A 576716-nucleotide genomic window follows, 5' to 3' on the forward strand; every position below is an offset into this window, starting at 1 on the left:
AGAACACTAACGGTCCTAGCACATACAACGAAGTTGACTACCGAACTACTCATTCCGAGACTTGCAGGTAGACTGTGGCATTTTACCACGGAGGTCAACAACTGATAGAATTTTTAATCGTATTTCTTACGTGCCATCCGGTCCAAGTGAGCCACGCGCCATCTTTCGGGGGATAGTTAAGCAGGTAATTTTGTAATAAGCAGGTTCTTGTGATAGATATAAGACACACTGTAGTCCTTACACAGAATTTATTGCTTTACAACTTTACAGGGAACTTTCATTTTTCGATGAAGATATTAATTTGTTGAGACATCAATTACCCAAGTTCTGGAAGGTCTTTCTAGCTCATGAAAGAACTTAATATCTAGACACTGGAGTGATATTAGTTATGACAAACTAGAAAGACTCTCCGGAAGGAAGACTCTTCGATAAACCTGAAGAATCAATATTTTCATTATAGCATATTCTTGCAAGTGTTCACACTCCCGTGACATCTTGAATCCATTGTCGGTATCTATCGACAGGTGTGTACAAGGAAGTAATATATCCTGGGTATGGACAGGATATGGTGCGGCTATATATGCCAATGAGAACTCCGTCCAGTACAAAAGGACCTCCGACATCTCCCTGCAAATATAATTGACAATATAAATTTTGTTCATAAACGAAATAATATTTCATTTGGAGAGCTGAATAGGTTAATACAGACCCATATCATCGCCACTGCTTATGAAATGCCTTCAGAATTATTTTGGCTTGCACATCTTCATCTTGTTCGTTACTGAAGTAACGATACTCTTGAGGGAATTAAGTGTGACAATTAACGGATTACTAAAGCTATACTGACGTAGTCAAGGGCCAAATTGCTATGCACAACAGTTTCACTAATATTGTTTCTGTAAGGAACATTTTTGGGGCGATATGAAATATTTCTTCATTTACTACACTGGAATATTTACTACATTGTTAAGACTAAAAATATTTAAGTAAATTAGAAAATTAAACGTTTCCGTCATATTCAAGCCCCTGAGTTAGGATGGCACTAAAGTGGTATTTCTTCTCCAATGATTAGTAAGGAAGACTTTGCTGTGAAAAATATTCAAAATATGTTCACATTTCTGAAAATATAAATACTTAATGAAAGATAAACACAATGCTGACATTGAGAAACTAGTCCAGAAGGTAATGACTTTTTTCAAGTGGTGTTTAGTCACAGTGCATTTCGTGGTGCAGAATTTTGGAAACGCTGTTAAGCTTTAGAATCCTTCCGCTCTCTCGCATGTAAGGCTCTCTGGAGCGGAACTTTTCACCAAGCAAAGGTCTTAATCTTAACACAGAAATTATTACTAATTGAGGCGGTCCTAATTAAGAATTAGAACTAGGCACTCCTTGCGCTCTGACACTATGCAAGGGCTACAAAGGGAAAAAATGAGAATAACACACTAGACACACAACAACCTGGTTGCACGAACACCAACTATATACACTGCGTTACAAGAGGTTTGGCAATAACGGCTTTGTCATGGATATTATGTTTATGCAGTTCTCGGCGAACTGTTTTCGTTGACACTGCATTCATATATATGCACACACACAAACACACATAATTTTATAAAAATTTATACTTATGAAAAGTTGTACCTCCTCATACTACTACTATGTATCCACAGTCATGTCAACCTACGTCATCGCATAACTACTTACGAATCTGTTCAGCTTAACGCCCACTGAGACGCGGAGAATTGGGGCAACAGAACTTCTTTAGTCTGCTTCTATTGAAATCAAATGGTGTAACGTCCACCCACTACAGGGAAACGTGCAGAACCGAAGCACGGAATTTCCGGCTAGAAGTCTGTAGATTATCGTAAAGGTTATAGCCTATTGAGACGTCTTAAGCGAAACTGTTGCGTTCTTTTCTCCGCGTCTCAGTGGGCGTTAAGCTTTAACTTCCTGCGCTAATCACTGAAAGAAGCGCCCACTTAGGCATTTCCAGGTCTGAACAGCCCTAAATTTCCATGACTTCAAGTTAGGAAAAATCTTAGCTCGATTGTGAACAACATAGCCCACAAATTTTAAAGTTGACAGTTTATGGAAGACGATCTTTTTGCTTTGTTGATAAGGATAATGCTCGAAATGTGCCTGATTCTCAAATTAAAATGCCTATAGTTGGGCATCTCGTGATTAAGAATTACGGTTGCATAAGCCTGTGGTGACCATGTCTTGAACTTGGTTCAGAGTTGTTACTTGTTTGCCAAGTTGTCCTACTGCTTGGCGCACCTATCTATCTCCCTGTGGTGACTCCATACCCAATGAAGTGTTGAAACAACAGTGCTTAGATCAATGTAGACATGTTGGGACACCCAAGTTTCCTGGATTAAATAACAACCCACGCCAAATGGCTCTCTTTTAGATTTATCTAATCTCGTCTGTCCAGTCGAATGCAACCCATGGACTGACAAATGCAATCAATGGACTCCATTAATAGACATGTACACACAATACTCGCCAGTGACTACATTGGTTTGAACGGTCTCCTGATTTTCACCTGAATAATTTAGGGCTTCTTTACATCCTCTGTGGATTGTTAGTTACTTGACAGAGATAACTCCGATGTAAAGCCAAGTTTTCTATAATACAATCCATTGTAAGTACATGCAAGAAATGCACCATAGACGATTCACAATTGCCACTGAAGGGAATATGAGTTTACATGAGTGGAACGCAATATATGTAATTTCTTTGACGAATTGTAACAATTGTGTTACAGTAATAGGGATATGATAGACCTAAGAAGGCTTTTGCCCTAGTGTTTTGAGCAGTGTTTAATAGTAAAGATAACTGAACATTCTTACTATAAAGGGCTTTATTTAATAATGAAGGTCACTTTACACAATAGTAGAAATAACTAACATTTTCTAAAAATAAGAACCACGCTGACCTCCGTGGCAAAATAACACAGCACGCTATGATTCCAGGGATCCCGGTTTCGAATCCTGGCCTGGACATTGGTGTTCTTTATGAGTGTCCCTTTATCAATTTCAACATAACATAACTTATCCGTATAGTCGTGATTAACCAAAAGAGTGGAAGAAAAGCTAAGTTCAATAACAGAAATTTTAAAAATAAGAACCAACAAGTATATTATTTCTACAATATACACTGTTACTTGTCCTAAAAGGAAAAAAAAATATCTTTATCAAGGCAGTATGATGTAATACCAACAAATTTTAAGAATAGCGTTGAGAAATTTGGTCGAACATTTGTATAGTCAGGCTAACACTGTCATTTCATTAAGCTGTCTGTATGAATGTGTGTACATGGGCATGCTGGTGTGTGTAAGTTCAAAAATATGATTTTAATAAGTTTTTTTAACAAGTCTTGCATGACATATACTTACAAATGACGGACCTTTACTGAACGGAGAAGTTCCACACATGCCATAATTGCCAACATCTACTAAGGAAAGGCCAAGCTGAATAGCGCAATCGCGAAGTAAAATAACTTTCTGTTCTTCATACAGTAGTTCAAGTGAAAATCCATCCACTGTATTAAATAGAATAAAAAAACACACACACATCAGGTATACATACTTTGTATATTGGCGAAGATAGGAATTATAATTGCATACACGAGAAGGTAAGTACACATGGATATGTTCAGGCATGTACAATGTAAATGAGAAATTTTGAATATTTTTTGTAACACTAAATATGTTACAGCATATTGGCAATAATAAAAGCAGGAAATAAATAATATTTTTAAATTATAAGGACAGGGTCGAATAGTTGTGGCTGTGGGCCTGCTTCATATACCTCTTCTAAGTTGATAAATTCATGAAAAATATATATTCTCGAAGAAAATATACGTGTATGATCACATTAAAACATATCTCATGTGGATCTTATGCCATTTTAATTTGAATGCTGTCATTGATGGAAATTCATACTAATTTTAATTTCCAAAATTGTGTATTTACTTCGTGTCGTTTTTATTCACTGAGATAAGTTTAGATGATCATGGTCAACATTTTCGTGCGTGTCAGTTATCGATCATTTAGATAATTTCGCCTTACTAACAAACTTATGGATCATCTTTTGTTACGTATAGTTTCAGTAAATCATTAAGGCCTCCTCGATGGCGTAGTGGTTGGAGAAAAATATCTCCATCTCATCTTTCTAACTGCGTTCGATCTCTATGGTACTACTTGGCAGTACACAATACAAATGCGACCATTTCTAGAAAGTGGCGATACCAAATGATCGATAGTGTTCTGTATTCCAATTGTCATCAAGCCGATGACTCATTACCACATCGCCTAGTAATGTGCATCTACAAGGTAGATCAATGGTAGTATTTGTGTAAATGTCTTGGTACTATGTGCAGAACATCGACTGATACATTTACTGTAGACCATTTATTGTACCCAGATTTGGTATACTTCCCTCTTACTAAAGTATGGTCTGTGCAGTTTCTAGTAGCTTACTATATTTTAGGACATCATTCAGTGCCAATGCAAATTACGTTGCAATACTACTAGAGTGAGAATTATTACCAGATAGACCAAAGCTGACCGCAAAACACTCTATTCAAATTTCTTACAGGTCCCTTTCTAATTCTGTAATGTTCACTAAATTATGTAATTTCATCTGCTATATGTATTGTGTGATCATAGGATCATGTAAGTAAACACTAAAGCATAAAAAGAATAAGAAAAAGAAAGTGGTAGCGTCGTCGCCTTGTAATCAAGGGGTGCCTCGCAAGGGAAAGCCAGTGATTATTGGTAACTCTTATTTTTCAAATCTCGTAGCAAAGTTACTATCAGCTTTTGTGAAATAAACAACAATTTTCGACGTTCTATGTAGGCAGCTGTGCTTTGGACATGCAGGCAGTTGCTGGGGTAGAGCAAAGCACCTAAAACCTGTGGTCACATCCAAGTGAAATTTGCACAAGTATCCAAGTTAATAATGAAAATTGTTAAGATTAAGATTAAGAAAAATATATGCACTTACGTACTAAATAGTTGGTAGAAGTGTGGGTGGACAGAGATTAACAGCATATACATTATTTGTAGTAGTGGTAGAGGTATACGTCACCAGGGGTGCACACAAGTGGAATTGCGGACCCAGGTTGCGTCTGTGGTCCACCCAACTTTTGGAGGGGATTTTGTTCCTTTCTTTCTTTGTGATGGAAATTTGACTGACTAATCAACATAGCATTGGACAGAATTTCAACTTCGTTAACATTTAAAAATCACTTCGTATGCTGCTAATATACTCCTAGTGGACGGTTATTATTTAAGGTGGATATCCAGCTCTTACGTATTAAGTCTTAAATTGTCGGGTGAATTTTTGTGGGAAGATTCAGCATTAAAATTTGTGAATGGTTTACACTATAAAACTCTTCAATATCAATGTTATCTTAGATTATCACAGGAATTCTAATATGATGGTTTGGTTTGAGTTGGTGTTTTAAGTCCACTTTATGCACAGTAATTCTAATCGGGAATGGTTTAAAGTGGGATCCGAAATACTGTGCCATGTGGCTGCACCGGGTATCGAACCCGGGACCCCTTGATTACAAGGCGACGACGCTACCACTGCGCAATCGGGGAATCCTTCTATATTGGATTGAGCATTAAATTGGGGGAGGGGAAACTTGAGGGTGAATATCCAGATATTGGATATCATTGTTAAGCCTTTGGGTTATCACGGAAATTCTAGTAGGGGGGATTGAGCATAAAATTGGGAAGGGGGGGATCTTGAGGGGGAGTATCCAGACATTGGATATCAATGTTAAGTCTTAGATGGGCACAGAAAATTGAAGATTAAAATTGGTAAACGATGTAAGTGCCACAATAATTCAAACACCGTTTTCCACTTTAAATTGTGAAATGTGCCACGCTTCATAAAGTGGTAAACGTGAAAAGTGGCTGGTAGTTCAAATGGCGTGTTCGCTTTTTGCACTTACAACGTTTACCACTTTTAGTTCTTAATTTATTCCTCATCAACAAACACTGTTCATACATAATTTATTTTCTGACATTTCAAATTAAATATCTACCCAATCATCAATCAATGTGCTAACTTTGCGAGTGTCAAAATTTTAAAACAAAATACTTATTAACTGTCGACGAATTGACAGGCTATTGCATTCACATTCAAATCAGTTACAAAATATTTATGAAAATAATTTTGGGGGGATTATGATCAATGAATTTGCGGGGGGGTATTGCGTCCAGGGTCCCCAGATATGCTTATCGTCCTTCTAAAATGACACTTTGCCTGTTTGAATCTAAATCCCTCTGAAGGGGCCCTAGACCTTGCACGAAGCTAGTTTTGTCGATTTCGCAGCACTGCATTGTTCTTAGAACAAAACGTAACACAAGGCATACAAGTTTCGGCTATTGTTGTGTTCTTTTTCATTATTTGTGTTTATGAGTCTGTGATGCCATGTTATTTTTTTCGCACTGCAGAATGGAGAAGTAAGTTTTGTTATCTTTTATACATGTTTCAGTTACTTTATGTTACACGTTTGCTAGGTTCATATGTGTTTGCCTGAAACCAAATAATGTTCAAAATTTTAATACACAGAGATGCAAAAATTACGTAAATTAAGTGTCCTTTTAGAAGGACAGTAGGCACTTGAGGGTTCTTTGTTGGTGCTACTTGTAATGGATATATTCATTCATTTATATATTAATATATATTATATTAATTATTAATATATTATTATAATAATTATTATTTAATATATTAGTATATATATATATATAATATATAATAATATGTATATACATTTATATACATTGATTTATGTTACGTAAATTTTCTATTACAGAGGCCTTATTTTGTTGAGTGGATACAACAATGAAATGCTTTCCATCCTTGAGGAGGAAGATGATGATGATGATGGTGATAGTTTACAACATGAGTTGTAAATTGTAAGTGGACTAAAGGAAAACTTAAAGTGTCATTTAGTGACTGGCCAACAATTAAGGAAGTATTCAATGAAGAATAACCACTCGAAATGTTTTTGCATTTCTTTGACGATGCTATTGAATTCTTGGTAGAACAAACTAACAAATATACAGCGAGAAAGAACAAATCGTGAGATGTCAGTGGAGATGAAATGAAATTCTTTTTAGGAATTATTTTGTTGAGTGGATACAACCAGGTTCCTAGAAGACGTCTTTATTGGGAACAATGTAAAGATACAAGCAATGAGGCAGTTGTGAATGCTATGTCTATAGACAGATTCGAATTTATTATGTCAAATCAAATGCGATAATGAGCATTTGGACACAAGTGATCGTTTTGCAAAAGTGAGACCTCTTTTCAACGTACTGAATAACAAATATCGGGAAATGCACCACACTTCGAATATCACTGTGTTGATGAGGCAATAGTGCCATATTATGGTCGCCAGCAATATATTCGCGGCAAACCAATCAGGTACGGCTACAAGCTGTGGGTTGGTGCTACTTGTAATGGATATGTTGTTTGGATGGAGCCATATCAGGGTGCAAAAAAGAAACTACCTGATTAATACAAAGTACTTGGTCTTGGCCCGTCCGTGGTGCTCATGTACGCAGATGTTTTACTGTCTATTTGGTCTCACCCTTATCATATCTTCTTTGATAATCATTTTACCGCAATTCCTCTTCTTACTGAACTGAGTCTGCGTGCTGTTAGAGCTACTGGTACGATTAGAGAAAACAGACTGGCCAAATTTGTTTTCAAAATCAAAGAAAAAATGAAGAAAGAGAAAAGAGGATTTTTTTGAAACACTTGTGACAGATAAGAACGCTGTTGTTGTCACAAGATGGAATGATAACAACATTGTCAGCATAGAATCCAACGCAGCAGATAATGAACCATTACACAATGTTACTCGCTACTCTCGGGCAGAGAGGACAAAGATTTCAGTAACTCAGCTACATTTGATTGATCTCTACAATCAGGGAATGGGAGGCGTTGATCGTTGTGATCAGAACATTGGTTTGTACAAAATGCCTGGCAGCTCCAAAAATACAGAGGTGGAAAGTTAGATCATCTTACTTTTCGTCGACGTGCTGCTATGCCATTGATTGCGAGAAGTCAAAGACAAACATTCAGAAAAAAAGCAGACCATCAAGCCTGGAAAATAAAGATTTAAGACACGACGGAAAAGACCACGTCATTGTATCTCAAGGAAAGCAGACAAGATGCAGGATCTGCCATAAGAAGGTATCAACAAAATGTCAAGAATGTGATGCAGCATTACATGTAAATTGTTTTGTAAGCTACCACACAAACAATTAGAATATGTTCTTATGCATTTGTTTCATGCTAAATAACATTTCTTTTGCTGAAGATAATGTGCATTACTTCGTTACACTAACATAATGTACCCCTCAATGCCTACTGACCTTTTAAAAGGACACCCTCTAGAGCATTGTTGAAACTAGATATTTAAAAATATACACTATTTTTACTTTAATCTGATTTTTCTTAATGCATTAAATCCACAAAACAAGAAAAATTAAACAAAAAAATTTTCAGGCATATCTGGGTTAAGGGGGGATGGGCACCCCTGTACGCCACGGTGTAGATTTGAGTGTTTTATTGTAAAAGCAAACTTCCATGCAGCTGCCTATTTTCGTTGGCGGTTCATTGTTATTAACACTGACATCTGCAGCACATTCCATTGCCGCTATTATAGCAGCCTTTTCATTGTCCGCCATTTGTAAATATTAAAGAAAAAACAGTCGGTGTTGTTCCAAAAGTCTTAATGATAACTACTTTCACCAGATTTACGAGGCCCATTTACTTTCGTGTGTTTCATGCGTTCACTTTCGGAAAGAACCCACTATTTCCTCCGCTGTGCTCAATCAGAAGTTTTACCTCATGTCTAAAAGTTACCAGATTTAAACCATGGTTTTAGACATAGGGAGTGGAAGGGGCCCTTTTTGAGGGGAGGTGGGTAAATACACTCAGATTCAAAATGCGTGGATAAATTAAATATTTTGCACTACTCTTGAAAATTATCATTACGGCTACATTAGAATGAAATTAACTATTTTGTAAGCAAAATAAAGAAGTATAAAGTTTAAGTACTCACGGTAAGATTGAAAACCCCATCCACTAATGGTGGCATTTCCTAGGAAGTTGGTATCCCAATCAGCAAGCGTTAATGGAGAAACGTACCCTGAGAATACGTACAATGAATGGAATTTTTACTGTATATTTCTATCGACTTACCAAATATTGTTATGTGGTAATGTTCGTACGCTTACAAGCATATCATTATGCAGGGTAGAGATAAAGTCTGGAGCCAATGGCGGTTGTTCTCTGATTGCTGGTGATCGATCTATGACATTGACGGAACGACCTAGAGGAGGAAGTTCATTTTTGTGGGCGAGAGCGAGTGGTGGTACAAATATCCGAAGAGGTCAAGAAGTAATGGTGCAGTTGAAAAAATTCTTTTAAAATCCCAAAACTGAATCCGTTCACGATAAACAGAATTGTAGCATACCGCGGAAAGTAAAGACGCCAAACCTTCATTGCTTGGATCGTTCGGTGCCAGGTATACACAAAAGCATCGAAATCGGCCGTTCCCGGGACATCCAGCAATGGATTTTGAAATATGAAAAATTACATCTGTACTACAAGCGGCAGATTCTGTAACATCTAAAGGAAGGTTCAAATGTGCGAATGGTTACTGCGCAAAATTAAACAACTCCATATTTCCTGAAGGGAGTGATTTTATGCAACTCGTTAAGTTTCCTCACTGGCTAACGCTACAATAGTTGTTATGGAGTCTCAGATTTTGAACATAATTCACGGAGACATGTTCAAACGTTTGAGGAAGCTTATTGAATCTGACAGCAGACATGTTGCCTCGTTTGCCATTACAAAAATATTTTTGTTATCATATGTTCTATAATTGATTGCAGACTTTATGATCACCTTGCAGAAATTCAATTTGTCCTGTGGGAAAAAGAAATAACAAGAACAATATGGGTGAAAATGTTCTCTGAAAATTTTCATTGGAGTTCTTACTCAGGATTTCATCCTAGCACTCCTGTTCACATCTTGCTACATTCTACATCAACAGGTCAACTCTTTATTTTAAGATATTTTTGTTATTTCCTTTGAACTATAAAATGCATCCAATTCATTCTATAAACATACAGATGGTGTAAAACTTAAACTTTGCTAACCAATTCCGTTTTAAAGAATAAATGCCCAAACCTGTTGTCTAGGTTTGATAAATTCCTCGTACTAGTACTGGATATCAGTAGGAATATCGCGGTGGTGGACAAGAAATATGAACACCGGGATACAATACACAATATTTTTAGTGTGCAGGGCCTAAATTACAGCTCGTGTCTGACATGGGATGGGCTAATACACGCTATGCACACGGTTTAAGGGAATAAACATACATTCCTTCTGCAAAGTGATCTCTAGTGCATAAAGTGTGGTTGTAGGTGGACATCCAACGGGTAAGTAGGACTTCATAATACTCCACAAATGTTCAATTATCTTAAGACAAGGCGACTGAGGAGAACAGATGAGATGTTCCACTTCATCCTCGTGCTCATGGAACCATTGTTTGACGTACAGCAGTGTGAATAAGGCAATTATTGTATTGCAACACTAATTGTTCGCAAGGGATCACAATACGTATTATAAAATAGAGATGATCACCCAGATTGCTGCCATACGGAAAATGAAGTACACACTGCATAACCTTTAGTTCCAGAACCTAACTTGACTGAAGATAAAGATGCTATTAAAAGGTTAAATAATAACAAAGCGCCTGGCATTGATTTAATACCAACTGAGTTAAATAAATATGGTGAAAATTCGTTAATATATCAAATTCATAAATTAATTTGTTTAATATGAAATGAAGAAGAAATTCCTCAACATTGGAAAGAATCCATATTTGTTCCTGTGTTTAAAAAAAGGTGATAAAATGAACTGAAATCATTACCGTGGAACATCTATACTCTCAACAACATATAAAATATTATCTAAAATTATTTTATCAAGACTAACCCCATATGCTAATGAAATTATAGATGATTGATTATCAATGTGGATTAAAACGTAACAGATAAACTACAGAACAAATGTTTCACATTAGACAGATACTTGAGAAAAAGTGGGAATATAATCAAAATGTCCATGAGCTATTCATTGATTTCAAAAAGCATATGATTCAGTGAAAAGAGATAAATTATATAATATATTAGTCGACTTTGGAATGCCTAAGAAGCTTGTTAATATGATAAAAGTATGCATTAGTGAAACAGAAAGTAAAATTCGTGTGGGTATTAATGTGTCTGACAAAATTTACAATTCATGATGATTTAACTCAAGGAGATGCATTATCTCCATTGCTCTTTAATTTTGCCTTAGAAAATGCTGTTAGGAAGGTAAAATAAACTAACGAAGGACTAAAATTAAATGGTGTGACTCAGCTGTTAGCATATGCAGATGATGTAGACTTATTAGGGGATGATGTAGATACAATTAAGAATAATCCTAAAATAGTTTTCAAAGCAGCTAAAGAGATAGGTTTGGAAGTTACCAAACAGAAAACTAAATATACGCTTACAGGACGAAACCAACTGTTAGGTTATAATCGAAATCTAATTAATGATAACATCTCGTTTGAAGCAGTTTCCAAATTCAAGTACGTACTTAGGAGTAACTAACAAATGAAAATGATATTAAAGAGGAAATAAAAAGCAGGCTTAATTCAGGAAATGCATGTTACTTTTCTCTTCATAAACTTTTGTCTTCTCGTTTAATATTTAAGAAACTAAAAGTTAAAATATACAAAACAGTAATTTTGAATGTAGTATACTATTATATGGATGCGAGACTTTGTTTCTTACATTGAAAGAGGAACATAAATTGAGAGTTTTTGAAAATAAGATCATTTGGAAAATATTTGAATCTGAAAGGGGTCAGGAGACAGGTGAGTGGAGAAAGTTACATAATTTAGAACTACATAAATTTTATTTATGTCCAGATATTATTAGAATGAATAAATCAAGAAGACTTTGGTGGGCAGGCCATGTGGCACGAATGGGAGAGGAAAGAAGAGTTTATAGGATTCTTGTTGGGAAACCTGATGGTAAGAGACCTGTAGGAAGGCCAAGGTGAATATGTTGGGATAACGTTGAGATGGACTTCAAGGAAATCGGTAGGGATGGAAAAGAGTATATACTTGTATATCTTGCTCAGGATAGGGACAGATGGAAGGCCTGTGTTGCTGCAGCCATGAACCTTCGGGTTTAAGAAGGCTAGAGAGTTAGTTAGATTGCTGCCATATTCCTCTGCCGTGACTCTCCCATAGAGGACTACAAATGGTCCAGGTTCACGCCAAGATATGGAACACATATCAGGTAAATCGCACTTTTGAGCCATTGTACAGTAACGGACACTGCTGGGTTGTAACGACCTTATTGAAGAAGCATTGAAGCAAGCCATCCATGTCTGAACACCATGACAGAAATTCAATTGCAAGACAAGTTACCAAATTAGCAAATAGTTATCTTACATATTTGTGGTATGTGCTTGTCTGCCTTATACCGGATGATGAAGGAAGCAGATATAAAAGATAGAAAATTACTGCTCTTGGGTAGCTCGTCCTGCTTTTTTAAGAAAACCTGGTCAGCATACTGAAACAAGCATCACACGAGATACGACTTCAATAATATAATCCATTTCTGTTGTCAAATAACTCCAATAAAAGCAATAAAATTGTCAGGGTGAGGAGAAGGAGAAATAATTTCCTTTTATCTTATATTATACTCTCTCTGTATGCCTAGTGTGGTTTGTCTGTCCCAAATCTGAAGACAAACCTCTGTCTGTTGTAACGCTTGGCATGTTTTCTTCCAACTTACAAATCACGTAAAATACTTTCGTTCACTTCAGTGTGCTGGTTCTGCAGGGACAAGGTCATGTCGACTGATAACGAGATACCACGTGAGTCGGGGGCCAACTGTGAGCACCGCAGAGAAGCTTCAGTAACTTTTGATAGGTTCCTTCTAGTCCTTGACAGAGCACATGCTCCGTAATTATGTGCAGAAAACCCATGTTTTCTGTGTATAAAATTTACGTATGTTTGGATTGTGTGCAAAAATGTTGCACTAAACATAACTCCGTGACACACAACAACAATTACAAGCGCTTCAAAGATTAGAAACTTAGCAAGCGTCACTCACAAGACGATCATATTGTTCGAATGACAGAAGAACAGGTGGTGGGGTGGTAGCGTGTTAGTTTGACAAGCAGGAGATACTGGGTTCGATTGCCGTTTGATTGCCTCCAATTTTTTTCTTAACTCGAGAGACTATATATTTGAATTTATTTATTGCAAACGTTCTTATTTTATTTGCAGTGCGAATTGTTTAATTTTGAATTGAATTTTGTTTTCCAAACGATTGCGATAATTTCTTGTGAATAGTATATTTCTGGATCATTTTCTCGAAAGAAATGTATGCTTTTCGCCTGGCATATTGACATTTTATTGAGTATATTTGTAAAATGATGAGAAATGTGAAAAAACTATCGTAAAAAATAATTTTCACAAATAAAATTTAAAACGGTAAAGTAAAGATTTCCAACCAAAAATAAAGTAAGAATGTATTTAACTTTTACTCCAATAAATTATTAAATAAAATGCAATAATTAGTTGCTCGAGTTATTTTTTTAAAAAAATTGGGAAATAGAATGGGAATCGAACTCAAAGTCTTCTTTACGTGAAACCACAGGGCCACTTGAAAATCATATAATAGCTGATCAAGGCACTTGGAACTCATCGAAACCTCCAAGCTCTTTTCCTCGATTTTTTCTTCCTTTTAAGTCCACTTTATGCACAGTAAGAAAACTGGATCTATAGTTTAAAGTGGGATTTCAACCACTTGGGCCCAAACTGCATATCAAACTTTTGCTAGGTAATTGTTGGCTAGCTTGCGATATTACCAATACTCGGTTCGGGCATGGATGTGGGTGTTTGTCCCAATGAGAATACAGAGAATATAGAGGAAATTGACATGTGTGACAACTGAGAAAAAGGTAAAGACGGGGATACTATTAATTTTGTAAATACTCTTTCAGTTAGTGTAATGTGCCTGAAATTCAATGTCCTATTTTGGACCGTGAACGTGTTTTGTTTCTTCAAATAAAACTTTTAGATTTCAATTTAGTTCATCATACCAACCTGTGTCCTTCTCCCTTGTTTATTTATAGTTATAAATAAAATCCCATTGGAGCATGGAAAAACTTTTCACTGTTCATAAGTCAGTAATTGTTCTCTGCAGTTTTCAATGCAACATTCAGGCTCTCTGATCGTGCATCGTACGTTTCACATCAATTATCCACATAATTTAATATATTTATAAGTACGTAGCGGAAGTTGATGACCTAAAAAATATAGGCATATGACCTACAGAATATCCTAAAAAAATGGGGAAAAAATGACGTAAAAATGCAAAACATAACCATTAAATTTGTTAGTTTCAGGTTAAAAATTGAAATGAAAATGAAATTAAACAAAATGCAATCTTGCTTTAAAAAAAAGGGCACCAAATGATAGAATATGCACATTCAATTAAAATATGCAACAAGGATTTCCAATGGAAACAGGGTCTAGCTATGGTACTTCCAGCCTCTCCTTATTTGATCTTAAATCTGAGTTTGCCCCAGACGGGTACCTGGTGGTTTCCCCCGACACAACAAAGACTGTCACCAGTTCAGTTTTCTTTTGCTCGTAAATTGCAATCCTGCGAGATGTATATATATATAGGCATATATTCACCTTGGTGAAAAGATTAAAGAATATTACCAAAATTAAAGTAGTGACAAAATATGATGAAACAATATACCGAATATTGCGAAAAATGACGGGAAAATGCCGAAAATCAGGGGAAATTACCTAAAACCTGACAAATGGCAAGAACTGCAAAACAAATGCACTTTAACATTACCTCTTTGGGTTCTAGACCAAGTGTAATATTTTGTATATTTTGTGGGCATCGTGTCCGAGATGTCAGAAAAAAGATGACATTTCATCATCTTCCTCTCCCTATTTATAAGTTCTTATAAGCGAAATTCTCCATTTATATTCTTCCCATATATGATATCAATATCACATTGCAAACAGTTATAAATGGTTTCAATGTAATATGATGGGAAAAAAATCGTATTGCTTTAGATTCCACCATGCAAACGCAAGTATCAAAGTATTGCTTTAGACAGCACTCATGACTTTGAAACGTATAAAGGTAATCATTTTACGGGGAACGTGAAAGTTGGTGTGTGTTGACAGAATTTAGCTACTGCCATAATAGTACTGGCAACTGGGTCATTCCATGTCAAATCATCCAGAATTTTCTGAAAATCCCCGATTTTGATGAAATTTTGTATACTTTGCTACGTCCCGCGTAGCGGTGCACTTCACAAGTACACTTACCTTATAAGCTCAGCAGAGCATGCTGGATAATCCCAGGGTTCGGGCTAAGTTACTGCATTCCTTCCCCTTGGATCCACAGGTGAAGTCCAATGACAACCCACGAGGTTGTCCTCCTGATGCAGGTCTCCACAAGTACGAAATACACTTTCGAAATAAAGAAAAACCGGAATATATTCAACTTTACGTTTATTATAGACACGCACGTACGTATACCATGTAAGACTAAAATTACAATTGAAATAATTTCGAACGGTACAGCACGAAATGCGTAAGCTTATCTTTCCCGTAACGCGAAGCACCTCTTGCTACTTCAAATCTCTCCGCGCAACTACTAATCGTTTTTCTGGAAGGCGAAAACACTTCCTCAGTTACACAGTGTTACCAGACACAATAACCTTTTAATACTAGGAAGTTTGATAAAAGCCAACAGTAATATATTAGAAATGTACAGTAATCTGGCACAGTGAATTTAGGTATGTGATGGCAACAATGCAATGAAAAGCGCGTGATCTTCTCACACCACAAGAGTTTAAATAAATCAACAATGGCTTTCAAAATATAAGAGAAACGAACAGCGTTTGCCAGAAACATGAAACAACAAATAGATATAAGGAATTTAACTCAGAAATTATTAACTTAGGCTTCACTAACTTGATTAAAATGAAACTTACAACAATCTTTAGAATATTTAAAAGCAAATGAAACGATTAATGTTGAAACTATGTAAATTGCTTAAATTTGCCGCTATTCATACTTGTAGATATGTGTATAATTTTGATTATAAAGGCGGCCATATTAGAAAATTGGCTGAAGGCATTAATATATTTATGAATATATATATGAATTATTAACTGTATAATACCAACTATAATAAGCATGAAATAATAATATATATAATAATAATAATATAAAACCACGAAGAAAATGGCAAACTCCGGGTCATTACAATATCCCCCCTCTTTCAAATAAAAAAAAAATATTTACTGAGAAAAGCCAAGAAAAGTATTTTTTTTGTATATAAAACAAATATAAAACTTGTCTGTGCCAGAAAACATACTAACAACGAAGTATCTTAAACATTGATTACACAAATGTTTTGCAACGTATTCACAATAAACAGATTATGGAGTTAACAAACCAAAGTTAGTGTACTATTCCATTCTTGTACACAAAAAAAATCCATCTTTAAATATCTTGTTGTTTCACTCAAAGCATTGTTACAAAACAAGCTTCCAAAAGAATTTTCATGTGTGCACAGAGCTTAATCTTTAGCTTGCAATACGTAATTCGTGTTTTTCTTTGGCAGTCAAAATATTCTACCCTTTTAACTTACATTAGAAACATATACGATTCGTATATACAAGCTGATCAACAATCACAGAAAACAATTACAAAAGGAAAAGTTGTCGGCACTTTGACAACCATCGCCGAACCTGAGAAAAAGTTACCAATCTAAGCATTGTTACAGTCATGCTTCTCCACAAAAGAAAACATTCAAATATTTACAGGAAATTACAGTCGCAAGCTTCATTCATTGTTACAGGCTTTTATCGAAAAAGCGCGTTCTTGCTTTGAAGAGAAATAAACAGATATCTTTCTTATACTCTCAGTTCTTTTCTTTTTTCTTGCATTTCAACCTAAGATTTAACAGAACAATGGATTATTTTGTTTGAGAGTATTGAGTAATGAAAAGAACAAAACAACAATTTAATCTATAAGTTCATTTGCACTTGCGGGATTCCTTCCTTCAGTCAAAATGCATCCATTTGTACGTTGTCGGGCAAGGGTCGGATGACTTGTGGGATCGAATGTTTGGGAGCCAAAACAATATCAATGATGAAATTAGACCACAATCGGTGATTCGTGTCGACAATAAAGGCGCAATAAAACATTTCTTGAATAACTCTCCCATTCCTTCAACTGTTCTAATTCCTTGTTGAGTGCAGCACGTTTAGAGATGGGAATCGGATAAGGCTTCCGAAATATAGGAATTTGATCAATTAAATTTATTTCACATTCCAGTTCTTTTACCGTTCCTGGTCTGTCAGAAAACGTCGGTTGATATTTTAAAATTAAATCTAACAGTTCCTTTCGTTCTGAAAAACTCAAAGTAATACTTTCATCGACCTTGCACTTCAAATCCTCCTCACTAGCCATCCACTTGTCATACTGAACGTGGTGCACAGCCTTCGTTTGCTCATTTGCACCCGCGTTAAAAACTATATTCTCAGACAAGGATGATTCATCATCGAGGCGAAGTATCAGCTGATTGGTTTGAAAGTCCACATTAGCCTTGTAGTCACGCAGGAACGGAACTCCTAAAAACATATCTGCCGGAATGTTTTTAATCACAAAAATGTCCACTTGAACTTCCTGTCCATCAAATGATATTATAAGTTTTCGTTTTCCACACACACGTACGTGCTGTTTTCTTGTAAAGTCTGTCAGCCTAACTTGTGGTTCCTTTGTAAGTGTCATGCCACTGAATTTCTGTACTAAACGTTCCCAAATTTCATAATTCAACAATGATACCTCGCTTCCGGTGTCGATGACACAAGATACCGGAAGCCCAGCGATGTTACTATTCACGATCGGAGTGGTGCTATTTGAAGATAAATTTTGAATTTTAAATACGGCACCTCGGATCACAGCCTTTTCAGTTTCAGTTAAATCAATCGTCGTGGTCACTCCAAAAGATCTCGAATCACTAACGTAGGATAGCTCCTCAAGATGCCCTTGCCCAACACGGAGCTGAACAATTAAGTAATGTGAGAGTTTTCCGGAGAATTCCCATCTGTCTGATTCATGTTCCAGTAGTAGTTTCGAGTGTCATTTATGGCCTGTTGCTGTTCGTGACTTAACGGCGGTTCATCAGTGTTTGTTTCAGCGTTCACCATCGGGTTATGACGGGGAGAGTCCGATCTTGACCGTTGGTAACTCGGCCTGTGTATCTGTCGTCGACGAGCAGGTGGTGTCCATTGCCTCGTTCTTTCTGACCGCTCATCTGTTTGAGACGTCCGGTTCTGTTGATTCTGCCGTCGAGAAGTATTGTACGGATGAAATGAATTTTGGTTTTGATTGTTAGGACCGTTATTTTGTCTTACCATCCTTACTTGTGGAGCTCTGTTATTTTGTGTACGACGAAAGAGTCTTCCTGTCGTCGTACGCCAGCCGTGTTGTCATACGTTTGCCAACCCATCGGTTCTTCGCACACTCCGTAACTTTTAAGAAATGTTGTCAGGTCACGAATGTTCCTAGGATCGTTGTCAAGGCACAGATGTCGCACTCGAAAAGGGAGCTGTTCGATTATCAAAGTCACCACTTCATTTTCTCGTAAACTGTCAGACAAGTTCTTGAAAGCAGCGTAGGTACTCCAGGCGTAACTTTCCATCGACGAATTAGTTTGCCTAGGATGACGAAGCCGTCGCAAAGCAGCACGTTGTCGTTGTTTAGCTTCCGGGGAAGCAAACTGTGCCCGGAACTGTTCACAAAAGTCCTCATAGTTTCGGAACTGGTCACGGTTCGCGGAAAGCCAATGTTCAGCCGTTCCCACAAAGATTCGTGACAGCAAACCTACTCGACACTCATAAGGTACATGCATTAGGCGAAAGCTGAGGTTTAGGTCTGTCAGATTTTTTCCGCTGAGTACGCTTCAATGTTTCCGTCAAATTTTGGTAACTGGTTATTTTCTGTCATGCGTGGCAAACGAAGATTCCACTCTCTTAAAGGAGCACTATCCCAATCGGACACTTCATCACTTACTCGCCGTTCGTCAACGTAGTGCTGTCCAACACGAACTGTCTCTCGAGCAGGTACAACGGACTCGCGCAAAGAAGGTCGATGATCTCTCTCAATGTGCAAGGACTGCTGTTGTACGTACATTCCTGCAGTGTCACGGGGCGACGAGGTAATGTGGTGGCCCATGTTTTCGCCTACTGGAGAGGTAACAGTCTCCTCTCGAACATCTAAATTTGTCACACGCTGCCGAAGGTCTGCAATGTCGTTTTGTAGGTTCGTGTGGGTCTCCATTACAGTATCTTGTAGTAGTAGTTGTATTTACAATAGGATGAGCACAACTTATAAGTGTAGAAAAGAAGAGCTCAAATGATTGAACAGCCCGATTTGCCTACACTTAAAACAATGTCAAGAGGGGCTTATGCCCCAATTCTTCAAGTGTGATATGTTTTTAAATCCTATGAATTCTGAATTCTAGTGTAGAAAAGAAGAATTCTCAACAGACAGATTTGCCTACACTTAAAATAATGTCAAGAGGGGCTTATGCCCCAATTCTTCAAGTGTGATATGTTTTTAAATCCTATGAATTCTGAATTCTAGTGTAGAAAAAGAAGAAGCCTCAACAGACAGATTTGCCTACACTTAAAACTATGCCAAGTTCCTATATGATCTTATTGTTTACAGTGTGTTTTTCTGTCAAAATCCCAGGAGACCTAGTAGAGTGTGGTGCATAGCCCCATGGTTTTTATTGCCTTGTAATCAAGAGGCTTCTGGGTTTGAGTCCTGATAAAATATGAAGCCTCCCCTGATTGCAAAGTGTTAATATTGTTGCTTTGTAAACAAGAGGCTCGGGTTTGAGTCCTGATAAAATATGTAAGATTGAAATACATGTGTCAAAATAATATCTCCACACGTGAGATTTTGAGAATAATTACTGCTAGTTGATATACAACTGATAGCTCCCAGATCTGAAAACCTGGTAAAGTGTGTTGTACAACAGCATAATAGAGCAAAATTATTTTATATTGGGGATCACCAGAGCCTAGTTATTGCTGTTGTCTGGGTATAAAAGCACCAGCTCAGCCACTAACTGCTGTTATAATTGTTTTGGCTACACTTGAAATTAAGCAAAAAAATGCTTATATTTTTATGCAAGGAAAACTTCCCGATCAATACAATAGGACAGGGACATAATTAATTGCTTGCATGTTCTTTCTAATCTTTTGATCAGTCCCATGTCCAGGGGTAAGCAATTAATTATGCACGCCTGGGAAATTATATCTGCTGGCATGCAAGACATATAATCTACACTCTGCCCTTTCATCTTTCAGAGAAAATTACCATGCCATCCATCATGTCATTAGCTCAAAGAGAAATTCTTAGTAAAAATAACATTGGCCTCTTATATGCTGTCATGCAAGCCTGAGTACAATTCTGGTTTTGTCTTGTTGTGTTAATATATGCCTGAGCGGGACTTACACCATATTTATTCCACATTTCAAAGTCCAACTTTGAATTGTATTTAGCTGATATAGAGCTCCTAGCTCTGGGTTCTCAATAAAATGTGGACATAGTCCCATGGCTTATTGCCTTGTAAACAAGAGGCTCGGGTTTGAATCCTGATAAAATGTGATGCCTCCCCTGATGGCAAAGTGTTGGTATTATTGCCTTGTACTCAAGAGGCTTCTGTGTTTGAGTCGGCCCTCTAGAATTGCTCTGTGACTCTCTCATTTCTTACATCATAAACATATGATTTTTCACCTATGAGAATAACACTACATATGGTGTCATCGGGGAGTGTATCGTGGAATTCACAGATAATTTTAATGTTTGTCCTGTCATTAACCACAACTTGTTTTCTTTTTGAAGTGTTGATGACAAACATGGGTCTCTGTGCTTTGAATTCATCTGGTGTGTAATACATGTCAGTATTGCCAGTAGTGACCCTTTTGTATGCTGAAAATGCTTCATATAATTTGAGGAAATCATCCTTGGACATGTCTAAATTATAATTTTCTCTAGGAAATACCTCATTTCTGCCATTTTTAAGATATATGTTCTTGATGTTGCAGTTATCAAATTTACTTGATTTTTTTCCTGATTATTGTGTCTTCCAGTCTGAAACAGTACCACCACAAAATCTGGCATGTCATATTGTATACTGGAGAATGAATTTGTAGCATCAAACTCATAATAGGTACCAGATGCAGGCTTCTGTACACATTGATATGAATAAAATTGTAGAGGAATCTGTGGATTTTTTATTATATCAGCTTTGTATTTAAGAGCATAACTGGCTTCATACTCAACAACCGGGATTCTTAGCTCCATAGTCTGAATAATGCATTTGCCTTCATCAGGTAGGGTATTAGGCAGAGCTTCCCCTGTAGAGTTTAATGTACTGTACCTCATCAAAGCATTATTATCATTGGCAGCTCTTCTAAATGTAATTCTTAAACCACCCTTCCACATAATATCTTTGTAATCTGAGAAGAATCCTGGCAACAGGCGCATGGGGAACAGCACAGTGTGGTTCTTAGATAATATTTTATCACCAGCCTCAAATCCACCTATTTTGTAGTAAGAAGCCTCGGTTTTGGATAATTTTAATGTGGCCAAAGCTGTGGAGGTAATGCCGGGATAATCTATTCTGTTTATAACAACACCATGTTTTCTGATCTCAATTTCAGAGAACAGATGTGGCACAAAATTATCTACCAATCTTATATTTGAATTTGCCGGATAATCTGTACCACCGAGCTTTACAACATCAAATTTGATGTATAGATCTGCTCTGTGGGGGTGTATAAAGCCATCCCCTACATCAAGATCAACCTCAATCTCTGTGTTGGGTTGATTTAAATTTGCAAATGTCCTCCTGTTTGGAGGGAATGATTGTAGCTCATAACTCTCAATATTTTCCATTTTCTTCTTGTATGTATTTTTATTTAAATATTAATCTCTATGATAGCACTTGTTGTGGCTCCAGCAAAATCAACTAATTCTTCTTTTTCATTAGTGACCATCAACTCAATATTATCTATTCTATTATGACACACAGGAAAATATAATGTTGTGGATGGATTGTAGATAATGGGCTCCATAAATTCAGAATTAGGTTTGAATGTTGCAATGATGCCAGTTTGTTTGTGAGTGATTTGATTTGGTGATCATACCCTCGGCCATATTACAGTGAATATTTAGAGTTTCTATGGCCAAGAATTTAGGTATATTAATAGCAGTGTGTTTGATGGCCGGTTCAAGTTTTGTGTTGTTCTCAAAGCCTAACAGCTCTCCTATAGTACCCAGATCTACTGTTTCTGTAGCAGATACAATTTCTACTCTGTGAGTGACAGAATTTTGAGTTAAAACTATACCTCTGGGTAATTTAGCATTTAGAGTGGACAGATTATACTGCCCTGGAGTGATGACAATTTTTTGATCCCCTACTGCAATTGTGTTGTTGTGGTGTGTAATATTAGGAATCAAGTACATGCCATAAAATGCTCTGAGAGCTATTGTTTTGGGATACACTATATCATCATGTAATTTGAGTTTCAACATTGAATTTCGGCTGGTGAGATGGAATACCCCCATGATGTTTTAAATACCACAAGGCTTTTTGAAAATTTTCAATTGATGGTTTATTTATTTGAGACATATATCTAAGAACAGATAAACAAAAATGTCCACAATTAACATCTTTGAAGTTTTGAACACGGGCATTATTGTAATAAAGATTAGCTGATTATAGATATTTTACTAAATTTTCAGGTGGAACACCTCCAAATGAATCAAACACAAATGCCTCATCTTTTACATATTTAAGATAACAAATCCAGTGAGTGCCCTGATTTTTGTACTTATCCAAATTAACAATGCCACACTCTTTGTTGAGTGGTTGTTCTGGTAAAGAATCAGACATGTACACACCTCTAAAATGTTTGATGCCCAGTGGCTTGATTAAAGCTTCAATATCTTGGTTTGTAAGCAGTTCTTGTTTTTTTTAAACTTATTCATGGCTCTCTTAACACCTTTGCCTTGTTTCTCCATGGCCTGGTTATGGCGCTTCAATTCATCTAATTCTGCCCTATTCTTCTTGGCATCTATTACTGTTTTTGCTATGGCAGCTGATCCCCCAGCCAAGCTCCCAACAGCCCCGAGAGCAGCTAAGATGGCAGGGATAGTAAATATAAATCCCCCCACATGTGATTTTTTTCTTGATTGCTGTAATTTTTTTTAATTGGGGGGTGCTAAGCAACAATTTCATACCATGTCCCTTTGCAAGACAAGAATTTTTTTTCTTGCGCTGCTTTTTGGTTAAAAGGCTGTCAATAGTTTTAAGAGATTTAAGACCTGCATAAGGTATTTGATACATAACACCCTTGGCCTTCATTGTAGGTTTATTATATACATATTCACAGCCCCCACCCCAGTTTTTGTTTGGTATTCATAGCTATGGTGGTCCCCAATGCTGCTATTTTTTCACTCAATGAAGCATCTTTGCTTACAAATCTACCAAATGCAGCCTCTTCTAATTTCTTGTCTGCAACATGTCTCTTGTCAAGATCAGAATGTGTGTTGTATGCTATGCCATGGTCTCTACAAGCAGCATCTAGGGGATTAACACCAGGATCACCTCTGTTTAATCTATGATCTAGTTTTGTGCCTGGACCACAATACTGATAACCTGGAATATGTAATTCAAATGGCAGCTTGTTTATAATGTCACTAACAAGCCCCCAACCCTCAGAAATGTTCCAAATTTTAGGTGGTAGAGTATTAATAATTTTTATAAGATATCCAATCCCCTTAGTGTCATTCACTATAAAATTAGACAATTTTGTGCTTATCATGTCCATAATTCCAACCTTTTCATTGTAAAAATTGTGGTTGCCAGCATTTTCCTCCCCAGCTATCACCAATAACCTATCTACAAGTTTCCTGACATCATCAACTCACACAAATTCTTTGGGCAGGGTGTTGTATTGTTTGATTCCACTACCAGTCTTGATCTGTGACCATATGGGCTTGATTAAATTATTGTATTTTGCTCCACTGCTAGACTTGACTCTTTTTTGTGTGGGATCATTGTTCTGGTATAGAGCATCTGATTTTATTAATATTTCTTTGTAATGTTCATAATCTTGATCTGTATAGCTGCCAGGCCTCTTCCTAGTCATCAGTTCCCACAATCCAGGTGTTCCAGGGTACTTAACAAAAGCACCTCTCTCTCCAAGATGAGATTCTGAATATACAATCAGATCATCTCCCATAAATGTTACTCTGAAATTGCCAATTCTATGTATGATGATACCATCAAGCTCTGTGTCAGCATATAAGCCGAAGACCTCATCTTTGTTGTCTTTAGGTGTGGTTAAATATTTTTGAGCAAGAAGACCCAATTCAATAGGATCCTGAGTAGCTTCAATTCTTCTAGGAGCAATAGGACTAGGTGTATGAATACTAGAAAGTGGGGTGATTGGATAATCTAATATGTTCCTAGCAGCTACAGGTACAAGCTCTGTGATCAAATTTTGATTTTGCTCTGTAACAGTTTTGATATTTTTACCTAATTCACCAATAGCATCAATAATAGGCTGTTCTGTGCGCTTGTGTTGCTCATAAAAACCTCGGTTCTCTGATTTCCATCCCTTAAATCTTTTTACAAGATAATCTCTTAATTTAAGATCATCAATGATTGGCCTTTTCATGGTTATTTATTTATGTTTCAATGTCTAGAAAATTGTTGATTTTATTTCTATATTTGCCACTATTGGGTTTTCTTGTCATATCAATTGTGACAAACCCATAACTGTCCTGGTTCCAGCACCTGCTGCAAATCTTGGAAAAATCATTGTAGCTCAGGTCCCCACCTACATATTGATCATGTATGTGTTTGAGATTGGTATGGTCTTGATGAAACACACATATAAAATTGCTGTTGTCTCGGATCAGCTGCTTCGGTATTTTTGAAAAAGTCTGTGCCAGGTAGAAGCAATCAATGTTTTTGTGCCGGCCCTGTGTAAAGAAATTTCTAACCTTGTTTTGATTATCAAGTATAATGTCATCAAACACAACAACAGAATTATCGAGATTTTCATGGAGTGGCTTAACATCTGGTTCAAAAGTGGCAATATCCAATCCATCATATAGCTTCATCAGCTGCTGATATTTTAATTGTTCCAAGCTCTTAGAGAAGACATACAAGTGCCTGTTTTTCCAGTCTAACCAGTTGGGTGCCAATAAAAAATTATCAATCATTAGTGTAGTTTTACCACAAGCCGATGGCCCAACAATAAGACACTTAATATTATCAGGCAGCAACTTGCCATTACTCTTATTCTGCTGTACAGGTTCTGGCAGCCTTTTTATAACATCCCAGGTGCTCATATTATTATTTTGTTTGCATCGATCCAGCTGTGTTCTGGGAGTCCTAGCCATTTGACAAGTAACTTGTTGCCTTTTCTGCGGATGATTTTTTCTATGAGATATGTGTCAGGCTGTTTAGTTTTGCTGAGCTCTTCTTCATAGAACCTGCCTTTGAGAATTTCTCCTCGGTGGTCTTTTATTATATATGTGTTAAGGGTCCCAGGTTTAACTTGAACCACTGTAAATAATTCAGTGCTCCAGTTTCTTGTAAAGCCTCTTTTGAATAAGTGCTTATATTTACTGATTCTTACTTGATCACCCACCCTGTATTTGGCCTTTCTTGTTGTTGGCTGGTATCTAGGATAATAAACAGTGCTGATCAATTTTTGCTCATCAGATGAAGTTACTTCAGAGGGTTTCATATTGATTGTGGAATGGACAGAGTTGTTATATTTATGTAGAAGTTCTGGAAGAATATTAATCCATTTATAATTACCTTGAAGTGTAAATTGTTTATACATAAGATTTTTTACGGTTTTGTTAAATCTCTCTACAATTGAGGCCTTGAGATCACTGTAATTCGAGTAATGTTGTATTGACTGGCTTTTAATAAATTGTTGGAACACAGAATTATAAAATTCTTTGCCATTATCTGTTTGCAAATAGCGCGGTGATCTTCCACTCTGATTGATGATTGTCCTAAAAGCTTCTGTAACACATTTTCCAGTCTTGGATTTGAGTGGCACAGCCCAGGCAAATTTAGAAAATGTGTCTATTACAGTGAGTAGATACTTGTAGCTCTTGTTGATTTTGTCTAAGTTTTTCAGCTGTCCACTTGCCATCTCAATCAAGTCGCTCTGCCATAAATCATCTATGCCTTTTGTGACTACTGGCAGTCTCTTATAATTATGTCCGGCTTGTCTGTGTAATTCATCAACAATAATTTGTCTAGACATAATATGTAAACAAGAATATTGCAACTATAGGGTGTTCAGCAGCTGATACTACAGGATTTTCTAAATATAATTTGTCCCCTATTTGTATTTTAAATTCCAGAGAGCCATCATCTTCAACATAAGATGTTTCTAATGTATTGGGATCTGTAAAATCCTCTAATTCTACACGGGTGATTTTTACTTTGTTATCAGCTTTTGTTATTGATAAGGTAGGGTAGTGGTGTGCCTGTGGTTGAAGCCAATATTTGATTTTGATTGGTCTAAGTGTGCCCCCAACAAAAAACTGGTAATAAAATTGTGCAGGGGACAGCATATATATTTTGCCACCTGGTGTAAATGGTGAATCATATTCTTTGTTGGGGATGCTGTACAATTCAAGAATTACTGTATGTTTAGGATTTTCAATTATGCCTGTTATTTCTTTTTCTGCTGTAAGCAATCTACTTGTTACAGATTCAAGGTGCTCATTTATAATCCTAACAATCTCATCGTGCCCAGGCTTGATTCTTATGTCCACAGCAAGTTTCTTGTATTGTTGCACAACCTCTTGAAGTTGGGTGGCAAAAACAGACAAAGAATTTGCTTGATTGGATTCCATGGTCCCTAGCTGTTGCTTGATATTGGCTACAATTTGCTGTAAATTTTCAACAACTGCCAATTTTGAATTTTGAGCAGTAAGATCATGGACCTGTCTTCTGATATTCTCAAATATGGCATGCAGTTCATTAATATGTTGATTGGTTGGAAGAGTGGCCACTGTCTGAGTAAGTTGTTTGATCTCTGTTTGGATATTCTTGATATCTTCTGATTTCAATATGCGATTCACTGCCCTCTTTATATTTTTAAGTTCCTGTGATGTAGGCAGATTTGATACAGTATTTTGCAAAGATTCAAGTGCCAATTTCACATTGTTTAATTCAGAAGCATCAGCCACATTTTGCATAGCATTTTGGAGCAGGGCTATATCTGCCTGAGTGGGTGTTGATTGTTGTAAAATTTCAAGCTTTGTTTGGATATCATCAATCAAGTGATGAAAATGAGATAGCTCAGATTCAGTGTTGAGGTTTTCAAGCTTTGTGATTTGTTGCTGGACACTAACAAGGGTATCTACAATACCGGGCAGGCGGGATTCTAGAGTTTCTTGTACATTTGTCAAATCACTTTGCACTGCTGCAATGGTACCTTCAAGATGGGTTATGGTACTTTGAATTTTTCCAAAATCTTCATATGTTTCAAGTTGCAGCTTGATGTTGGCAACACTCCGAGTTATTGCACTCAAAGCATCAGAAGATGGCAAATTGTTCATAAAAATTTCAAGTGTCTCAATTTTTTCTTTAACCTCGGCTTTGGCATTGTTCAGAGGGTCCAGATTAGGTATCTGGAGTGACTGAATCTGTTCCTTTAGAGTGGAAATCACTAGATCAAAATCTTCTTGTGATTTTATGCTTTTGACAGTTGTTTGGAGCTGTGTCTGGACATTATTAATCTGTTCTTCCAATTGTTGTTTCAATTGCTCAGAGTTGGTGGCCTGGGTTTTAAATTTGGCTTGAAGAGCTGCTACAGCTTCTTCTAAACTTTGAAAATTATCCAATGTGGCCAAATCAGTATATTTCTGAAGCAGCAATTTGAGTTCAGAATCAATTTTAAGAAGAGGGTCCATGCATTGTGATTGTAAATTTGTAATTTCTAATTGAAGACTGGCATTGAGTGTTGTTTGTAAAGCTTGTAAATCACTTCTTAATTTCTTGACTCTGACATCAAGCATAAGAATCTCATCACTGTGATCTTCATGCCTTGTATGGCCAAATATATCATTAGGTATTTTTGTTTTAGTGGTTATTTATTATAGAGTATCTGATTCTTTATTCTATAAAAAAAGGTATAAGCTTATCATAGGATCCCGGGACTTCAATGTATAAGCAGTCAAGCAGAAACAGTATAAACAGTGCCAGAAATCATGTTTGAGTGCTTAATTCTGTAAATATTTCTCCCTACTGAAATTTTGACATCACCCTCAGGAGTTGTAATAAATTGTAATTGACCACCTACAGTTAATTGGTAATGATTAAATGATTGTTAAATATGTACAATGTTTTACCTGTTTCATCATCAACATCTGTAAGTATGCTGTTCAGATGAATAATTAACAAACCACTTAGTTTAGATATCATATCAGAAAAGGGTAATGGTGTTGGCAGCTCCATAATAGCCTGTTTTTTGAACCCAAATAAGTTCATAGGCATGTTTATTTATTTCAAATCATGCTCTGCGATTGGGCATTGATTGCCACTTCTCAAATCACAATGACCCCATGGTAGAGTATGTATGCCACATGATAAAATGCATCTCTTATCATCATGTGGGTCCAGAGCCACTTTTCTTACAATATTGCTAGTCAACAAGTGATCCTCACTCTGAATTCTGGATTCTGATGTTCTGATTATGCTACATGATTTGAGGCAATTTTCATAATCTTCAAATTCAAGCTCTTTGTCCACAGTTACTCTGCCAATGCCCTTGGCTTTTTTTGCAACAGCACCACTACATGTTTCAAAACTGTACATCTTGGCCCTTAACCCAGCAAATGCCACAATAACATCACCAAGTGTCTCATCTTTTAACTTGCCAGGCACCTTTTTGTTGTGGGGTTGAATCCTTGTATGTTCACTGCTATCAAATAATTCAAGCAATTCAGGCTGTGACATATCTTGATAAACATCTTCTGTCTGAATATCAAGAACAAAACTATCTGTATCCATGTACTTCAGTTTTACACGATCCTTATAAAAAGGTTTCAACATATTATAATACAATTTTAACATATGTAATTTGGCCAATTCCAATATCACAGCCCCTACATAAATAGGCTTATCAAACTTAATTTTTGTTTTTTTTATGTTGAAGAGTGCCATATTTTCATCATAAATTCTTCTATAATTGAAATTAGGCTTTGCAATCAATTTTTTGCTCAGGCTGGGGTCAGTAATTATTTTAACATCAGTATGTTTTCTGACATTTTCAATAGTTTTACCATATACAGAATTGACCATCAATTTAAACAAAGATTTGTCAAAATGGCTCATTGCAGATGTTCGAAGCTCTGTGTTTGTATCAATATATGGCTTCAACCATCTTGAGTGCCTGAACCTCAAAACTTTGCCAATTTTGGTCACTTGAACACCATGATTCATTAGGAACTGGAGGTTTTTGTAATATATGACATAACCCTGTTTTGGCTCCAGTGTCATCATCAATTTCTTCTGTTTAGAGCCAGGTGAGCACTGAACCTCAGGAATTGGGAGCAGATCAGAAAATGTGTTGTGTAAATTATCAGGAATTGTCAGATCAACCTCTAAGAACAGGCCATAGTTACTGTCATCAAAATCCTTAAGATCTTCAATATTGAAATCTTCAACCCACTCAAGCCCTGCATATGGCAGTTTATCCATCATAGCATAACCATACAGGCTGTTTGCATCCACATACAGTATATAATTTGATGGCAGTGCTGGATCATAATCAGGAATATATTTGTTATTTGCTCTGGCATATCTCTGAGAGCATTGCACCATGCCTCCTCTTATACATTGCTCCATAAACAGATACATGTCTTGATCCTGAATCAGATCCAATTGCATTTTAGTGTTTAAAAACATTGAAGACCTTGCTAGGCCTGGCGCACTGTAAACATAAATTGGATCTAGTTTATAATTTTGCATGGAAGATTTTATGAATGCCTGAAGTATATCAGCTAAGAGGGTCACATCAAGTTTTAAATATGCCTTGTGATAATCACCAAATGTCTGGCATTTTAAATTGTTCCACATCAACTGGGCATGGTGATAATCATCATCAGTGATTCCAGATGCTCTGATTTTGCTGTAAAACTCTTGTTGTGGTGGCAGAGAACACTCATCAAATTTAGAAAAATCTGTAACATAGTCATATGGATATACACCCTTCCGCCTAATTAATTTCAGGTCCTGATTTGGAAACATGGTACATGTGATTTTGAATTGATCATCAGATAATTGAGTGGCCAGTGTAGCCAGGCTAGCCGATAAAATTCTGTAGGAATCAAGATATCTTAAGTGAATAGGAACACCATTAACTTCAATTTTCTTGCTAATAGCTATATATTTCTCATCATTTTCAGCTAAAATATTTAAATTCTGCTTGTCAAACCCCTCGTACCTGATCAAATGATGGAAATCATAATTGGATGCACCATGGCAAAATATGGGGACAAATTTTGGTCTCTGGATCTTAATATTACAGCTATTACACAGGGCCATTAAGAATTTACCATCTGTATGAGAATGGTGTTTCACCTTGATATTTGTATCTGAAAATTCAGAATCACATACCGGGCATTTTTCTGCATTGTTGAAATCTTCAATCTGTTTTTCTGTTAAAGGCAGCATAGGTTTTGATTTTAATAAGATATTAGATGCTATGTCATGGCACTCATTTTCTATTCTATGTGCAAATTTTTTGATGGCATCTGGTCCCAAGTATAAGTGTGGTTCACTAGCTACACCATCCCGTATAACTATATAACAAAAACTGGAGGGTTCATGTAATTGATATGATGTAATTGAAGATTCCTCAGGATCTGGGCTACAGAATGCAAGAGGTTTGAGATTTGATTCAAAATCACACACTATATATGCTGGGTGTTCCAACAAGGCTTCAAACTTTTTGAATTTTGCATTTTCACGTGGCATTGGCATCACCATATGAACAGGTTTAAAGTTGCCACAGTATTTTAAATGTTCAATTAATTTGTTTTTAGCAATTTCTGTATTCACTTCCCGAACCCCATTTATTATTTTTTGACCATCAAATACAGTTAAACATCTTCTACACAACTTGAATATTGTATTGGATTTGTCTAGTTGTTTTCTGACTAAAGCTTCAAGACTGTGTATCAGAGTGTAATGATATGTGCCATCCCCTTCAATTAAGAGCAGATCAATCGGAACAGCAGAATCATCATCAAATGTACTGATTCTGAGAGGTGCTATCAAGCAATTGCCACGACCAGTGGAACAAATAAATACATTAATAGATAATTGTTTACCATTGATATCCCGGGCCTTTTTTTCAAATTTATCAATATTCTGAACAGACATTGGATATTCTAAACCCTCCATTGCATCATCAAAATTCTGTTCATATTGTTTATAATAAGTTATTCTCTGAGGATTCCTTGAAACTGGAAAGAAAGCAGCTAAAATACACCACAAAAAGCATTTCTCATCATTATTTTCAATATTGACCACGGCTTTTTTGTTTTTAATGTTGGCAGGTAATGGCAGATATGTAGATCCTTGTAATGGGCTGAATTCAGAAATATTAATATATAACTTGTCTGGAGAACTGCATAGGCTCCATCCAGACTCTTTTGCTGCAAATTCAGAGTGTTTAATATTCAATTGCTCTATCAAATTGCTGATTATTTTGTCTAAATTTGCATTTGAATATACCGGTACAGTTTCTGTTATGTGCGGCTGTGTAAATTTTGTGCCATTTGGTTTCTTATATTGTGTAAACAATTTGAGGGACAGCTTATAAGAGCCATTTTGTGTATTTAGAATTGCCTGCACATCAGGATTTACACTGTTCAAAAAATTCTTAATACCACATCTTGGCTCTGATACAAACCGGTAATCCCTTAATTGGCCATTAAAACTGCTATGGATAGGTGGATCATAGCGTGGCTGTTTTGCCGGTCTAGCATTAACAGGTACTTCATGCTTCCTTTTCAGACCAGATGTAGATGGTTGTGGGGGCAATGTTGATGACTGTACATAAGAATTACACTTATGCCATTTGTAATATGCCTTGCTTAATATTTTATGGAATCTTGGACACATTTTTGTGGCCTTTCTGCATTTCTTAGAGTCACAAATATGCCGGTGCCTAGACCAATTAGAACTAGATATATTTTTATTACACTGATTGCAATATTTTTGTTTTGGCATTTTTATTGTTTATTTATATAAAATTTCTTGATCCAAAAAAACAGAACTATGCCAAAACAATTATAACAGCAGTTAGTGGCTGAGCTGGTGCTTTTATACCCAGACAACAGCAATAACTAGGCTCTGGTGATCCCCAATATAAAATAATTTTGCTCTATTATGCTGTTGTACAACACACTTTACCAGGTTTTCAGATCTGGGAGCTATCAGTTGTATATCAACTAGCAGTAATTATTCTCAAAATCTCACGTGTGGAGATATTATTTTGACACATGTATTTCAATCTTACATATTTTATCAGGACTCAAACCCGAGCCTCTTGTTTACAAAGCAACAATATTAACACTTTGCAATCAGGGGAGGCTTCATATTTTATCAGGACTCAAACCCAGAAGCCTCTTGATTACAAGGCAATAAAAACCATGGGGCTATGCACCACACTCTACTAGGTCTCCTGGGATTTTGACAGAAAAACACACTGTAAACAATAAGATCATATAGGAACTTGGCATAGTTTTAAGTGTAGGCAAATCTGTCTGTTGAGGCTTCTTCTTTTTCTACACTAGAATTCAGAATTCATAGGATTTAAAAACATATCACACTTGAAGAATTGGGGCATAAGCCCCTCTTGACATTGTTTTAAGTGTAGGCAAATCTGTCTGTTGAGAATTCTTCTTTTCTACACTAGAATTCAGAATTCATAGGATTTAAAAACATATCACACTTGAAGAATTGGGGCATAAGCCCCTCTTGACATTGTTTTAAGTGTAGGCAAATCGGGCTGTTCAATAATTTGAGCTCTTCTTTTCTACACTTATAAGTTGTGCTCATCCTATTGTAAATACAACTACTTGTAGTTGGGTCCGCATACCAGAAATGTCCTGCGAAAGTTCGGTCACTTGATCCTTCAACACGCCTACATCGGACTCAAGGACAGTCTGCTTGGATACTAGACCCTGTTGTGCTTCTTGAACTTGGCCAATACGTTCAGATGTAAGCTGTATTTGAACAGGAAGAGCACTCAGTTGTTGCATAATGTCACCAAGCTTTCCCGCTATCTGTTTATTACTCTCCCTTTGTTTTTCCGATAATGCGGTGACGAACTGTTCTTGTCTTTGCCGGTCTCTCTCTTCCCGCTCACGTTCTTTTTGTTCCAAGACGATGACGAACTGTTCTTGTCGTTGCCGGTCTCTCTCTTCCCGCTCACGTTCCTGGGCTAACCTGGCCTCTTCCCTATCACGTTCCTGGGCTAACCTGGCCTCTTCCCGGTCACGTTCCTGAGCTAACCGCTCACGTTCCTTTTCAGCAATGGCAGCAATCATCTGATCCTGTCTCTCCATCACTGCCTTTATCCAATCCGGGATCACTAACACGGTGCCTAGCACAGGTTCCACCGGCCTCATCCTCTGTTGAAAGCACGTTTGACACAGCAACTCCTTGTCATTCTCGCCGACCACAGTCTCTGCTCGTGCCACACACACAGTGTGTAGTAACCTGTCACAATTTTGACATCGGTATCCAGATTCTTCTGTCCAGGTAATGCTGCAACACGCCGCTGTCGTCCCTTGACTCCTTAGGTTCTTCCTATCCATCTTCTGGGAAAGTAGTATAAATTTTGGGAGGACACAAAACACTCGGGACCACTGGAAAGCACTTCACAGAATGGGAGAAAGGACAATCTTCACTCTTCACGAGCCCCGTGATGTGGCGCCAAAAACTTGCTACGTCCCGCGTAGCGGTGCACTTCACAAGTACACGTACCTTATAAGCTCAGCAGAGCATGCTGGATAATCCCAGGGTTCGGGCTAAGTTACTGCATTCCTTCCCCTTGGATCCACAGGTGAAGTCCAATGACAACCCACGAGGTTGTCCTCCTGATGCAGGTCCCCACAAGTACGAAATACACTTTCGAAATAAAGAAAAACCGGAATATATTCAACTTTACGTTTATTATAGACACGCACGTACGTATACCATGTAAGACTAAAATTACAATTCAAATAATTTCGAACGGTACAGCACGAAATGCGTAAGCCTATCTTTCCCGTAACGCGAAGCACCTCTTGCTACTTCAAATCTCTCCGCGCAACTACTAACCGTTTTTCTGGAAGGCGAAAACACCTCCTCAGTTACACAGTGTTACCAGACACAATAACCTTTTAATACTAGGAAGTTTGATAAAAGCCAACAGTAATATATTAGAAATGTACAGTAATCTGGCACAGTGAATTTAGGTATGTGGTGGCAACAATGCAATGAAAAGCGCGTGATCTTCTCACACCACAAGAGTTTAAATAAATCAACAATGGCTTTCAAAATATAAGAGAAACGAACAGCGTTTGCCAGAAACATGAAACAACAAATAGATATAAGGAATTTAACTCAGAAATTATTAACTTAGGCTTCACTAACTTGATTAAAATGAAACTTACAACAATCTTTAGAATATTTAAAAGCAAATGAAACGATTAATGTTGAAACTATGTAAATTGCTTAAATTTGCCGCTATTCATACTTGTAGATATGTGTATAATTTTGATTATAAAGGCGGCCATATTAGAAAATTGGCTAAAGGCATTAATATATTTATAAATATATATATGAATTATTAACTGTATAATACCAACTATAATAAGCATGAAATAATAATATATATAATAATAATAATATAAAACCACGAAGAAAATGGCAAACTCGGGGTCATTACAACTTATAGAATTTTTAATGCTGATTACAAAAATGACAATATTTTTTAGATTGGTCAAGGGGTTCAGAAGTTACGCGCTTTTGAAAATCTCCATGTACGCCACTTGCATGTGCATGTGTGTGAGAAGAGTGGTGTGCACGTGTGTTCGATGCTTTTCTGGGTATGATTTTCGTTCAAAGCATTAATATAATTGTAAAATATGGAATTTACTGTAATGCAAGGAGTAAACCCAGTCGTCAGGTTCGTTCCCAAACAACATTAAATAATGGAACGTAACGTGGACCGAGTATTATTCCATGTTGGGAACACGAGACATTACGATCTTCATCTCGTATTTCTCTTTGGCATCACTACTCAATTGACAGAGATGTATACCCGTGCCTGGTATATAAGTCGCAGAATTGCAATGCTGATTGGGTTGTCTAGTCACAAGGCGCTTGGTGGTCAGACATGGATGGCTTGCTTCAATGCTTCTTCAATAAGGTCGTCACAACCCAGCAGTGTCCGTGACTGTACCACTTGCCCATGTTCATCAATGAACTGTTACACTGTCCTTGGACTGCTACTGCCATTCTCACAAGTGCGCACTTAAGTTGTCAATTCAGATATATCGGCATTAATGATGGGCAAATAGCCAATTGAATCCTGTAATGGTGTTAAATCCCATCAAACTTGTTAATTAAATTATTAAAATATCCACATATTTTAATTGGTGAAATTATCATAATCTTAATTATAATAATTATAATTATTAATTGAGATCAGAATTACTGTAATTGTAATTTCTAATAGTAAAAGTCAAAATATTAAAAAATATCAAAAATATCAAAACTTTCTATTTACATCAAGGTATCTGGAGAGTGGAGTGATAACACACAGAAGGCAAAGAGTTATGACATGCTATCACATATTTTCAATCTCAAGGCATCCTAGCCTTACCAAATAATCTATTAGAACCCATCCCCTCCCCCCCGAGTGGTAACGGCAAGATGCTTAGCTCAAGGCCTAACTCACATATAGGGTGGGCCATTTTTATGGGACACATTCTAAATGCATATGTAAAGCATGTAGGAAGCAATATTTATTACCAAATATATGGAAAACACTGTCAAAGGACAGGAGTTTCGCACTGTGTTCAGTGTTTGAAGATTACATCCCTGAGATGGACACCACCTTGACAAGAACATTCTTTGGCTCTTACATTCATGTTCAGCATAGTCTTGCACAGGGTTTCGGCTGGGATGGCCGCTATCTCCCTTCGGATGTTGTCCATCAGTTCATCGATGGTAGTGGGGCTTTTGGTGTACACCTTGTCCTTTGGGTAACCCCACAGGAAATAGTCCGGTGGAGTTAGATCCGGGAATCTGGATTGCCAATGGACATCACCGAAACTCGAGATGAGCCGTCCCGGGAAGTGTCGTCGAAGGTTGTCATTGACAATACTGCTGTATGACTAGTGGCACCATCCTGCTGCAGCCACATGTCTCTTAGGCCAAGCCGTCTCATTTCGGGTATGAAGAATGTTCGTAGCATCGTGTTGTACCGCTTAGCGGTGACTGTGACGGTGTCATTCTGTTCGTATTAACAAATGTTCTCGTCAAGGTGGTGTCCATCTCAGGGATGTAATCTTCAAACACTGAACACAGTGCAAAACTCCCGTCCTTTGGCAGTGTTTTCCATACATTTGGTAATAAATGTTGCTTCCTACAGGCTCCACATATGCATTTGAAATGTGCCCCATCAATATGGCCCACCCGTATAAGGGTAGTTCAATTGTAGTTTTAAAAACAGTACAAGTACAATCACTCAAATAATTGTGCGTTCACCTATGTCTTTCGTGAGAAAGTAAAAAAACGAAAGTGCTTTTAATGAAATACATTTATTCGAAACATAAGAAATTACTTTGTTTGGCTGCTCATGTGCAAAATATAAATTGCACTTGTTACTATTTCCAAATGTAACCTCAGCTATGATACAAAACAGAAAATAACCTCGTAATACTGCACCACAAAACTGAACGTAAATTCGTCATAATGGTATAACGACGGAGGTTTAACATTTAGTGTAAAGAAATTTGTTCACCTCAAATTCTATTACTTCACGTGGTACACATTCCACCAGTTTAGTTTCTGCCTTGTCTGTCTTAATAGCAATTTCACTTTTAGTTTCTCAAGTAATTTCTCCAGGAAATACATACTCTTAAACTGGTTGTATGTTATTTTGAGTAAATTTCACACGATACACAACAACCATAGACTTATTTAGTGTTGTCCTAATTATCACTGATTGACATGGTTCCGATGTTTTTGATCTGAGTGTGTTTTATTATAGTCGCTTGATAGCTGACCCCGGAACAGGTTTTAGTCTCTTTTCATCATCCTAATTCAGGTTTTCATTTTTCTAGCTTTTCAATTTACCCACTAAGTGGTAGCATACAACCTTTCGATTAATGTGTCTTTGTTGCCCAAGTCTCTATTCGTTTCTTTCGTTCTCGCAAGTGAAAGTGATCAGAATGTAAGGTCGGAAGGGTAAGTGAAATTTCCATCGTAGCAAAAAGCGACACGGGACAACTGTCACATGAGGTTTTCACCAATCGAAAGCAGATTGGTGCGGATTGTCATGCCGCTACTATATGAAACAATGCTGTTCATTGGCTCGTTCCCAAGCGACATACGTCCCGTGCTGCTTGTCGCTATGGTCCAAAATCTCCCTATGATTTTTTCAGCCTTAATTTGTTACATTTGTGGCGGATATTTGGTAAAGAAGCAAAGACAGGACATTACCAAATTTGTGATAGATGCGTACCGTGCGTATTTTGCTACAAATGGTGTCACATCAGAAGCGTTCACACAAAAGCACATTACCAAAAGAAAGTGCAGAAGTTCTATGTTCATAGCACAGTGCGGAAGAGCTGACATAACCTAATTAGAATTTTACATGGTACAGACGTACGGAAACGGAGTTGCAGATATTTTCACTGAAGATTAAAATTCTACGGGGTGAAGACAAACTTAAAACGTTCACTACAGGTTGTTTTACTTGCTCTCGGACCCTGATTTTCGCTAATAAGAATCACACTATTTGATATAATGTAATGAACTTTGCTAAGGACATACCTTGGTGTATCAGAATCATAGTGACATCATTGGAGATGGCGGCACAGTCCTGTAGTCCTTGCATGGACATACGCGTACGTTTGGGCGATTCTGCCATTAAATGGCAATTGTACGGACGTGTGCTTTCAGTCTGAGTTCTTGACCCTGCTGTTGTGACACATCCGCCTTTGGACTTCTGAGAATCCTTACACTGTGCACGAAACACTTCTTCACGATGAAAAAGTTGAGTGTGGTGCGCTTTATCAAGGAGCTGCATTATTGGCTCAATCTTTATCGACACAACAGTGGATACAGAAATGTTACTGGGAATCTTCCAAGAGTTTATAAATCAGTTGGGTGACGAGGAAATCCGTGATGGACATTTTCAGCTGTATGGCGCCACTTGCCATATTTCGAACGCCAGCATGCAAAATAATTATATCCTTCATGGAGAGGCGCGTACAGGCATGTATTGATGCTAATGACGACCACTTCCAACAGTCAATGTGACGTTACCATGCTTCTCATACACCAAGATATGTCCTTAGAAAATGTTATTACTTTTTGATTTTTAAACTATTTGATTTTTATAACCAAAATCATAGGCCGGGAGCGAGTTAAACACCCTGTACTGGATAATGTGTTCCCATCTGTGTCATAGCTTATTCAGTTTCGCTGAAGGAAATCCTACGAAAAAGTAAAGATGATGCTGAATAAAGTGAAATATGAACGATTTCAAGGTGATGAGTTTGCTGCTAAGGCTGCAAGCTGAAAACATCAAAATATCCATGTTTTCTTTGTGAATGGGACAGAGCCTAACAATGGGAAATTGAAACTTAGCCACATCCTAGATTGTATGCCATCAGGTGTGAAAGAAGTGCCACACACAATTGAAGTGTTAACGCATAACAAAATCTGCGCAGTCTGTGCGAGAGACAGTTGCGATGTAAAATTATGGGACGCCCTCTTTCTACATCATATTTCTTCAAATTAATTCACTCATGGAACTTGAGCTGAGTATTGTATTTTCAAATTCATAATTGTTAATATAACTTACTGTTTAGTTCTGCAGGCTGCTCCAGTTTAAGAAGAGCTACATCACCAAAAGTATAAACAGGTGTGAAGGAAGGATAAATAATTACTTCCTGAACAGAAATATCCTGTCGTGTGGGTTCATCAACGTCTGCCATAATTGAGTACATTGCTCCCAAAAACACAGTTACGTTAGTCGGCGACCTGTAAAAACATTGTGTTTACATTTAAAATCGTAAGCAAGACATAAACATGAGTATATAATAAAGTTGTACAATTCGACACAGAGGAAAGAAATGCTGTGGATTAAAATAATGTTAAGTAACAAGGTTAACTTTATGAAGGCCAGGTTTTTTTAAGCAGAGCCCCAAATTTGGTTAAACAGTTTCGACCGCTGGACTGTGCTCTAATCCCCGGTGCAACTGCCGAGTGTGTGTGTGTGTGTGGGGGGGGGGGGGGGGGTGACGCAGCAGTTTCCAAGTGGCAGCGGAAAAGTGAAGAGTCTGTGAGTGAAACGTGTCAAAGCGAGAGCATCGAGTTGATTGTTGTTAATATTTCATCGAGACAGTTGATCAAGATTGTGATGTGTTGCGACAAATTGTCACTGGTGATGATCGTTGGTGTTTCCAGTTCGATCCAGAGACAAAACGCCATAGCATAAAATGGTGTGGAACACAGAGAAGAAAGTCAGCTTGCAGAAACCAAGCATTAATACAATGGTGATTGATTTTCTAGATGCAGCTGTAGTGATCCACTGCGAATTTGTTCCTAAGGGCACCACAGTGAACGGATAATAATACTACCTAGGTATAATACAACATATTTTCGTCCGCATGGGACTTGTCAGGAAGGAACTATTCCAAAGGAACATCTGGCTTCTGTTCCTGTTCACTGTGCTCTGCCTGTGAAGCAGTTAGCATGAAAGTCAATCTGTGTGCTCCAACATCCAACAAATTCTCCACATTTGGCTCGTTCAGGCTTTTTCCTTTTCCCCGTGATAAAATGTGTCTTGAAAGGGGAATGTTTCAATGACATTGAGGATATTCAACGCGCTGTAACCCGTTGATTCAAAGAGATATCCGTTATGGACTTCCACCGTGCCTTTGAACACCTCTACGACAGATGTATAAGTTTAGTATTTATTATGTTATATATCGTCAGGATGTTTAAAGAAAGAACCAGAAACGAAATAGAAAATTAATTTTACAAGGTAAATTTTATATTTATTTCGACTACCATGTTTTCAGGTAGCTTTTTCGTAAGCCTAAAGCACAAATATGAGGGCTCACACAAATACCAGTTTGAGGTTTTCAACACTAATGACAGGAATATATTACAAATGTACCGACAAGAACAATATTTCTGTCCAAACATAAATATTAATGAAATAAATAGAACATTTAAATATTTATATAAGTATACGAGGGTCGTTCAATAAATAAGTTTCCCTGTGCCATAAAATGTGTTACAAAAATAATTGAGTAACACTATGAACATGGTTGACGAGCCTTATCTGTCGCCTCCAAGGAACGATAGGCATTTCTCCCGCAGACGTGAAGGCCCATGCAGAGAGTGTCAGAGGAAACAAATGATTTCACTCGGAAATAATTGCAACACAAATGTTTTTTTTGTGCCAGATTGTGCGTAATGGCATAGTGAATAATATACTACAAATCCAACGTCCAAATACTTACTTACTTACTCCTTGGCTGCTACAGGCCCAGAAGCGCCTTGGCCTCTCTCACAATGATAACCAATTATCTTCTATCTTCTGCTCTACTTCTCCACCGTCTTACTCCCATCCTCGTAATTTCCTCCTCAACATCCTCCAACCATCTATTCCTTGGCCTTCCTCTTAATCTTCTCCCTCCTGGTCTCCCTTTATAGACCTTCTTAACCGTTCTGTCCTTAGGCATTCTTTCCACATGTTCCAGCCACCTCAGTCTCACGTATATTATAGCTGTTTCTTTGTTGAGTGCCCTAATTTCATCATTCCTCCTTATTCGGTACTGTCCATTCTCATTTACTGCTCCGTATATTTTCCTTAGTATCCTTCTTTCCCATCGTAGCAAAAGTTCTTCATCTGCTTGTGACAAAGTCCATGTCTCTGCTTCATATGTTACCACTCGCTTTACCTCTACCTGATATACTTTGATTTTCAAATTTCTACTCAGGCTGCGAGATTTGAAAACTCTTAAAATTGAGATATAACTTCGATTACCAGCTGCAATTCTTGGTTTTATTTCCTCCTTAACATTTATTTATTTATTTACATAAACAGACTGATGCGCAGTTAGAGATTTCGTGTTACAGGTTATCATACATGCTTCAGTGAGCGTTATTAGAGAATGTTTGCATTACATTGTTTTTAAATTACATATATGGCATACAGAATAAATAATTTTTTTGTTACGCTCTTCTAAGGCATTGTAAAGGACACTCATTCTCCAGATAGCTGATCTTATGACAATGTTTCTTCGTGCCCCATTCACAAAAAATGTAGGATTTTGTTGTTAGGAACCCTTAATTTAAATTGTGAGATCCAAAGAGGACAGCGAAATTTCCCATTAAATATTTTCCAGAGCAGAAGTAGGTAGCGAACTGCCCTTCGATCATCAAGCCTGTGTATTTGGAGCTCGTCAATTAGATTGTTGCCCGAATCAAATCTGAAATACGTACTTTCAAGTTTGTACTTCATATAACGTCACATTTTCGATTGTACTCGCTCTATTTTTGTAGTCTGTACTGTACTGTCCATGTTCCATACAAAAGACCCGAATTCAAGTTTTGAGCATACTAAGGAGTAATGTACTTTAAGGGTTTGGATATCTCGAAAGCCCCTGGTCATTCTAATAATGAGCACGATAAGTTTGTAAGCGTCGCTTATTACTTTGTTAATATGGTGAGTGGAAGTTAGCTTAGAGTCAAAATAGATTCCTACGTCCTAAGACGTTTCCGATTTTTTTAAGATTGATATTATTAATTTTATATTCAAAATTTAAGAGAGTTCATTGTTTAGAATAAGTAACGGAATAGCATTTTCCTGCATTCAAAGAAAGACCGTTGCATAAGCAGCACGTACTCAATCTATTTATGTCTTGTTGTAAACAAACACAGTTTTCAATACTTTTTATTATTCGGAAGAATTTTAGGTTGTCTGCAAACAACAGTTTCTTAGAATTAATCAAGTGTTCTGCTAAGCTCTTAATTAATAGAATAAATAGAAGAGGTCCTATGTTGGATCCTTGAGGTACTCCGGAACGTACTAGAAATTCACTTGATGTGTGGCCTTTATAGGAAATATATTGTTTTCTGTTCATTAAATATGACGCCATAAGTTTCATGAGGGGAAGAGAAAAGTTAAAAGTGCCCAATTTACTTAATAGTACATCATGATCTACAGTGTCAAAGGTTTGGAAAAATCAGTATATATTACATCCACCCGCCTCCCATCATCTAGTACAGTGCTTAGGTAATGCAGTTTTTCACCAAGGTTTGTTTCTATTGAGCAGTTGGGCAGAAAGCCATGCTGGAATTCAGATAAAGTTTCCTTGACATGGTTATATATGTGGCAATATAAGATTGGCACAAATATTTTAGCAGGGACAGATAAAAGAGCTATCGGACGATGGTTTTGTATGTTTCTGTTCTCCGAGGATTTCGGTACTGGACATAGCAGTAACTTTCAACCGTTCGGGAAACTGCATAGAAAATAAAATCGCATTGCAGATAATAAAGAGGGGATTTTTAAAAATGTCAACACGTCCTTTGAAGATGTAGGGTAGGATTTTGTCTGGTCCCGTCGACTTTTTTGGCTTTAATTTTTTCACAGCAGCTTCAATTTCAGTCATACTGATCATCTGAATGTTGAGTGAATCTAACGTTTTGCACTCTGTGTGCCCCACCATGATTATGAGGTTGTACTTTGCCGTATTGTGTGCGTACACAGATTGAAAGTGTTTCGCAAATTCTTCAACGACGATATTCAGGTTCAGTATTGGTTCATTATTTGAAGAAACTGGAAACTGTTTATTTTGCATGTTGAGATTTATGTACGACCAGAAAACTGACGGGTCACTTTGAATATTGCTTTTGATGTCGGTCAAGTAACTGTTATGGGGGCTCATAATTCTTTTTTGGTTGCTTTTCTGAGTTCCTTAAATTTGTTGGCATGGTGAACTGAATTACCTACGTTTTGTTTTCATTTTTGGTGGTGGTGAGCCTTTGCTTTCATTTTTTTAATTATATTGGCAGTAAACCAGCATGGATATTTAGGAGGTGTTAGGCGTCTTAGCGGTATGCACGCGTCAAAAGCTTCGTATATTATATTGTAAAATATATCTGTCATTTCCTTTACGTTATCACAGAGTTTTAGTGTATTCCAGTTAACGACCGATAGTGTGTTGTATGGTTTGTTAAAGTAAGATTTTTTGAAATTGAAATTGTACGAGAGGTTGCTTGGTGTCCTTTTCGTGTGTTTAATTTCAATTACGAGACAAGCGTGGTGTTTATCCTCGGACACTAGTGGCTGAGGTTCTCGTGTCAGCTGAATGCCAAAAACGTTAGTTAACACAAGATCGAGAGTTTTACTATTTTGAATCTTATTTATGCTGTGTAACTGAAAAAAGTCCATATGATTGTGTAAATCGCGACATACGGAAGAACCGTTGACGAGGTTGTATTCGTTGCTTGTTATACAAAGAATATTGAAATCCCCTATGAGGAGAATGTCATGTGCGGGTCTACAATGCCTTTCAAGAAAAGTATAAAATAAGTGGTAAGACTCGTCATTACAGCTTGGAGTAAATTAAACAATACAGATATAAAAAGTTGGCAGTCTATGAATTAAAATTTTCACAAGCAATGAGTCAACGTTAGGGTCCTCATGTCTTATGAGCGTCGTTGCTTATTTGTTATGAATTATTATCCACGGTATCTAATCTTCCAAGGTATTTAAAACTTTTGAAGTTTTCATAAGTGCCTCCATTAAGTTGTATAAGTTCCCTGAATTCCTTATTTCGTGCTGAGAACATGCATTTAGTCTCGGTTTGATTTATTTGGAGTCCCATCTCACTAGCTGCATTCTCTAATCTTTCCAGTCCTTCCTTCAGTTCTTGCAATCTCTGTGTCATCATATCAATGTCATCAGCATATGCTAGACTTTGGCTCACTTTGTTCAAGAGAGTCCCTCCTGGGTTACTTCCTTGACCCACTCTTATGATATTTTCTAAATCTATATTGAACAATATCGTAGATAGCAGATCTCCTTGTATCAAACCTTGGTTCACTGCAAATTCCTTGCGAGCTGTTCCTCAATCCTCACCTTGCATTTAGTACCCCTTAGTGTCATTCTGCTTAGTCTTATTAGCTTTCTTGAGAAAACTAGCTCCTTCATTGCCTCATACAATTTCCCTCTCAAAATATTGTCTTATGCCTGCTTAAATTCTATAAATAACTGATGAATATTAATGTAATATTCGTAACATCTCTTTATTATCTGCCAAACCATGAAGATTTGATCCGTAGTGGATCGGTTTGGTCTAAAACCACACTGAATCCCCTAGTATTCCTTCATTGAGTGAACACATTCTTGCCACTAGGATCTTTGCTAGCACTTTGTATACAGAGCACTGTAAAGTCGGACTTTTGCCTAACCGCTGCTTCTTGTCCGGAGATAACAGGTTTACATGCTCCCCAGCTAACGACAATGAGTCTACCTGCGTATTTACCCAGATTCCCCATCTTGAAGGTGCTCTGCTTTTACATGGTAACTGGGCTTTCAACAAGACCGTAGCGCCCGCAAGACCTGCTGGATGGAAACAGCCCTCCGGCAGCGTGTTGCTCCAGGCGTTTCTTCACCACGTGGACAGCTGCAACCAGTGTTGCCTACTTACGTAGCTCCTAAATCCTACGAAGTCCTGGGAGGAGCTTTCTCCTCCATGCACAATTTATATACTTAGCTATTTCAGTGTAAGCAGGAAATGCACGCAATATTACAGCTTCATTTATTTAAATGAATGATCGGACAAACAAAAAATTCCAGATCTAAAATTAATTGTTTTTCATTGCATGGTGTCTTAACCAGGTAGGCAGTGGTGCAATCACAGGGGGCAGGGGACATTGCTCATTAACCCTGAACGGAAATTAAGTCAAACGGGGTGCAAAAGCAATGAAATTATGGAGGAACAAATTTGAAAGTACAAGAGAAACCAGGCTAGCAGAATTTAAGAGTAGCAGAGCTAAAGGCTACTCAAGATGGAATTAGTTTTCATATTTTTCTTGCATTTTCCTTCAAGACGGCCAAGGACAGCTAAAGAGTGGGAACAGAGGGGCAATAGCAACCCCTTGATTTCAAATTTTATGAAAGTAGAAATATACAGAGTGTCCGAAAAGTCACGCAACCCGGTGTTTACGACCGTATAACGGAATAGCGAAATGGAATGAGAAGAAACGCTGTCCGCCAAGAGAATGCCCTGTATATTGGAAAAATTTGGAGAGACAAACATATGTAAGAACATGCATGTTTTAATAACAAATAAGCAAAGTGTTGAAAAGGCGGAAAAAAAATATTTGCAAATCGTGTATATTGAAGCACAGAACTCACTGAGGTAAATTATTGCAACATTTCACAATACCAACGAACAATTTGGATGGCCATCTAATGAATTTGACAGAAAAAGAACTTTGACGAAGTTTCAAAAACATTGCAGAAGGGAATAAATGGGCTGTTCCAAAAATCTAAGTTTTCACAATATTACGAGGGATACTGGCAACACTGTTGGTGTCACGTGTCACTAACAGACGTGTTTCACCTCAGGCTATCACACTAAGGCACTTTTAACGACAAAGGAGAAAGTTGGTTATTCTCGAACATATGCAATAAATTACATACACCTTGCAACCCTGAAATGTGGCTATCCCTACAAATTAAAGCAAATGTTTGAAGTGTCCACCATTTTCTTGGATACATAAGTTGGTTCGCTTGATCATGTTCTCAGATACCTTCCTGAGGGTTGCAGCACCGATATTATTAATTTCCTGTGTAATGTTTCTTTTCAGCTCCTCCAATGTTCTGGGTCCCGTTTGGTATACTTTCCCCTTTAAGTAACCCCACAGAAAAAAATCTCCAGATGTTAAATCGGGCGAGCGACTGGGCCATAAATCCTTGGATATTAGACGATCACCAAAAAATTATCTCAGCATACGAAGAGATACATTAGATGTATGGCAAGTTGCTCCATCTTGTTGTAGCCAAACATCACGTTCGTCTTCTTCCAGGAGAGCAACGAATTGCATTATGAGATCCCCGTACACAGCAGTATCCACCGTTGTCTCAAAGAATAACGGTCCCACAATACGACGTCGCGATATTCCACACCATACACCGATTTTCGGAGAATGCAAGGGTAGTTCATGCAACTGATGTGGGTTTTCTGTCGACCAATGCCTGGAATTTTGGCTGTTGACATACCTATCCAATTGAAACCACATTTCAAGGTTGCAAGGTGTATGTAATTTATTGCATATATTCGAGAATAACCAACTTTCTCCTTTGTCGTTAAAAGTGCCTTAGTGTGATAGCCTGAGGTGAAACACGTCTGTTAGTGACACGTGACACCAACAGTGTTGCCAGTGTCCCTCGTAATATTGGAAAACATCGATTTTTGGAACAGCCCATTTATTCCCTTCTGCAATGTTTTTGAAACTTCGTCAAAGTTCTTTTTCTATCAAATTCATTAGATGGCCATCCAAATTGTTCGTTGGTATTGTGAAATGTTGCAATAATTTACCTCAGTGAGTTCTGTGCATTAATATACACGATTTGCAAATATTTTTTTTCCGCCTTTGGCAACACTTTGCTTATTTGTTATTAAAACATGCATGTTCTTACATATGTTTGTCTCTCTAAATTTTCCCAATACACAGGGCATTCTCTTGGCGGAAAGCGTTTCTTCTCATTCCGTTTCGCTATTCCGTTATACGGCCGTAAACACCGGGTTGCGTGACTTTTCGGACACTCTGTACTATAATATATTATACAGTCTCATCAAGTTCAGTGCCGTAGCTAGAGGGTAGCCGGAGTCGGCCCTGAGTGCCGAACGATCTAAATGAAAAAAAGTTTTAAACAGAGAATGCCATGGCGACACGTGATATTATTTACTGTCAATGTTAGATTGTTATGAGATTGATGAGTTGGTTTTGGAATACGTACACAATTTAGTGTTAACATTTTGCATATGTATTTTCTTATTTTACGTCGCTCCATGTTGCATAGATGAATATAATATATTGTACATAAAAATTTTACATGCCGTATGAATATTCGGAATGCATTTATCATGCACTTTCATTCTTTCAAAAATAGTTTGTGTGCTTGTTTTCCATTATTAGGTATGTGAAATTAATGTGTTTAAAAATATATTTCATATCCTTTGTTTCAAAACAAATGCGTGAGAACCGACTTCTACCCCCCCTGCATGATTTATGAGGATAATAATGCCTTTGATGCTACTTTATTACTATTATTGTTATTGTTGTTGGCACATTTATCCAGGTACTTACCCCCTAAAACGAAAATTCGTGGTTGCGCCTCTGCAGACCCGTAGCCATAATTGTTTGCTGGGGGGGGTTATCAGGGTTATCAGGGAGGGCTTCATGAACCAAGTCCATTTTCAAAATTTTAATAGTGTTATATGATATTACATTATATGTGTGTGTGTGTAATCATTAAGTTAATATAAGACACAGCAAATGTAGAAATATCGTTCAAATACTTGCAGTATATTTTTCAATGACTTTCCACTCATAGTTGAAGTCGAGAGAATATATTCTAATTACTTCCTGCTACTTTGACTTCGAACTCGTAAATTAGATGAAATAATTTTACGCCTAGCTGTTCTTTGTATTCTCTGAATTTAAGCTTTATCAAGTTTTGAGCAATATAATATATACAGTCTAAATTTTCACTCGTCACTGGAAACAAATTTTACAAAGTAGTTTATCAAAACTTCAGAAAGGAGGGGGGCGAGGTTAACGGCAATGCCCTTGATCCCTGCCTGGCTACAACCCTGGTGTTCGCAGTAGAACAGTCTACTCGCGACCTCAGTGTCGAACGTGGCCTGTTCCAGTCCTGCCTGGATTATTGGTTGTTTACGACATATTCTTATGTAGCCTATACCACGGAAAACCTATTTCAATGTGTGTGGTGGGTAAAGTAGGACCATTCTTAAATATTATTTCACTGACGATGTGCCTTACGAAGCTTTGAGTTCCCTTCATATCTAAGTAGTGGAAATCTATAGCAGTTGATAACATTGCAGACAGGTGTGCGACCGGTACAATTTCTACTCGAAGCAACTACGTCATGCAGAGGGAGGGGCGTGCACAGAGACCTGCACAAGACCCGGAAAAAACCCGTCTGCGAGGAAGCGCGCCTACAAGAATATGCAACACGCACGTCAAGCCCAGGTGTTCGACATCGCGAAAGCGAGCTTCACGTCACAGTTGTGCACAGGCATCGATGCCTGCCAGGCTTTTCTATTACCCGGGTCTTAAGAAGACCCGTGAGACTCGAGGTAGTTCTTGCAAGTAGAAGCGAGCACTCCTGTCAGTGTTGCAAACGGCCATTATATTTCACTACGCATGGAAATATTTGAATTTCTGTTAGGCGCAGCGCAGGTGCCTTGAGGTTGTATAACCATTGGCGTAGCAAGGGGTGGGTGAAGTGGGCGACCACCCTGGGCCTTGTGCATGTACGGGCCTCCCGTCCCATGAGGTTGATACGAAAAACGTAATAAATGGAAGCGAGAAAGATAGAAAAGGCTAATTTTTGTGGGCAATAAAATTAAGATATTTTTATCTGGCTTTATATTCTAGTTTAACGTTATAATTTGAATGAATACGTCAAATCAGAGGCGGGCGGGAGCTCTGAGCCTAAGGGGCCCCGAAAAAGTCAATATAATTATCATTTCTCATGTGAAACATCAACGCAAAAATTGCTTGGACATTTTTATCCATTTATTATTTTCTTGAATAAAAGCACTTTATATTGGCTTTTCTTCTGTCTCGTGAGTAGTGTAAGTTGATTGTTTCTAAGTAACACTTTGTAGGTATGCATTTGTAGCCTCTGTTTTTTACCAATCGAATATCAGTTTTTGACATATTTTGACAATTTTTTGTCGATGTTTTTGCGTTTAGCGATGTTTTAGTAAAATTTCCCTTCTTTCCCACTCACACCTAGTAGGTATGCATTTGTAGCCTCTTTTTTTTATCAACTGAATATCAGTTTTTGACATATTTTGACAATTTTTTGTCGATGTTTTAGCGTTTAGCGATGTTTTAGTAAAATTTCCCTTTTCTTCCCACTCACACTTGGTAGGTATATCACGATCTTACGTGATATAACTTAACCTATCTTTTTTTTTATTACGTGCTAAACTACACGAGAGCCTCTACATGCTTTGACCTACTTTAGAGTAGACCCAAATAGAGAGTTCTGAAACCGAATGTGGAGCTCGGAGTGGGGCTCGGTGGAACTCGACTTAATGGTTTGCTCTTGTAAGGCATAAGCTCCATTTTCTCGCAGTGTTGCCAACACCTCACTCGATCACGATCTTACGTGTTATAACTTAACCTATCTTACGATTTTTTTTACGATCTTCAGTGATATAACTTAACCTATCATTTTTTTTTATTTGCACACCGAACTGTAGTAGACCCAAATGGAGAGAGTTCACCAACCGAAAGTGGGGCTCGGTGGGGCTCGACTTAATGGTTTGCTCTTGTAAGACACAAACCTTATTTTCTCGCAGTGTTGCCAACATCTTACTCGATCACGATCTTACGTGATATAACTTAACCTATCTTACGATTTTTTTTACGATCTTCAGTGACCTATCATTTTTTTGTTTTTTATTTGCAGCATCGACATCGGACGACGATCTAAACCAGGCACGGCATTTTTTACACACTCTGTAGTTCGTGATGGGTTGCAACGAGGAAGGTTCGGTGCCTACGAGTATAACTTTCAAATCCGAAGAAATGAGCGTCGGGGTTGTATTGGTCAGCGTTTGCAGGAAACACATCGCGTGGCAAAATTCGCAGCACGAGTCCGGTACGTCGCAGCATGAGAATTCGATGCGAATGCCCGGGATGAAATGGAGCAAGCACGCTTCGTTCTCCTGCTGGTCGATCTGGTCGAGGATCAAGCTGAATCCCAATTTTGGAGAAACGACCGCTGTCACGGTGTTTGCATCGGTTCCAAATTGCCTGGTTCCGAAATTGCGATCTTTCATGTGAAAATAAGAAAAAAGCGTTTGCACGACGTCGACCCACGGCGAGGGGATCTTTACCCACTTTACGCGTTCGATGCGCTCCCGAACGAATGCAGAATACTTTTTGGGGAAATAGCGTTCTTTGCTTGCGTCCAAGTTGAGAGAATCGATGTACGTGGCCCAAGACCATACGTGGTGGTGGTGCTGCTGCTGCTCGCTACCTTCTACGATCTGGTGAAAACGAAAATTATCAGGCAGGATCGTCCGTTCGAAGGTTTTGTACTGGGTCGATATTCTCTTTTCCGTCCTCAGGAGACGCAGACATTGAGTTTTGAAGGCGTCAGTTCCGGTTACGTCCTGGTACAAATCTTTCAGGACGTTCAACTTGTTTTCCAGAACCGTATAATGCAACACCAAGTAATTGATGTTGCAGTGTATGATGAAGAACGTCGGGATGATGCAGCAGAATCGATAGATCAGACCCCAACCGAGAAAGTAATGCGTGTGGAAACGATGCTGGGTCGTCCACGTGAATTCGTTCAGAATGTGGCTGTCGCAGACGGTGTTCGGGAGAATCGTTCGCAAGTACATGGCCGGATCCTTTCTGAAAACCTTCTCGAAAACGTGACGCCAAGCCAGAGCGTTGATGCAGTCGCTCTTGAAGCTAGCCAGCGGGGCCGACAGATCGAGCTTCCTCCCCAAATCGAATTGAGTTGCGTGCCTTTCCACGAACTCCAAGTAAGCCTTCGCCGTGGGCCACACGATGCTCGTGACGATCTGTTCGACCGAATCCGTCGTGCGATATCCCGTGTCGAAGTATTCGCCCCATGCTTTCTTCAGGATCGTGATCAGAAAATATCTCTCTCGCACGTCTATGGCGGTCCTCAACCCTTTGAATTGCACCTCGTCGCTGTCGGCCAGCTGCACGACGTATTTTTTCTTGGTTAGCGCGAAAAAGTTTTTCAATATAAAATCGACCTTCACCCGCAGTTCGGGAACCAACCGCTCGTGCAGGTAATCGATCAAGCTAGCCTGATGGCGTTTATCCATGAGGATGAAAAGCGAATCCGTATCCATGTACATCATGCGCGGACGTGGGTTCGAGGGGAAATTTTCGACCACGTCGCGCGATTTCAGTAGGATGGTTCTCGCCAGAAAAGTAACGATGGGGACGCACAAGCGCGGTGTTCTTCGAAACGAACGAACCCCCAACGTTTTCCCGTACGGCCTTCGAACGTAAGGTTGGTTCACGTGAGCGCGAATTTCTTCGGGAATGTCTTTCAGCTCGTACATCTGACCGTACATGCTGTTCATCATCAATTTCGCCGTATTCTGTTTCGCGTTCATTTCGAAGCAATTTGCCCGGCGGCAAGGTCTTCTCGCAAATTCTTGGCTTCCTTGATTTTTTTTACGCAAGGTCATGATCTTACGGATGCACATGGCGTTGAGCGTGTCGGGCGAAAAATACACGTGGAGATCCGCTTCCGTGCAGCCGGTTGGGGACTCGTACTGCCGCGATAAACATCCACTTCCGTGCTTGCTGGTTCCGGTGTGGAATTCACGCCATTTCAACGTGAACTTGGAGTGGCAAGAGCCCCGCTGCGACCATGACGCTCGGGTAGAGGGACGTATGAACCACGAGAAAATTCTATATAAAATAACATACCTGAAAATTCTATTCACAGTATAGATTGAATTCTCGAGTTTTGTATTCACACCCAAGAAATTCTATATAAAATAACATACCTGAAAATTGTATCGCTATATATACTAGACTTTTTGATTTCTGTGATTTTGGAGAAAGCATAATGGCATCCACCACCAGTTTCAATCTTAAAAATGATAAAACTGAATGTGTTACTTGTGGGAAGCTAATCTCAAGGAACAATTTATCGGTACACAGGGCAAGATGTAACGAAACAGGTTCGAGAATTAATCGTTCGTTACCTTCTAAGCCTTGTGATCGATGCGGAAAAATGATCAGCATTGCACATTTAAGTAAACACCTGAAAATTTGCAAACCATCAACCGAACAAGGAACATTGAAAAGAGAGATCGATGATGCAGGAACCGAAGCTTCTACTTCCAAACAAGTTAAATTATCGGATGAACGCAAACCAATTAGATCTGCATTTAACCGTCATATTCAGGATTTCTCTTTTACTTCGGAACCAGGCTGCGACATTCTTAGTTTCTTGCGTGAAACAAAAACATCCGTGATAAATATTCTAAAAAATAAATTGGAAAATAATTCCATAAAAGTATACGTTGATCTATTTTCCGAATACGAAAAAGTCGATGGTACAACAAGAGTCTTTTATCATCGAACAAAAAAACAGGCTCTTCATTTGGCGGTCGTCGATAATTTGGACGAATTTTATTCCGATCTTTCAAATGAACTGGTTAAGAAACACGACGATTTCGAGGCTAAAGGGTCGGGATGGTCTCTGTGTGGAAGTCCTCACACGTTAACCGTTTACGTGAACCAATTCTCTCCTCTTCGCGCTTCCAGCTATGTTCCTCTTCCACCGAACATTCAACACAAGAGGGCTGTGTTAAATATACAGAACAGCGATAACAAGTGTTTTCTCTGGTGTGTGTTGGCGGAACTTCACCCGATTCATTGGTCAAATAATCCAGAACAGGTTTATCATTACAAACAATACGAGTCCGAGTTTGAAAGTGTAATGGCTGGCATCGAATACCCGATGACTATTTCTGATATATCAAAATTCGAAACACGAGCACGAGATGCAGAAGGAAAACGCTTAATCATCAACGTGTATTCCTATACGTTGGATAAACATGTCGTGCATCCCGTCAGGATAAGCGATGTCGACGATGATGATTCTCGTGTAATAAATCTTCTTCTGATTTCCAACGACAGTGTTCACCATTACTGTCTCATTCGTTCACTATCACGTTTGGTCAGAAGTCAAACTACCAAGTATGCAAACAACACCGAAGTTTGCCCAAGGTGTTTGACCACGTTCGACGATCGAAAACAAGTCGATTATCGAAAATACACCGGACGTCAGATTGCTATCGATAAACTTGCCGAACATAAAATATATTGCGGCAACAACAGACCGGTTCGAATGTTGATGCCCGAAAAGAACGAAGTGGAAGAATTCAGGATGCACAAGGCATTGTTGGAACATCCCGCCATTATCGTTGCTGATTTCGAGGCGTTCCTCAAACCACTCTCATACTGCGATCCGGATCCCGAAGTTTCTTCCACCACACCTTACCAGCTTCACGAACCAAACAGTTTCGGTTACGTTGTCGTGCGACAGGATAAAATAGATGAACCGTACGTATACCGAGGACCCGATGCAATCGAACGCTTCTTCGAAAAGTTGGTCGAGGAGGTTGGGAAAATTGGATGCATGCTGCGAACATCGAAACCGATGCTTCCGTTATCTGCTATCGACCTTCAAAATTACTATGACACTGTCAAGTGTCCTGTGTGCGATAACCACTTCACGGACGACAATCGTAAAGTGTTTCACCATTCGCATACGGACGGTCGCTTCATAAGCGGAATCTGTAATGCATGCAACCTCAAAATCCAAAAACCAAAATTCGTCCCCATATTCTTTCACAATGGTTCTAATTACGACTTTCTTCCCTTAATTAGGAAACTCGGATACGACACTCAAAAAGTAGATATTCTTGCTCAAAACGAAGAACGATACATCTCCATAAGTAAGAAAGTTATGATTCCTGAGACTAAAAATACCATCGAGATGAGGTTTCTGGATTCATACAGATTTCTCTCTGCCAGCCTGGACGCTCTTGCCGGCAAACTTTTAGACGAACAATTCAAAATTACAAAAGCTAGTTTTCCCAACGTAGACATAGAACTCGTTAGACGTAAAGGGATTTATCCTTACGAATACGTTAGTGATAATTCTAAATTTAACGACGACGCTCTCCCACTTCCAAGAGAATTTTACAGCAGACTCAGAGAGAAGGGAATCACGGACGAAGAATACCAACACGCGCAACTCATGTGGGAGAAATTAGGATGTAGGACACTCGGAGACTACCACGATGCCTACCTAAAATTAGACGTAACGATACTCGCGGTTGTTTTTCAAGCGTTCATAAAAACGGCAACGAATATTTATAAATTAGATCCAGCGTATTTCTACAGCCTACCGGGATTAGCGTGGTCGGCAATGTTATTCCAGACAAAGGTCAAGCTGGAACTGATATCGGACGTGGACATGTTACTTTTCATCGAGAGGGGGATTCGGGGCGGGATGGTACAATGCGTGCAGAGATATGCAAAAGCCAACAACGTGCACATGAAAGAAGATTATGATTCAAATCGAGCATCGAATTACATCTTCTACGCCGACGTTAATAATCTCTACGGACATGCCATGGTATAGAAACTTCCTTACGGGGGATTCGAATGGGCATCAATAGACATAGAAAATTTCGACGATAGTGAGTACGGCTTCTTCGCAGAGGTGGATATCGAATTCCCCGACCATTTACACGATCTGTTCAGCGATTTACCACCGGCATCCGAGTTCAAATCTTCGCCTCATTCTAATCAATGCAAGCTTTTATTGACTCTAGAGGGAAAAAAGAGATACGTTGTTCATTACTCGAATCTCCGATTCTTGATCGGGATGGGTGCTAAGGTAGCGAATATTAGAAGAGTCCTCAGGTTTAAACATTCCGAGTGGCTCAAACCGTACATTGAAACAAACACGCAACATAGGACGGTTGCCACTTCCGATTTAGACAAAGATTTTTTTTAAGTTGATGAATAACGCGGTGTATGGCAAGACGATGGAAAACGTGCGGAATCACGTAGACGTGAAATTGGTTTCGGATAAAAATAAATGCATGAAGTAGGTGGCCGATCCTCGATTCAAGTCGAGAAAAATTTACAACGAGAATTTGGCACTTTTCAATCTAGATATAAAATTGATGAAATTCAGAAAACCAATTTACGTTGGCGCAACGGTTCTCGACTTGTCGAAACTTTACATGTTCGAATTTCATTATGACGTGATGAAACCCTTCTTCAATGATAAGATATCACTTTTGTACACGGACACCGACAGCTTCATTTACAGCATAGAAACACCTAACCTCTATGAAGACATAAAAAATCCTTCCATGCTCGAGTATTTCGATACTTCTGCATATCCTCAACCCAACAGATTTGGGATTCCTTCCCTCAACAAAAAAGTCCTAGGTAAACTGAAAGATGAATGTAACGGTGATATTATTGTCGAGTTCGCGGGTTTGCGTTCGAAAATGTATGCCATGAGAACAGAAAGTAGCGTCACGAAGAAAGCAAAAGGTGTGTGCAAGAATACGGTGGAGAACAAACTCACCTTCCACGATTACATCGATTGCCTTTACTCACAATCGACGATACTAAGTATAGAACAAAGAATCCAAAGTGTAGACCACGTGATTACAACAAACAAAGTTAGGAAAGTAGCATTAGATCCGCATGACGATAAAGAAGTATTTTGTCTTGTGGAATCCATACGTTGCCTTGGGGACACTATCGTTTAGAAATTAGTAAAAATTGTAGGCAATGCAAATGAAAAAAAAATAAACTTAAACTGTCTCACATACACAATAAATAGCAAGGACAATGAATCTCTTTGGTTTCCGAAAGCAAACAATGGAGACTGTACACCGCACGACGACAGATGTACCTTCCGTGTTAACTAAACTCAACGGTCTACTGATTGTTCATCTCAACAGTATTTGGACAAAATTGGACGATGATGTGGGCAAGATTTTTTATGTCTTTAATAACAATTTACATTTTTATGAAATTCCGATCGACGGGAAACTTCGGATCATCGTGAATCCGGAGAACGCAGGCGAAATCAAAATTTCTAGCGGCAAGAACATTTTTCGAATGAAGCACGACAAGGTGCTTTCTAACATGGCGTACGATGTTTCAGCAGGAGATTGTCTTTATGTTCAACTCCTCGGAGATTACGACAAACTCGTTCCTCTCTTCGTAGAATTACGAATCGTCTATCCTATTATAAATAACCGTTAACAAAAATGCCTAACGACATTTTCGGCAACACCAAGCGTGTAGATCATGCAGAAGAGATTCTCATGTTGGATATTCGAGTCAAAAAGTTGAGGAGCGATTTGATCGCTTTGCAGGAGACCTTAAACAAAAGTTTAGAGTCGGAGATCGCTACGCTCCAAACGCAATGTCTCGACCCCATTCTGAAAATCGATTCCGAACTGAAAACGCTCATAAAAAATTACGTCGACGTACCTTCTTACGACAACGTTCAAAATATACAGTTGAGCGTGTATTCGCTTCAAAATGATTTGGCCAAATTACAGCAATTTCAATCGAAAAATGAAGATTTGGAAAAATTGAAACTCGAAATCGAAGAACGAACTTCCGCAATCGAAAAGAATTTCTCTGAACTTCAAACCGTAATGAACGATATCGATGTAGAAAGCACGTCGTCGTTTCCAAATTACAAGAAGAATTCACCAGCACGTTGGAAGAAATTAAATCCAAGTTACAGACTTTGGAAGATACCATGACGAACCTACCATCGTCAGACGAACTGCAGGTCATCGGTAAAAGCGTCGCGAACATAAAAATTCAATTGGAGGCTTATCAAGATTTCGAACACATTCAAACCACCATTGCTACTCTTCAGGCGTCTCTGGAGTTGATCAACGAAGAAATTAAAAATATTAGAGTTCAAGCGAGCGCGTTGACGAGCATTCAAGACACGTTAAGCACGGTTCGGCAGAAGATCGAATATTTAGAAAATTTGAACGTCGAATCCAACCTCGCTCATTTTCATCACGTACTCGACAACATACAGGGTGACTTGGAATCGTTACGGACGAGCGTACCTTCGAAGGAAGATTTGGAAAAATTGAAAACGGCGGTGACGGCACTATCCGATTCGAGCGACATCAAAAGTTCGTTGATCGATCTCGAGAGTAGGGTGGCCAATCTCCCCACCTCCAAAGAATTGCATGCTTTGAAAAGGAACATATCACGTATGCTGAAACGACTAGAAACGGAAACGGCAAACGTGGAACAGATTCGAGATGAAATCAGTTCGCTGGTGTCGACGCTGCCCACTTCGCAGAGCGTCGCGGATCTTCACACGCAGTTTACAGAGATGCGAAGCATCGTGAACGATCTTACCGAGAAAAGTTCGAAATTGAATCAAGTCGAGAACCTTCAGAACATTGTCGTCCACATCAGAGATCAAGTTGGAGTGCTGGAATCCACGCAGGAATCGACGCTGGCCTCTTTCGGTGCCAAGTTGTAAGAACTGAACGAAAACTACAAGCAGTTGAACGTGGAAGTGAAAATCAAACCGTCATTTTCTGCCGTAACGGATACCATAGTCGAGCATTTGTTGCCCATCGAAAATAAACTTGGACACGTTCACAGTAATCTGCTCGGCGTCGACACTAAATTCGCCAAATTGTTCACCTTGCAAGCCATCGAAATCAACAGCGTACCCAATCAACAGAGAATCTCCACGTTCGTCGAAGCTAACAAACTGTACATGTTGCATCCTTATCATCCGTACTACAAGTTTCTCCTCGATGGCACGATTCAGGTAAACGAATTTTCGTACTGGTCTCACGGCAGAAAAGCTAGCGTCCCCACCCTGACCTTGATATCGAATCGTGGTGTCCAGAAAGCAGGAAACATTCCTCTGGCACGTTGGAACGAAACGCGCAACATATGAAACATATGAAATACACGAAATACACGAAGACGAATATCTTACCGTTTTCGACGATAAGCTGATCATTCAAAACACGAGCGAGGTGCCACCTTCGTTGAATCCCATCACGCTGGTGCTTCTCTTCAAACGTAATCTCTAAAAAAAAAATGTCTAGGCAAGCCATCGTCGAAGAATTGCATAAACCTGCACGCCGCAACTACGAACGTTTGGCGGTGTTAACCAAGGGAATCAACGACCTCTGGGAAAGTGACCTCGTGGAGATGAGTAGCGGCAAGTTAAAAAATGTACATAAATTGAACAAGGGCAACAAGTACCTCCTCACCGTCATAGACACATTTTCGAAATTCGCATGGGCTCTACCTTTGAAAGCAAAAACGGGAACATGCGTCACGGAAGCATTCAAATTAATTTTTCGCGAAAGCGGCAGACGACCTCGGTTTCTGCACACGGACAAAGGGAAGGAATTTTACAATGCCGTATTCCAAAAGTTTATTCGGAAACATGACATTCGACATTATTCGACTTTCAGTCACATCAAAGCCAGCATCGTGGAAAGATTCAATCGCACTCTGAAATCGCGCATGTGGTCACGCTTCACACTTCAGGGAAGCTACAAGTGGGTCACCATTCTTCCGGAACTCGTTAACGACTATAATCACACGGTGCACAGAACGATAGGCATGAAGCCAGCTGACGTTACCAAGTCCGACGAGCAGCGATTAATTTCTAGCGTTTACTGTCCAAAGTACACGCCCACGACAAAAAGACCTAAATACAAAATTGGAGACCAGGTGAGGGTCAGTAAATTGAAGCGATCGTTCGACAGGGGTTTCACACGAAACTGGAGCACGAAACTTTTTACAGTGGTTCGAGTTTTACCCGGGAACCGTCACACGTATATAATAAAGGACAGTGGCGGTGAAATTATATTGGGGCGCTTCTACGAGGAGGAACTCTCTAAAACTAAATACCCCGACACGTACCTTATCGAAAAAGTTTTGCGTAAGACAGGCGACAAACTTTTGGTGAAATGGCTGGGACTTCCGGACACAAGTTGGATCGATTCGAACGAAGTGATTCTATGAGTGCGTGGAATGTTGTGAAGCGTCTACCTGATTCGGAAAATCGAACGAAGAAAAGGAACGGCGAATTGCTCCCCGACAGCATACGGTGTCTGATCGTAGGACCTTCAGGGTGCGGAAAGACGACACTACTCATTGATAATTTTATCCTCGCACCCAATTGGTTAGACTGGGAAAACAGACACCTCTACGTATTTTCGAAAAGTCTCGAACAAGCGAAATACCAGCAACTTATGAAACTGTACGAGGGACTGGGCATTGCAACTTTCGCATCTGAAATCATTCCACTGGACGATTGTCTCGAGAATTCCGTTGTGGTGTTCGACGACATGATCTTAGAAAATCAAAACGAGATTCGTAATTTTTTCACTCGAGGTCGTCACAAAGGAATGGATTGTTTCTACCTGGCACAAACTTTTTCCAAGGTTCCGAAACAACTGCTACGCGACAACGCTAATTTCATATGTTTGTTTCGACAAGACCACACCAATTTAAAACACGCACACGATGATTACGTGGGGGCCGACATGAATTACAATCTATTTTCTAAATTCTGCTCCCACTGTTGGAACAGTAACGATTTCGGATTCGTGACCATTGACATGACTCGAAAAGCAAACCATGGAAAATATAGGAATAAAATAAACGTTTATCTAGACGTCTCAAAGGCTAACAAGAGGACAATTTCAGATTTGCAACAAGAAGAAAAAAATCCAAAAAAAAAAAATCAAAAATCGAGAATCTAAAAAATAAAATTTGAAAAAACGTTCTTTTTTTCAAACGTCTGACAAGCATATATAACATAACCATTACAACAAAAAGTAAGTGTTAGAAAAAGTGGATAGTCTCAAGCGGGTGACGACAAGAAAACTACGAGAACCGAACGTATAGGCTGAGAATTCGACGTTTCAGAAACGTTTCAACGTATATAGAAAAATGTCAAAACGTGTATTTCAAGAAGACGAAAATCTCAAGTTGCGGGAATACCTCGTGAAACGCTTCAAAGGTTGGAAATCCGAGAATCGCGGATCCTACGAAGAGAAGAAACTTCAAGATCAACCTGTGATCGATGCCATCAGCGGTCTAGGTAAAGAAATTAAAAGTGTCACGGAACAAAATAAAAATTTGATCAACGAACTCGTACCACTCGCAGCTAAAAGTTACGCTGTACCCACGCCCATTTCGAGCATTCCTTCGACCCCGTTCGAACTGAAGGAAGTACCGGCACGACGTCGAGCCATAGGTAGCACGTCGTCGTCTTCGGATAAGATCGAGTTGGGACCTTTGGCACGAGACTACCTGAGCACGGGGAAGTTCGACAAGGATGAAGTGTTCGGATTGTATCCGAGCATGGAGAGCAACGAAGGCGGTGTGGTGTGGAAGACTGGAAAATCGAAAGTCACCTTCGAAGGCAACGACATTAAAGTTAATTTAGGCGAGAAGGATAGTTGGAACAGGTATCAGGGTACGGTGGGACTGTGGGAACTGGTTGCCAAAAAGCAGCCGAAAGATTACACGGACGAAGATTACCAAAGTTACAGGGAAATTTAGATCATGACGGATGCCATGTACCAGAACAACGATGCCTCGCAGAATAGGGTGAAATCGAGCAGCGGTGAGAAGTACAGGAATCTCATCAAACCGATTTGGAACGAGGTGAAGAGTGGATGCGGCGTCAAACGCTACAACACGTTACCCAAAGAATTCGTTTGGGTGGACGACGTGAGGAAGCTCGTGTACCGATTGTTGGTGATAGCCGGTGAAGAGAATGCAGGCAATCGTAATTTTTACAACGAGAAGGTTGGCATCGTGGACATGATCAGCACGAAACTTTCCAACTTCATCGTGAACGACGACAAGGGCATAGGTTACCTGATCAAAATCATCAACACGCTGCCTCCGAGATTCTGGAACGTGGCCCAAGGAAAGGGACTCGTGAACGACATCATCAACAAGTTACCTCTCGAGATTCATTTGCCTGGCTACTGCGGACCGGGTACCAAACTCGAGAAAAGATTGGAGAGAGGAGACAAGGGTGTGAATCCGTTGGACGCTGCATGCAAAGATCACGACATCGCTTACAACACCACTCGCACCGATCTGGATGCACGTCACGAAGCAGACAAGAAATTGGAGCACGCAGCTTTCGAAAGATTCGTCAGCAGAGACGCATCGCTGGGTGAGAGAGTTGCAGCACTGGACACCACCATCGCCATGAACACGAAACAAAAATTTGGGTGGGGTGTATAAATAAATAACATACAGTAAAAAAAACATGTCTTGTATAACCGATTTACCGCTCGAACTGCTATGTAAAATATTCAAACACGCAGTAAACGGAGATTGTGAGGATATAGGGAAACTTTTGATCATAGCAAAAACGACGCCGGAATTTCATATCCCTTGTGAAATGGCTGTCAAGGATAATCTTCGGGAGATCAGTGGCATGATGTGCGGTGATCTCGACACTCTTCTTTCGGCTGCACGGGAAAAATTAAACGAGAGAATGGACGAACTGCACGAGGCGAGGCAGGGGAGAAGACGATACACGGATGATTGGCGCAAGTCTAAACAGGAGACCGAAGAAATCATCACGCACATCATCGCGTTTTCCGAAGCACGAACTTTCTTCCTCTGTTAAAAAAAATAATAATATATATACGTCTCAAAACTTGGTATATATAAATAACACACATCGTGAAAAAAAAATAATCTTTGGTATATATAAATAACACACATTGTGAAAAAAAATTAAATTTCTCTAACACCCTGAAATTTCTCTTCGATATGAGTGAAAAAAAATGAGTGACCTCCAAGCATTAAAACAAATGCTAAATTTGTCAGTCCAGTATGTAAAAATTCAGGAATTGGAAGTCGGCAAACCTTACACGATAACTTCCGGTTCAATTGTTTCTACCCAGTACGGTCCCAAGGTGCGTCTGTTGCTCGACGGACAATACAGTCTATTTTTACCAGATCGATACGCTAACATGTTATCCGACGAGAAGCTATCTATTTTAATCTAGAACAAAACTCGAATCGTGTAAAAGGGGACAAAGGAACTTCTTGGTAAGAAAACAAAGCACGTAATAGAATTTGTGTAACGGGGCTGCGCATAGTATATAAAATAACATCCCTTGAAAAAAAATACACGAAACAAAAAAAAATCTCAGAACATTTATATATAAATAACATACCGTGAAAAAAAAATACGCGAGAGAGGGAAACAAAAAAAATCTCAGAACATTTACATATATAAATAACATACCGTGCAAAAAAAAAGGAAGCCCAAGGGTGTCGTGTACCAAATACCATACTCCAATCTTAAAAATCTAGGTGCCCTCGATGGCTTACTCACCAAGAAACAACGCGAGAAGAAACGTTCTTGCTTGACGAAAGGACACGGAATGAAATTACTTCTCAGCACTACACAATTGAGACGCTTGCAGCGTTCGCGGAAACAGCAAAAGATCGGAGGTTTCATATTCAGCATCCCGGCCATCCTGGCAGCATTGGGGGCCGTTGGAAGTTTGGCTGGGGGTAGCGCCGCCATCGCGAAAACCGTCATCGACTCGAAGAAGAACAAGGCGGAATTGGAAGAACAGAAACGTCACAACCTGGCCATGGAGAAGAAGGGGAAGGGGGTCATGAGGAAGTTTAAAAAAAAGAAACAGCCCTCACCAACCGAGACATTGAATCTCTGATCAAACCATTACGAATCAAACACTTCAGAGGAGTTTTCATGTCCGACTCGTTACCTTCAACCGTTAAAAGAAGAGAATGTGGAGTAGTCAACTTGGACAGTCAAGAAAATCCAGGCACGCATTGGATATGTTACCACAAAAATAACAATAAAGCATTCGTTTTCGATTCTTTCGGAGGTGTTCCACCTACAAATTTAGTTCGTTATCTGAAAACGAACAAAACCTATATATACTACAACGACGAACGCATTCAAAATTTCGGAGACGTGAACTGCGGTCATCTCTGCCTCTCCGTGCTCGCGTTTCTCTCTAAAATAAATAAGCCGCCGCAGGTGGAAGATTTCCAGAAAGCATTGTGGAACCTGAAACAGCATCACGATGGGCGTGTTCCATCTCACGAGCGAATCTTCGATCTTGAAACTCACGCTGCACGACGACATCGTCTATCCTAAATCCATAGCTCTGCGTGCATTCTACAGCATGTACCTCATACCTAACGTCACGCAGCACAACAACAAAATTAGCGTCGGAAGCGAACATATCGTCGTCACGCCAGGTCAATACAATCTTTCCACTTTGCAAGCTCAATTACCCAAAGGCACGTACCTTTCTCAAAATTCGGTCACGCACAGAGTCGAAATCGTATCGGCGACGGAGACCGTGGACCTGGGCATCATGGGAGAACTTTTAGGTTTCGAGAACAACACAAAACTCGAAGCTGGCATCTAACACGTAGCAGTCAATATTCCTAAATTCTTGGCCATCGAGACTCTGAACGTACACTGTAACGTGGCGGAAGGCATGATCACGAAATCCTCGGACGGGTTGCTGGGAAGTCACAAGCAGACGGGAATCATCGCCACTTTCAAACCCAGTTCCGAATTCATGGAACCGATCATCTACACACCCTCTTCGCCGATCTATTTTCCAGTATGTCGCAACCGCATAGACGACATAGAGTTGGTGGTGACGAACGAGAAAGGAGAGGTGGTGGATTTCGCAGGTGCCACTACGACGGCCATCGTGGAGATCAACGTATAATAAATAACACACATAGTGGGAAAAAAATGGAGCAAATCGAAAGTTACGAATTGCAATCTTTTCCTCCCAACCGTCGCACGTTCGCCAATCTCAACGAAGCGAACAGGGAGATCGAATACGACGTGGACGTAGGCGACGGGTTCGTTCATCCTCACAGAGCGGACCTTTACCTTCAATTCGACGTGGTGAAGAAGGAAAGCGGAGAAGCCTTTCCGCCCAATGCCAATTTGAAACTCGTGGACAACTTCGTGCCTCACCTGTTCTCGCAGGTGGAGGTGAGGAAACACAACACCGTCATCGACAGAATCGATCATCCAGGCATCACGTCGACGGAAGTGGGAACATTGAAATTATCCAAAACGGACGCAGCATACTTTCAAGCGGGAGGATTCGAAGCGGGGACGAAAATATCGACGAGAAGTCACACGGTGCTCTTTCCCATTCGTCTGCTTCCGGGATTCTTCTCCGACTACAAGGAGATCATGTGGAAGGGAGGACTGAGGATCACATTTCGAAGAGCGGACAACGACAAGGACGCACTGATGCGATACACCAACTTGAACGCCGACGGCATGCCGATAGCCAACACTTTACCCGAAGCAGCCAAGTGCGTCATCCGGAGCATGGAATTGAGAATGCCGATCGTGGAATACGAAGCGAACTACGCCCTCAAGTACAAAGCGGAGATCTTGAAAAGTCCGCAGGTGCCGATTCACTTTCACGGTTACCAGTGCGTGCAGAAGTTGGCGTCGGGAAGTCACATGGAATTCAACGTGACGACTCAGTTCAACAACATACAGTTCGACATGCCAGATTTCGTCGTAGTGCTCTTTCAGACCGGGCGCGACAAGAATCAGGAAAAAGATTCCAGCAAGTTCGACGACTGCAAGATCAAGAACGTTTATCTCAAGAATGGTAGGAACGAAGTCTTCCCGCCCGAAAATTACAACCTCGACATGACCAAAGACGATTACCTCAAACTTTACGAAGCTTACACCTCTTACAAACGCGTGACAGAGGGAAACGTCGACATGTACTACACGCCCAGCGAATTCAAAGCACAAAGGCCGATGTTGGTCATCAACACGACGAAGCGGAAGCAGGTGGTGATCAACGATCGAACCAACATCAAGATCGTTTGCGAGTTCCACGACGCGCTGCCTGCCGATACTCTATGCAGCGTCATCCTGGTCGCAGAGAAGTCCTTCATCCACGACGTGAAGAACGAGAGGGTCACGGAGCAGTTTAAAAAAAAAAAATCCTAAAAAAATTGCCACTTACTAAAAAAAATCAACAAGGTTATATAAAATATAATGTAAGTTAGTTCGGTGTGCAAATAAAAAAAATGATAGGTCACTGAAGATCGTAAAAAAAATCGTAAGATAGGTTAAGTTATATCACGTAAGATCGTGATCGAGTAAGATGTTGGCAACACTGCGAGAAAATAAGGTTTGTGTCTTACAAGAGCAAACCATTAAGTCCAGCCCCACCGAGCCCCACTTTCGGTTGGTGAACTCTCTCCATTTGGGTCTACTACAGTTCGGTGTGCAAATAAAAAAAATGATAGGTTAAGTTATATCACTGAAGATCGTAAAAAAATCGTAAGATAGGTTAAGTTATATCACGTAAGATCGTGATCGAGTGAGGTGTTGGCAACACTGCGAGAAAATGGAGCTTATGCCTTACAAGAGCAAACCATTAAGTCGAGCTCCACCGAGCCCCACTCCGAGCTCCACTTTCGGTTTCAGAACTCTCTATTTGGGTCTACTCTAAAGTAGGTCAAAGCATGTAGAGGCTCTCGTGTAGTTTAGCACGTAATAAAAAAAAAGGATAGGTTAAGTTATATCACGTAAGATCGTGATATACCTACCAAGTGTGAGTGGGAAAAAAAGGAAAATTTTACTAAAACATCGCTAAACGCTAAAACATCGACAAAAAATTGTCAAAATATGTCAAAAACTGATATTCAGTTGAAAAAAAAAAGAGGCTACAAATGTATACCTACTTAGTGTGAGTGGGAAAAAAGGGAAATTTTACTAAAACATCGCTAAACGCAAAAACATCGACAAAAAATTGTCAAAATATGTCAAAAACTGATATTCGATTGGTAAAAAACAGAGGCTACAAATGCATACCTACAAAGTGTTACTTAGATTTGATTTGATTTGATTTAGTTTATTTTACTTCGCGTTTTGTGCCTCTTGGCTAATTTGCGAAGATGGGGATGAGTGATGAAATGATGAAATTGATGAATGGACATTCACAAACAACCAAGCCCGACCGGGATTCGAACCCGGGACCCTTGGCTTCGCAGCGCGATGTGCTAACCACTCGGCCACAGGGTCGGGCAGTGTTACTTAGAAACAATCAACTTACACTACTCTCGTGACCTTGCATATCCTACCCGATTTTAATATGTTATAGATAAAACACCTCAAACTGGCATGGAGAAAAGTATGGGGCATTTAAATGCTTCCGGTGTTTTAAACTGAAGAAGGGTATGTATAATATTAGCAGTTCTTCCTTCGTTCCTACAACTTCAGATGCAGATATTGCCCTCTGTAACGGGCACGAAGATTATTTGTCTTCTGAATTTCCTGATCCAAGTTCTAAGTTTCAGGAATGTGCTTAAATCTGAAATCAAGTGCTTTGGGAATATTTCTTCTCCTTGATAACTCTACACTAGCTTCCAGTGTTCTCTGTATACTGTACCGCCTTCTGTTTGGGGGGAAGGGATAAGTAAGTATTTGTATTTTCTTCTTTTGAATACATAAATGTCAAAGTAAGATATGTTGTAATATGTGAAAATTCAGAGTTAGAGCATCGATTTGTATAGTTATTAATGTAAGTGTAGTCACAATCAGCCTTTCTAAGTAATTACATAAATTTCCTGGAAGAATATGACTGTACTTGAGGGACCCAAATTTATTTCTTGCGGACGAGTACTTTACGATTTTGTTACGCCACTGCATCAAATATTTAATATTACAAGAACATTAAAACCTAACAACAAAATGAGATTCATAATTATTATTATTATCATCTAAGTCCTAAAATTCACAGTTAAGTGGTACAATTAATGTGCAACAAAGTCAAAACTGCTAATTAAAGAAAGTCAAATTAGCTGTATCAATTGATTACACCAAAGATTTCACACTTATGGTGCAAATTACTATCGTCTTAAGATTTTTTGATGTTGAAACCGATTGTGTTGAAGAGCTTGTAGGTAGATACTTTGGGCCCCTAGACAGGATTTTGGTTTAGCGCACCCCTTTCCTCCCCGCTCTATCAAGCACCGACATTATATGTGCGTCCTTCGATATTTTTACTTAAGCCATGGTTTGTGACATTTACATTCTACAAACTTTGAAATGAGAAAACAAAGTAGGACTCATAAAGTATAATGTAGAACCACCACCAGTCACACATAGTTCCAAAATATTTACGATGTCACTTTTTGCGAGACTTGGTTCGTACTCCTTTACAGGTGACAGCAGTCGCAGCAATTTGGGGCGGGACCGAGAGAGTGCAGTTGCCCCACCCCCAACTTTTTGCCACTTTTGCACCACGCTAACCTCATGTACCAAGGGAAATTATACTGTCCTTGCCCCCCCTACTTTTGCACGTTGGCCCCTTAGTTTTGGAACCCAATCGCCACCACTGGGTGTGAGTGATACAAATATTTTCTAGCAAGGAATAAATGTCAAATTGATAAAGTGATGAACATTTTAAGAGCTCCTAGAACAGTTTAGAATCTAAAAGTTTGCAACGGTGACTGCGTGACTCACGTATCTGGAGACGGTCCAAAACCGGAATGAGCGTTCGCTGAAGATATGCGAGCTTCGTCTTGCAAGGCCTTCAAGTTACGCGTGGGCTTTCGATGCTTGACGGGTCAAAACCCAGGTATATAGTTTTACTCGCCCGCCTGACCAGCCAGGTCGGCCTAGTAAGCGATTCTGGTCGCTGTGCAGCTCTCTGGGCGTGCAGTTGATTGAAATAAAGCACTGAGACCTACTAGGTATCGTAGGACTGCGGGTACCCGTCGGGTGTACAATACCTGCCAGGAACGACCTGGGCATGTGGTCAGGCAAGGTGCTCAAGCGAGGGTGTTGCGCATGTTGTATAACATTCTAGGAGCGATGTCTCACGAACGGGTTTGCTCAAGGTCTTGCGCTGGCCTCTGTTTGTATATTACGCTCAGTAGGGCTATACCTTTATAGTTCTCACAGCAGGTTGTATCGTTCTTTTTATGTATAGGACAGATAATTGGCGTACTCCATTGATGGGACATCTGTTTCACCATCCAAATGTTTTGGGGAAAATCCGCCATCTTGGAAAAGGGCGGCAAAAATTAACCTTAAAATTATGTGTGTGTGTATATATATATACATATATATATATATATATATATATATATATATATATATATATATATATATATATATATATATATATATATATATATTAAAAACGGTGCATTATACACAAATGTGAAGAAAATTAAAATAAAAGAGCAGGAAATTTTCTAAATTATGGTTTTTGTTTGATATATCTACCGTATATCACAATTGAATTAGCACACAAACTATTTTTGAAAGAAAGAAAGTGTATGATAAATGCATTCCGAATGCATATACAGCATGCAAAATTTTCATGTACAATATATTCTTTTCACATATGCAACATGGAGCGACGTAAAATAAGAAAATACATATGCAACATGTTAACACTAAATTGTGTACGTATTCAAAGTTTCTTTAATACATATATAAATTAATTAAATACATTACGTAATCAAGTCACTAGAACTAATTTTAGATCACGATCTCCTCTAACGATTGGTGTTTTTCTCGTGTCTTTACATTCAGGGGTTGATGAGATATGTAGTCTAATGTAGAGTCATGTGTTTCCCTAAATATACGTGTTTCATTTCTTATGATATTGGTGAAAACGTAATATATTGTTTTCTACAGTGTTTCGTTCACTTATGTTTGTTACATGTTGTTTTGGTTGTTTAAAAATGTATGCACACATTACGGGAAATTAAGTGCTCTAACTGAGCGAGAAGGACAAAGACAGCTTACTTTTTACTTACTGCAATTAGAAAGAATCATTTTTAAAATGGAATTCAGACAGATGATTTTGGGTCAAATCGACTTGTAGACAAGGCTTAGCATTAACAGACCATAGTGCGGGAAAAAAGTGTGTATGGGAGGGGGATTTTTACCCCATGCCACGACCCCTAATCGCAGCCACTGTAAATAGATTGAATTAACATGATAGGTAAAATAATGTTCTAAACCGGTCATTTGCCTTACAGTCAGTCCATTGTAGAATTTTTTGTAGATACCTGGTGCTAACGTGTTAAATTTCATCATTTCCTGTACCTACAAATGTTTACTTGTAGCACAGGTGTTGTCCTTGATGCAGAAAAAGGAGAACATATACGTAACTGATTAACGATGTAAATTCCACTTCCCAATACACTCGCCTTTAAGAATATCTTGCATCGTAATGTATTGCAGCCACATTGCAGTAATATCCTTTTATCTTCCAGAGTTAAACCAAACGTAGATAATAATTTTTCAGCATCTCAGAGCTTGAACTTACATTAGCGTCTACTTCTGCATTATTTAACTTATCTCAGAAATATGTTCGTTTGTAATTAAATGCACTTTGCTTCTTCAAGTAGCGTGAAGAGTGCTGCAAAAACTATGAAATGATCCCTTGTGTCTCTGACTATGGATCTTCCGGATTGATTTCAATTGTTTTAGTTTATATTTCGCCGTTTTTCTGACACTTTTGGCTAATCGCAAAGATGAGGATGGATGATGATATGGTGAGATGGGTTAAGGGACAACGTGGATGATAACACGACTCCGATAGTGGATTGTATTTAGTGGGTGTCCAGACGGCACAGCCTCTCTAGTTTTCAAAATGCAGTCCAGGTGTAGTGCTTGGAAGTGAAGGGCTTTTCCGCTGATTATAGGTTATAATAGGTTTAACTGTATTAACTCTGTAAATGATCTCAATGATTTGTAGAAAACCTGGATCTTCCATTAGATAACCAACACATGTCAGGAATCTCAACTTGATATGAAGACCATAAAAATTAATATTGGCTACTTCACAGGGCTATCTAAGTTCTGATATATGTTTGTGATTGTCCATTCATCCATCCTTATCTTCGTGATGACCCCTTGAGCCTCTGACTATGGCTTTTTAGGGTTGATTTGATTTAATTTAGTTTCCATTACATCGTGTTTCTGCCACTTTGGCTAATCGCATGAGCCCTCCCCGATGGCGAAGTGGTAACGTCGTCGCCATGTAATTCAAGGGGTCCCGAGTTCGATACCCGATGGCGGCTTATAGTGGTTCGGAACCCACTTTAAACTGTAGGTCCAATCCCGTTTAGCCTTACGTTGCATAAAGTGGACTTAAAACACCAACTAAATCAATCAAACAATAAGAATGGATGAATCACAAACATATATGGATGACATAACACGAGTCGTCTATGACAGGTCCTGCGGCAAATAATCGGAAAAGGATATCATCCAGAGAAACCAGCGATTTCTCTACATCCGGATATGCATTCAATCCACATTGCACAATATTTGTGGGGAATCAAAGAGGTAAATCACACAAACATCATCACATTTGATCAACCAATATTTCTGAAAGCACACTGTATAGTAGCCAATAATGAGAACTCGGATACTTAAAGTCCGCTGAAGCAGCCCAAGTTAAGGCTGGGTGGTCTTCATATCAAGTTGAGCTTCCTGAGATGTGTTGGTTATCTAATGGAAGATTCAGGCCTTGAACAAATCCTTGAGATCATTTACGAAGGTAATACAGTTAAACCTATGATAACCTATGATCACCGCCGACCTCTGTGGCGGAGTGGTTAGCAGATCGCGCTACGACGCCAGGGGTACGGGGTTCGAATCACAGTATGGGCATGGATGTTTGTGAGTGTCGTCCATTCATCAATTTCATCATGTCATAACATCCCTGTCTTCGTAAATTAGTCAAATGTGGCACAACCAACGCAGTAAAATAAAGGAAATGAATCAATCAACCTATGATCACCGGAAATGTCCTTAACTTCCAAGAAGTACACCTTGGACTGCATTTTGAAGACTAGAGAGGCTGTGCCGTCTGGACACCCACTAAATACAATCCACTATCGGAGTCGTGTTATCATCCACGTTGTCCCTTAACCCATCTCACCATATCATCATCCATCCTCATCTTCGCGATTAGCCAAAAGTGTCAGAAAAACGGCGAAATATAAACTAAAACAATTGAAATCAATCCGGAAGATCCATAGTCAGAGACACAAGGGATCATTTCATAGTTTATGCAGCACTCTTCACGCTACTTGAAGAAGCAAAGTGCATTTAATTACAAACGAACATATTTCTGAGATAAGTTAAATAATGCAGAAGTAGACGCTAATGTAAGTTCAAGCTCTGAGATGCTGAAAAATCATTATCTACGTTTGGTTTAACTCTGGAAGATAAAAGAATATTACTGCTATGTGGCTGCAATACATTAGGATGCAAGATATTCTTCGGTATTTCATTCAAGCCGAGTGTATTGGGAAGTGAAGTTTACATCTTTAATCAGTTAATGGGCTGTAGCCTTGATTGTCTAATCCGTTACCTGGTAGAAGGAAAGACCTTCATCGTGTGAAGGTGATGAGAGCTTCGTTCATCACTTCACTCCCGAAATCAAGAGAATATCATTCGAGTGGAAGCATCCGTACGAAAGAAATTCAAGACGACTCCATTCGCAGGGACCGTCTTCTGAGATGCAAGGGGTACTCTGCTCATTGACTTTCTGGAACGAGGAGGCATGATTACTGCTGCCCGGTATTGTCAGACCTTGGAGCGGCTGAAATAGGCAATTCGACACAAGACCCCTGGCTTACTCTCAGCTGGTGTCATCCTGATCGACGACAATGCCCGCCCTCAGTCGGCCGCACAAACACAGGCCAAGATTGCGAAATTGGGGTGGGAAAGGCTACAGCATCCACTTTACATCCCTGATTTAGCACCTAACGATTTACATTTTTTCCCACACATGAAGAATTAGTTGCAAAGTCGGCGTTTTCAAACTGATGCGGAAGTCGAGACAGCAGTAAGACGAGTGTTGCAAGGCCTGAACTCTGACGCCTTTGCAGAGGGCTTGGATAAGCTGGTTCAGCGTTGGGACAATGCCTGAATGTGCAAGGCGATTATGTTGAAAAGTAGTACAGGTATGTTCTTATCTAGACATGTAGAGTTTGCAGGTATATATTACCAGATAAAATATCACAACATAGGGAAACGTATTTTTAGAACAACCTTCGTATTATTGAGACCAGCGTGGCTGCTTCTCAGGTGGCGGAGTTGCGGCAACCACCATATATTTTTGGTCTTACATAGTAATTATTACACTTATTTTGTAGAGAATAATAGTTTTATAATGTAATCGTAAGGAAAATTTCTTCCCTAGCATTTTCTGTTGTTGTTGTTTGCCTATGTATGCCATAGAAATTTTATTTATTTATTTATTGAGAAAATTCCAGATACAGCACAGGAGGCCATTTTACACTGAAAATGTCAACAATGAAAAAGCAAAATAATAATATTAATAATAATAACAATAATTAAAAGTAACAAAATAACACAAAAATGAATAGCAAATTAACAAAAAATATGTAAAAGATGGCACTACTTGATAATATTTACAAACGTGTCTTCTAATATGGCAAGCTCGGAGGAGAATATATCCACACTTTAGGAGAGATCATTCAATTGTGTGACAAGTCTGTAAGAGAGATCTCATTAGAATTTTGAATTTATAGTCTTGGTTTTTGTGTAAAATAAGCTTGTGTTGCGTGTTCTGGACGTGAGTACAAGTAGAAGGGCCTGCCGATACATGAATGACACAGAAGAATTTGACACGTCTGTTGTTAGTTTACATCCGGTGAAAGCCGTGTATGAGCGGATAGAACGCTGAGTCAGCAGGAAGTTGATGTGCCTGTTGACCTTGAAGACGTCCTGTAATTGACCCCTGACGTTGTTTCTTGATGTATGCTAACCTAACACGTGCTTAAACGTGTGTGTGTGGGTGGAGGAAATATGGACGCAACCATTGTGTAAGATGCAAAGACATGTAGGAACCTGATTTAAAGATGGCGCGAAGGTATAGTAACCCGAAAGCTTAGCGGCTAAGGTTATTGCTCTGTAAACAAGGGGCGTCGAGGGCTCGATTAATGGTAGAGTCAATATTGATTGATTGATTGATTGATTGAGTTAGTGTTCTAAGTCCACTTTATGCACAGCAAGGCTAATCGGGACTGGGCCTACAGTTTAAAGTGGGGATCCGAAACACTATGTGCCTCCACCTGGTATCGAACCTGGGACCCTTTTATTACAAGTTGGCGACGTCAAAATCGAAATGTCTCGATTAGCCTCTTCGTTCATAAACCCAACAAGATGGCGGTGTTCGAAAATCGAGTTGGGTTAGTGGATAACGTTGTCGCCTTGTAATGAAGAGGTCCCGGGTTTGATTCAGTACGTAGTCAAATGGAGTCGATTGTTCTTTTCCTTCATTATAAATCCCGATTAGCCCATCTGTACATAAATAGTATTTGAATAAAAACAATATGGCGGCCACGTTTTCGGTGCTGCGGCTGCACGGTTGAGGGCGGCGGCACGGTTAAATAAAAAATAAGTGTGTTATCAGCCCCTATTAGTATGATTAGTATTTATGCACGAACAGATATTCAAAAGTAAAGCAAGATGACCGACACTGTTGTCTTGTATTCAAGTTGTTTCGGGTTCGAGTCCCTATGCTGACAAATTGCAGAATGATATTGATTTGATTAAAAAGTGAGCGGTTGCGGCCGTCGCCGCGCGCAGTGCAGATATTTTTATTTTCCGCGGAATAAATATTTAATGTTTTAAAAATAAATTTGCCAAAGCTATACTTTTAATCACAAGAAGTTCTGGGCTCGATTTCCAATGTTGCAATTTAAATTTGAAACCGAACCAATGTGAAATTTTTCATCCACAAGAAATCGAACTTTGGGTCTGTTTATAACAAGATCACTGCATTAACCAATACGTTATCGAGAAGTCCCAAGTGCTATCTTAAAACCAGAACTAGCATTTTCACCATTACTATTTCAGTTAACATATTTCGATGCACATATCCTCTACATTTTCTGAGTATGCCACTGTATATGCTGGCCGCCATGTTGTGGTATTCAACTCTATTTTATGTTCAGATAAGCTAATCGGAGTTGGACCTATAGTTTAAATTGTGAAAGGAATCATTGTGCAATTTGCCACTCCTAAGTGAAAGTGATAAGATAAATAAGTTGCCAAAACCGAAATCGAACCTGTGATCTTTTAATTACGGAGCTAAAGATTAATTTGCATTAACAACCGGAATAGCAGATTCTTTTTATTTGCTGTGGACTTCAGCAATACGTATCCTCTCGATTCCCTTTTACGCCACTGCATATGCTGATCACTATACTGTATTGATTTTTTCAATTTTATTTTATTCTTATATTGAGAAATCATGACCAAAAGTACAGTTAAAATTGGGGGTCCAGTCTTCTCTGGAGTTTGCCTCCACCAGAAATCGAACACGGAATTTTTTTAATACAAGTCATTATTATTAAAAAATAGCTTTCTGTGAAACCAAAGTTTATTTTTCTGCGAGAAGTAGAATAGGAGTTATTTCTGTTAGTATTTTGTTTTAGTTTAGTAAATTAAGAACCCATTTACACAATTGTTTCCCCTCTGGGGTATGAAACTGGATATTCTGGCAACCATTTGGTTTGTTTCAATTCCATTTTATGTTCAGATAAAACAATTGGGACTAGATATGAAGTATGATTGCCATCGGAAGCATTGGGCAACTTGCCAAAAGTATGAATCGAACCCATGACCTCTAAATTATCAATCACCTATGTTAATCACTAAGCGAATTGGATCCACTTTTATTTTTATTTCCGATTTCAGATATTTCGAAACATATGTCCCCCGAACTTCTCTTCAGGGTAGGCCTATGAACATGCTGGTAGCTATCTTGATATCTTCAACTTTATTTTATGTTCATTTTGGTTTACTATATAAGCGCATTGCCTTTTTTGTCGTGCCTATAATATGTTCCTGAAATGTGAGCTTCTTGTCGAAAACAATGCCTAGTTCTTTGTGAGAAGATACTGCTTTGATCTTATTGCCAGAGATGGAGTAAGATGACTTTAACTGGTTCTTCTTGAGAGAGATAGTGAGAGTAATACACTTTTCAGGATGTGATGTAATTCCCCATGTCAGACACCAGGAAGTAAATGTTGTTATGTCATTCTGTAGTTAATGAGTATCGTCGTAAGTGCAGATTCCTCTGAAAATTTTACAGTCATCTGCGAAAAGAAGGTAATTACTAGTGGGAGCTGTGAGGTGGTCGGCAAGGTCGTCGACGAATAATATGAACAAGAGAGGTCCTAGAACACTACCCTGTGGAACTCCAGAGAGCACAGTAAGAAAGCTAGATGCAGTTTTTGGAAGAACGACACGTTGTTGGCGATCGCTAAGGTAATCTGTATGAAGTGTTAGAAATTTGACATGAATGTTGAATATATTGCATAATTTGTGAATCAGAAAACGATGACTAACAGTATCGAAGGCTTTGGCCAGATCAAAATATATTACATCTAATTTTCAATTATTTGAAATACATTTTATAGCACGTGAGAGAAAAACAGAAAGGTTTGTAAGACAGGAGCTATCAGGAAGAAAACCATGTTGGTTTGAGCTTAAGTAAGGAGAAACAAATTTATAGAGTTTCTCTTTGATTATTTTGTCACAAATAATGGACAGAGGAGAGAGTAAGGAGATTGGTCTGTAAGAAGAAACAAGATTTTTGTTACCACTTTTGTGAATCGGTGTGATGTTGGCTTCTTTCCAAGCGTGAAGAAAGACACCTTCCAAGAAACATCTGTTGAGGAGAATGCAGAGGGGATAGCACAGGGATTCTAATGTTTTCCTGAGGAACACGCTGTTCATATCGCCCGGTCCTAGAGCCCGGTGAGAAGAAAGAGATGACAGAAGATTTTTCACCTCGTGGGGGCTAGTGGCAAGCGTCGTTAGAGAGGAGAAACAGACTGGCCTTACGTTTGGCAACGCTGCAATGGAGGACGGTGGGCAGAACTTACCATGGAAACAAGCGTTGAAGACTTCTGCCCTTCGGTCAGCCATCGCACTTTCACTAGAATATGTAATTTCAGCTGGAATTCTACCGTTATTTTTTCTTGAGTTTATTAAATTAAAAACGTTTTTTGGACTTTCCGGGATTTTTGCAGTGATATTATGTATGTGTTCCTTGTATTTTTCCGAAGAAGATACTTGAGTGCCGTCGCAGAGCAGCAAAGGTATTGTGCATGTGTTCACTCGAGAAGTTCTTCCAAAGTTTCCAGGGTCGTGTCTTGTTGACCAGTACATCCCGCACTTCGGAGTCGAACCAACACGGAAATCTACGAGAAGATATTTTCCTGTAGGCACGTGGTCCGTCACTGCTGCTTGAATGACACCTGTAAATAGGTCAGCTGCCTCGTCGACGGTCCCATCTTCCAAAAGGCCCCAGAGAAAGGAGTCGAGGGAAAGTCTTATCTCCTCCCACTGCGCTCGGTTCTACAGGTAGCGTTTGTTCTGGATGGAGGAGCGATGACCTCTTCTAGTTGGTGAGGGGATGAGATTAGAAACATCCAAACTCTCGTGGTCGTAGGTCAGGAGCTTCTTACGTGGCGTGATACTAATAATGTTTAGGGTGGACAGAACATAGTCCAGGTTACTATTCTTCCTGGTGTTGAACAAATTATGTTGTTTCAAGTTTAAACCACAAATGAAAGTTTCAATAAACCATGCGTCATTCGTACACTTTGCTGTTCCATTCACTGGGTCTTGCCAGTCAATAGAGAAGTTGAAGTCGCCGAGAAGGGCAACGTGCCCTAGAGGAACTGCTGCAAGTAAAGAATCGCGGCATTCTACCATGATATACAAAGGACTGTTTCTATGCAGTCTGTAGAGAGAGAGCCAAGGAAAAGATTTTTGTCACCGGTCACTGAAACTTTAAATCAGCACCACTTCTACAATGCCGCCATCTTGGAATATGAATCTTTCGTCTTTCCGTGCGGTGATGTACCTCGTTACATACTTTACGTAAATTACGCGTAATTTACTAGTAATGTACGTCACATAGAAAACCAGTATTTTACGGAGATGTAAAAAACTAATTTTCTTTCTTAAATTAGTAATATGAAAACTACTTCATTTACGTTACATGTTAAACATTAATTTTCTTACATTTTTTTAGCACAAAATCATTGGGATATATTCTGAAGATTGTTTATACAGCCACTTCATGCCCTCACCTTCACTAACAGATTTTTAAAATAGAACTGTTCTATCACACATTTTTAAAAATTGAGAAACCTGTTGATATATACGTCTTGCACTAGCACATAACATAATGATTATCAACGATTTATGTGGATTGGTTTCAAAGTTTTAGTAAGTTCTTCAAAATCCATTTTCATACGTATTATAGACTTGCATAGGCTAATTAACTAGGTATGATGTTAATGCGAATATGGCAGTGTGTAAATTTCCATTATAAGAGCACATACAAATTCGGAAGAACATTTTTTTAAAGACTTTTCTTTTGATTTCTACCACTGCGAACTGCCAATAATAACCATCGCAAAAAATGCGTTTTCATTTAATTTATATATGTGATTCTAGTTTCTTACGTAGGTCTACATTACGTTTCAAACTTATGTTACGCGTTTGTTATGCGTAATTTACATGTCACGTAGAAAGTCTTTCTTTACGCGTAATTGCACAACCCTCCTCGCAACAACCTCCAGTATGTATTGCCGGCCTCGGAACAACAGCGCATTCTCAGAACTTCGTAACACACATGTCAAAGGAACCATACTCTTGTCTTCTACACAGTACATTTGCATTCAACGTTTTATACAACATGAGAGAGCTAACTGACAGCCCTTAATGTGGCCGGACAGCGTTAAATGCTACGATGCCTGAGCTCCAAATTTCGATCTGTGGTCAAGGTAGTGATATATCATTGAATTTGGTCGGGTCGTTCTTTTATCTATTCATCGTTATCGTCGCGATTAGACACGAGGTAGAAAATTAACGTAATAGAAACACAATAGAACTGGATGGTAGCAGCTAGATGAATAACAGGCTACCATTGATGTAAAAAAAAAAAATTGTGTAGAGTCAAAACTTTTGTGAAATCAACCAAGGAAGAAGCACTTTACAGACGCACATATTTTAATTTATTCGAAATTTGGAATACTGAAAGGTCTACCTGATGTAGAAAAAAATTGTATTTCCAATATTACAGTGTTGCAAAATATGCGTTTTTGATATTTTTTTTCCATCTTGTTAACTTTAAATTGCAATATTCTGGCAATCCGGCCACCTATAGAAGTGATTTGGATGACGTTGGAAAGGTCTTGAAGGGTCCTTCACACGAAATAATAGATGCCTATGTCAGGGTAAAAAAACAACTGAAGATGTGTAAATAAAATTTTTGGTAGAAATATTCTGAAGAACTGGTCTTTTCGTATATGTATAGGTAACACGCATGCACTATTACTCAACAAATGTACAAAATTTGATTGGATGCCAATGGGATTCGGAGTTATGTTAGAATATGGTAGGGTAAGTTAGGTAATGCGTGTTAACATATTTTGATAGACAAATTCCTGTAATTCAAAAGTAAAAGAAACAGAAATTAAATACTATATCAACAAAATTTTAAATTAAATTACATGAAGCTGATATTTACATTCCTAGTTATTAGAAATACTTCAAAAGTCCGATCCCACAGGCAACTCGGTTCTTAGTGCACTTAGAAAAATGAAAAGTTTTTGGAAGTTTCAATCTAAAGTGCTGGTATGAGCATCATTGGTAGCCGAAAATGACTTCATAATCATTGTGGTGTATCGAATACCACATTGCAAAGTGTAGATATTTTAAGCATGTACACTTACCAAACGACACATGACGCTGCCGTAATTACCCAATCTTTTGATATAAGAGCTCCTCCACATATGCTTAATTCGTTAAATATTTGCGCCTGGTAGGGAAATTGTCCGTGGTACGCAACATTACCGTTCATGATTCTTTCATTTCCAGAACCTACAAAGAAAATAAAATAGAGTTACTGAAATGTAAGTCGTATTTGTGTAGTTTTCTCTACGAACTGTTTACGAAAAACAGCATTTTAGGCAACACAAATGACATTGCGTTTGTGTGGTATGTGTAGATTTGGGCGTACTTTCAGGCTTACAAATTGCACAGTTGATCTGTGTGAAATACACTAGAACAACAGAAACCTACATTTTAAATATAGTTTCGTGTTATATCACAATTACATTTTTGTGACGAGTAACGGAGCGTAGTAGAATGACAGCATTATGTTCCTACGCGTCAGCAAAAATTTGATGCGGCTGGTGTTATGTTACATCCGGTGTAGCGGGGTACGAGCGATTTTATTGTTGAGTCAGCAGAACGTGTCTGATCACCTTGAAGACATCGGAAGCGGTGGGGGGAGGGGGGTCAATGGATTTGTCACGTTGTTTCTTGATGTATGCTAACCTAACACGTGCGTATGTTTGTGTGTGTGTGGAGGAAATGCGCGCGCAACCATTGCGTATGATTCAAAGACATGAAGAAATGATTTAAAGATGGCGCCGAAGGTGCTTTACCCCGAAAGTTTAGCGGCTAAGGTTATTGCTCTGTAAAACAAGAGGCGTCGAGGGTTCGATTCCTGGTAGAGTCAATATTGATTGATTGATAGATTGAGTTAGTTTTTTTAAGTCCACTTTATGCACGGCAAGACTAATCAGGAGTGGACCTACAGTTGAAAAGTGGTGATTCGGACCACTGTGTGCCTCCACCGAGTATCGAACCTGGGACCCTTTGATTACAAGGCGACGATGTCAATATTGAATGGTCTCGATTAGCCTGTGTGTAAATAAAGGCAACAAAATGGTTGAGTTCGAAAATCGAGTTGGGTTAGTGGTTAATGTTGTCACCTGGCAATGAAGAGGTCGCGGGTTCGATTCTCTAGGTAGTTAAATTAGGCCAATTGTTTAGTCCCGCCATTATAGGTCCTCGATTAGTCCATCTGTGCATAAGTAGTGTTTGAATAAAATCAAGATGGCGGCCTTGGGTTAGTGGTTAATGTTGTCGCCTGGTAATGAAGAGGTCGCGGGTTCGATTCTCCAGGTAGTTAAATGAGGCCAATTGTTTTGTCCCGCCATTATAGGTCCCGATTAGTCCATCTGTGCATAAATAGTATTTGAATAAAATCAAAATGGCGGCCGCGTTTTGTGTTTAGCGGCGGCGGCGGCGGCGACCGGGGGCGCGGCGCGGCGCGGGGCGGAGCGGAGCGGGGCGGCGCGGCGCGGGCGCGGGCGGGAGTTTTTTATTCCGCGAGATGTTTCAACCAAGTGGTTGAGGGTTCGATTCCCAATGTTGGTGAAAATTGGATATTCAATTGTATTTGTTTAAAAGTTCCGATTAGCTTTTTGTGCACAAAGAGAAAATGAACTAATTGGAAATAGTATGTTTATGCTGTAATGAAAGGCCCCCGGGTTCGATTCACAATGTCAAATAGGCTGATAATGATGTTGTTTTTAAAATAAAAAAAGAAGTGTGTTGAGTCCCCATTAGTATTTAGGCAGGAACAGATATTAAAAATCAAAACAAAATGCCTTTTGATTACAACGCAAAGACTTTACCGCTAATGTATAAAGATAAATTAGAATCTGTTGTTTTGCCGTGTGGGGCCCCAGTACCGATTAGCTTAAATGCATAAAGAGTAGGTAAAATAAGCAAGATGGCCGTCACTATTGTTTTGTGATCAAAGAGGAGTCACAGGTTTGTTTCAATCAAAGGAGGCAAGATTCTATGTTTCAATTCCATGTAAAAGTCTAAAGTTATGTTTCGATTAACCTCAATGCATAAAGAGGAATTAAACAAAAACAAGCAAAATGGCGACAGATGTGATAAAAGAAAAATTGAATTAGTTTTTTATAGTGACAAGAAAAAATAGCGAATCATTGTTAGAAATAGAATGAAAATAAAGATACTTGCCTTTGCGTGTCCAGCGCTGTGCAGAAAAGCTCTCATGCTTTATCTCCGACAAGTCCACAATACACATTTTTTTTATTGTATAGTTAATTATTAATGTTGTTATTAACACAGATTCTTACCAGTGTGAAGAAAAGCTCTCATGCTTTATCTCCGACAAATCCACAATACACACTTTTTCATTATATAGTTAATTATTAATGTTGTTATTAACCCGAGTTTTACCAGTGTGGAGAAAAGCTCTCATGCTTTATCTTCGACAAGTCCACAATACACACTTTTTCATTATATAGTTAATTATTAATGTTGTTATTAACGATTGTTACCAGTAAAAATATAAACCATGAGGATTTTTAAAGGGGTGATAAGTGAAAAAAAGCCAAGACATATATTTTATCCCTGTTTATTACCAATATTTACAAAATTCAAAAGAGCCGCACACACACACACACACACATACATATGTAAAATGTTTATATTGTGTCACCAGTTTATCAGCATGTTATTTAACAAGTTTTTATTCTTCAAGTTTGTTCACTCACCCACATAAGGAATTGTGTCACTATCATATCCATTTTCTGCTGCAACCACTGAATTAAAATGTTTCACTATTTTTTCCACAAGCATGTTCTCGCAAAAAACAAACACTTCTTTGGAAAGTCTTTTTCCGTCGATGTTTTGTATAGACAAAGGCTCAGGTTTTGTACATCCATGTAGATGGGAAAGCACAAACTTCTCCTTATTACATGCATGGACAGGGGAAATATCTGTGCAACCGAAACATTGTTCGCGAAGGTCGAGAATGCAAGATTCCACACAGTTTCCAAAATATGATTTCAGATACGGCGACACTGTTTCACACATAACTTTCGCATGCTCGATGCACACAAATATCTTCATAAAGTTCCGCCACGAACTTTCTGCGATGAACACTATCTCCAGGGAACCGTAAGCTGGTTTCTTCCTTATAATGATCTGACGGCGATTGTACAGTGTGGTTATCAGCAATTCATGTTGCTCACTTAGTGGGTAGGAAACACGAGGCTGCTCACCTGGAATAGCGATGTAATTGTCAATTACTGGAAACAATTCCTGAAGAGCGTGCCACTCCTGCAACTGTAGTTCAACACCGGCCGCCCCGCTTCTGTGTAGCCTGACCACAGGTTGGAAATCCAGATGAGAGGAAAGTCCGATTGAGATAACTTTTGTTTTCGAAGCATTCAAATAGTAGACGTGATCAAATAATATCGACTGGCGTATAAGACTAGTTACTTGTTTTTGTTCTTCAGGTAAATGCTGATCGCTCTCTTTCTGAAGAACCCCCTTGAAATTAGTGTACGGTTGAAATCTTTTTTTCAGCGGCATCGAAATAGAGGATTCCATGACTAAGAACTGCGAGATACTGCATGTCGCAGCGTGCAGGTATACATTTGAAGAAATGCGTGGGTGTGTTTTTGAGACGCATGCGCGCGTAGCAAACCAAGCATGTGCTGGACAAAAAAGGTGGAGGGGGCGGGGCATTACAAAGATCAATGGTGAGAGAAAAATCAGCAGAATATCATAAACGTCATATTGAGGAAATATTGGATAACAAATATTAATTAATTTAATTAAAGCATCAACAGCATTGTCGATCTGAAATTAGGTTTATAGACAGGGGGCAAAATGGAAAATATCGACGATGTTCTAGTGTTGGATTGTTTCTGTATTTCCATCGGTATAATCCTCCACCACATTTGAAGCATACTGTTTTATCCTCTTTTTGAATGTAAAATAATCCTGCTTCGGACAGAGCTTCTACAAACGGGAATTCTTTTGATTGCCAGTTTCTGAAAGAGGACAATCTAGCATTGAAAGATCCCATCTCTGGATATTGCGTCATTGTTCTGTAAAGACACAAAACAAGATAAATATTATAAGTAAGCTGTTGTAAACTGTAACGCTACAAAATTATTAATATACTATTAGGACTATATGTAACTTGTATAAAATTTCAAACAGTATTTACTGTCAATATTTTCTAGTATACGTACCGAGTATTATAAATTTAATTTACGAGTCAGCAAATAAGTTGTTATAATATTGTCGTTTTTTATCGGTACTGGGAATAAAATTTGAAATTTATGCATGGGTTTACCAGAGGCTCTATGGAATAAATACAGAAAACAGTAATGCCCACAGTACACAGACCCGTAACTTTGTATCTGATGAGTGTTGTACGTATAGAATTTAGAGTTATTTTCCAAAAATCGCAAATGGTTATGCACATGTGGAGGTTTTCCGTAACTATCAAAAAATTCCCCCCGGGAGTTACTGTCTATGTAAATTGCTACCCAGTGCTTCCCGGGGCTATCTTTGGGATCTGTATTTACAATCAACGCTGCTGGTAGTTCCACATGTACAGGTAATTCATTAGCTGCGAAAACCCCAACATGATGATTGTCAAAGGCTCTATTTGATATTAACCCGTGAAGCAAATTTAAAGTCGACAGCATTGCTGGACACTAAATAGTAATATTGTGCAACTCACCTTTTTATACTTCAAAGTAGACGGTACACGTCACAGTAGATTCCAGAACCAATTTGATCTGGGCCACCAAGCTGTTTATCGTTGTTGAAACAATGGAGAGCTATCTAACACAACGCTGATGCTCGGAATATGTAGGCGGGGTTTACAAACGCGCATGCGTACAATGCTATCAGGCATTTGTTGTGCTGTTGTAAAATGAATTTTGTACTATAACAAAATTGTCAGTATGTGTGTGTGTGTATATATATATATATATACAGACACACACGCATATTTATTTATTGATGAAGTGTGTATATATATATATATATATATATATATATATATAATACAATACAATATAATATATATATATATGTAATTTGAAGATACAACATATCAGTAAAATCTAACAACTAGAAAAATATTCATAACATTCGACTTTTATATTATATGTAATTTAAAACATTCTTCACAGTTTGAGAAATGGAGTGCTTGTGGAAACACCCGTTCTCTGCAATATTGGCTGGTCCATTAGGATGTGGAAAGACATATTTTGTGAAGCATTTTCTCCAGTGTTTACCCCAAATGGTAAATGTAAAATTCAACAATATTTTGGTGTGCTACGGGGAATGGCAATCTGCATACAATGATTTCCCTGGTTTTGTACAATTTCGGGAAGGAATGCCTAATATTGACCAATTTGTGCCAAATTCTGGACCTCATCTTATTATTATCGATGATCAGATGAGGGAATGCGATCAAAGAGTCACAGATTTATTTACAAAAGGGTGTCATCATCGTGATGTTAGTCTTTTCTTTATCACTCAAAATCTATTCCATCAGGGAAAAGGGAATAGGGATATATCTTTAAATAGTCATTATATTGTATGCTTCAAAAATCCAAGAGAGAGAGCCCAAATTAATTATTTATCTAGACAAGTATACCCGGAGAATCCAAATTTTATAAAAGACGCATATTACAATGCCACCGCTGAACCCCATGGATATTTGCTGTTTGATCTGAAGCAGAACACTCCGGAAGAAGTACGTTTTCGGTCGCGGATATTTCCCGACGATGATATCAATTATGTATATATTCCTACAAAAAAAGCAAGCATAATCACTAGTCGTTTATTCTGTCATCATGGCTCCAAGAGTGAAACACGCTAAAGTGCTCCAAGTTTTGTCGGATGCTAAACCAGCTCTTCGCACAGCGATATTACAAGCTGCTGATTCTTCCTTAGTTAATTCAATCTGTGAGTGTTGTTACAATATTCTAAAAGGGAATGTTCCTCTTTCAACACCTCAGAAAACAAGATTGAGCCGGTACAAGAAGGTGATACGTAATCTCTCTGCCAAAGGACACTCTACAAAGCAGAAGAAACAGATACTAGTGCAACACGGAGGATTTCTACCTGCGTTATTAGCCCCTTTAATAGGAGGTGTGTTATCAAGTTTATTTAAGTGAAAAAAATCTGAACATGGAGCATGCCAAAAAAATGGTTATAATACCTCAAGAATTTATGGATAACATGAGACATCCTGTTATGTCTGCACCGTCTACATCCTTATCGCAATTGGATCAGGATATGCAAGTAATTTTGAATCTCAAAGGTCTTTCGGATGATGAAAAATGGAATCGTTACAGTATTGTGCTCCAAAAATTTCTGTCTATTACTCGAAAACAAAGAGAACCTGTGTCGCTACCGATTACAGAATCTACTGAGAAGTTGACTGATATGAAAGAAGAAATTCTAGCTGCTACACCTAGCATGTATCGTAGAAAAGCCGAACTGTTGTATGAACGTCTTTTACATAATAGTAATATTGATTGGGATAAATATGGGGCAGTTTTTATTAACAATAATAAAATTGAAGGCTCAAATATTGTCGATCTAGTATCGGATATAATTCGACCACGAAAAACAAGCAATCCTGTTGGGTGGCAACTATTCAATAGAGCTCTGGCGTTATCTAATATTCCTCAAGAATATATTGGAAACCCCCGGAGACAGGAGTTTATTCAACAGATTGTTTTTGGCAACCCCGGACGCCATGTTCCGCTGTCCGGAGCTAACCAAGAAGAGGCACAAGAATTAACAGAAGCAGAAGAAGAAGAAGAAAAGGAACCAATTTCTTTTGTATCATCATTTCCAGGGCACAAACGTAAACGTACTGTTCCAGTTTGGTCAAGATACAAACCATGAGCGAAAAAATATTAGAGAATATCTGGTACAATCTATCTCATCCAGCATCCTATTCTACAGCTTAAACACTATGGAAAGCTGTAAAAAAATCCATACCATTGTCAACAATCAAACATTGGTTGACAAAGCAAACTGCATACACTTTGCATAGACCTGTAAAGCGTCGATTTCCGAGAAACTTTTATTTTGTGCATAATATCGATGACCAATGGCAGGCTGACTTGAATGACATGCAGAGTTTGCGGAATCACAACAAAGGGTACAGATATATACTCACAGTTATCGATATTTTTAGCAGGCATGCTTGGGCTGTCCCTGTAAAAAATAAAACTGGTGTATGTATAAAAAAGGCTTTCCAGCAAATTTTCAAACAAAGCAAAAGAAAACCTTTGAAATTACAAACTGACAAAGGCCGTGAGTTTACCAACAGTATTGTGCAGGAATATCTCAAGAAACAAAATGTCATTTATTTTACAACAAAGAATCCTGATATTAAAGCTAGTATTGTTGAAAGATTCAACAGAACTTTAAAGGAACGCATGTGGAAGTATTTTACTAAGCAAAGAACCAGCTGTTATGTTAATGTACTCCCAAAGCTTTTGAAAGCTTATAATCATAAAATTCACTCGAGTATTAAAATGGCACCAGCAGATGTTACTCCTGAGAAGGTTTTGAAAGTATGGCACAATATGTATGACAAAAAACTCAAATCTGATTCATCTCCACTATTGTCATTGAAGATGCCATTCAAAATAGGAGATACAGTGAGAATAACAAAAACCAAAAAACGCTTTGACAAAGGTTACATGGAAAATTGGACAAGAGAAATATTTGTGGTGGAACGTATTTTGAAAAGAAATCCTCAAGTGTATGAATTAAAAGATCTACAAGGACATAAAATCGACGGAACATTTTATACGGAAGAGTTGCAATTGGTCCGCTTACCGGATATGCATGAAATTGATAAAATCCTTGCGACCAAAGGTAAGGGAGCCAGTAAAAAGTTGTTAGTTCATTGGAAAGGTTACTCCAGATTATTTGACAGTTGGATTAGCGCATCGTTTTTGGAGTCAAAAAAAGAGAGAGAGAGGCATAAATTTTTGTAGGTATTCTCATCAGTGGTACAAATAACCTTCATAACACATCATGAGAAAAGCAAACGCTTTCTACCTTACTTTGCCTAGTAACAGTTCCATGAAATATTTCCCAAGTAATACTCTAACTAATTACACCACAAAGCTTCAGAATCGTGTGGAGTTGGACACCAACAAATGGGAGATGGCATTGGTAGAAGTGCATTATCCTTATTCAATACTAAACATTACAAGATTTAACAACTATATTCAATATAAATCTATGGATGATATCAAATGGAACGAACTTCGAATATCCGAAGGCTATTACGCATCTATAAACAGCATTGTTGCAGAAATCAATAAATATTCTGAAACATTAAATTTTAGTCTCCGAAATCATCCTGCGTACAAACATGTGACTGTTGATATATCTACCAAGCAGAGAAACATAAATGTACGATTGTCACCTCAACTGGCACGGATATTAGGTTTTAAACCGACCGATGATCTATCAGAAGTAAAAATTGGACGCTCGCCTCCAAATGTTGTGAGAGAAATTCCTTCCCAGATGTATATTTACACAGATATTGCGGAATCACATATGGTGGGAGATGCTGTCGCCCCTCTATTACGTATTATAAACATTAATCCTATGGAACATACTTTTGGAAGTGATGGTGTGCAAATTTTCGATTCACCACATTACATCCCAGTGCAGAAACATAATTTCGAACAAATAGAAATTGACTTAAGGGATAGCACTGGTGCACACATCCCATTCTCCTTCGGACTAGTGTGTTTGAAACTTCATTTTAGACGTTGTGGTGAAAAGCTCTGATTATGAATGACCCATATATTCAATACTACCATCAACAAGCTGGATCTGGTGTGGGTAACATATATTACGGTGGTGCCTATCAAAAAGGACATGGCATTGGAAGTTTTCTTGGAGGACTTTTTCGGTCAGCTTTGCCTCTTATCAAAAAAGGAGCGAAAGCTGTAGGGAAAGAAATGTTAAAAACAGGGGTAAATGTGTTAGGTGATGTTGTAGACAAAACACCCCTAAAACAGTCACTACAATCCAGAATTTCGGATGCCAGATCAAATCTTAAAAGAAAAGCTGAAACAAAGCTAAAGGAAATGATTGGTTCAGGTTATCAGGGGCATAAACATTTCAAAAGGAATCACTCTGCTTCGGGACAGCGAACTGGAAGGATCGCTCAGAGAAAGAAGAGATCCAGTGCCAATACAAACACCAAGAAAACAACCAAACGCAACCGTAAGAAAATTCAAATAACATCAGATATTTTTGATTAGATATGGCGCTAATTAGGGAGAAATCATGTGAGTGTTTTAAAAGTGAATTGGATATTTTCTCGGTAAAACCTACTCAGACAAGCATCTTAGAACACCACACCATCGGATACAAACCTGTTAGTTCTCTGGCAGATAATGCCCCCACCGAGTTTGTAATACCTGGACATGGTGATGATTATATGGATTTAGCACACACAATGTTGAATATAGATGCCAGAATTGTAAAAGCGAATGGTCAGTTATTGCTACCCACAGATAAAACAATTGGACCTGTCAATGATTTTCTCAATGCAATGTTCAGCGAAGTACAAATCTACTTAAATAACAAACTCATCTCGTTTCCATCTCACATGCACCCATACAGGTCTTATTTTGAAAAAGCACTGAACTATGACATATCTGCAAAATCATCTCATCTCCAAAGTGCATTGTGGTACAAAGATACAGCAGGCGCTTTTGATAACGTTTCGGAAGACAACAAAGGCTTTACAAAACGTAACCAACTAACAAAACAGAGTAAAACATTTGATATGTTTGGTTACTTGCATTCTGATATTTTCAATCAAGAGAAATTTTTGATCAATGGAGTGGAAATGCGAATAAAACTGATTCCTTCGAAAAACACTTTCTGCTTGATGGGATTAGATGACAGTGAAGGCAAAGTGGAAATTCTGGATGCTACACTATATGTGAGAAAAGTATCGGTCAGTTCATCCATCAAACTTAGTCACAATCGCATATTGCAAAAACATACAGCAAAATACCCTCTAACAAGAGTACAACTTAAAGCTGTAACTATTCCAAAAGATATTGTTTCAAAAACAATTGACAATGTGATACTTGGACGTCTTCCGAAACGATTAGTTGTGGGGTTTGTTACCAACGATGCATTCAACGGCACTCTGTCTACAAACCCATTCAATTTTCAACATTTCAATTACAACTTCTTTACTTTATATGTTGATGGAGTCCAAATTCCCGGCAAACCACTTCAACCAGACTTCGAAAACAACAAGTACATAACAGCATATCACACATTATTCTCTGGAACAGGGATACACTATATGGATGAAGGAAACAATATATCGCGTGAGGAATACCCCCAGGGATACGCATTACTTGTTTTCGATATAACACCAGACGCAGCTGCAAGTGCCATATCCCACTGCAGTCTTCAACGGCAAGGGGCTGTTAGCTTGGAAGTCCACTTCAAATCGGCTTTGGAATCTACTGTGACTTGTGTTATCTACTCTGAATTTGACGCTCTCATGGAAATTAATAATCAAAGAGATATTCATCTGGATTAATTGTATAACAAGGTGAGTTGCACAATATTACTATTTAGTGTCCAGCAATGCTGTCGACTTTAAATTTGCTTCACGGGTTAATATCAAATAGAGCCTTTGACAATCATCATGTTGGGGTTTTCGCAGCTAATGAATTACCTGTACATGTGGAACTACCAGCAGCGTTGATTGTAAATACAGATCCCAAAGATAGCCCCGGGAAGCACTGGGTAGCAATTTACATAGACAGTAACTCCCGGGGGGAATTTTTTGATAGTTACGGAAAACCTCCACATGTGCATAACCATTTGCGATTTTTGGAAAATAACTCTAAATTCTATACGTACAACACTCATCAGATACAAAGTTACGGGTCTGTGTACTGTGGGCATTACTGTTTTCTGTATTTATTCCATAGAGCCTCTGGTAAACCCATGCATAAATTTCAAATTTTATTCCCAGTACCGATAAAAAACGACAATATTATAACAACTTATTTGCTGACTCGTAAATTAAATTTATAATACTCGGTACGTATACTAGAAAATATTGACAGTAAATACTGTTTGAAATTTTATACAAGTTACATATAGTCCTAATAGTATATTAATAATTTTGTAGCGTTACAGTTTACAACAGCTTACTTATAATATTTATCTTGTTTTGTGTCTTTACAGAACAATGACGCAATATCCAGAGATGGGATCTTTCAATGCTAGATTGTCCTCTTTCAGAAACTGGCAATCAAAAGAATTCCCGTTTGTAGAAGCTCTGTCCGAAGCAGGATTATTTTACATTCAAAAAGAGGATAAAACAGTATGCTTCAAATGTGGTGGAGGATTATACCGATGGAAATACAGAAACAATCCAACACTAGAACATCGTCGATATTTTCCATTTTGCCCCCTGTCTATAAACCTAATTTCAGATCGACAATGCTGTTGATGCTTTAATTAAATTAATTAATATTTGTTATCCAATATTTCCTCAATATGACGTTTATGATATTCTGCTGATTTTTCTCTCACCATTGATCTTTGTAATGCCCCGCCCCCTCCACCTTTTTTGTCCAGCACATGCTTGGTTTGCTACGCGCGCATGCGTCTCAAAAACACACCCACGCATTTCTTCAAATGTATACCTGCACGCTGCGACATGCAGTATCTCGCAGTTCTTAGTCATGGAATCCTCTATTTCGATGCCGCTGAAAAAAAGATTTCAACCGTACACTAATTTCAAGGGGGTTCTTCAGAAAGAGAGCGATCAGCATTTACCTGAAGAACAAAAACAAGTAACTAGTCTTATACGCCAGTCGATATTATTTGATCACGTCTACTATTTGAATGCTTCGAAAACAAAAGTTATCTCAATCGGACTTTCCTCTCATCTGGATTTCCAACCTGTGGTCAGGCTACACAGAAGCGGGGCGGCCGGTGTTGAACTACAGTTGCAGGAGTGGCACGCTCTTCAGGAATTGTTTCCAGTAATCGACAATTACATCGCTATTCCAGGTGAGCAGCCTCGTGTTTCCTACCCACTAAGTGAGCAACATGAATTGCTGATAACCACACTGTACAATCGCCGTCAGATCATTATAAGGAAGAAACCAGCTTACGGTTCCCTGGAGATAGTGTTCATCGCAGAAAGTTCGTGGCGGAACTTTATGAAGATATTTGTGTGCATCGAGCATGCGAAAGTTATGTGTGAAACAGTGTCGCCGTATCTGAAATCATATTTTGGAAACTGTGTGGAATCTTGCATTCTCGACCTTCGCGAACAATGTTTCGGTTGCACAGATATTTCCCCTGTCCATGCATGTAATAAGGAGAAGTTTGTGCTTTCCCATCTACATGGATGTACAAAACCTGAGCCTTTGTCTATACAAAACATCGACGGAAAAAGACTTTCCAAAGAAGTGTTTGTTTTTTGCGAGAACATGCTTGTGGAAAAAATAGTGAAACATTTTAATTCAGTGGTTGCAGCAGAAAATGGATATGATAGTGACACAATTCCTTATGTGGGTGAGTGAACAAACTTGAAGAATAAAAACTTGTTAAATAACATGCTGATAAACTGGTGACACAATATAAACATTTTACATATGTATGTGTGTGTGTGTGTGTGTGCGGCTCTTTTGAATTTTGTAAATATTGGTAATAAACAGGGATAAAATATATGTCTTGGCTTTTTTTCACTTATCACCCCTTTAAAAATCCTCATGGTTTATATTTTTACTGGTAACAATCGTTAATAACAACATTAATAATTAACTATATAATGAAAAAGTGTGTATTGTGGACTTGTCGAAGATAAAGCATGAGAGCTTTTCTCCACACTGGTAAAACTCGGGTTAATAACAACATTAATAATTAACTATATAATGAAAAAGTGTGTATTGTGGATTTGTCGGAGATAAAGCATGAGAGCTTTTCTTCACACTGGTAAGAATCTGTGTTAATAACAACATTAATAATTAACTATACAATAAAAAAAATGTGTATTGTGGACTTGTCGGAGATAAAGCATGAGAGCTTTTCTGCACAGCGCTGGACACGCAAAGGCAAGTATCTTTATTTTCATTCTATTTCTAACAATGATTCGCTATTTTTTCTTGTCACTATAAAAAACTAATTCAATTTTTCTTTTATCACATCTGTCGCCATTTTGCTTGTTTTTGTTTAATTCCTCTTTATGCATTGAGGTTAATCGAAACATAACTTTAGACTTTTACATGGAATTGAAACATAGAATCTTGCCTCCTTTGATTGAAAAAACCTGTGACTCCTCTTTGATCACAAAACAATAGTGACGGCCATCTTGCTTATTTTACCTACTCTTTATGCATTTAAGCTAATCGGTACTGGGGCCCCACACGGCAAAACAACAGATTCTAATTTATCTTTATACATTAGCGGTAAAGTCTTTGCGTTGTAATCAAAAGGCATTTTGTTTTGATTTTTAATATCTGTTCCTGCCTAAATACTAATGGGGACTCAACACACTTCTTTTTTTATTTTAAAAACAACATCATTATCAGCCAATTTGACATTGTGAATCGAACCCGGGGACCTTTCATTACAGCATAAACATCCTATTTCCAATTAGTTCATTTTCTCTTTGTGCACAAAAAGCTAATCGGAACTTTTAAACAAATACAATTGAATATCCAATTTTCACCAACATTGGGAATCGAACCCTCAACCACTTGGTTGAAACATCTCGCGGAATAAAAAACTCCCGCCCGCGCCCGCGCCGCGCCGCCCCGCTCCGCCTCGCGCCGCGCCGCGCCCCCGGTCGCCGCCGCCACCGCCGCTAAACACAAAACGCGGCCGCCATTTTGATTTTATTCAAATACTATTTATGCACAGATGGACTAATCGGGACCTATAATGGCGGGACAAAACAATTGGCCTCATTTAACTACCTGGAGAATCGAACCCGCGACCTCTTCATTACCAGGCGACAACATTAACCACTAACCCAAGGCCGCCATCTTGATTTTATTCAAACACTACTTATGCACAGATGGACTAATCGAGGACCTATAATGGCGGGACTAAACAATTGGCCTAATTTAACTACCTAGAGAATCGAACCCGCGACCTCTTCATTGCCAGGTGACAACATTAACCACTAACCCAACTCGATTTTCGAACTCAACCATTTTGTTGCCTTTATTTACACACAGGCTAATCGAGACCATTCAATATTGACATCGTCGCCTTGTAATCAAAGGGTCCCAGGTTCGATACTCGGTGGAAGCACATAGTGGTCCGAATCACCACTTTTCAACTGTAGGTCCACTCCTGATTAGTCTTGCCGTGCATAAAGTGGACTTAAAAAAACTAACTCAATCTATCAATCAATCAATATTGACTCTACCAGGAATCGAACCCTCGACGCCTCTTGTTTTACAGAGCAATAACCTTAGCCGCTAAACTTTCGGGGTAAAGCACCTTCGGCGCCATCTTTAAATCATTTCTTCATGTCTTTGAATCATACGCAATGGTTGCGCGCGCATTTCCTCCACACACACACAAACATACGCACGTGTTAGGTTAGCATACATCAAGAAACAACGTGACAAATCCATTGACCCCCCTCCCCCCACCGCTTCCGATGTCTTCAAGGTGATCAGACACGTTCTGCTGACTCAACAATAAAATCGCTCGTACCCCGCTACACCGGATGTAACATAACACCAGCCGCATCAAATTTTTGCTGACGCGTAGGAACATAATGCTGTCATTCTACTAGCGTATATTCACAAATAATAATAACAATACTTTTATTTTTTTCCCATTTGTGATAAACATATAGTTCCTTCTTCTAGTTAGTTTATTTTGATTTCTCATTCACTCTGGTCGAAAACAGTATGAACAGAAAAGGAAGAAGAAAGAAAGAATAAAGAAAGGATCCAGCATTCTACAGCACGATTCGTGGAGAAATGTCATGTGAATCTGAAGTATCTTAATGCTGCGAGTAAACACTTCACGCCCGACCCTGTGGCCGAGTGGTTAGCACATCGCGCTGCGACGCCAAGGGTCCCGGGTTCGAATCCCGGTCGGGCTTGGTTGTTTGTGAATGTCCATTCATCAATTTCATCATTTCATCACTCATCCCCATCTTCGCAAATTAGCCAAGAGGCACAAAACGCGAAGTAAAATAAACTAAATCAATCAATCAATCAATCAATAAACACTTCACTTTCGTACTGTTATTCCCTCTTCAGTTTGGAAAGGGAGTGGGAGAGTTATATACTATTTCTTACGTGTTAAGTTATTTATTTTTACATACATACACATCTTAAGATTGGTCTTTGGTTCGTGTTTAAGATAGAGAGAGTGAATACGTGTGACAAACAGAAAGAAAGGGTGAATGCTATTGGGAGCGTTCCTCTAAGTTGCTGTAAATACCTTGTATAATTAGTTCAGCCGAGTAGTAATAATAAACAATCAAATCTATCTTATATTTCATATTTAATGCAGATTTTGACGCAACCGGCATAAAACCGCTTGTTTAAGTTCAGTGTAGGATAAAATGTTCCCTGTAAGATTTTCGATTTTATGTGCGTTTATACCACTGCGGAATGCCATGTTTATAATAAACTCATAATTTTTCTTTTAGTTGAACAAGATAGATATTATGTAACCAAGGGGTTCCGGGTTCGATTCCCGGTGGAGGCACATAGTAGTTCGGATCACACTTTAAACTGTAGGTTTAGTAGAAGTGGACTTACACATCAAATCAATGAATCAATCAAGATAGATTTTATTCTGTATCCTTCAGTCATTAATGAAAAAGATAAATACTTTTTCTCGCCATCAATGGTAAATGATTAAAGTCCATAAATATTTACACGAGAGGCATTTGAACCTACAACCATTTCAGTGTTAATCTACTACGCTAATCACTATCACACGCACTCAGTACTGATTTGGTTGTGCTATGAGGACAAGACGAAAAGTAATAATTTCAATTATAAAGATAATCTCCCTTCATTTGGTATTTTGTAAAGAGCACAAAATACTATTTTTTAGCAAATTATAAAAGCTGGTATGAATCGTTTCAAAACATGCATAGAAATGTATCCTATATTTAAGGAGAGGACGACTTGGAACACCAGTGTGTCCAAAGTGTGTCTGGTCAGAGAACCCATATCAGTTATTGTGGATATCTGGGGAAACGTTAAGCCATACGCCATTTAATTTACCTTGAACTGTCAAGATTCCAGACTATCAACAAGGATACCATTATTTAGAAGCATGTCGTCTAAAGCTTAAGCCATGAAAATAGTACAGTCAAGGTTACGCCGCCCACCTACAATGTTGCCAATTAGCAACAATTTCAACCGCATACGTAAAACGCGCGAGGTGTCGACTGGGCAACTTAAAAGAAGTGGCAACCTTGGAGTGCCAGGGATGTGGAGGAGGCAAGGAGATGCTCTGGTCTTGACTGGTCTATTTTCGTGGAGAGAGCAATAGTATATCGCATTGTTGATATTTATTTATTTATTTATCAGAGAATTCCAAATACAGCTTTGGCCATTTTACATTGGAATGCAATAACAATGGAAATAACAAAAAATAGCAATGGAGGTAAAAATAAAGAATAATAACATAAACTAAAATATATACATATGAGATAAAGTGGATTACATGTTGTTACACAGTAGCTTTTTAAAACGTGACTGGTTTTCAAAAATATCAACTTGGTTTTGTAGAGTGTTGTATTGGCCGGGAAGTCTGTGGAAAAGAGAACGCTGTATATTGCTTAATCTGGGTTCTTATATGTGAAAAGCTGAGTACTCCTTGTGGTGCGGAACGGTACTCGAAAGTGAATTTGTTGAAGAAGCCGATCACTTCTTATGTTTCCATTGGTTATTTTATGGAGGAAAATATGGTCTGCAAGTATGTGTCTATCATGAGTGGTATGGATATTAAGCATTTTCAGAAGGATGGACTTTTGTAAATGTTTTGTGGATGGAATTCGGTGGCGAACAATGGCCAGGAAGAAATTTAGAACATAATTTAGTCTATCTAAATTTGAGGGGCATGCCATAGACCAGATCGGAGAACAGTATTCAAGTTTTGGTGAAACGAAAGATTTGTAAAAAGTGCCGAGAGCAGACAGGTTGTTTATTTCAGTAAAACGATAGAGTAGACCCAGCATACGCATGGAACCCTTAGTGACTGCAGAGATGTGGTCAGAAAAGGAGAGTTTCTCATCAAGTATGACGCCTAGGTCCTTCTGTTGGGTTTTGGAAGAAGACATAAATAGAATGTAACATAAAATCATAATAGTTGGCTCCTTTGACTGTGAATAATTGATTATTTAATGTCGCTGTTCTGCTTCCTTAGGCGAATTGATGAAAATGACTGGTGGTTAAATGAACTAAAGGGGATAAAATAACAATGAAATGTCGAAGCGACATGGGACCCAGAATTTCTGGCAGCGAGACGTTTGAGTTGGTTAGCTTGTTGTAGTGTTTAGATTTGTATAGATGTTTTAATTGACAGTTCCACGTGAATTCTAACATTAACTAAATACAATCTGACAGTAAAATTTAATTTAATCTTGAACTCATGTACGGCGGACATTCGATTCAGTGTTATACATATACAGGGTGTATCAGAAGTGATGGCGCAACCAGAATGGTATAAAGTACAAGATAGTAGAAGCAAAAAGGTCTCAGTAAACATGGGTCACAAACGAACTGTTTAGGAGATCATTGCTAATGTGTGATTACGATCCGCCACTGACTTGATTGTTTGTACACATCGTATGCTCTTCACGTGTGACGTGAAATAGTCCATCTTAGTAACAAATAACAGAATTCAAAGGTTCACCTCGCTAGATATTACTGTGTTCGACATAAAATAAACGTTGAAGCTTTTGTTCATGTTCAGTTTTTTCCCCCGCTCTCACACACACACTCACTTCCCCGCACCTAGAAACATTAACTTATTCATAATTCAAAGTTTCTGATATACCTTTTTCTGATGCCCTCTTAAACCATGGATATTTTTTCAATTGGTCAAAATTTAATCGACTCTTCTTAGCATTCCCCTAGAAAAAAAGATAAATCTATAACACTGAGAAATATTAAGAGACTTAATTAAAATACATAAATATTAGATTAGGTTTCGTACGTAAATAATTGATAACATCTCTTTGATCATCAGGCTTAGTTATGAGCTGTTCAAACAAATTTTCAGTGTGAAACTTGGTTTTTCTAAACAAATGCACAGGATGTCATAATCTAAATTCAATTGCGTGTCTGTATATACATTTTCATTCCAGAAAGTGTATACTTAATCTAATCAAACCAAATAATAAAATACAGGACACGTAATTTAAATATTTCGAGTAAATATAATTTTATGAATGTACATTAATTTGGGTTCTTTACAAAGTTTCAAGAAACATAAATTAATTCATATTGGCTCATACTGCATTCATGCAAGAAATGTATTATTGAAGGTCATAAAACAAAATATAAAATATATATTTTATAATACATTATCAACTGATAAATCTAAGTCAGAAAAATCTTGTCTAAAGGTTCAGATACAAAATATTTCTTTAATGTAAACATTTAAATGTACAGACATTACGTTGCAGTCACCAATTGTCAATGGAAATATCGTGTCGTAGCCCTAGTGGCTTGGCACTCGCTCACACAGACCCCCCCCCCCCCCCCAAAGGACTGCGACTGAAGTACGAACCTGACCAGATCAAATTAACTAAGCAAAGTTTAATACGTAGTAGATAGGCCTAATATCATCGTGTTTGAAAATAGCAGCACAGCTTAAGACAGACGCGAAGATGAAACTTACTCTGTCCGTGCATGCAGAGCCTCGAACCTCTCTCTCTCTCTCTCTCCTCTTTCCACTTTATGATCACTGCCGTCTCTTTTTGTTCTGTCCGTATTCCTCAGTCCCAGCTTGCTCACCTCGGCAGTGACCGGATAATTACCTGTGCAATTTTCTTCTCATCACCTTTAAGTTGCGTCATACCTACACCGACAGACATTTCATGATCTCTAAAGTGAAGAATATACTGTAACACAACTGATGACTGCGTTAACAAAGCAACTCTAGCCAGCGCGCAAGATTGCAATATCAAAATAGAGTAAATAGCACAGAATGAAGTGTCAAATTATTTACAGACACTTTTGTTCATGCAAATATTAAGTAGTACATAATTCGATTTAATTTGGATTATTGGTTGAATTGGTGTTTTAAGTTCACTTTATACACAGTAATACTAATCGGAACTGGTCTACAGTTTAAAGTGGAATCCGAACCACTATGTGTCTCTAGCGGGTATCGAACCCATGACCCTTTGATTACAAGACGACGACGCAACCACTACGCCATCGGGGAGATTGGATATATTGATTTCCTAGCAGATGAATTTCATTTAAGAAGTAGGAGGGCCTCCCCGATGGCGTAGTGATTACGTCGTCGTCTTGTAATCAACGGGTCCTGGGTTCGATACCCGGTGGAGGCACATAGCATAGTGGTTCGGATCCCACTTTAAACTTTAGGTCCAGTCCCGATTAGCCTTTCTGTCCACAAGGTGGACATAAAACAACAAATCAAATCAAAAATTAAATCATTTAAGAAGTAAAATATACTAACTGATAATATCTTAGAGTGAGGTGTAACATATGAAACATGATACACAACTCAATGGATATGGATAGCAGTAACATATATAAAGGGCTCTGATGTAAAACACGGTAAGTGACATTTTGGTCATTTCTGAGTTTATTAAGAGAAAAGGTTATAGAAGCTATACTATAGATAAATTGTTTTCTTGTTGTGTTTACCATTTTCAAAGGCTTCACTGAGTCCAAAGCAAATTGTATAACATGGTAATCTCACTCGAGAATTAATTGATGGCGCATTTTATTTCGAAACTAAAAAAATACCAAAATGTCACCATGTTTTACACCCGTGCCCGTAATATGATACTTTCAACCTTATAATGAAAGGTGTAATACATTATTACTTTTTCGATAATATATGCCACATTAGCTCGCGAGTTTTGCTTTAATTCAACCACAAGATCAACATTATTAAAATATGCTTATTGCGATGCACAATTTCACTTTTCCCCAAACAGATAGTAATAATTTATGTATTCATCCTAACCATAAATATGTTAATCTAGGAAACTACGCAGTAAATTGATATACTGCTATTAAAGTATAATGAACAGCATACCCAAAGAAATTAATATTAAATAAAAATATTGTTGAGAAAATGTTTAACAACAACCTAATTTTGAAATGGTTACAGAAATTTCAGCAATGTAAATTTTGTTTGAATATGACAAATGTTCTATTATGCTGTTATGGTCTTGGCATAATTACACTCACAAACTCGCTAAATATATTTTCGTTATGTACGAATAGAATATCACTAGAAATATGTAGATTTCAGATTGACTCATTTACCTCCGCTATCAAAGCCAGCAACGCTATGAGAAGACAGGCCTTCATTCTGTTCATCACTGAAACCTCTATGTTCGTGTAAATGCTCGTCTTAGACCAAACTATGTTCGAGTACAGAAAGTGGGTTATTAATAGCAGATGTTGACGCAATCCACTTGTGATACACAATGATCAGATAAATCTATTGTAGAAAGAAGTTCAAAAGTTTGGCATTTATCTATTCAGGCGCACGATAATATATTTAAAAAAAAGCATTGTTCTCATTCAGTAATTCAAGTATTATCATTGATGGAATAAGGAGAGGTAACGGGAAGGGTGTTATCACTCCAACCTTGATTATTGAAAGTAAAAATAAATAAATCCTCCATTATCTTAAGAGTAAAAGATACGCGCAATTGTACCTTCTCGCAGACATGTAATCTAAGCTTAACAATAACAAAATTCGTAAAAATATAGAACAATACATCGTTTATTAAATATGATGAAAAAAATACATTCTTTCATTTTAGAGATAAGGGTTTTATAATAATATGCTACCCTTGCGTTTCACGTGTACTTTTTGTATGAAGCTCGTAATTTTAGAAATATTATCAAGCATGTTTACAAGATTGAAATTTTCAATTGAATTGTCATTGTCACAATTTTTTAATCTTCCTTTGTGTTTATTGGTTTTTCTGTTGAATACATCACTTTGTCTATTGATCAGCAAAACGACTTAGAATCTGTTTCTGAGCTCTGATGACGAGGTCGGGGTTTCGAGGGGGATTTATAACTTTTCGCTGAGATGCCCTAAAACACATAGTTTTAAACTCAACATGATTTGAAAGATATGATACACACAAATAAAAGGTGTCATATCTCACGTGATAAATACACATTGAATACGTTAAAGAAAATCCTGGGCATGGTAATGAATGTGTGGCTTCTGATGTCACATTCGGGTCATTCCACACAAAGTGTGCCTCACGCACGAAAAAGTAAAATCTCCAGAACGTAGAAGTCTTGGCGATGTTACAACAGATATGAAATTAGTTCATTCATTTTTGACGAATAATTACAGAAAAGTAAACAATGTTCCATTGATACACTTCACGACACATTCTTGGTTCCTGCATCAATCGTGAAAATTGCTATTAATGCAGATAACTTTGAGGATCGGTGTTTTGAAACTCGGTGAAAACGTAAGAGATGACTTGCATGTTGACTCCCAAATAACGGTAAAACAGATTCATTTGCAACTTGATAAATATTACGTGCTGAAATTTTGCATGATGTAAATTCTGAAAAAACAAATATATATATATATATATATATATATATATATATATATATATATATATATATATATATATATATATATATATATATATATATATATATACACATACATATATATATATATACATATACATATATAAAATCCACATTAGACACCTCACACAGCGCATATAGGCCTATAACAATAAATGAACACAATCACAAATGGGCATTTTGTGATGTAAACAACACGTGTTCTTCGCAATTAAGTGTCCTATCATGTCGACAATGAGTGCGACTTCTTTAGAGTTATTAATAATGTATATCATCCGGAAACAAATCGTGGCAGTCTTCCCGACTCAGCTTTTGGCTTGTAGGAGGTTTTTAAAGCAGCTCCTAAAATTCTCACAACAATCATACACGAAGGATAAAAATATTGATACCAACAAATTATAATTTATGAGGGAAGAAAATATATCAACAGGCCCCTCGAAATGTAAAGTTGCAACAAGTGGCCGGACGAAACATGCTATACAGTATGTAGCGAACCCAGAAGAGCTCGTCGAAAAGAGAGATAGAGAGAGAGTGTGTGTGTGTGTGTGTGTGAGAGAGAGAGAGAGAGAGAGAGAGAGAGAGCTAGAGAGCTAGAGTAGGGTATCCTCCCTATAAACTGAGTTTGGCATTTTGATCGGCTGCTCGAGCCTTCACTCAGCCAGTAATTTATTTTTAAGTTACTGTGGATGGCGCATTATTTATATTGTCATATTGCTTTCACTGTCGTTTCAAACTGTTTGAGAATAATTATAAGAAGCGCAACATTGGCTACAGTGTGCTGCAATATTTCTTATAAATTAGTGTTTGGTTTAATTAGAAACATTTCAAGAATGAAGAGCCTAGTATGAGAACGTTAATCAAAATATTACTTCTTCACTAAAAATATATGAACGTGTTTAATCTAGTAGTACACACATGTGATGACTAAAATACAAAATGCTCCATACATTCGCAGGATAATGATAAAGAAAATATTAATAATAACATGGAGGAAAGCGGTAAGGTTAGTAATTACACACACGTTTTTACTTTCGCTAGGTAGTTGTTGTTGAGTTATAGATTTATTCCTGAGCTTTTTGTTTAGGAGGATACGGCGAGAATATCACGTGGTTCGTTTGCAGCCTCAGGTGACCTTGAGTATTGCTGTAAAATGATTTCCTTCCCACAACTTCTTGCCATCATAATTGGAAGCATATCTTTCCGAAGACGAGAATTTCATCTGTATGGAAATGAGGACGTGCAGGAATTCACAAGAAAAATTGTTTCGTAGGAATTTTAATAAATAATAATATGATTGTAAACAAAATATTTACCTATCCTGTTTTAATAAACATTGCTATTTTAATTTGTGTTCAATGTCTTCCCTTGATGCTTAATTTGAATTTTTCGTACAAAATGTTTTCACACATATCCCATATTGGATGTAGAGTTTTTAATTCTTAATGCTGTAATTTATTCATGATAGTATTCTGTATTTCAAATTGCTTATCATCGAGGGTAGCCACAATTGACAGAGACGCTAGCCGCAAGTGACACAGACGCTAGCCGCAAGTGACAGAGACGCAACTCCTATAACAAGTTACAATTTTAAGAACGTTAATGTGGTTTTACACGATTTGATGGCTAATCTCGACGATAAACAATTTGTAATATTTTAAAAAAATATATTTATAATCCTTCGTGTATGATTGTTTTGGGAATATAAGCAGCTGCTTTAAAAAAAACTCATACAAGCCAAAAGCTGAGTCGGGAAGACTTCCAAGAATTTGTTTCGGGATGATAGATAGTGTTACAAACTGTAATGAAGTCGCTCTTCTTGCAGTTCACTGTCTGGCTATATATGCTCTGTGTGTGTAACGTGGAGTTTTTTTATTTTTTTATTATTTTTATTTTAAAGTTCAGAATTCATATCATTCAAAATTCAGCACGTAATATTTATCAAGTTGCAAATGAATGTATGTTACCGTTACTTGGGAGTCAACATACAAGTCATCTTTCACGTTTCCACCGAGTTTCAAAACACAGATCCTCAAAATTATCTGCAGTATTAGCAATTTTCACGATTGAATCAAGAACCAAGAATGTGTCGCGAAATGTATTAATAGAACGTTCTTTAATTATCTGTAATTATTCGTCAAAAATAAATAAATAAACCAATTTCGTACCTGTTATAACTAGACCTCGGACTTTATGTTTTTAACCTATTTTTTTTCCTTTGCAGATATATGAGAAATAACAAGTTATGTCAGGGTTTCGTTAAAAAAAGCAACAACTGATCAAGTTTTATATTGCTTAAAAAAAACTCTTTTGCTTGTTTTAGGTTTTTCTGCCTAAATCAAACCTTTTTTTAGGTTTTTATATTTTTTTAAGGTTTCACATTATTTTTACATCGCACAGAGGTATTTGTTCTGTTTCGTAATAAACAATTCAATGACCAACTTGTTTGAAACATGCTCTCTACCGATTTAGCTCTCTCTAAATCCATAATGTTTTTCGAAGCTCTAACAAAGCGAAATGTTTGGCACCACTTTTGCCTGCACAGTCCAAAATGCAAACTTCTGATCCGCTTACTTTTTGTGCTTTCTAGCATACAAATTTGTACCATTGACTAAGCATCTGTTTAAAGATCATTTTCAGCATTTAAGATGATCCTCACTGATAAAAGGCGGGGTTTTGTTTGAGGATAAAGTGAAAATATTGTTATGTATTGTGCAGGAAATTATACTCGTACATAATTCATTTATCATATCGATTAGTAACTTTTGCTAACACCTATTACAATAATTTGTGGATCATTTTGAAAATGATGCATAGAAATGAAAATTTGGTTAGAAAATTAATATTTTGATGGTTACATATAGGCTATATCTTAAAATTTTTCACGGTCCATCTAAAATTTTGTTTTTATCAATTAGTATTTTTCAGGATCTTTGAACCATTTCAAGTTTTTTGGAACCTACTTCAAAATTCTTAAAGGCTAATTTAATATTTGTAGAATCTATTTTAGGTTTTATAGAACCTATTTTAGAATTTTTAGAACCAATTTTAAGATTTTTGGGACCTATTTTATGATTTTTAGAGCCTATTTTAGAAACCTAAAAGTACATTTTTTAGAACCTAAAAATCCGAGGTCTAGTTACTATAACATCTCCAAGATTTCGACGTTCTGGCGATGTTACTTCTTCGTACGTAAGGTTTGTTATACTGCTCCACTTTGTTGTCACATCGTGCAGATTTTGAGTTTGAAATTTTCGAGGGTAGGCGGTTTTTTCGCTCAAGAGTGTCTATTGGAAGCCGTTCAAAAAATATGGATACAACTACATCAATTAATATTTTTCTGTATATTCATACATCAAAATACATTCGATTAGCCGCTGTTTCGAATAACTATGGTAAATAAAACTTCCAATTTTTTGCGTTATCAGGGAGGACATTAAGTTCACGCCCAATTTTGTGAGCGACTCTTTTATCAAAACGTTATTTCGTGAAATTTATGGAATTTTGTCATACTAGTGTCCATGGACCCGCTTTTATTTGACAATTTTAATGTTTTGAGGGAAAATCCAGGGGCATTTAACTCCCGCTCTCCCCCGCCACTGGACGGAACTATCTAACCGCCGGGTGTCCAATCCAGCAGCATATCAAATGCCCCTAGTAGCCGTGGCTTGGAGCGAATGCTGATAGATCCCTTCTCTCAGTGCTTGTCTGCTATTGCCTATAACTTTAAACACATGCCGCATTTCTGTTTCTATTCAAAAATAAATAAATGTAAAGTAAGTTACCGCAATAAGGCCCGGACCACAATAAAGCCCACTGACTGTTTCTCTGAAAATATGAGGAGCGACTGCCAGATGGCAACATTGTATGAGAGCTGAAAGTACTCAAGGAAGAACATTACCCGTAATTCACGCGTAGTATGAGTCGTTGTGGAACTGGAGCAGTCCGAAGTTCTTTTGCTGTTGCAAAAAAGTGAGATATAACTTTCAAACCATATATTTCGTCTTATATATGTTCATGTATTGTAGACAGTAGGATAATACTTGGTCTGCATGTAACATTAACCGTGTCCATTACAACAACAAAGTGTTTCCCGTTGTACTTTTATTGTACTGGGCTGTAATATTACGAAACGGCATGTCGTGCCATGTTACACAACAAGGCCCAAGAGCTTGTGTGGTATGCGGGACATGGTGTCATGAGGAGTGTGCTGGGATACTTCCTCAGGATGATGCCCTCGCTGCTAGATGGACTGAAACTGAATTTTAAGCTTAGATTTTTATTTCGTAAGTGGTTAATAATCTGATGAATCTGATCTTATTGCTTTTTTGTGCTTTGAAGCATAGTTTTGTAACAACTTACCATCGAACTTTGAATGTTACTACGCTGGCCTTATTGTGAAATAGGGTACAAAGTAAGGCCCATTGCAAACATTATTTCATCACATTTTATTTTCTATTTTGAGGAATTGTACGACTGCTGTATATTGACAGTCTGTAACCAACATAATGAAGTTTCATGTCCTGAAACAATAATTGTCGATTCTTCCAAATTGACAGTTTCAAAAGCAAAAAAAAATTAGTTGGGCCTTATTGCGGTAACTTACCTTAGTATCAGGTAGTTATAGTTCCATCAGCTTCAATATTTCGTATGTTAATAATATATTCGCCATTTTAGTCTTTGAATCGCCTTTCATATGGAGTGAAGTCTAGCTGACGCTTATTTCGAGGGTCAAAAATTCCCTAAAAGTATACAAAAATTATGTATATATAGCAGATGTAAAATGAATCCTCTCCGGTGTTGGTTAATACTATCGAAAGGAAAAAGCCTCAAGTTATTATTATATATTTGGTTTACATATATTTAAACTGAAAATCCTAACTACCTCGAGTCTTTATCAGTCTACCTCGTTACTATTTTGCAGTTATAAATTGACATGTTAAAATCACAACCATAGCCTCTGAGTGAAGTCACCTCAAACGCTGAGATAATTGAAAAATTCTCTACAATAAGGAACCTGATTAAAATATTGCCATTCAATATTGTCAGATTATACTAAAGGAAATACATTTCTTGAACATTTTCCTAGCCGAAAATGCATCATAACATACTGTTTTTAATTATTTTATCCAAAAACACTCAAATATAGTGTTAATGAAGCAGTTGTAGAGAAGGTTGTTAAATGTCCAGGAAGCCAAAAATTGTAATGTGTCCGTTACAGGACCGAAACCTTCTTCCTCGCACAATTTCAATTCGGTCCAAACTGCATATTGTTTCATTTCAATACAGAACTTGGACCCTATTTGAACTGAACCGCAACAAAAGGATCATCCACCGTATTTAAATATATGTGTATATATATATACAGTGCCTTTTTCGGTAGAGTCGTTAGCGGAACTGCGGTAGGCGCGGCGGGAAGTAAGATCGCGTCTGCCGGCAAACAGGATGCAATTTCCGCCTAATTGGAGCTAGCTATAATGAAATAGGCTCGTACAAGTACATTAACAGTCAAAATTGAAATGAGCAACGTACATTGTTACATGAGGTGTTGGAAATGATGTCGTCCTACATCCACACATTTAAGGCGTGTTTAAAGGAAATTTTCACTAACACGTATCAGTTCTTATTCCAAAATAGCTTCAATCTACCCCCTGATATTTTCTCTCAATTCTTGCAATGTATGGTTTCAAGTTTGAAAGCTTTGTAGCTTGCCACGCAGACGTCATGAAAATGTTTGTTTCTTGTACAAGCAAGGCATCGGAGGGATTTTCGATCTTACTTCAACGTTTCTTCTCATTAAGAACGTGTCGTTTTACCCTTCACTTCTTATCAAGAACAGACCTAAATTTGTTCACAAGTATCCGAACACTGTCTCTGTGTGAAACAGGAACATCTGGGAATTCTACTGCAAAACGAATTTAACTTCCCTACAAGAAGTCGTAATGACGCAAGAGTCGTACATCAAATTGTACGTATAGCGTGGCATTATTAGACTGCAAAAAGGTACCATTAATACGAAAACTAAAACAAAACAATCTAAAACACTTGTTAACACCTTAACACTTCACAAACACATGCAAACTGGACACAAGCTATTTGGATAATGAAGCACTGACGCGTCCAGTGGCTAGTCAACTTCCAGTTATGAGTCTAATTGCCGGCAGATCCGATCTTACTTTCCGTCGAGCTAGCCGCCTTTCCGCCGGCGACTCGACCGAAAAAGGCACTGTGTGTGTGTAATGTGTGTGTAGTGGCGTGTCCAAGGACGGGTTGATGGGTGTTATACCCCCCCCCCCCCGCTCCTTTAGCTCAGTATTCCTAAAAAATAGAACGTCAAATGTAGGAAAAGATGGCAAAATGAGGGATGACTGCCAAAAATAGTGTACGTAATCCCTCCCTTTCGAAAATCCTGCCACTGTGTGTGTGTGTGTGTGTGTGTGTGTGTGTTTTCCTGTTGGCGATCACTAGTTTATCCACAATCACAAACATATAAAATGACGTGAGATTGTCCGCATGCCTGCTTGCGTACAAATCTCACAGAGGTAATTTTTTGGTCACGGAATATTTTGCTAAGTTAACCTCACTCTAGATTTTGTGGTGTGTTAAGCAAACCTCATCCGGGTTTTGAACTGTCCTAACTTAACCTCAATCTGACGAGCAGGCTCGTGCGAGTTCACTTCATGTGGCCACTAACTGAATTAGCAAACATAGGGATATTAATGATTATATCGTAACATCACTGACAGTTGATAAAATACAGAATTTTAAAGTTATCAATTTTCAAATTGTATCCACTTATACTTCAGTGCTCCACTGTAACACATCGTCAAAGGAAATCTATTTCTACCTTACTCAATAAAAATAACTTTTCACAAATTACTATTTGTTGATATTAAACCACTATTATTATTACAACTTTCTATTTTGCACAGAGCTACTCCATTTCCTTTTGTTGTATTGTGCTTTTGATTACTACAGCAATCTTCTTGTTAAGTATAAATATAAATAAAGAAGTAAGCCAGGTGAATTGAATAATGTTGCATTAGCAATCGAGGTTGTGTTTGGGAGAGGGACAATTGCGGGTTGATTTGTGGAGGCGCTCTGTGCGATTCATAAAGTGAAAAACATTCTCTTTAGTACGTGATTACTGATATTATAGTCAGGTTCTTAGAGACGGATAGTCAAGTTGGTCCTGAAGCCAAAGGCACCATGCACACAGAGGGGCCCATTCAAAGTTTATTTTCTTTAAATGATAAGAGACGCAGAGTTTATTCTGGTAACACACTGCTGGAATCTGTTTCACAAAATAGTAGTAATAGCACGCTTTTGAAGAGGTTTTTCAGACACTTATAAGACAAAACTGAAAATCTCTCAATTTTTCTTAAATTTGTTTAAAAATCTGAAATGCCAACTATTAATCTTTAAACACAATCTGTATTTTTTGAATGGGTTTTTCTATCTTCCATAATTCCAAAATTTGTAGGATTTAAATATAATAAACCATAGCATAAGAAGAAAATCTCCAAGGACGCACATAAAATGCCGGTGCTTGATAGAGCAGGGGGCGGAAGAAGAGGACTCCAAACCACAATCCAGCCTACTGCGACAAAATACCTAGTTACACAGCTGATTATAGTAAAACAAGAAAGAGAGAGAGAGAGAAACAGAAGGAGAGAGAGAGAGAGAGATAGAGATAGAGAGAGAGAGAGAGGGAGAGAGAGAGAGAGAGAGAGAGAGAGAGAGAGAGAGCAGGGAATCTCAAGTGAAACTAAATTCCTTACTGTTTGTAACACGGATATTATTTTTACTATTTAAAAAGCTGTTTCTACATTTTAAAAATTGGGGGAGGGGTACGCCCATGATCGCACTCTAATGTACAGTATAATTGAATCAAGTGAGTAATGATTTTCTATAGACAGCAATATGCTGGCGCCGTCAACTTTAGTAAAAGAATAGTGTTTTCAGGTAGCCCCTTCTTTATTACAGGATTTACCACATAGGGGCTGTAAATTTGCTTTCAGCAGGGTGTGCAATGGCAAATTTAAGCATAAAATAGGCCATAGTTTGGGGTTCAGTGGAATTGTTTATAGGATGTTGTAAAAAATTCGGTGGCTTACGGATTGTTGAGTTGTGTAGATATGGCCCCGTAACGACGGATAGGCAAGGGGTGCTGAATCCTAGGCGCCATGTAAAGAGTGCGGCATTCTAATATTTTCTTAACAAAAAAAAAAATAGCACGAGTTAGAATATTCGGTGGAGAAATGTACACTTTGCAGAGGAGAAGGAAAACATAAGGTGTTACTTAACCCGAAGACACTTAGATGCTTGTTTTGGGTGTCGCCACTTGAATATAAAAGACAAAGGAAGAAGAACATATCTTGGAGAAAGTGAAGATTCAGTTTTAACACCGCAGTAGAAATTTGGTGTGCACTTTCGCAGTGTTGAATTTCATTGTCTCACGGACATTTGTGATTGCTTTTGATTTCTAACATCGCAACATCTTAATTGACCGCCCTGAAAAAATTCGAAGTCCTGAATTCGTAAATTTGGCAACATAGCGCTTCAGAGTTCACAAATAGTATGCTACTTAGCAACAATTTTTCTTTCTAAACGAAGACGCTCTTGTGAATTTCTTTCATTCTTTCACATTCCATGAAGTTATAAACCCTAAACCAGTAATACGTATGATACGTAATTACACAAAAATCGTAAATTGGAAATACGAATATTGATATATTTTTAAGAGCATTCCTTCTGAAATTGAAAATAGGGGTTTTTATGCGCAGTTGGAAACACTGATCTGGTTCTGCACCACCTGGAGAGAATTAACATCGCATTTCAATGCGATGAAGCCAATTTCACAAGATTTTAGGCAACATTACCGTAATGAAAATTGCACAATACCGGACGATTCTACAAAATGCGTCTTTTCCCTGATCTGTGGCGAAAAATGGTTCGGAACTCCGGGAAAATGTTCTTTCAACTGAGATCAACTTGTTTTACAGAGTTTCACGTTAGTAATATTTTGGAGCAGTTTGTTAGACGGTTGTCTTGTTATACTTTGTCGTCAAGAACGAAACATCGTAGGTTCAAATCTCACCCACTCCTGTGTGTTATTTACCGAGTACGAATTGTTGTAATAATGTAAAATAAGATTATATTAAATCACTGTAAATATTTATGAGATACATACCTCGGGAATGTTTCTACTCAATGTCTTGATTTTTCAGTGATTGGCAGTATTTTTGGCAAGACCTTTCTATTCATTCAGTTGCCAAAAGTTATGTTAACACACAATGTCATAAATATATGTTCTCAAACAGGATGTTGTAATCAATGTGTCCCGGGTTTTATATCAGGTGGAGGCTCTTTGCACAGTGGTTCGGATTTCTGTTTAAACTGTAGGCCCCGTCCCGATTAGCCTATCTGTGCATAAAGTAAACTTAAAAGAACAACAACAACAACACACACACACACCATCACACACATACCATCATACACAAATGCGATGTTCTTTGTTTGGGCTCTTCACTGCGGACCTAAAATTACGTCGGATTTTCAAATGATACAACCACAGATATTATGCTATATTCATAGTTTGAAACTACCCATCTCAAACTTTACATCGCATGTTTCTGCATCCAGAAATGGTGGACGTAAATCGCATACATATCAACGGAAATATCCAAGAAACGTAGATAGTCTACATTCTTGTCCAAAGCCGTTTACTTTCCGAAAAAGATTTTGTAAAGATGTAGGTGTGATCCTCCGACCTGCTATTCCACAAGCAAACCCGATCCTCCTACACCATACGGTTCACGTTATTCTATACACTCGGTTCGAGGTATGAAGACATACACATTTCTGTTGTCGTGTAGTGCAGTGTGAAGTGGAAAGGTTTAGGTGTGTGCTGGAGTCTTTAGGATAGCTGAGGAATGCTCGTAGGATTAAACATGATGACTAGGGCTCAGAAGTTGGTGACCTAAAAGAAATACAAAAGATTACCTATAAAATGACCTAAAAATGGTAAAAAAATATTATAAAATAATTTTCTCTGTAAGAATGAAAGCTTGATTTTTTCATAAATTACAAGAGAGTAAGTAGTGTAATAAGTCGATGAAGCCCGTTGTTTGGTGGTTGAAACCACTGAAGCAAAGGGGAAGAGAACAACTAAGTGATAATATAGTTTTCTTTGATTACTTCAAGGTTGTTTTTAAATCATTCATCTCCTTTCCGGTGGAGGCACATAGTGGTTCGGATCCTACTTTAAACTGTAGGTCCAGTCCCGATTAGCTTTACTGTGCATAAAGTGGACTTAAAACACCAAATCAACCAATTCATCTCCTTTCAGAGTTGGCCTTCTACGATATTGAAGTCGACCAGCATCCGAAAATTCAGTTCTGCTTCGCGTACACCAGAGTATAATTTAATTTAATATTGTGACAAATTTTACTTTAAAACCAGAGATTAAAAAAAAGTGTCCAGAAAAAGAACCTCAAAGTAGGCTTCACACAAAGAATTTTAATCCACTGTCAAACATTTCAGTTAAGAATAATATTATGCTTTCCCATTGACCGTATTTTCGATTCATGGTGAATTTGAACCATGTCAAGAAATTTAAATATGTAACTTTTACTAGTAAATGCATTTAAAATGCACGAAACAGGGGAGGAGAAAAATAAACCTCAAAAATAAGTAAAAATTCAACAAAAACTGTTCAAAATACTGACAAATAAACAAAAAGCCAAAAAGGCAGAAAAATGAAAAAAAAATGTAAAATAGAAAGTGTTTTCAGGCTCTAACTGAAGGGAAACTGACATGCTATCAGGTTTAGCATTGTTTTTAAGGGTCAGAAAAAAAGTTGATTTTTCATCAACTTCCGGACCCAAATTACTAATTACGACCATCGGAAAAGTTGGACGGAAGGATGCGGCTTTCTTAAATTTTTCTTGCTGAGGTATCGTATCGTCCAATTTCTCCACTTTATAATACAGAAAAAGAATCAGGTTCATATTTCAAAAATGGCTTGCAAATTTTCCACCACGAAAATATGTTTTTCATAGTTTGAAGTTCGTTCGGATGCACTCGCAAGGTATCCCATACTTTAGATTTCACACATATTTAATTTTTCATACTTTGAATATCCCTTTCCTCTCTCTTTTCCTACAGTCTATGGAAAAAAAATCTGAAGTTTCTGAAGGATCTCGTTCAAATTACTCCTTTTCGCTCTCCTGTTCCTACTTTAAACATACAACAAAAGACTTCGTAACTAAACTATTGCTTATTCAAAACACGGAATTTACACACAATTTACAAAATGTGACAAAACCCCAGTAGAAAAGTTCATCATTTTTCCCTTTCAGCGTTTCTCGATTTCCATGAGCAAATTATAGACATGACATTGTGTGTGAATTGGCTTCTTCAAACTGGTAGCAGTTTTTATCATGAGCTACCTGGAGAAGAGGTAACGTGCTTGTTTTTCACGAGCGATCTCGTTGGTTCGACTCTCCACCTAGCCAGTATCTTTTTTCAGGAGTATGTCGTTGGGTGTAAAGTTTATCCACCGTGCTAAGAAGTTAACATTGGTCTCTGTATTTCACGAGGTGGAAGGAAATAGAAGAATAAGTTATTTTGATGATAGGAGAAAGTCACATGCCACGTGAAATGCACAGAATCAGGTTACGTAGAGTTAAGTTTGGGATGGTATTGCGAATTGTATTCAGTGTTTCAAACCCCTCTAATGTCAAGTCGAGCAAGCAGAATCTTAAAAATTCCTCAAGGTTCCTTTTCCAATTTATTATTTCTATCTGATTGTGTATTATAATAGCGGTTTATAGTTTCTAAGTTCATGGAAAGTGCGAAATTGAAAAACCTCTCACCACAGCGTTTTTCGTCTAGTGGAAGGACCGACTCAAAGTTTGCTACTCTCACTTGGAGCCGAAGTGTGATGTTTCTAAGTTTACGAATTCGGGACTTAGAATTATTTCGCGACGGTCAAATAAGATATTGCTAAGGTACATCGTTACAATCTTTGAGTGTCGATGAACTTAAAAACAATGTAGAGACCTTAACAACTTAATACTTCAATACCTTGATCCCATTGAGATAGAGGGCAAAATAGCCAGTTTCAAGCAGATTCTTTGTTAAAAGAAGAGGGTCTGTCCTAAGCAACCTCTATTGATCTACTAAAACCTGGACATGGCTTTGAGACTATTTTTAACATTGTCTGACAATGTGTGAGAGGTTTCAGCATGTGAAAAATATTTTTAAACAGAACCTGAGATCGTCAATGGATCAATATTGAAAATTGAAAAAGAAATTGTACAAATAGTCAATTTTGATAAGAAAATTTACAATTTTGCTTAATTGAAAGCAATAAAAGTAAAATTATAATTATGTTGTTTCTGAGATATCAGTCGGCTGTTACAAATATTTTGCAAATTTTATTTAGAATTATGTGTTAGTAAATATAGATGTAATTTATTTTAAGCAGAGTTGAATAATTTTAAATTTTACAAAGTTTTCTACTGAGAACATCTTGCACACTGTATTATTTATTTTAGTTAATATTCTTACCTTCATTGCTTCTTCTTCCTTCTTTACTTGTACTGGGTGACACAATTAAAGTTCCCCTACTGAGAGCCCTCTGGAGCCCGTTCGAAGCATCAGATTGAGTTAAGACTCGTTATATAGTCTATGAACACCATTGGGAAGCGAATAATGGTAAAGAAAAGTTCAATTTCTCACCACCAGGTGTAAATGTGACGCTTAAAATTAAATTCCCTCTTCTCACAGCCCTCTGGAGTACTGTCGAAGAAACGGATTGCGCTAAAACTTGGTATGGATGCTATGGAGAGCATGGGGAAGTGACTGATGATGAAGAAATGTTACAATTTTCATCGGCAGGTTGAAATGTGGTTCTGAAATCTGGTACACAGTGAACAACATCCCGGGAAACTTTTCAACGCCCATTGATCACACCGTCTTATGCTTCCAAAGGATCGTTCGCGTTGACAGGGCACATATTGAACACTGCCGTACCAACATATACTCAAACCGCGCTTTCCAGATTTCACCGGTGGACGGGCTGGTGCACCGCTGATGCACGCTTCCGCTTTCCCACCGGGGCGCACCATAGCTTTCACCAGGTTAAACTATGACGTCATCATTTACACCAGCCTCAAGAGCTGGTGCGGCTGGTGAATCGAAATGGCGTCGTCTGCACTGAAGCTTCTTCCGCTTCGGGATATGCGTTCTGTAGGCAATTGTACGGAATGTCACGCCGATTTTGTTGCACGGAGGGCGAATAAAGTGGATGCAGGCATAAACAGTCGACATTTTAGATACTTCTACTCCTTCACTTGCACGGAAAGTGAAATAAAATATACCGATGCATGAAAACATGCGTTCATCTTCTGCTGCAACATGCAAGAAAGCATCCATTTGCAAAATTCGATATCATTACAAAAGAATACCACTCAAATTCGTACTGCATATGCAAATTCTGTAAGATGTCGTTAAGTGAAAATATATAATATGTAACGACCCTGCGTGGTCGTCATTCAATTATTATTAGACCCTGCGTGGTCGCTATATTCTTCTTAATATCGGATGAAAGAGTTAAGCGGAATGTCCCTGCGAGGCGTACGCTTTCTGTTCAAATGTATTCTGTAAACGTTAACGGATCAACCTCTAAGTTTATTAGCTCCACTTATTATTCGACCCTGCGTGGTCGCTGTATTCTGTAAAAGTTCTAATTATTGTCATTTAAACTGTTTAGTATTGCAGAGTCTTGCGTGACTCATTATTAATTGTATTGTCTGGATGCACACAGTTTTAGTTATGGTAGCATGTGCCTCTAGTGATTTTTCCACTAGTGTTTTCTCAATGTCAAATCACGAAATATCTCTGCGAAGAGAAATGCAAGATCAGACAGGAACATTTGTCCAGAGAGTAAGCGAACCTCAGGTTCAGTTCCAAAGATTGAATGTTCAGCCAGAACCCACTCCAGATGTTCATTCCAGCCCTTTTACTCCGGATAGACATCTGAATCCGGGTGCTACTCCTTATGAGCCGCCCAGGTTAGCTGAGAAACCTCTATTCGCTGCCAACAGAATTAAGGCTGACGGAAGAAAGAGGCCTCGATACGATGATACTTCAAATGGATCGCCACCTAGAAGAAGGCCAGATTTTAAGATGCCTAGAATGATGGATATCGCCCACATTCCTAAATTTAAAGGCGACATTGAGGCTCAGTCAGCTGAAAAATATCTTCGGGAGCTCAACGTCAGCTTTGAACTTATGCAAGTACCCGAACATTATAGGCTAGAGTTGCTTCCTAGAGTCTTCACTGATAAAGCTGAACACTGGCTTGCAGGAAATATTGATAGTTTCGTGGACGATGCTGACTTTTGCGCCAGGTTCAAAGAAGAATTCGCTTCTGAGAAGGCTAGAAAACGGCAGCTAACAGCTGTGAGAAACAGGAGATATTCCAGACAGACTTGTCCACGAAAGTATGGAGAGCTTTGCCTGGAGCGTTTATGCGGCTTAAGGAAACCTGAGTTATAACTTTAATGAGGGCGAAGTTCTTAATTTGATCATCGGACAACTTCCTTATAGAATGCGATACCTTTGTCTAGCACATGCGCCTAGAACGGTAGATGACCTAACTCATTTCTTAAAGGATTTTGAAATCTATGATGAGCCAGATGCATGGAGGATCAAAGATGAACCGAAGGGAAAAGAACAGAATCCCTCAAGTAACTATAAAGTCCGGAACATAGAAACGAGGTCAGATGGTAATTATCAACGCCCTCAACGTTTCACTAATGAAAGAGGAGGCAGGCGTGATTTTAGAAGAAACTCTTTCCGACCTTACCAAAACCAAAGACGTAGATCTCCTGACCCAAGAAGGATCTGTGAGGGTAGAAGTAGCCCTAGTTCTCCGAGACGACGATTTACAGGTGAGCAGAATGAGATTGGCGGACCTCCCTCTCCTAGACAAAACGTTACATCGGAGCAGGGGGAGGCCGTAGAAACAGCGCAGGAGTTTCATCAAAATCAAAGGTCCCAGTCTAGCTAGACAAACTAGGACCTTGTCTAAATGCTTCGTTCCTGTTCAGGCATGGGACTTCGATGGAGCGGCCCAAATTAATAGAAAAAGATGTCCAAGAGTTACTAGTAAATTTCCAGCAACCAGAAACTAAAGAGACCAATTTACAAAAGGAATTGAATTGAATCCAAAATTAGATATAGATCTCCAGTGGTGCAAGCTAAATTAATGGACTTTACAGTATCCTGTGTGATTGATAATGGAAGTGAATGCTCGATCCTTAATTATTCAATCTGGACTAAGTTAGTAGACAAGATACCTGACATAGAGATCCAGAAAGTTCCAGAGGTGCGATTGGTAGATTTTTCTGAAAGCCATAGAAAGCGTGTCATCGGAAGTAGACGTGTGGGACTGGAGATCGGAATTGTGAAATATATTGTTACAGATCTTATTTTAGTCATGAAATTCATCGAGCAGCACGATGTAGAGATGCGATTCAGAAGAAGCTCAGTCAAGTTATTTTTCGAGAGAACTCCTGACCATGAGGAAGGGAATCCTCTGAATGTTGAAGCAGTGCGGTACATCCGCATGGCCCAGGAAGAGGATGTTGAGATGTATAAATCCGCGGACCTACGACGGAAAGTAGAGTCAGTAGATATTTTCAATGGTTCCCAAACACAGGAGTCGAGAAGTGTGCTGGACTGTACTCTGAAACGAATCCTGAGAAGCTTGTGTCAGTGAAGGAAGATAAGTGTAAGATGTTGCAGTGTACCGGAACAGTTCTTTACCCGTCGTATTCTGTGCCACTTTTCCTGATGGAAGTTCTGGAGAATGAACTATATCTGTGGTAGACTTGGAACATCATCCGACCATCACGGTATCTATTTGTGAGTGTATTGGTTATCAGCTGGCTAGTCACTTTGTTCTACATTCTGTGTCAGATATTACAATGTATTATTCTTGGGTCATTAATCTGTGTATTCATGCCTAACGAGGTCCTTGATCATTTCAACTGGCCTATCAACGAAGCAGACCCGCAAATCTCCAACTGGAATCAAAAGTTGTTTCTAGCCAAGTTCAAAGAGCGCTCTAGAAATATAAAACGAAAATTTAAGACTAAAGGCCATGCGCTCGAACTGCACGAAGACGACTTGGTTCTTGCTCGAAATCATAAGCTTAGTTCGAGGAAGAATAAAACAATAGTTAAGCACTTCGAAGTGTATATTGTGCAACGTGCCACCACTCGTAACTGCAGGGTATGGAGATCCGAATTGGCAACACACCGCTCGTTGCTCCGGCTGGTCAATTTGGAGCACCAGTTCTCACCCAGGGATCGGGATTAAGACGATCCACCCTTCCTCCTGGAAGGAAACCACCGAATTGCGACACGTGACAGTAAATAAAATTCCAAATATTCATAATTAAAATGTCCAAAATCTTTAATCACGAATCGCGCGCGTACATACAGATACGTACAAGTTAAAAGTTATAATTTGTTGGTTCATGGACGCTCGCAGGCAGTGATAAGCAATTTATTTAACACGAGAGTCCGCGCACCGCCTTCACAGTTAATAGCAATACCTCAACTGCCTACCTCAAGCGCGAGGCGCAGCATAACAGATTGTTTTAACTTACCATACAAACTAATAACATAAAATAACACAAGAAAAACTGATAATTTATGTAACACATCAATGTTAATTAGCGATAGTAAGCTAAAGTTCAGGTTGGCAACAAATAAAAATGCCAAAGTGGAAGTTTTTACATCGCCAAGAACACGAAGCGTGGTTCCCCCACTCCCTAAAATAAACAGCCAATAGGAAAACGATATTTTATTTAAAACGAGGGAGAAATACTTTGCAATAATATTACAATATTAAACTGTATAGAAATAACTAAACTGATTTTATCAAATAAATCATATTTGCCCTTGCATATAAAAATGACTAAGTAAAGTTTTAGTTTATACCGAAGAAAATTACTTCAATCTTGTACATTGTTGAACAAAAATCGATATTAAGAAGAAATGTATTTAACTTGTGCTTGAAAAACAGTGAAAACGTTGCATATATTATTTGGGATAATCATTAGCCTATAAATTCTGAAGTAATGTTGGAAAAATACGCGAATAATATTATAACATAACATAAAACGTAAATATATACATGAATTATAAAAACAATTAAGTATAACTAACTAACTAACTAACTCCCAAGCCTTCTTAAACCCGAAGGTTCATGGCTGCAGCAACACAGGCCTTCCATCTGTCCCTATCTTGAGCAAGTTCTATATACTCTTTTCCATCCCTACCGATTTCCCTTAGGTCCATCTCAACGTTGTCCCTCCATCTTCGTCTTGGCCTTCCTACAGGTCTCTTACCATCAGGTTTCCCAACAACAATCCTGTAAACTCCTCTTTCCTCTCCCATTCGTGCCACATGGCCTGCCCATCTAAATCTTCTTGATTTCATTATTCTAATAATATCTGGACATGAATACAAATTATGTACTTCTAAATTATGGAACCTTCTCCACTCACCTGTCTCCTCATCCCTTTTAGGTCCAAAGATTTTCCTAAGGATATTATTTTCAAATACTCTCAATTTATGTTCCTCTTTCAAAGTAAGGGACCAAGTTTCACATGCATATAATACTACAGGCAAAATTACGGTTTTGTATATTTTAACTTTTAGTTTCTTAGATATTAAACGGGAAGACAAAAGTTTATGAAGAGAGAAGTAACATGCATTTCCTGAATTAAGCCTACTTTTTATTTCCTCTTTAATATCATTTTCATTTGTTAATATTACTCCTAAGTATTTGAATTTTGAAACTGGTTGAAACGAGTTATTATCAATAATTAGATTTTGATTATTACCTAACACTTGGTTTCGCCCTGTAAGCATATATTTAGTTTTCTCTTTGTTAACTTCCAAACCTATCTCTTTAGCAGTTTTGAAAAATATTTTAGCATTATTCTTAATTGTATTCACATCATCCCCCAGTAAGTCTACATCATCTGCATATGCTAACAACTGAGTCACACCATTTAATTTTAGTCCTTCTTTAGTTTCTTTTACCTTCCTAACAGCATATTCTAAGGCAAAATTAAAGAGCAATGGAGATAATGCATCTCCTTGTTTTAACTCATCATGAATTGTAAATTTGTCAGACATATTAATACCCACACGAATTTTACTTTCTGTTTCACTCGTGCATATTTTTATCATACTAACAAGATTCTTAGGTATTCCAAACTCTACTAATATATTATATAATTTATCTCTTTTGACCGAATCATATGCTTTTTTGAAATCAATGAATAGCTGATGGACATTTTGATTATATTCCCACTTTTTTTCAAGTGTCTGTCTGATGTGAAAAATTTTATCTGTAGTTGATCTATTACGTTTAAATCCACATTGATAATCCCCTATAATTTCATTAGCATATGGGGTTAGTCTTGTTAAAATAATGTTAGATAATTTTTTATATGTTGTTGAGAGTAGAGAAATTCCACGGTAATTATTGCAGTTCATTTTATCACCTTTTTTAAACACAGGAACAATTATGGATTCTTTCCACTGTTGAGGGATTTCTTCTTTATTCCATATTAAACAAATTAATTTATGCATTTGACATATTAATGAATTTCCACCATATTTAATTAACTCAGCTGGTATTAAATCAATGCCAGGTGCTTTGTTATTCTTTATCCTTTTAATAGCATCTTTAACTTCAGTCAAGTTAGGTTCTGGAACTAAAGGTTCTGTTCTGTGTACTTCATTTACTTCTGATTTATCTCCTACATGGACAATTAAAAGGTCATTAAAGTAGTTCTTCCATCTATTTAGAATATCGCTTGGGTCAGCTAGAAAATCACCGTCTTTATCTTTTATCAAGTTTACTTTAGGTTGCCACCCCTTTCTAAACTCATTTACACCTTTATATAAATCTCTGATATTTTTATTTTTGCTGTTTGTTTCAATTTCGTTAATTTTGCTTGTCAAGTAATCTCTTTGTTTTCCTTCTAAGTGTGCGGTTAACTTCTCGCTTTATTCTATTATAATTGTTTAGATTTGTATCATCAGAGTTATGTAACCACCTAAGTCAAGCCTGATTTCTTATTTCTATTAGATTATGACATTCATTATCAAATCATGGCTTACTTTTTCTCGGTTTATGGTATCCTATACTTTCTTTAGCTGCTGATTCTATTGCATTACGTATGTGCTCCCAATTCTTATTTACGTCTGTTTCATTTATATTTTCATCATCATTTAAATCCTGCAAAACATTAAATCTATTTGACAGTTTAATTTGGTAATCTTTCTTAATTCTTTCATCAGTAAACTTTCCTGTATCAAATTTTAGAACTTTTAGATTTTGTTGCTTATGATTTCTTCACTGAGAGTCTTTCTCTTAATTTAGCAATTACTAAATAATGGTCACTGGCACAGTCAGCACCTCTATGTGTACGAACGTAAATTATACTAGTATGCCTTCTCTTATCAATGAGAATATGATCTATCTGATTATAAGTTTTACCATCTGGAGAAGACCAGGTATATTTATGGATATCTTTATGTTTAAAAGTGGTACTTTTCACAATTAAATTCTTTGAGGTTGCAAAAGTAATCAATCTTATACCATTATCATTACTTAATTCATGAAGACTTTCTTTACCAATCGTGGGTTTAAATGTCTTTTCTTTGCCAATCTGTGCATTACAGTCACCTAACAGAATTTTCATATCATACTGAGAAAATTTATCCAAGACCTTCTAACTCTGTATAAAAATCATCTTAATATTATCATCTTTATCTTCCGTTGGTGCATGTATGTTTATTAAAATAATTTTACACCACCTACCCTGTAAAACTGCATATGATATCCTATCATTAACAAATTCTGCTGTTTTAAGAGCCGAGATAATTCTATTATTTATGAAAAGCCTGTTCCACAATTATGATTTTCAGTACCACCATAGAAAAAAGTATAATTTTTAGTTTTACAATTCCCTTCTCCTGGCCACCTAACTTCCTAGACAGCTACTACATCTAATTTATACTTAACTATCTCATTAACTGTACACTGAAATGCCCCAGGCCGGTAAAGGCTCAGAACATTCCAGGTGCCTAATTTAATATCCTTATTCCTAACGTAGATCTTATCTTTAGTCCAGGGACCTCCCAAAGTAGTCCTTACCCGGAGATCCGAACGGGCGACTATTTTACCTCCGGAATATTTTACCTTGGGAACATCCATGGCCTTATATTTCTGTTTCTTGACATATTTGTTTTTCAGTGCAGAGTTGTCAGCTCTACGCCTAACCCCCAATATGAATGGAGGAACTACTACACAAGACAAACACGAACATATTAGACAGCATAATTACTACACAAGACGAACACAAACACATTAGACAGCACAACTACTACACAAGACACACACAAACACATCACAACTATAACACAATATAAATACAAACACACCACAACTACTACACAATATAAACATAAACAAACTACACACCACAACTACTACACAAGACAAACACAAACAAATTAAACAGCACAACTACTACGCAAGACAAAACAAACATACTAGACAGCACAACTACAACACAAGACACATCACCGATACTACACAAGACAAACAGAAATTGAAAATTTTACAGAGCATTTTTTGTGGTTTAAATAAAAAACAATATTTTTTTGGATTATCATCCATATCTCTTTGTCTATTTCTAATAGAAACGAGATTCCCAGAAGAAATCGATATCTTATCTTGTTGTTTACTATTCAATTTGTTTAACGTATTGGATCTAGCTGCATGACTTTTAATTTGAGCCATAAGCAGTTTGTCATTCCATGACTAATGTGTACTAGTATCATATGTGACATCTCCTATTTGTAGATTAGTTTCTTTATTCAACCTTAATTCTACAGGAGCGAAACCAGTTTGTGAGGAGATTGTATTGTTTAACCAATGTAGAGCCATGGTTACTTGCTGGGGACATTTAGCATGGTTATCTATGCACAATACTCTCATTAAACGGTTAAGTTCCGAATGATATCGTTCAACCTTGGACGAAGGATGGTAAGGAGGAGTAAACCTAAGTTTGACACCATATTCTTTCATTTTGGTATTAAAAAGACATGAACGAAACTGCGGTCCATTATCCGAAATTATTTTTTCTGGAATAAAAAGATGTACAAAGTATACATGACACAATTTATTCAGTACCGTAACAGCATTGCTGTTTGTCACTGGATATGCCACCAAATACCTGGAAGCGTTTAGGACCCATGGTGAATGGATCTTGTAAATCAATGAACAATATTTTTCCAGGCTTGTCGGTAATGTGTACTTTGGCTATATGTTTAGACGGGTGCTTGTTCGGTTTAGTACGAATGCATAAATCACAGTCTGCTACATATTGTTGTACATCTTTCTTTATACCTTTCCATTGGAAGTATCTATATATTTGAGAAAGTGTACGACTAGCCCCAAAGTGTCCCGATAAGTCATGGAATTTATTCAAAATTGAACCTACTAATGTAATTGAAACACAAATTCTAATTTTTTGCACGTTATGAAAGTCTCTAACACACAAAATATTGTCCCTTAGAAGATAACGTTCATTCGAAGTCCTACTTCTTGGATTATCATTAAGAACAGAAGAGTGCAAAATACATTGCTTAATCTCTTTCAATTCTTCATCCTTTTCTTGGGCTATAATCAAATCATCTATATTAGTGAAAGGTTCTACTATTTCCTTAAACTGCAAAGAATTTACATGATATAACAGGTCTTCTTGCATCGGAAATGATCTACTTAGAACGTCAGCAATTGTATTTTCTGACCCTTTACAGTATTGAACTTGAAAGGAATACTATTGTAATTGCACAAACCAACGAGTTATTGTGCATTCTATGCCATAATTTAGTCCAAGTTCTTAACTTGAAAGTATACGAATAAGATAAATGCCAATATACAACTGAAATCTGCCTAACATGGCGGTCGTTACAATTGGACCTTATTTAGCCACGGATTTTCGGAACAACACAGCAATGTTAGTTCACCCCAGGACCAGGCAACTTGTCGACCCAGTCAACTTCGAAAACCTTCGCCTCTACAGGTGTTCATCGGAGCGAAGAAGAGAGGTGGTAGGGGAAGAAGATGACCTAGTAACTAAAGTGTAGAAGAAACAGAGTCTCTTATTACTGTCATATTTTCTATTGAATTTGAAATTAATGTTTCATGAATATTTTTCATAAATTGTAAGATTTAAAGTTCTTCAAAATTTTTGCCCGAGGAGGGGGCATATGTAACGACCCTGTGTGGTCGCCATTCAATTATTATTAGACCCTGCGTGGTGGCTATATATTTTTAAATATATTATGAAAAAGTTAAGCGGAATGTCCCTGCGAGGCGTACGCTTTCAGTTTAAATGTATTCTGTAAACGTTAACGGATCCACCTCTAAGTTTATTAGCTTAACTTATTATTCTACCCTGCTTGGTCGCTGTATTCTGTAAAAGTTATCAATTATTGTCATTTAAACTGTTTAGTATTGCAGAGTCCTGTGTGACTCATTATTAATTGTATTGTCTGGATGCACACAGTTTTAGTTATGTTAGCACGTGCCTCTAGTGATTTTTCCACTAGTGTTTTCTCAATGTCAAATCACGATAATTCTCAGTACGGAGTTTGCAATATGTAAAAAAATGAGTTGGCAACGCGTAACGCGTACTTGTAGTTAGAATTTTCACCGCCCATGCGCAACCGCGTATATAAAACCCAGCACAGCGAGACCGCAGCTCTGTTGCAAAGAGAATGGGATTACAAGAGAGATGAAAGTCCCGATACTCACAATGGAAACTATTCAGCAGCCGACGGCCAATCCGTAATGAGAATTTTAAATGAGATTGGCCAATCAGGAAGAAGTATAGAGTCTGTGCTGCCGCCACCGGCATCTCCCCCGAACTACTGCGGTTACCATAGCAACGCCTGAAGCAATGCGGCTTGCGTACAGGTAGAACCTATTCAACTTTTACGCTGCAACGCGCATTTCTATTCCGAAAAATTCGATGGCGATTTAGGCACTTTGAATTAAGCTGCGTGACTGCTAAACACAATTAGCGACGTAATAAGCTTTCGATGGAAAAAAATATGTATAATTTAAGCAAATGTACTTAGGAATTCAGGTTTCATTGTACAGGCTATTGTAATTTTAAAAGTGCAGAAATATACACGTAAATTAGAATTTATCTTGAAAAGTTCACGTAAAAAAAAAGGAAAACTTACTTATTTCGGTGTACAGCATTTACTGAAATGCGTTCGTCATTCACGAACGTTGAATGTGTATCTTGTGTTGAACGGGAGAAATATTGTACCAAAAACTCATACATGTCATGCAGGTGCGATGAAAGAAACACAAAAAACAACAAGAATAAAAACCCGACGTCATATCAGTGATAATACAGCCACAGCTTTAGCTTTATTTTTTTCCCCAGGAGGGAGCAAACAAACTATATCACCCTCACACAAACCAGTCCTTCAGTTTCAGTTATGTTCCTGCAATGCCCTTATCCTTATAATAATTAGGTCCTCCTCGATGGCGCAGTGGTTGCATAGTCGTCTTGTAATCAAGGGGTCCCAGGTTCAATACCCGGTGGAGGCACATAGTGGTTCGGATCCCACTTTAAACTGTAGGTGCAGTCCCGATTAGCCTTCTTGTGCATAAAGTGGACTTAAAACAACAAATCAATTAAACCTTATAAAAATTAACATAAAATACTGTTACTTAATGAAAATGTGCAAAATATATATATATATATATATTTTAGGTTGACATTCAATTTGTAGGGGGTGTCCCCCTTCCTGATGAGGGGGTGTCCTCCCCTTCCACATATTTAACTCCATGATGATTTGATCATTTCTAAAAACCTTGTGTACTTGTTTTGTTCAAATATGAGGGAAAGTTTTTGCCAAACAAAATATGAATGCATTAAAAACTACACATTAAGAAAATTCAAACCCTTACCTGACACATTACTTACTGGAAATGTGTAAATAGCTCAACCAATGAATAATTTCATATCTCCCAAATAAATTGTGCCATAATTACATTAAATAGGATAATCTGGGCTTCTCCAATGATGTAGTGGTAATACTGTCATGGGTGGAGGCTCAATGCAGTGGTTTAAACTTTAAACTCTAGGTTGTCAAAATTGGCCTCTTAAACCTAGAATTTTGACAAAAAATAATCCGGTCTTACTTAGGACCAGTGTTTCTTTCTGGGAAGAAAGGCTCCAGTACTCTCAAAGTAAATTTCTTATTGTGTTCATCATAAGAAATTTCGAGAATACAAAAAAATGTTATTAGTTTTAATTTTCACCTACATAAAGACAATGGTATGGCGTACCGTTACATACCACCAGAAAAAAAGCACTGCCTGGATTTAGCACACATAGCATGCAAATATTCCAATCTAACATGCTTTTTCCTGTGACATATAGCAGGATGCAAATCTAAACTAGTGGTGTATTCTGAAAATTTGACCTGGTTTACTGCAATAATTTTTACTTATTGTATACGTTTATTATTTAAATAGATATAATAGAAATAAAACATCAATGCAGGCATGCAAGTAAAACAAATATTGAATTACGACAATTTCCACATATGTGAAAAAAAGATGGATTAACAGCGTAAACCAGATAACAGGGATGAATGCACAACTGATGTAAACTTCTGCAGAATATACAACATCTAAGAAATAGCAGAAGACCCTTGACAGGCAAACTAACAATACTATTGCTTTTTCTTACAACCACTGAAAATGGAGAAATGCAGTAACAATAGGCAAGCAAAGGGATAATATAAACAAAGACGGATACTCAAAATTTCATTATTGTCTCTAATTCATCATAACAGTACAGAAATATGTAATAAAAATATATAAATTACATATGAGTAACTGTTTCTCTTTGTAAAGATAACAAAAGTGCCACAAACAAAACCTCACCAAATTTTGTAATTTGTGATCAAATGAAGATTGATATGACATTTTAACCTATAGCCTATGATTGTTATGATACGTATATGAACCTATACTTATACTGGATTGATAAACATTGTTCATTGCTTATTGCTATATCAGCTGAAACCAATAAACTATCAATAATCTGTCCCTTCTATTTTGGGCAACTTCTCTGACATGAATGGATGTGCAAGGAAACACCCATGCCCTGACCCAGACTTGAACCGGAACCTTTGGTTATGAGATCATTCCATGTGTTTGGACACAGAGATAGGACTAATAATATTCTAAAAAAAATGATTGTTCAGTGAAACCCTTACTAACATGTATCTACACTGTGTAGCAGCATTTTCTTTATTACGAGCCCAAATGCAAAAATTAATGGGTCTTGCACACAACAAATGTGCCACGGAAAACTGGAAATACTTTAATAATAACAATAATGTAATAGTTGACTTGCAGACTCATGCAGATCATTGTCACTTTATTTTTAATGCAAAAAAATAACACATGGGTTTATTTCACAATGTACGCTTCTAAAAAGACTGAATTGCAGTGAATATGTCTTGGTTATTAAATTAAAAAGAAGCAAGAATTCCCTGAAAACTTTTGGGACTAGACAACAGAGCAAACATTTCTATATTTGTCTTGCAACTTACCATCAGGTAGGGAATCTATACCCCAAACTCCATCAAAGCATGAGAACAGGTTGTCAAAACAAGAACTTAATTTTCATGAAATTTCCTTCATAACGCTGACACTATTCATTGTAGAGTACATATACCCTTGTTTTTCAAGTACCAATCTGAAATACTCTTCTTATCTCCCCTTATTCAATAAAGATGCATTAAATCTAATAAAGGAAAGGGTAAAAAGGCACCTGCAAAATATGCAATTCCTCACAGTATATCACTTTCTCGCATATATATATACACACACACAAATGAGCAAAAGACCACAACAAGAATTGAACTTTTGAAGAATCAAAGCACTCACCAATCACTTTTATCTTGACGTAAACTATATAACAAAAAATATTTCAAGATCAGAAGATTTTGGAGCATGGAAACACATATTTATGCGTTTATGGTTGAGCTATTAGAATATATTCCACAACAGGACATCTTTGCACAGTGGGGCAGTAAAACTAATATCTTATGAGTTTTTACTTCATTTCACACTTGTCACTTAATCTGAGCTGAAACCACTTTCACATTATGTATAGACACTGCACAGTATTTCTCCGCATTGCGCACTTCCAGGACTGGTCTTACAACAGCATCCAACCAATGGGAACATCTGTAAAAGAAAGAAGAAAAGTTAAGATTACTTTCACTCTTAATTGATAGTTGTACACACATGTAATGAAAATCACAAATGCACCCTAACTAGGTGATCTAAACACACGCACACACATGTGCATATGGAATTCAAGATCTGAAGAAATTGGAATTTGTAAAATTTAAAGTTTGTTCACATGATGCTTATTCTTTATGTTGGAGTACTAAATCAGAATTTTAAATTGTATTTGTTATGTACCCTATGAGTGTGTGCCTTGGCTGCCACTACTTTCATCAGGTGGTGAGAAGGTACTAATTTACTATAGTTCAAGTAGATTTCTTCATTTTTACACAAGAAACTACTTACCGTAATAAGTTCCTGTAGCATTGTCTAACATATGGAAGGTGTTTTCTGTCATGTCTGAATGTATCATAGTGGAAATTATTATTTTTAACTATGTTTGCCTAACCTAACTAAACCTAACCTTACATAATGTTTCTTGGGGATGGAACAAATTTTAACTATGTTTGCCTAACCTAACGTTACGTAATGTTTCTTGGTAATATTCATTCCATCCTCAAGAAACACTACGTAAGGTTAGGTTAGGTTTAGTTAGGCATAGTTAAACAAAAATAACAATTTCCGCTTTGGTACATTCACACATGACAGAAAACAACTTCCAGATGTTAGACAAAGCTACAGGAACTTCTTATGGTAAGTAAGTAGTTTCTTGTGTAAAAATGAATAAATCTGTTTGAACTACAGTAAATTAGTACCAAAAATGGTTGCTCGCACGAGAGAAAATGCATTCCGGTGTAATATTGATATGTGTCAACAACTAAAGAGTGTATGCATCAGTGTAACAGGCCACGTCGTAGATAATTTGCATGCACAGTTCAAAACCTGGTGAAAATAGCTCAAAAGCTAGCTTCATTTTGTGACATAGGTGTGTGTATACACACACTCTTTCTTTCAATGTGTTTTCTTCATTTCTTCATTGAGAAATTGCTTTTCAGTACTGCTTTACAAACATATTGTATTGTGGAAGCATTTACTTATGAAGCAGAAAAACCTATATTCGAGTTTTACAGACTGAGCTTCTAGAGTGTTGAACTCACAATTTTGCCTCCAAAGGTGGTTGGTATCTTAAAAGTACTCCTAAACGTCTCCTTAACATAAAAGAAAAAAAACCTAAATTGAACGGTGACTCCAAATCAAATCACCGGATATCCGTTCTTTTTGCCTACGTCGAGCTTCAGCCAAAACGTCTCGCAGGTCAAAAGTGTGAAATTAAGTGAAAATAGAGGGTGGACCAAAGTATCATGCATCCGAGTTATGAATGTCTACAATCATATACGCACACCCATACGTAATAATATATATTTATTTTTGGCAATCACACTATTAACAAACTAATAATTTTCTAAGTACATTTTCTTAATGTGAGTTAAAATTTATTGTACATACCTGTCTGGATTCTTCGGAATTCTGAGAAACGAAAGCTTCACATGGTGTTGATTTCTCCCGCAAATCAGACGAACTCGTAATTTGCTTGTATGAGGCACAGTGGGCTTTAAAATGCACTTCAACTGTTGCTAGTGGGCTAAAGAAAACAGCCAGAAAGCATCAAAACAACACGCCAAACACGGAACACGAACAAAAATCAGCGTCCGAACGACGCGAACGAACATAGACGGTTACCCATCAATTTCAAATTCAAACCTGAGCACAGCGCAACGCCACCTTCAGTTGTCAACAGTGGAGTGCTACGTTAGTGGGGGGAGATGAACGAGATGCCGCTAGTGTCGCTGAGATCCCCATTTCCCCTCACTTCCCCTCCTAGCAGACGACGTGCGATTTCCACATTTGGGCGGACTTTCCTCTCTCATATAATCCCATTCTCTTTGCTCTGTTGGCTCCCGGATGTCAACTGGAAAACATCCTGGGAGAAACCCGCCATCCCAGAAGAAAGGAAGGAAGGATGAAGATAAAGAACCTAGCAGCAAGCTAACTGCCAGGTCTAATCGCTTCGGCTGATAGGTGCCAGGTTCTACCTGCTCGGCTTGTCTGGGAGCACCGGGACCTCCTTCCTAACCTGCCGTCCTTGTACAGGAGATACCGGTCGGCTTGCCGATTCCTAGCTAGAGCCGGGGGTGTCGAGGCATCCTTTAATCCTTTACCCAGAGTCCGTTTGTCGGTGGTGCCGGCTGGCTATGGCCAGTTCCCAGCTGTGGTTGGTGGTACCACGCACATACTACTTTCTCTTACAAGGGAGCCCGTGACGTCGGCCGCAAACACCGCCCTAAATAAAATTAGGTCCCTATACTCCACCTGGCGCCTCACTGCGAGGAATAAATTGAATGGTCCCTGCACCCCTTTGAGTCCAGAAGTGGTGAATTCACGTGTAGGGTAAATGTAAATGCACGTAAGTGATAAAGGTTAAAGACTTTCTTATGATAAGTTTATAATAAACATATATATATATATATATATATATATATTGTGGAACGATTCAAGGGAGACTCTGTAAAAAAAGGTAAAATCTCTCGCCAGACATCAGTGCTCGGTCAAGCGACAATTTACAACACAACATAGCATTCCACAAATAGCGGAAACACATGACGTCAGGAGACACGGCATTCTTCGATACTACCGGGTTCAAGCCCGCCATCGGCTGGCAAATACGGAAGTGCTGTCGAAGCAGCTAGGAAGTATTTGCCAGCAGCTTAAAAGACCTAAGCACCAGAATTCGAGGCTCAGAAGGCTCAGAGGGCTCAGTCGCTCAGTGGGCTCAGTCGTCTCAGTCAAGTCTCAGAATTCAAGGACCTTCAGAAGAAACCCAGGCGAAGACCTCGACACCTGCCAGGTCTCAGCCCGGCTCGGGAAACCGAGACGAAGCTTTCGCCTAAGGCAACCGCAGTTGACTATCTTCGGCACCACGGCTTACAACTTGTAGCCGTCGGACAGACCACCGTCCCGGCGCCTTTTCTAGGGCCGATACTCCAAGACCAGCGTGTGCTTCGTCGCCAGCCACGGGCAAGAAGACCGTGGGCCGTCGAACTCAGGACTCCGTGCTCTGTCGCCTGACGTCCACACACAACCGCTTGGCCGAGAGGTAAGATGTACGTCGTCTACATCCCTTGACATCATTCCACTCCCTGCCAGAAGCCTGTCAGTGAGATTGTATGGGGACCATAAACGTAACCTAGCTCTACCATCTGACCCCTAAAGCGTTCACAGTAACGATCCCCGTAGTTTAAGTAATTGAAACCAGTGAACGCATCATGGTGGAGTTGCTTTGGGCTACCTTGTAATTTTGTACACTCCCGTACAAATTGCGCGTAACATTTTTACCCCCCCCCCCCAGTTTCGAATCATGGTAAAGTTGCAATAAGCGCAACAACAATTCTATTCGCTCCCATACAAATTGCTTTTAAATTCATGGCGAAAGTGCGAAACTTTAGCATAACTTTTGCATTCCACCGTACATGCCAATACAGCCCACATTAACTTCTTCATTCATATCAGTTATCAGCGGATGACAGAGATGCACTTATGCTGTAATTTCGGGTGCGAAAACGATATCATTAACGTCAAAAGTCTAAAATTTTGCTAAGAGCGTGTAAATCAATGATCCAACCAAAACAACCTAAACCTCATTCCTATTCAGTTATAAGTAACGAATGAACACATCACTACATGACGTATTAGATCAATCACTTGATGAAATTTTAAAACTAGCTTCAGAAATACGTAAACCCCCCACCCCGCCCCTAACTAGATCTAAGGCAACAGCTTCATACCCCCTGTTTCTAAGCGGTCTGGAAACTCCCAGACGGAAAAAGAAGATTCCTTTCACGAGTACCCCCGAGTTACCTAGATCACATACCGTAACCACTATGACTCTACACTTACCGACTAACCTCTACCCACCCTCTTTCTCCGGGCAAGATCCCTCACGAGTTGAGGAGTTTTTCTCAAAATTTGACAGCGTCGCCACTGCCCTCACGTGGACAAATAACCAGTGCAAAGAAATGCTACCCCTTTTTCTCTCAGATGTGGCCCTAATGTACTTTAACGATATCAAAACTCGGCCCACATTTGCCACATTAACTGTAAAGCAGATCAAAGATGAGATGATAACGTTATTTCGCGGCAGTTATTCTCCCGCCCAGCCGACCCAAATTCTTATGGAAACCAAACAGTCCCTGGGACAGTCAGTTTTTGACTACATTGTCAGAAAAAAAACATTAATTTTAAGATTTTTTCCCCACGCCACCAATGAACAAATAATGTCATTTCTCATCTCTGGTCTGCTCAGTAAGTACATTCAGGCGATTGGCCATCAACAATTTGAATCCACCTCCGAGCTTATAACATTTTTGCAAAATAGCGAGCGACAGGAATCACTTATTCAAGCTAGGAAAAATGATGAGCAAACTCAAGCATTAAATCTTGTAAACCAAGCTGCTGCGTTGCAGAATTTACATTACCAGGCTTCAATGCAATCGCATACGGCACCCGCGCCTGCAGCGAACATTGCTCCCAGTATATACGCAACACTCACGCCCCCTCCTTCCTTGCCCCCTCCACAACAATCCCATTACGCGGCATACGTCACACCACAAAGCATTTCCACAAACCACGCCCTCGGTTCTCAATACACGACAAACTTAGCTCCAACAGTTCAGAGCTCGGCTCTCGCTGCAAACACATCAAAGCCAATAGCATCTAGTTGTAACTGCACCCAGCAAGCGGCAGCATCGCCCAGCTGCATTCAGACCCACGACGATTGCATTTCACATCAGTTCGGGGCGATGCGTATCTCTAACCATTGCCGTATTGACTTACCCAGGCGTCTTAAATGTATAGATTGTAGAGGATCCCCTCCCCACCAAAACAATTTAGAGCAGGGGAACAATTCTTATCAGCCTCAAGCAAATGGTTATATTAGCGGAAATAGGTATTTTAGAGGAACGTCTAGGTCAACCCGTTCGAATTCAAGAGGACGCGGGGGTAACCGTAACGCTAATCCCCGTCCATTGTATCAAAACCCTTGTGAATACTGTGGATTAAGAAACCATGAATCAAATTCTTGTTTTTATAAACCAGAGGATTCTTTAAACTAAATAGGGGTACGAGTCAAGCGCCAACCCGATCTCGTACCGTTCAACATACAGAAACATTGGTAGAAAAAGACAGTTTACCTTATTTAAAGGCCACCCTTAACAATAAATCAATCGAGCTCATGATCGATACAGGTTCACAAATATCCATCTGTAGCAAGAGCATTGTACCGTCAGGTGCAAAAATAATTCAAGCAAAAACTACAATAAAAGGTGTAACTGGATATCAGGTGAATTTATCTGAAATAGCGGTTTTACAACTGAGAGTAGGTAAATTTAAATACTCTCACGCATTTAGAATAATTGAATCAAATAGCATGCCTTGCATTTTAGGAAATGATTTTTTAACAACTAAGAAATGCAAATATTTGTATAACGAGGTCCCCATCTTGGGCCACCTTGTCTCTCAAAAGGGCACCCGAATATCGGACCACATTATCAAGGCTATCACAGACTTCCCCCAGCCGAAGTCGAAGAAGAATCTAAAAAGTTTCCTCGGGCTTATTAACTTCATACGGAAGTTCTTATCCGGTTTCCATGTCCCCGCGGAATGTTTATTTCGCTTGCTGAAAAAGAATGTCAAGTTCCAATGGACCGAAACTCATCAAGAAGCTTTTAATAAGTTAAAAACCATGATAACAACTGCGCCCGTTCTTAAAAGCTACGACTCACGGAAGAAAACGCTCGTATTCGTGGATGCTTCATACGTGGGCATCGCTGGGGCCCTCCTCCAGGAAGAAAAAGACGGTACGCGTTCCGTAATAGCATACTGTAGTCGCTGTCTTACAGACACCGAGAAGAAATATGATGTTTTCACACTCGAGATCACAGCAGCGCAATATGTACTAAAGACTTTTAGATATTTTCTCATAAACTCTAAATTCACGGTTTTTACGGATAATCATGCGCTGTCTTATTTGAAAACAACCAAAGCTGAAAATTCGTTGCTAGCAAGGAAGGCCATTTTTTTTTCAAGAGTTCGACTTTGATATTCAGCACATTTCGTCGGCTAATAATGCACTGGCCGACTGCTTAAGTCGCCAACCTGTAAATACGGCTAATCGCGACGATGAAGTTGATTCCGATAGCGAAGACATGGCGCGCCAGGTATTTTCCATCCAAGCCCAGTCTTTTGACATGGCTACCGCACAAAGACAAGACCCCTACTTTGGCAACATAATTAAAATATTAGAAGACGACCCCTCAGCTAACCCTAAGTATGAAAAAACAGCGTATTCTTTCACTCTTGAGAACGGTCTGCTCCATAGGCTTACCAGATTCGCAAACGGTTACAAGAAACAGGTTTGCGTACCCAAAGCGAACCGCAAAGAAGTGTTCGAACTTGTGCACGCTAATCAGAACATGAACGCTCATCAGGGAGCAAATAAAACTTACAAGCACCTTGTATCTCGGTATTACATACCAGACATGAAACGCTTTGTGTATGACCAAGTGAGAAAGTGTGTGCCATGCCAAATAGCTAAGCGTCATCCTGGCGCTAGGCAACACACATTACAGCATTCCGAACCGGAAGAAGTTCCGTTCAAGAAGATTCATTTAGATGTTTGCGGCCCCCTTGCGTCAAATACTAAAGGTCACAAGTATTTTTTATCTGTAGTGGATAGTTGTACAAGGTACGTCGTTGCGACCACCATTCCGAATCACGATGCCAAATCAATTGCTGACGCACTTTTTCATTGTGTTTTCCTCAGGTTTGGTCTCCCAGCTACGATCGTTCTTGATAAATCGTCTTCAAATACCTCAAATCTAATGCATGAGCTAGCTCAGTTAACGGGCATACAGCTAAAATACGTAAATACTGCGGCTCATTACACAAACGGCTTAGTGGAAGCATCCTTCAATTACATTAAGAATATCATTAAGCCCTACGTTCTCACAACAAAAGGTAAATGGCAAGATTATTTGCAATCTGCCGTACAAGCTCACAACATAAGCTTCCACGACTCTGCCCGCCAAAGTGCATTTTATTTGTTACACGGGTTCGAACCACGTCTGCTGATAGACGCAGTCATCCCATCCCCCCCACAAGCAACGGCCCCTACAAATGAAAAACGGCTGGAACAGTTAAAAGACATTCGCAAGTTGGCTCACGACAATTTAAAGAAGCGCTTTCTACAGCAAAAGAAATATTCGGATAGTATTACTCAGCAAACCGAATATACGGTAGGACAAGATGTTTGGATCCTCGAAAATACACCTGCCCCAAACACCCCCCGCGCTTTTGCCATCTACTACAAGTTTAGAGGTAAAATAGTAGAGAAAATGGACGCGAATTCTTACAAGGTTTCATTCAAAGATGGTCGAAATAGAAAGAAAGTCGATACGTTCTCAATTGCTAGACTAAAGCCTCGCTTTGAGGGCGATCTCTCTGACACAGACGAACAGACAGATCCCTCTCACAGTGCTGCAGATTAAAAGAAAAGAAAAACTAGTTTTTGTTGTGTACTCACCAGGCACATGCTCCAATGTCGCCCCCCCCCCCCATGCTCCTTCAAAACTCACTAAACACCCAATCACTGCACTAATTCTCCTTTCTCTTATCCATGGCTCTCCCATACGTTAACCACTGCATTTATTTTAATGTAAACACATATTCGAATTAACACAACTCCAGTGTTGCCAGATTGATTTTTTTTTTCTCGCAAATCAGAATAACGAAACGGAAAGAAAAGAGAAACTTTTCCGAGCATAGCATGGCTACAAGAAACAGTAATTTTTACACGCGCACAAGACATAAAACCAACAACACAGAAAGCACGATGAATTGTTTCAAACTAGTGATTCACACGAATTAGTTGAAACAGCGTGCATCGCGTATATGCTTACTCCACAGAATTCGTGTGTCCTTGGGAACCACGTATGGAAAAGCATAGACTTAAGCAAACTCATCAATCCAATGAAAGTCAGCACTTCACTGTGTCAGTAGATTATGCTGACAGCCCAGAATTGCTGTGTGTATGACACAGTTTGGGCTGAAGAATATAACAAAGCTCACAAAGCATAAATAAAGAAGCGCATTCATGTTAGGAAGCTAGAATTGTTGGCTCAGGAATACTCGATTCTTCTCGTTTCAAACTATTCTTTATTAACAATAATAACAAATCAAAAGTGAGAAATAATAACATTAATATTAACAACACTAACATTATGGACAAATATCAATAATGCATAAACTTATGCTTTATTTTAATAAGTAAATCATTAATAAATAAATAAGAATGTAGCAGTGAACATTAATTATTCTGCAACGACACATCCCACATTGCTAAAACTAATATTTCGTTCAATTCCGTTACTTTTATCCCGAGAAAGCTAATGCTCTCTCACCCCACGTTCTCCTCCAATCCCCAAGTCATGTTGCGTCATATTTATCCATTGCCTTATTCGTTATTCTAACGCTCAGTATAATCCTCGTTTACTTGTATTACAAAATCAGAACTTGTAAAAAACCCATTCGAAAGGTTAACGACTACGAAATTCCAACTATAAGTGCACCTTTGCCGTCGTTATCTCGCCCATTAGTATGACCTCCCCCTCCGCCCCAAACAATCTCTATGGCAGTCCCCACACATCAAGCTCCCCCAATCCCATCAGCAGCTCCGCAAATTCAAACCCTCAAAGTGAAACGCAATCCTCCCTCACAGTCTATCTACTCGCAAGAATACATTTCCCACACTCTCCTTCTATACTCACCCCAACTCTCGGCTAAGGGACAGACGTCATTCCATCCGGAAGCAGCCCAGAGGAGTACCAACATCTTCGACGCCAGGACTCTAACCTCCTCCACCCCCCTGTGTTTCAATCAGTGCATCGAAACAGAGCTACGTGTCGTCACCCTTGGCGACACACGTAAGTGCTCAAAACAATCTGTATAAAAGTGCTTCAAAACAAACAGTGTATAAGTGCTTCGATTCACAGTGTGTAACCAACAAAAGAAAAGAAACATCACAAGTCGTTAGTTCTTTATGCAATTAAGCTGTATACAATTATTTTAAGTTTAACGACTTCCACCTCACGACATGCAGTCTAAACAAGGGACAGTATTCTAAACAAATAATACTGCAAAAATTATGTAAAAATTAGTTTATTCATGAATTAGGGTAGTAATAATAAGGTAAATACCATAAAAACAACAACACAAATATTATCAGTGCACAAGGTCCGGAACACTACTAGCATATAGACACTGCAATAACAAAAAAAACAACAAAAAAACAAAAAACAACGAATTTCTTGGGTGTATATCTATTTTCTTGCTTATGTACAAAAGAATGCATGAACACTGCAACGTAAGCAAGAATTTCTTGTGTGCATATCAACAGGTGAAGGTATAATCAATTATGTAATCCATCGGTCAACGGGAACCTTACCTCACAATATTATGTAATTATTTTTTTTTTAGGTCAAATAAACTAACCTCATATAATCTTTCTCAAGGTGATGGGTAACCACAAGCCTGTGGATACTCCACGAGCAGGGGAATGTGGAACGATTCAAGGGAGACTCTGTAAAAAAAGGTAAAATCTCTCGCCAGACATCAGTGCTCGGTCAAGCGACAATTTACAACACAACATAGCATTCCACAAATAGCGGAAACACATGACGTCAGGAGACACGGCATTCTTCGATACTACCGGGTTCAAGCCCGCCATCGGCTGGCAAATACGGAAGTGCTGTCGAAGCAGCTAGGAAGTATTTGCCAGCAGCTTAAAAGACCTAAGCACCAGAATTCGAGGCTCAGAAGGCTCAGAGGGCTCAGTCGCTCAGTGGGCTCAGTCGTCTCAGTCAAGTCTCAGAATTCAAGGACCTTCAGAAGAAACCCAGGCGAAGACCTCGACACCTGCCAGGTCTCAGCCCGGCTCGGGAAACCGAGACGAAGCTTTCGCCTAAGGCAACCGCAGTTGACTATCTTCGGCACCACGGCTTACAACTTGTAGCCGTCGGACAGACCACCGTCCCGGCGCCTTTTCTAGGGCCGATACTCCAAGACCAGCGTGTGCTTCGTCGCCAGCCACGGGCAAGAAGACCGTGGGCCGTCGAACTCAGGACTCCGTGCTCTGTCGCCTGACGTCCACACACAACCGCTTGGCCGAGAGGTAAGATGTACGTCGTCTACATCCCTTGACATCATTCCACTCCCTGCCAGAAGCCTGTCAGTGAGATTGTATGGGGACCATAAACGTAACCTAGCTCTACCATCTGACCCCTAAAGCGTTCACAGTAACGATCCCCGTAGTTTAAGTAATTGAAACCAGTGAACGCATCAATATATATATAAAGCTGTTGTTCACGTTTTACCCAGCAAGCCCTGAGAAATGGGTAGACTTTTGCTGTCCTCCTAATTGAGGTGTGGCGATTACGTGGTGGGACGTTGCAAATATTCATGTTATATCTTATGTGATTTAGTCACAGATTGTGATTTTTTCCTGATAATCGCAAATATGCGTGCACATTCCGAATCTAGCTTTAATTTCTTTCAGTATAAAGCTTTCCGAATTTCACCGAAATTGACGTAATTTTTCGTGCACCATTCTGATGCACGCTGGTGAAAACTGGAAAGCGAGGAAATTACTGGTTGTTTTACTTGAGCGGCAAATTTCAACCTGGTGCTGAAAATTTTAACTATTTTATTTCTTTTCGTCATCAGTCACTTCCCCATGGACTCCATAACCTCTACATCACGTTTCACCGCAATCCGTTTTATCGTCCGGGCTCTAGAAGACTCTGAGTAGGAAAAATTTAATTTTCAGCACCACATTGTACCTGGTTGTGAAAAATTGAACTATTTTTTCCACCAGCATTCACTTTTCCATGGTTTTCAAAGACTTCATACCAAGTTTCATCGCAATACGTTGCTTCGAACTGACTTCAGAGGACCCTGAGTGGGACAATTTTGGTTCTGGAAGCGCAGTATATTGATATTCTGGTGATAACACACAGCTGGAATTTTCTGTTTCCCTAAATCTACTAATAGCATGTTTTTAAAGATGTTTCTCAGACAATAAGACATACCTGAAATAGTCCTAAATATGCTTAATCTTATTTTACAATCAGAAATGGAAACTACGAACCTTTAAATATAACCTATATTATTTATTATTAAATTATTCAGTATTTCCTCATTTCAAAATTTGCAGGATTAAATATCACAAACCATGTATGAGAAGAAAGTATCAAACAACACACGTGTTGTTGCTTCGCATGTGCGGAGGGGAGGAAGGTATGTGTCAAACTACACTCCTGCCTAGGGCACCAACATTTCTATGTATGGGGCTGTGCAGATAAATCACTGAACTCTTCCACTTCCGTCTGACTATGGAGCTTTCGTCGCAACCGAGATATTCACGGTCGACAATGACGTCAATTCAAGGTCAGATGTAAAGATACATTTCGGAAAGTGTATAATATACACACATTTTACTTTCCCGACGGATGTAATGTTCTTTGTTCATTATATATTAAAAAAAAATGCTGGAGGGAAGAAGGCTAAACGGGTATGTTTACGGATTGCATGTGGAGCTTAAGCCTGTGTACAATATGTTCTTAATGCTGTGTCCTTTACAATGCAGGATGCAGGAAATGGATCGATCATTTCGCAATAAAGAAACTGTTGTGGAAGAGAATTCCTTTGATCGGTGTTGATATAGTGTGGTTACGCGGCAGTATGTATACATAGCAAGATATTTTTTTTTTTTTGCCGACTGAGGAAAATTCCATGTATTTCAGGGTAGTTATCTGCAAATCTAAAAACAAGTACTATTCTCATGCACGGACGAGTATCTCCCATCAACAAATCAGAGTCTCCGAAATTACATGCACAGCCGGGCCCTAGGGGGTGGCAATATTTTGTCATACTTAAACATGTTCAAAATTACGGAAATCGTGTTCTTATGCTACTACATGAAAATCGTCTTCAAATATTTGTCTAAAAAAATTGTTAATACGTATCGTTCGTTTAAGTATAGAATAGAATCATGAACCGAATATATATTTTTATATGACACAATGTAAATTCATTATAGCGTCAAAATTTAATGTCAAAAGTAACAGAATTATGTTTTTGGGTATGGTTAAATATTGCAACTTTTGTAGTTAAAGTAACAGTTTGATATTGAACACACCAAGTTTTTTAATTAAATGTAATGAACTTCGCACCACGAGTGCATCAGTTTTAACTTTCCACAAGCTATGTATATTGCTCTGAGATAATAATGTGATATATATCGCATGAATTAAATGTAATAATGTTCATATTATGATTATATAGGGCACCTGTACTTCAAATTAAGAAAACAATCAGATAAATTTTAATTATAAGCCCGACGAATATTGTATGTCCCAGGCTCCGCACCCACCTATAGGACCGTACATGATTACGAGAGCTATGAAGTAAAGTCGTGGTAAACTAATAGTCCAACCAATAGTCCTTCTTCCCCTTCTTAAATTTTTGAGACTTTTAGGTATCTCCATAAGATAACGCCTTTTGATCACACTCAAATTATCCTCACATCTGTGTATTCACACTCTTCCGGCCGCATAGGTCTTCTGTAGACATTTCGTGAACATGAAATACGTCTGTACCTGTGAATTTACATTGTACATTGTCTGCGGATTACAGAATTGAGGCAATAATTTGGCCATGGGTGCTAACTCGTACATTAGTCAAAGATATAAAAGTCGAAGTGTCGAAGGGCCTACAGGATTTAGAAAAAAATACTACAGTTACTTACTGTGAATTTATTTTGTATCTACACACACGTAAATTACATGTTAATTCCATTTTTAGCATATTTTTCAAATTCCTTATTTCCCTATTCTGGACCATGCCTTCTAAAACTAATCTTTCAAGGATTGATTCTGTCCTCAGCTTTTCTCCTTGCCATAGAATACCTTCTGTCAGACACCTCCATGAAACAGATATTATGCATATTTTGAATATCCAGTCACCACATATTCGTCGCCATTTAGCAGACATAAAATTCTTGCATAAAATCATGAAGGGCAAAATTAAAACCGAGTTCCTAATCTATAAATTTCATCTACCAGTCTCCACATGCCGCAACGTAAAGCTCTTTCACAATCCTACTACAAGGCTCTCCCTTCTACAGCGGTATATTATCTGAAATTTGTAAGTGGAAAATGCCACAATAATCTGACGATAGAAATGAGTCAAACTACATTATGTACTAAACGAATAAAGTAGGGAATCTAATGAATCGGCTCGTAACACCATTATTCAAATTACGTCATTATAATTATCTGAAGAATCATTAGAAATCAACCGTTTAACGATCACTTAATATTAGTTTAGTGGTTTATATTTTTTGATACAACATAACTAACAAATAGGGTTTGAATAAACGAGTGACGTCAAGACTTTTATTGACTACAGGTCGACCCGTGTGTTCACGTTATGCACGGAAAGATAAATCTGTGGACCTACAGTTTAAAGTGGAATCGAACGACTCGTATAATCTTCCACTGTGTTAAGTAACGGAATTAGGCGAAATGGGATGCGATCCTTCCACCATCTGTTGTGATTGGTTGATGAATTTGGTTTATTTCACTTCCCTTTTCTCCCACTTTTGGATAATCGCAAAAACTATGAGTGATGACATGATGAAACTAATGAAGAAACACTCCTAAAGAATGCCCAAGCCGGAATTCGAACCCGGGACTCCTGTTGTCCCACAGTAACCGAGTTGCGAAAACCAATACCATCTGTAAATGCATGAATATAAACATTTAAACGTCAAAGAATAACAGTGAGTGCAAAATGCTGATATCATATTTTTCATTCCTCTCAATTATAGAATTTGTAACTTGCCACTTAACAGTCTATTGAACCGACCCTAGCTCATTTCCTGTAGATATAAGTAGGGAATTAGTCCAAAAAGAAATGGAAGAAACAAACAGATTAATGATAAAGTATTTTATTTACTCAACATTACTAATAATATTTCGAACAAACTGAAAATATTGAACCTGTGTTTATTATTGTAACATCTCTACTTCAACATGTGAAACATGCTTATGGCTTGAAAGAGAATGTGGCGTCGTAACATAAGATTACCGTTCCGTCTGTTTCATTTAAACGTAGGTTAATAACATATTCACCATCAAAGCGTTTGAACTGCTTTGCATAATCTGTGAAATCGAACTCACGCACATATCCAGGGTCCATAATTCCCTGAAAGTAAAAACAATATATATATATATATATATATATATATATATATATATATATATATATATATGCATACATACACACACACACACACACACACATATATATATATATGTATATATATATATATATATATATATATATACATACATACATACATATATATAATCCTTCTCCCATACACACTAGGGTGGTTTGAAAAAACACTTTTTTCGAAATTGGCTTACCGCTAGTGCTATTGGCCAAATTGGCTCAATAATACGTGTATAAAATTTCAGCTCGATCGGTGCAAGTCTTCAGGTGCCACATCATACCTAACGTTTGAAAAAAAAATGAAAAAAGTAAGTTTTGGTGAAAAATTTAAAAAATATTTTTTTCCCTAGTGATGGTATTTTGCATGTAGATCAACTCTAAATTATGTAAACAAGGCTAGAAATAATAATAATGGGCATTGCCGGACCTCTTAAGGCATACTTAAGGCCTAAACTTAAACCAAAATTTGGGAAAAATAGGCTTAATGGACTTTTATTTTACGTGATTTGAATTGGATACAAAAGCTATTTTGTACGGATATATTAGGTTTTTATCGTTTCTCATTAGTCAAATAACTTTTTTAAAGATATATTTGTGTTTGAAGTGTGCGAAGCAATAATTTTTTACATTGATCAAGTCCGAGTTAAGATCATTACTCACCGGGTAAATAAATTATCTGAACACTTTTTCTTTTCACGCCTAGCACAATATTCCTTAATAACTACGTCACCATGTTATTGCTAAGAAAGTGTTATCAGAAAAAAAATACAAAGGACCAGTCTACTTTGCTGCGAAATCTGAGCTACGAGGAGGTGGGTGAATCAATCCAATTCCGCCGCTGCAATGCGTAATGGACTCGCCGAAGTTGCAAACGTCAACAACAGATTAGTATCGGTCTCAGTGATACCCGGTGGAGGCACACAGCGGTTCGGATCCTACTTTCAACTGTAGTCCAGTCCCGATTAGCCTTACTGTGCATAAAGTGGACTTACAGCACCAAATCAATCAATCAATCAATCGGTCTCAGTGCTGCCAGAGTGATAGCGTGGTCTGGTTGTGGTTAGGTTTGAGATGCAGTGATTTTGTTCACTACATAATTGGAGTGCCACAGGAACTTTATGAAGCGCAGTTGTCGACTGTGGCTTGTGTCCTTAAACTTTTTTTTTGTGGGAGAGAGAGAAGATTATAAAGAGAGCTCGATTCTAAGAAGGATCCATCTGCCAAAGAAATAGCTAAATTAGTTGCCCTTAAAGTAAACCAGATTCGGAGATACTGTCTTAAGAGAACGAAGAATCATACCCCGAATATTGGAGTATCATTCGCACATCCGTCAGCTTCAGAAGTCGATAAAGAGCCATCCAATGCTTCTAAAGTGGCTGAATTTCAGAAGACTGCTAATACAACTTTGATATAGCAACGTGTAAGTGCATCAACACACTTGTTCATTGCAGTTGTGGAAAAAGGAAATCGATTCCTTCGTTGGAAATGCCCTTCTTGATTGATCAGCGCACTGAAAGGAAGATGTTTATTGGAAGTTTAGACATAAAAGAGACTAAACGTCGACCAAAACAGACTCGTCGTAAAGAAGGAAGATCTAAACCAAACAAAAATCATGGAGGTGCCTCAAGTTCTACCGCTGAAGTTCTTACAAATGAAACTGAGACGGAGTGAGCTTCGGATTCAGACAATGAGTTCAACCCTTCTAAAAGACAAAAGTCTTCGACAGAACCTTTCCAGCAAATGAGACTGAAACTTCCTATCTTCGCCAGTGCGGTTTACAGGACCAAAATTTCTAAACGGAAAGCCGCTCTTCTAGCTACTTTTAGAATGCTAAAAGTAGGAACATCTTCATCTCCGAAAGCCACGTGAGAATTCGCAGTGACGGAGATTAAGGTAGACGCCGAATACTAAGTCGACATGATTGATTGGTTTAATTAAGTGCAAATTGACTGAACCACCGTTGACATGACACTTGGAACAACTTCAGGACAACATAATATCAGCTTCTTATCCGGGAGAAGAAGGCGGCAGCGTCATTGTGTGGCAAAGAGAAGTGCCATAAGTTTATTTTGCAATGTTGAAGTCTCGGGACCATCTTCAGAAGTTTTCCACTAAGGCGGAGCACTAAACTACTACATAGGAATAAAGCAACCGCCTGATCGTTGCATAGCGTACTAAACCAATATATGCATAGGCGGAACTCGAACTGCAGCCATCTCCTCGTGGTGAGTTCTGGGCTATTTTCTAAAAAAGAAAAAAAGTTTTAAATGATTTGATTTCTTCACAACTAACACAAACGTAATAAAAAAACAACCCCCCCTTTTTGTCTATTCTTCTCAAATGTTGGTTTACGTTTAGGCCTTAAGTATGCCTAAAAAGGTCCGGCAATGCTCATTATTATAATTTCTAGCGTTGTTTACATCATTTAGAGTTGATCTACATGCAGAATAGCATCACAAGGAAAAGAAAAAATATTTTTAAAAAGTTTCAACAAAACAAAACTTACTTTTTTCAATTTTTTTCAAACTTTAGGTACGATGAAGACATGCACCGATCGAGCTGAAATTTTGCACACATTATTGAGCCAATTTGGCCAAAAATTGGCACTAGCCGTAAGCCAATTTTGAAAAAAGTGTTTTTTCGAACCAACCTAATACACACAATAATCATAGACACATAAATGTAAAATATACGTCCTCGCAGTTTCAGGCTACAATCATCTGCTTCATTTTCATATATCGCTATGGATCGGTAAGACAGAAGAAAATTCATTTTACCGTGGAGATGATGACTTTGTTCACTTAATTTTGAATTTCACTGCGTCTTTCACCTCACGATCCATATTTGAGGGCCCACAACGACAGACAAATGACGGTTGTACGTGTACTACTGTGCTTCGAGCGTATACCGCTCGCTTTGCCTGTTTGAGTGTTATTCGCTCGGAGGAAGAAGCTCTCGATTCGGTACGCTATTTAGCGTCGTCCGTGCGAACTATTTGGCGTTCGACAGAAATCCTCTTCGTGCAGCACTCGAATACACATGTATGGAACCCTTTTAACAGCCTTAAAAGAGATGTGCATGAGATAGTTTAAAGTCTACATAAAATGGTTCGAGGCGAAAATATTCTAGTTCCCTGATCAGTCTTATTACATATATAAATAAATTCTCAACTATCGACTGAAGTAGTACCTGATTATGTCTACGCTTCATGTAAATTTACTAATTCACTGAGCCTGAGGTAGTAAGTCTAGCCGGAGGTAGCACATATAAGATCTAAATAGACATAAAATCTCTCAAAGTTAGAAAATGGAGAACATATTTTTTAAGACTGTTATGTCCATATAACGTATCGCTTCCTCCATTCTTGAGGACGATGGATCAAAACGTAAAAATGTTAATGTGATCAAAAAATATACATCTATTTCAGCAAGGTAGACATATTTACTAACAAATCTATTACGATCTAAGAATCTCCACTCATTAGGCTGACAACATGCCAGTATGAAATACTTGATTTGACTTATTCAAAAGAGATAGAGATATAGCTGCCCGTGTGAAACATATGTTGGAGTACTGCAGCGTTAGGATTTAGATGGAGCTCCCTAGATACCGTACGAAATTAAGAGAACCTTGCTCGCCATTACGTCACGTGTGAATAACGTTTAACCAGACACTTAAACATTCAGCAAGAGCTACAGTCTTTATGTTCCTTTTTTTCAACTGATGCATTTACCGTACTATTCAGTGTGAATCGTTTTACATGGTGATAATAAGGTAGCTGGGGGATGCTTTACATAATTCTGTCAAGCTGAACTATGTCATCTCCCCGCCCTATGATTCGAGCAATGACGTAAATGGATGTGAGTTTTACTTAATTTTAAACACTTTTCCAAAACAGGTATTGTACGTGTACTACAGATAAGAGGAAGAGGAAGGGATTATCTACGAAGTGAAATGTAAAGAATGTCAGAGTGTGTACATAGAAGAAACGAAAAAGAGGCTGAAAGACAGGTTGAAACAACATAGGATGATGTACGACTTAAGAGAGATAGAAATGCGATATTTAAAGACATTAGAGAAACAGGACATGACATAGAGTGGGATGAGGCTAAGCAGACACGAAGGGAGAAGAGAATACTAGTGAGAAAATGGAAGGAGTCCAAAGAAATAGAGAAGAAAGGTGAAGAAGACACAATGAACTGGAATGGGGGCTGAAGCTAAACAAATAATGGAAGAAGGTATTAGAAAGAGTGGAAAGGACAAGAGAAAAAGAGGAGAGAAGAGGGAAGAAGAATGAAGGAAATAGAGCGTGAGATAGAGTCCAACCACATTCTCTTTCAGGTGGAAGTACAGTTGACAAGGGAAAGCCACCTATTATATTGTTCCAGAACTACTTTCTAATAGTCTGGAGGGGAGTATTTTAGAGTATATATATTGTCCTCTTTTGTACCTTGTTACATTTGTACTTGGTACAGAGTCTGAAGAAGACCTTGCTAGAAGGTTGAAACGTTACGTTTAGTTTATGTTTTATAATAAAATAAATTTCTGCCTTGGTCAGCATATTTAGTTTTTCATATCATGGAAGCAAGGCTTAATTGCTTAATAGTGTTATAATTGGATATTTTCCAAGACTGATGTGGAAAATTAACAACTGGAAGGACTTGAAGAGGAAAGAAATACACAAAGACGAACAAGAGAATTTTCTGAGAAAATGTTTGGAGAGCGGCACAGCGCCTAAAGGATTAGAAAGAAGTAAGAATGGAGTGGTTTGCTACACCACGAGATGGAAGATATTTTTTCAGAAAATAGAAAAAGAATGAAATAAGTGCAAGAAGAAAGGAGGTAAAAATAATAAAGGAGGACCTGACAAGAATTGAAAAATCTATTGAAGATTTTCTCATTATTTTTACGAGAGAATATACATTTTACGAAATGAAAAGCTGGCAGGAGAAGTTTAGAGAGAAAATAAAAATAAGTTGAAGAAGAAAGGAGAGGGACTAGGATGGAAAGAAGAAAGAAGAGAAGATGAAGAAGAGGATGATACCAGAAGAAGAGTTGTGGTAATAGGGAATGTTGACCTATCAAATGAAGTGGAAGCTTTTTTAAAACTAGGAAGAGGTTTCAAAGTTAAAGAAAGAAATGTAGAATATGTAGAAGTCATATATGACATTGTTGAAGCAGTGCTCCACATAAAAGAAGAACCAGAAAGATACAAGATTAGAAGATCAGCAGCCATACTGAAGAAAGAAATGGAAAAACAAGGAAAAGTAGATAATTTGAGTCAAAAATAAAGGGAAGGGATGAAGAAAATCAAGACAAGAAGTGATGTTGTGATAGAGCAGGTAGATAAAAGAGGAGCAATTGTTGTGATGGAAAGAGAATGGTACGAGAGGAAGTATGAAGACCTAAAAGAGAACGGATATTGGGAGATTTGTGGAACAGAAGAAGAACAAACTATAAGAGAAAGGGTCATACAAGACTGTAGGAGTAGAGGATTCAAGAAATGCATAAAGGAGACAGGAAGGCTACCAAGTTTGAAAGACTTTCCAAAGATACACAAAGAGGAGAAAACGTTGAGACCAGTAATGGACTTCAGAAACAATATTTTGGAACCCTTGGAAAATAAATTAAAGAAAGTTATTGAAGTGTTAGTAACAGCAAGAAAGCAGAGCAGTTAAGAACAGTGAACAAGCGGTGGACCTCATAAAAGGTCATACGTTGAATGAGATGAAGACAACAATGTTTAGCTTAGACGTGAAAAGTATGTTTCCGAGCATCAAGAGGGGACACGTTTTGGACATTATTAAAAAAAGATTGGGAAAAGAAATTATATGAGAATGGGATAGTGAAAGGGTAGAGATGGCGCTGGAAACCATTTGGAATAACGGTTACAGTATGATGGGGGATAAAATAATGTTAATGAGTAAAGGACTGAATACAGGTTCTAGCCTAAGACCAGCATTGGCTGAATTGGTTATGAATGAATGGGAAAAGAAAGTGATAAAAAAAGGAGGTGACAAAATGATTCTGTTTTGAAGATATGGGGACGATTGTTTTGGCATATGGAAGGGAACGAAAAGTCAGCTCGACATTTTTGCCGAAGAAATACAAGATGAAGAAAAATATATATTATTGGAACTCGAAATAGAAGAAGAAGACAAGATTAGCTACCTAGATATATTGATGCAAAGGAAGAGAGGACAAGAAATTGAAACCGCTTGGCATCAGAAGAAGTGTGCAGCAGGGGTATTCTGCCACAAAAGAAGTGATGTAAGTGAGGTGACAAAAATAAATTTTATAAAGAATATGGAGAACAGAATCAAGAAAATATGCACGAAAGAATGTGAAAAAGAAGGCAAAATAAATAGCCTATGGAAATTGCTGGAAAAGAATGGCTATGAGAAGGAGGATAGAGCTACAGTCTTTATGTTCCTTTTTATTCAACTGATGCATTTACCGTACTATTCAGTGTGAATCGTTTTACATGGTGATAATAAGGTAGCTGGGGGATGCTTTACATAATTCTGTCAAGCTGAACTATGTCATCTCCCCGCCCTATGATTCGAGCAATGACGTAAATGGATGTGAGTTTTACTTAATTTTAAACACTTTTCCAAAACAGGTATTGTACGTGTACTACAGATAAGAGGAAGAGGAAGGGATTATCTACGAAGTGAAATGTAAAGAATGTCAGAGTGTGTACATAGAAGAAACGAAAAAGAGGCTGAAAGACAGGTTGAAACAACATAGGATGATGTACGACTTAAGAGAGATAGAAATGCGATATTTAAAGACATTAGAGAAACAGGACATGACATAGAGTGGGATGAGGCTAAGCAGACACGAAGGGAGAAGAGAATACTAGTGAGAAAATGGAAGGAGTCCAAAGAAATAGAGAAGAAAGGTGAAGAAGACATAATGAACTGGAATTGGGGACTGAAGTTAATCAAAGAATGGAAGAAGGTGTTAGAAAGAGTTTAAAGGACAAGAGAGAAAGAGGAGAGAAGAAGGAAGAAGAATGAAGGGAATAGAGCGTGAGATAGAGTCCAACCACATTTTCTTTCAGGTGAAAGTACAGTTGACAAGGGAAAGCCACCTGCTAGATTGTTCCAGAACTACTTTCTAATAGTTTGGAGGAGAGTATTTTTGAGTATATATATCGTCCTGTTTTGTACCTTGTTACATTTGTACTTGGTAAAGAGTCTAAAGAAGACCTTGCTAGAAGGTTGAAACGTTACGTTTAGTTTATGTTTTGTAATAAAATAAATTTCTGCCTTGGTCAGCATATTTAGTTTTTCATATAATGGAAACAAGGCTTAATGGTATTATAATGGTGTTATACTTTTCTAAAGTGTAAGTAGTATTTTTAATTTGGACAAACATAAGGATATTTTCGATAAGATGTGCACATGTACTAGATATAGAAAAATTTGACAGGACAAGTTTTGGATTTTCTTTTCAAACGTCTTAAACATGTCTCCTGCATATCAAACATTCGACATCCAAAGTGAATATTTCATAGTTTTCAAGAAAGTGATCTATAATACATATATAGAAATGAATGATATCCATGATTAAATCAAATTTGGACATTCTTGATATCCAATGGATGATGCTTATAGTTTTGTTAGGTATGGGTTACATGTACAATTTGTAGGATTAGTTTTCTTAGAGTGTCACCGTTGGCTCACCTACCTCATATCTTTCACAGAAATCTTCCTTTTCGAAACCGAACATAAAGATTATTGATGAAATTAAAGTTCCTTCTTGACTTTCTCCGTCGTAACACAAATAGTTTATCAAGTTCTCCTCTTTCTTGAACTCATTGTTAACAACGGAAATTTCAATCTGTAATTTACAAAAACAATAGGATAATATACATATATAATATACATTAGGATTATATAAAATGTTCCAGCGGGCCGACGAGGACCCTCAGCTCAAGGGGGCCCCGCGCCAGATTAAAATAATTTTTTCCAATTAAATGATTCCAATTAAGTAATTTATAATGGGGCTACGCGCCAGATCAGAATGATTGTGTAAAATTTATTCCAATTAAACAATTCCAATTAAGCAGCTAATCTGATTTTTTCAGATTTCGTTTATTGTTTTGCAAGCTATAGTTCTTATTGTCAACAATTCTTGAGTCTTCGCACATCCGGTTTGATTGGTATGTAGATGACTCGTCCTAACTCAGGAACTATGAAGAAAGTTCCGAATTCAAGAAGCGACATTTTCGTGGAAGAGGTAAAAAATATTGTTTCAGGGGTTCTTATCGATAGATTGTTTGAGTTGTTGATTTATGTCCACTTAATGCACAGTTAGGCTAATTAGGACTGGACGTACAGGCAAATTGGTCGATATTTACACGTATCAATGAACCTGCATGCTATTACAATATTTACATAAAATTATTGAAGTTGTAAATAAAATACTTTCTCAAAATAATTTTCCAATACCGAAAAAGACCACACAATAATTAATTTTAATATCTAAAAAGACTGCAGATTAATTCGAGAATATTCGAATTTCGATAATGGCATAGATAATGTATAAGCAGATGTTGCGCTGCTGCTCTATAAATGGAAGCATTACCAGATTCGACTGTGACAGCACAATATCTGAATTGACAATAAAAATATAATCAGAAAATAAATACAGTGAACTCATTTTAATTCGAATTCGAAGGGGATACGCAAAAAATCGAATTATCCAAAATTCGAAACTCAGAGAAACAGGCATTACTAAGGAGAACCAATAAAACTGACCTACGATAGTACAATGTAAAAAATAATGATATGCATTTGATCTTCCTGTATAAATTGCCGTATTTTGTGCCTGATCCTACAGTGGAAGCCAACAACAATTCCTCTGTCAATTTTAATTAAGCGACGAAAACGAAAAACACGTTCAAGTGCACTGTAATAACACCAAATCACAAACAAGCGTATCAATATTAGCTACCTGTTTTCACTTGAAGAAGTTTGTGATTTTTGTTTGCTTATTTTTACACGTGTAACAAAATCTTCGATTTCATTTATTGCGTGAAACAAGTCTTCACTAAGGTTTGCTTCGATGTACCACACTTCAACATTGTGAACAAAGTACCCTAACTAATTACAACTGACAATAGGAGGGCAGATAAGATTTTCACAAATCACTGGCCAGTGGGGGTTCAACGACAAACATCAGCATACAGAAGGTGTTGACAATCCAAGGTTATTGAGGAGAGGGTGGAGCCTGCTTATCAACAAACAGAAACTTTCTCTTCCCTACGATTGTCTCTGGATAGCTGTTTTCGAATTGTCTTAATAAAAGGTTCGAGAATTCGAATTACATTTTCATTTTTTAACATTTGTTACAATAAGAATGTCAGGGGAATAAACTTATGTTCGAATTATCTAATAATTCGAATTATCCAGGTTATAAAGAGTCAAGTGTAGTTTGTTAGCGCACCGGGTAGAGTGGCATTCATGATTATTGCTGTGCAAATTGTCCATCACCATGTTCGTGCACTTTACTTGACCTAATAAGAGCTTCAAGAATTAAACGAAAACTCAAAACAAGCTGCTGAAAAATTTTGCACCAGCATACCAAAAAATCCGTACATACATAGGATGTAAGAGAAAAATTAATGAAAATAGTCATGGACAATTTGCGCGGCAATACTCATGGATCCCACTGTACGTCGTAAGTTCGATCCCCACCACCTCAAAAATAGATATGTTTATCTGAAGACGAGATAAGAGGTTCTACCTTAAAACACAGTGTAGGAGTAATTAAAAATATAAGTACTGGTCAATTGAAAAAGTCTATTTAACATAGCATGCAAGCCAGTTCGGATTAACCAATTTGAGCACAAGGTGAATCTAAAACATACATTTCCATATTTTTTCGCATACCTACAACTGACAACCAGTACTAGTCATACCCAACTACGAAATTTGTTATAAGTGTATATTATGTTTAGATGGTTTAATTAGGGTGACAGTGGGATCCGAACCACTGCGCACTTTGCCTACCCAGAACGCGTAGATTACAAGGTCACAAAATAATCATAATGCCATGGTCTAACTATAATGAACTCTATTTACAAAATCCTGTAGAGTATTGTGGACAGGGTATTTCTAAAAGTTCTTTTAATCCTAGATAGTCTTGAGTGATATTTTCATTGTGTGAGGCACACGACGATTGTAGAATAAATTTATTTTCAAAACAAAACAAATCAAGATTTATTATTGATTTCCTATTGGACAGAAGTAAATGCTTAGAAAATAGCCATTAAAATATTATTTTTGTACTTGTTGGAAGTTACCAAGACGAAAAACAAAAAGACTTGAAAAATGACATCATGGCTGAAACTTGTGTTGTGGAATATGATTTTTATGCGATTCGTGCATGTATCATGGTTAAAATAATGTCAAGGTAATAAGCTAATAAACTAGAGATGATAAACTCTACAATTAAATATATTTACAGAAGACTTAGATTAACTCAACATTATTTAGTTCATGCTATAGTTTTTGATCTTACATGAATTATGCTATTTTTTCCACATAATTAAACTGTTTACTTACATCAATATTGGCGCTTATGTTTTTGAGAATTTCAACACCTCCTTTTGTATAGATTAGGCATCCCTCAGTAGTGAATTCAAGAGGCGTTAGTGTAATCTTCCACTCGTCTACATCACATTCTTCTATCTTTGTAAGGCGATATATCTTGTTCTCGCACTTAAAAGAAAAAAAACTGAACTATAGATTCTAAAATGTTCTCGGTGCCAGTTACCGTATCGGTCCGAAACTAAGCCGCACTTAGTCCAAATGTCAACTGCAGAAAGTTAAGGTTTGGCATTTAACCGTGACTTTGACTTTCCATTTCATCACATCATATACTGCTTAAAAAATTATGCTTACCGGTATTTCTCATTTTAAAATGCAACAATACAGCTAGCGTCTGTAAACGAAACTGGCGGGCATTCTTATGACAGAACAATGCAACGATGAAAAGATTCTCTTGGGCTATCGAACAGGAGTTGTGGAAATGAAAGCTTCGAGACTTAGGCCTGGTCCTTTGTCGCCAGTCTTGCATGATAATTGTAGGTTTGACAGATAAGACTGAAGCAAGACACGTGGATACACTATTCATGTTTTCTGTCAGTCTTTTGTTCAATCACTCCATAAACACCATGGATGAAGTGTTAACCCGTGATCGCTCGCGCCTTCATGTGTCACGCGATAACTCGCGTGTTAGATTTTTTCTAACAACTTGTTTTTTTTCAGTTATCACTTAATATTTGCAAAATATATTTTATCAAACATGTTTTATTGAACATTGAAATCATTTTACATTGTTACAGCATTCTTCTTTATGAATATTTAAAACATTAATGCAAATAAGCACATTAAAATACAATTTATTATTGATATAAATTCAAATTCAAAATGTTTTATAATTGAGGATGTTTCTAATCAGATTCAGAGTCAACTTCTTTTGCAGCACATTCACGGCAAACATAAACAGTTGTTTCTGTATGTTCTTTACATATTGGGGAGGAACACTTACTACATGAATGATATGTGAATCGATTCTTTCTTTTGGGACAATAGGCACATCGGGACTTTTCCTCTGATTCAAGAGTTCTCTCAGTTTTCGGCAGACTTTCAATGCTTGCAATACTTTTTATTTTCTCCTTCAGACGAAGTGATACATTTGGAACTGACATCCGTCTCATCATATGTGGTTTTGTAAGCATCATACTAAGTTGCGTAACAAATTTTCTACGAGCCAACAAGTCGCCTGTATTTGTTTTGTAAATTATCTGAGCATTTATTACTCCAATGTTGAGGAGGCTGAAAAATATTGTGAGAGGCCAGCGATTGCTTATTCTTGAAACAGAAAATTCAGATTTCAGACGATCTACAACATCCACTCCTCCTTTTGTGAGATTGTAGAAAGTAATCACTTCTGGCTTTTTTGCCTCTCCAGAGTCAGGATCAATGCCGTCGTCATTATGCATGGTGGAAATCATCATAACATTTTTTTTTCTGTTTCTTCTTTGGCACATAAGAGCAGAGGAGACAATTATTAGATGGTTTCTCTCCAAACGCAAACATGCTGCTGTTTCCAAGCCTTTCCTTGACAGATAAAAATTCCGGTGGAATTTCTCTTTTATTCAATCGAAGAGTTCCTACTAGTGTCAACCTGTGGTTGGTGTACAGCTCATTAGCTAGAGGTATGGAGGTCAAATAATTGTCCATGGTCACATTCCTTCTGCTGTTGTCAATTGGACGTATTAATCGCAAGACCACGTTTTGTGCATCATTGGGAACTTGGTAAGGCCCAGATGGTTGTTTTCTGCATAAATTTCCATATTTAGAGTGTAGAATGTTCTAGCATCACAGAGTGCATATATTTTTATGCCATATTTTGCAGGTTTATTTGCAATGTATTGTCTGAACTTGCATCGTCCTTTGAATGCTTCTAACATCTCATCAATGGTAGTGTAAGCACTTGGCCAGTAACTATTCATGCAGACAATAACAAAGTCATCGAATATTTCTCTAATTGGAGATAGGTTGTCTTCTTGCTTCCTTTGTGCTCGTGTAGTGATATCATCAAACCTAACAGCTTGGAGAAGAGTGTGAAATCTTCGTTTGCTCATTGACGCGATGAAAAAGTATGTATTTAGGTGCTGTGACTTCTTTACTCCAGCAAGATATAGTACTCCTAGGAATGCTGAAATTTCTTCAAAATCAGTTAGAGGGCAGTCCCGTGTATTACGTGAGTAGGAAGGTGCCATTTCCTTGAGCTTTACGTTTGTGTATTGGACAATACGTGTGATTAGAGAATCCGGAAAGAACAGTTTCCAACAGTCTAGAATGGACTTCAAATTCTTGACCCCACCTATCACACCTGGTAACTGTGTGACAATATTCTGTCTGGCGATTTTACTTGGTGGTGCTTTTTGCTTGAACCATATTGTTGAACCATCTTTGCCTCGATACGTATCACGATTCACATGTCTTGAAACTGTCACAGAATCATCAGAATCACTAACTGACTGTTCTGTCTCGGTATGCACTTCCTCATGTTCTGATGGACCGTCTGTATCGGTTTCCCAACCTGTGTCTTCAGGTCCAATGTCCACTTTATCTGTGTCTTCTTCTTCCAGCCACATCATGTACTGTTTAGTTTGTTTGTCAGACATTTTACTGCTATTCTCTTCAATAACACAATGCCAAAAACAACAATCATCAGATTGGAAGAACCAATGCACCTTTCCACTACACTGTACACAGACGGAATAATAAATGAAAGCAGTATTTACCAAAGGAAAACTGTTGTACAATCATTCGCTGGAAATGTGACGCGATAACTCGCATGTTAGAAAAAATCTAACAATGCACTCGGCTAGGATCAAAGCCGCTAGTATAAGGTTTCGCTTTCAATTTCAATAACATTTGCTACAGTGTTGACAAGTAGAGACATGGAAGGAGGCATTTTAGCCTTAACGCATTGTTACCTCCAGTAACAATCTAGAAATAACAAAAGTTTTGCAATGGTTAGATTTTATCTAATAGCGCGAGCGATCGCGGGTTAATCATCAGTATAATTTCAGTACGTGCGGTGAGATTAAAAATAATATATTTGCACATCGCTCACGGTGGTCTCGAGAGTGGCTACTTAAGAGGGGTAATTTCTCACAATTGAATTTGCTCCGTGATTCAGGAACATTTGGATAGGCACAATTAATAACGTATGGATGTGCACACCTACTGGAAATTACTAGCCTTAGAGCTCTCGCCACGAAAACAGTCCAGTCAAGGTCACGTCATCCACATACAGTGTTGCCAATGAGCAACAATTTCAACGGAGGAAATCAACCGCATATGTTCTACAACGCGCGAAAAGTCGACTGAGCAGCTTAGAAGAAGTGTGGCAACCCTGGAAGACCAGGGGTGTGGAGGAGGTAAGGGGAAGATCCGATCTTGACTGGACTGTTTTCGTGGCGAGAGCTATTGTAACCCCAGAAAATAAAAAAAAGACATTACTCGTTGCAAAATCAACGGGACCCGGCGCAAAATTATGAGAAGTTTGACCTTTTATTAAAAATAATAATAATAATAATCCAGCTCATGTGTCTTTCGAACGGTCGTCAAACCTCAGTAAGTTCATGCAAGACTTCAAGCTTTGCATCCACACGTAATGTTTTGTTTGATCCGTCTGGCATGATCATGAAAGACTGACGATCAAGTATTACGTGTGGACCAGGTTTTACTTTGGAACAATGTATTTGATTTTGGAGTTATGATTGTGTACCTTTGCCTAACAGGAAAAGAAATGTGTTTTGAAAGGGAATTAATTTTACGAATTCAAGGCACTGAACTTACGCTGCTTTTTAGGACATTTATTGGTCCACGGAGTTTATAGAAGGAGTTCGAGTGCAAGGTCGCAAGTATTGTGTCCAGACAAGCACAATAAATTTAAGGTTTTTTTAACTCAACTTATTATATTGGTTAGATACTTTAGAAAATTATTTTCATTTTGCATTTTACAGAAATCCGTCTATGCATTTCAAAGTTTGTTAACACATGTCCAGCCTAATTCTTCGTGGAATAAAAATAAATTGCCGAATGACCTGAAGAATAAGGCAATAACTAAAATTTCATAATATAATTCCTGGTTGAATAGCGAACAAGTAAGCGGCAAGTAATCAACGCAGCGAACAGTTTGGAGACGGACCTGGTAATGCATTTAACCGACACACACACACACACACACACACACACACACACACACACACACACACACGCACACGCACTACACACACACACACACACACACACACACACACACACACACACACACACACACACACAATTTAGAGAACTAACTGGTCTGTTTTTTATAACTTGAGAAAAACCGGAAAAAGACGAGATGTACTCACAAACTTTTAAAATGTCCTTGTCATGGTTGGCAAGCGGTAGAGATACTGAAATCTGAAGTCGAATTTAAATACATATCGTCAGAATAAATAAAGTATCAAATCTCATTATTAAGTTTTCCTCATTTCGGACCCTAAATAAATTCATAATGCGTGAAATGTTCGTGTATACGTATGTGGAAAAATATTTTGTAATAGTGATTAAAGTAAGACAATTTCATCTCTTTCGTTTCTCCAAAATTTTAAAAGGGACAATTTCTTGTAAGCAATGTCGATAATATTATTATTTTTCAATTCATCATATTTCTCGGTTTTAAAACTTATTTTTCCGCAATTTACAAAATGTTTTTCAGAGACTTGTAAAGATTTTTTGATATTTAATTGTGATTTGGACTTACGTGCTTTTTGTGAATTTTGGTGTAGCATCTAGCCAAAGTGAATTTCAACAGTTCTATTGCTTATTTTATCAGAACCGAACAGGGAGCACTGAAATGGCAGGATAAACAATTGTAAACTCTATATTTACAAATAATTTAAGACTTTTCTTATGTTGACACTAAATTAACTGATTTCTTTTCAAACTACGCAAAAATATTACTGCTTTGCAATTTCTTACTAGATTTAGAAAATGAATGTTAGCGGTACAAGAGCAGAACACTTACATCGCAAGCGAAAACATCTGCATTAGCAAATCTTTGGATGTGAGCTAAGCATGCCAAGGCAATAAACACAAACTTCACTGTAAACATTTCTGCCGGTTCGATAGAGATAGAAGTGTCTAGTTCACTGCTCGGATGAGGTCTAGTGTGAAGCGGCGAATATCTGATCTTTGGAGAGAATCGCACGTTTAAGTAATGTAAGTTCGGCCTTGACGTATTAGAATGGCAGGAAGAAGATTTATCTATCTATGTTTAATTACGAATGCACAAAAATTGTTTGCCAAAAGTCGGATAGATACAAAAACGCAATTTTCGTTTCCGCCAGTAGGTTTTATATTACGGCGAGGGATAAAATTGATATGCAACAGGATGGTCCTAAATATAAAAGGGGATTTTTTTAGCACTAATATCTTGTAAATCTCTCTTGTTTACTACGACGTAAATGTGACGCCCAAATATCTCTTCCGTGCATCAACCGCTGTTGATGTGTTTTTCGGCTGGGTAGTAATGTTACAATCTCTACACAAGTTGCATTGGTCGAGTTCTGGCCTGTCACTGTCCCCTCGTCAACTGCATCTTATCTGATATGAATTAAATTATAGCCGCTTTCCTGCAGCTTTTGGCTAAATGGAAGGATGAGATTAATGGTGATAAGATGTGATGGATGATGCACATAGACATGACACGACGCAGGTCCACATAGGAATTCTACGGGAATAACACCAGATGCCGAAGCATAGTAAATCTGCATAAATCTGGTAAATCTTCCATTACCTCCCTTCATTTTATGAAGCAGTTTCTTCTTAGTCAGTGTCCCAGCTGATTAATTTTCCTTTCCTTAATATCTTAGAACATTGCTTTTCTTTCACTCACTCTTCCTTCCATTACCTTCCTTTATTTTATGAAGCACTTTTCTCCTCTTCAATGTCCCAGTTGATTACTTTTCCTTTCCTTGATCACCTCTATAAACGTTAAACTAACTTGTTTAATGCATACACACTTTGAAGTAAGCTCGCAGTGGAAGATTTCCGGCTTCAAGTTCTTACTTATTTGCTATGGGGCAGCTATGCTATTCTAATGTACAGATACAACGCTGTTCAAGATTATGCGAGTTTATTCACAAAATGTGCAAGCTCAATCAGACTACATAAATAAAGTTTGTTCGACGATAAACTCGCTGAAAGAAACACATTGTCCTATCACTTAGGCCAGTTTGATGGATATTCGATTAACTAATTAATAATGAACTAAATCTGCCTTTATGCCGTCAAGTCACTTTGTCATATAGTATTGAAGAGAAAGATCGTGATCCAAATATAATTGAGTGAGTGCGTGCAAGATCGGAACTTAAAACATTACGGAAAAGTACTTATTCTTCTCCTCCATATCGTGGTTCCTCGGACACCTTCACAAAGTGTCTACCTTGAGGAAAACAACTTCCTCTCCTTGTGTCAGAATCCAAAATGCCCTGCCTGAAGAGCTGCGAGGTCGCACCGAAGCTTCCTTATTACGTCATTGCGTAACCGATTCTCTTGACCTCTGGTGTGTGACGTTTTTTTCTACGCATTGTATTTTCGCGTGGAAAAACGTCACAATTTCTCATTTTATTCGTACGCTTTGCGTCTTGTTTGTTTTCCCTGATTATAATTTATCACGCTAGACGTCTCCACCGACCCCTCGGCCCGTGCTCGATTCCCGAGCAAAAAGCAAGGCCAGTTCCGATCCTGTAATCTTCGCGATAAGAACGACGTGACTTTGGGTCACGACTGTGGAGAGAATTTCACGTGCGCCGCATGGTTAAGTGTGCAAGTTGCCTCGCTGGCGAGACTTAACCCATTCTGATTTCTTTCTTTTTTGCGCGCACCATGAATTAGTTTTCTCTCTCTACGAATGTTGGACATTATATCGCGAAGCAGTATTCATTCATTTTGTCTGATTAGTTCTACTCGTTACATGGAAGGCTGCGTTTGACGAATGTACGAAGCTGATCGCTGCCCAGTTTGATTTGGGTGTTTTCTCCAATAACACGAATCAGCATCCATGTTGGTGATTGAATACGAACTCAGAGATGTTCCTATGTGTGACGCCAATATCCTGAAGACGAGACGTGAAGGAAGCCAAGACTTGTAGTGTCTTACCGTACCTGGTTGTGAGAGATTGCTGTCTGGTACTCTATGCGAAATCAAATGGAGGTATGTACAGTGTTGTTTTCTCCCTCCTTTTGATTGCAAAGAAAATGCAAGTTCGCGGACTGTGATGAATTGGGAATAAGTTTAACTTAACCGAATCAAAAATATAAAGAAGGGACGTAATACGACGAAACGACAAATCGACGAAAAGGCTAGTTGCTTCAAAATCGTTATTACAGTACTTCGTCACACCCCTAATGTCAAACTACCTTTTGATTGCGCATTAATAGTGACGCGAATGAACTTGAGGCATTTTTGCCAGAATTGCAAGCGTAGACCCTGGCGTACGCGAGCTATTTGCTATTTACAATTGCGATTTCCTAAAAATGTAAAATAAGACGCACACGGAGGTGGGCACCAATAAATAAGTAATTACTGGGAGCATCAAATGGTCATAGAAATTATAAGATTGTTTATTGTCAAAAGAAATGGAAATGATACGTGATAAAAGAGGTTAATATATCGATAAATTGTAATGTTCGAAATTTCTTGGTATGTTCAGAATTACTAGAAGCATTAAGTAATGAGGTTCCATTGGAACTCGTGCGTGTATTAACATTCGCTGGAACTTTGTAATTTTGCGTAAAATGCATATATATATTACTAATGACAAAACAAAGAATGACAGTAAGAATTGTTAATGTTGTAGTTTGAGGGAAATTCTAAAAAAGGATACGTAAACTTAGAATTGTATGCCTTAAAACAATCCTTTATATTGTTGTTATTTGGAGAAGTCTACTGTTTCTTGTTCATGATTGGATATAAATAAAATTGTTACTCAAAAGCATTCTTCGAAACTTTCATACAATTCTGTGCCTCACCTTTTGTTCATAAACTTCGAGTAAAGCAAAAAGCAGAAAGAACAAATCTATTATTGGTAAAAAAGGAAAGTAGTGTCGAAACCTATAAAAGGGCGTAGATTCTATACATGTACTTATTTTGTGTTAGTATGATAATTTTCTGAATTTCAGCAGTGTAATTTTCCACGATATTTTGTGATCATTTATGTTTGTCTACAATTCCTTTTTTGATTGGTAAATGGGGAACTATTAACTCTTGCGTTCTATTTAAGTTCGCACGATAATAGGCATTGGCTCTCTTTTGAGACTGAGGGGGTAGCCCAAAAGGCTGGCCATAACCTTCAATAATTCGAATTTGTAGCTGTTGGTTGTAGCTTTACTTTAAGCTCGTGCATTAATTGGATCCCGGACCTTTTCACGCTTCCCACGAGATTAATTTATTCTATTTCTTCATGCACACAACCAGCAGGTTACAGGTGGGAAAATTTACAATGATTCCATGAATTTGGCACAAATGAAACAGAAATATAACAAAATGACTGTTCGGCGCGCCCTACGGTCCAAGAATTAACACAACTCGAATTGAATCAGATGGAACTGTTCAGAACATCAACAAGAAACGTTCCGCGAGACCGCCAACATACACAAGCTCTTGACAGCAAGAGAGGCTGGTGAAAACGGATCCCCAGAGCCCAAGGACATCTGTGAGGTAAATTGATCTTGAGATTGGAATTTCAAAATGAAGAGCCCATTGCATCTTGAAGCACTCTCGTTAGAAAAGTTGCATGTTAGATGATCCGAACCGGACAGTGCGGTTTTGGCACTGACCAATAGATGGATTGGACGAAGCGGTTCAGCAGAATACCCTTCGTGTTCTTCAGACCTACGCCACTAGAGTTTTTTTCTTTTAAAGGGATACATAAAAGATAACATTTGTAGCACAAAACCGGCAAAAGTGAACGAATTAAAAGCAGAAATTAAACGTGAAAGCGCCCAAATACCAAAAGGAACTATTCTTGATGTGATTTTAGCGATTCCATTGGATCGCGTGTTTTCGGCAGTGGCTGGACCAGAACGGTCGTTAGTGTGAAAGCAGGCGTTAAAAAAATATTATAAAATATCATGTGAGTAGATAATTTTGAATTTTGAAAATTAGCTATATCTTATTAAACACTGACGTTATAATCGTTCAAACAAAGTATGTATACGTTTTTTGCGACACCCTGTATATTGTATGTATGTGTGTGTACGTACAGACGTCTACATGGGTGGACGGGTTGATCCATTACTTGATAAATCTAACTCACCTACACTAACACAGCCATCGACTGCAGGTCCTGTCCCGATTAGCCTTCCGATGCATGAAGTGGATTTTAAAACAAACTTTAACAAACAAACTCACACAAGTCAATGATTGATTGATTGATTTGGTTTATTTTACTTTGCTTTTTGTGCAACTTTTGGCTAATTTGCGAAGATGGTGATGAGTGAGGACATGGTGAAATTATTGAATGGATACTCACAAACATCCATGCCCATGCCGGAATTCGAATCCGGGACCCCTAGCGTTGTAGCGCGATGTGCTAAACACTCCGCCACGGGGTCTGGCACACAAGTCAATGAATTTGTAATTTAATTCAAATGTGTTGTTGTCACTATTTTTTTTCACTTACATGTCTGCCAATGCATCAAACGTTCACTTCATTTCTTGCGATATATACTGACAGATGATGCCCAATTTTAAGATTTTAAATTAAACATAGACATATCACACATGGAACCAATCTATCGTTGTATGGACAGGAATGATTCTGCAATTGTGTGTTTGTACCATTCTGACCGGTAACGTACATGAACTTGCATATTCAAAGAAATCTACTTCCCGAATTGAAATCAAAAACACTGAGTGAGCATCGCTCCTCCCCAGCAAAATGCTTAATTCGCACTGTGGTTATTTGTTACTAAGAATTAAAAGTGCTGCTAATCAAAATGTTTTCCTTCTTTTTTAAATATGAGCATTTGCAATGCATAAACTTTATCCTATATAAAGGACGAATTCCTTATTTTATTTGTAAATTTGGAACGTTTGAATGAAACTGTTTCTTTGGTATTGGGTATGATTCATAATTCAACGGATACATACATTCATAGCCATCATTATGCTGCATAAGTCGAATTTTTTTGCCTCATTAGAACGGTTCATTGTTCAAGGACAATCAAACACGCAATATTTGGGCATCCGTTTTTTATCTTTAAAATGTGACTTTTTGACATCCTGTTATTTGCATGTTTCCAAATGGTCAAAGGAGAGGATAGAGGTAAGGCCACTTGATTATAAATATTGCATATAAGATAAAAATATAAGATAAATGTTTATTGCATGGCTCTTTTCTCTACGTCGATGGCGTCAACCAAACTCTCTTCCATTACTGCCTCAGTTCCACATTACATATTTTGTGTGTGAAAGAATAGGATACATTTCTAGACAATATCCGATCTTGCACACAATCATTAATTTGTTGATATACATATGTACTATCGCGTGACTTCCATTAGCTAGTTAGAGCGAAATCCTATGACAAACTAATATAGGCTCATTTTTTTGTCATTGAAAGATGTATATATTCAGTTGCTGACACAGTGTAAAGAATTCCCAACTCTTTTTTATCTTAATTTTTCTGAAGGAAACGTTTGCTAGGTAACCGTTTATATAAGTTTGATTTTTTCATTATGCACAGATAGGCTGATCGGGACAGGGCCTACAATTTAATGACTGTATCCAAACCACTGTGTGCCTCCACCGGGTATCAAACCCGGGTAACCGTTTTTATCTCGTTAATTCATACTCATCTGCCTAGGAAAAGGTAGGCTAACAGGTTGTTAAACTAGGTTTCTAATCAATAATGATAATTTAAACAATCTTCATCTACAGATTCTTCTTGCACATTCTATGCTTGGGAACTGTCGTTACTCTAGGAAATTAATTCTTATTTTTTACGTCAGAAATTGAAACGTTGTATTGAAATTGTGTTACATTTTAGGTTCTATCACAATTCACAAGATTATATTACACTGGGCAACAGTGATTTCATTGAATGGGAGGTTGTAACGGTTCCAATATGAAATCGACCCACTGAAACCAGATGTGAGTTGAAGACTACAGGGGAAAATGGAGGCAAGTCAGTAAATGGTCGAAAATGAGTTAACAGCAGATTCATGTAGCTTGAATGATGTAGTTGATGTGGACGCAATGTCAGAACAACAGTGTGGTTAGTCACTGAGAAATTAAATCTTGAAGATTTCGCCTACAGGGGAAGAAGAAGGTAAGTCAGTTAAATTCAGGAGGAAAAGGAGGCAAGTCATTTTACGAAAGTAACTTTACCACTGTTGTGATCGCGGTGCATGTGGCTACACTGTCGGATTGAAATTTTTCATGCTGTGTTTTGGTTTGTGAGGGATGCCATCATTTTGTGAACGTTGCGTTCCATTGTTAAATTGTGCTTTCTTCCGACACCCGGCCAACATTAAACGTGCACGTGACCGTCAATTGCATTCGCCGTTTCAGAACTGAGGAGGCGGTGAAGCATTATAAACTACAGAGATTGTTCTACAATGGATTGCCCCATCGTAAGTGTTTAAACGTGAATTTCTTGTTTCTTTTGACTGTTGCTTTGTGAGTAATATTTTGTGCAGAATCTGATTCATAGCATAATGAGTGAATGTGACGAAGGACCATGTGTATCTACACACCGTAGTAAAAAGAGAAAGAATTTTGGGAGGATAAAGGACGCTAACAAGAAACTTAGGGCCCAGACGACGAGATCGGAGATTCCTGTAATTGTAAACTGCAGTGTTTCAACATTGTTGATGTGAAACATAGAAATAAACTTATCAGTGACTTTAATAATTTACAGTGTTTGGAGAAACAAAGTTTCCATTTGAGTGGTTTAATTACATCACGTGATATCAAACAAAGGAGACCAAGAATAGATGAAGAAGATGCAAAACTACAAGATAAAAGTTTATGTACAAGGTAAGATTTCCAGGCGAGACTAAGGCAAGTGTAAAAGAAATACAAGTATGTCAAAAAGCTTTCCGTTCACTCCACGGCATTTTTTAAAAAAAGACTCGAAAATATCCAAAGATCCATAAAATGTAATAAAGATATAGGTAACGACATGCGAGGCAAGTATAGTAATAGGCACAATTAATTGTCCTCAGAAACTGAAAAGCTTATTATGGATCACATATCATCATTTAAAGGCCTTGAAAGCCATTAGAGTAGAAAGAGGACAGAGAAGATATATTTACCAGAAGAGCTAATCATTTCTAAAATGTTTAATATATACGCAGAAAAGAATCCTCACAACATGGTGTCATATGAAACATACCGCACCATCTTTAATACCAAGTTTAACATTGCCTTTGGTTACCCAAGAAGCGATTCATGTAGTACCTATGATGAATTTTCTGCACATAAGAAATCACTCACGGCCCAATTAGTTTCTGCAGACGAAGGGTTGAAGCATGACTTAGAGAAGAGAATCAAAGATATGGAAACTCAGCATCAGGTTCATATTAGGAAAGCAGAAACTTTATATGAGCGCAAGACAGGCAAGAATAAGAAGTAGGAAGGATCATCGGATGTAATCAATTTCCATGGATTTTCAAAACAATCTCCCTTGTCCAAACATTACTGCAAACATGGTTTACTACAAACGAAAATTAAGTGGTTTCTTCTTTCAAACTTCACCAATTGTCTGACAAGAAGGCAATTTTCTACGTTTATCCTGAAACTATTGGCAGAAAATGGCCAAATGAGGTAACATTGTTTTTGAATGAATACATTACTAACATTCTTAGCTCAGACGTTCAACATTTACATATTTTCTGTGACTCTGCAGGAGGCCAAAATAAAAATTACACTGTTCTCCGATATTGACACTATGTTGTTCAAGAGAATAAACGTCTGCAGTTAGTTATTGTTACATTTCCAATACGAGGACATTCATACATGGAATGCGACAACGATATTGGATTACTAAAACAAAAACTGTAACTGAAGTTCCTAAGGACTGGGTTGCAGTGTTCCAAAGTGCACGAGTTAAACCAGAACCTTTCACAGTTGTAGAAGTGGATGATGGGATGATCAGAGACTGAAGTGGATTCCTTGAAAACTATTACATCAGGAAATTCCCCATTCCAACCAGACCAATAAAGAAGCTGAAAGTTGAAGGAGACCATCCCCGTCTGATCATGCATCGGGAACACTACAATGCAGCATGGATTTTTACAATTGTGCGCCGGAAGAAAAAAGACAGAAGCCTTGCGCCTCATCTGGAATTTAACGAATTTCTACACCCTGCTAGAGCTTATGAGGGACTTCTACAAATATCAGACGAAAAGTTCAAAGATCTTCAGGAATTGAAAGTGTTGTGCACAAGAGAGGCTCAGGTTTACTACACAAACCTGCCACATGGACCTAAGGGGCAGAAACAATAAGGACAGCACTGCCTAAACCTGAACAAGTGAATTTGTGCACCACTTCATAATGCTGTAAACTGTTAAATTGAGAAAGTTTTTGTCATAACTTGTGTACTCTTCTTGAATCAATTTCTTTCATACTTCATTTTCATAATACATGTAATACAGAACATACATCAATAAGGATAAAGATTATTTGGTCTCAAACTTTCAATTTGCTATTCTGTAAAGTTATGAAAAACTGACTTGCCTCCCTTTTCCCCTGTACTCTTCAGTTCAGAAAACCACCGTCACATCAGGTTTTCTCAGAAATTAAATGTTTCGTATTGTTAATATATGCCGTGTTATCCAAGACACAAGAGCCAGCTTGTAATTTGCAACAACATCCATGAAGTTATATGTAAATTAGGACTACCTAAGCACGACCCTAGTGAATGGAGACTTTTATTGATGCGTGAAAACGCATCAAGAATGGCAACACCTATGCTTCCATTCCCATTGGTTACTCTGTACTTTGGAAAGAATCTTATGAAAATTTGGAACTGTTGTTGACAAGGATTAAGTATGAAGAACATAAATGGAAAGTGTGTGCCGATTTTAAAGTGATAGCACTATTACTGGATCTACACCTAGGTAATACAAAATCTCCGTTTTTGATTTGCGAGTGGGATAGCAGAGGAAGGTCTCAGCTTCGGCCACGGAAAGAATGGCCCCGACGACAATGGATCAAAAACTATCAAGCAGAAGTGTCTTATTGAAGCATCCGACGTTCTCTTACCGCCCCTACACATAAAATTAGGGCTGATGTAGGAGTTCGTCAAAGGCATTGAATAAAGGCAGTGCTTTTCTTCAAATGTTGAACATCTTCCAGTTTGTATGGTATGTGTGTTGTGTCCATTTACATGTAGCAACTGCATGTAATCAGTTATTCATGTGTCATGACAAGGTTAATTTGTTTAAGTTTTACAAGCCCTGTAACTTGGAATGCATATGTTGAATGACGGTACTGATACATTCAGCTTTTTGTTTCTAAAAATATATTGATTTCTTTCTGTACATTCGAATGCCTTGTATGATATAGTACATTAAATTTTTCATAATGTATTACTGTTATTTTATATTTCGGCACCTCAATATATAACTAAACATGCATAGAAAAACCACATCATTTACGTACTACGATGTACCTTCACATCAACTTTGCAAAGAATTGTGATGTGATCAAGATAAACTGTTTACAGATTTGGATTCAGGACACCCGAATTATATGGAATCACTTATCAGAGTTTATGCAATGATCGGAAAGTCAAAATTTGTTGCCCAGTGTAATCAATAGTAATAAACTTTAATGGGAATATACTATTAAACTACAGACCTTCATGATCCAAGGGTTAAAATTGCGCGCTCCGATACTAGAGACCTTGGATTCAAATGGTCTAAAGTTTCCTTTCAAACTAATTGTTATTTACACATGCTGACATTTTATTTTAACCACTAAATGTCCCTATTATATTTGGACAGACTGTACAGTAACCCACTATAACCTACCATTGACACAGCCATTGATTACTGACATAGATATCAGTTCATCTAACATGAATTTCAAATAACCAGTACTTGATAACTTGTCTGCTTTTCTTCATTGAAGGTTTTCAGCGTTGCACCATGCCTCTGCACAGGTGCTTCATGGATAACTGTTCACCCATGTTAGGTTTATAATTATTATTTTTTATTGTTTCTTCTTGCAAGTGGTATGACTTAAACTTTTGTTATTCTATTAGTCGAAATTAAGAGCAGATAAAAACCTTTGCTTATTATTATGGATGGAAGTTAATAACTTGATGAAACCAATGATGTTGATAGACTTTCTACAAATTGGAGAATGAAGTAGTTTAGAATTAAGACGAACTTGATATGAAAATGAAGAAGAAAAGTATTCATTAGGAGAAAGAAGAGGATGATAGGTTTGAATACTTCGATAAAGATATAGATTAAGCGAGCGCATGAGTAAACGTCGTCAGATGAAAGCATTGTAGGAAAGAAAGTTAAAATTTTAAAAAAAGGATGTGTTCTGATAAATATATGCTGCATAAATATTCCACAATCAACTGGTATATAACAAGAGGGAAATATTCTATTGATGTTTGCATTCAAAATGCACGAATTTATTACTGTACAATATTTTCTTCAGGAAATATTAGGTCAAGAGGGTGTGTAACACTATAACGCAAAAAAAACACGTCTGTGCATGCATTTGGCTTGTTCATTTTGAAATTGTAAATATTCCATAGATCACTGTTTCGTTTCATACAAAAGATATTTTAAATAAATTAACAAGAAACACAATAGACAATTTTTCATTTTTTTCTTTAAATTGTTTTGATGTATTGGAAGGAAAATACTTAATAGGTTTGTACAGTAACAAAATTACATAGAAATTATCCAATATTATAATTTCCTATCCAAAATCCAATTATGGAAACATTATTTAGGTTTGAGTCCTTTGATTTTTTCATTCACCCATACAAGTTTAAAAAACTTATAGTGTACAGACGTATAAGAAATTAATGTTAATACACATATGTATATTAATTATAAATATACTGATAGATACAAAATATTTCAGAGTAAAATTAAATTACTTCTGTTGAAAAATATGTTACGTATATTCGCTAAAACCATTTCAGGAATTAATCATACTATAATTTATCCCACATGTATGATTGATTGATGATTTAGTTTATTTAACGTATCAATAGCATTTCTGCCATTTTGGCTAATCGTGATGATGTGGATGATTGGTGATAAGATGAAGTTGATGAAGAACCATCAAGACACATACATGGACGGCACAACGCAAGCATCACTAGCCGTGGGTGCAGGTTCCAGAACCTCAGTTACCGGGCTGTACAAGGTGGAAGTGAGGTGGAATTTCGGATGTCTTCTACATCACTAATCCACATTAATATAGCATAGTTGATACAATATTGCATTTTTATGCGTATTACTAGTGTGCTAAAGAGTTTGTACTTAATGTAAAATTGAGATTGTATATTTATGCATTACTTTGTGATATGATTTTGTTTTTGTATCCTAAACGTGATAAGTCATTTACTTATCAGCATGTCAAACTATGTGATAATATATGTGTATCAATATCCTTCAGGGGTATATCAATAAATCTCAGATTGCACATATTAAATTACTGTACGAAGTAGGAATCAAGAAATCTTTATTCATAACAGTTACGTTTTATCGACAGACATGCCACATTCATCGCTTACACTTTTACTGATAATGTGTTCATTACAAGTCACTATATGCACTAGAGCAAACCGGATCGCCGTTATAAAAAGTTAATAAACATTAAAAGAAAATATTGTGGATATGAACAACGATTTAAAAAAAATATCCCGGTTGGGCTAGCTACCATTGACGATTTCCGTTTGTTTAAAGTTTAAAAAAGGGAAGAAAATTTCAGGAGACTCGCTTCCAATGTACTTGATATTATTTGATGTTTACATAAATATTATGATATTAACTATTATTGATTGTAATACATCCCTTCATGTCACTAGTTATTAATCTACTTGTTGTAGTAGTCAGAGGCAAAAGAAAAAGAAAAACAACACCATGTTAACGAAAGTAAAGAATTCAGTTTCTTGAAAATTTCCATTTCGAGCCATGGAAATTACGCTTTCTTCACAAATACTTACTTGTATAGCAGAATGAAGAAAACTGAAGATTTATTGGAAGAATCAAGAATTACTCGTATATACCTTAGATCTATTACAAGATTCTTCACTGTACACTGCAAACACATTGAAGAACATCTATGTCTCTGGGGATGGCTCATCGTCACACTAGGTCACATCTACCTATCACCTAGGTAGATACGGGCAACCGTCGGTCACATTTCTCTCCACATTTGAAAAGAGAGCATGATACTATTATAAAGGAAATAAACTATTATGATAGAGAAATAACAGAGCAATAAACAAAACTTTATTGGCATTGACTACAAGTAAGAATTATACGGGGTGAGTCAAAAGTCTTTAGACCCTTTTTATTATGAAACCTGACAGGAAAATGTGAAATCTAGTAATGGGAGATGGTAGTATAGGGGGGCTGCAACTTGTAGGGTACATGGTGACCATGGCCGCCACCTTGAAATCCGCCATCTTGAACGCAGGATGGAAATTTTAAATGAAAAGGGGGGTATGTAGCATATCCAAATACAACTACACAACTTGTATACTACCAATACAAGTGTCAAATAAAAATTCTGATTTAAGAATGTATGAGGAAATTTGGTAATTCTTTATCGATAAATCAGTGGTTGTCGACTTACACCGCACTGAACTGGACTTTTAACCAATGTCTTGTTCTGTTCCTGTCTTCAAGGATTCGATATGTATAAGTCAAATGTGAAACCTCTTAGCATCGAAGGTAGATGATAACTTCAATCATCTTAAAAGTAACAGTAAATAGTTAATGGTGATGCAAGTCCTGGAAAGACAATCGTTAATTCAAAAGTGCGCTTGTCAACATGTCAAAGGACGACACTACAGCTCTCTCCACGAAAACAGTCCAGTCAAGGTCGGAGCTTCCCCTTGCCTCCTCCACACCCCTGGCCTTCCAGGGTTGCCACACTTCTTCTAAGCTGCTCAGTCGACACCTCACACGTTGTACGTATGCGGTTGATTTCGTCAGTTGAAATTGTTGCTTATTGTCAACACTGTAGGTGGGTGGCGTGATCTTAACCCATTAGTGCATAGTGTTCAATATATTGTACATTCATTAATATTCTTCTATTCATCTATCAAATTCTTAAAATGATTCTGTATTTGTATAAGACGGTTTTTGGAACATCAAGAATCACATTTTTAATAACGTCCTGGCAATTGTGATTGTTGAAGCTGAAGAAGAAGAAGAAGTTTTAAAAATGGTTCAAAGAGATTTTCAAGTAACACGCACTGGGTAAGCAAATTTCAAATTATAAATTTTATTTTACATTTCATGTAATTATTTTTTGTTTACCAGGCAGCTGTGTATTGCATGTTTGTGTACAGTCAATATTTGCACAAAGAATCAGTTTACATAGATATCTGGAAACAATGAAAGTTAGGTGTACAATATATTGTACGCTATGCATAGCATAGCCATTGTTTCATGATTGTGGCTTGCATTCTGCTTGAAATGTTGCTCTATCTTTTCCTTCATGATGTCTTTATGTACTTGTTGAGCCTTGTTATACAACAATGTATGTAGCTTGTTATTGTTTTTTTGTTAGAAAATAATGAAATTTATTCATAAAGCTTATGTACGTTTTCTTCGAGGTGTACAAAAGCTGGGGTGCTGCTTTTTAAGTTTGAATTTATCTTGAACCAAAACTTTTATCAAGGTGTACAAAACTGCACAGAACCTGTATATTATTTAAGCTTATTCTCGAACAGATTGGGCAATGTTGCAATCCAAGTTGACGCTGGAGTGCACCTTTTGAAGTTTGAATTTTTCGAACCGAGACGTTACAAAACTATTTTCGAGGTGTACAAAATTGTATAAAACCTGAACATTATTTTAAGCCCATTGTCGAACAGATTGGGCAATGTTGCAATCCAAGTTCACGCTGGAGTGCAACTTTTGAAGTCTGAATTTCTCTTGAACCGAGGCGTTCCAAAACTATTTCCGAGGTGTACCAAACTGTACAAAACCTATACCACGGCGTGAACAGTGTTTGTGTATCAAAATATCTGTTCTTGCCAGAAATGTCGCAGGGAGTTGGTGGAAACTGTGGGTAATTGTGTCCTACCGTAGTAACGCATATTTTGTTCTTGTAATGCTAATGTATAGTTTGAGACATGTAAACACGTGTGGAAATATGCTACCTTTAAGGATTGTTTACACCTTCCATTTGTATATTTTGGATTTTTGTGCATGACCCGAATTCTCGCGAAAATATATGCTTACCTTAACTTACACCGCAACCCTCATATTTGTTATTTAGCTTCCCTTCTTTACCACTATTGGCTAAACGTGACGATCAGGATGAGTCATCAATATATGAAAATGAGGAAAGGACTCTCACAGAGAACACCCATACCCAGGCGGGATTCCAACCTGGTAACTTTGGTGACGAGACCGAAAGTCACTACTAAACTATCTCGGCCACCAAGCCAGCACACACGTTCCTTAACAACAAACGCTAAACTGACTTTGAAAATTGAACTTATAAGAAATGAATATAAGAACCGTTTATCTTTAATGCAGTAAAACACAACTAAAATAAGTTAGCCTGTGAAAACACTAAGCTCAAATAAGACGGATGGAAATATAAAATGGAAGAATGTAAATACCGGAGATGGATGACAGGACTAACACATCGGGGAGGAAAAAAGCGTGTGAAATGGATAAAGAAAGAAATTAAACACTTTGTTGGGATGTGTTCGTGAAAGAAAAACTTTATTCAAAGTAATCAAGGAAAGGAAAAATGATCAACTGGGACACTGACTAGGAGGAAACTGCTTCATAAAATAACTGGTAGTAATGTAAGGATTACCACATTTATGCAGATTTACTATGCTTCGGCGTCTGCCCTTATTCCTGCAGAATTCCTCTGTGGACATGTGTCGTGTCACGTCTATGTGCGTCATTCACCTCATCTTATCACCATTCATCTCATCCTCCCATTTAGTCAAAGCTCCAGGAAAGCGGATATAATTTAATTCATATCAGATAAGATGCAGTTGATAAGGGGACAGTGAGAGGCCAGAACTCGACCAATGCAACTTGTGTAGAGATTGTAACATTACTACCAAGCCGAAAAACACACCAACAGCGGTTGATGCACGGAAGAAATATTTGGACGTCACATTTACGTCAGTAGTAAAAAAGAGAGATATACAATATATTAGTGCTGAAAAATCAAATAATACACTTACGAACATCCTGTTGTATATCAATTTTATCTTTCGCCGTAATACACTGCTATCCAACAGTTAAGCTCGCAATGCAAAATTTCGAAAGCGTATTTTAATTCGAGTGGCCGAAAATCGCCGCGAATGTAGATGTCACTTTCTATGTGTAGCTTCGTTTTGTAAGTAGAGAGTGATACATCTGTACCTAGGTGCTTAATCTGTGCTCTTGAAATAGAATAAAAGCGAGGATTTCGTGCAAGAATCATCACACTTTCGTTAAAGACGGCAGCATTCTGAAGGGTTTGGGGTGCATTTAAAAGCTGTCTTTATAACTTTTGTAGGATTATTTTTGATAATATTCGTGTTTCTATGGCTGAAAGAAGACGAATGACAGATAGTGAGCACTGGCGTGCTGTCGGACGCATTGAAGCAGGACAGTCAACAAAAGATGTCGCTATTTTCTTTGGCGTTGATCATTCGGTAATTTGTCGATTATAGAAACAATTCCAAACAAGTCCAACAGTTGTCCGGAGACCTGTGCCCGGTCGTCCAAGGGTTACCGCCCCTTCTGATGATCGATATATTGCTATAGTACCTAAGCGGAATAGACGAGCGACCTCCACAACTATCACATCCATGGTTACAACCGCACGCGGTAAGACAATACCTGCCAGTACTATGCGCCGAAGGCTCCACATGAAGGGATTGTACGCCCGAGTACCACGTGTTTGTGTTGCACTAACCGTCCAAGCCAGAGGGGCAAGATTAAAGTTGTGTCGTCAACATGCCAATTGAACTGTCTCGGATTGGTGCAATGTCCTGTTCACGGACGAGTCCAGCAGGGCGATTCACAAAAATGACTACAAAATCGAGTCCACAACGATGTAGTAGTTTTTAGTAGTAAAAGATGTAGTAAAGTGCGATTCACGAAACCGTCTATTAAGAATCGACTATATCTTTAATTGCCTACAGTGCACGGCTACAAGACAAGTGATAAACTTGGCAAAACTAAGCAATATCGTTGGAAAGAATCGATATTTTTATCGATTGTTGTGCTATTTCCTTGACATTATCGATGCATGTCGTACTTCGAGATTCCGAGAGTTGTTTGTTTACGCAGAATGCATAGAAAACTAGTTTAATTTGTTAAAACTGCGAAGTAATCGTAATGTATGCGTAACCGTAAAGTAATTTGTGTAAAATGAAAATATTCGTTGAATTAAAGCAAGTGTTTGTGTAAATAAACTAAATTTAATAACAGATCCTATGTTTTACCTTGTACTGTATGTCAGTGTTGAAACATATGCGGCAAAACTAAGGAATGCTATTTTTGTTATGTTGCAATTGAATGATGCAAAATGTAAAGGCAGCTGATTTTTCATGCTTTGCCATTATTATCTACAATGCAGGGAGTAAGAAAGCATCAAATTATCCACTCACTGAATATCTCGTGAATGCTCAATTTTCTTCTTTTTACAACTGTCCCATTTTTAGTTGTTTGGCATTACATTTTGTTAAGGTAGGCGTTCGTAGCAGGAACGTCTATGTTTTCTTAACCTGTTCAAACCCCTAAAGATAAGATTAGAATAGAGAAGGCTAAGACTGCGCGTCGGGTAAGACTGCCACCCATTTTTCCCAGGTGGAAAGGCATGAACAATTTTTGAGCACAAAAACATTCAAAGTGTGTTCTAATAATTATTGATATTTTTAATCCGTGAACCTTGACCTTAATTTTCGCTAGTGATTCCAATGGTTGAGATTCTACTTTGATAGGTTCAATACTCAGTGGAGGTACATAGTGGCCCGATTGGCTGGGAATTTCTATTTACAACTGTTATCAATTGTACTCTACTGTTTTCTTGGAAATCTACTGAAACTGAATGGTTTTCTACCAAACACTTACAGTAGACATAATGCACAGCCAAGAGCAAAAATAATATTGGGCAAATAGTTCATTGCTCTTTTCAGTTTTTCATTCCACATCATATGTTGCTTTAAAGAATGGAATTCGGTTTTAGTGAAGCGCATATAATTTCCTCCACTTCTTTACATTTTCATTTAAATTTCACATTGTGTAGAACAGACCAAATGAAAACTGTTATGGACAACTCGCCTACCATTTCTTTAACATACTGGCTGTAAATATAAATTGTCAATGCCAAACAACTAAAAGTAGGACAGTTGTAAGAAGAATAAAATTTAGTTTTCACGAGATATTCAGTGAGTGGATAATTTAATGCTTTCTTACTCCCTGCATTATAGATAATAGTGGCAAAGCATGAAAAATCATCTGCCTTTACATTTTGCATCATTCAATTGCAACATAACAAAAATAGCATTCCTTAGTTTTGCCGCATATGTTTCAACAGTGACATACAGTACAAGGTAAAACATATGATCTGTTATTAGATTTAGCTTATTTACACACACACTTGCTTTAATTCAACGAATATTTTCATTTTACACAAATTACTTTACGGTTACGCATACATTACGATTACTTCGCAGTTTTAACAAACTAAACTAGTTTTCTATGGATTCTGCGTAAACAAACAACTCTCGGAATCTCTAAGTACGACATGCATCGATAATGTCAAGGAAATAGCACAACAATCGATAAAAATATCGATTCTTTCCAACGATATTGCTTAGTTTCGCCAAGGTTACCACTTTCCTTGTAGCCGTGCGCTGTAGACAATTAAAGATATAGTCGATTCTTAGTAGACGGTTTCGTGAATCGCACTTTACTACATCTTTTACTGCTAAAACTACTACATCGTTGTGGACTCGATTTTGTAGTCATTTTCGTGAATCGCCCTACTGATTTGCCCTGGAATCAGATTATAAGCGTACAAGGGTTATGGAGAGAACGAGGCACACGCAATCAGGCCAAGAACATCATCGAACATCACGTATTCAGAGGTGGCAGCGTCATGGTGTGGGCTGGCATTTCAGTGGGATATCGCACCGAGCTGCACATCTTTAAAAGCGGTTGTGTAATGGCTGCGTGGTGTCGGGATGGAGTCCCAGACCCCATTGTGAGACTACGCTGCAGCAGTTTGTCTTCATTCCCTCCTTATGGACGATAATGCCCGTCCCCATTTTACCATCGCGTGCTTAACTTGTGGAAGCGTGTTTATAAAACCTACTGGAGGAAACGAGAATTGTGTTTCTGTATTTATTCGACTTTTGAAAAAACATATTGTGCATTCGTAATAAAACATACATAGATAAATCTGCTTCCTGCCATGCCAATACGTCAAGGCCGAATTATCATTAATTAAAGAGGGATAGTCTCCAAACATCCGGTATCACTGGTATCACTGGATCTCATCCGAGCAGTGAACAAGACTCATCTCTCTACATCGGACCAGCTGAAAATGTTTACAGGGAAGATTGTGTTTATTGCTTTGGCATGCATATCTTTCCAAAGATTTGCTAATGCAGATGTTTTCGCTTGCAATGTAAGTACGCTGCTCTTATTGAGCCAACATTCACTTTCTAAATCTAGTAACAAATTGTGAATCAGTAATATTTTTGGTTTAATTTGGAACAAAATCATAAGTTAATTTAATGTTATCTTAAGAAAAATCTTAAATTATTTTGAAAGATTGAGTTTACAATTGCTTTTCTTGCTATTCCAGTGTTCTCTGTTTGAGTCTGAAAAAAGGAATAATATAATTTTTTGAAATTCACTTTGCCGTTATGGTTATGTATTATAAAAAATTTACAAAAAATTACAAGTCCAAATCACAGATGGAAACAAACAAAATACAAGTCCCTGTAAAACGTTTTGTAAATTTCTTGAAAATTATTGTAAAATTCGAGAAATATGAAAAATGAAAATAAGATGGCCTGCAAGTATTTTTTCCTTTCAAAATTCGAAATCATATTTCTACGAAAGTTTATACTTCTTTTTTTCCATCCCCTTCTGCCATTAAGCGTCGAGTTCCATCATCCACTTCCATTTACACTTTACGGTCGAAGGCAAGTATTCAGATTACTGATAATTGTTTTCCCTTTCTTCTTACCTATCTTTTCCACATACTCTTCCCATTGAACTCTTGGTCGTCCACTTCTCCTCTTGCTTTCTGGTTTGGCCTCCATCATCTGTCTAGGCTTCCGATCCTCCTCCATTCTTAACACATTCCAAACTATTGCAGTGCCTTTCTCTCTATTGTTTCCAACAGAGGAGTAATACCTCTTTAAAAAACCTTGGTTCATCTGGCTCCGGATGGTAGTATTTTGTAAGGGACGTTTTCCAGGGTTACGCGGAAAAAAAATTATGTTAGCACGGATGACGGAGGAAGCAACTCAATCTTACTAGAGTATAAAAGTGAGGATCTGCTGCCTTGCAGGGATCTTCAAAGGCTAGGGGAAGAAGCACCGGAAGAAAATCTGGTAAGCCTAGAGACCAAGGGGAGGCAGCCCCTCTATTAGGATAGCCTGGCGTAGGGCCAATAACCCACCCAGAGTGAAACAACGGAAATCAAAGGAAAGAATATGGACGGATTCATTGGAGGCAACAAGCAAGGAAAGGACAACGACATTTGGAACATGGCATATTACTTCTTTAACAGGCAAAGAAATTGAAATAGTTGAAGAAATGGGAAATATAAAATTAAGGTACTAGGATTTAGTGAAACTAAGAGAAAAGGTAATGGAGAGAGGAGTCTGGATAAGAATTATATTTTTCTCTACTTAGGAATAAATAAGAAAAACAGGGCTAAGGAAAGAGTAGGAATTATTTGCAAACTCAGAGCAAAAGTGATAGACTGGGAACCAGTGAGCTCCAGAGTAATAAGAGTGGATTTAGATCTATAAGAAAAAGTAGTACTTGTACTTCATACAAGATGCAGAGCCGGACCCTGTGGCAGATTAGTTAGCACTTCTCGTTGCGACGCCAAGGGTCCCAGGTTCGAATCCCGCTCGGGTTTGGTTGTTTGTGAATGTCCATTCATCAATTTCATCATTTCATCACTCATCCCCATCTTCGCAAATTAGCCAGGAGGCACAAAACGCGAAGTCAAATAGACTAAATCAATCAATCAGTCAAACAAGATGCATAAAAATTTGAAAAGGACCAGTTTTACACAAATCTCCAAGAGACAGTGGATAAAGCCAGAGATATTACAAGGCATTTTGTGATAATGGGAGATTGGTATTTTAGGATAGGAAATGTTTATACAAGTATTGATATTTATTTTATTCTTTACTTTCATTGTATCTTAAATTCAGGATTTAAATCCTATGCCACCTACAGCAGAACCTTCCCAGATATTTACATTACTTGAGACCATACGTAAATATAAATAAATTTAAAAGTCAACATTGCATTAATTAAAACAAAATGATAATTCCTATTCATTTTGAGAGAGAAACGATAGAGATGAAATTGTCTTACTTCGATCACTGTTACAAAATATTTTTCCACATACGTATAAACGAAAATGTCAAATTATGCATTTTCTTAGAGTCCAAAATAAGGAAGAGTTAATAATGAGATTTGATACTTTATTTATTCTGAAGGGTAGGAATTTATATTTGAGTTCAGATTTCAGAATCTCTGATTTCTTTAATTCCCTTGAAATCGCATTTTTTTCTTGTTAGACACGGTACACAATCATAACACCAAAATCAAATACAGCATTGTTCCAAAGTAAACCCTGGTCCACACGTAGTGTTTTATCGTCAGTCTTGCATGATCATGCCAGACGGATCAAACAAAACATTACGTTAGGATGGAAAGTTCAAAGTCTTGCATGAACTGAATGACATTTGACGACCGTTCGACGGATGGACAGGAGCTTTGTCTTTATTTTTTTAAAAAATGTCGTAATTTTGCAAAGGGTCCCGTTGATGTTGCAATGAGTAATGTATTGTTTTTCATTCTCTGGGTTTACTACAGCTCTCGCCACGAAAATAGTCCTGTCAAGGTCAGAGCTTTCCTTTGCTTCCACCACACCCCTGGCCCTCCAGGATTGCCACACTTCTTCTAAGCTGCTCAGTCAACTCTTCACGCGTTGTAGGGTGTATGCGATTGATTTCTTCGGTTGAAATTTTTGCTCATTGGCAACACTGTAAATGAGTGGCGTGACCTTGACTGGACTGTTTTCGTGGCGAGAGCGCTAGCGCTAGTAATTTGAACTATGTGTACACATCCATACGTTATTAATTGTGCCTATTCTCACCGCACATGCTGAAATTATACGTATCAGTAATACTTCATCCATGCTGTTTATGGAGTGATTGAAGAGAAGACTAACATGAACAGTGTAACCGCGTGTCTTACTTCAGTCTTATCTGTGAAACGTCAAATATCATGCAAGACTGGCGACAAGACATTACGTGTGGATCAGACTTAAGTCTTGAAGCTTTCTTTTCCAAAACTCATCTTTCAATAGCCCCCGACAGTTTCATTTGCCGACGCTATCTGTATTGTTGCATTATTTGAAAATGACAAATACCAGTAAGCATACTTTTTAAACAGCATACCATATGATGAAATGTTGTAAAAATCAAAATCGAGATTATGAGCTTCACTTTAACTTTTCACAGTTGAAATTTGAATAACGTGCGGCTTATTTTCTGGCCAATACGGTAACTGGCACGTAGAGCATTTTAGAATCTATATTTCATTTGTTTTCTTTTTAAGTGCGAGAAGAAGATATTTCGCCTTACTAAGTTAGAAGAATGTGAAGTGGACGAGTGGAAGATTAAAATACCGCCTCTTGAACTCTCTGCTGAGGGATGCCTAATCTATGCAAAAGGAGGTGTTGAAATTCTCAAAAACATAAGCGGCAATTGTGATGTGAGTAAACAGTTTAATTATGTGGAAAAAATAGCATAGTTCATGTAAGATCGAAAACTATAGCATGAACTAAATGATGTTGAGTTAATCTAAGACTTCTGTAAATATATTTATTTGTAGCATGTATCATCTTTTTTTAGTTTATTACCTTGACATTATGTTAACCGTTACACATTCACGAATCGCTGAAAAATCATATTCCACAACACAATTTTCGAAGTCAAGACGTCATTTTTCACGTATTTTTATTGCTCTTCTTGGTCACTTCCGACAATTAGAAAAAATATATTTTAATAGCATTTTCCTAAGCATTGGCTTGTATCTGTCCAATAGGAAATCGATTATAAATCTTGATTTATTTTGTTTTGAAAATAAATATATTCTACAATCGTCGTGTGCCCCACACAATGAAAATATCATTCAAGACCATCTTGGATTTAATAATAATACTTTTAGAAATACCAGTACCGTAACTAACACACTCTACACCCCCGCGCAACATTTTGTTGCGTGCTCCTGTTCATTTTTTTCTTTAAAAGAAGATTTCATTTCTAAAATATTAATTCACACCTAAATGTACAGGGTGAGGCAAAAGTTTGGCACCACCCTTTTAATTTTAAAACTACTTGACGGAGGGCCATGAAATTTCGGATATGGGTAATTGGGGTAGGGACACACCAGATGGGGCTAGTGAGTATTATGGCGGCCATATTGAAAGCCTCCATAGTGGAATTACATCCAGATTTTTAAATGGGAAGGGGTTATGTAGAATATCATTTTACATGGGCGTTTTCTCAGAAATGAGAATATACAGGTATTTTCCCTCTAACTTTATTTGATGAGAATATTTTCACAGTTGAAGTTCACATTTGACATCCTACAACATGTGCTCTATGTGTTGCCTGTTCTGTGCTACATACAACGTAGGACGTTTCTTTCAGCCAGTCCTCATGGACACGCAATAACACTGCAGGGTCGAAAGAGTAAGATGTTTGTTGGATCTGGTGCTGGAGATGTAAGATATCAGTGGTTTTCTCTTGATAAACTATGGCTTTGAGATGGCCCCAATGTTAAGGTCCTTAGAACGGGGTGGCCACTCAGTGGCCCCTCTTAAACCAATCCCGTTACCCAGGAGCTGTTCATCTAAAACCACTACCTGGCACATAACGCGTAGTGCAGAGGCGCGCCATACTGTTGGAAATAGGCTGGTAATTCGCCGTCTGGTTCATAAGTGAGGGGAACACATATTCCTGGAGAATATTCACATATCTGTCCAAATTCACGTTGCCATGGATGAGGACAGGTCCCACACTTCGGGAGTTCCATATCCCACACAACACCATTACCTTTGCCGCACTCCTGCATTACAAGCAACACTGTGGTATGTGAGATGTTTGTCCCACCGTGGCTGGGTTTCTGGGGCGCTGCGAAATGTTCCATTATTTTCACTGAAATGATTATGTTGTTCCAAATATTTGCTAAAATGTTTCCGAATTCGAAATATGTGTATACTTTTTAACTAAGGCAACAACCTAACCACACTAACTGAGCATTGCCAATGTTAGGTAAGCCCAAATTCTCACTAGGCCGCTGAGGAAAAATCTTGAAACACTAGGGGCACCGTGAAACAAAAAGGTTTGGGAACCTCTGCACTACGGGATTTTGTGACCAGATGTGAACTGCGTACAATATAGCTAGGTTGGTTTCAACAATGGCATTATGATTATCTTGTGACCTTGTAATCTACGCGTTCTGTGTAGGCAAAGTGTGCAGTGGTCCGCATCCCACTTTCATTTGAAAGTTTACCATAACTAGATCATCTAAGCATAAAGCACACATAAAATAAATTTCGTAGGTGGGTATGACTAGTACTGGTTGTCAGTTGTAGGTATGTGGAAAGAGATGGAAATGTATGTTTTAAGTTAATTTTTTCTCAAATTGGTATGCATGCCATGCTAATTTGACCTTTTCACTTGACCAGTACTTATATTTTTATTTACTCCTGCATTGTGATTCAAGATAGCACCACTTACCTCGTCTTCAGATGAACATACTTATTTTTGCAGTGGTGGATTCGAACATACAACCGACCTGTAATTTGTTTCAAACCCGATTCACTAAAAAACTACATTTGACTCCTTTTAACCTGGATAATTCGAACATAAGTTTATTCCCTCTGAAATTCCTATTGGAACAAATGCTAATAATTCATATGTAATTCGAATACTCGAAACTTTTATTTAGATAATTCGAAAACAGCTATCCAGAGACAGTCGAATGGAAGAGAACGTTTCTGTTTGTTGGTATGCAGCCTCCACCCTCCCATCAATAACGTTTGATTGCCAACCCCTTTTGGGTGATGGTGTTTGTCCTTGAACCCCCACTAGCCAGTGATTTGTGAATATCTTCTTATGTGCCCTCAGCTGTCAGTTGTAATTAGTCAGGGTACCTTGTTCCCAATGTCGAAGCGTCGCAAATTGAATCTCAACCAAACGTTAGTTATGACTTGCTTCACGCAATAAATGAAATCGAAGAATTTGTTAACCGTGAAAAAATTAACCAAATAAACACAAATCACAAACTTCATCTAGTGAAAAAAAGTAGATAATATTGATACGCGTGTTGGTGATTTTGTGGGTTGATACAGTGTACTTGAACGTGTTTTTCATTTACTGGTAGCTTATTACAATTGTGAGAGGAATTGATTTTAGCTTGCCCTATAACATCACCAATTTTTACAGTAAGATTCACTGCATATTTAACATGTTTTACACTGTAGTACAGTAGTTTTGTTTCATTAAATTACTTTAGTAATGCATGTTTCGGTTAATTCCAATTTTGGGTAATTTGATCCTTCGAATTAAAAAGAGTCTATTTTATTAATTTCCTGTTGGCATCTTTTACTGTCAATGCAGATACTGTAAATGAGACTTCATACAATATAATTTGCAGAGAATATAATTTTACATATGGAGCTATGCCATGGCTTTCATTGAGGAAATTATCTACTGTAATTATTACCACAAAGATGAGTGTAAATGACGGATGAGACCGGCATAATTCGTAGCCTGCGAAGAAAATCAAAACAAACGCAACCTAACATTGAAGAGGACAGATCTAAATGCAATGGTTCCTTCTGCAATGAGTGATTGCTCAAATAGGAGCTCCTGATTGATTTATTCCCAATGCGGAGCTTCCAAAGTCAGAAACTGTGGGAATTGCAATGAAAACAGTGCCATTTCAGGAACTGGTGTATAGCAGTTGAATATTTCAGTGAAATGTCTTTCCAACTCAGGACGTCCTTTTCGCGGGGGGTGGGGTCAATTGGCGTTTGCAATAGTTGACATTAGGCACATCTAACCTAACCTCCAAGTAAAATAGCTGCATTATACTGAAAATATAAGAGTATTAGAAGAACAACGAAACTCCCACAGTACTTCTTCTGAAGATGGATGTATTTAGTACTTCAGGACAACGTGCAGTAACAATAAGAAACCCCCTCGCAGTGGTTGCGTTGTCGCCTTGTAATCAAGGGGTCCCGGGTTCGATTGCTGGTGGAGGCATAAGGTGGTTCGGATATCACTTTTTACTGTAGGTCCAGTCCGAATTAGCCTTAGTGTGCATAAAGTTGACTTAAAACAAGAAGCCAATCAAGCAATCGGTAGGAACCTCTCAAAGAAACTGTTTTCCTTTTTCCACTTACCTGCCAAAGCTGCTATTCCTGAATTGGAAACATTCCACGAAAATGTCGGTTCTTGAATTGGGAACTTTCGTCATAGTTCCTGACTTAGGATTGTCATCTGCACACCAATCAAAACTGTATGTGCAGGGACTCAAGAATAATTGATAATAACTACTATAGCTTGCAAAACAATAAACGAAATATGAAGAAAATCAGTTTAGTTGCTTAATTGCAATAATTTAATTGGAATAAATTGCACACAATTATTTTAATCTAGCGCGGGGCCCTCTTGAGCTCGGGGCCTCGGTGGCCCGCTCTAACAATTTATATTTTCCTAATAAAACAAACGTGTTATTGTTCTTATAAATTGCAGGTGGAAGTTACAATTACTAACACCGAGTTCAAGAAAGATGAGAAGATGATACACTATTTGTGCTACGACGGAGAAGATCGAGAAGGAACTTTCATTGCAGCAATCTTCCTCATGGGAGGTTTTGAAAAGGAAGATAACTGTGAAAGATATGAGGTAGGTGAGGCAACGGTGACACTCTAAAAAAACTAATTTTACATAACTAATTTTATATACACAAGCATTAGCATCCTATACATAACAAACCTGCAAGCATCATCCATTGGATATCAAGAATGTCCAAATTTGATTCAGTCATGGATATAATTCATGGATGTCCGTAACCATTTCTATATATTGAAGTGTAACTCGTAAAATAACTTGGGGATCGTTAGAGTCACAAGGGATGTAGCAAATTACGTAAAGAGGAATTTTCATTTCATAACTTAATTGGCCTACTCTGTCAAGAAGAAAAAAGAAGGTTGATAACAGAGCGAAGCTCTCTCCACACTTACCGTGACTCGAAGTGATTATGCTAGCTGTGGTGTCCTGGGTTCGAGGTGCAACTTACTGAGGCGTCTCGCGCCTTAAGTTATAGGCCACGTCGAACTTTTTCGCCAAAGCGCACACCATACTCGACGAATTCTGATTCAATACTGAGAGCGTGTTTTATTGTACGAGTCGTTTTTATACCTCTCTTACGGTCCAGTGTTTCTGACCCCTCAACTTCAGGTTAAGCCTCTATCGTCCATGGAAAGTCCCCAGTGGATGTGAGGCCAGGGTTACATACTCAGCGGTATGCAGCAAGACGAATACTCTTATTCTCTTTGGTATGCAGCATTGTCGTTGAAGGATCGGGTCGTTGGTCAGCTGGAGAGGTGGAAAAGTGCAGCTCTTCCAGATTTCTCTCTGTATCACTCCCCATTCCCCTCACTAAAAGCATTCATCCACCGATGATTGCATGGTGAGAATAGTAAGACGGTTGTAGCATTATTACATAAAGAATTGATATATAAAAAAAGAAATAACATCATTTCCTAAAACCCAAAACCCGTATCACAAATAAATATATGCCAATAATGAGTTGAGTAAAGAAAATTATGCCAAGCACTATAGTAAAAATTGTTAGTGTTCAAAATGCGTATTAATCAAGACATTATTAGCCACGCATGGGTTCTGAAGAAATTATATAAAGAATATCTAGGTCAGTCACAAGTCCGGATTGACCGATAAGGATATCACAACAATAAGGATGTAAAAGAAATGTCTTTCGCAGATGAAAGTCAATGGGGTGTCACCACAGTATGGATGCGTTAATTTAGCCTGTGGCAAACAAAATAATAAAAATACATAATCGGTAACACATATACATAGTTGTCGCACTGATATTTGTGAAACACGCAAGTTTGTGTGGTACCGACTTCGCCAGACATGGTTCGTACAGGACGAAGAAAAGCAGCGATGTAAGTGGTCGACCATACACAGGAAGGGACACAAAGACGCATGGAAGCGTGTTATGGCGTATGACGTCATAAAATGACGCACTGTGACGTAAAATCACTTGACAGTACTGTAAGCATGTTGAGGCCATGACATATGAGAAACACTGGCGATGCACTGGAAATATCGGGACGAATTGCCATAGCACTCTGACAGGATAGGACGTCGGAGCGATGGTCCAGTAAAAAGGGGGCGGGGTCGCTGAAGCAGAAGGGAGCAACGCTAGGGCAGAATATACTAGAATAGAATCGTAAGGTGCCTGATGCAAATATAACCACGTTAAGCTTTAATTAATTATCCTGACATCGTCTTATGCAATTTGCAAACAATAGTTGTGCGAGGTAATTTGTTGGTTCTTTGGTTATAATACACCAAAAAGACAAGTTTCGTTCATGAATATGAATATAGAAAATAAGCACAAGAACGTAAGTCTGACTTTGGGACATATTAAAAACATATGAGGTTAATATGGCCACCATTTGTGTTACTTTTTTGAAAAGTATAAGTCAATAAAAATGCAACGTAAAATTAGTTATACAACTTTTAAATGTTATTTTATTCAATTACATGGTTTTAAATTTGATACAGTTAAACATGTAAAGATTGATAAGCAAGTTAAAATATGTTTGGAACATTTTAGCACCTTTTTTAGTTATTTACGTTTTATGTTATAATTTTTGTAACTTTTATGCATTCAAATGTTAGATAGAAACATTTAACCTTACTAAAGGGCGAACCATAAAGAACGTCGGATTTGAAAAGGACGCAATATTTTTTTTTTGTTTGGTTGGCAGCATTGTTTGTGCGATTGTTGTTATCAGTTACCATTGAGGTTTTTTGTTGAGAAGCATTTCAGTTGTTCTACTTTTTGTGTGTGTTGTTAACGCCATGGAAAGGTACAGTAAGGACCAGCGAGTTTTGATTGTCAAAACGCACTACAAGAATGGGGAAAGCTTCGCGATGACTGTTCGGATACTCCGTACAATACTTGGTCATCTTCATGCACCAAACGAATCAACTGTTCGTAGATTGATCAAGAAATTTGAAGAAACTGGATGAACACAAGACATCAAAAGCCCACTGAAACCAGCGGATCGTGGAAAACGACTGCATTTTTTTGACTGGATCCTTGAAAGGGAACGAGAGAACGATGGTTTCGCAAATGCATCATTTTCAGCGATGAAGTTCATTTTCATTTAAACGGGTTCGTATACAAGCAGAATTGCCGAATATGGGGATCTGAGAACCCAAGAATGAATCAGGAAAGGAAAGGCATGCTCAGAGAGTAACGGTTTGGTGTGAAATTTTTAGTGGGGGTTTAATCGGTCCTTACATTTTTGAAGACAAAGAAGGAAATGCTCTGACAGTGAATGGAATTCGTTACCGTGCAATGCTAACTGATTTTCTTTGGCCTCGTTTGGATCAAATGAGCATCGAAAATGTATGGTTCGAACAAGACGGCGCATCTTACCACACTTCAGGAGAAACAATCAATCTGCTGCGTGAGAAGTTGCAGGACAGAATAATCTCGTTGCGAGGAGATCAAACCTTCCCACCTCGAACTTGTGACTTGACATCATGTGACTTTTTCTTGTGGGGGGCACTTAAGCAACTTAAGCAAGAAATTCAACGTGTCCTCAACACACTTGATGGTGAAATGTGTGATCGGCTCTTGGTGAATTTCATGGACCGAGTGATTGCGTGTAGAGCTAGTAGGGGGGTCATATGGTCATATGCCCGAAACCTTAATATCTCGTGAAGAGAATGGTATGTTTTGTGCTTTTTTTTCAAAAACAAATTTAATTTATAGCAACTTCAAATCCGGTGTTCTTTATGGATCACCCTTTACAAATGGAAGAAGAACATAAGAATTATAATGAAACAATAATAATAATACCTCATTTCTTTATGTTGACTTTATTGGGTTTATTTTGGACAATTGAAATCGTCCTTGTCATTCTTTACAAGCCCTATGCACTCCTCGTGCACATAATTCGCACACACCACGCAGAGTATCATATCTTTCACCTCACCTTCACAACAAATAACGCAGTGCCAGTTCTCAATACTTTTTGTGAAGTCTTCTTCTGCACAGTCTTCCCTTTTCCCTTCTTCTGTTTTTGTTTGTTGTTGGCCACTGATTTAGTGTTCTTTTCGTTGTCTTTTTTGTCTTGAAATAAGCTTTTCGTCGAGACCAAGCCTCGACTATTTAATGCAGGTCTCATCACTCGGGTCATCTTCCTTGGCTCTTCGGTGTTGGAAACATTTCTTGCAAAGAAGTTTGAGGGGTCGATGTTGTGATTATTTTTGGATCATCCATATCTTCCAATTCCTTGGAGTCATCTGAAGAACATCCAGTCACATCATCCAACACAGTGAACCTCACGATATTTTCAGTATTTTTACAGGATTAACCCATAATCGCTGCACTTGGCCATATTAGCTGCTATTGATTTTTTTTAAAATTCCAAGTTATTCTAATTAATATTGTTGATTAGCGCTGGGCTACAATTTTCCTGAAAACGTTAATGTTTACATAAATCACGTTATTCAGCTAATTCATATTTTCAAATATAAATTGCAAGTCCTAGATAAAATAATTTTGCAACCATTTGTTATATTAGGAAAATATTCATGTAAATTACTTACAACGTATAATAAATTCCTTTTTTTATATAACCGAAAATATTTGAAGTTTAAATACTACCGTATTGAACTTACATCGTTGATTGTACTGGCGAGCCCTTAGCCCTTCCTGAGTCCAGAATCCACGTTCCTTCTTCCCTGGATAATAGGGTTTCATTTTTTAAACAAAATTAAGAACACTTAAATAAAAATACAATGTAACAAAATTCATGTCATCATGAATTTCTGAAGTAGGTGTCGTTCAAATATTTATAACATGTTTTCTGAACGTTTCTGACTTTTATGATATTTTTGACGCAGAATTAATCCCACATCCTTCGTAATAAAGCCTACCCTTTGGACGAATCCCTTCGCGCCTTCATCGTGTTATGCAAAGCTTCAACAACAGAGATCATTGCGCGTCCAGCTTTATTTTTCAAAATTTTGATTTCGACATCAAATATATTAGTTCCGCCCACAATGGAGTGGCTCATGACTCCATTTTCTAACTATGATATATTTTTTTAGTAAATAGATCTGATATGTGCTACCTCCGGCTAGACTTACTATCTCAGTGTTAGTAAATTAGTAAATTCGCATGAGGCTTAGAAATAATCAGCTAATTCAGTATGTACTGAAAACCTTTAAATTCTTCCTTATCAACCATCATTTCACAGTCCTGACTGACAATCGTGCGTTATCCTATTTACGTACCACTTAAAACTTATCAGGTGTTTTGGAACGAAGAGCATTATTTTTTCAGAGCTTTGATTTTGATATCAAACACATTAGCTCAGCCCAGAATTGCCTGGCTTACGCGTTAAGCCGCGCAAGCCTACCAGTTACAAATATAGAGAAGAATAGCAATGATGATAATGAAAATGATGATGAAACTGAACTTTTTCACCCATTATTTTTCTACAGTCAGAAAATTTTGATATTAAATCAGCACAACGTAATGACCCTCATTTGCAAGAAGTCATTCACATCTTGTAAGATAATCCCCAAAGTAATCCTAAGTTTGAAAAACTTTCTTATTCCTTTGTTTTGAAAAATGACGTTTTGTACAGAAAAACGAAAATAAAGGCAGGATTTAAAGACAAGTTATCTATCCCACAATCATTGAGAAAGGATGTATTTCAATTAGTTGATTGCAATTCCATGACGGCAGCACATCAAGGTGGTCACAAGACTTATAACCTTATGTTGTCACGGTACTATTTTCCAAACATGAAAAGGTATGTTTATGATCACGTTCATAATTGTATCCCATGTCAAATTGCAAAGAGACCACAGCGATCAACCCCTCACATTCTCCACACCTCACAGCCCCCTACAATCCTTTTCGTCAAATACACATAGATGTTTGGAGACCATTAGTATCCTCTAAGAAAACAAGCATAAATACTTTTTGTCAATGATAGATAGCTGTACTAGGTACGCTATAATTACCACTTTGCCTAATCATGATGGAAAATCTATTGCTTCGGTATTAGACAATTTTTTTGTTGTATATGGAATACCAGATATGATTTATCTCGATCGATCTTCATCGAACTCGAGTTTATTGATAAAGGAGCTTTACAAATATCACCGGTGTCCAGTTGCAATATATTGACACCGCTGGCCATTTCAGAAATGGAGTAGCTGAAGCATAATTGAATTACTTGAAGAACATAATGAGGATATATGTGCTAGAGAAAAATGATGAATGGAGTAACTATTTATCCAGAGCTACCTTTAGTCACAATATTAGTCTTCATTCAGGATTAGGCCACACCCCTTACTATACATTATTTGGTCACAATCCCAGACTTTTGGCAGACGCTGTACTTCCTACCAACCCTGACAATATATCCCTTTTAAACGAACAGAGACTCGAACAGCTGACATCTATACGAAAGTAAGCACATGACAACCTTCATAAACGATTTGAACAGCAAAAACGTTATTCAGGCAGACGCACGCGCCAAGTTGAATACTCATAAGGGACAGCTTGTTTGGCAACTGCATTCGACCCCAACACCTGGCGTCTCAAAGGCGTTTGCTTCTTCGTAAAAGTACTACAAGGGCACTCTTTACATTTGTAAATGCCAGCACTGAAAATGGATTACTCCTGTCATAATAAACAGATCCAAGCAACTTGTTCTTACCAACATTATATGTAACGTAATGAAACGTTCACTCCTTAGAATTATCCCCGTGTTTTTATCTCATTCCATCAGTCCCCCTTGTTTTTAACTCTTATGATTTTATTGATATTTTTCATTACATTACATTAGCTTACATATCGTTAGGGCGAGTCAGGAGCGCGTTAATACAACTCCCGTACAATTACACTTTAACCATTTTTACACACAAGTTACCTTATACAAAATATTAGGAGGAAATGCCTAGTATACACGGATTAGATTTATTTTCTCTCAAAACTGATTTCTGCCTTTATCTTTTTTTGCAGACAAGGCTCTGAGATGTCTCTCGCATATTATACAAATCTAACCCTGATTGCAAATGCTGCATTTCTAGTTGTTTCATTTATTATCTTTTTAATAATCGGCTCATGCTGCTGTAATTCATCCTCAACCAAGCCTAAGGCTACCGAAATTTCAGTCAAAGCGACAATCAGTTCTCCCCTTGAATTACAGTCTATCTTGTAGCCCCGAGACATCTTTACATAGGCCTTTGCTCCCCGTCCCTTGTCAGCCTCATCGAGAAGCGCCGCCATTGCCTGATCAACCACCACCTGTTTTTGTTTTTCAAATTGTCTGGATGATGATTACTGTCGACCCACAGCGTCCCTTTCCAATCGCTCAGAGGGACACTTTCTGTTTCTTTCATAAGTCACAATCACTTATTGTAATGAAGTTTCCCCCCCCTCTCTCCACTCTGTCTTCAAAATCACTCCTCTGTCGTCGTCCTCCGGCTTTACTGCGGCACAGGCATTGACATACTCTCTCTCTCACACTACCGACGTTTCAAGATTACCCATAATGCTAACATTTTCTTCCAGCGGTGTCATGAGACTCTAAATTGCTCTCAGGGTTCGGGTGTATGTTGCCAGATGAAAGGGTAGCGCCAAAGGCTTGACCAGAGCGATACATAGGATTGACTTTAACATATAAAAATTTATTCAACGAAGTTCAGAAAGAACACTAGACCATTACAGAAAGGTTATGAGTTTAAAGTACGGTTACAAAAGAAAAGTACAATACAATTGATAAATAGGGACCCAACGTTTACATTTTAAACCTGTTACTAAAGTATCTCCTAAAATAATATAAATTTCTACCTTGCGGTTGGAGGATGGGGGAGGAAGTAAAGGAAAGCTGATTAGTCACTTCTCTCACCAGACGGTGGAGTGTGTTCTTGGCTATGCCAAGTTCACTTCTCACGTCTTAAGACGGAGCGTAACATCTCTCATCCGAAGATGGAGCGGATTCTCTGACTCGTAGACAGAGTACAACCTCATCTCTCGTCCGGAGACGGAGCTCAGCTCCTCTCATCCGAAGATGGAGCCCTTACTAATCTTGGTCTCTCGCCTGATGTGGCGAAGTGAGTCTCCTTTGAAGTGCTTGGCCTCTCGCCGAAGCGCAGCGCGCCTCCTCTCACCCGAAAGCGGAGTCCATCTATCTTTTAGGTGTTTGGTCTCTCGCCGTAGCGGAGCACACCTTGTCATCTGTGGTGCTTGGACTCTCGCGTTAGCGGAGCACACCTTCTCTCGACCGCAGGCGGAGTCGAACTAACTTGCCAGCTAAGAATTAGCCTTTATATAGGGTCTGCGACGCTAGCGAAGACAGGTAGAGAAGTAATAATCTAATAAAAGTATATTTCTTAAATAAGTTTCCAAAATAGAGGTGGGTCTCATCTTTGAGATTTAGATAAATCTCAAATTCTTATATTCTTAGAATGGTCATGAAATTAGAGGTGCGACTCGTTTAATTTGTGACGAGACGGGCTCGTTACAATAACCCCTCCCTTCGGGGAAAATCTTTTGATTTAAAATTTATCACCTCTATATTTTTATTTTAATGAAAAAGATTTGATTAGAAAATTAACCTTACAACAATTAAACATATGTTCTCTTAGAGAACTCTAGAAAGATTATACTATAAATGTTACATAAGATAAATTGTCACAACTTCTTTCTCATTAAAAACAAGTTAACAATGAAAAATACTTAGCTCAGAACTAGTAATAAGAGTTAAACATAACTCACTTTACATTACTTCAAATGTTCATAACAAAAGTCCTTCTTGCTTTAAAAATGTAATAAATGGAAACCTCCTAGGCACTCGGATATTCTGCTTCCTGAGGATGGAAATAGTTTGTACATAAGGCCTCGGCTTGCCTTTTAAAATGGCCTTCAACTGAGTTGTCAACAATGCTTCGTCTCCCTTCCAGTTCAGCTTATAGAAAGGTTTAATTTTGTTTGTTTCAGTTCAGACATCTTGACAAACCTGGGGTACGACGTCTTTCTTCTTAGTGACCTTCATGGGTGGGACGACTGACAGCTCTTCCGCCTTGGCAATTGGTTTCAGGGTATCCCAAGCTTGTTCCGCATGAGTCAGGTCTCGCATGGTAGACTGCAGTTTCCTGTTTTCGGCTTCTAACTGTCGAACTTTATCGATCCACAATAGAAGTTCAGCACTCGAACCGGCTCCTGGTTCTTCAGTTCCTTTCTCTTGGCTTCTTGTTTCAGCTGGGGAAGTATCTTCAAGTACACTCAACAGTCTGGGTACCACAACAGCCTTAGGTTTCAGTCCATCACGTGCGATTGGTTTTGCTTGAACTGACATACTGGTGTCAACTAATTTTGCACAGGTTTGCACTGGATTACTTGACTTGGGGACCCCTTTACTCAAATCCATTACTCCAGGATGGGAAGGAGAGTACGGCAAATAACTATATCCTCGTTTGACAGCTTCTGCAGCTACGTTACTGATCAGAGCACTTTATAGTCGCGGCACAAGCTTTCATCCTTTCTTTGGGACTTCTGGATCTTCAGTGGGGGGAGATATTATCTTGACTCGCCTAGGTTCTTTCTCCTTTAGGCTGAGATGACACTTTAGTTTTGGTATCGACTCACACCATATCTTCATCCGGGGATTGCCTCGTTTTAACTGTTCTCTCAGGAGTTTAACATCGGGAAACATCTTCAATGCCTTATCCATCCTGAAATCCGGGTCACAAGCAGCACAAGGTTTACTCTGAGTAGACTCAACCTCAACTGATTCATAACTAGACTAAACACTTACTAAATACAAGAGAAGCAACAGCTGTGTGACATTAACGCCATCTACTGACACCTGGCAATACTTAATTTACAGGATTGATTAATTCAATACAAACTCCACAGTGTTGCCCTTGCACTCTAAAAGTTAGACACAAAACCACTAACAATACCACTTCTTAAATTATTGTTTATAACTTTTCCTTCTTTGTTTACAAAGGAAATCTATAAGTATATAAATGCGAAGTCCGGAAGGACATCGCTCTCATTCGCTTACCGTTTTACTCTGAATATACTTAGATACAGTCAGCGCGGGATAACGGAGGACAAGTTGGTCAGAGTCGAAGTACTGACTCTGACATGATATGGACACAACATACATCTTCGTTTAGGACAGGACTCTACAAGAACTTCGGGAAGGTATGATAGTGTGGAGAGAGCATTGTCACTCATTTATAACTCATCTTTTCCTTCATTGACCAGGGGGTTCCTTTTGAATTAGTTATGAACCATAAACCTCTCGCTTTATAATTTGCTACATCCCGGTGTCTCTCGATTCCCAAGGTTCAATTGAGTCACACATCAATATATACACACAGAGCTGCGTATGTACTAGGTTAGAATCCGAGAATAGTGCAAACTTACACAAAAGTATGGTGTGTATGGGAGAAGGATTATATGTATGTGTATATGTATATCTATATGTATATATGTATGTATGGATAGATGTTTAAATACGAGATGTATGTGTATATATATATTGTTTTTACTTTCAGGGAGTTATGGACCCTGGATATGTGCGTGAGTTCGATTTCACAGATTATGCAAAGCAGTTCAAACGCTTTGTTGGTGAATATATTGTTAAGATACGTTTAACTGAAACAGACGGAACGGTAATCTTATGTTACGACTTCTATTATTTTTTCGATCAGCCATGTATCGGTATTACGTGTTGAAGTAGAGATTTTACAATAATGAACACAGATAAAATATTTTCTGTTTGTTCGAAATATAATTAGTAATGCTGAATAAATAAAATACTTTATCATTCATCTCTTTGTTTCTTCTATTTTTTTTTTGATAAATTCCATTCCCTACTTGTTTCTACAGGAAATGAGCCACAGTGTGCGCAAATTCAGGTCGGTTCAAAATTACAAGTTTTATAATTGAGATGAATGAAAAAAAAATCCAGCATTTTGTATTCACTGTTATTCTTTGAAGTTTAAAATCTTTATATTCATCCTTTTACAGATGGTATTGGTTTGCCCAACTCCGTGGCGGTGGGACAACAGGGGTCCCGGGTTCGAATACCGGACTGCACATGTGTATTCTTTATGAGTGTTTTCTTCATCAGTTTCATCATCTCATCACTCATCGTTTTCGAGCTCTAAAAGTGGGAGAAAAGGGAAGTGAAATAAACCAAATCCATCAACCAATCAAAACAGATGGTGGAAGGATCGCATCCCATTTCGCCTAATCCCGTTTCCTAACACAGTGGAGGATTATAGTCGTTCGATTCCACTTTAAACTGTAGGTCCACAGATTTACCTTTCCGTGCATAAAGTGAAAAGGTGGGTCGACGTCACTCATTTATTCACGCCCTTTTTGTTTCTTATGTTCAACCGAATAAAAAAAGAAACCGCTAACATTTATTTATTTTATTTATTTATTTAATTTTTTATTTTCACCTATAACAGAGCTTTGGCTTCAATTACAAAAGGCTTACATACATTGTAAACATTTAAAAAAAATACTATTTCAACACCACAAAAGAAAGGAGAAAGGAAGCAAACATTCACTAATCATTGTGTAAAGAATACTAGCACAAATTTTATACAAAACATAAATCTGAAAATGATATTTACAGAAGTATAACAAGATACATATCTTTATGCAGGCATTCATAACTAAACAAATGTATACAGGTTGTCTCATAAGTAAAATGCGCAAACTGACATAGGTGAAAATACACGATAATGGAAGCAAAAAAGTCTCAGCAAACATGGGCCTGCAAACAAACCGTTATCGAGATAATCGCGAATGTGTGATTACAAGCTGCCACTGACTTCATTGTTTGTAAACATCGTCCTAGTTGGTAAAATGCTAATATTGTGTGCGAATGTGTGGTTACATCGAGTGCTTTACTCCTTGCGCGGTCCAAGAGTTGCTCTTTGTTTACAAACAAGGAAAATTTTCGAAAGGTGGCGTTGTAATCAAACAGAACATTTCCGAGAGGTGGCGTTGCAATCAATCAGTACATTAGCGAAGTGACGTTGTATGGATACAATAAGTACACAGTCTAATCGTATTGTGGGAGTCACGTCAGTTGTGCTGGACTGTGTAGTGAAATGGCACTTTATAGCAACGAAGAGTACATTTTACCAACTAGGACTACGTTTACAAACAATGAAGTCAGTGGCGGCTTGTAATCACATAATCGCGATTATCTCGAAAACGGCTCGTTTCCAGACCCATGTTTACTGATACTTTTTTCTTCTATTATCGTGTACTTTCACCTGTGTCAGTTTGCGCTATTACTTTTTAGACACCCTGTATACTCATATATAAACAAATATACACCCATACGGGCATAAATATATTAACAAACATACACATGTACACAGAAACATGTATAGTAATTTAGGAGTTAAATTTGTTTATAATGTTCTTTGCAGGACAGACAGGAACTGTTTGAATGGCATAGCAAAATCCAAGTTTCCACCGTTTCTGACTATTTCATTGTGTTTAATACATAGTCTTAGAATGGGCGAATTCTGGTGCACTGTTGAGTGGGATTTGCCGTAATGAAACGGCTGCCTGAACAGTAACACATTATTTTTAGCATTAAAATTTAATGTTTGTCGACTAGCCCGTTAACTAACTTATATTGTAACGTACAGCTCATTGTGCTGCATAAAAGGGCGTTGCCTCTAAGGAAGTGTAAAAACTGAACTCAAGCAGGAAGTAAGGACTTACGTCACATACACTTGTCTCATCCTTGACGCGTGTGATAAAGACAAGGCCCTTCCTCCCCCCTTCTTCTTAGTCAAGGGCAAGGTTACCGTAAAGGCGACCAACAGGAAGTTGAGGTGGTTTAGTAAAAATAAACAAGGTCAAGACCTTGGCCCTGACGACAGGCCTCAAGGCATCCTAACCACAAGAAAACCTCCGTCAGGGCCAGCAAGGCCAAATGGACAGATTACGAAAATAGCCACAAGGTTGGGAGCACTAAGAGCTGGGTTGAGGACGAAGACAAGGTCGTATTGTGAATATATACTTCTTGCAAAACGAGGTTCTGGGTCTGTGTCCTGCCGACTTGTGTGACGACGAGAGGCCGCCCTGCCTGACGCCGCTGCTATCTTGGAGGGTAAGACCCATTTTTACTAAGTGGTCTTTTCACTTAGAACTTGCCTATTAGCTATAATCAGGATATGGCCATGAAGCTAGCAATCAGTACTTAGTTACTATAGTGTAGGTCTAACATAATAAACATATGTCATGACACGAAACAATGCCTTTTTAGTTGAAGAGTTAGTGTTAAGTTCTTAGTTATTAGAAGCCCCACTCGATAGCGTTACATTTGGTGGAGGTGCGATCTCTGCTTTATCCAGCGGAGGGCCGATCCCAATTAACCCCTTTTACCCCCCCCAACCCCAGAATTGGTTGTCTAGATACTTTGATTCTAGGTTCCGTGTTGTCTCTTGTGGTTTGTTGGCGGTCTTTGGTTCAAAAGTGTTATTCCTCTTTTCGTCGCTTTCTGTCGTATTGGTTCCGCTTTGGTTTGTCTTGAGGTGTCCGCTTTGCTCATTGTCCGGAATTATGTAGGTTTAATGGTTCTCACACGTCAACAGACGACTGGTGAACGCAGACCCCTGCTTACTGCCACCGTTACGTGTCCTCTCCCTGCTTGTTCGGAGGAAGCAATACATACACCGCTACCTACCGAAAGTGATATATTCGAAATGCCAGATCCTACGTCAAACTCCGCTATGTGTTCTTACGCTAGGGTTCCGTCGATCCAACCGGATATTTTTAACGCTGACCCTGGAGAAAGTATAACAGACTTTTTCAACACATATAAGAGAGTTTCTTCCATTTTAGGTTGTACCGATGCGCAAAAGGTCACATTTCTGCCTGCGTATTTAAAGAAAAGCGCGTTGGCTTACTGGGATTTGAATCGCGCCACGTTAGAAGGTCTAGAAGGGTTTCCACAGGTCGAAGAAGCATTGACTAAGGCTTTTCAACCACTTTTACCGGTCGGACAAGCTTACTTAGATTTAGCTGCAAGAAAGAAACAAACCAACGAGTCGATAGAGAATTATTTTTACGATGTGCTAAAAATGTGCAAGCGAGCAGATCCTAATATGAATGATGACGGGAAAATAAATTTTGTTTGTAATGGCTTGCCAGCACAAGACGCAGAAAGGTTAGTAACAATAAAAGCACAAACACTAGATGAATTGTTGGCTAATTTGCGACTTTTGGAACGCGCAAAACGGCAAGCAGACATCGCTTCGCGATCTTACGCACAGGTTGTCAAAGGTTCAAATGACAAGCAGAAAGAATTTAACGGAAGATCGGGAAGTGAAACGAGATATGTACACACGATGGAAGAATCTCGAAACGCTGACCGTGAGAGACGAAACAACCCTCCAGTTGCAAACACACACAGAGGTTCCAATAGAGGTAGAGGTTTTTCTAATTCCTTCCGAGGTAGAGCTAATAACGGCAATAACAGTAGGAATAATGATCGAGCTTGCTACTCGTGTGGATCAAAATTTCACTATGCGCGTTTTTGTCCAAATAGGGGTTCATATCCTTCAAATGAAAGATATTCTACCAATCGAGGACGTGGATCTTTTTCAATGCAAGGCCGTGATTCTAGAGGAAATAATCATAGGAATTTCGAACGAAATCCTAACAGAGGGCCCCGAACCCCTTCCCCTTTTCCAAGAAACTCGGGAAACCCAAACGCATAACGGGAATGCGCCACAGGGGTCGTCTTCGCCCAAATAAGCAAAAACCCCTGAGAGAGCGATCGTGTCGTGCAGAAAATTGTTCTTCTTTCTCATTAGGTGACGAGAATTACAACAAAAGACCGATGATACATGTCAATATTTTTAGGAAAAAGATCCCAGCACTTATAGACACTGGTAGTACTTGTAGCCTATTACACTTTGGTATGTTACCGCGCCATCTTAAAATTTCTACTAGGAAAACAGGTTCGGTGACATTGTCTACGTTATCAGGAGTTGCATCACGGAACACTCCAGTATGTAACTTTTATTTTTGGGTTGGACCACATAAGTTTTATATGCCATTAGCGGTTTGTGCTAATCCTTCGTTGCGAGACCGCATCATTTTAGGCGCAGACTTCTTTAATTGCTTTGTTAGATATTTGAACTCGTCCGGAGTAGTGTTACGTAAACCACAGTAGACTTCACTCGAGATAGAACCAAACAATAGACCCATTAATTGACATTAATGGCTTTTTTATTCATTTTCGAGGGGTGACGCTATTGTTAATTAATCAAGCGCCACGTGTCGGGGGTGGTGGAGGAGATGAGTCATCGATGACTCATGCACACGTGTGAGTTTGAAATTAATGGTTTTCCATTAGTGCACAAAATATACTATTATGTATTCCGTTTTTACTCTAACCTAACACTATTGTTGTATTTTATTAATGCGTTTCTGCCGGATATGAGTCATGGGTGCTTTATACAGACGTGGGAACTTGGAATTAATGGTTTTTCCATTAATGTACAAAAGACATTTTCGGCCTATTCTAAGGCGTCACGTCCGGCCATTTTGGCGTCGGTGGTGAGTCATATTTGGTATAATTGAGGAGCTCGAACGGTCCTGGGTAGAGGCTAGAAAATATTAACCAATGAGAGAAGGTTTTTAATAAATGATTCAACCAATCAGAGAAGAGTAATGAAAATAATATTTATATTGACTGGCCTTTTGTCTAAGAATCTATAAATATCGAGCGGAAGACGAAGCGGTCCAAGAGAGTTCTCAAGTGTTTGGCTTGAAAGTCGTACTGATTTTTTAGCGTGACTGAGTTGTTGCAGTGCAACTAAAGGCTTTTTAACTTGGTAAGTATCTTTTTTTGTGTACTATTCTTTATTTCAAGTTGTTTTTTAACTGCCATGCAAACAAAGTTTAAGCGTTTTGCATTATTTTTGAAAATATTATACAAAGAATACTCGAAAATAACACTAACAATGTGTATTGTTATTGTTCCAGGTTCTGTCACTTTCTCTCTTTCTGAATTCCACCCATTCTTTTGTCACTGCGATGTTTTTTAAAAAATATTATACAAAAATATTAGAAAATATCACTAACAATGTGAATTGTTATTGTTGCAGGTTCTCTCTGAGAAGCAGTTGTGAAGTACTCTGCAAAAAACTGAAAGCCCGATTGGAAGAAACGAATAGTGAAAACGGACGTTGCTGAGCAGGACCCCAGGGAGATGAGTGATTTGGAGCTTATATGTCTATGTTTCTTCGATTATATCGATAAGGATTGTGTGCTGGAGGCTTTGAAAAAGTATACCCCTTACAAGTACATTACATGCTGGGGCTGTTATTCAAATGAAGGCAACCAACTAGCCCACGATTGCGTTATTAAACATTTTTACGAGTGCGAGGATGTGCGCGGTAAAGATGAAGTTCAACTCTCCGATTGTTTTATAATTTGCCAAGAGGAATGCGGAGAGAATGAATGCCAGAATTTTGTAGAGTGGATGTGCGAGAGAATCCAGTGTTATCTGCAGAATCCTGGCAATACAAGTCATATTTTTGATTTTTATCTTGCTAATCATGAAGATGTAGGTGATGGTTTGAAGGCACAGGAGGAATCGACAGGATACAGAGACTTTTACAGTGTGTTGTGTGAAATTTCAAATGATTTCGAACTAGTAAAAACTCTTATTGCGCCTATACTAGAAGCGGAGCTTGCTCGTGGTTAAGAAACAATATTTGTTAATATCTAAAGTGAAAATGGCGCAATATATTATTGATGCGCAAGGTTTTATGTACAATAATAAATTTATATTGCGTGAGATGTGTGTTAGTTCTACAAATTTGGATACTGTGTATTATGCTCTTGTAAAAGTGCCAGAATATTTCAAAGACAATAATGAATCCCAATGGGTGAAAGAAAATATTCATGCTTTATCGTACGATACTCCTCCGGGATGTGAAGTGTACTATGTTCGTAGTGTAATTAGAAATTTGAACTGTCAAGGTTCAACTTTCTATTGCAAGGGAGAAGAAAAATCCAAACTTCTCAAAGATTTGTTCAATATTTATAATATTGTAGATTTGCAAAGTGCAAACTGTCCTTCGCTTAGAAATTTGTATATGTTTCAAGGAGGATTGTGCAAGTATCATTCTGATACTTCGCCTCCATCAGAACAAGGTTGTGCATTCAGAAATGTACAAAGACTTGTATCTTGGTACAATACTAAAATTACCAATATGTAATGTATTTTAGAGCAAATAATAAAAGATTTGTGAAAAAATAATTGTTTTCTATGTAGTTATTTAGCCTTATAGTCCTTTTTTCAAGAACTATTGACTTTTTTGAGTGTTTGATTAATACCAGGTATTATTTGTATCTGTTATGCTGTATTATTCGAGGCTTATTTTTACTACAGCCAGGACTAAATTCCACTGACTGAAGCTTAAAGCTTAGGCTCTATAGCATGTTGATTGGTTAATCACAAGGCAATATGAATTTTACAGAGGCATAGGAACACACGACAGAGCATTATTAGTGTGCAAGAAGCACTTTCAGGGAGTACTACGAGGAAACAAAGTTGATTTTTTGAGTGCTTTACCAGTTACACAGCCAATATTTGCTATTTCAAGTAACTACAGGTACCAGAACATTTTACAGCTCAACACTAACTAGACAGAATTACAAAATCAGATTCTGCTATGTAAATAGCCTTTTGCAAAAGTCCGATGACAAAAGTTTAAAAATTGTAACAGCCCAGACAGGGACTCGAACCCTGGACCGATAGGTTAAAAGCCTAATGCTATACCAACTAAGCTATCCGGGCACGCGCTCTACACGTGAAAAGTTGGTTATGTTAAGAAATATCCAAGGGATCAATAGCATACAAGTGTTATGTGTATGAAAGGAAAATATAAGGTTGACATTACTAATCATTAGAAGACACGGTTCACAAAATCCCCTGAACAAGTGTGGGGCAATCGTTTTGCAGGGAGCAAAGAAAGACTGCCAGACCCTTACCCAGGGGGAAAATTTTCCCACCAGTCGCTCACACGGGGGTGAGCCTCCATTGTTAGTTCTCGCGGTCTTTGCTAAAAGGTTTTTTTTCCTCTCATCTATAGGGCATTACGCCCTGCCTCTATTATGATTTTTGAATGGTGCTTAAATTTGTAGTGGTTAGCACGTGTGGCCAATATTTTATTTTGGAAAGTTGCACGCGCCCCGGGATAGTCGAGACTTCAGTGAAAAAACATCTATAATTGTTTACCGAATATAGATAGTTTTACTGGAAAGAGACATGCCACATATCTCACATTCTATAAATAGGAAGAAATAAGTTATGTATCCGGGAGGGCTACGAAGCGACTGCAAGACTGAATAGCAAAGTTAGCGGGTAAAATGAAAGCTGGATTTTTTATAAGGTACTTTATGATGCTTGGGGGTATATAGACGCTCCCTCTTGTAATCTGATACCAAATTGTTACTTTGGAGTGTGGAGCGAAGAGTGTTCTATCCAAAGATGACATCTTTGCCTATCAGTATTGTAAGTATTGTAATTATATTTTCAAGTACCTTTTTTAGTAACTCAATTCCACTTTTTATAAATGAAACAAATGGTTTCTACACACGAAATTTTTATTTTCACAAACTAGACTACTACAAAGTATGTAATACATCAAGTTTTTTCAATTGTTACATATCAGAGAATACTATTCTACTACAAAGTAGCGTTATACTAACGCTTTTTTTATCTCAAATATACATTTGTAAACATTACATTATTGTTTGAGAAAGAGCTCCTCTTCTTTTTTTTGCTAGTTTTTGGATTGATTGTTGCAAATTGCCTCCCAGAAGTCATCCTCTAAAGAACGATCATGAATGTGAGCAGGGTGCGTATGTAATGCACACGTAGACTCGGGTACATATATTGGTCCCTGGCCACAAAAGTGAAACTTTTTTGACGGGACTTCATTATATCTAAACAAACAGTGGCGTACGGGATTACCGTACAACTCCCTTGTTCGTAATGTCTGTATGGGGGTACCAGAAAAATACACTTTATTATCATTGGTGAAAAATTTATTTATGTGGCTTACTCCTTTTTGCTCAGTCCTTGATTTGTTTCCTTGCCACAGATCATTGCATGTATATGCAAAGCTGACCTGAAGATCAGATAGCATTTTGGTATATAATTGCATAACAACCAGACTGTCTATTTTTGTTTCAAAGGTTTGTTTATTTCTCACTACTATTCTGTTGTGACTGGATTGAAATAGGCCCCACACGCGTCCTTTGTATTTGTTGATCAACTGCTTCATTTTTTCTTTCTTTATGCACTCAAGATTAAGGCATCTATGAGTGCTTTCTTCTTTTTCTCCAAGCTCGCATTCCACACAAGTAGGGTGAGGATAGTAAAACACTATTGTCTGGGCCACAGCTTCTACGAGGCACTGCTCATTGATTAGGCTCTCACAGCATCCACACTGTTGATAAAGTCAACTATGCGGTCATTCTTTTTCAAATCTTTCGCAAAGATATTGTGTATCAGTTCCTGCTACACATTGGTCAAGGAATAATTATTCTCGTTATACACCAACAAAGGCACTTGCGTTTCAAAAACGCTGTCACAGAAGCACTGGGGTTTTTACATAGAACACTGACATGGGTATGCTTATGGTATCCATTTTGCAGCCGAATTCAATGAATATAAGTTCTCGTCTGACGACGAGATGCTGCCTTCTTTGCAGTCTGATGACGAGTTGTTCTCGTCTTGGGTTGAGGCACATGCAGGTACAACGTGCTGAATGAAACTGTAGTGGTGTAGAAACTGACCGTACAGGTGCGCGTTTCTCAGAGCACAAGCTATTTTTCTCAGGCGGTGGTTCTTCTCACAGCAGGTATAGGCAGGAAAACTTAGTAGAGCTGATTTAGGGCATCCAAGCTGCTCCAAGTTAATCACAGTGCGTTGAAGTAAGGTAGAAAGGAAATTGCACTTTTCTGCGCCAAAGGAATAAATGGCTGAGGCATTTTCGGTACAGCAGGATAAAATAGTGGACATATTGGTAAAATTCACTTCTCCAGCTTGCCAAGAGAGGCCGCGCACATTTTGAGTTTCCCATAAATTTTCATTTTGTATTCGGATATCGAGATCATCCCATGCGCACGGAGGTTTAAATACCCATGATTGCAAACAATTAGAATCTGGATCCACAACAGCTATTTCTTTTGGAATATATTTTGCATGATTATCGCGAAATCCTATAAAATCAATAACGGCTCTCATATTGTGATCCGACTTTGTGGCTGACACTCACTCAACTGAAGGGATATTTGCTATAATCAAAATATCCGTCACAATAAGACCCCCGTGAAATCAGTTTCAATAGTAGGAGAAAGAATAAAGATATACAGAACAGATTATTTTAGAGTTTCTTTGTTATTTATAATTTATATTTTATTGAGGCTTGGTGGGTCCTAGAGCCACTTTATGCATGAGCTGAAAATTTCGAAGTCATAACCCCCAACCTTCTGTCAGAGTATAATATTTCAGTGTTTGAAGTATTTACATCCCGTACGGTAAAGAGACATAGTACTCCAATTTTCGGCGTTTCGTGTGAACTGCCTGGTGAGTTTTTTGTTCCTTTTCCGAGACTATTTCGAAATTAGCTTTACGTTTAATTTTTCGAGGGTTTTCAACCACTCTCTTTTCAATTTCTCCTTTAACAAGTTGCTTGAAATAGTCAAAATTAATTTGCAATTGCGTCCTGTAGTTCATGGTAATTCCGCGCACTTTAATGACATGTTTCTCATCGGTTGCATCATATTTGTTTTCCATTTTATATGCATAATTCTTGGGGCCACCACCAAGAAAACATGAGATTTCATACGGCTCTTTAATCTCATCGGTCAGTTCACCGAGAAAGGAACCTGTAGGTAACAGCGTTTCACCCTGCTTTTCAACATAGAATACAGAGTCAGTGTCCACATAATGGATAGATTCTTTTACTTGATCCATGAATGAATATAAATGCATTCTTCCATAAGCAGTGATAAATGCTGAGACAAGGACATTGGAGAGCACTAGCGGCGAATTGGCCGTTTCCAGGTCGACAAAGTTTACTAGCAAGCATTTTTCAGAAATAGGGACTACATTTTTAATCTCAAATTGCGGATTGAATACAATATCATGGAATTTCTTCTCTGTATTGACAAAAACTGACTTAGTTTTTAATACAGATTCTCCAAATTTACCAAAGAGGCTATTAAGGAGTATTTTGGATATGTAACGCAGCCCAGCATTGTATCCAATTTCTTCCTTGATAAGCTGAATACCCTCATGTTCGAAATAATCTCGAATATACTTGTCTTTGTCATGTTCTGTACTGCAAGTGGAAGGATATCCTGAGGACTGTTGTTTCAGTCTAAGGAAAGTATCTACGTATTCTCTGATCTGATTCTTGTGCTGAAGGGAAATCCCATACTTCATAAATTTTTAGTATTTTGTACCCTTTCTCTACAGCCAACTTGAGTTCTTCTGATACCCAGGTGCCATGTAAGTATCTTTGTTTTTCGGTGTGTGGGCACTCTTCCTGATTCTCACTTTGTGCACATGCACGGCAGAGAGCAAACATTAACTTGCTATTGCACGCCATGCCAAGCACAGGTAAGTATAAATCTTTAGGTGGGAGAACATCGCACTTTACTACGCCGAATATGTTCTCCAGTGGGGGAAACTCGGAAGTGTAAATCACAGGTTTGCCCGTGGGCATCTTTCGCTGTTTCATCATGGCCGGGTACAGGGAAACAACATCTAAAAGTTTCATGCATGAATTCTCGCCATCTTGGCGATCGTATAGAGCCCTGAAAAGTTCAGTACGTCCGCCATTGAAGGCTTGTTTGGGGATAAGCGGGGAGTCAAGCGAGTAGCAGTTCTCACCAATAAATTTGCGTAGTTCCGGGTTGGTTTTGATTTCGTTATGGAACTCACATTCCCATTTTTCAATTACCGTGTACCCCATTTGCTCCAGCAACGCTTTTCTTGCTACTGTGCGTTCGTACCTCTGGTTTAATGTTTCTCCTGTTTCATTAAGGGGTTGATTCCTATTTTCAGGGGAACATAACGGGCATGAATGAAAGTAACATCCCAGAAAACTGTACACAGTTTTAGACTCTTCATGGAGCCCGTCCAGCTTATAACGCCCTACTTTCGCTTTACCGAGATTGCCAGCATGCCTCAATGTAATATTATTGGAATATTCTATCCATTTCAACCATTTCAACGAAATTAGAGAATAAGTATCCTGCTCCCGGAATCCCATCGGTGGTATCTTGATAAGTGTGTTTTCTTTTAGAAATTTAGCCCTGAATATCAATGAGGCTAAAGATGCAAGTGTGGCACATCTCAGAAAGCATTGAATTCCCGATAATTGTTCAATTAAATTTGAAAATTTAATACACGCAGCTGCAAGGATTTCAACATCACTAATACAATACTGTCACAACTCTTGTTGGAAATCAAATATTTTCCCAGCCTGAACAGTTTCTTCATGCCACTTGCGAATTTCCTCCCGTTCTTTAGTGGACTTGGCGTCCACGTCATAAAAAGAAATATCAGGGTAAGGCCCCACGTAATGTTGGTTCTCAGGCGTAGAGAAAAGATAGGGAAAGTCGCCTTTACGCAGTTCATCTCCGAGACCCAGACTTGTAGGCAAGTCTTTTAATTTCATTAACATGAAATTTAATGAATCACGGAAAATGATTTTCTTGCACACGCTCATTTCAATAATATTACGCCCTCTCATAATTACTGAAGGCATAATATTTTCTTTAGTGATCAAATAGTTCAGTACAAAATGAGAATCGTAACGTCCCGCATTATGTGCTATGCACACAATTTTCTCGAATCCTTCCCTTGGTGTTTGAATATAATGCATAAATTCCTCAATATTGGGGAAAATATGCATACGAGGGCCACACGTTTCGCAGAAATCTGCTTCCGAGTCTTTGCACGCGTGACAAGCCTGCTTGGCAACAGCCAGATTCACTTCGTGTTTCTGCGCATCTTCCCCTTCAACCAACATACATTCAAAATCATAAAAAACATACAGAAATTTACTGATTGGATCTACTTTGACCGGGAGAATATAACATTTGTGGGTAGTCTCAACAAAAGCACTACAGCTTTTGCAAAAGAATTCTTCACATTTATGAGGAGTTTTACGGGTCCTTGTATTAATAATCTTGCAACAGATTGTGCACTGGTGAATAGATTCACACACACTGGATTTACGGCCTTCTGTACGTAAATGGTTCTGGAAACATTTTCCAGACAGAAACGTACGGTTACATTCTCCGCATTTTCGCGGGACAGAGTTAGTGTTTTCCTCTAAATGACTACCTTCACATTTGGAACAGTGCAATGTACAATCACTATGTTAATATTTGTTATTATAACCTATTTGACATTTGGGGCAATAATAATGTTTCACAAGCAGGTTCTGAACAGAATTGACTATATCAAAGTGTTCATTATGATACAACAAATTGATTTGTTTAGGGGCGAACGGAGTAGACCGTATCACCTCATAGTCCCTTTCCCCGTCTTTCATTGCAAAAACAACAATCTGGTACTCTGGCCCTAGCTTATTCTGAAACTTCATAATATCTTCTACTGTACACCCGTTGGAAGGGTCGACGCTTGCTTCATAACACAAACGCATAGCGGCTTCTTTAAATAGATGATCCGTGCGTGTGAAATATCGGATGTTTTGCTTGTCTTTATCGATTTTAGCCTTGCCAAGTATAATTGCCCGAGGTAAACACAAATTATCATCGTTGTGGATTACAGTGATAGCCCGCTGTCTCTGATTAGCATTATTCACTGTTAGTAACGGAGCGTATTTTCTGTAGAGAGGGAATTTGTTCTTCCCTCTTCCGCGCCGCGGTTCCACAATATGCGCCGTGCATTTAATGGTATTCCCCACAAAGAAAGACTCGTTGCTATTGAGCACTTTGGCAACATAATGCTGGATAATGTCCACATTTAACGCTGAAAGGCGACGCCAAGGGATATAGATATCCCTGTCGTTACCTCCCGCAGAAATAATCACCCCAACTTGACTTTCGGGTACAACATCATAAAAAACCCTTCTCATCATGAACTTGAACATCGATCTGACAAAAGAATGGGGGTCCCCGACTACCTGCGCAGGGATATCAAAAGAAACCTCCCTGCCTAACATGGCATAGCGTCTGAAATATCTGTTCCGTTCCCCCACTATTGAAAAAAGGGGATCGCCAGCGCCAATTTGATTCAATATGTTGTGAGCAGTCTCGCAAAACAAAGTCGGATCAGAATATGGATAATCGTAGTAAATAACCACCCTCTCGCAAAAGTTGTAAAATGCATTTATCATATCTTCTGGAGAAGTGTAATATCCCAGGTTAAAATAGGTTAAAATGGATTCGGCTGTACTCACCGCACTGCTGTTGGACCTGGAGCTGGAAGCCATTCTTCCCTCGTATGTGGAATTCAAAAAAAGAGAAAGAACCTGCAACAATAACAATACACATTGTTAGTGATATTTTCTAATATTTTTGTATAATATTTTTTAAAAAACATCGCAGTGACAAAAGAATGGGTGGAATTCAGAAAGAGAGAAAGTGACAGAACCTGGAACAATAACAATACACATTGTTAGTGTTATTTTCGAGTATTCTTTGTATAATATTTTCAAAAATAATGCAAAACGCTTAAACTTTGTTTGCATGGCAGTTAAAAAACAACTTGAAATAAAGAATAGTACACAAAAAAAGATACTTACCAAGTTAAAAAGCCTTTAGTTGCACTGCAACAACTCAGTCACGCTAAAAAATCAGTACGACTTTCAAGCCAAACACTTGAGAACTCTCTTGGACCGCTTCGTCTTCCGCTCGATATTTATAGATTCTTAGACAAAAGGCCAGTCAATATAAATATTATTTTCATTACTCTTCTCTGATTGGTTGAATCATTTATTAAAAACCTTCTCTCATTGGTTAATATTTTCTAGCCTCTACCCAGGACCGTTCGAGCTCCTCAATTATACCAAATATGACTCACCACCGACGCCAAAATGGCCGGACGTGACGCCTTAGAATAGGCCGAAAATGTCTTTTGTACATTAATGGAAAAACCATTAATTCCAAGTTCCCACGTCTGTATAAAGCACCCATGACTCATATCCGGCAGAAACGCATTAATAAAATACAACAATAGTGTTAGGTTAGAGTAAAAACGGAATACATAATAGTATCTTTTGTGCACTAATGGAAAACCATTAATTTCAAACTCACACGTGTGCATGAGTCATCGATGACTCATCTCCTCCACCACCCCCGACACGCGGCGCTTGATTAATTAACAATAGCGTCACCCCTCGAAAATGAATAAAAAAGCCATTAATGTCAATTAACGGGTCTATTGTTTGGTTCTATCTCGAGTGAAGTCTACTAACCACAACCTTCCTTTGTACCTTATATTCGGGAAAGGTACACACCTATGGTGAATAACGAGATCCGAACCCTAGTACGGAAGGACGACCAAAGCAGAAGCACGACTAGACGATCGTCACCCGAAAAAGACTCTAAACGTATAAACACGGCATCAATAAAGGTTCCAAGCACTTTCATGCCTCCTAAGAAATTCGTCGCATTTGTTTCCGAGACTAATCGCGACCGAAACTTGCATACTGTCGTTTCAAGAACACAAAAGGAAAAGACAACGGAAGAAGCGCCGAGCGCGATTAACGATAACCTCCCTTCGGGTAGGAAGAGCACTGCTATGACATATTCCAGTGACGTAGCAGATAAGACTCTATTTGAGGAACTTCCGCACATGAACAAGGAGGAAAACAGGAAATGTTCGTCCGCCACAACCAAGCTAAAAGTCTTATCTTCGCATTCGGTGGTATTGGAGCCATACGAATATTCGGAATTAACTATAACTTTTGCTACAGCTGTTCCCAACAATGAGGATTTTATCCTTGAAACGAATAATGGTCTCTATGACCAGTATCGTTGCTTAGTCCCTCGCTTGTTAATAAATTCGTACACAACGACTCATATCCCTATCATTAACATGAATCATTTTCCGGTCACTTTTCCACAGAATTATGTAATTGGTATTTTATGCAAGCCAGAAATAATCTTTCCGACCCCTTCTTCCCCTCGTCAGGATGAAATGCATCATCACGTGGATGTAATAAAGGATGAAAACCTGAAAAGTTCTTTCAAATTCGAAGACAAAGAATTCAACGTTGAGACCGACTTAGATATTTCATCTGATATCACGGACGAACAAAAACGCGAATTACTGACTATTCTGGAGAAATATAAGCACTGTTTTGCATCCTCGCCGGAACAACTTGGTGTCACAAACGCCTATGAAGTTACAATTCCGCTCACAGATGATATTCCAGTTAGACGCACTCCATACAGGGTTTCTCCTAAACAACGTGATTTTATCGAGTTGGAATTGAAGAAAATGCTTTCCTTAGGTATTATCCAGGAATCTGAGTCTGAATATGGAGCACCTATTATCCTTGTAGCGAAAAAAGAAGGTTCTTGTCGCATGGTAGTAGATTTTCGCGGGATTAACTCGAAAATGAAGGTTCCAAACTATTGTTTACCAGTTATATCAGATATCATTCACTATATAAGTGGAGTAAAATACATATCTACGTTAGACCTCTTTTCAGCGTACCATCAGTTAAAAATTGCAGAGAAAGATAGGCATAAAACAGCCCTAGTGACCCCTCTTGGAACATATGAGTATACTCGGCTTCCTTTTGGGTTGGCGAACGCCCCAGCAGCATTTCAAAGGTGTGTAGATAAAGTTTTTGCCGGTCTTAAATGGAACAGTTTATGTGTCTTCCTGGATGACATAATAGTATTTAGCGAAACTTGGGAACAACATTTGGAGAGACTGGAAAAAATGTTTCTCGCTCTGGACCGAGCTAACTTAAAAGCTAAGCCTAGTAAATGTCACTTTGCTTACGCGGAAACAGAAATATTAGGACATGTAATAGGAAGAAACGGAGTCGCCATCGATCCGAAAAAGGTAGCAGCTATTAAGAAAATTCCAGTTCCAACGAACCTAAAACAGGTTAGATCGTTTCTTGGGTGTGCAAATTTTTTTCGTCGGTTTATAGAGGGCCTTTCATTAATTGCCAAACCTCTTACCGATCTTACAAAGAAAGGTGTACCATTTCGTATGGGTGAACATCAAATCGAAGCTTTTAACAAACTGAAAGAACGTTTGTCGTCCGCCCCTGTGCTACGACATTTTGATCCCAAATTGCCAATCGAATTACATTGTGATTCTTCAACAATGGGCTTCGGTTCAATGCTCTGTCACGTGACACGAGATCCAAATAATGAAAAGAAAACTATAACCCAGCCAGTTTCATTTTGTTCACAATTATTCACGGGACCACAGGTTAATTATAGTATTTGCGAAAAAGAAGTATACTGTCTTGTATTCTCTGTGCTTCACTTTCGTCAATACTTGACAGACACTTTCTTCACAGCAGTAGTAGATAGTGCAGGAGCTTGTTTGTTACGAACAGCTAAGGATCTCACCAATCGCTTGGCTCGCTGGAGCATACGGCTTTCTGAATTTAAGTTCTCAATTAGACACCGTCCAGGACGTCTTAATTGCGTGCCGGACTGTCTATCTCGCACTGCATCAGCTCCTTTAACAGACGAGGAACGCGATTTCATTGATCATGGGGATATAGTCGAGACTATAGATCAACAGGTTGATCTTGGGTCAACTGACCGCGCTACCATGATACGAAATCGCCAGAAGTCAAAGCACCAATAGAATTAAAAGAACGCGACCCATCCCATCTTTCTGTTCGTTATTACGAACTAGATAACGGTGTGCTATATAGGCGCAATACAGGCAGAAAACTTCTGGTAATTCCCGATAACATGATACATGATGTGCTAACAGAGGTGCATGATTCACCGTACACCGCAGGACACTTAGGTCAAACTAAATGTTTGCAGAAGGTAAATGAAAGATATTACTGGAGAACATCGCGAAATGACGTAATACATTACGTACGCTCGTGCCAGATATGTCAAGAGAAAAACGCACCATCAGGAATGATACAGGGTTATCTTCACCCTCTTCCGATGGGAAATATTTGTGAATCTTGGGGTTCAGATGTATTCGGACCAATAACGCCATCCAATGGTTACAAGTATATTTTGTTTGCTGTAGATTCACTCTCATCTTGGGTGGTTGCTCAACCTCTCAGAAGCTTATCTGCAAACAAAATCGCTACCTTCTTTGTCCAGAAAATTTTTACAGTATATGGTCCAGTGTCCACTATTCTTACAGACCGTGGTTCTGTTTACCAAGCTGCCTTGGTGGAAAATATCTTGAACGAACTTAAAATAAAACATCTGAATACCAGCGGCTATCACCCTCAGTGTAATGGAAAAGCAGAACGCGTAAATAGGAGCATTGCTAATATGCTCAGTAAATATACCGCTAAACATCAGAAAGACTGGGCGTCTTATCTGAATCTTGCAGTATATGCTTATAACTGTAGTCCCTTAGAAGGATTATCAGGTTTATCTCCCTACGAAATCATGTATGGTCGTAAACCAAATTTTCCACTAGAAATAGGATTGAATTCAAATCCTGTAGACTCATTCTCTGAAAATTTTCGGAAACATGCACGAACCATTCGTGATATAGCCAAAGAACTGCACAGTAAACGGCACCAGAACTCAAAACATCGGTACGACAATAACCGTCGAAAACCATCATTTGTTGTAGGTGACCTTGTTATGGTTTACATGCCTGCAAAACAAAAAGGACTTTCCGACAAGTTACGACGTAAATATGATGGTCCATTTTCAATTACAAATGTCAGAGGAAAGAATGTTTATGATGTGGAACGAGTGAAGGGAAAGAAAACACTACGTGTGAACATTTCTCGCTTAAAGCAATACTGGCCACGATCAGGTCTTTCACAGTAAAGCAAGTTATTTTATGCACCAAGGTTAATCGGGACGCCGATTAAAAACGTATTTAAATATAGTAGACGCATATATTATATAAAAAGGGTTTAGTTTCGAACATGGTTCTTTGATTACCAGGCAAGTAGTTGCTACTTTTCATCGCATTCAGGAGAAATTCATTTCAAGGGGCAATATATATATATTTGTATTTCGCTTAGGAGAAACAACAGCAGTATCTGGTTTTCAATTATTTTTCCTCCTCTGTTTATAGTGGATATTTCTATGGCTATCGCCACACAGGGAAGAAAGAAGGAATGAGCGATCTCAACTGTCTAGACAAACAACATATGCATGCAATTCGCTTCCTGACAACTTCCTCGTGCCGTGGCGATAGGCTCTTATCCCAGGCTCCGCGTGTTATCTATCAACCGAGTTGCGGTCTGCTTCTTATCTTATCTCTACAAGAAAGACCTAAACAAGTCGACTTCCCTATCTAATTCTCTTATTAAACTTCCAGAATAAAATAGCACACGATTGTTTCTTAAACTTGTTTTATTCGGTTATAGTAGCCCAAATTACAGATATACATATCTACTATAAAATGCCATATGCATTATAGTCACAAAAATAAATGTTTTTTTTTTCAGTTGCCATAATTAAAAGACTTTCTTAGGAAGGTAGGAAAACAGTTCTATTTTTGTGCCTCACGCTACGCGTATATACGCTTCGCCTTCATAAGACACGAAAGCACGCCAGTTGGCTAATCATCGCGCTTACGCTGTTTTAGCATTTTTTTTCTTTCTATCTACCCATTTTTTACTATTATTTTAACTCTTTTTAATATATATTTATCTATGTCTAACGGTTACCTGGGAAAAATTGTAATAGAAGGATTGGAATCAGTAATTACTCCTGCTGGGCCCCAATTTTAATCCATCATTCAAGGAATAGCTTCGCAGCTAAACGTTTCTCCATCGAGAGTTCTTGAACCAGTTAAAGTAGAAACAATTAACAAATATCTTTCAGTGTTATTTAAAACTCAGTCGGCCGACAAATTCTTCACGGATTGCACTGAAATTGCCCGTAATTTTATACGCATTCATATGAAAGCTGGTATTTATAGGAATTTTCCGATTAGCATCGGCGATAAAAGTAACACGGAAGTATTGCAACTTTTGCAACAGTTGGATACCCTCTTAGCTACAGAGGCGCCAAAAGAACGTTCCCCCTTGGAGTAACTACTGCTCTCGGAACTTACTTAAGCATTCATGAATGTGAAAGGCTATTTTAACACAGATTATAGATATGTAATAGTTTTATTGCGTCAACAAAGAAAGCGTCGTCTACGTCCAATTGTATTGTTAGTAGGCCTATCTCTATATTATATTCTTACCTGTAGATAAACAACATTTCTTTTTAGGGGGTACACAAGTTTTATCACGTTTTAATTTAACTTGGTCTTAATGATGCAGTATGGCAATTAATGTTGACCATTGGTTATTTCGATTGAGCACAGAAATTTTCGAAATTCCAAGTGTTGGAAATATTAGAGACTCCGTGTGTGAGCAAGTAGTTTTTTCGGAGCTATTGTTATTTGTAAAGTTTGTCAACGCTTGCGCAGTTACAGTTGAGAGAAAGAACGCCTTTCTTGAGGATTCCCTTTTATGTATTCAAACGTTCATTTTTAGATGTTACCAGCTCTATCACTTGGAATTCCATTTTGATTGTGAGTTCAACGTTTCCTTCCAAACATTGGATTTATATGCTTACTAACATGAGTTCTGATACCGTTCCCATTCACATTGACGAGAGCAGTCAAGATTCTATTTCTAGCCTTTCGACTGTTCTTGTTCATGCTTTTCCTGATGACATGTCCATCTCGGATGACTCAATGGATAATATATCAATTCTTGTGAATGACGATGAATTTGCCCGGGGCATACTTCCAGAAGTTCCCAATTTACCTTTACATCTGTATTCACCAACCATGATGGATATTCAAGACGCTTTTATGCCAATAGGCCATGATGAGGAAATCGAATTATTAATTTTTACCTTTATGCATATCGATTTCGTACAGGCCTTTGTAACAGTGGAAAATGTGCACATAGATGAGGGCATTGATATCCTGCCCGCAGTCCTACCACGGGACTCTGCGGCTTTTCTTTACGTTGTCCATGACATTATTACATTCCTACGTGAGGGTCTACGCAGACTGGTGACTTCCGAGTCACGGACAACCTGGCTCGAAGAGAGAGCTATAGAGCTACGGAATTACATTGGGTCCATTGTTCAGGTGGCAGGAGAACTATGGACTCTTCATACCTGCCTCGATACTACAAATGGGTCATTGCATTACTGGCCTGTCTACCTTGAAGCTAGGGTAGGCTTATACGAACCGTAGTTCATTTATTGTGTATATACATATGAGTATTTGTACAACTAGTTATGTTCGCGGTCTTCTTCGACCTGGCTGAAGTACTCATATTATATCTACCTATATGTATTTTTTCTCATTATTATTATTTTTTTTATTATTATTATTATATTGTTATTATTAGTGGCAAAGTTATTACTGTAGGTGTTCAACCTTTGCCACTGTTGTAATGTCTCGTACCAATAATATCATATATTCTTCTGAGTATTATTATTATTATTTTTATTATTATTACTAATACTATTAGTTATTGTTGTTTAGTTTTGCAACCGAGTGTCGTTTAGCGTTCATTTACAACCCATAGCATTTTCAACATGCTTTCCTTCAACCCTACAATGTCTGGCTATTGTCTAGGTCACAACTTATGTTACGTGTTTTCATTGCTTCGGGTCGAAGCAATAATTCCCAGGGGAGATATATAAGTGTATAGTATGGGCACTTATGCTATCTCTAGTTTCAGATATTCAAGATGCTTTTGGTATACCTAATTTTATTTTTGGATGATGTTTGGACCATCCCAACCATTAGGCTCATGCCTGGAGCTTACTGGCGCCAACTACCCAAGGTCATCCTCTATGAAGGAAGCGTCCCCCTTACTTACATGGAGTCTCTACCCGACCAAGATATTGTTGACTATTCTATGATGAACTTCGCTAAAAAGGATAAGGTAAATTACGTGGAAACGAACCACGAGGTAGAAATATTTCATTCCTTGGACAAAATGGTAAGTGAATTTCAACACTTATTTAGTGTTCATTTGAATAATACATATGTTGAATTTCCTCCACCTCCTGAGGAGTATTCCAGAGCTAAACGTGGACTTGGACTAAATTTCATTGGAAACTTTGCTAACTGGTGCTGCGGTATTTTGAGTGAGAACCAATTCCATGAACTTTTGGTGAATGAACACACTCTTAACGCTGAAATACATAAGGTCACGTCTAGTCTCAAAAATGAACATCAGAAAGTACACTTATTAAAAACGCAAATTCGTGATTTAATTCAACAGACAAACGACACGCTGATTACTGTTGAAACTCAAGTAAATTTACTAAAAACTAGTTTTGGAAATAAATTGACAGAATTGGCCAAAATCACCAATAGGACGACTCAAAACTTGAATATAATGGCTTTAAGATCTCTATTATTGCATCAGCTCTTGTTAAGCTCTATGATTAATTCCGAGATACGAGAATTAAGAACGTCATGTTTCGCAAACAAAATTCCGTTATATCTAATCAGACCTCAAACATTAAAACGAGACCTGAAACAACTAAAATTCACCTTAGCAGTAAAGGGATATCAGTTAGCTATACCTACTACTAATCTAATGAAATACTATACAGTGCCATTAGCTCATTGCTTGTTTTCACCTAAACAAATAGTAGTCACATTAAAAATTCCGATCACGAAAATAGGTGAAAACCCTATCCTAGAAGAATTTCTTACGGTTCCATTTCGTTGGCTAAATAGCACTTGCAACATTATCCATCCGCCATTATACTCGGCAACAAGTCCAACTTCGGTACGACTCCTGTCAGGGACCTTTTTGGCCACCTGCGACCCACACAATTCGCCAATGTGTTACTTACCTCGATTCGGTCACGATGCCACTTTAGGTTCTTCTTGTGCACAAAAGATCCGCCAGGGAGCGACTATTAGTGAGTTAGCTGGCCATTGCATGTATCAATGTTACGAAGGAAGTAACGTAATCGTGACGGAAGTATCGCAGGATCATTACGTAATCACCAACCCACCGCCCAAGATTAAAGGAGAATGCAACGGCAATGACATCATAATCGACACTTACAAAACTGAACCCGGAGCTTTGGAAGTCACTCTGCCATGTAATTGCTCATTGTCAATTACAGACGAAACTCATATTCCTAGAACTTTCCCCTGCTCTAGTGAAACGAGCGACGAGCTGCATAGTTATCATATTCTGCCAGCCTCATGGGGCAAAATACCGACGATGAAAATAGATGTATTATTTTCTGGTAGTAAGGCAGCCGAGTTTAACCATTTCAACGACTGCCTAGACGCAAAGTGGCCCACAAAAATACCATTTCTAAAGATAACAACTCAAACAGAACCGCCTGAGGAAAATAATGAATTAATTGACGATTTAGACGATTTAGACACCGACATCTATAAGGGAAACCTTTCCAAAATTTCGTTTAGCCTAATTTGGAATGTAGCACTCACTCTAATCACAGCATGGTTGATATACAAATATCGCTTATTGGCCACACAGATAATTGCTCTTAAACAAGTCCAACCCTCAGAAGCACTGGAACCCTCACAGGAAGTATTCCATACAATCATTGATTACTCAATAGTTATAATGATTTTAATATTAGTTCTTGTGTTTTTAATTTGGATAATCAAGAGATATAAGGAAAGTTGTTGCCAACACAAACCTAATCAGAAAGCCCCAACTGCTTCTACAAGTGTACTATTTCATAATGACAAGGTGCAACTGACACCCAAACCCCCCAAAACACCACGACCTCTACCACGTACGTTCACACCAGCGCATAACCCGATACACATGAGCATGACAGCATGACTAGCCGTGCTGACAATCTTAGTACATTCATTTATACCAATTAATGGCTTATCAATGAAAACCTTTGTCACCCCGGGAATTTATATGACAGAAATAGATCCCCCTATCTTATATACAACTTCTGTTCCTCTGCTGTACCGTTTACAGTACAATGCAGCCTTTACTGAGATTGTTGATTGGGAAAATTTACCCTTTTCTTTAGGGAATGCCACGATTGCTACTGATCCCGCATTACAAGGATGGAGTTATTTCTTAGCTTCCAAAACTCACATTCGCTCACTTTTCCTGAAAGATCCAGATATCAACAGAATCCAAACCAGAATACGGCAATTCCCTGCCGGTGACTGGATAGATATTAAGGAGCTTGCACTAAACATTCATCCCCAAATGCTAACTATGTTAATTTCCGCTTGTCAGAATAGGAAGATTCATCCTGCTCTGTTACCATTTCACATTCTGTTACAACATATTCAAGCTCTCACCAGTAAATTACGGAATTATAACTATACTCTAGCCATACCTTCTGATAACCTCGGACAGTATTACAACACACCTATACTCGAATGCACTATTGGGCCCTCATATGCCCTCATTGCATTGAAAATACCGCTAATCCAACGACGTTCCAGAATTAGGATATTTAATCTAAAACCCCTGCCCTTCCAGCATAACGATCAAATATGTCAAGTGCAAATAATAAAGGATACAGTTATTTTCGATGAAATCGATCAAACCTATTTCGATCATTTATGTACCTTAACCACAGACACGTTATGCTTCATCTCTCCGATTAGGAATGTAGTTACTACAGAACACCAATGTGTTAGATCAATTATTAGCGAGAATGTACCTTCTGTCGTACGAAACTGTCCCCTACACTGTCACACTGACTCGATGGTTAATCTACCTGTATTACTAAATGTTTCCACTTATTTAGTACTCTCACCAATGGATGAAGAGATCAGCGTGAAATGTGAAAGCATCTTATTTAGCTTCAAGAGGAACTCTCCCTATGGCACATTAGTTGTACAACTTGGTTGTCAATGTACACTCTGCGTCTTTTCTAGGTGTTATCAAGCACAATTTCCTTGCATTTTACCCAATCAGTCAAGAGCCCAAATCTCTAATTTTATTCCTATCCACTGGATAAATTATCAATCCACAAACATCACTAACTATGAATGTACAACCAAATTAATTGACAAACCTGCATGTACCATGGTCAGTCATCAGATACAACACTTGAATGGAGACCCAATATCACTAGTCCCTACTCATGCCTGGTTGAGCATTATGACTGGTATAGTCTTCCTTATCATAGCATGGATCCTATACAAGGTCCATTGCAGAAAATCGAAGCCATTGAAACCTACCTCCGTTCCGGTGGGCATGAAAACAAATACCATGAGAGCTCCATCTTATGAAGCACCGAAATGTCCCATTTATGAAAGTATTCTAGAATAAACTTCACTTTACTAATGACACATAAGTTTCAGAGTATGGACATCTTTATTCTCCAAGATGACCAGGGCCCGGGACAAGTCATCCCTGAGAGGACTTCCCTGACTCTACAAGAATCTTCAACTTGATGGACTCAACTACGGAGCACCACATTCTCCCCTTCGGCTGAGAACATCAACTATGACCTGCGCACTGCATCCAAGAGACCTTCGCGCAAGAACTACCATAAGTGAAGTGAAAAGTGATACCTATCTAAAGGACATTACTAGCCAGACAAAAGGCCAATATATTATTGTAATTATATCAAATGTAGCTAGTACTTCAAAGGCCATATCCATGATATCCATATATATATATATTCTCAATTTTAATTTTAGCTTTGACTGCCACATACATTATATACAGGGCATGTCAATACTTAGCTTAGATGGGGGCCATCTAAGATAAGGAGGGGCGTTATGTAACGTACAGCTCATTGTGCTGCATAAAAGGGCGTTGCCTCTAAGGAAGTGTAAAAACTGAACTCAAGCAGGAAGTAAGGACTTACGTCACATACACTTGTCTCATCCTTGACGCGTGTGATAAAGACAAGGCCCTTCCTCCCCCCTTCTTCTTAGTCAAGGGCAAGGTTACCGTAAAGGCGACCAACAGGAAGTTGAGGTGGTTTAGTAAAAATAAACAAGGTCAAGACCTTGGCCCTGACGACAGGCCTCAAGGCATCCTAACCACAAGAAAACCTCCGTCAGGGCCAGCAAGGCCAAATGGACAGATTACGAAAATAGCCACAAGGTTGGGAGCACTAAGAGCTGGGTTGAGGACGAAGACAAGGTCGTATTGTGAATATATACTTCTTGCAAAACGAGGTTCTGGGTCTGTGTCCTGCCGACTTGTGTGACGACGAGAGGCCGCCCTGCCTGACGCCGCTGCTATCTTGGAGGGTAAGACCCATTTTTACTAAGTGGTCTTTTCACTTAGAACTTGCCTATTAGCTATAATCAGGATATGGCCATGAAGCTAGCAATCAGTACTTAGGTACTATAGTGTAGGTCTAACATAATAAACATATGTCATGACACGAAACAATGCCTTTTTAGTTGAAGAGTTAGTGTTAAGTTCTTAGTTATTAGAAGCCCCACTCGATAGCGTTACAATATAAAAATATGTGTACATTTCTGTTCAGTGAAAGAGGCACATTCGATTGAATTAAAGATTTGCTTCGGACCCGATCGAGTGTGGCAGTACAGCCGAAGTCAATGTTCGGGAAAACAGTGTTGCTAAGCACTAAAGTTTTTCACTGGATTCAGGGAATTTTCTGACTTGCAGAGTGAAAATAAATTGTTACAAGAAAGCCTTGCATTTTAATTATTAATGCAATTCAGTGTCCAATTTAAAAAGAGAATGGCAGGAAGAAATTCGAGAAAATATGTTTGAGATACTCAGGATCCCATAAATAATATTAAAATAAACCCTACCTCAATCCCTTCGCTTGGGGAAAATCTCATATTCATTTGAAAGCAGATGGCAGTGGATGGTGGTCCCATTACCTCTTTCCGTAGCTTTATGTAACAGCAACGACCACATTCACCAAGAGGACCAGGGTTCGAATTCCGACCTGAGTGTAGGTGTCCCTTCATCACCTTTCCCATATCATAATTTATCTTCTTCGTTGCGAATAACTAAAATTGGAAGAAAAGCGAAGCTAACAAAAAATAAATCAAATTGACGTTCAAGATGCCGACGAGAGAAAATAAACAATCCAAGCTAATAACAATATCTATCACGGACCGAATGATGTGACTTCAGAATCACTTTCGTTACTTTCTCTTACGTATGCAAACTGCTTTTCTAGCTTGTAATTTGAACGCGAAAGTATTATAATAAAGCTCCAAAAATCACTACAGGCTGGATGAATGTCTTCATATTTTTCGGAAAAATCACTCTTCTTCGGCAAATAACGGGTGGTGGAGAGAAGTGGCAAAATTTGAATGTGGAATTGGCAACACTGTAGAGCAGGTATTTGTTCGGGACCGACGCGACATCATTGATGAGGCTTTGCCATTTAGTAATGATGCAGCATTGGAATTGTTCGGAGCGTGCTTTCGCTCTGAAAGCTTCTTATAAGAACAGTGATAGTGTGACTGCAGCTCAAAGGGTATTTCGGCAGCTTTGCCAGCTAGGACTTCATGCTCGTGTCCCATCGGCTCGTGCGATTACAACATGGGTGCGTAATTTCAAAGAAACCAGTTCAGCGTTGAGGAAGAAGCCCCCAGGTAGAGTTCGAACAGTACGTATACCAGACAATATTCAAGGAGTTCGAGTTGCCATTCAGAGGAGCCCTCGTCGCTCCGTTCGACAACATGCATCAGCCCTACAGTGTAGTCGAAGAAGCGTACAAAGAATACTGCATGAAAAAGTTCCACCACTTTAAGTTACAGATTGTGTAGCAATGACATCCTGAAGACCCTGTGTTGCGTAAGAAATTTTGCGAATTGGTGTTGGCTAAGGTTAAAGAGGGCACCAATTTCCTTAACAATTTCTGGATGTCTCACGAAGCCCATTTGCTCTTTAGCGGGTATGTTAACAAACAGAATTTCCGTTACTGGTCACAGGAAAATCCTTGTCAGCTTCACGAGAGTGCATAACATAGCACCAAAGTTACAGTATGGTGTGCAGTGTCAAGTCATGGTGTTTTCGGCCCTAATGTTTTCTTTAAAGTGAGGATGGCATTGCAACAACAGTGACAACAGATCGAAATGTTGCTATGCTTGAAATATTCTTTGCACCGAAGTTGCACGACGCACGTCTTGACACCGACAACATGTGGTTTCAGCAGGATGGAGCCACGTCACATACTGCTCGACAGTCGATGGAGGCGATTCGTAAATTGTTTGGAAGGCCGATCACTTCACGTAACGGTGATATTTCATGCCCTCGAGATCCCCTGATGTCAATTTTTCGGATTTCTTTCTGTGGGGACATCTCAAAAGTAAAGTGTACAGCACACGTCCTGCAACCATCGATGAACTGAAACAGAAGATTGGAGCAGCAATCACTGATATTCCTGGAGACATGATACAGCGGGCATTCCAGAGTTTTCATAGCAGACTTTCAGAATGTGTACGCCGAAATGGAACACATTTTTCTGATGTAATCTTTAAGAAGTAAAGTGACATGTAAAATGACGTGTAAATGTCATAGTTAATGGCATACTATGTACGTACATGCATATCGATTATCAAATGTGTTTTTTCCTTTGATTTTTCGTGCATTTTACATCAATTGAAATTTTGTCGTTTCACTACGCCACCCTGTAGTTGGTTTAAAAATTTAATGATGTATGTGCCATTGACATATAAGATATGTAGTCATATATAAGAATCTGCTATGTTGACAGAAGCTAGAGCACGATGATCATTAGGGGTTGGAAACACTAACCTTGTACAAAAGCACGTCTTTGATTGTGTTTATTAATAAACACACACAACATTAATTTATAGTCTGTGAGCAATGTGTGTACAGCTTAGAGACACTATACCATGAAGCGTATTGCTTTCAAATTATTGTAATTAGAGAGAAGGAACATTGAAAGTTTAGTACCGGACAGGTAAAAATGCAATGTTCAGGAGAAATCATCCTCATAGCATGCTTTTCCGCACCGCGGCTTGTGTCCATGTCGGTAAAACGCCAGCTTCGTCAGCGGAAATTCTAGCTTCCATTCCCCGTGTGGTCAAAGCTTATTTTCCTTTTTCTGCCAAACGGGTGCCACGAAAAGTATTTCACCGAGTCACAGCTTTATACTTTGTTGCTGTTCGTGTGGCAAGGAGAAAATACTTGAAAAATAAAATTAGTAAACGCTGGAAGTGCCACAATAATTCAAACACTGTTTTCCACGTTAAACTGTGAAATGTGCCATGCTTTATAATGTGGTAAACGTGAAATGTGGCTGGTAGCCCTCTAAGTGAGTAGTTCAAGGGGCGTGTAATAACGTCACTAGTGTGCAAGTTCTTACGGGCGGATGTGCGAAACGATGAGCTTTCCCAACACTTGCGGTTTTGGCACTTACAACGTTTACCACTTTTAGTCAATTATTAACAGGATTATGCTGTGACATAATTTTGAGTTTGGAACGTATTTTTCTTTATTGCGTAGTTACGTCACCAGAAGACCAAACGTTATTCTTCTGTGAAAGAAAAATCACAGAATTTAAGTTCGAAACTTTGGGTTACATCGATAAGTGAATATTAATGTTTTCCGTCATTTATTTGCCACTTCCCTCGTTTCAGACCCCCTCCACACACACACAAACACTGACAGACTGGTTGCACGCTCGATTGTATATCAGTTATTTCTTGATGGGAGGGGAAATATGTTGGTACAAATTGTAAAATAAAGACATTTTTGTATATCTGGTTGAAGGTGTTATTACTATAAATATTTGAAATTTATTTTAAATTGTTCGAAATGATAGTCATTTTGCGTTTGCTTGAGGAACATGTTAAAATGTCTTCTTGTTTGAGAAATCGATAATTAAATTGTAAATATGATAGAATTGTGAATCTTACAGTGTTACTTGGTTTGTATTCTCTGATGAGGTTTTGTTTACTACTTTTAGTATTATGAGACAAGAGAGCAAATTTTATTAATGAGATGTAGCATAATTTACCACATATATAGTTGCTAAATGCTCGCAATATAAAATTTCGAATGCATGCACAAGACTGTAATTATAGGTTTCACCTCTATGAGGGAATTACACCAACCTATCCGTGTTGAAAAGTATGCATTTATTGCTACAAAGTTGAATCTCATCTCAAATGTGTATACTTTAAGGCAAACGGTGGTGTGTGCTGTTGTCTGGTACAGAGATAAGCACATTAACTAAACCCACAGCGCTACAGCCCTTTGAAGGGCCTTGGCTTACCTTGGCTCCCTCCCACACTGTTCCTCCGTCACCTGTTATAGCGTGGAGGTCTTAGACCAGTATTGGGGTGACGGGTGATCAGCCCGACGAACCCCCAGCCGTTGTTGTAGGTCTTCTTGACCGGGTTACGCTCACTCACTCGGAGCTTCCCAATTTCCTCACGATGGTGGGTTGCCACCGGCCCTATACGTAGGCCGAATAAATTCCGACCAGAGCCGGATTCGAACCTACGCCGTCCCGCAGCGAACGATCTCAGGACGAGTGAACGTCTTAACCCGCTTTTTTTTTTTTTTTTATTGTCTCATTCTGATATACAAGTTATGGAATTACATTGGTTTTGACATAAGTGTATTACTGCTATTACAATTTGTATTTCTATCTGGTTAACCTTTACATTTTTGTTTGACCTAAATTAAGTATAAAGCACTAATAAGAAATTTGCATACCATTTCTTCCTTGCTTGGAGAGGAATTTTTTCGTATTGTTCTTGCAAGAAGATACTGAATTGTTTCTGAAAACTGCTCTCGTCATTGTGAAATATATATAATAAGTATTCTGTTATCAACCATTGTACTGCTCGTTGTTTTGTTGGTGGAAAAAAATTGAAATCAGGAAAAACTATATCTGTATCCGTAAACTTTGTTAATGAGGTGCGGCATATACGACTGAGCATTGTTCGCAATTTGTTCCATGCCGTGGAGGAGTTTCGACACTTCGTTATCCTGTGGGCTAAAGAGTCAGGCATGATATACAGTTAGGAGAGTCACTGATTCCATATTGGTATGTCCTATCTCTTGTCACTATAACACGATGAACCACTTTGTACCATATTGATTGGCCAGCTTTTGAAAGGTGTTTGGCGGAGACATTTTTCCATATTTGTGGCCAATTATGTGTATTGAAATCCCTGACTATTCGTGGTACTGTGTGCTTTGAACTATTGATTTCACTATATATCTTTTTAACAGATGGTGTAATTGTCTCATGTCGTAATAACTGGTAGCATACCTGTAAAGCGATGTCCTTATAAAACAAAAACCTTTTGGGGATGCTTTGGATATCGATGGGAGCTTCTAATGGAATGTTCCGTATTATCGTCTGTATACATGCTTGGGTCGTTGACTCGTGCAGTGAGAAAGCTGTTTGAAGGCCAGTCTGTACAAACAATGCTCTTGGCTGTGTGTTCACGTGTATTAGTGCCAAACCACCTGTCTTCTCTGATAACGTGACCTCATTTATTGCCACCCGGAAAATTGTATCGTGCCACAAAAAGCAGCCAACAGCTTTGTTGACCTTGGCTAAGGGCTGTGGTTTGAAGGGCAGGATTTTTGGTACATACCAAAGTTTAGAGAGAGCAAAAACGTTGATAAATCTTACGCGTGCTTTTAAACTTAGAGAGCGCATCTTGTTCACTCTGAGGACGTGGATTGCCCTCTCGCACGTGAGTTTACTATTGGCTTCGATCGTTTCATCGGTATTTGCATAGAAGTTTATAAATAAAACTTTTATTTTCTTGTCTACAGGGATCTCCGTATTATTTGTGAAAGGATTCTCCTTGCCAAGGGGCATCAGGAATGATTTTCGATTGTTTAGTTTTGCACCTGATGTGAGCTCAAAAGTATGTATTTGGCTTTTAACACTGTACAGATCTCTTTCATCCTTGAGAAAAATCGTGACGTCGTCCATGAAACTGCCAACTTGTATTGTGGTGGAAGCCATAGAAATGCCCTGTAAATGATGCTGGATACTAAACAAAAAGGGGGCTATTGTGAGGACGTACAATGTGCTACTCAAGGGACTACCTTGTAGTACACCCCGTCGCATTTTAAAACTTGTTGTCAAGAAACCATTTATTTTGAGTTTTAGCAGCATATGATTATATAATGTTTTTATCCAATTCATAAAAGTGTCTCCGAAGCCATATGCTTCTAACACCTTGTACATATATTCGTGACTCACTCTGTCATATGCTTGTGAAAAGTCTAAAGATAGAATTGCCTCTGATGCATTCTTATTTTGTTTGGTAATAATTACGTCTCTTGTCGTTTGCAGCAAGTGATGTAAACTTTGAGACGTATTACAAGCGAACTGTAAATTGCCAATAAGTTTAACCATATATTTTTTTAGACGCTGATTTATGCACCTACTTATAAGTTTGATATCACTACTCAATATTGAAATTGGCCTAAAAACTGTGACGAATTTTGGATTTGCCTTTTTGGGAACTAACACTATAACTCCCGTGCTACTGGTCTTCCCTATGGTCCCTGTTGTCAACACTTCGTTGACCCATTCCGTTAATTCGTCTCCTATTAGATCCCAGAAACATTGATAGAATTCTGATGGTAATCCATCTTCGGCTGTAGTTTTATTTCTCGGAGCTTTGAATACGGCATCATGAACCTCCTTTTTACTAAACGGTTGTGTGAGCTCCGTTCTTTCATTTTCCGTCAGTGATGCAGGGAGGTAGTTCAAAAAATTACATTGCGTTTCTGTTGGATTAAAGGCTTGACCAAGAAGATTTTTATAGTATTGCAAAAACCTGTCGTGTATACTATGAGGGCTGGTGACAACTTCACCGGAATAACGTGACTCCTGGCGTGTTTATGTTCTTGAAGAATGTGGCTTAGTGTGGCTTGCTCGTCAGGGTCTATAGGAAGAATTTTGCTTTTTATTATTGCTGCAGATTTCCGTTTCCTATGTATAGCAAGTAATTGCGCTTTTATTTCATTTGCATAGGGACGATCGAAATTACCTTGCAGTGCTAAACGATGGAGATCATTCAAGACTGCATACAAAAAATTATATTTGTTTCTTTGATCTCTACTAACCTCTGCACTGAAGAATTTACTGACCTGACGAAATTTAGTCTTAACTCGAGTTTCCCACCACTCGATTAGGGTCTTTTGCACTGGCCGAGAGGCCTTTAGTTCGTTCCACGTTTCCCTGATTAGCTGAACATAACTACCATTTTGTAATAATGTGCTATTTAAAAGCCAATATCCGCTACCTTGTCTGGGTTTGATCAAATCTAAATTTATTTTGAGAATTGGGACACTATGGTCACTAAAGCATACTGGAAAATTTTGAACAGTAATTATATATTCCTGAAATCTTGGTGCGACATAAAACCTATCGATCCTTGACGCACTATTGGATGTGATATGTGTGTAACTTTGACTTTCGCCGTTGGCGTGTATCCAAGAGTCACGCAGTTGTAATTCATAGAGCGCACGTGAGAAGTTGTATCCTGGATTTTGATCTTGTGAACGAATTACGCAGTTAAAATCTCCCACTAGTATAGTGTCTAGTGTGTGGGATGTCAACTCGGGCCCTACAACTGTTGAAAAAAAAATCTTCTCTTGCCCGTCTGTTTTGGCTTCCTGACGGAGCATACACATTACAGAGAAACACTGAGCCTAATTTGGCACTTATTTGTCTGCCCGTGGGATGGGGCACTACATTACGTAAATCCAAGTGTCGCCTACATGCTATGGCAGTCACTTGTGCAAAGGGAGTAAAATTGTTGTATACTTTAAACATGCTCAATACAGAAAAATCGTCTATGGCGACCTCTTGTAAGAGGGCCACATCAATAGACGATTTAATGAGAAAGTCATTGAGAGCAATTATTTTGGTCTTACTTTGCATTTGATTCAAATTTATAGATGCCAAGGTAAATGTTTGCATGATTATAACTGTCCACAAAAGAAAACTAAACTTACTCACATTCTTCAACATTACTGATCTCTAATTTCTGCCTATAATGCATTAACTATGCTTTCCACTAAATAAATCTGGGGTAAGTTTGTTACTCGTCGAAGGTTTCTCTTTAGTTACATTTGCTTAATTACTTGTTAAACTAGCCTTTGAAACATCTAGGTTTGGGGTACTAGGTTCTACTCTAAATTCGTTATGAACTATTGTGGAACTTACGCATTCATTATTTTTCTTCTTCTTTCTTCGTAGAACCATGGACTCTTCCGCCACTGACCGTAACCTTGATACAGATCTTGACCGTGATTTCCTAGGAGAGGTAACTACGGGGAACTCCGCCTCCGCGAACAAAGCACTTGGGGGTGGGGGCGGGGGTATGTGATGCATCTCCTCTGAAGTGGTCAATGTTGGCTGCTCCATCTCTTCCCTTCCTGTTGGTGCATTCTTCACACTAACTTCGTGTCTGGTATCTGCCTCCTCGTCGGTGATTCTGGGGCTATCCGTGTTCCCTCCATTGTTATCTCCTGACGCAGGGACTTCTGCAACTAATGGAGCTGAATATCTTGGTTTAGTCCGTACGGGTAGCACAGTTGGTTCATATACCATCGGTACATTGTCAGCGGGTATATTAACCGGCCCCCTACGGGGCTGGTTCCCAGAGGATCAACGCTTAGGACACTGAGCCACTACGTGACCCTCCCCCGAGCACGCAAGGCACGTACGCACCTGCCCAGGGTATGTTACCCAATAGGAGTCTCCATTCATTATTACATATGAGGGTACGGGTTTACGTAGTATCATTTTGATCAAGACACGTCCAGTTCGAGTAGGGTAAATGTGATCTGCAGAGTATGTCTCGTCTTCAATTTTTAACACTTCCCCATAAGACCTCATGACACGACTTATCACTTCTGCACTTAATTCAATTGGGACTACATGTATTCTGACAAGTACATGTCGCTGTTGGGCCCATTCTACTTCAACTTTATGATCACCATCTACGTCACTATAGATTACCTCAGCACCAAAATCATTTAGTAACCGTTCTCCTACCACTTTTGTCGCAAATTTCACGTACAAACACTTACGAAAGTAATCTATTTCAAAACTGAGCACTTGGTTCGTAGGCACTTGGTAGACATCATGAAACCATCGATGAAAATCCAATGACGTAGGTCGCGTTTTGACATCAATGAAAACAAATTTCAAGGTGTTTTCTCTTTGTGTAGTCATGGTGAACTATTTCATCGTATCTTCACTGGCTCACGGTAAGTGTAGTCAAAACCTCGCGTGCTCTTCAAAGGAAAAAATAACTAACACAACACTAGCAACCGTATACGGCCCTAGCTAACTCGGACAGTTCGATCACTAAGCCTTCTCACGCGAAGAGCGGAGCTCGCTACGAACTGCTTCCTGCACAAGCTGCAGGCAGACGATCACCCGCTCGGCTACGGAGGAGGACAGATAAGCATATTGGATAAACTTTATTTCTTAACTCCTTTTTAAATAGTATAAGTAAAAGAGACTTGGGACTAGCCAAACAGGAAACTAAAATTTTTACATATTGATGCAAACGCATAAATAATATTTTCTCTTCATGATGGAGTCGGAATTTAGCTTTCGCAATTTCACTTAAATCAAAAGTCAAGCTCATGATGGAACAACTATAAAGAAATATCAACTTAGGTGTGTATTGAAGGTTCTAACTTAAACTCTCCAACAGTGAAGTGTGACATGTCGACAGATTTATGGAAGCAAAAAATAAAGTTTGCGAGAAGCATGTCACTTTGAAAATTAACTATTTTTTTAAAAAAAAATGTCAAAATTTTATTCTTTTTTGTGTATTTTCCCCTAAAAACGAAAAATATAGACTTCTCTTTGGCACTGCTTTTTGACATCTCAATGTTTGCTATTGAATTGAAATGTGTCGGCTTTCGCAATTATGTTATGCATTAATCATATTCTCAAATGCCAAGCTGTGCCGAAATAGTTTAGTCTAATTTCGAAGCATGTCACATGTAACTTTTCACCTTGAAAAAATGAAAAATATATTGGTCTCACCAGGGTTCAAACTCAGGTCCCGAAGTCTCAGACTTCTACTTTAAAGAGTAAAACGAGACGTGTCAGCCTCACAATGCATGCACTCTGTGAACTCATTATGTGCGAAGGGTTCTGCAAGGAACCTCGCTCTTGCTTCCTGGTGAGGAGCCAGGTGCGACGGAAACAAGTGATTCCTTATCTTTGTCTAGCGCTGAGGCGACAGCTCGAGAAGAGGAAGTTTCAATTAGATAATTTGTTGGCTGATTTATTTTCGTATATTTTACTTCGATTTTCTGTCACTTTTCGCTAATCGCAAAGGTGGGCATGAATGGCCATAAGTTGAGTGATTCAATCACAAACACAAATGGACAGCATACACATGTTAGTCCGGAAGGTGAGCTAAGTTGGAGTGCCTCCCCTTGTATGTAAACATAACATATACTACGTAAGAAAAAATGTGTTGGAAATTAAAAAATGGAGAATATTAGAAAAATTGTATTCTTATTGGAGGAAGGAGCTGCTCCCAAAGGTAAGAGGGATGAGAAAATGCATCATGAAAAATATGACAAATAATTATTTATATGTTGAAAATAATTGAGATATGTAACTATTTTATCAATAAAATGAATTTACGTTTGTTTTCTACACATAACATTTCGTTAGGGCGTCTGACTACCATGCGAAAGACCCGGGTTCGATCCCCGGCGGAGAAGAACCTGGACTTTTTCAACCTATTCAAGCGGCTCCGGCGCCCACCTAGCGTCGTATTAAGTGGCTACATGGAGGAAACTCTGGGGGTGCTGTCTCATCACCTCCAGCTCCGCCGAGATCAAGAAAGTGTGCGACCCTAACCCCACACCCCCTATACGCCTTCATGGCGTGGTGCAAAGCACAGGGGATCACTTTACTACTCTTTACTATGCCGGTTAGCAATCTCCTCAACAAATTTTAAAAAATCCTGATACTTATTAATTGGTGATTTAAGTGGGAAATATACTGATATATAAAAATAACTTGTATATTCATATATAAATTTGATATATAATATTTATATATGTTTTATACTGATTTCAAATTCCTCAACAGCATATTTGTTTACTACAGCAACCCCCCTCCCTTATGGACTTGGTCTTGTACTGTTTATCTATGAACTCTCCATCATATACACCTACATTTAGTCAAGTTTCCGTTAGTATAATTACATCATAATTTTAGAGGGATATACTAGAGTATAGTTTATGTAGTTTTTTATTTAACCCTCTAACATTCTGGTAGTAACCAGATAGTTGAATACATTTTTCCATTATATTAATTGGGTAAGAAATATCTTTGATTTCAATAATATAATGTTGGTGTCATCCTTTTTCACCTTAAAAACAATAGCTCCCGCATGAACAACCCACAAATACGCATAGTTTATTAATGTTTAATTCTCCTTGCCTGCCCAAGAATGCGCTTCCGGTAGAACGTAAGGCTTTGGTTAACGTAAATTATTTAATTTTTTGTGTAACCTAATGAACAGCATTTAAGTTTCTTTTTACTATCCTCCTCTGCAGAAAGGCATCCTTGTCCACTCGCTTTACAAATTTTACAATTATTCCACTGGAAGATTGATTAGAGGGTTTGCGCAACCTATGACAACAGTGTATCATTTCATCCTCGATTTCCATATCCAATTCTCGTCCAATAGTTTTTACTACATCCGTCGTAGTTTCATTCATTTGTTCAGGGACACCATATATTTCTAATGTATTGCGGCGACTATACCGATCTAATTCATCTACTTGATCCTGAGTATCCTTCACTTGTTTTTTTAATGGTTACGTTTTCCCCTTTTAATTGTTCAACTTGTACCAAACAAGTATTTACTGTCTCTGCCTGCTTTTTAATCAAAGATGCATTCTCATCCAGTTTTTGATGAGCTAACTCAAGTGATTTACTTAATTCACAATTTATATTTGTTTTCATTAGATTTTCCATTTCCTGATTTACTACTAGACCAAGTTAATACAAATCAACAATAGTTGACACTTCCGTTTCACATACACTTTCGTTCTCTAAACCACTACGCCTACTCTTTGCACATCCATTGCATCTTCATACTTGTCCCGTATTCCACAAATATTCAGCATTAAGTGATCGTTAAACGGTTGATTTCTAATGAGTCTTCAGATAATTATAATGACGTAATTTGGATGACGGTGTTAAGAGCCGATTCATTAGATTCGTTGCTTTACTCGTTTAGTACATAATTTAGATTGACTCATTTCTATCGTTGTATTATTGTGGGAATTCCCCAGACAAGTCTCAGATAATAGACTGCTGTAGAAGGGAGAGCCTTATACTGGGATTGTGAAAGAGCTTTAGGTTGCGGGTTGGCCGTGTGGAGACTGGTAGATTTAATTGATTGATTAGGAATTTTCCACTTGATGATTTTATGCAAGAATTTTATGTCTGCTAGATCGCGACGAATGTGTGGTGCCTGGATATTCAAAATATACATAATATCTGTTTTATGGAGGTGTCTGATAGAAGGTACTCTATGGCAAGGGAAAAGCTGAGGACGGAATCAAATCTGGAAAGATTAGTTTTAGAAGCCATGGTCCAGAATATGGGAGAGAAAGGATTTGAAAAAAATGATAAAAATGGATTGAGCATGTAATTTACGTGCGTGTAGATGCCAATAAAATTAACAGCATGTAACTGTACTCGTAGAATTTTCTTTTAAATCCTGTAGGCCCTTCGACACTTCGACTTTTATACCTTAAACTAGTGTAAGTTTGCACCCATGGACTAAGTTTTGCCTCACTCCTTATTGCAGTGTGTAGCACATGCTGCAGGAGCGCCGTGACCTTTCGTGATAGGCAAGCCATGGGTTAATTTTTCGTTTGGGTTAATTATAACACTTTCAAATATAATATAGGCCTACACACATCCTCATTTATAATAATGTGCATAATGGTGACGTATCGGGCTTGAGTGTGTGAAATGTATACATACCGTAAAATCAAATCTTCGCTGCGCGGTTCTTGAAGAAGAAAAAAATATCTTCTCGATATAAACTTTTAAATTCCAACCATGAAGCAAATTATGATTTACCTGATATTTGAGGGCAACTGTAAATTAAATTAAGTTCTTCTTTAACCCTGAAAATAAGAAACATCATATTACCATAAAGTTTAGATTTTAAATAAACGGACGGGTTTCGGTTTCTTACATGGATAGAATTATGAATCATGACTAACAGGACGAAAGAGTGTTTATGTAATTATCATTCTCTCAATCGAATCTTAGAGTTTAAATGATATATATTTTTTTTTTTTTTCAGATTTTACTGTATATCAATTCTGGATTTTCCGAATGTCTTCAGTTGGATGCAAGTGCCGATGTGATTCTGTGAACGTTCATGTCTTTGCTCAAGTCACTGTAGCCTGTATAGTTACTTCCATGGTCCTAAATTTGTATTGAACAAAACACATGGACAACAAAATAATTTATTAAGATCATTGCTGCCACATAACCACATAATATTGTTGTACTGAGATGTTTTACACTCCCTAATGAAAACTGTCCCATCTTTCTTAGTTGGTTTGGTTATGCACAGTTCAGGACACAGTAGCTCATGGTTCACAAGCTCCAACTTTTCACCATATGTTCTCGAACTGAATGGTTTTGAAAGAAGGTCCCTAACCAAGTCTTTACTTGCACCACTGCAAATCGATGGCTCATCTGGTATGTCACCCATGGCGGAAATTTTCAATGTAGAATCATACTTTTACACCAGGTACAAAAACACGACACAAAGAACAAAAAAACACAGCACAGTATCACAGTAACAAAAACACGCAAACGCAGCACCCACGCTTCTAAATCCTTTTCACCCTTCCTGCAGTGTTACATACCCTCCATATTTCCGAGTAACTGACCACATGACGGATATGTTCAAGTACCGGCTGTGATTTTATTTCTTATAAATAGCATACGACTGGTGATCATTGGCTAACTTAATAATGTAATTTGTTGATTACTATACAGCTTCAAGCATGAAAATCGTACTGCATTAGGTGGGGCTACGGATGCAAAGACAATTCTGGAAGTTATCAACACTTGTGGCCAGTGTGGGCGAATTCTTTTCAACACCCTTTCCAAAGACGGATGCGGTCTTGGTGTTGCTTGCCCTCGGCTTTTTTTCTTCGTGGACGGGGACGGAAAGTGACCATGTTAGAACTGGATAAGTCACTCGAAAAGTGGGGAGAAAGGCGAGCTTCTAACGCGGTCAGTCGTGCCGCATCGCCCAGCGTCGTCAAGGGTATAGCCGGTTTGTTTCAAGCCAATACAACAGCAAATAGAGTAAATGAAAATTCTGCAATGTAAATATCTTATAGTAAATAAATTCCATTCTAAGGTGTATAAAGGCATTGAAAAACACGAACTTAAGAACTTAAGTGTTTTAAAGAACAACGCAAGCGGCGCTTCACCCGCCTTTTTTTACAGCACGCTTCTGACATGCTGTACTCCGCAGTCGTGAATGCACCGAGTGTGAATACACATGTGGGGATAATTTGAGTGTGATCAAATGGCAGGGAGGGGAGGGGCCAGATCCAAAAATGTGTATGTGTATATTTATTTAATTGACTGGTTGATTGATTTGGTGTTTTATGTCCACTTTATGCACAGTAAGGCTAACAGGGACTGGATCTACAGTTAAAAATGGGATCCGAACCACTATGTGATTCCACTGTGTATCAAACCCGACACCCCTTGATTACAAGGCGAAGTGTATATTTATTTATTTATTGAGAAAATTCCAGATACATTACCGGTGGCCATTTTACACTGAAATTATCAACAATGAATTATCAATAATAATAATATTAATAATAATATACGAGTATACATGCATTCAATTATATATTAATATATTTCATTCCACAATATATATATATATATATATATATATATACACACACACATATCATTCCCTGACATTCAATACGAGACTCGGCAGCAAGCGGCCCGGCATCAGCGCTTGTCTTTCACGGTGAACGGGTCCGCGACAGTCGTTAAAGTCGGCTATTAAAATTACAGTTTTCATATTGTGTACTAACCTTGACTACAGAAGATGTTGAAAATGATGTCCCTCTGCTGCAACACATTCCTGGCATCTCCCAAGGAAATTGACATTTACACGTGCAAGTTCGTCTACTGTAATTCTCCCGATTTCTCGTACAATACTCTCTTTTAACTCACGGATGGTGTGCGGATTGTCTTTGTATACTTTATTTTTTACATTTCCCCATTTTTCTTTCCACTTTTATCCAGAACTGACCCTGTTACTCTAAACTTTTTTACGAGGTTTAGTATAGTGGTCCTATGTGGAACGGGAACACCAGGAAATTTCGTTGCAAAACGTCGTCGCACTTCTCCACAATTCCTCTTTCCGAAGTAACACTCGACACGATAAATCCTTTGTTCTAATCTAAACTTTCGTGGTGCCATATTAAGCCAAAATCTTCAACACACGGACACGACACAACACAACTTCCGAGGGAAGATTATACTGGCGTTAGTCTGCAACGTCAACAGAAAGGGAAAAAGAGCGAAGGCAGGGAGAGAGAAAAAAACAGAATGAAGCGTGCGACTGTCGCGGACCAGTTCACCGGGAAAGGCAAGCGAAGATGCCGGGCCGCTTGCCGCCGAGTCTCGTAGCGAATGTCAGGGAATGCTCTCTGTCTGTCTGTGTGTGTGTGTGTGTGTGTGTGTGTGTGTATGTGTGTGTGTGTGTGTGTGTTTATATGTGTGTGGGGGGGGGTGTTTGTGTGTGTGAGAGAGAGTGAAAAGGGGCGGTGAAACGAGGGAAGTGGCAAATGAATGACGGAAAATATTAATATTCACTTACCGATGTAACCAAAGTTTTGAACATACATTCTGTGATTTCTCTTTCACAGAAGAATAACGTTTGATCTCCCAGTGGGATTTGTTACCAAAAGAAAACATCAGGTGTGGTTGTTATATGCACGGAGTTTCAGTAACAACACAATAAAGAAAAATAAGTTCCAAAGTCAAAATTATGCCACACGCATTGTCCTTTCAATAATTATTTTCTCCTTGCCACACGAACAATAACAAAGTATAAAGCTGTGACTCGGTGAAATACTTTTCGTGACATCCGTTTGGCAGAAAAAGAAAATAAACTTTGACCACGCAGGGTTTCGAAGCTAGGATTTCAGCTTACGAAGCTGGCGTTATACCGACATGGACACAAGCCGCGTTGCAAAAAAGCATGCTATTAGGGTTATTTCTCCTCAACATTGAACTTTTACCTGTCTGGTTCCAAACTTTCAATGTCCCTTCTCTCTAATTACACTAATTTTAAAGCAATTCGCTTCGTGGTATAGTGTCTCTAAGCTGTGCACACATTGCTCTCAGACTATAAATTAATGTTTTGTGTGTGTATTAATAGACACGATCGAAGACTTGCTTTTGTGCAAGGTTAGTGTTTCCAACCCGTAATGATCTTTGTGCTCTAGCTTCTGTCAACTAAGGAGATTCTTATATGTGACTATATATTTTATATGTAAATGGCACATAAATAATTATATTTTTAAACCAACTATTTGCAGAAGAAGAGTGATTTTTAACGAAAATATGAAGACATTCATCCAGCCTGTAGTAATTTTGGGAGATTTATTATTATACTTTCGTGTTCAAATTACAAGCTATAAAAGCAGTTTGCATAGGTAAGAGAAAGTAAAGAAAGTGATCCTCCTGAAGTCACATCATTCGGGCCGTGATATATATTCTTATTGACTTGGATTGTTCATTTTCTCTCGTCCGCATCTTGAACGTCAATTTGATTTATTTTTTGTTAGCTTCCCTTTTCTTTCAATTTTAGTTAATCGCGATGAAGAAGATAAATGATGATATGGAAAAGGTGATGAATGGACACTCGCAAAGAACACCCACTCTCAGGTCGGAATTCGAACCCTGATCCTCTTGGTGAATGTGATCGTTACTGTTACGTTAAGCTACTTAAAGAGGTAATGAAACCACCATCCACTGCCATCTGCTTTCAAATGAATAAGAGATTTTCCCCAAGCGAAGGGATTGAGGTAGGGTTTCTTTTTAGATTATTTATGGGATCCTGAGTATCTCAAACATATTTTCCCGAATTTCTTCCTGGCATTCTCTTTTCAAATAGGACACTGCATTGCATTAATAATTAAAATGCAAGGCTTTCCTGCAACCGTTTCTTTTCACTCGGCAAGTCAGAAAATTCCCTGAATCCGGTGAAAAGCTTTAGTGGTCAGCAACACTGCAGATTGCTGTTTGCCCGAATCTTTACTTCGGCTGTACTGCCACACTCGATCGGCTCCGAAGTTGATCTTTTACTCAAACGAGTGTGAAAGTTTCTCTCAACAGAAGTGTACATGCACACAGCTTTGCCGGTACCAGCACCCCCTCCCGCTCCTAAACAAGCTTCTGGTCAGCAGATTCCCGGATTTTTCAATTATTGAATATATCAACCTTAATCATACCAAGAGTTAAACACTCCCCTTATGTGAACTATATACAGCGTGTTCCAAAACTCTTGCAACAACGCTTGGGTGCTGGTAGATATCATAAAACAAATAAAATTTCGCTATAAAGTTTAGCTCGAAAGTGCTTAGTTTCTGCGCTATAAGCGCTTAAAATCTATCCTATACGTATGCAACCCAACACAGCAAACGCTTGATCTGACATAACTACCAGGGGCGCCTGGCAGGGTTGCCACTAACGTTGCTCGTTATGAGAAACAGCTTGAAAACAACAACTTGGGAGTTTTGCGTGAGAAAAATCCAAAACATTAATGATACTTGCGATGTTGTAAGAAGCATTGACAGTATTTATAAACTGACGAAGACAAATAATGGGCAGACTGAAATTCAAGATTACTCATTCTAAAATATATCCATAATTGATTGATTGATTTGGTTTATTTTAATTCGCTTTTCTATTTCCTTTGGCTAATCGCGAAGATGAGGATGACACCAATATCTAGGCCAGGATTTAATCCCGAGACACCTTGCGCCGTAGCGAGCTATGGTAACCACATCACCACGGAGTGTTTCGTGTGTCATGGAATATCAACAATTGCAAGGGACACGTGAGATAGGGGAAATCCAACGTCATCCACAATACGAAGAAACTGTCGGGGTTTGTGTCTACAGCGCCCTCGTAAGAAACACAGGGCAAAACGTTGTGAGGCGAATGTCACAAATAGTCAACATACAATACTTATTTTAGAAAACAGTGGCAAACTATAAATTATAGCGACAATTGATATGCATGTAAGAATTTTTTTTTTAAAAGTGGGTTTCAAGAAAATTCCAACGATTATTTGCAATACTAGGAACATGCGAATTAAAAAAATCTCTCTCCCTCTCTCTCTTTCTCCTTCTCTCTCTCTCTCTCTCTTTCTCTCCACTCAAACTGGTTCATCTTGAATGCTCTATTAAAGAAGTTGTATGAAGAAATTAGTATTTCATTGAAAGGAATTACATTGAGTTTGGTGCGTACTGACTGTACTAGTTTGTTCCGCACTTCAAGATATCGTTTGATATTGGTACATACATCAAGAGGAATCCTCGTAATTTACACTTTTTCCATGTGTGGGAATTAGTTTTCTCATTTTGTGTCTTTGTTTTGCATTCTTATCATCGAACATGAAGAGAAATCAAAAGGAAACCATTGAGTACACGTCATAAATTGTACATATTTATCATTCATTGTAGCAACTTGATATCAACATTGAAATGTAAGAGTAACATTTTCGGAAGGCACCAAAATCTCAACTTCAAGTTCACCCTGGAAACAACGTTTTGTAGCAAACGAGTGAGATTCTGACATCTAGATGAATTTCTTGGATAATTCTTGTGAATTTCCATTCTTCTCATTGTACGTCATTTTTCTGCAGTTTCAGACAAATAGTAAATACAAGGACGAAAGATCCAGTGGCACCTTTGTCCAGGTATGAACTCGTGTCCGGAACATTCGGTAGAGAGATCATGTGTTGATCACTAAACGTACTCAGTCACCAAAGTGGCTCAAGAACATTCATCTGCCGGATTTTTTTGTTTCTTTTCAGTATAGAGGTTTACCTGTTTTTTATAACGAACTCGATTCGCAATAGCGCTAGTTCACAATTTTCTAATAAATAAATTGTAATAACATTACAGTCTGCGTGTTCAAAACGAGGCAGCAAACACATCATGTTTACATTTGTTTGTTCGTGGATTTCCCCTATCTCACGTGTCTCTTGCAAGTGTTGATATTGCATGACACACGAAACACTCCGTGGTGATGTGGTTAGCACAGCTCGCTACGGCGCCAGGAGTCTCGGGTTTAAATACGGGCCTTCACATTAGTGTCATTTGTTATTTCATCATATCATCCTCATCTTTGCGATTAGCCAAAGGTGGCAGAAAAGCGAATTAAAATAAACCAAATCAATCAATCAATTATGGATATACTTATTTTAGAATGAGTAATCTTGAATTTCAGTCTGCCCATTATTTGTCTTGGTCAGTTTATAAATACTGTCAATGCTTCTTACAACATCGCAAGTATCATTAATGTTTTGGATTTTGCTCAGGCAAGACTCCCAAGTTGTTGTTTTCAAGCCGTCTCTCTTAACGAGCAACGTTAGTGGCAACCCTGCCACGCGCTCCTGGTAGTTATGCCGGAACAAGCGTTTGCTGTGTTCGGTTGCATACGTATAGGATGGATTTTTAAGCAATTATAGCGCAGAAACAAAGCACTTTCGAGGTAAACTTTATAGCGAAAATTTATTTGTTTTATGATATCTACCAGCACCCAAGCGTTTTTGAAAAGTTTTGGAACACCCTGTATATAGTTCACGTAAGGGGAGGGTTCAACTTTTGGTATGATTAGGGTTGCTATATTTAATAAGTAAAAATCCGTGATATTGACCATCTGCAAGAACGCATAGTTTCAGCTTGCAATGTTATCCCACGTGCTACGTTGCGGAATATTCTACGTGCGTGCAAGGAACGCCTACGAGTGTGCATTCAGAATCAAGGACAACATATTGAGCAGGTTTTGTACGTGTTAGATATTTTCGAAACGTTTTCCCGAAGCATTGAAAGAAACTTCACCATTGCATTTCTCGTAAAATCGAAGCCTCATTTGAACACATCACTCCTTCCCATCTAAAATGTTTGAGTTGAATTCAATATGGGAAACGTCCGCTTGGATCACACCAATATGGTTCTCCCTTGGCCTAGCTTGTTTCTTTCATGACCATTTGTACCCAGCCTAACTCCGTTATATTTCATACAGGGTTTAGGGACTTTTGAATCATCCTGTGAATCATGCATTGTAGATTTTACAATAATGTACAGTGTGTGGCAGGAAGAAGTTTGTGTGATCTTCATTATAGATTGGATAATATTTCATGTATCTGCGTTAAATACAGGATTTTCTTATTGGATGCTCGCCAAATATGGAGTATTGTCCTTCGGTATTTGTTAAAGATTTTAGCTTTGGTTTTCGTCAAACAAAGGGTATAGTTCTTTGGTCTTCATTAAATATAAAGTTATGTTCCTCGACCTTCATTAAAGACAGGCTATTGTTCTTCGGTCTTCATTAAATAGAGAGCGTTTGTCGTTAAAGATATTCTTTCTTCGTTAAAGATAAAATATTCACATCAAATGACTGTACAAGACAATATAAAGAAAATAGTCCGTATGCGCTACGTTAGTTTAGTCATTCTAGCAACTTTATATCTTGTCTGGTATTACGGCTTACTACCTACATGCTGGCAAGGGAATCAAACAGGCTAATTTTAAAGGGGCAGAATCAAACTTAGCCTAATTTTGAGGGTGAAGAATCAAACTGTGCCTAATTTTGAGAGAGACAGAATAAAACTGAGCGGGAGTGGGAAGCGGGGACGCTGCGGGAGGAGGTGCAGCAATCACCTCGTTCTACAAGCTGCTGTGTTTCTCATCGCTCTAGATTGGTCACTTCCCATCGCCCCACTTCCCTTGACAGAATGTAGGCTTTCCGCCGTAAGACCAGAAAATAACTATAGATAGATGCAGTTTCGTAATATGTTCACTTCATGAATACCCATTGGAGATAAATTGTATTTGTTTTTTAGCCGAAAAGCTTTTCTATGTTTCTATGTTACAAAGCACATATCAAAAAAGAGATATCAATGTATTTCAATGTTTTCGAAAGAGTTAACGAACTCTCATCGATATCAAATATGAAGCCCGGATTGCAATTATGTTCCATATCAATGATACCATCCTCGAAAATAGGTTCCAAGAATACTAAAATCTTTCTTATATCCATCATTGTGTTCGCATAAGTTTTCATTCAGTCTATGCTTGTATAATGCTGTGGAAAGCACATCCCGTTTTCTTGTTGATTTCCAGGGAAAAACGTTCAACACTTCCGGTTGAAGCAATTTCCTGGACGCTGTCGAGATTGAAGTCGACCTTATAATGGCGGTTTCCAGAAATATATTATGCAATATTTAACGTGACTATATGGCATAGATGACATGCGTTTTTGTCAGCTGTCTGCATTTTATTCTGTTAAATTTTAACTCAATCGATGTTTTATTAGAACTGAAAATGGAGTGAAAATGAATCTGTAGATGCAGATTGTCCCATGCTTAGCAGTAATGCCAACCCTAGCATAATCATGCTAAACATAGCACAATTTGAGCTTCGTTGGCATAGCACCGTGTGTTTGTATAATGGGAAAATCTAGCACAATTTTCGAACTTGCTTCTCTGGGAGGGAGAAATGCATTTCAAAAGACGATAATTTGAGAAAAAAATTATATCCAGATCATATTTCCGGTTTAGGAATATGCTTTCCCAACCACACCCTCTGCTCTTCATATTTTCCCTGCATGAAAAATCAGTAGAAAGTTGTGAAGTTGAAAAAATGTTCCGCTTTGTAGTTGACGAATCATCTCAAACTTTCTCTAGTTCAATGTTGATCTCAGCTCAGAAAGTAAAATAACTTAAAATTACAATCACCGGAAATATTCAGCATAATTTCACAGATTAAACAGCAATTTTTCTTATCGGGAGGTTGGCAACGCTGGTGCTTAGGCAGTTGCAAGTTCGGATGAACAGCTACACTGGCACTATTTGTATGTGAACCGGTCAACGTTCCAGGGCAGACTGGTTTCGATTGGAAATATCGGATTGATTTGGTGTGTTAAGTCCACTTATGCACAGTAAATCTAATTATGACTTTACCTACAGTTCAAAAGTGAGATCCGAACCACTATGTGCCTCCACCGGGTATCGAACCTGGGACCCCTTGATTAGAGGACGAGGACACTTCGGTCAAAAGAGATAAATTATATAATATATTAGTAGAGTTTTGAATACCTAAGAAGCTTGTTGGTATGATAAAACTATGCACCATTGAAACAGAAAGTAAATTTTTTTGTGGGTATTAATGTGTCTGACAAATTTACAATTCATGATGGGTTAAAACAAGGAGATACATTATCTCCATTGCTCTTTAATTTTGCCTTAGAATATGCTGTTAGGAAGGTAAAAGAAAGTAACGAAGGACTTCCTACGCGGCGGCAACCATTAGGCTTCACCATGCTTGACCTTGTTGATGGTACCACTTGTTTCGAAACGACTCGAAACGAACAATTTTGCAAGCGCAGAATGCCACGAGAATTTCCCCTCATCTCGGAAACTGGACAAAGCCGATTTGTTCAGCGATTCATGTGACCCTTCCTGGTTTTCAACGGAAAAGACAAAAATAGATTATTCTTCTTCCGCCGAACAGGCTTCAGTTCCTTTTGTTGTGCGTGGCTTTGCGTTATAATGTAGCAATGTCATCTGGCTAATCCCACTACCGGTAGTTTGTCTACCTCCATCAGTTTCCTGCACTCTGGCATTAGAAATAATCAAAGAAAAACTTCAAACGGAAGAAGTTCACAGTACTCTCGCAGAAATTACAAATGAATTACAAATATTAGAAGACGCCATTACCTCCGAAGAATTGAAAATAATCAGTAAGAAAGTGGCAAATATTAAACTGCAATTGTAAACGTACGAGGATTTCGGACGTGTCCAAGCAACGATTGCAAATATTCCATCAGCATTGGAGTCGATGAATGATGAAATTAAAAATATTACATCGGAACCTTACAAGATCAGTCGTCTCTGTTGACCAGTATTCAAGAAACATTAGGAACTTTTCAGCAAAAAATGTTTGAATGTGGAATCAAATCTCACACATATTCGTCATGTTTTAGATAATATACAGAGTGATCTTGAGATTTTGCAAACATATGTCTCATCCCAAGCTGTTTTAGCACAATTGAAAGCAGCTGTGTCTGCATTATCCGAGGCTAGCGATGTATATACATTGTGTTATATAAGCATAATTGACCAGCTATGTTTAGAAAGTAATATATTTATAAATTAAATGATACGTATTTGGAATGAGTCTTATAATAAAAAACATCTCAATGTGGGTTTACCAAGAAAGGCAAACGGGACATTTTTCGCATCACCGCTGCAATTTGAAAAAAGTCATGAAAATGATTGAAAAGAACGGACGGGCCGACTAAATCGGGTCGCCTGGTAGCCTTACATCAATGGTTTGCCAATATTGCAGACTGCAGACTCCTGGAGCCTGTCTCTCTCAAGAGAACCATTCATTTATGCAAGGACAAAATAAAGGACTTGAAAAATGTGGAAAATCATGTGTTATTTTCGTATGTTCTTACAAGTTCGTAATAAAATAAATAATAGAGACGTGGACATAATCCTCCCATCCACTCTTTGTGTACAAGCCTGTCTTGATAGCACCCCAGCCAAAGACAAAATTTCAAAACTTATCTCCACCTGCGTTTTTTCCTGCCTAATATGCTGAGATTTGCGTCTCCATTCATGGTTCCACACATACGTCAACTACGAGAACATTTTATTTTTCCGACTGTGCTCGGCAGATGAAGGTAATGACGTGAAACCAGGTCCTTACCTTCACACAGGCGAACCAGGAAGGGAAAATAATCATCTGTTACGACCTTCAAGTTAAATTTCAAACACGAAAGCCTGGAGTATAGAAAGACATATGCACATTGGATGTGTGAATTTAAATTTGTGCTTTTAAATTAAAATCCTCCTCGTATATGAATTCAAAAAATAAAGAAATGCATAGAATCAAAATAATATAATTTCTGCAAGAACATATTATTTTAGAAAATTAGTTTTCCTTTAAAATTATTTCTTTTAAGATATGCACGTATTCCGTATACAAGGGTAAATATTGATTTTGTGTGATATCAATTAAATTGAGGCGTTAAGAATATGAAGACGAACTCGATAAACATATTTTTTATATATAGTTGTATCATATACCAGCAAATTAATTCCTTTAACAACTGGTTCAAAATGTCGAGAATTTAGATAATAGGTGAAATGTTTTTAATAAGTGTTAGATTTTATTAAATTATTGCTTTCTATAAATAATGGTCAATAAAATTTCATAATTTTACATTTATAATGTTTCTATAATGGTGTAAATCTGTTAATGGTCTCTCGAAAGGAAATATTTCCTAGCTAGAGATTTCAGCGACCAGGACGAGAATACATTCTCGGACCCCCCCTGCACCGAATTTGCACCCCCTGCCTAGTTGAGGCTCGCATACTTAGACAATGGAGACATTTTATGTACCTATTTTTTTCCGTTGAATTCGACGAAAATAAGAACTTAGCATTCAAGAGATGTGGCTAATACAGGACAGTCGTTTGAGCATCCTACCTCATCCTCATTCAAGCAGTGTGTGGTACTGTTCACATCTCCAAATTCGATTGCAAATTAAAGATCTGATATACGTAACTACGTGGAGGGTCTAAACATATTATTTTCCTATTAAATTAACATGTAAGTGCTATGTTTTATTTCCGACGAGAGGAGGTGAAAAATGGAGAAGAAATAGCAGGTCGGTCTAATTTGTGTGTTCCAGGAGACTAGGGTAACTATAATGACAACCTCCTTCGCAGCTACGGCTCCGTTCCTCACTAGTCCATTTTGATATAATATATAATATCTTATCTATGACCAGTGACGGCGATCGGGTTCCAAAAATTAGGGGGCGGCAAGTTGCCAAAAATGCGGGAGGGGGCAAGGAAAGTTCATCAGTTCAGTTTATCTTGATAGATAATGTTTAGCATAGTGCGGGAGCAAAAGCGGCAAAAGGGAGGGGTGAAACTGCATCCCTCGCCCCTCTAATAGCCGCCTCTGTCTTTGAATATAGAAGTGTGTTTTAACCGCATGCTGTTACCAGCTCTAAAGAAAGACAGACAGAGAGACAGAGAGAGAGAGAGAGAGAGAGAGAGAAAGAGAGAGAGAGAGAGAGAGCAAGAGATGTATGCAATATTCACACCCACACACATACATTATTCTTTGTTCTTCCTTCTTTGTACGTGTTTCTGATATTATTCTTAGTAAAGTATGTATGAAGTCAAAACTAATTGCTAAGTTTTATTGTTATAACACAAACTCTTCCGCTCGGAAAATTTTGATAGGGGAGAAGATTTTAATAGAACAGGATCATTGGTGTGCAACGTGCCACAACTCGTAACTCCAGGGTATGGAGATCCGAATTGGCAACACACCGCTCCTTGCTCCGGCTGGTCAGTTGGGAGCACCAGTTCTCACCCAGGGATCGGGATTAAGACGATCCACCCTTCCTCCAGGAAGGAAACCACCGAATTGCGACACGTGGCAGTAAATAAAATTCCAAATATTTTATAATTAAAATGTCCAAAATCTTTAATCACGAATCGCGCGCGTACATACTGATTCGCACAAGTTAAAAGTTATAATTTGTTGGGTCATGCACGCTCGCAGGCAGTGACAAGCAATTTATTTAACACGAGAGTCCGCGCACCGCATTCACAGTTAATAGCAAGACCTCAACTGGTACCTCAAGCGCGAGGCGCAGCATAACAGATTGTTCTAACTTACAATACAAACTCATAACATAAAATAACACAAGAAAAACTGATAATTTATAAAACACATGAATGTTAATTAGCAATAGTAAGCTAAAGTTCAGGTTGGTAACAATCAAAAATGCCAACGTGGCTGTTTTTACATCGCCAAGAACACGAAGCGTGGTTCCCCACTCCTAACATAAACAGCCAATAGGATAACGATATTTTATTGAAAACGAGGGAGAAATACTTTGCTATAATATTACAATATTAAAAACTATATAGAAATAACTAAACTGATTTTATCAAATATAACATATTTGCCCTTGCACATAAAAAATGATTAAATAAAGATTTAGTTTATAACAAAGACAAATTACTTCAATCTTGTACATTGTTGAACAAAAATCGATATTAAGAAGAAATGTATTTAACTTGTGCTTGAAAAACAATGAAAACGTTGCATATATTATTTGGGATAATTACACTGTGCAACAAAATTGAAGTTTTTGTCTGTTAAAAGAGAAGCTGTGGGTGATTCTAATTGAATTTGATTTCAAATCTAATTACAGAATTTATCCATCACCCATGAAATTTGACTAACAGGGTACATACAAAATATCAGGTACATACAAATCTTATATAGCCTTATAGTGATACGATGCAATATTATTTACAATGCCATATCTAGAATGTCTTCGAACTTGATTTTCGGCTGTACTTTGCCTGAGGAACTTCTCTTTTTAGTGTCCAGCAATAATCTGCCAACATATTTGGAGTCCATTTTCCTTGGTATCGCCTTTTCATTTCACCAATATCCTGGTGGAAATGATCTTCATGTTCGTCGCTCATTGTCCCAAGGTTTTGCGGGAAGAAATGAGGTGGGAGTCTAAAAAGTGTATCTTCAGAGACATATTACACCCCAGAGCATGATACGTAGTTCTGAATAAAATTACTGATAAGTTCTCTGTAATTTTCTGACTTGTAGTTTCTGAGGAAATTTATGCAAACTTCCTTGAAAGATTGCCAAGCATCCAATTCCAGCTCATTTAGGCTCTTTTCAAAATCATTATCTTTCATTAGTTTCCTGATTTGAGGGCCAACAAATATTCCCTCTTTTAGTTTCGCCTCAGTATTTCGCGGAAACCTCTCTTTGAAGAACATAAATTCACCACCCTCACGGTCCATTCCTTTTACAAAATTCTTCATCAGACCAAGCTTTATGTGGAGAGGATGCAGTAAGATTTTGTCTGAACTTACAAGTGGTGGATGAACAAAATTCTCCTGTCCTGCGATGAGTGACTCTCTCTTCGGCCAGTTCTTTTTAACATAATGATTTTTTCTATCTCTGCTGTCCCATTTACACAGGAAAAGCAAAATTTGGTGTTACCTAGTTGCAATCCTAGGAGGATAGCATTAACTTTTAAATCTCCACATATCTGCCAAGAGTATTTACAGTACTGGATATTTGTTAATAACAGTTTCATGTTTTCATAACTTTCCTTCATGCCCCAGGAATATGCTACGGGAATGCTTGGATATTTATTTCAATTTTGCAGTAGCACTCCTTTCAAACTTGTTTTCGAAGAGTCTAAAAACAAACACCATTCTTCACTTTTATGGACAACACGTAGTGACTCTAATAGACCATCGATGTTACAACAGGAAACAAGGTCCTTATCTTCAGCATACATATCTACTGTACAAAGTATTTTTGGCGTTGCCGGAAAAAAGTAACTCTAGTGTCACTCTTCAACAAATGCCATCCTTTTAATCGCGATGCAAGCAGTTCTGCTTTACCATTACTTAACTCTAGATTTCGAACTAAATCGTTAAGATCTTCTTCAGTTATTAAGTGAGGTTCAGCTGTTGAAACACTCCCCACAAAATCAGGATCATTATGCAATTCGCTACATTTGTTAGGAACACTTTCGCTTTCTTCCGTTATACTTACGTCATCTGGTGGATCAGGTATGGGAACTCCAGGTCCATGAGGCACCGGTCGAGTTGCTGATTCTAGTGATGGATATTTCACTGTATGCCTTGATTTCGAATTTATCCCAGATATATTTGTCAAGCAAAAATAGCAGTCTGTTATATGATCCTTAGGTTCCAGCTATATCATAGGAACTCCAAAAGGCATATAATGAGATCCTTTCAGCCAACCACTCAAAAGCGTTACACAGTTCGCACAACAGATATCAGGGGCCCATTTCTTGTTTGCGTCTATCTTATTGTCAAAGTAACACTCATAAGCTCTTCTTTCACGAGGAGTAAATGTTCTCCTACTTGCTCTTAAGGTCAACTCACCACAGATATAACAAAAAATGTTCCTGTCGTTTACGCAACTTCTTGACATGATTCTGTCTTTGCTTCGAAACACTCACTGGAACTGAAGAACACTCAAAAAAAGCTTCTTTCCTCCAGACAATTTGATATTGAAATGAGAAGTAGACATAACAGTTAAATCACAGCATTGTGTTGAAAAGTTAATCGTTGTCAAGTTTTCCAGTTGGATTGTTTAACAAGTTTAATTGTTGTCATTCATGCAGACATCAAAAGCATAAAGTTACTAGTGTATTGTTGGAGCAAAGACATAAAAGTATTGCCTCCCCGATGGCGCAGTGGTAGCGTCGTCGCCTTGTAATCAAGGGGTCCCGGGTTTGATACCCGGTGGAGGCACGTAGTGGTTCGGATTCCACATTAAACTGTAGGTCCAGTCCCGATTAGCCTTACTGTGCATAAAGTGGACTTAAAACACCAAATTAACCAACCAACATAAAAGTATTTTAAATATTGCCTACCAATCAGCTAATTATGGACTGCATGCTGCAATAATAATGCAGAATTATATTTTTATTGTTACAAAAAAATGGTGGGTGATTGACAATTTCTGACTTCATTTTCGGAATCAGCAGGTGGCAAAACATAAAGAACCGTTGAAATTTTACTTTTAACAAAATCGTTGTTGGACAGTGTTATTAGCCTATAAATTCTGAATAAATGTTGCAAAAATACGCGAATAATATTTTAACATAAGATAAAACGTAAATATATACATGAATTATAAAAACAATTAAGTATAAATAATTTAATCCAAGATCTTAGCTTGAAAGTATACGAATAAGATAAATGCCAATATACAACTGAAATCTGCCTAACATGGCGGTCGTTACAATTTCCCCCCTTGTCGGCATAAAAAAAATGGCTGAGTATATACAAGTATTTTTTTTAACAAGATGCTTACTATCGCATAACACAAATAATATTCGATTAAAACAATTATAAAATTATACACTCAGATTACACTGGAAGAATTACTTGATAACAGATTCAAGTTTTCTTCCAAACACAATAATTTATGACACATATAACTGAGATATATTTTTAGGTTACATATAATCGTCGAAAGTTACAATAAATTTCAATTAATATGCATGTACATAAACAATCAACTTGGATAATATAACATATACCTTCGTAAATATAAGCTTGCTGTAACAAAACATTTTACAAGTCTGACAATTCTTTCATGCAAAATTTATGTTCCTTTCTGGTCATTGTTATTTGACCTAATTTTATAAAGAGCACAATCTTCTATAACTTGACAAGTTTAAAAACAAGACGCTGCAATCCATTGTTTGCGCACCTCACATCACATTTCCCCACTCCATTGTCTGCGGCAACGTTCATTCGCAGTGTTGCAAACTGGAGGGAGCTAAATCCTCTGAGAATTTTCAACGAAATTTGAATGTGAAAGGCATGAATTAGTATCCCCTCACCTACGCTACCTATTGATTGCGCTAAATTCTAAATACATTTTGATATTTTCCCCTTAAACCTTAAATGAATTAAGTTATATTAGGGATATTTCTTACCAGCATAAGAAATGTATGAAATAAAACGATAGAAAAATGAAAAATATATAAACGATAGAACTGAGCTCACCTTCTAAATGTTTTCCAGTTCTCCTTCTTCAGTTTCACTCTCCCACTCATCCGAGTCTGTGTCTACCGATGAATCTGTGTTCGTGTCTGAATCGGCTTCAAATCTAATTATCAGTTCATCTACACGCTCGTCCATAAGTCCATCTCTTTCAAAGTAAGAATCTTGCAGCCAAGAGTAAAGAGCATGAACATTTTAATGCTTTAGAAAAGAACACAGGCAAGCGTGTTATCAGATTGCCTTCTCGTAGTGATTGTTGTACGAAAAACAAACGAGCCACCACCCCACTCGGTTAAAAAACAAAATAACAAAAAAACAACAAAAAAACTGGACACTGCTCGATGTCGCATTTAGAAAATGAAGTCATTCACCCTGTAGTTTATCTTCGTTATAAACCTTAACGCACGTGCGTAATACTACAGTTTACGATCGGCGCACCGCACGCATTTTCAAAGGCCGGATTAAATAAAATGAACCACTGATATAATAGAAGCCTGCATGCACCGTCAGGCTTAACAGTGAAAATTGTTTGTCATATTTGTTTTAGCTTAATTTTGCTGAGTTGGCACCACTGGTACTCTCAACGTTAGACCAGTGAGTAGAAAAGTGGTGGGGAGGATGACGTAATACGAAGTGCTCCGCAGCGATCTGCGCATATCGGGACTTAACTTGTCAGGCTAACTTGACAAGTTTAAAAACAAGACGCTGCAATCCATTGTTTGCGCACCTCACATCACATTTCCCCACTCCATTGTCTGCGGCAACGTTCATTCGCAGTGTTGCAAACTGGAGGGAGCTAAATCCTCTGAGAATTTTCAACGAAATTTGAATGTGAAAGGCATGAATTAGTATCCCCTCACCTACGCTACCTATTGATTGCGCTAAATTCTAAATACATTTTGATATTTTCCCCTTAAACCTTAAATGAATTAAGTTATATTAGGGATATTTCTTACCAGCATAAGAAATGTATGAAATAAAACGATAGAAAAATGAAAAATATATAAACGATAGAACTGAGCTCACCTTCTAAATGTTTTCCAGTTCTCCTTCTTCAGTTTCACTCTCCCACTCATCCGAGTCTGTGTCTACCGATGAATCTGTGTTCGTGTCTGAATCGGCTTCAAATCTAATTATCAGTTCATCTACACGCTCGTCCATAAGTCCATCTCTTTCAAAGTAAGAATCTTGCAGCCAAGAGTAAAGAGCATGAACATTTTAATGCTTTAGAAAAGAACACAGGCAAGCGTGTTATCAGATTGCCTTCTCGTAGTGATTGTTGTACGAAAAACAAACGAGCCACCACCCCACTCGGTTAAAAAACAAAATAACAAAAAAACAACAAAAAAACTGGACACTGCTCGATGTCGCATTTAGAAAATGAAGTCATTCACCCTGTAGTTTATCTTCGTTATAAACCTTAACGCACGTGCGTAATACTACAGTTTACGATCGGCGCACCGCACGCATTTTCAAAGGCCGGATTAAATAAAATGAACCACTGATATAATAGAAGCCTGCATGCACCGTCAGGCTTAACAGTGAAAATTGTTTGTCATATTTGTTTTAGCTTAATTTTGCTGAGTTGGCACCACTGGTACTCTCAACGCCAGACCAGTGAGTAGAAAAGTGGTGGGGAGGATGACGTAATACGAAGTGCTCCGCAGCGATCTGCGCATATCGGGACTTAACTTGTCAGGCTATATTGACCTACTTGTTTTGCCTCTTTGAGCTTATCAATAATCAGTGTTTATTGTTTCGTCAACAATGGCATTTTTATCGCGTTATACAATCTGCGCCATTGTTGATACATAACTCTTTAATTTGCTTCGGTCAGAGAAAAATAAACAAGACACAAAATAAAAGAACTGATCGCTACAACGCTGAAACTCTATATATCAACAATGTTTTTCTTACAAGAAAAAGTATTATAGTTTCGGGTTGAAAAGAAAGAGCTTTTTCCTTGGCTTCGTTTTTATCGTAGTACATTAAAGATCACAATGAACTAGATTGTTCATCGTTGTTGAACATGAAAAGGAGAATGTGTGTTGAATAAAATTCACTGGTATTCCCAGGTTTCTTGGTGTTGTTGGACAAGGGGCATAGAATAAAATGTTTCGAAGGAGCAACACCGATATTTTCATAAATAGAATTGTTCATTAACCATATGTTTATTGTATAAAGCGAGCCACAGCTGATCTTGAAAATATGGAATTAGACAAAACATGTACAATAACATTTAGTTCGATTTATAAAACAGCAGTTTTCCCACTTAGCTAAAACTTTCTCATGCGCGTTGCGTGTGGCATCGATAAAAGGTTTTGAAACACAGGCACCTGTTTCATTAAATTTAATTCCCTCTCTACTCCGCTAAATCTTTCTTACCTATCGGGAAATTCGACTTCATAAGCCAATAGTAATTGAAATACATTTGGACTCTCATATAATTTGAACTTCAGGTTTGTGCATTTGCCGTCTACTTATCTTCACAGATACGATGCTCACATTTATACTATCCTTTGGGACTCGTATCACATTTAATATTTTCGGTGACGACGGATGCATCACATAGTTGAAGTGTCAACTTATTTACTTGAAAGTCTACTTTTCCTCTAGTAACCACATCGAAAGGAAACTCCAAAAACATGTCAGCGGGGAGATTCTTCACAACATACATGTTGACTTTAAGCCCATCAAAATTTCCTGTGTCCACTATGAATAAACAAACAGTCCAGCTAAAGTGGTGTTACTTTTGGAGTATTACAGTCTATAGATATAGCTCTTTCATGACAGTTTCTTCACTATTTGACAGGTCTATTGCAGTGCTAACATCAGGTGGTTTTACTGAGGCGGCTCGCTCCTTGCACAGTCCTTGCCCAACTCTGAACGAATTAATTATGCAAAACGAGTGTTTTCCTGGTCACTATGACGATCGAGACCCCAATAGTAGCGCCTTTGTATCATTTAGGGCCTCTTGCTGCTCAGGTGTTAATTGCGGGTCTTCAGTATTTGTCTCTGCGTTAACCATTGGTCTGCGCTGCGGTGAATCAGATCTTGACCGGTTTCCATAGTTCCGGCGGTAATAGTTTCCTCTTCTCGGAGGAGTCCAGCGTCTGGTCCTGTCTGAGCGCTCATCTGTTTGCACCGGGCGGTTTTGCTGATCTAGGCGACGAGGTTCCGGATAAGGGCGATATTGTCTCTGAACCTGTCGATTAGGCCACGCGTTCTGCATAATCATGCGCACCTGCGGCGACCTGGTATTCTGCGGACGGCGAGAATTAGCATCTTCATCACATCGTCGCTCACCATCTGCGTTATCATACTGTCTGAAGCCAATGGGTTCTTCACACGACTCGTAGCTTTTCAGGAAAGCAGTGAGATCACGAATGTTTCTGGGTGCATACGCAAGGCAAAGATGACGTACACGGAAGGACAATTGTTTGATAATTAGCGTAACAACTTCCGGTTCTCGCAGAGTTTCTGATATAATTTTAAAACCCGCGTATATGTTCCAGGCATAACTTACCATGCTCGCATTGGTCTGCCGCGAGTACCGCCATCTTCGCAAGGCTGCCAGTTGCCTTTGCTTGGCCTCAATAGAAGCAAACTGTGCCTTAAACTGATCACAAAAATCCTCATAGTCAAGAAACTGGTCACAATTAGCCGAGAACCAGTGCTCTGCAGCGCCAATAAAAATTCTCGACAACAAGTCCAATCGACACTCATCTGGCACTTGTATCAGATCGAAACTTAGGTTCAACTCGCGGAGGTATTTCTCGGCAGAATGGGCTTCGATGTTTCCATCAAACTTCGGCAGCTGGTTTATGTCTGTCATACGGGGAACTCGAAAAACACGATCTTGGCACAGGACACTGTCTTTGTCGGAAGGATCTTCGTATCTCAGTCAACGCCGTTGATTGTTTCTTGCTTGTTTGGTGGGAAGAGACACAGGTACATGAGTAGTTAACTGTCTATCGTTACCCATATTGTGAAGTCCATCAGCTGTTCGGGGACCAGAAACTGACTTACGGTTTAATTCACGCTCGTTTGTTACTGGAGGTGGAATTTCTGGTGAAACTAAACCTGTACCTTCATGGAACGCCGTATCTGCACGAAGCGATAAGTTTGTCACACGTTCACCAAGATATTTTATTGTGTACATTAAGGTCGAGCGTGTGTCGTTGACCGTACTTTGCACATGTGCTCGAAGTCCCGAAATTTCACTTGACAATCTACCACTGAGTCCCATCACCTCTTCCTGTACAGCAACAACTTCAGTCTCTAAAACAGTCTGCTTACAAACGAATTCTTGTTGTGCCGACTCCACCTGAGTTATCCTCTCTTCAGTTAACTGAATCCGTGCAGGAATGGAACTAAGTTGCTGCACCATATCGGATAACTGGCCCGTAAGCTGTTCATGGCGTCTCTTCTCTTCCTCCATTTCGGCCTTCAATCTCTCTTCGCGCTCTCGGTCTTTCTCTGAGAAAGCGGCAATCAGATGTTCATATCTCTTTTTCTCTTCCTCTTTGTCATCTTTCAATTTCTCCTCGCGCTCTCGGTTTTTCTCTGAGAAAGCGGCAATCAGCTGTTCATGGCGCTCACGCTCCTTTTCCGCTAGGGAGGCCACCAAACCATTGACCCACTCAGGCATCACTGTTGCTGGAGACGAAACAGTATCCGTCGGAGTTGGATGAAATCGCACTTCGAAGCATTTCTGGCATCGTATAACTTACGAAAAGTAAATATATTTTTTTAAACCTTCGTACAGAATTCTTGTTTTATTTAATGCACAAACACATTTCCTACCTTCATGTGCAATTTTGCGTTAATAAAAGCTTTACTTCTCCATATTTGCTGATTTTATCATGGCGTGTTTAACTTTTGGAAGCGTGTTTACAAAACCTACTGACGGAAACGAGAATTGTGTTTCTGTATTTGTCCCACTATTGGCCAAAAAAATTGCGCATTCGTAATAAAACATGTATCGATAAATCTGCTTCCTGCCATACAAATATGTGAAGGCCGAAATATCATTCATTGAAAGAGCGATAGTCTCCAAACATCAGGTATTCACCGCTTCACACTGGACCTCATCCGAGCAGTGAACAAGACCTATCTATCTACATCGCACCAGCTGAAAATGCTTACAGGGAAGCTTGTGTTTATTGCTTTGGTATGCTTATCTTTCCAAAGATTTGCTAATGCAGATGTTTTTGCTTGCGATGTAAGTGCGCTGCTCTTATGGAGCTAACATTCACTTTCTAAATCTAGTAACAGATTGTGAATCAGAAATATTTTTGTGTAATTTGGAACAAAATCAGAAGTTGATTTATTTATTTATTTATTGCACTCTACAGGTACATACCAAATTACACAGCCCATATAATGGATATATAGTGAATACAGTTACATATATAATATAGAAATAGAAGATAAAGTATAATAAAAATATATTTTAAATTATTAATTTATATACCGGGTGGTCCATTTATAATGATAGTATGGAATATCGCATGCAGAATGCATCCAATCGAAAAATTGCACAGAATAAAAGTTTGATACTATTGAAACCAAAGAGCTGGAACAAATTAATATTATTTATTGTTACACAAAAACATAAATTGCAAACAATTTTCTTTTGCCGAATTCTTTGCACACAATTTTTGAATAAAATTCGTTTATGCAATGTTGTCAAGGGAAACCAAAACCGTTATTACACAAAGGGAACAAAATGAATCTGAAACTACCAAATGTTTATAAATGTTCGAAGTTTGCAATTTCTTTACAAAATTTTTCAAACAAAAAATTCTTCTTTTTCAACACGGAATCCAAATATGTAAAACGACTGGGGGTGTTCCATTTGAAATTTCAAATTTACCCCCCAACCACCTACGGGGTTGGTGGCGGCGACGAAAGTTTTGCGGTATTGACTTACCCCCTCAATAGTATCAAACATTTATTCTGTGCAATTTTTCGATTGGATGCATTCTGCATGCAATATTCCATACTATCATTATAAATGGACCACCCGGTATATATCTATAACATATATATATATATATATATATATATATATATATATATATATATATATATATATACATACGTATACATCCACACACGTATTTTATCACACCATTTCATTAGGAAATTATGTTTTTAAGCTCAAGACATTGCTGTTGTGTTAATAGTGGCTTTACTGAGTCCTTAGGTTCATAGAAAAGATGTCAATAGTCTTATACTTGGTTAACAATTTATTGTAAATAGTGCACATTCTCCACAATGGAGATTTCTTCTTAATTTTAGATCTAGCCTTCGTTGTAAGAAAAACTTCATTCTTGAGTCCAGTTCGAAAAATATTCTGACAGAGTAGATGTTCAGCATCTATCTCGTGATTTAGCAACTTCCACAACAATACTATTTCATGTAACGTTCTTCTGTGACACAGCTTTGTAAACCGACATTCATATATTAGGTTGGTGTAGTGTTCAAATGTGGGGTAAACTTCCTGAAATTTGTATTTTAAAAAATCTAAGAAATCTCGATTGGACTCTTTCAATAGCTTCACTGTACTTTGCTGTGTCTATTCCATATAACAGATGCATATTCGAGTTTTGGTCTTACATATCAATAATACATAACTTTTTGTGTCTCTATACTCTTCAAATCCATTCTCAGAATAAACCCAAGGTTCTTGAACGCTTCACAAATTATTTGTTCTACGTGTTTATTAAAAGTAAGATTTGAATAAAAATGACCCCCAAGTCTTTGAATATAAAATTCCTTGTTAGAGTATGGTTGTACTGTTTGACCAGCGATCCGAGAGCTCCAGTTGGCAAAGTGCCAAGAAAAAGGGGAAGTTGGCGATAGGAAGGCAGGCGCGAGAACGCCGCTCGCGGTTGCACGTTGAACAGTGTTACCAATCTGCGAGGATGCTTATCCACCAGAACATAGGTAACGAAAACCGAGGGACATGCACAACCATGCCGTTTGCCAATTTTAGGTTCACTGTTGAATCTCGATTAGTGTTATTGTGCTGTGCTATTTTTTTATATATAATATAAAGACCTTGGGAGTAAAACGTCGCAGTGAATGAATGGATGTCTAAACACTGCAGGCAAAAGTGACAACATCGCTTTACGGAAAAACAGGTGGTGGCCATGGACGTCCGCAGGATTTTTTCCAGGGAGGGGCAAGGAAGGTTTTTTTCCAGGGGGGGCAAACAAGGCACATTTTCTCCAAAAATAGTGCTGTTCCCTAAAAATGCATTGCTTAAATTTGAATTTATGGTGATCATGCAATAATTAACACATATTATTGTGGCTAAAATAAAATTATATGTGCGAAATACATAATTTTTGGATGAATTTCATTTTTCAGGGGGGGCGTCCCCCCCCCCCCTTGCCCCTCTTTCCGGACGCCCATAGTGGTGGCTCGAAACCAGATACGGGTCAAGTCGGCTTCCTCTGGGGTTGGGTCAAAGATGCCGAACTGGCGCTACGTTCAAGACTTCAGCTTTTGCAAAGACGCCTCTCCACGGCCAGAGCACTTCCAATATCTTGTGACAATATTCTCCGGTTGGCAACATTGCTCTCTTTCCCCACGTGACACTCGCGCTGCTCGCGTTTCAGAGAAGCGGTTCCGCAAACTCCCCCAATTTACGACTGGACTCTTCTATTTCGGGCATGCGCAGAAAACTCGAGAGCTCTCGGATCGCTGGTCAAACAGTATATTTGATATTGAAATTCAACTGGGCTTTCCTTTTGAGTATATACGGGCTGCTTCGAAATGATGTGAACGATTTCAATTCCTTATATATTTTTTTTATTTTTCGTCCGAATTGCTTTAAATTTTACATGTAATTCCTAAAACTGTCCAAGTTGTTTTGATAAAATTTTGAATACAGTACCTCACAAATGTTCTATGTGAGCCCCCTTTTCTACCCTGCATACATCAATTCGGTAATCCAATTCCGTCCAGACCTGTTTCAACATGTCTGCATCAACAGTTTGCACTGTAGCAGTAATGTACTTTTTCAGTTCATTGACATCCGTGGGTAGAGGAAATATGTACACAATGTCTTTTAGATGTCCCCACAAAAAAAAAAATCACAGGGGGTTAAATCCGGGTATCTTTGTGGCCAACATAGTAACTGTTGGTCACTTTGAGTAGATCGCACAATCCAGCGGTCTGGCAGTCTGTTATTAAGGTAATTTGTAGTAAGCATGTGTAGGAATGTTTGTCCAGTCACAGTTTGTACGGAATGTACACTTTGGTAGATGAAATGGCGCAAAACACATTAGTCTTCTGTGAATCACGCACAACTTCAACGATTTGAAGGAAGGATTCTCAGTCACCCAGATGTGAACATTTTGCTTGTTCACTCTTCCTGTCACATGGAACGTAGCCTAATCACTGATACAAAGTTGGTCAATAAAATCATCACCACCACTGCATAACTCTAGAAATGACTCACAAAAATGTTTGCGCGACGTGTGATCATTAGGTGTTAAATGTTGTAACAACTGCACTCGATAGGGATACATGTTTAAACGCCTACGCACTACTCGCCAAACAGATGTTCGAGGCATTGTTAGCTCTTGACTCACTTTCCTTGTAGACTTTTTGGGGCTGCGTTGAAAACTAGCTCGAACTCTCTCGACATCTGCCTCAGACGTGGACGGTCTACAGGACGATTTTCCTTTGCAACAAAAGACAGACAAACGTTAAACAGTAGGACGCAAAAAGCTTTATCTGCACCACAGGCAGCTATCTTGGATCTTATCACCCTGCCACCTAGTGGAGAAATTTGGAACTACTACGACCATTGCAAACAAAACTCGAGGATATTGTTGAAAGTATTTACATAGAACTTTAATTGTTGATAAAGTTTTATCGCTCTTGGAACGGTTTCTTATCGTTCAAACCATTTTGAAGCACGCTTATTACAAAATGGCATTTATTGATATTTAGTGTTAAATCATTGTTTATTGTCTACGTTTCTAACATTGAAATATCATTTTGAAGTTGAACACTCTCCTGTAAAATTTCAGGTCATCTGCAAACAGCAATTTGTGTGAATTTTCAAATGAATCAGGAAGTCGTTAATAAGTAATGTGAAAAGAAGTGGGCCAAGGTTAGACCCCTGAGGTACTCCAGAGGTGACTTTTATCTCTGAAGATGTGTGGCCTTTATACGTCACGTACTGCTAACTCTTCTACAAATATGATGCGAACAATTAGCGCAGTGGTTCAGAACTATTGAATTATGCAAATTTACTTAATAGGATATCGTGGTTAACCAAGTCGAACGCTTTGAAAAAGTCTGTATATTTTGCTTCAACTTGACCTCCTTCGTTGAAGGCTGAACTTATAAAATTTGTAATATCGGAGAGATTGGTCAACACTGATCTACGTGGTACAAAACCATGCTGAAACGATAATATTACAGGTTTTACGTGGGAAAATATGTTACAGTGCATGATTTTTTCGAATATTTTTGCTGGGGCTTATAGTATACTTATTGGTCGGTAGTTTTGTACATCATTAGTGTATATATATATCACTGCAACCTTTGACTACATAGGGCGATATCTTGTCCGGTCCGGCTGATTTTCTAGGTTTCAAATTTTTAATTGATTTTTCTATGTCTTGAATTCCTATCTCTGTAATATTAAGATTATTTAAATTTTCATATTGTTTATGGTTAAGCAATACTTTCATGTCATATCTGGGGGGATCTTTTTTATATCCCGACTGAAAATGCTGTGCAAAAGCTTCAACTACTGAACGTCGGTCTGACAACACTTTATCTTTGATCTGTACAGGATCTTTGTTGCTTTTCCTGCGTTTATTTGTAAGAAACGACCAAACCTGGGTGCTATCTCTTGCAATATTTATTTCCGAATTGGCAACATAACTGTTGTATGCTTCAACAATTGAGGACTAAAAGTGGTAAACGTTGTAAGTACCAAAAGCGAAAGTGTTGGGAAATCGCATCGTTCTGCACATCAGCCCGCAAGAACTTGGACACTAGTAACATCTTTACACGCCCATGGAACTACTTAGAGGGCTACCAGTCACATTTCACGTTTATCACATTATTAAGCATGGCACAATTTACAGTTTAAAGTGAAAAACGGTGTTTGAAATTAATGTGGCACTTACAGCGTTTACCAATTTTAGTCTTCAATTTCCTTCCTAACTATTGTTCGAAATTCGATAAATTTATTGTAGTGGTATCGAAAGTCTCCCGCCTGTTTTTTCCACTTCCTGTGGTGGTAGTGTTTACTACTTATATTTTTAATAATGCTGCTCGTAAACCAACACGGGTACTGTCTTTTGCCGCTTTTATTTAATGGGACACATTCATCAAATATTTTATATATATATTCATAAAAAACGTCTGTAGCTTGAGGGAGCAGAGAGGGATGGTGTGTATCTTTAGGAACTAGTGACTGTGTGTTTCGTGCTACTGTTATTTCCTGCCCATTTGTCAAAATCAAATCGAGTGTTTCCCATTGCTATTTTTAATGTCGGTCAAGCTTTATAATTGATATACATTAATAAAGTTGTTTAAATCGAAATACGTTTTTGCTGTGAACTAGTTAGATTGTAATTGCTACCAGTTATATGCGTCAGATTAAAGTCCCTACTTATCATGTGGTTAGCGTCACCAGGTTGACAGTGCTTTTCTATGAACCTAAAGAATAAAGTGTATGTGTCCTTGTTACTACCAGTTGCTATGTACACAAAGCAAACATATACATATCCTATTCCGTTCAACAATATTCTAAAACAATGCAGCCTATATTCGGATGTAAACTCGGTGAATCCATAATACATTCTTGACGTTTGATTTCACTGCAATGATTACACCACCACCCATTGTTTTACCAGCCACTTTTTTGCTTGGGTCCCTCCTATATACAACATATCTTTCATCGAAAAAAGTTCACTATTCTCGTGGGTATTCGTTCACCAACTTTCAGTTATTATTATTGCACCAAAGTTATTGCAAAGGACATTCGTGTAAAATTATCTTGTTTTGGTTCGGATACCCCTAACATTTTGGTAACATAATTGAAACAACAAAGTGTCAAGATCTGCTGAAATACATTTGGATTTCTGTGTACTTAATTGACCGTTATTTTTGGTGTGATCTCTTTTGTCACCGGGTTTGATGACCTCTAGCCTGGTACGTGGAGGGAAATATTCTAGTGCGCCTCGGTGGTAAGTTATTGTGACTCGTTGAGGAAGTGGGAGAATGGAACATTCTTCTGTCCTCGGTTCCTGCTGCATACGTGCGGGCGCCGTTCTGCATCGCTGATTGTGGTGCGTCTAGTTTCCTTGTTGCTTCATTGTATGATTTCCTATTCTTGTTTTGAGCTTGTTGGGGGAGGGGGTGGATACTGATCAGGAAAGTTCTGTGATGATGATGATGTGTTTGCTGGTTCTGTAGGTGATTCAGCGGGGAGAAGGGGCTGGGTTCGGAGATGTTTCGCTTCGCGACCTGCACTAGGAGAGACAACGCACTTGTCATTAACTAAATCATTTGAAGTTTGAGAATTGGCAACACTTTCACTTATTACATCACTCGCTACACATGGAAGTCCATTTTCACTTAAATAACTTAAAGTGTACGATCAGCCTTCTATCACCAACTTATCGAACCTCATGACTGCATATAGGTTTTGTTCTCTTGCCTGTTGCAAATAGTTAGCCAATTCCCTCCAGGTTTCGTGCACACCCATTGAAAAATCCTCATGGACATTAATTCCCGTTCCTCAAAATAAAAAAAAATAAAAAACGAGCCCTTGTAAGAATCAACAGCTTGGTGTCTATTTTTTATAAGTCTTACAAAACATCCCGAACTAGACGTTCCGAGCATTCCCACGTTTCACCTTGCATCTCGTTGAACCCTCGAAATATCAAATTATCTCCCCTCGATCGGTTTTAATGTTAAATTAAGAAAAGTTTTAAATTATTTTGAAAAATTGTGTTTACAATTGCATTTTCTGATATTACAGTGCTCTCTGTTCAAGTCTGAAAAAAGGAACAATATAATTGTTGAAATTCACTTTAACGTAAAGGCTAAGTATTACACAGAAATTTCCAAAAAGCATATAAATCCAAATCACAGATAAAAACAAACAATATGCAAGTCCCTGTAAAACGTTTTTTAAATTTCTTGAAAATTATTGAAAAATTCGAGAAATATGAAAAATGAAAATAAGATGGCCTGCAAGTATTTATTCCTTTCAAAATTTGAAATCATATTTCTACGAACGTTTATTCTCCTTTTTTTCCATCATCTCTCTGCCATTAAGCGTCGGGTTCCATCATCCACTTCCTGTAAACTTTTCGGTCCAAGGCTAGTTTTCAGACTTCTAGTATTGTTTTCAATTTCCTCTTTCCTATCTTTTCCACATACTCTTCCCATTGAACTCTTGGTCGTTCACTTCTCCTCTTGCCTTCTGGTCTGGCTTCCAACACCTGTCTAGGCTTCGATCCTCCTCCATTCTTGTCACATGTTCAAACCATTGCAGTTTCTTTCTCTCTATTGTTTCCAAGATCGGTTTTTCCTGTAACTGGTCTCATACTGGTGGTATTTCTAATCCTTTTTCTAGTCTTTCCTACTACTTTTCATAGGTATCTCATCTCTGCTGCTTGAAATTTGCTGTTCTCTGTTCCAAAAAGCAATGTAGTAATGTAGATTGTCTTGTACATCATCATCATCATCATTTGTTCACTTATTTCATTTCTACCAATTAATGTGATGTTGAGTTGATAGTACACTTGGTTTGCCTCTTGTACCCTATTGATAATTTCTCATCCATTCTTCCATCTGCCATCACGTCTGGTCCTAGGTATGTGTATCAGTTTACTTGTCCCAGCTCTTTCTTTTTCCGCTGTATATATACCCCTAGTTGTTGCAAGAACTTGTAGTGGGTGGTGAGGCTTGCGAGCTCTGATGATCCAATAGGCTATACCGAAGGTAGCGTAGCTACCAGTAGGTTCACCCATGTCGGGCAGGCTATGAGGAAGAGCCAGACTAAGAAGAAAATAAACGGTGAACGCCTCCAAAGGCGAAAGAAGATGGATGGTCATCTCAACGGCTGAGGAGGCGGAGGAACCTAGAGAAGTAATACCTCTTTAAAAAAACATTGGGTCATCTGGCTCCGGTTGGTAGTATCTTGTGAGGGAGCCTTGCCAGGGTTACGGTGAAGTCTTCAACGGCAGAAGTGGCGGAAAAGAAATTTTCTTAGCACGGATGGCGGAAGAAGCAACTCAATCTCACTAGAGTTTAAAAGTGAGGAACTACTGAATTTGCAGATGGAAGAAATGGAAGGCTAGGGAAAGAAACTCTGAAAGAAAATCTGGCAAGCCTAGAGACCAAGAGTAGGCAGCCCCTTTATTACGCTAGCCTGGCGCAGGGCCCACCCAGAGTAAAACAATATATATTCAGAGAAATCAAGGGAAAGAATATGGACGGATTCATTGGAGGCAACAAGCAAGGAAAGGACAACGACATTTGGAACATGGAATATTACTTCTTTAACAGGCAAAGAAACTGAAATAGTTGGAGAAATGGGAAATATAAAATTAAGGTACTAGGAGTTAATGAAACTAAGAGAAAAATAAATGGATAGAAGAATCTGGATAAGAATTACGCATTTCTCTACTCAGGAATAAGTAAGAGAAACAGGGCTAAGTAAAGAGTAAGAAATATTTCAGTAGCAAATTACAAAGCAAATGAAAGACTGGGAACCAGTGAGCTCCAGAATAATAAGAGTGGAATTAGGTCTATAAGAAAAGTAGCACTTGTACAAGTATATACACCAACCCAAGATGCAGAAAAATTTGAAAAGGACTAGTTTTACACAAATCTCCAAGAGACAGTGGATAATGCCAGAGATATTACAAGGCATATTCTGATAATGGGAGATTAGAATTTTACGATATGAAATGTTTATACAAGTATTGATATGTATTTTATTCTTTACTTTCATTGTTTCTTAAATGCAGGTTTTGAATAATGTGTCTCCTACAGCAGAACCTTCCCAGAGATTTACATTACTTACGACCTCACGCAAATATAGACAAATTTACAAGTCAACATTTCCTTAATTAAGACAAAATTATAATTCTATTAATTTTGATTGATTGATTTAGTTTATTTTACTTCGCGTTTTGTGCCTCTTGGCTAATTTGCGAAAATGGGGATGAAATGATGAAATTTATTCACAAACAACTAACCTCGAGCGGAATTCGAGCTATGTGCTAAACACATTTTATTTTTTAGTATTCTTTATTTTATGAAGTAATGACTACTAACATGATCCTATGATAACATTACACATATATCAGATCTAGATTACATAATTAGGTGTACTTACAAGAAAAGGGCCTGCAATAAATTTGCATAGAATGTTTTGCGGTTAGCTTGGTCCATCTTGTAATAATTCTCACTGTAGTGATATTGCAGGGAAATTTGATTTGACACTGAATAATATCCTAAAATATAATAAATATATTGAGCTACTAGAAACTGGACTGCTCCTACTTTAGTAAAAGGGGAGAACACAAAATCTGGTAATAAAATAATGATGATCTACAGTAAATGTATCGGGCGATGTTTTACTTATAGTACCAAGGCATTTACACAAATACCGTCTCATTAAGGAGATAAATGAAAATTCCAATACTAATAATAAACTGCAACTCTTTTCATTTCCGAAAAAAATGAAAAGGCCCGCATCACCACTCATCTACCGTGGCGGGACAGGTTACGAAGCGATGTCGTAAAGTGTCTTCAGCATGATGACAATTGGAACATACCGCACTGTCAGTCATTTGGTATTGCCACTTTCGAGCACCAATCGCAATGGCATCGTTAACTACTAGGTACCACAGAGATCGAACGCGGTTAGAAAGATGAGATGCATATATATTTCTCCATACGTTCGACCACACTACATTAGTTCGCAGAAGCACAATTCGGGGCTGGTGATGTAACCTGCAAGGCAATTGGTTATAGAAAAAAATCACTGTCATGCCATCGACATCCATGTGAGGTGAACCGTTGTAGTGGGAAGGGATCTTCCATGGATAAATGGGTGTTCGCAGTTCCACTTCATCTTTCAAAGTATGTAGTAATCTTGCTGTTAAACTATCAAGGTAGTGCAGGAGCAACTCAATGTTCCGTTGTAGAAACAAGGCTTAGGCTTGTCTCTCCACTAGACGCAAGTTCAGTCCTTCTTTTCTTACTGGGAGCCATAACGTTTCATGCGCGACATGAAACAAATGTGCATGCCCTATGAAGCGCGTTATCATCTTTTGTACTTGCGCCGCGACTTTCGCAGAGACAGGTAAAACTTGCGCAGCATACCACAACTTCGATAATGCAAACATATTCACATACTATATTCTAGAGCGTAAGGATAGATGTCTATAATGAATCATGTTCTACACTGCCTGTATTTTTGGGAGAATAGTTGTAAAGGTTTTGGAGACAGTCTCTCTGATGGTCGTAGTGAAGTTTATTCCCAAAATTGTCACTTTATCTATAATGGGTATAGTTACAGCTTCACTCCACAGAGTAGGGTTACGCTCTAGGAATAGATTTTAGATTTCTTCTGGTTCAAACTAAGTCCCATCTGCTTTCGTAACGTTTCAAGTACTGCATTCATAAAAGTCAAGTCTAGCCGATCTTTCACAATTACGGTCACATCATCTGCGTACACACATATTTTGTGGTCTCTCCCAAGAAGCCTGAGTCCCTGAAGTTTTTCATGCATCATTGTAAAAATGGAGCCAGAGCTGCGCAGAATGCAAATGAGGAAAATGGACATCCTCGACGGACAGAACGCTGAATAGAAAAGGCTTGCAACATAAAACCATCGATAGATAACCGAACTCGAGCTTCTTTGTATAAGCTCTGTATAGATTGTACAAAGAAATCTCCACATCCCAATTTTACAAAGTATTGGAAAAGATAGTCATGTCTGAGAGAGTGAAACGCACTTTCAAAATCTAACGCCGCTAAGGCAGCTTGAGAACCTTCAATATCTTGCATAGAAGTGATGATGTCACGTACACTAGTTAGAATATGAAATATTTTACCAGTTGTACCATATACAGGGGATAGACAAAAATATGGAAACACCTGCGAAGAAAAGCTGGAATGCTGTAGCTAATAAGGTGCAGGACCGCCTTTAGCTTTCAAACAGCCTGCAGTCTCAAAGGAATGCACAAATACAAGTCCTGGATTGTGGATAATGGGATATTGCACCATTCGTCATGCAAAACATGGTCGGTCACAATCCTCCTCAGTGTCCTTGTTTCTCTTTCACTCAGTTTACATTTTCATCCATGCAGGTGTTTATCTGATGATGTTTTTCCGGATACAGTATTATGTCGTCATGATCTTGAATATAGTCCCTCTCGATATGCCAAAACAAGGCAACTTTAGTAACAGAGGCGCCTGCAAGGTAAGCACCAACAATTTGCCCTCTTTGAAACACTGTCAGGTCGGATATGATTCAGTATCAACTGCACTGCCCTATCTGTAACGCAACTATCAACTCCTACCAATCTGACAGGGTCCTATCTCATGGCACAAAACAAAAGAATGTCTCACCTTGTCCGATTTCAAGTGGAAAAATTGAGTTGATATAACCCGTTGCGATGTCGTGATGTTTCCATATTTTTGTCCATCCCCTGTACATATTGATACAGCCCTAATAAAGTATCCGTAAAATGATGCAACCTTCGCGCAATCAAACGTGCAAGGATTTTATAATCAGTAGATAATAATGTGAAGTGTTCTGTCTGAAGTGTTCTGACTCTCTGGGCTGATATATTTTGGGAATCAAAACCATAGCACCTGCGAGACTCGTTCTTCCAAGGCGTTTCTTCGTAAATACAGCATTGAGCCAGCGTGGGGACAAGTTGTCCAAAACGTATGGAACAATTCTATCGGGACACCATCGATTCCCGGAGCTTTTCCTCTTTTTCCACTGTGAACAGACTCGTACACTTCTTTCTTTGAGAATGGCTGTTCTTAATTGCGACGGTCATGTTTCTTTAACATGGGGAGGTTCATCCCTTTCAGTGGAGGGCGATGGGAGTGTTGATCTTCCTTCTCTTTAAACTGATCTGCATAAAAGTCCCGTAAGTAAATTCGTAGTAACTTGGGTTCGGTTATTCTCCCCGTGGCTGTATCGAGACACGTTATCCTCTTTCGCTGTGCACTGCGCCACTCTGCTAACACCTGCAGACGACTCCTAACATTGTAACCTTGCATACACTCTCCATGCATGCTCAGCAGCACTGCTTGCACTCGTTTCACTTCTTTTAGCACTGGCTTCCCTTGTATTAGCTGTGTTGTTAGTTCGTGAAGAACTCTGTATTAAAAGTTACATTTCTTATTGAAATCTGAGTATTTTTCACGACTATATGATAAAAAGAAATATTTAATGGAAGGTTTTAGACAAGTGTCCGACCACATAATAATGTCAGTTTGACGCACGCTCATTTCTTCCCACTTCTTCCATTTTTCTTTAAATTCGGTACGAAAGTGTTCATCTTCCAATAACCGTACATTGAACTTCCAAAATCTCCGCCCTTGTCCAACTGAAGTTACATCCAAACTCATGTCTAGTTTGACACTTAAATGATCACTAAAGCACGTTCGGAAAATTCTAATAACAGATATTTTGCTAATCATGTGTGCACTCACATAAAAACGTTCATGCCGACTCGCTGTGTCGGAACGTATGTATGTGTTGCCGTCTATATTCGGACCTCTAGCCACACAATTATCGTGCAGTTCAAACCTTTCAACCAGCGCCTGCAAGCTATGTGATGTATGGAATCCTGGACATAGGTTCTGTCTTCTTAGAGTCCAATTAAGATCACCCACCAGGAAAATATTTTGACGGGAGCCACCTAATGCGTTCGCCACTTCTGTAGCGTAAAATATGTTCCGAGTATTTCTAGCGTTCGTACCTGCTGGTGCATAAACATTACCAAACCATGTGTTGCCTCTTTCGATACATGAGAATGGACCAGACGTATGATGGTAAACTTCCGATATATCTAGGCCTTCTTTCACAACTATGGCGGTTCCTAGAGAATTGTAAGTTAAATTGTTGTACACGGTATATTCACTGATAAGACAGAAATAATCGGAAAATTACATCCAGGTGACTTTGCTTAATATAATCTAAGAATGCATGATGCTTGACACTAGATTTCATCTTGTTAATGTTTATTGTTCCAAAATGATATATGGGTTTCGTCATGTGGGATTCTGTTATATTGTACCCGGTTGGAATGTTATGTGCAGTTACTGATGTTAAACTAGTTACCTTTTTCAAATTCACTAAGACATACGACAAAAATAACCATAATAACATTGTGAAGCGGACAACACACTTCATAACTATGATATGTTAGACATATACCACTTATTTACTTCAAGCGACCAATCAGAGCCGCCGCCAGATTTCTCATTTGTTCTCTTGTCGCACTCATCGTTCTACGCAGTCGCCGAGACACTGGAGACACCGAACGATGAGGACCATCTTGCCGCCACGTCGACGACGTATCGCTCTTAGGGAGACTACGATTCTTCTTCTTTAATGGTTCCTTCGTTGGTTTCGGCAGAGCTCTTGATGCGGGGGACGCCGTCTTGGAGTTTCCACCTTCAACTGCATGATCATCATCTGCCTGCTCCATCGGACTATGGTGAACCTCTAGAGTAACGTCCATTGTTTCTTCCCCATTCTTCTCTGCTACGTTGTGCTGCTTGGTTGACATTCACTTGGTCCACACTGACGGGGATAGGAACGTTTTTTGTTGTCTTGTTTTCTACACTGGGTGGTAAAGTGGAATCTGGTACGGTAGTTTAGGTACATCCTGTAGTGAAGCTTGTACGTTGTCCTGTTATCCTGGTCTCCGGAGAGTTTCAGGTGCACGGGTAGTATAGTGGGTGTCGGGGTTAGCATTTTATCAGCATCCGGCAAATTCCTCCGGACAGGACGTGCGGCCCCGGCACATGACGTATCGTCGGGTTTCTCAATTTGACGAAATCGGGACGGACAGGTCACGTACAAATGGTCACTAAGGTCACAATTAGAGCAAGTACGATGTTAACCGGTATATGTCACCAAATATCGTCCGCCATTGATTGTGACGTACGACGGATTCGCACGATTTAGATTCATTTTGGCAATTTTTCGGCCAGTTCTTACAGGATAAATGTGATCACTGGAATACCGTTCATCGTCCAGGTATATTATCTGACCGTACGTACTCAGCACCGGTCGAATAGCGTCATCGGCCAGTTCACTTGGTATAACGTGCACTCTAACTATCACGTAATTTGCATCCGCCCACATAACAAGCACTGCACAATCCCCTTCTTCTTCACTATATTTATACTCTACGTTTGACTGCAGCAACAACTGTTCACACACTACTTTCGATAGTAGTTTCAGAAAGATACAACGTCTATAATTGTCTACTTCAATACTTACTACTTGTTCTGGTTTAAATTTTATCGTCTTGCTAATCCAATTGTGTATTTGCGTTGATGTCTGTTTCCTTCGCACTTGACTGAAGTGTATTCAATCTCTTGATTACCATGTTGGCAGCGTCGTCGTGTTTTTTTTTCATCCGGACTCGCGAGTAATACGCGCTACGTGAGTTTCAGCTATTAGAGAGACGCGAGACGAAACAGATGAAATTGTCTTACTTTGATCACTGTTACAAAATATTTTTCCACATACGTATACACGAAAATGTCACAAATTATGTATTTCTTTAGAGTCTGAAATGAGGAAAACTTAATAATGAGATTTGATAATTTATTTATTCTGACGGTATGAATTTATATTTGAGTTCAGATTTCAGTATCTCAGATTTCATTAATTCCCCTTCAAATCGCATTCCTTTTCTTGTTAGACACGGTACACAATCATAACACCAAAATCAAATACAGCATTGTTCCAAAGTAAAGCCTGGCCCACACGTAATGTTTTATCGTCAGTTTTGCATGATCATGCCAGACTGTTCAAACAAAACATTACGTTAGGATGGTAAGTTAAAAGTCTTGCATGAACTGAATGACATTGGACGACCGTTCGACGAATTGGGCAGTAGCTTTGCTTTTATTCTTAAAAGAAGGTCAAACTACTCGTAATTTTACGCCAGGTCTGGTTGATGTTGCAGTGAGTAATGTCTTTTCTTCTATTTTCTGGAATTACTAAAGCTCTTGCCACGAAAACAGAACCAGTCAAGGTCGGAGTTTTCCTTGCCTCCTCCACACCCCTGGTCTTCCAGGGTTGCCACACTTCTTCTAAGCTGATCAGTCGACTCTTCACGCGTTGTAGCACGTATGCGGTTGATTTCTTCGGTTGAAATTGTTGCTCATTGGCAACACTATAAGTGAGTGGCGTGACCTTGACTGGACTGTTTTCGTGGCGAGAGCTCTAACTCTAGTAATTTGCAGTACGTGTACACATCCATACGTAATTAATTGTGCCTAATCTCAGCTCAAATGCTGAAATGCTGCTTATGGAGTGATTGAAGAGAAGACTGACATGAATAGTGTAGCCGCGTGTCTTAGTTCAGTCTTATCTGTGAAACGTCAATTATCATGCAAGACTGGCGACAAGACATTACGTATGTATCAGGCATAAGTCTTGGAGCTTTCTTTTCCACAACTCATCTGTTCGATTGCCCACGAGAATCTTTCCATCATTGCATTGTTCTGTCATGAGAATGCCCGATAGTTTCATTTACAGATATTAGCTGTATTGTTGCATTATTTAAAAATGAGAAATACCAGTAAGCATACGTTTTAAACAGCATAAGATATGATGAAATGTTGTAAAAATCAAACTCGAGATTACAATGTTCACTTAAACTTTTCACAGTTGAAATTTTCATAAAGTAATGCTTATTTTCGTGCCAAGACGGTAACTGGCATTGGGAGCATTTTAGAATCTATGTTTCAATTTTTTTCTTTTTAGTGCGAGAAGAAGATATATCGCCTTACTAAGATAGAAGAATGTGAAGTCGATGAATGGAAGATTAAACTACCGCCTCTTGAAATCACTGCTGAAGGATGCATAATATATGCAAATGGTGGTGTTGAAATTCTCAAAAACATAAGCGCCAATATTGATGTAAGTAAACAGTTTAATTATGTAAAAAAAATAGAATAGTTCATGTAAGGTCGAAAACTATAGCATGAACTAAATGATGTTGAAGCAATCTAAGACTTCTGTAAATATATTCTTTTGTAGAATTTATCATCTTTAGGTAGTTTATTACCTTGGCATTATTTTGACCATCATTCACCACGATTTGCTCAAAAATTATATTCCACAACACAATTTTCGAATTCAAGAATTCATTTTTCACATCTTTTTATCGTTCTTCTTGGTCACTTCCAACATTTAGAAAAATAATATTTTAATGGCTAATTTCTAAGCATTTGCTTGTATCTGTTCAATAGGAAATCGATTATAAATCTTGATTTGTTTTGTTTTGAAAATAAATATATTCTACAGTCGTCGTGAGTCCCACACAATGAAAATATGACTCAAGACTATCTGGGATTTTAAAAGAATTTTAGAAATACCAGTACCGTAATTAACACACTCTACACCCCCGCAACTTTTAGCTGTGTGCCCCTGTTAGTTTTTTTTTAAATAGAAGATTTCATTTCTAAAACATTAATTCACGCTTGGATGTACGTACAGGGTGAGCAAAAGTTCGAAACCACTCTTCTAATCTGAAAACGACTTGACGGAGGACGAAGAAATTTCGGATATGGGTAATTGTGGTGGGGGCACACCAGTTGGGTTTAATGTGTATCATGGCGTCCATCTTGAAAGCCGCCTTCTTGGAATTACATCCAGATTTTTAAACGGGAAGGGTGAAGTAGCATATCATTTTACATGTGCGTTTTCTCAGAAATAAGAATATGCAGGTATTTTCTCCCTAACTTTATTTGATGAGAATATTTTCACAGTTGAAGTTCACATTTGGCATCAAACAAAATGTGCTCTATGTGTTGCCTGTTCTTTGCTACATACAACGTAGGACGTTTCAGCTAGTCCTAATGGACACGCAATAACACTGCAGGGTCAACAGAGTAACATGTTTGTTGGATCCGGTGCTGGAGATGTAAGAGATCAGTGACTTTCTCTTGATAAACTATGGCTTTAAGAAGACCCGAATGGTAAGGTCCGGTGAACGGGGTGGCCACAGTGGGCCCTCTTTGACCAATCCCGGGACCCGAGTGATGTTCATCCAAATACACTGTCTGGCACATAACGCGTAGTGCAGAGGCACGCCGTCTTGCTGGAAATAGGCTGGTAATTCCCCGTCTGGGTTCATGAGTGAGGGGAACATTCACATATATTCACATATTTCTACCAATTCACGTTGCCATGGATGAAGACAGGTTCCACAAATCGGGTATTCCATATCCAACACTTCGGGCTTTCCGTATCCAACACCACACCATTACCTTTACCGTACCGACTTCCGTACGAGGATCTGTACACGATGGATTGGTATCTGACCAATAACAATGATTCTGCTTATTTACCTCACCGTTCACGAAGAATATGACCTCATCGCTAACCAGAACACTTTTCGTGAACTGGGGATCCTCGTTGGAACGAGCCAAACCAGTCTGCAAACTGTAACCGCTTCTCTGGGTCATCCTCATTTAAGAATTACGGCATTTGAATTTTGTAGGGATGTCACTTGTTAGTATGCAACACACGGAGTATGGATCTCTGACTGACTCCTGACACTGAAGCCAAACGCGGTGTACTGCGTTTCGGGCTCTTCACCAAGGATGCCACGCCACGATTGACGTTGCTGTTTCTTCGTCAGTAGCTGTTCTAGGCCGTCCACTACGTTCTCTGTCGCACACGGATACCGTCTCCTTAAACTTCTTCATTACACGCAATACTGTGGTATGTGAGATGTCGTCTCTCTCGGGATGCCGAACACTGAAGTCTTCTTCAATTACCTTGACACTGCGCTTCCCACTTATAACAACAATTTCGGTCCGTTCTTGGAGGCTTAGAGCCATGTTAGGTCACCTGGAACAAGTAAATACCAAACCATTACATTACGCCAAATATGAACTTCAACTGCGAAAATATCCTCACCAGATAAAGTTAGGAGAAAAATAATTGCATATTCATATTTCTGAGAAACCGCACATGTAAAATTATATCCTACATGACCCCCTTCACATTTGAAAATCATCCGGATGTAATTCCAAGATGGCGGCTTTCAAGATGACCGCCATGATACACACTAACCCCATCAAGTGTGCCCCACTCCAATTACCCATATCACAATTTTCATCGCCCTCCGTCAAGTTGTTTCAAATTAGAAGGGTGGTACCGGACCACTGCCCCACCCTTCATGGTAGTTAGCCTACATAGAAATATAAAAATACATCCATGTAATTTGAATCAAATGTAAAGACTGGTTTCGAAAGTTATGACAAACTGTAAAAAAATACATGTTATAATTATATATGAAAATACACGAGTTTCAAGAAGTGGGCCATAATAATAATCGAAGGTTGAAATATTCGGCTAAGGAAGGTTGTTTTGTAATCTGCTGGTTCCGTTTCTACTTTTCTAGTGACTGACATTTTCTGTTTGTAGTTGTAGGCGCATATAATATATGTTTTGTTGAAAAATATTTTATCGCCGAAAAGAAAATTTTATGAACTTTTGGTCTTTCTCAATGTATCATTCTAAATGCGCTCACGAAGCTCGTGCACCAACCCGAACGGCATGAGTTGCGGAGGTGTAAATTACGCCATTGAGAAAACCCAATAACCTGTCCACAACACCCTATGACAGTTATTCCCAAAGTGTGCGACGCGGTGTCCTGGTGCACCGTGGCTGGTTTTCTGGGGCGCTGCGAAATGTTCCATTATTTTCACTGAAATGATTATGTTGTTCCAAATATTTGCTAAAATGTTTCTGAATTCGAAATATGTGTATACTTCTTAACTAAGGCAACAACCTAACCACACTAAATGAGCATTGCAAATGTTAGGTAGGCCCAAATTCTCACTAGGCCGCCGCGGAAAATCTTGAAACACTAGGGGCACCGTGAAACAAAAAGGTTTGGGAACCTCTGCACTACGGGATTTTGTGACCAGATGTGAATTGCGTACAATATAGCTAGGTTGGTTTCAACAATAGCATTATGATTATGTTGTGACCTTGTAATCTACGCGTTCTGGGTAGGCAAAATGTGCAGTGGTTCGCATCCCACTTTCATTTGAAAATTTACCATAATTTGATCATCTAAGCATAATGCACACATAAAATAAATTTCGTAGTTGGGTATGACTAGTACTGGTTGTCAGTTGTAGGTATGTGGAAAGAGATGGAAATGTATGTTTTAAGTTCATTTATGCTCAAATTGGTATGCATGCCATGCTAATTGGACCTTTTCAATTGACCAGTACTTAAATTTTTATTTACTCCTGCATTGTGATTCAAGATAGCACCACTTACCTCGTCTTCAGATGAACATACTTATTTTTGCAGTGGTGGTTTCGAACATACAACCGACCTGTAATTTGGTTCAACCCCGATGCACTAAAAAACTACATTTGATTCCTTTTAAACTGGATAATTCGAACATAAGTTTATTCCCTCTGAAATTCCTATTGGAACAAATGCTAATAATTCATATGTAATTCGAATATTCGAAACTTTTATTTAGATAATTCGAAAACAGCTATCCAGAGACAGTCGAATGGAAGAGAACGTTTCTGTTTGTTGGTATGCAGCCTCCACACTCCCATCAATAACGTTTGATAGCCAACCCCTTTTGGGTGATGGTGTTTGTCCTTGAACCCCCAATAGCCAGTGATTTGTGAACATCTTCTTATGTGCCCTCAGCTGTCAGTTGTAATTAGTCAGGGTACCATAATCCCAACGTCGAAGCGTCGCACATTGAATCTCAACCAAACGTTAGTTATGACTTGCTTCACGCAATAAATGAAATCGAAGAATTTGTTAATCGTGAAAAAATTAACCAAATAAACAAAAATCACAAACTTCATCTAGTGAAAAAAGTAGCTAATATTGATACGCGTGTTGGTGATTTTGTGGGTTGATACAGTGTACTTGAACGTGTTTTTCATTTACTGGTAGCTTAATTACAATTGTGAGAGGAATTGATTCTAGCTTGCACTATAACACCACCAATTTTTACAGTAAGATTCACTGTAAAAACAAAACAAACGCAACCGAACATTAGAGAGGGGAGATCTAAATGCAATGGTTCCTTGTTCAATAATACATTGCTCAAATAGGAGCTTCTGATTAATGTTTTTCCCAATTCAGGAATCCAAACTCAGAAACTATGGAAATTGCAATGAAAACGGTGCCATTTCAGGAACTGGTGTATAGCAGTTGAATATTTCAGTAAAATGTCTTTGCAACACATGACGTCCTTGTCTCGGGGAAAAATGAATTGGCGTTTGAATAAGTTGTCATTAGGGACACCTGTGTAACTGCTAACCTAACCAAACCTAACACCCAAGTAAAATAGCTGCATTATACTGAAAATATAAGAGTATTAGAAGAACAACGAAACTCCCACAGTACTTCTTCTGAAAATGGAAGTACTTAGTACTTCAGAACAACGCGCAGTAACAATAGGAACCCCTCTCTCAGTAGTTGCGTTTTCGCCTTGTAATCAAGGGGTCCCGTGTTCGACTGTCGGTTTTAGGCATAAGGTGGTTCGCATCTCACTTTATACGGTAGGCCCAGTCCGAATTAGCCTTACTGTGCATAAATTGAACTTAAACAGCAAGCCAATCAATCAATCGATTAGAACCGCTCAAAGAAATGGTTTTCCCTTTCCTACTTATTTGCCAAAGTTGCTATTCCTTAATTGGAAACATTCCACGAAAATGTCGGTTCTTGAATTGGGAACTTTCGTCATAGTTCCTGAGTTAGGACGAGTCATCTGCACACCAATCAAAACTGTATGTGCAGGGACTCAATAATAATTGATAATAAGAACTGTAGCTTGAAAAACAATAAACGAAATCTGAAAAAATCAGGTTAGTTGCTTAATTGCAATAATTTAATTGGAATAAATTGCACACAATTATTTTAACCTAGCGCGGGGCCCTCTTGAGCTTGGGGCCTCGGCGGCCCGCTCTAACAATTTATATTTTCCTAATAAAACAAACGTGTTATTGTTCTTGTAAATTACAGGTGGAAGTTACAATTGTTAACACCGAGTTCAAGAAGGATGAGAAGATGATACACTATTTGTGCTACGACGGAGAAGATCGAGAAGGAACTTTGATTGCAGCAATCGTCCTTATGGCAGGTTTTGAAAAGGAAGATAACTGTGAAAGATATGAGGTAGGTGAGGCAACGGTGACACTCTAGGAAAAGTAATTTTACATAACTAATTTTATATACACAAGCATTAGCATCCTATACATAACAAAGCTGGAAGCATGATCCATTGGATATCAAGAATGTCCAAATTTGATTCAGTCATGGATATCATTCATGGATGTCCGTAACCATTTCTATATATTGAAGTGTAACTCGTAAAATAGCTTGGGGATCGTTAGAGCAAGGGATGTAGCAAATTACGTAAAGACAGATTTTCCTTTCATAACTTAATTGGCCTACTCTGTCAAGAAGAAAAAAGAAGGTTGATAACAGAGCGAAGCTCTCTCCACACTTACCGTGACTCGAAGTGATTATGCTAGCTGTGATGTCCTTGCTTCGAGGTGCAACTTCCTGAGGCGTCTCGCGCCTTAAGTTATAGGCCACGTCGAACTATTTCGCCAAAGCGCACACTATACTCGACGAATTCTGATTCAATACTGAGAGCGTGTTTTATTGTACGAGTCGTTTTTATACCTTTTATACCAGTGTTTCTGACCCCTCAAATTCAGGTTAAGCCTCTATCGTCCATGGAAAGTCACCAGTGGATGTGAGGCCAGGATTACAGCGGTATGCAGCGGTATGCAGCAAGACGAATACTCCTATTCTCTTTGGTATGCAGCATTGTCGTTGAAGGATCGGGTCGTTGGTCAGCTGGAGAGGTGGAAAAGTGCAGCTCTTCTAGATTTCTCTCTGTATCATTCCCCATTCCCCTCACTAAAAGCATTCATCCACCGATGATTGCATGGTGAGAATAGTAAGACGGTTAAAGCATTATTACATAAAGAATTGATATAAAAAAATAAAAAATAACATCATTTCCTAAAACCCAAAACCCGTATCACAAATAAATATATGCCAACAATGAGTTGAGTAAAGAAAATTATGCCAAGCACTATAGTAAAAATTGTTAGTGTTCAAAATGCGTATTAATCAAGACATTATTAGCCACGCATTGGTTCTGAAAAAATTATATAAAGAATATCTAGGCCAGTCACAAGTCCGGATTGACCGATAAGGATATCACAACAATAAGGATGTAAAAGAAATGTCTTTCGCAGATGAAAGTCAATGGGATGTCACCACAGTCTTAATTTGTCCTGTGTCAAACAAAATAATAAAAATAAATAAGCGGTAACACATATACATAGTTGTCACACTGATATTGGTGAAACACGCAGGTTTGTGTGGTACAGACTTCGCCAGACATGGTTCGTAGTACAGGACGAAGAATAGCAGCAATGTAAGTGGTCGACCATACACAGGAAGTGACACACAGACGCATGGGGACGTGTTATGGTGTATGACGTCATAAAAAGACGCACTGTGACGTAAAAGCACTTGAATGCACTGTAAGCATGTTGAGGCCATGACATATGAGAATCACTGGCGATGCACTGGAAATATCGGGACGAATTGCCATAGCACTCTGAGAGGATAGGACGTCGGAGCGATCATCCAGTAAAAAAAAAGGGGGGGTTCGCTGAACACTCGGGTGCAGAAGCATAAGGGAGCAACGCTAGGGCAGAATGTACTGGAATCGTAAGGTCTCTGATGTAAATATGGCCACGTTAAGCTTTAATTAATTATCCTGACATCGTCTTATGCAATTTGCAAACAATAGTTGTGCGAGGCAATTTTTTGGTTCTTTGGTTATAATACACCAAAAAGACAAGTTTCGTTCGTGAATATGAATATAGAAAATAATCACGAGAACGTAAGTCTGACTTGGGACCTATTAAAATCATATGAGGTTAATATGGCCACCATTTGTGTTACTGTTTTGAAAAGCATAAGTCAATAAAAATACAATGTAAAATTAGTTATACAACTTTTAAATGTTATTTTATACAATTACATGTTTTTAAAATTGATACAGTTAAACATGTAAAGATTAATAATCAAGTTAAAAGATATTTGGAACATTTTAGCACCTTTTTAAGTTATTTACGTTTTATATTATAATTTATGAAACTTCAAATGTTAGATAGAAACATTTAACCTTACTTCAAATGAGAACATAAGAATTATAATGAAACAATAATAATACCTCATTTCTTTATGTTGACTTTATTGGGTGTATTTTGGGCAATAGAGAAGGTCCTTGTCATTCTTCACAAGCCCTTCGCACTCGTCGTGCACATAATTCGCACACACCACACAGAGTATCATATCTTTCACCTCACCTTAACAACAAATAACACAGTACCAGTTCTCAATATTTTTTTCGAAGTCTTCTTCTGCACAGTCTTCCGTTTTCCCTTCTTCTGTTCTTGTTTGTTGTTGGCCACTGATTTAGTGTTCTTTTCGTTGTCTTTTTTGTCTTGAAATAAGCTTTTCGTCGAGACCACGCCTCGACTATATTTAATGCAGGTCTCATCACTCGGGTCATCTTCCTTTGCCTCTTCGGTGTTGGAAAAATTTCTTGAAAAGAAGCTTGAGGGGTTGATGTTGTTATTATTTTTGGATCATCTATATCTTCCAATTCCTTGGAGTCATCTGAAGAACATCCAGTCACATCATCCAACACAGTGAACCTTGCGATATTTTCAAAATTTTTACAGCATTAACCCATAATCGCTGCACTTGGCCATATTAGCTGCTATTGATTTTTTTTTAAAATTCTAAGTTATTCTAATTAATATTGTTGATTAGTGCTGGGCTTCAGTTTTTCTGAAAAAGTTAATGTTTACTTAAATCATGTTATTCAGCTAAATCATTTTTTTAAATATAAATTGCAAGTCGTAGATAAAATAATTTTGCAACCATTTGTTATATTAGAAAAAAATTCATGTAAATTACTTACAACGTATAATAAATTCCTTTTTTATATAACCGAAAATATTTTTAAAGTGTAAATACTACCGTATTAAACTTACATCGTTGACTGTACTGGCGAGCCCTTCCTGAGTCCAGAATCCATGTTCCTTCTTCCCTGGATAATAGGGTTTCATTTCTGAAACAAAATAAAGAAAACTTAAATAAAACTACAATGTATCAAAATTCATGACATCATGAATTTCTGAAGTAGGCGTCGTTCAGATATTTCTAACGTGTTTTCTGAACGTTTCTGACTTTTGTGATATTTTTGACGCAGTATTACTTCATCGTGATATGCAATACTTGAACATCCATGATCACTGCGCGTTGAGCTTTATTTTTCAAAATTTTGAATTCGACATCAAATATATTAGCTCCGCCCACAACGGAATGTCTGATGACTCCATTTTCTAACTATAATATATTTTTTTAGTAATTAGATCTGCTATGTGCTACCTCCGGCTAGACTTACTATCTCAGTGTTTGTAAATTAGTAAATTAGCATAAAGCTTAGATATAATCAGCTAATTCAGTCGATAGTTGAGAATTCATTTATATATATAATAAGACTGATCAGGGAAGTAGATGTATTTCACGTGGAACCATTTTGTGTAGGCTTTAAACCATCTCATGCACATCTCTCTTAAGGCTCTCCAAAGGGTCCTGTACAGCGTGTATTCGCGTGCTGCAAAAAGAGGATTTCTGTCGAGCGCCAAATCGTTCGCATGGACGACGCTAGATACCGAACCGAATAGAGCTTCTTCGTTCGAGCGAATAATGCTCGAACAGGCAAAGCGAGCGGTATAAGCTCGAAGCTCTGCAGTGCACGTACAATCGTAATTTGTCTGTCGTAGCGTGCCCTCAAATATGGCAGGTGAAGTGAAAGACTCAGTGAAATTCAAAACTAAGTGAACATAGTCATCACCACCATGTTGAAATGTAGTTTAGTCTCTCTTACCAACGCACAGTGGTAAACAGATGACTGTAGGGTGAAACTGCGAGGACGGATTATTTACATATATGTGTCTACGTTCAGTCACATGAAAATTATATTCCATTGCATACGCTGGAGATTGGGGTGTAAGGGGTGATTTTCCACGTAGTTCACCCAATTGTCAACCTCACTTCCACGTAGTACACCCTGGACTGCATTTTGCACACGAACGAGGCTCTGGCGACTGGCACTCTGGCCAGTATAAATTGTGTGTTTTGTCCTGTTTTGTCCTTGTGTGTGCTGAGTGCCCCTTTATGGCCTCAGCTTTTAACGGAAGTCAGAAGATTTTTAAGCTTTTATGATTTTACTTATGCAACGTTAGAGTTGTTCTTAGTAACGTTAAGGGGCTGGTCCCCGTATAATGTGACGGGTGCAAAATAGCCTAAGTGCTGACGCACCCAAAATTTTAAAATCAAAAATCAAAATACGCTCGACATTGGGAGACTCGAGAGAGTACGGACGAGCAAAAGTGGTTCCTTGCAGTACTCTAGTATGTGTGTGTATGTATATATATATATATTGATGAAGTATAATGAGTGAAGTTAGAGAAGAGGCTCGTTTAATGCTCTCTTCCACTGTTCAATAACCTGTCGCCTTCATCGATTGCCTCCAAGTTATCCCAGGAATGCGCTGCATTTCATATTGCTACAATACTGAAGTCATACGGGAGGTTACGAAAGTAGCCTCGCTGATAGAGGACTGGAGGAGTAACAACCTCTAGTCCGGCAGGAGTATAAATGCGGAAGAACATCGCTCTCATTCGCTGACAGTTTTAATCTGAATCTACTTCGATACACTCAGCGCGGGATAACGGAGGACAAGTGAGTCAAAGTGAAAGTACTGACTCTGACACGATATGGACACAACATACATCTTCTTTTAGGACAAGACTCTACAAGAACTTCGGGCAGGTATGATAGTGTGGAGAGAGCATTGTCACTCATTTATAACTCATCTTTTCCTTCATTGACCGAGGGTGTCATTTTGAATTAGTTATGAACCATAAACCTCTCGCTTTGTAATTTGCTACATCCCGGTGTCTCTCGATTCCCAAGGTTCAATTGAGTCACACATCAATATATACACACAGAGCTGCGTATGTACCTAGGTTAAGATCCGAGAATAGAGCAAACTTACAAAATAGTATGGTGTGTATGGGAGAAGGATTATGTATATGTATATTTATATGTATGTGCATATGTATGTATGTATGTATGTATGTATAGATAGATGTTTAAATACGAGATGTATGTGTATATATATATTGTTTTTACTTTCAGGGAATTATGGACCCTGGATATGTGCGTGAGTTCGATTTCACATCTTATGCAAAGCAGTTCAAACGCTTTAATGGTGAATATATTATTAAGATACGTTTAACTGAAACAGACGGAACGGTAATCTGTTGTAACGACTTCACATTTGTTTTCGAACCGTAAGCATGTGTTGAAGTAGCACGTGTTGAAGTAGAGATTTTGCAGTAATGAACACAGATACAATTTTTTTCGATTGTTCGAAATACACTTGATTAGTAATACTGAATAAATAAAATACTTTATCATTAATCTGCTTCTTCTATTTCTTTTTGACTAATTCCCTACTTGTATCTACAGGAAATGAACCACAGTGTGCGCAAATTCAGGTCGGTTCAATAGGCAGTCAAATGAATAATTACAATTTTTATAATTGAGATGAATATATAAAAAAATAAATCCAGCATTTTGTATTCACCGTTATTCTTTGAAGTTTAAATGTTTATATTCATGCTTTCACAGATGGTATTGGTGTACCCAACTCGGTGGCGGTGGGACAACAGGGGTCCCGGGTTCGAAACCCGGACTGCGTATGGGAATTTTTTATAAGTGTTTCTTTATCAGTTTCATCATCATTGTCTTCGCTATGATCCAAAAGTGGGAGAAGATGGAAGTTAAATAAACGAAATCCAAAAACCAATCAAATCAGATGGTGGAAGGATCGCATCCCGTTTCGCCTAATCCCGTTTCCTAACACAGTGGAGTATTATAGTCGTTCGATTCCACTTTAAACTGTCGGCCCACAGATTTATCTTTCCGTGCATAAAGTGAACAGGTGGGTCGACCTGTAGTGAATAACAGTCTAGACGTTACTCATTTATTCACACCCTATTTGTTTGTTATGTTCAACCAAATAAGAAAAGAAACCGCTAACATTTATTTATTTAATAAATTTATTTATTTAATTTATTTTCACCTATAACAGAGCTATGGCTTCAATTACATTTTAAAAAGTTACTATTTCAACAGCACAAAAGAAAAGATAAAAGAAGCAAACCTGCACTAATCATTGTGTAAAGAATACTAGCACAAATTTTATGCAAAACATAAATCTGAAAATGATATTTACAGAAGTATAACAAGATACATATCTTTATGCAGACATTCATAACTAAACACATATATCCAGGGTATTTCATAAGTAATAGCTCAAACTGACATAGGTGAAAATACACGATAATGGAAGCAAAAAAAACAAACCATCAAACATTGGTCTGCAAACGAACCGTTATCGAGATAATCGCGATTATGTGATTACAAGCAGCCACTGACTTCATTGTCTGTAAACGTCGTCCTAGTTGGTAAAATGCTAATAATGTGTGCGAATGTGTGGTTACAAGCTGTCATTGATTGCATTTTGTAAACACCGAGTGCTTTACTCTTTTCTCGGCTCGAGGTTTGCTCTTTGTTTACAAAAAGGAACATTTCCGAGAGGTGGCTTTCCAATCAAACAGTACATTTCCGAGGTGACGTTGTATTGTATACAATCAGTACACAGTCTAAACGTACTGTGAGAGTCACGTCAGTTATGCTAGACTGTGTAGTGAAATAGAAGCTTATACCAACGAATAGTACATTTTACCAACTAGGACGACGTTTACAAACAATGAAGTCGGTGGCGGCTTGTAATCACATATCCGCGATTATCTCGAAAACGGCTCGTTTCCAGACACATGTTTACTGAGACTTTTTGCTTCTATTATCGTGTACTTTCACCTGTGTCAGTTTGCGTTATTACTTTTTAGAACTCTGCATACTCATATACGTGGAGGAATCAAAAAAGTAATGCCATATTTATGACCCAGAGAGTAAAGTGCAATCGATGAATGGCGCCATATAGGTTCTCCACGTCCCTAATATTAATGTCTGCAAGATCAACGCAGAAAGTGATGACATGGTGCAGACAACAAACTCCAGAGTTTTGCCAACATGGATTTGTCACTTGGGTTCAACGTTTCCAGTAGTGTAAACCTATTGTTTCTACCTCATCCTTGTAGGTATGAATAGTATTTAACCTCAGTTATGACATATTATGATGATTTTGATAATTTTTTTATGGATTTTATTGCGTCCGACGATGTTCTAGCCCTATTTTTTGCTCAAGCTCATTTTTGGAACCTCATCTTTGTAGGTATGCCATGATCGTACGTAATATAACTAAACCTATTCACTTTTTACAGCCTTTTACGGGTTAAAATAAACTACAAAGTGTAAAATGGTTGTTTCTATGTTATCCTTTTAGGTGGGCCTAGTATTTAACCTCAGTTGTGACATATTTTGATGATTTTGATGATTTTTTTATGGATTTTATAGCATTTGACGATGTTCTAGCCCTATTTTTTGCTCAATCTTATTTTGGGGCCTTATTTATGTAGGTGGGGCCCTCAACATAAACGTCTACGATGTATTTGGGGGCCTTATTTATTTTTGTACGTGGGGGGTAATCAGCGTAAACGGCTACGATGTATTTTTTATGATGTGTGAGCCCCTTTTCACGATGTATGTCGTGGCCTTTTTACAATGGGTTCAATGCCCCACTACTTTTGGAGGTCACAGTGGGGGCTCGCAGTTATAGAACTCGTCGAGCAATAGCAGATAAAACAAGCATCGTTTTCCTACAGCCCATAGTTTATGAATTACGAAACATCTTAGAAATTACATCTTGAAATTTTAATCTAAAATAACTCGGAACCAGCAAGCAATATTCATCATAGGTTGTAGAGTACCTCTAATTTTTTATCGAATGCTATTAATATTTTCGAATTAAGGTCAAAACTAAGCCAGCAAATCAAGTTTCTTAAAAAATAAAAAATGTATATATTTCCGAAACTTGAGGGGATGGAATTAATTTTGTTTGCTAGTCGAGAAGTTTTGTCAAACTCTATCCAACAAACCTATAATTATCATTCTAGCTCAATTAGGAGCCAAGAGAATTAATGTCTTATAAAACGTCTTAAGATATTTGTCTTAAGAAAAGTTTCTTGACAGACCGGAAGCCGACTTTCTTAAAGATTAAGATATTTGTCTTAAGACATTTTATAAGACGTTGAGTATCTCGACTCCTATGGGAGCTAGAACCATGTAACTTTGGTCTATGTATATACTAGTGCTTTTCCAACATGTTCACCCACCTTAGAACCTTCACAGATAAAAAAGTAAAGTTTCCCCTATGCACATGTATAAATTTAAACTCCAATCCACCAACATTCTCATTATCAAACTGATTTTTTACCTTCCCAAAGCTTTTTTAGCACTCCATTCACACACCTCCACTGTAGACCTCATGGTAAGTGAACTGGGCAATAAAATTCAGTCAGTTATTTCATTTGCACATAGCTGTTTTTGTTGTTTTTTTGCTTATTTTTCTCCGTTTTTTAGAGATATTCGATATTTCAAGTGACCAAAAAAAAACAATAACAGAGCCATCTATGTGGAAATGTTGTAACTCGATGAATGCTTGAGGGGGACAAGTCATTTTTTTTCTGTACGTCAACATTTTAACTCTTTTTGCCAGTGAATGGGTTAGGTGACTTGCAACGACGAAGGCCTTCTAACAGTACTTAGCTTATGCCGGCGTAATTTGCTAAAATATCTTTAAATTTGCATATTTCTCATACCGCCGTATCTTATTATATTAGACCTCTTCAAGCAAATTGCTAATTAGTGAAAATTAATTGAGCACCAACAGAAAAAGAGGTGCTAATAGGGGCAAGTATACAGTGATATGAGAATATACGAATTGTCGATTTCTTCGATTCAGACAGATGGATCGAATTGAAACTGGGATATTTTGCATTTTTTTATATGATAGCTAAAAAACAGAGATTTTGATTGGCTAATAATTTATACGTGGTGTTTTCTGATTGGTTTAAGTAAGCAAGATTGCTATTGGCTCTATAAATCTATATAAGTCAGAGCACAGTGCTGATTTCTCACCTTTGCTGGATCGGCAGAAGAACCCACATCGCGGGGATAGAACCTGAACAGGCTCAACCAAAGTATAGGAGACTAGATGCATATAATTTGGAGGAAAAACCCAAGTAAGGTCATAGAGTTTTCATAGGGAATAGTATTATCAGGTTGAATTTTAAGTTGGTGATATCCCATCAAATTTTATATAAATAACATATCTGAAATTTCTGTCGTTTGTTTGCTTATATTTTAAAGCATATAAAAAAAATGGAATCACCTACGTGTTTTACTTGTAAGAATGACAAGATCGAATGTGTCACTTGTGAGAAACTAATTTCAAAGAATAATTTATCGATACATAAGACAAGGTGTAACGGAGCAAATCGTTTGTGATCTTCTAAAGCCTGTGCTCAATGTGGAAAAGAAATTAGCATTCAAAATCTAAGTAGACATTTGAAAATTTGCAAACCATCGACCGGAGAAGGAACATTGAAAAGAAAAATAGATTATTCTGAAGCTGAAGCTTCTGCTCCAAAACAAATTAAATTAAATAATAAATATAAACCAGTTAGGTCTGCATTTAATGGTCGACTTCAGGATTTATCATTTACGTCGGAAGCAGGCATTCCTGGTTTCTTGAGTGAAGCAAAAACTTTTGTACTGAATACTTTGAAAAGTAATCTTGAAAATAATTCCATAAAAGTATACGTTGATTTATGTTCCGAATATGAGAAAGTCGATGGTACAACTAAAGTTTTTTATCATCGTACCACAAACCAGGCTCTTTATTTGGCAGATGTTGAAAATTTGGACGAGTTTTACTCTAATCTGTCAAATGAGCTGATTATGAAACATGACACAGATATGGAATTCCATATAGTAACAAAAAAGTTCTAGGTATATTTAAAGACGAGTGTAACGGTGACATCATTCTCGAGTTTGCCGGTTTGCGTTCCAAAATGTATACATTTAGAACTGAGAGCAGCATCACGTAGAAAGCTAAAGATGTTGGTAAAAATACTGTACAAAACAAACTTTCATTTCAAGACTATATTGATTGTGTGAACGAATTGAAGAATCAGCTACGATTGGAAAAAAGAATCCAAAGTGTAGACCATGTGATTACAACAAACAAAGTTAGGAAAGTAGCATTAGATCCATATGATGATAAAAGATGTATCTTGTCTTGTGGTATCCACACGTTGCCTTGGGGGCACTATCGTTTAAATAGTAGTAAGAAATGCATACAATGCACTTAAAGAAAACATCATACACATACAAAAAATCAATTATTATATCATACAAAAAAACGGCTGGCAAATATTTCTATCAACACAAGCATATAAAGTAACCATGCCTATGAACCTGTTTGGCTTCAGGAAGCAAGCTATGGAAGTGCTCGTCCAGCCTAAGTCGTCGTCGAGCTTCAACGAACTCCTGCATTCCATGTTATCTAAACTTAAAATCTGTTAATTATACACTTGATTAGCATTCTGACCCAGTACGACGAGGATATGGGCAAAATTTTCTATGTATTCAACAACAACTTGAAATATTACCAGTTCCTCATCTCTGACAAATTTAAGTTCAACATCAATCCCGAGAACAAAGGGGAGGCCAAGGTTTCCTCTGGCAAGAACATCTATCGCATCAAGCATGATAGGATGGATGCGACTACAACGTACGGTGTATCTTCTGGCGATCGCCTGTACGTGGAGCTCTTGGACGACTATGATAAACTCATTCCTCTTTTTATAGAAATGAAAATCACCTACCCTATAATAAATAACCATAGCAACAATGCCTAACGATATTTTTGGTTACAGCAAGCGCGATGATCACAGCGACGAGCTTCTCATCATTGACGTCAGGGTCAAGAAGCTGCGAAGCGACCTGCAAGCTCTGCAGTCCACGCTCAACTCCAGCCTCCAGTCAGAGATAGCTAGCCTGCACTCTCAGTGCCTGGACCCCGTACTCAAGATCGACGCAGAGCTCAAATCGCTGCTGCAAAAATACACCGACCTCGTGTCAATAGACAAACTCGAGAACCTTGCACTGAGTGTAGGCAAGCTCCAAAACGAACTTGTGAAGCTGCTGCAAACGCAGACCTCCGATGTGGAACAGCTGAAGCGACACTTGCAAGACCAAATTAGCACCATCCTGACTGAACTGCAAACCATTATCCAGAGCATCAAGACTCAAGATGACTACGATCGCGTGAACGCCAGTATTGCCAAATTGCGTGAACAGTTTCAATCATTCGAAATTCCTACGTTGGAAAGCATCAAGGCTGAGCTTCAAACGGACGCTTTGCATGCAGCCATCAACGAAGTTAAAACAAAACTCAAAACGCTACAGGACTTCATCGACAATCTACCTTCGTCCAGCGAGCTGAACGCCATTGCCCGTAGCGTGGCCAACATAAAACTCCAACTTGAGACCTACGAGGATTTCGGGAAGCTGCAAGGCACCATAGCCCATATTGAGGATGCTCTCGCCGTCATCAAAAATGATCTGGCAAACGTACACGAAGCACTGGAATCCAAACTGCCTGGCGTCAGGGATACTCTAGCCAGCGTCCAACAGCAGATCACCAAGTTGGAAAATATAAACACTGAATCAGAGCTGTCACATTTTCATCACTTGATCGACGACATACAGACTAAGTTGGAAACTTTGCAACAACCCACCACCACCCAGGACCACATAACACAATTACAAGAAGGCATATGCGCTGCTGCTGCTGCCTCCGAGTTGGATGCGGTGAAAAAAGTTTTGGAGTCGCTCCAAAACACGTTGGCCACCCTGCCTACCTCGCAGGAAGTGAAAAGCGTGAAGAAGGCTCTCAACTTAATACTCAAATCCGACGACATCAAAAACATCCAAACCGAAATTGAATTGCTTCGGGAGTCTATTGCAACCTTGCCTACCAACCAGAACATCAGCGAGCTACATGGCTTGTTTGCGGAAATTAGAACCCAGGTCCACGACCTCGCAACCCAGAGCTACAAGTTAACACTCGTGGAAAGTCTACAGCACATTATCGCCAATGTGAAAGAACAAATTGGCAGCATCGAGGCAAGCCAGGAATCGGCCTTAGCCAATTTCAGCACCCAACTACATGAGTTAAACAAAAAATTCAAGAGGCTTATTGTCGATATAAAGATCAAGCCTGTCTATTACACTGTTGTTCATGCTATCGAGGAACACCTGGAATCGGTGAACGGCAGATTGAAAGATGTGGAGAGCGAGGTTCGAACCAATGTAAACACCCTGAACGCCAGCATCGACAATCTTAAGTCCACTGTTGTCATCGAACTGTACAGCATTCCAAACAGGGATGCCCTTCAATCCAGGTTCCAAACTCTACATGTTGATTCCTGCAAAAGCCTATCACCAATTTTTCCTTGCTGGCACACTTCAGTTCGTCAAGATGTCCTACTGGTCTTTGCCTCATGCAACCCACTACCCAACCATGACCGTAACGAACATCGGTGACGAGCCTAAAATAAGAGGAGTGGAGTTGGTCGATTTCACCCACCCCAAAAGTCGTGAGACAGCCTATGCCGAAGATGTCACTGAAATTATTGACATAGAAATAGGTGGCAAGTTGTACATAGAAAACCCGGCATTATCTGCGGCCAGAAATCCCATCCAAGCTATATTCTTATTTTCACACAATGTCTAGGCAGGCTATTGTGAAGGAGCTGCACAAACCTCCACGGCGAAATTACCAAAGGCATTGACGACCTGTGGCAAGCTGACCTTGTGGAAATGAGCAGTGGCAACTTGAAAAATTTACATAAAATCAACAAGGGATACGAGTATCTTCTCACCGTAATAGACACATTTTCAAAATTTGCGTGTTTTTTACCCCTCAAGGTAAAAACAGGAACTTGTGTAGTGGAAGCATTCAAAACTATTTTCAACGAAAGTGGCAGGCGACCTCGATGTCTTCAAACAGACAACGGAAAAGAATTCTACAACTCTGTGTTTCGGCAATTTATTCAAAAACAAAATATTCAACAATACTCCACCTTTAGTCACATCAAACCCATCATTGTGGAACATTTCAACCGAACTCTCAAAACACGCATGTGGAAACAATTCACTCGTCAGTGGACTTACAAGTGGCACGACATGCTTCCGGAACTTGTTAACAGCTATAATCACAGTTTCCATCGCACGATAAACATGAAACCAGCTGACGTCAACAAATCTGAGGAGGAGCGTTTAATTTCTACGGTTTATTGTCCAAAGTAAAAATTTACAAGCATGAAACCGAAATACAAAATTGGAGATCAGGTGAGAATCAGTCAAGTTAAGCGTGCGTTCGAAAAAGGCTTCACTAAAAATTGGAGTACGGAACTTTTCACCATAGTTCGAGACTTACCCGGAAACCGTCACACATATATAATAAAAGATAATCGCGACGAAATTCTGAAAGGAAGATTTTACGAAGAGGAACTTTCTAAAACAAAATACCCCGACACGTAGCTTATTGGAAAAGTATTACGTAGAAAAGGTGACAAACTGTTGGTGAAATGGTTGGGACTCGAGGAAAAAAGTTGGATAGACGCAAACGAGGTGATTGTGTAACGGGTGTTTGGGATGTGGTACGGGGACTGCCAGATTTTCCATCGGAACGTCAGGATAGGAAAAAAGGGGAGCTTCTACCCGACAACATACGCTGCCTCATTGTTGGACCTTCTGGATGTGGAAAAACAACGTTACTTTTTGATAATTTTCTTCTTGCACACAACTGGTTAAACTGGAAGAACAGGCACCTGTATGTTTTCTCCAAAAGTTTGGAGCAAGCGAAGTATCGCCAGCTGTCGAAACTGTACGAGGGGCTAGGCATAGCTATATTTGCTTCTGAAGTAATACCTCTAGACTGCTGTCTCGAGAATTCAGTGGTGTTTTTTGACGATGTGATCATGGAGAACCAGAAAGAAATTCGCAATTTTTTTACTCAGGGTCGGCACAGAGGCATGGACTGCTTTACCTTGCTCAGACTTTTTCCAAAATCCCCAAACAGCTACTCCGAGACAATGCTAATTTTATTTGTTTGTTTCGTCAAGACTACACCAATTTAAAACACGCTTACAATGATTATGTAGGTGGGGACATAAACTACAATCAGTTTTCCAAATTTTGCTCTTCATGCTGGAACCAAGATGATTTCGGATTTGTCACAATAGACATGACGAGGAAACCCAATAACGGAAAATACAGAAACAAAATTAATAATTTTCTAAACGTTGCAACGTTACAAGAAACGTCTTGACCTATTATAAATAACTACATACAAAAAAAAAAATGAAACGCAAACTTGCAGACGACAACCTGAAGCTGTGTAGCAAAACAAAGAGCTAATCAACGAGCTTGTGCCACTCACTGCTCGAAATTATACCATACCCAAACCAATATCCAGCATTCACACTACTCCGTTCGAACTTGCTCCGGCTCCGAGACGTAAGGCCCTAGGCAGTACCTCTTCGGACAAGCTAGTCGACCTGGGTCCGTTTGCGAGGGATTACCTAAGAACGGGGAAATTCGAAAAAGACGAGGTATTCGGATTGTACCCGACCATGGAACATAACGAGGGTGTGGTTTGGAAAATTGGAAAATCGAAAGTCACGTTCGAGGGTGACGACGTAAAAGTTAATTTGGGCGAGAAGAACAGCTGGACTAGGTATCCCGGCACCGTGGGACTGTGGGAACTTATCACTAAGAAGCAACCTAAAGATTATACAGACGAGGATTACCAAAGTTACGCAGAAATTTTGATCAAGACGGACGCCCTGTACCAAAATAACGATGCAACACAGAATCGCGTGAAATCTAGCAGTGGAGAAAAGTACAGGAACGTCATGAAGCCAATATGGACCCAGCTCAAGACTGGCAGCGGTGTCAAACTCTACAATACCCTACCTAAAGAGTTTGTTTTGGGTAGACGACGTAAGGAAGCTTGTGGACCGTTTGCTGGTTATCGCAGGCGAAGAAAATGCAGGCAATCACAACTTCCACGACGAAAAGGTGGGCATCAAGGACATGATTAGCACCAAGCTTAGCAACTTCATTGTCAACGACAGCAAAGGTATAGAGTATCTCATCAAAATCATCAACACCCTGCCTCCCAAATTCTGGAATGTGGCCGAGGGTCGAGGTCTCGTGAACGATATTATCAACAAGCTACCCTTCGAGATGCACCTGCCAGGTTATCAGTACTGCGGTTCGGGTACCAAACTCGAACAGCGACTGGAGATAGGAGACAAGTGAGTGAACCCACTGAACGCAGCATGCAAGGATCACGACATATCTTACAATACTCACACAGATCTCGACGCACGTCATGATGCCGACAGGAAGTTGGAGCTTGCAGCTTTCGGGAGACTCGTCAGCAGAGATGCCTCGCTAGGTGAATGGAATGGGTTGCCGCATTGGGTACAACCATCGCCATGAACAGAAAACAAAAATTGGGGTGGGGATTGTAACTAAATAACCCTTGTGAAAAACAGCAACTTGTATAACCAACCTATTAGGAGGCAAAGCCTTACCCTTCCACGATATATAAATAACATACTATCACCATGAAGCCCAAAGGTGTTTTTTACCAAATACCCTACGCAAACCTCAAGTCTCTCGGAGCTCTTGATGGATTTCTTACCAAAAAGCAGCGCGAGAAGAAACATTCCTGCTTGGCAAAAGGTCATGGAATGAAATTGCTGCTCAGCATTCCTCAGTTGAGGAGGTTACAAGGTTCGCGAAAGCAGCAGAAGACTGGCGGTTTCATATTCAGCATCCCGGCTATCTTGGTAGCATTGGGCGCTGTAGGCAGCTTGGCAGGAGGCAGTTCCAAGACCGTCATCGTTGCAAAAAAGAACAAGGCCGAGTTAGAAGAGCAGAAACGCCACAACCTGGCTATGGAGTAGAAGGGGAAAGGTGTGACCAAAAAGCGAAAAAACAACCTCGAAGCTCTAAAAAAGTTTTAAAAAAGAAGAGCACCTGTCCAACTTCGATATTGAATCTTTGATCGAATCGTTGGGGGTCAAGCACTTCAGGGGCGTTTTCATGTCTGATTCTCTACCTTCTGTTGTGAAGAAAAAAGAGTGTTGCGTGGTTAACCTGGACAGTTACGAAAATCCAGGTACACATTGGATATGCCACCTCAAACCCAACAACAACAAAGCATTTGTTTTCGATTCGTTCGGAGGCATACCACCTGCTGGGTTTGTAAAGTATCTCACTGTTGCCAACCTCTACTACAATGACGAACGTATTCAGGGTTTCAGCGATGTGAACTGTGGCCATCTCTGCGTTTCCATGCTTGTCTTCCTCTCGCAATTAAATAACCCAAAAATCGAGGATTTCCAGAAAGCATTGTGGCACCTAAAGCACTATGGGAGTATTCCATCTCACAAGCGAGACTTCGCTTCTGAAACTCCCATTGCATGACGATATCATCTATCCTAAATCTATTGCTCATCGTGCATTCTACAGCATGTACCTGATACCTAATGTGACGGTACACAACAATACCATCAAAATTGGCAGCGATAAAATCAGCATCACCCCTGGCCAGTACAATCTGTCTACCTTGCAGGCTCAATTGCCAAGAAGTGTACTGCTGTCGCAAAATTCTGAAACTCACAGGGTGCAACTGGTGTCTGCCACGGAAACCGTAGACCTCGGTACCATCGGATAGCTTTTGGGATTCGAGAACAACACAAAGCTCGAACCTGGCATCAAGCACATCGGTGCTAACATTCCTAAATTTTTAGCCAGCGACACTCTGAACATACATTGCAATGTGTCAGAAAGTATGATCACCAAATCCTCGGACGCCATCCCAGGGAGTCACAAGCAGACAGGTATTATCGATACGTTCAAACCAAACTCTGAGTTCATGGAGCCATTTATCTACACACCCTCCCCACCGATATACTTTCCTGTATCTCGTAATCGCATAGACAACATAGAATTGGCAATTTCCAACGAGAAGGGAGAGGTGGTTGATTTTGCAGGAGCCACGACCACTGCCGTCGTGGAGATTAACATATAATAAATAACCATCATGGAGCAAATCGAAAGTTGCGAGTTGCAGTCCTTCCCTCCCAATCGTCGCACGTTTGCTAACCTCAACGAAGCGAATCGAAAGATAGAATACGACGTGGACGTCGGGGATGGATTCATTCACCCTCACAGAGCTGATTTCTATATCAAGTTTGATGTTGTTACTAGAGACAACGGCGAAGCATTCCTTGCCAATGCAAATTTAAGACTTGTAGATAATTTTGTGCCGTACCTATTCTCGCAGGTGGAAGTTAGAAAGCATGGCACCATCATCGATAGGATTGACTACCCCGGGATTACCTCTACAGCTGTGGGAACACTGAAACTCTCCAAGACCGATGCAGCATACTACCAGGCAGGGGGATTCGAAGCAGGTACAAAAATCAAAAGTCAAAGTCACACAGTACTGTTTCCCATGCGCCTGATTCCTGGCTTCTTCTCCGACTACACAGAGATTACGTGGAAGGGTGGTTTGCGCGTCACTTTTCGCAGAAGCGCCAACGACAACAATGCGCTGATGCGTTACAGCACCTTGAATGCAGACGGTTCAGCACTTCCCAACACACTAACTGATCCTGCCAAGTGCATCATCCAGTCCATGGAGCTGCGCATGTGCGTAGTGGAATACGAAACTAACTACGCTCTCAAGTACAAAGCAGACATTTTGAAGAATCCCCAACTACCCATCCAATTTTACGGTTACCAGTGCGTGCAGAAACCTGCTTCCGGCAACCATTTTGAATTTGACGTGACCACACAGTTTAACAGTAGCCGGTACGATATGCCAGAGTTTGTGGTCGTGCTCTTTCAGACAGGGGAGGACAACAACCAAGAAAAAGATTCGAGCCAGTTCGACAATTGCAAGATCAAAAACAACTACCTCAAAAATGGCAGGAACGAGATATTCCCGCGTGAGAACTACAACCTGAACATTGCAAACAACGACTAGCTGAAACTGTACGAGGCATACACAGCTTACAAGAGGGTGACCTCCGGGAATGTGGACGTGTACTACAACCCCAATAAGTTCATAGCTCGCAGACCCATGTTCGTCATCAACACATCTAAAAGAAAGCAGGTAGTTGTTAACGATCGCACCAGCATCAAGATTGTGTGCGAGTTCCACGATGCTCTGCCTGCGGACACCCTGTGCAGCGTCATCCTTATTGCAGAGAAAACTTTTGTGTATGATGTCAGGAACGAGCGAGTGACAGAGCAGTTTTAAATATGCATAGGAAATAACAAGAAATAAAAAAAGCCATGCTTGAGCGCGCAAAGGAACTCCCCTTTTGGCCCTGCACATGCCCCAAATTTTCGTCCCGTAGGACACAGCGGGAGTTAGTTCCGTTAAAAAAATATACATACTATATATTTACAGACATTGTTAATTTTTTGTATTCTTTTGTGTAGGTCAACAAAAAATTCTGTTCATTGAATATATAGTATGTATTACAAAACAAACCTGTGAAATTAATATTTTGAAAAAAATATCCCACCTCCAATCCCTCGTTTTGCATTCGAGGGCAAAAAAAAACACTAGTAAACAAATTTTTATTTTTATTTTGGGCACACAGAGCAAGTTTTACCTGTTTTCAGGCGATAGTGACCCCACGGCAGGGTATGAATCCCACATTCGGGAACACATCTCTTGTCGTCTCGTGCATCCAGAGCAATTTTCCTGACGGTGTTGGTTGTAAGTATATGTTTAACACTCTGGATTCGATACTCTTTTCGCAGAATCGGCTTTTTGGTTTCGAGGCAGTCGACGTAATCTTCAAACTTGAGTTTTCTCTGAACCACCTGCTTACCTATGCCTTTAGCTTTTTTGGTCACAGAACTCTCAGCTTGAATTGCATATGCTTTGGCACGAAGTCCAGCAAATTCTAATATAATATCCCCATCTTTTTCGTCCTTTAGTTTACCATCTACTTTTTTGTTTCGAGGCAGGATTCCATATCGATTTGGTTGGGGATAGCTCGACGTGTCGAACAAGTTAACGAGAGCTGGAATCGTGGCTATATCTTTATATGCGTTAGCCGTGTGGGCGTGATATACCAGACTGTCCGTATCTGTGTAGAGAAGATTGATGTTGTTACCATAGTGCAAGCGTAGTATATCATAATATATCTCGAACATTTCCAGCTTGCTTAACTCTAACACTGTGGCACCAACATAGACTGGTTTGTTGAGCTTTACCTCACCACGATTCATGTGTACCAAAGCAAGCTGTTTGTTGTAGATTGTTCGAAATTTAAACAGTGGGCTTGCAACAAGTTTGCGACAACGGTCGACGCTAGTAAGCAACCTTATGTCTTCACGATTTCGCGTGTTTTCCATTGTTTTACCAAATATTATATTATTCATTTCCTTAAAAAATTTGCGATCAAGTTCCGAGGTAGCAGCAGTACGATGTTTAGTATTGAGGTCGATGTATGGCTTCAACCAATTTGAATGGTTGAAAGTAAGGACTCGGTGAATTGCTGTAATCGTGACCCCTCGTTGCATCAACCACCGAAGATTTCGGTAGTGCAACCCGTAACGCTTTTTGGGTTCGAAATCCATGATGAGTTTTTTCTGCTTCGACGCAGGTGGACACTTGAATTCCGATGCTGGTGGGAGGTCGCAGAACACATCCTGCAGCTTCTCGGAAAACTCGAGGTCCACCTCGACAAAGAAGCCTTGTTCCGAGTCGTCGAAACCTTGTACGTCGAATTTGGAAGGATCAGCCCACTCAAATCCTCCAAATGGAAGTTTTTGCACCATAGAGTGCCCGTAAATATTATTAGCATCCGTGTACATGATGTAGCTGGATGGTTGAGAAGGGTCGTACCCGGTCGACATGTGTTGGTTGTTGGCGCGAGCGTACCGTTGTGACACATGGACCATGCCACCCCCGAACAAGCTTTTCCACAAAAAGCATCATGTCCACATTGGAAATAAGCTCGAGCTTGACTTTTGTTAGAAGGAGCATGGCCGCCCATGCCAGCCCGGGGAGACCGTAGAAGTATGCAGGGTCCAGCTTGTAGATTTGCATTGCATTAGCCGAAACGCTTGCGAGGAGTGTTACATCGAGTTTTAAGTAGGCATCGTGGTATTCTCCAAAATTTCGACAACCCAGCTTGAGCCACATGGACTGAGCATGCTGATATTCTTCATCGCTGATGCCCGAACCTCGTAGCCGGCTGTGAAACTTAGCCTGGGGAGGCAACAACTCCTCCCGGAACTTGGAAGGGTCGCTGACATACTCGTAGGGGTAGACCCCCTTACACCTGAAGAGACTAGCATCCAAGTTCGGGAAATTGGCTGAGGTAATAATTAGTTGATTGTTGTTGAGCATCCCAGCAAGAGCATCGAGGCCTGCCTGGAGAAACCTCAGGGAATCGAGAAACCGAAGTTCTATGCCTTGCACCCATTTTGAGATGGCAATGTAGTGCTCCTCATTTTGTGCAACAATATTAACGCGTGCATCGTCGTATCCGAGATGCCTGATAAGGTGGTGAAAATCGTACCCGGAGCCGTTATGGAAGAATACGGGGACAAACCGCGGGTCCTTAGGCTTCAGGTTGCACCCGTTACACCAAGAATCAATATAGCTTCCGCTGAAGTGTTCGTGGTGTCGAACTTTCTTTTCTTTCCTACTATCAATGAATTTTTCGTTACAAACTGGACAGTGTGTAGCCTCTTCGTGTTTACGCTTTTCTTCGGGAGTTAAGTCTCGCATAGCTATAGGATCTAGCAATACTTCTCGTATCTCGTTCACTTCTACAATCATCCTCTCCAGAAAATGTTTGGCTGCATCGGGACCGCGATATACATATGGCTCAGGGGCAATTATTTGATTTCGTCGCACCACAACATAGGCAAAACTGGAGACCTTGTGAATTTGACAAGGCGTGGTAGAAGAAACTTCTGGGTTGGGTTTACAGGTGGACAGCGGTTCAAGGAAGGCCTCTAAATCTGCAATGATAATAGCAGGGTGCTCTCCCATAGCACTATGTGCCCGAAATTGCTCCACAGTACCAGGCTCGGGTAAGACTGCAATCCCAGGCCTGTTGTCGTTACAATAGCGCATGTGGCGCAAGCTTCTGGGCAGCAATGTCGGGACCTTGAATGTGTTGCTAATCTTGTGGTTTTTGATTATCGAACGTGGACAAGCACCTGCGACAGACTTCTATGCAACCATTATGCTTGTTTTTTTGACCTGAAACTAAGAGGGAGAGAGAGCGAATAAGCGTGTAATGATGGCAAGTCTCGTTCTTGATAAGTAACAAATTGATTTCTTGTACAGCTTCACCTTCCATGTCGCTCACTCGAATAGGGTATACAATATTTGTGTTCTTAGTAAGGCCGTAAACATTGATAGCTAGTTGCAGGTTTAGTAAGTTGTGTACACGGGTCTCGAATTTGTTTATGTCCGACAACTGAACTGGATAGGTAATCCCAGCCATCGCATTTTCTAATTTTGATTCGTAGGGTATGTAGTGGGTAACACGACGCGGCTGATCTTTCCAGTGGATACGATGCAGCGCTGCCAGCACCGACCAAAGAAAACATTTTGAATCGCTATTCTGGATGTTTAGAACAGCCTTCTTGACTGCAATTATTGCCGGCAGTGGAACATAACTAGACCCAGACAGTGGAACAAACTTGTTAAGACTGAATTTAAGTTTATGCGGAGTACCACACAACGAACCACCCGAGCCATCAGCCTGATGTTCTTCCTGTTTGCAAACCAGCTCCTCCAAGAATTTGTCGTAGATACTCTCGAGATTGGCAACATATGCCAAGTGCAATATTTTTGCCTTGGTATTATGGTGAAAGCTGTATTTCTCATCAGATGGTTTTTTGTATTGGCATCCCAGCGATGCTTAAAATTTAGTAGAGTTTAGAGCCAGTACATCACTTAAGATAGAAATTATCTTGGGTCGCACACTCTCTAGGAAGCTACGTACATCGCATAAGCTATCTGAGGTAAAATCAAAATCCTCTAATATATGATCAAAAGCAAACCGGCTTGCTTTTGTTGCCGACTTGACGCGTTTGGCAGATGGTAATATGTTAAAAAAATCTGCTTCAGCCTTCCTTTTGACCGAGGTCGATGGTTGCAGCACAGGGTCTCCAGTACCCTTGCAATTAGGCATATGCTTTTTGACATGCGCAATTGTAAAGTGTTTGTTACACTTAGGACACAATTCGGTTGCTGTTAAATGCTTGCCAGGCACACAGGTACGACTATGTCGTGCATAATGAGCACTGGAAATATTTTTTTTACATGTAATACAAATCTTAGTAGGACGCATATTTTTTTGGGGGGGTGTTTATTTATATATGTAGATATGCTGATGTATGATTTTTTAGATGCCGAATCCACACGTACTGTTGTACAATTACGTACAAAATGTTGTACAATTAGGTATAAAGTGCAGTACAATTAGGTACAGAGTATTGTACAATTAGGTACTGAGTGTTGCACAAATAGATACCCTCAAAAAAAGCACTACAAGAAAAATAACTACTCTTCAATCAGTCTCACAAAAACTCAACTACACTGCACAGTGTGTACAATTTTTTAAAAATCAAACAGAAAATAATTGCTACTCACCATGTAAGGCAAATCTACGAGGAACACTGCGACAGGACGTCCGTACTCTTCAAGCTGCTCTCGCAGACTGTGTCTGACTGCTCTGTGCACCCCCTTATATAACCTCGGTTTATTTATGACGTATTTTTCCTCCAATCAGAAGAGATCACGTTAAGTATGACGTATTTTTCCACCAATCAGAAGAGACCACGTTAGATATGAGTCATCATATTACGTCACAATGTTTTGCTCAATCAGAAGATATGAGTCATCACATTACGTATTTTTTAACTAATCAGAAAACACAATATCAAAAGCATTCGCCTCTAGCGCAGGCTAATTACTGCTTATATATTTACAACTTGCAACCCCTCAGATTAATGTGTAATGACTGATATATACAAGTACATAGATTCTGTTATTATTTTGAGGGGTCCTATATTGGACACACGATGGGGTCCGACATAGGGTCATCAGCTATATATAAAAAAACATCGCTCGTGGCAGTAACTTCGCAAAACTATAGTACTAATAACACAGTTGCCATATACTTGGCTATTAGCTCCATTAGGAGTAACATTTCTAATGTACTCACTTTCGAATTTGTTCTGCACCAGACGTCACTACAATGTCCTGCGACTATTTTACTCCACCACGTGCACTTTTCACACCTCACAACGGCCTACTGGTGCGAGAAAAAAAAACAGGTCTCAACTTGTTCACCACACAACAACCTTCCAAGCTACAGTTTTCCATCTCTCGCTGTTAGGTTGCAAGTGTGGGCATTATCAGAACAGGTGGGGGTCCTACATAGGGTTGGGGTCCGACTTTGGTCACTTTCTTCTTTAATATTTATTTTCATGAACACAATGTCAAGAGCATCTACCTCTAGCACAGGTCGCTTGTTGTTGCTAATAAGAGCTTATGCGAAAGCACCCCTGCTTGTCGAGCTGTAGAAGCCACAATTTTCCTAACCTAATGTCTGAAATAAAAGAAAATGTTAACTGTTTAAGGAAAATTTTTGCAAAATATCCCCCATTTGTTTCAACTTACTAGGACCCCAATTTCATAGGCTTGATCCTAGAAGTCACATGCACAGCCATGTCCTTCGTAATCGCATATGCTAGTCAGCCAGATATTATCATAGGAGAATCACATTTCACCCTATGATCCTACCCAAACTAACATTGCACAAGCTAGAAGAAACAGGGGCGGGATATTTTATGTTAATTACGGCAGCCTGTGTGCAGTGATAAGTTAATTATCAAAAGAGCGCTCTAATATATGACAATACCATTTACAATATTCCCTAACACGCAATCAACATAAGAGGTAAGATCCTATTTGTCCTTTAATACCCACCAAAACACCTAGTTTTTTTGTTTCCTCATAGATGGTGCTGACAGCGCCACCCAGCTCGAGATAGTTCCTTTCTTTACTAACAGATGGCGCCACTCTCCTCCTCCGAAAATTTTCAATAAAAAAACTTAAAATGCTAAATATCTCGAAAACGGTAAGAGATTGAGCAAAACAGACCGCGATTTTGACTTCGAAGAAACATTTTATGATAGTAGAGAATACCCATACCAAGTTTGAGCGCGCTACGATTAATATCGCTCACCCCCGAAATTTCGTCAGTGCGCCATATCTCCAGAACGGTTAGAGATAGGGCCAAAAATAAAAATAGTAATGCCCTAAAGGGTATTTCTAGATGCCACCCTTGTCGATTTAGGTAATATATACCAAGTTTGGTGGTCCTAAGTCAAAGGGGGTGGGCAAACTCCCAATTTTTTTTCTAGAAACCCCCATCGTAAAAGGCTATGGCAAGAGCCCAGTAGGTTGCCAACATTGCTTTATACACTGGAACTACATAAGGCAAACCTAAAGCAAGGTTGCCAGCTTTTTGCTTTAGGTTAAGTTAGACTAAGAAAAGTACACGAGCGCACCACTTTCGCGTTTGCCTTATGATGTTTTCCGTTAAGGTTGCAAAAAAAAGCACCACTTTCTGTTTGTGAACTCTCTTTTTATCCCTACTCCGAGACAATGTTAATTTTATTTGTTTGTTTCGTCAAGACTACACCAATTTAAAACACGCTTACGATGATTATGTAGGTGGAGACATAAACTACAAACAGTTTTCCAAATTTTACTCTTCATGCTGGAACCAAGATGATTTCGGATTTGTCACAATAGACATGACGAGGAAACCCAATAACGGAAAATACAGAAACAAAATTAATAATTTTCTAAACGTTGCAACGTTACAAGAAACGTCTGGACCTATTATAAATAACTACATACAAAAAAAATGAAACGCAAACTTGCAGACGACAACCTGAAGCAGCGTAGCTACCTGGCAAAACGGTTTAAGGGTTGGAAATCCGAGAATCGTTGAATTTACGAAGAGAAAAAGCGTCAGGACCAACCTATCATCGATGCCATCAGTGGACTTGGTAAAGAAATCAAAGATGTCACCGAGCAAAACAAAGAGTTAATCAACGAGCTTGTGCTACTCACTGCTCGAAATTATACCATACCCACACCGATATCCGGCATTCACACTACTCCGTTCGAACTTGCTCTATCTCCGAGACGTCAGGCCCTAGGCAGTACCTCTTCGGACAAGCTAGTCGAGCTGTGTCCGTTTGCGAGGGATTACCTAAGCACAGGGAAATTCGAAAAAGACGAGGTATTCGGATTGTACCCGACCATGGAACATAACGAGGGTGTGGTTTGGAAGATTGGAAAGTCAAAAGTCACGTTGAAGGGCGACGACGTAAAAGTTAATTTGGGCGAGAAGAACAGCTGGGCCAGGTATCCCGGCACGGTGGGACTGTGGGAACTTATCACTAAGAAGCAACCTAAAGACTATACAGACGAGGATTATCAAAGTTACACAGAAATTTTGATCATCACGGACGCACTGTACCAAAACAACGATGCAACACAGAATCGCGTGAAATCTAGCAGTGGAGAAAAGTACAGGAACCTCATCAAGCCAATATGGACCCAGCTTAAGATTGGCAGCGGTGTCAAACTCTACAATACCCTACCTAAAGAGTTTGTTTTGGGTAGACGACGTAAGGAAGCTTGTAGATCGATTGCTGGTTATCGCAGGCGAAGAAAATGCAGGCATCGCAACTTCCACAACGAGAAGGGGGCATCATTCACATGATTAGCACCAAGCTTGCCAACTTCATTGTCAACGACAACAAAGGTATAGGTTACCTTATCAAAATCATCAACACCCTGCCTCCGAAATTCTGGAATGTAGCCGAGGGTCGAAGTTTGGTGAACGATATTATCAACAAGCTACCCTTCGAAATGCACCTGCCAGGTTATCAGTACTGCGGTCCGGGTACAAAACTCGAACAGCGACTGGAAAGAGGAGACAAGTGAGTGAACCCACTGAACGCAGCATGCAAGGACCACGACATTGCCTATAATGCTCACACCGATCTTGACGCACGTCATGATGCTGACAGAAAGATGGAGGGAGCATGCGGCTTTCGGGAGAATCGTCAGCAGAGATGCCTCGCTAGGTGAATGGAATGGGTTGCCGCATTGGGTACGACCATCGCCATGAACACAAAACAAAAATTAGGGTGGGGATTGTAACTAAATAAACATTGTCAAAAAAAAAAAACTTGTATAACCGACCAACTATCACTTCATTGCAATAGGCAAAACAAAGATTTTTTGTTACCCTCTCACGATATATAAATAACATACTATCACCATGAAGCCCAAAGGTGTCGTTTTTCAATATACTCTACAGAAACCTCAAGTCTCTCGGAACATTAGATGGAATGCTCACCAAAAAGCAGCGCGAGACGAAACATTCCTGCTTGGCAAAAGGTCATGGAATGAAATTGCTGCTCAGCATTCCTCAGTTGAGGAGGTTACAAGGTTCGCGAAAGCAGCAGAAGACTGGAGGTTTTATATTCAGCATCCCGGCTATCTTGGCAGCTTTGGGTGCTGTAGGCAGCTTGGAAGGAGGCAGTGCCGCCATTGTCAAGACCGTCATCGATGCAAAAAAAGAACAAGGCCGAGTTAGAAGAGCAGAAACGCCACAACCTGGCTATCGAGTAGAAGGGGAAAGGTGTGACCAAAAAGCGAAAAAACAACCTCGAAGCTCTAAAAAAGTTTTAAAAAAAGAAGAGCCCCTGTCCAACCTCGATATTGAATCTTTGATCGATCCGTTGGGGATCAAGCACTTCAGGGGCGTTTTCATGTCTGATTCTCTACCTTCTGTTGTGAAGAAAAAAGAGTGTGGTGTGGTTAACCTAGACAGTTACGAAAGTCCAGCTACACATTGGATATGCTACCTCGAAGCCAACAACAACAAAGTATTTGTTTTCGATTCATTCGGAGGCACGCCACCTGCTGGGTTTGTAAAGTATCTCAGTGTTGTCAACCTCTACTACAATGACGAACGCATCCAGGGTTTCAGCGATGTGAACTGTGGCCATCTCTGCGTTTCCATGCTTATCCTCCTCTCGCAATTAAATAACCCAAAAATCGAGGATTTACAGAGAGCATTGTGGCACCTGAAGCACTATGGGAGTATTCCATATCACAAGCGAGACTTCGCTTCTGAAACTCGCATTGCATGACGATATCATCTATCCTAAATCTATTGCTCTTCGTGCATTCTACAGCATGTACCTGATACCTAATGTGACGGTACACAACAATACCATCAAAATTGGCAGCGAAAAAATCAGCATCACCCCTGGCCAGTACAATCTGTCTACCTTGCAGGCTCAATTGCCAAGAAGTGTACTGCTGTCGCAAAATTCTGTAACTCACAGGGTGCAACTGGTGTCTGCCACGGAAACCGTAGACCTCGGTACCATCGGATAGCTTTTGGGATTCGAGAACAACACAAATCTTGAACCTGGCAACAAGAACATCGGTGCTAACATTCCTAACTTTCTAGCCATCGAGACTCTGAACATACATTGCAATGTGTCAGAATGTAAGATAACCAAATCCTCGGACGGCATCTCAGGGAGTCACAAGCAGACAGGTATTATCGCTACGTTTAAACCAAACTCTGAGTTCATGGAGCCAATTATCTACACACCCTCCCCACCGATATACTTTCCTGTATCTCGTAATCGCATAGACAACATAGAATTGGCAATTACCAACGAGAAGGGAGAGGTGATTGATTTTGCAGGAGCCACGACCACTGCCGTCGTGGAGATTAACTTATAATAAATAACCATTATGGAGCAAATCGAAAGTTGCGAGTTGCAGTCCTTCCCAGCCAATCGTCGCACGTTTGCCAACCTCAATGAAGTGAATCGAGAGATAGAATACGACGTGGACGTCGGGGACGGGTTCATTCACCCTCACAGAGCTGATTTGTATATCAAGTATGATGTTGTGAAGAGAGACAACGGCGAAGCATTCCTTGCCAATGCAAATTTAAGACTTGTAGATAATTTTGTGCCATGATGAATATAAGAAAGATTTTAGTATTCTTGGAACCTATTTTCGAGGACGCTATCATTGATATGGAACATAATTGCAATCCGGCCTTCATATTCGATCGCGATGAGAGTTCGTTAACTGTTTCGAAAATATTGAAATACACTGGTATCTCTTCTTTCATATGTGCTTTGTAGCATAGTAAAGCTATTCGGCTAAAAAACAAATACTATTTATCTCCAATGGGTATTCATGAAGTGAGAATATTACGAAACTAAATCTATCTATAGTTATTTTCTGGTCTTACGGCTGACGACCTACATTCTGGCAAGAGAAGTGGGGCAATGGGAATTGACCAATCCAGAGCGATGAGAAACACAGCAGCTTGTAGAACGAGGTGCTTGCTGCACCTCCTCCTGCAACGTCGTAACTCTCGGCTCCACCACCGTTGTCTGATTGATCTGCGTCGTATTCCCCTCTCCCCACTCGCGATCAGTTTTATTCTGTCCCTCTCAAAATTAGGTCCACTTTGATTCTGCCCCCTAAAGATTAGGCTAAGTTTGATTCTGACCCTCTAAAAATTAGCCTGTTTGATTCCATTGCTAGCATGTAGGCAGTACGCCGTAATACCAGACAAGAGATAAAGTTGCTAGAATGACTAAAAGAACGTAGCGCATAAGGACTATTTTTTTATATCGTCTTGTGCAGTCATTTGAGGTAAATATTTTATCTTTAACGAAGTAAGAATATCTTTAACGACAAACGTTCTCTCTTTAATGAAGACCGAAGAACAATAACCTGTATTTAATGAAGGTTGAGGAACATAACTTTATTTTTAATGAAGACCAAAGAACTATACCCTTTTTTTGACGAAAACCAAAGAGAAACTCTTCAACATACCGAAGGACAAAACTCCATATTTGACGAGCATCCAATAAGAAAATCCTGTATTTAACGTAGATTCATGTAATATTATCCAATCTATAATGAAGATCGCACAGACTTCTTCTTGCCGCACACTCTACATTATTGTAAAATCTACAATGCATGATTCACAGGATAATTCATAAGTCCCTTAACCCTGTATGAAATATAACGGAGTAAGGCTGGGTACAAATGGTCATGATAGAAACAAGCTAGGCCAAGGGTGAACCAAAAGGTTCAAGATGGCGGCAAGTTGTAATAGTGGTGCTGATCGTCGTCCTGTGTTTCGAGAGTTTTCAGTGGTTTTTCTGGGCCTGTGTTTAATCATAGTGTACTCGTGGCTTGAGTGTAGCATTCAAAGGATTCTGATGAACTATTGCGGTGGAGATGTGCTCAGAGGAGATTTTCTTTTCCGGCACTCGCGGCGACACGTGTGCGTGTCTCCGCCATGGCTTCGCCCAGCAGCAGGGAACAACGCTCGGCAGGTAAGGGGACCCCGGTCCGGTACTTTCACCTCCTGTGCATGGCCTTGATCTGCGGGGACATACATGTGAATCCGGGGCCTGTGAAAACGGTGGCAAATTTCTCTGTGTATTACCAAAATACACAGAGCATTAAAAATAAGCTTGGCGACTGTGCAATTTTTACGTGTGAACTCATGGCATATGACTGCCTAATTTTTACTGAAACGAGGTTGAGAAAAAAAACGTTTGTGACAGTGAGCTGCCATTCGCAAGCCATTTCACCATATATCGGAACGATCGTGCGACTCGTGGTGGGGGCGTTATGATCTGTGTTAACTCAAAATGGCCAAGCAAAGTACGCCACGACTTAAAACTTAACTGTGAAATACTGTGGGTGGAAGTTTCAGTGACCGGTGCCAAGAAGCTTCTCCTTGGCTCTTACTATGGGCCACATAAAAACAGTCCTTTGTTCCTCCTCGAAGAATGTCGAGATTCTTTGCTTTCGGCAGTTGCCCTGGGAGACGTTGCGCTTTTCGGCGTCTTCAACCTCTCAATTGACTGGCAAGACCCTGTGAATGGAACAGCGAAGTGTACGAACGACGCATGGTTTATTGAAACTTTCATCTGTGGTTTAAACCTGAAACAACATAATTTGTTCAACACCAGGAAGGACAGCAACCTGGATTATGTTCTGTCCACCCTAAACGATATTAGTATCACGCCACGTAAGAACCTCCTGACCTCCGACCACGACAGTTTGGATGTTTCTATTCTCATCCCCCCACCCCCTAGAAGAGGTCATCGCCCCTCCAACCAGAACAAACGCTACCTGTGGAACCGAGCGCCGTGGGAGGACATAAGACTTTCCCTCGACTCCTTCCCCTGGTGCATCTTGGAAGACGGGACCGTCGACGAGGCAGCTGACCTATTTACAGGTGTCATTCAAGCAGCAGTGACGGACCACGTGCCTACAGGGAAAATATCTTCTCGTAGATTTCCGTGTTGGTTCGACTCCGAAGTGCGGGATGTACTGGCCAACAAGACACGAGCATGGCAACTTTGGAAGGGCTTCCCGAGTGAACACACGCAGAATACCTTTGCGGCTCTGCGACGACACTCAAAGTATCTCCTTCGAAAAAAATATAAGGAACATATAGACAATATCACTGCAACAATCCCAGAAAACCCAAAAAAGCTTTTTTAATCTAATAAACTCAAGGAAAAATAACAGTAGGATTCCAGCTGAAATTACGCATGATAGTGAAAGTGCGATAGGGGACCGATGGGCGGAACTCTTCAATGCTTATTTTCATGGTAACTTCTGCCCCCCGTCTTCCCTTGCAGCGTTGCCAAACGTAAGATCAGTCTGTTCCTCCTCCCTAACCACCTTGTCACAACACCCGATGAGGTGAAGGATCAATTGTCGTCTCTTTCAGTTCACCGTGCCCTAGGACCGGACGATATCAACACCATATTCCTCAGGAAAACTGTGCAATCCCTGTGCTATCCCCTCTCCATTCTCTTGAACAGATGTTTTTCGGAAGGCATCTTTCCTCATGCTTGGAAACAAGCTAACATCACACCGATTCACAAAAGTGGTAACAAAAATTTTGTTTCATCTTACAGACCGATCTCCTTACTCTCTCCTCTGTCCATCATCTGTGAAAAAGTAATCAAAGACAGACTACAAATTTGTTTCTCCGTACTTAAGCTCTAAGCAACATGGTTTTCTTCCTGGTAGCTCCTGTCTCACAAACCTGTCTGTTTTACTCCCACATGCTATGGAATGCATTTCAAATAATTCACAATTAGATGTAATATACTTTGATCCGGCCAAAGCCTTTGATACTGTTAGTCATCGTCTTCTGATTCACAAATTATGCAATAGATTCAACATTCATGGCAAATTTCTCACCCTTCTCACAGACTACCTTAGCGATCGCCAACAACGTGTTGTTCTTCGTGGAACTGTTTCTAACTTTCTTCCTGTCCTCTCTGGAGTTCCACAGGGTAGTGTTCTAAGACCTCTCTTGTTCATATTATTCGTCGATAACCTTGCCGAACATCTCACAGCTCCCTCTAGAAATTACCTTCTTTTCGCAGATGACTGTAAAATTTTCAGGGAAATCTCCACTTCCGACGATACTCATCTTCTTCAGAATGACATAGCAACATTTACTTCCTGGTGCCTGACATGGGGCCTTACATTACATCCTGACAAGTGTACTACTCTCACTATCTCTCTCAAGAAGAATCTGTTAAAGTCATCTTACTCCATCTCTGGCAATAACATCAAAGCAGTATCCTCTCACAAGGACCTAGGCATTGTTTTCGACCAAAAGCTCACATTTGAGGAACATATTTTATGCACCACAAAAAAGGCCATGCGTCTCTTAGGTTTACTCTACCGTTTCACTGAAATTAGTGACATCTCAGCCCTCACTTTGTACTTCAAATCATTCATCTCCCCAATAATAGAATACTGCTCTCCCGTCTGGTCCATGGCATGTCCCACTCACCTCTCCAGATTCGATTCAGTCTTTCACTTCTTCCTAGCTATAGTCCGTCACAGGGTTCCCTCATTACGCAATTTTTCATCTCCGCATCTCTTGTCTTTTCTAAACTTACAAACTGCTTATCAGCGACGTTTGCAGAATGATTTCAGTTACTTATACAAAATTGTGAATGGCAAAATCCGCTGCAACACACTCCTTGAGGAATTCCACTTTAGAGTACCTATGCGCACAACTCGCAATACAAGGTTATTTTATACTAAAAAACCTAGACTCGAAATTCAAAAAAGATCTCTCTTTTATAGACTTGCAGCACAATACAATGATCTCCCCTCAAGTATTGATATATTTTCCTCCGAGTTTGCCTTTCGGTCTTCTATCAGAAGAAATACTTGTAATTAATATCACATTTATTTTTTTTTCATTTTCTATTCACTTTTATGTTGTTTTGTTACCCTTAATTATTTCTTATTTATTTTTTTTTTTATTTTTTTTTTTTTTTTTATTTTTATGCTTATTATAATTATTGCCTTCTCATTGTTGACAATTTCAGTGTAAAATGGCCACCTGTGCTGTATCTGAAATTTTCTCAAATAAATAAATAAATAAATAAATTGGTGTGATCCAAGCGGACTTCTCCCATATTGAATTCAACTCAAATATTTTAGATGGGAAGGGGTGATGTGTTCAAATGAGGCTACAATTTTACGAGAAATGCAATGGTGAAGTTTCTTTCAATGCTTCAGGAAAACGTTTTGACAATATCTAACACGTACAAAACCTGCTGAAAATGTTGTCCTTGTTTCTGAATGCACATTCGTAGGCGTCTCTTGCACGCACGCAGAATATTCCGCAACGTAGCAGGTGGGATAGCATTGCAAGCAGAAACTATGCGTTCTTGCAGATGGTCAATACAACGGATTTTCACAGCATATACAATTCCGTTCACATGTCCCCACAGGTAAAAGCCTAATGGTATTAGGTCAGAGGAACGTGGGACCCATTCCAAAGGTCCCGTATGCCAATCCATCGTCCGGGAAATTGAGCATAAACAAACTCTCTGGCAATGTTTCCGTAATGTGGTGGTTCTTCCGTCCTATTTAAAGATCTCCGGAAAAGTACCATCCTCTTTAAGTAAGGATCCGTAACATACTGTTAATGCTGAAGTTTATACGGGTGCCATTTGTGCAAGATCCGAACCATTGATGGTTGACTAACACCCATTGGATATATATATATATATATATATATATATATATATATATATTTAAACATACAGGGTGTCGCAAAACTCTTTCAACAACGCTTGGATGCTGGTAGATATCATAAAAACAAGCAAGTAACTTTTCCCTATAAAGTTTACGTCGAAAGCGTTTAGTTTCTGTGCTATAAGCGCTTGAAAACAACAACTTGGGAGTTTTGCCTGAGAAAAATCCAAAACATTAATGATACTTGCGATGTTGTAAGAAGCATTGACAGTATTTATAAACTGACTGTAAGCCTTGTTGTGTGTGTGTGTGTGATTTCTTATCTATACATTTACAAGACATACAAGCACGTAGGTTCAAATTAACAAGTAGTTGTATTGGTACTATTATAAACCCAAGAAAGGAAGAGCTCCCCTCAAGCAGAATTGGCTATACTTAAAACAAGCTCAACATGCCCATATGAGCTTTTTGCTCAAGTGTAGAACCCTGCCTAATCCAAGATTTTTGTAAAAAAGCCCTCATGGATTCCATGAGAAAGGAAGAGCCCCCTCAGATTGATGTGCCTATACTTATAAAAGGCACTTCTGTGAGATTGTTGTCCATAAATTTGTTAAAAATATGCTCCTCTTGATATTTTTTTTGGCCACACTTAAAACTAGGCTATGATACACCCACACCCACCCACATACACACCTACATACACACACATATTTACTTCCGGTTTAAGTTCAATTGGATACCAGGTTCAAATTGTATATTAAAACAATGCAATATGCAGAGACCCTCTAGAATTGCTCCGTGACTCTCTCATTTCTTACATCATAAACATATGATTTTTCTCCTATGAGAATAACACTACATATGGTGTCATCAGGTAATGCCTCATGAAATTCACAGATAATTTTAATATTTGTCCTGTCATTCACCACAACTTGTTTCCTTTTTGAAGTGTTAATTACAAACATAGGTCTCTGTGTTTTGAATTCATCTGGTGTGTAATACATGTCAGTATTGCCAGTAGTGACCCTTTTGAATGCCGAAAATGCCTCATATAATTTGAGGAAATCATCCTTGGACATGTCTAAATTGTAATTTTCTCTAGGAAATACCTCATTTCTGCTATTTTTAAGATATATGTTCTTGATGTTGCAGCTATCAAATTTACTTGAATTTTTTTCCTGATTGTTGTGTCTCCCAGTCTGAAACAGTACCACTACAAAATCAGGCATGTCATATTGAATACTGGAGAATGAATTTGTAGCATCAAATTCATAATAAGAACCAGATGCAGGCTTCTGTACACATTGATATGTATAAAATTGCAGAGGAATTTGTGGATTTTTTATTATATCTGCTTTGTATTTAAGAGCATAACTGGCTTCATACTCAACAACAGGGATTCTTAACTCCATAGTCTGAATAATGCATTTGCCCTCATCAGGTAGGGTATTGGGCGGAGCTTCTCCTGTGGGGTTTATTGCACTGTACCTCATCAAAGCATTGTTATCATTTGCAGCTCTTCTAAATGTGATTCTTAACCCACCCTTCCACATAATTTCTTTGTAATCTGAGAAGAATCCTGGCAATAGGCGCATAGGGAACAACACAGTGTGGTTCTTAGATAATATCTTATCACCAGCCTCAAATCCACCTATTTTGTAGTAAGAAGCCTCGGTTTTGGATAATTTTAATGTGGCCAAAGCTGTGGAGGTAATACCGGGATAATCCACTCTGTTTATAACAACGCCATGCTTTCTGATCTCAATTTCAGAGAATAGATGCGGCACAAAATTGTCTACAAGTCTTATATTTGAATTTGCCGGATAATCTGTACCATCGAGCTTTACAACATCAAATTTGATGTATAGATCTGCTCTGTGGGGGTGTATAAATCCATCCCCTACATCAAGATCAACCTCAATTTCTGTGTTGGGTTGATTTAAATTTGCAAATGTCCTCCTGTTTGGGGGGAATGATTGTAGCTCATAACTCTCAATATTTTCCATTTTCTTCTTGTATGTATTTTTATTTAAATATTAATCTCTATGATTGCAGTTGTTGTGGCTCCAGCAAAATCAACTAATTCTTCTTTTTCATTAGTGACCATCAATTCAATATTATCTATTCGATTATGACACACAGGAAAATATAATGTTGGGGATGGATTATAGATGATTGGCTCCATAAATTCAGAATTAGGTTTGAATGTTGCAATAATGCCTGTTTGTTTGTGAGTGCCTATGCCATTTGATTTGGTGATCATACCCTCAGCCACATTACAGTGAATATTCAGAGTCTCTATGGCTAAGAATTTAGGTATATTCATAGCAGTGTGTTTGATGCCCGGTTCAAGTTTTGTGTTGTTCTCAAATCCCAACAGCTCTCATATAGTACCCAGATCCACTGTTTCTGTAGCAGATACAATCTCTACTCTGTGAGTGACAGAATTTTGACTTAACACTACACCTCTGGGTAATTGAGCATTTAGAGTGGATAGATTATACTGCCCTGGAGTGATGACAATTTTTTCATCCCCAACTGCAATTGTGTTGTTGTGGTGTGTAATATTAGGGATCAGGTACATGCCATAAAATGCCCTGAGAGCTATTGTTTTGGGATATACAATGTCATCATGCAATTTGAGTTTCAATATTGAATTTTGGCTGGTGAGATGAAATACCCCCATGATGTTTCAGATACCACAAGGCCTTTTGAAAATCTTCAATTGATGGTTTATTTATTTGAGACATATATCTAAGAACAGATAAACACAAATGTCCGCAATTAACATCTCTGAAGTTTTGAACACGGGCATTATTGTAATAAAGATTAGATGAATTTAAATATTTTATTAAATTTTCAGGTGGAACACCTCCAAATGAATCAAATACAAATGCCTCATCTTTTAAATATTTAAGATAACAAATCCAGTGAGTGCCCTGATTTTTGAACTTATCCAAATTAACAATGCCACACTCTTTGTTGAGTGGTTGTTCTGGTAGAGAATCAGACATGTACACACCTCTAAAATGTTTGATGCCCAGTGGCTTGATTAAAGCTTCAATATCTTGGTTTGTAAGCGGCTCTTGTTTTTTTAAAATTTTTTCATGGCTCTTTTAACACCTTTGCCTTGTTTCTCCATGGCCAGGTTATGGCGCTTCTGCTCATCTAATTCTGCCCTATTCTTCTTGGCATCTATTACTGTTTTTGCTATGGCAGCTGATCCCCCGGCCAAGCTCCCAACTGCCCCGAGAGCAGCTAAGATGGCAGGGATGGTAAATATAAATCCCCCCACATGTGATTTTTTTCTTGATTGCTGTAATTTTTTTAATTGGGGGGTACTAAGTAACAATTTCATACCATGCCCCTTTGCAATACAAGAATTTTTTTTCTTGCGCTGCTTTTTGGTCAAAAGACTGTCAATAGTTTTAAGAGATTTGAGACCTGCATAAGGTATTTGATACATAACACCCTTGGCCTTCATTGTAGGTTTATTATATACATATTCACAGCCCCCACCCCAATTTTTGTTTGGTGCTCATAGCTATGGTGGTTCCCAATGCTGCTATTTTTTCACTTAAAGAAGCATCTTTGCTTACAAATCTACCAAATGCAGCCTCTTCTAATTTCTTGTCTGCAACATGTCTCTTGTCAAGATCGGAATGTGTGTTGTATGCAATATCATGGTCTCTACAAGCAGCATCTAAGGGATTAACACCAGGATCCCCTCTGTTTAATCTATGATCCAGTTTTGTGCCTGGACCACAATACTGATAGCCTGGAATGTGTAATTCAAATGGCAGCTTGTTTATAATGTCATTAACAAGGCCCCAACCCTCAGAAATATTCCAAAATTTAGGTGGTAGAGTATTAATAATTTTTATGAGATATCCAATCCCCTTAGTGTCATTCACTATAAAATTAGACAATTTTGTGCTTATCATGTCCATAATTCCAACCTTTTCATTGTAAAAATTGTGGTTCCCAGCATTTTCCTCCCCAGCTATTACCAATAACCTATCTACAAGTTTCCTGACATCATCAACCCACACAAATTCTTTGGGCAGGGTGTTGTATTGTTTGATTCCACTGCCGGTCTTGATTTGTGACCATATGGGCTTGATTAAATTATTGTATTTTGCCCCACTGCTAGACTTGACTCTTTTTTGTGTGGGATCATTGTTCTGGTATAGAGCATCTGATTTTATTAATATTTCTTTGTAATCCTCATAATCTTGATCTGTATAGCTGCCAGGCCTTTTCATAGTCATCAGTTCTCACAATCCAGGCGTTCCGAGATACTTAACAAAAGCACCTTTTTCTCCAAGATGAGATTCTGAATATACAATTATATCATCTCCCATAAATGTTACTCTGAAATTGCCAATTCTATGTATGATGCTGCCATCAAGCTCTGTGTCAGCATATAAGCCAAAAACCTCATCTTTATTGTCTTTAGGTGTGGTTAAATATTTTTGAGCAAGAAGCCCCAATTCAATAGGATCCTGAGTAGCTTCAATTCTTCTAGGAGCAATAGGACTAGGTGTATGAATACTGGAAAGTGGGGTGAATGGATAATCTAATATGTTTCTTGCAGCTACAGGTACAAGCTCTGTGATCAAATTTTGATTTTGCTCTGTAACAGTTTTGATATTTTTACCTAAATTATTAATAGCATCAATTACTGGCTGTTCTGTTTGTTTGTGTTTTTCATAAATTCCACGGTTCTCTGATTTCCATCCTTTAAATCTTTTTACAAGATAATCTCTTAATTTAAGATCATCAATTATTGGCCTTTTCATGTTTATTTATATGTGTTTCAATGTCTAGAAAATTGTTAATTTTATTTCTGTATTTGCCACTATTGGGTGTTCTTGTCATATCAATTGTGACAAACCCATAACTGTCCTGGTTCCAGCACTTGCTGCAAATCTTGGAAAAATCATTGTAGCTCAAGTCCCCACCTACATATTCATCATGTATGTGTTTGAGGTTGGTATGATCCTGATGAAACACACATATAAAATTGCTGTTGTCTCGGATCAGTTGCTTCGGTATTTTTGAAAAAGTCTGTGCCAGGTAGAAGCAATCAATATTTTTGTGCCGGCCCTGTGTAAAAAAATTCCTAACCTTGTTTTGATTATCCAATATAATGTCATCAAACACAACAACAGAATTATCGAGACATTCATGAAGTGGCTTAACATCTGGTTCAAAAGTGGCAATATCCAATCCATCATATAGCTTCATCAGCTGCTGATATTTTAATTGTTCCAAGCTCTTAGAGAAGATATACAAGTGCCTGTTTTTCCAGTCTAACCAGTTGGGTGCCAATAAAAAATTATCAACCATTAGTGTAGTTTTACCACAAGCAGATGGCCCAACAATAAGACACCTAATATTATCAGGCAGCAAGTTGCCATTTCTCTTATTCTGCTGTTCAGGTTCTGGCAGCCTCTTTATAACATCCCAGGTGCTCATATTATCACTTTGTCTGCATCGATCCAGCTGTGTTCTGGGAGTCCTAGCCATTTGACAAGTAATTTGTTGCCTTTTCTGCGGATGATTTTTTCTATGAGATATGTGTCAGGCTGTTTAGTTTTGCTGAGCTCTTGTTCATAGAACCTGCCTTTGAGAATTTCTCCTCGGTGATCCTTTATTATATATGTGTTAAGGGTCCCGGGTTTAACTTGAACCACTGTAAATAATTCAGTGCTCCAGTTTCTTGTAAAGCCTCTCTTGAATAAGTGCTTATATTTGCTTATTCTTACTTGATCCCCCACCTTGTATTTGGCCTTTCTTGTTGTTGGCTGGTATGTAGGATAATAAACAGTGCTGATCAATTTTTGCTCATCAGATGAAGTTACTTCAGAGGGTTTCATGTTGATTGTGGAATGGACAGAATTGTTATATTTATGTAGAAGTTCTGGAAGAATATTAATCCATTTATAATTACCTTGCAGTGTAAATTGTTTATACATAAGATTTTTTAAGGTTCTGTTGAATCTCTCTACAATTGAGGCCTTGAGGTCACTGTAACTCGAATAATGTTTTATTGCCTGGCTTTTAATAAATTGTTGAAACACTGAATTATAAAATTCTTTGCCATTATCTGTTTGCAAATAGCGCGGGGATCTTCCACTCTGATTGATGATTGTTCTGATGGCTTCTGTAACACATTTTCCAGTCTTGGATTTGAGTGGCACAGCCCAGGCAAATTTTGAAAATGTGTCTATTACAGTGAGTAGATACTTGTAGCCCTTGTTGATTTTGTCTAAGTTTTTCAACTGTCCACTTGCCATTTCAATCAAGTCGCTTTGCCATAAATCATCTATGCCCTTTGTAACTACTGGCAGTCTCTTAAAATTATGTCGGGCCTGTCTGTGTAATTCATCAACAATAATTTTTCTAGACATAATATGTAAACAAGAATATTGCAACTATAGGGTGTTCAGCAGCTGATACTGCAGGATTTTCTAAATATAATTTGTCTCCAATTTGTATTTTAAATTCCAAAGAGCCATCATCTTCAACATATGCTGTTTCTAATGTATTGGGATCTGTAAAATCCTCCAATTCTACACTGGTGATTTTTACTTTGTTATCAGCATTTGTTATTGATAAGGTAGGGTAGTGGTGTGCCTGTGGCTGAAGCCAATATTTGATCTTGATTGGTCTCAATGTGCCCCCAACAAAAAATTGGTAATAAAATTGTGCAGGGGACAGCATATATATTTTGCCACCTGGTGTAAATGGAGAATCATATTCTTTGTTGGGGATGCTGTACAATTCAAGAATTACTGTATGTTTTGGATTCTCGATTATGCCTGTTATTTCCTTTTCTGCTGTGAGCAATCTGCTTGTTACAGATTCAAGATGCTCATTGATGGTCCTAACAATCTCATCGTGCCCAGGCTTGATTCTTATGTCCACAGCAAGTTTCTTGTATTGTTGCACAATTTCTTGTAGCTGGGTGGCAAAAACAGACAGGGCATTTGCTTGATTGGATTCCATGGTCCCTAGCTGTTGCTTGATATTAGCTACAATTTGTTGCAAATTTTCAACAACTGCCAATTTTGAATTTTGAGCTGTAAGATCATGGACCTGTCTTCTGATATCCTCAAAAAGGGCATGCAATTCATTAATATGTTGATTGGTTGGTAGAGTGGCCACTGTCTGAGTGAGATGTTTGATCTCTGCCTGCATATTCTTGATATCTTCTGATTTCAATATCCTATTCACTGCCCTCTTTATATTTTTAAGTTCCTGTGATGTAGGAAGATTTGATACTGTATTTTGCAAAAATTCAAGTGCCAATTTTACATTGTTTAATTCAGAAGCATCAGCCACATTTTGCATAGCATTTTGAAGCAGAGCTATATCTGCCTGAGAGGGTGTGGATTGTTGTAAAATTTCAAGTTTTGTTTGGATATCATCTATCAAGTGATGAAAATGAGATAGTTCAGATTCAGTATTGAGGTTTTCAAGCTTTGTGATTTGGTGCTGGACACTGACAAGTGTACCTACAATACCGGGCAATCTGGATTCTAGTACATTTGCCAAATCACTTTGCACTGCTGCTATTGTACCTTCAAGATGGGTTATGGAACTTTGAATTTTTCCAAAATCTTCATATGTTTCAAGTTACAGCTTAATATTTGCTACACTCCGAGTTATTGCATTCAAAGCATCAGAAGATGGCAAATTGTTCATAAAATTTTCAAGTGTCTCAATTTTTTCTTTAACCTCGGCTATGGCATTGTTCAGAGGATCCAGATTAGGTATTTGGAGTTACTGAATCTGTTCTTTTAGAGTGGAAATCACTAGATCAAAATCTTCTTGTGATTTTATGCTTTTGACAATTGTTTGTAGCTGTGTCTGGACATTATTTATCTGCTCTTCCAATTGCTGTTTCAATTGCTCAGAGTTGGTGGCCTGGGTCTTAAATTTGGCTTGAAGAGCTGCTACAGCTTCTTCCAAACTTTGAAAATTATCCAATGTGGCCAAATCAGTATATTTCTGAAGCAACAATTTGAGTTCAGAATCAATTTTAAGAAGAGGGTCCATGCATTGTGATTGCAAATTTGTAATTTCTAATTGAAGACTGGCATTGAGTGTGGTTTGTAAAGCTTGTAAATCACTTCTTAATTTCTTGACTCTCACATCAAGCATCAGAATCTCATCACTGTGATCTTCATGTCTTGTATGGCCAAAAATATCATTAGGCATTTTGTTTAGCGGTTATTTATTATAGAGTATCTGATTCTTAATTCTATAAAAAAGGGTATAAGCTTGTCATAAGATCCAGGGACCTCAATATATAAGCAGTCACCAGCAGAAACAGTATAAACAGTGCCAGAAACCATGTTTGAGTGCTTAATTCTGTAAATATTTCTCCCTACTGAAATTTTAACATCACCCTCAGGGGTTGTAATAAATTGCAATTGCCCACCTACAGGTAATTGGTAATGACTTAAATTATTGTTGAATATGTACAATGTTTTGCCTGTTTCATCATCAACATCTGTAAATATGCTGTTCAGATGAATAATTAACAAGCCACTCAGTTTAGACAGCATATCAGAAGAGGGTTGTGGTGTTGGCAGCTCCATAATAGCCTGTTTTTTGAACCCAAATAAGTTCATAGGCATGTTTATTTATTTCAAATCATGCTCTGTAATTGGGCATTGATTATCATTTTTCAAATCACAATGACCCCATGGTAAAGTATGTATGCCACATGATAAAATGCATCTCTTATCATCATGTGGGTCCAGAGCCACTTTTCTTACAACATTGCTAGTCAATAAGTGATCCACACTCTGAATTCTGGATTCTGATGTTCTGATTAAATTCTGGGATTTGATGCAATTTTTATAATCTTCAAATTGGAGCTCTTTTTCAACAGTCACTCTGCCAATGCCCTTGGCTTTTTTGACAACAGCACTACATGTTTTAAAACTGTACATCTTGGCACTTAACCCAGCAAATTCCACAATAACATCACCATGTGTCTCATCTTTTAACTTGCCAGGCACTTTTTTGTTGTGGGGTTGAATTTTTGTATGTTCACTGGTATCAAAGTATTTAAACAATTCAGGCTGTGCCATATCTTGATAAACATTTTCTGTCTTAATATCAAGAACAAAACTATCCGTGTCCATGTACATCAATTTTATATTATCACCATAAAAAGGTTTCAACACATCATAATACAATGTTAACATATGTAATTTGGACAATTCCAATATTGCAGCCCCTACATAAATAGGTTTATCAAACTTAATTTTTGTTTTTTTCATGTTGAAAAGTGCCATATTTTCATCATAAATTCTTCTATAATTGAAATTAGGCTTTGCAACCAATTTTTTGCTCAGGCTGGGGTCAGTAATTATTTTAACATCGGTATGTTTTCTGACATTTTCAATTGTTTTGCCATACACAGAATTCACCATCAATTTAAACAAGGACTTATCAAATTGGCTCTTTGCAGATGTTCGAAGCTCCGTGTTTGTATCAATATATGATTTCAACCATCTTGAGTGCCTGAACCTTAAGACTTTGCCAAGTTTGGTCACTTGAACACCATGTTTCATCAGGAACTGGAGGTTCTTGTAATATATGACATAGCCTTGTTTTGGATCCAGTGTCATCATGAGCTTCTTCTGTTTAGAGCCAGGTGAGCACTGAACCTCAGGAATTGGGGGCAGATTAGAAAATTTGTTATGTAAATGATCTGGAATTATCAGATCAACCTCTAAGAACAGGCCATGGTCACGGTCATCATAGTTCTGAAGATCCTCAATATTGAAATCTTCAACCCATTCAAGCCCTGCATATGGCAGTTTTTGCATCATAGCATGACCATAGAGGCTGTTGGCATCTACATACACTATATAATTTGATGGCCGTGCTGGATCATAATTGGGAATATGCTTGTTATTTGCTCTGGCATATCTCTGAGAACATTGCACCATGCCTCCTCTTATACCTTGCTCCATAAACAGATACATATCTTGATCTTGGATCAGATCCAATTGCATTTTAGTGTTCAAAAACATTGCAGACCATGCTAGGCCCGGGGCACTGTAAAAATACACTGGGTCCAGTTTATATTTTTGCATTGATGATTTTCTGAATGCCTGCAATATATCAGCTAAGAGGGTCACATCAAGTTTCAAATATGCCATGTGATAATCACCAAATGTCTGGCATTTTAAATTGTTCCACATCAATTGGGCATGGTGATAATCATCATCAGTGATTCCAGATCCTCTGATTTTGCTGTAAAACTCATGTTGTGGAGGCAGGGAACACTCATCAAATTTAGAAAAATCTGTAACATAATCATATGGATATACACCCTTCCGCCTAATTAATTTCAGGTCCTGATTTGGAAACAATGCACGTGTGATTTTGAATTGATCATCAGATAATTGAGTGGCCAGTGTAGCCAGGCTAGCAGATAAAATTCTGTAAGAATCAAGAAATCTTATGTGAATAGGAACACCATTAACTTTAATTATTTTGCTAATAGATATATATTTCTCATCATTTTCAGCTAAAATATTTAAATTCTGCTTGTCAAACCCCTCATATCTGATCAGATGATGGAAATCATAATTGGATGCTCCATGGCAAAATATGGGGACAAATTTTGCTCTCTTGATCTTAATATTACAGCTATTACACAGGGCCATTAAGAATTTACCATCTGTATGAGAATGGTGTTTCACCTTGATATTTGTATCTGAAAATTCAGAATCACATACCGGGCATTTTTCTGCATTGTTGAAATCTTCAATCTGTTTCTCTGTTAAAGGCAACATGGGTTTTGATTTTAATAAAATATTAGATGCTATGTCACGGCACTCATTTTCTATTCTATGTGCAAATATCTTGATGGCATCTTGCCCCATGTATGAATCTTTTTTGGTAACAACACCATCCTGTACAACCACATAACAAAAGCTGGAAGGTTCATGTAGCTGGTATGGTGTAATTGAAGATTCTTCAGGATCTGGATTGCAGGATGCAAGAGATTTGAGGATTGATTCAAAATCACAGACAATATATGCTGGGTGTTCCAACAAGGCTTCAAACTTTTTGAATTTGCAATTTTCACTTGGATTAGGCATCACCATATGAACAGGTTTATGATTTTTACAGTATTTTAAATGTTCAATTAACTTATTTTTTGCAATTTCTGCATTCACTTCCCGAACCCCATTCACCATTTTTCTACCATCAAATACACATAAACATCTTCTGCACAACTTGAATATTATATTGGATTTGTCTAGTTGTGTTCTCACTAAAGCTTCAAGATTATGTATCAGAGTGTAATGATATGTGCCATCCCCTTCAATCAAGAGCAGATCAATCGGAACAGCAGAATCATCATCAAATGTACTGATTCTGAGAGGTTCTATCAAGCAATTGCCAGTGGAACAAATAAATACATTAATAGATAATTGTTTGCTATTGATATGCCTGGCCTTTTTTTCAAATTTATCAATATTCTGAACAGTCATTGGATATTCTAAACCCTTCATTGCATCGTCAAAAAGATGTTCATGTTGTTTGTAATAAGTTATTCTCTCAGGATGCCTTGAAACTAGAAACAAAGCAGCTAATATACACCTCAAAAAGCATTTCTGGTCGGTATTTTCTATATTAACCACGGCTCTTCTGTTTTTAATATTATCAGGTAATGGCAAATATGTAGATCCTTGTAATGGGCTGAATTCAGAAATATTAACATATAACCTGTGTGGAGAGCCGCATAGGCTCCATCCAGACTCTTTTGCTGCAAATTCAGAGTGTTTAATATTTAATTGATCTATCAACCTGCTTATTATTGTGTCTGAATTTGCATTTGAATATACCGGTACAGTTGCTGTTATGTGGGGCTGTGTAAATTTTGTGCCATTTGGTTTCTTATATTGAGTATACAATTTGAGGGACAGCTTATAAGGGCCATTTTGTGCATTTAGAATTGCCTGCAGATTAGGATTTATACTGTTCAAAAAATTGTTAATGCCACATCTTGGCTCTGATACAAACCGGTGATCTCTTAATTGGCCATTAAAACTGCTATGGATAGGTGCAAAACATAGCTGCTTTGCAGGTCCAGCATTAACAGGTGCTTCATGCTTCCTCTTCAGACCAGATGTGGATGGTTGTGGGGGCAATGTTGATGACTGTACAGAACAAGTATTTTTATGTGTATATGTGAAGTATTGCATGTTATATTTTCTATGGCATTTGGGGCATATTTTTGTAGGAGTTCTGCATTTGTCTGGGTTACAAATCTTTTGGTGTCTGGCCCAATTAGAGCTAAATATATTTTTATTGCACTGATTGCAATATTTTTGATTCGGCATTTTTGTTGTTGTTTATTATATACAATTTCCTGGGTTTCAATTCAAAATTCTATGCTGGATAAAAATATCAGTTGGGTTCAGCACTGTGCTTTGTGTGTGTGTGTGTGTGTGTGTGTGTGTATATGTGTGTTAATATTTTTGGCTTTGGTATTTATATAAAATTTCTTGGGATTCAAATCAAAACTCTATGCTGGATAAAAATATCAGTTGGGTTCAGCACTGCAACAACACAACCTTTCTCTTCAACAGCTCTTACAATACTGGCTGATATGCAATGCAAAATCTCTTTATATACCCTAAGCACGGACCGCATTGAAACAATAAGCCAATCAGAATATAACACATCATCAAATTATGTCATAAGCAACCAATCAGAAAACAACACATCTGAAACAATAGGCCAATCAGAATATAACACATCATCAAATTATGTCATAAGCAACCAATCAGAAAACAACACGTGTCTAATAATTTGTTGCACAGCATCATGCAATATAAATAAACCAGAAATAGGCCACAACTTGGCCACAAGTGGACCGGAAGTAGGCAAACCGGAAGTGGACCGGAAGTGGACCGGAAGTGGACCGGAAGTGGACCGGAAGTAAATATGTGTGGGTGGGTGTGGGTGTAGGTGGGTGTAGGTGTGTATGTAGGTGTGTATGTGGGTGGGTGTGGGTGTATCATGGCCTAGTTTTAAGTGTGGCCAAAAAAAATATCAAGAGGAGCATATTTTTAACAAATTTATGGACAACAATCTCACAGAAGTGCCTTTTATAAGTATAGGCACATCAATCTGAGGGGGCTCTTCCTTTCTCATGGAATCCATGAGGGCTTTTTTACAAAAATCTTGGATTAGGCAGGGTTCTACACTTGAGCAAAAAGCTCATATGGGCATGTTGAGCTTGTTTTAAGTATAGCCAATTCTGCTTGAGGGGAGCTCTTCCTTTCTTGGGTTTATAATAGTACCAATACAACTACTTTAACAACATAACTTTAATGCGTGGAAGCCATTCACGTACATCTTACACACGGTTACTATAACAACCAATCAATAACATGCTCTAAAATACAAATTCTTCTTCTTCCTCTTATCATGAGTCTATCATCTCCTCCTGGAGTCTCTTTTTTTGTTTTAAGTGCTGGTCTCACCATATCTATCAGGAGGTCTCCTAAGTCTATTCGATGTTCTGATTGGTGTGTGCCCAGCGTCTGTATTTGGTTGGTTTTGGTTATCTCTTCCCTCTGCATCCTTCGGCTGTCCTGCTGGTATCGATTCAAGGTTTGGATCAGGTAGATCTGTTGATGAGGGGTTTGGTTCACATTCACGTTTTCGTAGCTACCTGACGTGTACCGTTCGTGTCGATCCGTCGAACAACTGTACTTTATACAAGGTAGAATCAAAAAGTAAGGTAACAAGTTTTTTTCCACAGAAACCTTTATGTCGTGGTTGCCTAAACTGTGACAGGGTATACATGACACTGCACACTAACATTCCACATAGTCACCATATTTGTCTAAGCACGTGTTGCAGCGGGTGACCAATGCATCAATGCCACGAGTGAAGAAATCAGTGTCAAGGCTGTCCAACCAGGTTTTCGCTGCATCCTGTGCCTCTTGCACTGTGTTGAAGCGTCGTCCGCGAAGATGCTTCTTCATTGGTCCGAACAGATGGAAATCGCTGGGTGCAAGATCAGGGCTGTATGTGGGGTGTTCCAAAACCTCCCAGTGGAAACGTGTGACATGGTCACGGGTGAGCTGCGCTGTGTGAGGTCGAGCGTTGTCGTGTAACAACAATACACCCTCCCTGAGTGCTCCAGGTCGTTTCCGACTTATGGTCTCTCTCAATCTGTCCAATGTCTGGCAGTAGGTCACAGCATTGACAGTGGTACCACGTGGAAGGAATTCCAGGTGAATCACACCAAGGTGGTCCCAAAAGATCGTGGCCATTGTTTTCCTTGCACATGTTACTGTTTTAAACTTTTTGGATGGGGGCGATGATGGATGTTTCCACATCATGGAGGAACGTTTGGATTCCGGTGTCCACAATGGCACAGGTGTCTCATCACCCGTAATGATGCGATACAGAAATGACGACCCTTCTTGTTGATAACGGATCAGGTGGTTCAGACCCATGCCCATTCGTCTGCCTTTGTCATAATCAGTGAGATTTCTTGGTACCCAATGTGCACACACTTTGCGGCGTGTTGTGCACAATACTGTGCACAGAACCATACGAAATGTTCAGTGCATCTGCAATGTGTGACAGTGTGATTCGCCTATCCTCCCTAATCATTCCCTCCACCTGACAAATGTTCTGGTCGGTAGCTAAAGTTGACGGTCTGCCACTTCGCTGATCATCATTAATGTCAGTCCTACCTTTTTCAAACTTCTTACACCAACACCACACTTGTTTCCTGGATAACACGTTGTTTCATACACCTCCACAAGTTCCCGATGGATCTCGGCTGGTTTCTTCCCCTTCGCATGCAAAAACCTGATCACACTTCGCACTTCCACATTTGACCATGTTTCCAGTAACCCTGCCATCTTCGAACTGCGATTCTCTGCAACTGTGTCATCGTGCTGCTCTCTAGCGGTCACCAGGGATACTATCCATCAATACCTACAACACACAAAAAAAAAAAAAAAAAAACAGTTACTAGCATATCGTTGTACATTTTCAGGGCACTTGTTACCTTACTTTTTGATTCTACCTTGTATATTAGGCTGTTGCCAACTCTAGACAATACCATTCCTGGTACATGCTTCGGAGAATTTACCTTCGGGGGCTGCACCCAGACTGGATCATTCGGAAGATATGCAAGATAAGTTTTGTCAAATCTCTTCGTCTCTACTCGGCCAAGAAATGGTGGGCGATCCACTCGCCTTTCCCGCTCAGTCATATCTGTTACTATCCACCAGAGTCTTGGTTGAAATCGCAACACGGAAGCAGAAGGCAAACTTTGAGTTTCTCCTAATCTGGAATTTCTCAAAAACAGAAGAACTTCCGCGATCCTCGAGTCCATTTTTTATGAACTTAAATTGGGGTGTTCCAATACCAATTTTCTCAAGTGGTCTTTAACGGTGCGAATATATTTCTCTACCATTCCGTTAATCGGACTATGGTACGGAGGTATGGTTATGTGCCTTATTCCGTATTGTGAACAGAAGTTCTGGAAAATTAGGCTACTGAACGCAGGACCATTATCTGACACAATATTGTCTGGTAGACCTAAGTAAGAACAAGACTGTAATATCCAACGTATGGTTTCCGCCGAATCCAGAGAATGAGCTAGCCATATGTCAACCCATTTATTGAATGCGTCGACTAGAATAAGAATTTTTTTTCGTCCGAAGCAAAGTGGTCTACGTGTATTCTCTCTGCTACGCGTGAAGCTTCTGGCCACTCATTTATAGGATCTTTTCTTACTTTCCTCTGTTCCGATTGACATATATTGCACTTATCAACATATTTGTCTATGTCCTTGAGCATCTTTGGCCACCAATATATTGACGAAGCTGCATCTTTCATAACACGGGATGCTGCATGATTACAATGTAGTAATTTTAATACCTTTTCACGTAATATGGATGGTACAACAATTTTTCCCATCCAGATAAGTTAATCATTCTCCACAGATTAAAGACGTTGTCGCTCGAAGAAAACACCCAATCCGGATTGAATATCTTTTACAGATAATCTATTTGGCCAACCATGTTTGGCAAACAAAATTACCTTGTTTAACAGTGGGTCTTCTAATGTGGCTTTATTAAATTCCTTCAAAGAGATTTTTGAATCACATGTGTCAACGCTGTTGCAAGTTGTCGCGTCTATGTCTATTGGTATTTCACTTTGTACTTTATCTCGTAGTCCATATGGAACTTCATAGTGTCGTTTAAAAACAGGCGAAGCATTCCTTCTCAAAGGTATATCAACGGTGTGATGGGCTTTGATAGATCACTATCAAAAACTCTAGCATATTTACTAGATAATAAATTAGCTGGTCTCAAACCTTCACTTTCCGGTATTTTAGTATTAATATCTCCGTTATTCTTTCGTTCAGATCCCGTGTTTGTCAACACAGTGTTACATTGTGTTAACAGTTTTCTCCAACCCGGATGAATAATGTCGAGCCATGAACGTCCAATCAACGGATAACGAAGATCTTCTTCACACAATATCACCGGTAATTTATACAGTACATCATTCAATGATAAATCAATGAAAGCTTGACCACAGATTAACAAGATCGCTTACTTCCTATCTCTCCTTTGTAATCTGTGCGTATACCGAAAATGGCATGTGGAGCCACCCTACGGCGCCTTCGAAACTTAAAGCGTTGTCATAGCAGCCTCTCCGCCAATCACGTCTTGCTCTTGGCAGTGACAGTTGAATGCATCTCAGCGCAATGATCCGCTCACCCCACCCTTCCATTCCTGCTTTTATTTTCTGCAAATAATTCGCGACATATCTGCTAAGGTCGTATTAATTATTTTATTTAAGTGCATAAAAATGTTCTACAAGGATAAATACCATTGTTCAGTTAATGCATGTTACGTTTGAATGATTTCTACATATAAGTTACGAGATATACAGAATTAGTAGCCCAGAAGCACAACATAGGAAAATAATTTCAAGTTCCTGAAATTCCAGCACGTAAATCATTCCATTGTGCATGAAAAATGGTCCGTGTATTATCTGTGGTAATAAGTATTCTTATTTAATATTATCCTTATTATGCGTTGCTTTTCTGACATTTTGGGCAAATCGCGAATGTATCTTGTGTAAACTCTACGGCGATTACTTTGTTCGTAGATCAATGCGTTTTACCCCTCCCTCGTCATTGTTTGTTATTTAGCGTCGCATTTTTCCACTTTTAGGCTAATCGCGACGATGCTATCAAAAATTGATGACACAAAGAAAGCTCTAACTGGGATTCGAACCCAGGACCCCTGCATTAACTGAACAATGGTATTTATCCTTGTAGAACATTTTTATGCACTTAAATAAAATAATTAATACGACCTTAGCAGATATGTCCCGAATTATTTGCAGAAAATAAAAGCAGGAATGGAAGGGTGGGGTGAGCGGATCATTGCGCTACCCAAAGTGTTCTAAAGGGCGTTCGAGCCATGTTGCAACATTTCCCAAATTGTATCTTTCTCTTCATAACAATTGCTGCACAGTTTAACATGCGTGGCAATCTGCAGGATACAGCACACTTAATATCAGCAACTGTTTCTGGTGCCGTCACTGAATGTCTAGTATTATAGGGGATCGGCTGTAATTTCCTCCCTTGTGTACCATATTCAATCACAAGATGTAGACACTTCTGATTTACCAACGTAGAAAATTCCATTCATTTGTCTATGGTCGCATAAAATGAGAGATAAATGCATTCATTTTCTCTGCAATTTATATCAGTGGAGTACCCTGGGAGGGGGGAGATTTGATGCTGAAAATGCCAGGGAAACAAAAGACAGGATACGAAGGTTTTGTCTCAGGAAATAAGAATAAAACATAAAAAGTATTATTAAAAACTACTGATGAAACATTAGCGCAATTCATCTAACGAAACCATTACAAATAGGCTGGGTGCTTGTAGGTATGAAATATACTGGAATAAAAGATATATGTATATATATATCCAGTACTTGTTTTCCAAACTTATATTAAAGGGACTTTCATCACACAGTTCTTTTTTCTTATGGGCTTGAGTCCACCTGGCAGTCTCTGGGTTTTCAGCCTGTGTATAGGACTGGTGGCAACCCACCATCCTGAGAAAATTGGGGACCTACAAGTGAGTAGCGTAACCCAGTCTGGGAAATCTCCTATAACAGCTGAAGGTTCGATGTGCTGACCCCACGTTACCCCATTACCGGTTGAAGATATCCACACCTCTAGGTAGGGTTGTGGGAGGCAGACTGGCAGTCAGGAGATAGGTCAAGGCCCTTCCAGGGCTGTAGAGCAGTGGATCTCAACCTTTTTCAGTCGGCGACCCACCTTGAGGGATATTACACTTCATGGGACCCATAAGATGGGCACCAGCGGAATTACTTTGTAGGGGTGTGCACCCAGTTTATATTCATATATTTGCTCTTTTACAACAACACGGCCAGAATTTAAATTGTTAAAACAATATCTCTAAGTAATTTAATGTAATTGGATTTTAAGATCCAGTTAACAAAGTTTCGACCCCAACTTCCCGACTCACCAAATTTCCCCTCAGGACCTAGGAGGGGGTCGCACCCTATAGGTTCAGAAACGATTCTGTAGAATCATGGGTTATGTTATGCTGTATATGAAAGTAAATATTTTACACTACAGTTAATTTCCATCATAACTTACATTCAGTGTTCTGTAGATGAAATAATATTTTGGAAAATACAACATAGAAACTAGTTCAGTGCCATCTGCCATGAGAGAATAGAATAAAATAATAGCTATGAGTGACACAGCTCATTGGGAAAGTTATCAAACAGAATAATTTCTGGAATTTAATTGTAATTGTTTTTAATTCTATCAGTCTATTTCTCTGTAAAAACTACTAATATGATGATGATAATGAATAGTTATGGGAAAATAGACTATGAAAAGTTCACACCTTACACAAGTTAACCTAGAATGCCTATTAGAAACCAATTACCTCACCTGAAAGTAGTATAAAATTTCACTTTTCTGGTTTGCATGAGAGTAATTTCAACCCATTTCTAAAATCGTGTGGATGTTTGTAAGATATATTATTAACTAATTACTGCATGCTTATTCATTTAGTATTTGTCAAACATCCCTAATTTTTAATGTAGAATTGGAGTAGGAATATGTCATACAAGCAAGTTTTCTTCGAAGTTACTTACTGGAACCACTCTACATACTGACTACAATTTCATCATATGGCATTACATATTTCATAGTTACAGAAAAATCTGGACTCGAAATATGAATGTCTTAGAATACAAAACCAATGCACTCATGGAGTATGCAGGATCAAGAATCATATTGAATGAAATTATTTATATATACACGACGGAAAGATCCTATTACTTATCCTGCACATACATGTATTTTATACATGCATATATTTAATTCAGTATTGAACATGATGCAATTCATATGTTCAGCATAAATATTGCATGAATGAATTTTAGAGTTGAAAGAGTTAACTGACAAACAAGAAATGCCCAAATTTCAAGCTAATGATAAATGAACCAAGAGGTGACATATGCCACTCTTTGTGTGGAAGTTTAATGTTTTCTTAACTTTCTACCATGCTGCGCAAATCCCCTGATGGTCCCTTTACAAGCTTGCATTTGTAAACTTTCTCAAGGGACTTTCAACTTTAAGGCAAGGGTTTGAGATAAAGAGGATTCTTCCTCGTATACTTTGAAGGGTACAAAATGGTCATACATTCCGATGCACCCTAATATTTTATCTCGTTCATTCATCCATTCATTTCAAACATCTTACTTGCTATTCCGGATGTAAATTATATTGTTAACATTAAATATACATGGAATGTAGAATAAAAGACTGAAATAAGTCTTAAAAATCCTAGATCAATTAATTTCCACTGTATTCAATGCTACCGTAATACTGTTAATGAAAGTCCATCAAATAAACCATATACTACTCACTATGGTGACATGACATGTTCTATTTCTCGTGGAATTCTCAGAAACATCCCAGACGAAAATAACAATTTCACAGTAAATGCATTACACTTTATGATTTATTAATGATTCTGTAGAAAAGTAAAACATTATATTCTATTGCTAATAACAAATGTAAGGGAAAATAAACAAACATATTGTTATTCAGTTATACATATATTTATTGAATCACTAGTAATTAATATGTTTTGCATAAGTTATGTTAATCTCTTCGAGGTCCTACAGACTTAAATTGAAAGAGCTTAATAGGCAAGTAAAAGTATAAAATGAAATTTTGTATCTTTTGTGCCTCAAGTCCTGTCGCCATATTTTCTCCAACCATATCTCAGCTCTACGAGAAAAATAAAAGATGAGAAATTGTTTTAGAAACATATATCTATGCAAGACAAAGCATTATGCATTTTATGTCACTCAAGAAATATAAATTCCATTCACAAACAACCAAGCCCGACCAGGATTCGAACCCGGGACCCTTGGTCTATAAGTACGAGATATTGATAATGTTTTCTGATTACTTTGTTTTATTTGCAGAACTTTAGTTTCATCACACTTTCATCCTCATGTGTACCAATCTGTAAGTTTTAAGTATGTCAGGGTTGGCCCAAGTTTATTTTGTTTTATTGCAATTTCATTATGCTACGAATACAATTTTAACATGGTTCGATTTCGATTTACTTCTGTTAACACATACTGCGAAGTTTTAGCGATTACTTAAGATGCTTTCGTAGGTAGGTTAGGCAGGCCAGGTTTGGTTCTCTTAGCATTAAAATAAAGTCCCTAAATTCATTCTACTAAGGTCCCGATTTACTTCTACATTAATTCCCACTAGTCTACGATACTTACAGCCACTTGTTAACAGAACATACAGTATGATTGCATAAGATAATTTTTAAGTTGTTTTTTTAAACATAGATAACTTCTTTTTTTTAAATCAAAAGAGTGCTAATTACTTTAAGGAAAGTTCCAATTTTGTGTGACAATGATTGCTAAAACTCTAGGATAGTTAGTCTTCCTACTAGGATAATATTTTTAAAAAAAACATAGAACGATCGCAACAGTTAGCTTAGGTTTCATCGTTTTAATATTTACACGCTTTTTTTCATCTCCTGTACATGTTGACAAAGTTTTGTATGCTAAAAGAAATAAACTTCATGCAGTAGCGATTAAAAGCGCGATAACTTGCAACTTTCTGCATTATAACATACACAAATGAGTTTTTCTTAACTTCAAACAAACTTCAATAGTCATTCCCAATATTCTCGTTAGCTTCCTATCCTTCTGTGTAACTTATAAATAGCACAAGTTAAGTTACAAAATCGAACATTTACCCTTTGTGATGATTTATTTAACATATGCCCTTTTACTTAAAGGAAGCAAAATACAGAATACGAAGACATGATAGGAATTATTCTCTGAGGCAACTAACTTATGGAAATAATTTTTACATAAAGAGCGAGCAGAATTTATAAATCACTAACCTCTCAGGATTTGACGGAACACCAAAAAAAAATACAGCTCTGGGTTCCTCTTCTGACAGTTTGTACAATAAAAAGCTGCACAATAACCCACGTTGTTTTATTCATTTTCTTGTTGTTCTATCCTTATAGTTAGTTAGTGCACGTCCATCACAGATCATATGGAACGATGTTACGTCACAGGTTTCGTCATGTAGATATAGTGACTTCAAAAGTACCATTTTTCTTATACATGTTTAAGAAGGGAAAGGCGTTTAATAAAATATAAAATCACGTTCAATTGATTATTATTGATTAATAGAGACTTAAACTAAATTTTTAATGAGAAAATTAGGATTTGGCATCGATGGTCGCGCCGACTGGTGGCGACTTCGTTCATGCAGAGACAAATGAATTCTGAAATTTACCTTATTCGGCTTTTTGCCGCCGGTGCAACGGGCCTTTCTTGACCTTTCAACTTCAATGTATTATTATTCACACCTCGTAGCTTTAGTGTAGTGAATTGCGTTCGCCGATGAGAAAACAATTGTTTGAAAGAATTGTTATTAAACAGAGTAACTGTAGATCCAGTATCTAGTTCACATTGTACAATTCGTTTATCAATACACAAATCAACTACGTACGGTTCTGCTGACACAAGAACATTAGTGCCATTTATAGCTTGTGCTCTTGGCTTGAAACTAACACTCCATGCTTTTGAACGAGTGTGTGTTGCATCTTCCACTTGTTTATTTTCTGTGTTCGATGAAATAGTGCAAGTACTATCTTCTGGCGGATGAGAATCACTAACTTCAACGTGCAATAAAAACAAAGCACGATATTCGTTATGTATGTTTTGTTCAACAATAGTGTCTAAAGGTTTAATATTAGACGTAGATATTTGATCACTTGTAATTGTCTTACTCGCAACTCCACCATTATTTTTCCTAAACTTGCATTTTAAATGCCAATGACCTTTCTTTTTGCAAAATGAACATATCGAATATTTTGCTGGACAATGTCCAAGATCATGCCTTCTGGAGCATCTATCACATTCTTCAGTGCTTTTATTACTTTTTTCCCGAGGAGTAACAAAGTTGTTTTTGCTTGCTTGCAAGGACTGGAAACATGGTTAAATTTCTGTGTCCCAGCAAATGCAACTAGATTAAGACTACATTCCTTTTCACGATGTGTTAACATTTGTGTTTCCCGTTCAATTAATTCAATTTGAAGCACAATATCTTGACATTTTGCTGGAGTAAATGTAGGTTCAGATAGTAATTTCTTTCTAATGGCGTCAGACCGAACGCCTACAATTATTTGCTCTACAATGGCTTCCTGTAAGTACTGGCCAAAACTACATTTAAGTGCTTGTTGCTTAACGCGTACCATAAATCGTGTTGCATCCTCGCCGCTTTCCTGCATGCATTGCCTGAACTTAAAACGTTCCACATATTTGTTTATTTTCTGGCCATAATGTTTAAGTAGGTTGTCCTTCAGGATCGAAAACGTTTGACGATCGACTGGTTCACGTGCAAGGATGTTCTTCAGCACTTTGAAAGTTTCAGACCCTATAACTGCAATCAGTATGGGTACCTTCCTGGCTTCATTAACATCATGAGCCAAGCAAGACTTTTCAAAAATCGTTAAATTTCTTCCGAATCTGGCCGGAACTCAGAGAATAAATTCAAACCGAACATATTCATAATTGTGGTCAACTAAATATCACAATATCGTAGACACAATCCGTATCAAACTGATTTAAAATTTGTTCTTGTACAATTATTGTAATCTACGCCGTAGACACAATTTGTATCGCACTGATTTGGATTTTCCCTTATACAATTATTGTAAACAATACACAAACCGTGTAATCTTACCGTAGAAATTGATCAAGCCGACACAATTTCTCCTTGCATAAACCTATGCTGGAATGATGATCGTCGTGTACTCTTCGTGACGTCTTCATCCATACTTCTTCTTCCGAAAGATTACCCAAAATATCCTACCGACTGCGCCATAGATGTAAGCCTTGATGTGTGCGTGTGTGTGATTTCTTATATATACATTTACAAGACATACAAACACGTAGGTTCAAATTAAAAACATAACTTTAATGCCTGGAAGCCCTTCACGTACATCTTACACACGGTTACTATAACAACCAATCAATAACATGCTCTCAAATACAAATTCTTCTTCTTCCTCTTATCATGAGTCTATCACTGACCAAGACAAATAATGGGCAGACTGAAATTCAAGATTACTCATTCTAGAATATATCCATAATTGATTGATTGATTTGGTTTATTTTAATTCGCTTTTCTGACACTTTTGGCTAATCGCGAAGATGATGATGATATGATGAAATAACAAATGACACCAATATCTAGGCCAGGATTTAAACCCGAGACACCTGGCGCCATAGCGAGCTGTACTAACTACATCACCACGGAGTGTTTCGTCTGTCATTCAATATCAACAATTGCAAGGGACACGTGAGATAGGGGAAATCCACGAACGAACAAATGTAAACATGATGTGTTTGCTGCCTCGTTTAGAACACGCAGACTGTAATGTTATTACAATTTATTTAGTAGAAAAGGCTGAACCAGCGCTATTGCGAATCGAGTTCGTTATAAAAAGCGGGCAAACCTCTATACTGAAAAGAAACAAAAATCTTGGGCAGATGAATGTTCTTGAGCCACTTCGGAGACTGAGTACGTTTAGTGATCAACACATGATCTCTCTACCGAATGTTCCGGACACGAGTTCATATCTGAACAAAGGTGTTACTGGATCTTTCGTCCTTGTATTTACTATTTGCCTGAAACTGCAGAAAAATGACGTACAATGAGAAGAATGGAAATTCACAAGAATTATCCACGAAATTCATCTAGATGTCAGAATCTCGCTCGTTTGCTAAAAAACGTTGTTTCCAGGGTGAACTTGTAGTTGACATTTTGGTGCCTTCCGAAAATGTTACTCTTACATTTCAATGTTGATATCAAGTCGCTAAAATGAATTATAAATATGTACAATTTATGACGTGTACTCAATGGTTTCCTTTTGATTTCTCTTCATGTTCGATGATAAGAATGTAAAACAAAGACACAAAATGAGAAAACTAATTCCCACACATGGAAAAAGTGTAAATTACGAGGATTTCTCTTGATGTATGTTCCAATATCAAACGATATCTTGAAGTGCGGAACAAACTAGTACAGGCAGTACGCACAAAAATCAATGTAAATCGTTTCAATGAAATACTAATTTCTTCATACAACTTCTTTAATAGAGCATTCAAGATGAACCAGTTTGAGTGGAGAGAAAGAGAGAGAGAGAGAGAGAGAGAGAGAGAGGGAGAGAGAGTTTTTAATTCGCATGTTCCTAGTATTGCAAGTATTGGAATTTTCTTGAAACCCACTTTTAAAAAAATATTCTTACATGCATATCAGTTGTCGCTATAATTTATAGGTTGCCACTGTTTTCTAAAATAAGTATTGTATGTTGACTATTTGTGACTTTGGCCTCATAACGTTTTGCCCTGTGTTTCTTACACGGGCGCTGTAGACACCAACCCCGACGGTTTCTTAGTATTGTGGATGACGTTGGATTTCCCCTATCTCACGTGTCCCTTGCAATTGTTGATATTGCATGACCCCCTAAACACTCAGTGGTGATGTGGTTAGTACAGCTCGCTACGGCGCCAGGTGTATCGGGATTAAATCCTGGCCTAGACATTGGTGTCATTTGTTATTTCATCGTATCATCCTCATCTTACAACATCGTAAGTATCATTAATGTTTTGGATTTTTCTCAGGCAAAACTCCCAAGTTGTTGTTTTCAAGCCATCTCTCTTAACGAGCAACGTTAGTGGCAACCCTGCCAAGCGCTCCTGGTAGTTATGTCAGAGCAATGTTGGGTTGCATACGTATAGGATAGATTTTAAGCGCTTATAGCGCAGAAACTAAGCACTTTCGAGGTAAACTTTATAGCGAAAAGTTATTTGTTTTATGATATCTACCAGCACGCAAGCGTTGTTGAAAGAGTTTTCGAACACCCTGTAAGGGGAGGGTTCAACTTTTGGTATGATTAGGGTTGCTATATCTAATAAGTGAAATTCCGGGAATCTGCTGACCAGAAGCTTGTTGGGGAGCGGGAGAGGGTGCTGGTACCGACAAAGTTGTGTGCATGTACACTTCTCTTCAGAGAAACTGGCAGTACAACCGAAGTAAAGATTAGGGAAAACAGCAATCTGCAGTGTTGCTGACCACTAAAGTTTTTCACTGGATTCAGGAAATTTTCTGACTTGGCGAGTGAAAATAAATTGTTACAGGAAAGTCTTGCATTTTAATTATTAATACAATACAGTGTCCTACTTGAAGAGAGAATGGCAGGAAAAAATTCGGGGAAATATGTTTGAGATACTCAGTATCCCATAAATAATCTAAAAAGAAACACTACCTCAATCCCTTCGCTTTGGGAAAATCTCATATTCATTTGAAAGCAGATATCAGTGGATGGTGGTTCATTACCTCTTTCCGTAGCTTAACGTAACAGTAACGTCCACATTAACCTAGAGGATCAGGGTTCGAATTCCGACCTGAGTGTGGGTGTTCTATACGAGTGTCCCGTCATCACCTTTCCTATATCATCATTTATCTTCTTCGTCGCGATTAACTAAAATTGGAAGAAAAGCGAAGCTAACAAAACATAAATCAAATTGACGTTCAAGATGCGAACGAGAGAAAATAAACAATCCAAGCCAATAAGAATATCTATCACGGCCCGAATGATGTGACTTCAGGATCACTTTCGTTACTTTCCCTTACGTATGCAAACTGCTTTTCTAGCTTGTAATTTGAACACGTAAGTAAGATAATAAAGCTCCCAAAATAACCACAGGCTGGATGAATGTCTTCATATTTTCCTGAAAAATCACTCTTCTTCGGCAAATAGTTGGTTTAAAAATATAATTATATATGTGTCATTGACATATAAAATATTTAGTCACATATAAGAATCTCCTTAGTTGACAGAAGCTAGAGCACTAAGATCATTACGGGTTGGAAACCCTAACCTTGCACAGAAGCACGTCTTCGATCGTGTCCATTAATACACACACAAAACATTAATTTATAGTCTGAGAGCAAACAAAGATAATGATATAAATACATACATGAAACCAGGATTCGAACCTGGAGGAACCTCACTCCATATAACACAGCTTAGAAGCACTATACCATGAAGCGTATTGCTTTCAAATTAATGTAATTAGAGGGAAGGGTCACTGAAAGTTTGGAACCGGACATGTAAAAGTGAAATATTCAGGAGAAATCGTCCTAATAGCATGCTTCTTTGCACCGCGGCTTGTGTCCATGTCGGTAAAACGCCAGCTTCGTAAGTTGAAATCCTAGGTTCGAAACCCTGCGTGGTCTAAGTTTATTTTCTTTTTCTACCAAACGGGTGCCACGAGAAGTATTTCACCGACTCACAGCTTTATACTTTGTTGTTGTTCGTCTGGCAAGGAGAAAATAATTATTAAAAGGGCAATGAGTGTGGCAATCCGTGCATATAACAACCACTTCTGATGTTTTCTTTTGGTAACAAATCCCACCGGAAGATCAAAAGTTATTCTCCTGTAAAAGAGAAATCACAGAATGTATGTTGAAAACTTTGGGTTACATCGGTAAATGAATATTAATCTTTTCCGTCATTCATTTGCCACTTCCCTCGTTTCACCTCCTCCTTTCTCTCTCTCACACACACACAAACACACACACGTATATAAATATATATATATATATAAATAAATATATCTATCTCTCTCTCTCTCTCTGTATATATACATACACACAGAGAGCATTCCCTGACATTCTCTACGAGACTCGGCGGCAAGCGGCCCGGCATCAGCGCTTGCCTTTCCCGGTGAACGGGTCCGCGACAGTCGCACGCTACAGCCTGCTTCGCTCTCTTTCCCTATCTGTTGACGTTGCAGACTGACGCCAGTATAATCTTCCCTCGGAAGTTGTGTTGTGTCATGTCCGTGTGTTGAAGATTATGGCTTAATATGGCACCACGAAAGTTTTCATTAGAACAAAGGATTTATCTTGTCGAGTGTTACTTCGGAAAGAGGAATTGTGGAGAAGTGCGACGAAGTTTTGCAACGAAATTTCCTGGTGTTCCCGTTGCACATAGGACCACTATATTAAACCTCGTAAAAACGTTTAGAGTAACGGGGTCAGTTCTGAATAAAAGTGGAAAGAAAAATTGGGGAAATGTAAAAAATAAAGTATACAAAGACAATCCGCACACCATCCGTGAGTTATAAGAGAGTATTGTACGAGAAATCGGGAGAATTACAGTAGACGAACTTGCACGTGTAAATGCCAATTTCCTTGGGAGATGCCAGGAATGTGTTGCAGCAGAGGGACATCATTTTCAACACCTTCTGTAGTCAAGGTTAGTACACAATATGAAAACTGTAATTTTAATAGCCGACTCTAACGACTGTCGCGGACGCGTTCACGTGAAAGACAAGCTCTGATGCCGGGCCGCTTGCTGCCGAGTCTCGTAGATAATGTCAGGGAATGATATGTGTGTGTGTATATATATATTGTGGAATGAAATATATCAATATATAAATGCACGGATGTATTCTCGTATATTATTATCATTATTATTATTATTATTATTATTATTACATTTTCATTGTTGATAATTTCAGTGTAAAATGGCCACCGGTAATGTATCTGGAATTTTCTCAATAAATAAATAAATATACACTTCGCCTTGTAATCAAGGGGTTCCGGGTTCGATACACAGTGGAGGCACATACTGGTTCGGATCCCATTTTTAACTGTAGATCCAGTCCCTGTTAGCCTTACTGTGCATAAAGTGGACATGAAACACCAAATCAATCAAGCAATCAATTAAATAAATATACACATATACATTTTTGGACGACGACGTTTACAAACAATGAAGTCAGTGGCGGCTTGTAATCACATATTCGCGATTATCTCGATAACGGTTCGTTTGCAGACCCATGTTTCCTGAGACTTTTTTGCTTCCATTATCGTGTATTTTCTCCTATGTCAGTTTGCGTTATTACTTATGAAATACCCTGGATACATGTGTTTAGTTATGAATGTCTGCATAAAGATATGTATCTTGTTATACTTCTGTAAATATCATTTTCAGATTTATGTTTTTTATAAAATTTGTGTTAGTATTATTTACACAATGATTAGTGCAGTTTTGCTCTCTTTCTCTCTTCTTTTGTGGTGTTGAAATAGTAACTTTTAAAAATGTTAACAACGTATGTAAGCCTTTTGTAATTGAAGCCAAAGCTATGTTATAGGTGAAAATAAATAAAATAAATAAATTTATTAAATAAATAAATAGTTGTTAGGTAAAGGTAAAGTGCTCCCCTGTGCTTAGCACCACGCCATGAAGGCGTATAGGGGGTGTGGGGGTAACGCCCCACACTTTCTTGATCCGGTCGTGAGTGGTGGTGATGTGATCAGCATCACGCCCCTGACCGCCTTTACCCCCCAGAGTTTCCCCCAGGTACCCATGTTATTCGACGCTGGGTGGGCGCCGGGGCCGCTTCCATCGTTAGAAAAGTTCCCGGATTTGAACCGGCCGGGGATCGAACCCGGGACCTTTAGCATGATAGTCAGACGCGTTAAAATAGTTGTTAGCGGTTTCTTTTTTTATTCGGTTGAACATAAGAAACAAATACGGTGTGAATAAATGAGTGACGTCGACCCACCTGTTCACTTTATGCACGGGGAGCTAAATCTGTGGACCTACAGTTTAAAGTGGAATCGAACGACTATAATCCTCCACTGTGTTAGGAAACGGGATTAGGCGAAACGGGATGCGATCCTTCCACCATCTGTTTTGATTGGTTGATGGATTTGGTTTATTTCAATTCCCTTTTCTCCCACTTTTGGATCGCGAAGACGATGAGTGATGAGATGATGAAACTGATGAAGAAAACACTCATAAAGAATACCCATGCGCAGTCCGGTATTCGAACCCGGACCCCTGTTGTCCCACAACCACGGAGTTGGGAAAACCAATACCATCTGTAAAAGGATGAATATAAAAATTTAAACTTCAAAGAATAACAGTGAATACAAAATGCTGGATTTTTTTTTCATTCATCTCAATTATAAAACTTGTAATTTGTAATTTGACTGTCTAATGAATCGACCTGAATTTGCGAACACTGTGGCTCATTTCCTGTAGATTAAAGTAGGGTTTAGAATTTATCATAAAAGAAATAGAAGAAATAAACAGATGAATGATAAAGTATTTTATTTATTCAGCATTACTAATTATATTTCGAACAAACGGAAAATACTTTATGTGTGTTCATTATAGTAAAATATCTACTTCAACACGTAATACTCGTACATGGCTGCTCGAAGAAAAGATTGAGGTCGTAACATAAGATTACCGTTCCGTCTGTTTCAGTTAAACGCATCTTAATAATATATTCACCATTAAAGCGTTTGAACTGCTTTGCATAATCTGTGAAATCGAACTCACGCACATATCCAGGATCCATAATTCCCTGAAAGTAAAAACAATTTATATATATACACATAGATCTCGTATTTATACATCTATCCATACATACATATATACATATAGATATACATATACACATACATATAATCCTTCTCCCATACACACCATACTTTTTTGTAAGTTTGCACTATTCTTGTATCTTAACCTAATACATACGCAGCTCTGTGTGTATATATTGATGTGTGACTCAATTGAACCTTGGGAATCGAGAGTCACCGGGATGTAGCAAATTATAAAGCGAGAGGTTTATGGTTCATAACTAATTCATAAGGGACCACCTCGGCCAAGGAAGGAAAAGATGAGTTATAAATGAGTGACAATGCTCTCTCCACACTATCATACATGCCCGAAGTTCTTGTAGAGTCTTGTCCTAAAAGAAGATGTATGTTGTGTCCATATCGTGTCAGTCAGTACTTTGACTTTGACTCTCTTGTCCTCCGTTATCCCGCGCTGAGTGTTGTTACTCCTCCAGTCCTCTATAAGCGAGGCTACTTTCGTAACCTCCCGTATGATTTCACTATTGAAGCAATATGAAATGCAGTGCATTCCTGGGATAACTTGGAGGCCATCGATGAAGGAGGGAGGTTAATAAACAGTTGAAGAGAGCCTTGAACGAGCCTCTTCTATAACTTCACTCATTATACTTCATCATTCCCCTCACTAAACGCATCCATTCTCTCGATGGTTGCGAGTTGACCAAAGAAAGGTAAACTACTACTATGTTTATTAACAAAACAACAACAAAAAGAAATAAACCACAAAAAATAAAAACTAATACATCTGTCACGTCACTTGTCATTGTCACATAAAAGTAAAAATCTTCACCAAAAAAAAAAGTCACCATGCAACGGAGAAAAGATAGCAAATGTTCATGTGTTATTGTAAAATAATTGCTTATTAGCGAAGGTACCGAAGGTAAACTATGAAAATTATAAATAGTCTAGGGCAGACATAATCCACGTGCCAAAAATGTTAGTAAAAGAAAAACACACCAAAAATGTAAAAATGGCTTTGCACACAAAAGTCCAATGAGAAGTTAAAATACTTGAAGGAAGAAAGACCTGGAAATGTGTCTCATTATTAAACGATGTTGGAGTACGACACTGCTCATCGACGAGTCTGATGACACAATGTGTCGTGTCGCACAGGAAGCACATGTATAATCGAAGAATACACTTAACGCACACTGACACATTAAATCTCACAGGGACGCACTACATACGGTGAGTCACGGAAGAAAATAGAAATACAGAGTGACATTTGTGCAATATTAATGTGTACGTGCGCACTGTACTGCACAATATTTGAGTAGACACAGAGGGATAAGCGCAAAAACACTGTATTCCAGATAACTGTGTTTAGGTGTCACTGAAGAAATACATAGTATTTCGCAACATTTACGACTGACGTGAGACAATGTGACTCATCCCGACGCACAAGGGCAAAGTGTCAGATGAGACAGCACATGCTGTTTGTAAATGATGATTCGTTAAAACACAAACAAGACGCATTTTGATGAACTATGATGCATAATGACGTAACATGACGCAATGTGACGTATTGTGACTTAGACTCACTAGGTCGTATTCGATGCACTGGGACGTATGGTGATGCACTATGACGAAGGTGGGTGGGGGAGATAGCGGCGACACATCTGGACGACCTGGGGTTGATGTGGACGGTCGAAGATCGACGGAGTTCGCTTCTCGACGACTGCTTCCTGATGATGGAGTAGACGTTGCAGACAGACTGGAGAGAGAGAGGGGGGATACTTCATTACAGTAAGTGATTGTGACTTATGAAAGAAACAGAAAAGTTTCCCTCTGAGCGATTGGAAGGGGACGTTATGGGTCGACAGTAATCATCATCGAGAAAATTTGAAAAAACAAAAACAGGTGGTGGTTGATCAGGCAATGGCGGATCTTCTCGATGAGGCTGACAAGGGACGGGGAGCAAAGGCCTATGTAGAGATGTCTCGGGGCTACATGATAGACTGTAATTCAAGGAGAGAACTGATTGTCGGTTTGACTGAAATTTCGGTAGCCTTAGGCTTGGCTGAGGATGAATTACAGCAGCATGAGCTGATTATTAAAAAGAGAATAAATGAAACAACTAGAAATGCAGCAATTGCAATCAGGGTTAGATTTGTATAATATGGGAGAGACATCTCAGAGCCTTGTCTGCAAAAAAAGATAAAGGTGAAATCAGTTTTGAGAGAAAACAGATCTAATCTTGTATACTAGGCATTCCCTCCTAATATTTTGTGTAAGCTAACAGGTGTGTAAAAATGGTTAAAGTGTAAGTGTACGGGAGTTGTATTGACGCGCACCTAACTCGCCCTAACGATATGTAAGCTAATGTAATGTAATGAAAAATATCAATAAAATCATAAGAGTTAAAACAAGGGGGGCTGATGGAATGAGAAAAAAAACACGGGGATAATTCTAAGGAGTGAACGTTTCATTACGTTACATATAATGTTGGTAAGAACAAGTTGCTTGAATCTGTTTATTATGACAGGAGTAATCCATTTTCAGTGCTGGCATTTACAAATGTAAACAGTTCGCCTTGCAAAAGTGACTTATGGACTTAGCACGACAAAATTTGCCAATTCAGCTTATTTACTTCCTGACTTCATATCGTAGTTGCTCTATCTTTTTTTTTTCATTTGAAGCGTAACATGTACCGGCGAATGGAAAAAAAACAAAGGCGTGAGTACCAGGCTCGCTGGATACGCAGTGAGTGAAATCAAAACATATTGATTAATTCTGACTCATGGGGCGTATTCATCCATTTTGATTAACTTGAGCAATATGATAAACAGTAAAATGATGGATTAAAAACAAGCAAACTATCTACTAATATTCATAGGGGGGAGGGGGAAATTTCATTAATCTTGCATTGTTCTTGTGTTTTAACTTTCTCATGCATGGGTTCGTTAGGCGAGGAAAAGAGAGGAGGAAGAGGGGGATTTCTGCAGGGGACAAAGGTCTGTTTCAAGCGTCCAGTGGAAACGAGTGGGAGTTATGCGTGATAAAGTGATGCGGAACTGGAATAAGCGAATATTTCAGTGGAGGTGTAAAACGTCTGGGGGGGAACAGTGCAGTAAGTATTTCGTCAGGAGTGTTGAATTATCAACATCATACCTAGGTTTCAGACGGGATACAGTAATAGTGTCAGTTTTAGGTTTGCCACGACCAGCAATGAAAGTGACCTCATAAGAGTTCCCATCTATTTTGCGTTGGATAGTGCCCTTGTAGTACTTTTACGAAGAAGCAAACGCCTTTCAGACACCAGGTGTTGGGGTCGAATCCAGTTACCAAACAAGCTGTCCCTTATGAGTATTCAACCTGGCGCGTGCGTCTGTCTGAATAACGTTTTTGCTGTTCAAATCGCTTATGAAGGTTGTCATGTGCTGTCTTTCGTATAGATGTCAGCTGTTCGAGTCTCTGTTCGTTTGAAAGGGATATATTGTCAGGGTTGGTAGGAAGTACAGCGTCTGCCAAAAGTCTGGGATTGTGACCTAATAATGTATAGTAATGGGTGTGGCCTAATCCTGAATGAAGACTAATATTGTGACTAAAGGTAGCGCTGGATAAATAGTTACTCCATTCATCCTTTTCTCTAGTACATATATCCTCATTATGTTCTTCAAGTAATTCAATGATGCTTCAGCTACTCCATTTCTGAAATGGCCAGCGGTGTCAATATATTGCAACTGGACACCGGTGATATTTGAAAAGCTCGTTTATCAATAAACTCGAGTTCGATTAAGATCGATGAAGATAAATAATATCTGGTATTCCATATACAACAAAAAATTTGTCTAATACCGAAGCAATAGATTTCCATCATGATTAGGCAAAGTGGTAATTATAGCGTACCTAGTACAGCTATCTATCATTGACAAAAAGTATTTACTCTTGTTTTTCTTAGAGGACACTAAGGTCCCAAAACATCTATGTGTATTTGACGAAAAGGAAGGGAGGCGGGGTGTGAAGTGTGGAGAGTGCGAGGGGTATATTGTGGTGTCTTTGCAATTTGACATGGGATACAATTATGAACGTGATCATAAACATACCTTTACATGTTTGGAAAATAGTACAGTGACAACATAAGGTTATAGGTCTTGTGACCACCTTGATGTGCTGCCACCATATAATTGCAAGCAACTAATTGAAATACATCCTTTCTCAATGCTTGTGGGATATATAACTTGTCTTCAAATCCTGCCTTTATTTTCGTTTTTCTGTACAAAACGTCATTTTTCAAAACAAAGGAATCAGAAAGTTTTTCAAACTTAGGATTACTTTGGGGATTATCTTCCAAGACGTGAATGATTTCTTGCAAATGAGGGTCATTACGTTGTGCTGATTTAATATCAAAATTTTCTGACTAGAAAAATACTGGGTGAAAATTTCAGTTTCATCATCATTTTCATCCTCATCGTTGCGATTCTTCTCTGTGTTTTTTACTGGTAGGCTTGCGCGGCTTAACGCGTAAGTTAAGTTTTGTAAGTTAACAGGAGTGTCATTAGGATTGATTACATGAATGACTGCTGGATTTACATTTACATAAGCATTTGGAATTGTAATTGCATATTTAGCCATTGTTGATTTAGATGGGGTGAAATATAAAGTTGATTTACTTGGTAGGTTGGAAAGGGAGGAAATTGACATATTATTGTATGTTCGGGTGTGCGGATTCAACTGAACTGTTTCTGTGACTGTAGCTGTACCTTCAAATACATTTACATTCTCAATTTGACTAAAAATATCATGTGATACTGTGTGAGTGGTTTGTTTCACTTTGGAGATATTGCACTTCGGTATGTATCCTAAATTATTGATGGTAATAGTATTATTATTTAGTGAAATATCACAGCTTTGTGTTTTTAGAAAATCATTTACTAAGATTAGAGGAAGGGTTTTTGATACAACTCTAAAGGGATGTGAAAATTTGTATTTACCAATTATAATAGGGTATGCTACAATCTCAGTTACAGTTAGTTTTTTCCTTTTAACACCTTGAACGTTGGAGTGTACATTATATGTTTTCACTTTAGACGGGAGTAAGTGCCTGGGAAAAATTGTAATTTGAGAACTCACGTCTACAAGTAAATCAATTTGTTTCTCCTGAATAGTAGCGTTAATATAATATAACCAATTTTTCTCATTTATTGGAACTGTATCTGGTCTGAATTTATCTTCAGAGTTGTTCCTGCAAAAAGAATATGACTTTAGTTTAACGGATTAGCATCATCTGGTTTATAAAAACATCTAATACTCTTGTGATTAGTCCTATGGCAATACTCACAGGCTGGTCTATCCACAGAGTCGCGATTAGCATTTTTCTGTACTGTCCTCGTGAATTAGATCTTTCGTTTCCCCGAGATTGATCTCTATTGTTGGAACGATATTTTCCTCTTTTATTAGCCCTGTAGGTATTTCGGTGAGTGGAATTATTGTTCCCCTCACTTTCTTTGGTCCCTGTTATTTACTGAGTTATTAGAGGTACGTTCAAATTCGAGAATATTTGCGCAAAAGTCAAATACGGAATTGGATATTTGTGTCACTTTCGTAGAGAGAGAGATAAACTCTGCACTGGGTTCGTAATCTCTTCTACTGGATTAAGTTTCTCTTTTTCACCGCTAAGATTAGTATTGTGACTTAATACATTGTTTGTCACTGATTGTGGCTCCGCGCTGCGGGGATTCAAGGAACTAACTGGGTGACAATGTATGTTATTCGCTTGAGGTGGTGCATGTGAACACTGATTACATTGTGGGACTGAAGCGTGTAGACTTTGAGTGACTTGAGGAATGTGCTGGACTTGCATTTCAGGGGTGGGAGAATAGGTATTGCTGTGCATCGGAAATGAGTAGCTAGGAACGGAGGAAAGCTAGGCTCACTGACTGAGTGTATCTTGCTTGCGCTAGCGCATTCTCTATTTCTCTCTGTTCTTCAACTAAACGAGACTGAATTAATGCTTCTTGGCGTTCAAAGTTCTGTAAATGGGAAATCAGATCTTCTGTTTTCAAAAATGTGTTGTTAGTTAAGCATCCAATAAATTTCGAACGCAAACCAGTTATGATATATGATATAATCAGTTCTTCGGAGGCCCCAGGGAAGTACTGTAATACTAGATATTTCTTTGCTATGGCATCGACATGAATATGTTCAGTTAGTAGCTGTTTTCTTGCTAATACTATTTGAAATGGTTGACTGGGCAAATAAGCTCCCCTGAATAAAGTACTTAGTTCGTCCTTGATCTGAGCGTTCGTCAAGTCATTAAAGGTTGTTCTTGTCTTAATGTCCTGGAAGTGGGTCAAAGCTATGTATGACTGTCAGAGAGAGGGGTAACATTTCTTTCTTTTTAAGGTCATTCCAGTTACTCGGGATTGAAATCACCTCAAATTTAAAGAAAAAATTGTTCGATGTCTTGAGGATTTTGCTCACTAAAGGGGTGAGGATACAACGCTTGAGGTGTACTGGCCATTGCTGGGGGTAAATCTTAGGGTCTGTTACTGGGAGTACTGGTTACGGGCGCTTTACGTATTATTTTGGGTGTTTCTAGACCTTGAAAGAATTGTGGGTAGGCTGTGTTAGCAGATTAAGATCTAGTAAGTGGAGGTGAAGGTGAGGTATTTATGGGCTGTACTGGGGGTGGGGTTCTGTGAACGAAGTAGCTAATTCAAGGATTTGATTTAAAGAATGGTCAAGGTCTTCATGCAAGTTTAATTGCGAGCTATTCATACGCTAATCTTCTGCAAGAGAAAAAAAAAACAAGTGGGGGGGGGGGGTAGTACGCAACAAGTATATATTTATGTTAGACAAAAAAGCACTGTCACTAAACAAATTCAAATAGTTATTCGTAGCATTATTTAATTGAACTTTACGATTGGAACGCAATGAAAATGTTAAACTGGTGATGTTAATAAACACAAAAAATCTGGGGACTGGGAAAAACTCTTTAAAATTTAGGACTGTTTTGCACGGGAGTGTACAAAATGGTTTGAAAAAAATAAAGCGTCTCCAATACGTAGTGGTATTTATGGGCTGTACTGGGGGTGGGGTTCTGTGAACGAAGTAGCTAATGTGTTTGTGTGTGTCTTGTGCAGTAGTTGTGCTGTCTAATGTGTTTGTGTTCGTCTTGTGTAGTAATTGTGCTGTCTAATGTGTTTATGTTTGTCTTGTGTAATAGCTCCTCCATTCATATTGGGGGTTAGGCGTAGAGCTGACAACTCTGCACTGTAAAAAAAAAATGTCAAGAAACAGCAATATAAGGCCATGGATGTTCCCAAGGTAAAATATTCCGGAGGTAAAATAGTCCCCTGTTCGGATCTCCGGGTGGGGACTACTTTGGGAGGTCCCTGGACTAAGGATAAGATCTATGTTAGGAATAAGGACATTAAATTAGGCACCTGGAATGTTCTGAGCCTTTACCGGCCTGGGGCATTTCATTGTACAGTTAATGAGATAGTTAAGTATAAATTAGATGTAGTAGCTGTCCAGGAAGTTAGGTGGCCAGGAGAAGGGAATTGTAAAACTAAAAATTATACTTTTTTCTATGGTGGTACTGAAAATCATAATTTTGGAACAGGCTTTTTCATAAATAATATAATTATTTCGGCACTTAAAACAGTAGAATTTATTAATGATAGGATATCATATGCAGTTTTACAGGGTAGGTGGTGTAAAATTATTTTAATAAACATACATGCACCAACGGAAGATAAAGATGATAATACTAAAGATGATTTTTATACAGAGTTAGAACAGGTCTTTGATAAATTTTCTCAGTATGATATGAAAATTCTGTTAGGTGACTGTAATGCACAGATTGGCATTGGCAAAGAAGAGACATTTAAACACACGATTGGTAAAGAAAGTCTTCATGAATTAAGTAATGATAATGGTATAAGATTGATTACTTTTGCAACCTCAAAGAATTATATTGTGAAAAGTACCACTTTTAAACATAAATATATCCATAAATATACCTGGTGTTCTCCAGATGGTAAAACTCATAATCAGATAGATCATATTCTCATTGATAAGAGAAGGCATACTAGTATAATTGACGTTCGTACACATAGAGGTGCTGACTGTACCAGTGACCATTATTTAGTAATTGCTAAATTAAGAGAAAGACTCTCAGTGATAAATCATAAGCAACAAAGTGTAAAAGTTCTAAAATTTGATACAGGAAAGTTTACTGATGAAAGAATTAAGAAAGATTAGCAAATTAAACTGTCAAATAGATTTGATGTTTTGCAGGATTTAAATGATGATGAAAATATGAATGAAACAGACGTAAATAAGAATTGGGAGCACATACGTAATGCAATAGAATCAGCAGGTAAAGAAAGTATAGGATACCATAAACCGAGAAAAAGTAAGCCATGGTTTGATAATGAATGTCATAATCTAATAGAAATAAGAAATCAGGCTAGACTTAGGTGGTTAAATAACTCTGATGATACAAATCTAAACAATTATAATAGAATAAAGCGAGAAGTTAACCGCACGTTTAGAAGTAAAAAAAGAGATTACTTGAAAAGCAAAATTAATGAAATTGAAACAAACAGCAAAAATAAAAATATCAGAGATTTATATAAAGGTGTAAATGAGTTTAGAAAGGGGTGGCAACCTAAAGTAAACTTGATAAAAGATAAAGACGGTGAATTTGTAGCTGATCCAAGCGATATTCCAAATAGATGGAAGAACTACTTTAATGACCTTTTAAATGTCCATGTAGGAGATAAATCAGAAGTAAATGAAGTCCACACAGCAGAACCTTTAGTTCCAGAACCTAACTTGACTGAAGTTAAAGATGCTATTAAAAGGCTAAAGAATAACAAAGCACCTGGCATTGATTTCATACCAGCTGAGTTAATTAAATATGGTGGAAATTCATTAATATGTCAAATTCATAAATTAATTTGTTTAATATGGAATAAAGAAGAAATCCCTCAACAGTGGAAAGAATCCATAATTGTTCCTGTGTTTAAAAAAGGTGATAAAATGAACTGCAATAATTACCGTGGAATTTCTCTACGCTCAACAACATATAAAATATTATCTAACATTCTTTTAACAAGACTAACCCCATATGCTAATGAAATTATAGATGATTATCAATGTGGATTTAAACGTAACAGATCAACTGAAGATCAAATTTTTCACATCAGACAGACACTTGAAAAAATGTGGGAATATAATCGAAATGTCCATCAACTATTCATTGATTTAAAAAAAGCATATGATTCGGTCAAAAGATATAAATTATATAATATATTAGTAGAGTTTGGAATACCTAAGAAGCTTGTTAGTATGATAAAAATATGCACCAGTGAAACAGAAAGTAAAATTGGTGTGGGTATTAATATGTCTGACAAATTTAAAATTCATGATGGATTAAAACAAGGAGATGCATTATCTCCATTGCTCTTTAATTTTGCCTTAGAATATGCTGTTAGGAAGGTAAAAGAATCTAAAGAAGGACTAAAATTAAATGGTGTGACTCAGTTGTTAGCATATGCAGATGATGTAGACTTACTGGGGGATGATGTGAATACAATTAAGAATAATGCTAAAATATTTTTCAAAACTGCTAAAGAGATAGGTTTGGAAGTTAACAAAGAGAAAACTAAATATATGCTAACAGGCCGAAACCAAGTGTTAGGTAATAATCAAAATCTAATTATTGATAACAACTCGTTTGAAGCAGTTTCCAAATTCAAATACTTAGGAGTAATATTAACAAATTAAAATGATATTAAAGAGGAAATAAGAAGTAGGCTTAATTCAGGAAATGCATGTTACTTCTCTCTTCATAAACTTTTGTCTTCTCGTTTAATATCTAAGAAACTAAAAGTTAAAATATACAAAACAGTAATTTTGCCTGTAGTATTATATGGATGCGAAACTTGGTCCCTTACATTGAAAGAGGAACATAAATTGAGAGTATTTGAAAATAAGATCCTTAGGAAAATATTTGGACCTAAAAGGGATGAGGAGACAGGTGAGTGGAGAAAGTTACATAATTTAGAACTACATAATTTGTATTCATGTCCAGATATTGTTAGAATGATTAAATCAAGAAGACTTAGGTGGGCAGGCCATGTGGCACGAATGGGAGAGGAAAGAGGAGTTTACAGGATTGTTGTTGTTAAACCTGATGGTAAGAGACCTGTAGGAAGGCCAAGACGAGGATGGAGGGACAACGTTGAGATGGACCTAAGGGAAATCGGTAGGGATGGAAAAGAGTATATAGAACTTGCTCAAGATAGGGAAAGATGGAAGGCCTGTGTTGCTGCAGCCATGAACCTTCGGGTTTAAGAAGGCTAGAGAGTTAGTTAGTTAGTTAGTCCATTACGTAGTGTTAGTTGGGGGAATAGAATGTATTGTAAAATACTTGATTTTTCAACAGAGGTTTGTTTAGAGAGTTTGAAATCAAAAGAAAAACAGTTACCTGCATCATTATTATGCAGTGTTCTGCAACTCCATCATGATGTGTGACTCAATTGAAACTTGTGAATCGAGAGTCTCCGGTATGTAGCAAATTATAAAGCGAGAGGTTTATGGTTCATAACTAATTCAAAAGAGACCCCTCGGTCAATGAAGGAAAAAGATGAGTTATATGTATATGAGTGACAATGCTCTCTCCCCAATATCATACCTGCCCGAAGTTTTTGTAGAGTCTTGTCCTAGACGAAGATGTATGTTATGTCCATATCGTGTCAGAATCAGTTCTTCGACTCTGACCAACTTGTCCTCCGTTATCCCGCGCTCAGTGTATCGAAGTAGATTCAGAGTAAAACTGTGAGCGAATAAGAGCGATGTCCTTCCGGACTTCGCATTTATACTCATGCCGGACTAGAGGTTGTTACTCCTCCAGTCCTCTATCGGTGAGGCTACTTTCGTATACTCCTATGACTTCAGTATTGAAGCAATATGAAATGCAGCGCATTCCTGGGATAACTTGGAGGCAATAGATGAAGGAGGCAGGTTAATGAACAGTGGAAGAGAGCATTAAACGAGCCTCTTCTCTAACTTACTTCACTCATTATACTTCATCAATATATATATATACATACAGACACATACTAGAGTACTGCAGGGAACCACTTTTGCTCGTCCGTACTCTTTGGAGTCTCCCAATCTCCAGTGTATGCAATGGAATATAATTTTCATGTGACAATGAACGTAGACACATATATGTAAATAATCCGTCCTCGCAGTTTCAGCGTACAGTCATCTGTTTACCACTGTGCATTGGTAAGAGAGACTAAACTACATTTCAACATGGTGGTGATGACTATGTTCACTTAGTTTTGAATTTCACTGAGTCTTTCACTTCACCGTTCATGTTTGAGGGCCCGCTACGACAGACAAATTACGATTGTACGTGCACTGCAGGGCTTCGAGCTTATACCGCTCGCTTTGCCTGTTCGAGCGTTATTCGCTCGAACGAAGAAGCCCTATTCGGTACGGCATCTAGCGTCGTCCGTGCGAACGATTTGGCGCTCGACAGATATCATCTTTTTACAGCACTCGAGATGTGCATGAGATGGTTTAAAGCCTACACAAAATGATTCCACGCGAAATACATCTAGTTCCATGACCAGTCTTATTAAATGAATTCTCAATTATCGACTGAATTCGCTGATTATTTCTTTGCCTCGTGCAAATTTACTTACACTGAAATAGTAAGTCTAGCCGGAGGTAGCACATAGCAGATCTAATTACTAAAATAATATATCATAGTTATAAAATGGAGTCATCAGATATTCCATTGTGGGAGGAGCTAATATATTTGATGTCGAATTCAAAATTTTGAAAAATAAAGTTCAACGCGCAATGATCGTGGTTGTTCAAGTATTGCATAACACGATGAAGGCGCGAAGGAAGTAATGCTGCGTCAAAAATATCATAAAAGTCCGAAACGTTCAGAAAACAAGTTAGAAATATTTGAACGACACTTACTTCAGAAATTCATGATGACATGACTTTTATTACATTGTATTTTTATTTATGTGTTCTTCATTTTGTTTCAGAAATGAAACCCTATTATCTAGGGAAGAAGGAACGTGGATTCTGGACTCAGGAAGGGCTAAGGGTTCGCCAGTACAATCAACGATGTAAGTTCAATACGGTAGTATTTACACTTTAAATATTTTCGGTTATATAAAAAAGGAATTTATTATACGTTGTAAGTATTTTATATGAATATTTTCCTAATATAACAAATGGTTGCTATGTTATTTTATCTACGACTTGCAATTTGTATTTGAAAAAATGAATTAGCTGAATAACATGATTTATGTAAACATTAACGTTTTCAGGAAAATTGTAGCCCAGCACTAATCAACAATATTAATTAGAATAACTTGGAATTTTAAAAAAAATCAATAACAGCTAATATGGCCAAGTGCAGCGATTATGGGTTAATGCTGTAAAAATTCTGGAAATATCGCAAGGTTCACTGTGTTGGATGATGTGAATGGATGTTCTTCAGATGACTCCAAGGAATTGGAAGATATGGACGATCCAAAAATAATCACAACATCGACCCCTCAAACACCGAAGGGCCAAGGAAGATGACCCGAGTGATGAGACCTGCATTAAATAGTCGAGGCTTGGTCTCGACGAAAAGCTTATTTCAAGTCAAAAAAGACATCGAAAGGAACACTAAATCAGTGGCCAAGAACAAACAAAAACAGAAGAAGGGAAAAGTGAAGACTGTGCAGAAGAAGACTTCGCAAGAAATAATGAGAACTGGTACTGTGTTATTTGTTGTGAAGATGAGGTGAAAGATATGTGTGTGCGATTTATGTGCACGAGGAGTACGCAGGGCTTGTAAAGAATGACAAGGTCCCTTTCACTTGTCCAAAAAACAACCAATAAAGTCAACATAAAGAAATGAGATATTATTATTGTTTCATTATAATTCTTATATCCTTCTTCCATTTGTAAAGGGTGATCCATAAATAACACCGGATTTGAAGTTGCTATAAATGAAATGTATTTTTGAAAAACAAAAGCACAAAACATACCATTCTCTTCACGAGATATTAAGGTTTAAACATGGAAAACAATATTGGGCGTATGACCCCCCTACTAGCCCTACACGCAATCACTCGGTAAATGAAATTCACCATGAGCCGATCACACATTTCCCCATGAAGTGTGTTGAGGACACGTCGAATTTCTTGCTTAAGTTGCTTAAGTACCCGCCACAAGAAAAAGTCACATGATGTCAAGTCACAAGATCGAGGTGGGAAGGTTTGGTCTCTTCGCAACGAGATTATTCTGTCCGGGAACTTCTCAAGCAGCAGATTGATTGTTTCTCCTGAAGCGTGGTAAGTTGCGCTGTCTTGTTGGAACCATACATTTTCGATGTTCATTTGATCGAAACGAGGCCAAAGAAAATCAGTTAGCATTGCACGGTAACAAATTCCATTCACTGTCAGAGCATTTCCATCTTCGTCTTCAAAAATGTAAGAACCAATGAAACCCCCACTCCAAATTCCAGACTAAACCGTAACTCTCTGAGGATGCATTTTTCTTTTCCTGAATCACTCCTGGATTCTCAGATCCCAATATTCGGCAATTCTGAACCCGTTTAAATGAAAATCAGCTTCATGGCTGAAAATGATGCGCTCTGCGAAACCTTCGTTCTCTCGTTAACTATCGAGGATCCAGTCAACAAATTGCAGTCGTTTTTCATGAGCCACCGTTTTTTGAAGTGGGCTTTTGATGTCTTGTGTTCATCCAGTTTCTTCAAATTTCTTGATCAATCTACGAACAGTTGATTCGTTTGGTGCATGAAGATGACCAAGTATTGTACGGAGTTTCCGAACAGTCACCGCGAAGCTTTCAACATTCTTGTAGTGCGTTTTGACAGTCAAAACTCGCCTTTACTTGCTGTACCTTTCCATGGCTTTAACAACACACACAAAAAGTAGAACAACTGAAATGCTTCTCAACACAAAACCTCAATGGTAACTGATAACAACAATAGCACAAACAATGCTGCCAACCAAACAAAAAAAAATATGGCGTCCTTTTCAAATCCGGCGTTCTTTATGGATCGCCCTTTAGTAAGGTTAAATGTTTCTATCTAACATTTGAATGCATAAAAGTTACAAAAATTATAATATAAAACGTAAATAACTAAAAAAAGGTGCTAAAATGTTCCAAACATCTTTTAACTTGCTTATCAATCTTTACATGTTTAACTGTATCAAATGTAAAATCATGTAATTGTATAAAATAACATTTAAAAGTTGTATAAGTAATTTTACGTTGTATTTTTATTGACTTACACTTTTCAGAACAGTAACACAAATGGTGGCCATATTAGCCTCATATGTGTTTTAGTATGTCCCAAGTCAGACTTTTTCTATATTTCTATATTCATATTCACGAACGAAACTTGACTTTTTGGTGTATTATAACCAAAGAACCAACAAATTGGCTCGCACAACTATTGTTTGCAAATTGCATAAGACGATGTCAGGATAATTAATTAAAGTTTAACGTGGCCATATTTGCATCAGGGAACTTACAATTCTAGTATATTCTGCCCTAGCGTTGCTCCCTTCTGCTTCTGCCACCCTAGTGTTCAGCGACTCCGCCCCCTTTTTACTGGATCATCGCTCCGACGTCCTATCCTCTCAGAGTGCTATGGCAATTCGTCCCGATATTTCCAGTGCATCGCCAGTGATTCTCATATGTCATGGCCTCAACATGCTTACATTGCAGTCAAGTGTTTTTACGTCACAGTGTGTCATTTTATGACGTCATACTCCATAACACGCTTCCATGCGTCTTTGTGTCCCTTCCTGTGTAAGGTCGACCACTTACATTGCTGCTTTTCTTCGTCCTGTACTACGAACCATGTCTGGCGAAGTCGGTACCACACAAACTTGCGTGTTTCACAAATATCAGTGCGACAACTATGTATATGTGTTACCGCTTATGAATTTTTATTATTTTGTTTGGCACAGGCTAAATTAACGCATCCATACTGTGGTGACACCCCATTGACTTTCATCTGCGAAAGACATTTTTTTTACATTTTTATTTTTGTGATATCCTTATCATCAATCCGGACTTGTGACTGGCCTACATATTCTATATATAATTTTTCCACAACCAATGCGTGGCTAATAATATCTTGATTAATTAGCATTTTGAACACTAACAATTTTTACTATAGTGCTTGGCATAATTTTCTTTACTCAAATCATTGTTGGCATATATTTATTTGTGATACGGGTTTTGGGTTTTAGGAAATAATGTTAGTTCTTATTTTTTTTATATCAATTCTTTATGTAATAATGCTACAACAGTCTTACGCTTGTCACCATGCAACCATCGGTGGATGAATGCTTTTAGTGAGGGGAATGGGGAGTGATACAGAGCGAAATCTGGAAGATCTGCACTTTTCCACCTCTCCAGCTGACCAACGACAATGCTGCATACCAAAGAGAATAGGAGTATTCGTCTTGCTGCATACCGCTGAGTATGTAATCCTGGCCTCACATCCACTGGGGACTTTCCATGGACGATGGAGGCTTAACCTCTCGTTGAGGGGTCAGAAACACTGGATCGTAAGAAAGGTATAAAAACGACTCGTACAATAAAACACGCTCTCAGTATTGAATCAGAATTCGTCGAGTATGGTGTGCACTTTGGCGAAATAGTTCGACGTGGCCTATAACGTAAGGCGCGAGACGCCTCAGTAAGTTGCACCTCGAACCCAGGACACCACAGCTATAGCTCTTTTCAGTTCTTACGGCGGGCGCTCTAGAAGCTGGCAGGGGAAGTGGGGAACGGGGAAGCGACCAATCCAGCACGATAAGAAACGTAGCGGCCAGTAGAACGAGTTTCACGTAGTACCTTTTCCGGCCGCGTCGTGTCTCTCGGAGCCACTGCTGTTGTCTGGTTGGTCTGTTGCGTAATCCCCGCTCCCCACTTCCCCTGGCAGCTTCTAGAGCGCCCGCCGTAAGAACTGAAAAGATCTATAGCATGATCACTTCGAGTCACGGTAAGTGTGGAGAGAACTTCGCTCTGTTATCAAACTTCTTTTCTCTTCTTGACAGAGTAGGCCAATTAAGTTATGAAATGAAAATGTGTCTTTACGTAATTTGCTACATCCCTTGTGACTCTAACATTCCCCAAGCTATTTTACAAGTTACACTTCAATATATAGAAATGGTTACGTACATCCATTAATGATATCCAAGACTGAATCAAATTTCGACATTCTTGATATCCAATGGATGATACTTGCAGGTTTGTTATGCTAATGCTTGTGTATATAAAATTAGTTATGTAAAATTAGTTTTCCTAGAGTATCATCGTTGCCTCACTTACCTCATATCTTTCACAGTTATCTTCCTTTTCAAAACCTGCCATGAGGGCGATTGCTGCAAGCAAAGTTCCTTCTCGATCTTCTCCGTCGTAACACAAATAGTTCATCATCTTTTCATTCTTCTGGAACTCGGTGTTAACAATTGTAACTTCCACCTGTAATTTACAAGAACAATAACACGTTTGTTTTATTAGGAAAATATAAATTTTAGAGCGGGCCACCGAGGCCCCGAGCTCAAGAGGGCCCCGCGCTAGATTAAAATAATTGTGTGCAATTTATTCCAATTAAATTATTGCAATTAAGCAAATAACCTGATTTTTCCAAATTTCGTTTATTGTTTTTCAAGCCACAGTTCTTATTATCAATTATTCTTAGTCCCTGCACATCCAGTTTTGATTGATGTGCAGATGACTCGTCCTAACTCAGGAACTATGACGAAAGTTCCCAATTCAAGAACCGACATTTTCGTGGAATGTTTCCGATTCAGGAATAGCAGCTTTGGCAAATAAGTGGGAAAGGGAAAACCGTTTCTTTGAGCGGTTCTAATCGATTGATTGATTGGCTTGCTGTTTAAGTTCACTTTATGCACAGTAAGGCTATTTCGGACTGGACCTACAGCGTAAAGTGAGATCCGAACCACCTTATGCCTAAAACCGACAGTCGAACACGGGACCCCTTGATTACAAGGCGAAAACGCAACTACTGCGAGAGGGGTTCCTATTGTTACCGCACGTTGGCCTGAAGTACTAAGTACATCCATTATCAGAAGAAGTACTGTGAGAGTTTCTTCCTCCTTCTACTACCCTTGTATTTTCAGTATAATGCAGCTATTTTACTTGGATGTTAGGTTAGGGTAGGTTAGCAGTTACACAGGTGTGCCTAATGTCAACTATTTCAAACGCAAATTCATCTTTCACCGAGACAAGGACGTCATGTGTTGCAAAGGCATTTCACTGAAATATTCAACTGCTATACACCACTTTCCTGAAATGGCACCGTTTTCATTGCAATTTGCATAGTTTCTGAGTTTGGATCCCTGAATTGGGGAAAAAAATTAATCAGAAGCTCCTATTTGAGCAATGTATTATTGATCAAGGAACCATTGCATTTAGATCTCTCCTCTCCAATGTTCGGTTGCGTTTGTTTTGTTTGTCTTCGCAGGCTACCAATCATGCAGGTCCCATCCAATAATATGTATTTCTATGATCATTTACACTCATCTATATGGTAATAATTACTGCAGATAGTTTCCTCAATGAAAGCCATAGTATACCTCCCTATGTAAAATTATATTCTCTGCAAAATATATTGTATGAAGCCTCATTTACAGTATATGAATTGACATTAAAAGATGCCAACAGGGAATTAACACAATAAACTCTTTCAATTCGAAAAATCGAATTATCGAAAATTGGAATGAACAGAAACATGCATTACTAAAGTAATTTAATGAATCAAAACTACTGTACTACAGTGTAAAACATATTTAATATACAGTGAATCTTACTTTAAAAATTGGTGGTGTTTAAGTGCAAGTCATAACTAACGTTTGGTTGAGATTCAATGTGCGACCCTTCGACATTGGGAACAAGGTACCCTGACTAATTACAACTGACAGCTGAGGGCACATAAGAAGATGCTCACAAATCACTGGCTAGTGGGAGTTCAAGGACAAACACCATCACCCAAAAGGGGTTGGCAATCAAACGTTATTGATGGGAGGGTGGTGGCTGCATACCAACAAACATAAAAGTTCTCTTCCATTCGACTCTCCCTGGATAGCTGTTTTCGAATTATCTAAATAAAAGTTTCGAATATTCTAATTACATATGAATTATTAGCATTTGTTCCAATAGGAATTTCAGAGGGAATAAACTTATGTTCGAATTATCCAGGTTAAAATGAGTCAAATGTAGTTTTTTAGTGCATCGGATTTGAGCCAAATTACAGGTCGGTGGAATGTTCGAAACCACCACTGCAAAAATAAGTATGTTCATCTGAAGACGAGGTAAGTGTTGCTATCTTGAATCACAATGGAGGAGTAAATAAAAATATAAGTACTGGTCAAGCAAAAAGGTCCAATTAGCATGGCATGCATACCAATTTGAGCATGAAGTGCATTTAAAACATACATTTCCATCTCTTTCCACATACCTACAACTGACAACCAGTACTAGTCATACCCAAGTACAAAATTTATTTTATGTGTTCATTATGCTTAGATGATCAAATTATGGTAAACTTTCAAATGAAAGTGGGATGCGAACCACTGCACACTTTGCCTACCCAGAACGCGTAGATTACAAGGTCACAAGATAATCATAATGCCATTGTTGAAACCAACCTAGCTATATTGTACGCAATTCACATCTGGTCACAAAATCCCGTAGTGCAGAGGTTTCCAAACCTTTTTGTCCCATGGTGTCCCTAGTGTTTCAAGATTTTTCCGCGGCAGCCAAATCAGAATGTGGGCCTATCTAACATTTGCAATACTCAATTAGTGTGGTTAGGTTGTTGCCTTAGATAAAAAGTATACACATATTTCGAATTCAGAAACATTTTAGCAAATATTTGGAACAACATAATCATTTCGTTGAAATTAATGGAACATTTCGCAGGGCCCCTTAAACCCAGCCACGGTGCACCAGGACACCGCGTTGCACACTTTGGGAAAAACTGTCATAGTGTATTGTGGACAGGTTATTTAGTGTTTCTCAATGGCGTAAATTACAGCCCCGCAACTCATGCCGTTCGGGTAGGCGCACGAGCTTCGGGGGTTCATTTAGAATGATACATTGAGAAAGACCAATAGTTCATAAAGTTTTCTTTTCGGCGATAAAATGTTTTTCAACAAAACATATATTATATGCGCCTACAACTACAAACAGAAAATGTCAGTCACTAGAAAAGTAGGAACGGAACCAGCAGATTAGAAAACAACCTTCCTTAGCCGAATATTTCAACCTTCGATTATTATTATGCCACTTCTTGAAACTCGAGTATTTTCATATATAAAATTATAACATGTATTTTTTTACAGTGTGTCATAACTTTCGAAACCAGTCTTTGCAATTGATTCAAATTACATGGATGCATTTTGATATTTGTATGTAGCTACCTAATATACAGGGTGGGGCAAAATTCTGGTAACACCCTTCTAATTTGAAAACGACTTGACGGAGGGCGATGAAAATTCGGATATGGGTAATTGGAGTGGGGCAAACGAGATGGGGCTAGTGTGTATCATGGCGGCCATCTTGAAAGCCGCCACCTTGGCATTATATCCGGATGATTTCCAAATGGGAAGGGGCTCATGTAGGATATAATTTTACATGTGCGGTTTCTTAGAAATATGAATATGCAGTTATTTTTCTCCACAATTTATCTGGTGAGGATATTTTCGCAGTTTAAGTTCATATTTAGCGTAATGTAATGTGTTGCTATTTACTTGTTCCAGGTGATCTAACATGGCTCTAACCATCCAAGAACGGACCGAAATGTTTGTTATAAGTGGGAAGCGCAGTGCCAAGGTAATTGCAGAAGATTTCAGTGTCCACCATCCTGAGAGAGACGACATCCCACATACCACAGAATTGCGTGTAATGCAGAAGTTTAAGGAGACGGTATCCGTGTGCGACAGAGAACGTAGTGGACGGCCGAGAACAGCCACCGACGAAGAAACAACAACGTCAATCGTCGCATCCTTGGTCAAGAACACGAAACCCAGTACCCGGCGTTTGGCTTTAGTGTCAGGAGTCAGTCAGAGATCCATACTCCGTGTGTTGGATACTAACAAGTGACATCCCTACAAAATTCAAATGCAGTACTTCTTAACTGAGGATGACCCAGACAGGCGGTTACAGTTTGCAGACTGGATTTGGCTCGTTGCAACGATGATCCCCAGTTCCCGATGTTCTGTTAACGATGAGGTCATATTCTTCGTGAACGGTGAAGTATATAAGCAGAATCACTGTTATTGGTCAGATATCAATCCATCGTGTACAGATCCTCGTAAGGAAGTCGGTGCTTTAAAGGTAATGGTGTGGTGTGGGATACGGAAAGCCCGAAGTGTTGGATATGGAATACCCGATTTTTGGAACCTGTTTTTATCCATGGCAACTTGAATTGGGAGAGATTTGTGAATATATGTGAATGTTCCCCTCACTTAAGAACCCAGACAGGGAATTACCAGCCTATTTCCAGCAGAACGGCGTGCCTCTGCACTACGCGTTATGTGCCAGACAGTGGTTTTGGATGAACATCCCTCGGGTCCCGGGATTGGTCGAAGAGGGCCCACTGTGGCCACCTCGTTCTCCGGACCTTTCCAATGGGGTCTTCTTAAAGCCATAGTTTATCAAGAGAAAGTCACTGATCTCTTACATCTCCAGCACCGGATCCAACATACATGTTACTCTGTTGACCCTGCAGTGTTATTGCGTGTCCATGAGGACTGGCTGAAACGTCCTACGTTGTGTGTAGCAAAGAACAGGCAACACATAGAGCACATTTTGTAGGATGCCAAATGTGAACTTCAACTGTGAAAATATTCTCATCAAATAAAGTTAGAGGGAAAATACCTGCATATTCTTATTTCTGAGAAAACGCACATGTAAAATGATATACTACTTCACCCTTCCCGTTTAAAAATCTGGATGTAATTCCAAGAAGGCGGCTTTCAAGATGGACGCCATGATACACATTAGACCCAACTGGTGTGCCCCCACCACAATTACCCATATCCGAAATTTCTTCGTCCTCCGTCAAGTCGTTTTCAGATTAGAAGAGTGGTTTCGAACTTTTGCTCACCCTGTACGTACATCCAAGCGTGAATTAATGTTTTAGAAATGAAATCTTCTATTTAAAAAAAAACTAACAGGGGCACACAACTAAAAATTGCGGGGGTGGAGAGTGTGTTAATTACGGTACTGGTATTTCTAAAATTCTTTTTAAATCCCAGATAGTCTTGAGTCATAGTTTCATTGTGTGGGACACACGACGACTGTAGAATATATTTATTTTCAAAACAAAACAAATCAAGATTTATAATCGATTTCCTATTGGACAGATACAAGCAAATGCTTAGCAATTAGCCATTAAAATATTATTTTTCTAATTGTTGGAAGTGACCAAGAAGAACGATAAAAAGACGTGAAAAATGACGTCTTGAATTCGAAAATTGTGTTGTGGAATATAATTTTTGAGCAAATCGTGGTGTATGATGGTTAAAATAATGTCAAGGTAATAAACTAACTAAGATGATAAATTCTACAAAAAAATATATTTACAGAAGTCTTAGATTGCCTCAACATCATTTAGTTCATGCTATAGTTTTCAACCTTACATGAACTATGCTATTTTTTCTACATAATTAAACTGTTTACTTACATCAATATTGGCGCTTATGTTTTTGAGAATTTCAACACCTCCTTTTGCATAGATTAGGCATCCTTCAGCAGTGATTTCAAGAGGCGGTAGTTTAATCTTCCATTCATCCACTTCACATTCTTCTATCTTAGTAAGGCGATATATCTTCTTCTCGCACTAAAAAGAAAAAAAAGAATTGAAATATAGATTCTAAAATGCTCCCAATGCCAGTTACCGCCTTGGCACGTAAATAAGCATTACTTTATAAAAATTTCAACTGTGAAAAGTTGAAGTGAAGATCGTAATCTCGACTTTGATTTTTACAACATTTCATCATATCGTATGCTGTTTAAAAGTATGCTTACTAGTATTTCTCATTTTTAAATAAAGCAACAATACAGCTAATGTCTGTAAATGAAACTATCGGGCATTCTCATGACAGAACAATGCAATGATGAAAAGATTCTCTTGGGCTATCGAACAGATGAGTTGTGGAAAAGAAAGCTCCAAGACTTATGCCTGATACATACGTAATGTTTTGTCGCCAGTCTTGCATGATAATAGAAGTTTGACAGATAAGACTGAAGTAAGACACGCGGCTACACTATTCATGTCAGTCTTCTCTTCAATCACTCCATAAGCAGCATTTCAGCATTTGCGCTGAGATTAGGCACAATTAATTACGTATGGATGTGTACACCTACTGCAAATTACTAGCGTTAAAGCTCTCGCCACGAAAACAGTCCAGTCAAGGTCACGCCACTCACTTATAGTGTTGCCAATGAGCAACAATTTCAACCGAAGAAATCTACCTCATATGTCCTACAACGCGTGAAAAGTAGACTGAGCAGCTTAGAAGAAGTGTGGCAACACTCATTGCAACATCAGCAAGACCTGGCGTAAAATTACAAGTAGTTTGACCTTTTTTAAGAATAAAAACAAAGCTTGTGCTCATTCGTCGAACGGTCATCAAATGTCATTCAGTTCATGCAACACTTTAAACTTTCTATCCTAACGTAATGTTTTGTTTGAAGAGTCTGGCATGATCATGCAAACCTGACGCTAAAACATTACGTGTGGACCATCGTTTGCTTTGGAACAATGCTATATTTGAATTTGGTCTTATGATTGTGTACCGTGTATAACAAGAAAATAAATTCGATTTGAAGGGGAATTAATGAAATCTGAGATACTGAAATCTGAACTCAAATATAAATTCACCGTCAGAATAAATAAAGTATCAAATCTCATAATTAAGTTTTCCTCATTTCGGACTCTAAAGAAATGCATAATTTGTGACATTTTTGAGCATACGTATGTGGAATATTTTGTAACAGTCATCAAAGTAAGTAAATTTCATCTGTTTCGTTTCGCGACTCTCTAATAGCTGAAACTCACGTAGCGCGTATTACTCGCGAGTCCGGATGAAGTGAAACACGACAACGCTGCCAACATGTTAATCAAGAGATGGAATACACTTCAGTCAAGTGCGAAGGAAACAGACTTCAACGCAAATACACAATTAGATTAACAGGACGATAAGATTGAAACCGGAACAAGTAGTAAGTATTGAAGTATACAATTATAGACGTTGTATCTTTCTGAAATTACTATCGAAAGTAGTGTGTCAACAGTTGTTTCTGCAGTCAAACGGCGAGTATAAATATAGTGACGAAGACGGGGATTGTCCAGTGCTTGTTATGTGGGCGGTTGCAAATTACGTGATAGTCAGAGTGCACGTTGTACTGTGTGAACTGTCCGATGACGCTATTCGACCGGTGCTGAGTACGTACGGTAAGATAATATTCCTGGACGATGAACGATATTCGAGTGATCATATTTATCCTGTAAGAACTGGCCGAAAAATTGCCAAAATGAATCTAAATCGTGCTATTCCATGGTACGTCACAATCAGTGGCGGACGATACTTGGTGACATATAGCGGTCAAGACCGTACTTGCAGTTACTGTGACCTTAGAGACCATTGTTGCGTTACCTGTCCGTCCCGACGTCATCAAATTGAGAAACCCGACGATACGTCCTATGCCAGGGCGGCACGTCCTGTCCCGAGGAATGTGCCGGATGCTGAGAAAATGCTAACCCCGACACCCACTATACTACCTGTGCACCTGAAACTCTCCGGAGACCAGGATAATGAGGGCAACGTACAAGCTTCACTACAGGATGTACCTAAAACTACCGTACGAGAATCCACTTTAGCTCCCAGTGTAGAAAACAAGACAACAAAAAACGTTCATATCCCCGTCAGTGTGGACCAAGTGAATGTCAACCAAGCAGCACACACGTAGCAGAGAAGAATGGGGAAGAAACAATGGACGTTACACTAGAGGTGCCCCATAGTCCGATGCAGCAGGCAGATGATGATCATGCAGTTGAAGGTAGAAGCTCCAAGACGACGTCCCCCGCATCAGGAGCTCTGCCGAAAACAACTAAGGTACCAAAAAAGAAGAAGAAACGTAGTCTCCCTAAGAGCAATGCGGCGTCGACGTGGCGGCAAGATGGTCCTCATCGTTCGGTGTCTCCAGTGTCTCGGCGACTGCGTAGAACGATGAGTGCGACAAGAGAACAAAGTGAGAAATCTGGCGGCTGCTCTGATTGGTCGCTTGAAGTAAATGAGTGATACATGTCTAACATATCATAGTTATGAAGTGTGTTGTCCTCTTCACAATGTTATTATGGTTATTTTTGTCGTATGTCTTAGTGAATTTGAAAATGGTAACTAGTCTAACATCAGTAACTGCACATAACATTCCAACCGGGTACAATATAACAGAATCCCACATGACGAAACCCATATATCATTTTGGAACAATAAACATTAACAAGATGAAATCTAGTGTCAAGCATCATGCATTCTTAGATTATATTAAGCAAAGTCACCTGTATGTAATTTCCCTGCAAGAAGTTGGGACCGATTATTTCTGTCTTAGCAGTGAATATACAATGTACAACAATTTAACTCACAATTCTCTAGGAACCGCCATAGTTGTGAAAAAAGGCCAAGATTTTCGAAAGTTTACCATCACACGTCTGCTCGAATCACATGTATCCAAAGAGGCAACATATGATTTGGTAATGTTTATGTACCATCAGATAGGAACGCTAGAAATATTCGGAACATATTTTACGCTACAGAAGTGGCGAACGCTTTTGGTGGCTCCCGTCAAAATATTTTCCTGGTGGGTGATCTTAATTTAAATCTAAGAAGACAGAACCAATATCCAGGATTCCATACATCACATAGCTTGCAGGCGCTGGTTCAAAGGTTTAAACTGCACGATATTTGGGTAGCTAGAGGTCCGAATATAGACGGCTACACATACATACGTGCCGACACAGCGAGTGGGCTTGATCGTTTTTATGTGAGTGCACACATGATTAGGAAAATATCTGCGATTAGAATTTTCCGAACGTGCTTTAGTGATCATTTAAGTGTCAAACTCGACATGAGTTTAGATGTAATTTCAGTTGGACAAGGGCGGAGATTTTGGAAGTTCCGTGTACGGTTATTGGAAGATTAACACTTTCGTACGGAATTTAAACAAAAATGGAAGAAGTGAGAAAAAATGAGCGTACGTCAAATTGACATTATTATGTGGTGGGACACTTTTCTAAAACCTTCCATTAAATATTTCTGTTTAGCATATAGTCGTGAAAAATACTCAGATTTGAATAAGAAATATAACTTTTAATACAGAGTTCTTCACGAACTAACAACACAGCTAATGCAAGGGAAGCCAGTGCTTCAAGAAGTGAGACTAGTGCAAGCAGTGCTGCTGAGCATGCACAGACAGTGTATGAAAGGTTACAATGTTAGGAGTCGTCTTCCTATGTTTGACACACAAGAAGAAGCCTCACTGGTGCAGGTGTTAGCAGAGAGGCGCAGTGCATAGCGAAAGAGGATAACGTGTCTCGATACAGCCACGGGGAGAATGACCGAACCCAAGTTAATACGAATTTACTTACGGGACTTTTATGCAGATCAGTTTAAAGAGAAGGAAGATCAACACTCCCATCGCCCTCCACTGCAACGTATGAACCTCCCCATGTTAACGGAACATGACCGTTGCTATTTAGAACAGCCATTCTCAAAGAAAGAAGTGTACGAGTCTGTTCACAGTGGAAAAAGAGGAAAAGCTCCGGGAATCGATTGTGTCCCGATAGAATTGTTCCAAACCTTTTGGACAACGGTGGTTCCACTGTCCACACGCTGGCTCAATGTGTATTTACGAAGAAACGCCTTGGAAGAACGAGTCACACGGGTGTTATGGTTTTGGTTCACAAAATATATCAGCCCAGAAAGCCTGAACACTTCAGACTGAACACTTCACATTACTATCTACTGATTATAAAATCCCTGAACATTTGATTACGCGAAGGTTGCAACATTTTGCGGATATTTTATTAGGGCTGTATCAATATGTAGAGGGGATGGACAAAATATGGAAACACCACGACATCGCAACGGGTTATATCAACTCAATTTTTCCACTTGAAATCGGACAAGGTGAGACATTGCTTTCTTTTGTGCCATGAGATAGCATCCTGTCAGATTAATAGGAGTTGAGAGTTGCGCTTTAGATAGCGGAGTGCAGTTGATACTGAATCATCTCCGAGCTGACAGTGTTTGAAAGAGGGCAAATTGTTGGTGCCCACCTTGCAGGCGCCTCTGTTACTAAAGTAGCCTTGTTTTGGCATATCGAGAGGGACTATATTAGAGATCATGACGACTTAATACTGTATCCGGAAAGACATCATCAGATAAACACCTGCATGGATGAAAATGTACACTGAGTGACAGAGACAGGACACTGAGGAGGACTGTGACCATGTTTTGCATGAATGGTGCAATATCCCATTATCCACCATCCAGGACTTGTATTTGTCCATTTCTCTGAGACTGCAGGCTGTTTTGGAAGCTAAAGGCGGTCCTGCACCTTATTAGCTACCGTAAATCCATGAAGAAGAAAAATGGACTGTTCTTCAAATTCTGCTGATAATTAACATTGTACGACCACACGGCCGATTGCAAGTATAAAAGCCAATCTGTATGTTTTGAGTTCACGAAGTTTTTCATAAGTCCCTGTGAAATAGCATGTGATCGTTCCAATAATCCGATTAAATTGTGATTAGCTGCTGGAGCGAATTTAAGTTGGATTCCACACTTCTCCGATAGTTCTTTAAATAAACTAGCTGCGAATGAAGTACCTCTGTCCGTATCTATATGACAAGCACATCCATAGCGTAAAATTACATTTTCAAAAAGGAAGTTAGCTGCTCTCTCACTTGAAGTATTTGCTACTGATTGAGCAATTAAAAATCGAGTACCATGATCGATTGCACTTAGTATATATTTATGGCGGAGCAAACCACTTGGTGGATACGGTCCGCTAAAATCTAAAGCGATTCTATCGAATGGTTTCTGTGAGTTGAACGTTAAAAGTTCTCCATATGGCGCTCCTTTTATGCGCTTATTCTGCTGACAAATTACACACTCCTTGACCATTTTCTGAATATGGTTCTTCATGAATGGAAAGTAAATCCTATCCAACGCATTTTTGTATGTTTTAGTGAAGCCATAATGCGCTCCTCCAGCTGGTAAATTATGTAATGTCTCAATAACAGTGTTGCGAAGTGACTTTGGTACGCATAATAAATTTTTAGTCGTAGTTCCCAGTTTATGTTGTCTATAAAGAAGTCCATTTTCCATAACATAATAGCAAGCTTGCATCTGCAGGGAGGGGTTGGGTGGGTTGTTGGCCCCCTCGTCTTCTTTCCTTCCAAAATATTCATGATATTTCCAAAAAAAGAATCCTCTCGTTGGTGTATAGCATCATCAATTGTCTCATCTAACAATAACAATGTACGTGGCTCTGGAAGCTCCTCGTCTTCATCTTGTGGATCATGTTCTGTCTCTCTGCTTATAGCATCCGCCATATTTTGTGTAGTTTTACAGTGAATTGGCGTAAAATCGAACTCGGCCATCAACGTGTACCATCTAAATAATTTGTTTGAAAGTTGCGTTGAGGAGCGAATGAATGTGATTGCTTGGTTGCCGGTAAATAATTCGAAATGTCTCCCAAGTAAAAAGAATCTGAATGACTTAAATGCGTATATGATTGCCAACAATTCTTGCTCGATGGTTGAAAGTCGAGTTTCATGGTCTTTTAACACTCTACTGCAATAGGAAATAGGCTGAAAATCACCGTTCGCATTTGGTTGTAAAATCACCGCGCCAATAGCCTTACTGCTTGCATCCGTATATACCCTTACTTCTTTGGATGGATCATATGCCATCAATACAGGAGCGGTAAGTAAAGCTTCTTTCAACCTCTCAAACGCAGTTTGCTGTTCTTCCCCCAGAGAAATTTCTTCTTTTTTCCTATCAATTTTTGCAAGGGAAGTGCCATCTCGGAATATGATTTTAAAAACTTCCTGACATAAGATGTTAATCCGAGAAATGTGCGAACTTGTTTCACAGTTGTTGGTGTCTTATATTTCTTGATAGAATCAATGATTTTGTCGTTGATCCGATAGCCAAATTTTGAAATTTTATGTCCTAAAGCAATAATCTCAGTGTAGCCGAAGTGACATTTTTCTATTGCAAGTTTCAATCCCGCGGCCTGTAAACATTGTAACATTTTCTCCAGAGTTACGAGCATTTCTTCAAAGGTATTTCCAAAGCAAAATAAATCGTCCACATAATGGACAAAGTGATTGGGATCCAAATTTGAGCACGCTAGGTGAATGCAACGAGTCATTGCACTTGATGAACTGACGTGGCCCTGTGGCACGACGTTCATTTGATACTGTGACATTCCTGGTATTGTAAATGCTGTATATTTCTTACTGTCCTCGGTGAGAGGAATATTAAAGAATCCGCTCTTCAAGTCTGCCGTACAGTAGTATTTCTTGCCCCCCATATTGTATAATATTTCATTGATGTTATTCACACCAAGAGCGTCAAATACCGACGAAACATTCAATCTGCAGTAATCCTGGCATAATCTATAACCCCCCCCTTTGCCTTCTTTACGAGGATAACTGGAGAGTTAAAGGGTGATTGTGTAGGAGAAATAACACCTTGCTTTAATAAAGTCTCAATCTGATCTTTAATTTCATCACGAAGGTGAACTGGAATCGAGTAGGATTTTAAGTGAAATTCTGTGTCATCTTTTAGTTGAATTAGTTGACCACGCAAAAACATGTGGATATTTTATTAAAACAGCCAAAAGTTGCTCCTTTTGCTGGGGTTCTAAATTCGGATTCACATCAAACCGACTAGGGTCCGCCCGTGCGTCACTGACTCTTCCGTCGCGAAAACCTGTGCCTGTTCACCAATTTCATCTTTATTCTCATCATTATTGTTACTCATGATTGGCCTATCCCATGTTTCAGCTTTCCCTTAATTGTAACATTATAATTTAAAGGATTTGTGATCCAAATAAGATTCGAATCCGGATTAATAATAGCTCTGGCAACCATCAATCCCGTTTTCTCTTGAAACTGTAGGTCCGGTTCCAAGAGTGTCCTATCTTTGTCATATGAATTAGCCAATTTCAATGGAATGCATAAATGTGTCCTAGGTTTCACTTTTATCTTTTTAGCAGCTACAAATTCTGGTTGCAAAACATGCTGTAACAAATGGGAAACTTTGATTGACACGTCAAAAGCTTTCTTATTCTCATTTTTAATTTGGTTTCTAGGAGGTGTGCCAAATCTATGCAATGTGAGCTTATTTTCCTCAAAATCTAACTTAGCCTTTTGTCCCTTCAAGAAATCATTTCCTAATATAGTAACTTGATTAAAATCCTTAACGATTCTAAATGGATGAACAAATGTTTGGTTATGTATAGAAAATGGTAGTAACACAATTTCCTTAACCGTCAGTTGACTATTAGTGACCCCTCTAATCGCAGTATTTATATTAAATCGCTTGGCATTGACTGGCATGTTCTTATCTCCCGTTACTGAAATTTGACTTCCACTATCCAGGATGAACTGTCGAATTTCCCCATCTACTTTCATATTGATGTAAATCAGATCTTCAGAAGGAAAAGTAGAGACCGTTAGAGTTTTTCTCGAAGGTCCTACACCTAGGTCCCCGTCATATGCAGGTCTTACTCGTTTAAAATTGCTTCTGTTCTTACGAAAAGTAGAGTGATTTGTATTTACAACCTGATTAGTATGCTTATTTGGATCTTCGCGCCCCTGTTGTTGTTCCAAAAATGTTTGCGGCGTTGGTGATGAAAAGTGCGAACGCTGAAATCGAGGGTTACCGCCATTGCACCATCGCCCCCTATGCGAACGTTGCGACTGTGTGTCGAGATTATTATGGTGGTTGTTATGCCAAGTATTTCTATTCTGAGCTCTATGATTACTATTATGGTAATAGGTTCCCCTATTGTTTCTATCTCTATGTTCATATTCTCTAACTGGATATGAGAATGATGACTCAGTAAATGAATGTTTTTTCCGATGTTCTGCAAGTGCATTTACTTTAGCCTCAAGATTCTGAAATTGCGAAACTAAATCTGACTCATGAGACTGGAGTCCCGTGTTCGACTGTAATTGATCAAGGTCTTGTTGTAGTGCATTTAATCTTTCCTCGATCTCCCGATTAGCCTGAGAATAACTTATGTCAACATGACCATTGACCGTGCGCTGCAACGTGATAGCTTGCTGAGTCGGCATGTAGGCTCGACTCGATTCAGAACACGACAGAGCTTTCATTGTCTCGCATTCAGTTTCTAGAATTTTACGTTTTTGCACAAGATATTTGAATTGTTCAACATGTTTCAGGTCTCGTAACATTTCATGCACTGAATCGTATTCCCTGTTATAAACTTCTTTCATAAAGTTAGGTTGTAAACTCCCGCTTATTTGCTTAATTTGCTCACTAATGTTCATGGCAGGATCTAATTTTAATAACAATAACTGTTTTTCTCTCACATATTTTGAAACAGGTTCATTTTCCTGATGGAAGCGTAATCTGATTTGTTCTTCTAATTGAAAAGTATCCCCCGGTTCCGTAAATTCTTCCACAATTTTAGTTTTTAAAGTTACAAAATCTATATCCTGTGCTTCCTGAGTTCGACTCCAAGTATTGAACCACCCAAAAATGCCGGTAGCATTTGCCTTTTCTTTAAGTCATTCCACTCATTAAGAATAGCTAAACTTTCAAATTTGTCAATGAATTTTAATACATCCTTGTGAATGTTACCTTGAAACTGGATAGTTTCGAGAATGTCGGGGTGGATAAATCTAGATTGCGCCATGATTCTATGATTAGCCTATGCGCAGGGAAAATGCTTGATTAGCTTAAAATTAGCACTAAGTTGCTTGTTTTCTTTTCTCATCCCCCCGTGGCTTTGACAGGACATTATCAGCAATTCAATTGTTTACTCTCCCAGAAATTTGATAAGTTAGGTTCAACAATCGCGTAACAGAGTGACGACAGTACCGAACACATCTTTAAAATATTTAACCAACCTTTATGCAACATCCTAATGTTAATTCTCATCTTTTTACAAGCCATTCGCCGAATAACCTAGTTAAAACTCTACTCTTATTTATTTGCGCCTTACCGCGTAGCATATTGCTAGGCCTACCTTTTGCTTTCTTTTCTTGATTTTTGGTAATAATTGATTATTAACACAACGTGAAGCGCTAACAAGTGAAAATTCCGGCGCCATATCGCACGTACGTAATTTGAAAAGCTAGAAGGCTCTATTATTTTCATCATATTTCGGGATGAAATAGATGAAAATCGCAATACTTCACGTACTGCAGTGTTTTCTCATCGCATTTGCGAAAATGGATGAGAAGCCCAAAGCACGTCCACCACGTAACGCAACTCCCATGCTGCGTTTGGGATCGAACCAAGAACCTCTAGATTGAATTGGGTGATGTAGTTATTTCTCATTCATGTCTCAGATGGTTATCACTCGCTTCGCCTAAATGTGATAAATGCAAGAGGTTACTTTTAAAGGAATGGCGATAGAAATTAACTTAGATTAGATATGGGTTTTATACTCTCCATGACTGAACCGATATGGATTGGTTAAGAAAAGGATATTACTTGCCTTACAAATATATGAAGATTGTTCCTACACTTGTCCTCTCAACTATCACTTGTCTGACCTCCCTGTCAGACATCGATTCAATCACACACCATCGTCCAATAATCGTTCTCCACTTTGCTTTTCTCTCACAATCCGCAGACCTTACTCTTTCTCCTATTCACGCCAACTGATCACACCTCCTGACAATCTCAACACTCACCTAACGTTTGCCTAATTGCTTATTCTGCATTCCTTCCTGCTATGCTAAGACTTTATACTTCTTACCCAATACCTTGGGAACGATACCCTACAGCATTCCAGCTTTTCTTCGCAGGTGTTTCCATATTTTTGTCTATCCCCTGTATATGGTTACAAGTGGTAAGATATGTCACATTCTAACTAGTGTACGTGACATCATCATTTCTGTGCAAGATATTGAAGGTTCTCAAGCTGCCTTAGTGGCGTTAGATTTTGAAAGTGCCTTTGACTCTCTCAGACATGACTATCTTTTCCAATACTTTGTAAAATTGGGATGTGGAGATTTCTTTGTACAATCTATACAGAGCTTATACAAATAAGCTCGAGTTCAGTTATCTATCGACGGTTTTCTGTTGCAAGCCTTTTCTATTCAGCGTTCTGTCCGTCAAGGATGTCCATTTTCCTCATTTCCATTCTGCGCAGCTCTGGCTCCATTTTTACGAATGATGCATGAAAAAGTTCAGGGACTCAGGCTTCTTGGGAGAGATTACAAAATATGTGCGTACGCAGATGATGTGACCGTAATTGTGAAAGATCGGCTAGACTTGACTTTTATGAATGCAGTACTTGAAACGTTACGAAAGCAGATGGGACTTAGTTTGAACCAGAAGAAATCTAAAATCTTACCCCTAGGGCGTAACCCTACTCTGTGGATTGAACCTGTAACTATACCCATTGTAGATAAAGTGACAATTTTGGGAATAAACTTCACTACGACCATCACAGAGACTGTCTCCAAAACTTTTACAACTATTCTTCCAAAAATCCAGGCAGTGTAGAACATGAACCATTATAGACATCTATCCTTCCGCTCAAGAATACAGTATGTGAATATCTTTGCATTATCGAAGTTGTGGTATGCTGCGCAAGTTTTGCCTGTCCCTGAGAAGTACGAAAGATGATAACGCGCGTCATATGGCATGCACATTTGTTTCATCTCACTTTCCGCACAATATCGGAGGAACGCTAGGGCTTCCGATATGTCCGAGGCCCACTTTGACTGGTTCCAGGAAAAGGTACGGTGCAAGCTTTATGGCGCTTCAACACTGCATTGATGCCCTTCTTTGACACATGGAATGCTTTCATGTGACACTGTTTAATTATCTGGCAATAACTATAAGCAACGTCGGAAAGGGCACAGATGTACCCCTCCAAAAAGACTGGAATTTTTGGTGCCATATAAACACTCACTCATAAAACAACCATCGTCTTTGCAAGTCAACACAAAGTACTTTCGTCCTACTGGCTCTGGCTGCTCTGTGTTATGCCTACGTGCTGCTCCCTGGTGATCGAAATCGTTACCATCAACGTGAAACAACCTTCTGTACTCTGATAGATGAAGTGGATCTGCGAACACCCATTTATCCAGGGAAGATCCCTTCCCACTACAACGGTTCACCTTACATGGATGTCGATGGCATGACAGTGAATTTTTTCTATAACCAATTGACTTGCAGTTTACATCACCAGCCCCGAATTGTGCTTCTCCGAACTAATGTAGTATGGTCGAACGTATGGAGAAATATATCTGCATCTCATCTTTCTAACTGCGTTCGATCTCTGTGGTACCTGGTAGTTCACGATGCCATTGCGATCGGTGCTCGAAAGTGGCAATACCAAATGACTGACAGTGAGGTATGTTCGAATTGTCATCATGCTGAAGACACTTTACGACATCGCTTCGTAACATGTCCCGCAACGGTAGATGAGTGGTGATGCGGGCCTTTTCATTTTTTTCGGAAATGAAAAGAGTTGCAGTTTATTGTTAGTATTGGAATTTTCATTTATCTCCGTAATGAGACGGTATTTGTGTAAATGCCTGGTACTATATGTAGAACATTGCCCGATACATTTACTGTACATCATCATTATTTTATTACCAGATTTTGTGTTCTCCCCTTTTACTAAAGTAAGAGCGGTCCACTTTCTAGTAGCTCAATATATTGATTATATTTTAGGATATAATTCAGTGTAAAATCAAATTTCCCTGCAATATCAATTCAGTGAGAATTATTACCAGATGGACCAAGCTAACCGCAAAACATTCTATGCAAATTTATTGCAGGTCCTTTTCTTGTAAGTACACCTAATTATGTAATCTAGATCTGATATATGTGTAATGTTATCATAGGATCATGTAAGTAGTCATTACTGCATAAAATAAAGAATATTAAAAAAATAAAAAGTGGTTAGAACATCGCGCTGCGACGCCAAGAGTCCCGGGTTCGAATTCCGCTCGGGCTTAGATGTTTGTAAATCTCCATTCATAAATTTCATCATTTCATCCCCATTTTCGCAAATTACCCAACAGGCACAAAACGCGAAGTGAAATAAACTAAATCAATCAATCAAACAAAATATATGGGAATTATCATTTTGTCTTAATTAAGGAAATGTTGACTTGTAAATTTGTCTATATTTACGTGTGGTCGTAAGTAATGTGAATCTCTGTGAAGATTCTGCTGTTGGTGACACATTATTCAAAACTGCATTTAAGAAACAATGAAAATAAAGAATAAAATACATATCAATACTTGTATAAACATTTCATATCGTAAAATTCTAATCTCCCATTATCAGAATATGCCTTGTAATATCTCTGGCATTATCCACTGTCTCTTGGAGATTTGTGTAAAATTAGTTCTTTTCAAATTTTTCTGCATCTTGGATTGGGGTATATACTTGTACAGTGTCTCTCAAAAGTTTTAGGACAACGACATTTTAAACTAGGCAACCCAATTTACACAAGGCGTTGGTGTGTTGCGTGTAGTGTTAGGCTCAATTTCAGGGTTGCCACATGCACAATACATATTTATAAAATACGCGAAAGAAAAAAATAGGTTTTCTAGTATTTCATCGCTAATGAGTCTACAGAAAGGAAAAGAGGTGAGTGAAAACGAAAGGTGACAAAGGAATGGAGAAAGAGAAAGCGAAAGGAGAAGACGAGATAAGAAAGAGAGGATAGACGAGGAGAGGAGCTGCAGTGAGGAGAATGGAAAAAAATTCTAGGAGAGATGAGGAAAATGGAGCAACGAAGAGAGAAGAGGAGACGAGAAGAGGGGAGTGGAGAATAAAGTAAAGGAGAGAAAAAGAGAAGAACGGAAAGAAGAGGAGAAGAGTGCAGTGGAGTCGGAAATCTAAGACAGGAGAGGAGATACGAGGAGTGGAGATGATTGGGATGGAGATAAGATGTGAGGAAAGTAGGGAAGGCGATATGAGATAAACGCAGGGCGAGCAGAAGGAGGGGAGAGGAGAAGGAGAGAGAAGAACAGAAGGGACTGAATAGAAGAGGTAGTTGCAGAAAATATCGTCTCAGCGTCAAGAATTGATGCATTGGTCAAATTTTCGACATAAAACATTCAATAACATTTTGAAGAAATTGGAGAATGTATTAGATCGTTTCGAAATGCCTTTTGGCTTAGTGCAGAGCAAGGTAAAATCTTCCATGTAAGATCTTTGATTTTACCTGTGATTATACCACTAAAAAAAGGAATGTAATTTGAATATTTATAAGAATTATCCAATTTTTGTCCACTTCTCGGTTCGTTGAAATGGAGATTTTGTAATTTAATATTTCCACTCTCCCATCGTTAATTCCAAACTGAATCATTCCGTTTCACACGGTGTGGACAATGAACCCAATGGGATAGGTCTAAAACTTACGAAAAGTTTCTGCCACCGGAAGGGTTTGAACCTACGACCATCAGATTGACAGTCCTGAAACGTAAACACTACCCTACAAGCTTTCGCTCCTGAAAGTAAGTAGATGGAGCTGACCAGTGTGAAATGTAGATCCAACTCTCCTCCTACATATAATGTGCAAAGAATACTTGTTTATAACAAAGAAAACGAAGGTAGTACGACTCGGCGAAAACATTTAATGGAGAATTGCACATGATGAAAACTTTTCATTCGATATTTGCGGAGGTATCCTTGCATTGAACTCGAGTGGGAAAAGGGGTAAAATTAGTATGTCCTGAATGGCCACAAATATAAATACAGTAGTTATTTCATTAATATTTGTCAATGTCTTTGAAGCAGTACACAATTATCGTTAGAGTATCATAATTCACGATCTTATACATGAAAATATCCCTTTGAATGTGTGTCAATTCATTTATTTGTTTATTTTTTTTCATAAATTCCATATGCAGAACAATGTAGCCACTATACACTGCTATTACATATAATGTTACCATGCTCTCCACACCTAATATGGAGGATTGAACCTGGGACCGCTAGGAGCCCATTCGAGAACTCGAACCACTACACAACGCTCTTACCTTCGATTGAAACAACAATTTTTAAGTATTCTGTCCCTCCAATATTGTAAATGTCGTTGGGTACATGTAGTTGAACTTTTACTTTAATTTTGAATTGCTTTCTTGTAGTATAGCAGATATCTTCGAGAAATAATTTTCGAAGTAATGAAGAAAAACGAGAATATTGGTAGTTGCGAAAATGCGAGTTATTTCTTCTAACTTATTATTGTGATTACTGCAACAGACGAAATGCTTGCTTACTGACGCAAGTCTCGTGTTCAGAACCGTCTTATGAAATGTATTTGCTGTCGCGTAAGGTAACACGAAATAATTACACCGTTTGCGAACTACCAAATCTGCGCAACGTTACACATAAACAGGTGGAAAATTTTATTCATAAAAGCACTTCACAATTGACAGTATTAGTCAAGAGAGACTCGTGGGACACTGTGTTAAGGTGCTGGAGTAAATACTTCTTATTTTTCTTCCTCGAAGAACAACAATTTTTAAAGTAGAGTAACAGTCGTGCGCTCTTTCTTATTTCTTTAAATTCTTCCACATTCCTTTTATTGGGTTAAAAATAAATAAAAATATTGGTTGCATTTCTGTCATTGACGTAGACCATGCTCATACGCAGGATTTCTTTGAGGGAGGGGCCAGACCCAAATACACACACACACACACACACACACACACACACATACGTGTAAACGTGGTCTTATAAGGCCCGAGTGAGTGTACATATGTTGTTGGAACCACTATAATTTGATAAATTAGCATAATCAAATTCATTTTAAAATGTCGAGACCATGCATGTGATTACAAATACCACCGTGGTTTTTAAAAATTATCATTTATGCAGTTTTCCTGACGAAAAAATGGTTACTATTCTTGTTGGAACCTGGTACCAATATCACCTGTCTGATTTACGTGTTGTAATTTTTAATACAATTGCATCCGTTGTGGGTACCGATCAATATTGCACAAACCGTCCAACCAATCACAATTCTTGTAGGTCACATGATTTCTTCCTGTGTGTAAGCAGCTACGTGCCATACCGAATTGGGCAATACTTGTGAAATGCGCTTTACGGCGTCAATTGAGAGCGCGTAGCTTGCGCGTCTCTGTATCGGCACAGAGCATTAGGAAGGGGGGGAAAGAGTTCCTCTCGCGGGAAGGGCGCAGTTGAGGAAGGGCGCAGGCAGACTGCTGCGCAGTCAGTGGCGTACAAAAGGAGTTTTTGCCTCACTGTGGAATTGAGATAATAATCACATTTACCCTAATCGCTTACTCTTAATTTTTACTTTGCATACTTTTTTGTGTTGTTTGAAGATTTCAGAAATCAAAGCAGACTTGTGCGGCCTATCATGCCGCAACGGTGTGAACTTTATTGGCACGCTACCAAGCGAAACGCAATAGGTAACAAGCGACAAGAGATACGTATCTTGGAAGTGAACCCTCAGTAATCAATTCGACCTTTCGCATCGATGCGACAGGGAAAGCTGCACATGTCGCTTTCCGCTCGATGCATTAGGTTTTTCGCTCATTAGCGGTGAATTTCTTGCTTTAGATTGAAGTCGCCAGTGTTCATGGGCGCCCGGAAGGGGGGCAAGGGGGGGGGCGTGCCCCCCCTGGAAAATGAAAATCAACCAAAAATTATATATTTCACACATATAATTTCATTTCAGCCACAATAATATGTGTTAATGCACGAACATGATAAATTCAAATTTAAGCAATATTTTTTTAGAGAACATTGGGGAAAATGTGGCTTAGTTGCCCCCTGGAAAAAAATACCTTCCTTGCCCCTCCCTGGAAAAAATCCTGCTGACGTTCATGCCAGTGTTGCCTGTCGATTGTCGTCTGCCACTTGTCGCTTCGATCTGAAGTCTCCTTGAAGGGGGGGGGTCAGGGGAAGAATTCTGACGGAGGCGACAAGCGACAGTGTGCTTCCACATCGTTAAGAGACACGGGTCCCTTTTGTCTTGTAGACTAAAACATTCACCGCCCGTGCACGACAACAAGTGGAGGCGTCACGGTGCACAACATTGATAAAGTAGCCAGTTTGAGTGACACAACCAAGTGACATGCAATATTTGCAGCTTACCTTGCTTTATCAGTTCAAAACGTTGCATTGATTACCGAGGCTTGTCGCTTGTCGCTTTACGCTTCGGTCTGGAATCTGCTTAAAAGGCATAAACGGCAGGCGACTGGCGACATGGAGATTTTATACCAAAGCGACAAGCGACATTAGACCATTTAATATAAGGCAAAACATTCACCGCGCATGAGCGAACAAAAGTACGAAGCGACATGATGCACGGTATTAACAAAACTGGCCAATCAGAGCGACACGCAAGCTACAAGCGACACCTGCATCCTGTCGTGTCGCTTCTGTTAGAAAGGTTCAATTCATTACTGCTGGTTCGCTTCCAAGGGACACGTGTTGGTTCGTGTGTAATCTCCCTTACAAAGCATAAAAGCTGCAAACGACAGACGACAAGTGAGACGACAAGCGACACGGAGAATTCACACAAAAGCTGCAAGCGGGAAGCGACACTAGCACAGTTAGTTTAAATTCAAACATTCACCTCGCATGAGCTAACAAGAGCACGAGGTGACAGGATGCACGCTATTGAGAAAACTGCCTAATCAGACCGACACGTGCAGCTTGTCCTGTCGCTTTGATACGAAAGGTTGCATTTATTTCTGAATGCTGGTTTGCAAGTGAAGCGTGTCATGAGCAGCTTCTCTCTGAAAGCTACACCAAGCCATTGTTTTATTGAATTCTCCTCAGGAAAGGAAGAGAATGCTTATACAAATATAGTCTCCGTAGATCATTTACGAAGCCACTCGTTGTATTTGAAACTCTATTTTCTGTGCACACTCACTCAGCGTGCACTTTAATCTACTGAAGCGGCCTTAACAAATTATTCGCTGGAACTAGGATCTCACTTTCCTCATCGTTGTGAAGGGTCACTCGCAATAGAATTGTTACGATTTTATCTCTCTGGGTGAGAACAGAATCTGGAGACTATAGTCCACAAAAAATTTACTTCTTCTGTTTGAGTTATTATACTGGGGGCGGAGGGTGGTGCTTCAGATAGCTGTTCCATGTAGACTGTACATTTGAACAAAAGGAGCAAAGGAAAAGTAACTTATTTAATTTCTTTGTAAAATGAATTAAGTGTTAATTTACCAGAAGTCCAGTACAGTAAAACTATCCAAGTATATAATGGTGTGAGTCTTAATCGACATTTTAATTAAACCTTTCGTCGCAAACTGATTCAAAATTGAATAGAGCAGTGGTTCCCAAAGTGTGCTCCGCGGCGCCCCGGGGTGTGATATTTTCACTGAAATGCCACTTACTTGTTAGTCTACAGATGGTTTTAGATATGATTGTTTCATACATTTGCTTATTTAGTCCTTTTTACGTAAACAATGTTTCTGAATTTGAAATATGTGCTTAATTTTTAACTTAAGGCAAGCAACCTAACAACACTAACTTAGCGTTGCAAGTTTTAGATAGGCCTATGCCTACATTCTGACTTGGGCGCCGCGGAAAAAATTTGAAACTACAAAGTTTGGGATCCCCTGAAATGGAGTATAATTTTAATAATGAATGATTGACGTATAAACTTGATTTGAAGCGTACAGAAATGTTTGTTTCGCGAATGGAGCGGACAAGAAAATGTTTTATAAATCTCATTCCTTGCAACCACCCATTCACAGTAACTGTTGATTACCTGACCTCTACTTCCACGGCACCCATGAAGTTTGCTGGTGTTTCTTTGCGTCCTAGCACAAGCATTTCGTTTTCGCGCCTTTTTTACCGGACGCCCGGTCCTTTCTTACTTCGGTAGTTCTTCTCGCAGTCAAGTAGGAGGGGTACGAGTTCCACCTAAGGCCTCCCCGATGGCCCTGTCGACCTCCTTGGCGGAGTGGTTAGCACAGCGCGCTACGACGCCAGGGGTTCCGGGTTCAAGTCCCGGGTAAGGCACGGGTATTTGTGTTTGTCCAAATGAGAAAAACTGAAAATTGAGAATAACCGAGAAATGAAAATCTTGAGATTATAATGAAAAAAGGGGGATACTTCTGGTTAGGGGTATTCCTTTAAAAAAATGGCGTAGTGGTTCCTTCGTCGCCTTGTAATCAAGGGGTCCCAGGTTCGATACCTGGTGGAGGCACTTCGTGGTTTGGATTCCACTTTAAACTGTAGGTCCAGTCCCGATTAGCCTTACTGTGCATATAGCGGACTTAAAACACCAACTCAAACAAACGAGTTCCACCTGCACCAAAAGCAAGCATACAGTCAAGAAGTTTAAATATCGTACGTCTTCAGGATAAAAAATAACCCTTTTTACCACCTTGCTACCTCCATATCACAAACACGTCACCCTTGCAATACGCAACCACGATTAAGAAAGAGAAAAGAACCAACGTTCTCGAGGCCGAGTTGGGAGAAGTATATTATGGTAAATAATCATACAGTACAGTCACGGACACTTCTTTGTTGTAGCAACACTATTAACTTTCAAGGGAATCATTACTACCCAGAAGTGTCCGCGACAGCACAACCCTAATCTGATGCTGTGTTACATTTTTTGGAATGTCGACTAAAAAACTCTCATAACATGTCGCAATAAAACAAGTGGCTTCACCAAAGTGAGGTAGAGACGAACACACCATTATTCTGCACTGTTATCTCAAGAGTCCGATATTAGCAACATAGGGAGACATTTCTTAGTCACAAGAAATGCTTTCAATTAATTACTTATAAAAAGTAGACGGTGTCGTCTTGGCAGAACATACTGACTCAAATACAAAAGCACAAGAAGCTAACTGTCTCCATTATATACGGTCTAGTTTTATTATTGTGTGTAGTTTTACCAACTAACCTTGAAAGAGACAGTTTGGATCGACGTACACACGGAACATTTTCAACCAATGGCAGCAAAAAACATGTCGCTACTAATACATAGCGACGTAGTGCCACAAACCTACCAGCATACAATGAACAATCTCTATTTTATAGTGGTATTTTAAGACTTTTAATTTTAATGTCGTTGGAAAGGTGTAGAGTTCTTAATACAAAAAATACTAATAAATAATATGAATGTGAAACATGCAAGGGTAAAGTAAAGTGCATTACAGGTTTGCATGGATGTAGTTGTAAGGAGCCACATATTATATCACTCTTAATGTCCCAATATTTTGGAACATTTCTTGATTTAGGGCAATTATTTGGAAAATATTGACCGTCGACGAAGCTGCTATGGCTGCAGTCATCTGTAGAAGACACAGAAAATCTCAGTCCGGATACGAGTGCATCAGCTCAATCTATGGCGTAAACTCGTTCTGACTCTTGTAATTGTTATTCGGTCCAGATTTGAAAGCACCACTGATGCAAGGTCTCTTGTTGAGTGAGCGTGTCATCCGTTTCTTTTCCTCCCTCCTAATTTATGATGGCGGGCCTCACGCAAAAAGTGCATAATTTTAAAGAGTTGGAAGTTGCATGAACGTTTACTACACCCTATCTGAGAAATGATGACTACAATGACAGAAATATATTAATGTTGCAACAAAGTTATCATTGAGAAATTACAACATCTTGTAACTTGGATATCTAGAAAAGTATTACAAGAAAGTTTGAACATTGTATTTTTGACTTCATTAAAACGTGATGAAAATGTAGGAACATTTTTATTAGATTCTCGTGTTTACAGTCAAAAATACAATTAATACCTGCTATTTAAAATATTCTGGCACAATACCGTCTCCCCGATGGTTCAGTGGTAGCGTCGTCGCCTTGTAATCAAGGGGTCTTAAGAAATCTTGTTAATAATAAGTTGATAGGATTATTTGTGTTTCACATAAGAAAGTGGAAAAAAAAACTGTACTGTTTGATCGGGGGAGCAGACTTTTCCGTTGCAGCTATAAGGGATTAAGGGATTAGCGAGCTAGCGATAAGTAGGTCAGTGGTACAAACATGGTTCGAACGTCGATCTCTCCTTCTCAGGACGAAACAGCCGAAATAGGCTGGAATAAAATACTTGAATGCTGCTGCAAATAACTTTGTTATGAGGGGACAATAGAATGTAGTTTTTGTAAAAAGTTGTACCATAAATCTTGCGCGAGAATGGGCGAAGAAGAATTTACGAAATTTGAGTTGCATAGAAGAATGTTTTTCTTCCAAGATATGCTACACGCTGTCAGAAAAGGAAAAGTAAAAGTGCACAGGGTGTTCAAAAATTAACTGACGAGAATAAAGAGAGCGTTAGCCTCGCGACACTTTTATTATTTATGAAGCAGAGTAGAGAAGACGATAGGCAAGAGCAGCTTAAATTTAGAGAAGAGGATAGCTTTGGCTGCAAGTCGTCTCACTCTTCTGGCTTTAACTTTAGAAAGATCTGACCATTAAAATTTCGAGACAGCAGGGGAGACATAGTTTTCATTATTATTATAATGGTTGATTCTACATTCTTAATTTTTTGTGGACGCATTTGGAGGTGTTCATGCACCACTGGCAACCCCCGTGCTCACTCCTATGCCCTCACATATCACTTTTAATTTGCTTCATATGTACAAGATGTTGTTTGAAAGTGTGTTAATATCGGGTGTCTAATAGAGCAAAGAAAATAAATTTTACACTGTTACTCTTCTTTGTACTCATAATATATATATATATAGGTTACTGGTACTCCCTTTTGGCGTAGTGGTAACGTCGTCGCCTTGTAATCAAGGGGTCCCGGGGGGTTCGATAAAACGTTTAGTCAGAAAACGGTTCGGATTCCAGTTTAAACTGTAGGTCTAGTCCCGATTAACTAATCTGTAAGTAAAGTGGACTTAAACACGAACTCGATCATTCTTTCAATTTGTTTATTGAAAGGTTCTATTCGGAAAAGAAACAAAGCGTTTTCGTTACTTACGAAAAATTATCCAACTTTAACCAACAGAATTATAATCGAGACGTTGTTTTATATATCTCGGTTATGACAGCCTGGAAAAGTTAAAGTACGTAATGATTGTTAAACGTCGGTCGACTCATTTTCTTAGCACAATAAATTCGGCTTCGAATTCCTATGTCGATATCATCTGTCGTATGTGGCAAATAAGTAATTAATTAGAACCATATATATATATATATATATATATATATATATATATATATATATATATATATATATATATATATAAAGAGACAATAAACATATCATTTTGGGGGCAGGGGGTAGCTACAGACTGCATTTACGCACAGTATTGGCAGTATTAAAAAACAAAGATTGGTAATTGCTTTGGTAATATATCAAGAGGTTGATTTCTGGTTAAATATTTTTTACTATTTCGGTGTTGTTAATTTTATCGGAAGAGAAAATTATTGCACTCCGCAGAAGAGAAATCATGTATTAATTTCCGAATCATAATCACCATTTTATATCATATGCATATCATTAACATTCTTCTGTTAAGCCTTGCATGTATCCTGCAGCGAACGACGGAAACCTGTCAAAATACTTCATGGCAACCAAAGCAGTGGGACAAAGGCCGCGACTGTAGAAATGCATGTTCCAACGAACGTCTATTTCAGGCGCCAAACAGTCGGAAGTTGTCTCGCTGAGAGCTCGAGTTTCGGTTTCGCTTGTAAGTGAGTGAACACTTATATACACAAGCAACAGTGGCGTGTGCATGGGGGCAATTAGTTGGGAATCCAGTACTCCTAATATGCTTCAAGTTCGCTGTAAAATTAACTTCAACTGCAAATAAAGATGGCGAAATGGTGTAAATGTTGTCTGCTATCGTAATTGTCCCCAATGACGTAGTGGTAACGATATCACATATAATGATTTGGTCCGGCGTTCGATCACCATTACAGCCTCAGCGGCTGTTTCCATTGGATGATATTCAGCCAACAACGTCCCCCACAATTATGTACGAGAAATCACACCCATTGCAATGATTCCGACAAACGTTTCGGAGTGTGTTGTAAACACTCTTGAAGGTGCAAATATATATTGATTATATTCTAAATGTAGTCATGCATTTTGTTTAGTCTCTTAACAGTGGTTGCGTTACCCCCACACCCCCTATACGCCTTCATGGCGTAGTGCTAAGCACTTTACCTTTCTTTTACCTCTTAACAATGACCATACTATCTATCAGACTAGATAAAACGATGTGTAGGGCTTCACACACCCTTCAATCGCGGCTAATTTGGAGGTGATGGTAATGTGATGTGAACAAGAAAAAGCATTGATTCAATATTAACATATTATTTTGAGGTTTAGAGAATGATAAAATATGTGTAAAACGCGTGTAATTGGTTCTCTTTTTTTCAATGATGATAATTTTGCAATTATTATAATTATTACATAACTGCACCTAATATAAAGTACAAAGGAAGAAATTATTCATTAGAAAATAGTTTCTTGAATTTTAATGTTAAAAAATATCAATATCTATTCATGTCACTGATTAGGAATGACCTACTAAGAACACAGACTGTCATGAATGACTAGCATGTGAGTCAACATGTGAAAACACCGTTACGAGTAGAACCCAGTACACAGAGCCCCTGGTAGCAGCAGATTTTTCATTTATCCTTTAGAAAAGTTCAAGTTGCTGCTTCTCATGTACTAGTACATGCATGCTAAATATTGAGGACAAATAGATGAAAACAATTCTCCCTTCTTCCTTTGTTGCTACTAGCGTTTTAGGTGAGAATATTTACGTTTTGAACGCAGTTTCCCTCTCCCCTTGTATGAATAATGTGGCGAATTCAGCAGTCTTTCAACTACCATCCCTCCACCCTCTGTGACGTCTCATACTTACACTATATATAACCTTCAAGTACATTAACTTGACATTTGTGTGAAAATGTAAAACATTTTACCAATATATTTTAGGTAGCCTTACTGTGCATAAAGTGAACATAAAACACCAAATCAACCAACAACCAATAGATTTTAGGCGAACCTAACTACAAATATATAATTTTCGATAGTTATAACTGCGAAAGTCAGCTAAAGCAACACATTTAATCCACCATCATGCAAATATCATTTATTTTATTTTAACGGTTATCCCAACGTTAGCATTTTTCACATGTCCTTTTGTAAGCAAGGGGTTCTGTGTTCGATGGAGGCATATAGTGTTATGATTCAACTTTAAACTGTAGGTGTCCACTATGACTAACCTATTTGTACATAAAGTAGATTTCAAATAAAATCTCTAGTCAATTACCTGATTCTTCTAAGTTTTTAGGACCAAAACATTACTCGGAACGAATTATTCGGAAATCCTCGTAACTACTTATCGTTCTTAAATTTTACAGTGATTTTATAATTGTTTTTTTTACAATCCTGTAATATTGTATATTTCCCAGTGTTGAAATCTTTCTATACATATATAAATGGTGGACTAAGAACGATGTCACTTTCTAATCAAGGTTTTTATTAAGGGCAAGGTCCGTGAAGACTTTCTCCTACCCCGCTTGAAGAGGTCTGTCCATAACAGCCCCTTTTCCGCGAGGGGTGGGGGTCGTAAACTTCTGGCGTCACCTCGGAAGGAAGCTTCTCCTCTGCCTTGACAAATTCATTTCAAACAACGACGAGGTGTCAATATTTTCCAATAGTTACAACAAAATATTTAACTCATTATATCTTTTATTTTATTTCTGGGGTATGAAATGGACGCAGACATTTATCTAGAAATATATTCCGGGAAGGGTTCATGAACGTTGGTCAATTGTATCACATATAATAGTATAATATGTATCACACAAAAATATCTTGGTATTACAATATCTGCTAATAACACTATGTTAAAAGACAAAGAATAGACGGATCTATGGCAGAGTGCGTAAAGGGTTGACTTTCATAAAATAGGAATAATAATTATTATTATGTAATAATTATGGATGATTTGTGAATAGAGGCAGGGAGCTGTGGTGATTAAGTCGGTAGGGCGTCTGACTGCTACGAGACCCGAGATTGTTATTTTTATTGATTTATTGATATTGATTGAAATGCTTTATTTTACTTCGCTTTTTGGGCAATTTTTGGCTAACTTGCGATAATAATAATATATAATTATTATTATTACCGAAATGTATTTTCTTTTCTAAATTTTCGGACCAACCACTGACAAGAGTAAAATTTAGTTCAAGATCTTTCTCCTTCCTCCTTACCTATTGTTTACAAGGTGTAACAAAGAATGGACTTTCGTGTATTATGTCGCAGCAGGAACTGAGTTCCTTCAACAGAGTTCCGGAGCGTTCCGGCTCACTGGTCATACTGTAATCAAGTATTTTGCTTTTTAAATTTAAGTAGCTACTTCGCAAGTTTTCCGGGGGAGCTTGACCCCAGAACCCACCCTCTAAATACGACGTTGCATACAAAAATTCCAACAACAATTGCATACATATAGGTCTGTATACTAATTCAAAACATTCGTGCCTCCAATGCGCTTCCATGTGAAAAGACTGGCGAAGGAAGGCAAGTGCTTTCGCGATGACGTCACAGAATTCTCGACCGCAGGGGTTGTTAGAAAAGCCCAGTTATGACGGGACCTTCTCAGACGGGGAGGAAGAATGATTCTACGGACCTTGATTAAGGGCTCCTGGATTCGATGTCCGGTGGAGGCACATATTGTTTCGGATCCCATTCAGTCCCGATTAGTCGATCTGTTCACAAAGTAGACTTGCAACAACCCATTATCTCTTTACCTTAATATCCAGGAACAGTAACTTGATTGATTGATTGATTTGGTGTTTTAAGTCCACTGTATGCACAGTAAGGCTAATCGGGACTGGACCTACAGTTTAAAGTGGGATTCGAACCACTTGTACCTCCACCGGGTATCGAACCCGGGACGCCTTGATTACAAGGCGACGACGCTACCACTTCGCCATCGGGGAGGCTAGGAACAGTAACTTGTCGATCTGAACTAAGTCACTAATTCTACACATGTTTACATAGTTTATTTATTTGTATTAACATCGTTAGAATTAAATGCAAAATTTACTTCAGTTTTCCTCCAAAACGCTTTCAATTCCAATCTTTATTCTTGCATAGCATCTGAACTTCATACAAAAACATGTCAGAATTTGAAGGAACACGGCACACAGTAATGGCAAGAGAGAGGGGAGAAGGTAATGTAATGCGACGGTCACACGTCGCGAAATTTGTTTGCTATTGCTAAGACCCTTAAATCTGTGATTGTCCCTTCATTCATTTCTGGCACTCATTTGCATCCTCGCAATTAGCCAGAAGTGGTAGAAATGCGACGTCAAATGAGCTAAATCAACTAACAATAAGTATATTAATAAGTGCACAATCCATGTATGACGCTTCGAAAGGTGGAATTTTGAATTTAGTAATCCTCTCTCAGTTGCGTAGCAATATGCGAAGCCCTGGACGAGATTAGAAGGCGAGGCCCGCATCCAGTGGCGGAAATTAAGGGGAAGTGGGGGCGAGCAGCCGCTTCCCCCTTTTTTTCCACCTTTGCGAGAGCACTATGCTAAACCTTATCTACCAAGGGAAAGTAAACTGTCCATGTATTTTTTGTTTTATAATCATTGATGCGTGTTTACAAGACATTCCAATTTAGTCGCGACAGTCCATTTCTTCTAATCCCTGTCCCAATATCTTTCAAACTTAAGTCGTGTTTCGAAAATGTTTATTTTCTTTTTGGGGGGGTAACTCACATTTTGACATGTTCTTCATTTTAATAATGATTGCTAATACGTATAATTTAATTAATATATGTATTATTTTCTAACCATAGAATTATCATGGCTGTTCAATGGTGCTGGTACAAGAACGTTTCTAAAATAATGAAAACATTTTTAGTTTGCGGAACACAGTACTATTCAACTTCTGAGAATTGAATGCAAACAATAAGCACCAACATTAGTCTGTAAGCGATAGTGTTGCTGAATGCTGATTGTCGGATAGGGGGCAGAGGGCTTATCGGTGAGTTGATTTTTTCCCGATACTTTGGACCATAACATTGCAACTCTACAATTCTATAGCTAGGAAAGATAATAGTAGGCAAATTATTCACCACCATTTTCATTCTCTCTTTACCCTACATTTTGTGTTTTTCTAAGGGGTCATTGATTCTTTTGATGTGAAGCTTATGTTGACATCTGCGTTTCTATTTCAACCCATTATCATGACACTGTGGAAAACAGACTGAATGAAAATTCAAAGGAGATGGACATATTGCTTTAACCGTTGGGTGTACACTTAGCACTGTATCTACGAGCTAGCACTAGCTCGTACAATAATACTACCGAAACATTGGTGGTCACATCCAGTACTCCCAACAGAATTGCGCCGACCAGGGTCGACCACCTTGACGGAGTGGTTAGCGCAGCGCGCTACGAAGCCGTGGGTTCCGGGTTCGAATCCAGGGTTGGCCTTGGATGTTCTTTGTGAGTGTTCCTTGATAAATTTCATCATATCGTTACTCATCCTCATCATCGCGATAAGCCAAAGTGTCAGAGAATCAACGTAAAATAACCTAACTCAACAAATCCAACAGCAATTCTGATCTTCCCTTTTGTTCCACATTTTCGGATCTGTCTCCAACCTCCTCAAAAATATCCTGGGTACGGGCCTGTTCTAGGAAGCAATAAAACAACGCGAGCATTTAAATGCCTCACACTTGCTTCGTGGCAGTTGGAGGCGTTTGTTGTTAACATATTATAATCGGGAGTGAAAGATAAAGAGAAAGAAGAGAATACAAGACAACGGGCTTTTTATTAATGAAAGAATAAATGGGAACAAATGTCTAAGCAAGTTATCGTGAATTGTTGCTAACTGTTTCACGTGAGAAAAACGACGATCATTTTTTACTTATTCCTGCCTGCCTGTATGTTATGCCCCTGATTTGACGTATTCATTCAAATTATAACGTTTAACTAGAATTTAAAACCAGATGAATACAGAATAGTTTAATATTATTGCCCACATGTTTTTTTCCCCCACTTCTATTTATAACATTTTCCGTATGAAGCTAATGCGACTCGAGACACCTTTAGGCGCGAGGCCCCGTGCGGTTGCGCATTTCTCGCACCCCTTGCTTCACCACTGCCTCTCAATGCCTTGGATTGCCCCGAAAGTGAATATTCTTTACGTTGCTAAACTAACATGTTTTTTCTAGGATAGAGAAATGATCTACATTAATGAAGCAACAGAAGAAAGTAACGTATATTTACGTTTATTTTAAGCGTATTTCTACGTCGTAGGTTAATCGTTAATGCGCATTAATGGTGGAATCAGAACGAACACGATGACATATTCATTCCTTACCCAGGATTCAAAAGTAGGGCTTTAGCTTCGTAGCCACTTCTTCATGGAGGCCGGAAGGTAAAAAATGAATACATTTTATTAGATTATTTTTAGCGTCGCTTTTTTCATTTTTGGCTAATCCAAACGACGTGGACGAGTAATAATATGATGAAATTCACCGTCAAAAAAACACCCATGAGCAGACCGGGATTCGAACCGAAACCACGTAACGTCGTAACGCACTGTGCTAACCTTTCCTCCACGAAGGTCAGCTGCAATATAGTCGAATCTACTGAATACGTTCGTTTTGAGGAGACTTCCCTTTATAATGCTTCACCAGAGCGTGGTTTTTGATTCATTGATTGATTTGGAATTTTAAGTCCACTTTATGCACAGTAAGGCTAATCGGGACTGGACCTACAGTTAAGTGGGATCCGAATCACTGTACCATGTGCCTCCACCGCGTGTCGAACCCGGGACCCCTAGATTACATCAGAGCGTGGTGTTGATCATTCATGTCTCCTTCAATACGGCAGAGATCGAGAATGTGTGGAGCCATATCATTTGCTCGAATGGTGTCACGACACGGTGCCATACACAGGGGGAACTTTACTTTTTTTGTAGCAGTCGCCACATATATTTTGATGGCATAAAATCTACCTAACGCTTGGCTGTCCCTTCAAGTACATTTGCTTCTGTAACTTTGTAAATATTGTTTTATAAAGACCACACTGAGGGAAGGAATGCTCTATCTTCCATTAAACCTAAATACTGTGCGACCATTTACTTCATTGCATTATTAATTATAAAGTGCATTCTAATACACGGCTATAAATTATCAGGTTTAGAAACGGGAAGAGTATATATGTAGTTTATATTTTATTTTGCCATCTAGCAAGTAGTGTTTACTACAGTGGAATTAATATTTTCATTAATATCATAGAAGGCAAGTACATGTTGTTTACAGGCATTATTTATCAAAAAGGAATAAAATCGATGTCTTCAACTCGAGGTTTTTCTCCTTCCTCAAAGTTTCTGTTGGGGACCATCATCAAATGTACATTTCATTGTTCTCTCGGTTGTTTTATGTATATGAAAATGCATTATACGCATATGATAATTCTAATATCTCTGCTTAAGTATTTGTATGTTATACATATGTTATATATTTGAACTTTGAACACACACGCACACAAACCGAAGTAAGGAGCAGGACACATGGATATTGTGAAACTTACGCAATGGAGAGATCAAGCGTAAGATACCGTGACAACAGACACAGGGGGCGAGCGATTACAGAAGACGTCCAATACGTGTAGCAACGTTGCAAGAAGACATCCAGGGTTTCGCCGTGGCTGCAGGCCGAGAGTAAAAACTTCGCTTCACTTATCAGTGTTGCCAAACACGACTGTTAAAAAAATAACTACATTGAAATTGAATGTAGTTAAGGATTGCGATCAAGCAGTTAACTTTGAGAAGTATAAATACTTGGTTCCGTGTTCTACGACTAGGGATCCTGTGTTCGAATCCCGTACGAGTCTTGCGGAGCTTCCCGACCGAAGCGAGAAGCGACATTTGTCACTTGGAAAAACATTCAATAACAAATGCAACTTTTCGAACCGACATGACAACGTGCACGTCTCCCGTCGCATCGTTGTTTTCGGGTGGCATCTGCTGGTAGCGCAGCTGCAGTAAATGTTCGACGGGTTCGATACCCGGTGGAGGCACATAGTTGTTCAGATACCACTTTAAACTGTAGTTCGAGTCCCGATTAGCTTTACTGTGCATAAAAGAGACTTTAAAACACCAACTCAATCAATGTACTTTATAATCAATAAATGTAAATCATATTCTTAGTTCTTAAATTCTTATTTACATTTTATTGCTCGAACAAATTAACATTGCTCAAACAATTACATTACATTTACATGTAAATGTAACGTAATCGTCTATTTCGACTGTTAATGTCGATTTGTAGTACCTGAAAAGTTTCAAATGATGAACAAAATAGTATATTAACTAACTGCTACGATCCTAGCTGTAGTTCAATACCAATTCAGGATAACAAAACTATTGGAAAACAAATTTTGTATCGAAACTTTCCAGGATTTATCCATGCTATAAAGCCGCGTTTACACCGGGGTTGCTCACACACGTCACCAACAAATTTTGGTAATATTTCGAAAAAACGCTTCTGAATTTCTTATCAACATCTCACGTTAGCAACAGATTTCCCTTGTTGGAAACAGAAATGTTATCCACTAGAAGTCGGTAAAGATCAAAGGACACTTCCGTTACAATTACTTCCTGCCCGCAGTGAAGGTCTCATCCAGAATCTTCTGTCTTCTCTGTTGGGTCAAAATGACTCATGTTGCCACAGAGAGTAATCAACTTCCTCCACAGTCGGCATCTTGCAGCCAAAATGTTAACAAAAGTTATTAACAAAAATAAAGTGAAAGTAGTGTTATGGCAACCAACATTTGTTGGCAATATCTGTTCTTAACCGTGTTGGTAACAAAATGTTGATAACAGTTGTAGGTAACATTCGGTGTAAACGCGGCTTTATCCGTTTCGTACCGCTTTCTCCGCAACGGTTGCCATTTGGCAGACACTCTTTATCTCCACATGTGGCTTCTGTGGCTGGAATTTATACACGCACGTTGCATAACTGCACTGTCGTGGTTTTTGAGAAAAGAATTGCTGTAGAAATGACGTTTAAATTCCCGAGATGAGATTATCGATCGAGGCAGAAACTGTAGTTGAATCTGTGACGCTTTGTTATATGTAGTTAGGCCTAGTGGCCGTAGACGTTAAAATGTTGTGTGATTTGTTAATTACCAAGAAAAAATGTTGCTAGTACTTTTGTAAAGCGCGCAGATCACGCTTTTTTTACTAGCAAATGTCTGTGTTCCTTGTAACTATTTTTATTCTACTCAAACTTATGTAGTTGTGGAGGAAGCGTTTACTTTAAAAAAAACTGTGCACGGTGACTAATTGCGACTAAAATATAGGGAGAAAACCAGAGCTCATCCTCATCTTCGCGATTAGTCAAAAGTGGCAGAAAAGAAAAGTGAAGTACACCAAAACAACCAATAATGTCCAATTACCATCCTTTTCTCCGTCCTTATTTAGTTAACGATACGATACGGAGTCTCAAGGTCATGTTTCATGATGCTGAGGAACAGATATTCAGCTTTTGAAATGTCACTTAAAGACGTAAGTAATGGAATTCTAAACTATACGCTCTCCTCTCCCTACCCATCACACACATATGCATGCATGGGAGTGTTAAGGGGTGTTTCAGTTGCCTATCTGGACAGTGTTAGCTTAATTGTCATGAGTTCATTTCCCCCCTTTCACAGAAACCATTAGGTATATGAAGATAAATATTTGACCTTATTGTTTATGGGTATGCATTATCACCTTAGCACAGCTTTTCCTATCATTGTGAGTTGTGACGGTATTTACACTATTTATATGTGCCGCCACTGAAAATCGAATCAGAGACATCTTCATTACAGGCCGATAACGTTACTATACGAAAAGCGTTAATACACACCAGTAAAACGGTGACTGCTATATCAGTTTTGCACCCCCCCCCCCCGAAAAACAGATTAAGGAGGCCCTATATAAATCGAGTAGAGCAATTTCTCGTGCAGTATGTAGTACGCTATATATTTACACATAAAAAATCTAATTAGAATTCAGTAACACAATTGTTATGCAAGAAAAACTGCATGCTATGTCGAACAAATTGAATAATAATAAGAAGAATATAGTTAAAATTATTTTGTACTTCGCCAAAATGTGTGTCTTGGAGTCTGACCTTGAACTGTATTTAGCAGACTAACGAGGCTCTGGTGCCTGGGTTGTGTCGTCCATGTAGGTTTGTGATTGCTACTTCATCAATCTGATCGTATTACCATTCACCCTCATCTTCGCAATTACCCAAAAGTAGTGGAAATGCGATGTTAAATAAATCAAATCAATCGAAGTCTACTTTGAAACCTCTCAAGTATAATGTTTCTCGTCTAGAAACATCGTACAGATTACGTAGATCATTTTGGAAACTATTGTGGGTATTGTTACCATTGTATTTTATTGTATTAGTCAACATCATTTGTTTGAAACTCGACAAGCATTCAAGTATTTCCTCTTATCTCTTGTGAATCCCGAACGAAAGGTCATCTCTCCGGATGGTTTCCAGCTTTGGCTGCAAGTCTCTTCAACCTACCGGCTCTAACTCTACTGATTGATTGATTGAATTTGGTAAGTATTTTATTAAGTCCACTTTCTGCACAGTAAAGCTAATTGGGACTGAACCTGCAGTTTAAAGTGGGGTCCGAACCACTATGTGCCTCCACTGGGTATCGAACAGCGGGGAGGCCCCAGTTGTAACTCGAGAACGACCCAACTGTTAACATTCAAATTTGAAGGCAGCGCAGGAGACATTATTTTCATTATTGTAATGGTTGTTTATACATATTTTTTTTTGAGGACATATGAGAGGGCACTCAGGCCCCACTGGCACCCCCCGTACGCACCACCATGCCTTGACATATCAATTTTCATTTGCTTCATGTGTGCAAGGAAATATTGACGATAACCAAAACTAGGGATGGTGTTTGAAGGTGTGATGATATCGGGTGTTTAGTAGGTAGAACAAGAGGAAGTAAATTTTACACTGTTACACTTCTTTGTACTCGTATTGTGTTTGTTTGTTTACTGGGACCTCCCTGTTGGCGTAGTGGTAACGTCGTCGCATTGTAATCAAGGGGTCCCTGCTTCGATAGCCGGTGGAGGCACATAGTGGTTCGGATTTCACTTTACACTGTAGGTCTAGTCCTGATTACCCACACTGTGCATAAAGTACACTTAAAACACAAAGTCAATCAATGAATCCTTTGTTTACTGAAAGGTGCTATTCTGATATGAGCAAAGCGCTTTCGTTACTTACGAAAAATTCTCCTACTTCAACAGAATTGTAATCTAAACTTTCTTTTATATATCGCAGCTATGACTGCGACTCATAATCACAGCTCCAAAAATTCTGGGTTCGAATTCGCATATCAGTTTCATCTGCCTAAGGAGGCCAATAAGTAAATAGTTAGAAATAGAGAGCGTTGGAAGAGACAGTAAACATACCATTTTGGGGGCAGGGTTACTGACTGCATTTACGCACAGTATCGACAGTATTTAAAAACAAAGACAGCTAATTCCTTTGGTAATACATCAAAAGGTAAAGAAAAGTAAATGCTGTATTCATTTTGTTGATTTCTGATTAAATACTTTGCTATCTTGCCGTTGTTAATTTTATCCAAAGAGAGATAATAATCCATGTTATATCACACGAGGTAATACTAGCATTAACATTCCTTTATTACCCCTTGCAACAACCCTGCAGCGAAATACAGACAACTGTTAAAATACTTCATCGCAACCAAAGCAGTGGAACAAAGCCACGACTGTAGAAATGCAGGTTCCAACCGAACCTCAGTTGCTAAACCGTTCTCTGTCCCTGGCGCAAAACCGTCTGGAGTTGCATCGCCACTTGTGTGCTAGAGAGCTCGAGTTTCGGTTTCGCTTCTAAGTGAACAAGCCCAAGCAACACGTTCTTGCCGCCTTTAACCCCCCCCCCCCCAAAGTTTAACCCTAGGCACCCGTTTGTTTGAGGCTGGGTGAGCTCCAGAGCCGTTTTATGCATGGACATGGCCGAAAAAAAATTGACCTTAGATCATCCACGGGACTCCCGTGGGAGCCAGGATCCCTACTGTATTGTGTATAAGCTACTTAGTTTCACTACAGCCCCTTCCCCCGCGCTCTTAATTAAAATGATTTATTGTTAGCAATAGCTTATCCGTGATGGGCAGGGGGGAGGGAGAGACTCCAAACCCACCACCTCTTTTTATCAAATTTTGAACTGTTGATATTTGTATAAAAAAATTGAAAATAAACTAAAGTCAATTACAATGTTCGCTACCAATATTTCTCAATTGCCTTCGTTCATAAAATGATGAAGGTAACGTACATACGAGGAAAATTTAGGTTGAGGGCCTATCAGCCCTAATACAGATGTATGTTCCACCAAGGTACTTGTGTACCTTGTAACAGTGTACAATTGGTTGGTAATTATGGTAATTAATGTAATTATTATAACAACTATAGAACTGCTCATATGTAAACAAAAAAATCATTGATTCAACATTAACATGTTATTTTCAGGTTTAGTGAATGATAAAATTTGTGTGTGACACTCGTGCAATATTATATAACTGCAGCTATATGAACAACAAAGGAAGAAATGATTCATTTTAAAAAATTGTTTCTTGAATTTTAATGTTAAAGAAGAAGAAAATGTGTGGGCCTCTGAGGCCTCCCTTATGTAAGTAGTCTGTCTACGTTTATTGTACGCCAGGGATAAGCTAGGGATAATATAAAACTTCTTCCAGTCTTAACTGCAGTTATTTTGTTAAACAATGGTTTCATGCATGCAATCATGTCTTATACGTATAATATTTCTGAAAGGGTTCTTTGGTCAGATTCTCATTCATTCAACATTTTGGCTGCCACCAATCCTCTTCTGTCTTTTCCTCTTGAGCCAGAATAGGTACAATTCAATTGTAGCCGATAAAAGGTAAAGCTAATGTAATTTGAGACCCTTTCCTGTTCAATTCCTACAGACCTTAAGATTGTAAAGTGGTGACTTAAATAACACAATTCATTTTTGTTGGAAGAACAGGTTTAAGTAAGGTATAAAAATAGTACAAATTGGTCGTGTTTCAAGTCTAGATATTAGAGAAACAAGTTACATCTTTTGAACAGGTTAAAATACAATATACGTATGTTAAAAATAAGAATAAAAACTATAAAAGCCAGTGAAATTGAAATAAATAATCGAGATTTCACAAGTAAGCATAAAGGAAAGGAAAGCTAACGCACAATTCTTGCAGTAATTATAAAATATTACTAATTGCGAGAGCTTAACCGTGAAACGATTGCCCGCCATCGATATGGAGACAGATGGGGACGAGGAATACAATTCGACAAAGATTGCTAGGCCTCTATTTTGATGTGAACCAAGTTTCGTTGTTTTAATAATAGACATGCAGAGTTTAGACTATGTACGTACATCACGGGTTAAATTTGAATTATTAAAGCAATATATCTTAGTAATTTAAATATAAGAGTTTTATGTATATATATAGTTATAATTGCGGCAGCCAGTTACCAAAGCAACACCCTTAATCCACGATCCTTGAATTATCATTTCTTTTATTTTATCGGATATCTCAATGTTGGCATTTTTCACATATCCCTGCGCATTAACACTATGTTATTGATGCAAATCTATAAGTTGTACGGCAGAAACACAACATACTATTCACCTTGAAACCATGAAATCAAGTTGAGGTATTGTAACTGATATGGTTGAATGCTCTGCGCAGACTTCAAGGCGCCAATGCAACAGTCCTTTTTTATCTTCCCAGTTGTATCGTGTAAGTGTCGGGAATCACTCTCCCAATTACAAAGTATTTCAGTTCGGCTCTGTGGCTGAAATGTTAGCATGACGCGCTACAAAACTCGGTGTCCTAGGTTCGCATCCTGGATAGAAGTTGTGTTTGTTCCGAAAGTCTTTTTCATCGTTCATTCTAACCTTCATATTATATGAGAGACTTGCCACAGGAATCCTCAATTTGAGAAAGGTACAGCCATTTGCTGCTGTTTTATACTTCCGCTGTAACTCGGTCGGCAGGGCGTCTGACTACCAGGCGAGGGAGAACCGGGATTTTTTTGCACCTGTTCAAGCGGCCTTGGCGCCCACCCAGCGTCGTACAAAGTGGGTATCTGGAGGAAACTCTGGGGGCGGCCAGGGCTTCGGCTGTGACCAAGAAAGTGTGGGGCCAACTCCGCACCCCGTATATGCCCTCATGGCGTGGTACAAAGCACAGGGGAGGATTTTACTTTTTTTTCCTACGGATTGATTTGATTTATTTTACTTCTCCCTTCTGTCTCTTTTACCCAATCGCGAAAATTAGGTTGTAATTGATGCGCGGGCAATAACAAATACGTATGGACAGTGCGCAATACAGACTGACTGTAGTCCAGGCAGAGTGGGATTTATAAAATTTGGGCTCCTGGACTATCCCTTGTTTTAGGCACTGTCGATATTATCATTGTTATTATGATTATTATTATTATTATTATTATTATTATTATTATTATTATTATTAACCGTTTTGTTTTCATGGTACTTCACTTCCACTAATTGCATGCTCTCTATTAATTACACTTGTAAACTTTAAAATATACACACGTCTGATTATAAATTATTCAGTAAATTTCAGTTTCTTTTAAAATTGCCACTTTCAATATGCATTTCACCATACCAGACTAATACTGCACAAACACTAAAGGAACAGAAACCAACATTACATTACGGTAGCCACACTGGACGCGAATTAACCAAGAAACAAGGATGTTAATTTGGACCGTTAGTATCCCTCCACTTTACTTGACTTTTAATTATTGGCATTTAAAATGTTTAGATTCGTTTTTACGAGGAAAAATTGTTTATATTCGAGCATAAAAATTATACATATTGTTTATATGACTTGACCTTTGAAAATAGGATCATCATGCAAGAACTTATTTAAACGCTAGAAACTCCTTCCTTCTACCTTCATTCATTAAATAAGCAGGTAAAAGGATCTGACATGTTCTAATTTGCTATTATCACAACATTAAGAAAATGTAATAGTCGATGGTCTTTTTAACTTCTGCGCATTCAGGGTCTCATTTTTGTACGGCCCTAGGATATAGCATAAGATGGCTTAGTGCCAACCCCCCCCCCCCTCACCCTTCCTGAGTACAGGATGTAATACGTGTAATACGTGGTGCTTACAGGAGAATCATCCTTTACACCCCGCTTCTGTTATCGCCAAATATGGAAACCTCTCCACTTGTGGGCTGTATTCACCAACTTTCAGTGGCGTGCACATAAATGTAGTAAAGGAATGTGAGCATAAGGGAGTTATGAGTCATTTTTACCACTCCTAGATCCTGCCATCTTTTCCTATATTTTACGTGTTTTGAAAGGAAAGTTGATAAAAAATAAGACTACGTCCCTCTAAAACTACTTCTAGATACGCCACTCTTACATAACTTCGCAGCTTGCACATCATAATACTGGTCTATCACCCAGTAACAGAATTTAACCCCGTTTAGCGTGAACACAATACAAGCCGATGTAGTGGTTAGTATAACAGCCTGTTTTGTTAGTATTTACCCGCTCAATTTATATATTAATTATCTCCGTAACAGTTACGATGCACTAACTCCGTGGCAAAAGGTTCCTTCAATAACAACGGTCCGTTAATAGACTTCCTCATTGGTTGTCACGTGGTCATCACATCGAATCGCATTGCCGCTGTTATTTGGTTTTCTCGATCGGAACCTGCTAGTCCACGTAGCTCCCCAATTGCCTTCAAGAAACCGAAATGTTCTGTGATTGCGCTAACTTGAGTTCTAAATATACTTTATGCAAAGATAGGCTAATCAGGATTGACCTACAGTTAAAAATGGTATCCGAACCACTCTCCCGTGTATCGAACCCGGATCTCCTTGATTACAGGCCGACGACTTAACTACTACTAAATCGGGGATGCCCTATATGTAAGGCCCTTACCATTCGACAGTTTCGAAGCTCCGATCATGACATGACGGAAATAAAAATGATAAAGCAAACACAGCCACAGTAATCTTTGCAGTAAAGAATCACCAGTAAATACTTTGAACAAGCCAAAGAAAAGTTTCGCCAAGATACTTCGTAACCTCGTCTTTGAGCTCTGAAAGATGGGCCAAACATTCATTTTGTAACATTTTACTGCCTATTCCGTCCTCAGTAAACCACCGAGCCCAGGTCTTGTAATGTGTTTGACATGGTTAACTGAATGGAGTTGGGTGAAGAGAACAAAGGGCGCAATTCTTATTGCTTTCTTACAGAGAGGGGAGGGACGAACGGACATGTTTTTAATGCTCTTAGCTTCTCACACAAGGCGTGCTTTCCTGCATTTACTTGAAAGGCGAAAACGTATCAGCAGCCAAGGAAGTGAATAACTCGTATATTCGCCCAAGTTTGATTTGATTTCGAAATCCACCCAAGAAAAGTAGCTTCACCAAGATAAGAACAATCCACTGGCGCTGTTGCATAATTTTCAACAGTAAGGGAGCAATCAACAGTTTACCATGGAATTCTTCTCCTGCTTTGCCAAAATGTTCAGCACGGTCATCATCTTTATTCAGTGCTGAGCATTTGTATCATCACGAACCTCACACATCGAAAGTAGAGATGTAATATTTATCGTTGTTAAACCTTTTGACAGTGAAGCACTGAAGGAAACTGGCAACACTGCAGTACTCGGGTGAAAGGGAAAAAATAAAGATACACACGCGTTAAAGGAAATGTTGCTGCTATTCAGTTTCTTCAATGTATGGATGTTGGTTGTGTGTTCGCGGTCTTGGAAAGATTTGATTTTGTTATTTAGCGTCGCTTTCCTACCACTTTTGGCTAATCGCGACGACGAGGATGAGTGATGACAGGGTGAAATTTGTAACATTTGTAATATTTGTAACATTTAATTACATCGATGAAACTTTTATTTCTGTTATTTATTTTTCTAAATAAGCATTCAAACCAGAGACCTAAACGAATACGTACATGTGGGCATGTTAGAGATTTACCCTATAAAAAAATATTCTTCCTAATAAAGGAGTTAGTTAACACGAACAGTTTTCTTTCTCTTCGTCGGATAAGGTGCACAGTTCACTTTTCCCTTCAACGGTTTCTCATGAGTAGACCTGTCTTAAGAAACTGCAAATGGCTAAATATTGATTCGAAGTATTGAATTAATTAATAATAAAATCCTAGGTAGGTCACCCCGTGATAGTCAGACACCATACCACGTTCATTATTGCACTTCAGAAATTGCATTGTAATATTAATTGTCAGAAAGGTGTGGAATATTTATTGATGATATGAATGTGAATCATGTAAAGGTAAAATAAAATTTATTAAATCGTTGCACGAATATATATATACACTTTCTTTCTCACTTAATGTCCACTATTTTGGACAATTACTTGATTTAGGAATATTTGAAAAATACTGGCCAACGACGAAGCTTCTATGCTTGCAGTCGTTTGTAGAAACCACAGAAAATCTCAGTCCGGATACGAGTGCATCAGCTTAAACTACGGCGTAAACTTGATCTGACTTTTGTAATTGTTACTCGGCCCAGATTTGAAAGCACCACTGATGCAAGGCCTCTTGTTGAGTGAGCGTGTCATCCGTTTCTGTTCCTCAAATCCTAACTTATGGTGGCGGGATCGCACCTCACGTAAAGGTGTATCATTTTAAAGAGTGGGAAGTTGCATGAACGATTACTATACCGTGGCTAAGAAATGCTGATTACAATGACAGAAGTATATTAATGTTGCAACAAAGTTATCGTTGAGAAATCACATCTTGTAACTTGGATATCTAGAAAAGTATTACAAGAAAGTTTGAACAGTGTAATTTTTGACTTATTGAAACGTGATGAAAAATGTGGGAAGATTTTTATTAGATTCTTGTGTTTACAGTCAAAAATACAATTACACCTGTTATTGTAAAATATTTTGGCTGCGAATATGGGAGTTGTTGAAAGGTTCCCAATATAGCTATATCGTTCTTTGATTTATTGGGCTGTTTTAAATAGAATTCGTGAAGGCAACGAGAGCAAGTGAAATATTCATTCGAGAATTAGACTGCAACAATCACTAGCAGAGTTGTCTGTTTCCATTCGAATCGTGCCCGCGACAAAAGCAAGTTCCGAGCGACCCAGCTGTCAGCTGGCGCCAAAGTGTCGGGAATCGTCTCAAGCAGACCTTCAGTGAGCACACAGGCAATGAATTCGGTTTCTAACTGACACGTATACATACAAGACAAGGGACGTGACCGGGGATGGAGGATTGGGACAAAATATACTTTGTTCAATTTGGACCAAATTGTCTGTTTTTTACCATGTATTTAGTAACAATTGATTTGCTCGCTCACACTAAACATTTGTTTCTATGACCCGAAACTCAAGATTATGCTTATTACTTCAAAATTGCTATTACAAAATTGTTAATTTGACTTCACGTAATGGATTTTCAGTTTTCAATATAACGCAGGTGCTCTGCATAGCCATGGAGTCCAACAGCCTTCTTAAAGACAAAAGCCTATCAACGGGTTCTTCGTTGAGCGCATTGAGTCCCACCGCCGCTGTTATCAGACTTTCTCAATAGGAGCCAGATCGTCCTTAATACGTTTTCCTAACTATATTCATTCTTTTGAGTCATCACCCAAATTTTGGAGCTATGACCACAGTTCGAACCCGGGACCGCGGATAATACGTGGGAGACCTTTTCATGGTAAGAGCATGATAATTACAATGGAATGAGAACCCAGGAGCTAGATATTTTGGCGCCCTAGTAGTAGGGTGACCATAATATTTTGGCCCAAAAACGGGACATCCCAAGGAGATCAGTTTACCTCCTCCCCTCCTGAAAAATCAGTTAGGCCTAATTATAAAATTATTGTTATAATTATACTATCGTTATTATTATTTGAAATATGAACTGTCGTTTTTATAATCTCGGTGTGACTTACACGGTATTTCTGGTTCCTTCTGATCAACCTTTGATGTTAGCCCTACGCTAAAGTTGAGGCGTGCAAGAAGTATTTATCAGAAGAATCAATCTTCTTGAGAGGAGCTATATTTTTTCATCAACCGTTTATAAATCTCCTTGAAAACCTTACCCCACACATCTGACGCGAGATTAGCCATTTGAGTTTCTGGTTTGTGTCTTGTACCAAGTCCCTATTGAAACTGCATGTACGCTTCTTGGGCATGCTTATGCACTGCTCTACAAATAACGGAACACACGCAAAACAATACAAACTTTTTTAGCATGAAATGTCTCAACTTTATACTTGGTTTTCAACCTAACACCTAGACTTTTATAAAACGGGACAAATATTGTTTTAAATAATATCGAAGGGACGACCGGGACACGCCTCTCAAACGGGACTGTCCCGGTCAAAACGGGACGTACGGTCACCCTATATAAATGACAACATCAATAAGGACCTAATGAGTGAACTGTTGAAATGAAGAGCGTGTCAAACAGCTCGGTGTATTGAAATCGAGAGGTTAGGGTACGATGAAATGTTGCACGCAGAATGAAGCAACAACTGTCTACAATTTATCACAACCGAAACTTAGTCTTGATGGTTATTTATATCTCGAGGGTAGCAGCTTTGATGACGTCAGTGTTCTTATAATGACGAGTAGATGAATGGTTACTACGAAGTCAACGGTTGTGAACTCGATTTACTTGTCGCCCGGCGTCCAATGTTCCGAATTCTGGACTGGGCATGGATGCGAGTGTCACTTCATCAACTTCATCCTCATCGTCGCGATTAGTCAAAAGTGGCAGAAAAGTGAAGCAAAATAATAAAAAATAATAAAACGTTGAGTCAGGTCTAACGACCTCAGCGTTTCTGTGTGTGTTGAATCCATGCATCTAGGATCTTTCAAAAGTTAAATACCTGTTCAGGATAAGAAGACCGTTCCAAATCATACTTCGGATGGAAAGTCACAGTAGTAACAATCCTTCTCATAGGCGTGCGCACGGAGGGCAAGAGAGACATTACAATATGTGTGTATTGTCCATCATGAGAAAAAATCACATAAGCACAAGAAGACCAATACAATTCACTAAAAAAAATATTAAAAAAAAACAATTTCGAGGTTGGTCGACACGTGAACGTCAAGTTAACATAGACAATGTGTTTGCAGGATAACGGCACAGCACCGAATGACGATAGGAAATGCTCCACCCCAGTGGCGGCGATTGGGTTCCAAAACCGCGGGGTCAAAGACAATATTTCCCTTTGAAGATAAGGTTTAGCACAGTGCAAGGACAAAAGTGACGATGAACGAGGGGCAAGTACCCCCCTCGCCCCCCTAATCGCCACCACTGCTCCACCATGTTATGACCCCCCTCCGGCCCGTGACAAAACAAAACACTTTCGAATTTTACAACAGATATATAAGCACATAAATTTCAATGTTAGAGCAACGCTAACAAGTAGACCAACGCCGGGTTGACAAACATGAAGCAATTTTTAATGTTTTGGTTGCTCCGTCACTCGGCCCTTGCATACGCGGACTATGCATTCGGTGATTTATTTACGTACGAAATTTAATATTTTGAAACTTGTATCGTTCTTGTTAAGTCGGCCCCCGTGGTGGAGTGATTAGCACATCGCGCTACGACACCAGGGGCCCCGGGTTCAATCCCGGCCTTGGTCTGGATGTTTGTGAGTGTCCATTCTACAATTTCATGATATCATCACTCATCCCCATCTTCGCAAATTAGCAAAAAGTGGCACAAGAAGCGAATTAAAATAAAGCAAATAAATCAATCAATCGTTCCCTATAATTCGACATTAATTTCAGCAATATCAATTTCCAACGATGTGGTTTGTCCTGCAATTATCAGGCAAGTTATATTCACGAAATCTATTGTTTCTAGATGTTACAGTCACCTAATGCTTCCAAATTAGTTTGTGTGAGATAGTTTCTCCCCCAATTTCTGTTATTAAAGCTTTTACATTCCTGTGATTTGGCATAAGCAACTGGACAAACTTAAAAAAAAAAAAAAAAAAAAACTACGACAAAAAGTCACATTTTAAAATTAATATACGATAGGTAAAATGGCTTTTTCTAGCCTCGTTGCAACACTGTATGGCATAACCAAATAATTTTGATTGTGAACTCTAATAATGTCTTCAGCAATGTATGAGCTTTGTTCGGCAACACATAACGAAGTGTTTTTAGCAAGGTTTTTTTAGTAAGGCCGTATAAACAGCATTTGTATAAATTTTCAGAAGAATGATAAAAGGCATCTGTCTGTACTATATGTCATTCGGTTTTCTCTAAATTTGCACTGCAAGACCTCCAGGGACTTCACCTGCACCCTGACGCTGACTCTAACTGACTAATCTTGAAACGAGCAAAGGGGCAATGTGTTTTCAAGCCGTTTATATTGATGGTGCACTGGTAATGCTGTCAACTTTTTATCAAGGGTCACGAATTCATGTCCGGTGGAGGCTCATATTTGCTTGGATTCCGTTCAAACCCGATTAGGTTTGAACGAATTCTCTTCATTCTCGGGACTTAAATCAACTCTTTAATTATTTCCATCAGTATTCAGAAAACGCCACCCACCATTCACTTACTCTGTACGCATTTCTGTGCGGAATTTACTTCCAATTCCAAGTTTTCCTTTAGGGCACCGCCCTGCGTAACGAAGTGGGTAGCACGCCACGAGTTCTTAGTTCGATTCCCGACCTGGGAATTGGGGTTCTTTGAGAGAGTCTCTTCTTCAATTTCATCACTCATTCTTTTCTTCGCGATTAGCCAGAAGTAGCAGAAAAGCGAAGTAAAATAAACTCAATCAATCAGTGAATCGAATCAAACTTTTCAAGGGCCTCTAATCAGGTAGTTCTCAACCTTTTTCAGTACGGGACCCCCCCTGAAGAATATTACTCTTCACGGGACCCACAAGTATGGGTGCCGGCAGAATTACTTGAAGGGGTGTGCACCCAGTTTATAATAGTACGTGTTTTTGCTAACATCGAGTAATTTACGAAGCCCTCTTTTACGCTTGCTTAAACAAATTTCACATACTTCATTCTAGAAAAGTGCCATACATATATAATTTTAAAAGCTGAAATTGAGAGATGCCGGTGAAAAGCAATGGTAGGGTGCGCATAACAGAAATGTAAAGCTTAGACTACGGACAACACGGGTTGAATTTAAAATATTGAAACAAATATATACTAGTATTTTAAATGTAATAGTTTTGTAAGACAGTAAGTAAATACTCAAGCTCGACTTCGCGACCCACCAAACACCCTCTCGGGACCCAGCTGTGGGTCGCGCCCCATAGGTTGAGAAACGATACGATCCAATGCTTTATTCCCCCTAGCACTTGAGTCGGACAGAAACAAGTTTGGGAAGAATGCTTCTGCAAGCTGTGTCAGAGCATGGCGCTTCGAAGTCTGTAGAAGGCAGGGCGAAAGGTAGGAATGAAGGAAGGAAAAATATAACGTTTGATTCCACAAATTAAACTTGCAATAGCATAATTTTACTTGTATTCTCTTATTTTAAGCAGCAGCTGAAGCAGCAGGCAAGTTGTCCATCACTATGTTTATAACTATGCCATATGCATTACAACATTTGAGGATTGAAAGAAAATCGCTAAGGAGACCGAGGGCAACGGTAGAATATAAAATAACGTACTTTGCGACAACAAAGGGGATAAGGTGTATACAACCTCTCGCCTCACAGAAAGCAAGTTCAAGAGAAGTACAATCAATAAACGATTTTTCAAACCCATATATTTTATCTTCGTATGGTTTTTATGGGTATATCCAATGATATTTTGTCCCTAAAATACACACCCTTCTGTCTCCCTATTTTTCCTGGTGTATTTTCTGTACAATGGAAATATTACGGGACGGTTTCCTTAACTTCATATTTACCATGGACCCTGCAGTACGTGCTCAAGACACTCGATCCAAATAATCTTTGCGATTAACTGAAAGTAAGCGAATGAAATATATCTAATCAAACCTATCATTATAAACAATTTTATTGGCATACGTACATTCACTAAAGTTCCAACCAACCACGGTTAAGTGGTGAGATTAACAGCCTCCAGAGCCAGAGGTAAGCGGGTTCAACGCTGGTTAGGCATAGACGATTCATTGTGTTTGTGCGATTTTAATGCCATTACTTCATCTTTCTACGGTGAAAAGCAACGTAAAATATCCAAAATGGGACACAAAAATAGAAGAAATTCTCCCCATTAAGCGTAAAATAGCCCATGCAGTTTAAATTTAGTCATGGGCGGATTAACTGGGAAATGAGATACTCTCGCCCGAAACGTCTCAAAATATTATTATAAATTGGATGGCCGAGTAACATTAATAAAGTATCCGCCCTTGTACCTCCATCGGAGTAGAGGTCGGTGATCCTCTATGACTAGGGAACAACATTCTTCTATATAGTTCACTTTGTTCACAGATAGGTTGATCGAGACTGGATCACGAGGAGAGGGGAATGCTGCCATTCCTACAATATCTTGTTATCAAATTTTTAACTGTAAATAAATATTTTAATGAAAAATGAAAATAAATTACACTGTTCTCTAGGGATGTTCCCTACCAATGTTTCTAATTTCTTTTGTTCATAAAATGATTTAATGTAACGTGTATGGAAGGGAAATTCACTTAGTAGGCCTAGCAGTAAGGCACAGTTCTTGCTGTAATAATAAAATATTACTAATTGCCAGAGCTTAACCGTGATCGATTGCGTCGCCATCTATGTGGCAACAGATGGGGACGAGTAACACAATTCGACAAGACGTAAATTTTGACGTGAACCAAGTTTCAGCACCGTTCAACGTGAAAGCTTTATGGGTTATTTTCAATGAACACCGTTTCAAAGTACGCGAGCTATATTCCCGGCTTTCTATTCGCAATGTCACTGATTGGGAATGACATTCTAAGAACGTGGATTTTCATGAATTATTAGGTGAGTGAGTGTGTGAAGAAACGCGTCTCCTCTGACTAAAAGCGCAAAGTTAGAGTACAGACCCGTGGTAGCAGCGTGTCAAAGATTTATGGGCGGTAGAGGAGAGGGGGTTGCACGTAGTATTTAATATATCCCATAGGAAACTTCAAGTCCGTGCTTCTTATGTACATGGATACAATACGATATCCCCACCCTTTCCCTTGCAGGAATAATGCGGCGAATTCAGCAGTCCTTCAAAAACCGCCCCTTCGCACTCTGTGATGTCTCAAACAGAAAATACTAATATCTAGGTATATTACCTTTAAGTAAATGGTTCTCAACCTTTTTCAGTTCGGGACCCACCTTCACGGGACACACAAGTATGGTCGCCGGCAAAATTACTTGAAGGGGTGTGCACCCAGTTTAAAATCATACTTTTGCTAACATCGAGTACTTTAAGAAGCCCTCTTTTACATTTCCGTAATGAAATTACGTATACTTCCTTCAAGAAAAGTAAATATGTGATTTAAAAGACTAATTTACTCTAGTCTAACTAAACACGCATGATGAAATTGAGAGATGCCGGCAAAAAGCGATGGTAGAGCGCAAATAATAGACATGAAGATCTTAGACTTCGTACAACAAGAGTTGAATTTAAATTGTTAAGCAATGTATCTTAGTAATTAAAATGTAATAAGTGTTTGAGACACAAAAAATAAATTTTCGAGCCCGACTTCGCGACACACCAAACGCACTCTCGGGACCCAGAGGGCCTCCCGATGGCGCAGTGGTAGCGTCGACGCCTTGTAATCAAGGGGTCCCGGGTTCGATACCCGGTGGAAGCACATAGTGGTTCGGATTCCACTTTAAACTGTAGGTCCAGTCCCGATTAGCCTTAATGTGCACAAAGTGGACTTAAAACACCAACTCAAACCAACTCTCGGGACCCAGCAATGGGTCGCGCTCCATACGTTGAGAAACGACGCGTTTAAATACATTATTAGCCATTGGTATGAAGATATAAAATATTTTACCAAGAGTTTTACTTAACTACAAAGATTTAAATTTCCATACTTGTAATTGTGACAGTCAGTTAACAAACAACACCCTTAATCCACCATAATGCAATTATCATTTCTATTATTTTAACGGTTATCCCAACGTTAGCATTTTTCACATGTCCCTGCGCATTAACACTATGTTACACACGCATATCTCTAAGTTGGAGGACAGAAACAGACAGAATGACCGGAAGTATGGGCTTGCTTACGATTCACCCTGAAACCACAAAATCAAGTTGAGTGATTGATACTGATATGGTTGAATGCTCTGCCCAGACTTGAAGGCGCCAATGCAAGTCTCTTTTTATCTTCCCAGTTGTATCGTTTACGTGTCGGGAATCACTCGCCAAATACAAAGTATTTCAGTTCGGCTCTGTTTTTTATTTTTATTTTGATTTGATTTAGTTTATTTTACTTCGCGTTTTGTTGCCTCTTGGCTAATTTACGAAGATGGGGATGAGTGATGAAATGATGAAATTGATGAATGGACATTCACAAACAACCAAACCCGACCGGGGTTCGAACCCGGGACCCTTAGTTCGGCTCTGTGGCTGAATGGTTAGCGTAACGTGCAAAAAAACTTGGTGTCCTAGTTTCGCATCCTGGATAGAACCTGGACATGAAATTGTGATTGTTCCAACAAACTGTTTCATTATTCATCCTAACCTTCATATTATATGCGAGACTTGCCATATGAATCCTCAATTTGGGAAAGGCACATCCATTTGCTGCTCTTTTCTTCTGATTGATTTGATTTATTTTATTTCTTCCTTCTGTCTCTTTTGGCCAATCGCGAAGATTAGGATGAAATTAATGCAAGGGCAATGACAAATACGCATGGGCAGTGAGGAACAGACAGACTGACCGTGAGTCTAGAAGAAAAAGCCCCGTTTGTTGTCCAGGCAGAGCGGGATTGATAACATTTGGTCTCGCTGACTATTCCTTGTTTTGGGCAGTATCGACATTATCATTATTATTATTAAGAGTTTTCTTATCATGAAACTTCACTTCCACTAATTGCATGATCTGTATTAATAGCACTTTTAATCTTTAAGATATAGACATCTGATTAAAAATTATTCTGTAAATTTAGTTTCTTTTAAAAAAAAACCGCGACTTGCAAAATGCATTTCACCATACCACACAAATACCGCACACGCACTAAAGGGAAATAAATGAAAACTACTGGTAAAATTCTAGCCAATTTTGATATGTCGCATGACCCTCTTCCAATTTTAATTTCTGGAGTTGAATTCAAGATGGCGGACATCAGGATGGCTGCCGACCATGCGTGAGACGTCAATGTGGTTCCCCCTTGGCCAGGCAACGTTTGGTCATCGCCATTTTCACGTTCCATGTCGCAGTGGCCTTATACCGGGGGTGTTAAGTGACTTATTGAGCCACGCTGTATGTGTATTTATACATATAAATTTAAATATAAAAATCCACGGTCGGTTTTATTTATTTTTTTGCTTTTGACGTCAGTCCACAATAAAACTTCAACTTAGATTCTATTTTTTATAACCTTACTTGGTGCCTCTGGTTATTTGTTGAGATAATACATTCAACTTAAGAAATCGTATTAATAATAAGTTGAGATAGGATTATTTGTGTGTAAAATATTTGTGCCCTACGTAAGAAAGTGACAAAGAACTGTACTGTTTGATGGGGTGAGCAGACTTTTTCGTTGCAGCTGTACGGGATTAAGGGATTAGCGAGCTAGCGACAAGTAGGTCAGTGGTACAAACATGGTTCGAACGTCGATCTCGCCGTCTCAGGACGAAGCAGCCGAAATAGGCTGGAATAAAACACTTGAATGCTGGGGCAATAGAATGTAGTTTTGTAAAACGTGGTACCATAAATCTTGAGCGAGAATGAGCGAAGAAGAATTTGCGAAATTTGAGTTGCAATTAGAAGATATTGTCTTGCACGATATGCTGCGCTGTGTCAGAAAGGAAAATATCAAGGATGGAAAAGTGAAAGTGCACAGGGTGTTCAAAAATTAACTGACGAAAATGAAAAGAGCATTAGCCTCACGACACTTTCCTTATTTACGAAACAGAGTATAGAAGAGGATAGGGAAGAGCAGCTTAAATATAGGGAAGAGGATATATTTGGCTGCAAGTCGTTTCACTCTTCATCCTTTAGAAAGGTCCGACCATTAAAATTCAAATTTCAAGACAGTAGGGGATACATTATTTTCATTATTGTAATGGTTGTTTTTACATTCTTAATTTTTTGAGGACGCATTTGGAGGTGTTCATGCACCACTGGCAACCCCCGTGCGCACTACTATGCCCTCACATATCAATTTTAATTTGCTTCATATGTACAAGCTGTTTTTTGAAGGTGTGTTAATATCGGTTGTTTTATAGACCAAAAGAAAGTAAATTGTACACTGTTACTCTTCTGTGGACTTATATAGGCTGTATATACACTCTCTTTCTCCATTATTAGAGTTTATCCGCCCTTGTGGCACTCTTTCTCATCCTATTACTGTGTTTATATATATATATATATTGGTTACTGGGACTCCTTGTTGGCGTAGTGGTAACGTCGCCGCCTTGTAATCAAAGGCTCCTGGGTTCGAATAACCAGTTGAGGCATAACATGGTTAGGTTTCCAGTTTGAACTGTAGGTCTAGTCCGGTCCATACTGTATGTAAAGTGGACTTAAAACACGAACTCGATCAATCTATAATTTCTTTTTACTGAAAGGTGCTATTCGGAAACGAGCAAAGCGTTTTCGTTACTTACGAAAAATTATCCAACTTTAACCAACAGAATTATAATCGAAACGTTGTTTTATATATATCTCGGCTATGACTGCCTGGAAAAGTTAAAGGATGTAACGATTGTTAAATGTCGGTTGACTCATTATCTTAGCACAATAAATTCTGGGTTCGAATTCCTATGTCAGTTTCATCTGTATTACGTGGCAATAAATAATTCATTAGAGCCAGAGATATATAAAGAGACAGTAACATATCATTTTGGGGGAAGGAGTACTGACTGCATTTACGTACAGTATCGGACAGTATTAAAAAAAAAGTCGGTAATTGCTTTGGTAATATATCAAAAGGTTGATTTCTGGTTAAATATTTTTATTATTATTTCGTTGTTGTTAATTTTATCGGAAGAAAAAATTCTTACGCTCTGCAGAAGATAAATCATGTATTAATTTCGGAATAATAATTAATCACCATTATATATCATATGCATATCATTAACATTCTTCTGTTAAGCCTTGCATGTATCCTGCAGCGAACGACGGAAACCTGTCAAAATACTTCATCGCAACCAAAGCAGTGGGACAAAGGCCACGACTGTAGAAATGCAGGATCCAACGAACGTCTGTTTCAGGCGCCAAAGCGTCTGGATTTGTGTCGCTGAGAGCTCGAGTTTCGGTTTCGCTTGTAAGTGAGTGAACACTTATATACACAAGCAACAGTGGCGTGTGCATAGGGGCAATTGTTTGAGAATACAGTACTCCCCATATGGTTCAAGCTCGCTGTACATTGGATGATATTCAGCCAACAACTTCCCCCACAATTGTTAGCGCGAAATCACACCCATTGAAATGATTCCGGCAAACGTTTCGGAGCATGTTGTAAACACACTTTATACGCATTGCTCCTACAGTGCCTGTGGCAGTGATTAAAGGTGCAAATATAAGGATTATATTCTAAATGTAGTCCTGCATTTTGTTCAGTCTCTTAACAATGACCAGACTATCTATCAGAATATATAAAACGATGTGTAGGGCCTCACTCAACCTTCAATCGCCGCTAATTTGGAGGTGATTTGATGTGAACAAGAAAAAGCATAGATTCAATATTAACATATTACTTTGAGGTTTAGGAAATGATAAAATATGTGTGTAACACTGGTGCAATAATTGGTTCCCTTTTAATTAATGATTATAATTTTGCAATTATTATAATTATTATATAACTGCACTAATATAAACAACAAAGGAAGAAATGATTCATTAGAAAATAGTTTCTTGAATTTTAAGGTTAAAAAATATCAATATCTATTCATGTCACTGCCTGGGAATGACCTACTAAAAGCGCGGATTTTCATGAAAGACTAGCATGCGAGTCAATATGTGAAGAAAATCGTCTCCTCGAATTAATAGCGCGGAGTTAGAGTAGAACCCAGAGAATCCTGGTAGCAGCAGATTTTCCATTTATCCTTTAGGAAAGTTCAATTTGCTGCTTCTCATGTAGTATATGCATGTGAAATGAGTGCTGAAAACCTTTCTCCCCTACTTCTCTGTCGTTACTAGCGTTTTACATGAGCGTATTTACGTTTTGAACGTAGTTTCCCCCTTTCGCTGTAAGTAGGGTTGCGAGATTTCTAAAATAAAAAAAAACAGGACATATAGACATGGATATAGTTAAATTTATTTTTATAACATTTTGAACATTACAAAATCAATTGCAATTTAGAGCGGGCGTGTTTCGGCCGTCTCTATCGCAAAGATAACAATGAGTCGAAGTGGTTGGTAGATGAGAGAAAATAAATACAGACGCGCAAAAATATTCTCGTAGGTCCTAACGTTAGTGCCTCTACTACTCAACCTTACAAGATATAGGTAAATGAATGTCACCATTAAAGAGAGTACTTTATATTGGTTACCGAAGATACCGAAAATGTCGGTTCTCAGTATATCGATATTTAGAGGCCATATTTTCGAGTACAGATAACGGATCCCGTCTATCGATGGTTTCAGCAACCGGCCTCCGTGGCGGAGTGGCTAGCACAGCGCGCTTCGACGCCAAGGGTCCCTGGTTCGAGTCCTGGCCAGGGCATGGGTGTTTGTGCAAGTCTCTTCATCAATTTCATTAGGCTATATCATCACTCATCCTCAACTTCGCAATTAACCGTAGGAGGCAGAAAAGCGAATAAAAATAAACCAAATCAATCATTAGTTTCAGCAGCACTAAATATACCCCGATTATGCAACCATTACAGGATATCTTTTTTAATTTTGCCTGCTTTACGGTGCACTAAATACACCAGCAAGTTAACCACAAGGAAATGAAGTAATTAGCTCACAAAGCGGATTATATAAAAACAACACCATCGTAGATTCTAGCCGAGGTTACTCCCTTAATATCGTGCGACAGTAGCCATCAGTCGTAGAATCACTTCTTGGTGAACAAGGGAAATTACATTAACATATTATTATTAATAATATTAAACAGAATAGGATTATACACAGTGGCGGTGATTATGGGGGCATGGGGGTAGTTTCCTCCCTCAAGTTTTGGCACTTCTTGTCCCCGCAATTGAGTTCTCTAACGAAATTTCCTGACACTCCACTCATCTCCACTTCAAAATCAATGGAATAATGAAATAAGTAAGTTAAGAATGGATGACCACAATTAGAGGCAAACCAAAAGAGTGATCATGTGAGAAGTCGACCCCATCCTTGAAATAATTTGATTTCGATCAGTCAAGTATGAGTTTTTAAACATTTAACAACGTTTTAGATGAAAATCTTTTTATTACTTGAATGCGTGCGTTTTGTTGGTTCTCTTGCTACCGCGTTTGCCATTCGTTTCTCTGCAACGTAAAGTTTGGTGGACGGTCGAGATTCTAACCCGAGGCCACGTGATCAACAGCTTGACATGCTTTGCCCAGATGTTGGCTCGTTTTCCCCGTCGCACGGTAAAACTAAAAAAGGAGCTCCCTCTCCTCAGGAGAAAGAAAACCTCGCGAAGTGACACCCCGGAGACTTCGTGACGTGAGGTGAGGTGATACTCATTTAGGGCTAAAAGGGGCTAAAACATCACCCTAGTTGTTGCAATGAATGGCAGAATTGCGATCCAGTCCCATGTCTTCATCTTTGCTTATGGGTGCGAGAAATCCCCCCCCCTCCTTTCCCTTCTCATTTCAAGTGCTGGAGAGTAAACTTATACCTTGCAAGTGTCAGTCTCAGAATATTAGGAGTATAGAGTGAGTTTTAGATACCGGGATTCAATATCTCGAAATACCGGTTACATCGAAGATGCAGAAAGTACCGGAAAATAGCGAAGGTACCGTTTCGATATATCGATATTTCGGTGTTGCCAATACCTGAGATTCTGGTATTTTCAAGTAACGGTAAATCAATAACTCCACCATCTTTAAAAAGTATCACGTTTCTTATCATTCATATTTATTTTCTAATCACACATTTATACATATGCACACATGTGGAGGCTGTGTGCCTGTGCAGTGCTTCTTTCGGAAGAAAGTATTCAGGTACCGTTTCTAAATTCGTAAGCAACATAAAAGGAATATCCAAAGTTAATAAACAACTATTTATACTCTGTTATTTACAGCTCGTTCAATTTAAAATTCTACCGCAGTCCGCCCATTTACGAATACCTAACGCAATGCATGTTTTTTGTTTGTAATGGTAACACGACGGCTGAATAGTCAAGTAGCTTGGTGTGGAACGAAGAGGCAAGGAAATTAATACTTACTCTCATGATGCTTTTCCGGTGGGTTCAATTTTAAATTGAACGCACTGTATATTTTACGTGGCTTTTCTTCCTGTTTTCTTAATCGCGACGATTTTACATTTTGATACTCTTAAGCAATAATTTTGTATATTCACACGTCAACCTGCCATTATCCTTCACATTTATGTTTTTAATTTATCAGTGACTCACTGGCAATTGCCATAATGCATAGTCGAACATCTAAGGAAAAGAAGGGCGGAAGAAAATATTATCGCACTGCGTCTCGGTTTTATTTAGGGGTGAAGCCGTTGCACATTACTCTATCGCGTCTGAACTGAATCTCCTACCTGCCCCAAAGGAACGATTGATTGATTATATTGCTTTACTTTACTTCGCTTCTTGTGCCACTCTTGGCTAATTTGCGAAGATGAGGATGAGTGATAACATGATGAAATTGATGAATGCACACTCACAAACTTCCATGCCCAGGCCAGGATTCGAACCCGGGACCTCTGGCGTCGTAGCGCTATGTGCTAACCACTCTGCCTTCTGGGGCCGGCCCAAAGGAACGAGTAGAAGTGGTTAGTTATCTAAATAACTTACATAAGTTTGTTGGACGAATAAACTGGTCGTTGCAGAAAATGGACATTGCTTTGCGTTGATTAAAAAGAGTCTCAAAATATTTTATATACTTGCTTCAAATTAGCAATCTCGTTACATAATTTTGTACAACCTTCATGCTTTTCGCGTCTTTAAATATGTTGGCTAAAGAAGAGTAGTTGGATAGCCTCAGGCTGAATTTTTCAAAAGAAAAGACGAATTGATCTAAAGTTAAAATACTTTCTGATCATTTTTTAATGTATTTAACAGTTCTGCTGTACACTCAGCGGCGAAAGAAACAATAGACGAATTGTCCACCACCATTTTCATTCGGTCTGTATTACACAATGTGATGATACTGAATTGAAATAATGACGTCAATAATCAGAGAACAACGCCTGCATCGAACCAACATAGTGTCATTCCTTAAAACAGCACAGGATGTAGAATAAAAAGTAATGAAAATAGCAAAGGACAATTTGCCTACCATTTCTTTGCCGTTGACTGTACAAAGTAAAAAGAAAACACTCTTTGGTGGGTTCCTTTATTTTCCACAGTGGGCTTTCAGAACGCCACAAGCAATAACTAATTCTGTGCAACTTGCTTCTTGACCTCCCTTGCTGGAAGCGTCAGCGGAGTAAAGAATGGCGCCAGGAAGTCTCATACCCCGGTCGGAAAAGCTACGGACGGAAAATTGCGTTTGCATTAGCTGCTAGTCACTACGTACTTCGTTTTTGCCATCGTTGGTAATATCTGTCTATCATCCACTTAAGAAGGATATAACTGGAGTAAATACATGCGAACTACAAATCAAAACGGATGAGTGAAGGGTGGGGGGTCAATGTTGTTTCATCGTTTAATATAGCTTACGTGTCATAGCAAAACTTTGGTCAAACCACATTCATCTGTGGTTTAACTTTGTTTTGAGTCCACGTTTTGCATGGCAGGCTAATCGGGAAGGACCTACAGTTTAAAGTGGGATTCGAGCCTCTGATCAATCTACCGCAAGCAGGCATGAAAGTTCGATCTCGGAATCCTTTGATTACAAAGCGACAGCGTTGGGCATGAAACAATTACGGAGGCCCTTATCTTTGAAACGGTAGGCAGAATATGGGTGTAACATCATCATATTGACTCTTCGTCGTCGCCTTGTAATAAAGGGGTACCGGGTTCGATGTGGTTTGGATCCCACTTTAAACTGTAGGTCCAGTTCCGATTAGGCTTACTGTGCATAAAGTGGACTTAAAAAACCAAATGAATCAATCAATACTGACTGTTCTTCTTTTTGCTTCGTGTACATGGTGTGAAATCACTGGTTGAGGTTTACAAAGATCTTAATCTACACGTACGTGCGCACTAATATGTATACGTATTTTAAATACAACATTACTAATTACTAAATCACTAAATATTTAAAAATAACATTATTAAATAAATTTAAACAATTATCTTTTTACATTTATAAATATCACATTTGCATCAAGTAGCAAACTGATTTCCTTACTAAGTGGTTAAAGATGTCAATTAGTTTCAAAATTGTTGAAATTGTTTTATTATGGAACAGCTGAAAGATTGATTGATTGAATTGGTTTATTTTTCTTCGCTTTTCTGCCACTTTTGGCTAATCGCGAAGATTGAAATGGCTGATATACAATGAAACCGATGAAGGGACACTCACAAATACCCATGCCCAGGCCGGGATTCAAACCCGGAACCTAAGGTGTCGTAGCACGCTATGCTAACCACTTCGCCACGGATGTGAAACATTGTGTTTAGTTTTTCTATTAATATAAATCAATTACGTTTCATTCTTATATTTATTGTACTTTCTTGTTTCAGTTTAATTGTGAATACGTTGCTATTGCTGCAGATCTGTTAATGATCGTTTGAAAGAGAGATTGTTGGGGAGATACCCCCGTTGCACCTTGCCCTTGGACCTCTCCACTCGCAATTGTTCTCATGCACTATCATCCGCTGAGAGGAGATCGTTTCGAGGGATATTGAGCAATCCAGTGTTACGGTGAAAAAACCTTCCTTCATTTCACTTCAGGTGGCAAGAAAATCACAAAATATCAAGTATAAAGAACAGATTGAACTGTTTGTGACATTTTGATCATTTTGGTAAGATGGTACGGGTAAGATGTACATGGTAAGATGTCACTTACCATGTTTTACACCCGAGCCCTTCATTTAATGAATTTATTTTGACTGTAATTTTAGTTTTACGTTCAGTTACTCAGCGCTGGACCTAAAGTTAACTTCTCAGCCAGGACCTTGTGGTGTACGAGTTTGGGGTGGCAAAATGCCTTATCTTATTTAAATCTTCTTTTCTTCAACATTCGTGAATTGTAGTGATAGTGAGTTGCATGTTATTGAGTATAGGAAAGCAAGCAGAGAACAGCAATTTCAGGAAATCAGGCTGTGATTCCGCCCTTTGGAATTATTTCTCACTTATTGCAGACGATCATGTGACCAGAACCTTAGATAAGTTGCAGGAAACATCCCGTTTCTACCGTTCTGCACGCCCTCTCATATCCGCGTCGTGGTTAACCAGACGGTACAAATTAGTTACCTTCACCTCGTACTAATCCACACAATCCACAATACTTTCACAAAAAAAAATACTTGGAACGGTAGCCATATTATTGGTATTATAACCTGAGCATTGCATTGGTTTGGTTTAGAGTACGAGGTCGTTGTATTATGAAGTTTATCTAATTTTGTGTGGTGTCGCCAGTGTCACATGTTGGTACAATGCTGAGGATTTCGGTTTTCCCCTTAGTTGACTTATATTCAATGTCAGCTTAAGGAAAGCTAAGCACTTGTTTATCGCAGAAGAAAATTGTTATAACAATGTAAAATTTGACAAATCCACAACAAAATTATATGCAAGGTAATTTCGTACTTTGTAAGTCACCCGTATATAACCTATACTGAATGAATGAATGAATGAATGAATACTGCATTTAAGTTCTTTGAATATTGCTCATGTATTAGGGGAGTATACAGATCCCCCCCCCACCACCGGTACGCTCTCAGACAAAAAAAAAATGTAGAGTAAAAAGTAAAGTTGTTGTATGGAAATATGACCATTCTATTCAATTGCTATTGCCTTTGGTTTGTAGACCTATTGATTATAAAAAAAGGTGTTTTCTAAACTTTTTTTCGAAGAGCTTGCATTTTCTGCAGATTGCATTTGCAACGTTGCAACCAGGAGACAGGACAACCTTACTGTCAAGCAGGCGATCTTGTTTCATCTTTTATGCTTAACTTCGCTGATTTTAAATAACGTTATTTTTTCAACATTAAAGCATAAAGTTGGTTTACACAGTTTAAATTGAGAATATTTCTGTTATACGTTTCGTGAAGCAATGCAGAGAGAACACGGGAGGGGGCGTTCTTAGTTCTGTCTCTTCCCACACGACTTGCATTGTTTCTGAGGCAGTGGCAACCATGCCCACTAAGTCCCTCGCCCTCGCAGACAAGGGATGAGGGGAAACCACTTTAGATGTTATCTGTAGAAGCACTTCGCAGGTTTCTCTCGCTCTTCCTGTGTAACTTGCGATAAATACAGAATTCCTGTGTTGTGCGCACAATCGAAGGCAAATGTGAAAATAGACAAATTGCTAATCATTATGTTAATTAATTCTGTGTTCCTCAATGTGATTTCCCGTGTAAAAATACTGTAGGCTTAAGTGTAACCCTACTTCAAATAATATATAAAAATAATAATAATACAGCTTCTTAAAAAAAGCCCCGTCTGGGAAAGTAAATAATGGAAAAAACTATGGATATTTTGCCTGCTATAATGTTTCCCGTTGACTGTAACTTATATAGGAAAAGGACGTTTTGCTGTGGTATTCGAAAACGATAGCGTCAAGGGGTCGTGGGTTTGATACCGGTGGGGACACGTGTACAGTGGTACGGATTCCACTTTAGACTGTAGGTTCAGTCTCGAATAGCCTTTCTGTGCGAGGGGACGTAAAGGGAGGGGAGGGGGTTGGTGACGCCGTTCTTGGCTGATTCAAGGGTTGCCGCTTGAAAGTACGGAAAGAAGGGAGACTATACCATTCCTGTTTTCTCTGCTTTCAGGTCATATGGCCTGAGAGCGAATGATTGTCTACAGTCGGGTTAAACATTATGGAGACTCGAGTTTGAACTCCAATTAAAAATTAACCAGTAGAGCTATGTATTTAAATTTCGTCACGATTGGACCACAAGTTTTTTAATTACAGAATGTCGAAGTGAGCATAGTTTGAAAAACACAAAAAGCTGCATTTTTTGTTCTCGTCTCACACATAAAGATCGATATTTAAGATTTATTGGGGATCGAAGGCACTTAATACCGAGAAAGACTTGATTCAGTTAACATGCATTTATTATTATTATTATTATTAGACGTATAACATATAGCGAATACATTACATTCAGTTAGGGAAGTTGTACAGTGAATATTGTTTAAAATTTGTGCATTCATAGAGCCGTAGGTTGAGAATCTACGCCAAAGAGAACAACAAAATTCGACACACCCTTTACACACCATTAAACTTTTGCTTCTGGCGAAAGTATAATTTTAGAACATATATACTCAATATGAAGGAAAGCTCTCATTGTGAACCGACCGAGGAAATTTACTTCACTCAATGTAGGGTTAAAACGGACAATTTAGACCGGTTTGTTAGCGTAAAAAAATATGTATCTGAAGTTATCCAATATTTGAAGGCATAGAAAACATTTCCAAGTCCCTAGCCTCCCCCTTCCCTGCATTGAGGGAGCTGCTGCTCTGCCACTGGTCACCGCTGAAACCAACTTTGTTCTATTTTATGTCTTATATTTGTACAGTTATAACCCCACCAAATGATCCCCTATTTAAAAGGGAAGTGGGGGAGGGGTGATGGACAGCGAGATTCATTTGTGGAGTTTATGGACAATACGAAGCTTTGTTGTCTTCCAGGCCAGTTTTGTTTAGAAGTCATTTGTATTTCATATTTATTTTACGTCGCTTTTCTTCCACTTTTGACTATTCACGACGATGGATCACGAATATGTTAAATGGATGAAGAGACACTCACAAAACAGTCTCGTCCAGGCTGACGGGACTCGAACTCGGAGTGTACGGTCATTCAACGCACTCTTCCACAGTGTCGAACCTTTAGAAGTGGGGGAATTAATCTTTTCACACCATATTTCTCAGGAAATTACGTTACGACTATGCGTCAATAAGTGATTAAAAATATCATTATATTTTAACTGACATTAAAAGTGTTGTTGAAAAGCCGTGATTTCTTTCTATAAAAATATGTTTCAAAGTATGGATATTGGTGTAAGAATAGAATTTAATCGGTAGGTTTTTAGAACTACAATTATATAGTTTAAAACTTTGTTGAAGAGTTTTATTAATTTTCTAAGATTAATCATTCATATTAATATGATAGTTTTGGAGGTTAAGACTTTCATTTTAAACCTAAAATTCCCAATCGGTTGTTCGGCGTAGCTATAGGCTAGAAAACACAACACTGAGCGGCGCATAATATGTTGACGGTAGTGACTTGCAACAACTCTTTAGTTCTTTACCTGAATATCCAGGAAAAGTAACTTGTTGATCTAAAATAATTCACTTATTCTACACATGTTTATGTAGTTTATTTATTTATATTAATATCGTTAGAATAACATACAAAATTTACTTAAACGTTTTCCTTCTAAATGCTTTGAATTCAAAGCTTTATTCTTCCATAGCATTTGAATTTCAGAGGGAAACAAGCATGAGAGGAATGCTTGGCGCCTCGAAGTCCGGACAAGAGGCCGCGAAGAGTAGGGACGAGCAAGGGAAAGTAACAATTATACCAATACAAAATTAGATTACAGCAGTAAAAATTAGTTGCATTTTGTTACTTCCAGTTTGCAAATGCAGCAGTAGGCATGTTGTCATCGTGAATATTGTACACATTGTTGTATGCAATAAAAATCGAGGATTGAAAGAAAAGTTGTAAGAAATCCGAGGACAATATCAGAATATCATAGAATACGGCACACATCAGTGACAAGAGAGCGGAGAACGTGGTGCAGTGCGACGTGCACACGAAGCGAAAATTGGTTGCTAAGAGCCCTAAATCTCCTCTCCTAACCTAACAACGTAGAATTGTCATTAGAATCAGTGGCGGCGATTGGGTTCCAAAACTGGGGGGGGGGGGGGCAAAGACAGTTTACTTTGGTGCATAAGATTTAGCATAGTGTGAGGGCAAAAGTGGCATAAATAAGGGGACAACAGCCTCCCTCGCTCCCCCTAATCGTCGCCACTGATTAGAATTCTAATTGTAAAAATTAAACATGCTAGTTGCTTAGGAGAGTTAAGTTTAGTGCTGTCAGAATATTTTATGATCCTGTGATCCCGAGTGGCTGTCTCTTGATATATTACAGTTTCCTAGATACAGTGTGTTACTTTGTAACATTGTATATCTGACAATTATAATACAATAAAATGTTCAACACATCCAAATGTCAACCTCTCTTCCACGTAGTACAACCTCGACTGCATTGTGCAGATGAGGAGGTTCTAGCGCTTGGATTCACAATCAGTATAATTCTCTGTGGGGTTTGCGTTATATGTTTGTCCCTTCATCCATTTCTAACATTCATTTGCATCCTCGCAATTAGCCAGAAATGGTAGAAATGCGACGTTAAATAAACTAAATCAACTAACAATAAAATGCTCAACGTACAAACACAACTGCATAAAATATATGTGACGCTTCGAAAGACGGTATTTTGATTTTATTATCCCTTCCCATGCCTTGGATTGCCTCGAATGTAAATATTCCTTACGTTGCTTAACTAAAATTATACCCTAGGATAGTGAAATGGTAAACATTAATGAAGCGACAGAAAAATGCAACGTATAGCCTTTAACGTTAATCTGAATTGCTTTTCTTCGGTTAATCGTTAATGAGCATTAATGGTGGAATGCAGAAATAAATGAAAGAACGAACACAATGGTATATCTATGCCTTACTCAGGATTCTAAATTAGGGCTTCTGGCTTCGTAGCTACTCCTTCATGCAGACCGGAAGGTAAAAAAAAAATAATACAATACAGTTGATTTGATTTGAATATTATTATTTAGCGTCGCTTTTCTTTCCCTTTTGTCTAGACGAAACGATGGGATGAGTAATGATACGATGAAATTGATGAAGAGCGCCCACAAAGGAACACCCAAGTAGCGTCGTAATGCGCTGTGCTAACCTTTCCGCCACGAAGGTCAGCTGCAATAGATTGATCGATTGATTTGCTTTATTTTACTTCGCTTTTTGTGCCACTTTTGGCTAATTTGCGAAAATGGGGATGAGTGATGATATGATGAAATTGATGAATGGGCACTCACAAGCATCCACGCTCAGGCCGGGATTCGAACCCGGTACCCCTGGTGACGTAGCGCGATGTGCGAACCACTCCGCCATGAGGGCCGGCAGCTAGAATAGAGTCGAATTTACTGAATGAGAACATATACGCATTGATTGATTGATCGATTGATTTGGTGTTTTAATTCCACTTTATGCACAGTTAGGCTAATCGGGACTGGACCCACAGTTTAAAGTGGGTTCCGAACCACTATATGGCTCCACCGCATATACCGTTTTAAGGGGAAGTTTAACTACATAGCTTTCATTTTTTACTATCCCTTCAACGGAGCGTGCTGTTGACAATATCACCCGCAGTACGGCCGTGATCGAGAATGTGTGGAGCCATATCTTCTGCTTGAAAGGTAGCACCGTAAGATGCACAAGAAAGAACTTTACCTTTTGTACCACTCGCCCACACACATTTTAATGGCATAACCTCTGCCTAGGGCTTCGCTGTTCCCCTAAGTACACTTGTTTGTGTAACTTCGTAAATATTGTCTCAATAAAGCCACATTAAGGAAATGAACACGCTTCCTTTTACTAAAACTGAATTTTTTGTTGGCCCTTTATTTTATTACATAATTTATTTTAATCTCAATCAAATAAACATCTACATATTATTCACGTTTAGAAACGGGAAGAGTATTTATATAGTTTTTTTTACCTTGTCATTTTAAAATTAATGGAATTAATATTTTCTTTATGATCGTAGATGGTAAGTACATGGTGTAGTTTCCAGGCATTATTTATCATAAAGGAATAAAATCAATGTTTTCTACTCGAGGTTTTCCCCTTTCCCCAAAGTTGTTTGTTGTAGAACATTAGCAAAGATGCCCTTATTTCAGTGTCCTCTCTGTTGTTTTATGTAAGTAAGAATGTGCATTAAGGATGATACGCATATAATAATTCGAATATCCCTGCGTAAGAATTTGTATGTTATCTATTTATATTTTCTCTTGAATACACGCACATAAACAACACGACAAGAAGAGCAGGACACAGAATGTAACTTAAATGGAATTGTATCAACTTCAACATACGAAATGATGGGTTTCCTGCTTTGTGAAGCTGATACGCAATGGAGAGATAGATGAACGTGATAACGGGCAGCTTAGCAAGTCGCGTTGATCCTTTTCTGCAAGAGGGGAGCGTACTTGTGTTCCCCCGCGACGTTGTCAGGTGAGGAGCTTATCAACTTTTCAAGTCGCACTTTAAGCAGAGAGGGCGGGAAGTGAAGACGCCAAAAAGTGTGGCAACGTAGCAAAAAAACTCATGCACGGCGCAGTGGCCGCAGAGGTGGATCGCATAAAACAACAGTGTTGCTAAACACGGTCCTTAGAAAAAGAACTACATTGAAGTTAAGGACTCAGACCAAGCACTTAGCTTTTAGACGTATGAACACTTGTCTCCGTCTCTACACTGTGGATTCTGTGTTCGAATCCTGTACGAGTTTAGGGAGCTTCCAGACCAAAGTGAGAAGCGAAGCATATAACTTGGAAACAAACACTCAAAAGTGTATGTGACGTTTCGAAGTGACATGACAAGGTGCACATGTCGAGTCGCATTGCGTCGTTCTAATCTGGTGGCGTCTTCTGGTAGCGCAACTGCACTGAATGCTTGCTTATATTCTTAAGAGGTGCGTGTTGCTTGTTACTTCGGTATGAACCCCTTAGTTTGTACACACTGTTATTCTAAATATGAGCGTTTATATATATGAAATATTCGATAAAATATAAATGAAACATTCGAACCAATGCTTTTTTGCTATATTTTACTTCGCTTTTTATGCCACTTTTGACTAATTTGCGAAGATGGGGATGACTGATGACATGATGAAATTGATGAATAAACACTCACAAACATCTATGCCCAGGCCAGGATTCGAACCCGGGACCCGTGCGTCGTTTTCGAACCAATGCGACACGACAAACATCATGTGTCGCTTACGTGTTTCTCGCAATGAGCGTTGCCGTATTTCTCCCGTCTGGGGTCGTGCCCATGCGTTGAATGGTTTCTTACGGAGAGACTTCAAACCGAAGCTACAGGGAACAAGTATCACAAAACGGCGGCAAGTGACAATTAAGGTTCACATCGAAGTGACAAGTTACAAGACACACGGACCACTTTAGTCTATCAGAAATCATTAAAATGCGAAAGCCCGAACACCAGACCGATGCGACATAATTCACGATATTTAGAAAACTGCCCATCCTGTGCAACACGGAAGCAATAAGCGAGACGTGCAACTTGTCACATTGCTTTGTTTCGAAATGTTGAATTCATTAGTGTTGCAATGGTCTCAAAGCGATACGTGTCACTTGTCGCCTTCCACTTCGGTCTGAAAGTTCCATGAATGTTATGCATCATGTCGTCTTGGTCTGTTGTTGGCGGATATGAGAAGACTTGCATATAGACCAAGGTACCTGTGTCACTTGTCACTTCGATATAAACCCCCACCCCTATTGCCCCGTCGGTTGTCACTTTTGAACAGACATCTCCATTCTTATTTCTTTTAAAAAAATATTATTATTATTTCGTTATCAATTCATTTTTCTTCAGCATGACCGAAACAAGTAACGAGATGTTACCAATAAAGTCTGAAAACTCTGCTATTTGTTTCTTGGCAATGGAAGAAAATGTGCTTTAGAAATGCATTTATAGTGCATTTACTAGTGTTTTATTAAAACCAACTGATAATTTGTTATGGGACATACAAAAGTCACATTTGTAGAGTATTGTTCGAGTATAGGAATAAAGTATAATAGAAGAACAGATTTGGTTCCAAAGTTTTAAGTTGGCAACATTGACAGCTCGGAAGCAACAAGACGGCCAGGCGAGAGGGGAACCCCGTCGGCATTTGCACGTACCTTTCCTCGCCTCTCAACCCCCTGGGATGTTCGGTACCAATACATGCGAAATAGATCCAAGATTTTACACACCCACACTTCACGGTACCAAGGGATGCGATTAAACACCACAGTTTTACACAGCCTTGAAGGTACCAGGTTTCACCAGCAGGTGGCAGAGTGTAACACAGCGACATAAACACTAATCCAACAAATATGAACTTTTTGGTACCTTCGAAATACTTCGCGTACAGGTCGCAAGGGCTCTCAGGAGTCTCGAAATGCCTTTTCCTTATTGGGACCGGCAAAAAGTCCCAACATTTTTTTTGGTCCCATTAAGAAAGGTGTTTAAAGATACGCCGGTCCTAAGAAGAATATATCTGCGTACCCACACACACACACATACACACACCCTACACACACACACCCTACACATACACACACAATTTAGAGAACTAAATGGTCTGTTGTTTGTAACTTGAGAAAAATCGGAACAAGGCGAGATGTAGACTCACAAACTTTTAAAATGTCCTTGTCATGGTTGGTAAGCGGTAGAGATACTGAAATCTGAAGTCGAATTTAAATACATATCGTCAGAATAAATAAAGTATCAAATCTCATTATTAAGTTTTCCTCATTTCGGACCCTAAATAAATCCATAATGCGTGAAATGTTCGTGTATACGTATGTGGAAAAATATTTTGTAATAGTGATTAAAGTAAGACAATTTCATCTCTTTCGTTTCTCCAAAATTTTAAAAGGGACAATTTCTTGTAAGCAATGTCGATAATATTATTATTTTTCAATTCATCATATTTCTCGGTTTTAAAACTTATTTTTCCGCAATTTACAAAATGTTTTTCAGAGACTTGTAAAGATTTTTTTGATCTTTAATTGTGATTTGGACTTACGTGCTTTTTGTGAATTTTGGTGTAGCATCTAGCCAAAGTGAATTTCAACAGTTCTATTGCTTATTTTATCAGAACCGAACAGGGAGCACTGAAATGGCAGGATAAACAATTGTAAACTCTATATTTACAAATAATTTAAGACTTTTCTTATGTTGACACTAAATTAACTGATTTCTTTTCAAACTACACAAAAATATTACTGCTTTGCAATTTCTTACTAGATTTAGAAAATGAATGTTAGCGGTACAAGAGCAGCACACTTACATCGCAAGCGAAAACATCTGCATTAGCAAATCTTTGGATGCGAGCTAAGCATGCCAAGGCAATAAACACAAACTTCACTGTAAACATTTCTGCCGGTTCGATAGAGATAGAAGTGTCTAGTTCACTGCTCGGATGAGGTCCAGTGTGAAGCGGCGAATATCTGATATTTGGAGAGAATCGCACTTTTAAGTAATGTAAGTTCGGCCTTGACGTATTAGATTGGCAGGAAGCAGATTTATCTATCTATGATTAATTGCGAATGCACAAAAATTGTTTGCCAAAAGTCGGATAGATACAGAAACACAATTCTCGTTTCCGCCAGTAGGTTTTATATTACGGCGAGGGATAAAATTGATATGCAACAGGATGTTCCTAAGTGTATTAGGGGATTTTTTTTAGCACTAATATCTTGTAAATCTCTCTTGTTTACTACTGACGTAAATGTGACGCCCAAATATCTCTTCCGTGCATCAACCGCTGTTGATGTGTTTTTCGGCTGGGTAGTAATGTTACAATCTCTACACAAGTTGCATTGGTCGAGTCCTGGCCTGTCACTGTCCCCTCATCAACTGCATCTTATCTGATATGAATTAAATTATAGCGCTTTCCTGCAGCTTTTGACTAAATGGAAGGATGAGATGAATGGTGATAAGATGTGATGGATGATGCACATAGACATGACACGACACAGGTCCACAGAGGAATTCTACTCGAATAAGACCAGATGCCGAAGCATAGTAAATCTGCATAAATCTGGTAAATCTTCCATTACTTCCCTTCATTTTATGAAGCAGTTCCCTCTTAGTCAGTGTCTCAGCTGATTAATTTTCCTTTCCTTCATCACTTCGAACATTGCTTTTCTTTCACCCACTCTTCCTTCCATTACCTCCCTTTATTTTATGAAGCATTTTTCTCCTCTTCAGTGTCCCAGTTCATTATTTTTCCATTCCTTGATCACCTCTATGCACGTTAAACTGACTTGTTTAATGCATACACACCTTGAAGTAAGCTCGCAGTGGAAGATTTCCGCCTTAAAGTTCTTACTTATTTGTTATGGGGCAGCTATGCTATTCTAATGTACAGATGCAACGCTGTTCAAGATTATGCGAGTTCATTCACATAATGTGCAAGCTCAATTAGACTACATAAATAAAGTTTGTTCGACGATAAACTAGAAACTGAAAACTGAAAGAAAAAAATTGTCCTATCACTTAGGCCAGTTTGATGGATATTCGATTAACTAATTAATAACGAACTAAATCTGTCTTTATGCCGTCAAGTCACTTCGTCATGTATTATTGAAGAGAAAGATCTTGATCAAAATATAATTGAGTGAGTGCGTGCAAGATCGGAACTTAAAACATTACGGAAAAGTACTTATCCTTCTCCTTCACATCGTGGATCCTCGGATACCTTTACCAAGTGTCTACCTTGAGGAAAACAACTTCCTCTCCTTGTGTCAGAATCCAAAATGCCCTGCCTGAAGGGCTGCGAGGTCGCACCGAAGCTTCCCTATTACGTCACTGCGTAACAGATTCTCTTGACCTCTGGTGGCAAAATTTACAATGATTCCATCAATCTGGCACAAATGAAACAGAAATATAACAAAATGACTACGGTCCAAGAATTAACACAACTCGAATTGAATCAGATGGAACTGTTCAGAACGTCAACAAGGAACGTTCCGCGAGACCGCCAACATACACAAGTTATTGGGAGCAAGAGAGGCTGATGAAAACGGATCCCCAGAGCCCAAGTACATCTGTGAGGTAAATTGATCTTGAGATTGGAATTTCAAAATGAAGAACCCATTGCATATTGAATCACTCTCGTTAGAAAACTTGCATACTAGATGATCCGAACCGGACAGTGCGGTTTTGGCACTGTCCAATAGATGGATTGGACGAAGAGGTTCAGCAGAATACCCTTCGTGTTCATCTGACCTACGCCAGTAGAGTTTTTTTCTTTTAAAGGGATACATAAAAGATAACATTTGTAGCACAAAACCGGCAAAAGTGAACGAATTAAAAGCAGAAATTAAACGTGAAAGCGCCTAAATACGACAAGGAACAATTCTTGATGTGATTTTAGCGATTCCATTCGATCGCGTGTTTTCGGCAGTGGCTGGAGCAGAACGGTCGTTAGTGTGAAAGCAGGTATTAAAAAATATTATAAAATATCATGTGAGTAGATAATTATGAATTTTGAAAATTAGCTATATCTTATTAAACAACGTTTTTTGGGACACCCTGCATATTGTATGTATGTGTGTGTACGTACAGACGTCTAGATGGGTGGACGGGTTGATCGATTACTTGATAAAACCTAACTCGCCTTCACTAACACAGCCATCGACTGCAGGTCCTGTCCCGATTAGCCTTCCGGTGCATGAAGTGGATTTTAAAACAAACTTTAACAAACGAACTCACACAAGTCAATGATTGATTGATTAATTTGGTTATTTTACTTTGCTTTTGTGCAACGTTTGGCTAATTTGCGAAGATGGGGATGAGTGAGGACATGGTGAAATTGTTGAATGTATACTCACAAACATCAATGCCCATGCCGGAATTCGAACCCGGGACCCCTGGCGTTGTAGCGCGATGTGCTAACCACTCCGCCACGGGGACTGGCACACAAGTCAATAAATTTGTAATTTAATTCAAATGTGTTGTTGTCACTATTTTTTTTTCACCTACATGTCTGCCAATGCATCAAACGTTCACTTCATTTCTTGCGATATATACTGACAGTTAGATGATGCCCAATTTTACCATTTTAAATTAAACATAGACATATTACACATGGAACCAATCTATCGTTGTATCATGGACTTAACACTTTTCCTGTAACATCTACAAGTGTCTTTCGTCAATTGTGTACGTTTATTTCATAATTCCATTTACTGGACTATATAGCGTGTCCACAATGAGACTTCAACATTTTGAAAGTCTATAACTTTTTCATTTCAGATTGTATAGCTGTGATTCCGGAAGAAGCAGAAGCAGAAACTCAAAAAGTTTATGTGGTACGTTTTAGTGCGCGCAATAGCCGTAGTGGCGCTGCAACAATCGATTTTTGAAAATGGAGATTCCAAACGAGCGTGCACAGGTTGTGTGGTGGTATGCAGATACAAAATCAGTTTGGTGTACTATAATTACTATACATAAAAATGATAATGTAACTCATCAAGTTTTCTGTGTAATTTACAAACTTCAGTTCAGTGCACTCGTACATGGGCGCCTCGGTCGATTTCACGACATGGGTTTACCACCTCCGTGTTGGCTACTTTCAAAACATTGCCGGTCGCCAAAAACTGTTCACAACACTTCTTGATAGCCTTGTATGTCGGAGGATCCTTATTGTACACATGACGAAAGTTTCATTGCACTTGAATAACTGATTTTGTTTCTGCATACCACCACACAACCTGTGCACGCTTGTTTGGAATCTCCATTTTCAAACAATCTATTCTTGCAACGCCACTGCGGCTATTGTGCGCACTAAAACGTTACCACAGAAACTTTTTAAGTTTCTGCTTCTGCTTGTTCAATCTGAAATGAAAAATATATAAGGGGAAGTTCCTCGCGACTTAAAGATAGTACTGGGCAATTACACAATGTTTGTGCATACACAGAACAGCTACATGGGAAAACAAGCCTATTTTTTACGGCCACTTAACCTTATGCTAAGATCCATGATAATAAAGAATATCGCATAAGTACAGACTGACCTACACTTTTAACCTCAATCGAACTTGGTTAATTCCTTCTGTTGTATGTAATTAGACCAAGTAGCCTTTATTCATACATTGTGTACATGGTATAAGATAGTTCCTTGAAAATTACTTTATGTGTTAGATTTATTAGTCCAAGTTATGTGTACGAAGACCATGAAGCAACATGACATGTTATTGTGGAAATGTATGAACAGACCTATGCAACATTAATATACAGAGAATCCTGTAAAGAAGTAGTGAAAAAATGAAACACAACATCAGTGAAACTTCATTTTAATTACCTCAAGAATACGAACAACAGTGGCAATAATAGGGGAACAGAGAATGGTATGAGCCTCATATATTGCCAGTTTAGAACCACTGTTATTTTACATCTATTGTCACCGATTTCAAGGTGGCTGACATTAGTTTATTATGGCGCGCGTCATTTTTCCAATCGTAAGCATCAGCGGTAATTTTTTATCTCAACTCTGGTAAGTCCTAGAACAATGAGACAAAATCTGCGATGTTAAGCACATTATAAGCTACAATTATATTTGCGCATAATATTCTAAACATTATTACCTTACAGTAAATTTTAAGGTCAAAATTGTGTATCCTATTCGCTCAAAATGCCATTTTCGAATTATTTTTTTTTTCGGGAGATGGCAGTTTGTTCAACACTTCAATTGTTTTGCAATTACCTGTGTACCAATAGCGTATGTTAAAATTATTTGAAGCTTGAGACTTCAATTTTTTCTACATGGTCATAAACATGTACTTTTTGGTAAAGAATTCCAAGTTCAGGGTTAAATATTCCTGTTGGGCAGTTGTTTAAAATTCTGAAATTTGTACACAATACAGTACTCTGTGATAAGTAACGTCAGTAAAAATTTTGACTTTGAGATTCAATTGGTTTAACAGATACAGTGATGCAAACTCATGAAAAATGCAATAATTCGCATTACGTATGGTATGCCTAATGTCATTTCTTATTTCATGTAGCCTTCCTGTTCTAAAATTGCTTCTAACTTAGGCCATTAAAGTTTATGCTAACATTTACACGTAATTTAGAGACAACATATTTGCAATCTAAGAAAGCCCAAACTCATACACCAAACAAAACAGCCTGCTATGTCTCGACTCGGTAAGGTTGGCAAGTTGCAAAATGGTCAACTTAAATCCACAAAGCTGCACACTTTCGACAGGAAATCTTTGATGACTGGACGTTAATGGACAGGAATGATTCTGCAATTGTGTGTTTGTACCATTCTGACCGGTAACCTACATGAACTTGCATATTCAAAGAAATCTACTTCCCGAATTGAAATCACAAACACTGAGTGAGCATCGCCCCTCCCCAGCAAAATGCTTAATTCGCACAGTGGTTATTTGTTACTAAGAATTAAAAGTGCTGCTAATCAAAATGTTTTCCTTGTTTTTTAAATATGAGCATTTGCAATGCAAAAACTTTATCCTATATAATTCCTTTTTTCAATTGTAAATTTGGAACGTTTGAATGAAACTGTTTCTTTGGTATTGGGTATGATTCATAATTCAACGGATACATACATTCATAGCCATCATTATGCTGCATAAGTCGATTTTTTGCCTCATTGTTCAAGGACAATCAAACACGCAATATTTGGGCATCCGTTTTTTATCTTTAAAATGTGACTTTTTGACATCCTGTTATTTGCATGTTTCGAAATGGTCAAAGGAGAGGATAGAGGTAAGGCAACTTGATTATAAATATTGCATGTAAAATAAAAATATAAGATAAATGTTTATTGCATGGCTCTTTTCTCTACGTCGATGGATATGCCGACTTAATGGCGTCAACCAAACTCTCTTCCATTACTGCCTCAGTGCCACATTACATTTTTTGTGTGTGAAAGAATAGGAGACATTTCCTGACAATATATGATCTTGCACACAATCATTAATTTGTTGATATACATATGTAATATCGCTTGACTTCCGGTAGCTAGTTAGAGCGAAATCCTATGACAAACTAATATAGGCTCATTTTTTTTGAGTCATTGAAAGATGTATATATTCAGTTGCTGACACAGTGTAAAGAATTCCCAACTCCTTTTTATCTTAATATTTCTGAAAGAAACGTTTGCTAGGTAACCGTTTATATAAGTTTGATTTTTTTAATTATGCACAGATAGGCTGATCGGGACAGGGCCTACAATTTAATGACTGGATCCAAACCACTGTGTGCCTGCACCGGGTATCAAACCCAAGTAACTGTTTTTATCTCGTGGCACGCGTTCGTTAATTCATACTCATCTGCCTAGGAAAAGGTAGGCTAACAGGTTGTTAAACTAGGTTTCTAATCAATAACGATAATTTAAACAATCTTCATCTACAGACTCTTCTTGCACATTTTATGCTTGGTAACTGTCGTTACTCTTGGAAGTTAATTCTTATTTTTTACGTCAGAAATTGAAACGTTGTATTGAAATTGTGTTACATTTTAGGTTCTATCACAATTCACAAGATTATATAACACTGGGCAACAGTGATTTCATTGCATGGGAGGTTGTAACGGTTCCAATATGAAATCGACCCACTGAAACCAGATGTGAGTTGAAGACTACAGGGGAAAAGGGAGGCAAGTCAGGAAATGGTCGAAAATGAGTTAACAGCAGATTCATGTAGCTTGAATGATTTAGTTGATGTGGACGCAATGTCAGAACAACAGGGAGTTTAGTCACTGAGAAATTAAATCTTGAAGATTTCGCCTACAGGGGAAGAAGAAAGTAAGTCAGTTAAATACAGGAGGAAAACGAGGCAAGTCATTTTACGAAAGTAACTTTACCACTGTTGTGATCGCGGTGCATGTGGCTACACTGTCGGATTGAAATTTTTCATGCTGTGTTTTGGTTTGTGAGGGATGCCATCGTTTTGTGCACCTTGCGTTCCGTTGTAAAATTGTGCTTTCTTCCGACACTCGGCCAACATTAAACGTGCACGTGACCGTCAATTGCATTCGCCATTTCAGAACTGAGGAGGCGGTGAAGCATTATAAACTACAGAGATTGTTCTACAATGGATTGCCCCATCGTAAGTGTTTAAACGTGAATTTCTTGTTTCTTTTGACTGTTGCTTTGTGAGTAATATTTTGTGCAGAATCTGATTCATAGAATAATGAGTGAATGTGACGAAGGACCATGTGTATCTACACACCGTAGTAAAAAGAGAAAGGATTTTGGGAGGATAAAGGACGCTAACAAGAAACTTAGGGCCCAGACGACGAGTTTGGAGATTCCTGTAATTGTAAACTGCAGTGTTTCAACATTGTTGATGTGAAACATAGAAATAAACTTATCAGTGACTTTAATAATTTGCAGTGTTTGGAGAAACAAAGTTTCCATTTGAGTGGTTTAATTACATCACGTGATATCAAACAAAGGAGACCAAGAAAAGATGAAGAAGATGCAAAACTACGAGATAAAAGTTTATGTACAAGGTAAGATTTCCAGGCGAGACTAATGCAAGTGTAAAAGAAATACAAGTATGTCAAAAAGCTTTCCGTTCACTCCACGGCATTTTTTAAAAAAAGACTCGAAAATATCCAAAGATCCATAAAATGTAATAAAGATATTGGTAACGACATGCGAGGCAAGCATAGTAATATGCACAATTAATTGTCCTCAGAAACTGAAAAGCTTATTATGGATCACATATCATCATTTAAAGGCCTTGAAAGCCATTAGAGTAGAAAGAGGACAGAGAAGATATATTTACCAGAAGAGCTAATCATTTCTAAAATGTTTAATATATACGCAGAAAAGAATCCTCAGAAGATGGTGTCATATGAAACATACCGCACCATCTTTAATACCAAGTTTAACATTGCCTTTGGTTACCCAAGAAGCGATTCATGTAGTACCTGTGATGAATTTTCTGCACATAAGAAATCACTCACGGCCCAATTAGTTTCTGCAGACGAAGGGTTGAAGCATGACTTAGAGAAGAGAATCGAAGATATGGAAACTCAGCATCAGGTTCATATTAGGAAAGCAGAAACTTTATATGAGCGCAAGACAGGCAAGAATAAGAAGTAGGAAGGATCATCGGATGTAATGAATTTCCATGGATTTCCAAAACAATCTTCCTTGCCCAAACATTACTACAAATATGGTTTACTACAAACGAAAATTAAGTGTTTTTTTTCTTTCAAACTTCACCAATTATCTGGCAAGAAGGCAATTTTCTACGTTTATCCTGAAACTATTGGCAGAAAATGGCCAAATGAGGTAACATTGTTTTTGAATGAATACATTACTAACATTCTTAGCTCAGACGTTCAACATTTACATATTTTCTGTGACTCTGCAGGAGGCCAAAATAAAAATTACACTGTTCTCCGATATTCACACTATGTTGTTCATGAGAAGAAACGTCTGCAGTTAGTTATTGTTACATTTCCAATACGAGGACATTTATACATGGAATGCGACAAGGATATGGGATTACTAAAAACAAAAACTGTAACTGAAGTTCCTAAGGACTGGGTTGCAGTGTTCCAAAGTGCACGAGTTAAACCAGAACCCTTCACAGTTGTAGAAGTGGATGATGGGATGATCAGAGACTGAAGTGGATTCCTTGAAAACTATTACATCAGGAAATGCCCCATTCCAACCAGACCAATAAAGAAGCTGAAAGTTGAAGGAGACCATCCCCGTCTGATCACGCACCGGGAACACCAAAATGCAGCATGGATTTTTACAATTGTGCGCCGGAAGGAAAAAGACAGAAGCCTTGCACCTCATCTGGAATTTAACGAATTTCTACACCCTCCTAGAGCTTATGAGGGACTTCTACAAATATCAGACGAAAAGTACAAAGATCTTCAGGAATGGAAAGTGTTGTGCACAAGAGAGGCTCTGGTTTACTACACAAACCTGCCACATGGACCTAAGGGGCAGAAACAATAAGGACAGCACTGCCTAAACCTGAACAAGTGAATTTGTGCACCACTTCATAATGCTGTAAACTGTTACATTGAGAAAGTTATTGTCATAACTTGTGTACTCTTCTTGAATCAATTTCTTTCATACTGCATTTTCATAATACATGTAATACAGAACATACATCAATAAAAATAAAGATTATTTGGTCTCAAACTTTCAATTTGCTATTCTGTAAAATTATGAAAAACTGACTTGCCTCCCTTTTCTCCTGTACTCTTCAGTTCAGAAAACCACCGTCACATCAGGTTTTCTCAGAAAATAAATGTTTCGTATTGTTAATATATGCCGTGTCATCCAAGACACAAGACAGCCAGCTTGTAATTTGCAACAACATCCATGAAGTTAATCGTAGGTTAGGACTACCTAAGCATGACCCTAGTGAATGGAGACTTTTATTGATCTCTCAAAACGCATCAACAATGGCAAAACCTATGCTTACATTCCCATTGGTTACTCCGTACTTCGGAAAGAATCTTATTAAAATTTGGAACTGTTGATGACAAGGATTAAGTATGAAGAACATAAATGGAAAGTGTGTGCCGATTTTAAAGTAATAGCACTATTACTGGGTCTGCACCTAGGTAATACAAAATCTCCGTGTTTCATTTCCGAGTGGGATAGCAGAGGAAGGTCTCAGCATCGGCCACGGAAAGAATGGCCTCGAAGACAATGGATCAAAAAATATGAAGCAGAAGTGTCTTATTGAAGCATCCGACGTTATCTTACCGCCCCTATACATACAATTAGGGCTGATGTAGGAATTCGTCAAAGGCATTGAATAAAGATGGGCAGTGCTTTTCTTGAAATGTTGAACATCTTCCAGTTTGTATGGTATGTGTGTTGTGTCCATTTCCATGTAGCAACTTCATGTAATCAGTTACTCATTTGTCATGACAAGGTTCATTTGTTTAAGTTTTACAACCGCTGTAACTTGGAATGCATATGTTGAATGACGGTACTGATACATTCAGTTTTTTGTTTCTAATAATATATTGATTTCTTTCTGTACATTAGAATGCCTTGTATGATATAGTACATTAAATTTTTCATAATGTATTACTGTAATTTTGGATTTCGGCACCTCAATATATAACTAAACATGCATAGAAAAACCACATCATTTACGTACTACGATGTACCTTCACATCAACTTTGCAAAGAATTGTGATGTGATCAAGATAAAGTGTTTACAGATTTGGATTCAGGACACCCGAAATATATGGAATCACTTATCAGAGTTTATGCAATGATCGGAAAGTCAAAATTTGTTGCCCAGTGTAATCAATAGTAATAAACTTTAATGGGAATATACTATTAAACTACAGACCTTCATGATCCAAGGGTTAAAATTGCGCGCTCCGATGCTAGAGACCTTGGATTCAAATGGTCTAAAGTTTCCTTTCAAACTAATTGTTAATTACACATGCTGTCATTTTATTTTAACCACTAAATGTCCCTATTATATTTGGACAGACTGTGCAGTAACCCACTATAACCTACCATTGACACAGCCAATGATTACTGACATACATATCACTTCACCTAACATGAATTTCAAATAACCAGTACTTGATAACTTGTCTGCTTTTCTTGATTGAAGGTTTTCAGCGTTGCACCATGCCTCTGTACAGGTGCTTCATGGATAACTGTTCACCCATGTTAGGTTTATAATTATTATTTTTTATTGTTTCTTCTTGCAAGTGGTATGACAAACTTTTGTCGAAATTAAGAGCAGATAAAAACCTTTGCTTATTATTATGGATGGAAGTTAATAACTTGATGAAACCAATGATATTGATACTTTCTACAAATTGGGGAATGAAGTAGTTTAGAATTAAGACGAACTTTATATGAAAATAAAGAAGAAAGTATTCATGAAGAGAAAGAAGAGGATGATAGGTTTGAATACTTCGATAAGGATGTAGATTAAGCGAGCGCATGGGTAAACGTCGTCAGATGAAAGCATTGTAGGAAAGAAAGTTAAAATTTTTTAAAAAAAGGATGTGTTCTGATAAATATATGCTGCATACATATTCCACAATCAACTGGAATATAACAAGAAGGAAATATTCTATTAATTCTATTAATAATTTATTACTGTACAAAATTTTCTTTAGGAAATATTAGGTCAAAAGGGTGTGTAACACTATAACGAAAAAAACACGTCTGTGCATGCATTTGGCTTGTTCATTTTGAAATTGTAAATATTCCATAGATCACTGTTTCGTTTCATACAGAAGATACTTTAAATAAATTAACAAGAAACACAATAGACAATTTTTCATTTTTTTTCTTTAAATTGTTTTGATGTATTGGAAGGAAAATACTTAATAGGTTTGTACAGTAACAAATATACATAGAAATTATCCAATATTATAATTTCCTATCAAAAATACAATTATGGAAACATTATTTAGGTTTGAGTCCTTTGATTTTTTCATTCACCCATACAAGTTTAAAAAACTTATAGTGTACAGACGTATAAGAAATTAATGTTAATACACATATATATATTAATTATAAATATACTGATAGATACACAATATTTCAGAGTAAAATTAAATTACTTCTGTTGAAAAATATCTTACGTATATTCGCTAAAATAATTTCAGGAATTAATCATCCTATAATTTATCCCACATGTATGATTGATTGATGATTTAGTTTATTTAACGTATCAATAGCATTTCTGCCATTTTGGCTAATCGTGATGACGTGGATGATTGGTGATAAGATGAAGTTATTGAAGAACCATCAAGACACATACATGGACGGCACAACGCAAGCACACCTAGCCGTGGGTGCAGGTGCCAGAACCTCAGTTACCGGGCTGTACAACGTGGAAGTGAGGTGGAATTTCGGGTGTCTTCTACATCACTAATCCACATTAATATAGCATAGTTGATACAATATTGTATTTTTATGCGTATTACTAGTGTGCTAAAGAGTTTGTACTTAATGTAAAATTGAGATTGTATATTTATGCATTACTTTGTGATATGATTTTGTTTTTGTATCCTAAACGTGATAAGTCATTTACTTATCAGCATGTCAAACTATGTGATAATATATGTGTATCAATATCCTTCAGGGGTATATCAATAAATCTCAGATTGCACATATTAAAGTACTGTACCAAGTAGGAATCAAGAAATCTTTATTCATAACAGTTACGTTTTATCGACAGACATGCCACATTCATCGCTTACACTTTTACTGATGATGTGTTCATTACAAGTCACTATATGCACTAGAGCGAACCGGATCGCCGTTATAAAAAGTTAATAAACATTAAAAGAAAATATTGTAGATATGAACAACGATTTAAAAAAAATTATCCCGGCTGGGCTAGCTGGCTACCGTTGACGATTTCCGTCTGTTTAAAGTTTAAAAAAGGGAAGAAAATTTCAGGAGACTCGCTTCCAATGTACTTGATATTATTTGATGTTTACATAAATATTATGATATTAACTATTATTGATTGTAATACATCCCTTCATGTCACTAGTTATTAATCTACTTGTTGTAGTAGTCAGAGACAAAAGAAAAAAGAAAAACAACACCATGTTAACGAAAGTAAAGAGTTCAGTTTCTTGAAAATTTCCATTTCGAGCCATGGAAATTACGCTTTCTTCACAAATACTTACTTGTATAGCAGAATGAAGAAAACTGAAGATTTATTGGAAGAATCAAGAATTATATACCTTAGATCTATTACAAGATTCTTCACTGTACACTGCAAACACATTGAAGAACATCTATGTCTCAGGGGATGGCTCATCGTCACACTCGACCTTACCCAGGTAGATACGGGCAAACTTCGGTCACATTTTTCTCCACATTTGAAAAGAGAGCATGATACTATTATAAAGGAAATAAACTATTATGATAGAAAGAAATAACAGAGCAATAAACAAAACTTTATTGGCATTGACTACAAGTGAGAATTATACGGGGTGAGTCAAAAGTCTTTACACCTTTTTATTATGAAACCTGACAGGAAAATGTGAAATCTAGTAATGGGAGATGGTAGTATAGGGGGGCTGCAACTTGTAGGGTACAGTCGGAGAAAGAATTACCTGGGCCACGGGACCTAGAATTTCGAAACGTCTTATAGCCTGTGTTTATGCAACCCAAATAACAAATTATTCGCTTAAGTTTGTCATGTGGATCTGAGTTCTCGGGAAGGATTGAGCACTGATAGCATGAGTCACATGACTCATGCCCCAGCAACAACAAACAACAGCTGGGTGCTACGTGGCCTCAAGAAGAACATTTCAGCAACTGGTTTCTTAACAAGATCTACTCGTACGAAAATATTTTTCGAGTGATACTAGTCATTGTCAAGAAGGTTCACTGAAATGATGGTTCTCATCACAGGCCACATGCCACACGCTAATGGTATAATTCCAGTTTATGCACTGGACCTACAGATTAAAGTGGGATCCGAACCAAATGTTCCTCTATCTGATATTGAATTCGGAAGCGTTTGATTACATGTCGAAGACGTTACCACTACGCCATCGGAGAAGCCATGGAACGCCTTGAGTAAGAGACGAGTGAAACCATATTTGGCCTAAAATAAGACAATATTTTGTGGTCAGTTTCGAACCGTGGGAGAGGCATATATTTTTTTGTCCCATCGTCCATTTCACGAGTTTATAATTCTTCCTCACCGACACGATTAACGCCAGTGGGAGAAGAAAAGCGAAGTAAAATAACTGAAACAGAAATAAAAGGTTCTGACTTTAGTTAAAAGCTGAGGCTGTAAAGGGGCACTAAGCACACATAAGGACAAAAGAACAGGACAATACAAACAAAATTATACTGGCCATGGGGCCAGTCGCCAGGGCCTAGTTAGTCTTCAGTCCAGGGTGTACTAACGTGGAAGTGAGGTTGACATTTGGGTGTACTACGTGGAAGGTCACCCCTTACACCCCTGCAGAGTTAGGGTCCCACACTTTCTTGTTACGGCCGAAGGTGGGGATAATGTGATCAGCATCACGCCCCTGGCCGCCTTTACCCCCCCCCCCCAGTTTCCTACAGGTACCAACTTTATACGACGCTGGGTGGGCGCCGGAGCCACTTGAACAGGTGGACAAAATTCCAATTCTTCCCAGTCGGAGATCGAACTCACATCTCTCGCATGGTAATCAAACTCCCTAATAACCGAGCTACCGCGGCACATACAGTATAGCAGCATTTGTAATTAAGGAAAGAATTATTTTAGCGTTTCGTTCAACGGTTTTTTAGGAATCATTTTCGGACATATGCTATAACTCTTGTCGGTTCTGCGACCTGGCTTGAGAAAAGGCGATTTTATGACGAACAACAATCCACCTGTGTCATGTGACTTTCTTACATTTCCTGTGTCTGTTGGCTATTGCACGAAAGACGAGTTGCTCCTTGAGACAGACAGAATCACCCGATCACCTAAAGGTGCAATGTGTGTTGCCTACCTTTCCGGCATTATTTACTGCCATTAAAGTCTTATGGGGAAGAACTTTTTCCACCACTGTACATGGTGACCATGGCCGCCACCTTGAAATCCGCCATCTTGAACGCAGGATCGAAATTTTAAATAGGAAGGGGTATGTAGCATATCCAAATACAACTACACAACTTGTATAATATCAATACAAGTGTCAAATGAAAATTCTGATTTAAGAATGTATGAGGGTATTTGGTAATTCTTTATCGATAAATCAGTGGTTGTCGACTTACACCGCACTGAACTGGACTTATAACCAATGTCTTGTTCTGTTCCTGTCTTCAAGGATTCGATATGTAAAAGTCAAATGTGAAACCTCTTAGCATCAAAGGTAGATGATAACTTCAATCCTCTTAAAAGTAACAGTAAATAGTTAATGGTGATGCAAGTCCTGGAAAGACAATCGTTAATTCAAAAGTGCGCTTGTCAACATGTCAAAGGACGTCACTACAGCCCTCTCCACGAAAACAGTCCAGTCAAGGTCGGAGCTTCCTCTTGCCTCCTCCACACCCCTGGCGCTTCAGGGTTGCCACACTACTTCTAAGCTGCTCAGTCTACACTTCACGGGTTGTACGTATTCGGTTGATTTCGTCAGTTGAAATTGTTGCTTATTGCCAACACTGTAGGTGGGTGGCGTGACTTTGACTGGGCTGTTTTTGTGGCTGGAGTTCTAGCAGCCGATACCCTCGATGTATGTTTCCAAACAAAACTGTCACCCCGCTTGCTCCTACCATTTTGCTTCGAAAATGAATAAGAAAGGGATAACTATTGCTACAGTGACAGCAATTAGGAAATACAATTTTAATGTCGATTGTAAAGACTATATCTATGTTCTTAAAGTAAATTGTTGATGTGTTTCTTGAAAAACTATCCGATTTTCTTACGTTATATCTTCAATATCCCTTTATCCGTGAGGAATGAGTAAAATATCCAGGTAATCATCAGAATTTTGTCGTTACATTGATGTGCGATATACATAATCATTTTGTTTCATAACTGCTGTCACTGTAATAAAATTACACCTTCGCAATAATTTTGCAATGCCAAAGGATAGGGGCTTCACCGCCTGAACGTTTGTTTGAAAACATACATCCAGGACACGCTTAGGCAGTCCATTAGTGTCGAAATTGCGAATTTGGCCCTCACTTAAAGTGTTGTATTTAGTACCATAAAACCTCTACTTCTTCTTCTTTTCTTATCCTTCTTCTTCTTCATTTCTTATCCTTCTTCTTCTTCTATCTAACCAAACTTAACCTAACCTAACCTAACCTCACATTGTCTGTGCTCACACAAATGACGTCACGTCACGTCAGCCACTCAAATTGCTTAATACTGTAGTGGCAGCAATCACTACCCACTCAAAGCGCAATGCCACCGAAACGGGTGAGATAAATGTTCCATTTTGTGATTCATAAGTTAATCTATACTACAATAAGTAGTATAGTGTCCGGGTTCACAAACCTCATTTGGGGCTCGAATCATCATGTGGGGCTCAGTGTTGCCAACTCACCCCACGAAAATTTCACCAACTGATATTTTGAAGCCTTTTATGATGTATTTGAGGGCAGAGTTGGCAACACTGTGGGCCCTTACTGTAGCTTTTCATGTCTGGCAACACTGCCGTAGACAGAGTTGGCAACACTGTGGGCCCTCACTGTAGCCTTTTATGAGGGGGGCCCATTGCTCTTTGTTTACATCTGGCAACACTGCCGTAGATTGTTTGACAGTGTTGTTAACCTACTGGGTTTTTTTACTGTAAACTTTCATCAAAGGACCTGAGGGGCCCATGTACTCTTTATGTCTGGCAACACTGTTGGGGGCACAGAGTTGGCGACTCGAATCATCATTTGGGGCTCGTCGTAGCCTTTTATGATGTATATTTTGAGGACAGAGTTGGCAACACTGTGGGCCCTTACTGTAGCTTTTTATGAGGGGGTCTATTGCCCCCTGTTTACATCTGGCAACACTGCCGTAGATTTTTTGACAGTGTTGTCAACCTACTGGGTTTTTCACTGTAAACTTTCATCAAAGGACCTGAGGGGCCCATGTACCTTTTATGTTTGGCAACACTGTTGGGGGCACAGAGTTGGCAACACTGTGGGCTTTTACTGTAGCCTTTTATGAGGGGGACCCGTTGCCCTCTGTTTACATTTGCCTACCCACTCTACAAAAATTCCACTATATGATCTTTCACAGGCTAAGCTAACCTACAAATAGGAATTGGCAACACTGACGAGGCTCGAATTATTTGAGGCTCGAAATCATTATTTGATGCTCGAATCATTATTTGAGGCTTGGGTTTTGCCAACCTATTCGAAGAAAATTCCACTATATGATCTTTCACAGGCTAAGCTAACCTACAAATAGGAATTGGCAGCACTGACGAGGCTCGAATTATTATTTGAGGCTCGAATCATCATTTGACGCTCGAAACGAATCGCTAAATATAAAATAAAATAACAATGCCTATGAACCTGTTTGGCTTCAGGAAGCAGGCTATGGAGGCATCTGCCCAAAGCGCACCATCGCCACCTGCAAGCTGGGACCTGTTACCCTCGCTATTATCTAAACTCAACGGTTTGTTGATTATACACTTGAATAGCATCCTGACCCAGTACGACGAGGATGTGGGCAAGACTTTCTACATATTCAACAACAACTTGAATTATTACCAATTCCCCATCTCCGGCAAACTGCAGTTTGACATGAATCCCGAGAATAAAGGAGAGGCCAAAATTTCCTCCGGCAAGAACATCTATCGCATCAAACACGATAGGATGAACAGTACCACCACGTACGATGTATCTGCTGGCGATCGCCTGTACATAGAGCTCTTGGACGACTACGACAAACTCATCCCTCTTTTCATAGAAATGAAAATTAGCTATCCTATAATCAATAACAATAATGCCTAACGATATTTTTGGCCATACGAAACGCGACGACCATGGCGACGAGCTTCTCATGCTCGACGTCAGGGTCAAGAAGCTGCGAAGCGATCTGCAGGCCCTCCAGTCCACGCTCAACTCCAGCCTCCAGTCCGAGATAGCCAGCTTGCAGTCTCAGTGCTTGGACCCTGTACTCAAGATTGATGCAGAGCTAAAATCGCTGCTGCAAAAATACACCGACCTCGCGTCGATAGACAATCTCGACAAACTGGCACTGAGTGTGGGCAATCTGCAGAACGAACTTCTGAAGTTGCAACAAACGCAAACCTCAGACGTTGAACAGCTGAAACAACGCTTGCAGGATCAAACAAGCAACATCCAGACCGAACTGCAAACTATCATCCAAAGCATTAAAACACAAGACGACTACGATCGCGTGAACGCTAGTATTGCTAAATTGCGCGAACAGTTTCAATCTTTCGAAATCCCTACGTTGGAAAGCATCAAGGCTGAGCTTCAAACGGATGCTTTGCATGCGGCCATCAACGAAGTAAAAACTAAACTCCAAACGCTGGAGGATTTTATCAACAATCTACCGTCGTCCAGCGAACTGAACGCGATTGCCCGTAGCGTGGCCAACATCAAACTCCAACTTGAGACCAACGAGGATTTCGGGAAGCTGCAAGGCACCATAACCCATATTGAGGATGCTCTTGCTGTCATTAGAAATGATCTGGCGAACATTCACGATGAGCTGGAAACCAAACTGCCGGGCATCAGGGATACACTGGCCAACGTCCAACAGCAAATCGCCAAACTGGAAAATCTGAATGCAGAATCCGAGTTGTCTCATTTCCATCACTTGATCGACGACATACAGACTAAGTTGGAAACCCTGCAACAATCTACCCCCACCCAGGATGACATAACACAACTGCAAGAAGGCATACGTGCTGCTGCCGATGCCTCCGAGTTGGACGCGGTGAAAAAAGCTTTGGAATCGCTCCAAAACACGGTGGCCACCCTGCCTACCTCTCAGGAACTGAAAAGCGTGAAGAGAACTCTCAACCGAATACTCAAATCCGACGACATCAAAAACATCCAATCCGAAATTGAATCGATACGGGGGTCTGTCGCGACTTTACCTACCAACCAGAACATCACCGAGCTGCATGAATTGTTTGCGGAAATTAGAACCCAGGTCCACGACCTTGTAATACAGAGCTCCAAGTTGACGCTTGTAGAAAGCCTGCAGCAGATTATTGCCAGCGTGAAAGAGCAAATTGGGAGTATCGAGGCAAGTCAGGAATCGACTATACCTAATTTCAGCACCCAACTACATGACTTAAATGAAAAATTCAAGAGCCTTATTGTCGATGTAAAGATCAAACCAAACTACGACACTGTTGTTCATGCTATCGAGGAACACCTGGAATCGGTGAATGGTAGATTGGAGGATGTGGAGACTGAGGTTCGAACCAACGTAAACACTCTAAATGCCAGCATCGACAATCTCAAGTCTACGATTGTCATCGAACTGTACAGCATACCAAACAGAGAGTTCTCCTCCCCTTTCAATCCAGGTTACAAACTCTACATGTTGACTCCTGCAAAAGCCTATCATCAATTTTTCCTCGCTGGCACACTTCAGTTCGTCAAGGTTTCCTACTGGTCTTTGCCTCACGCAACCCACTACCCAATCATGACCGTGACGAACATTGGCGATGAGCCTAAAATAAGAGGAGTTGAGCTGGTCGATTTCACACACCCCGAAAGTCGCGAGACTGCCTATGCCGAAGATGCCACTCAAATTATCGACATAGAAATAGGTGACAAGCTGTATATAGAAAACCCAGCATTGTCTGCAGCCAGAAATCCCATCCAGGCTATATTCTTATTTTCGCGCCATGTCTAGGCAGGCTATCGTGAACGAGCTGCATAAACCTGCACGACGAAACTACAAACGACTGGCGGTGGTGACCAAAGGCGTGGATGACCTTTGGCAGGCTGACCTTGTGGAAATGAGTAGCGGCAACCTAAAAAATTTACATAAAATCAACAAAGGATACAAGTATCTTCTTACTGTTATAGATACATTTTCAAAATTTGCGTGGGCTTTGCCCCTCAAGGCTAAAACAGGTGTGTGCGTAATGGAAGCATTCAAAACTATTTTCAATGAAAGTGGCAGGCGACCTCGATTTCTTCAAACGGATAACGGAAAGGAATTTTACAACTCGATATTTCAACAGTTTGTTCAGAAGCAAAATATTCAACATTACTCGACTTTCAGTCACATCAAAGCCAGCATAGTGGAACGTTTTAACCGTACTCTCAAAACACGCATGTGGAAACGATTCACGCTTCAAGGTAACCACAAGTGGGTCAATGTGCTTCCGGAACTCGTAAACGACTATAATCACAGTTTGCATAGCACGATACGCATGAAGCCTGCCGATGTCAGCAAGTCTGATGAGGCACAATTGATCTCTACTGTTTATTGCCCCAAGTACCGGCCCACTAACAAAAAACCGAAATTCAAAATTGGAGACCAAGTAAGAATTAGTAAATTTAAGCGCATGTTTGAAAAAGGTTTTACCAAAAACTGGAGTACGGAACTTTTCACTGTTGCACGGTTGTTACCCGGTAACCGTCACACGTATATAATAAAAGATAATCGCGACGAAATTTTGAAAGGGCGATTCTACGAGGAGGAACTCTCTAAAACAAAATACCCCAATACGTATCTTATCGAAAAAGTATTACGTAGAAAAGGTGACAAACTGTTGGTGAAATAGTTGGGACTCGAGGAAAAAAGTTGGATCGACGCAAACGAGGTGATTGTGTAACGGGTGCTTGGGATGTGGTGAGGCGACTGCCAGATTTTCCCCCGGAGCGTCAGGCTAGGAAAAACGGCGAACTGTTGCCGGACAACATTCGCTGCCTTATTGTCGGACCTTCAGGGTGTGGGAAAACAACTTTACTTATTGATAATTTTCTTCTTGCTCCCGACTGGTTAGATTGGAAGAACAGGCACTTGTATGTTTTTTCCAAAAGTTTGGAGCAAGCAAAATATCAACAGCTGACAAAACTGTACGAAGGGCTGAGCATAGCTACTTTTGCCTCCGAAGTAATGCCACTAGACTGCTGTCATGAAAATTCGGTGGTGGTCTTCGACGATGTCATCCTGGAGAACCATAACGAAATTCGCAATTTTTTTACACAGGGGCGGCACAGAGGCATGGACTGCTTCTACCTTGCTCAGACTTTTTCTAAAATTCCCAAGCAGCTTCTCCGAGACAACGCTAATTTTATTTGCTTGTTTCGTCAAGACCACACCAATTTAAAACATGCTTACGATGATTATGTAGGCGGGGACATGAACTACAATCAGTTTTCCAAATTTTGCTCTTCATGCTGGAATCAAGATGATTTCGGATTCGCCACGATAGACATGACGAGGAAACCCAATGACGGAAAATACAGAAACAAAATAAACAACTTTCTAAACGTTGCGACGTTACAAGAAACGTCTTGACGTATTATAAATAACAAATGATGAAACGCAAACTCGCAGACGACAACCTGAAGCTGCGCGACTACCTGGCCAAACGCTTCAGGGGTTGGAAATCAGAGAATCGCGGAATTTACGAAGAGAAAAAACGACAGGACCAACCTATCATCGATGCTATAAGTGGACTAGGTAAAGACATCAAAGATGTTACCGAGCAAAACAAAGATTTAATCAACGAGCTCGTGCCACTTGCTGCTCGAAATTATGCTGTGCCTACACCGATATCCAGTATTCACACTACCCCGTTCGAACTTGGAGCTGCACCTCTGAGACGCCAGGTTCTAGACAGTACCTCTTCGGACAAGGTAGTTGAATTAGGTCCGTTGGCGAGAGATTACCTGAGCACCGGGAAATTTGAAAAGGACGAGGTGTTTGGATTGTACCCCTTTGTGGAACCTAACGAGGGTGTGGTTTTGAAAATTGGAAAGTCAAAAGTTACGTTCGAAGGTGACGACGTGAAAATTAATTTGGGCGAGAAGAACAGCTGGACTAGGTATCCTGGCACTGTGGGCCTGCGGGAACTTATCACCAAAAAGCAACCTAAAGATTACACAGACGAGGATTACCAAAGTTACACAGAAATTTTAATCATGACGGATGCCCTGTACCAAAACAACGATGCAACGCAGAATCGCGTAAAATCAAGCAGTGGAGAAAAATACAGGAACCTCATCAAGCCAATATGGAACCAGCTCAAGACTGGCAGCGGTGTCAAACTCTACAATACCCTACCTAAAGAGTTTGTTTGGGTAGACGACGTAAGGAAGCTTGTAGATCGATTGCTGGTTATCGCAGGCGAAGAAAATGCAGGCAATCGCAACTTCCACAACGAGAAGGTGGGCATCATGGACATGATTAGCACCAAGCTTAGGAACTTTATTGTCAACGACAACAAAGGTATAGGTTACCTTATCAAAATCATCAACACCCTGCCTCCCAAATTCTGGAATGTGGCCGAGGGTCGAGGTCTCGTGAACGACATCATCAACAAGCTACCCTTCGAGATGCACCTACCAGGTTACCAATACTGCGGACCGGGTACTAAACTGGAACGGCGACTGGAGAGAGGAGACAAGGGGGTAAATCTGCTGGATGCTGCATGCAAGGATCACGACATTGCTTACAACACATATACGAATTTAGATGCGCGTCACGATGCTGATAGAAAATTGGAGCATACCGCGTTCGGGAGACTCGTCAGCATAGACGCCTCGCTGGGTGAACGGGTTGCAGCATTGGGCACGACCATTGCCATGAATACAAAACGAAAATTGGGGTGGGGGCTGTAATTAAATAACATACAGTAAAAATATCTACGCATATAACAGACTTACCAACAGTGTTATACAAAATATTTACATTTACTTTCGACGATAGTCACGAGGATGTTAAAAAGCTTATTGATTTAGTTAAAATAACACCACAATTTCGCTTGCCCTGTGAAAATGCTACTTCTGGATCATCTGAGAAAAATAAGCGGTGTAAAATCTTCTTCTTCCCCCCTATGCTTTTTTTCGGGCTGCTGATGAAAAATTGGCTGGTAAGATGGACGAACTTCACGAGTGGAGACAGGGGAGGAGACGATATACAGACGACTGGTATGCTTCAAATGCTGAAACCAGCAGGATCATCGATCACTTGATCGCATTAGGCAATGCCGAAATTTTTTTCTATAAATAACACACTGTAAAAAATCTACGAGACCAAAAAAAAATATTTCTTCGATATGAGTGAAAAAATTAGTGACGTCCAGGCATTAAAACAAATGCTAAATTTGTCAGTCGAATATATAAAAATTCAGGAATTGGAAGTGGACAAACCTTATGCAATAACTTCTGGTTCAATTGTTGCAACCCAGTTTGGTCCTAAAGTACGTCTGTTGCTCAACGGACAATACAGTCTATTTTTACCAGATCGATACGCTAGCATGTTATCCGACGAGAAACTATCTATTTTAATCGAGAACACAACTCGAATCGTGTACAAGGGGACAAAAGAACTTCTTGGTAAGAAAACAAAGCACATAATCGAATTTGTTTAATAGCTGCAAAGTATATATAAATAACATACCGTAAAAAAATTACACGGGAGAGAAAACAAAAAATCTCTGAACATATATAAAATAACATACCGTAAAAAAAAAATTACATCATGAAGGCCAAGGGCGTTGTTTACCAGATACCATATTCGAATCTGAAAACGCTGGGTGCCCTCGATAGGTTACTCACCAAGAAACAACTCAAGAAGAAACGTTCATGCTTGTCCAAAGGACACGGAATGAAATTGCTGCTCAGCACTCCACAATTGAAAAAGTTGCAGCATTCGCGGAAGCAGCAGAAGATTGGAGGTTTCATATTCAGCATTCCGGCCATCTTGGCAGCTTTGGGTGCAGTGGGCAGCTTGGCTGGAGGCAGTGCTGCCATTGCCAAAACCGTCATCGATGCAAAGAAGAACAAGGCCGAGCTGGAAGAACAGAAACGTCACAACCTGGCTATGGAAAAGAAGGGGAAAGGTGTGACCAAAAAACGAAAAAACAACCTCGATGCTTTGAAGAAATATAAAAAAAAGAAGAAGCCCTGTCCAACTTCGATATTGAATCTCTGATCGAACCGTTGGGAATAAGCAACTTCAGGGGTGTTTTCATGTCCGATTCTCTACCCTCTGCTGTGAAGAAAAAGGAGTATGGCGTGGTCAACCTGGACAGTTACAAAAATCCTGGTACACATTGGATATGCTACCTCAAAATTGACGATGACAAAGCATTTGTTTTCGATTCGTTCGGTGGCACACCGCCTGCCAGGTTGGTGAAGTATCTCAGTGTTGCCAACCTCTACTACAATGACAAACGCATCCAGGGTTTCACCGATGTTAACTGCGGCCACCTATGCCTTTCCGTTCTCGCATACATGTCTAAAATAAATAACCCCTCAGTGGAACATTTTCAGAAAGCATTGTGGTACTTAAAACACCATGGGAGTGTTCCATCTCACCAGCGAGACTTCGGTCTTGAAACTCGTGTTGCATGACGACATCATCTATCCTAAATCTATTGCTCTTCGTGCATTCTACAGCATGTACCTAATACCCAATGTCACGGAGCACAATAACAAAATTACTGTTGGAAATGAAAAAATAGTTATCACGCCAGGACAGTACAATCTGTCTACCTTGCAAGCTCAATTGCCAAGAAATATACTGCTATCTCAAAATTCTGTAACTCACCGAGTTGAAATTGTGTCTGCTACGGAAACAGTAGACCTAGGCACTGTTGGAGAGCTTCTGGGATTCGAGAACAACACAAAGCTCGAACCTGGCATCAAGCACATCGGTGCCAACATTCCTAAATTTCTAGCCATCGAGACTCTGAACATACATTGCAACGTGGCAGAAGGCATGATCACCAAATCCTCGGATGGCATCCCAGGCAGCCACAAGCAGACAGGTATCATCGCTACGTTCAAACCAAACTCTGAATTCATGGAACCGATTATATACACACCCTCACCACCGATATACTTCCCCATATCTCGTAATCGCATAGACAACATAGAATTGGCAGTGACAAACGAAAAAAATGAGGTGGTGAATTTTGCCGGAGCTACTACCACCGCCGTCGTGGAGATTAACGTATAATAAATAACAATCATAGAGCAAATCGAAAGTTACGAGTTGCAGTCCTTCCCACCCAATCGTCGCACGTTCGCCAATTTGAACGAACCGAACAGGGAGATTGAATACGATGTGGACGTTGGGGATGGGTTCATTCACCCTCACAGAGCTGATTTGTATATCAAGTTTGATGTGGTGAAGAGAGACAACGGCGAAGCATTCCACGCCAATGCAAATTTAAGACTTGTGGACAATTTTGTGCCGCATCTGTTCTCGCAAGTGGAAGTTAGAAAGCATGGCACCGTCATCGATAGGGTTGACTACCCTGGGATTACTTCTACAGCTGTGGGAACACTGAAACTCTCCAAGACCGATGCAGCATACTACCAGGCAGGGGGATTCGAAGCAGATACAAAAATCAAAACTCAAAGCCACACAGTACTGTTTCCCATGCGCTTGCTTCCAGGCTTCTTCTCCGACTACACGGAGATTATGTGGAAGGGTGGCTTGCGCGTCACTTTTCGCAGAAGCGCCAACGACAACGATGTGCTGATGCGTTACAGCACCTTGGGTGCAGACGGTGCAGCACTTGCCAACACACTACCCGACGCAGCCAAGTGCGTCATCCAGTTCATGGAGCTGCGCATGCCTGTGGTGGAATACGAATCTAATTACGGTCTCAAGTACAAAGCCGACATTTTGAAGAACCCCCAAGTACCCATCCAATTTTACGGTTACCAGTGTGTGCAGAAACCTGCTTCCGGCAGCCATTGTGAATTTGATGTTACTACGCAGTTCAACAGCATCCGGTACGATATGCCTGAGTTTACGGTCGTGCTCTTCCAGACGGGGAAAGATAATAACCAAGAGAAAGATTCTAGCCAGTTTGATAATTGCAAAATTAAAAATGTTTACCTCAAAAATGGAAGGAATGAAGTTTTTCCACGCGAGAACTACAATCTAAACATTACGAACAACGATTACCTGAAACTTTACGAGGCGTACACAGCTTACAAGAGAGTGACCTCCGGCAATGTGGACGTGTACTACAACCCCAACGAGTTCATAGCTCGCAGACCCATGTTTGTCATCAACACATCTAAAAGAAAACAGGTGGTTGTTAACGATCGTACCAACATCAAGATTGTATGCGAGTTCCACGACGCCTTGCATGCAGATACTCTGTGCAGTGTCATTCTTATTGCAGAGAAAACATTTGTGTATGACGTCAAGAATGAAAGAGTAACTGAACAGTTTTAGATGCAAAAAAAAAATTAAAAAAAATAGCACACAATAAGAAATGTGGAATTTTATATACACAAGTACAAACTACAATAAGCAGTTTCCCAGAAGTTTAATTTTGCTGTGCCATGCATGCATGTAATCGAGGAAGTGGAAGTAAATTAAAATTGTTTTTTTTTCTTTTCGCATTGCCTATTACTCTTTGTTACACTCTGGGCAGGCCTTACTAGTTTGGAGGCGATAGTGGCCCCACGGAAGTGTATGGACCCCACATTCAAGAATACACCTCTTGTCGTCGTGTGCATCCAGAGCAACTTTCCTGACAATATTAGTTGTAAGCACATGATCGACGCTTTGGATACGATGCTCTTTTTGTAGAATGGGCGATTTTGTTCTGAGGCACTCGAGGTAATCCTCAAACTTGAGGTGCTCCCGAACCACTTGCCTGCTTACACCCTTTGCCTTTTTTGTTACAGAACCCTCAGCCCGGATCGCATAGGCTTTGGCACGAATTCCAGCAAAGTCCACAATCACATCCCCGTCTTTCTCGTCCTTGAGTTTGCCGGGTATTTTTTTGTTCCGGGGCAGAATTCCATACCGGTTTAGCTGGGGATAGCCCGATGTGTCGAAGAGCTTGACAAGAGCTGGAACTTTGGCTATATCACCATACGCATCGGCCGTGCGAACATGGTACACCAAGCTGTCTGTGTCTGTGTAGAGGAGCGAGATATTGCGGTTGTAGTGTGCACGTAGTATGTCGTAATATGTCTCGAACATGCACAACTTGCTCAGATCCAAAACTGCAGCTCCCACATAGATGGGCTTGTTGAGTAGCACCTCGCCCCGGTTCATGTGAACCAGAGACATCTGTTCATTGTAAATTGTTCGAGACCTGAACAGCGGGCTTGCAACAAGTCGACGACACTCTGTTTTCTTCGTCACCAACCTCACATCAACGCGATTTCGCACATTCTCCATGGTCTTCCCAAATACCGTATTGTTCATTAATTTGAAGAAATCCTTATCAAGCTCGGACTTGGCATCAGTGCGATGGTTGGTGTTCAGGTCGATGTACGGCTTCAACCATGGAGACTGCCTGAACAAAAGCACGTGGTAAACTGCTTTGACCGAGACCTCTTGCTGTATTAACCACTGGAGGTTCCGGTAGTGTAGCACATAACGCTTTTTGGGCTCCAAGTCCATGACGAGCTTCGGTTGATCCGAGCCAGGTGGACACTTGAATTCCGGAGCAGGCGAAAGGTCACAGAATGTATCCTGCAGCTCCTCGGGGAAGTCAAGGTCCACCTCGGCAAAAAACCCATGTTCCGAATCGTCAAAACCTTTAACGTCGAAGTTGGAAGGATCAACCCACTCAAACTGCCCTGTTGGGAGTGGCTGCATCATGGAGTGCCCGTAAAGATTATTCACATCAGTGTACATGATGTAGCTTGATGGTTGGGAGGGGTCGTAACCAGTGGCCATGTGGTGATTGTTGGCGTGTGCGAAGCGTTGCGACACTTGGACCATGCCACCCCGGATAGCTCTCTCGATGAAAAGCATAATATCAACATCGAAGATAAGTGAAAGTTTAACTTTAGTCAGCAGAAGCATGGCCGACCATGCCAGTCCAGGAAGGCTGTAAAAATATACAGGGTCCAGGTTGTAAATGTTTATCGCAGTCGCCCGAAACGCCTGGAACACATCAGCAAGAAGCGTCACATCAAGCTTCAGGTATGCATCGTGGTAATCACCGAAAGTTCGGCAACCCAACTTGACCCACATAAACTGAGCATGCTTGTACTCCTCGTCGGTAATACCTGAACCTCTCAGCTGGCTGTAGAACTTATCCTGGGGAGGCAGCAACTCTTCTTCGAACTTGGAACGGTCGGTGACGTATTCGTAGGGGTAGACCCCTTTACGTCTGATGAGTGCGACATCTAAGTTCGGGAAACTTGATGTGGTAATAGCTAGTTGGTCGTCTCTGAGCTTCCCAGCAAGAGCATCGAGGCTTGCCTGGAGGAACCTCAGAGAGTCGAGGAACCGAAGCTCGATGCTGCTGCTTGAGTCGGGGATCGGCACCCACTTGCTGACGCTAATATAACGCTCCTCGTTCTGTGCCAGAACATTGATTCTCGCATCGTCGTACCCTAGATGTGTGACCAAGTGATGGAAATCATATCCCGAGCCATTGTGAAAAAAGACCGGTATGAAGCGCGGGTCCCTGGCTCTCAAGTTACACCTGTTGCACCACGGGCCAATGTAGCTTCCGGTCCCATAATGGTCATGGTGGTGGACCTTTTTGTTATCGTCAGTGAAGACCGAGTTGCAAACAGGACAATTTAGAGCTATTTCGTGCTGATGCTTGTCTTCCGGAGACAGAGGCAGCATGGCCTTGGGGGCCAACAGCACCTTCGCTATCTTGATGGCTTCCTGTTGCATTCTCTTCAGGAAGTGTTTGACCGGGTCGCGACCGCGATACACATAGGGCTCGGAGGCAATATGGTCTCGCCACACCACAACATAGGAGTAACTCGAGGCCTCGTGGATTTGGAAAGGAATAGTAGAGGATGTTTCGGGGTTGGGCTCGCAGTTAGACAGAGGTTGAAGAAAAGCCTCGAAGTCTGCTACAATATAGGCAGGATGCTTCACCATAGCACTGTGCATGCGAAAGCACTCTACTGCACCAGGTTCGGGCAGGATAGTTCGTGCAGGCTTGTTGGTACCACAGTAGAGCATGTGGCGAGCTAGCTTCTCAGCAGCAATGTTGGGACCTCTGATGCGCCGGTAATCCCGCTGTTCTCGATTATAAAATGTAGACAAGCACCTGCGACACACCTCGACGTGGGTTTTGTCTTTGCTCTGTTGGCTTGAAACAAGCCGAGAGAGCGAGCGAATAAGGGTGTAGTGGTGATGGGTCTCGTTCTTGATGAGCAGGAGGTTGATTTCTCGTACCTCGTTGTTGTTGCTCACGTTGCTCACCCGGATGGGGTGGACCTCATTTTTGTTCTCGGTGAGACCGTAAACATTGATGGCTAATTGCAGGCCCAACAAGTCACGAGCACGAACCTCAAACTTGCGAATATGCGAGACTTCTACAGGGTAGGCAATCTCGGCCATTGCATCCTCCAGTTCCGACTCATACTTCTTGTAGTGTGCAACACGGCGTGGACCGTTTTTCCAAGGTATAGGGTGCAATGCTGCCAGCACCGACCAGAGGAAGCATTTGGTGTCTTTGTTCTGAATATTGAGAACAGCTTTCCTTGCTTCAACCTCGGGTGGCAGGGCAATATAGCTAGACCCTGCCAGTGGCAGGAATTTGTTAAGTTTCAGACGAAGTTTGTGGGGCTCGCCACACAGCGAACCGCCCGAGCCTTCAGCCTGATGCTCCTCGTGCTTTGCCACAAGCTCCTCGACAAACTTGTCATAGATGCTGTCGAGGTCAGTGACATCTGCCTGATGCAGTGTTTTTGCTTTTGTGGCATGGAAGAATTTATATATTTCATCAGACGGTTTCTTATACTTGCAGCGTAGCACAGCATAGAATTTAGTGGAGTGTGTAGCCAATGCATCGCTGAGGATGGATATTATTTTAGCTCGCTCACTCTCCAGAAAACTACGCACATCGCAGAAGCTGTCTGATGTTATGTTAAAGTCTTCTAATAAATGCTCAAACGCAAATCGGTCTGCTTTCTTCGCCAGCTTGACGCGTTTGGCAGGTGGCGATGCATTAAGGGAGGTTACTTCTACCTTTCGCTTGGAAGGTTCCGGTAGAGATGTTCCAGTGCTCTTGCAAGTAAGCTGGTGTCGCTTGAAGTTGGCAATAGTAATATTTTTTCCACACTTAGAGCACAGTTTGGTCGCACATATTCGCTTTTCCGGCACACAAGTACGACAGTGTCTTTGAAAATGTTTACTTGACACAGCAGTTTGGCACGTAGGGCAATTTTTTACAGAACGCATAATGCAGAGATTTTTGGGGGTATGTTATTTAATATCCAATGCTGTGTAATGCAAAATATAATTGTTCACTTTTTTTAACTATTCTCTATGACCTTACTTGGGTTTTTTTTCGCCAAATTATATGCTTCTAGTCTCCTATACAATACAATATACGTACAATATTGTCAACAGTATCATATTTGAGCAAGTCGCTTGTCACCTAAACACTACAGCTGACAGGTTGGTAAAATCTGACATGAAAGCAGATAATACACTTAACTCTTATTTATATATAATTTTCACGGGCGTACAATATTGTTAAGAGCGTCAGTTTCAGTAGAGCTCTCTTTTTCCATCTTCCCTCTATACAGTAAAGCTGTAGAAGACACAATTAGCTAATCTAGCATACAACATATTTTCCTAATTAACCCATCCGCTTACCTAGTTGTCAAATCGACAGCTTCCCGATTTTTCATCACGTAGTTCCTTTTTCATTCAATAGATGGCAGAGGTTGTATGATCTTTCAAATCTGTGACGCGTATGTTTGCGCTGCTAAGTTTTTTATACCATTTCAAACGTGTTTTGTTCAGTTTGAGGAATAGAAATAGAATGCAAAGGTGTGTGTGTGATCAAATTTATTAGGTGAGTTTCTAATTATCTTTCAAGTAAACTGCATATGTGCAAACTTATTACTGTACTTCCACTTCAATATATTGAATAGTTTTCACAATATTTGACATCTTGTCTTGCTGTGCGGGAGATAACCAAATTTAAATAGTATTTCATGGCAAAAAATTGTCATTTAAATAGTATGCGGATGGGTTAATATGGATATTGTCACACATTCCTCTTATTTTATACTGTTGTAAATAGAAAGAATTATGTACGGTAAATGTTTTGTACATTATAGGGGGGAAAAAATGCAAAATATCCCCCAATTTTAAATCGATCCACCTCTGAATCGATTTTTTACATATTCTCACGCCGGCATATGTTGTTCTATTTTGCTTCTTTTACTTGCTTTGCTTAATTAACTCTCGCTAATTAGCATTTTTTTGGAAGAAGTCAACTAGAACAACATATGGCGGTATGAGAAATATGCAAATTAAAGAATATTTTAGTAATATAAGGGCCCTAGCAATTAGCTTCGTCGACTAAGAGTACTCTTTTAAACGTCTTCAGCTAGATCGTATTACTACGCGAGGACGTTTAAAATGTTTGGGTGTTGAAAAAGTTTGACCTACTTTTTATTTCTACTGTTTGCTAATAGATGGCTCTCCCCTCTTCTCCTCTGCTGTATGACAAATAGCACAAACATAAAATTAAGATTTTGGAGAGCAAAACATAAAATTTGCATCCATCTGATATCGAACTAGAAACTTTATCTTTCGGGGAGTCAACATTATTTTTTTTACTCAGTCGTCATATAACATGAACACACGCAAACATTCACATGTGCTTTTATTATTTTGTGTTCGGTAAGTACAAGTATATTCTTACATAAATTATTGTTTAATTTAATAAATTGTAAACTCGAAGCCTGCTATACTAACACTCCTGTGTTTCATTATACAGCTCATAGATTGAATTGAAAGCGAATGTTGCGTGCATACGGAAATAACACAGGAAAAAAAAAAGCGGATGGAAGCAATTTAAAATCAGTGGAGCAAGGTTAGTATTACGAGAACGTAAAAACACGTGCTTTCATTGTTGTCTGAATACGCGGCAAACGTGGAGTTGGAGGGGAGAGCAGAGAGGCGCGACAGATGCACGCTTGAACTCGCCGTGACCCTGCGCTTGGCAGCCATATTCTTACTTTCACTTTGTACAGACAACATTTACTGATTAGACGATGTAAAACTCAGTGATACTTTAACAGTTTATCGATAATACTGAATGTAGAAAAATTGTAAATGATGAAGTAGCACGTTACATTTTTAATATAACTAGTAAATAGGTGAAAATCATTGTAACGTTTGTTTGGCGTCTACCTTCTGCTTCCGTGCGGTGCGCCTGCGCCCCAGAGCGCTGTGGGTGAAGTTCGGGCTGACACCTGGCGGGAAAAATAACAACCATACTACAAGAGGACATGCAGATTCGGACGACTTGGACGTGACTTCGACGGCACGCGAGAACAACAGGAGAGAACAGTACGGAGCGCTTGCCAATCCGGACACGGCCTAAGTTGTACAATTAGGTACAAGTATTGTACAATTAGGTACAAATTGTTGTACAATTATTTCCCCCCAGTTGCCCAGTTGGAGTTGGGGGCATAACACTAGTACTATTTGTACTCACAGTGCTTACTCATGTATTTTGTTTAATATTTTATTTCACATTCACTGTCAGAAACTAGTGTTGCCAGTTCCTGGATGTAGGTTTACCTACTCTGTTGGTTGTCACTGTCAAGCTTCCAGTATTCGTACAGCATAAAAAGCCATAACCCCCCTCTCAAAATATATATATTGTATACGCCAAGATGCTCAATAGCCTAGCAACACATCATGAAAAAACATGCCAAGAGGACCCAGTGGGTTTATAAGTCAGTGCTGCCAATTCCTATTTGTAGGTTAGCTTAGCCAGTGAAAGATCATATAGTGGAATTTTCTTCGGATGGGTTGCCAGATGTAAACAGAGGGCAATAGACCCCCCTCATAAAAAGCTACAGTAAGGGCCCACAGTGTTGCCAACTCTGTCCTCAAAATATACATCATAAAAAACTACGACGAGCCCCAAATGATGATTCGAGTCGCCAACTCTGTGCCCCCAACAGTGTTGCCAGACATAAAGAGTGCATGGGCCCCTCAGGTCCTTTGATGAAAGTTTACAGTAAAAAAACCCAGTAGGTTAACAACACTGTCAAACAATCTACGGCAGTGTTGCCAGATGTAAACAAAGAGCAATGGGCCCCCCTCATAAAAGGCTACAGTGAGGGCCCACAGTGTTGCCAACTCTGTCTACGGCAGTGTTGCCAGACATGAAAAGCTACAGTAAGGGTCCACAGTGTTGCCAACTCTGCCCTCAAATACATCATAAAAGGCTTCAAAATATCAGTTGGTGAAATTTTCGTGGGGTGAGTTGGCAACACTGAGCCCCACATGATGATTCGAGCCCCAAATGAGGTTTGTGAACCCGGACACTATACTACTACAATATCACTGTACATAAGGCATACTGGAACCATATTTTAACAGTTCTACTATAACCTATTTTGCTTCTAATTCACTGTAGCTTTATTCAGTCCTAGGCAGCAATTTGTTAAAACATTTATGCTAAAACCTACAGTAAAAGTTCCTGGGCGATCTGCAAGTAGTTCCATGCCTCCAGTCAATGTAAGTGTGAACTTTTCCGCTGTAGCAGCAAAGGTGCCTATACTCATCAGAGTGTTGTTCATTTCGCAATCTCCGAATCCATGAGTGGTAGCATTTAAGTCAAGACACTAAAGGAATTAAATTAATTTTTTGAAATTTAGCAATCTTTGAATATGTAATAGTCTAAAAAATTAACTGATTTGCAGTTTTGTATCCCCACTTATCCAAGAATTACTCACGCAGATATAGAGGGAAACGTTAACCTATACAGTTAACTTTAAGTCAATTTAAGTTGAAACTCGCTAATGCTTTGAATCATGGGGTTCGTATTATGTCAATTATGGCTATTTCAGAAACAACTACCTAGTAGAGGAAGTGTACCAAATGTGAGCCCCATATTGATTTTGATGCAAATCAAGGAAATCGTGAAGCCAAAATTAACGGTACTAAAGCCTGAAATACTACGTTATGTACTTGTTTAGTATGTCTCCTCCCATAGCGAGAAAAAAATGACTTCATTGTGAAAATCCTGTTTTTTCGAAGAGATGCAATTTTGAAGATTGGAAAAGAACATTTCTACTAGAGTGGGCCCCCTTATGTTTGGTACAACAACAAAAAAAGCAGCAACAGCATAAATTATAGTGATATAAGCTGAAATACGATACATGAAAAGCTGTGCAATAAAATAAAACGTTTCTGATATGTTAACCCATATATTCCCAGTGCCCCAAAAATGGGGCGGTTTGGTTTTAATTTTCATATTCATTCCAAAGTGAAAAGTTTTATCGATGCTTATGTACGTTTGATATTATGTGTTGGTACCTGGCAAACATTGCAATCCTGCAGAGTGGTTTTCACTTGTTTCCTTTGTGTGAGAGGACGTGTTCTAAGTTGTGTATACTCGGAGCACAATGTCTTCCAACGAAAAGTATGTATGCTTATTTTTTTCTGCTATTGTTTTCCTCATTGTGTTATATCAGATTCATTTCTTAAGTGTATCTCTTGTATGTGGTATATGTAGCACAGAACTAAAAAGTTAATAAAGTTTCTACAGAATGTAAATGGTTGACGCACCAATAATGGGGCAGTGGGAACGTACGGGATGGGGTTTTCCAACAGAAGTTGCTCGAGTAGTGAAGAAGTTAGAAAGTGTATCATGAGTATAATGAAAAAACAGTCCCATGTAAATAATGCATGATATTTTAATACCTTCATAATAAGGGTGCCAGGCACCCCATATATATCTGCTTACTCCCCATATCCTACACCCTCTCTGTCTGCTAAATTCAGAATCAATGCGTACGTTCTTACAATGTTTTCTTTATTATCCAAGCTTACTGTTGATGAAATAACAGCTATTTTGGAAGCTCAAGAGCAACTAGTTGATCCCACGGTATACATAACGCCGCTTGATAACACTGAAGTAAGCGATGAGGATAATGGGGATGAGGAATGTGTAAATGCAAGTGTAAATAATCTTTCAGGGAATCAGCTTCTTGCAGATGCAGAACTTATAGTGAGAAAAGTTACAGATTTTCGTGTGGAAGAGGATAGAAAAGTAGCAGTTAGTGAAATTGTTATTGAGGATTCCAGCACGAAAGTAAGCCTTCCGGATGTGTCTGCGAACAAAAGTAAAAGAACTCAATCATTGGTTAGAAAGTGGGAAAAGATTGACATTGACATTTCTGCGAAACCAAAGAAAACCTGGGTCAGACCAGAATTTCTGGAAGAGAACATGTCTCCATTTGATTTTCTTGAACTTTTTTGGGATGACGACGTAATTGTACACTTCGTGAACTGTTCGAAACTGCACGTTCTTCAGAAAGACGGTAAATCTTTTGATGTGACTCCAGCAGAAATGCTAAAATTCATTGCCATACTTCTGCTAAGTGGCTATTGTAGGTATTCACGGTATGGTTTGTACTGGGATAACGGTAGCAACACACACCATCCCGGAGTGTCCCAGGCAATGCCTAGAAGCAGTTTCGAGGAAATACTTTGCTATCTTCACTTATGTGATGTTGCAATGTTGGGTAATGTTGCAATCCAAGATGAAGCTGGAGTACATTTTTGAAGTTTGATTTTCTCTTGAACCGAGGCGTTACAAAACTTTTTGAACTGTACAAAAATGTATGCATTCTCGAAGTGAGATGTCTACTTGGAGGGCAACCTTTGAAGTTTGAATTTCTCTTTAACCGATGCTTTACAAAACTAATTTCGAGGTGTACAAAACTGTACAAGACCTGTACATTATTTTAAGCACATTTTCGAACAGATGTGGCAATGTTGCACTCCAAGTAGGCGCTAGAGTGCAACTTTTGAAGTTTGAATTTCTCTTGAACCTAAGCATTACAAAACTTTTTTCGAGGTGCAGAAAACTATACAAAACCTGTACATCATTTTAAACCCATTTTTGAAAAGATTGGGCAATGTTGCACTCCAAGTTGACTCTGGAATGCAACTTTTAAAGGTTAAATTTGTCTTGAACCGAGGCGTTACAAAACTTATTTCAAGATGTGCACAACTGCACAAAACCTGTATATTGTATTTAGCACATTTTCGAACAGATTGGGTAATGTTGAACTCCAATTTGAAGCTGGAGTGCATCTTCTGAAGTTTGAATTTCTCTTGAACCGAGGCTTTACAAAACTGTTTTCGAGTTGTTCAAAACTGTACAAAACTTAAACATTATTTTAAACCCATTTTGGAAGATATACGGCATGTTTGATGTGAGATGTCTACTTGGAGGGCAACATTTGATGTTTGAATTTCTCTTGAATCGAGGCGTTAAAAACTTTTTTCGTAGTGTACGAAACTATACCAAACCTCTACAATTTTCTTAAGCCCATTTTGGAAGATGTACGGCATTTTCGATGTGAGATGTTTACTTGTTACTTTGAAGTTTGAATTTCTCTTGAACCGAGGCGTTAGAAAACTTTTGTCGTGGTGTACAAAACTGTACAAACCTATACATTATATTTAGCCCATTTTAGAACAGATTGGAAAATATTGCACTTCAAATTGACGCTGGAGTGCAACTTTTGAAGTTTGAATTTCTCTTTAATCGGGTCGTTAGAAATTTTTTTCGAGGTGTACAAAAGCTGGGGTGCTGCTCTTTAAGTTTGAATTTCTCTTGAACCAATGCGTTACAAAACTTTTATCGAGGTGTACAAAACTGCACAGAACCTGTACATTATTTAAGCTTATTCTCGAACACATTGGGCAATGTTGCAATCCAAGTTCACGCTGGAGTTCACCTTTTGAAGTTTGAATTTTTCGAACCGAGACGTTACAAAACTATTTTCGAGGTGTACAAAATTGTATAAAACCTGAACATTATTTTAAGCCCATTGTCGAACAGATTGGGCAATGTTGCAATCCAAGTTGACGCTGGAGTGCAACTTTTGAAGTCTGAATTTCTCTTGAACCGAGGCGTTCGAAAACTATTTTCGAGGTGTTCCAAACTGTACAAAACCTATACAACGTTTGTGTATCAAAATATCTGTTCTTGCCAGAAATGTCACAGGGAGTTGATGGAAACTGTGGGTAATTGTGTCCTACCGTAGTAACGCATATTTTGTTCTTGTTATGCTAATGTATAGTTTGAGATATGTAAACACGTGTGGAAATATGCTACCTTTAAGGATTGTTTACACCTTCCATTTGTATATTTTGGATTTTCGTGCAGGACCCGAATTCTCGCGAAAATATATGCTTACCTTAACTTACACCGCAACCCTCATATTTGCTATTTAGCTTCCCTTCTTTACCACTTTTGGCTAAACGTGACGATCAGGATGAGTCATCAATATATGAAAATGAGGAATGGACTCTCACAGAGAACACCCATACCCAGCGGGATTCCAACCTGGTATCTTTGGTGACGAGACCGAAAGTCACTACTGAACGCTCTCGGCCACCAAGTCAGCACACACGTTCCTTAACAACAAACGCTAAACTGACTTTGAAAATTGAAGATATAAAGAAATTAATATAAGAACCGCTTATCTTTAATGCAGTAAAACACAACTAAAATAAGTTAGCCTGTGAAAACACTAAGTTCAAACAAGACGGATGAAAAGATAAAATGGAAGAATGTAAGTACCGGACATGGATGACAGGACTAACACATCGGGGAGGAAAGGAGCGTGTGAGTAGTTATGCACCCGCGTTGAGTCCGATAAATCAATTGATTGGAAAAGATCGATCAAAGAACAATTGATGACCAAGCCGTGTGGGCAAGCAAGGGCGGTGGTTTTGAGCGTTTTGATTGGTTGTTGGGAAAAAGTGGGCGGGGCTTAATGATATGGGTTTCCTGTTAATGAGGAGATTGATAAGTGTTTCCGGCGTGGAGTTGATTAACGGGGGGCGTTTTCGGTTTGGGGGCTTTGATAAGTTTGAGATTGCGGGAAGTGTTTCCTGTTGTGATTGAGGACTTGATAAGGGTTTCCGGTGTTGATGAGATAGGTGGCTATTTTTGGGGGGCGTTTCCCGTTTGAGACCGTTGATGAGTCTGAGATTCCTGGAAATGGGTGTAACGGTTTTCTGTCTGAATAGAACATGTCCGAACATGTTTTGGGCGTAGGTTTGGATGAATTTGCAATTTTTGGGTGGTGTAACGATTCTGTGTGAACATGCCCGAACATGTTTTGGGCGTAGCCTTGTAGTTTGAAGTTTGTTTAACGTAGGAGGGAAAAGGGTATAAATAGAAAGGATGGAGGATAATAGTATCATGTGAGGATGGATGTAAGCGGTACACGTTTGTCTGATAATGGTGTGAATTTCTACGAGATCAGCTACGAAGAGTTCTGGGAACTTGTTCGGTCTTGCGGCGATCTGGACAGCGATCGAACGGCCCTGGATCGGTTGCTGAGTTATTTCCCGTTTATGTATGTAGCGATACCTGAATCTCCCTGGTGTGGATGTCACGTGGTCAACGGTTCAGGAAAAAGACTTCACCGTCGCTGCGAGACTTTGAAGGAGATAGAAGAGAGGAAAAGAAGAGGTGACGAGAGAACAGGATTTCCGAGTCACGGGTGTATCTGCGAACTACGTCGCAGGAAGGAAGAGTTGGGCGAAGCTTTGAAGAAGAGAGTGAAAGAGTGGCTTTCTTTGTTGGCAGACAGAAATTCCGTGTGGTGTTCTGGCTGTGATCGTCCATTGTTATGTAACTTAGAAGGTCATCCTTGTTTCCCTGTGGTTCCTCCCGAAGGTTTCGATTTTCGCAGACGGCTGTTCCCCGACGATCCTGAGGATATTCTGGCTGAACCTTTATCGCCGATACCGAGGACCCCGTCACCTACAGTATCTGATTTTGAGAATATTCTGGCTGAACCTTCATACCCGATACCTACAACGCCACCACCTACAGTATCAGACGAGTTTTCTTTGCTTGACATATGAGAGTGTATACTTAACAAAATAATCTGACAGCAGGCGTTCCTTTTACCACCGATTATATGTCGGTGAATGCGAGATACAAGACTTACAGAAAGTGGCCAATAGGATTACGTCAGACTGCTGAAGAATTAGTCACTGCAGGTTTTTATTAATGAGGATTCAGTGATAGGGTAATATGTTTCCATTGTGGGTACGGAGCGTGTGATTGGACATCCGAAGATTGGCCGATTCTAGAACATTACCAGGCAATACCAGCCTGTAGTTACATACAGAGTGTTGCAGCGTTACACAGTGATTCGAAAAGTTGCAAATATTGCGACAGTGTGGAAACTACTGAAAAAACATCCGATAATCAGAGTGTGGATTCTGTGCTACTCTGTAAAGTATGTTTTGAAAACTCTTGCAGTGTGGTAATTCTTCCGTGTCGACATTTTGTAGCCTGTGGTCTCTGTGCCTCTCAATTGGACAAGTGTGCCGTATGCCGGGGCAGCATTGAAGATACCTTAACTGTTTTCACCTGTTGAACAAAATGGATGCCTGTTTTTTGGACATTCAAGGTCTTCGCGGAGCAGGAGGAGAATTTGTGTGGAAAGAAGTGGGGATTTTAAAATTTCCTTTCGACAGCGCATTTGACTGTTTAGTGAAATCTCCATATGGTTTTCACTTGTTGAGTGAAAAGTATCGCCGGGTGAATTACTGGCTCCGTACCAACAAACACGGTCGGAACTGGGGAGATGTTTGGCTACCGTATGAGAAATTAGGAGACGTTTTATATTTTATGCTTGTGAATCAGGAAGTGTACGTCAAAGGTATGGAGAAAATTAAATGGTTGGAAAAATTACTTGGAGAAAAACGTATGGGTAAAATATCTGTGCGCAACATCGAAGAACTTGAATGTCCAAAGTTGGATAGTGTGAAAAAGACTGCAGGAAAATGCAGAGAACATAGTAAATGTGAGAACGTGAAAAAAAATTGTGCAGTTGAAAATGTCTGGAAGATGTACAGTTTCTATTGTAATAAGTACGAGAAATAAAAGATTTTTTGAACATTTACAAATGTTTTATTTATAATTGTAGATATAGGTTAACAATATGATTCGATCACGATGTGAAATATATTTACATATGGACATCGATAATGGTAATTTTGCATAATACATAAAAGTAACAATGGTTTATTTACAATATGAAATACAATGGATAGTTTACAACAGCAAATATATAACAGATTTTATTTACAATACCAATGTGTGTCCAAGATTGTTCTCAAGATATATTTCAATCATCAGTTCGTTGTACCAAAGTACATAAAAATAGTTCAATACATCGGGTACTTCTTCTTTTTCTGAAACCATATTCTTTTTTATACAATATACAAAAGCCTCAATTTCGGGTTGTAATTTATGATAACGTTCATTCATTAATTTTTGCAGAGGTCTGAAAAGATTACACATAAATAAATGTAGTTCAGAGGGTGTGAAAATAAAAGCATCCGGTGAATGATGTTGATACATCGAGATGCAACGTTTCCCGAAAAAATTTACACCACTAACGGTGATATTTCCAGTAACCAAATAATTGAATCGTCGACCAGTGTCGACGTAATTCAGTAAGTCAGATTTTAAAGCACACAGTTCTCTAATCTGTTTAGAATCGATGCGTACGGCTGATCTCCCCTGTTGCGAAAACTCCCACACTAAATTGAAAGGGGATTCCTTTTCGAATCCTATAGCTACGTACTTGTTTTTTTCCTTGTTCAGAAAATATGTGTTTGCAAGATAGAGATCTAAACATGCATGTACGTCATGTAGTTTAGGACACTCGATTTTGTCTGTGGAAAAAACAATTTCCCTACGTCTTTTTATGAAATCACAGTCCGTAGTCACATCCATTCCTTCGTCAGCCGCCTCGTTCTTGATAGTAACGGTTTCTAATTTAACGGGTTGCACACGTTTTCGAGGTTTACGTTTGGAAACATCATCCTGATGGGTCATGCGTGTCACAAGTTTGTCGTGTTTCTCCATTATAGAAACAGCAGGAGGTTCCATGGTGTGTTCACTAGAACTGTCTCGATGGCACTGAGAGAAACATACGCAGCACACATTTTAAATAGATTTTTTCATGACACGAGCCCGGATCGTGTGGATAGAACAAAACGTTTGTTACTCTCTGGGACACTTGGAATGTGGTAAACATTTGAAGATCTGACGAAAACGTCGCAGGATATATCCATCTTTACTGATGCCTGGTGGAAATGTCTGGATGAAATCCTTGGTTGTAACGTGACGTGCTTTGTAATAAGCATACACGCAACAGTAATGACCGCATGTTGTGGCCAATATCCCCTGTAAGGGAATGTTGTTGTAAGTCCAGACCGAGGAATGACTGTTCAGGAAAGTTACGAATTCTTGATAGAAAGGATGAAATCCGTATGAATCGAAATACTCGGCCACATTGTTTTTGTCGAAATAGAAGGCCACCCAGTGTGTACCCCGGGAGTCGGACTTGTCAGTGTTTGCGATGATCAAGGCCGGGGTAGGAAACGTCCGAGGTAAAAGATCTCTCGGGTAAACACCGTAAAAAATGTTTCTGGTGGAACAGTTACGAGATAGAATCTGTCTGATCTGCGATGTGTTCATGCTGCTTATGTTTTCAATAACGTATAATAATGTGTCTGTCTTTGGTCATTTCTATGCTTCCAGGGCTGTTGTCAAGTAGTTCGGGAAACAATTGTATGTTCACAGGTTTTGAAGTTGTCACTTTCAAAGAAACACTACTATGCTTAATAGTACGGGTTATCACTTTGGTGGGTTTTTCCATCACAAGCAGTATAATGTTTACATCGGAGCTGTTTCGATAACACTGTGAGTCAGAAACACAGGCAGACATATTTATGGAAAATTCGGTCTCACTGATGGAGGATGACACTTCTATCTTTAGGTATATCTACTGCATCTCTGCTCCGATGATGCCTTGTTCCTGGAGAGGTGTGCGTGTCGTTTCCTGAAGAGTCTGGCGTTATGTCGTAAATCAGGAAAAAGAATCCGTTCTCGAACATTTTCCGTGTGATCTGGTGTCCGTAATTGGCGTGGTGAATGCCTGTACCGGAAAATAGAGTTTGATAGGCACGTGTTATCAATCCGCTGTTTCCTCCTGTAGTGATCCGTAAAGGTTCGGAAGGTACGAGTTCTCCATTTTTCACAAGATGGAAAGAAGATAGGTTATAACTTCTAAAGTCGAACGGATTTTTTTTACTGTCTCCGAGAAAGCTGGCGGTGGATACCATAGCAAAAAGAACAACATTCGGAAAAGGACCTTGAAAAGCATTATCGATCGAAATCTGCTGCGTTCCGGCGACGTAAGAATAAGCTTTGATGACGCTTCTTTTAAACGGATAATGGGCAGGAGCGTAAGTGAGTGCTCTGTCTATGGCCAAACTGGTGGTAGGAGTAGGAATGATGTGATTTATTTCGAGAACAGCCTTTAAAATTTTTATTCTGACAGTAGGTGATGTCTGGTCTCCCCAGATGTAAAAAGCGTCACGTGATCTAGCTAGATCGATGCGTACTTCAACACCGTTGATCAGGTATTTAGACTGGTGGAAGAAATCTATGTGAAGTTTTCCCATAAGGTCGACCACGGCTGTCACTTCCGTAGGATTTCCGGTCGTCGGAACATACTGGAATTTTTTTTTCTGGTGGTGAAACCTGTGTTGTCGGCAGTGATTTCATCTTGATGTTCAGGTGTGTCCAAATACCACATGGCATTCGTGAGATGCGTGTTTGCGGCATCGCTTCCGTAATTGATAGCTGCTTCGAAGATCGCTTTATATGCGTAATTGTTATCGGCGGTTGTTACAGCAATGCCGTTGAGAGTCACTGTACATTGGAAAAGAGTGAATGGAGAAGATAATTCACGACCCCGCAGTTTTTTGTGAGGGCATTTTCGGTTTCGGAAGCACTCATGGGACTTCCATCCTGTTTAACCATTTGCGTTTGCAGACGGAGATATGCAGATGAAAGATCGAGAAAATCAGTTCCTGCCGCCGGTATGACAAACTGAATTATATTCTCATTATCGATGGAAGCGATAGGCTTGTAGGTGGCTGTGTACGTTTTTTCCACATTTTGCTGAATAGGTTTTTTCCGGAAGAGGTCGAACTGCGAGATTATGCACATGTTATCCTCCATCATTATCCAAAAATATATTTTCCTGCGACCTTCTATTTGATTTTTCTTTTACGTGTTCTCCTAGATTTTCCAGATGTTTTCCTTCGTTTTTTGGATGCTCGTTTTTTACGGATCGTAGATGTTCTAATACGGGTGGCTGAACGTTTTAACATCAACTGAGCAATTCTTGTTGCAGGTTTTCTTCTTATACCGGAACCTATCAGAGAGTCGATGTTCCGTTGTGCTTTACTTTGAAGATTTTGACCTGCTTCACGTACCCGTTGACGAACAATAGTTTTCGGAGTTTGTTGGGTTGTTGCAATGTCGGTGATAATGTTAGCTCCTGTTTTTAAAGCTTCTCTTCCGATCGTCTTTGCACCGCTCCAGAGTAGAGGCTTCACCATTCTAAACAGTCCTGCGAAAAGTGACCCCAATCCTCTCCCTTTTTGATTTCTAGTTGAACGGTAGATGGGCCCAATTCCTCCACGGATTTGGTTACTATAATATTCGGTCTGCGAATTCATGGTGATTCATTCGCTTTTCGACAAAGACTGAGAGAAATAGCTGTCTACTGTTTTTTAAAAGGACTTTGCTTTTCTACGAAAATGTAAAACAGCGATTGTGGGTACGGACCCAGTTCTCAAAGGTAAGAAATTTCCTTTTCTATCGTACAAAGCAATTTCTATTGTTTCGAAAGAGGCTTTATCCAGAGGAACGTAATGAATCGGGTCGAATGTTTGATGGGCTACGGGTACTGTGCAAGACGTATTTGTGTCCGAACACTGTTTTCGGGTAAGACGCAAGAGACGTACCATTTCTCCCCCGACCAATTGTTGTTTCACCAGATCGGAGTAAATAAATATATATGGGTTTTTATCCACAACATTATTGGACATTGCGTGCGTAGAATAAATAGATTTCAATATGTCATATCGAAATTTAGCATAGTCATCAGTTTCGTCTATGGGTGTAACGGTATTTGTTGGAGCATCGTCAGGTTCAGGCTTCGGAACCCCTATCACGGACAGATGTTTGTACACGGCCTGTTTGAAGAAAAACCTGAGATGAGTAGGAACAGCTACATTAGCAGGGTCTGTTTTCAGGAAATAAATCAGATCCTCTATTGTATATGTTGTTGCAGGAAAATAAAATTGTTGTTAGTAGTGTAGGTGGCCGGGTTCTAAGCCCTCATTTGGGGCTCGAATCATCATGTGGGGCTCAGTGTTGCCAACTCACCCCACGAAAATTTCACCAACTGATATTTTGAAGCCTTTCACGGTGTATGTTAACCTCACAAGCAGTGTTGCCAACTCGGGCGAGGCGTAGCCTTTTATGGTGTATGTTAACCTCACCAGCAGTGTTTCCAACTCGGCGTAGCTTTTCACGGTGTATAATTTTTTAGCTTTTTTTTTGTGTGTGAGTGTACATGTGTTCGGGCGAGGCGTAGCCTTTTACGGTGTATGTTAACCCCACTAGCCTCAGCGTACATGAGAGTTCTGAATCTTTTTTTGAGGCTCGAATCATCATTTGAGGCTCGTCGTAGCCTTTTATGATGTATATTTTGAGGGCACAGAGTTGGCAACACTGTGGGCTATTACTGTAGCTTTTTATGAGGGGCCTATGTACGCCCAGTGTTGCAAACTCTGTGGGCCCTTGTTGTAGTTTTTTATGATGTATATTTTGAGGACAGAGTTGGCAACACTGTGGGCCCTTACTGTAGCCTTTTATGAGGGGGGTCCATTGCCCTCTGTTTACATCTGGCAACACTGCCGTAGATTTTCTGACAGTGTTGTCAACCTACTGGGTTTTTCACTGTAAATTTTCATTAAAGGGCCTGAGGGGCCCATGTACTCTTTATGTTTGCCAACACTGTTGGGGGCCTAGTGTTGGCGACCTGTGGGCCCTTACTGTAGCCTTTTATGAGGGGGGTTTATTGTTTTTTTATATTTGGCAACTCTATTGGATGTTTTTTTTTTGAGGCTTGGGTTTTGCCAACCTATTCGAAGAAAATTCCACTATATGATCTTTCACTGGCTAAGCTAACCTACAAATAGGAATTGGCAGCACTAACGAGGCTCGAATTATTATTTGAGGCTCGAATCATTATTTGACGCTCGAATCATTATTTGAGGCTCGAAATCGAATCGCTAAATATAAAATAAAATAACAATGCCTATGAACCTGTTTGGCTTCAGGAAGCAGGCTATGGAGGCATTCGCCCAAAGTGCACCGTCGCCACCTGCGAGCTTGGACCTGTTGCCCTCCCTATTATCTAAACTCAACGGTTTGTTGATTATAAACTTGAATAGCATTCTGACACAGTACGACGAGGATGTGGGCAAGATTTTCTACATATTCAACAACAACTTGAATTATTACCAGTTCCCCATCTCCGGCAAACTGCAGTTTGACATGAATCCCGAGAATAAAGGAGAGGCCAAAATTTCTTCTGGCAGGAACATCTATCGCATCAAACACGATAGGATGAACAGTGCCACCACGTACGATGTATCTGCTGGCGATCGTCTGTATATAGAGCTCTTGGACGACTACGACAAACTCATCCCTCTTTTCATAGAAATGAAAATTAGCTATCCTATAATAAATAACAATAATGCCTAACGATATTTTTGGCCACACGAAACGCGACGACCATGGCGACGAGCTTCTCATACTCGACGTCAGGGTTAAAAAGCTGCGAAGCGACCTGCAGGCCCTACAGTCCACGCTCAACTCCAGCCTCCACACCGAGATAGCCAGCTTGCAGTCTCAGTGCCTGGACCCTGTACTCAAGATTGATGCAGAGCTAAAATCGCTGCTGCAAAAATACACTGACCTTGCGTCGATAGACAATCTCGACAAGCTGGCACTGAGTGTGGGCAATCTGCAGAACGAACTTCTGAATCTGCAACAAACGCAAACCTCAGACGTTGAACAGCTGAAACAACGCTTGCAGGACCAAACAAGCAACATCCAGACCGAACTGCAAACTATCATCCAGAGCATTAAAACACAAGACGACTACGATCGCGTGAACGCTAGTATTGCTAAATTGCGCGAACAGTTTCAATCTTTCAAAATCCCTACGTTGGAAAGCATCAAGGCTGAGCTACAAACGGACGCTTTGCATGCGGCCATCAACGAAGTAAAAACTAAACTCCAAACGCTGGAGGATTTTATCGACAATTTACCGTCGTCTAGCGAACTGAACGCCATTGCCCGTAGCGTGGCCAACATCAAACTCCAACTTGAAACCTACGAGGATTTCGGGAAGCTTCAAGGCACCATAACCCATATTGAGGATGCACTTGCTGTCATTAGAAATGATCTGGCGAACGTTCACGATGAGCTGGAAACCAAACTGCCGGGCATCAGGGATACACTGGCCAACGTTCAACAGCAAATCGCCAAACTGGAAAATCTGAATGCAGAATCCGAGTTGTCTCATTTCCATCACTTGATCGACGACATACAGACTAAGTTGGAAACCCTGCAACAATCTACTCCCACCCAGGATGACATAACGCAACTGCAAGAAGGCATACGTGCTGCTGCCGATGCCTCCGAGTTGGACGCGGTGAAAAAAGCTTTGGAGTCGCTCCAAAACACGGTGGCCACCTTACCTACCTCTCAGGAACTGAAAAGCGTGAAGAGAACTCTCAACCGAATACTCAAATCCGACGACATCAAAAACATTCAAACCGAAATTGAATCGATACGGGGGTCTGTCGCGACTTTACCTACCAACCAGAACATCACCGAGCTGCATGAATTGTTTGCGGAAATTAGAACCAGGTCCACGACCTTGTAATACAGAGCTCCAAGTTGACGCTTGTAGAAAGCCTGCAGCAGATTATTGCCAGCGTGAAAGAGCAAATTGGGAGTATCGAGGCAAGTCAGGAATCGACTATAGCTAATTTCAGCACCCAACTACATGACTTAAATGAAAAATTCAAGAGCCTTATTGTCGATGTAAAGATCAAACCAAACTACGACACTGTTGTTCACGCTATCGAGGAACACTTGGAATCGGTAAACGGCAGATTGGAGGATATAGAGACCGAGGTTCGAACCAACGTGAATACTCTGAACGCCAGCATCGACAATCTCAAGTCTACGATTGTCATCGAACTGTACAGCATACCAAACAGAGAGTTCTCCTCACCTTTCAATCCAGGTTACAAACTCTACATGTTGACTCCTGCAAAAGCCTATCATCAATTTTTCCTCGCTGGCACACTTCAGTTCGTCAAGGTTTCCTACTGGTCTTTGCCTCACGCAACCCACTACCCAACCATGACCGTGACGAACATTGGCGACGAGCCTAAAATAAGAGGAGTTGAGCTGGTCGATTTCACACACCCCGAAAGTCGCGAGACTGCCTATGCCGAAGATGCCACTCAAATTATCGACATAGAAATAGGTGACAAGCTGTATATAGAAAACCCAGCATTGTCTGCAGCCAGAAATCCCATCCAGGCTATATTCTTATTTTCGCGCCATGTCTAGGCAGGCTATCGTGAACGAGCTGCATAAACCTGCACGACGAAACTACAAACGACTGGCGGTGGTGACCAAAGGCGTGGATGACCTTTGGCAGGCTGACCTTGTGGAAATGAGTAGCGGCAACCTAAAAAATTTACATAAAATCAACAAAGGATACAAGTATCTTCTTACTGTTATAGATGCATTTTCAAAATTTGCGTGGGCTTTGCCCCTCAAGGCTAAAACAGGTGTGTGCGTAATGGAAGCATTCAAAACTATTTTCAATGAAAGTGGCAGGCGACCTCGATTTCTTCAAACGGATAACGGAAAGGAATTTTACAACTCGATATTTCAACAGTTTGTTCAGAAGCAAAATATTCAACATTACTCGACTTTCAGTCACATCAAAGCCAACATAGTGGAACGTTTTAACCGTACTCTCAAAACACGCATGTGGAAACGATTCACGCTTCAAGGTAACCACAAGTGGGTCAATGTGCTTCCGGAACTCGTAAACGACTATAATCACAGTTTGCATAGCACGATACGCATGAAGCCTGCCGATGTCAGCAAGTCTGATGAGGCACAATTGATCTCTACTGTTGATTGCCCCAAGTACCGGCCCACTAACAAAAAACCGAAATTCAAAATTGGAGACCAAGTAAGAATTAGTAAATTTAAGCGCATGTTTGAAAAAGGCTTTACCAAAAACTGGAGTACGGAACTTTTCACTGTTGCTCGATTGTTACCCGGTAACCGTCACACGTATATAATAAAAGATAATCGCGACGAAATTTTGAAAGGGCGATTCTACGAGGAGGAACTCTCTAAAACAAAATACCCCAATACGTATCTTATCGAAAAAGTATTACGTAGAAAAGGTGACAAACTGTTGGTGAAATGGTTGGGACTCGAGGAAAAAAGTTGGATCGACGCAAACGAGGTGATTGTGTAACGGGTGCTTGGGATGTGGTGAGGCGACTGCCAGATTTTCCCCCGGAGCGTCAGGCTAGGAAAAACGGCGAACTGTTGCCGGACAACATTCGCTGCCTTATTGTCGGACCTTCAGGGTGTGGGAAAACAACTTTACTTATTGATAATTTTCTTCTTGCTCCCGACTGGTTAGATTGGAAGAACAGGCACTTGTATGTTTTTTCCAAAATTTTGGAGCAAGCAAAATATCAACAGCTGACAAAACTGTACGAAGGGCTGAGCATAGCTACTTTTGCCTCCGAAGTAATGCCACTAGACTGCTGTCATGAAAATTCGGTGGTGGTCTTCGACGATGTCATCCTGGAGAACCATAACGAAATTCGCAATTTTTTTACACAGGGGCGGCACAGAGGCATGGACTGCTTCTACCTTGCTCAGACTTTTTCTAAAATTCCCAAGCAGCTTCTCCGAGACAACGCTAATTTTATTTGCTTGTTTCGTCAAGACCATACCAATTTAAAACATGCTTACGATGATTATGTAGGCGGGGACATGAACTACAATAAGTTTTCCAAATTTTGCTCTTCATGCTGGAATCAAGATGATTTCGGATTCGCCACGATAGACATGACGAGGAAACCCAATGACGGAAAATACAGAAACAAAATAAACAACTTTCTAAACGTTGCGACGTTACAAGAAACGTCTTGACGTATTATAAATAACAAATAATGAAACGCAAACTCGCAGACGACAACTTGAAGCTGCGCGACTACCTGGCCAAACGCTTCAGGGGTTGGAAATCAGAGAATCGCGGAATTTACGAAGAGAAAAAGCGACAGGACCAACCTATCATTGATGCTATAAGTGGACTAGGTAAAGACATCAAAGATGTTACCGAGCAAAATAAAGATTTAATCAACGAGCTGGTGCCACTTGCTGCTCTAAATTATGCTGTGCCTACACCGATATCCAGTATTCACACTACCCCGTTCGAACTTGGAGCTGCACCTCTGAGACTTCAGGTTCTAGGCAGTACCTCTTCGGACAAGGTAGTTGAATTAGGTCCGTTGGCGAGAGATTACCTGAGCACCGGGAAATTTGAAAAAGACGAGGTGTTTGGATTGTACCCCTCTGTGGAACCCAACGAGGGTGTGGTTTGGAAAATTGGAAAGTCAAAAGTTACGTTCGAAGGTGACGACGTGAAAATTAATTTGGGCGAGAAGAACAGCTGGACTAGGTATCCTGGCACTGTGGGCCTGTGGGAACTTATCACCAAAAAGCAACCTAAGGATTACACAGACGAGGATTACCAAAGTTACACAGAAATTTTAATCATGACAGATGCCCTGTACCAAAACAACGATGCAACACAGAATCGCGTAAAATCAAGCAGTGGAGAAAAATACAGGAACCTCATCAAGCCAATATGGAACCAGCTCAAGACTGGCAGCGGTGTCAAACTCTACAATACCCTACCTAAAGAGTTTGTTTGGGTAGACGACGTAAGGAAGCTTGTAGATCGATTGCTGGTTATCGCAGGCGAAGAAAATGCAGGCAATCGCAACTTCCACAACGAGAAGGTGGGCATCATGGACATGATTAGCACCAAGCTTAGGAACTTTATTGTCAACGACAACAAAGGTATAGGTTACCTTATCAAAATCATCAACACCCTGCCTCCCAAATTCTGGAATGTGGCCGAGGGTCGAGGTCTCGTGAACGACATCATCAACAAGCTACCCTTCGAGATGCACCTACCAGGTTACCAATACTGCGGACCGGGTACTAAACTGGAACGGCGACTGGAGAGAGGAGACAAGGGGGTAAATCTGCTGGATGCTGCATGCAAGGATCACGACATTGCTTACAACACATATACGAATTTAGATGCGCGTCACGATGCTGATAGAAAATTGGAGCATGCCGCGTTCGGGAGACTCGTCAGTAGAGACGCCTCGCTGGGTGAACGGGTTGCAGCATTGGGCACGACCATTGCCATGAATACAAAACGAAAATTGGGGTGGGGGCTGTAATTAAATAACATACAGTAAAAAAATATCTACGCATATAACAGACTTACCAACAGAAGTGTTATACAAAATATTTACATTTACTTTCGACGATAGTCACAAGGATGTTAAAAAGCTTATTGATTTAGTTAAAATAACACCACAATTTCGCTTGCCCTGTGAAATGCTACTTCTGGATCATCTGAGAAAAATAAGCGGTGTAAAATCTTCTTCTTCTCCCTATGCTCTTTTTCGGGCTGCTGATGAAAAATTGGCTGATAAGATGGACGAACTTCACGAGTGGAGACAGGGGAGGAGACGATATACAGACGACTGGTATGCTTCAAATGCTGAAACCAGCAGGATCATCGATCACTTGATCGCATTAGACAATGCCGAAATTTTTTTCTATAAATAACACACTGTAAAAAATCTACGAGACCAAAAAAAATATTTCTTCGATATGAGTGAAAAAATTAGTGACGTCCAGGCATTAAAACAAATGCTAAATTTGTCAGTCGAATATATAAAAATTCAGGAATTGGAAGTGGACAAACCTTATGCAATAACTTCTGGTTCAATTGTTGCAACCCAGTTTGGTCCTAAAGTACGTCTGTTGCTCAACGGACAATACAGTCTATTTTTACCAGATCGATACGCTAGCATGTTATCCGACGAGAAGCTATCCATTTTAATCGAGAACACAACTCGAATCGTGTACAAGGGGACAAAATAACTTCTTGGTAAGAAAACAAAGCACATAATCGAATTTGTATAATAGCTGCAAAGTATATATAAATAACATACCGTAAAAAAATTACACGGGAGGGAAAACAAAAAATCTCTGAACATATATAAAATAACATACCGTAAAAAAAAAATACATCATGAAGGCCAAGGGCGTCGTGTACCAGATACCATATTCGAATCTGAAAACGCTGGGTGCCCTCGATGGGTTACTCACCAAGAAACAACGCGAGAAGAAACGTTCATGCTTGTCTAAAGGACACGGAATGAAATTGCTGCTCAGCACTCCACAATTGAAAAAGTTGCAGCATTCGCGGAAGCAGCAGAAGATTGGAGGTTTCATATTCAGCATTCCGGCCATCTTGGCAGCTTTGGGTGCAGTGGGCAGCTTGGCAGGAGGCAGTGCTGCCATTGCCAAAACCGTCATCGATGCAAAAAAGAACAAGGCCGAGCTGGAAGAACAGAAACGTCACAACCTGGCTATGGAAAAGAAGGGGAAAGGTGTGACCAAAAAGCGAAAAAACAACCTCGATGCTTTGAAGAAATATAAAAAAAAGAAGAAGCCCTGTCCAACTTCGATATTGAATCTCTGATCGAACTGTTAAGAATAAGGAACTTTAGGGGTGTTTTCATGTCCGATTCTCTACCCTCTGCTGTGAAGAAAAAGGAGTATGGCGTGGTCAACCTGGACAGTTACAAAAATCCTGGTACACATTGGATATGCTACCTCAAAATTGACGATGACAAAGCATTTGTTTTCGATTCGTTCGGTGGCACACCGCCTGCCAGGTTGGTGAAGTATCTCAGTGTTGCCAACCTCTACTACAATGACGAACGCATCCAGGATTTCACCGATGTTAACTGCGGCCACCTATGCCTTTCCGTTCTCGCATACATGTCTAAAATAAATAACCCCTCAGTGGAGCATTTTCAGAAAGCATTGTGGTACCTAAAACACCATGGGAGTGTTCCATCTCACCAGCGAGACTTCGGTCTTGAAACTCGTGTTGCATGACGACATCATCTATCCTAAATCTATTGCTCTTCGTGCATTCTACAGCATGTACCTGATACCCAATGTCACGGAGCACAATAACAAAATTACTGTTGGAAATGAAAAAATAGTTATCACGCCAGGACAGTACAATCTGTCTACCTTGCAAGCCCAATTGCCAAGAAATATACTGCTATCTCAAAATTCTGTAACTCACAGAGTTGAAATTGTGTCTGCTACGGAAACAGTAGACCTAGGCACTGTTGGAGAGCTTCTGGGAATCGAGAACAACACAAAGCTCGAACCTGGCATCAAGCACATCGGTGCCAACATTCCTAAATTTCTAGCCATCGAGACTCTGAACATACATTGCAACGTGGCAGAAGGCATGATCACCAAATCCTCGGATGGCATCCCAGGCAGCCACAAGCAGACAGGTATCATCGCTACGTTCAAACCAAACTCTGAATTCATGGAACCGATTATATACACACCCTCACCACCGATATACTTCCCCATATCTCGTAATCGCATAGACAACATAGAATTGGCAGTGACAAACGAAAAAAATGAGGTGGTGAATTTTGCCGGAGCTACTACCACCGCCGTCGTGGAGATTAACGTATAATAAATAACAATCATGGAGCAAATCGAAAGTTACGAGTTGCAGTCCTTCCCACCCAATCGTCGCACGTTCGCCAATTTGAACGAACCGAACAGGGAGATCGAATACGATGTGGACGTCGGGGATGGGTTTATTCACCCTCACAGAGCTGATTTGTATATCAAGTTTGATGTGGTGAAGAGAGACAACGGCGAAGCATTTAACGCCAATGCAAATTTAAAACTTGTGGACAATTTTGTACCGCATCTGTTCTCGCAAGTGGAAGTTAGAAAGCATGGCACCGTCATCGATAGGGTTGACTACCCCGGGATTACTTCTACAGCTGTGGGAACACTGAAACTCTCCAAGACCGATGCAGCATACTACCAGGCAGGGGGATTCGAAGCAGATACAAAAATCAAAACTCAAAGCCACACAGTACTGTTTCCCATGCGCTTGCTTCCAGGCTTCTTCTCCGACTACACGGAGATTATGTGGAAGGGTGGCTTGCGCGTCACTTTTCGCAGAAGCGCCAACGACAACGATGTGCTGATGCGTTACAGCACCTTGGGTGCAGACGGTGCAGCACTTGCCAACACACTACCCGACGCAGCCAAGTGCGTCATCCAGTTCATGGAGCTGCGCATGCCTGTGGTGGAATACGAATCTAACTACGGTCTCAAGTACAAAGCCGATATTTTGAAGAACCCCCAAGTACCCAACCAATTTTACGGTTACCAGTGTGTGCAGAAACCTGCTTCCGGCAGCCATTTTGAATTTGATGTTACTACGCAGTTTAACAGCATTCGGTACGATATGCCTGAGTTTGCGGTCGTGCTCTTCCAGACAGGGAAAGATAATAACCAAGAGAAAGATTCTAGCCAGTTTGATAATTGCAAAATTAAGAATGTTTACCTCAAAAATGGCAGGAATGAAGTTTTCCCACGCGAGAACTACAATCTAAACATTACAAACAACGATTACCTGAAACTTTACGAGGCGTACACAGCTTACAAGAGAGTGACCTCCAGCAATGTGGACGTGTACTACAACCCCAACGAGTTCATAGCTCGCAGACCCATGTTCGTCATCAACACATCTAAGAGGAAGCAGGTGGTTGTCAACGATCGTACCAACATAAAAATCGTATGCGAGTTCCACGACGCCTTGCCTGCAGATACTCTGTGCAGTGTCATTTTTATTGCAGAGAAAACATTTGTGTATGACGTCAAGAATGAAAGAGTAACTGAACAGTTTTAGATACAAAAAAAATTAAAAAATAGCACACAATAAGAAATGTGGAATTTTATATACACAAGTACAAACTACAATAAGCAGTTTCCCAGAAGTTTAATTTTGCTGTGCCATGCATGCATGTAATCGAGGAAGTTGAAGTAAATTAAAATTGATTTTTTTTTCTTTTCGCATTGCCTATTACTCTTTGTTGCACTCTGGGCAGGCCTTACTAGTTTGGAGGCGATAGTGGCCCCACGGAAGTGTATGGACCCCACATTCAAGAATACACCTCTTGTCGTCGTGTGCATCCAGAGCAACTTTCCTGACAATATTAGTTGTAAGCACATGATCGACGCTTTGGATACGATGCTCTTTTTGTAGAATGGGCGATTTTGTTCTGAGGCACTCGAGGTAATCCTCAAACTTGAGGTGCTCCCGAACCACTTGCCTGCTTACACCCTTTGCCTTTTTTGTTACAGAACTCTCAGCCCGGATCGCATAGGCTTTGGCACGAAGTCCAGCAAAGTCCACAATCACATCCCCGTCTTTCTCGTCCTTGAGTTTGCCGGGTATTTTTTTGTTCCGGGGCAGAATTCCATACCGGTTTAGCTGGGGATAGCCTGATGTGTCGAAGAGCTTGACAAGAGCTGGAACTTTGGCTATATCACCATACGCATCGGCCGTGCGAACATGGTACACCAAGCTGTCTGTGTCTGTGTAGAGGAGCGAGATATTGTGGTTGTAGTGTGCACGTAGTATGTCGTAATATGTCTCGAACATGCACAACTTGCTCAGATCCAAAACTGCAGCTCCCACATAGATGGGCTTGTTGAGTAGCACCTCGCCCCGGTTCATGTGAATCAGAGACATCTGTTCATTGTAAATTGTTCGAGACCTGAACAGCGGGCTTGCAACAAGTCGACGACACTGTGTTTTCTTCGTCACCAACCTCACATCAACGCGATTTCGCACATTCTCCATGGTCTTCCCAAATACCGCATTGTTCATTAATTTGAAAAAATCGCGATCAAGTTCCGAAGTGGCAGTAGTGCGATGGTTGGTGTTCAGTTCGATGTACGGCTTCAACCATGGAGACTGCCTGAACAAAAGCACGCGGTAAACTGCTTTGACCGAGACCCCTTGCTGCATTAACCACTGGAGGTTCCGGTAGTGTAGCACATAACGCTTTTTGGGCTCCAAGTCCATGACGAGCTTCGGTTGATCCGAGCCAGGTGGACACTTGAATTCCGGAGCAGGCGAAAGGTCACAGAATGTATCCTGCAGCTTCTCGGGGAAGTCAAGGTCCACCTCGGCAAAAAACCCAAACTCGTCGCACTCTTTTTCGATGTCGTGGTATAAAGGATCAACCCACTCAAACTGTCCTGTTGGGAGTGGCTGCATCATGGAGTGCCCGTAAAGATTATTCACATCAGTGTACATGATGTAGCTTGATGGTTGGGAGGGGTCGTAACCAGTGGCCATGTGGTGATTGTTGGCGTGTGCGAAGCGTTGCGACACTTGGACCATGCCGCCCCGGATAGCTCTCTCGATGAAAAGCATGATATCAATATCGGAGATAAGTGAAAGTTTAATTTTAGTCAGCAGGAGCATGGCCGACCATGCCAGTCCAGGAAGTCTGTAAAAATATACAGGGTCCAGGTTGTAAATGTTTATCGCAGTCGCCCGAAACGCCTGGAACACATCGGCAAGAAGCGTCACATCAAGCTTCAGGTATGCATCGTGGTAATCACCAAAAGTTCGGCAACCCAACTTGACCCACATAGACTGAGCATGCTTGTACTCCTCGTCGGTAATACCTGAACCTCTCAGCTGGCTGTAGAACTTATCCTGGGGAGTCAGCAACTCTTCTTCGAACTTGGAAGGGTCGGTGACGTATTCGTAGGGGTAGACCCCTTTACGTCTGATGAGTGCGACATCTAAGTTCGGGAAACTTGATGTGGTAATGGCTAGTTGGTCGTCTCTGAGCTTCCCAGCAAGAGCATCCAGGCTTGCCTGGAGGAACCTTAGAGAGTCGAGGAACCGAAGCTCGATGCTCCTGCTTTTTAAGTTGGGGATCGGCACCCACTTGCTGACGCTAATATAACGCTCCTCGTTTTGTGCCAGGACATTGATTCTTGCATTGTCGTACCCTAGATGTGTGACCAAGTGATGGAAATCATATCCCGAGCCATTGTGAAAAAAGACCGGTATGAAGCGCGGGTCCCAGGCTCTCACGTTACACCTGTTGCACCACGGGCCAATGTAGCTTCCGGTCCCATAATGGTCATGGTGGTGGACTTTTTTGTTATCGTCAGTGAAGACCGAGTTGCAAACAGGACAATTTAGAGCTATTTCGTGCTGATGCTTGTCTTTGGGAGACAGAGGCAGCATGGGCTTGGGGGCCAACAGCACCTTCCCTATCTTGATGACTTCCTGTTGCATTCTCTCCAGGAAGTGTTTGACCGGGTCGGGACCGCGATACACATAGGGTTCGGAGGCAATATGTTGGTCTCGCCACACCACAACATAGGCGTAACTCGAGACCTCGTGGAGTTGGTAAGGGGTGGTGGAAGAAACTTCGGGATCGGGATAGCAGGTGGAGAGGGGTTCGAGGAAGGCTTCGAAGTCTGCTACAATGATGGCAGGATGCTCTACCATGGCACTGTGCATGCTAAATGTTTCTGTCTCACCAGGGTCGGGCAGAATAGTTCGTGCAGGTTTGTTGGTACTGCAGTAACGCATGTGGCGAGCGAGCTTTTCGGCAGCGATGTAGGGACCTCTGATGCGCTGGTAATCCTGCTGTTTTCGATTATAAAATGTAGACAAGCACCTGCGACAAACTTCTATGTGGGTTTTGCCTTTGCTCCGTTGGCTCGAAACAAGCCGAGAGAGGGAACGGATAAGGATGTAGTGGTGTTGTGTCTCGTCCTTGATGAGCAGGAGGTTGATTTCTCGTGCCTCGTTGTTGTTGCTCACGTTGCTCACCCGGATGGGGTGGACCTTATGTTTGTTCTCGGTGAGACCGTAAACATTGATGGCTAATTGCAGGCCCAACAAGTCACGAGCACGAACCTCAAACTTGCGAATATGCGAGACTTCTACAGGGTAGGCAATCCCGGCCATTGCATCCTCCAGTTCCGACTCATACTGCGTGTAGTGGTTAACACGGTACGAGTCGTTTTTCCAGTGAACAGGGTGCAATGCTGCCAGCACCGACCAGAGGAAGCATTTGGTGTCTTTGTTCTGAATATTGAGAACAGCTTTCCTTGCTTCAACCTCGGGTGGCAGGGCAATATAGCTAGACCCTGCCAGTGGCAGGAATTTGTTAAGTTTCAGACAAAGTTCGTGGGGGTCGCCACACAGCGAACCGCCCGAGCCTTCAGCCTGATGCTCCTCGTGCTTTGCCACAAGCTCCTCGACAAACTTGTCGTAGATGCTGTCGAGGTCAGTGACATCTACCTGATGCAGTGTTTTTGCTTTTGTGGCATGGAAGAATTTATATATTTCATCAGACGGTTTCTTATACTTGCAGCATAGCACAGCATAGAATTTAGTGGAGTGTGTAGCCAATGCATCGTTGAGGATGACTATTATCTTAGCTCGCTCGCTCTCCAGAAAACTACGCACATCGCAGAAGCTGTCTGATGTTATGTTAAAGTCTTCTAATAAATGCTCAAACGCAAATCGGTCTGCTTTCTTCGCCAGCTTGACGCGTTTGGCAGGTGGCGATGCATCGAGGGAGGTTACTTCTACCTTTCGCTTGGAAGGTTGCGGTAGAGATGTTCCAGTGCTCTTGCAAGTAAGCTGGTGTCGCTTGAAGTTGGCAATAGAAATCTTTTTTCCACACTTAGAGCACAGTTTGGTCGCACATATTTGTTTTCCCGGCACACAAGTACGACAGTGCCTTTGAAAATGTTTACTTGACACAGCAGTTTGGCACGTAGGGCAATTTTTTAAAGAACGCATAATGCAGAGATTTTTTGGGGGTATGTTATTTAATATCCAATGCTGTGCAATGCAAAATATAATTGTTCACTTTTTTTTAACTATTCTCTATGACCTTACTTGGGTTTTTTTTCGCCAAATTATATGCTTCTAGTCTCCTTTACAATACAATATACGTACAATATTGTCAACAGTATCATATTTGAGCAGGTCGCTTGTCACCTAAACACTACAGCTCACACGTTGGTAAAATCTGACATGAAAGCAGATAATACGCTTAAGTCTTATTTATATATAATTTTCACGGGCGTACAATATTGTCAACAGTATCATATTTGAGCAGGTCGCTTGTCACCTAAACACTACAGCTCACAGGTTGGTAAAATCTGACATGAAAGCAGATAATACGCTTAAGTCTTATTTATATATAATTTTCACGGGCGTACAATATTGTCAACAGTATCATATTTGAGCAGGTCGCTTGTCACCTAAACACTACAGCTCACAGGTTGGTAAAATCTGACATGAAAGCAGATAATACGCTTAAGTCTTATTTATATATAATTTTCACGGGCGTACAATATTGTCAACAGTATCATATTTGAGCAGGTCGCTTGTCACCTAAACACTACAGCTCACAGGTTGGCAAAATTTCACATGAAAGCAGATAATACGCTTAAGTCTTATTTATATATAATTTTCACGGGCGTACAATATTGTCAACAGTATCATATTTGAGCAGGTCGCTTGTCACCTAAACACTACAGCTCACAGGTTGGTAAAATCTGACATGAAAGCAGATAATACGCTTAAGTCTTATTTATATATAATTTTCACGGGCGTACAATATTGTCAACAGTATCATATTTGAGCAGGTCGCTTGTCACCTAAACACTACAGCTCACAGGTTGGTAAAATCTGACATGAAAGCAGATAATACGCTTAAGTCTTATTTATATATAATTTTCACGGGCGTACAATATTGTCAACAGTATCATATTTGAGCAGGTCGCTTGTCACCTAAACACTACAGCTCACAGGTTGGTAAAATTTCACATGAAAGCAGATAATACGCTTAAGTCTTATTTATATATAATTTTCACAGGCGTACAATATTGTCAACAGTATCATATTTGAGCAGGTCGCTTGTCACCTAAACACTACAGCTCACAGGTTGGCAAAATCTGACATGAAAGCAGATAATACGCTTAAGTCTTATTTATATATAATTTTCACGGGCGTACAATATTGTTAAGAGCGTCAGTTTCCGTAGAGCTCTCTTTTTCCATCCTCCCTCTATACAGTGAAGCTGTAAAAAAACGCAATTAGCTAACCTAGCATACAACATACCTTCCTAATTAATATGGATATTGTCACACATTCCTCTTATTTTATACTGTTGTAAATGGAAAGAATTATGTACGGTAAATGTTTTGTACATTATAGGGAAAAAATGCAAAATATCCCCCAATTTTAATTCGATCCACCTCTGAATCGAATTTTTACATATTCTCACGCCGGCACATATGTTGTTCTATTTTGCTTCTTTTACTTGCCTTGCTTAATTAACTCTCGCTAATTAGCATTTTTTTGGAAGAAGTCAACTAGAACAACATATGGCGGTATGAGAAATATGCAAATTAAAGAATATTTTAGTAATATAAGGGCCCTAGCAATTAGCTTCGTCGACTAAGAGTACTCTTTTAAACGTCTTCAGCTAGATCGTATTACTACGCGAGGACGTTTAAAATGTTTGGGTGTTGAAAAAGTTTGACCTACTTTTTATTTCTATTGTTTGCTAATAGATGGCGCTGATAGTACCTCCTCTCTCTCTCTCCCCTCTTCTCCTCCCCCCCTCTTTCTCCTCCTCCTCTGCTGTATGACAAATAGCACAAATATAAAATCAAGATTTTGGAGAGCAAAACATAAAAGTTGCATGCATCTGATGTCGAACTAGGAATTTTATCTTTCGGGGAGTCAACATTATTTTTTTACTCAGTCGTCATATAACATGAACACACGCAAACATTCACATGTGCTTTTATTATTTTGTGTTCGGTAAGTACAAGTATATTCTTACATAAATTTTTGTTTAATTTAATAAATTGTAAACTCGGAGCCTGCTATACTAACACTCCTTCTGTGTTTCATTATACTATTGAAAGCGAATGTTGCGTGCATACGGAAATAACACAGAAAAAAAAGGCGGATGGAAGCAATTTAAAATCAGTGAAGCAAGGTTAGTATTACGAGAACGTAAAAACATGTGCTTTCATTCAACTTCGAAAAATAAGAATAGATGTGTGCATACGGAACACATATGCTTTCTTTTCACAGTTGTAAAATCATATAAATTGTACATAAAGTAAGTTGCGAGAAGGCTCTCTCTTTTATGTCTGTGTATATGTATGTTGTACAATTAGGTACAAGTATTGTACAATTAGGTACAAATTGTTGTACAATTATTTCCCCCAGTTGCCCAGTTGGAGTTGGGGGCACAACACTGGTACTATTTGTCCGTTTCTTCTTTTAAAAAAAATACCCACAGTGCTTACTCATGTATTTTGTTTAATATTTTATTTCAAATTCACTGTCAGAAACTAGTGTTGCCAGTTCCTGGATGTAGGTTTACCTACTCTGTTGGTTGTCACTGTCAAGCTCCCAGTATTCGTACAGCATAAAAAGCCATAACCCCCCCAAAAAAAAACATCGAATAGAGTTGCCAAATATAAAAAAACAATAAACCCCCCTCATAAAAGGCTACAGTAAGGGCCCACAGGTCGCCAACACTAGGCCCCCAACAGTGTTGGCAAACATAAAGAGTACATGGGCCCCTCAGGCCCTTTAATGAAAATTTACAGTGAAAAACCCAGTAGGTTGACAACACTGTCAGAAAATCTACGGCAGTGTTGCCAGATGTAAACAGAGGGCAATGGACCCCCCTCATAAAAGGCTACAGTAAGGGCCCACAGTGTTGCCAACTCTGTCCTCAAAATATACATCATAAAAAACTACAACAAGGGCCCACAGAGTTTGCAACACTGGGCGTACATAGGCCCCTCATAAAAAGCTACAGTAATAGCCCACAGTGTTGCCAACTCTGTGCCCTCAAAATATACATCATAAAAGGCTACGACGAGCCTCAAATGATGATTCGAGCCTCAAAAAAAGATTCAGAACTCTCATGTACGCTGAGGCTAGTGGGGTTAACATACACCGTAATAGGCTACGCCTCGCCCGAACACATGTACACTCACACACAAAAAAAAGCTAAAAAATTATACACCGTGAAAAGCTACGCCGAGTTGGAAACACTGCTGGTGAGGTTAACATACACCATAAAAGGCTACGCCTCGCCCGAGTTGGCAACACTGCTTGTGAGGTTAACATACACCGTGAAAGGCTTCAAAATATCAGTTGGTGAAATTTTCGTGGGGTGAGTTCGCAACACTGAGCCCCACATGATGATTCGAGCCCCAAATGAGGGCTTAGAACCCGGCCACCTACACTACTGTTGTTCGTTAATATAGAGTGTGTTATCCGTACAGGTAGTAGATCCAAATGTTCCCCATTGCGGTTCCGTCAAAAAATGCCAGAATTTCTCGAGAACGGATCTCCTTATTTCCAGGTCGTCGGGGAGAGATTTGATGATGGTAGAGACTAGGTCCTCAGCACTTGCATATGTCCGAACAGGAAGAGTTAACATTCCAGAATCAGTTTCCAAAACATTGTCGTATAGAGTTGAATAATGTAGTTCTGCCAATCCGACTTCCCACAATTCTGGAGACAGATCGATCCGTTTAGCAAGTTTTACGGTGAAATGGGTGAGTGTGTTGTCTGGAAAATATTCCTCCGATGCAGATGATAGGAGGTAAACGTAGAAATTATCGTCCATTCTCGCCGAACACAGAGGACTCACTGGATCGCAGTAACGTCATATTTTGATATAAATATGTTTTGGAAATTATTTTCCCGATAACTGTTTTACGGAAGATGCCTTGATCCATGTATCGAAACTAGGCGGATATCCGAGCCAACGAACCAGGTATTCCAAATTTTTTCCTTTTCCCCGGGTGTTCAAAATTTTATCAATTTTATACTCTTCGTCAGGATCCGAATAAACTTTCTGCAGTTCATGTTTGTAAAATGTACCTTTTACTGGTTCTTCATTTAAGTCATCTAATATGTATACAGGTACAGGTGTTCACTGAACAAGGGAATGGATTTTGAAAAGTTCTCGTGACCACGTTTGTTCGTATCCTTTCTCAAAATGTCCTTTGACGACAGAAATTCGTACAATATCACCTACATTAAGATCTGAAGAAGGTTGTGAAACATGTTTGTCAGGTTTGTTAAGACGTTTCCACACAATGTAAACGTTTGTTTCGTTGACATCTCGAGGGGCCATTCCTATGGAACTGTGGATTGCTGTATTGTAACCTTCGAGAAGTTGCGGTAAAATATCTACATAGCGTTTTGTCTGTTTTGAGGTGAAATATTTCCACATCCGTTCTTTTAATGTTCTGTTGAAACGTTCCACTACACTCGCTTTCACAGGATAATTTGTTGCTGTCGAGAATTGTACATGTTCATTTTTTAAAAATTTCTGGAATGTAGAATTTGTAAATTCCGTTCCTTGGTCGGTCTGTAGTGTAACAGGTTTCCGTCTGTTTTCTTCGAAAATAGTTTTGAAAGCTTCGGTTACCGAATTGCTTGTTTTATTTTTTAGCGGTAATGCAAAGGCATATTTTGAAAATACGTCGATCACTGTCAGAAGATATTTGTATCCGTCGTTATGTTTTTGTATCGATGTCATGTCGTTGAGATCAGCTTCCCAAAGCATGTCTATGTTCCATACATTGTAATGATTTCGAGGAAACCTTTTTCTCACAGATTTGTGGAGAGTGTAAGTTTCCTGATGCATCAGCCATTTTTTCACCGTATCGCGGGATATATTTTTATCCCGTACCGCTTTCCACAGACGATCTACAGATGAGAATGAAGCATGGTGTCGGGGATCGTAATATATTTTGGTGAGAATTTTATTGTGTTTCAACTTAGAGACTCCCATGACCGATCTCTCTGTCTACGGCTTTTTCTCAGAGGAACCAGTTGGTAAGCGTCAGGTGTTCTCAGAAAAGGTGTAGTTTTCCTGGAAACCCGGACTGTCACTTTCTTCTTCTTCTTCTTCTGTCGATGAGACGGTCCAGAGCTTTCCGTTGGCGATGATGAGAAGTTCAACGTTTTCGGATCCGGAAGTGTTTTTTCCTGACGTTCGTCTATCAAATGTTGTGCCGCGGATTGGTACTCATCGATGATATTCTGTAACTGATGACGTGTATTACGGGGTAATGTCTCTGCCAGGTTCTGAGGAAAATACGTCGATTCTGGTGAAATAGTAGAAGAACCGTCGTTATCTTGAACAATAGGAATCTGTAATGGTTCTTTGGATTTTCGACTGAGCCATAAATACTCGTCCAGTTCCTTTCTGTAAAGACGCCATTTTTGATCGTCTGATATATTTTTCATTTTTAGAATATCATTCATCTTCTTATCTAGAACGGATAATTTTTGAGTTATAGACAATTCGGAACCACGAATACGTGCTAACTGTTCCGGTGAAAGGACGATCATCTTTTTGTAAGAAGATGTCATTTCTCAATGAGGAATGAGAGTACCGAGAAGACCCGATAACAAGGATCCTAGAAGTAAAGGTAGAAATCCTCCTTTCTGAACAAGAAGCTTTCTGCGTTTCTCGATGTTCACTTTCGGTTTCGCTAGATTGCGTATGACCGACTTGTAAGGTGTCAGACGACGTTTTGCGGACGGTTTAATTTTCACGTTTCCTTTTAAAACGTTCATTCAGCATTCACTGATGAAAAGTATCGTTTTTTTCGGAGCACTTTTCAATAATGATTTACAGATTTTGGGCGGTGAATTTTTCAACACGTGCAAGAAAGGTGAATGTTTCTTGAAAGAAGTGGAATGTCTATTCCTGTTAGAACGTGAGTTGGTACGTGTCTTCCTCGTTTTCCTCATCTCGATGTTTTAAACATTCCTGAGGAAGATATACAGTTGAGTAATTCTGGTTCAAAACGTCTGTTTGATAACGTAAAGGATCCGGTGTTGACTGTGAGAGATCGATATACAAATAACTGTAAGGTTGCGCGGTAGCATCTATATATACTTTTTCGAGTTCCTTCATGCGGTGAGGATGAAGTTGTCTTGCAAAAACAGTGAATTGGTTCATATCTCGAGGATTTTTAAAAATAACAAAGTGCTTCACGTTCAACGAAATATCTCTGCAATTTTTTTCCTTGGTGAAAAAGATTCTGTGTTATGAACACCACCGAAACGTTTTTGTGATGACTACCTTTTGTGAAAAGGTCGGCGACTTTTCCCCTTGTTCAACCATCATAAGATCATCCAGGATTATAAGTGTAGGAGTTTTTCCGTTCCACGACTGCCAATCGAAGATACCTTTATGATATTGAACATCTCGAAGACTTTGTGGAATACTGTTCTCCTGATCGTAACACCATATGATTTTCTTGACGGATCCTTCTACAAGATGAACGATGGAATCGACCATATTTGTCACAAAAGTAGTTTTTCCGCTTCCTGATGCTCCGCAAACCATCATGGTGAAACGATGAGAAAGTTTAGGAATCATGCTGAAGAAACGTCTTACAGATTCTGAAGAAAAATGAAGGTCTGGCAGTCTGCGAACACGTTTTATATCAGCCCACGAAGGGTTCGAACTCTGGACCGTTACAGACATATTTTAGTCTGCACAGTATCCGAAAGGAAACGATAAATGTTCATGGTCGAACTGTCGTTTCAACAATACTGGCTGAAACAGCTTTTTTTCATTTGTACTGATGACTTGGAACTGTTTCGTTCTTCTGATTCGGAAAATATTTTCGACCATAACTTCAGGTTTCTCATTGTTTATCATGTCGCACATGGTATCGAAATTAATCAATTCTGATGTGGAGGTATTCAATGTAATCCCTTTCACTTTACAGATATACTGTGCTTCGGAGAACGGTTTTGTTATTTTCATGCTGTAACTTTTCGGTCCCGTTGAAACAAACTGTTCACAAACCGCATCGGTGCAGAAATCTGCCAATTCATCGGTGAGTTCTCCTAGTGCGTCACCTGTCTGGGGATGGTATTCCATTTCAGGACTATCTATGTAAATTACTGAATCTGTATCACAATAACATACCCTGTCACCCAATTTTTCTAGAAGTTCATAAAGTATCAGACGAGCATGACATGTTGTGAAGGCAGCGATACTAACGTTTACTTTCCTGTTCTGACTGACTGCCTCTTCAACATATTTCCAGTTCACTAAAACGGTGTCCTGATTGATGAATACGACTCCTCCAATTATGATATTTGGGTCAGTCATTTTATCGAGGAAATCCTTCAATTCCTTGATGATGGTTGTCTGGGAAAGATTGTCTCGTTGGTAGAACTTGCCCCATAAAGAATTAAGGCAGAGTTTAGCCAGAGTACGTTTCCCGGGATTGACTTCCATACTGTTTTCTTCCAACAGAATACCCTCCTTATCGAAATATTCCTGTATGTATTTCTGCTTATCCTCGTTGTTCTGACACCATGAAGGCCACCCGCTTGCTTCCTGTTTTATTTTCAAGAAGGTGTTGACATAACCAGAAAAAAGTCCTCCAGTCTTTGTGACAGGATCGTACATCGATGTTTCATACTTCCACACTTCCGACACTGACAGTACTTTGTAGCCTAAACTGCAAGCTTTACGCACCTCGGCTATGACCCAAGTTCCTGAAAGTACACGTTGATCATCGGAATGGCTGCATGTACCTTCACATTTTAATCTAAAAGCACATTCCTTGCACAATACAAACTTCAGTTTTCCGTGCATTTTTGTAGGTAAAACAGGATGTAAAAGGGTTTTCGGTGGCAGAATAGTACATTTGATGAGGCCCTCCATGTTCAAAACCTCATTTACCGGAGGAATAGAATTTCCTAGAAATATTGTAGGATGTCCGACAGGATAGGCACAGTATTTGTTCACATAAGGGTACAAACTTGTAAAATCGTTGTACTGCAATTTCTCGTTTTCCTTGATCTTGTAATAAGTCCTGACTGTTTCAACTCTTCCTCCATATAAGGCGTCTCGTGGATTTAAAGGAATGCAGCAGACAATAGGATGTGTCGATAGATATCTATTCAGTTCAGGATCTGCTTTCAATATTTTGTTGAAATCGCATTCCCACATAGTGACGACATGGTATCCTTCAGAACGTAAAGCCGCAAGTTTACGACATGTTGTCTGGTATCTGAAGGCTGCAGTGTTCAACATGTCACCGTGTTTCTGACTGTTACTATCCTGATCGGTTTCATCGTCATCTTTCGGATACATATCTCTGTTAACGGATATGCAACGTTGACAACCATGCCAGTAACAGCCCAGGGCCTCATACACTGTCCTCGTCTCCTCGTGATAACCGTCCACTCTGTAACGTCCTCCTATGACATATTTTTCACGAGTACGTCCACCGTGAAGAAGTATTACATCATTCTGTTCTTCAACGTAGGTTAGCCATTTCAATACAAACTTCGACATCTGATCTGCATGATGGTAACCTCCTTTAGGAATTATTCCTATAGTGTTAGCAGGCATAAATTTCTGTCTGTAAATTAGTGAACAGGCAGATGCTATTGTGAGGCAATCCTTGAAAATGTCTATTTTGTATATGTCTAGGAAATTCTGTCTCAGCTTCAGACATCCTTGTCTCAACAGGGTAACATCCTTGATGCAGTATTGGAGAAGTTGGTTTCTGTTGTTGAAAGGTATGTTTCGCATGCATTCGGCGTCATACCAAAACATGAAACGGTGTTGATCTTCAACTGTTTTCATGTATTCATAACCATATGCAGAAGGAGGAGGCCTCTGTCCAATGTAATTTCTGTTCTTGTAGGTGTTCCACAAATGCGGATAATATCCTTTCTGAACAGGCAAACCGAAAAGTTTGGAAAAGCCTGCAAGATTTGTCTGAACGTAGTTGAGGCTGTCCACAAAATGAAGATTTTGGTATGTCATGCTGATGATTTTGGTACCATCTAAGATGACACGAGGTTTCATTTCTCTCTCCAACATTCTCCGTAATAGAAATGTACAATCGTAACCTCGTGCATTATGTGCACAGATGGTTATGTCGGAAAACTTATGCTGCAATTCCAGATAGGACAGAAATGTGTCTACAGGATCATCCCAGAATATAAACTCTCTTGTTCCACAAACAGAACACGGAACCGTTGAATCCTCTTTTTTTTAACATGCGTGACAGGCCGTCTGCACCACAATAAGATTCGAAACATGAAGAAAAGTTTTTTCTTTCTCAAGATAAGGAATGTCAGTGTAGCATTCAAAGTCGTAAAACACAAATAGAAATTTTGAATTCTGTTTAGGTTTCGGTATAGACATGTAACAGAAATGATTTACAGGTTTCACACAATTACATACCGTACAATATTTCATGTTGCATCTATGTACTTTCTCATATCTATTGTTCGTGAGAATAATTCTGAAACATCGGGGACACTGTTGGATTTCGCTGCAGACAGTACCGTTTCGGAACGGTGTTGAAACATGATTCGTGAAGCAGTTCTCATTTTTGAAAATTCTGTTACATGTTTGACATATTCTACGAACACCCTGTTCAGGCACACACGGTGGAGTTGAACGGCACATAGAACATAATTGTTTACACAGATGGTTATGAGCTTTCTGAAATATGAGTTCGTTACACCCGCGACATTCTTGTTTTGCCGCAAATGCTCCAACACGGTTCACAATCACATCATAATGCTGTCTGAGGTTATCGTAGAGAAGGTATATAAATTTGGAAGCGTTTTCAACCAGTCCTTCAAACAAAACATCTTTAACATCACGAAGATTGTTGTATACAATAATCTTATATTCTGGGAGAACTTGCTGAAATTTTCTCATTTCGGAATTCCACTTCCGGCACATGCATTATCTGTCAGATCTACATCTGCTTTTCGCATAATTTCGAAAACAGGTTTGAGAAGATTTCTGTTTTTTTCTGTATTGAGTATAGAAAGGATCGTTATCAGCACAGACTTTCCCTATGACCAGCGCTTCAGCTAAACAGAGTGTTTTTTTCTATTTGGCACACCGACGATACTTCTTTTCTGTGTACTTAACATATAATTAGGTAAACAATATGTTCGAGTACCCCCACCACCTCCGACAGGTATATTGACATGGTCTGCTCGTAAAATTAAGTGGTCAGTATCAGTGAAGGTTTTCGCACTTTGCAATATTTTGTACATAATGTTTCACACCATATCACTATGCAACTGATCACATGTATGCCACCCGATATAAATATCTTTTACAGTTGGGTCAGATATGTTAGACAAAGTTAAACCTATTTTGTCTTCATCCTTGGTGTCTTTTTTAACGTATGTGAGAAGATTTTCAACACCTTCGCGAATCCAAGTGTGAGGATCGACATTTTCTGGAGGGTGTGAGAAACTGAATTCAACACGTCGTCCCTTGGAACGGAATTTAGGATATTCACGTTCTTGAATGTTATGTAATGTTATATTCCCTATCTGTTCACGAGACACTGAAACACGTTTCCTTTTCTTACCTTTCCCAATTGATACAGAAGCATTCTTTGATGGCTGCTCTGCTGGTGGCAAGGGGTCTGGTCTCCATGACGGTCCTGGCAAAAGCTCCGGGTGTGATCTGGATGCAGCGTTAGTTCCTGTGTCGGATGCTTGCTTCTCCTTGGTGACTCGGGATACAGAATCGGGTGTCGACGGGGGGACTGGGGACTCTTCGGGAATACCTGTCCATCCTTCTCCAGAAAGATCGGGTGCGGATGTTGTCACTGTCCGTAGTAAGTGGTCATACTCCTCGACCAATGAGATATTTTCTCCCGCGATGATTTTCTGAGCAATGTTCGCCAACACTTCCCGTAATTGTGCAGGTGTTGTGTAATATCCGTCACGATATAGCACTAACAGATCGTCAGCGGATAACTGTACGTCCATGATCGTACAATAATTATTTCACGAAGACTGTCTTGTGGAGAGAACGCCGTTCTTTATATACGCAAGCATGACGCAACAGTTATCTCCGATCCTAACGGTTCTACTGACCCTATGTGATTATCCCGGAAATGATTAACAGTCTTCACCACATGTTTTCCTCGTTGATATCGCTATGTAACGGTTTTCTTGTTTATCTGTAAACAGAGGAAACAGGATGTAGATAAATTCTTAACGAAGGAACGTGTGAAATGTTTATCTATCGACAAAGGAAGAAGGACGTAGATAAGGAAATAGCTCGGGTCCTAATTGAGCTAGACCGGAAGTGATGACAAATTCGTAATCTGCACGTCGAGACCTTTCAGTAGAGTGGTCGGAAGGGGGTCTACGATTGAAAATAAAGAAAGTAGGAAACCGCTGGTCCTAGAACAATGAAACCTGGTTCACCGGAAAGAGGGCTACACTCCGAGTCCAACAAGCTATCAATCATCCTCCTAGCTCAATTAGGAGCCGAGAAATTCGATGGTCAAGCTCAAAGGTCAAAGGTCAAGGTCAAAGGTCAAAGTCAAAGGTCAAGTTATATATATGTATGTTATACTTATATATATTCTCTGTGAAAGCTTATAGAAGTTCGGATCCCCTTTAAAACTTATCCCGATTAGTCTTACTGTGCATAAAGTGGACTTATAACAGTAAATCAATAACCCCATTATAAAACATATATATTCGATATTATAAAATACATCTTCATTATGGGAGACACCTGCCTCAACTAATAACATCCATATTTGTAGACTTTTCCTACCGATATTACAACACTGGTTCATAACATTACATTCGGAAACAGAAAGAAGAAACTTTAAAACTGTAGGTCCGATGCCAATTAGCTTTACTGTACATTTCCCTGTGAAAGCTTATAGAAGTTCGGATCCCACTTTGAAACTGTAGGTTCGATCCCGTTTAGCCTTACTGTGCATAAAGTGCACTTATAACACCAAATCAATAACCCATTATAAAACATATATAACCAATATTATAAAATACATCTTTATTATGTGAGACACCTGCCTCAGTTAATAACATCCATATTTGTAGACTTTTCCTGCCGATCGGTTCATAACATTACATTGGGAAACAGAAAGAAGGAACTTTATATTAGAACAGTTTATCTCAACACTTCTCGACCGGGGCTGTCAGAGAGCTGTATATTTAATTAGACCCTTATTATTTTTCTATCAGAGTTTGCCAGGCATTCAACCACATGCAGCTATTAGATATGTCGCAACTGTTGACACCAACTTGATATGATACTGCGATCCAAATTTACCGGATATGCCGATTAGCCAGCAGTGAGTTCATCTCGCAAGTGTTGACACCAATTTGATATGATACTGCAATCAAAGTTTACCAGATATACCAATTATCCAGATTCAGCAATTAACTTACTATCTTGAAAGGCGATATGATACTGGAATCTGTGTTTGCGGCAGCTGCATATGTTTCTCTACAATCATTTCACACTTGGAAATTGTTAACGAAGGATCAGAATGGGGAACGGGGACGATGTAAGTACCTTATTTTAATTTCATTTTGTCAAATAATAAGTTCATATTTATACATCGCAACCTTTATTGGTGTCGATCATCAGTTTACAAAATATATACACAGAAATTTTCACACATAATGAAACTCTACAGGTGAGTAATTATATAATATCAGTGTTGCAACAAATCAATAGTGCCGATCATCAGTTTACAAAATATATACACAGAAATTGTTACACATAATGAAACTCTACAGGTGAATAATTGTATTGCAACAAATCAATAAACTTCCCATCTATCTCTTCGAATGCAACCGCAGAAAATTGAACAGTGTGTTAGTGTATTAGTAATGTTAGTTCTAGCTGTTCAATTTTCTCTTTTTCAAAAGCTCCACCATTCTCTTCTCCATTCCTTTCTCCTCCTCCCCCATTTTCTCCTCTTCTTTCTGCTGTCTGACACCTTTAAATAACTCCATCAATTCAAAGCACACTCGAAGAGATAGATGGGAAGGTACATACTGCCCACGTTTTATATTTTCGACGAAATCCCCGAATACCGCAGATTTTTCTCTTTTCCCGATTATACATGAAAACATTTTTATCAGATTGTCGATTCTTACTTCCATATCTTTGCACACTTCTTCCAGATTTTTTAACAGATCTTCCGCTAAGTTGTTTTCTTCGCAAAAGTCGACGTAACACGCAATATGTTTCTCCGCATGCTTAGCCTGGTTCTTATTCCATAGGCTCCTTCTTTCTCCCTTCTGATTCTCGTTCTTAAGGTCAGCATACAAAAGGTAACAATGCCATCTGAAAATAAAAGAAAAACTGTTATTTATGCACACGTCAGTATTATACAATTTACATCGAAATATCTTTCTTTTCAGCAACAATGGATGAATTTCATAAGAAATTATCTGAGACATGTCACAAGAACCGAAATGGAACAGGCCGTCCCAGACATAAGTGCCACCATGCTGCGACACCTCGAAAACCAGGAGGCAATTAGCAGGCGTCAGCACGAGTTTGCTACTCAGCAGAGCACCAGAATAGTCGCTGCTGCTGAAGCGCTCGCGGACCTTTTTCGCGAGCTCTTTCAGCAGGGCGAGCTATTCCGTGCGGAGATGCTCCAGGATAGGAGAAGAACTGCCGAGCAGATCGACGAGCATTGGAACAGGTATCTATTTTCATATTTTTTTCCATTTCATAATTTTTTAACATACTATTTTTTCCAGACTTCGTCGTTCACCAAACATCTCAATACATAATATTTCATTTTTCTAATCGCTGTTATTATTATTTTTCAGAGTTCACCAAGCAACTCTTGATGCCGGTGCTCGTCTAATCGGCGACCTGCCCCGGCAACTTTTCCAGCACGAAATCATCGTAGCTGCTGGGGCAGGAGTTCCTATCCCTGGAGCCGCTCCGCACGACGACGTTGCTGACCCTGCGCCTCCTGGCGAAGAGGTAGTGCCTGTTCCGTCTCCTCCACAAATCCCCCAGCAGGAGGAGGAGGAGGAGGAGGATTCACCGTCTTCTTCTCCATCTGTGGTGGATTTGGTGGAGGATGACGACGACGAAGATTTCTGACGCCCTCGTTCTCCTAAATAAAGAACATGTACAGAATACAGGTAATATTTTTTCTTCTTACCTTAGACCCCTCTAGTTTTCTTCGGCTTCGGAAGTATCCGTCTCCTCTATGATGGTCGGAAATCGACGTGTCGGAGGACTCAAACTTCGACTGAATTGATCTTCAACCTTGAAGATGCTAGAAAGAAAATCATATTTTCTGCTTAGGTCACTCCTTCTTACAGGATTAACACTGTACTCTGATAGCTCCTCAGGGTCTAGAACACGACCTTTCCCCCCATCACTACGCCTGTCGGGTCTTCCAAACCTATGCCGCTCTTGAACCATTTAAAAATTTCCTTCAACGTTAACACAGACTCTCGATAATGTTTTCGAAACATCTGCATCAACGTCGAAACATCGCAGTAATTTACCATCATGTACAGGCTGTGTCATCCTACCCGATAGAGACGCGGAATTTCGTCATTTAACAATTCTTCCAAATTCTCATATCGAACCAATTCGATTCCTGAAACAACACGATTCAGTCTCTCATCCGCCATCATCAGATATTTTTTTACCTCACATTTTGGTGGAACATGTAGATAATCTATATTTACATGTTCCGAATTAAATTCCGATTCGTTCTCTTGGCATATACAGTCAAATGACGAAATTCCTGACAATACGGCGAAAGGTCCTGCATTGTACCCGTGAGCAGCTATCTCATCTACCACACGGTTCGACCACACACCGTATGGTAGGTGGCAATATACCGGCGCTCTTTCGTAAATAAAATGTGTCTCGCATAATCCATGTCTACGGTTCTTGCAAAAATACATGTTGATCGGAAAACCGTCACTTTCCATTTCCATATATGTTTCCGATGGTAAATCTTTATTATAAAAAGTAACCAATAGAGCCTCCCTGTACCTGACAGGAGCATCGAAAATTAATAATTTTGCACCGTTATTTACAGCCTTCTCTGGTTTAACAGACTTCACTTTTCCTCGACCAGAAACCGTAGCAGGATATGCCAGACACATCGTCTCACCTGGAGGACGTTCCGTATATCCATATAAGGGATTGCACGTTAGATTCTTGAACACAGACTGCTTCCTTTTTCTCAAAGGTTCACCAGCACCGTCGATACAGTTTCGCTTACGCTGTTTTTTACTTTCTCGTATGTATGATGTGCCGCATTCCTTTCTTCCCACGATTTACGAAATTCTTCTTCACTGATCCAGCTCGGCACATCCGTATTCTCTTCCGTACTCACACCTGGACGTATCGGCGGCTCTGGTGAACATTGAGAAGTAGGTAGCGGACTACCATCCGTTACCGGTTCAGGTGGGGATGACTTTCCAATCATCCCACCGACAAATGACAGCATCCAGGATACGAAACCCATAGTACTCACCTCGGAATACAGATTTTATACCTAGCTCGTCCAGAAACAAGTGTCAGCAAGGGTGTCCAGGAACAAGTGTCAGCAAAATCGCAGATGATTACTACCTGATAGCGTACAGTCTGCCGAACTGTGTAAGTGAAACACGGTAAAACATCTTATATACCTACCTACCCCTCCTCAAATTCCCTGATATTCTCTGCGCATTCTCTCGCGCAAGGCATCCAACACCCACGTGCCTCGTCTGTCCTCCTCTTTTCCCGGTATACTATGAATCTCCACCTCCTCCGAGAACACAACTTTTTTTATTCTATTCACATGCTGCCTCTCGGAAACTTTTTTTCCTTTTTGCCCGCTCTCCATTCCGCCGCCTACTAACGTATCCTGCACACAGTCATACCTTATCAACGTTCCCACGAACTTCTACACGCCCATTCCAAGAAACACCCGACATGTCCCAACACGTGTTCCACAATCTCTCCATATCGCTTCAACATCCCAACACATTTCCTTTCCAACTCCTTTATCTTCTCAACTGTCAACGCTTATCAACTTCAACAGTCATTTACGCCCCCCAACCGAAACGGAAACCCATATCACCATTCCCAGAAAACTAACCGTAGTCACATCCTGATTAACAACAGGAAACCTCAACCCATATCAACATTCCCAGAAAACCGTCACCTCATCATTAACAACAGGAAACCATCTTATCAATTCCCCAACAGCCACCGACTTTTCCTCCTCCCCCAACAACCAATCAAAACACTCCTCACAAATTAATCACAACCCATTCAATGACGTCACACCAATCAAATCCTTCCTCACAAAATAAACAACACCCATTTATGACGTCATCACCCAAAACCACCACCCTTGCTTGCCCACACGGCTTGGTCATCAATTGATCTTTCATCGATCTTTTCCAAACAATTGATTTATCGGACTCAACGCGGGTGCATAACTACTGTGTGAAATGGATAAGGAAAGAAATTAAAAACTGTGTTGGGATGTGTTCGTGAAAGAAAAACTATATTCAAAGTGATCAAGGAAAGGAAAAATAATCAACTGGGAAACTGACTAGGAGCAAACTGCTTCATAAAATAACTGGTATACCCCAAGTCTTCTAAGCGTCAACAGTTCGGCATCTTTGACATACCCCCAGAGGAAGCAGACCAGAACCGTATCTGGTTTCGAGCCACCACCTGTTTTTCGACAAAGCGCTGTTGTCACTTTTACCTGCAGTGTTTAGACATCCATTCATTCACTGTGACGTTTTACTCCCAAGGTCTTTATATTGCATAAAAAATTAGGAAAACACAATAAGACGAGCTAGCAAAGATAGAGAACCGCAACCTCGCGTTTAAAAATCTCTGAAGAAACTGAATTAGCAACATCTCATTTAGTCCACGTGGAGTTGACGAGAGCTGTCATTTCTTGGACGAACGCTATTGTTGGGAAAGGTTTCATGGGACGATTTATTGCATTCCACGATGACCTGACATGTGGTTGTTATAGGGAAAACTGATCTTTCGGAACTTTCTTTGAAGTAAAGTGAGGTTTGTTTGGGGACCAGCACTATAGTAATGTAAGGATTACCACATTTATGCAGATTTACTATGCTTCGGTGTCTGGTCTTATTCCCGCAGAATTCCTCTGTGGGCCTGTGTCGTGTCATGTCTATGTGCATCATCCATGTCAACTTATCACCACGCATTTCATCCTCCCATTTAGCCAAAAGCTGCAGGGACACGGCTATAACTTATTTCATATCAAACAAGATGAAATGGATGAGGGGACAGTCAGAGGCCCGGAATCGATCAATCGAACTTGTGGAGAGATCGTAAAATTATACCAAGCTGAGAAACACTCCAACAGCGGTTGATGCACGGAAGAAATATCTGGACGTCACATTTACGTCAGTAGTAACAAAGAGAGATATACAATATATTAGTGCTGAAAAATCAAATAATACACTTAATAACATCCTGTTGTATATCAATTTTATCTTTCGCCGTAAAACAAGGCTTTCCGAAAGTTAAGCTCGCAATACAAAATTTCGAAAGCGTATTTTAATTCGAGTGGCCGAAAATCGCAGCGGATGAAGATGTCAGTTTCTATGTATAGCTTCGTTTTTGTAAGTAGAGAGTGAATCATCTGTACCTAGGTGCTTAATCTGTGCTCTTGAAACAGAATAAAAGCGAGGATTTCGTGCAAGAATCATCACACTTTCGTTGAAGACGCCAGCATTCTGAAGGGTTTGGGGTTGCATTTAAAAGCTGTCTTTATAACTTTTGTAGGATTATTTTTGATAATATTCGTGTTTCTATGGCTGAAAGAAGACGAATGGCAGATAGTGAGCGCTGGCGTGCTGTTGGACGCACTGAAGCAGAACAGTCAACCAAAGATGTCGCTATTTTCTGGCGTTGATCATTCGGTAATTTCTCGATTATGGAAACAATTCCAAACAAGTCCAACAGTTGTCCGGAGACCTGTGCCCGGTCGTTCAAGGGTTACCACCCCTTCTGATGATCGATATATTGCTATAGTAGCTAAGCGGAATCGACGAGCGACCTCCACAACTATTACATCCATGGTTGCAGCTGCACTCGGTAAGAAAATATCTGCCAGTGCTATGCGCCGAAGGCTCCCCATGAAGGATTGTTCGCCCGAGAACCACATGTTTGTGTTGCACTAACCGTCCAAGCCAGAGGGGCAAGATTAAAATTGTGTCGTCAACATGTCAATTGGACTGTCTCGCATTGGTGCAACGTCCTGTTCACGGACGAGTCCAGCCCTAGAATCCCATGATAAGCGTGTAAGGGTCTGGAGAGAACGAGGCACACGCAATCAGGCCAAGAACATCATCGAACATCACGCATTCACAGGTGGCAGCGTCATGGTGTGGGCTGGCATTTCAGTGGGATATCGCACCGAGCTGCACATCTTTAAAAGCGGTTGTGTATTGGCTGCGCGGTATCGGGATGAAGTGAGACTCTACGCTGCAGCAGTTTGTCTTGATTTCCTCCTTATGGACGATAATGCCCGTCCCCATTTTACCATCGCGTGCTTAACTTGTGGAAGCGTGTTTATAAAACCTACTGGAGGAAACGAGAATTGTGTTTCTGTATTTATTCGACTTTTGTCAACAAAAAAAAATGTTCATTCGTAATAAAACATGCATAGATAAATCTGCTTCCTGCCATAACAATACGTCAAGGCCGAAGTATCATTCATTAAAGAGCAATAGTCTCCAAACATCAGGTATTTAGTGGTATCACTGGATCTCATCCGAGCAGTGAACAAGACTCATCTCTCTACATCGGACCAGCTGCAAATGTTTACAGGGAAGCTTGTGTTTATTGCTTATCTTTCCAAAGGTTTGCTAATGCAGATGTTTTCGCTTGCGATGTAAGTGCCCTGCTCTTATGGAGCTAACATTCACTTTCTAAATCTAGTAACAAATTGTGAATCAGTAATATTTTTTGTTTAATTTGGAACAAAATCAAAAGTTAATTTAATGATATCTTAAGAAAAGTCTTAAATTATTTTGAAACATTGAGTTTACAATTGCTTTTCTTGCTATTCCAGTGTTCTCTGTTTGAGTCTGAAAAAAGTAATAATATAATTTTTTGAAATTCACTTTGCCGTTATGGTTTCGTATTATACAAAAAATTACAAAATGCATACAAGTTCAAATCACAGATGAAACAAACAAAATATAAGTCCCTGTAAAAAGTTTTGTAAATTTCTTGAAAATTATTGTAAAATTCGAGAAATATGAAAAAAGAAAATAAGATGTCCTGCAAGTATTTGTTCCTTTCAAAATTTGAAATCATATTTCTACGAAAGTTTATACTTCTTTTTTTCATCCCCTTCTGCCATTAAGCGTCGGGTTCCATCATCCACTTCCTTTTACACTTTACGGTCCAAGGCTAGGTTCAGACTTCTGGTAATTGTTTTCCCTTTCTTCTTACCTATCTTTACCACATACTCTTCCCATTGAACTCTAGGTCGTCCAGTTATCTTCTTACCTTCTGGTCTGGCCTCCATTACCTGTCTAGTCTTCAGATCCTCCTCCATTCTTGTCACATTCCAAACTATTGCAGTGCATTTCTCTCTATTGTTTCCAATAGAGGAGTAATACCTCTTCAAAAAACCTTGATTCATCTGGCTCCGGATGGTAGTATCTTGTAAGGGACCCTTTCCAGGGTTACGATGAAGTCCTCAACGGCGGAAGTGGCGGAGATAAAATTAGCTTAGGACGGATGACGGAGGAGGCAATTCAATCTTACTAGAGTTTAAAAGTGAGGATCTGCTGCCTTGCAGATGGAAGAGGGATCTTGAAAGGCAAGGGGAAGAAGCACCGGAAGAAAATCTGGCAAGCCTAGAGACCAAGAGGAGGCAGCCTTTTTATTAGGATAGCCTGGCGTAGGGCCAATAACACACCCAGAGTGAAACAACAGAAATCAAAGGAAAGAATATGGACGGATTCATTGGAGGCAACAAGCAAGGAAAGGACAACGACATTTGGAACATGGAATATTACTTCTTTAACAGGCAAAGAAACTGTAATAGTTGGAGAAATGGGAAATATAAAATTAAGGTACTAGGATTTAGTGAAACTAAGAGAAAAGGTAATGGAGAGAGGAGTCTGGATAAGAATTATGCACTTCTCTACTCAGGAGTAAGTAAGAAAAATAGGGCTAAGGAAAGAGTAGGAATTATTTTCAAATTACAGAGCAAAAGTGATAGACTGGGAACCAGTGAGCTCCAGAGTAATAAGAGTGGATTAGCTATTTTGGTTTGAGTTGCTGTTTTAAGTCCACTTTATGCACAGTAAGGCTAATCATAACTGGACCTACAGTTTAAAGTGGGATCCGAACCACTTGTGCCTCCACCGGGTATCGAACCCGGTACCCCTTGATTACAAGGCAATGACGCTACCACTGCGCCATGGGTGAGGCCCAAGAGTGGATTAGATCTATAAGAAAAAGTAGTACTTGTACTACATACAAGTATATGCCCCAACCCAAGATGCAGAGCCGGACCCTGTGGCAGAGTGGTTAGCACGCCGCGCTGCGACGCCAAGAGTCCCGGGTTCTAATCCCGCTCGGGCTTGATTGTTTGTGAATGTCCATTCATCAATTTCATCATTTCATCACTCATCCCCATCTTCGCAAATTAGCCAAGAGGCACAAAACGAGAAGTAAAATAAACCAAATCAATCAATCAATCAAACAAGATGCACAAAAGTTTGAAAAGGACCAGTTTTACACAAATCTAATCCAGAGATATTACAAGGCATATTGTGATAATGGGATATTGGTATTTTAGGATAGGAAATGTTTATACAAGTATTGATATTTATTTTATTCTTTACTTTCATTGTATCTTAAATTCAGGATTTAAATCCTATGCCACCTACAGCAGAACCTTCCCAGATATTTACATTACTTGAGACCATACGTAAATATAAATAAATTTAAAAGTCAACATTGCATTAATTAAAACAAAATGATAATTCCTATTCATTTTGAGAGAGAAACGATAGAGATGAAATTGTCTTACTTTGATCACTGTTACAAAATATTTTTCCACATACGTATAAACGAAAATGTCACAAATTATGCATTTTCTTAGAGAGTTAATAATGAGATTTGATACTTTATTTATTCTGACGGTATGAATTTATATTTGAGTTCAGATTTCAGTATCTCTGATTTCTTTAATTCCCTTGAAATCGCATTTTTTTTTCTTGTTACTCACGGGACACAAGCATAACACCAAAATCAAATACAGCATTGTTCCAAAGTAAACACTGGTCCAGACGTAATGTTTTATCGTCAGTCTTGCATGATCATGCCAGACGGATCAAACAAAACATTACGTTAGGATGGAAAGTTCAAAATCTTGCATGAACTGAATGACATTTGAAGACCGTTCGACGGATGGACAGGAGCTTTGTCTTTATTTTTAAAAAAAGCTCCTAATTTTGCGCCAGGTCCCGTTGATGTTGCAATGAGTAATGTATTGTTTCTCATTCTCTGGGTTTACTACAGCTCTCGCCACGAAAACAGTCCAGTCAAGGTCAGAGCTTCCCCTTGCCTCCTTCACACCCCTGGCCCTCCAGGGTTGCCACACTTCTTCTAAGCTGCTCCATCGACTCTTCACGCGTTGTAGGATGTATGTGATTGATTTCTTCGGTTGAAATTATTGCTCATTGGCAAGACATTAAGTGAGTGGCGTAACCTTGACTGGACTGTTTTCGTGGCGAGAGCTCTAGCGCTAGTAATTTGCACTATGTGTACACATCCATACGTTATTAATTGTGCCTATTCTCACCGCACATGCTGAAATTATACGTATCAATAATACTTCATCCATGCTGTTTATGGAGTGATTGAAGAGAAGACTGACATGAACAGTGTAACCGCGTGTCTTACTTCAGTCTTATCTGTGAAACGTCAAATATCATGCAAGACTGGCGACAATACATTACGTCTGGATCAGGCTTAAGTCTTGAAGCTTTCTTGTCCAAAACTCATCTTTCGATAGCCCCCGACAGCTTCATTTGCCGACGCTATCTGTATTGTTGCATTATTTGAAAATGACAAATACCAGTAAGCATACTTTTTAAACAGCATACGATATGATGAAATATTGTAAAAATAAAAATCGAGATTATGAGCTTCACTTTAACTTTTCACAGTTGAAATTTGAATAACGTGCGGCTTATTTCCTGGCCAATACGGTAACTGGCACTGAGAGCATTTTAGAATCTATATTTCATTTGTTACCGCCTCTTGAACTCACTGCTGAGGGATGCCTAATCTATGCAAAAGGAGGTGTTGAAATTCTCAAAAACATAAGAGGCAATTGTGATGTGAGTAAACAGTTTAATTATGTGGAAAAAATAGCATAGTTCATGTAAGATCGAAAACTATAGCATGAACTAAATGATGTTGAGTTAATCTAAGACTTCTGTAAATATATTTATTTGTAGCGTGTATCATCTTTATTTAGTTTATTACCTTGACATTATGTTAGCCGTTATACATTCACGAATCGCTTAAAAATCATATTCCACAACACAATTTTCGAAGTCGTCATTTTTCAAGTCTTTTTATTGCTCTTCTTGGTCACTTCCGACAATTAGAAAAAAATATATTTTAATAGCATTTTCCTAAGCATTGGCTTGTATCTGTCCAATAGGAAATCGATTGTAAATCTTGATTTATTTTGTTTTGAAAATAAATATATTCTACAATCGTCGTGTGCCCCACACAATGAAAATATCACTCAAGACCATCTGGGATTTAATAATAATAATTTTAGAAATACCAGTACCGTAACTAACACACTCTACACCCCCCGCAACTTTTTGTTGCGTGCTCCTCTTCATTTTTTTTCCTTAAAAGAAGATTTCATTTCTAAAATATTAATTCACGCCTACATGTACAGGGTGAGGCAAAAGTCCGGAGGGCCATGAAATTTCGGATATGGGTAATTGGGGTAGGGACACACCAGATGGGACTAGTGTGTATCATGGCGGCCATCTTGAAAGCCTCCATCTTGGAATTACATTCAGATTTTTAAATGGGAAGGGGTCATGTAGCATATCATTTTACATGTGCGTTTTCTGAGAAATGAGAATATGCAGGTATTTTCCCTCTAACTTTATTTGATGAGAATATTTTCACAGTTGAAGTTCACATTTGACATCCTACAACATGTGCTCTATGTGTTGCCTGTTCTGTGCTACATACAACGTAGGACGTTTCTTTCAGCCAGTCCTCATGGACACGCAATAACACTGCAGGGTCGAAAGAGTAACATGTTTGTTGGATCTGGTGCTGGAGATGTAAGATATCAGTGGTTTTCTCTTGATAAACTATGGCTTTGAGATGGCCCCAACGTTAAGGTCCGGAGAACGGGGTGGCCACTCAGTGTGCCCTCTTAATCCAATCCCGTTACCCAGGAGCTGTTCATCCAAAACCACTGCCTGGCACATAACGCCCCATACTGCTGGAAATAGGCTGGTAATTCGCCGTCTGGGTTCATAAGTGAGGGGAACACATATTCCTGGAGAATATTCACATATCTCTCCCAATTCACGTTGCCATGGATGAGGACAGGTCCCACAATTCGGGTGTTTCATATCCACACTTCGGGTGTTCCATATTCCACACAACACCATTACCTTTGCCGCACCGACTTCCTTACGAGGATCTGTACACGATGGATTGATATCTGACCAATAACAATGATTCTACTTATTTACCTCACCGTTCACGAAGAATATGACCTCATCGTTAACAGAACACTTTTCGGGAACTGGGGATCCTCGTTGCAACGAGCCAAATCCAGCCTGCAAACTGTAACCGCCTCTCTGGGTCATCCTCAGTTAAGAACTGCTGCAATTGAATTTTGTAGGGATGCCACTTGTTAGTATGCAACACACGGAGTATGGATCTCTGACTGACTTCTGACACTGAAGCCAAACGCCGGGTACTGAGTTTTGGGCTCTTGACCAAGGATGCGACGATTGCCGTTGCTGTTTCTTCGTCGGTAGCTGTTCTCGGTCGTCCGCTACGTTCTCTGTCGCACACGGATCCCGTCTCCTTGAACATCTGCATTACAATCAACACTGTGGTATGTGAGATGTCGTCTCTCTCTGGATGCCGGACATTGAAATCTTCTGCAATGACCTTGGCACTGCGCCCCCACTTATAACAACAATTTCGATCCGTTCCTGGAGGGTTAGAGCCATGTTAGATCACTTGTAAAAAATAAATACCAACCCATTACATTACACCAAATGTGAACTTCAACTGTGAAAATATCCTCACCAAATAAAGTTATGGGAAAAATAACTGCATATTCATATTTCTGAAAAACAGCACATGTAAAATTATATCCTACATGACCCCCTTCCCATTTCAAAATCATCTGGATGTAATTCCAAGATGGTGGCTTTCAAGATGGGCGCCATGATGCACACTAGCCACATATGGTGTGCCCCACTCCAATTACCCATATCCGAAATTTTATCTCCCTCCGTCAAGTCGTTTTCAAATTAGAAGGGTGGTACCGGATTTTGCCACACCCTGTATATCACGTAGCCTACATACAAATATGAAAATACATCCATGTAATTTGAATCAATTGTAAAGACTGATTTCGAAAGTTAAGACAAGAGACAAATTGTAAAAAAAATACATATTATAATTATATATGAAAATACATGGGTTTCAAGAAGTGGGCCATACCTCGGTAACACGTCTACGATGTCGATGACCCCTAAGAGCCAAATTACATTTGGATAATGTTAGTATTACATCCAAAATTCTTTAATCATTTTACGCCACTTATCCAGACATTGTTGCAACATTGTTTGAATATTTTTATACTTTTTCCAGGCACCATATGCCACAGATGCGTTCAAGTCAATTCAGCACATCTCGTGTTCTTTGATTCCATTACTTAAACTTTTCTAATTATTAATTTGCCTTTACACCATGCATCATGAAAGTTTTTATCCAACCTATCGGTAAACAAACAACCAGCAGGGTTCACAATGAACAGCGTCTAAAATAGATGAGTAGCATAACCAAAATCTCTCTATTGTCTGCCCGGTTTTAGTGCTAGCGTAATAATATTCGGATGTTGAAATATTCGGCTAAGGAAGGTTTTCTTCTTATCTGCTGGTTCCGTTCCTACTTTTCTAGTGACTGACATTTTCTGTTTGTAGTTGTATGGGCATATAATATATGTTTTGTTGAAATATATTTTAACACCGAAAAGAAAACTTTGTGAACTATTGGTATTTCTCAATGTATCATTCTAAATGCGCCCCCGAAGCTCGAGCACCTCCCCGAACGGCATGAGTTGCGGGGGTGTAATTTACGCCATTGAGAAATACCCATTAATCTGTTCACAATACACTATGGCTGTGGTTCCCAAAGGGTGCGACGCGGTGCCCTGGTGCTCTGTGGCTGGGCTTCAGGGCCGCTGCGAAATGTTCCATTATTTTCACTGAAATGATTATGTCGTTCCAAAAATTTGCTTGCTCTATGGACATGACATAGAGTGGGATGAGGCTAAGCAGATAGGAAGGGAGAAGACAATGCTACTGAAAAAGTGGAAGGAAGCCAAGGAAATAGAGAAGAAAGGTGAAGAAGACACAATGAACTGGAATGGGGGACTGAAGTTAAACAAAGAATGGAGGAAGGTGTTAGACAGAGTGGAAAGGACAAGAGAGAAAGAGGAGAGGAAAAGGAAGAAAAATGAAGGAAAAAGAGCGTGAGATAAAAAGTCCAACCACATTCTATATGGAAGCAATTGTGTTTAGACTTTTAGGTGAAAGTACAGTTGGCAAGTGAAAGCAACCTGCTAGAAAGTTCCTAACAACTTTCTAAATAGTCTGGAGGGAGTAATGTTTGTGTATATATAATGCCCTGTTTTTGTATCTTGTTACTTTTGTACTTGATACAGAGTCTGAAGAAGACCTTGCTAGAAGGTTGAAACGTTACGTTTAGTTTATGTTTTTAATAAAATAAATTACTGCCTTGGTCAGCATATTTAGTTTTCATAATCATGGAAACAAGGCTTAATGGTGTTATAATTGGAAATGTTTACAGTAAGATCCACTGCATATTCAATATGTTTTACACTAGTACAGCAGTTTTGTTTCATTAAATTACTTTAGTAATGCATGTTCCTGTTAATTCCAATTTTGGATAATTTGATCCTTCAAATTAAAAAGAGTGTATTTTATTAATTTCCTGTTGGCATCTTTTACTGCTAATTCAGACACTGTAAATGACGCTTCATACAATATAATTTGCAGAGAATATAATTTTACATAGGGAGCTATACCATGGCTTTCATTGAGGAAACTATCTACTGTAATTATTACCACAAAGATGAGTGTAAATGACTTCATAGAAATACATATTAGGGGATGAAACCGGCATGATTGGTAGCCTGCGAAGAAAAACAAAACAAACGCAACCTAACATTGGAGAGGACAGATCTAAATGCAATGGTTTTATCTGCAATGAGAGATTGCTCAAATAGGAGCTCATGATTGATTTATTCCCAATTCAAAGCTTCCAAACTCAGAAACTATGGGAATTGCAATGAAAACAGTGCCATTTCAGGAACTGGTGTATAGCAGTTGAATATTTCAGTGAAATGTCTTTCCAACTCAGGACGTCCTTTTCGCGGGGGGTGGGATTGAATTGGCCTTTGCAATAGTTGACATTAGGCACACATGTGTAACCTAACCTAACTAAACCTCCAAGTAAAATAGCTGCATTATACTGAAAATATAAGGGTAGTAGAAGGAAGAAGAAATTCTCACAGTACTTCTTCTGAAAATGTATGTATTTAGTACTTCAGGACAACGTGCAGTAACAATAAGAAACCCCCTCGCAGTGGTTGCGTTGTCGCCTTGTAATCAAGGGGTTCCGGGTTCGATTCTCGGCGGAGGCATAAGGTGGTTCGGATCTCACTTTGTAATGTAGGTCCAGTCCGAATAAGCCTTACTGTGCATAAAGTGAACTTAAACAGCAAGCCAATCAATCAATCGATTAGAACCGCTCAAAGAAACGGTTTTCCCTTTCCCACTTTTTTGCCAAAGCTGCTATTCCTGAATGGGAAACATTCCACGAAAATGTCGGTTATTGAATAGGGAACTTTCGTCATAGTTCCTGAGTTAGGACGAGTCATCTGCACACCAATCAAAACTGTATGTGCAGGTACTCAAGGATAATTGATAGTAATAAGAACTGTAGCTTGCAAAACAATAAACGAAATCTGAAAAAATCAGGTTAGTTGCTTAATTGCAATAATTTAATTGGAATAAATTGCACACAATTATTTTAATCTAGCGCGGGGCCGTCTTGAGCTCGGGGACTCGGTGGCTCGCTCTAACAATTTATATTTTCCTAATAAAACAAACGTGTTATTGTTCTTATAAATTACAGGTGGAAGTTACAATTACTAACACCGAGTTCAAGAAGGATGAGAAGATGATGAACTATTTGTGCTACGACGGAGAAGATCGAGAAGGAACTTTCATTTCAGCAATTTTCCTCATGGGAGGTTTTGAAAGGGAAGATAACTGTGAAAGATATGAGGTAGGTGAGCCAACGGTGACAATCTACTAAAACAAATTTTATATATATAAAAGCATTAGCATCCCATGCATAACAAAGCTGCAAGCATCATCATTGGATATCAAGAATGTCCAAATTTAATTCAGTCATGGATATCCTTCATGGATGTCCGTAACCATTTCTATATATTGAAGTGTAACTCGTTAAATAGTTTGGGGATCGTTAGTGTCACATGGAATGGAGCAAATTACGTATTGTGTCTTCTGAACGTGAAAACGACTTTTTTAGAATCGTAAGGTGCCTGATGCAAATATAGCCACGTTAAGCCTTAATTAATTATCCTGACATCGTCTTATGCAATTTGCAAACAATAGTTATGCGAGGCAATTTGTTGGTTCTTTCGTTATAATACACCAAAAAAACAAGTTTCGTTCGTGAATATGAAAATAGAAAATAAGCACTAGAACGTAAGTCTGACTTTGGGACATATTAAAAACATATGAGGTCAATATGGCCACCATTTGTGTTACTTTTTTGAAAAGTATAAGTCAATAAAAATACAACGTAAAATTAGTTATACAACTTTTAAATGTTATTTTATACAATTACATGGTTTTAAATTTGATACAGTTAAACATGTAAAGATTGATAAGCAAGTTAAAAGATGTTTGGAACATTTTAGCACCTTTTTTAGTTTTTTACGTTTTACATTATAATTTTTGTAACTTTTATGCATTCAAATGTTAGATAGAAACACTTAACCTTACTAAAGGGCGATCCATAAAGAACGCCGGATTTGAAAAGGACGCCATATTTTTTTTTGTTTGGTTGGCAGCATTGTTTGTGCGATTGTTGTTATCAGTTACCATTGAGGTTTTGTGTTGAGAAGCATTTCAGTTGTTATACTTTTTGTGTGTTGTTAACACCATGGAAAGGTACAGCAAGGAACAGCGAGTTTTGATTGTCAAAACGCACTACAAGAATGGTGAAAGTTTCGCGGTGACTGTTCGGAAACTCCGTACAATACTTGGTCATCTTCATGCACCAAACGAATCAACTGTTCGTAGATTGATCAAGAAATTTGAAGAAACTGGATGAACACAAGACATCAAAAGCCCACTGAAACCAGCGGATCGCGGAAAACGACTGCAATTTGTTGACTGGATCCTTGAAAGAGAACGAGAGAACGAAGGTTTCGCAAAGTGCATCATTTTCAGCGATGAAGCTGATTATCATTTAAACGGGTTCGTATACAAGCAGAATTGCCGAATATGGGCATCTGAGAACCCAAGAGTGATTCAGGAAAAGGAAATTCATGCTCAGAGAGTTACGGTTTGGTGTGAAATTTGGAGTGGGGGTTTGATCGGTCCTTACATTTTTGAAGACGAAGAAGGAAATGCTCTGACAGTGAATGGAATTCGTTACCGTGCAATGCTAACTGATTTTCTTTGGCCTCGTTTGGATCAAATGAACATCGAAAATGTATGGTTCCAACAAGACGGCGCAACTTACCACACTTCAGGAGAAACAACCAATCTGCTGCGTGAGAAGTTCCCGGACAGAATAATCTCGTTTCGAGGAGACCAAACCTTCCCACCTCGATCTTGTGACTTGACATCATATGACTTTTTCTTGTGGGGGGTACTTAAACAACTTAAGCAAGAAATTCAAATTCGGCGGGTCCTCAACACACTTGATGGTGAAATGTGTGATCGGCTCATGGTGAATTTCATGGACCGAGTGATTGCGTGTAGAGCTAGTAGGGGGGTCATATGCCCGATATTGTTTTCCATATTTTAACCTTAATATCTCGTGAAGAGAATGGTATGTTTTTTGCTTTTTTTTAAAAAAATAAATTTCATTTATAGCAACTTCAAATCCGATGTTCTTTATGGATCACCCTTTACAAATGGAAGAAGAACATAAGAATTATAATGAAATAATAATAATAATAACTCATTTCTTTATGTTGACTTAATTGGGTTTATTTTGGACAAGTGAAAAGGTCCTTGTCATTCTTTACTCCTCGTGCACATAATTCGCACACACCACACAGAGTATCATATCTTTCACCTCAGCTTCGCAACAAATAACACAGTTTTTTGCGAAGTCTTCTTCTGCACAGTCTTCCCTTTTCCCTTCTTCTGTTCTTGTTTTTTGTTGGCCACTGATTTAGTGTTCTTTTCGTTGTCTTTTTTGTCTTGAAATAAGCTTTTCGTCGAGACCACGCCTCGACTATTTAATGCAGATCTCATCACTCGGGTCATCTTCCTTGGCTCTTCGGTGTTGGAAAAATTTCTTGAAAAGAAGTTTGAGGGGTCGATGTTGTGATTATTTTTGGATCATCCATATCTTCCAATTCCTTGGAGTCATCTGAAGAACATCCAGTCACATCATCCAACACAGTGAACCTCACGATATTTTCAGAATTATTAGAGGATTAACCCATAATCTCTGCACTTGGCCATATTAGCTGCTATTGATTTTTTTTAAAAAATTCCAAGTTATTCTAATTAATATTGTTGATTAGTGCTGGACTACAGTTTTTCTGAAAACGTTAATGTTTACATAAATCATGTTATTCAGCTAATTCATTTTTTCAAATATAAATTGCAAGTCGTAGATAAAATAATTTTGCAACCATTTTTTATATTAGGAAAATATTCATGTAAATTACTTACAACGTATAATAAATTCCTTTTTTTATATAACCGAAAATATTTGAAGTGTAAATACTACCGTATTGAACTTAAATCGTTGATTGTACTGGCGAGCCCTTAGCCCTTCCTGAGTCCAGAATCCACGTCCCTTCTTCCCTGGATAATAGGTTTTCATTTTTTAAACAAAATTAAGAACACTTAAATAAAAATACAATGTAACAAAATTCATGTCATCATGAATTTCTGAATTAGGTGTCGGTCAAATATTTCTAACATGTTTTCTGAACGTTTCTGTCTTTTATGATATTTTTGACGCAGCATTAATCCCACATCCTTCGTAATAAAGCCTACCCTTTGGACGAATCCCTTCGCGCCTTCATCGTGTTATGCAATGCTTGAACAACCGCGATCATTGCGCGTCGAGATTTATTTTTCAAAATTTTGATTTCGACATCAAATATATTAGTTCCGCCCACAATGGAATGGCTCATGACTCCATTTTGTAACTATGATATATTTTTTTTAGTAATTAGATCTGCTATGTGCTACCTCCGGCTAGACTTACTATCTCAGTGTTAGTAAATTAGTAAATTCGCATGAGGCTTAGAAATAATCAGCTAATTCAGTATGTACTGAAAACCTTTAAATTCTTCCTTATCAACCATCATTTCACAGTCCTGACTGACAATCGTGCGTTATCCTATTTACGTACCACTTAGAACTTATCAGGTGTTTTGGAACGAAGAGCATTATTCTTTCAGAGCTTTGATTTTGATATCAAACACATTAGCTTCGCCCAGAATTGCCTGGCTTACGCGTGAAGCCGTGTAAGCCTACCAGTTACAAATACAGAGAAGAATCGCAACGATGAGAATGAAAATGATGATGAAACTGAACTTTTTCACCCAGTATTTTTCTACAGTCAGAAAATTTTGATATTAAATCAGCACAACGTAATGACCCTCATTTGCAAGAAGTCATTCACTTCTTGGAAGATAATCCCCAAAGTAATCCTAAGTTTGAAAAACTTTCTTATTCCTTTGTTTTGAAAAATGACGTTTTTTACAGAAAAACGAAAATAAAGTCAGGATTTAAAGACAAGTTATGTATCCCACAAGCATTGAGAAAGGATGTATTTGAATTAGTTGATTGCAATTCCATGATGGCAGCACATCAAGGTGGTCACAAGACCTATAACCTTATGTTGTCACTGTACTATTTTCCAAACATGAAAAGGTATGTTTATGATCACTTTCATATATGTATCCCATGTCAAATTGCAAAGAGACCACAGGGATCAACCCCTCACACTCTCCACACCTCCCTTCCTTTTCGTCAAATACACATAGATGTTTGGGGACCATTAGTGTCCTCTAAGAAAAACAAGAATAAATACTTTTTGTCAATCATAGATAGCTGTACTAGGTACGCTATAATTACCACTTTGCCTAATCATGATGGAAAATCTATTGCTTTGGTATTAGACAAATGTTTTCTTGTTTATGGAATACCAGATATGATTTATCTCGATCGATCTTCATCGAACTCGAGTTTATTGATAAAGGAGCTTTTCAAATATCACCGGTGTCCAGTTTCAATATATTGACGCCGCTGGCCATTTCAGAAATGGAGTAGCTGAAGCATCATTGAATTACTTGAAGAACATAATGAGGATATATGTGCTAGAAAAAAAGTATGAATGGAGTAACTATTTATCCAGCGCCACCTTTAGTCATGATATTAGTCTTCATTCAGGATTAAGCCACACCCCTTACTATACATTATTTGGTCACAATCCCAGACTTTTGGCAGACGCTGTACTTCCTACCAACCCTGACAATATATCCCTTTCAAACGAACAGAGACTCGAACAGCTGACATCTATACGAAAGACAGCACATGACAACCTTCATAAACGATTTGAACAGCAAAAACGTTATTCAGGCAGACGCACGCGCCAGGTTGAATACTCATAAGGGACAGCTTGTTTGGCAACTGGATTCGACCCCAACACCTGGCGTCTGAAAGGCGTTTGCTTCTTCGTAAAAGTACTACAAGGGCACTATCAAACGCAAAATAGATGGGAACTCTTATGAGGTCACTTTCATTGCTGGTCGTGGCAAACTGACACTATTACTGTATCCTGTCTAAAACCTAGGAATGATGTTGATAATTCAACATTCCTGACGAAATCTTTTCGGCATTGTCCCCCCCCCCCCTCCACTGAAATATTCTCATATTCCCGTTACGCATCACTTTATCAAGCAACTTGTTCTTACCAACATTATATGTAACGTAATGAAACGTTCACTCTTTAGAATTATTCCCGTGTTTTATTTTTCTCATTCCATCAGTCCCCCTTGTTTTTAACTCTTAAGATTTTATTGATATTTTTCATTACATTACATTAGCTTGCATATCGTTAGGGCTAGTCAAAAGCGCGTTAATACAACTCCCGTACAATTACACTTTAACCATTTTTACAAACCAGTTACCTTACACAAAATATTAGGAGGAAATGTCTAGTATACACAGATTAGATTTATTTTCTCTCAAAACTGATTTCTGCCTTTATCTGTTTTTGCAGACAAGGCTCTGAGACGTCTCTCGCATATTATACAAATCTAACCCTGATTGCAATTGCTGCATTTCTATTTGTTTCATTTATTCTCTTTTTAATAATCAGCTCATGCTGCTGTAATTCAACGACAGCCAAGTCTAGGGCTACAGAACATCTTCAATGCCTTATCCATCCTGAAATCCGGGTCACAAGCAGCACGAGATTTACTCTGAGTAGACTCAACCTCAACTGATTCATAACTAGACTAATAACTTACTAAATACAAGAGAAGCAACAGCTGTGTGACATTAACGCCATCTACTGACAACCTGGCAATACTTAATTTACAGGATTGATTAATTCAATACAAACTCCACAGTGTTGCCCTTGCACTCTAAAAGTTAGACACAAAACCACTAACAAAATCACTTCTTAAATTATTGTTTATAACTTTTCCTTCTTTGTTTACAGAGGAAATCTATAAGTACAGGGTGGGCCAAAAGTCCCTCACCACCCCTTGTAAAAATCGTTTTAGTGGAAATTGATGAATAACAACCATGTGTGACCACATTAGGCCTAGGGGGAAGTCATAAGGTGCGGGTGCCCTTGACGGCGGCCATCTTTAAAGCCGCCATCTTGGATACAAGTCCAGTTTTGTAAATGGGAAGGTAGGCATGCGATACATGATTTTAGGCTAGAATTTGATAAGGAAAACAATGGTGAAGTCGTAATGTTGAAATCTTCATTTGTTAAAAAGTTACAGGCATTCAAATGTTGGTATCACACTTTTACATATGGTGCTCTACTTGCTCTACGTGAGCGCTCTCCAGCGCCACGCACGTGTGTAGTCGTTCACCCCAATTGTCCATGACCCTGCTAAATGTGTCAGGTAAAATATCAGCACAGGCTGCAGAGATCCTTTCTTCCAGGTGAGCAACATTCCTGATCTTCTCGGCGTATACCTTGGCCTTTAAATGACTCCACAAATACAAATCCAATGGAGTCAGATCGGGTGAATGTGCCGGCCACTCAATGGGACCACGACGCCCGATCCACCGTCCAGGAAATTGTTCATGCAGATAATCACGGACGTTTAATCCATAATGGGGAGGTGCATCATCCTGTTGGAAAAATAAGGGAAATGTGCAATCCTCGGACAACACGGACGGCAGGATGAGATCACGCAACATTGCCAAATAATGATCAGCATTAAGGTTACCAGGAATGGCGAATGGACCAGTTAGTTTGGTACCCCATAGGCCGCACCACACCATAACGTTACCAGCTCCTACCAATTTACAGGGGTTAACCCAGTGAGGATTGGTAGCGGACCAATAGCGACAGTTTTGTTTGTTGACTTCTCCTTGCACATAAAAATTCTCTTCGTCTTAAAACAGGATTTTTGAGGCGAATGTGGGATCTGCTTGAAGTTGGGCAACTGCCCAGTCACAGAATTCCAGGCGTCGATCTGGGTCGTCTTCAGATAAATAATGTTGAAGTTGCAATTTGTACGGATGCCAATTGTTTTTCTTTAGGATGAGTCTGATGGTTGTACGGCTGACACCACATGCCGCTGAGAGGCGACGAGTACTGCGGTGTGGTGATGTTGCAACAGATGCCAACACTGCTATGGTTGTGCCTTCGTCTGTTGCAGTAGTGGGTCTTCCAGACCTGGGTTTGTCCGCTACTGAACCAGTATCCATGAATTTATGGAAGAGGTTGGCAACACTCACATGAGACACAGGATGTCGATCTGGGTGCCGTTCATTAAATTCAGCTGCTACAACCCTTGCACTCCTTCCACCCCATGCCCTTATTAACTCTCTCCTCTCCTCTGTGGTTAGTGGCATGATTTAGGCACCTGCAACAAATAAAAATGAAGGAGTAATTCCAACATTTGAATACCTGTAACTTTTTAACAAATGAAGATTTCAACATTACGACTTCACCATTGTTTTCCTTATCAAATTCTAGCCTAAAATCATGTATCGCATGCCTACCTTCCCATTTACAAAACTGGACTTGTATCCAAGATGGCGGCTTTCAAGATGGCCGCCGTCAAGGGCACCCCCACCTTATGACTTCCCCCTAGGCCTAATGTGGTCACATATGGTTGTTATTCATCAATTTCCACTAAAACGATTTTTACAAGGGGTGGTAAGGGACTTTTGGCCCACCATGTATAAATGCGAAGTCCGCTTACAGTTTTACTCTGAATCTACTTCGATACAGTCAGCGCGGGATAACGGAGGACAAGTTGGTCAGAGTCGAAGTACTGACTCTGACACGATATGGACACATATGACGAGCTGTCATAAGGTATTCTGGAAACTTGAGTTTCGTCTGTGTTTGCTGGGGTAAAGTAGCCCAACTCACGTCCTAAGACGATGAACTCGTCTAGTGCAGAGAATTCACGATAGGTAGAATGCCTATGCAATATAAAAACTTTGCTGCTTTAGTACTTACGCGAAGAATCGCTAGATGGCTCTGACCGTTGTGCGCATTTAAATTGTAAATTCCTTTGTTTGATATCCGATTTTCTCGCGGTTTCCTTATGCACAAGGACATTTTGATGTGTCGGTCACTGCACGCATGGGCAATTCGCAGTAATGGAGCAAAATAATAAAATTTACAGCGTTTTGGTCTAGATGCCATTGGTTAATTAACAGCAAAAAGTTTATCTTAATAAGCATTACAATGGGATTCTTAACGCATACGCATATTTGTTAACGTGTGGTTTCTTAATCAAGTAAATTGTTGATTTGGTAAAGACAATCGTGCTCTGCACAAAAGGTTGGGGCAACGAGGACTAAAAGAAGAAGAAGAAAGTGGGGAAGAAAGCGGGATTCCGGGAGAATGGACGCTGAACAAACGGCATCGGTATGAATATACGGTGACCAAGATCTGCAAATTTCGGCGTGGACGCCTGAGTTGCACGATTACTTTACTTGGCCATAGGGCTAGAAGCGATGAGCCAATGTTTTGGAGTAAACACGGATCATTGGGAATGCGAGCTGGATTTGGAATACTGAAACATAACAAGGTGGTATGAGGAGCGAATTTTGCCTCGTGATATCTCAAGTGAGGTAAGCTGCATATGTACTTTTAGTATTGCATGAGCTCATGTTTCAACGCTTGTAGGTAGATCTACCCGTCGGTCAATGTACTTCGAAGCATGCTAGCGTGTGGTCAGTGTGGTTCTTTAGATAACGAACAAATCGTTATTTGCACCGCGTGAATGAGCGCGAGGAAAATGGACGCCATTGAAGTCTGAAATTTGAATTCTTGACAGCTTGAGTGAAACGCGTTTGACATTTGATAATATATAAAGTGATGATTTGGCCATGATACATATTGGACGTTATATGTCACAGAATTGCTTGGTTTGATGTATATTTGATATTGTTAATTTCTCGTCGATCACAAATACCATATGTATATATTTCCGCAGTATGTTTTGCATGGTGTGCATTTGGTATTGATAAGTTCTTGAAGATCACATGACCATATATGGTGGCTTTCACGATCAACATATTGTCAGTTGACTCGTATATCATAGTTCAATAAGGAGATACTCTCCTTCATACTAAAAACAATACATGCTTCAATAAGGTTGAAAAATTCTGTTAAAGTATTTCAAAATCAGCTGACTGATAATGCTCTCATAAATATGATACGGGTGTAATTATTCAACTCAATAAATGAGTTCATTGTTTCTTGGTGTTCATATTTGCAGTCTTTAACATATACTTTCATTTTGGTTATTCGTGACAATGCTTATATGTTTAATTCTTCCTTTTCAGAGGGGGGGAATTGCGCATGTGTCAGTAAATTGGGTTAGTGTCGTTACTATGGAAAGTGGTTATTGTTAGTTGTAAGTCAAATATTTACTGTTTGGAATCTGAAGGTACAGAAATTAAATTTCCAGCGATCTGCACGCGTCACCAGCGCTATCAGGCAAAATTTCGTAAAGCTAATAATCTTATTTAGCCCGTCGCAAGATTATGAGACTCAAGTGCAGAGGGGCTGCGTTATTGGATTTCTTGTTGGGTTTCAAGTAGGTTAATCTTTAGTTGGTTAATTGCTGTGGTTAAAGCTAATATTAATAATGGCAACAGAACAGGAACCGGTCACATTAGATTCCTTGTTCGCCTTTATTAAACAAAGTCAGGAAAGGTACAAGGAATTCACTGAGTCACTGAGATCAGAACTCAGAGACAGCAATCAGTTGCTCAAATCAGAACTCAGAGACAGCAATCAGTTGCTCAAATCAGAACTCAGAGACAGCAATCAGTTGCTCAAATCAGAACTCAATGAAAGCAATCAGTTGCTCAAAACAGAACTTGCAGCTCATACAAGTAAGGTAGTGGGGAAACTACAGTCTGATCTAGAGGGCACCAGTAAATGCATATTTGAGCTGCAGCAAGATGTTATTAAAACAAGTGAGGGTCTGGACGATCTCACGTTTTCAGTATCACAATACAGGGCTGAGTTGGTAGAAAAAAGGCATGAGTCTTTGACGAAGGAGTTTGATTTGTCAGGGAGTAAAGTTGAACTGATGAATGGTGTTGTAACTTCTTCTGCGGTCACCAATTGCATGTGTACTTCACATTCGGTCGAACATGACCACTGCACAGGCACTCTGACTTCCTGGTCAGAAAGTTATGCACAGAGTACCAGCGAACTGAACCGAAACAGAACGTTAGAGCAAAAACACCACAAGGGTAATAAAGGAAAATATTTGATAAGCGAGGAGTGGTCTTTTGGGGTGTCGGGTAACAGAGACGAGTCTTTCCCTGTCGGCTTCTGCACAAAAGATGCATCTTTCCCAAAACCGAGCTTGCAAATTCCTTTACTGGGTGTTGGTTGTAAACAAAGTGGTTCTCTAGGTTCATCTTCGTTGAGTAAGCGTGTCCACACGGTGCAAGTTGATACAGGGTGTCCGGAAAGTAAGGTGGATTCTCAGTGCTTACACTCAAATGCAGTATCATCTCAGAACAAATCTATCCTGTTTGTTGGGGAAAATAGTATTGACTTACCTTTAGTGTCCATAATTCAAGATCATTCAGTACACAACGTAGTCATACCAGTAGTTGGTTATCCATTGCAGACTGTTGTGAGGAATTCAGTAATCGAAAACAGAAGTTGCATTAGGTGTGGTCCTATGCGTGTTCTTATGCCCAAAAGAATTGCCAGTATGGCATGTGTCGTTTCTTTCATGAAATTAGGCACTGGTTATTCAGTCAGATATGGGAGGCGCATCAGAGTTAAAATGAAGTCACCTACGGACTCACTTGCCAAGATAACTTCGGTAGTTAGTCGAACTGTTGCTGGAGGAAGAGTGTCTCTCCATTCAAGCCATATTAGGAAGAGAAGAACAAAAGGGTCTCCTCGGAAAAGTACCAGCACAAAAGTTTTGGGGGAAATTTTGAGTATTTGTCTTCAGTAGAGCAGTGTCCCCGGTTCTGCGCCCGAAAATGGGGCTCGGTGGGGCTCGCCTTAATGGATTTCTCTCGTAAGGCGAGAGCCCCATTTTCTCGCAGTGTTGCCAACTCCTCACTCAAAAAATCACCAAGGTTTTTGTTTTTGGGTCTAACCTAACCTCAAGCAAGAAGCTGGTAACACTGCTTGAGGCTTGTTTTAATGGTTTGCTCTCGTAAGGCGAGCCTTATTTTCTTGCAGTGTTGCCAACTCCCCACTCGAAAAAATCACCAAGGTTTTTGTTCGGTCTAACCTAACCTCAAGCAAGGAGCTGGCAACACTGCTTGAGGCTTGCACCTAACCTAACCTAACCTAACCTAACCTAACCTTACCTAACCTAACCTAACCTAACCTAACCTAACCAACCTAACCTACCTAACCTACCTAACCTAACCTAACCTAACCTAACCTACCTAACCTAACCTAACCAACCTAACCTACCTAACCTAACCTAACCTACCTAACCTAACCTAACCAACCTAACCTAACCTAACCTAACCTAACCTAACCTAACCTAACCTAACCGGTGAGGCTCGCCTTAATGGATTTCTCTCGTAAGGCATGAGCCTCATTTTCTCGCAGTGTTACCAACTCCTCACTCGAAAAAATCACCAAGGTTTTTTATTCGGTCTAACCTAACCTAAAGCAAGGAGCTGGCAACACTGCTTGAGGCTTGCACCTAACCTAACCTAACCTAACCTAACCTAACCTAACGTAACCTAACCTACCTAACCTAACCTAACCTAACCTAACCAACCTAACCTACCTAACCTACCTAACCTAACCTAACCTAACCTAACCTAACCTAACCTAACCAAACCTAACCTAACCTAACCTAAAGCAAGGAGCTGGCAATACTGCTTGAGGCTTGCCTTAATTAATTGCATAAAGCAATTTGCCAACCTACTGGTATTTTTGCCATAGCTTTTTACAAAAAAAAAGAGAGGAGAGAGAGAGGGAAGAGTTAAACAACCGACAATGCTGCTAATATTTACCTACAGCTTTTTTTTTACTTGGCAAGGGTTTAGCCAATTTATACACTGGCGCAACATACACACACTGGGCAATAGAGCTGGTAACAAATATATACTGCCGTAAAAGAGAGGGATGGATGGATGGCAACACAGTGTGTGCGTGTGTGTGTATAATATGTAGTATTATTAACTAGAGTGTGTTGGCAACCCATCTACAACTAAAAAAAAAATAGAGATACCAACATTGCCGTAAGATAAAGAAAGAGAGACCTATCGCGACTTTTGTAAACCTCTCTTGGGGGAAACACGATGTGCTATACACACGTGGGCGCTGGTGCTTCTTATTATTTTTCGTATTGTGAGGCAAACAAACAAATAAATAATTGTTTTTTTTTAGGATGCCTGGCCCCTAACCCCGCCAGGGTGCGTGGTGCCCAACCCAAAAAGGTTCTAACGGCTGCGGTTTTGTACAGCCTTCGAATGTAAAATTGATTGACGTGGGGGCGAATCTCTTCCGGAATGTTTTTTAATTTGTACATCTGACTATACATGCTGTTTATCATCAATTTAGCTGTATTCTGTTTGTCGTCTATTTCGAGCAGTTTGCCCGGCGATAAAGTTGTTGTTTATCGCGACGTTATGAATCCAACAGGATACACGTGGAGACCTGCTTTTGTGCAGTCGGTGAGATTTGTGCTCTCGCGATAAACATCAATTTTTGTTCTGCCCAGCACTGTATAGTAGAAAAATATACTAATGGGCAGTAAAATCTGAAGAAAATTTGTGTCTAAGAAAAATAAACTAAATAGAATTACATATGCATACAATATTTATTGTGTTTTTTTCTATCTACAATTATATTTTTCTTATATATTTTTTTTTATTTTTTATAGAGTTGATTAAAGCACATATTTGAGGAAGGCAACACCACCCATATATAAATAAACATACCCCGAAAAAAATGCGCTCCATGAAAAGTTGCCCTGTGTGCAAAAAAACTATATCGAGCAAACATTTTGCAAGGCATTGTCGCACCTGCGTGCCAGACAAGCATTTGGCTGCCACCGAACTGTGTTCTGGATGTAATAAACATATTACAATTGCGTATGTCAAAAAGCATAAGTTTACTTGCCTAAGCAAAAATACATCTGGGGCCCAGCATTCGACCTCCACCAAGAGGAAGGCAGAAGCAGCCTCCATCAATGCACCACCCGCCAAATGCGTCAAGCCTGCGATAAAAGCGAACCAGTCTGCTTTCCAGCGTTTATTAGAGAACTTTCCCCTTACTTCGGAGGACTCATGCGACGTGCGTAGCTTTTTGGAGAACGTGCAAGCCCAAATTATTTCCATCCTCAGCGATACGCTTGCAACGCACTCCACCAAATTCTACGCTTCGCTTCGTTGCTGGTACAAAAAGCCGTCTGATGAAATTTACAGCTTCTGCCACAACACCAAGGCGAAGACGCTGCATCTGGCGGATGTCGACAACCTCGAGGATATTTACAACAAGTTTGCCGAGGAGCTGGTGGCAAAGCAGGAGGAACATCAAGCCAAGGGCTCGGGGGGTTCGCTGTGTGGCGAGCCTCACGAACTGCGCGTCAAACTTTGCAAGTTTGTGCCTCTCTCCGCCTCCAGCTATGTCCGCTTACCAGAAGCGATTGTGGAAAAAAAGGCCGTCCTGAACATTCAGAACAGTGACGCCAAGTGCTTCATATGGTGTGTGCTTGCAGCGTTGCACCCTGTCGACTGGAAAAACCATCCACACCGAGTTAACCACTACCTACCCTACGAGCCAGAGCTGGAAGATGCCATTGCTGGGATTGACTACCCGGTGGAGGTCTCGGATATTCGCAAGTTCGAGGCCCGTACACACAACCCTCGGTTGGCCATAAATGTTTACGGTCTCACCGACGAAAATGTGGTGTACCCCATCCGGGTGAGCGACGTAGACGACGACGGTGCGCAGGAAATTCACCTTCTGCTCATCAAGGATGAAACTCGCCATCACTACACCCTCATTCGCTCGCTCTCTCGACTTGTTTCGAGCCAACGGAGCAGTGATAGTCACCACATAGAAGTTTGTCGCAGGTGCTTGTCTATATTTCGTAATCAAAAACGGCGGGATTATCAACGCATCAGAGGTCCCAACATCGCTGCCGAGAAGCTCGCTAACCACAAGCTCTACTGCAATGCCAACGAACCGGGGGTGGCAGACTTGCCCAAACCTGGCACCGTGGAGCGTTTCCACATGCACGGTGCCATGGTGGAGCACCCTGCTATCATCATCGCGGATTTCGAGGCCTTCCTCAAACCCCTGTCTACTTGCGATCCCGATCCCGAAGTTTCTTCCACTACCCCTTACCAACTCCACGAGGCATCCAGTTTCGCATATGTTGTGGTGCGACGAGACCAGCACATCGCCCCCGAGCCTTATGTGTACCGTGGTCCCGACGCAGCCAAACACTTCCTCGAGAAAATGGTTGACGAGGCCATCGAGATAGGGAAGTTTCTGTTGACCCCCAAGTCTATGCTCCCACTGTCCACCGACGATCAACATAGACACGAGGAGGCTACTACCTGTCCTGTGTGCACCTGTGAGTTTAGCATCGACAACCGTAAAGTCCGTCACCACGATCACTTTAACGGTAGGTACGTTGGTCCTTGGTGCAACGATTGCAACCGCTTGGCCCGGGACCCGCGCTTCATCCCTGTGTTTTTTCACAACGGCTCGGGGTACGACTTTCACCACCTGATCAAGCATCTTGGGTACGACAATGCAAGAATCAACGTCCTGGCACAAAACGAGGAGCGTTACATCAGTGTGAGCAAATGGGTTCGAATCCCGGGAGCAGACTCTACCGTCGAGCTTCGCTTCCTCGACTCCCTGAGGTTCCTCCCGGCCAGCCTCGATGCCCTTGCAGGGAAGCTGAGCAACGAGCAAATGCTCATTACCTCTGCGAATTTTCCAAACTTGGACGCCGGTCTCTTCAGGCGTAAGGGGGTCTACCCCTACGAATACGTCACCGACTCTACCAAGTTTGCGGAGACGTCGCTACCTCCCCAGGCGAAGTTCTACAGCCAGCTACGAGGCTCGAACATCACCGACGAAGAATATCACCACGCCCAGTCCATGTGGCGCGAGCTGGGTTGTCGAACTCTCGGAGACTACCACGACGCCTACCTCAGACTTGATGTGACGCTCCTCGCCGACGTGTTCCAGACGTTCCGGGCGACTGCAATGAACATCTACCACCTGGATCCCGCCTACTTCTATAGTCTCCCCGGACTGGCGTGGTCAGCCATGCTTCTGGTGACGAAAATCAAGCTGGAGCTTCTTTCGGACGTGGACATGATGCTGTTTGTGGAACGTGCCGTGCGGGGTGGCATGGTCCAGGTGTCGCAACGGCACGCGCGCGCCAACAACCATCACATGGCTACTGGCTACGACTCCACCCAACCGTCGAGCTACATCATGCACACGGACGTGAATAACTTGTACGGGCACTCCATGATGCAGCCACTCCCTTTTAGAGGGTTCGAGTGGGCTGATCCCTCCAACTTCGACGTTGAAGGTTTCGACGATTCGGAATGTGGATTTTTCGCCGAGGTGGACCTTGAGTTCTCCGAGAAGCTGCAGGATTTGTTCTGCGATCTTCCCCCTGCACCCGAGTTCAAGTGTCCACCCGATTCCAACCAGAAGAAGCTCGTCATGGATTTCGAGCCCAAGAAGAATTACGTCCTTCACTACCAGAATCTCCGGTGGTTGATGCAGCGAGGGGTCACGGTCCACGCAGTTCACCACATCCTCAAGTTCGAGCATTCTCCATGGTTGCGTCCATATATCGAGCTCAACACTGAATACCGCACCGCAGCCACGTCCGAGTTTGATAAGGATTTCTTCAAACTCATGAATAATGCGGTGTTTGGCAAGACCATGGAGAATGTACGGAATCGCGTGGACATAAAATTGGTGACGAGGAAAGAGCGATGTCGTCAGCTTGTCGCGAGTCCATTGTTCAAGTCTCGAACAATCTATAACGAGCAGCTGGCTCTGATTCACATGAAGCAAGGTGTGGTGAAACTCACCAAGCCTATCTACGTCGGAGCCACGGTTCTGGATCTGAGCAAGCTCTACATGTTCGAGACGTACTACGACATATTACGTTCACACTACGGCCACAACATCTCGCTTCTCTACACGGACACGGACAGCTTGGTGTACCACGTTCGCACAGCCGACGCATACGGGGATATAGCCACAGTTCTATCTTTGGTTAAACTCTTCGACACCTCGGGCTATCCCCAGCCGAACCAGTACGATATCCTGGCCCACAACAAGAAGGTGCCTGGCAAACTCAAAGACGAGAAGGACGGAGACGTGATTCTTGAGTTTGCAGGTCTTCGCGCCAAGGCCTATACCATCAAAGCCGAGGGCGGCGTTACCAAGAAGGCCAAGGGTGTCGGCAGACAGGTGGTTCGGGAGCATCTCACATTCGAGGACTTTGTGGATTGCCTCAAGACCAGGTCGTCGGTTCTAAGAGCAGAACAGCGCATCCAGAGCGTCGACCATGTGTTGACCACCAACAAGGTGAGGAAGATTGCCCTGGATCCCAACGACGACAAGAGGTGCGTCCTCGAGTGTGGTATTCACACACTGCCGTGGGGGCACTATCGCTTAGCAGAAAGCAAAACCTGCAACATATGCCCATCTTCAACAGAAGATTCATAAAACAAAACAAAAAAAAAACAAAAAAATCATTTTGTTAGTCATTACAAAAAAAAAACACTGACTGTCATTACAAAAAAAACTTTGACCGTATTTTAAATAACCAGCATACCTATGAATCTCTTTGGTTTCCGAAAACAAACCAACATGGAGACTGTACACCACACGACGACAGATCATGAATTTCTACCTTCCATGTTAACTAAACTCAACGGTCTACTGATTGTTCACCTTAACAGCATTTGGACGAAATTGGATGACGATGTGGGCAAGATGTTTTACGTCTTCAACAACAATTTACATTTTTACGAAATTCCGATCGATGGAAAACTTCAAATCACCGTGAATCCCGAGAACATAGGCGAAATCAAAATATCTACCGGCAAAAACATTTTTCGAATCAAGCACGACAAGATGCTTTCTAACATTACGTACGATGTTTCTGCAGGAGATTATCTTTACGTGGAACTCCTAGGAGATTACGACAAACTCATTCCTCTCTTCGTAGAATTACGAATCGTCTATCCTATTATAAATAACCGTTAACCAGAATGCCTAACGATATTTTCGGCAACACTAAGCGTGTAGACCACGCAGAAGAGATTCTCATGTTGGACGTCCGAATTAAAAAGTTGAGGAGCGATTTGATCGCTTTGCAGGAGACCTTAAACAAAAGTTTAGAGTCGGAGATCGCTACGCTCCAAACGCAATGTCTCGACCCCATTCTGAAAATCGATTCCGAACTGAAAACGCTCATAAAAAATTATGTCGACGTACCTTCTTACGACAACGTTCAAAATATACAGTTGAGCGTGGATAAGCTTCAAAATGATTTGGCCAAATTGCAGCAATTTCAATCGAAAAATGAAGATTTGGAAAAATTGAAACTCGAAATCGAAGAACGAACTTCGGCAGTCGAAAAGAATTTCCCTGAACTTCAAACCGTCGTGAAAGATATTGATGTAGAACGCTTGCACGTCGTTGTTTCCAAATTACAAGAAGAATTCGCCAGCACGTTGGAAGAAATTAAATCCAAGTTACAGACTTTGGAAGATACCATGACGAACCTACCATCGTCAGACGAACTGCAGGTCATCGGCAAAAGCGTCGCGAACATAAAAATTCAATTGGAGGCTTATCAAGATTTCGAACACATTCAAACCACCATCGCTACGCTTCAGGCGTCTCTGGAGTTGATCAACGAAGAAATTAAAAATATTCACGCTGAAGCAAGTGCGTTGACGAGGATACAAGACACGTTGAGCACGGTTCAGCAGAAGATCGAATATTTAGAAAATTTGAACGTCGAAACGAAGCTTGCTCATTTTCATCACGTACTGGACAACATACAGGGCGACTTGGAATCGTTACGGACGAGCGTACCTTCGAGCGAAGATTTGGAAAAATTGAAAACGGCTGTGACGGCACTATCCGATTCGAGCGACATCAAAAGTTCATTGAGCGATCTCGAGAGTAGGGTGGCCAATCTCCCCACCTCAAAAGAATTACACGCTTTGAAAAGGAGCATATCACGTATGCTGAAACGACTGGAAACGGAAACGGCGAACGTGGAACAGATTCGAGACGAATCAGTTCGCAGGTGTCGACGCTGCCCACTTCGCAGAGCGTCGCCGACCTTCACACACAGTTTACCGAGATGCGAAGCATCGTGAACGATCTTACCGAAAAAAATTCGAAATTGAATCAAGTCGAGAATCTTCAGAGTATCGTCGTCAACATCAGAGATCAAGTTGGAGTGTTGGAATCCACGCAGGAATCGACGCTGGCCTCTTTCGGTGCCAAATTACAAGAACTCAACGAAAACTTCAAGCAGTTGAACGTGGAAGTGAAAATCAAGCCGTCATTTTCTTCAGTAACGGATACCATCGTCGAACATTTGTTGCCCGTACAAAATACACTGGGACAGCTTCACAGCAACCTCGTTAGCGTCGATACTAAATTCGCTAAACTGCATTCTCTGCAAGCCATCGAAATCAACAGCGTACCCAATCAACAGAGAATCTCCACGTTCGTCGAAGGTAACAAACTGTACATGTTACATCCTTATCATCCGTACTACAAGTTTCTCCTCGATGGCACGATTCAGATAAACGAATTTTCGTACTGGTCTCACGGCAGAAAAGCTAGCGTTCCCACCATGACCTTGATATCGAATCGTGGTGTCCAGAAAGCAGGAAACATTCCTCTGGCACGTTGGAACGAAACGCGCAACATATATGAAATACACGAAGACGAAGATCTCACCGTTTTTGACGTGATAAGCTGATCATTCAAAACACTGGTGAGGTGCCACCCTCTTTGAATCCCATCACGCTTGTGCTTCTCTTCAAACGTAATCTCTAAAAAATGTCTAGGCAAGCCATCGTCGAAGAATTGCATAAACCTGCTCGCCGCAACTACCAACGTTTGGCGGTGGTAACCAAGAGCATCGATGACCTCTGGCAAAGTGACCTCGTGGAGATGAGTAGCGGCAATCTAAAAAATGTGCATAAATTGAACAAGAGCAACAAGTACCTCCTCACCGTCATAGACACGTTTTCGAAATTCGCATGGGCTCTACCTTTGAAAGCCAAAACAGGAACATGCGTCACGGAAGCATTCAAGACAATTTTTCGCGAAAGCAACAGACGACCTCGGTTTTTGCAAACAGACGAGGGGAAGGAATTTTACAATGCCGTATTCCAAAAGTTTATTCGGAAACACGACATTCGACATTATTCAACCTTCAGTCACATCAAAGCCAGCATCGTGGAAAGATTTAATCGAACCTTGAAAACACACATGTGGAAACGATTCACGCTTCGAGGAAATTACAAATGGGTCGACATACTGCCGGAACTCGTCGACACCTATAATGATACGGTACACAGAACGATAGGCATGAAGCCAGCTGATGTTACGAAATCTGACGAGCAACGTTTAATTTCTACAGTTTACTGTCCAAAGTATACTCCCACGACTACCAAGAAATCAAAATTCAAAATTGGAGACCAGGTGAGGATCAGCAAATTCAAACGCACCTTCGAGAAGGGGTTCACAAAAAATTGGAGCACGGAACTTTTTACGGTGGTTCGAGTATTACCCGGAAACCGACACACGTATATAATAAAAGATAGTAGCGGTGAGATTTTGAAAGGAAGATTTTACGAAGAGGAACTCTCTAAAACAAAACATCCCGACACGTACCTCATCGAGAAAGTATTGCGTAGGAAAGGCGACAAACTGTTTGTCAAATGGCTGGGACTTCCGGAAAAGAGTTGGATCGACGCGAACGAAGTGATCTTGTGAGTACGTGGAACGTGGTGAAGCGTCTACCGGATTCGGAAAGTCAAACAAAAAAAAAAGAACGGCGAGTTGCTTCCCGACAGCATCCGCTGTCTAATCGTAGGTCCTTCGGGGTGTGGGAAAACAACACTGCTCGTGGACAATTTTCTCCTCGCACCGAATTGGTTAGATTGGAAGAACAGGCACCTCTACGTGTTCTCGAAAAGTTTGGAGCAAGCGAAATACCAGCAACTGATAAAACTGTACGATGGTCTGGACATTGCAACGTTCTCTTCGGAAATAAAACCACTCGACGATTGTCGTGAAAATTCAGTCGTTTTGTTCGACGATGTCATCCTGGAAAATCAAAATGAAATTCGCAATTTTTTCACGCAAGGTCGTCACAAAGGAATAGATTGCTTCTTCCTAGCTCAAACGTTTTCCAAAATTCCAAAACAGTTAGTACGCGACAACGCTAATTTCATATGTTTGTTTCGTCAAGATCACACCAACCTCAAGCACGCGTACGATGACTACGTAGGCGGAGACATGAACTACAATCAATTTTCGGAACGCTGCTGCTCCCACTGTTGGAACAGTGACGATTTCGGATTCGCGACGATCGACATGACGAGAAAACCCAACGACGGAAAATACAGAAACAAAATCAACGACTTTCTAAACGTTGCAACGTTGTGAGAAACGACGTGTATAAATAACGTTATGACGAAACGAAAAATTGAAGACGAAAATCTCAAGCTTCGCGATTACCTCGCGAAACGCTTCAAAGGTTGGAAATCCGAGAATCGCGGATTCTACGAAGAGAAGAAACGTCAAGATCAACCTGTGATCGACGCCATCAGCGATCTAGGTAAAAAAATTAAAGGCGTGACGGAACAAAATAAAAATTTGATCAACGAACTCGTACCACTTGCAGCTAAAAGTTACACCGTACCCACGCCTATTTCGAGCATTCCCTCCACCCCGTTCGAACTGAAGGACGTACCGCCACGACGTCGAGCCATAGGTAGCACGCCGTCGTCTTTGGATAAGATCGAGTTGGGACCTTTGGCACGAGACTACCTGAGCACGGGGAAATTCGACAAGGATGAAGTGTTCGGATTGTATCCAAGCATGGAGAGCAACGAAGGCGGCGGTGTGGTTTGGAAGATTGGAAAATCGAAGGTGAGCTTCGAAGGCAACGACATTAAAGTTAATTTAGGCGAGAAGGATAGTTGGAACAGGTATCCGGGTACGGTGGGACTGTGGGAACTCGTTGCCAAAAAGCAGCCGAAAGATTACACCGACGAAGATTACCAGAGTTACAAGGAAATTTTGATCATGACGGATGCCTTGTACCAGAACAACGACGCCTCGCAGAATAGGGTGAAATCGAGCAGCGGCGAGAAGTACAGAAATCTCATCAAACCGATTTGGAACCAGGTGAAAACAGGCAGCGGCGTCAAACTCTACAACACCCTGCCCAAAGAGTTTGTGTGGGTGGACGATGTGCGCAAGCTCATAGACCGATTGTTGGTTATTGCAGGAGAGGAGAATGCAGGCAATCGTAATTTCTACAACGAGAAGGTAGGAATTGTGGACATGATCAGCACCAAACTTTCCAACTTCATCGTGAACGACGACAAGGGCATAGGTCACCTCATTAAAATTATCAACACGCTGCCTCCGAGATTCTGGAACGTGGCCGAAGGAAAAGGACTCGTGAACGACATCATCAACAAGTTACCTTTCGAGATGCATTTACCCGGCTACCAGTTCTGCGGACCGGGTACCAAACTCAAGAAAAGATTGGAGAGAGGAGACAAGGGTGTGAATCCGTTGGACGCCGCATGCAAAGATCACGACATTGCCTACAACACCACTCGCACCGATCTGCATGCACGTCACGAAGCAGACAGAAAGTTAGAGCACGCAGCTTTCGAAAGATTCGTTAGCAGAGACGCTTCGCTGGGAGAAAGAGTTGCAGCACTGGGCACCACCATAGCCATGAACACAAAACAAAAATTTGGATGGGGTGTGTAGAAATAAAAAAATTTCTCGAACCGTGAAAAAAATTTCTTCGGCATATAAATAACACTACATAAAAAAAAAACTCCAATTGTGTTTGTCATCTTATAAAAATGAGTAAACAATCACTAGACGCCCAAGCATTAAAACAAATGCTAAATTCATCAGTCGAATATGTAAAAATTCAGGAATTGGAAGTGGACAAACCTTACACGATAACTTCCGGTTCAATTGTTTCTACCCAGTATGGTCCCAAGGCGCGTCTGTTGCTCAACGCACAATACAGTCTATTTTTACCAGATCGATACGCTAACATGTTATCTGACGAGAAGCTAGCTATTTTAATCGAGAACAAAACTCAAATCGTGTACAAGGGTACAAAGGAACTTCTTGGTAAGAAAACAAAGCACGTAATATAATTTGTGTAACGGTTCTGCGCGGAGTATATCCTTGAAAAAAAATTACACAGAACAAAAAATCTCAGAACATTTATATATAAATAACATACCGAATAAAAATTACACAAAACAAAAAAAATCTCAAAACATATATATAAATAACATACCGTGAAAATAACATATAGAGCATCAACATGAAGCCCAAAGGTGTCGTGTACCAGATACCATACTCCAATCTGAAAAATCTAGGTGCCCTCGATGGTTTACTCACCAAGAAACAACGCGAGAAGAAACGTTCTTGCTTGACGAAAGGACACGGAATGAAATTACTTCTCAGCACACCTCAATTGAGACGCTTGCAGCGTTCGCGGAAACAGCAAAAAATCGGAGGTTTCATATTCAGCATCCCAGCCATCCTGGCAGCATTGGGGGCCGTTGGAAGTTTGGCCGGCGGAAGTGCCGCCATCGCGAAAACAGTCATCGACTCGAAGAACAAGGCAGAATTGGAAGAACAGAAACGTCACAACCTGGCTATGGAGAAGAAGGGGAAAGGTATAACCAAAAAACAAAAAAGCAACCTCGATGCTTTGAAAAAATATAAAAAAAAGAAGAAGCCCTGTCCAACTTCGATATTGAATCTCTGATCGAACTGTTGGGAATAAAAAACTTCAGGGGTGTTTTCATGTCCGATTCTCTACCCTCTGCTGTGAAGAAAAAAGAGTATGGCGTGGTCAACCTGGATAGTTACAAAAATTCTGGTACACATTGGATATGCTACCTCAAAATTGACGATAACAATGCATTTGTTTTCGATTCGTTCGGTGGCACACCACCTGCCAGGTTGGTAAAGTATCTCAGTGTTGCCAACCTCTACTACAATGACAAACGCATCCAGGGTTTCACCGATGTTAACTGCGGCCACCTATGCCTTTCCGTTCTCGCATACATGTCTAAAATAAATAACCCATCGGTGGAACATTTTCAGAAAGCATTGTGGAATCTTAAACACGATGGGCGTGTTCCATCTCACGAGCGAATCTTCAATCTTGAAACTCACGCTGCACGACGACATCGTCTATCCTAAATCCGTAGCTCTGCGTGCATTCTACAGCATGTACCTCATACCTAACGTCACGCAGCACAACAACAAAATTAGCGTCGGAAGCGAACACATCGTCGTCACGCCAGGTCAATACAATCTTTCCACTTTGCAAGCTCAATTACCCAAGGGCACGTACCTTTCTCAAAATTCGGTCACGCACAGAGTGGAAATCGTGTCGGCGACGGAGAGCGTTGACCTGGGTACCATAGGAGAACTTTTAGGTTTCGAGAACAACACCAAACTCGAAGCTGGCATCAAGCATACGGCAATCAATATTCCTAAATTTCTAGCCATCGAAACTCTGAACGTTCACTGCAACGTGGCGGAAGGAATGATTACTAAATCTTCGGATGGATTGTTAGGAAGTCACAAGCAGACGGGAATCATAGCTACGTTCAAACCCAGTTCCGAGTTCATGGAACCGATCATCTACACACCCTCTTCGCCGATCTATTTTCCAGTATGCCGCAACCGCATAGACGACATAGAGTTGGTGGTGACGAACGAGAAAGGAGACGTGGTGGATTTCGCAGGTGCCACTACGACGGCCATCGTGGAGATCAACATATAATAAATAACACGCATAGTAAAAATGGAGCAAATCGAAAGTTACGAATTGCAATCTTTCCCTCCCAACCGTCGCACGTTCGCCAATCTCAACGAAGCGAACAGGGAGATCGAATACGACGTGGACGTAGGCGATGGGTTCGTTCATCCTCACAGAGCAGACCTCTACCTTCAATTCGACGTGGTGAAGAAAGAAAGCGGAGACGCGTTTCCCACAGCAGCAAATTTGATACTCGTGGACAACTTCGTGCCTCATCTGTTCTCGCAGGTGGAGGTGAGGAAACACAACACCGTCATCGACAGAATAGACTATCCAGGCATCACGTCGACGGCAGTGGGAACTTTGAAATTATCCAAAACGGACGCAACATACTATCAAGCAGGAGGATTCGAAGCAGGGACGAAAATATCGACGACAAGTCACACGGTGCTCTTTCCCATGCGTCTGCTGCCGGGATTCTTCTCGGACTACAAGGAGATCATGTGGAAGGGGGGATTGCGCGTCACGTTTCGAAGAGCAGCCAACGACAACGACGCGCTGATGCGATACACCAACTTGAACGCCGACGGCACGCCGATAGCCAACACTTTACCCGAAGCAGCCAAGTGCGTCATCCGGAGCATGGAGTTGAGAATGCCGATCGTGGAATACGAAACAAACTACGCCCTCAAGTACAAAGCGGAGATCTTGAAGAGTCCGCAGGTGCCGATTCGCTTTCACAGTTACCAGTGCGTGCAAAAGGTGGCGTCGGGAAGTCACATGGAATTCGACGTGACGACGCAGTTCAACAACATACAGTTCGACATGCCAGATTTCGTCGTGGTGCTTTTTCAGACCGGGCGCGATAAAAATCAGGAAAAAAATTCCAGCAAATTCGACAACTGCAAGATCAAGAATATTTATCTGAAGAATGGAAGAAACGAAGTGTTCCCGCGCGAGAATTACAACCTCGACATGACCAAAAACGATTACCTAAAACTTTACGAAGCTTACACCTTTTTCAAACGCGTGACCGAGGGAAACGTGGACATGTACTACACGCCCAGCGAATTCATAACCCACAGACCCATGTCCGTCATCAATACCACGAAGAGGAAGCAGGTGGTGGTCAACGATCGCACCAACATCAAGGTCGTCTGTGAGTTTAACAGTCCGTTGCCCGAGGACACCGTATGCAGTGTGATCCTGGTCGCCGAGAAGTCCTTCGTCCACGACGTGATGAACGAGAGGGTCACAGAGCAGTTTTAACAAGTTTTTAACATTTTTTCTTGCACAATAAGAAATTTTTGTACTAGCACAATCAGTTTCAATGGCACAATACGAAAAATTTCACTAGTTCAAGATCAGTTACAATATCAATTTCATCACTTATCAGTTACAATATCTTTTTTTGCACTATAGCACGAGAGACAAATCAGAAAATTTGCACAAAAAAATTTGTTGTTGTTTTTACACGAGAAAATTAACAATAAATTTTTTTTTTATCGTTTCAGATGCTGTCGAAACATCAAAAACACATACACATACAAACACACTAAAAAAATAAGCATGCAACTTTATTTGTAACACACACACATACATTCTCCATCTTCATCAAAAAAAATATAATAAACATAATTATTTTTATCTATCACACAATAAAACTCTATATCCAAAATATTACAACATCAAATAACACTAGAGTCGTTAGTACACGTTGCATGCATTACGGAGGTCCTCTGTAGGGTTTCATGGAAGTTTGGGGGAAAAAAAACACGTGAAACCCTACAGAGGTGCGGTAATCTACAACCGCAGCCGTTAGAACCTTTTTGGGTTGGGCACCAGGCACCCTGGCGGGGTTAGGGGCCAGGCATCCTAAAAAACAACAATTATTTATTTGTTTGTTTGCCTCACAATACGAAAAATAATAAGAGGCGCCAGCGCCCACGTGTGTATAGCACATCGTGTTTCCCCCAAGAGAGGTTTACAAAAGTCGCGATAGGTCTATCTTTCTTTATCTTACGGCAATGTTGGTATCTCTATTTTTTTTTTTAGTTGTAGATGGGTTGCCAACACACTCTAGTTAATAATACTACATATTATACACACACACGCACACACTGTGTTGCCATCCATCCATCCCTCTCTTTTACGGCAGTATATATTTGTTACCAGCTCTATTGCCCAGTGTGTGTATGTTGCGCCAGTGTATAAATTGGCTAAACCCTTGCCAAGTAAAAAAAAAGCTGTAGGTAAATATTAGCAGCATTGTCGGTTGTTTAACTCTTCCCTCTCTCTCTCCTCTCTTTTTTTTTGTAAAAAGCTATGGCAAAAATACCAGTAGGTTGGCAAATTGCTTTATGCAATTAATTAAGGCAAGCCTCAAGCAGTATTGCCAGCTCCTTGCTTTAGGTTAGGTTAGGTTGGTTAGGTTAGGTTAGGTAGGTTAGGTTAGGTTAGGTAGGTTAGGTTGGTTAGGTTAGGTTAGGTAGGTTAGGTTAGGTTAGGTTAGGTTAGGTTAGGTTAGGTAGGTTAGGTAGGTTAGGTTGGTTAGGTTAGGTTAGGTTAGGTAAGGTTAGGTTAGGTTAGGTTAGGTTAGGTTAGGTTAGGTGCAAGCCTCAAGCAGTGTTGCCAGCTCCTTGCTTTAGGTTAGGTTAGACCGAACAAAAACCTTGGTGATTTTTTCGAGTGGGGAGTTGGCAACACTGCAAGAAAATAAGGCTCGCCTTACAAGAGCAAACCATTAAAACAAGCCTCAAGCAGTGTTGCCAGCTTCTTGCTTGAGGTTAGGTTAGACCCAAAAACAAAAAACCTTGGTGATTTTTTGAGTGAGGAGTTGGCAACACTGCGAGAAAATAAGGCTCGCCTTACGAGAGCAAACCATTAAAACAAGCCTCAAGCAGTGTTGCCAGCTTCTTGCTTGAGGTTAAGTTAGACCCAAAAACAAAAACCTTGGTGATTTTTTGAGTGAGGAGTTGGCAACACTGCGAGAAAATGGGGCTCTCGCCTTACGAGAGAAATCCATTAAGGCGAGCCCCACCGAGCCCCATTTTCGGGCGCAGAACCGGGGACACTGCTCTACTGTCTTCTCTTGGCCTTGTCTCTTTGGTACAGGGTTAGAATGATCTGGCATCGCACTCATGTCAGAAGAAAATGGCATGGGATGCATATGGTTGAGTATGATTGCTCAAAGATGAAGCCTGATGAGATCATCGGAGCGATCATCACTCTTTAATCAGTGAAAGTAACTTCGCTTTGTACAAAATGTAAATATTAAAGATAATATATTTAATTTGAAGGATTTAATAACGTATGTATCTTTGGGTAGTTTAAAATAAATTTTTGAATATAATTATCATTTGAATACTATTTTTTTTTTATTTTCAAACGTCAGTTCAGTTGGGGTCTAGTGTCAAATTTATAGCTCAGGAAAGATATCTGATGGACAGTCTGATGCGGGAAATTTGAAATGGGAGTATTTAACAAGTCAAGCAGCCTCACTATCATTTTGGAGCCAACAGCTTTTAAGTGGGCAGTATCATTTTGAATTTGTTGTTACATGTGCATGCAAGTTTCATTGTAAAATTTTGTGCGAATTTCTCGGGTAGAATTGTGTTGATTGGCGTTCTAAAGAAACACAAGGGAACATCAGGGACACTAGAGGTTGTATTTGTTCGTCCTTGGGAAAATACGTCTCCACACATAGAAAATGTGAGAACGATAGGGTGTCGAGGGGACATTTGCCATTAGTGTCGGCTTAGTCCTGACACAAGTTCGTTTGGAGTCTGTATTTTGGAGAGTTAAAGTAACGACATTCAATAGATTTGCTTTCTCTGTATACATGGCATGGTGATGGTAGGGGGTATCTGAGATATGCCACCCGATGGTAACCAGTAGTCAAGAGGGAAGAAATTAATTTCAATTAATCTTGCATAGCAGCGTGAAATTATAAGACATATAAAACGTATCTTTGGTTTACTTAAGGCGAGTATCCTGGTTCGGTTCCAGGATTAATAACAAAAATGGTAGTGATACATTTGGTGGCAGTGATTGCGCGCCATGTATTTACGGAGCTGTTGTCGTCATCTGTTTGATTTAGCTTCTGGTTTTAGTGAATTCTCCTTGCACAGTCGCAATTAAGGTTGCTGAGTTTGTCCACACATCGAATTGTGTTTGTAAGAGAAACATATTTCTGGCTATCTGACACACCAAATTTTGAGATTTATGGGATTTATTTGAATATAGATTTGAATTTGGAGGGTGTGGATGAATTGTTACAGATGATGGGGTTTAGCTGTAAATCAGACGTGGTAGTTAAGGACAGTGTAGATAAAGGCGGGGTAGGGGAAGTTCAAGGTTAAAATTTCTCGTATGGGTAAAGTGAGATTGAGCCTGCGGCGGGCGAGTTGACCAAGTAGGTGAAATTTCTGCGGCGTACTAGCATGCGAGATGAGCCTGAAATCTTCCTGATTGCTCCAAAATAAGGTGAAACATTTACAATAGTTATTAGCTCAGATAGAATGAATCCAGATGCAAAGTAAAAGTTGTTTAGGTAGTTCCATGGGGGCTATGTTGAGTTTGCGGGTGAGGGCAGGTATGATGTGGTAAAGGTCAAGTTAGGTTATGCTTGCGGCGGGCTAATAGTCAAGTAAGTATAATGTTGCGGTGGGCCTAGGCATTTATTTGTTTCCTGCTCCAACCAAGAATATACAAGCCACTATGTTTTGCAAGAGACCAAGACACATGCGGGGTTCCTTCTTTCGGGAGAATGATGGAGTCACCAGAGTTGGTGATCCGGGATGTTTTATATTGTAAACAATAAATTAGAATGTCTGTATATATTAAATATGTATATTAGTGAATATGTAGAATATGAATGTTTGTTTGATGTAAGTCTAAAATTAGTATTGTATCAAAATTATTGTGTGAGGGTTCAGCCCTATGTTGGGCGCCATTTATGACGAGCTGTCATAAGGTATTCTGGAAACTTGAGTTTGTGTCGTGTGTGTTTGCTGGGGTAAAGTAGCCCAACTCACGTCCTAAGACGATGAACTCGTCTAGTGCAGAGAATTCACGATAGGTAGAATGCCTATGCAATATAAAAACTTTGCTGCTTTAGTACTTACGCGAAGAATCGCTAGATGGCTCTGACCGTTGTGCGCATTTAAATTGTAAATTCCTTTGTTTGATATCCGATTTTCTCGCGGTTTCCTTATGCACAAGGACATTTTGATGTGTCGGTCACTGCACGCATGGGCAATTCGCAGTAATGGAGCAAAATAATAAAATTTACAGCGTTTTGGTCTAGATGCCATTGGTTAATTAACAGCAAAAAGTTTATCTTAATAAGCATTACAATGGGATTCTTAACGCATACGCATATTTGTTAACGTGTGGTTTCTTAATCAAGTAAATTGTTGATTTGGTAAAGACAATCGTGCTCTGCACAAAAGGTTGGGGCAACGAGGACTAAAAGAAGAAGAAGAAAGTGGGGAAGAAAGCGGGATTCCGGGAGAATGGACGCTGAACAAACGGCATCGGTATGAATATACGGTGACCAAGATCTGCAAATTTCGGCGTGGACGCCTGAGTTGCACGATTACTTTACTTGGCCATAGGGCTAGAAGCGATGAGCCAATGTTTTGGAGTAAACACGGATCATTGGGAATGCGAGCTGGATTTGGAATACTGAAACATAACAAGGTGGTATGAGGAGCGAATTTTGCCTCGTGATATCTCAAGTGAGGTAAGCTGCATATGTACTTTTAGTATTGCATGAGCTCATGTTTCAACGCTTGTAGGTAGATCTACCCGTCGGTCAATGTACTTCGAAGCATGCTAGCGTGTGGTCAGTGTGGTTCTTTAGATAACGAACAAATCGTTATTTGCACCGCGTGAATGAGCGCGAGGAAAATGGACGCCATTGAAGTCTGAAATTTGAATTCTTGACAGCTTGAGTGAAACGCGTTTGACATTTGATAATATATAAAGTGATGATTTGGCCATGATACATATTGGACGTTATATGTCACAGAATTGCTTGGTTTGATGTATATTTGATATTGTTAATTTCTCGTCGATCACAAATACCATATGTATATATTTCCGCAGTATGTTTTGCATGGTGTGCATTTGGTATTGATAAGTTCTTGAAGATCACATGACCATATATGGTGGCTTTCACGATCAACATATTGTCAGTTGACTCGTATATCATAGTTCAATAAGGAGATACTCTCCTTCATACTAAAAACAATACATGCTTCAATAAGGTTGAAAAATTCTGTTAAAGTATTTCAAAATCAGCTGACTGATAATGCTCTCATAAATATGATACGGGTGTAATTATTCAACTCAATAAATGAGTTCATTGTTTCTTGGTGTTCATATTTGCAGTCTTTAACATATACTTTCATTTTGGTTATTCGTGACAATGCTTATATGTTTAATTCTTCCTTTTCAGAGGGGGGGAATTGCGCATGTGTCAGTAAATTGGGTTAGTGTCGTTACTATGGAAAGTGGTTATTGTTAGTTGTAAGTCAAATATTTACTGTTTGGAATCTGAAGGTACAGAAATTAAATTTCCAGCGATCTGCACGCGTCACCAGCGCTATCAGGCAAAATTTCGTAAAGCTAATAATCTTATTTAGCCCGTCACAAGATTATGAGACTCAAGTGCAGAGGGGCTGCGTTATTGGATTTCTTGTTGGGTTTCAAGTAGGTTAATCTTTAGTTGGTTAATTGCTGTGGTTAAAGCTAATATTAATAATGGCAACAGAACAGGAACCGGTCACATTAGATTCCTTGTTCGCCTTTATTAAACAAAGTCAGGAAAGGTACAAGGAATTCACTGAGTCACTGAGATCAGAACTCAGAGACAGCAATCAGTTGCTCAAATCAGAACTCAGAGACAGCAATCAGTTGCTCAAATCAGAACTCAGAGACAGCAATCAGTTGCTCAAATCAGAACTCAATGAAAGCAATCAGTTGCTCAAAACAGAACTTGCAGCTCATACAAGTAAGGTAGTGGGGAAACTACAGTCTGATCTAGAGGGCACCAGTAAATGCATATTTGAGCTGCAGCAAGATGTTATTAAAACAAGTGAGGGTCTGGACGATCTCACGTTTTCAGTATCACAATACAGGGCTGAGTTGGTAGAAAAAAGGCATGAGTCTTTGACGAAGGAGTTTGATTTGTCAGGGAGTAAAGTTGAACTGATGAATGGTGTTGTAACTTCTTCTGCGGTCACCAATTGCATGTGTACTTCACATTCGGTCGAACATGACCACTGCACAGGCACTCTGACTTCCTGGTCAGAAAGTTATGCACAGAGTACCAGCGAACTGAACCGAAACAGAACGTTAGAGCAAAAACACCACAAGGGTAATAAAGGAAAATATTTGATAAGCGAGGAGTGGTCTTTTGGGGTGTCGGGTAACAGAGACGAGTCTTTCCCTGTCGGCTTCTGCACAAAAGATGCATCTTTCCCAAAACCGAGCTTGCAAATTCCTTTACTGGGTGTTGGTTGTAAACAAAGTGGTTCTCTAGGTTCATCTTCGTTGAGTAAGCGTGTCCACACGGTGCAAGTTGATACAGGGTGTCCGGAAAGTAAGGTGGATTCTCAGTGCTTACACTCAAATGCAGTATCATCTCAGAACAAATCTATCCTGTCTGTTGGGGAAAATAGTATTGACTTACCTTTAGTGTCCATAATTCAAGATCATTCAGTACACAACGTAGTCATACCAGTAGTTGGTTATCCATTGCAGACTGTTGTGAGGAATTCAGTAATCGAACCCAGAAGTTGCATTAGGTGTGGTCCTATGCGTGTTCTTATGCCCAAAAGAATTGCCAGTATGGCATGTGTCGTTTCTTTCATGAAATTAGGCACTGGTTATTCAGTCAGATATGGGAGGCGCATCAGAGTTAAAATGAAGTCACCTACGGACTCACTTGCCAAGATAACTTCGGTAGTTAGTCGAACTGTTGCTGGAGGAAGAGTGTCTCTCAGTCCAAGCCATATTAGGAAGAGAAGAACAAAAGGGTCTCCTCGGAAAAGTACCAGCACAAAAGTTTTGGGGGAAATTTTGAGTATTTGTCTTCTCTTGGCCTTGTCTCTTTGGTACAGGGTTAGAATGATCTGGCATCGCACTCATGTCAGAAGAAAATGGCATGGGATGCATATGGTTGAGTATGATTGCTCAAAGATGAAGCCTGATGAGATCATCGGAGCGATCATCACTCTTTAATCAGTGAAAGTAACTTCGCTTTGTACAAAATGTAAATATTAAAGATAATATATTTAATTTGAAGGATTTAATAACGTATGTATCTTTGGGTAGTTTAAAATAAATTTTTGAATATAATTATCATTTGAATACTATTTTTTTTTTATTTTCAAACGTCAGTTCAGTTGGGGTCTAGTGTCAAATTTATAGCTCAGGAAAGATATCTGATGGACAGTCTGATGCGGGAAATTTGAAATGGGAGTATTTAACAAGTCAAGCAGCCTCACTATCATTTTGGAGCCAACAGCTTTTAAGTGGGCAGTATCATTTTGAATTTGTTGTTACATGTGCATGCAAGTTTCATTGTAAAATTTTGTGCGAATTTCTCGGGTAGAATTGTGTTGATTGGCGTTCTAAAGAAACACAAGGGAACATCAGGGACACTAGAGGTTGTATTTGTTCGTCCTTGGGAAAATACGTCTCCACACATAGAAAATGTGAGAACGATAGGGTGTCGAGGGGACATTTGCCATTAGTGTCGGCTTAGTCCTGACACAAGTTCGTTTGGAGTCTGTATTTTGGAGAGTTAAAGTAACGACATTCAATAGATTTGCTTTCTCTATATACATGGCATGGTGATGGTAGGGGGTATCTGAGATATGCCACCCGATGGTAACCAGTAGTCAAGAGGGAAGAAATTAATTTCAATTAATCTTGCATAGCAGCGTGAAATTATAAGACATATAAAACGTATCTTTGGTTTACTTAAGGCGAGTATCCTGGTTCGGTTCCAGGATTAATAACAAAAATGGTAGTGATACATTTGGTGGCAGTGATTGCGCGCCATGTATTTACGGAGCTGTTGTCGTCATCTGTTTGATTTAGCTTCTGGTTTTAGTGAATTCTCCTTGCACAGTCGCAATTAAGGTTGCTGAGTTTGTCCACACATCGAATTGTGTTTGTAAGAGAAACATATTTCTGGCTATCTGACACACCAAATTTTGAGATTTATGGGATTTATTTGAATATAGATTTGAATTTGGAGGGTGTGGATGAATTGTTACAGATGATGGGGTTTAGCTGTAAATCAGACGTGGTAGTTAAGGACAGTGTAGATAAAGGCGGGGTAGGGGAAGTTCAAGGTTAAAATTTCTCGTATGGGTAAAGTGAGATTGAGCCTGCGGCGGGCGAGTTGACCAAGTAGGTGAAATTTCTGCGGCGTACTAGCATGCGAGATGAGCCTGAAATCTTCCTGATTGCTCCAAAATAAGGTGAAACATTTACAATAGTTATTAGCTCAGATAGAATGAATCCAGATGCAAAGTAAAAGTTGTTTAGGTAGTTCCATGGGGGCTATGTTGAGTTTGCGGGTGAGGGCAGGTATGATGTGGTAAAGGTCAAGTTAGGTTATGCTTGCGGCGGGCTAATAGTCAAGTAAGTATAATGTTGCGGTGGGCCTAGGCATTTATTTGTGTCCTGCTCCAACCAAGAATATACAAGCCACTATGTTTTGCAAGAGACCAAGACACATGCGGGGTTCCTTCTTTCGGGAGAATGATGGAGTCACCAGAGTTGGTGATCCGGGATGTTTTATATTGTAAACAATAAATTAGAATGTCTGTATATATTAAATATGTATATTAGTGAATATGTAGAATATGAATGTTTGTTTGATGTAAGTCTAAAATTAGTATTGTATCAAAATTATTGTGTGAGGGTTCAGCCCTATGTTGGGCGCCATTTATGACGAGCTGTCATAAGGTATTCTGGAAACTTGAGTTTGTGTCGTGTGTGTTTGCTGGGGTAAAGTAGCCCAACTCACGTCCTAAGACGATGAACTCGTCTAGTGCAGAGAATTCACGATAGGTAGAATGCCTATGCAATATAAAAACTTTGCTGCTTTAGTACTTACGCGAAGAATCGCTAGATGGCTCTGACCGTTGTGCGCATTTAAATTGTAAATTCCTTTGTTTGATATCCGATTTTCTCGCGGTTTCCTTATGCACAAGGACATTTTGATGTGTCGGTCACTGCACGCATGGGCAATTCGCAGTAATGGCGCAAAATAATAAAATTTACAGCGTTTTGGTCTAGATGCCATTGGTTAATTAACAGCAAAAAGTTTATCTTAATAAGCATTACAATGGGATTCTTAACGCATACGCATATTTGTTAACGTGTGGTTTCTTAATCAAGTAAATTGTTGATTTGGTAAAGACAATCGTGCTCTGCACAAAAGGTTGGGGCAACGAGGACTAAAAGAAGAAGAAGAAAGTGGGGAAGAAAGCGGGATTCCGGGAGAATGGACGCTGAACAAACGGCATCGGTATGAATATACGGTGACCAAGATCTGCAAATTTCGGCGTGGACGCCTGAGTTGCACGATTACTTTACTTGGCCATAGGGCTAGAAGCGATGAGCCAATGTTTTGGAGTAAACACGGATCATTGGGAATGCGAGCTGGATTTGGAATACTGAAACATAACAAGGTGGTATGAGGAGCGAATTTTGCCTCGTGATATCTCAAGTGAGGTAAGCTGCATATGTACTTTTAGTATTGCATGAGCTCATGTTTCAACGCTTGTAGGTAGATCTACCCGTCGGTCAATGTACTTCGAAGCATGCTAGCGTGTGGTCAGTGTGGTTCTTTAGATAACGAACAAATCGTTATTTGCACCGCGTGAATGAGCGCGAGGAAAATGGACGCCATTGAAGTCTGAAATTTGAATTCTTGACAGCTTGAGCGAAACGTCTTTGACATTTGATAATATATAAAGTGATGATTTGGCCATGATACATATTGGACGTTATATGTCACAGAATTGCTTGGTTTGATGTATATTTGATATTGTTAATTTCTCGTCGATCACAAATACCATATGTATATATTTCCGCAGTATGTTTTGCATGGTGTGCATTTGGTATTGATAAGTTCTTGAAGATCACATGACCATATATGGTGGCTTTCACGATCAACATATTGTCAGTTGACTCGTATATCATAGTTCAATAAGGAGATACTCTCCTTCATACTAAAAACAATACATGCTTCAATAAGGTTGAAAAATTCTGTTAAAGTATTTCAAAATCAGCTGACTGATAATGCTCTCATAAATATGATACGGGTGTAATTATTCAACTCAATAAATGAGTTCATTGTTTCTTGGTGTTCATATTTGCAGTCTTTAACATATACTTTCATTTTGGTTATTCGTGACAATGCTTATATGTTTAATTCTTCCTTTTCAGAGGGGGGGAATTGCGCATGTGTCAGTAAATTGGGTTAGTGTCGTTACTATGGAAAGTGGTTATTGTTAGTTGTAAGTCAAATATTTACTGTTTGGAATCTGAAGGTACAGAAATTAAATTTCCAGCGATCTGCACGCGTCACCAGCGCTATCAGGCAAAATTTCGTAAAGCTAATAATCTTATTTAGCCCGTCACAAGATTATGAGACTCAAGTGCAGAGGGGCTGCGTTATTGGATTTCTTGTTGGGTTTCAAGTAGGTTAATCTTTAGTTGGTTAATTGCTGTGGTTAAAGCTAATATTAATAATGGCAACAGAACAGGAACCGGTCACATTAGATTCCTTGTTCGCCTTTATTAAACAAAGTCAGGAAAGGTACAAGGAATTCACTGAGTCACTGAGATCAGAACTCAGAGACAGCAATCAGTTGCTCAAATCAGAACTCAGAGACAGCAATCAGTTGCTCAAATCAGAACTCAGAGACAGCAATCAGTTGCTCAAATCAGAACTCAATGAAAGCAATCAGTTGCTCAAAACAGAACTTGCAGCTCATACAAGTAAGGTAGTGGGGAAACTACAGTCTGATCTAGAGGGCACCAGTAAATGCATATTTGAGCTGCAGCAAGATGTTATTAAAACAAGTGAGGGTCTGGACGATCTCACGTTTTCAGTATCACAATACAGGGCTGAGTTGGTAGAAAAAAGGCATGAGTCTTTGACGAAGGAGTTTGATTTGTCAGGGAGTAAAGTTGAACTGATGAATGGTGTTGTAACTTCTTCTGCGGTCACCAATTGCATGTGTACTTCACATTCGGTCGAACATGACCACTGCACAGGCACTCTGACTTCCTGGTCAGAAAGTTATGCACAGAGTACCAGCGAACTGAACCGAAACAGAACGTTAGAGCAAAAACACCACAAGGGTAATAAAGGAAAATATTTGATAAGCGAGGAGTGGTCTTTTGGGGTGTCGGGTAACAGAGACGAGTCTTTCCCTGTCGGCTTCTGCACAAAAGATGCATCTTTCCCAAAACCGAGCTTGCAAATTCCTTTACTGGGTGTTGGTTGTAAACAAAGTGGTTCTCTAGGTTCATCTTCGTTGAGTAAGCGTGTCCACACGGTGCAAGTTGATACAGGGTGTCCGGAAAGTAAGGTGGATTCTCAGTGCTTACACTCAAATGCAGTATCATCTCAGAACAAATCTATCCTGTCTGTTGGGGAAAATAGTATTGACTTACCTTTAGTGTCCATAATTCAAGATCATTCAGTACACAACGTAGTCATACCAGTAGTTGGTTATCCATTGCAGACTGTTGTGAGGAATTCAGTAATCGAACCCAGAAGTTGCATTAGGTGTGGTCCTATGCGTGTTCTTATGCCCAAAAGAATTGCCAGTATGGCATGTGTCGTTTCTTTCATGAAATTAGGCACTGGTTATTCAGTCAGATATGGGAGGCGCATCAGAGTTAAAATGAAGTCACCTACGGACTCACTTGCCAAGATAACTTCGGTAGTTAGTCGAACTGTTGCTGGAGGAAGAGTGTCTCTCAGTCCAAGCCATATTAGGAAGAGAAGAACAAAAGGGTCTCCTCGGAAAAGTACCAGCACAAAAGTTTTGGGGGAAATTTTGAGTATTTGTCTTCTCTTGGCCTTGTCTCTTTGGTACAGGGTTAGAATGATCTGGCATCGCACTCATGTCAGAAGAAAATGGCATGGGATGCATATGGTTGAGTATGATTGCTCAAAGATGAAGCCTGATGAGATCATCGGAGCGATCATCACTCTTTAATCAGTGAAAGTAACTTCGCTTTGTACAAAATGTAAATATTAAAGATAATATATTTAATTTGAAGGATTTAATAACGTATGTATCTTTGGGTAGTTTAAAATAAATTTTTGAATATAATTATCATTTGAATACTATTTTTTTTTTATTTTCAAACGTCAGTTCAGTTGGGGTCTAGTGTCAAATTTATAGCTCAGGAAAGATATCTGATGGACAGTCTGATGCGGGAAATTTGAAATGGGAGTATTTAACAAGTCAAGCAGCCTCACTATCATTTTGGAGCCAACAGCTTTTAAGTGGGCAGTATCATTTTGAATTTGTTGTTACATGTGCATGCAAGTTTCATTGTAAAATTTTGTGCGAATTTCTCGGGTAGAATTGTGTTGATTGGCGTTCTAAAGAAACACAAGGGAACATCAGGGACACTAGAGGTTGTATTTGTTCGTCCTTGGGAAAATACGTCTCCACACATAGAAAATGTGAGAACGATAGGGTGTCGAGGGGACATTTGCCATTAGTGTCGGCTTAGTCCTGACACAAGTTCGTTTGGAGTCTGTATTTTGGAGAGTTAAAGTAACGACATTCAATAGATTTGCTTTCTCTGTATACATGGCATGGTGATGGTAGGGGGTATCTGAGATATGCCACCCGATGGTAACCAGTAGTCAAGAGGGAAGAAATTAATTTCAATTAATCTTGCATAGCAGCGTGAAATTATAAGACATATAAAACGTATCTTTGGTTTACTTAAGGCGAGTATCCTGGTTCGGTTCCAGGATTAATAACAAAAATGGTAGTGATACATTTGGTGGCAGTGATTGCGCGCCATGTATTTACGGAGCTGTTGTCGTCATCTGTTTGATTTAGCTTCTGGTTTTAGTGAATTCTCCTTGCACAGTCGCAATTAAGGTTGCTGAGTTTGTCCACACATCGAATTGTGTTTGTAAGAGAAACATATTTCTGGCTATCTGACACACCAAATTTTGAGATTTATGGGATTTATTTGAATATAGATTTGAATTTGGAGGGTGTGGATGAATTGTTACAGATGATGGGGTTTAGCTGTAAATCAGACGTGGTAGTTAAGGACAGTGTAGATAAAGGCGGGGTAGGGGAAGTTCAAGGTTAAAATTTCTCGTATGGGTAAAGTGAGATTGAGCCTGCGGCGGGCGAGTTGACCAAGTAGGTGAAATTTCTGCGGCGTACTAGCATGCGAGATGAGCCTGAAATCTTCCTGATTGCTCCAAAATAAGGTGAAACATTTACAATAGTTATTAGCTCAGATAGAATGAATCCAGATGCAAAGTAAAAGTTGTTTAGGTAGTTCCATGGGGGCTATGTTGAGTTTGCGGGTGAGGGCAGGTATGATGTGGTAAAGGTCAAGTTAGGTTATGCTTGCGGCGGGCTAATAGTCAAGTAAGTATAATGTTGCGGTGGGCCTAGGCATTTATTTGTGTCCTGCTCCAACCAAGAATATACAAGCCACTATGTTTTGCAAGAGACCAAGACACATGCGGGGTTCCTTCTTTCGGGAGAATGATGGAGTCACCAGAGTTGGTGATCCGGGATGTTTTATATTGTAAACAATAAATTAGAATGTCTGTATATATTAAATATGTATATTAGTGAATATGTAGAATATGAATGTTTGTTTGATGTAAGTCTAAAATTAGTATTGTATCAAAATTATTGTGTGAGGGTTCAGCCCTATGTTGGGCGCCATTTATGACGAGCTGTCATAAGGTATTCTGGAAACTTGAGTTTGTGTCGTGTGTGTTTGCTGGGGTAAAGTAGCCCAACTCACGTCCTAAGACGATGAACTCGTCTAGTGCAGAGAATTCACGATAGGTAGAATGCCTATGCAATATAAAAACTTTGCTGCTTTAGTACTTACGCGAAGAATCGCTAGATGGCTCTGACCGTTGTGCGCATTTAAATTGTAAATTCCTTTGTTTGATATCCGATTTTCTCGCGGTTTCCTTATGCACAAGGACATTTTGATGTGTCGGTCACTGCACGCATGGGCAATTCGCAGTAATGGCGCAAAATAATAAAATTTACAGCGTTTTGGTCTAGATGCCATTGGTTAATTAACAGCAAAAAGTTTATCTTAATAAGCATTACAATGGGATTCTTAACGCATACGCATATTTGTTAACGTGTGGTTTCTTAATCAAGTAAATTGTTGATTTGGTAAAGACAATCGTGCTCTGCACAAAAGGTTGGGGCAACGAGGACTAAAAGAAGAAGAAGAAAGTGGGGAAGAAAGCGGGATTCCGGGAGAATGGACGCTGAACAAACGGCATCGGTATGAATATACGGTGACCAAGATCTGCAAATTTCGGCGTGGACGCCTGAGTTGCACGATTACTTTACTTGGCCATAGGGCTAGAAGCGATGAGCCAATGTTTTGGAGTAAACACGGATCATTGGGAATGCGAGCTGGATTTGGAATACTGAAACATAACAAGGTGGTATGAGGAGCGAATTTTGCCTCGTGATATCTCAAGTGAGGTAAGCTGCATATGTACTTTTAGTATTGCATGAGCTCATGTTTCAACGCTTGTAGGTAGATCTACCCGTCGGTCAATGTACTTCGAAGCATGCTAGCGTGTGGTCAGTGTGGTTCTTTAGATAACGAACAAATCGTTATTTGCACCGCGTGAATGAGCGCGAGGAAAATGGACGCCATTGAAGTCTGAAATTTGAATTCTTGACAGCTTGAGCGAAACGTCTTTGACATTTGATAATATATAAAGTGATGATTTGGCCATGATACATATTGGACGTTATATGTCACAGAATTGCTTGGTTTGATGTATATTTGATATTGTTAATTTCTCGTCGATCACAAATACCATATGTATATATTTTCGCAGTATGTTTTGCATGGTGTGCATTTGGTATTGATAAGTTCTTGAAGATCACATGACCATATATGGTGGCTTTCACGATCAACATATTGTCAGTTGACTCGTATATCATAGTTCAATAAGGAGATACTCTCCTTCATAATAAAAACAATACATGCTTCAATAAGGTTGAAAAATTCTGTTAAAGTATTTCAAAATCAGCTGACTGATAATGCTCTCATAAATATGATACGGGTGTAATTATTCAACTCAATAAATGAGTTCATTGTTTCTTGGTGTTCATATTTGCAGTCTTTAACATATACTTTCATTTTGGTTATTCGTGACAATGCTTATATGTTTAATTTTTCCTTTTCAGAGGGGGGAATTGAGCATGTGTCAGTAAATTGGGTTAGTGTCGTTACTATGGAAAGTGGTTATTGTTAGTTGTAAGTCAAATATTTACTGTTTGGAATCTGAAGGTATAGAAATTAAATTTCCAGCGATCTGCACGCGTCACCAGCGCTATCAGGCAAAATTTCGTAAAGCTAATAATCTTATTTAGCCCGTCGCACACAACATACATCTTCGTTTAGGACAGGACTCTACAAGAACATCGGACAGGTATGATAATGTGGAGAGAGCATTGTCACTCATTTATAACTCATCTTTTCCTTCATTGACCAGGGGGTCCCTTTTGAATTAGTTATGAACCATAAACCTCTCGCTTTATAATTTGCTACATCCCGGTGACTCTCTATTCCCAAGGTTCAATTGAGTCACACATCAATACATATATACACACAGAGCTGCGTATGTACTAGGTTAGGATCCGAGTATAGTGCAAACTTACACAAAAGTATGGTGTGTATGGGATAAGGATTATGTATATATATATTTATATGTACGTGTATATGTATATGTATGTATGTATGTATGGATTGATGTTTAAATAGGAGATGTATGTGTACATATATATTGATTTTACTTTCAGGGAATTATGGACCCTGGATATGTGCGTGAATTCGATTTCACAGATTATGCAAAGCAGTTCAAACGCTTTGTTGGTGAATATATTGTTAAGATACGTTTAGCTGAAACAGACGGAACGGTAATCTTATGTTACGACTTTTATTATTTTTTCGATCAGCCATGTATCGGTATTAAGTGTTGAAGTAGAGATTTTACAATAATGAACACAGTTAAAATATTTTCTGTTTGTTCGAAATATAATTAGTAGTGCTGAATAAATAAAATACTTTATCATTCATCTGTTTGTTTCTTCTATTTCTTTTTTGATAAATTCCATTCCCTACTTGTTTCTACAGGAAATGAGCCACAATGTGCGCAAATTAAGGTCGGTTCAAAATTACAGGTTTTATAATTGAGATGAATGAAAAAAAATCCAGCATTTTGTATTCACTGTTATTCTTTGAAGTTTAAAATCTTTATATTCATCCTTTTACAGATTGTATTGGTTTGCCCAACTCCGTGGGGGTGGGACAGCAGGGGTCCCGGGTTCGAATACCGGACTGCGCATGTATATTCTTTATGAGTGTTTTCTTCATCAGTTTCATCATCTCAGCACTCATCGTCTTCGCGATCCAAAAGTGGGAGAAAAGGGAATTGAAATAAACCAAATCCATCAACCAATCAAAACAGATGGTGGGAGGATTGCATCCCGTTTCGCCTAATCCCGTTTCCTAACACAGTGGAGGATTATAGTCGTTCGATTCCACTTTAAACTGTAGGTCAAAAGATTTACCCTTCCGTGCATAAAGTGAACACGTGGGTCGACGTCACTCATTTATTCACAACCTATTTGTTTCTTATGTTCAACCGAATACAAAAAGAAACCGCTAACATTTATTTATTTAATAAATTTATTTATTTTATTTATTTTCACCTATAACAGAGCTTTGGCTTCAATTACAAAAGGTTTACATACATTGTAAATATTTTAAAAAGTTACTATTTCAACACCACAAAAGAAAGGAGAAAGGAAGCAAAACTGCACTAATCATTGTGTAAATAATACTAGCACAAATTTTATACAAAACATAAATCTAATATTTACCGAAGTATAACAAGATACATATCTTTATGCAGACATTCATAACTAAACACATGTATACAGGGTGTCTCATAAGTAATAGCGCAAACTGACATAGGTGAAAATACGCGATAATGGAAGCAAAAAAGTCTCAGGAAACATGGGTCTGCAAACGAACCGTAATCGAGATATTCGCGAATGTGTGATTACAAGCCGCCACTGACTTCATTGTTTGTAAACGTCGTCGTGTTTGGTAAAATGCTAATAATATGTGGTTACAAGCCCTCACTCATTGCATTTTGTAAACACCGAGTGCTTTACTCTTTTCTCGGCCCGAGGGTTGCTCTTTGTTTACAAGAAAGGAACATTTTCGAAAGGTGGCGTTGTAATCAAACAGAACATTTCCGAGAGGTGGCGTTGCAATCAATCAGTACATTTGCGAAGTGACGTTGTATGGATACAATCAGTACACAGTCTAACCGTATTGTGGGAGTCACGTCAGTTGTGCTGGACCGTGTAGTGAAATGGAACCATATAGCAACGAAAAGTATATTTTACCAACTAGGACTACGTTTACAAACAATGAAGTCAGTGGCGGCTTGTAATCATATAATCGCGATTATCTCGAAAACGGCTCGTCTCCAGACCCATGTTTACTGAGACTTTTTGCTTCTATTATCGTGTACTTTCACCTGTGTCAGTTTGCGCTATTACTTTTTAGACACCCTGTATACTCATATATAAACAAATATACACACATACGGGCATAATTATATTAACAAACATTCCCATGTACACAGAAACATGTATAGTAATTTAGGAGTTAAATTTGTTTATAATGTTCTTTGAAGGACAGACAGGAACTGCTTGAATGGCATAGCAAAATCCAAGTCTCCACCTTTTCTGACTATTTCATTGTGTTTAATACATACTCTTAGAATGGGCGAATTCTGGTACACTGTTGAGTGGGATTTGCCGTAATTAAACGGCTGCCTGAACCGTAACACATCCTTCTTAGCATTAAAATTTAATGTTTGGAGGTGACTTGGACTGTCGACTAGCCCGTTAACTACGTTACATAAAAATATATGTACACTTCTGTTCAGAGAAACTGGCACATTCGTTTGATTCGAAGATTAGCTTCGGAGCCGATCGAGGGTGGCAATACAGCCGAAGTAAAGGTTCGGGAAAACATTGATGCTAATCACTAAAGTTTTTTCACCGGTTGGAGGGAATTTTCTGACTTGGCGAGGGAAAAGAAACTGTTACAGGAAAGCCTTGCATTTTAATTATTAACGCAATGCAGTGTCCAATTTGAAAAGTGAATGGCAGGAGAAAATTCGGGAAAATATGTTTGAGATACTCAGTTTCCAATAAATAATCTAAAAATAAACCCTACCTCAATCCCTTCGCTTGGGGAAAATCTCATATTCATTTGAAAGCAGATGGCAGTGGATGGTGGTTGCATTACCTCTTTCCGTAGATTGATGTAACAGAAACGATAACATTCACCAAGAGGATCCGAGTTCGAATTCCGACCGGAGTGTGGGTGTTCTTTGCGAGTGTCCCGTCATCACCGTTCCCATATTATCATTTATCTTCTTCGTAGCGATTAACTAATAGTGGAAGAAAAACGAAGCTAACAAAAAATAAATCAAATTGACGTTCAAGATGCGGACGAGAGAAAATAAACAATCCAAGCTAATAACAATATCTATCACGAACCGAATGATGTGACTTCAGGATCACTTTCGTTACTTTCTCTTACGTGTGCAAACTGCTTTTCTACCTTGTAAATTGAACACGAAAGTATGATAATAAAGCTCCCAAAATAACTACAGGCTTGATGAATGTCTTCATATTTTCCTGAAAAATCATTCTTCTTCGGCAAATAGTTGGTTTAAAAATATAATTATGTATGTGGCATTTACATATAAAATATGTAGTCACATATAGGAAGCTGTTATGTTGACAGAAGCTAGAGCACTAAGATCATTAGGGGTTGGAAACCCTAACCTTGCACAAAAGCACGTCTTCGATCGTGTCCATTAATAAACACACACAACATTAATTTATAGTCTGTGAGCAATGTGTGCACAGACCGGACATGTAAAAGTGTAATGTTCAGGAGAAATCGCCCTAATAGCATGCTTTTTCGCACCGCGGCTTGCTTCCATGTCGGTAAAACGCCAGCTTCGTAAGCTGAAATTCTAGGTTCGATTCTCCTTGTGGTCAAAGCTTTTTTTTTCCTTTTTCTGCCAAACGGGTGCCACGAAAATTATTTCACCGAGTCACAGCTTTATACTTTGTTGTTGTTCGTGTGGCAAGGAAAAAATAATTGAAGACTAAAATTGGTAATCGCTGTAAGTGCCAAAATAATTCAAATACCGTTTTCCATGTTAAACTGTGAAATGTGCCATGCTTTGTAATGTGGTAAACGTGAAATGTGGCTAGTAGCCCTCTAACTAGTTCAAAGGGCGTGTAATGAGGGCACTAGTGTGCTAGTTCTTACGGACTGATGTGCGGAACGATGAGCTTTCCCAACACTTTCGCTTTTGGCACTTACAACGGTTACCACCGTTAGTCCTTAATTATTGAAAGAACAATGCGTGTGGCATAATTTTGAGTTTGGAACGTATTTTTCTTTATTGCGTAGTTACGTCACCAGAAGATCAAACGTTATTCTTCTGTGAAAGAAAAATCACAGAATTTAAGTTCAAACTTTGGGTTACATCGATAATTGAATATTAATGTTTTCCGTCATCCATTTGCCACTTCCCTTGTTTAAACCTCCCTCCACACACACAGACAGACACAAACACTGACAGACTGGTTGCATGCTCGATTTTATATCAGATATTTCTGGATGGGAGGAGAAATATGTTGGTAAAAATTGTAGAATCAAGACTTTTTTTTGTATGTCTGGTTGAAGGTGTTATTACTATAAATATTTGAAATTTATTTTAAATCGACCGAAATGATAGTCATTTTGCGTTTGCTTGAGGAACAGGTTAAAATGTATTTTTATTTGAGAAATCGATAATTAAATTTTAAATATGATAGAATTGTGAATTTTACAGTGTTACTTGGTTTGTATTCTCTGATGAGATTTTGTGTACTACTTTTAGTATTATGAGACAAGAAAGCAAGTTTTATTCATGAGATGTAACAGAATTTAACACATATGTAGTTGACAAATGCTCACAATATAAAATTTCGATCGCATGCACAAGACTGTAATTGGAGGTTTCACCTCTATGATTGAATTACACCAACCTATCCGTGTTGAAAATTATGCATTTATTGCTACAAATTTGTATCTCATCTCAAATGTGTATACTTTAAGAAAGACGGTGGTGTTTGCGTTGTCTGGCACAGAGATAAGAACATTGGATACACTTTATATCTTAACTCCTATTTAAATAGTATAAGGGAAAGAGACTTGGGACTATCAAATCAGGAAACTAAAATTTTTACACGTTGATGGAAATGCTTAAATAATATTTTCTCTTCATGATGCAGTCGCAATTTGGCTGTTGCAATTTCACTTAAATCAAAAGTCAAGCTTATGATGGAACAACGATAAAGAAATATCAACTTAGGTCTGTATTGAAGGTTCTAACTTAAACTCTCCAACAGTTAAGTGTGACATGTCGACAGATTTATGCAAGTAAAAAATAAAGTTTGCCAGAAGCATGTCACTTTGAAAATTAAATATTTTTTAAAATAAAAATAGTCATAATTTTGTTCTTTTTTGTGTATTTTCCCCTAAAAACGAAAAATATAGAGTTCTCTTTGGCACTACTTTTTGACATCTCAATGTTTGCTATTGAATTGAAAGTTGGCAGCTTTCGCAATTATGTTATGCATTAATCATATTCTCAAATGCCAAACTGAGCCGAAATAATTTAGTCTAATTTCGAAACAGGTCACATGTAACTTTTCACCTTGAAAAAATAAAAATAAATTGGTCTCACCAGGGTTCGAACTCAGGTCACGAAGTTTCAGACTTCTAATGTAAATAGTAAATCGAGACGTGTCAGCCCAGCAACGCATGCGCTCTGTGAACTCATTATGAGGGAAGGGTTCTGCAAGGTGAGCAGCCAGGTGCGACGGAAACACGTGATTCCTTATCTATGTCTAGCGCTGAGGCCACAGCAGGAGAAAAGCAAGTTTCAATTAGATAATTTGTTGGCTGATTTATTTTCGTATAGTTTATTTCGATTTTCTGTTACTTTTCGCTAATCGCAAAGATGGGCATGAATGGCGATAAGTTGAGTGATTCAATCACAAACACAAATGAACAGCATACACATGTTAGTCTGGAAGGGGAGCTAAGTTGGAGTGCCTCCCCTTGTATGTAAACATAAGATATAGGACGCAAGGAAAAATGGGTTGGAAATTAAAAATTGAGAAGATTATAAAAATTGTAAATATTCACATATTAACCCCACACCCCCTACACGTCTTCATGGCTTGGTGCAAAGCACAGGAGAGCACTTTACTACTCTTCACTATGCCGGTTAGAAATCTCCTCAACAAATTTTAAAAAAAAACTGATACTTCTTAATTGGTGATTTTGATGGGAAATATACTGATATAAAAAAATAACTTGTATATTCATATATAAATTTGATATATACTATTTATAAATGTTTTATACTGATTTCAAATTCCTCAACAGCATATTTGTTTACTACAGCAACCCCCCTCCCTTATGGACTTGGTCTTGAAGATAAATATTGTACTGTTTATCTATGAACTCTCCATCATATACACCTACATTTAGTCAAGTTTCCGTTAGTATAATTACATGATAATTCTCGAGGGATATACTAGAGTATAGTTTATCTAGTTTTTTATTTAACCCTCTAACATTCTGGTAGTAACCAGATAGTTGAATACATTTTTCCATTACGTTAATTGGGTAATAAATATCTTCGAGTGATTTCAATAATATAATGTTGGTGTCATCCTTTTTCTTCCTTAACTCAATAGCTCCCTCATGAACAACCCACAAATACGCATAGTTTTTTAATGTTTAATTCTCCTTGCCTGCCCAAGAATTCGCTTCCGGTACAACGTAAGGCTTTGGTTAACGTAAATTATTTAATTCTTTTTGTAACCTAATGAACAGCATTTAAGTTTCTTTTTACTATCCTCCTCTGCAGAAAGGCATCCTTGTCCACTCGCTTTACAAATTTTACAATTATTACACTGGAAGACTGATTAGTTGGTTCTCGCAACCTATGACAACAGTCTATCATTTCATCCTTGATTTCCATATCCAATTCTCGCCCAATAGTTTTTACTACATCCGTCGTATTTTCATTAATTTCTTCAGGAACACCGTATATTTCTAATGTATTGCGGCGACTATACTGATCTAATTCATCAACTTGATCCTGAGTATCATAAATTGTTTATTTAGGATTAAGTTTTCCCCTTCTAATTGCTCAACTTGTACCAAACAAGTATTTAAAGTCTCAGATTTTAGATCGCTGTAGAAGGGAGAGCCTTGTACTGGGATTGTGAAAGAGCTTTAGGTTGCGGGTTGGCCGTGTGGAGACTGGTAGATGAAATTGATTGATTAAGAATTTTGCCCTTGATGATTTTATGCAAGATTTTCATGTCTGCTAGATCGCGACGAATGCGTGGTGGTTGGATATTCAAAATATACATAATATCTGTTTCATGCAAATGTCTGATAGAAGGTATTCTATGCCAAGAGAAAAACTGAGGACGGAATCAATCCTGGAAAGATTAGTTTCAGAAGCCATGGTCGAGAATATGAGAAATAAAGGATTCGAAAAATATAATAAAAATGGATTGAACATGTAATTTAAGTGTGTATAGATGCAAATAAAATTAACAGCATGTAACTGTACTCGTAGAAATTTCTTTTAAATTCTGTAGTCCCTTCGACTCTTCGACTTTTATACCTTAGACTAATGTTAGTTAGGACCCATGGACAAAGTTTTGCCTAACTCCTTATTGTAGTGTGTAGCACATGCTGTACTCCGGAAACATGAATGCACCGAGTGTGAATACACATGTGGGGATAATTTGAGTGTGATCAAATGGCAGGGAGGGGAGGTGCCTGATCCAAAAATATATATGTGTATATTTATTTAATTGATTGATTGATTGATGTGGTGTTTTATGTCCACTTTATACACAGTAAGGCTAACAGGGATTGGACCTACAGTTAAAAATCGGATCTGAACCACTATGTGGCTCCACTGTGTATAGAACCCGGGACCCATTGATTACAAGGTGAAGTAGCCATTTTAAACTGAAAATATCAACAATGAAAATGCAATGATAATAATAATAATATACGAGTATATCTTTATACATACATGCATGCATGCATTTATATATTGATATATTTCATTAGTAGATAGTAAATGTATGTTTGACCGCAACCCTGATTTCTTGACCCCACGACCACCAAAACCTCAAAAACTCACTTTCTCTCCACGTTCCGCGCCTCATTTATTGCGCTGACGATGTTTCACAGCGTAGAAAAGCAGTGATGAGTGAAATGCACTCTCTCATCCTCTCATCCTTGAAGGATGAATGCACCTTATCGTAATTTTCCAAGTCCGGGGCCATGTTTATATATCGTGACCTTTGTAAACCTCTCGGGAACGATGTGCCACACACACATATGCGCGCGCCTCTCATTATTTCCGTATTGTGACGCAAGCAAACAAACAAAATAATAATTGTTTTTTTTTTAGGATTCCTGGCCCCTATAACCTCGCCAGGGTGCGTGGTGCCCCAACCAAAAAAAAGTTCTAACGGCTGCGGTTAGATAACCACATACCTCTGTAGAGTTTCACGTGTTTTTTTTTTTCTCAAAAATCCTATGGGACACCTCTGTTTATCAAAAATTCGAGATATTTGCAATTTAACGCCGTGGACTTGGAAAATTTTCGATTGATGAAAAAAATTGGTTCCATGACGACCTATGTTTATTTTGGTATGGGAGGACAGAGGACACCGAGACTCGACCGACGCACTAAACCCGACCTCTCTACGACTATTCGTTCAAAAGTTACGAGTGATCAAAGTTTTTGGGAGGGGGTGGGCTAACTTCTTACCCCTTGACCCCAGGACCACCAAAACTTGGTATATGTATTCTACACCTCCAAAATCGACAGGGGGCATCTAACGATGCCGTATGGGGGTGTTTTTCGATATATTTTCTTTGATAACTCTTACTATTTTCGAGATATTTGCAATTTAAGATTTTTTTAACGCTGGACTTAGAAAATTTTCGATTGATGAAAAATTGGTTATATGACGACCTATGCCAATTTTGGTAGGAGAGGACAGAGGACACCTAGACTTGACCGATGCACTAAACCCGACCTCTCTACGCCTACTCTACGTTACCAAAAAAAATTGACAAGGGGATATTTTTCGATAACTCTCACTGTTTCTAAGGTACTTAGGTTTTTTTGATAGACGACAACGACGGAGTCATCAATGAGTAATCATCTGTGAACTCGGTGAACACAAGTCAATTTTTTTCAGTAGGTCAATATTTTTTTTCTTATTTCTTAGTGAATGGGTTAGGTGACTTGCAACGACGAAGGTCTTCTAGCAACACGTACTTAGCTTATGCCGGCGTAATTTGCTAAAATATGTCTTTAACTATTGTTATTTAGGAACCGCCTCAGTCCTGTTGTTAATTTGGAAAAGGTGATTGATCCAAAAATAACAAGGGGTGGGGGGGCAATTAAAGGTTCCAAATGACAATAGTTAGAGTTTTTATCCAATCTAGTAAAGTGTGAATTGGTTGAAATCTCCAAGGCGTATTTTGCATTTTTTTTTCAAATATGAACATGTTAAAACTGAACTTGGCTAATAATTTCTTAATTGCAATTATTTTTCCAAAAATAAACTTCTGCAACACAGAAATGTTAGCAAGAATTCTCATGTAACCTAGTTGTTTTTACTCAGACAAAATCAATAGTTTTGCATTCCAAATACTCCCGGAGTGTGCGTGTGTGTGTGTGTGTGTGTGTGTGTAGATGTGACGTCGACCTATTAAGAATGTCACGTCAATAATACTAGCTTGGATATGTCATGATCTTTTTTTTCTCTATAAAAGAGAGAGAGAGAGGGGGGGGGTCATGTAACTGGTGATTTGCTTGGCTAAGGGAAACTTCCTGAGAATTTTTTCTATTCTAAATATTCTTGTATATGTGTGTGTGTGGTTGTGTAGAGATAGATGCGCTTATGTATGTGTGTAAATATTAAGTTTTTGATCTGTTAAGAATATTATATCAATAATATTGTCTCGGGAATGTTATGCTCTTCCCTTTTCTCTATAAAAAAGAGAGATTTGTGTTGATTGTTTGGTTAAAAAGAATTTCCTAATTATTTGTTTTGTCACAAGAATTCTTTGCATTCCAAATATTCCTAAGTGTTTGCGTAAAGATTGATGCATTAACCTGTTAAGAATATCACATCAATAATACCGGCTCGGAAATGTCATGTCCTCTCCCTCTATAGAAGGTCATATAAATGTGGCTATTGGTTGGCTAAGGGGGATTTCCTGATTAGTAAATTGAGGTTATAAATACGTACGCATAAAGATTTTGCTAATATGGAATGCTAAAGCTCAGTACTTGGCTCTCTCAGGGATTCGAATTCTTTTAGGTTAAACAGCATAGAAATTTCACAGCAAGAATTCTCATATTCACTGACGACATTCTTAACAACCTGTGTTGTGATTCCACTATAAACTGTATACAAAATATGCAGTCCCTAGAATGAGATGGACGAGGCTTATGAACCTCGACCTATACAGTTGTACAATCTGGTAATGAATAGATGTTTCTTTTTATTAAGCATAGCAGTGTGTTTTCGCTTATTTTAATATCAGGCAACATTGTTAGAAAGTGGCCCCCCAAGAATACAATTTAAAATCACTAATATGATATGGGCCTCTCCGATGCCGCAGTGGTAGCGTCGTCGCCTTGTAATCAAGGGGTCCCGGGTGCGATCCCTGGTGGAGACATGTAGTGGTTCGGATCCCACTTTAAACTGTAGGTCCAGTCCCGATTAGCCTTACTGTGCATAAAGTGGACTTAAAACACTAACTCAACTCAACTCAACTAATGTGATATGAACTTTTTTTTCACTTGTGTGTATTTGAATATGAAAGTGAGGTACTTTGAATGATTGAGGGGAACAATCACAAATAAGCTTGCAACGGTATTGGGAGGTGTCACGAGTTCAAACTTCAGACGATTTCTGTTAATCTGCTAAGGCAATATCAGTACGAAAAATTTTGTAAAAAAAAAAGAAGAGGCAATTTTTTAGCTAATGGCAACGATGAGGATGAATAATGGTAATTATGATGAAATTGATTGTGGCACTTAGAAAACAAAACTTCAAAGTGTATTGCAAAAACAGCTACAATTGACCCCCCCTCCCCAAATACAAGGCAGTTAACAGAGGTGTATTTTTGTTGGTTTACGAGTCTGAGGGCTTAAGTTAGTATGTTCACTATAGCTATACATATTAAAAAATGAAATAACCTGAGCAATAAAATATAACAATACCGATTCTGGCTTTTTGTCGGATGACGTAGTGGTAATGTTGTTGCAATCCCACACCCTGATGGCGTATAGACTTAAATGTTTTGCATAACATGAAATACTGTTAATGGGAATGTGTTGTTTCTAATGTTCAATATAGAAAGCACATAACAAGAAAAAGAAGAAAAGAAATGTTGCAAGTAGATACGGAGCCTCAACCCGAACACATATATGATCAGACAGGATGTCAACAATGCATTCATAACTAACATGTGATTATTCAAAAGTTGAAATAGTGCAGTGGGAAACAATCAACTAACTAACTCTCTAGGCTTTTTAAACCCGAAGAGAGCAAAATACAAGCACAAGCGTAAATAATTAAATAAGTTCGAATTCTTTGATCTAGGTATGGATGCAGACAGGTACTAAGTTTTGTGTGTGAACACAATTGATAATGGAAAATCCCCTTCAATATAATAGCATAGTGGTAATGTTGGTCTTGCCTTGTTCCTATCGATAACATAGTGGTTACACGAAAGAAAGAAAAAAAAAAAATTAAAACACTGTCCCCTATTAAGAAATACTTCTCGAAATTATTCAACTACTTTTTTCTTCCTATCTTCGTAACTAAAAAAACAAATGTTTTGTCAAATGTTTGGATGACTATGAAAATATTGAAACATATGATGTAATAATAAAACGTTGTTGCATTGTAATCAAATGAATTCGTTGAATATGTAGAATATGGTAGGATATATCTTAAAATGTTAGAAGCTTCCAAAAAAAAATAAAACTCCTGTAGGATTTTCCGTGTAGCAGTGAGACACACTAACTAACTAACTAACTCCCTAGCCTTCTTAAACCCGAAGGTTCAGCAACACAGGCCTTCTATTTGTCCCTATCTTCAGCAAGTTGTATATACTCTTTTCCATCCCTACCGATTTTCTTTAGGTCCATCTCAACCTTGTCCCTCCATCTTCGTCTTGGTCTTCCTACAGGTCTCTTAAGTAGGCTTAATTCAGGAAATGCATGTTACTTTTTTCTTCAAAAACTTTTGTCTTCTTGTTTAATATCTAAGATACTAAATGTTAAAATATCCAATAACAGTAATTGTGCCTGTGGATGCGAAAACTTGATCCCTTGCATTGACATTGAGAGTATTTGAAAATAAGATTCTTAGGAAAATATTTTAAAAGGGGATGAAGAAACAAGTGAATGGTGAAGGTTACATAATTTAGAAGTATATAATTTATGTTAGTTTCCAAGTATTATTAGATTGATGATTAAATCACAAATACTTAGGTGGGCACGAATGAGAAAGGAGATTTTACAGGAATCTTGTTGGGAAACCTGATGGTAAAGGACCAAAACGAAGATGGAGATGAATCTAAAAGAAATCTGTAAAAATTGGAATAGAATATACATAAATTTTTGCTCAGGATAAGTACAAATTGAACTGTAACTACGAATTTTCAGAATCAAGAGTGCTAGAGAATTAATTAATTAATTAATTAATATTTAATGTAATGAAGGTAGTAATATAGTGTTCTTATCGAGAAGAGAATTTCTACAAAACTTATTTTTCCTCGTACGTTTACTAATAGCAGTTACATTTGACATGTTTGACTAATCGCGAATCAACGTACGGAAGCCGTTGGAAGCAGTTTGAAGACTGAAATAGCTATAGAAGGACACTTATTATAATGTTAATATTTTAGTATAATGTTTCTAGGAATTGCTTCTCGATAATGTTTCTAGGAATTGATTATCGATAATGTTTGGTATTTAATTTAATCTGTTGTTAGATAAAATAATTATTAGAATTTAAGGATGGAAAATATGAACAGCGAATGAATGATACGTTTGACTAATCGTGAAGATGAATATCACAGTACGTTTTTATCGTTCTTCTATAAACGTTGAAACGTTTAAGAACGTATAAGAACGTTTACCGAAACGTTTCAACGTTGTTTTCAATATTGAAAACATAGGTTGTCATGGAACCAAATTTGACCCCTCTGTCGAAAAATTTTCCAAGTCCAGCGTTAAATTGCAAATGTCTCGAAAAAACAGTGAGAGAGAGAGATAGTGCAAAAATCCTCCCCGTTGACCCTTTTGTCGATATTGGTAATGCAGAGTACGTGTACAAAGTTTTTAGAGGTCCTGGGTCAAGGGTGGGCCAATTGCCAAAATATTTTTTTCATCGCTCGTAACTTTCGAAAGGATGATCATAGAAAGCTGGGATTTCTTGCGTTAGCATCGTTTAGGTGTCCTCTGTCCTCCCATACCAAAATAAACATAGGTCGTCATGGAACAAAAAAAAATATTCCGAAAATTTTCTAAGTCCAGCGTTAAAAAAAATCTTAAATTGCAAATATCTCGAAAATGGTAAGAGTTATCGAAAAAATATATCGAAAAACACCCCCATACGGCATCGTTAGATGCCCCCTGTCGATTTTGGAGGTGTAGAATAAATATACCAAGTTTTGGTGGTCCTGGGGTCAAGGGGTAAGAAGTTAGCCCACCCCCTCCCAAAAACTTTGATCACTCGTAACTTTTGAACGAATAGTCGTAGAGAGGTCGGGTTTAGTGCGTCGGTCGAGTCTCGGTGTCCTCTGTCCTCCCATACCAAAATAAACATAGGTCGTCATGGAACCAATTTTTTTCATCAATCGAAAATTTTCCAAGTCCACAGCGTTAAATTGCAAATATCTCGAATTTTTGATAAACAGAGGTGTCCCATAGGATTTTTGAGAAAAAAAAAACACGTGAAACTCTACAGAGGTATGTGGTTATCTAACCGCAGCCGTTAGAACTTTTTTTTGGTTGGGGCACCACGCACCCTGGCGAGGTTATAGGGGCCAGGAATCCTAAAAAAAAAACAATTATTATTTTGTTTGTTTGCTTGCGTCACAATACGGAAATAATGAGAGGCGCGCGCATATGTGTGTGTGGCACATCGTTCCCGAGAGGTTTACAAAGGTCACGATATATAAACATGGCCCCGGACTTGGAAAATTACGATAAGGTGCATTCATCCTTCAAGGATGAGAGGATGAGAGAGTGCATTTCACTCATCACTGCTTTTCTACGCTGTGAAACATCGTCAGCGCAATAAATGAGGCGCGGAACGTGGAGAGAAAGTGAGTTTTTGAGGTTTTGGTGGTCGTGGGGTCAAGAAATCAGGGTTGCGGTCAAACATACATTTACTATCTACTTTCATTCCACAATATTTATATATATATGTATATATATATATATATGTGTGTGTGTGTGTGTGTGTGTGTGTGTGTGGGTACGCAAATATATTCTTCTTAGGACCGGCGTATCTTTAAACACCTTTCTTAATGGGACCAAAAAAAATGTTGGGACTTTTTGCCGGTCCCAATAAGGAAAAGGCATTTCGAGACTCCTGAGAGCCCTTGCGACCTGTACGCGAAGTATTTCGAAGGTACCAAAAAGTTCATATTTGTTGGATTAGTGTTTATGTCGCTGTGTTACACTCTGCCACCTGCTGGTGAAAGCTGGTACCTTCAAGGCTGTGTAAAACTGTGGTGTTTAATCGCATCCCTTGGTACCGTGAAGTGTGGGTGTGTAAAATCTTGGATCTATTTCGCATGTATTGGTACCGAACATCCCAGGGGGATGAGAGGCGAGGAAAGGTACGTGCAAATGCCGTCGGGGTTCCCCTCTCGCCTGGCCGTCTTGTTGCTTCCGAGCTGTCAATGTTGCCAACTTAAAAGTTTGGAACCAGATCTGTTTTTCTATTATCTTCTAACCCTCCAAGTGTAATTGTAATTGATTTGTTTTGTTTTACTTCGCTTTTTGTACCACTGTTGGCTAATTTGCCAAGATGGGGATGAGTGATGATATCATGAAATTGATGAATCGACTCCCACAACATCCATGCCCAGACCGGGATTCGAACTCGGGAACCCTGGTGTCGTAGCGCGATGTGTTAACCACTCCACCACGGGGGTCGGATTTAATCCTGCAATCAAACAAAATGCTACAATAGAATTTATTCCTCCAAATGTGACCGTTCTATATGTGCCTATAACAAATTATTAGTTGGGTTTTACTATAATACTGGTAAACAGAAATCCATTTGTAAAGCTCATTTTCTTCCATTACCAGGAAACGATGCTATCAGTAGAAACTCGTTACTTGTCTCCTTTCGGCCATGATGAGGATAAGAATGGAGATTTCTGACCAAGGCGACAAGCGATCCAGCAAAAGGGGGGGGGGGGGTTCATATCGAAGTGACAAGTGACACGATACCTCTGTCTACAAGCAAGCGTTTTTCTCAAATGCTCTAACAGACCAAGGCGACACGCTACATGACATCCATGACTTTCAGAAGCGGAAGCCGAGAAGCGACACGTTTCGAAACGAAGACGCAAGTCTCGCCTGTTACTTCCGTTTGTCAATATCCTGAATTGGGTCGCCTAGGTCTGGTGTTCGGGCTTTAACAGTGAATGCTTACTTGAAGACTGAAGTGGCTTGTCTTTCTTTTCGCTTGTCACTTCGGTATGAACTTCAGTGTCATTTGCAGCCGTCGTTTGCTACTTGTTGCCTGTCGTTTCGGTTTAAAATCTCTCTGCAAGAAAGCATTCAATGCGTAGGCATGACCACCAGACCGAAGTAACACCATAACGTTCCCAGTGCGTGAAACATGCAAGTGGCACGTGTAGTTTGTCATATCACATTTGTTAGAAAGTTTTATTTATTTAAGAATTTTTGTTTCCAAAGCCATTTATCGCTTCGGTACGAAAGTTCCATTGGGACGAAGCGACGAGCAACGAGGGGTTTCTCACTGAAGTAACACTACCCGTGCAGCATAGCATATATTATTGAATGTTTGTTTCCAAGTGACACGTGTCGCTTCTCGCTTCGGTCTGAAAGCATCCCAAGACTCGTACGGTATTCGAACATAGGATCCCTATTCGTAGAACACGAAGACAAACGTTTATACTTCTCAAAGTTAACGGCTTGATTGCAATCCTTAACTACATTTAATTTCAATGCAGTTCTTTTTTTAACAGTCGTGTTTGGCAACACTGATAAGTGAAGCGAAGTTTTCACTCTCGCCTCTGCAGCCGCGCCGAAACCGTGGACAGAGAGCTGCGATGTCTTTTTGCGACGTTGCATGCTACACGTATTTGACGTCTTCTGTACTCGCTCGCTCTGTTTAACGTGCGACTAAACGAGAGGGGAAAGTCTTCACCCGACAACGTCGCAGGGGCAAAACAATCGCTTCCTTGCTTGTAGTAAGTTTACCGCGCATTTTCCCCCTGTGTCTGTTGTCACGGTATCTTACGCTTGATCTCTCCATTGCGTTATTTTCACAAAGTAGGAACTGTGTCCTGCTCGTCACTTCGGTTTGCGTGTGTTTCTTCATAGTTCAAATGTAAAAAGATAACATACAAATGCTTACGCAGAGATATTCGCTTATACATAATTGATTGATTGATTTGGTGTTTTAAGTCCACTTTATGCACAATAAGGCTAATCGGGACTGGACCTACAGTTTAAAGTGAGATCCGAACCACTATGAGCTTCCACCGGTTATCGAACCCGGGATCCCTTGATTACAAGGCAACGACGCTACCACTGCGCCATCTTATGCATAAAACAACCGAGAGAACAATGACATGTACATTTGATAATGTTCCCCACCAGAAAACTTTGAGGGAAAAAGCTCGAGTTGAAGACATCGATTTAATTTTTTATATAATGCCTGAAAACAACATATTTCCCTTCTATGACCTTAACGAAAATATTAAATCCACTGTAGTAAACATTACTTTCTAGATGGCAAAATAAAATGTAAACGACATAAATACTCTTCCCGTTTCTAAACCTGATAATTTATAGCCGTGTATTTGATTGAATTTTATAATTAATAATGCAATGAAGTAAATGGTCACACAGTATTCAGGTTTAGTGAAAGATAGCGTATTACTTCCCTCAGTATGGTCTTTATATAACAATATTTACAAAGTTACAGAAGCAACTGTACTTGAAGGGACAGCGAAGATTTTATGCCATCAAAATATATGTGGCGACTGCTACAAAAGGTAAAGTTCTCCCCTGTGTATGGCAGTCTGCCGTGACACCATTCGAGCAAATGATATGGCTCCACACATTCTCTATCTCTGCCGTAGTGAAGGATACATGAATGATACACACCACGCTCTGATGTATCTAGGGGTCGCGGGTTCGACACGCGGTGGAGGAACATGGCATGGTGTTCCCTTGACGGTGCCCTTCATCAATTTCATCATATTATTACTCATCCTCGTCGTTTGGATTAGCCAAAAATGAAAAAAGCGACGCTAAAAATCATCTAATCAAATGTATTCATTACTTACCTTCCAGCCTCCATGAAGAAGTGGCTACGAAGCCAGAAGCCCTACTTTTGAATCCTGGGTGAGGAATGAATATATCATCGTGTTCATTCGGATTCCACCATTAATGCTCATTAACGATTAACCTACGACGTAGAAAAACGCTTAAAATTAACGTAAACATACGTCGCATTCTTCAGTCGCTTCATTAATGTGGATCATTTCACTATCCTAGGGGGAAAATGTTAGTTTAGCAACGTAAAGAATATTCACTTTCGAGGCAATCCAAGGCATTGAGAGGCAGGGGTGTAGCAAGGGGTGGAAGAAGTGCGCGACCGCACGGGACTTCGCGCTTAAAGGAGCTTGATATGAAAAATGTTATAAATAGAAGTGGGGGGGGGGGTCATGGAAAATGCTATTTTTTTGTGGGCAGTAATATTAAAACATTCTGTATTTATCTGGTTTTAAATTCTAGTTAAACGTTATAATTTGAATGAATACGTCCAATCAGAGGCATAACATAGAGGCAGGCAGGTCTTAAGTCTAAGGGGCACGAAAGAAGTAAAAAATGATCGTCGTATTTCTCATGTGAAACAGTTAGGAAAAATTTACGAAAACTTGCTTAGACATTTTTACACATTTATTCTTTCATTGAATAGAACTTCCTTTGTCTTGTATTCTCTTCAATCTCTTGACCTTGCACTCCCGATTTTAATAAGTTAACAACAAACACCTCTAACTGGCACGAAGCAAGCGCGAGACATTTAAACGCTTGCGTTGTTTCCTTCCTTCCTAGAACAGGCTCGTACCCAGATTTTTTTTGAGGAGGTTGGAGACAGATCCGAAAATGTGGAACAAAAGAGAAGATCCGAAATGCTATTGGATTTGTTGAGTTAGGTTATTTTACGTCGATTTTCTGACACTTTTGGCTGATCGCGATGATGAGGATGAGTGATGATATGATGAAAATTGATCACGGAACACTCACAAAGAACGTCCATGCCCAACCCTGGATTCAAACCCGGAACCCACAGCGTCGTAGCGCGTTGTGCTAACCAGGTGGTCGACCCTGGTCGGTGAAATGCTGTTGGGAGTACTGGATGTGACCACCAATGTTTCGGTAGTGTTATTGTACGAGCTAGTGCTAGCTCGTAGCTCGTATAGTGCTAAGTGTACACCCAACGGTAAAAGCAATTTGTCCATCTCCACTGTATTTTCATTCAGTCTGTTTTCCACAGTGTCATGATAATGGGTTGAAATAGAAACGCAGTCAACATAAGCTTCGCATCAAAAGAATCAATGACCCCTTAGAAGAACACAGGATGTAGAGTAGTGTTGCCCACGAGACACATGGTCAAGCTCGTCTCGTCTCGAATTTTTAAAAGCCTGTCCCGTCTCGTCCCATGGGCAACACTAAAGAGTAATTAGAGAATTAAAATGGTGGTGAACAATTTGCCTATTATTATCTTTCCTAATTGTAGAATTGTAGAGTTGCAATGTTAAGGTCCAAAGTATCGGGAAGAAATAATTATTAATTAATTATTATTAATAATTAGCAATCATTATTAAAATGAAGAACATGTCTAAATGGGGGTTAACGCCTCCAAAATAAAACCTCGAAACATTTAGTCAAATTACGACTTGAGTTTGAAAGAAATTGGGACAGGGATTTGAAAGAAAGAATAAACTGTTCCGACTAAACTGGAATGTCTTGTAAACACGCATCAATGATTAGAAAACAAAAATTACAAGGTCAGTTTAGTTTCCCTTGGCAGATAAGGTTTAGCACAGTTCTGAAAAAAGAGGGGAGCGACTGCTCACCCCCACTTCCATTTAATTTCCACCATTGGATGGGGGCCTCGCATTCTAATCTCATCCAGGGCTTCGCTATATGTTGCTACGCCACTGTTGAGAGACGATTACTAAATTCAAAAATCCATATTTCGAAGCGTCATGCATGTTTTTTGCAATTGTTTTATACTTATTGTTAGTTTACTTAGTTTATTTGACGTCGCATTTCTACCACTTCTGGCTAATTGCGAGGTTGCAAGTGAATGTCAGAAATGAATGAAGGGTCTTAGCAATAGCAACCAATTTTCGCGACGTGTACCTTCACCCCTCTCTCTTGCCACTACTGTGTGCCGTGTTCTTTGACATTCTGACATTGTCCTCGGTTTTCTTATAGCTTTTCTTTCAATCAAAATATGTGCACAATGACAACGTGACTACTGCTGCATTTGCAAACTGGAAGTAACAAAATGCAAGTCAATGTATACTGCTATAATCTAATTTTGTATTGGTATAATTGTTATTTTCGCTTGTCGATCGCTACTCCTCGCAGACTCGTGTTGGTAAACATGTGAAGAATTAGCAAATTAGAATTCAGATCGACAAGTTACTGTTCCTGGATATTAAGGTAAAGAGATAATGGATTGTTGCAAGTCTGAATTGTGAACAGATAGACTAATCGGGACTGAATGGGATCCGAACCAATATGTGTGTCTACTAGACATCGAATCCGGGACCCCTTGATTACAAAGCTTGATTGGAAATTGAGGCGTTCTTAGTCCAGCATTAATATATGTATAGAAAAATTTCAATAGTGGGAAATATACAATATTGCAGGATTTAAAAAAAAGAAGTATAAAATCACTGTAAAATTTAAGAGCGAAAAGGAGTTACGAATAATATATATCCTATATTTTGTTAATGTTTTGGGCCTAAAAGCTTAGAAGAATCAGTTAAATTGATTTAAGGTTTTATTATAAATCCACTTTATGTACAAATAGGTTAGTCATGGTGGACCTAGAGTTTAATGTTGAATTATAACACTACGTGTCTCCATCGAACACAGGACCCCTTGCTTACAAGGCACCGAGATTGCCACCATCGGGGTGGCCCTACAGACATACTGTCTGGCTACCTTAGTGAGACCATGGACGAAAGTGCGCATACGTCAACTGGAAGTGTTCATTGGCAAAATAGGGGCACTTTGTTCAGGAAGCCGGTTTCGTGAAAATCGTCAGCTGTTGAAAAAACAATGAAGTTTCAAACGTAGTAACATCGCCGCCAAAATACGTATAGATGTTTACGAATTATGTAAGGGTACAGAATGAAAGAAATAACCATCCATATACTATATAAGCAAACGGAACATATCAGGAAAGTATTCATTACGTCACATTAGTAGATAAACTTGTTTGTAAACATGGAACTTCATTTTCGGTCATTCAATTAAATTGGTATCCTTATTAAATCGTATAATTAGCACAAATGTACACAGCAGTAATCAGAATAGTATCAACAGTATTATTATGCAAACTATTATAAATACAGTAAAGAACATGTAGTAACTGATTGGTTTGTGGCATTGTGTATTATATCAAGGGTGTTTTGTAGAATGTGCAACAGGGACCAATACGTCTTTGTTTTCTTTGTTCCACTTCGAAACGGTTTGTTACGAATTGTAAGAGACATCACAAACACAACACAGAAAGCAGTAATAAACACAGCAAGCGGACCATACAGAGCGACCACAAGGAAAAAAACCATGGACGAAATGTCCCAGCGTTCAGCTCGTGCCATAAGGAAGCCTGGTCCACTCTCCCCCTCCTCTCCTCGCAGGAGTACGGTGCACAGGCTTTGCTGGTCTGAGCAGGTTTTTTTGCTTGTGGTTTTACTATAGCAAGCAAGAGCTACCTGCTTCCCTTCTCGCGTTTGGAATCGTACTTTCCAGCTAGTTTCGTTTCCCTTGGCCGGACTGTACCAGTCAAATTATAATTTAGAACTCCAAGTTACTTGGTGACAAAAAAAATACTACACTGATCCCCCAAAAAATACCTTACTTCACAGAATATAATACTTTAACACGGAATTATCATTACCTGCAAACTATATGAGTGTTTCCAAAGATCTGCTGCATATACCCTTTCCCTCATAACAAAGATCAACTAAAAATTAAAAAAAAAAAACGAGCGTTTCTCTATTTGCAGTCCGTCTTTGTTTACGTGTAGCGCGAAAGGTTAAAGTTTTAGTGTTTGAAACCCAGAAAAGCATGTTTTTGCACTTGTCCTTTCTTGCATCATGATAAGATGTACAAATGCCTCAGCTCGATATAATTCAACTTCAGAGCTCTTCTGCTGCTTGCAGGAGTGGATGTTATCTGCTTCAGTAATCTACACTCCCGTGTTCCACCTGCCAGGCTGCGAGAGTAGTAGTGCTTTCAATTATTTTGACTGGTATGTAATTTTCGCTGCTGGCTGCAAGCAATGTGTAACAAAATTATACCTCATGTGTTATAACATGGCGATTATTATTATTATTATTATTAAAGATTAATTAGTGAAATAGTTTTCTCTTTCGCTAAAATTAACATAAAGAAGATAGCAAAGAATGAACTATGAATCAACGAAATTAATAACAGCGTTTGCTTTTCTTTGACGATTTAGTTAGGAAACAGACCTGTGATCCAATATTTCGTTATTATATATTATATTATTCTTCTTTAAATCTTGTATCTACAAGGAAAATCAAACAAAGAAACATAAGGACGTCTTATTTGAAATTCTTAACCCCGTAGCGTGAAACGAAAAGCGGGAGGGACTTCGAAATGCAACAGTTAACTTTAGTACTTGGTTCTTGGAGAGAACGTGCGTAATATTAACTTAACGAATGGTTTGTTCAATGAATGATTAATAATTGCGACAGGGACGAAAATCCCGTGGATAGAACGAAAGTACTATTTACATTGGGAACCATCAAACGTGATTTAGTTACCTAACAACCGCTGCATACCCAACCCAAATCTCGACAAATTAAAAGTAACAGCGAGCAAATGTAGAAATATTATGCAATAGATATTGGTCCATCATTCCCAGCTGAATTGTATCCTTAAACATCTGTCACAAGTGACTTATCGAAAGTTTCATCTGCACATGATTTTGCCAAACAGTACCTCTCCAATTCTACCTCCCTCTACAGAGGTATACCATGTTAGATATCATTTTAAAACTATAGGTCCTGTCCCATTTAACCGATCTGTGCAAAAAAGTGAACTTAAAACTATACATTTAAAAAACTCCGATCTCCGCACGGACTGCTTAGCACAGTGTTTATGAAGCCAATGGTTACGGTTCGCATCTCCCCCTGGACGTGGGTGTACTTTGTAAGTGTTTCTGCATCAATTTCCTAATTTCATCCTATCATCACTCATCCTCATCGTCGCGATTAGCCAAAGTGGTATAAAAGCGATGCTAAATAACAAAATCAAATCTTTGCAGACATACGCAAACAACATACATAAATAGAAGAAACTGAACAGGAGGAAATGTTTTATCATTTCCTTTCACAAGTGTGTTTGTTTTACATTCAAGGCAACTTAAATAATGCTTTGCGATGGGCCAAAAATATGTAGATTCGTCACTGACAGTCATTTGTTTTCTCCTCTCCACATCGCTTTTAGCCGAGTACCGCCTTGTTGCCAGTTTCCTTCATAGCTACGTTGTCAAAAGCTTCAAAAAAGAAAAATATTACATCTCTTCTTTCGATGTCTAAGGTTCACGATGATACAAATGCTTAGCACTGAATAAAGGCGACGACCATCTGTTCAAGAATGCTTAACATTTTGACAACGCAGGGGTAGCAAGACATTGTAAAGAGCTGCTTGCGTCACCCACGCTCCGACCGCTCCCTTACTATTGGGCTTATGCACGTTGTGGTTCGGATACCACTTTTAATTATAGGTCAGCACCGATTAGCCCATCTTTGCATAAAATAGACTTAGAACTCAATTCCATTACCGAACATTTCGGTTTCTTGAAGGCAATTTGGGAGCTACGTGAAATAGAGGATAAAGATAACAGGGGCAAAGGGATTCGATGTGCTGACCACGTGTCAACTTATAAGGAAACCACTTAAGAGGCCTTTGTTATTCATGGCAGTTTCGCCACGGAGTTTTTTCATCGTAGCTGTTATGGAGATGATTAATTTTATATAAGATTGGCGAGAAAATATTAACAAAACATGCTATTATTGTGTTTCACGCTAATCGGAGGTGAATTCTGTTACTGGGTGATAGATGGGTGTTATGATATGTCAGCTGTAAAGTTAAGAACAGTGGCGTATTTAGAAGGAGTTTTAGAACTAGGTAGTCTTATTTTTGCTCAACTTTCCTTAAAATAAAATAAAAATAAAATTTAGGAAAATATGGCATGATCTAGGAGTGGTAAGAAATATCTGATAACCCCTTATGATTTGATTTGATTTGATTTGTTGTTTGAAGTCCACTTTATGCACAGTAAGGCTAATCGGGACTGGACCTACAGTTTAAAGTGGAATCCGAACCACATGTGCTTCCACCGGGATTCGAACCCGGGACTCCTTTATAACCACCTTATGTTCACATCCCTTTACTGCATTTGTGAGTACGTCACTGAAAGTGTGGGGAATACTGCCCGCAAATAAAATGGAGAGGGTTCCTTAAATAACGATAACAGAAGCGGGGTGTAATGCATGGCTTTCCTGCAAGAGCCTAAATGTCAACCTCTCTTCCACGTCCTGGACTCAGGGAGGAAGGGGGGTTGCCATTAGGCTATCCTAGGCTATAACCTAGGGCCAGACAAAAATGAGATGCTGAAGGGGCAGAAGTGAAAACCATGGCAAATTGAAACATGCCAAATCCTTTTACTTGCTTATTTCGTTAACGAAGGACTATCTAGCAATTAAATAAGTTCTTTCACCATGGCCTATTTTCAAACGTCACCTAGATCATACAAAGAGTATGTACAACTCTATTGTTCGAATATAAGTAATTGTTCCTCGAAAAAAACTAATGTAAACATTTTGAATGCCAACAAATAAAAGTCAATTGGGGGGATATTGGCGACCAAAATCAACATCATTGTTTACCGATTTACCGGTTCGCGTGCAGTGTGGCTACCATAAGGTAGTGTTGATTCGTTTTCCTTTAGTGCGTGTGCGGTATTAGTGTTGTCTGGCGAAATATATATTGAAAGTGGCTGTTTCAAAGGAAAACGAAGTTTAATGAGTAATTTTTAATCAGATGTATCAATGTTTTGAACTTTACAAGTGTTATTAGTACAGAGCATGATGCAGTTAGTGAAAATTAAGTACCATGAGAACAAATTATTAATAAAAATGTCTACAGTGCCCAAAATAAAGGATAGTCCAAATTCTATATATCCCGCTCTGGATGGGCTACATTTTGCAGACAATCGGTGCTTTCGCGTCTAGACTCAGATTCAGTCTGTTTGTTGCGTACTGCCCATACATTCTTGTTATTGCCCTCGCATCAATTCCATCCTAATCTTAGCGATTGACCAAAAGAGACAAAAGCGAGAAGTAATATTAGTCGAATTAATCTCTATAAAACACCAGCAAATGGCGGTGTCTTCCTCAAATTGAGGATTCCTCTCGCAGATATCCCATATAACATGAAGGTTAGGATGAATGATGAAACAGATTGTTGGAACAAAAATAATTTCATGTCCAGGTTTTCCAGGATGCGAACCTAGGACACCGAGTTTTGTTGCACGCTACGCTAACCATTCAGCCACAGAGCCGACCTGAAATACTTTGTGCTTGCAGGAGTGATTCTCGAGACGCACACGATAAAAGTGGCAAGATGAATAAGACTTGCATTGGCGCCTTCAGGTCTCCGCCGAGCATTCAACCATATCGGTATCAATACCTCAACTTGATGTGGTTTCAAGGTGAATAGTATGTATGCCCCCATACTTCAAGTTGTTGTATTTCTGCCGTCCAACTTACAGATATGTATGTGTAACACAGTGTTAAT

General features: G+C 39.1%; 4 protein-coding genes and 1 long non-coding RNA gene across 7 annotated transcripts; 3 read left to right on the forward strand and 2 right to left on the reverse strand.

Moving 5' to 3' along the window:
- Nucleotides 1–242: 242 nt before the first annotated feature.
- LOC146000076 (trypsin-like) lies at nucleotides 243–99879 on the reverse strand. The gene is made up of 7 exons (XM_083137406.1): nucleotides 99758–99879; nucleotides 97284–97359; nucleotides 79286–79433; nucleotides 39384–39562; nucleotides 9100–9186; nucleotides 3398–3543; nucleotides 243–627 (listed from the first exon to the last, which is right to left on the reverse strand). The coding sequence occupies exons 1-7, from the start codon at nucleotides 99809–99811 to the stop codon at nucleotides 478–480; spliced, it is 840 nt and encodes a 279-aa protein (XP_082993532.1). The 5' UTR covers nucleotides 99812–99879; the 3' UTR covers nucleotides 243–477.
- A 41650-nt stretch (nucleotides 99880–141529) lies between these two features.
- On the reverse strand, nucleotides 141530–426205 carry LOC146000079 (uncharacterized). Of its 3 annotated transcripts, none has more exons than XM_083137411.1 (4): nucleotides 426063–426205; nucleotides 360976–361131; nucleotides 355593–355745; nucleotides 141530–141781 (listed from the first exon to the last, which is right to left on the reverse strand). In XM_083137411.1, the coding sequence occupies exons 1-4, from the start codon at nucleotides 426147–426149 to the stop codon at nucleotides 141623–141625; spliced, it is 555 nt and encodes a 184-aa protein (XP_082993537.1). In that variant the 5' UTR covers nucleotides 426150–426205; the 3' UTR covers nucleotides 141530–141622. The 3 variants fall into 3 exon arrangements, with proteins under 3 accessions (XP_082993537.1, XP_082993538.1, XP_082993536.1); XM_083137412.1 differs by lacking the exons at nucleotides 355593–355745; nucleotides 360976–361131; nucleotides 426063–426205 and adding exons at nucleotides 149507–149659; nucleotides 152389–152544; nucleotides 157421–157569; XM_083137410.1 differs by lacking the exon at nucleotides 141530–141781 and adding an exon at nucleotides 338943–339187.
- Nucleotides 176103–194050, forward strand: LOC146000077 (uncharacterized). Its single transcript, XM_083137407.1, has 4 exons — nucleotides 176103–176271; nucleotides 179463–179618; nucleotides 183674–183826; nucleotides 193781–194050. Exons 1-4 carry the CDS (start codon nucleotides 176188–176190, stop codon nucleotides 193958–193960), a joined length of 573 nt encoding a protein of 190 aa, XP_082993533.1. The 5' UTR covers nucleotides 176103–176187; the 3' UTR covers nucleotides 193961–194050.
- On the forward strand, nucleotides 254405–281215 carry LOC146000078 (uncharacterized). The gene is made up of 4 exons (XM_083137408.1): nucleotides 254405–254578; nucleotides 270395–270550; nucleotides 275654–275806; nucleotides 280937–281215. The coding sequence occupies exons 1-4, from the start codon at nucleotides 254495–254497 to the stop codon at nucleotides 281093–281095; spliced, it is 552 nt and encodes a 183-aa protein (XP_082993534.1). The 5' UTR covers nucleotides 254405–254494; the 3' UTR covers nucleotides 281096–281215.
- A 76066-nt stretch (nucleotides 426206–502271) lies between the features above and the next one.
- LOC146000081 (uncharacterized) lies at nucleotides 502272–552207 on the forward strand. Its single transcript, XR_014443473.1, has 3 exons — nucleotides 502272–502348; nucleotides 510931–511083; nucleotides 551932–552207. It is a non-coding gene; the product is annotated as an uncharacterized LOC146000081 (long non-coding RNA).
- Nucleotides 552208–576716: the final 24509 nt, after the last annotated feature.

Source organism: Lepisma saccharinum, chromosome 16 (genome assembly GCF_977018435.1).
Source record: "Lepisma saccharinum chromosome 16, izLepSacc3.1, whole genome shotgun sequence".
NCBI lineage: Eukaryota > Metazoa > Arthropoda > Insecta > Zygentoma > Lepismatidae > Lepisma > Lepisma saccharinum.

What these genes read in the sequence shown, in the direction of transcription:
- LOC146000078 (XM_083137408.1), top strand. Translation starts at nt 254,495, where the DNA reads ATGCTTACAGGGAAGCTTGTGTTTATTGCTTTGGTATGCTTATCTTTC. An exon ending in CAGATGTTTTTGCTTGCGAT is followed by an intron (nt 254,579 to 270,394) that starts GTAAGTGCGCTG and finishes TTTTCTTTTTAG; the next exon opens with TGCGAGAAGAAGATATATCG. An exon ending in ATAACTGTGAAAGATATGAG is followed by an intron (nt 275,807 to 280,936) that starts GTAGGTGAGGCA and finishes TTTTACTTTCAG; the next exon opens with GGAATTATGGACCCTGGATA.
- LOC146000076 (XM_083137406.1), bottom strand. Translation starts at nt 99,811, where the DNA reads ATGAACAGAATGAAGGCCTGTCTTCTCATAGCGTTGCTGGCTTTGATA. An exon ending in GCAGCGTCATGTGTCGTTTG is followed by an intron (nt 39,563 to 79,285) that starts GTAAGTGTACAT and finishes ATGTTTTTACAG; the next exon opens with GTCGCCGACTAACGTAACTG. An exon ending in TCAGTAAAGGTCCGTCATTT is followed by an intron (nt 628 to 3,397) that starts GTAAGTATATGT and finishes TTATATTTGCAG; the next exon opens with GGAGATGTCGGAGGTCCTTT.
- LOC146000079 (XM_083137410.1), bottom strand. Translation starts at nt 426,149, where the DNA reads ATGTTTACAGTGAAGTTTGTGTTTATTGCCTTGGCATGCTTAGCTCGC. An exon ending in CAGATGTTTTCGCTTGCGAT is followed by an intron (nt 361,132 to 426,062) that starts GTAAGTGTGCTG and finishes TTTTCTTTTTAG; the next exon opens with TGCGAGAAGAAGATATATCG. An exon ending in ACATAAGCGCCAATATTGAT is followed by an intron (nt 355,746 to 360,975) that starts GTAAGTAAACAG and finishes TGTAAATTACAG; the next exon opens with GTGGAAGTTACAATTGTTAA.
- LOC146000077 (XM_083137407.1), top strand. Translation starts at nt 176,188, where the DNA reads ATGTTTACAGGGAAGATTGTGTTTATTGCTTTGGCATGCATATCTTTC. An exon ending in CAGATGTTTTCGCTTGCAAT is followed by an intron (nt 176,272 to 179,462) that starts GTAAGTACGCTG and finishes TTTCTTTTTAAG; the next exon opens with TGCGAGAAGAAGATATTTCG. An exon ending in ACATAAGCGGCAATTGTGAT is followed by an intron (nt 179,619 to 183,673) that starts GTGAGTAAACAG and finishes TATAAATTGCAG; the next exon opens with GTGGAAGTTACAATTACTAA.